At 47.0% G+C, this 576,716-nt stretch overlaps 1 protein-coding gene across 1 annotated transcript; it reads left to right on the top strand.

Annotated features, from left to right (window-relative positions):
* The first annotated feature begins 153,975 nt into the window (after positions 1–153,975).
* FSTL4 (follistatin like 4) lies at positions 153,976–569,889 on the top strand. Its single transcript, XM_068981325.1, has 15 exons — positions 153,976–154,101; positions 183,209–183,242; positions 345,728–345,976; positions 436,571–436,764; positions 440,142–440,265; positions 514,090–514,256; positions 526,015–526,135; positions 540,911–541,072; positions 541,452–541,586; positions 542,514–542,540; positions 546,434–546,552; positions 551,265–551,414; positions 559,293–559,400; positions 566,615–566,724; positions 569,184–569,889. The coding sequence occupies exons 1-15, from the start codon at positions 153,976–153,978 to the stop codon at positions 569,887–569,889; spliced, it is 2,532 nt and encodes an 843-aa protein (XP_068837426.1).
* Positions 569,890–576,716: the final 6,827 nt, after the last annotated feature.

Below are 576,716 nucleotides of genomic sequence, written 5' to 3'. Positions count from 1 at the left end.
ATTTTGAGGAGATAATTTCTTATAATAAAATTCATTATGACTCAGATAAAAGATTGATAGTTTGTATTTATTTCTTTACCAATTTATCACAAAATTATAAGTAGACAGTAAGATGGCTCTGGTTTGCTCTCTGTCCAGGACTGGGTGATTGAATTATGAATCTAATTCTTCTGTTCCTGATTACTTTGTGAGCTGTGTATGAATGACCGCATTGGTTGGCAGCCCCCGGTGGGACTGGGGTATCCCCAAGGTCAGTGAAAGCAAGCGGTGGGATTTCGGTCTCAGGTCTGTGACGGCTCCCAACAGAGCACTCATTCTGTTCTGTCTTTGTGCTAACACTTTATAGACATTATCTTATCATATCAAATTCTCCTTTCTTACCCCATTTTATGGAGGTGCAAACTTAAGCCTAGAGAAACTAAGGGGTAAAATTGGGACTAGAACCCAGGTTTGTTTGAATCCAAAGACCACAGCTAAAACCATTGGGTTATACTGCATTTCACTGTATTTGTGTGTTCAACAGCTACCACTCACTGTCCGGTGCTGTTTAGGGTCGGGGAAAGGTTGGCCGGTTACGGTCATAGAATGTGTGGTCCAGACCTTGCCCATCATTGCTGCTGCTGCTGCTAAGTCACTTCAGTCGTGTCCGACTCGGTGAGACCCCAGAGACGGCAGCCCACCAGGCTCCCCCGTCCCTGGGATTCTCTAGGCAAGAACACTGGTGTGGGTCGCCATTGCCTTCTCCAATGCATGAAAGTAAAAAGTGAAAGTGAAATCGCTCAGTCGTGTCCGACTCTTAGCGACCCCATGGACTGCAGCCCACCAGGCTTCTCCATCCATGGGATTTTCCAGGCAAGAGTACTGGAGTGGGTCGCCATTGCCTTCTCCGTGCCCATCATTGCACATACACATATACACACATTACAAATATGGAAGCAGAGGCCCTGAGGAGAGAATAAGCCCAGAGTCAAATAGTTACTGGGTAGCACAGCTGGCTAGCGTCCAGGTTTCTAGCCCCCGTGTCAACTTCTGGAGAGGGGGCTCACCCTCGGCTTCCCTCAAGCTGCCTGTACAAGTGGCTTCAGATCTCCCCCAACTCACTGGGCAGCCAGTTTGAAAGGGGAGCCAGGCTGTGTGAGTTGTCTCAGAGGGGACTCTTTGATCCCAGTTTCCTTTATTTCAGAGAAGTTTGGAGAAAATGCCCCAGTGCCGGGGACTGTTAAGTCACTGCTAGAAATGGCCATGTCTGTGGGTGCCTCCGTCCATCCTCGGTCCTTTGGGCCCTTGGCAGGGTCTAGTTCCCCTGTTAGAAGGTTCTGTGTGGGACTTCCAGACCTCTGGCCCTATTTGCGGGGTACTGACCAGGGAGCAGAGGGGAGGACTGCCTCCATAGTCTGTGGGACTCAGAACACAAACACCATTTTTTGGCTCCATCATGAATCATGCACTGAAGTGTTTCCAGTCCTGGAATGACTGCAAAGAAGGCTTTTTCTTTGTATTATGATAACAGATTTACTTTTTCTGATTTTATAAAGAATGCTGGTTCATTGTGGTGCAGTTTCCCTTTAAAGGGGTCATTTTATAATGACCATCATAGAATTATAATAGTATGAGGATTAAAACAAGGTCTTTTTCCCCTTCCTCTTTCTTGAAAGCCTGCATTCACCCAAAGAAAGGAAGTGTAGGGCTCCAAGCATGAGAAAAAAGCTAGACACTTGACCTAGTTAGAAGCCGAGTTGCTGGTAGCAGGCTAGGGTAAAATTTGGGGGGTCTGTGCTGGCAGCACTGCCCCTCACACCCCTCTGTCCCCCACCATCCCTGCACCTGACAGTCACAATTACACATGCACGGGAAGGGGACTTTCAATTCTGCATCTCAGATATTTCCCATTGATGCTGGGAACGAGTCTGTAGGCGAGAAGGAATGTGGCGGGGAGGTTACTGGTGAAACTGGCCAGGGTGTTCTCTCCTTTCCTGCTCTCTTGTGGTCCCAGGAGTCTGACCAGGGGTTCACCATAAGGTGATGACTTTCCTCTTTGAAGCTGGAGACATTCCTACTTTTTCTAATATTCCACCTCCATGAGGACAATGTCCAAAGATCCTGTTCCGTAGAACATTTTTAGCAGTTAGGCAAACACAAACCCTGGGGCTTCCTTGTCAGTCTGCCTTCTTAGTTGTCTCCTCTGGGGCCACTGTGGACTTCTCCTTGGCTTAACATCTCAGTAGGCTGGTCTCAGAGGTGTGCCTGGGAGGGTGAGATGCTCAAGACGACTGCCAGTGTTGGGCACCCCTTGCCAGCTGGAGCCCCAGCCTCTGTTAGCGGCTGAGATGTGGAGCAAGTCCGATGTGGCTGACCCACCAGTGGGTCTCTCTTTGACTCCATTAGCAACTCATCTATCAGACTTTGTGAGATAAAGATTCCAAGCCCCACCTGTGACTCCAAATAGCTTTCCGCAGAAACAGTTGGTCTGTGGCCCTCTCTCAGAGAGTTTTGGGCAGAGAAAGAAGAAATGGCCATGGCAAGGCCCCAAAGCATTTGGTAGCAGGACTGTTTATTCTAGGTGCAATTTATTTTGCCCAGCACCTCTTAGACAGTCAGTAATTCCAGTTTGTCGATGATTATCCTTGTTCCCTCCCCTTCTGTCTGCTACTGGAGTTGGTGGCTGTCCTGACAGCCGCCCCACAGAACGTGGGAGCATCTGTCTCTCTAATGACTGGCCGTGGCAACCTCAGCTGTTCAATATGGTGAGATGAAGAAAACATTTAATTTCTACAATATGGGGCACTCCAAAGCCAGATTTGACAACTGTTCTACTGAACACTACTAGTATTTCACAATTTCCTTAGATAACAAGAAGAAGCAGTTCTAACTCCCAGAGGGATATATTTACAAGATAGGAAGTTGATAACTAGGCCTCTAGAATGACAAATGGTTTTGGAATACACCGTGTATTGACTCTGATGAACGTGTGCTGCCTTCTGGGACAGGGAATTCTTCCAAAGTGTCTTGTCCTTCGCCTGAAGGGCCTGGAGAAGTCGTAGAGGAAAGCTGGGGCCTGAGGTCTGCATCCTGGGGCCGTCTTAGAGTCCGAGAGAGAGTTCTTTGGGGTGGGCACCTCTGGGACAGATGCAAGTGGCAGGTGGGGTCTCCAAGGGAGGGGATCCCTGAAGGGTGGGGGAAGTCTATGGAAGCCTCACACAAAGGTGGGGTGCACATAGGTGGTGAAGGATGGGAGAGCCTTGGTAAATGGGGAATTGGGAGGGTGAAGACATCCAAATGGTTGCAGTGAAAGTGGAGCATGGTCAGTGGGGACCTGGTGGAGGGGCTGCCCTGTGGGTAGAGAAAGGACAGTGGACAGAGTCTCAGGACTGTGGCCCTTTGAGCTTGGCTGGGACATATAGGTCCACGGTTGTGCGTGCAAGCAGGGCAGGGTGTGCCTCCTGCCTCGGCCCTGCGGCTGTGGAGGGTGGGGTCCCAGAGACAAGGACCGACAGCAAGGCGACCATTATTGAGACACACTCGGCCCAAGTCCTTGGGCTGACTTAGCAGAAGGACCACAAAGGCCCGTTGGCATTCCAGGCGCCTGGGACAGGGAGGCGGCTGAGCTGCTCAGACCCTCCTGGATGCGGAGTCCTTCCCCCTTTTCTGGACCCTTTCTGCCTCGTGCTGCTCCCCTCTCATGGGTCATGACCTGGCTCCAGAGGAGCGTGGCTGCCCTCCCCTGCCTGGCACTCAGCTGAGGGAGCACATGGGGGCTGGAATCGAATCTGCACTGGGATACTACCTGTGTGCCCCAGGGGCACCTGTGTTCACCCCCGGCGGCACATCAGAGGTTCAGGCTGTGATTGGAGGGAGGGAACACCCGGGTTAGGAAATCTCCTTCCAGTTCATGAAACCACAGACATCTTCAGAGACTGGAGCAGCAACCACGGGCCCAGAAATTGTTCAGTGATTCTCCCAGAAAGCACCGTCCATCAGTGTTTTGCTTTAATTCCTGCTGCTTCAGGCTTTTACGAATGATTAACTGGGGGAGCAAGCTCATGCCCTGGATTGTTTAGGTGATAAGTAGGTCAGACACCTACCAGAAAGGAGGACTTCTTGGGGTGCCTCTGGGTCCTGTTGTCTTCCCAGTACTGCCCCCTCCTGGCACTGCTTTGTGAAAGGTGCACCAAGCTTCAACTTGCTTCTTGGTGCAAAATAGTCTATCTCTACTCCCACCCCTCCCCCTCCTCCCACCCCTCCCAATAATCTTCTGTCAGCTCACCCCATGGTGGAGTGAATCCCTGCAGACCTGCACTGGGAGCCCCCAGAGAGAAGAGGATTCTGTGACCTGTTCCCCTCTGCAGAACACATTTAACTTAAGAAGGAGGTGGATTAAATAAGCGTTCTTATGAGATTTTCACCATGTCTCTTGAGCTGTTATAATACCAGGCTTAAGTATTTCTACCCTAAACCCTACTCAAGTCATTTCTAAGGTTCAGGGTGACTTAGTGATGATATGATGATTTTATTTTTGATACTTCTGCCTTGTGACTGAGCTCAGAAGGGTGGCAGGGATCGTGGGGTTGGGGGGAGAGCTGGGCTGTCAGATACACTCTATAAGGATGGTTCCTAGGGCTGTCCCCTCGTCAGCTAAATAGGCTAGTGACTCCTGCTTTATCCCTCCACAGCAGATGGGGTAGGAGGCTTTGGAAAGGGCACAGTGTGAACATTAGGGATCAGTACCATACAGGTGGGCCTTGCTTTCATTCGGTGTGGCTGGTATTGTATGCAACAGCTGAGCGCCTTTGAGCAGTGTGCAGCCTGCTCAAGCGTCCAGGGAGCGCATGGGGCTGGAATCGAATCCTCACTGGGACACTACCTGTGTGCCCCAGGGGCTATGTTCACCCCCGTGGGCTCATTTTGTCACTCACAGAAAAGAATAGGTGGGTGGTGGCACTGGCTAGGAACCCTCAGGTTGGTCCCGAGCAGGGCTCGGTCACTCAGACACCCACACCTTGTGAATACCTCTAGGAAAGAGCACTTACACCTGACTCCATGCCTTCTGGCTTCTCATTTGCCCCCACCTCCAGTTCCTCTGAAGTTCAAGCATCATCGCATTCCTGGAGAGGCTTGGAGTCCAGCCTGTGGCTTCTGTCAGGCAGTGCCAACTGATGAAGATCAGTTCCCCTGACCCACTTCTGCTCATAAGCATTGTGCCCCGAGGAGGGTCCTCCACCTCTGACCACCATCTCCTGTTGCCCTGAGGCCCAGCCCTGGCATCTACCGTGCCATCCTCATAATGCCTGGGAGTCTGTTCCCGCAGTTACATGTATCTGCTCCTGACCACGGCCTCTGAGCTTGCATCTCCAGCTCTGACTTTGAAAACCTCTCACCCATAGTCTCAGCTCTCTCCCTGCTTCCTTCTACCTGTTCCCAACATGATGCAGTAGGCAGGGCCAGGGGTTGCCGCCCCCACTTCTAAAGGCCCGGCTGGCTCATGATCTTTCGTCTGTCTATATTTAAGGAGAAACACTTTGGCCTGCCTCGGTTGCCTTCAGCCCAGAGCAAAGGCCCTTTCCATCTCACTGGTCTGTTCAACAACCCGAGGGGCTCATGGGGAGGGGTTGGCTCAATTAGTTATTATCCCCTCTTGTCCTCTATGCATAAACTCCTCCCAGAGACTCCGCAAAGACAGGGGACAGAAGGCAGGGTTTGGAGGCTCAAAACTTTGTAGCTTAGCCATTTAACTGCCCTTGGGACTCCCTACTTGATACCCACCAATTTGTCTAAAGCCATTCTTTGGCTACAGTCTGCTAGCAGCCTCATCCCGGCTTCTTCAGACCCCACGCAAAGTCTGAGGTCAGGAAGAAGGGGGAGGAGACAGTCAAGGACACACAGAAATTTCCCAGCAGCTCTTTAGGTGCTAATCAAAACAAAAAGAAAACGAACCCAGATTCATTCTCTAATTGCTTAGATCTTATTTGAGCCTAATTACATAATCTATCTTGGTTTACATTCTCTCTTAACCTGTTTTTTAATGGGTGATAATAGAGCTTGAGAGTCTCCTGTTGGACTCATACATCTGGCTGGGGTGGGTGGTGGAGGCAATTTACTGTAAGCATAACTCTGGGAGACCCACAGGTCTCTGCACAAATGAGAGATTGTTACTAACAGTGGTTGCTTTGTGTTGCGGGATTTGCAATCAGGACTGATCAGCATTGCAATAAATGGTCTCTAAATTACCAGGTGCCACAGCTCTGGTAGAATCGTTGGGTTTGGGTTCTCTAGGGGTAATCCTTTAGCTTCCACTGGTCTGACGAAGCTAGCTAGAGAAATTTGGGAAGGGAAACTTTGTGTTTATAGAATGCGGTGGGTGGCAAATTTATTTTGCCAAATGTATTGGTCTTACTCTGTGCCTCCAAGTTCTTGGCCTGCTGTCTCTGCTCCCATTGCTGCCGATGTCAGGGGACCCTAGTCCCAAAGGAGACCTGTGAGAGAAGTCTCCTTTAGGCATATAAACAACCGGTAAGGTATAACGGGGCACAGCCATGGACTCCCAGCTATACGCCTTATGGTCAAAGAGAAGCTTCTTATCTATCTTCACAGTGCCCCTAGTGGTCAGAAGAAGTTAACGGAGTATTCTTCCGTGCCCCTCATGAAGCTTGGGGCGGAGGGATTTTTTATCTGCTCATTCTCTTAGCTGGTCAAGGCAGTTGGCAATGGTCTGCCATTGTTATTTTCATTTCCCCCATTTTATTCTTTTTTTCTTCTTGATGAAGAAGGAACGTAAATCTTTGCCTATCATCAATGTCATTTTGCAATACCATTTTTTCCTTTACGCTGGTTCTTGCTCATTTAGCTTGGAATTAGTGTTTCATTTGGTTACCACTAGCAGTTTGTCTGACTTTTGGGGCCAGAAATGATTTTTTTCTGCCTGGGGAAAAATGTCACTATATTTGGAAAGCAATTTCCCCAGATTCAGAAGCCAAATTGATTTTATGATTCAGATATTAAATGCTTTTTTTTTTTTGCTTTGTAAGTTTCTAATTTTCCTTTAGAAGAAATATATTAATAGCTGTCTGCATATGCCAGTCTGAAAGGACAGAGCTTTGTAGGTTCGTGAACTTACATTTATAATCTCCAGTGGACTAAAAAGAGAGCGAGAGAATGGGATTCACACACATGCAGAAGCCTGCTTGCTAACAGATATGCTCTTCAGAATGGTATATATACTGTGCAGTTTGGAATCCATGATTCGAAGGTCTCAAATCCTTTGAAACAAGGAGTGACAAGACAGGCCTCCAGTATAGAGCCTCACTGTGAGTATTCCAAGGATAATGGGGTTGTCTCAACCAAATGGAGTCCTTAATATTAATTTTCTTTGCTTTATTTTTTGAGGTGTTAAAAAAAAACAACTTGTTTTGCCTAATATGTTAGCATTCATTTCTTGGCTTTGAAAACTAATCCTACTTTGAAAGGAGAGTTTTAAATTTGAAATATGAGGCCTGTATAGCAGTGCCTTGAAATCATTAACTGTTCTTTCAATATTAATTGCAGGTATATCCATCATGGAGAACTTTTAGTCACTAACATGAGGGGGATGCAAATGCCAAAGCTCCTGGAACCCCTCCAGGGGTAATGTTGTCACTCAAAACTTTGTTCTGGAATCGATCTGACCTCAGAAATGGGCTGTACCTATTGACAAAATGACAGTTGGTAGTTTTAACAAAGCTGACAAGTGGCAGTTTTTGCAAATGGAATGGGAGTTGGTTTGTAGATGAAGCCACCAAGCAGCGTTGGCTCTGAGCAAGGTTTTCATGGATGAGTCTGATGAGCCTGAGGGGTCAAAGGGCAGGCCACCTTGGAATCGCTGTTTAATTTCACATTTCTGCCAAGGATATGGCTTATTTGCAATGCAGCCCAGCTGCCACAGGCTTGGCCTGTTTGGCAGAGGTGACATTTATATTTGTTTTATATTTGTTTGGGTTCTGGCTAGAGGAACATTGACCTGAGTGTAATATATTAATATACTCTACCTGGATTACAAAATTTTAACCACTTTCCCACGTCCTCTCAAGAGCCTCCATGGCTTGTCTGCTTATGTGCTTATCGACTTGTATGTTATTGATTCCCTCTTGGGGCTGGTGACTTTTCACTTTTTGCTCTCATTCAGCAATTTTGCCTGTTAAATTCTAATCTGGGTATAAAACATTTTTCAATAAAGCCAAAGCTTGAGGATCATCCAGTTGGAAGGGAAGTTGGATCCATAGAGGGCCCTCAGAGTATTTCCACTGAAAGGGCTTTGCCTGTGTTGGGAAGCAAATTCTCTCACTCTGCAAACAGTTCTGGTCATGGCAGAACTGGCCGGAAGTGAGGGTTGTCCTTTTTAGAACTGAGTTTCAGTTCTTACCTGAGCCACCCTGGTATCTTACAGAACACCATCTTCCTGGAACAGATGGGGAAGGAGGCCAGAGCTGAGTCTCCATTCCAAAGAGCAAACAGCCTTGACCCCATCCGGTTGAATTTCCCTGCCTCCAACTCCCAGCTCATCTCTTTGCTGGACCAGGGACTTTTCTGTGGTGATGCAGTCTAGGTATGGGAACATCCGATTCACTTTACTCTTCAATAAATTCAATTTAACAAGCACTCATTGAATGCCAGCTCTGTAAAATTACCATGGAAACCCAAGTGGAATCTTTAAAATCCTCTGGGGGTTCCCACATGCATCGACACTTCAGCGCGCAAGGAGGGTGACTCTTGGTCCAGTGCATACCTGGTGGTATGCTTGCATTTAGCCCCAAACAGCAGAAAGGGGAGACAGATGGAGGACCATTTGTAAAGCTGATAATGGGGCTTTTTGTCCCTGGTGGTGTTATGTTGGGCTCCCAGGGAAGAGAGGTGAGGAGCCAGGGCTTTGATTTCTGTTGGAGCAAAGAGCTGAGTTCAGTCATCGCCGCCTCTGCTCAATAGCATCGTCGCCCCCATGCTCAGCACCGGGGCAGTACCTACAAAGGGATGTCTCTGTGGCTGGTGACAGCCTCGTCTGTGCACCTTGCAGAGCAGCAGAGGCTGTGGCTTCCTAAGATCAAAGCCTCGATGAAGTGAGGCGCTCGTCACACAGCAGGAGCAGGGCTTGTCCCTGACACAGGGCTAGAAACCATAGCACCATTGTCCTACCGGGGGCTTAGAAGAACCGGGAGACCCCATGCTGTTTGTTCTTAAGAAGACAGTAGTTCCAACTGTGCTGAGAAAATTTCCAACTCAGGAAAGGGAAAGACGAGGCTTTGACATTTAAGGTCGTTGTCATGATTATAAATCTTTGAGTTACAATGACCAAAATAGAAAGAAAGAAAGAAAAAAGTTAAACCTGCTTAAATTATGGAGGAAATCTGCTGGTACAGTTAGCAGAAAAGTCCAGATGCAGGTTCAAGTGAGGGTGAATCTGGGAACTCACTGATGTCATCAAGGACACCAAGGACATCAAGGACACGGTTTCTTTCCATTTTCTGCTCTATCTTTTGACTGGCTTCCTAGATGGGCCCATGATGGCTACTAGCAGTTCCCAGGGCAGGCTTCTTCCTCCATGTCTGGCAGGAAGTATAAACTTCTTTGCCTTGACTTTCTGGGCAATACTGAGATTTGCCCTGATTGGGTCATGTCCAACTTAGACAGCCCGGAACTCTCTGAGTCTGAACTGTGCTGGAAACTGTGCTCCTGGGAAAGGGGGATTTTTTTTCCTCTTGGTTTACTTTTTTCTGCTTTCCAGGTGGCTCAGTGGTAAAGAATCCGCTTGCCAATGTAGGAGATGCAGGAGACGTGGGCTTAATCCATGGGCTGGGAAGATTCCCTGGAGGAGTATATGGCAACACATAGATTCTTGCCTGGAAAATCCCACGGACAGAGGAACCTGGAGGGCTACAGTCCATGGGGTCACAAAGAGTGAGGTATGGCTTAGCAATTGAACAACAGTGTAGTTTAGCTGGTAAAGAATCCGCCTGCAATGCAGAAGACCCTGGTTCGATTCCTGGGTCGGAAAGATCTGCTGGAGAAGGGATAGGCTACTCACTCCAGTATTCTTGGGCTTCCCTGGTAGCTCAACTGGTAAAGAATCCACTTGCAATGCAGAAGACCTGGGTTGGGAAGATCCCCTGGAGAATGGAACAGCTACCCACTCCAGTATTCTGGCCTGGAGAATTCCATGGACTGTATAATCCATGGGGTCACAAAGAGTTGGACATGACTGAGCAACTTTCATCTTCAACTTCTTTCTCAGGAGAGAATTCCTTTGATAGGCCTTTGTTTTTCCCCTAAATGAAAGTAATAGTCAAATGGTTTCTTTGCTCATTTGGGGGCATCTGAAATCAGCAAACGCATCACATCTAGGGATGAACTTCCAGTGGGTGATGAGGGTACATCTCCCCGAGCTGTGTCCTTTCAGCTGGTGGACTCGGATCGCCACTGCGTTTGCCCCATCACATCATCATTTAGACAGGCTCTCTGCCCCATTGTGCACAGTGCTCCTCCAGGGCCACGGCAGAGCCCACTGGACCTCCAAGTCACACAGACCAATTGGAAGAGCCAACCCCCCTCCCGCTCCTTCCATCCCCAGAGGAGGAAAATTTACTTTTCAGTGGCTAATTGTGCCTTTCATCTGGCCTTACCATCATGATGTCCCTTCTACTCTCTGACTCCTTAGGGACCCCTCTGAGTGTTCAGGGGTTCTCATCATCCAGGCATAACAGGTGCCCCCATACGTAGGTCTGTTGCTCTGCATGTAGCAACTTTGGATTACTGCTTAACACCTCCCCCCTAGCAGTCACATCTGAGATTTCACTCTCCTTCCATCTCTATAGGTATCTTTGTCATCAACCTTGAAAACAGCTTTTGTTTCCTGATATGTCCCTTTTATTTGGGGGGCACTGAATTATCTTCTCTTGTGCTGGTTGTGTTTGCGCTCAGCCACTGTGTGTGTGCCATCAAGCTCTGGGAGCAGGCGATGGTGTTCTGATAGTGGCTGGGCATGTTCACTCCCAACATCTGCCTGCTCAGCACACTCCACAGGGCAGCCCTGCTTCTTCCTTGGCATTGTGCAGGCCAAGCACCAGGATGATCGACTGCACTTGTGTTCAAATTAATGAGCCGCTTTGTCACCGTATGGGCCTGCTGGAGGTAAGAGGGTGCAGGTGTCCGTGACACTGATGTAGTGACTCCCACGCGCAAAGGGTCTCTGGCAAAGTGCCAGTGTTCACCCTTCTTCAGGGTCCAGAATCAGAAGCTGATGCGGTGTGATCTGTCACGATGTGGAGCTGTTTGTCCTAGAGAGGCGATGCTCGGGGTGAAGGAGAGTGAGGGTGTCATCCAAAGATGTCAGAAGCCAACTCTGAGATATGAAGTGTGGCACTGGATGTCTTCTTAAAGACACAGGCATCTCCTAAACTCCATGATGTTAGCCTCAGTCCTGAGGGCTGGGAGGGAGGTCGCATGGACTCTTTGTGCCATTCTTGGTTAGCTTTGTAAAGACTGGCCAGAGTGATGTGTGTGGGTGCCTGAGTTTCACTGTGACAGCCTGAGTCTCAGAATTCCCACCTGGGGAGGGCGGCTCTGTGGTCTCTCTGGCTTTCCTGCTCTTGCATGTGTTACAGGATGTGCCGGCTGCTATTGTCCCCTGATTTGACTCCCTTTCTCCCAGTGCTCCCATTTGCTGGCTGCCATGTGCTCCAACTTCTCCAGGAGCTTCCCTCTGGCGAATGGGAGCTACTTTGCCCAAGAAGTTTTGCCACCTCAGTCACCCCAGGGGTGAATGACTGACTGACAAGTACAAAAGGTCAGCCCATGCAACTCAAGGTGGGACCAGCTTCATGGGGGTGGTTGGTGGTTCTGAGCACGCACACTGTCCGGGTGAAGCCTGGCTCCAGCTGCAGCCACACGCTTGCTTGCCCCTTTCTCTCCCTTGTCCTCACTCCTCCTAATAATATTTGTTGAGTTCAATAAGTATTCCTGAGAATGTTTGATCAGCAGATCAAGAGGACCCAAATCCCTGACTTAGTTCTTGCTTCTAGGCAGTCTCACCTCAGGTACATTGTCACCAATGACCATTTCGTTGTGTCATCAGTATTGGAATAATGAGTGTGTGTTCTCCATATATTCCAGCCCTTGAGGCCCGTTCTCCTTCTTTGCCTCTCCCAATCTTTTTTCTCTTTTCTCTCCTTTGCTGGTTTACATACTTGCATGCACTCAGCTGCTCACATTTGTCCATCCATCCATTTATCCAGAAACTGACCTTCAAGCTCTCCTATATGGTAATAAAAACCAGATTCAAGTTCTGCCCAGATAGAGACTGCTTGGGTCCACCTATCGCTTCTAGGCTGGGCTTCATTTCTGTACCTGTAGAGAATGGGTAAGGCTGGGAAATAGGAGTAGGTGTCATTGCTTCCAGCCAAAAGAACACCCCTCCAGACGTGGGAACTGGCCTGGTGGCCCCATAATGACACACATTTAGTACATTCTTTGCCGTTTCATGGGCCTTGTTTTCGCCACTTCACCCTGGGTCACTGCAGAAGTGGGAGGCGGAGTGTTTTTCACTTATTAATGGTGTAGGAAAAATAGAGGCGAATTATCTGGCTGCTGCATGAGTGCTTTATTGATTAGAGAGCGCCAATCAAATTAGCTGTCAGAAGAGAATGCAGATGGTACCATGTGGAATGGATTTTCTATATCCTCTAATTGCATTATTTCAATCAGCAGGTGAACATGGCATGGCCTGCGGTGGGATTTGGGGGGTTTGGGGAGAGGGGGTGGGTTGACACACACTGTCTGGGCCAGGCTGAAAATAGGGGTTTGGATGTCATGAGTATTTTCCTATCAAGGTTGAGGCAATAACAACATGGATCTGGATTGCTTTGTGGATTAAAGCAGGTCAGGGCAGGACTTCGAGCAAGTGCTTATAGAAGATGTCTCTCCAACCCTTGCAGGTTGGAGATATGTCAGTCTCTAGTATGAGCAATTGAAACAATTCTCTTCCACCTTTTGAAGGTGGTCTTAATGAGCACATAGGAGCTAAAGTTCTGGTCCAAATCTCAGTTCTATTCCTTACTAGTTGAGTGACTGTTGGCAGGCTACTCAGCCTCTTTAAGCATCAATTTCCTCATTAGTAAAATGGGGCTGATAACTGTACTGTCTTCACGGAGTTATTGTAAGGATCAGAGGGGATCATGTATGCAACGTGTTCAGCACAGTGCCTGTCACATGGATGGTGCTCAGTAAACATGAGCCCATTCTCCTGAAGCCATTTACCTTTCCTGAGCACTCTTGGAAATTTTCCTAAATTTTCCAGGCTAGATGGTGGAATGGCTGTTTCAGTGATGGAGAGAGACCTAAATGTATGATTTCTGCTTTCTTCAGAAGTTCTTTAAATCGATTTATTAAATTTATATTCTTTTGTGTATTTATTTATTTCTTAATTCTTCTTTCAACTTGGCTCTTCCTCTGATTGGGCAAGAGAAACACGTGAACTCTTCCCAAAGACCCAGCTGGGTGAGATGGTGAGTCTCTGCTGGTGGCGGCATGGTTCTATAGGCGGTCCTCATCTACCATGCACTCCCCAGGGCCCACTGGCAGGCTCACTGCCATGCCAATGCAAGATCCACTCAATCACACAACTGCCTGATGTTGATAAAACACATCAAAGCCTTCATTGGTTTCTCAGACTCCCTGTAGCCCAAATTTTTGGATTACTTGCAATTCGCGATAATTTGTAGTTCTTCCTCCAGGTTAGGGCAGTTGTAACTGGGAGTCGAATCTAACTAGAATCTGGATTTGGTGCTCAGTGAAAAAATGCAGATGCTTTGTTGACAGCACTGTAGGCATCCTGTTGCCTGGTAGCCGCGGTCTCTGAGGGGCTTAGCTGTCTCCATGCCATAGTGGGGGGTGGGGGGTGTGCTGGCTGAAGGCAAGTGATCAGTGAGCTCCAACCCAGTAAGACACATGGCGGCAGCTTCTCTTTGCACCCAGACTGCTGCAACTCCCCAGTGAGGACCCCCACAGTGGAAATAGCTGGGCAAGAGTGAGTGAGGAGTGAGGGGGAGTGGTGGGAGAGATATGTGGGGGCCCAGCCTAGACTGCGTTACCTCACTGCTGTTGTTGTTGAGTTGCTAAGTTGAGTCCTACTCTTTGCAACGCTATGGACTGGAGCACGCCAGCCCTCCATGTACCTCATTATCTCCCGGAGTTTGCTCAAACTCATGTCCATTGAGTCAACGATGCCATCCAACCATCTCATCCTCTGTCACCCCCTTCTCCTCCTGCCCTCAATCTTTCCCAGCATCAGGGTCTTTGAAGTAAAAGTCCACTTATTGTTAGCCTGGGGTGGCATCTGTGACTCGTATACCATGCTTGCCTCTCAGGAATATCTTTGACTGCCCACGGTGTGGTTATCTGCTCCCATCTTTAAAAATCCTTTTTCATCTCCCAGATGAGAACTCCATCCTTTCTTGGGCATTACCTACCTGAGAAGAAAAGAGTTCGCAGGTAAGAGACAGCTTTCAGATGGTGTCAGGGCCCACCTTCAAGTTGGAGAAACAAAAAAAGTTCTTTGTGTCCGAAGAGCAGCTACTCTTACCTCCACCCTGATGACCAAGCAGAGTGGGATGGTACAAGCAGAGGAGGGAATTAGGAGCTTTCCAAACCTTCAAAGACTCATTCATGTGCTCTGTCCTTAGGCGTTGGGGTCACCAACATGACTTTGGTCAGATCTGTCTGGGTTACAGGAGGAGACAGAAGAGGCTGAGACCACATTTTCATTCTACACGCTTCGCAGATGGAGACAAGGGTCTGCAATATGGAGTATTCTTTGCTTTATAAGGAAACACACACAAGCAAGCAAACTCCAGCAAGTTCACAGTTGAGAGTACTAAAATCTTCCAAGAGAAAACACCAAGAAAATCCAATTAGGAAGCCTTTAATCCAATAAGTCTCTGTGCTCTGGGACTGTGTATTGTGAAGGAGAGCAGGAGAAACTGGAAGTAGAAGCCCAGTGATTCTTTCCATCTCAGTTGGCAGGAGCCCTGGGTGAGGGCAGGCTAGGCAGGAGGCTGATGGAAAGCTTCTACTCAAAGAACCAGAGACAAGTTGAGCGTATTCTGATAGCTGTCTGGTTACCTCAGGTTCCTTCCTTCCCTCTCCATGGGCACTCCCCACGGTCACACACCCCTGGCATCTCTTGTCTTGATTGTGATGCTGTGGTTCATTCATTGTGCATCCGGGTGAGTAGTGAGAAGGGTCATACGTAACAAATGGCTGATAATAACTAAAGCACTGATGTCTCAAAATAATTTACTTTATTCTGGGTTGATGGATTCAAGATTGCTGTTGAAGCCTCCTTCTGCGGTTGCTCTGATGGACGATGAGAGATACCATTACAGAGTCTGGGGAGTTGATGAGACTGATGGCCTCTCTTATTGACATCAGAGCCTATGGTCTGGAAATGTCCACAGGCATGGGTTAGGCATGTCAACATTCCTCAAATTAAAGTAATAATTGATATCTTGGACTTTACAACAACCTCCTAAGAGGTTTCTTGCCATCAGTCTTTCCTCTTCCAATTCATCTTCTGTAGACAGAACGATCTTCCTAGGATGCAGCTGAGGCTGTCCTTCACAGTTTCTTTTTCCTAAAGAATAAAGTCCACACTCCCTGGAAGCCCCCTTGGTGTGGCCTCTGAGATCCTGCACGATGGCTTCTAGTTCTGTAACCTCCAGCCACGGTCCCCAGATAGTATTAAAGCCAGGGGTGGTTGAGTGTGGGTTACACACAGTTCCACCCACCGGATATCTTTCTCTGCATTTCCAGCACAGAGACTGAAGACCTGTCTTACAGAGTCAGAGAGCTGGTGGTACAGAAGTGGATGCTAGCTTTGATGATTCTGTCATGACCTGGTTTTGCTTCTCTCTCCTTCTTTCAGTTAAGGTGTAACACTAGGGCATGTCTTCAGGAAATGCTTCTTTGATCCTTACAAACTGTTGTTCGGTGCTGTTTTGTTAGACTCTTTGCAAACCCATGGACTGTAGCATGCGAGGCTTCCCTGTCCTTCACTATCTCCCAGAGTTTGCTCAAACTCATGTCCACTAGGTTGGTGATGCCATCCAACCATCTTATCCTCTGTCACCCCCTTCTGCTCCTGCCCTCAATCTTTCCCAGCCTCAGGGTCTTTTCTAATGAGCCAGCTGTTCACATCAAATGGCCAAAGTATTGGAACTTCAGTTTCAGCATCAGTCCTCCCAATGAATTTTCAGGGTTGATTTCCTTTAGGATTGACTGGTTTGATCTTGACAAACTGAGGGATAGGGAAAATAAAGTATGTACCATTATGAAGATGTGAGGCCTCTCTTCAGCTTATAGAGGCGCCAGTTTGCTTATAACAAAATAGACCTACAGTTGCAGGTTGGCAAATGTTTTTGTGTTGCTGTTATTGCAAAGAGATCTTCAGACCCTTGTTAATATACCATGGCTTAGAGGCAGGAAGGGAGCAGTAGAGATTAAAAATGGCAAAGGTTGTTTGAAAATGGACACATATTTTATCAAAGGAAAAAACAAACAAAAAAAGAAAGAAAGAAAAGAAAGCAAAGAAAAAGAAAGAAAACCAGCATGGAATATATTATGGCCTTTTCTTCCTAAACTCACGCTGATTTTAGAGAAGAGTTAGGCATGAGATGTTTCTGGGGCCTTGCTAGGGGACTCACTTCTGATGGATGTTGGTGAAGGGAGATCTTTCTTGGATGCTGAGAAGCCTGTCAGGAGGAGAGGAAGGTCATAAGGAGGCACTGCCTGTTAAGGTTCCTCCTCTGACAGCCCCACAGTGATGCCTTGCTCTTTGAGGTCCTCTACTACCCAGCCCCCTACTTACTCTCATACTCTCTCGCTGGTTTACTCAGGATGCTGATCAGCAGACATACAAGACACCTTCTCTGAATGCTGCTGCTGCTGCTGCTGCTAAGTCGCTTCAGTTGTGTCCGACTCTGTGCGACCCCATAGATGGCAGCCCACCAGGCTCCCCCATCCCTGGGATTCTCCAGGCAAGAACACTGGAGTGGGTTGCCATTTCCTTTGGAATGCAAAGGAGTCCAAAGAGGGAAAAGATGACAGACATGGAGAGCAGAGGGTGAATGCAAGGATAGCTGGGGCTCTTGGAGAAGAGAGCAGAGCAGATGAAATAGAAAGAATAAAGATGTCACAGAAGAAAATATTGAGCTGAGAGAAGATATGTATATGCAAATTGAAAGGGCTCTTGCCGTGCTCTAGGCGAGATGTATGAGATCTCTATCTAGCTATTAGTCTGGTAGCATTAAAATTTTTTTTTTATTATGAAAATTTCAAGCATAAAAATAGAGAGTATGGCAACATCCCCCTGCCCCACCCTTGTACTTACCACCCAGATTTTAACAGTTGTCAGAGTGTTGCCATATTTTCTTCACTTTCCTCCATTCCTTTTCCTGTTTTTTCTTCTTTCTTTTTGCTTCTTGCCTTTTAAGTTTTGCTGAAGTAATTTGAAGGCAATCTCAGATATAATATCATCCTCTTTATATGTTTAGTATATATCTCTTAAAATGTGTGTATTTTCTCTAGTAGCTATAACACTATTATCATACTTAATTAACAATAATCTTTGGCATTGTCTAGTATCTATCCACAAGAACAGTTCCCTGAATGTTTACAAAACGTCTTTACAATTGGTTCGTCTTAATCGTGATCCAAAGGTCACACATTGCATTTGTTTGCTATGGTGGTTTTAAGGTATGTCTTCAAATTGTTTGACACTTTCCCCTTCAAAAGATGGAGACCAGCTCCCGTCCTCTTGAATGTGGGCTGGATTTAGTGGCTCGACTTGGTAAGGTGTGTGGCAGAAGTAGCAAGCAGTGTGTGACTCCCAGATCTGTGTGTAAAGACGTCAGTGCTCCACTGTGCGCTCCCATGGGGGGCTCATTATGAGGGAAGCTGGCTGACACGTCCATGGGGGCATTCAACAGCCTGTGGAAAGGTCTGCATGGGGAGGCACTCAGGCCTCCTGCCAACAGTGAGTGTAACTTACCAGCCATGTGAGTAAGCAAACTTGGAAGCACTTCCTCAGACCCAGCAAACCTGCAGATGAGTCCAGAGCCCAGCTCACTTCCTGACTTCAACATTATGAGAGAGCCTGAGCACCACTACCCAGCTATTCCACTTTTGAATTCTTCATCCACAGAAATTATGAGATAATAAATATTTGTGTTTTTTTAACACCTATTTTAATCCAGAGCATATACTCCAATCCATCCAATACTCCCTTTTATTTTTAGTGTTTTCATGCAATGGAAATGGAATCAGTTGTTTTATAGAATGTCCTGTCATCTGGATTTGTCTATTAACTTCCTGATAGTGTCATTTAATTTGTAGTTTTGTCCTCTTTGTTTCCTGAAAATGGAGGTCAGCTCCAGAACCTTGATTTTGGTTCAGTATTTTCGGCAAGAATACTTGGTAGGTGGAGCTTTGTGCATGAAATGATGAGCATCAGGAGGTACCCAATGTCTAGGCTAAATCATAGTAGTGTTAAGACTGATCAGTGGGTTCAGGAGGTCTGGCTGCATTTTTGAACTTCAAGGACAAAAGTAAAAATTCCTATGTATTGGGTTGGTCAAAAGGTTCATTCAGATTTTTTTTTGTAAGCAGCTATGGAAAAACCTGAACAAAGCCAAGTTTTTGTCCAAACCAATATAAGCACATAATTAGAGAAACTAGATTACCCACCATGAGACACAGTTGGAATCCAAAGATTTTATAACCAGCCAAGCTGGTTTTTATTTGAGAATAAAGACAATAGAATGACTGATTCTGGCATACAAGAGTTCGGAGATATATACCAACCACATATATAATACTTCTTGGGGGAAAGATACTTTGAGAATGTCTGGTATTTATTCATGCACTCATTTGTTAATTCAACAGATATTTAAGAGCCTATCACTTCCCCAGGCAAAGTAGCAGCTTTTATAGAACTTGGACCATACATTTCATTTCAATGAATGAAATTAAGCACAGGGAAGCCATGTGTGGTGTGAAAGGCCTGAACCACTGAGCACAGTGAGAAGTCCAGGAAATCGGTTCCAATCTAGTTGTAGACTGTCCTGTCCAGGTTCCAAGCCAGCTCAGGGAGCCCCTCCTAGGGGGATTTGATTGAAGATGGTGATGGAATGCTGGGGAACCCCTGAGAGGGGGGTAGTCAGGCCTGGACTGAACTCCAGGTGTCTGAGGATCTGGACATGTGGAAAAGGAAAGAGCCTCCTTTCCCTCCTTGTGGGAAAACACAGGGCAGACGGCAAGGAGTGAGTGTCTGATTCAAAGCAAGACGGGAGCCCAGGAGGAAGGCTGTGCACGAGGAAGGGAGTGGCGACTCATGCAGATGGTTGGGCTGTCTAGAAGATTCTAGCCCTGTTCCTGGGGCTGGGCTAGGGGTGTAAAGGGGCATTAATGGGGCTGTGGAGCAGATGGACCTCAGGGATATGGAGGGAGGAATCGAGATGGCATCCCATTGGCCCTCTGGTTCTGCCTGATGGCTCTTCTGTCAGGAGTTCTAGGAGCAGTTGAGAGTGGAGGTACCCTCTTTGCAGGGCTGTCTTCCTCAGGGTCCACAGTGCAGTCCCAGCTGTAGTCAGGACACAGACCCTGGTGATAGTCTCTACCACAGCTTTCTCTCCTTCTCACAGCGGCAAACAGACCCAGCAGGGCCCCAGGTGGCCACAAACCGTCTGTCAGAGGGTTTTCTGCTCCTCTGGCAACTGGCTCTGAATTCAAGGCATTCCATCCATGGGTCAGACCCATCAGCCCTAGGCATCCATGGGGAGCAGGAGCGTTGGTTGTGCATGAATCACTGGGTACCACTTCTCAGCTTAGGGTGAGTGGTGCTTATCAGATAGACCCTGAGTAGGCTCTCTCCAGCTCTCTAGCAAAGGGGCTGGGAGATGCTTCAGAGAAGCTGAATCACAGAATGAGGGGGAAGTCGGAGCACTCATTTTAGAGCTAATTAGAAAGCTATTTCTTCTTTCTCTGTGTAGAAACCTCTGAGCAGACTTAGAGTGCCTGGGTGCTTTCTCTCAGGTCCAGCATCTTCCCGCACCCTCGAGCGTGCTCTGCAACTCACTGGCCATCCCACTGCCTGCCAGCGCTCCCTTTGTACCGCTTTATCTCTTTTCCTTTCCTCTTCATTGCTACTCTCAAGAGGTAGTGTAAAAATAACTGTGACCCCATAACTCCCTCGGCCCCCTACCTTTACCAAGCTCCAAATCCTCTGTATTTTTCCTCCCATGGATGTGTAAATGCCCAGCCTTTCAGTTCTCTGCGAAATCTCCCTTCCACTTTCTAGGTGCCCTGTGCAGAGAGATCGTACCAGGTGTTAAGAGTGTTTATGTTTTAGATTGCTGGGTGGCCTTGGGGATGTCTGCTGACCTCTCTGGTTTCCTGTGACCTTTCCATCTTCAGTCTGCTTTTCTGCGCTGTGTGCAGCAGTGCCCATTGAAACAGTGTTTTGACTCCTCTCCAGGGTGTGGATGACTTCTTTTGTTTCCACTCCTGCCTTCAGACCAGGGCTTGTCCAGTCCAGTCCAGCCCAGGCCAGAATGTGAATGCACTATTGTTGGAGGTCCATGGACACAGAAAATTTGATCTCAGCCTCCCTGAGAGAGTGCTCCAGTGTGGGCCTTTGGAAAGTATCAGGCGAGAAAAGTGTGTTCAGCTTAAGTTGTGCCTGTGGTTTCTTCAGCCCTGCTCTCTGCTGCTTATATAGAGGGAAACCAGGTTAGGGCTTTGTCCTCCCTTCTCACCACCCCAACGGCCTGGAAGTGCCAGAGCAGATCAGGGTCAGAGCAGCTCTCTGGCCACGAACTGTCCCAGTCAGGTCCAGTCTATGCCCACTCCCAGGGGCTACCTCCTATCTCTTCTTAGGGACACATCCGAGGCATTTAGCATTTCTTTCTTGGTCATATTTCCCACTCTTGTTTGTTTGTGTTTCATTTTCTGCCTTTCAAGTTCTACTATGTTCTCTAATTGCTCCAGAAGTCAGACAGATGGACTGATTTCTTTAGCCAAAATGAAATTTAAAAATCATCTCAAAGTAAATGGGAAGCTCAGATGTTTCAGTTAACTTGCATGTCTCTCCTTGATGTCTAGCTTGCCATCACAAAAACTTCCTGCTTTTAATAAGCCATCTGGGCCTGGCCATACCTCCCTCCAGAAGGCATCTAGCAGATTTGCTGGACTTGGCAAAGGATGCTGTTGACCAGAAATGACCAGCTGGATTGTGAGTTCCCCCAACTTGTGTAGAATTGGGCCATGATTCAGGCTGAATAAGACATGCCAAATCATTCTGTCCTGCCTCCTTGTGTGGCTATGGGACCTGCAGTCTTGAAGGGCAGTGGTCCAGGATCACACAGCTGGGAATAAAAGCTAGGTCTCTTGACTCCTGGTTTAGTTACCTTTCTTTCACATTATGGAGCCCATCACAGAGAAGGGACTTAATAAGATGTTGCTCAAAGAATGAATGGGTGATTGTCTTAATAGGAATATCGAGAGTCTTGGTGAGGTGGGCATGGTTGAGAGACCTGAACTCTTACTCTCTCCACTTTGGAACTCTCCAGCCTTAGGATAAGAGATAAATAAGATTATATGTTTCCATACCACTTCAATATCTGGTCCCAGGACCTGTGTTCATGTGAAGAAAATTAGGTCCTTAAAAAACTGCTCTGGTCAGGCTAACCTCACGTTAACTTCATATAGGTGTGTACTATAAGTCAGTTTACTAGTTGCAAGTGGACAAAGGTCTACCAGATGACCAGGTGGTGATGCTGCTCTGCTAGAGACTGTTGGAGGCCTTGGAACAGCTCTGACTATCAAAAGGTTGGGTTGTTGGTGAGCACAGAATAGGAGCCAGGAGTATTAGGTATTCTTAGGAATGTTCCCACTGAGCTCAGCCCTCTGTTCCTGAAACTCCTTCTAATGCCCAGGGCCAGGTATTTTTAGAATCTGACATTCACCTCTCTGAGTTTGGGAGTGGGGTGGTACAAAGAACAGTATTCTCTCTACATCTCCTTGCTTGCTTTCTGAATCATATCATCTTAAAATTATCTTTTTCTTCTTCCCTTCTCCCATTGTTAGTAGAGTGTGTTGGTGGTGAGTAAATTTATCAGTTAGTCTGTAGGTGGTAGAATATTGAGCGAGGGAGAAGTGAACGTTACCCAGAAATCCTGGCCTTGAAGTTGGATGCAGTAACTAGAAATGACTTTGGGCTGCTTCCTTTTGAGAAGGGATGAGATCACAACACAGTGTTAGATGGAGGAATTTTTAAAAAGTGTGTGTGAGGAAACCTCTACAGTGAACTCCTCCTGGGCTCTTACTGGGTGTCCAGGTGCTGTTCTAAAACTTCACAGGCATTATTTGTTTAATCCTACCAGCAAGCCTTCATAGGGATAGCACCCCTGTTTCACAAATGAGGAAATAGACACGGAAGGTTTAAGTAGCTCTCTCAAAGTCAAGACAGAACTCAAACCTTGAGAGTCTGGTTCTAAAGCCCTAAGTTATACTGCCTTCTGGACAGACCTGTGTGTGTAAAATGTGTGTGTGTATGGGCACACACGTGTTCATGAATCTAAATATGTAGGCAAGTGTGTGCCAAGCAGCCAAGAGTTTGTACATGATGAGCCTCTTTTATTTCAGCAACTTGGCTTCTCCCTTCCTTTCTTTTTTCTCCTCCTTTTCTGGTAAGTCTCCTTCTTGTCTTTGGAGGACTTTCCTGTACCAGGTTGCAGGGACCATTGCTCACAGAGCTAGACCAGGGGCGGGCACGTGCCTGAGCTGGACCTTCCAGACACCCTCTCCTGGACTTTGAATCTGGAGTAGAGTTGTCCTGAGCTCTGTGCCCTGAGGAGGGCGCATGACTGGTGTCACACAGGGTCATTCTTAGGGTGACTGACTTCCTGTCCTCCCTAAGACCTTTGATTCTCTGAGTGTCCCTTTAACCATCTGATAAATTCCTTTCTGTTTTATCTTTTCTTTTCCTGGGATCTTTCCTTTTTCTTCTCTTCTTTCTTTTCTTTCCCCCTTCCCTCCCTCCTTCCCTTGCGTGCTTCCTTCTGATATGCATTGCTTACAACTAAAGAACTTTATCTGATACTCTCCCCACCTCCATTTTTTTTTTCTCTCTCAGTAATTCAGTTTGTTGCAGACCATTCTGTCTCTAAGTCACTTCATACCATGTTGCAATTCCGAAAAGGGCAGTTGTATTTATGCAGACTGAGTCCAATCTCTTTAACAAAGGAGTTCTCCTTCAAGGACTTAGGAGTCGTGCTCTCTCTTCAGCCCTACTGCCCCATGTCTGGAGGCATCTTGCTTAGGGAACATGGAATCCTGCTTCCAGTGATAAAGTTGGGGTAACTTAGTTAGGCCAGCACCACATTTCCAAATCCTATGGTCCATTCTGGGAGGTTTTCTAGGGTTGCTGCCTTGATGGAAGGTATGTAGGTTCCCAGGACTGTAGCTGCAAAGGCTCTGACATGGACACCTGGGAGCTCTGAACCAGCACCTGGGAGACTTGTGTTTCCACAGCCTCTCATTCCCAGATCGCTGACCCAAGGGGGCCATTTGCGGCATTGTTTGTAGAATATTCATAATCTGCTAAATGGTAGGGAGGTATCCTGTTTTTACTCAATTTTCTATCTCAATTGACCACTCCCAAGTTTGTGTGCATGTTTGGTTATTTCAGTCATGTCCAACTGTTTGTAATCCCATGGACTGTAGCCCCCCAGGCTCCTCTGTCCATGGGATTCTCCAGGCAAGAATACTGGAGCGGGTTGTCATGCCCTCCTCCAGGGGATCTTCCTGATCCAGGGATCAAACCCACATTCCTGAAGTCTTCTGCACTGGCAGGTGGGTTCTTTACCACCAGTGCCACCTGGGAAGCACCACTCCCAGGCTTGGAACAATGCAACTCTGTTGGTGAGTGTAAGGTGCAACCCTTTCAGAAGGCTGGAATGCCATCTCTTCTGTACGCCTTGATCTGGGTCAGGCGGTAGACAGAATATCCCAGAGCTGGGTATTGCCCTCACCTTGACCCCTTTCACCTTCCTGTTCTTCCTTTATGTGCACAAAGGACCAAGGAAAGTTGTCTGTGAGTAATCAGTCCTTCTCTCTTCCTGTCCCTTTCCTGCCAGACCCATAGTTCCTGATGGGGTTTGAAGGGGTGGCCATGGGCTCCCCCAGGCCAGTGTCTGCCCCTGTCCTCTTGGTTACCCTAATGCAGTCCTGGAATCCTCTGCATTTTTCTGCTTCTGCCTGTTCCTGGCCTTCTCACTATGTAATGCTGTCAAGGGTTTATTTCAGTGGGATGGCCTCTGAGTCATAACCAGAACTGCCCTTTTTAAATTAGTGTAGAATGGGTATGCGAGACAGCAAAAGAGACAGAGATGTATAGAGCGGACTTTTGGACTCTGAGGGAGAGGGAGAGGGTGGGATGATTTGGCAGAATGGCATTGAAACATCTATACTATCATGTAAGAAATGAATCGCCAGTCTGTGTTTGATGCAGGATACAGGATGCTTGGGGCTGGTGCACGGGGATGACCCAGAGAGATGATATGGGGTGGGAGGTGGGAGGGGGGTTCATGTTTGGGAACTCATGTACACCCATGGTGGATTCATGTCAATGTATGGCAAAACCAATACAGTATTATAAAGTAAAATAAAGTAAAAATAAAAATTAAAAAAATAAAATAAAATAAAATAAATTAGTGTAGAATGGTTCTAGGGTCTACCTTTGTGGAACAAGTTTATGTCCTGTTTTGTGATCTTCTTCCTGGCCTTGGAAGCTAAGATATTGGCTGCATCTTCACCTCTCTGTCCCTAACAAGACCTCCTTATCCTACCTCTGCCTTGCAGGGCAGCCTCCACTGGTCCTGGGCTCTTGAAGAGAGCATCCACCAGATTGTATTTTCCCAGCTAGTCTTATTCCACAGCCCTTGGTGATTGTTCCCCATGCCAACTGAGTAAAACATTGATGACTCCTGCAGACGGTGGGGTTACATTTACTGCATAGATATAACCCTGGCAAGGTGACCACTTCAGCAATAGAAGAAGAGCTCGTGGTGGCTTTTTTAACAAAAAGTTGAAGCTAATGTTCTGATCCGTCCGTTACAATTTCTGAGCTCCCCCAGGAAGTAGCCATCTCTATTTCAGCTTCTACGAGGGTCAAGCTAAATCTCCTTCTAGTCATTGAAATGCCTTTTGTTGTTGCCAAGTTTGCTGCCTGTTGGGGCTTTTCCATTTCATTTTCTGTCCCACTACTTCTGAAAGTTGACGGCTCTCTGGGTCCCTGCATCTCCTCTTTGTCTGGGACATAGTTAGCTCTGGATAGAGGATGTGGTTTGTATAATGTGAAGACATGATTGAAAATAAAGTGATGGATCCCCACCTGCCACCCCACTTTCAGAATCTGTAGTTAACATGCTGACATGCCACTGGCTCCAATTTGAGCTCGATAATAATCCCAACATTAACATAGGAGGCTCCAGACTTTGAAAAAAAAACGAGACTGCTTTTTGTGTGAAATAGTGCTTTATCTTGCATGTGGAGTGGTGATAAGCCTTTCTTAATTTCATTCAGCAAAGGATGGGAATAAAGGAAAGAATAGTTCAAACTGACTTTATTTTCAATATTTGAAGACTGATTGGTTTTACAAATTGAATCCCTTCATAGTTTTCTTGAAGTTGAAGGCGTATTATTCAACTAGGATCCTCTTTTTCTATTCACAGCCAACTGCCCTGCCTGTGTTAAATCTAGCCCTTTATTATTTTCAGTGCACACAATACTAAAATATGTTAAACCTCATGACTAAAAGAAATGCCCCTTGAGCCACAGAAAAACCTTTTGCTGCTTCCTTTGGCTCATCCAGAGGGATAAAGGAAATTAGTATAATTTCCATAGCAGCATTTCCTGGAGGAGAGCGAGAATGGCTCTGATGTGGTGAGGTGAAACACCCAGTGAAGAACATGGATAAAAAGCTGCCCTTCAGCTGCCCCATCCCCTTACCCATGGAGGACACACCAGCTTCAGGACCACCTTTCCTTTTTTATTTTTCTTTATTAAGCAAAAATCACGATACTAGAAGACTTACTACAGTTTCACCATCAATAGACAGACCAAAAATAAAAGATCATTACAATTGGAAGCCATAATGGAAACATGATTAACCTAACAATATAAAATAATTACATACAATTTGGGGGGTTACGCAGAGTGACGTGGTAAGTGAAAGTGTGTACACCAACGTGTTTTCGTCTGCTCAGCCAGCCTATGTCTTTTGGTTTGTGCATTTAGTCCATTTATATTTAAGGTAATTGCCGATATGTGTGAACCTCCTGCCATTTTCCTAATTGTTTTGGGTTTATTTTGTGTAGGTCTTTTCCTTCTCTTGTGTTTGCTGCTTAGAGAAGTTCCTCTGCATTTGCTGTGAAGCGGGTTAGGTGAAGGACTCCCTTTTCTGAAAGGGTGTTTTCAGGCACTGTCAGCTGTGTTGTGCTCAGGGGTGGATGCCATCTCTCTCTCTCTTTTTTAAATTAATTTTTATTGGAGTTTAGTTGCTTTACAATGTTGTGTTAGTTTCTACTGTACAGAAAAATGAATCATATATCCCCTCCCTTTTGGATTTCCTTCCCATTCAGGTCACCACAGTGTATTAAGTAGAGTTCTCAGTACTATACAGTATGTTCTTATTAGTTATCTATTTTATACACAGTATCAATAGTATATATGTGTCAATCCCAATATCCCAATTTCTCCTCCCCACTCCTCACCTTTCCCCCTTGGTTTCCATATATTTGTTCTTTACATCTGTGTCTCTATTTCTGCTTGGCCGACAAGATCATCTATACCATTTTTCTAGATTCCACATATATGCGTTAATACACAGTATTTGTTTTTGTCTTTCTGACATACTTCAACACTGTATGACAATCTCTAGGTCTGGGTGCCATCTCTTGATAGCAAGTATCCCCATGGCTAGCAAGGCTGAGTACTGCAGGTTACTCAGTAAGGTCTAGATGAGTGGTATGGCCAAGTTGGGTTGTGCAGTCTCTTTTTGGCCTGGCTTCCCTCTTTTAGGTGTGAGTGAGGAGGGCTCAATCCCAGGGGTCAGGCATAGGGATAAAGACTAGCTTCTATGGGTATCAGTTCTGCATGGGGAAGATGACATTAGCCACCTGGACATCTCAGCATTTGGGAGAAGGTGAAAGTCAGAAGGCTGGTCTGATGATAATGTTGTACTTAGCTGGCTTAATCTGGGCTCTGACCTCAGAATAGACCAAGGGAGAGAGGATGGGGAGGTGGTCATTGCCCTTTACGCAGCCATTAAAAAGAATACATTTGAATCAGTTCTAGTGAGGTGGATGAAACTGGAGCTGATTATACAGAGTGAAGTAAGTCAGAAAGAAAAACACCAATACAGTATACTAACGCATATATATGGAATTTAGAAAGATGGTAACGATAACCCTGTATGTGAGACAGCAAAAGAGACACAGGTGTATAGAACAGTCTTTTGGACTCTGTGGGAGAGGGAAAGGGTGGGATGATTTGGGAGAATGGCATTGAAACATGTATAATATTATATGTAAGACAAATCACCAGTCCAGGTTCGATGCACGATACAGGATGCTCGGGGCAGGTACACTGGGATGACCCAGAGGGATGGGATGGGGAGGGAGGTGGGAGGGGGGTTCAGGATGGGGAACACATGTACACCTGTGGTGGATTCATGTTGATATATGACAAAACCAATACAATATTGTAAAGTAATTAGCCTCCAATTAAAATAAATTTATATTAAAAAAAGAAAAAAAATTTTATATCATGAATGACACAGGTACTGGTGAAATTTCTGATCCGGACTGTTTCCTCTTTACTTTCCCACATGCATCTACCCTGTGTTCGCAAATGGAGGTACAACTGACGCCCAGCAAAAGGTAAAAACTGACCTTTTCATGTAATTGACTGTAACTGTGGAGTCATAAAGACAGCTTCAGTCCCACATGCCCAGATACTCTCTTTCAAATATTAGGAAGGTCGCTATTCATAACAACCCCTTACTGAGGTGCAGAACTTCATCCTTTTCCAAATCTCCACAGCTCTCATAGTGTTTATTACCACTCTTTACACTCGTGTGGGTTCCAGTGTGTGATGCAGGCCAACTCACCCAGAGATGACAAGACTCCTACTAGTAACCCCTGGCTGTGAGCCAGGATTTGGTGACAGGAAGGAGTGAGGCAGAGGCGGCACTTTGAAGGTTGATTGTGTCAATGATTAACAATGTAAAAGAATCACATGCATGTCTGAGAGACATTCATCTCCTAAACAAAACACATCACAGATCTGACGAGTGAGTGGCTCATGGAGAGCACGTCTCCAATGGGCCAGTCATTTACAGACAGACCAACTCCATAACTCAGTAAGAGGCCATTTCCCCCATCACTGCCCAGAACTAACCAACCTCCACATTGTGTCAAAGTTTTCCATTTCTGGATCTAGTCTGAGCTTTTTTCTGGCAGGTCAATGCAGGGAAATACCATACTTTGAAATACCCTCTAAAGATGAAGTTCTAACTTTTATATGAAAATGGAAAGGACCTAGAATGGCTAAAACAACCTGAAAAGAGAACGCTGTTAGAGGACATACACCACCTGGTTGTAAGATTGTAAGACTATAGTCATTGAGGTGGTGTGATATTGGCAAAATGTAGACACAGAGATCAATGAAACAGAATAGAGGCCAGAAATAGACCCAGGCAGATGTGGTCAATTGATTTTCAACAAAGATGCCAAATTAATTTGATGGACAAATGGTGCTGAAACAGCTGGATACTCATATGGAATAAAATGATCCTCAACTTTTACCTCAGGTTGTACACAAAAATTAACTCAAAATGGATCATAAACCTAAGTATAAATGCTAAAGCTATAAAATCTCCAGGAAAAAAAAAAAAGGAAATCTTCATGACTTTGGGATATGCAAAGATTTGTAATACAGAAAAAGCATAAACCAGATAAAATGGATACATTTGATTTCCTCAAAATTAAAATAATTTGCCCTTTTAAAGACAGTTCTTTTTAAATTTTATATTGGAATGTATTTGATTTACAATGTTGCATTAGTTTCAGGTGTAGTGTACAACAAAGTAATTTAGTTATATATATTCATATATTTATTCTTTTTCAGATTCTTTTCCCATATAGGTTATTACAGAGTGTTGACTATAGTTTGCTGTGCTATACAGTAGGTCCTTGTTGATTAGTTTTTGTATAATACTGGGCTTCCCTGATAGCTCAGTTGGTAAAGAATCTGCCTGCAATGCAGGAGACCCCAGTTTGATTCCTGGGTTGGGAAGATCTGCGGGAGAAGGGATAGGTTACCCTCTTCAGTATTCTTGGGCTTCTCTTGTGGTTCAGCTGGTGAAGACTCTGCCTGCAATGCTGGAGACCTGGGTTTGATCCCTGAGTTGGGAAGATCCTCTAGAGAAGGGAAAGGCTCCCCACTCCAGTATTCTGGCCTGGAGAATTCCAGGGCTGTATAGTCCATGAGGCTGCAAAGGGTCGGACACGACTGAGCGACTTTCACTTTCAATAGTGTGTATATATTAATCCCTAGCTCCTAATTTATCCCCCTACCCCACCTTTTCTCTTTGGTAACCTTAAGTTTGTTTTCTGAGTCTGAGAGTCTGTTTCTGTTTCATTAGTACAAATTTGTATCATTTTTTAAGATTTCACATGTAAGTGATATCATATGGTATTTGTCTTTCTCTGCCTGACTTCACTCAGTATAATAATCTCTAGGTCCATCCAAGTTGCTGCAAATGGCATTATCTCATTCTTTTTATGACTGAGTAAGAAACACAAGCTGGAATCAAGATAGCTGGGAGAAATATCAATAACCTCAGATATGCAGATGACACCACCCTTATGGCAGAAAGTGAAGAGGAGCTAAAAAGCCTCTTGATGAAAGTCAAAGAAGAGAGCGTAAAAGTTGGCTTAAAGCTCAACATTCAGAAAACGAAGATCATGGCATCTGGTCCCATCACTTCATGGGAAATAGATGGGGAAACAGTGTCAGACTTTATTTTTTGGGGCTCCAAAATCACTGCAGATGGTGACTGCAGCCATGAAATTAAAAGACACTTACTCCTTGAAAGAAAAGTTATGACCAACCTAGACAGCATATTCAAAAGCAGAGATATTACTTTGCCGACTAAGGTCTGTCTAGTCAAGGCTATGGTTTTTCCTGTGGTCATGTATGGATGTGAGAGTTGGACTGTGAAGAAGGCTGAGCGCTGAAGAATTGAAGCTTTTGAACTGTGGTGTTGGAGAAGACTCTTGAGAGTCCCTTGGACTGCAAGTAGATCCAACAAGTCCATTCTGAAGGAGATCAGCCCTGGGATTTCTTTGGAGGGAATGATGCTAAACCTGAAACTCCAGTACTTTGGCCACCTCATGCGAAGAGTCGACTCATTGGAAAAGACTCTGATGCTGGGAGGGATTGGGGGCAGGAGGAGAAGGGGACGACTGAGGATGAGATGGCTGGATGGCATCACGGACTCGATGGACGTGAGTCTGAGTGAACTCCGGGAGCTGGTGATGGACAGGGAGGCCTGGCGTGCTGTGATTCATGGGATCACAAAGAGTCGGACACGACTGAGCGACTGAACTGAACTGAACTGAACTGAATGTTCCACTGTTTACGTGTACCACTTCTTCTTTATGCATTCATCTGTTGATGGACATTTAGGCTGTTCCCATGTCTTGACTATTATGAGTAGTGCTGCAATAAACACTGGGGTGCATGTATGTTTTCAAATTATGGTTTTCTTCAAATATATGCCCAGGAGTGGGATTGTTGCATCAAATGGTAGCTCTGTTTTTAGTTTTTCAAGGAGTCTCTATACTGTTCTCCATAGTGGTTGTACCAATTTACATTCCCACCAACAGCATAGGAAGGCTCCTGTTTCTCCACGCCCTTTTCAGCATGTATTGTTTGTAGATTTTTTGATGATGGCTATTCTGATGAATATGAGGCAATCAGCACAGAAAGCAAATCAGTGTTTGCCTGGGGTTGGTGGGCTTGACTGGGATGGGGCACTAGGGAGCTTTTCACATTGATGGAAGCTTTCTATATTTTGATTAAAGCTGGTGGTTACATGAATGCACAAGTTTGTCAGAATTCATAAAAACATGTTTTAAATGGGTGCACTTTACCCCTGTGTTCATAGCAGCACTGGTTACAATAGCCAAGATTTGGAAACCAGCTAAATGTCTATTGATAAATAAATGAATAAAGAAGCTGTAGTACACATACACAGTGGAATTTTACTGAGCCATAAATAGAATGCCATTTGCAGTAACACAGATGGACCTAGAGATTATCATACTAAGTGAAGTAAGTCAGAGCAGGACAAACATCATATAATACCCTGTATATATGGTGTCTAAAAGTTATCTATGAAACTGAAACAGGTACACTGACATAGAGAAGTGGCTTGTGGTTGCCAAGGGGGAGGTGGAGTGGAAAAGGGAAGGACTGGGGGGTTGGAATTAGCAGATACAGACTATTATATACAGGATGGGTAAACAATGAGGTCCTACTATACAACAGAGGGAACCATATTCAATATCCTGTGATAAACCATAGTGACAAAGAACTGAGTTTAACTGGATCATTTTGCTGTACAGCGGAAATCAACTATACTTCAATAAAATTGTTGAAAATGGGTACATTTTATAGTTGGTAAGTTGCACCTCAGTAAAGTTAATTTTTAAAAAACAATGTATGGCAAAACCAATACAGTATTGTAAAGTAAAAAAATAAAATTAAAAAAAAGAACAGGAAAAAAAAACAATGACGTTCAAAGGGCATTTTGAAAAAAATTCAGCATGTTTCTTTCATTCTAATGAAATAATAGTATTATTTTGAAGAAAAAAGAAAGGTGTTTCTATCACATGCCTCTTTGGAACTTCTGAAGTTAGTGCCCTTGCACGAGTGTTATATGTGATAATGAACTTCCAGGGCTTACTCTCAAAACGGGAGTCAGAAAAAACAATTTATAGGCCAGAGAGTGGCTGCCCGTAGGGCCATTCTGGCTGATGACACTCTGACTTTCAGGGAATAGGTAGGAGACAAGCCAAAAACCCGATTGGCCTAGAGACAGGTACTTACACTCAAAGAACTGGTTGGGAAGATCTTATGCCAGTTCAGGAACTTAGGAAACACTCTGGGTTTATCCACCTCACTTCAGTTGATTCAAATGCATTCATTTTTATGGCTAAGTCATACTCCGTTGTGTATATGTACCACAACTTCTTTATCCATTCATCTGTCGATGGACATCTAGGTTGCTTCCAGCTTCTGGCTATTTTAAACAGTGCTGCATTGAACACTGGGGGAGATGCGTCACTAGAGCCTGTTATACAGAGTGAAGTAAGTCAGAAGGAGAAAAATAAATATAGTATATGAACGCATATATGTGGAATCTAGAAAAATGGCACTGATGAAACTTATTTGCAGGGCGGGAATAGAGACACAGATGTAGAGAATGGGCAAGTGGGCCTGGGGGAAGGAAAGGGTGGGCTGAATCAAGAGAATAGCATCGACATATCTACACTAGCATGTGTAAAACAGATAGTTAGTGGGAAGCTGCTGTAAAACAGGGAGCTCAGCTCGGTGATGACCTAGAGGAGTGGGATGGGAATGTGGGAGGGAGGTTCAAGAGGGAGAGGATATATGTATACTTGTGGCTTATTCATGTTGTTGTACAGCGGAAGCTAATATAACATTGTAAAGCAATTATCCTCCAATTAAAAATAAATAAAAAAGAAACTAAAGTTTCCTTTTAAAAGAATGGAATTGAGCTTTGTGGTCCATAGAAGTTTATATTTGGGATTGATTTCCATTTGGCAATAGCCATGAAGGAAGGGGCTCTGTTGTTCTTGCTTACTCATGTGTTCCCAGAGCTTAATGGAGTGCCCAGCACACTCCCTGGACAAGTCCCTGGACAAGTGTATGAATATATGATGTCAGGCTTTAAATAATGAATAAGTTTGTTCAATGTATTAGTCAAGATACAATAGATTATGCGGCAGTTAACAAACACCCTCTAAAGCTCAGTGTGACTAAATGACAAGTTTATCTTTTGCATGGAGCTAAGTATATGGTCCTGATTAATGGCAGCAGGGCTGGGAAACACAGTTTTACATGTCCCCAGAAAAGGAAGGAATGTGAAGTGAGATTTGGTCAACCTGTAGCATTGTTTCTGCCACATGAAGTCTTGAAAAGGTTTGTTACATTTTGAGGCAAGTCTTTACCGATAGCCACAGGTTTCTTGGAAAAGTGAGCCTTGAGTGATGTTAATACAAGTCTTCCTGATGGTCTCTCTGTCAGATGACATGCTCACCTGTGCTTTTATTCTTCATGTTGTGCAGCCCCTTCCATCTGAGCATCGATTTTTAGATGCTCTAAGAGTTACTTCCTCCAGTGATCCATTCCTGGCCCAAGGCCATGATTAACTGCAACTGCATTTACATGCTTACCTGCACTTGGTCCAGTACTTGGTTACATATAATCGCGTGGTTTCTAACGATGCCACGTATCTAAGGATTGTCTCCTCAACTGGTCCATAAGCTCTTACAGAGCTAACACACTACTTTCTTTTGCTGCGTCTTCCAGTGAAGCACTAAGCACGAAGTTCATGCTCAGTAAATTTGTGTTTTTGCTAGACATTGGTTGGACAAACCAATGGGAAGCACCCACTCTGCGGATCTGAGTTGCCCAGATTTTGCAGATATGGGCTGTGCACAGGTCTCCTTGATACTCTTTCTGAATGGTTGAGGCAGATTTCACAAGGCCTTCCATAATGTGTTTTGGGGAAGGTATTGACTTATCCATCTCACATTGCCAAGTTCCCACTGAGCAAAACCAAACCATGTGAGTGCTGAAAAAGAGAGTCTTGTAAGCTATGGCTGCTGGCCCTCTGAGAAATTTAAGAGCTCTGGTCCCAGGTCCCTTCATTACCAGCCTAAATGACGTTAATCTCTCCTTTCCCCCAAGTTTAGGCTGGAGCGTAATGAACAAAAGGCTTTAATCACTTTGGTATCAAGATATTCCTTTCCATCTGTGCAAATGTTCTTGGGTGTGTAATGTGAACATGCTGCACTCATTTGGAGCCATTGTTCTCTCTAAATGAGAAAATGCAAATGAGGCACTCAGGGTACCACACCATAACTCGCTGCATAAAATTCTTGACATCAACATGAAGCTACTTAGCATAATTTTCCTGTTAATAAACTGCCAATTTAGTCATTTAGGTTTCAGCTTCTAAAGAATGCAACAGCATCAGGCTGGATGTTTTTCCCCCTCATATATGCCTGAGTTTATTATTTTGATGTTTATGTTAAAACATAGGAAATTGGAGTTTATGCGATTATTTGGAGATCTTCTACCCTAATTTGTTTACTTTCAGAATTTCAAGGAATCTTTGCTCATTTGAAAGGCAAAACATAATTTTTCAGAGCATTTTCTCCTATTCAGGACAACATTTCCATATTTTAAAAGACTGAGGAACATTTTGAGGATCTGGATGAATAAAGTCTGTCCTGAAGGCATTGAACATTGGGGGCCATGCCTGCCCCAGGCCCATGTGGAAATCCAGGAGGAGACAGGAAACTCCAGGTCTTGATGGAAGGCTTGGAAGTGTCCAGGGCTCCCCGTCAGTATAGAAGTCTCATTTCTGAAGCCCCTCCCCATTCCCTACGCTCTCTACCTTCCTGGCCACTGTCCGGTCATACCAACCTCCTTGCTGGTCATTTACATCTTCCTTCAAGGAATATTCACTGTGTGCCTCCTCTGTGCCAGTCGTGGAGATGATGCTGAGGTAACACAGACCCTAACGGAGAGACAGATGTTACTCAGTGAATCATAAGTTCACAAGTTCAAATGCAAAGCAGGAGAGCAGTGGGGCTCTGGGAGAGTAAACCAAAGATCTGACTAAGCTTCTGCCTTCACGAGCTTACAGTCAGGATTTACCTACCTATTCATGGCTTGGAAGAAGTTTTATGAAGCTTAAATTATCTGCCAAGTATTTTTTTTTTAATATATAATTTTCCAGGTTGTTGTAAAGTATAGACAAAGCCTGTGAAAGTCTCTCAGTCGTGTCCGACTCTCTGTCCATGGAATTCTCCAGGCCAGAATACTGGAGTGGGTAGCCTTTCCCTTCCCCAGGGGATATTCCCAACCCAGGGATTGAACCCAGGTCTCCAGCATTGCAGGCGGATTCTTTACCAGCTGAGCCACAAGGGAAGCAAAGACACAGCCTAACTAGATATTTTTTGAGCATCTATCCATGTCAGATTTTGTTTGAGGCAGCAGATAAGCAGGGTTCTTGCTCCCAGTGAAATCGCTGGAGGGCAGTCCAGTTGGTCTATTAAGAGTATGGGCTTCTGGGTTCGGCAGGCATGAGCTGGAATCCGGTTGATACCACTTCTTGGGCATGTGTCTTGGCTCTGCCATTTGTAGAATGAGTAGCTGAGTCACAGAGTTGTTGCAGGATTTAATGCGACGGTGGAGCACAGTACTTGGCGCCCAGAGGGGGCTTGGTAAGTTATGGTTATTCTATGCTCCTGGAGAGGAGTGCCCATGTTGGATAAGAGCTGTGGCTGGCAGTTTTGTAGCTCTCCTGTGTCTGGACCAGGGCTGAGCTGGAGGGAGTCCTTGTGGAGCTGCCTCTGACCATATTATCATTGTGTGATTCCAGCCTAGAGCCCAGCCTCCGGCTGTTTCTGTCTTCTCACCTCTGGGTAAGTGGACAGGGGTCTGGGAGAAGTCTGCAGAAGAAGACCTCCTGCAGAGTTCCTTGGTATAGAGAAACTGGCAGCCTGGGGCTCCAGGGTTCTAGCTGGTAGAGCAGGTCAGTGTCCAGGTGCTGTCTGTGGGCTGGTGTGTGGGATGCCTGTAGACGTGCTCTGTCCAGCACAGTGGAAGAGCAAGGGCTGAAATGGCTTCACCAATACTGCTTCCCTGGTTTCAGCACTGGAAGGAAATAGACAGTCTCATCGCTCCCTGTTTCGTGGTTCATCTTGTCTGAAGTCCTCAGATCCGGTAGGAAGATCAAGGACTCCACATGCCCACTCTCTCCTGGCCCCCATCTAGGACCCAGCAGTTTGGTTTATACAGCCAGATGAAAGCTCTCTGGTGGGGTGTTGGCCTGGACCAAATAGGGAGAAGATGGAAGGATCCCCTCAAGCTGCCTGGTAGCCAGCTTGAGCCCATGGTTCCTTGATTCAGCGCATCTAGCCTACCTTCTGCGGGCTTTTGTTGTCTCTCTTTTCATCCAGGTTCTCAGCGTCCCCGTTCTGTGCTTGTTTCCTACAGTGCAGAGGCAGCATCAGTCAGCTCTGGACCTGCAGGGAGTGTAGCCTGCAGGTTTAGGACAGCTGAAGCCAGGTGAGGGAGGACGCTGCTGGGCTTTCTCCTTTCCATCACACCATGCACCCAGCTTTGCTTTTCTATGGATTTGTCCAGAGCAAATGCTGGAATGATTCTGCCAACCCATCACTTACCTTTTGTTCATTCTAATTATTAGCAGAGTTGCAATGATCATGTTTAAAAAGATAAGCTAAAAATAAACATATCTTTGTCATTTTTCATTTTAATTTTCAAGACAAAGTCTGAATAAGAGCTTTTCTTCACTCCTTATTGTGAACTGAGTGGACTCACAGAGGCCTTTGTCTCTGTTACCGGTTATCTTTGAAGAGCAAAGACCTCCTCATAGATTTATTTTTATTTTTTATTTTTATTTTTTATTATTATTATTATTTTTTTTTATTAAATTTTAAAATCTTTAATTCTTACATGTGTTCCCAAACATGAAACCCCCTCCCACCTCCCTCCCCATAACATCTCTGTGGGTGATCCCCATGCACCAGCCCCAAGCATGCTGTATCCTGCGTCAGACATAGACTGGCGATTCAATTCTTACATGATAGTATACATGATAGAATGCCATTCTCCCAAATCATCCCACCCTCTCCCTCTCTCTCTGAGTCCAAAAGTCCGTTATACACAGCTGTGTCTTTTTTCCTGTCTTGCATACAGGGTCATCATTGCCATCTTTCTAAATTCCATATATATGTGTTAGTATACTGTATTGGTGTTTTTCTTTCTGGCTTACTTCACTCTGTATAATCGGCTCCAGTTTCATCCATCTCATCAGAACTGATTCAAATGAATTCTTTTTAACAGCTGAGTAATACTCCATTGTGTACATGTACCAAAGCTTTCTTATCCATTCATCTGCTGATGGACATCTAGGTTGTTTCCATGTCCTGGCTATTATAAACAGTGCTGCGATGAACATTGGGGTACATGTGTCTCTTTCAATTCTGGTTTCCTCGGTGTGTATACCCAGCAGTGGGATTGCTGGGTCATAAGGTAGTTCTATTTGCAATTTTTTAAGGAATCTCCACACTGTTCTCCATAGTGGCTGTACTAGTTTGCATTCCCACCAACAGTGTAGGAGGGTTCCCTTTTCTCCACACCCTCTCTGATCGAAATATCGATGTGAAGAATAGAACATAATTCCCGCCTTCCAGAGAGTTTCAGACCCAGCTTCTTATGTGCTCGTTTGTCTTCAATCGAGGCAGAGAAAGAGGTGGCGCGGCTGTGAGCACTGAGCTTAACCCAGGGGGGTCCTCACGGGCGGTGTTGTCCTGTGGGCAGCTGTGCCTGCTGGGGCAGAAGCCTGGGTGTGCACTGCTGATGGGGTCCAGCCTCCCACCCACCTTTCCAGATGCCTGCATGAACTCATGGGCGTCAACCTTCAAAGGCCATCTTGGGAATCCTGGCCCTCTGGCCAGCTGGACTTTGGTGTTGCACTCTGCCGGGAAGGCCTCCAGGACAAATTCAAACAAACTGCTGCTCTTTCTTGAATGGTCTACACAGGCCTTTTGTATTTCTCAGAGTGAAGCTTTACTTCACAATGGTTCAAGGACAGTATGTATGATAATTCACTTAATCCTCACTTTACAGATCTTGAGACAGAGCCTCAGGGTGCTTCAGTAGGGTGCTTCAGTAGCTTGCTGCTGCTGCTGCTGCTAAGGCGCTTCAGTGTCCGACTCTGTGCGACCCCATAGACAGCAGCTCACTAGGCTCCTCTGTCCCTGGAATTCTCCAGGCAAGAATGCTGGAGTGGGTTGCCATTTCCTTCTCCAAAGCATGAAAGTGAAAAGTGAAAGCGAAGTCGCTCAATTGTGCCCAACTCTTAGCGACCCCATGGACTGCAGCCTACCAGGCTCCTCCGTCCATGGGATTTTCCAGGCAAGAGTACTGGAGTGGGGTGCCATTGCCTTCTCCAGCTTCAGTAGCCTGGCAGATCACAAAGATGGTGAGATGGGAAGATGGGATTTGAACCCAGGGTCCTGGCTCTGGATCCGTGCTTCTGGCCCACTCTGCTGGAGCAGCTCCCAAGGGATGCCGTTGCCACCAGCATCAGCATCGCAGTCAGGCTGTGGCAGACAGGCCAATCTTCTTCCCCACCCGCCAGGCCTATTTATGAAGCACCACAATTGCCATATCAATACTGGGGCGATGTCATCGATTTTAGTGGTGTTTGGATCACAAGAGCCTGTCTGGAGCTGCGCCCCGAGATTTATGCTCCCCACATCCATTAGGGCTAATGGGAGATGTCTGCATAAATCATGAGCGGCGATGAGAGTTACAACTCTTGGGTTGCCCTTGATGCATTTTAACTGCCGGCTCTGGATTGGAGTGCTCAGTCTCTCTAGTTATCACATGTCCCCTTGCATCTCTGTTGCTGCTTTTCTTGCAGGGGGGCCTGGTTTGGGGAGAGATATCCAAAGGACTGGGATGGTTATTTTTGTAGCTGTGTGACCTCTGGTAAGTCCCATCACCTCTCTGAGCTGCCCTTAGTTTTCTCATCTGTAAAATGAAGAGAAGACCTTGGAACACTGTTTTGAGAAGAGTTAATGCCCCAAGTCTTGCAAATGTTAGCAGTCCCTTCCTTTCCACTATCTCTCCTCTCAGCTCAGGGGACGAAGAGAGGCTGCACTGCCCTTTGGTAGCTAAACTTTCTGGCTGAGCGAACAGCCAGGTATCATGCTACCTGGACTTGGAGAGCCTGCAGAACTCAGAAATGAGCACGGTTCTGCCCGCAGAATGCAGATAAAGACCAAGGCTGCTTCTTTTCACTTGCTTATTTGTAGCCATATTTGGTTATTCAGCCATTCCCCCTGCAAGTTTGTATATATATTTTGTACAGTATTTATTTGAAGGTTGGGGACAAAGTGCCACAGTAGTATCCTGATGGTGTGAGAACTCGATGTTCTCTCCACTCTCATCTTAACAAACTCATAGATGCTAAAACTGGTCCTTCACGCTTGGCTGCTTGTCTATTTGCTCATGCTTTAACCACTTTTTGTACGAGCTAGGTACCTAAGTCTGGATCATGCTTTTAAACTGGTCTTGAGGCAGCTCTGTGTGGTCAGCCTGGGGCTGAAGGCTGTGGAGTGGAGCGTGGGTGAGGAAGGAGAGGCTGTGGCCAGCACCCCAGGAAGGTGGGCTTGTGCCTCCTGAGCCGGGCACATGTTTGTGATCATCTGATGGGGACCCCTGAGGGTCCAGGCTAAGGACAATGAGAGAAATTGTGCCTGTACAACTTATCATCCAAACGGGGACATTCAAATGACAGGGAGCACTATTAATAATTATAACAGACAGGAAGTGCAAACCAGGCCTGGCTCAGGCAGACTCGGGCATCTGGTCTCCTGTCACGTCAGGCTTGGAGGTGACTTGATGCAGAAGAGAGCCCGAGGGACAAAATGGCATTCAGATCACCCCCACCCCCCAAGGAGAGGATGGTTTGGTCAAGTGCAAGCAGCTGTCCTAAAAGCAGGTGCTCTGGGGGCTCTGCTTTTCCCTTTTTCTGTGGACTAGGCATCAGAGAGGGCTGATGGCTGACAGTGGCGGTGAGCACTACCTTGCTGAACATCTGGCTAGAGCGTCAACCCCCACATCCTGGGTGCAGCTCTCCGAGCCCCTCCACGCCAGCCTCAGTTAGCCCGGATGCAGATCTTCCTGGAGCACGGAGCAGGGAAAGACACAGCTCAGGTGCCGCAGGCTTGTTTCCTAAACTCCATGTCTTTCTGCTCCTTTTGCCAAGTGTGCGCCGGGGAGAGCCCATCGCTTCCACAGAAATTTGTGGAGGTATGTCAAAGCCCCTTTGTCTCCCAGACAGTAGAGATAAAATTGATGGCCTACATAAGTGACTGGCTAGCCAGGTGGCTCCGTGGGTAAAGAACCAGCCTGCCCGTGCAAGAGATGTAAGACCCAGGGGTTCGATCCCTGGGTTGGGAAGATCCCCTGCAGGAGGACATGGCAGCCCACTCCAGTGCTCTTGCCTGGAGAATCCATGGACAGAAAATCCCACTTGTTTGGTAGGCTACCATCCATGGGATCTCAAAAGAGTCGGACACGACTGAGCCACTAAGAAACTAAACAAACCATCCTCTTGGAGGGCTCCTTTTGGCGGGTGGGGTGTGAGCATGGGGGGGTGTGAGCCCTATTCACCATGGGTCTCTGGCCCTTCAAGTGGCTTGAGACAGGGCCTCAGGGCAGTGAGGGAGGAGCAGAATGAAGGGACAGTAAATCAGGGCAAGTCACCAGCCTAAGAAGGTGGATGCGGAAGCTCCAACCTGCTCCGAAACACTCCAGAGGGGCCCAGGCTGAGCTATGCCAAGTGTGTCTGATGGCCGCATCACTATATTTCATGAGGGAAAATAAACATCTCCGAAAGTGCCCTTCCTGCTGCCGAGGAGGAAAAATATACCTAGGAAAATATACTGAAGGTGCCAGTGTTTTTAGAAAAAGTGAAGCTAGGCCTTGTCGAGCTCATTTCTCAAGCAAAAGTGAATTGTGGAGCTGGTACATGAGGGAGAGAGTGTGGTTTATCTGACAAAACTGCCAGCTGGCGTCTCAAGATAGGAGCTGATTCTAGTGAATAAATGGGCTCTTACTTGGGGGAACGTTCAGTCCGATCACCGTAAAAACCTTCATTTTCTCCCCTGTCTTCTCAGCTCCTCCTAAAGTGGTCAAAATGGGTTTGACACCAGTGGTCTGTAATCTGGAAAGATTTCTTTCAGCCCGTTGGTAACAGCTGTGCTTTACGTTGAGCCTGGCCTCGTGTCTAAAGTGTGGTGCAGAGAAAGATTTTTAAGTCGAATCTGTTTTTAATGCGCTGGGGAAATTTGTGTGGATTGATATTATCACCGGTAATGACAGGTAGTATTTACAGCCAGCCTACTGTGTGCCAGAGGCTGTGGGGGGAGCAAAACGGCGGGGGATGAGGCCAGCATGGCCCTTTTCTCGTGGAATGGGCATTCTTAGGGTTAGGGTTAGGGTTAGGGTTAGGGAGAGAGATGAGAGAGCTTTCTTGTGCTCTCCTTCCCGGGGAAATGAAGGCTGGCGTTGGTTGTCCCCCTACACCATCTCGGGGAGACCCAGACCAAGGCAACCTCTCCCCTGCCCTGTGTTTGGGTCAGACTAACTGGTCAGTTCCCAGATTTTAGAAGGAGAGAGCATGATAGTGTCAGGACACAGAGCCGCAACTCCCTGGCTGTGTGTTTGGGGAGAACGCGGCAGAATCTCTGGGGTAAGAGTACCATGAGCTGGTGGTTGTGGGCAGCCTGTGGAGTGAGGTGTGTTGCTGCCATGCAGCAGGGCAGTCCCCTGGCCTGGGAGAGACAGCAGCCAGGTCCATGGATTTGGTTCAGGGTCTCAGGTCCAGCAGTGAGGAGGCTGGTGGGTAACAGGGCCACATATCAATGGATGGGGTCACCTGGGATGTGGCCCCACTATGGTCCCACCCACTTCAAAAAAGAGCAGAGATTCACCCACGGGTGGGAGGAGATCAGAGCCGGGAACCCAGGCGGTGAGAGGGGGCATTGCCAGGAGACCTCCCTTGAGGGGTCTACAGTCAGGGTCCAAATAAATGCAAACCATCCAGGGATGAAGGCAACTCGGCATCACCCTTACATCTTTCCCCCTCCCTTCCTCCTCCCTTCCTCCCTCCCTCCCTCTCTCCACTTCCCTCTCTTCTTTCTACCCCATAGCTATTTACTGACAATACCACACACCTGGCTCTGTTGTAGGCCCTGGGAATGCACCCAGCCTGGTTGTCAGGGAGCCCTAGGCTGATTTCTCATGTGACAATCAAACACACATGAGGGAGCACCGGTGGGAAAAGAACCCTGGTGCTCTGCCTTGAGCAGGGAGGGCTCCCCAGGGGCTGGGGTTCCGGGAAGGGCTGTGCAGACCCAGGCTCCCAGGAGGAAGCCACATAGGTCTGTTTTGGAGCCCAGCCGAGGGCTGAGCCTGTGATCAGGATCTCTGGGCCTGTCCCCTCCCATCCATGCAACTTCACAAATGCCGATGCACCTGGGGTTTGGTCTCTTTGGCCCAGGCCCTGGGAGGTTTACAAGCCCCCCAGGTGATGCTAATGCTTCTGATTAATGGATGCCCAGGTGAGAACCACTGGTCTGAGTTGGAGGAAAGGTCACATGAATGCGGGGGAAGAGGGAGGAGGCCACGGCTTCTGAAGAAACTGAATGAGGTATGGAGAATGAGAGCCAGCGGCTGAAGAGGCGGCTGGGGACTTCTAGGTGAGGGGGCTGTGGATGGGGGGCCAGGGGTTACAATGGAAAGAGTCCTTGGGGTGCAGTAGGGTCAGGAGGGAGGGAGCAGTGGGGGGGAAGGAAGGGGAGGGTTGGCCGTTGCAGGAGGAAAGACACTGGAAGTCGTAGTGAGCTGTGGCCAGAGCCCGAAAGACCGTCAGAGGCGCTCAGATTGGTGTCAGGCACACCTGCAGGAGCCCTTTGCCCCAGGTAACCCCCCAACCTGGTACAGCTCCCCAAGGTGGCTGTGTGAGAAGTATAGGGCAGACTTCATGTCTCCTTAAGAAAGGAGGCATGGTGGCGTTTGGAGTTCTGCAAAACAAACAGCTGCCTTTCCCCTTCTCTGGACCCAGGGGACACAGAGCTGCCTGGCTTTCAGCCTCGTGAAACTCAGAACTCCGTGGCTCCTCACGGTGGGTGAGGGGGTACCCCCTTTCCCCTTCCCCATGAGCTGCGGCCTCCTGAGGGCTGTCTTTGCAGGCACCTCTCAGTGATTTGACATGACCTCTGTGGAATTCCTTCTGGCCTCTTACTGTTTCTTTTCTGGAGAAACTACTGTTGAGTGCTTGGAGCACAGCATCCCTAAGCCAGCTCACTTCATCCTAGAGGCCTGAGTGGGACAAGGGCTCCCTCAAGGCCAACAGCGGCGGCAGGATTCACACCCAGAGCTTGGGCCTCAGGGCGGCCTGGAGAGATTTTTGCTAGGCCAACTGTAGTCTTTCTTCCCTGCATGCGCCATTCATTTTCCCCAAGTATTTGGCACTGTTTGGTTTTATTGTTTCATTTAGGTCCTGGGAGATGATTACATTCCATGAAATAGTGTGATTGATTGACCTTTTGAAATGTCAGAAGCCGCTCCCCAGCTCTGGGGGATTCTGTGGGCTTCATCAGCCCTCGCCTCGTGGGCCATGTGAGCAAACCTCTTCTATAATTGGCAAGACAGCCGTGAGGCGGGAGCTTCCTGTGGGCCAAGGAGCTTGGCAACAGCTCATGGGCTGGATCCCAGAGAAACTGGGGCCCAAAATCTTCTCTGTTATTTAAGTACACCGGGATTGGGTTAGGGAAAGCAGGAGAATGGCAGAAAAAAGGAGCGTGAGTCAGCTAGTCGCCCAGATCTGAGTGGGCACTAATTTAGTCCCCTGACACCCTCTTCCTTGTAGGAGAGGGGAGCTCACCTAAGCCCTGGAATTGTCATGGTTGCTTAGCTTCTGCAGAAAGAAATGATATTATGCTTTTGAGTGAATGATGATGCAATATGAGCATGCCTTTTTGGGCTCAGCCACTGCCGGGCCTCCCTGCGCCTTTCTCCCTGGGTCAGGGAACTCGGCCCACCTGGTGGAGATTGTAGCCTCTCCGGGGCCTAAGGCAGACCTGATGGCTATCAGGGGATCGTGGAAATTGTTGTTTGTGTGGGGCCTCTCAGAACTGCTTGAAGGTTACTCCATGTCATCCTTCCTGAGTCATGCACCCATTGTTTCTAAACTTGAGAGCTCTGGCATACCAGAGGGGAGGGATGGGATTAAACTAAGCCATTTCTGCTGCGTTGGTTGGAGATGGAACAGCTGTGTGGAAGGGGCCTGGTTAGAGGTATATGCTCATGAGTATTTGCATATGGCAGGTCTATAAGGTTGGGTGAAATCTTCTTCCAGCAATCAAAAAACACTGTGAAATGGCATTTATGAGATTTCCCAGCACAAAATGGTCAGGGTTCTCAGTGATGACTAAAAGCCTTAGGAGAGTCTTAAACATCTTTGGATTCATCAATTATTAAGTTGTAGTATATGCTATTTTCTTCCTTGCAAAAGTTGGTAGTTTTAGTATGGCAGCTCTGATAAATTTCTTTTAACCTAGATGGTTAATTAATCAGAACATTCTTTTCCTCACCAGTTAGGAAAGGAGCTTAGTAAAAGAGGTATTATTAAGTAATTTTCCATTATTGGAAGTTTCATGCCATATGAATGATTCCAATTGCTGAGAAGTACTGGAGCCACTGGGAGAAGGGAAAAGGGGAGGGGAGTGAGGGGAAGGAAGGAGGGGAGATAGACACAGAAGTCCGACTCATGGAAGAGAGGCAACTTGGTTTGGATCCTGAATAATGCAAGGAAGGTGGTGAGGAGATGGGTGAGGGCTCTGGCTAGAGGCCAGAGGACCCATAATAGGGGGAGAGAGAAAATTGAAGATGCTATTCAGATAGGTATTGGGTCTCTCTGGGTGTAACACCACATCCCTGGCTTGCCCTTGATGAGCTCCCCAGCAGGGTCCCTGCAGGATCAGAGGAACACACAAGATTGGCCTAGATCCCATAGTGCTTGGCAGGGATCCTCTGAGAAGGACTCACAGTCCATCTGAGTCTGCCCCAAAGGCAGGAGCAGAGCAGACCTTCCCAGAGGCCTGGAGGAGGCCAGGGCTGCGGACAGACGGAGGAAGGGGGTCCCTGTTCCAGCAGGTGTGTGGAGGCTGCAGGCAGATTCTTTGCCCTTTCTATGACCATGGCTGATCTGCAAAACCCGCAGTGCATTAACCTTCACTTTCCCCCACCTTCCCTCTGGTCCTTCAGCTGGTATCCGGATGCCTGTGCAATTTGTCCTCAAAGAAATGTATACATTGTCACCTGAAGTTTCAAGTCCCAGGAAGAAGGCAAATGCCTTTTTGTATCCCCAGATCGCAGTTAAATCCTGATTCTGTCTGCCTCTCCTCTCGGGACAGCAGCGGGTGTGCCATCAGCATCCAGCATTGACCTGCCTGACCCTACACAGGGTGATTCTGGCACTGGTGACAGGGAGTGATTGTGCTGAGATGGGGAGCTTTGTGGAGGAGGGTGTCCCCGAGCTCCTGTGAGTTTGATTAGGAGAGGCCCCTGGCTACATCTGAAGACTCTCTAAGTGCACCTGCTGTGTCAGAACACAGCATCCTTGCACCTTTGGCTACTTTGATGGGCATCCCGGGTTTAGAACCGGCATTCTGTGCCCCTGGTTCAACCTGAGCTAATGGTAGGGGTCTGCCTCTTGCCTGGTAGCCTGGCGTTCGTTCAGCTGTAGGGAGACACGAGTCAGGAGTTTGGTCTCTTGGTTCTCTGCTTACCTGCTCTAGATCCTTCACTAGGGCTATGCCTATAGGATCCCAGAATTGCCAGTCAGTTTCATGAAGCTGTCAGTTATACCAGTTTCCTGGAATGATTAGCCAAAAAAAAAAAAAAAATTCAGATGGAAAACATAAACAAAAATGAGCAATCAACCCTTCAAGCAAATCAGTTATGGGGCTGAACTTCCTGTTTCCCTGTCCATCATGCAGATGGAACCTTTTCCTGAGCTCTCCAATTCCCATTCAAAACCCTCACCTGTGGCCTCTGTGACGCTCAGGTGGCATGCTTTTCTCCCTGTCAGTGTTCCTTCCTGCCAAATGAGGGTGGACGCTGCAGCTCCTCCCCACGGCCCACCTCCTGCTCCAGCGTGGTGTGTCCCGAAGTGCATGTCTTCCTCCGTTGGCCAAGGGCTCCTCTCGGTGCGGGTGGAGGGCCTCTGCTATGCACCCCCCAACCCGCCACACCTCACAAGCCTCCAGTTCCAGGACAATCGGCCCACAGCTGTGTGGTAAGTAGCAGCCAGTTACAAGCGTGTTTTCTCTTTCCAATTTTTAATTGGAGGACAATTGTTTTACAATATTGTGTTGGTTCTGCCATACATCACCATGAATCTGCTGCAGGTATACATATGTCCCCTCCCTATGAATCTCCCTCCCACCCCTCGAGGTAAAATAGATCGCCAGTAGAAATTTGCTCTATGATGCAGGGAGCTTACAACAGTTGCTCTGTACAAGTGAATTTTGAATACAGTCATTTTCCTTGACTCTCTTTTCCTATATTGTTTTTTGATGGAGAAAAAAGGCACCTGGATTGAATGAGAAAATCTTGTCGTGGTGCTAGCTGTGTTTCCTGCAGAAGTTGGGGCTTGGCTGGGCCCCGGGTGGCTTCCCGCCTTGCTTCCCCTCGCGTGTAGGGCCTTCCTCCCTGGAAGTCTGCTGGGCTTGCGGTCCATTTGCCTACATCTGTGCCCCCAGTGAGCGCCTGGCTTTCTCTAACTGCCTGCAGTCCTACAGAGTTTGTCTCATTTTCTGTGTCTGTGTTAGGCTGAGTCGAGGGGTTCCTGCTCTGAGCTCTCCTTTCACAGTAGGCTCCTTCTCCTCTCTGGAAGTTTACCCAGGTACAGAGCCCTTTTCCACTCTCCTGGCCCCTCTCTTTGCCAAGGGCAGACTGTGGTCATTTATGTAGTTTGTCTGGTGTCCTGCAGAAGCGTCTGGTGAGGAACAGTCAGCTGATGGTAAATGGATGAACATATTGGTGCAAACGGTCCTGGCTCTTGCCTAAGTGACAGTCCATGAACAGAGGGACAGAGCCCTGGGCAACTGTGGCTGAGATTGCCCCTGGCTTTGTAAATGCCTTTTCCTCCGTGGTCCCTTAAAGTTGATGTCGACACGGGAGCCCCTTTATAATGATCTAATTGGAATGGTAACGGATGTAGCATTCTGCCACAGCTAACAGCAAGATTGGAATTTGAGGAGACGCAGAGACAAATTACCTCTGAATTTTCTTGCATCCATAAAAGCTTTTACTGTATAGTAATTTTCCATTTTTGCTGCAGGCATATTTGCATATTGCTTAACAATTTATCTCCTGTCATTTGTCAGATATTATCCATCTCCTGTTAATAAGCTAAGACAGGCCGTATTAAGATTTTGCAGGCCGCCTCTGCGCACCCTCGGCCCACTCTCCTGCCCACAGGGCCTCTCTGCCGTGGGAGCAGACAGGGCGTGATGGGGCTGTGGCCTGGCTCCGTGTCAGGGCTCTCTCTGCTGGCCCTCCTGCTCCTGCCCTGGTGTAGAGGGATGATGGAGGTGTAGTGTGGCCTAGCCCTGTTCCTGGTCTTTGGAGGAAGCTCTGGTACCTCTGGTCTCCTTAAACAGGAGCTGGACTTCTCATGCAAGTGGAAACAGTCCTGCTCTGGGTTCTGCTCTTGGCTCTGGCTCCCAGTCTCTCTAAGATTTTGCCTAACTCTCTTCTCCCGCTCTAGAATAAAGATTCTAGGATATGGTTAATTAACTAGTTCTTCTTTGTCTTTTGCTTTTTAAAATATAAAAGCAGTAGCATCCTTTTTTCCAAACTCAGATTTTCATGGAACCTCAGCCTATAGAACAGGAAGTGTGAACTATATTGGGGAACGAGTGGAGTATGGGTCCTGTTTTCCTGGCTCTTTCCGCTGACTTCTCTTGCATCCCCACACAGAGAGGGCCCTGGGTACCTCCTGGCTTCCTGAGGTCCTGTGGAGCTTGGGATGAAGGTGCCTGGTGGGATCATCTTCGTCCTGTCTTCTGCCCCAACTCTCAGGCTCTGGGGTGACTAGTACCCATTGCTGGCCTGGCTCTGTGCCCTGGCTGAGGAGTGACACATTTTCCAAACTTAAGATACTGGGACTCTGTTTGCTCTGGGCCTCGAATTGGTAGTAGTAGGCTCAGCTGGCCAGTAGTAGATGGCTTTTGGGAGGAAAGAAAAATGGCTTGATGCTGAATATATGATGAGATTTGCATAACTGAACTGAAATAGAATTAAAGGGTCATATGTTTACACAGCAATGCCTAAAATCAGATTGCAGTGATGTGTACTCAGTACTAAAATGAGATCCTCAGGGACGTGTGGCTCTCTGCTTCCCAGAATCTCTGCAAGAGCTAGAGAGAAGCTTCTGAGGGGGTGGGAGATGGTTTGGGGGATGACTGTCGAGGGGCTAATGGGTACTGATGACAATGGTAGTTTGCTGTGCACTTCCTGATGCCAGGCCATGTGCTAAGGGATTTGCATAGCTTTCCTTGTGGAAACATCCTATCTGTGATGTAGGTACTACTACTGTTCCCCTTTAACAGATGAGAAAACTGAGCCTCAGGTGGTTAAACTATTAAGAGAGGGAGGCAGGGCTTGAACCCTGGGGCAGAGGTATAGAATTTGAGCTGTTGGCTGTGGAACTGAGTCGTTGGGCAACCTGTTGGGGAAACATGCAAGTGTGCTGCAGTGCATACTCTTTGTGACTGACCTTATGCTTTTTGCTATCATATCTACTTAGAAGTTTCATCCCTGCTGTCATTTTGGTCTGAAAATACAGTGCTCAGATGAGCATCAGAAGATGTGTGCAGGCAATGAACGATTGGTGAGGAAGAGTGAGAGATGCCTGTGCGGTACTGAGCTGCGTCTGGCAGCCGTGAGGAACCATGCTGCCCGGCAGTGTCACTGTGCCTTCGGGGAGCCCAGGTTGCCTCTTTAACTGTGTGTGTTTCTCTGACCCGGTCCTCATCTGGTTTGGCATGGAACATCCTCTCTAAGACAGTCAGTCTGGCCAAGGCTTGACGGTTGTCATAATTATGACTGTAATTGGAAAGTGTTGGTAACACAGCCATGCCTGATTCTTCGCAATTCCATGCACTGTAGCCTGCCAGGCTCCTCTGTCTGTGGGATTCTCCAGGCAAGAATACTGGAGTGGGTAGCTATTTCCTCCTCCAGGGGATCTTCCCAACCCAGGGGTTGAACCTGGGTCTCCTGTATTGCAGGCAGATTCTTTACTGTCTGAGCTACTGGGGAAGTCCTAATTATGATTGAGACACCGACATTTCTCATTCACGTGGATGTGTTTCAGGATCAATCTGTGTCTGAACGGTATAGAGAGGTCCATCATTCTTAAGGTTGCAGGGCAGCTCTGCCTTTTTGCCTTTTCACCTCATCTCTGTCTGGAAGACAATTTCCAAATGAGGACTGGGAGAGACTTTGTCCTAATCCATCCCAGAGTTTCTTGAAAAAGTCTTTACACACCACCTTATTTGATCCTTAGAAACCCAACAATGTAGGTCATGCTATACCCAGTGTGTGTAGGTGAGAAAACTGAGGCTGAGAGAGTGGAGTGATCTAACAGAGGTTACACAGTAGCTGGGATCGCAGAGCAGTGAAAAGAAAAGGCTTTCTGGATTTACCTCTTGGCTCTGCTCCTTGGGACCTGTGTGATGGTGGTAGGCTGGGATGCTGTTTTGAGTCTGCACTCCATCCTGGAATATGATTAGGCATTTAGGTCCTTGGCATGGGCAGAGCACATACCTGCCTGCACACATCATGGATGCCTGACTTGGCTGCTGGGACACCAGTGGACGTGATGTAAGCAGAGGCTTTCACTGTGCTCTTTGGTTGGGCTTGCTCTCTCTCCAGAGCTGCCTGATCTATCATTTGGGTGCTGCAGATCCTTCAGCATGGACCACAGGATGAAGACCCAGAGGCAGACGCGAATCTGACATGAAGTCTGGAATCGAGCCTGCTGCTGCGGCCAAGCCCAGACTAGATGAGCCAAATCATAGCTGATCAGCAGAGCTGGCAAAAGAAATGTGAAAAAGGCGCAGAGATGTATAACCTTTTTGTTATGCAACAAAAACCGACTAGCACAATGTCCGTGGGCAACTAACTTCCTCTTTGGAGCCTCCATTTCCTTATGAATAAAGTAGAAACACCAGTGCCAGCCTAGAGCTGAGATGAGATAAGCACTCTTGGTGGCACATAGTAAGTGCTCAGGGTTTTGTTTTGTTTTCTTAGGGTGGATTTTGATGCTAATGCTATTGTTGCAGAAGGAGAATCCTTGCCTTTGGGTTAGAGGCTGATACCAGCAGGGTTTGGCCCTCTTGGTGTCCCAGTGGGCCTGACTAGCTGAAGCAATTAAAACATAGCATGGTTTCCTCAGGCCCCAGCTGGGACTGCTTAGCCTGAGTGACAACATGGAAAGGCTCACCATGGATACATTTTCATTCCTCTTAGTTGTAAATGTCATGCCTTTCCCACTAGGGAGTCAAAGGCTGGCAAAGGGCCAGGGTTTGGGAGCTTGGATCCCAGTTGGTCCCAGACTTTCATGACACTATCCCACTGGCTGCTGTTCCTTCTGGCTACATCAAGATTCTGTCCTGTGAGGCGCAGACCTTGTCACCATCATCCTGGGATGGAGAAGTCAGAGCAGCTGCCTTGGTTTTAAGAACAAATCTCTCTCTGAAGAGAAGGCAGAGTTCTGTGTCTGCATGCTCTGGGTTACTATCCTTTGAGGAGATGGCCAGGTCTCAGACCCACTGCCCAGGCTCTCTAGGGCTTGTTCTATCCCTGGTCATTAGTCCTTCCAGCCCCTGGCCGTCACTGTGCGTGGATCCAAAGCTCAGGCTTCTCCAGGAGCTTTGCAAACTTTTTATTTTCTATTAGAGTATAGCCAGTTAACAAACAATGTTGTGACAGTTTCAGGTGAACAGCAAAGGAACTCAGTCATACCTATACATGTATCCATTCTCCCCCCAAACTCCCCTCCCATCCAGGCTGCCACACAGCATCCACCAGAGGTCCATGTGCTGTACAATAGGTCTTTGTTGGTTACTCATTTTAAATGTAGCAATGTGTACATGTCCATCCCAAACTCCCTGACTGTCCCTTTCCCCCATTCTCCCCCACCCCCAGCAACGGCAACGGTAAGTTTGTTCTTGAAGTCTGTGAGTCTGTTTCTGTTCTGTAAATAAGTTTATTTGTATCATTTCTTGACGGGATTCATGAACGTATTTGTAGGGCAGCAACAGCAACGGGAGGCAGACATAGAGAACAGACTGTGGACACAGTGGGGAAAAGAGAGGGTGGGGTGAATGGAGAGTGTTGCGTGTATATTTTGCACATATACATTACCATGTGCAAAATAGACAGCCAGAGGGGATTTGCTGTGTAACACAGGGAGCTCAATACTATGCCCTGTGACAGCGTAGAGGGGCAGAATGGGGTGGGGCGTGGGAGGGAGGCTCCAGAGGGAGGGAACTATGTATATCTGTGGCTGATTCCTGTTGATATATGGCAGAAACAGCACAATATTGTAAAGCAATTATCCTCCAACAGAAAGATTAAAAAAAGATACATATAGGGGATGTCATATAATATTTCCCCTTCTCTGTCTGACTTACTTCACTCAGTATGACACTCTCTAGGTCCACACGCATTGCTGCAAAGGGCATCATTTCATTCTTTTTAATGGCTGAGTAATATTCCATTGTACAAGTGTACCACATCTTCTTTATCTATTCTTGCGGAGCTTTTTAGGACAGACCTGGGAGCTTCTCCCCATCCTGGTAGTGAATGCACTTCCTACGCCCTGGTGATGGCTCGGCAAGTGTTGTGCTGAGCATACGCTGTCCACACTTGCCTGGAATCATCATAGCTCTGTCACAGGGCACTGTTTCTGGTTCTGTTTTGTAGAAGAGGAAATGGAGACAAGGGAGGTGGAGAGCCCCACCCCAAATCGTCATTGTGGTTGTTTAGTCACTAAGTCGTGACTAAGTAGTGACTTAGTCCAGTGCTTTGACCCCATGGACTGTATCCTGCCAGGCTCCTCTGCCCATGGGATTTCCCAGGGAAGACTGCTGGAGTAGGTAGCCTTTCCCTTCTCCAGGGGCTCTTCCTGACTCAGATTGAACCCAGGTCTCCTGCACTGGCAGGCAGATTCTTACCTGGGATCACTCAGCTGATTAAGTGGTGGAGCTGGTATTTGGAGCCTGGTCTGTGACTTCACTCTGTGCTCGTCTTTCTCACAATGATGGTCTCTGTCCTGCTGTGTCTGTCCTTCTTTCTTTCCCTGGAATCTGGCAGCAAAGGTCCAGCCCTTCAGTATGGATGCTCTTCTCTGGAAGCTTCTGGAACATTGCTCCTTCCATTTCCCTGTGGACCCTCCTTGATGCTATCTGTGTCTCTGGGAGCCAGGGTGTGAGTTTAAGGTTGTGAGGATATTATTTTTTTCTGTGTGGCTTTGACTTCGACAGTTTGGTCTCAGAGACTGTCCCCCCTGTTTGATTTCTTCCATGAATTTCTTTTCACAGGGTGGGTGTTTGATCAATCCCCATTGACTGAAGTCAAAAGGAAGGAAAAGAGATGGGCCTCAAGCAAGTTCTAGAACTCTATTGGAAGTAAAGCTGTTATACTGTGTGTTAGGCTTGGATAGGAGCCCTCAGCTATGAGTTTTCTTGTGAAAACTTCTCTTCCCCAGGTGACAGGGACAGAGGCTGAGGCAGGCGTTCGTGTGCAGGGAAGCAGCCATCAGAAATCTCAGCTTGTCCTGGCACCTTGGTGGCTTTGCAAGCTCTGCTGGTGGGTGGTCTCACAGCCTGGTCAGAAGGTGGGGCCACGGGCAACTAGCCTTCCTTCCCCTATGTCTGGGGACCCAGCATGCTGGTGCTCTGGAGACGATCACTGTGTCATGCCAGATGGACCCATTTCAGACTGAGTTTTATAAATTCAGCCTCTTGGAGAGGAAGAGATGTGACAAGTGGGGCTTCAATTTTCACTTCTCATTAGCTGCTGATGTGCCTTGACTTTTCTTGGTGAATTCACATGAATGGGGGAGGTGGTGGTGGAGACTGTCTTTTTTCCTTGCTTTTGAGGGTGAAAGTGCATTTTAATGAGGAGGAGGGGTGATGTCAGCACAGTCTGGGGCCAAGAGCTAGGCACTCACTGATTCTCCACTCTGGCTACCCAGCGTGGCTGGTGGAGGCTGCCCTGGGCTGAACTGGGTGGCGGGTTTCACCTGGGGTGGCCTCTGTGGACCTTGGCCAGGCTGCCTGGCCCTTCCTCCTGGTGGTGGATGGGTGAACATCCGGTGTGGTGCCTCCTGGCCCACAGCCCGCCAGTGGCGAGGGCCTAGTCCCCACAGAGAGCACATTTGTTGCTTATGTAATGCCTCTGGTATTCACTGGCAGGGACAAAGAGCAGAGCCTCACAAAGGATGTGCTCACAGTTGCCATGACAGTTTCCAAGCCTCCCCTCCGCTAATTCCACCTAATCGTCCTGTGTTTCAGGCACTGCAGCTGAGGTGTCCATGCTGTCTGGCCCAGGATCTCACACTGGGTATTGGAGTTTCTCTCCCACAGATGGCCTCTGAGGCAAGCGCAGGTCTACTTAAGCTTCAGGGGCCCTACACCATGGGTCACCCATGGGCTGCCTCTCAGCTTCACATCTTGGCAATTTCACAATAGAATTTCAGGACCCCTATCTCCACATGCATGCATGTACATGCACACCACCTGCCCCCGCCCCCCAATACAGAGGCAGTAGGGTTGGGGAAGTACTTATCTCCATGGGGGCTGCCAGCTGGGCCTTACCCCTCCCTCCCCACCACCCTTCTTGCCCCACCCAGATGAATTAGAGCCCCAAAAGGAATCTGTCCATTTGTCCATCTGCTTGCCTATCCATGTGTACAGGTGTTCGCTCAACAGGCACCTTTTTGAGGGCTGGCCACCTGCCCAGGTAGTGTACAACACAGAGCTGGTTAGAGTGGGCCCACTGACAGAGGAGGTGGACATGAGTAATTGAAATGAGGAATACATAGTCTAAAAGTGGAAAACAGACAGGGGACATGGGGCCCTAGAGGAGAGGGAGCCTTAGGCTTCCAAGCACTTCAGAGGTGCCCAGGTGGGCCAGGAAGTCAGCAGAGGGGTCAGCGTGAGTAGAGGCATGGTGTCAGGTTCTTGTTCATTTGCTCAGTCCTCTTCTACTCTTTGTGACCCCAGGGACTGCAGCACGCCAGGCCTCCCTGTTCTTCACGACCTCCCAGAGCTTGCTCAAACTCATGTCCATTGAGTCAGTGATGCCATCCAACCATCTCATCATCTGCCATCCCCTTCTCCTCTTGCCTTCAGTCTTTCCCAGCATCAGGGTCTTTTCCAATGAGTCTGCTCTCCTAAATCTGGTGGCCAAAGTATTGGAGCTTCAGCATCAGTCCTTCCAATGAATATTCAGGACTGATTTCCTTTAGGATGGACTGGTTGGATCTCCTTGCAGTCCAAGGGACTCTCAAGAGTTTCCTCCAACACCACAGTTCAAAAGCATCAATTCTTTGGTACTCAGTCTTGTTTATGGTCCAACTCTCTCATCCATACATGACCACAGGAAAAACCATAGCCTTGACTAGACGGACCTTAGTCGGCAAAGTAATGTCTCTGCTTTTTAATATGCTGTCTAGGTTGGTCATAGCTTTTCTCCCAAGGAGCAAATGTCTTTTAATTTCATGGCTTCAGTCACCATCTGCAGTGATTTTGGAACCCAAGAAAATAAAGTCTGTCACTGTTTCATCATTTCCCCTTCTATTTGCCATGAAGTGATGAGACTAGATGCTGTGATCTTCTGATCTTGTTTTCTGAATCTTGAGTTTTAAGCCAGTTTTTTCACTCTCCTCTTTCCCCTTCATCAAGAGGGTCTTTTGTTTCTCTTCATTTTATGCCATAAAGGTAGTGTCATCTGCATATCTGAGTTATAGATATTTCTACCAGAAATCTTGATTCCATCTTGTGCTTCATCTAGCCCAGCATTTCACATGATATACTCTGCATATAAGTTAAACAAGGTGACAATATACAGCCTTGATGTACTCCTTTTCCAATTTTGAACCAGTCTGTTGTTCCATGTTCAATTCTGCTTGCTTCTTGACCTGCGTACAGATTTCTCAGGAGGCAGGTCAGGTGATCTGGTATTCCCATCTCTTCAAGAATTTTCCACAGTTTGTTGTGATCCACACAATCAAAAGCTTTAGCATAGTCAGTGAAGCAGAAGTAGATGTTTTTCTGGAAGTCTCTTGCTTTTTCTATGATCCAATAGATGTTGGCAATTTGATCTCTGGTTCCTCTGCTTTTTCTAAATCTGGCTTGTATATCTGGAAGTTCTCAGTTCATACACTGCTGAAGCCTAGTTTGAAGGATTTTGGCATCACCTTGCTAGAAAGTAAAATGAGTGCAGTTGTATGGTGGTTTGAACATCATTCTTTGGCATTGCCCTTATTTGGGATTAGAATGAAAACTGACATTTTCCAGGCCTATGGCCACTGCTGAGTTTACCAAATTTGCTGGCATATTGAGTGCAACACTTTCACAGCATCATCTTTTAGGATTTGAAATAACTCAGTGGAATTCCATCACCTCCGCTACCTTTGTTTGTAGTGATGTTTCCTAAGACCCACTTGACTTTGCACTCCAGGATGTCTGGCTCTGGGTAAGTGATCACACCATTCTGTGATGGGTGTTGGCGGTCTGGCTCTATCTAGGGCCTAGTGAAGTGTTCTGATGTTCAGTCATTAAGTCGTGTCTGACTCTGTGATCTCATGAACTGCGGATGCCAGGCTTCCCTATCCTTCACTATCTCCTGGGGTTTGCTCAGGTTCCTGTCCACTGTGTCCATGATGCTGTCTAATCATCTCATCCTTTGTCACCCTCTTCTCCTGCCCTTAACTTTTCCTGGCATCAGGGTCTTTTCCAGTGAGTCAGTTCTTCTCATCAGGTGTCCAGAGTATTGAGCTTCAGTTTCAACATCAGTCCTTTCATTTAATATTCTGGGTTGATTTCCTTCAGAATTGACAGGTTTGATCTCCTTGCTGTCCAAGGGACTCTCAAGAGTCTACTCCAACACCACAGTTCAAAAGCATCAGTTCGGTGCTCAGGCTTCTTTATAGTCCTACTCTCACATCCATACATGACTACTGGCAAAACCATAGCTTTGATTATATAGACCTTTGTTGGCAAAGTGACGTCTGCTTTTTTAAAATGCTGTCTAGGTTTGTGAAGGGTTCTAGGGGCTTGCAATGAGGCCATTGTGTGGTGTAGACCCCCAGAAAGACAGCCATCAGAACATCAGCAGGACTCTAAGGTGAAGCTGGGAGCCGGGACCAGTTCTCCCCTCAGCAGCCTCAGAGTCAGGACAGCCAAAGGTCAAAGATGTCACTCCCCTGTCCCTCCTTGCCCCTGCCCTGCATCCCCAAACCCAGCAGTGAACAGGAATGTGGGAAGGGCAGGAAGCACAGTGGGGAAGTCAGGGGCCTCTGGAAGCAGATGGATCCAGGGACCATTCCCCATGAACTAGCTGGGCAATCAGGGGTCTGCCGCATAGCTTCTGAATTCCGTATCCTCAGGATGAGGGCCATGTGTGAACAAAGATGAAGTTTGATAATATAGAGAGAGCTCAGGATGTAGACTCTGCCACCATAATTAAATGGGGATGTGGTTTTCTTTTCCTACAAGAAGAGATGCGGGAGAGAGATGCATGTGGCCTCAGTCATGCATGGAGCCTTCAGAAGCAAACACTGGGGTCTGGGCTTTATTTTGTGGGCAGGATAAGCCTGCTCAAGGCTGAGCTTGGAGAAGGCTGCTCCCAGTCCTGACTCCTACGTTGTCCCTCCTCAACTGCCCCCATTCTCTGCTTCCTCCTGGTTTGCAGGCAGGAGACACCTTTGGTTTTGGGCTCTCCTGGCTCTGGCCAGGGTCTCTGAGTTCAGGACTGCTGTCTGGCTCTGAGCTGTGCCAGGCTCCTACCAATGTCAAGTTTAGAAAGTATGGCTGAGGCAGGTGCAGGACTTGAGTTTGGTGGCCCCCAGCACTCTCCCTCTTCTCGCCACTGCCCTGTAAATCCTGGGTCATTGGCATGAGGCCTCTAGGTCTCTGATCTCTTTGGTCTTAGGAGATAGGATTGCTTGGAGGGAGCTATGTTTATGTATAAGCCTCTGGAAAAAAGTGATGGCTTAAGGAAAAGTTCTGCCTGTTCTGCCTTGGGAAAGCCTGCCTTTTCCTCTGCCATAGGGAGGACTGTGCCTCCCTGTCCTCTAACCTTGCTGTTCGGGGTGAGGGTGCCATGGGTTGTGATGGGAGCCAGGGCTCCGACCACTGCTATGAGCCCCAGCTTGCTCTGAACCGTGGCAGAACAGTTTGGAACCAGAGGGGAAGATGAGAATATGCGAGCAGAGCGACTTTGCTGGTGGGAGCTCAGGAGCTGGTAGCCTCCAGAACGTTAGCGGGGATCCTCACGAGGAGGAAGGGACAGAATACAGAGGGGCGCTGTCGACTGCATTATCACGGCAGGCCTGGCAGGGCCACTGTGCTCATCCCTACGGCTGATGGGATAGACCCGGGGGTCTGAGTTGTCATCTGGTGCCACAACAGGGGTGACTCAAGACAGATGGTAACAGATGTGGAAGAGACACCAGGCAAGGGCCCTGTGTGGGGCCTATGGCCACGTTTGTACTTACGAGAACTCTGAGCAGTGCCTCTCACCCCTACTGGACTGTGGGGACCAAGAGGGCAAGGACCAAGTTTAATTTTTCTCCCCATTGCGTCCCCTGTACCTCACACACTGCCTGCCCACAGTACATGCTCAGTTAATACCTGGTGAATGAACGTTGTTGAGTGAGTGGAGACCAGGGAATTTCCATGGGGTGCAGAGAAATTGGAGACCAGAGAATTTCCATGGGGTGGATCATCGAGGCAAGGGCAGCCCTAGGAGGACCTGGGCCCATGTAGCACTCACAGATGAAGCCTGCCCTGGGTCCGGGGTGAGTGACGCAGACGTGATACCTTTGGAGGGAGGGAGAGGCTCTGTGTGCTCTCCCAGGTTCTGCCCCATCGCAGGCACGTGATACAGCGCTGGATGGTGTTCATGGCTTTGCAGGGAGTCAGAGGGCTCCCTAGTCTGTGTCTCCACACTGAACTTGGGTAGTGCTCCTTGGCCTGGCACAGGCAGCGTCTGTCTGTAGCAAGGTGGCCGTCGGAACCCTTGGGAGGACAGAGCAAGGGCAACCGAGTCAATCAATTTATCAATAAAACAGGTTGCTGACACTGACCGGTACAGATCCCCCTCAAGCTCTCAAATCAGAACCCCTCCTTCCTTCTAGGTGGAAATAGAAGTGAAATTTTCCTCCAGAGATACATAGGGTATTGCAATTTGGGAAGATGCAACCTATTTTTTATAATTGTATAATTTGTATATAATTTTTTGGTAATAAAGTGTGATAATGATAGCTTTGTTCTCATAACAGGCTCCCTAATCTTCTAATTATGAAAGGATGTTTCCTGGGCTCCAGAATGGTCCAACTTTAAAAGTTTTATTTTTAATTTTTTTTTTTAAATGAGAGTCAGTGTTGGCTATATGATTTTCAGTGGGTCTAAATCCCCTGAACAGAGCAGGGACAATGGCTCTGTTCAGTCCTTGGTCTCATCTTCCAGGAGGATGACCAGGAGGGGAGACTTTTCTTACAAATGGAAATCTTTCCATGTCTGCCAGAAATGTTATCACCTTTAACATTTAGCCACCTTTAACAATGTATGTGGCTGACTTTCTGCCACATCCATTAAACAAACACTGACTGAGCACCTACTGTGTGCCAGGCACTGTTGTAGGTCTACCATCATGTAGGGTCTACCCACATATAGGTGAGAGACAGACATGAATCAAACAATCGCTCTAAAGAACATGACATTGCAGCTGTGACGTGAGCTGTGATGTGAGGTGCCCAGGGCAGCCGCAGCAGATGATGGTGGGCCTGACCTAATCAGAGAGGCCAGAGAAGGCCCCTGAGGAAGAGACTTTTGAGCTGGGACATGAAGGATAAGTGGGGGTTACCAGGATGAAGGGTGAGGGAAACACTCCAAGCGAAGGAAGCACCCTGAGATGGGAGGGAGTCTGACCTGTTCTCACACTGGAGGGGACACCACTTCTTGTCACCTCCCTTCTGTGGCCAGAGCAGTAAAGATCTCATCCTGGACCACCTGGAGCTCATATCCCTGCTGGAGAGGCTGGAGCCTCTTCCCATCAGTGGGAGTCAGCCTCTCCCATCAGTGTCCTCCAGGGGGGTTTCTTTTTAGTCAGCATGTCTACTTGGCACACAGTCGCAGCTCTGGGGGCAGAATCCAGCTGAGCTTCACAAGTCCAGGCCACCATTATCCCTTACCGTAGCCCACCTGGATTGACAACAGCCTCCTCACCACCCCTCACAGCCAGAGGACAGAGCTGACCACATCACAGCCCGCTCAAACCCTTCAGTGAGGTTCTACCATCAGTGGATAGAATCTACACTCAGACTCTGGTCTGCACACTCCAGACACTGAACTTGTCTCAGGCTGGTGGGTGTACCTGGCTCTCCCTGTCCTCAACATCTTTGTTTTCTAATAGTTATGTATTTATGTGGCTGCACCAGATCTTAGTTGCAACATGCAGGATCTTTCTTGGGGCATGCAGGCTCTTCGCTGTGGCATGCAGGATCTTAGTTCACTGTCCAGGGATTGAACTCAGGCCCCCACTGCATTGGGAGTGCAGTCTCAGCCACTGAACCATCAGGGAAGTCTCTCCTAGAGTCTTCACACGTGCCATTTAATCTTCCTGCCCCAGCCTGACCCTGCTGTTGTTGTTGTTGTTCAGTGACGAAGTTGTGTCCAGCTCTTTGTGACCCCATGGGCTGCAGCACACCAGGCTCCTCTGTCCTTCACTATCTCCTGGAGCATGCTGAAACTCATGTCCACTGAGTCAGTGATGTCATCCAACCATCTCATCCTGTGTCGTTCCCTTCTCATCTTGCCCTCAATCTTTCCCCTCATCAGGGACTTTTCCAATGAGTCGGCTCTTCGCATCAGGTGGCCAAAGGATTGGAGGCTCAGCATCAGTCCTTCCAATGAATATTCAGGGCTGATTTCCTTTAGGATCGACTGGTTTGATCTCCTTGCCCTCCAAGGGACTCTTAAGTGTCTTCTCCCACTCTCATATCCATACATGACTCCTGGAAAAGCCAAAGCTTTGGCTGTATGGACCTTTGTCGCAAGGTGATGTCTCTGCTTTTAAATACTCTGTTTACCCTTATCTATTTGACAAATTCCTTCCCTTCCTTCTCCTCTGAGCTTAAAAGTCACCTCTTCTGGGAGGCCTCCCGTGACTCCTGCGGCAGCCCCTTTCCAGCTCCTGGGTCTAGTCTTCCACTCCACTTTTCTCCAGATGCTGGTTTAGTATTAGTGTTCCCCTTCTGGAATGTACATTTCCTGACACCAGGCACAAGTCTGTCTGATTCGCAGCGTGGCATGTCTTCAGGGTCTCTACATACAGACACGCAGTGTGCAGTCAGCAAGTGAGTGAGCGCTGAGGTTACAGCTCGGTGGCTGTGTCCTTCCTCTGCCCTCCCACTGGGATCTTCACTGCAGCCCCTTATCCCTCCACGGGCTCTGGCTTCCTGTTGATGTCGATTGTGGAGTGTCCCTGGGTGCCATTTCTCAGCTTGTGGAGGGAGTCTGTCTAGGGGACAGACAGCCTTTCCTGCATTTGCCCCAGCCTCGAGAGTTCAGCCACTCGGGGGTGGATGTGAGCAGGTGTCAGTGGGAAAATTGGACCTACAGGGAGTTCAGTGGGAGCTCTGTGTCAAACCTTTTCTGGGGCAAAAGAGAGTAATTCAGGAATCTGTAGGGAAATGATGTGGAGAGTCCATTCCCCTAAGTGTTCAGCTCTGGGCAGCTCAGTCAGAGCTACCTCCATGATCACAGCCATCTCGGTGGCAAGACACGCCAGCTAGGCAGGCCATCTGTCTGGCAGGAGTTGGCCCTGTGTTGCTAGCAGTGCAGGCCTCTGGGAGAAGACATTAGAGTCACATTGTTTCCGGAGGCTGCAACACACAGTATATGGCCTGCAATTATCTATTTCTGATCCATTAAAGAATGCTTTGACATAGGAAATACAGATTAGGAATGAAATTGTAATATAATCAAATTGCCTTTTTATGGAAAGTACTACATTTTTCCTCTAAATAAAATTCAGTAACAAAGTTTTATTTGCTTTTCCCCCAAAATGCCTTTTCCAAATTGATTTTTCAGAGAAATTGTGAAAACCAATGTGGTGAAGTGGAAGAAAGGTCTAAAGCAGAGGTCTTTGATCCTAAGCACAGCATGGCTATTATTGGTGAGGTCAGGATATCTGGGCTCAGGGCTTCTCTGATTCCCAGTGCCCTCCTAACTAGTCAGCTTGTCTTACACAGAGCTCTCTGGGAGGTGGCATAAATCCTGAGATGCCCCTGCCAGGTAGAAGAAACGTGGTAGCAAAGGATGGCTTGTTCTTTAGTCATCCCACGGTAATGGAGCAGCAGGCAGGTGTTCAGAGGAAAATTATTAGAAGGAACAGATATGAGGTGTAGAGTTTGGACACTGCTGGAGAAGAGAACGTGCAAATTACTTTCTCTGTGGGCAAAGTTTTGCAAAAAGGATTTTAAGCTGTCCATGCCTGGTTCCAAAACATTCATATGAAAAGTTAAAAATTCAGTTCATATAAAAAATAAAAAATTCAGGGCCAATGTTTGCCCTGTGTCTTTATATTTGGAAAATCTGGGTTATCACTGGAACTTGTTACCCACCCTCATGCTTGATATTCCTTGCATGGGGCCAGCTGTACACACATGAATGGGAATTGAACGTGATATGTTCTTTCTGTGATAACTATAATCAGCTGTCAGGTTTTTAATAACTGTAATCAACAATCAGATATTTATTGATCTCTTATACTTGGCAGATGCAGGGTACAAGACACACATCATATCCTTCACGTAAGGAAAGTGGCATCTTGTTTGAGAGACAGAATCAACAAACATGGCACATGTCACCCTTGATTCTCTCTTTTGTTCTAACCATGAGGTGCTTCCTGGATGTATGATAGGAACCAGAGAAGGCTGGGCAGCCAGGAAGGCTTCTTGGAGGAGGAGGACTAGATCCGTATCTGACCTTATGCCTGGAATTTAAGATAATGAGTGGAAGCAGGGTCCCTTTATGTTGTGTGTTAGTTGCTCAGTTGTGTCCCACTCTTTGCAACCCCATGGACTGTAGCCCGCCAGGGTCCTCTGTCCATGGAATTCTCCAGGCAAGAATACCGGAGTGGGTAGCTATTTCCTTCTTCATGGGATCTTCCCAACCCAGGGGTCAAACCCAGGTCTCCTGCACTGCAGGCAGATTTTTTCTGTCTGAGCCACGAGGGAAGCCCCTTTATGTTCGGGAAAGAAGATGGACATGTTCACAGCAGGGCAGATGAGTGAAGGGGAGGATGAGTTGATGGAGGAAGAGGAGTGTGGATGGATAGTTAGAGCACTGAAACCACTCACTTGCTTGAGACTGTGGGTTTGGGGGAACAAGCAACATTAAGCTTGACTAAGTGGGTGTGTGAAGGCTTCCCTGGTGGCTCAGACGGTAAAGTGTCTGCCTGCAGACAGGGAGACCCGGGTTCAATCCCTTGGTTGGGAAGATCCCCTGGAGAAGGAAATGGTAACCCACTCCAGTACTCTTGCCTGGAAAATTCCGTGGACTGAGGATCCTGGTAGACTACAGTCCATAGGGTCGCAAAGAGTTGGACACGACTGAGCGACTTCACTTCTTCACTTCTTCGGGTGTGTGTGTAGGGGACCAGATGGCCAGGGCCCTGAACCCTGAGAGGAGTTTTCTCTTTACTTAGGGGCTGAGGTTCCCAGTGAGGAGTCACTGTTTGTGCAGGGGGTCCTTCCTCCCGTCTACATGCCCAGCACAGCACACTGTCTGTAGACGGAAGAAGCAACTGTTCTTACAAGGGTTCCCGCAACTGTGTCTGATTACATTGAGGCTGGTATGAGAAGAATGTGATTTTATTGAAAAGACTGGCTGAATTTGAAGCAACTGCTTGGCACCGTAATTATCTGGAGTAATGTTTTCTGAACTTAGATGACTACTCTCAGGTTTAGAAGTTCATCCTGCTGTTAGGAACCTCCTGCCTAAGAGAGAGGATGCCACTGCCCCAGGTGGAGTCAGCATGGGAGGTGTTTGGACAGAGAGGGTGCTGGTCCAAGGTGGATTCTGAGGAGATGGTTCTGGAGCTGAGTCAAGGACAGATTGGAGAGGTCAGAGAGAGGAGACCAGTTGGCCAGCAGGGGTACTAGGGAGAGAATGGGGTGCAAGGGGCTTGGAAATGGGGTATAGAGCAGGGGAAAACCCTGAGGACCGTGGGGATGGGCAAACAGCTAGGGTGCTGGTGCAGCGCCCTGTTCAGAGAGGCGGGCAAGGACACTGGCATTGCTTCTATTCCCGAGTGGCATCACCTCTGGTTAGGACTCCTATCACCCTGAGTCACTCCTATCACCCAGGAGCTAGGGGACCAAGCGGTATGAGGGACCTACAGGGTTTTGTTTTCTAGGCTATGAAATTTGATTCCCCCCAGCCACATCAGAAGAGTGCTGGGGTTACTCCTTGCTTGGGGGTACAGCTGATGGCTTGAGAGGCCTCTTGGAGGACAAAACAGAAAGCCAAGGGAAGTTAGCAGCTAAGCACCTGACTTCTACCCTGCAGACTGTCAAAACCGTGGGCCCTTAGTGTTTTCTATCAAAGTCACATGTTTACCGAGGGAGTCTGAGTGATTGAATTCAGGAAAAAACGAGTCCCAAGTCAGGCCCATTTATCCCCCTTGAAGGTTAAATCCAGTTGTCTGGCTCTTGTGGTGAGCAGTGTCTACAGAGTCTCTGTTCTGCCCCAAGAATTGACTGGGACGAGAACAGTGGAGAGCAGCGGCGGTTTGGAGGCTAAGTCAGAAAGCATTTTCAAGCTACTGACAAAGCACGGAAATCTCTTTATTTTTTTCTTGTAGAGAGACAAGTTGGCCCCCAACATCCATTCTGTCTTCTCTAGAACCATCACTTTTCAGTTGGCCCATGGCTGCACTTGCCAGCCCTGCTGCCAGCTCTCTCTAGCCACTTCCTAAATGCTGGCCCATGGGAGGTGAGCATAGCAATGTGAGCCACTTCCCAGGTGTGCCCTGAAACTGTGTGCCTTGGTTTTCCTCTTTTTTCCCTTCCCATTTTGTCTAGATGCAGACACAGTGAGGTGAGCTGTCTAGGATCGTGAGGACAAGGTGGCCCCCGCCCTCCCGGGGTGGGTGGAGTGATCAGATAGAAAGGGACCATGCCAGCCTGGACTGACGATGCTCAAATCATCGTGTCTGAGAGAAATTGGTGTCTCCTGTATTGAGCTACTGTTCTTTTGCATCTCTCTTCATAGCAGTTCCATCTAGATCATTATTTATAATTTTTTCACTTGAAAGTTGAATGCGTACAGTTGGAGAATAAGGAAGATGTAGAAACAAACCCCTTTAAGCTTTTGGCAACTCAAAACTTGTTTGGCTCTGCCATCTTGGGGCATTCCAAAAGACGTGCCAGTTGGCAACGAACTTTGAAAATTTACCATCCTGGGAAGCTCCTTTGGTTATTCTCCAGTCTCATTTCAATTATCACCACCCTGGCTGCGAAGTTCATCATCTCTTACTATATTGAAATGTAAACTCCAGGAGAACAGAGAGTTTTGATTCACTGCTTATCCTAACACCACAAAATGTATCTTGAAGATAATAGATGCTCCATCCTTGCTGGCTGGATTAGTATATGTAGAACTCAAACTCCAGGAGAACAGAGAGTTTTGATTCACTGCTTATCCTAACACCACAAAATGTATCTTGAAGATAATAGATGCTCCGTCCTTGCTGGCTGGATTAGTATATGTAGAACTCAAACTCTCCTGGTTTCCGGGCTCACGGCTCCCTTACCCTAGGGTAGTCTACACTATCATTTTCTTAATGTTGCTAACATACACATCTTCTGTAAAGAAAAAACCCAGATATTTATATTCATTTACGCTGGGTCTTGGTTGCAGCACGTGGGATCTTTGGTTGCACCATGTTGTGGGAGGCTTTTAACTGCAGCCTGTGGGATCTAGTTCCCTGACTTGTGATTGAAACTGGGCCCCTTGCATTGGGAGCACCAAGTCTCAGCCACTGGACCGCCAGGGAAGTCCTGCTACCACACCCATCTTACCACTCAGTTCATCCCTCACCCCAGCCTGTCATCAGATCCCTGAAGGATAGCATCTGCTGAGTTGCTTCAGTCGTGTCCGACTCTGTGTGACCCCATGGACTGCAGCCCACCAGGCTCCTCTGTCCATGGGATTTGCCAGGCAAGAGTACTGGAGTGGGGTGCCATCGCCTTCTCCGAGGATAGCATCGATACTCCTTGAATTACACACACAGGGTCCCAGTTTCTCCTCATTGCGCCCCTGGGCCCCGGGCTCAGTCCTTGTGTGTCTTATAGCTCCCAGGCCCAGGTGCCATTGCCTGCATCCGTGCCATGCTGGTTTCGCCACCTCTGCTTGCAGTGTTATTCCCAGTCCTTCACCCCGTAAGCTTCTCATTCTCTGAGACCCAGCCCATACTGGTTGGCCTCTTTCTACCATTGTCCTGCAGAGCTGGCCTCCCCCGCCCTGCTGCCCCATGACACAACCGCACTTCCCCTGCAAAACTTGCTTCCACTGATGTCAGTTCTCTGGAGTTTGCCCATCTGTCACCGTGGCTTCCTGGAGGCAGAGTCCAGGTTACTTCCAGCTTAGTTCCTGGCTGCCAGATCAGAGTAGACATCAATGAAAGTAATAAATGAATTAAGCGACTCTGACTTTGCTCTGTCCTTATAACCCTCAATAAGTCATTTCTCTTATCCTTCTGGCCTCAGTCCCTTTGTGTGTAAAACAGGAGTAATAACAGTCCTTCTACCCATCTCATCTGGCCTTTTTAAGTATTGAGGCAACACGCATAGAGAGGTGGGGCTTAGCTCAAGAACCTGCCTGCAGTGCAGGAGACCCGAGTTCGATCACTGGATTGGAAAGACCCCCTGGAGAAGGGAATGGCTACCTTTGCCTGGCACGGATGGACACATCAGTCCTCCAAGGTGTGATGTCGGGATGGCTTCTGAGCCACATCCAGCAAATATGGTCAACTCTGACATGAACCAGCAGAACTGCCCAGAGGATGGGGCTCATTTATTTGTACAAACACTTACAAAGCACTTACTGTGTGCCAGACACTGGTTATACAGCATCATCACATTTAATCCCAGCTGCCACTCCCTGAAATGGGTACCTCTCTTATCCCCATTTCACAGATGGGGGAACTGAGAAACAGTTGAAAACACTGCTCGAGGGCAAAGGTGGTGAGTGGAGGAACTCAGGTCTGAAGGCAAGCAGTCAGGCTCTGCAGTCTGGGCTGTCCACCTTAGCACTCACCAGCTTTCCAAAGCCAGCAAGGGCCAGATGGGTTGGATGAGTTGGGAAGGGGAAGCTGAAATGGCCCAAAGAATAAAACTTCTGACAGTGCTCACCAGGAATCCGATATATGCTATGTATTCACAAAGGAAAAAAAAAAAAACAAAACAACACAAAACCCAAAGTACAGAATGTGACAGATTAAACAAGGGATGCGCATGTACTCAGAAACAGTGAAATGCTGTGTTAGTATCAGGGACAGTTACTCCTTGTTGCTGTGTCTATGTGACAGGGTTGTAACACTCCTGCTGCTCCCTGGTACTGCCACAAGCCCTGCCTAAGATGGTAACTTTGTTATGCCAAATGTGTAGGGTGGTCATAATTGTGATTTTTATTTGGCATCAGAGGAGAAAATAGACTCCATCCCCACAAAGTGTCTGTCTGGTGGGGTCTGTTCAGACACAGGCCATGATTTCACAGCAATACATGCAAACCTCTTAATCAGGTGATCTGACAACTGCACCATTTGCCAGGGAAATGATGCCCCTCTAGAAGTGATTGTGGGGAGAATAAGAAAAACAAATGAGTCGGGAGTATGTCAGAGCTGATAAGCCTCAGGGACATGACTGGAACACAGCAAGGACAGGCTTTTTAAAAGCAGTGGCTGGCAGAGCCATTGGGCCGGGTTTCACATCCATCTATCACTGGGGGATCATGGCCAGCCTGCCTCGTGCCAGCGCTGGTGCTGAGCCCACATCCTCTGGCTCATACCTGGCTAGTGGTTCCAGACTTCCATTACTGTTACGACTGGCACAGAGTAGCTGCCTAATAGGGCTCAGATAACCCCATGGAATCATCTGCGGGTGAAAGAGGGTGGAGGCAGTTCCATCTTAGGCAGGGCAGCACGAGCATTATAACTTTGTCACACAGATGCCGCAGCGAGGAGTAACTGTCCCTGATGCTAACATAGCATTTCACCATTTCTGAATACACGTGTGTCCCTTGTTTAATCTGCCACATTCTGTACTTTAGGGTTTTTTTTTCCCCTTTGTGTGTTGTGCTTAGCCACTCAGTTGTGTCTGACTCTCTGCGATCCCATGGACTGTAGCCCGCCAGGCTCCTCTGTCCATGCAGATTCTCCAGGCAAGAATACTGGAGTGGGTTGCCATGCCCTTCTCTGGGGGATCTTCCCAACCTAGGGATCGAACCCAGGTCTCCCTCATTGCAGGCAGATTCTTTACTGTCTGAGCCACCAGGGAAGCCCTTTCTTTATGTAGATAGAGCATATACTGGACCTTAGGTGACTATTGTCAGAAATTTCATTTTTGGGGCCATTTCAGCTTCCCCTACCCAACTCAGCCACCCAAGGACCTTGCCCCAGTGTAACTGTGTTCTGTGTGAGGTGCCATATGAAAACCCACAAACTTTGAATTGGATGGAGAGGAGATAGGGCTTGTCACTTTCAAACTGGATTTCTAGCAGAAGAAACAGTATAGTTTCTTGGAGAGTGATGGCCGAATCTCAGAAGAGTTTCTGAGTCTTGGGGACAGGTTATTGACATCAGGAGAGCTGTTGCCCTGGCCCTTTGAAGATTAGGACCCTGTGTTTCTGTCACTACTGGTTGGTGGACCTTGCTAGGGCAAGGTCCCTAGGCACTTGGTCAAGAGTTCAGTGCTGCCATTTAACAATTTGTTAGAGAAGAATTCATAGGAACTTAGGAACATGTCCTCTGGGTATAGACTAAAGCAACGTGACTGCCGTATAAATCTTGTCACAAATATATCTCCGTCCCCGGAGCTTCTCTTTGGGAAGAAGCAGGATGCCTGATAAAACAATGAATCATAATTTGGGCATGTTCATTATTTACAGCTGCCCCAGGTCATCTGTAAATTATGCAGCCCTCAACTCCACTTGATTTCTTCTTTCCACTGGCCCGTCTCTCCAGACTGCCATCAGCGTGGGTGAGATCCATGCACCAGCTAATTGTACCAGGAGGGCAGTTTCCCATTTCTTGAAATGCTTCGAGTCTCCTGGGTGAATGCTCCTGTTCCACAAACTCTGTGTCTCAGTGATGAGTCCCTGGATACTTGGAGGCAGAAAGACCTAGGATTAGGCTTGACAGGGAGAGAGCGAGCCTCTCTCTTCCGGGCATTAAAGGAAGGCTTCAAGGGTACCTGCAAAACAGCAGTTGCCTGGGGTAAAGGAGAGGGTCGATGCCAGTGGTTGCCTCTTTAAGGGGACCTCAGCTTCCCCTGGGGAAGCTCAAGGGGGCTGAGAAACAACAAGTGAGGGCACGGTGGTGGGTCACATCATCTCTCAGAGGAGCGCGACCAGTGAGTAGACCCGGGGTTCTAGCCTCTGCTCCTGGTGGATGCTGTCCTTCTGTAACCATCCAGAGCTGACCAGGAAGGTGGGTGGGGAGGATAGAGGAGGTGGAGATGCAGCGCAGAGACTGGCCAGGCAAGGTGAGCATTCCCCTCTGCCTTTTGCTTACCCGTCACTTTTGGCTCTGCACTTGGCATGTAACTGAAAACAAGACCTTTCCCTAACGCGGAGCTTAATGATCCTTTTAATGCCCAAGCCATAGCATCGCTTCTCTCGCGCGCCTGTTCCCTGTCAGCCATGGGGCATTAAACCGGTGATAAAAATGCCTTTTTTGTATGGTCCACAAACTCACCAAGAGGCTCCTGGTAGCAGTATAGCCATCTAGCATGAAATCAAGAGGCAATCACTGCGGATGAGGCGAGATGAGCTACGCGCAGGAGCAATTAGCGGAGCCTGCATTCCGGGTCTCGTCCTTCACCATCTCCTTGTGTGGGCACCCACCCCACCCAGCCACCTTGCAGTCCTGCGGCCCAAGTCCAGTTCTGCAGAAGGGGCTTTTCCTTTCCCTCTGCTTTCAGAGCAGTAAAAGATGCTTCATCACATCTTTAATCCAATTGACTACAGCATTCCTGACCCAGCTGGCCCCTGGGAACAAATGTCCTTGGTTATGTTTTCAATCCAGAATATATAAAACACAAAGGAGGAAAAAAGGAAAGAAATGGCCAGTTATGAATATGCATTAACATGATGCTGCGTTTGGAGCTGGAAGCAGGAGTCATTTATTTTAAGCAAATCAGATCTTGATACATGGCCATGAACGTGCTGACTTCTCTATCATGCAAACACGCTGGGAGAGTTTGATTTATACAGTGTGGCTGGGAGGTTTTTTCCCCCCAATTAAAAACAAACTGAGAAAAATCATTAATTTAACTACTGTATATTAAATTTGCATTAAAACATCCGTTTGTCTATATTTATATGTGTATTATCGAAAATGTGAGCTCATGAATTCTAATTTTTAAGATCACATGCCAAATATTGAAGATAAATTTTATTTATTTCTGCAATTAATTCTATGAGAACAAATAGCTCTAATTTAGGGAATGGCAGATGTAACTGTCCGCTGGTGCCCTCCTGCATAACAAACATAACATTCATCTTTTCTCATTAAGTTTTTCCTGTGCCTGGTCTCAAGACATGCAAGCCTGGGCTATCTTTCTGTACCTTGTGTGTCTAACCACCCTCTGTAGACTTGCCTAGAAAATACTTGGAAAAATATGGACCGTGTCAAATACCTTTTTTTCTGCTTCTCTATGATGTGCGAAGGCTTCAACCCTATCGCAAAGGCTCAACAAACATTTCTTCAAAGGATATCTTGTCGTTAGCCACTTGGGTGGAGGAGTTGGTGCCTTCAACATCAATACCTGGATCAAAGTGGGGAGGCTACCTAGTCTCTTACCTGAGCACCCGGACCTCTGGCTACACTTAGGACGTTGCATCCCCCATTCTTTCTCTGCAGGAGGTCATCCCCAAGAGCCCAGCTTTCTTCGGTTGGACTGTATGTGTTGAGGATTGCAGGCTGCAGGGCAGTCATGGCCCATGAAGACACACTACTTCTGAGGATATACACGACTCAGGGCTTCAGTCACACGGCTGCAGTGACAAATGGTGCTCCAAGTGTGTTGTACTCAGGAGCTCTACCCCAGGGAAGTCAGATGCTGTTTGTTATCACCCAGGTGCCTAGAACAGACAGCACATTTACTATAAAGGCCTTCTTTGGGTATGCTTATTGCCAGCACTGGTGTTAATGGGTAAGTGCTTTGTACCGAGCAGGTAGTACATGAGGTTTATACCATTTTTAGCCACTAGTATGAATCAGTCCTGACCCTGAGGGAGCAAATTAGGCAGTGTGTTGGGTGCCACGGTTACGGCCAGACCAAGGGAGTTGAGAGTGAGAACTGGGAGGACTCCTGCCTCTGCTTGGGAGGCTGCTCGCTGACTGGGTGGCTGAACTTACATTTCTGCCTCTGAGGAGTTTTCACTGCGTCAAGAGTTTTTTAGTTCCACTCCGATGGTTGTCAGTCTCTATAGGGACTGATGTGCCCAGATCCCTGGGTGGTGCTCTGGGCAGAGCCGTCTTGGTGTAAGGATGATGACTGGTCAGAAGGAACAATGCCGCCTATGGGTGAGGTCCTTTTGCTGCACCACGAGATACAGAATCTCAGTCTGTATCCTCCCTGAAAGCAGGGCTAAAGCTTTTCTTCCATTGGCTCATGCCACCATGAACCCGTTAGCAAGAGGGCACATTCTCCATGCTCAGAGTTCATTTCCTGAGCGTGGCTTGCTGGTTTCGTCCTCTGGGTCTGATTACAGGACAGGTGCAAGGGCAGTCTTGTCAGTGGCCTCTGCTGGGGCCAAGGGGCCACTCCCAACCATTACTGCTGTAGGAGGCTGAGTCAGGAATGCTGTATCTTTCAGAGAGTGGGCCCACCCTGCTAGGGGTGAAACAGGAGCTTCCAGCAGCTGGAATTTCCTCTGGCCTTGCCCCTCCCCATCCCTCCATCTGATTAGCAGCATTTCTGAAAATCACAGTTTGTAATAATCAGCTCTAGGAACATGCTGGTCAAGTATATCACATCATCAATGACAATTGTCATGTCAAGGTCTTTTTCTTTTCCCTCAGTAACAGAATGATCAGAGAGTCTCTCTTTTGACTTTCAAAGAGTGCATCACTCTTACATTTGGCTTCAGAATATCTTAATATTTCCGGGAAGGGATCACAGACTCAATGGGGCCACAGCTGAGTTCTTCTGGCAGCTGTTTATGGGAAGCGTCTGACCCAGGGCTGTTGGAATCAGGAAGAGCCATAACAATCACCTTTTATTTCCCTGAGGTTGGAGAACATACGCCTGTGGGGTGGAGGTTTGGCCTGCTTCACTCACTACCCCTGGCGCAAACCTCACACCGTTTTGCAGCTGCTCAGGAAAGCAGACAGTGGGGTGACCGCTTGCCATGGTCTGTTTGGACAGTCAAACAGCTGGAAACAAAGCCAGAGGGAGGCCAAGGTTGGGATGGTGCCAGCCCCCCACCTGCGGTCTCTCCTCCCACATTAGCGCTCACTCGGAGTGGCTGGTGCTGTAGCAGCAAAAGCGGGACAGGAGAATAACTCGAAGGACAGCCCATCGCTCCCACTTGGGCATGCCTGTGTCACATTCTCCTCTGCCTGCACTGCTACCCCTGCTTTGTTCAGACTCTCAGTTCTCCATGGAGAAGCCACAGCACCCAGTGGGAAGGGCTCTGGCTCTAGACTCTCAAAGATCTGGGTTCAGTTCTGACTCTGCTGGTGACCAGCTGTATTACCTCAAGTAAGTCATTGCCCTGTTCAGCTTCAGTGTCCTCATCTGTAGAAGGCCGGTGATGAGTGAGAGTGACAGGAGGTCATGCATGGGATTTTTATCAGCACAGAACCCAGAACGCTATAAATCTTTGCAAGTGGTGGCTGTTGGGATATCAGTATTTAGTCTGCTAAAACCAGATTACCACATCACTTTGTGTCCAAGCTTATTCTCCGCCAGAAGGTGGGATGTGGAGTTGCTCAGTCATGTCCAAGTCTATGCGAACCCATGGACTATACAGTCTATGGAATTCTCCAGGCCGGAATACTGGAGTGGGTAGCCTTTCCCTTCTCTGGGGGATCTTCCTGACCCAGGAATCTAACCGGGGTCTCCTGCATTGCAGGCAGATTCATGATGGGGTGCCTGTAAAGAGGGGCTCTCTCCTGTGGGCTGGTGACAGGTTGTCATTGGATGGCTGTGGGCTGAGGACTTGCTGGTTGTCAAGCTTACCGGTAATCATGGTTTGTTTCTTGTCCTTAGTGACATCCTGGAGGAGAAGAGAACACTAGAGGGTGAAATTTGGTAGTCCTCTAAGAAGTGAGCCCTGTGCTATGGGAACGCTGAACAAGAAGTTTTGCTTTAGGTTGAGAGGAGCCCCAGAAGTCTGCCTGGAGGAGGTGGCATGAGGCATGGCTGGAAGGGAGAGGGCCACCTCTTTAAGAAGGATCCTGTGTTTGGAGGTATACTTATGACCCCCAAGCAGAGGTGTTGCGCATCTGGTGGAAAGCCTCGTTTCACAGCTGTGCCTCTTCCCTCAGCTGCATGATTCTTGGGGTAAGGTGGGGTGAGGAGAGGATGGTGAGCTGTTGGTGTATCTCCAGAGTCGAGCACAAGGCCTTGTAGTTGGTCTCAGAAATGAAGAAATGAATGAAAATGTGAGTGAGTGAGCGAATGAATGAGAAGGCATGAAAAATTGTGCCATTTTGTGGAATGCAATTTGGGATTTATTATATAGGCTTTAGGGCACCAGCAAAGGTTTTTGGAAATGATCAGACTTATGATTTATGAATCCAAATCAAAGAAGGCAGCTACCTGCCACTCTGACATCCCAGCTCATCTCATCATCTTGACTTTGCTGAGATCTATTAGAGCCTTACCCCTGATTTTGCAGGTATCTTAACTACTGGGATCACCCTAGGGCAGACTGCTTAGGAGGGTGAAGACAGGAAACTGCCTGGCTGGAGGGAGAGGGAGGCTAGTGCCCAGGCTGTCACCGCAGTCCAGAGAAGTGACAGCTAAGATCTGGGTGGGCTGGGGCCTATGGGTTTTAGTGAAACTAAGGGGCAGGTCGGGGGCTGTGAGCAGAGAGACCCTGCAAAGAAGGGCAGCTACCATCCACTGAGGACCAGAGCAACATCTGCTCTGCTGATGAGTGACTGATGTACATTTTTGCAGGTAGTCTCAGGGAGTTTACTTTCAGGAAGTGAGGCCTGGAATTAATCCGATCAGCTTTCCAGCTCTCTGAACCTGTGTCCAGCAGGTCACCTCTTGGCTGCCCAAGTGAGAGTTTCGTCTTCTGGGACTTTTCAAGAGTTTGGGTTCCCAGGTTGCTGAGAAACACCTCAAGACCAGCATCTAGCACTCAGATGCTACAGGAATTACAAAAGCAGAAAGCATACCAGGCATTGTGCCTGTCTGGCCTCACCTCCCGCAACCATCTGCTCAACAGCTCCACTTGTATACCAGATAGGCATCTTGAAATGAACATGTCCAAAACTGAATTCTTGATCTCCTCTTCTGGACACACACACTGGCCTGCCACATACTCATACACAGGTCTACCCCTTCCCCAGGCTTCCCCATGCCAGTTACTTGTCTTAACACTTACGTGGTTGATGATCAGATCTACGGTATTGGGATTGTCTTTGCTTTCTTTATTTTGTTATACTCCATCTCCAAACCCTCAGCACAGGCTATCATCTTCATTTTCAAAATAAATCTAAAATATGGCTAGTTCTTGATGTTCTACTGACAGCCCTCAAAGCTGTCATGATCTTTGACTGATTGGTTTTCTTCTTTTTAAAATGAAGTATAGTTGACTTACAATTTTATACTAGTTTCAGGTGTACAGCATAGTAATTTGATATATTTATAGAGTATACCCCATATAAAGTTACTATAAAATAACTAACTGTATCCCTGTGGTATACACGACATCCTTGTAACTTATCTAACTATTTTATACCTAGTGGTCTCAATCTCTTAATCTCCAACACCTGTTTTGCCCCTCCCCCACCCCTCTCCCCTCTGGGAACCACCAGTGTGTCCTATATATCTCTGAATCTGTTTAGTTATATTCATTAAAAAAATTATTTTAGATTCCACATATAAGTGATATCATACAATATTTGCCTTTCTCTGTGTACTATTTCACTTAGCCTAATACCCTCAAGGTCCATCCATGATACTGTGAAGGGCAAAAATTTATTCCTTTTTTGGCTAATATTCCATTGTGTGTGTAGAATGTATCACACACACATCTTCTTTATTTATCACATCTTCTTTATCCATTCATCTGTCATTGTACATATAATTTGCTTCCATATCTTGGCCATTGTAAATAATGCTGCTATGAATATTGGCGTGCTATATCTTTTCAAATAAATGTGCTCATTTACTTTGGATTCTTTGCATTGCCCTTCTTTGGAACTGAAATGAAAATTGACCTTTTCCGGTCCTGTGGCCACTGCTGAGTTTTCCAAATTTGCTGGCATATTGAGTGCAGCACTTTCACAGCATCATCTTTCAGGATTTGAAACAGCTCAACTGGAATTCCATTACCTCCACTAGCTTTGTTCGTAGTGATGCTTTCTAAGGCCCACTTGACTTCACATTCCAAGATGTCTGGCTCTAGGTGAGTGATCACACCATCATGATTATCTGGGTCATGAAGATCTTTTTTGTACAGTTCTTCTGTGTATTCTTGCCACCTCTTCTTAATTTCTTCTGCTTCTGTTAGGTCCATACCATTTCTGTCCTTTATTGAGAACTTCTTTGCATGAAATATTCCCTTGGTATCTCTAAGTTTCTTAAAGAGATCTCTAGTCTTTCCTATTCTTTTGTTTTCCTCTATTCCTTTGCACTGATCGCTGAAGAAGCCTTTCTTATGTCTTCTTGCTATTCTTTGGAACTCTGCATTCAGATGCTTATATTTTTTCCTTTTCTCCTTTGCTTTTCGCTTCTCTTTTCACAGCTATTTGTAAGGCCTCCTCAGACAGCCATTTTGCTTTTTTGCATTTCTTTTCCATGGGGATGGTCTTGATCCTTGTCTCCTGTACAATGTCACGAACCTTATTCCATAGTTCATCAGGCACTCTATCTATCAGATCTAGGCCCTTAAATCTATTTCTCACTTCCACTGTATAATCATAAGGGATTTGATTTAGGTCATACCTGAATGGTCTAGCGGTTTTCCCTGTTTTCTTCAATTTCAGTCTGAATTTGGCAATAAGGAGTTCATGATCTGTGCCACAGTCAGCTCCTGGTCTTGTTTTTGTTGACTGTATAGAGCTTCTCCATCTTTGGCTGCAAAGAATATAATCAATCTGATTTTGGTGTTGACCATCTGGTGATGTCCATGTGTAGAGTCTTCTCTTGTGTTGTTGGAAGAGGGTGTTTACTATGACCAGTGCATTTTCTTGGCAAAACTCTATTAGTCTTTGCCCTGCTTCATTCCGCATTCCAAGGCCAACTTTGCCTTTTACTCCAGGTGTTTCTAGACTTCCTACTTTCACATTCCAGTCCCCTATAATGAAAAGGACATCTTTTTTGGGTGTTAAGCTCTAAAAGGTCTTGTAGGTCTTCATAAAACTGTTCAACTTCAGTTTCTTCCGCATCACTGGTTGGGGCATAGACTTGGATAACTGATATTGAATGGTTTGCCTTGGAGACGAACAGAGATCATTCTGTCGTTTTTGAGATTGCATCCAAGTACTGCAGTTTGGACTCTTTTGTTGACCATGATGGCTACTCCATTTCTTCTGAGGGATTCCTGCCCACAGTAGTAGATATAATGGTCATCTGAGTTAAATTCACCCATTCCAGTCCATTTTAGTTTGCTGATTCCTAGAATGTCAGTGTTCACCCTTGCCATCTCTTGTTTGACCACTTCCAATTTGCCTTGATTCATGGACCTGACATCCCAGGTTCCTATGCAATATTGCTCTTTACAGCATCGGATCTTGCTTCTATCACCAGTCACATTCACAACTGGGTATTGTTTTTGCTTTGGCTCCATCCCTTCATTCTTTCTGGAGTTATTTCTCCACTGATCTCCAGTAGCATATTGGGCACCTACTGACCTGGGGAGTTCCTCTTTCGGTATCCTATCATTTTGCATTTTCATACTGTTCATGGGCTTCTCAAGGCAAGAATACTCACAATAAACTGTGGAAAATTCTGAAAGAGATGGGAATACCAGACCACCTAACCTGCCTCTTGAGAAATCTGTATGCAGGTCAGGAAGCAACAATTAGAGCTGGACATGGAACAACAGACTGGTTTCAAATAGGAAAAGGAGTATGTCAAGGCTGTATATTGTCACCCTGCTTATTTAACTTCTATGCAGAGTACATCATGAGAAACGCTGGACTGGAAGAAACACAAGCTGGAATCAAGATTGCCAGGAGAAATATCAATCACCTCAGATATGCAGATGACACCACCCTTATGGCAGAAAGTGAAGAGGAGCTAAAAAGCCTCTTGATGAAAGTGAAAGAGGAGAGCGAAAAAGTTGGCTTAAAGCTCAACATTCAGAAAACGAAGATGATGGCATCTGGTCCCATCACTTCATGGCAAATAGATGGGGAAACAGTGGAAACAGTGTCAGACTTTATTTTTTGAGGCTCCAAAATCACTGCAGATGGTGACTGCAGCCATGAAATTAAAAGATGCTTACTCCTTTGAAGGAAAGTTATGACCAACCTAGATAGCATATTCAAAAGCAGAGACATTATTACCGACTAAGGTCTGTGTAGTCAAGGCTATGTTTTTTCCAGTGGTCGTGTATGGATGTGAGAGTTGGACTGTGAAGAAGGCTGAGTGCCAAAGAATTGATGCTTTTGAACTGTGGTGTTGGAGAAGACTCTTGAGAGTCCCTTGGACTGCAAGGAGATCCAACCAGTCCATTCTGAAGGAGATCAGCCCTGGGATTTCTTTGGAAGGAATGATGCTAAAGCTGAAGCTCCAGTACTTTGGCCACCTCATGCGAAGAGTTGGCTCATTGGAAAAGACTCTGATGCTGGGAGGGATTGGGGGCAGGAGGAGAAGGGGACGACCGAGGATGAGATGGCTGGATGGCATCACGGACTTGATGGACTGAGTGTGAGTGAACTCCGGGAGTTGGTGATGGACAGGGAGACCTGGTGTGCTGCGATTCATGGGGTCGCAAAGAGTAGGACACGACTGAGCAACTGAACTGATTTTCTTTGGATATATACTTAGGAGTGGAATTGCTAATCATATGATAGCTCTATTTTTAATTTTTTGAGAAACCTCCCTACTGTTCTCTTATATTGAGTTGTAACAGTTCTTTCTGTATTTTGGATATTAGCACCTTATTGGTCATATGATTTGCAAATATCTTCCTCTGTTCAGTAGTCTGTCTTTCCATTTCATTGATAGTTTCCTTCACTGTGCATAAGCTTTTTAGTTTAATTTGGTCCAATTAGTTTGTTTTTGCTTTTGTATTTCTTCCTGAGAAGACAGATCCAAAAAAATATTGCTAATGCCAAACAGCCTATTGCCTTTTTTTAAAAAGGAGTTTTATGGCTTTAGGTCTTAAACTTATGACTTTAATCCATTTTGACTTTATTTTTGTATATGGTATGAGAAAATGTTTTGATTTAATTCTTTCGTATATACTTGCTCAGTTTTCCCAACACCACTTATTGAAGAGACTGTCTTTTTTTCCATTGTATATTCTTCCCTCATTTGTCATAGAATAATTGACCATATACATGGGTTTATTTCTGAGCTATTCTTTTCTATTGATCTTTCTGTCTGTTTCTGTGCCAGTACCATATTTTGATTACTGTAACTTTGCAGTATAGTCGAAAGTCAGGGAGTGTGACGTCCCCAGCTTTGTTCCTTCCCCAAAATTACTTAGGCTATTTAGGGTCTTTTTTAGCTCTATATAAACTTTAAGATTATTTGTTCTAGTTCTTAAAAAGTATCATGGGTATTTTGATAGGGATTGCAATAGATACACAGACTGCTTCGAGTAGTGTGGACATGTTAACAGCATTAACTGTTCCAGTCCACAAACACGGGGCAGTGCTCCTTTGATATGTGTCGCCTTCAGTATCCTTCTCCAGTGTCTTACAGTTTTCAGAGTACAAGTCTCTCATTTTTGTGACTACATTCATCGGGAATGCTGCAGCTGCCGCTGCTAAGTCGCTTCAGTCATGTCCTACTCTGCGCAACCCCACAGACGGCAGCCCACCAGGCTCCACCGTCCCTGGGATTCTCCAGGCAAGAACACTGGAGTGGGTTGCCATTTCCTTCTCCAATGCATGAAAGTGAAAAGTGAAAGTGAAGTTGCTCAGTCGTGTCCGACCCTCAGTGACCCCATGGACTGCAGCCCACCAGGCTCCTCCATCCATGGGATTTTCCAGGCAAGAGTACTGGAGTAGGGTGCCATTGCCTTCTCCTCACTGGAAATATTAGCCTGTAATTTTCTTTTTTGGAGTGCCTTTGTCTGATTTTGGTATCAAGGTAATTCTGGCCTCATAGAATGTGTTTGGAAGTATTCCATTCTCTTCAATTTTTTGGAATAGTTTGAGGATAGGTATTAACTCCTCTTTAAATGTTTGGTAGAATTCCCCTGTGAAGTCATTCAGTCCTAGACTTTTGTTCATTGAGAGTTTTTGATTGCTAATTCAATTTCAGTCCTAGTCATTTGCCTGTTCATGTTTTCTGTTTCTTCCTGATTCAGTCTTGAAAGATTCTATGTTTCTAGGAATTTATTCATTTCTACTAAGTTGTCAAATTCGATGGCATATTTGTTTGTAGTATTACCTTATGATTCTATTTCTGTGGTATTTCTCTTTCATTTATAATTTTGCTTATTTGGGCCCTGTTTGGATTATTTGTTAACACATCTAACTCTGCCTGCCTTGAGTTTGTTTCCAACATGATAGCCAGGGTGATCCTTTTAAAATGTATCTTCATAGCAGTGATGTCACAACTCAACAGAATCTTTGTTCATTTGTTTATTTTATCTGTCTCCTTGTGTTAAAATATAAGCCTCATGAGAGTCACAACTTTATTGGTTTGTTCAATTCTGTCTCAGCATCTAGAATAGCTGCTTCGTTTCAGTGGTTATTTGTTGAAGAAATACATCAATAAACACAACAACTTGTTTAATCCTCACAACAACCCTTTGTTTGAAGACATTAAAACTCAGAGCAATTAAGTAACTTGACTGAAGTCATTAAGCTATTAAGTAGGAGATCTGGGATTTGAATTCTCTTTCGAGTCCAAAGTTATACATCTTAATCTGCTAGACTCTCCCATATTTGTGTCTACCTCCTAGGCTGCTCAGACCTGAAGAGAATATTTCCCTAGAATCCGAAATGAAAGCTCTAAATCTCTATTTATGAAACTACTTAATTCCCAAGCCTTTGGTCCTTGTCTCTAGTGGATGTGATCCACTCTGTGTCTTAACTGAATCTCTTCACTCTAGAATTTCTGGTTTCTACATGGTTCCCTCCCTCTGAAGTCATAATGCAGTAGAGACCTCAAATTTCATTATTGCACAGTCTCTGGGAAGTGAGGTTAAAAGGTATTCCTGATTTCAAACCCATCTGTGCTCATGCAGCAGACAAATCATAGATAAAGCTGCCCAGATTTCATGGAATTCTGCTAAATGACCTCCAGAACTCAGGACATGGGTCTCTAGATTTGCATGCTAGGAACAGAATCTTGGAAGAATTTTTATTCGAGGGGAAAGTAAATGTTTTATAGATTTATGCTGATATAGATATATGAGAATGATTCTCTATTTGAGGATTTCAGCTTTTAAACAGAGGCACAATTTGTCAGTTTTGGTTTCAGTTTTACAAGCACTATCTTTTCTGAAGACTAAATTTGTGTGAGCATGAACATACTAATGAAACATGACATTTTCCTCTATTAAATGCACCTTCTCTGGGGAAGGGTTCTAAAAGAGTTCATAAAACTTCTCATGGCATTTGGGGAGGACATTATTATATCTATAGATGTTTGAAAGCAGAGGTAAAGCCCTTGTGGTGGAAAGTACTCAGAGTAATTTAAACTATTAACATCAAAGGACTAAACAGAATACAGAATTAGACGAGGGAAGTATAGGGATACACACTTTTCTCCCTTCCGCTTTCTGATAAGGGACTGGCTTGCAAATGTAAGAAATTTCCATTATGACAATATTCACAATTTAATTTTCAGGCTGACACAAACTTGACTCAATTTTATCCTTAGAAGCCCGGAAGAACAATCTATCTTTTAAACATCTGAGCCTGTAGATTTAGTCAAAATCAAAACCTTGTGGTGTTTATACATCTTCATGTGATAGAAAATTGGCAGTATTAACACTAATGTGTTTTGCTGTTTAACTCCATACTGGTTATTACCCAGCTCTTTCTAAGCCTAAGGAAAAGTCTTTTCTAAGCGAAAGAAAATGCATGAAGAACAACTATATTTCAAAGCATTTCTGAAGAACTGGATTCTTGAAAGAAGAAACTAATATGAAAAGTCTTGTTAAAATCAGAATTACTTTCAGAGAGCTAAGAATTCGTGGAATGTAATGTGTTCTTAACAAAAGGTATTGTTACAAGTTTTTTTTTTTTTTTTCCATCTGAAAGTAGTTGAAGAGCAACAAGAAAAATCCCAGGAATAATATTAGTCCATGGGGTTACAAGATAGCCCCCCTCCCCAAAGTAAACCTCATTTCTTCAAACTAATGTTAGTGTTACAATTTTTTGTTTTAAAGAGAAATCTTTGGAATAAGATATTTCTTAGGAAACAAATATGATGAGCAGATACCAGTCCCCTCACCAACTCTTGTATTTTGCTGTGGTCTCTAAAATGCCTCGGAGAAGGCGATGGCACCCCACTCAAGTACTCTTGCCTGGAAAATCCCATGGATGGAGGAGCCTGGTGGGCTGCAGTCCATGGGGTCGCTACAAGTCGGACACAACTGAGCGACTTCACTTTAACTTTTCACTTTCATGCGTTGTAGAAGGAAATGGCAACCTACTCCAATGTTCTTGCCTGGAGAATCCCAGGGACGGGGGAGCCTGGTGGGCTGCCGTCTATGGGGTTGCAGAGAGTCAGACACGACTGAAGCAACACAGCAGCAGTAGCTAAAATGCCTCTGTATCCCCTAGCCCAGTTTAAATTAAACATTCTTTGTAATCTATGTATATATTCAAGGGTCCCCTAGTCCCCTGGCACCTGGCCAAGGAAACTGGAGTGAAAAGGGGTTGTCCTGGTGGGGAACTCACCAAGGGCAGAGCTCAGGAGCATCCCTCTGGTCCCCGAGCCTGTTCCCCAGGGCTGACCCTGCAATCTTGGAGAGAGTCTGGGCCCGGAGGTCAGACAACAGGGTTCCCCACAGCCGATGCAGTGAGGAGTGAGGGCGGCTCCTTCCTGCCCCTCACTGTGATGTTCACAAAGATCCACACTGGTGAGATAGGGAGCTGTGCTCACTGAATCCCTGAATTTTTGTTGATTCCTCATTTTTGTGTATTCTCAATCCCAGCCAGTTGAGGGTGCCGGTGATGGGCTTACTTTACAAACCAGCCTCTAAGGGTCAAATCACAGGTCTTGAGGACAGACCTCGCCGAGGACCTTTGCTCAGGCCATTCCAGTAGGTGTTTACAGCCCTCTCCTTTCTGCCAACAGATTGCACAGTGTGAGGCATTGACGACAAGCCCTGATGTAAATGTAGCAAATGGTCTCATCTGATCCTCAGAAACACTACTGTGGGTCAGCGGCCTTGGCCTTTTCAGTTCGAAACGGGCCCGAGTGGTGAGTGGCTTGCCTGAGGTCCATGGTGAGCACGATGCCTGACCATCCCATACCTTTCCACCACCACCTCGGGTTGCCATGAATGGGGTGGTTTCAGAATTAGTGGAGTCTGTTCACTCCATCATGTTGAGATTGGTAGACAAATATCATTGGCAACAAGTACTACTGTTTTTTTTAAGTGTCAATTTTAAAGCATCATTCCCACATTTTAAATTATCCCATGTTCCCATTTCCATTCCAAGCTCTTTCTCACATTAGGTTTCTTGTGCAAGCTGTTTCTTGTGCAAGCTGTTCCTTCTGCACGCATGCTTTTCCTTTAGGAGTCACAGAAAGAAACTAGTGATCTTTCAGGTTTCTGCTTAAATGTCATGCCTCTGAGAGGCCTTCTTGGCCCCACCCCCCTATGCCAGGCAGGCACTATCACGTCACTGTTTGATTTTCTCCATAGGACAAATCACAGCCTGATTTTTCAGTTTTCAGCTTCACTATCTGAGTCATCACTAGACTGCAGTCACCAGAGGAGGGGCTTGTTTCCTGCAGTGAGCCCAATACCTCGACGAGCGCCTGAAACCTAGCATGAACTCAGTAAATGTGGAGTAAATAGATTTCTTGGCCAAATTAATGAATATGTGATTATAATGAGAAATCTGCCAGCTTATGTTGAGAATATTTAATTTTTGACCCTGATACCTATGGACAGTTTCTCTTTTCTCTACCCACACAGCTCATGAGATTGGTCTACTGCATTTACTGAGTACCTACTGTGTGCCAGGCATGGCGTTCTAAGGCTCGCCATCTGTGATCTTCCAGTAGCAGAACAGGAAAAGTCTCTGTTAATTCATATCTGGCTTCTATTAACTTACATCCGCACATGGTCAGAAGCCTCTTTGGTCTTTCCTGCTTCATTCTCTGTGATTTGTCAAGGTTTCTTTGTCTTAATGCAATCTGAATCAATAACCTTGGCTTCCTTTTTTTTAAAATTATTATTATAGTAGGCATATAACTTTTTCATCTTCTGGTTACTTTGTTCAAAGGGTGGATCTCAGAGTGACAAGTAGTAGTATAAACAATAACACTCCAGCCCCCACAGGAGGTCAGAATTGCAGTGACCGCCACCATTAAGAAGACAGCTGAAAGCTCTGAAGTGGGTAAGGAAACACCTCATGGAGGGGTGTGTTGTTGTCATCTAGCTGATGCCTTTTACTTAGTGGAAAGGCAAAACAACCCCACAACTTTGTGTGGCAGAAGTGAGCAGGATAGGAACTGGGATCCGCAGACATCAGTGTGTGAGTGCTTTGCTCACAGAGGGAGACAGCAGTCCCCTCTGACGACAGAGCTACCTGGAGCCTCTGGAGGCCACCGCCCTTCCTACAGTGGGGCCTCTGTTGCTATTGCATCCTTGGCTAACACTGTAATTACTGTTATAGTCATTGTTCTTGCTGTCTAGCTGCTCAGTTGTGTCCTGTTCTTTGCAACCCCAGGGCTGTGGCCTGCTGGGATCCTCCCTCCATGGGATTTCCCATGCAAGAATACTGGAGTGGGTTGCCATTTCATGCTTCAGGGAATCTTCCCGACCCAGGGATTGAACCTGCGTCTCCTGCATTGACAGGCGGATTCTTTACCACTGAGCCACCAGGGAAGCCCGTTACAGTGATTGCAAACATTTAATTATGTTCCCAAGACTGCTCATTATTGAGGCAAAACCAATAAAATTGCATTGTAGCAAATTATAATAAAAACACACAGACAATTAGGTCCAGGCCCTGAGGGGAACTTGGAGAGCTTGAATCTCACCGATTCACCCTGTTTTCTGGTTGTCTTTGGCCCTCTAATGCAGCCCTTCTCAAATGTGGCCTTGAATTAAGGCCCTCTTTACTGACAGACATCTGTCTCCCTTACTGGACTGTGAGTCCCTCCAGGGAGAGAGGATGTTTTATTTATTTCCTGGCCATAGCTCTGTGCATACAATAGCCTCCAGATAAGCATTTGTTTATTTGCATAGAATTAAGTTTGGTATTGGAAAAGTCGCCTAAATTGGAGAGTTCAAAGTGGAAGCAGACGAGTTGAATTTGAATCCACAGTTGCTGGTGGGTAACAGGAGATGTCAGATTCAGGATGTGAGTTGATAAATCAGAAGATTTTGGTTAGTTTTGTTGAACAGGTTTGAGTAAGAGGATGCTGAGAAGCCATCCTAATTTGAGGGCAAGAAAATCCAGCAGTCAGCAGCAACCAGGATGGTCAAGCCAGGAGGAGATGCCCCAACCACAGGAGGGACCCTGGATGTCTCAGTCTGGGGTTCCCTGAGGCAGGATCACTTACAAGCTGATGCTGGGAAAGACTGAAGGCGGGAGGAGAAGGGGACTACAGAGGATGAGATGACTGGATGGCGTCACCGACTCAATGGACATGAGTTTGGGTGAACTCTGGGGGTTGGTGATGGACAGGGAGGCCTGGTGTGCTGCAGTCCATGGGGTCACAAAGAGTCAGATACGACTGAGCGACTGAACTGAACTGAACTGAACCCAGAGAGAGAAGGACTGGAGTCCCCACCCATGCTCATGGCTGCTCCATTGTGCCTGCTTTGAGTCAATTCTTCAGAGACCTTCTGATGCAAAGCAGTAGCTGGCTCTCTCTTCAGCCCCGTGCACAGTTTTGAAGGGCTGTGGCAGGAGGGACCTCATTCCTACACTCCCTAGATGCTTGCTTTGCCTTCTCTGACCTCTGGATTGAAAATTTGCTCCTCTGACCTCTGCTGTCTCAATTGCATTCATTTGTTGTCTTTCATCTTTTTTCTCCCATTTCAGTTAGTGCTGTTGGTCTTGCTCATCCCTTGGATAGAAATCATTTACTTACCCATTCATTTGTGAGTGAAAGTGTGGGTTTTGGAATGACACAAATATGAAATTTAATCCTGACCCAGCCGCTGTATCAGTTAGGATGGGCTAGGCTGGGCTGCAGTGATAATCCCTAATCTCAAAGACTTAGACTAAAAAGGGTTTATTTCACTCTCATGTGTGATATCCATCATGGGTTGGCTGGGGGCTGTCCTCCAGATCACATTCAGAGACCTGGACAGAAGGGACAGCCACCACATGGTGCATCTCTGTGTACGGCAGCAAGAGGAAGGGAACTTAGCAAATCATGCCTTTCCTTCAGAGTCCTTCTCCTGGAAGTGACACACATTGCTTTCACTTAAGCTTTCGTCCAAAACAAGTCCTAACACTCCACATCAGTCTCACCAAGTGCCTGGGAGGAGAGCCAGAATATTGGTACATAGCTCGATGACTACAAAGCCATTTGCTAGCTGTATGACCCTAGACAGTGTGAGACTTGCTCTGAGCCTTAGGTCTGCCTAAAGTAGGGATAATGTGTCCTGTCTCTCTGGCTGTTGTGTGAATTACAAGAGATGATGCATGTGTATCAGTTATCTACTGCTGTGTAACAAACTTCAGTGGCTTAGCCAGCAACTCACAGTGTGCAGTTTGGCAATTTACATGGGGCTCATTTGGACAATTTTTCTGGTCTTAGCTGGGCTCCATCAGGAGGAGGCTGTGCTTCTGGAGGCAGTCTGATCTTCAGCTGACTTTCAAGAGTTCTTTCACCCTGCAGCAGCAGGCTCACCCAGGCTTATTCTCAGAATACAGGCAGGCAACCAAGGAAGAGAGCTGGAGAATAGAAGAAGCCTTGAAGCCTGGGCTTGGAATTAACACACCATTAATTTCTTTGCATCCTATCAGCCAAAGAATGTTCTCAAGTCAGCCCAGAGTCAGAGGGTCTGAAGAGAGATTCCACATCTTGATGAGTGGAGATGCCAAGCTATATTGGAGAGGCTGTGGACACAGAATTGGGCCATTTGTAAAAGTGATCTGTTAACTCAAAAAAGACATTTCAGCAGACTGAAAATAGAAAAGAATTTATTTGAGGTCTTAGGAACTGCAATTTGGGAGATACAGATTCAGGTAACCCCAAAAGAGTGTTCCAAGGAAGAGAAAGGATTAGGAACTTGTAAAGACAAAAAGTACGAGGTTGTTAAGAGTTGCCTGGTGAGAATTGTGATGGACTTTGACACGAGTCAGAAAACATTTGTCCTTAAGGAATCACAAATTGCTTTAGGGCAGAAGTCCAATAAGTATCTTGAGTTTCTGGCAGGTCAGTAGGTCAGATTCCAACCAGGCTGAGATGTGCATAAGTCACACTTCCTTAATGGCCTCCTGGCTCTATTTTATTATTATTATTTTTTAATTTATTTTGATGATATGTAGTTGATTTACAATGTTGTGTTAATTTCTGCTGTACGGTAAAGTGATTCATTTATATATGTGTGTGTGTATACATATATATTTGTATGTATATACGCACATTCTTTTTCTATTCTTCTCTATTATGGTTTATCACAGGATATTGAATATAGTTCCCTTTGTTGTTTATCCATACTGTATATAATAGTTTGCCTCTGCTAATCCCAAACTCTGAACCTCCCTCGCTGCCACCCTCCCATCAACCTCAAGTCTCTTATCTATGTCTGTGAACCTGTTTCTGTTTCATAGATGAGGTCATTTGTGTCATATTTTAGATTCCACATATAAGTGATATCTGAGGGTATATATCTTTCTTCTTTCTGACTTACTTCATTTAGTTTGATAATCTCTAGGTCCATCCATGCTGCTGCAAATGGGATTATTTCATTCTTTTTATGGCTGAGTAATAGTCCATTCTATATATGTGCCACAACTTCTTCATCCGTTCATCTGTCGGTGGACATTTAGGTTGCTTCTATGTCTTGGCTATTGTAAAAAGTGTTGCCATGAACACTGGGGTGCAAGTATCTCTTTGAGTTATGGTTTTTTTCCCCCAGATATATGCCCAGGAGTGGGGTTGCAGGATTATACGATCGTTCTATTTTTAGTTTTTTTGAGAAACCTCCGTACTCTTTTCTATAGTGGATGCACCAATTTACAGTCCCATCAACAGCGTCACAGAGTTCCTTTCTCTCCACACTCTCTCTAGCATTGGTAGACGTTTTAATGATGGTTATTCTGACTGGTGTGGGTGGAACCTCATTGCAATTTTAACTTGAATTTCTGTAATAATTACCAGTGTTGCTGGGTCCGTTTTAGAGAGCTCTCTCAGCAATACCAACTTTATTTTGATTTTCCGTTCATAGATCTTCTCCAGTCTGTCCTCTGTCAGAATGATCCACTTTCTTTCCCCATGCAAAATGTACTCATCCTTTCTGAAGACTGTGGGATCTTGCCTTTGAGTTTCTAAAGCCCATTTGTATATCTGGGAAGTTCTACTTGGTTAATTCTTCTTTTTAAAAAGTGCTGGGCCTTAGTTGTCATATGAGTGATCTTTAGTTACATCATGTATAATAGGATCTTTAGTTGCAGCATGGAAACTGTTAGTTGCAGCTTGTGGGATCTAGCTCCGCAAACAGGGATCAAACCTGGGCCCCATGTGTTGGGAGCACAGAGTTTCTTAGCCCTAGACCACCACGTTAATTTTTTTACATGTCTTAACAAAATATCTTACAGCCACACACTGATTTGATTGATGGTCTTGGGTTTTATTATTTTTAACAGCATTATGGGAATAATTGACATACAATAAAATGCACATCTTAAATCTAAGTTTTAACATGTATATCCTGGTGACACCATCACATACCCATCATGTCCAGAAACTTTTTGGGACCCTTTGTATTTCTTCCCTCCCACCCAGGCTAGCCCTGCTCCATTACTGCAAACACTTTCGGCTCTCTGCCTGTGTGTGCTAGTTGGTATTGAACAAATGGAATACAGTGACATTTCCTAGAACTTTAGATAAATGAGAATGGCATAGTATGTATAATTTTTTGGTTTCAATCTATTTTTGATTAGCATATTTTGTTTAGATTTATTTATATTTTGTTTATATTTCTTTTGCTTAGCATATTTATTTTGAAATCATCCACATGGCTGATTTATCAATACTTTATTCCTCGTTTTTTGGTGAGCAGTATTTAAATATATGACTGTGGTAAAATTTGTTTACCCCTTCATCTCTTGATAAATATTTTGTTGTTCCTAGATTCTGGCTATTACATGTTAAGCTGCAATGACTATCGAAGTACAAGTCTGGAAGTAGACAGATGCTTTCATTCCTCCTGGTTAAATACCTAGGAGTGGAGTGACTGGGGAATATGATCGGAATATATTGGTATATACTTTTGATAAACTGCCACATGGTTTCCCAAAATAGTTGTATAATTTTATAGCCCACGGGGTTGCGAAGAGTCAGACATGACTTAGTGACTGAACAACAGCTCAAACCAGTCGTTAAGAGCTTCAGTGGTTCTGCATCCTCACTCACACTTGGTACACAACCACAGTCTCGTTAGCCATTTTATGACCGTGATGTGGTATCTCATTGTGATTTTGATTCGTATGTCCCTAATAACTAAAGATTTTGAATACTTTTGCAAGTGCTTAATTACCATCCATGTTTCTTGTTTCACATATGTCTGGTCAAATACTTTGACTATTTTAAGATTGAATTGTTTGTTTGAGAGCTTGTATTGAGAATACTTTCTATATTGTGGATACAAGTCTTCTATCAGATAAATGATTTCCAAATATTTTCACCTAGTCTGTGGCTTGTCTTTCTATTCCTTTAACAATGATTTAGAAGAACAGAAGTTTCTTAATTTTGATGAAATTCACTTTTTCCTTTTAAAGATCATACATTTACCATTGTATTTAAGATTTGATTCCCCAGGATCCCTAAACGTCTTACCACTACCACCTGTTTTCAGGATGCCTGGTCAGCTTTAACCTGAATCCTCTCAATTCTTTAGACTGGCTCACCAACCAATATGAATGAAACTCTCAGTCAGTTCAGTTCAGTCGCTCAGTTGTGTCCGACTCTTTGCAACCCCATGAATTGCAGCACGCCAGGCCTCCCTGTCCATTACCAACTCAAGGAATTTACTCAAACTATGTCCATTGAGGCGGTGATGCCATCTAGCCATCTCACTCTCTGTCGTCCCCTTCTCCTCCTGCCCCAATCCCTCCCAGGATGAGAGTCTTTTCCAATGAGTCAACTCTTCATGTGAGATGGCCAAAGTATTGGAGTTTCAGCTTTAGCATCAGTGCTTCCAATGAACACCCAGGACTGATCTCCTTTAGGATGGACTGGTTGGATCTCCTTGCAGTCCAAGGGACTATCAAGAATCTTCTCCAACACCACAGTTCAAAAGCATCAATTCTTCGACACTCAGCTTTCTCCACAGTCCAACTCTTACATCCATACATGACCACTGGAAAAACCATAGCCTTGACTACACAGACCTTTGTTGGCAAAGTAATGTCTCTGTGTTTTAATATGCTATCTAGGTTGGTCATAACTTTCCTTCAAAGGAGTAAGCGTCTTTTAATTTCATGGCTGCAGTCACCATCTGCAGTGATTTTGGAGCCCCCCAAAATAAAGTCTGACGCTGTTTCCACTGTGTCCCCATCTATTTGCCATGAAGTGATGGGACCAGATCCCATGATCTCTGTTTTCTGAATGTTGAGTTTTAAGCCGACATTTTTACTCCCCTCTTTCACTTTCATCAAGAGGCTTTTTAGCTCCTCTTCACTTTCTGCCATAAGGGTGGTGTCATCTCCATATCTGAGGTGATTGATATTTCTCCTGGCAATCTTGATTCCAGCTTGTGCTTCTTCCAGCCCAGCGTTTCTCATGATGTACTCTGCATAGAAGTTAAATAAGCAGGGTGACAACATACAGCCTTGACGTACTCCTTTTCCTATTTGGAACCAGTCTGTTGTTCCATGTCCAGTTCTAACTAACTGTTGCTTCCTGACCTGCATATAGGTTTCTCAAGAGGCAGGTCAGGTGGCCTGGTATTCCCATCTCTTTCAGAATTTTCCAGTTTATTGTGATCCACAGGTCAAAGGTTTGGCATAGTCAATAAAACAGAAATAGATGTTTTTCTGGAACTCTCTTGCTTTTTCAATGATCCAGCGGATGTTGGCAATTTGATCTCTGGTTCCTCTGCCTTTTCTAAAACCAGCTTGAACATCTGGAAGTTCACGGTTCACCTATTGCTGAAGCCTGGCTTGGAGAATTTTGAACATTACTTTACTAGCATGTGAGATGAGTGCAATTGTGCTGCAGTTTGAGCATTCTTTGGCATTGCCTTTCTTTGGGATCGGAATGAAAACTGACCTTTTCCAGTCCTGTGGCCACTGCTGAGTTTTCCAAATTTGTTGGCATATTGAGTGCAGCATTTTCACAGAATCATCTTTCAGGATTTGAAATAGCTCAACTGGAATTCCATCTCCTTCATCAGCTTTGTTCATAGTGATGCTTCCTAAGGCCCACTTGACTTCACATTCCAGGATGTCTGGCTCAAGGTGAGCGATCACACCATCATGATTACCTGGGTCATGAAGATTTTTTTGTACAGTTCTTCTGTGTATTCTTGCCACCTCTTAATATCTTCTGCTTCTGTTAGGTCCATACCATTTCTGTCCTTTATTGAGCCCATCTTTGCATGAAATGTTCCCTTGGTGTCTCTAATTTTCTTGAAGAGATCTCTAGTCTTTCCCATTCTGTTGTTTTCCTCTATTTCTTTGCATTGATCACTGAGGAAAGCTTTCTTATCTCTCCTTGCTATTCTTTGGAGCTCTGCATTCAGATGCTTATATCTTTCCTTTTCTCCTTTGCTTTTCGCTTCTCTTCTTTTCACAGCTATTTGTAAGGCCTCCTCAGACAGCCATTTTGCTTTTTTTGCATTTCTTTTTCTTGGGGATGATCTTGATCCCTGTCTCCAGTACAATGTCACGAACCTCTGTCCGTAGTTCATCAGGCACTCTGTCTATCAGATCCAGTCCCTTAAATCTATTTCTCACTTCCACTGTATAATCATAAGGGATTTGATTTAGGTCATACCTGAATGGTCTAGTGGTTTTCCCTGGTTTCTTCAATTTAAGTCTGAATTTGACAATAAGGAGTTCATGATCTGAGCCACAGTTAGCTCCTGGTCTTGTTTCTGCTGACTGTATAGAGCTTCTCCATCTTTGGCTGCAAAGAATATATCCAATCTGATTTTGGTGTTGACCTTCTGGTCATATCCATGTGTAGAGTCTTCTCTTGTGTTGTTGGAAGAGGGTGTTTGCTATGACCAGTGCATTCTCTTGGCAAAACTCTATTAGCCTTTGCCCTGCTTCATTCCATACTCCAAGGCCAAATTTGCCTGTTACTCCAGGTGTTTCTTGACTTCCTACTTTTGCATTCCAGTCCCCTATAATGAAAAGGACATCTTTTTTGGGTGTTAAGCTCTAAAAGGTCTTGTAGGTCTTCATAGCACCATTCAACTTCAGCTTCTTCAGTGTTACTGGTTGGGGCATAGGCTTGGATTACTGTGATATTGAATGGTTTGCCTTGGAAAAGAACAGAGAGTACTATACTAATAATCTCTTATAGTATAACACTGATGTGTCATTACTTTTATTTATTTTTCTTTTTCAAATTTATTTAAATTGGAGGCTAATTACTTTACAATTTGTGGTGGTTTCTGCTATACATTCACATGAATCAGCCATGGGTGTACATGTGTTCCCCATCCTGACCCTCCCTCCCACCTCCCGCCCCATCCCATCCCTCAGGGTCATCCCAGTGCACCCGCCTTGAGCACCCTGTCTCATCCATCGAACCTGGACTGGCCATCTATTTCACATATGATAATATACATGTTTTCAAAGCTATTCTCTCAAATCATCCCATGCTCGCCTTCTCCCACAGAGTCCAAAAGTCTGTTCTTTACATCTGTGTCTCTTTTGCTGTCTCACATATGGGGTCATCTTTATCATCTTTGTAAATTCCATATATATGCATTAATATACTGTATTGGTGTTTTTTTCTCTGACTTACCTCGCTCTGTATAATAGGCTCCAGTTTCATCCACCTCATTAGAACTGATTCAAATACATTCTTTTTAATAGCTGAGTAATATCCCATTGTGTATATGTACCACAGCTTTCTTCTTCATTTGTTTGCTGATGGCCATCTAGGTTGCTTCCATGTCCTGGCTATTGTAAACAGTGCTGTGATGAACATTGGGGTCCACGTGTCTCTTTCAATTCTGGTTTCCTTGGTGTGTATGCCCAGCATTGGGATTGCTGGGTCATATGGCAGTTCTATTTCCAGTTTTTAAGGGAATCTCCACACTGTTCTCCATAGTGGCTGCACTAGTTTGCATTCCCACCAACAGTGTAAGAGGGTTCCCTTTTCTCCTCACCCTCTCCAGCATTTATTGTTTGTAGACTTTTTGATAGCAGCCATTCATTACTTAAAAAAAAAATCAGAGAGAGAGGATGGGGAGAAATAGTGTACTGAGAGAAAGTGTTTCTTCCTATCTTCAAAATAGAACTAAGTTTTAGTGGTTTAAGGGAAATTGCTTAAGTTCACAAGGGTCATTTTTTTTCTTTTAAGGATCATATATTTAACATTGTATCTAGGATCTTTGCCTGTCCTAAGCCATGGAGATTTCCTGTTAGGTTTTCTTCTAGAAATTTTGTAGCTTTAGGTTTTACTTTAGGGTCTTTGAACCTTTTGGCTTATTTTCTTGTATGGCACATGTGGATCAAAGTTCCTTTCATTTTTATGTATTAGTTGATTGCATATGAATATTTAATTGTTTCAGCCCATTTGCAGAAAGACTGTCTTTTACCCAGTGAATTGCCTTCACACCTCTGTCAAAAATCAGTCCACTGGTAAGAATACTTCTGGACTGGCAGAGTAAAGACCTCTGAAAGCCTACTCCTTCATAAAAGCCATGACAATACTGGTAAACACACAAACTATCAAGATTAACTTTATCAAAACTTCAGAAATTAACCAAAGGCTCGCAACAGTATTAGGAGTGCTTGTTAAGAAAAACAACTGAATCTCAGTAAAAATCAGATTTTCTTGCATTCTAACTTACTCTATCTCACCCTCTTTTACCATCCCATCTTTCCAGAACAGGACCAAGGCTGACCCTTGGGAGCGTGGGGTGGAGCAGACCTTGGTTGGCAGAGGCGAGCACACCAGGCCTCAGTGTATGGGCATCTTGGGAGCTGTGCTTGTAGCTGAATGCAGGGGTCATGTGGGAAGGTGGTGGGAGGAGGCCTGAGAATGGACAGCACCCAGATCTTGTGCAGCTAGATACACTGGGCCAGTGCATGCATGCTAAGTCACTTCAGTTGTGTCCAACTCTGTGTGACCCTATGGACTGTAGACCGCCAAGTTCCTCTGTCCATGCATTCTACCGGCAAGAATACTGGAGTGGGTTACCATTTCCTTCTCCAGGGGACCTTCCTAACCCAGGGATCGAACCTGGGTCTCTTATGTCTCCTGCACTGGCAGGTAGATTCTTTACCACTAATACTGGGCCAGGGGGTGGGCCTTTTTCTTGAGGTTGTGGGTGTGTGTGCTTAGTCGCTCAGTTGTGTCTGATTCTTTGTGACCCTATGGACTGTAGCCCATCAGGCTCCTTTGTCCATGGAAATTCTCCAGGCAAGATTACTGGAATGGGTTGCCATGCCCTCCTCAAGGGGATCTTCTGAACCCAGGGTTACTGGGGAGTTATTGATGACTTTTAAACTGAGAAAACAGCAGTTCAGCCTAGCACTTCAGAAGCGCCTCTAGTTGCTTGGGGGAAATGAGCGTGGACTTGGGAGTGGGTGGGGCTGAAGTCCAGGGGAGAAACTCACTTTCCCAGAGGGGTCACTGTTGAAAGCAGAGGCAGAGGCACTGGAAGCCTCAGCATCATTGTTTGATCAGGGGCCTGTCTCCTCTAGACTTGCCTTGTTCTCAAGCATGAGCATGAGTATCTATGATTATGTCACAACAGGATCCTTTACTTGCTCCAGCGGCTCAGCAGGAACCTGGCTGAAGGCAGGCACAGAACCTAGTGGGTCCTCAGAGGCACCCTGACTGGTATTGTCAGTTGGAGCTACTCTGAGTGCAGGGCACACCCCTATCCCTCCTGACCCCAGACCATGGCAGAACTCTTCCCTGTCTGAAGGATGTCCCACTACACAGTTCCTGCCATTTCTCCTGTGAATTTGCAGAAGACGTCTGCCTCTTGAGCAAAAAGTGCTCTCCTGAAGACAAAAGGTCTTCAGCAGGAGTGGGTCACTGTGAAGACGATTCGAGGAGGGGAAGCCTCCTGGGGTGCAAAGTGGCCTCCAGGAGCCTCCCTTCCCATGCTCAGTCTTTCCTTTGGGGCTCTCATCTGCTCCACCCACTTGCCGGGGAGGGCTAGGCCTGAGTGGCTGTCACCTCCCACCCTGAGAATGTGTACTTAGAAGAGGAGCCCAGGAAGGGTCACCTTTGTCCAGCCCTGGTGGGTGAATCAGGCTGTTGAAAAGTGATTTAGGAGAAGGGATTTTTCTGATGTTCCTTAAATCCTATGAGTGAGGCAGCCAATTATGCCACCTATGTGAGGCTCTAATTATTAAAGTATCCTGAATTGTGATGCTAATAGGAAATTTGCTAAATGGAAATGAATTTTTAATATCATAATTCGCCTTTTCCTCTTCATCGGATTCATTTTCTTTCTTGATGTCACTTCATAAGAGCAAATGAGACTTGGAAACATTTCTTGCCCTTTCTGCTTGTGACATGTTTAGATCTCATCACATCTTAGAATTTTTCAGGATATGTTGAAAGCAGCTCACCCAGTGGACCCGGCTCATTTATATCAGTGACAACTGATCCTATCCCTAAGTATTACCTCCGGCTTGATGAGACCACAAGGCAGAGCATCCAGGACTTGGCAGAGCTGGTGATGTCCTCCAAGTGGGGCCCAAGTTTCCCCAGGTCCAGCCAGTCCTTGGCTACTGATGAAGTCCTGTTAGCAGCATAATTCAAATGTCAGAAGGTCTTTGCCCCCAGCTGCTTGAGCCCTCAGTCCGTGCTGAATGTTTTGGAAGTTCTCTGGGAGTATCTCTTTGGCTCACAGCCTAGTTCATGCCTGTAGCTCACTGAGCTTGGAGGAGACAGAGCTGGGTAGTGTGTGTGGTACAGGAGGGAAGTTGCTTCTCAATTGTTTGAACCCCTGTCTGCAGGTCTACTAGCACTTGGTGAAATCCAAATTTTTACTCATAACCCTCTCCTAACCAGAAAGGTGTTGGAGGCAGTCTGATTTACCCATATCCATGTAGCTATCTTCAGAATCACCCCTGCCCTCTGACCCCTGCAGCTCTGTCTTGTAAGATGAGTGATCTGGGGGTATCACAGTCCCTGGTGTGACAGATTTGTACGCAACCTCACCTCACTCCATAAAGGCATCTACAGTGACTGACCTGGTGCAGACAGTCCAGCTCAGAAATAAGACCCAGTGTGCAGCCTATGGGTACATTCAGATGTTGCACATCATATCCTCAAGGTTTGATTACAGGCTTATCCCCTGCTGATCCGGCAACAAGGAGCCCCTGGGCCTGCCATAGGTTCATGTACCACAAATGTGCAAGTGAGAAGTGTTAGAAGGCATGAAAGGTGGGAATCAGTCCCTAATTTATCCAAATGCATTGAATCTTATTTATTCAACAAATATTTGTGAAGTGTCTACTGTGTATCATTCCTAAGATACCTACAGGTATCATTCCTAAGTGAACAGACACAGCTGTGAACAAAACATAAAAGTCTCTGCCCTTGTGGACTTTATCTACTAGAAGAAGGAAGTGATAAAGTACAGTATAAAGTGTGTTCGATGAGAAGGAGTATGCAGGCAGATGCAGTAGGGAAGGGCGGGCAGGATAGCGGTGAGGATGCTCTATCTGTGGTCATCAGTTTGATGAAGGAGCAAGAATCTTGTAAATGTCTGGGGAAAAGCATCCTTGGCAAAGGAACAGTCTGTGCAAAGGTCCTGTGGTGGAAACACATCTGGTGAATTTGAGAAACAAATGCCCTGAACTTGAACTGAGTGAATCAGGAGAGAAATGTAGGAAATGAGATTAAAGGGAGTTTTATGGGCCATTTTAATAGCATGTTGCTTTAAAAAATTTTTTTAGTTTCTTCCAGTATTTCTTCACAGCAAAGTGATTCAGTTTTACATATACACATATACATTCTCTTCATGTTTTTTCCATTATGGTTTGCCACAGGCTATTAACCGCAGTTCCCCGTGCTATGCAGTAGCACCTTGTTGTCTACCCATTCTATATACGCCAGTTCGCATTTGCTGATCCCCAACTCCCAGTCCGTTCCACCCCCAGCCACCTCCCCCTTGGCAACCACAACTTCGTTCTCTCTCTCTGTGAGTCTCTTTTGTAGATAAGTTCATTTGCATCATATTTTAGACTCACATACAAGTGATATCATGCAGCATTTGTCTTCATCCTGCTGACTTCCTCTACTCAGTATGATTTTCTCTAGGTCCACCCATGTTGCTGCAAAAGGCATTACTTCATTCTTTTTCATGGCCGAGGAGTATTCCATTGTATATATGTACCTCATCTTCTTTATGCATTCATCCTGTCTTGGTTGCTGTGAATAATTATCCTATGAATCTTTTGGAATTACAGATTTGTCTGGGTGTGTGCCCAGGAGGGAAATTGTTGGATCATATGGCACCTCTGTTTTCAGTGTTTTGAGGAACCTACATACTGTTCTCCATAGTGGCTGCACTAACTTACATTCCCACCAACAGTGGAGGAAGTTTCCTTTCTCTCCAAACCCTCTCCAACATTTATTACTTGTAGATTTTTAATTATGGCCAGTTTTTAAATTTTTTTCCCTGATGCGGACCATTTTTAAAGTCTTTGTTGAATCTGTTACAATATTGCTTCTATTTGATGTATTTTGGCCTCTAGGCATGTAGGATCTTAGCTCCCTGACCAGGGATTGAACCCGGCACCCCTTGCACTGCAAGGTGAAGTCTTAACCTTCGGACACAGGAAAGTCTTCCTGATGGTCACTCTGATCGGTGTGAAGTGGTACCTCACTATAGTTTTGATTTGCGTTTCTCTAATAATTAGTGATGTTGAGCATATTTTCATGTGCCTGATGGCCATCTGCATGAATAGGACTTTGCTTTGACACTGGGAGGTCATGGAGAGTTTAGAGCACTGAAGTAACATGACTCTCTTTATGTTTTCAAGAGATCATTCCAGCTAACGATGGTGTTCAAAGTAGCCTCTAGGAGGGCTAGGTCACAATTAGGGAGAAGACCAGTACAAAAAATGTAGGCAAACCATGATGGTGGCTTGGACCAGAGTAATGATCATAGAGTTGATAACACATAGTCACATTCGGACAAATTTTGAGAATGGGGCCAGTAGAACTTAGCTGATGGGTTGAAAGTGGACTGAGAGAAAAAGCAGAATGAAGGATAACTGCTGTGCTTCTGTCCTGAGAGACCTGAAGCACAGCACTGCCCGTTGTTGAGAGGGAGAAAGGGTGGGAGGGGAGTAGATTTGCAGATCAAGGATTACGTTTTGAACATGCTCAGCTTACAATGCCTGTGAGATAACAAAGTGCAGATATTAAATAGGCATTCAGCTCTGTGAGCCAAGGATTTGGGGGGTGGAGACAGAGAGAGGACTCATCAGCATTTTGTTGGTGTTTATGGCCAGGGAATTAGAGCAAAATATAGGCATCAAGGCAATCATGATACTTTAAACACACATGTGTGCAGTGTTTTCAGGACTTGAAGGATAATACTTAAGATACCTTTTCCAATATGATAGCAACTTTCTTGATTTCTATTTAGTTTCTCTGTCCAATTGTCTGTTTTGACTCTGAATAAAAGGGAAAAAAGTTTTCACTGTTAAAAAAAAAGTTGATTAACATAGAATTGCCTCAAAATCAGAATCAAACTGTGATTCCCCACTTGAGGTCTTTCAGGGAAGAGAAGAGCCCAGGAAAAATGGCTTTGCATGTGCTTCTGTGCAGTCGTGAAAGGGGGTTAGAGCTACCAGGGTTCTGGAAAGAGACTTTATTTTCAACAGTGAATGGTTGAGAAAAACCTTTTAACATTTTAAATGTCCTTTAACCATGGATATTTATTTCTGTGAACTGATTTACATATAATTAGAATACCTTCAGGTTCTGAGAGGAAAATGCATCCTTATTCTGAGATAGAAATACAACGTTGAAGGCTTTTCAGAGAATAAGGAACAATAAAATAAGAGAAAAGTATCGGAGTTCAATTTCTTTTATAATTTACCAATATTTTCAAGGTTTCCAAATAGATTTTTTAAACTAGCTATAGGGAGGTACTTCTAGATTTTCCATCACTTTTCTAATTAAAACAGAAATTGGAAGAAAAAAAGGTACTTTGTTCACTGAAATGATTCTTTACATTGAAGAGACTACAACGTGAATTTCATAATAGTATAATATAATATCTGAACAGCATGGCTGGTTTACTTGCAGATAAGATACTGCTACAACTTACAAGCTATTTCTTTAGTGATTATCTTTATTTTTTAAATTGGCACAAGAGATATGATATGTAGAATACGCCGATGCCCGACTTTTCTATGGGGGACTTTGGCCAGTATAAAGCCAGTGACATCAGGGTCTGGAGAGAAGACCACACCTGAGCAGCCGTGGTCCCAAGTCTCCCCTTGTGCAGTGCCCTTGGATTCTGTGGCAGTCACTGCTGGCTTTAAGTAGAGTTGCCTCCCTGGGCACTGGGAACAAAGAGCTGTGCAGAGGCATGGCCATGCTCACTTGCTCTGCATTTCCTTGATGGTTGGGTGTTTTCAGATCTGAATAGAGAGGAGGAGGGAGAAACTCTTGCAGCACCCTCCAATGTGTGCCCCAAGTCAGCCAGATGTTCCTGGTGGTCTGGCATATCTAACTCCTGACTTTGCTTCCAAAGCGGTTTCTGGGCTCCGAGTCCCAGTTCTTTCTCAATCACAGAAGGGAGACTGCTTTTCCAGTCCAGCTTGCACACCAGAATAAACCTGGATCCATGGCAAGAGATAAAGTTGGGATACAGGTGCTAAGAAAGCCATTCCCAGGGGTTTAAGCCCTGTGGCAGAGACCTTTGTTCTTCCTCAGCACCCAGGCACTCCCTTGTGTTTCTCAGATCTGCTGTCAGGCTCTGGGCTATGTCTAGTTCTGGCCAGTGGGCTGTGAGTTAAAAGCAGTGAGTGTCACTCCAGGCCCAGACATATAAAAGTGGGCAAATGTCATCAGGAAATTAAGACTATATGCAGTGAGATACCTACATACCTGTTAGAATGGCCAAAATTTGGAACATTGACGACACCAAATGCTGAGTTCTCTTTCATTGCTTGTAGGAACGCAAAATGTTACAGCCACTTTGGAAGATAGTTTGGCAGTTTCTTAGAAGAGTAAAAGTTCGTACTCATACCATACAGTCCAGCAATCACACTCCTTGGTATTTAGCCAAAGGATTTGAAAATCTGTGTCTACACAGAAATCTGCACACATGTGTTCATAGAAAGTTTATCCATAATTGCCCAAAGTTGGAGGAAACCAAAATGTCCTTCAGTAGGTGAAAGGATAACTGAACTGTGATACATCCAGACAATAGAATATTAATCAGTGCTAAAAAGAAGTGAGGTGTCAAGCCATGCATGAAAAGATCAGGAGGAACTTTAAATGCATATTACTAAAATCTGAAAAGGGTACATATTATACAGTCTCAGCTATATGACATTCTGGAAATGGCAAAACCATGGAGAAAAAATAATATCAGTGTTTGCCAGAGACTGGGGAGGAGAGATGAATAGGTAGAGTACATAGGATTTTTAGGGCAGTGAAAATACTATCTGTGATACTATAACAGTGGACACATATCAATATACAATGGTCTAAACCCACAGGATAGTCAATATTGAGAGAATGTTGACTATGGACTTTGAGTAATTATGATGTATCAATATAGGTTCATCAGTTGTAACAAAGATACCACTCTGGTGGTCTTCCCTGGTGGCTCAGATAGTAAAGAATTTGCCTACAATGCAGGAGACCTGGGTTCAATCCCTGAGTCAGGCAGATCCCTGGAGGAGGAAATGGCAACCCACTCCAGTATTCTTGCCTGGAAAATACCATGGACAGAGGAGCCTGGAGGGCTACAGTCCATGGGGTCACAGAGTCAGACATGACTGAAGTGACTAATACAGACAGATGGTGGGCAATGTTAATAACAGGGGAGATTATGCATGTATATGGGGGGGAGTATATGGGAAATCTCTGCACCTTCCAATTTTCCTGTGAACCTGAAACTTCTTTAAAAAATAAAATCTTAACATGAAAGAAAGGAAGGAGGGAAGGAAGGAAGGCAGGCAAGGAAGTGGGTGGGGTTTTTTATTCCCTCTCCTCTTCCTGCTCTAACAAGATGGAAGAGGACGGGATTAATTGCTGAGTCACCCTGCGGTACGGCATGACCAAATCTCATTGGAAACCTTGTGAGAATGAGAAATAACCATATGTTGGGTTAAGTCATGGAGATTTAAGTGTTTAGGTGTTACTGTATCATAGCAGAGCCTATGGTAAGTAATGCAACTCCTTTCTCATAGCTATTCTCACACCAGTGTCTTCATTGTTGGAGTGATTTGGGCCCAGGAGGACTTATGTTTTGGAGAAGGAACTTCAAACTGCCTTTTTTGGGACTGTTATAACCCTGCATGTTGATGACAGATTTCCTGAGTGATGGTAACCAGATGGGTGTTGGAGTCAGCTTCTTAGCTGTGGCCAGGTGACTAAACAGGTATGTTGATGTCATTCGCTTTTCATAATTTGCGTGAAACTAAATCGATCTCAATCCTAATCAAGGAGACATGATCTTCAGCAGAAAGAACAACATCACATATAAAATCGTGTGTCTTGGGTCATCTTTCATCTACCTTTGAAGTGATTTATGACTCTCTAAGCTAATAAAACACCTTGCTGAAATAAAACGATTTGTCCAAGCAAATAAAAACCTTGACAGAGTTGCTGTATGGCATTTCCTAGGGAGCTATAACTATGATAGCTAGTTCATTGAGAACTAAGTAGAAAACCCCAATACTGACAAAGCTGCAAAGGAGAAATGAATCACCATTGGAGGGAGTCTGTGCCAGGAAGCACTCTGAGGTCATAAAATATATGGACTCTCAGTGCATGAGGACTTCAGCTGGAGCCGGGCTGGCTTCTTGCCTCGGACATGCCCAAGCTATCATTCACCTGGCTTCACACGTTTACAGAGCTTGTCTTCTGCCCACCTTGTGCCAGGCTCAGTGGGGGAGGCAGGAGCAGTGCAGGCTGTGTCCGTCTTATCAGGAGGCCTGGAGATCTGCTGGGGAGGTGAGATTCATTTGGGGACAGGATGAACCACCAAGGAGTTAATGGATTTAGGAGAACAGATTCATACTAACGGAGTTAGCAAAATTAAAAGGGAAGAGCGGCACTGAATCTTATCTTCAGATCAGAGTGCCCTACCTCCAGTGTCTTTATTGTTGGTGTCATCTCCTTAGAATGGGATAGAGGCCCTTCATGGGGACCCCTTATATCATGCTCGACAGGTGGTCATTTGATCTATGTTCAAATATTTCCAGGGTCTGGGAACTTATTACCTGTCAAAGAAGGTCTCTTGGAACAGTTCTTTATATTGAATTGAAACCTGCTTTCATCTAGCTTCTCCCTGCAGATATAAGACCTGCCCTCAGAGTTAATATAGGGCAGATCTAATCCATCTCCCACACAACAGCCCTGTAGATATTTGCTTACAGCAGCCAGGCTGTACCTCCCCACATATAGACAAGGCTCACACCTCTCATCCGGCTGAGCATCCCAGCTTGATCCAGAAGTACAGTGTGGCTTCCAGACTGTCCTAGATGGCCTCCCTGACTTGCTTCAGTTTTTAAACACCCTAGTGAGAGCCTGACTGTCTGTGTTGGCCCTGGCTGCTGAGATGCCTCACGGTGTGACTCTCTAAGATTCCCTCTAAGTCACATCCTTCCTCCAACCTTGGCAACTGCTGATCTGCTTTCTATCACTAAGGTCTTGTCACTCTGAGAATACTGTATCAATGGAATTGCACAGTATGTAAGTCTCTGAGACTGGCTTTTTCCACTCTGCATGATTCCCATGGATATCTTCTGCTTACATGCACTGTGTGTGTGTGTGTGTGTGTGTTTATATTTGTTTGTGCATGTGCACTCAGTTGTGTCTGATTCTTTGCAATCCCCTGGACGGTCACCCACCAGGCTCCTCTGTCCATGGGATTTTCCAGGCAAGAATATTGTGGAGTGGGTTGCCATTTCCTACTCTGGGGAATCTTCTGGCAGGCAGATTCTTTACCACTGCATCACCTGAGAAGACCCTACATGTACTTATGGTCCTAAATCATTACATGGTTTTATATTTTTATTCTGGACAACGTGACAAGGCCTCCTCAATGCGTACAGTGATTCACGCTGCCATGGCGGTACATGGAGCATTGGCTGCCTGGGCTGGGTGACCCCAGGAAGGCTCTGCTGGTGCAGCACATCTTTGCAGAGTTCCCTGGGGCTCTGGAACTTTGAATGTGATGCCTTCGAGTTTTTGCCTTCCTCTTCTATCTTTGTGCTATGAAACACCAACATTTTTCATCGCCTAAAGATTTCAGCACTTTCGAATGATGGGCTAAAAATCAAGAGTGATGAACTTTGTCAACCTTTAGTTGTTTTTCTCCCAGGGAAGCATTTTAGCAGGGTCTATGCTTAAAATTCTCCAAGCCAGGCTTCAGCAATACGTGAATCATGAACTTCCAGATATTCAAGCTGATTTTAGAAAAGGCAGAGGAACGAGATCAAATTGCCAACATCTGCTGGATCATCGAAAAAGCAAGAGAGTTCCAGAAAAACATCTATTTCTGCTTTATTGACTATGCCAAAGCCTTCGATTGTGTGGATCACAATAAACTGTGGAAAATTCTGAAAGCCTGCCTCTTGAGAAACCTGTATGCAGGTCAGGAAGCAACAGTTAGAACTGGACGTGGAACAACAGACTGGTTCCAAATAGGAAAAGGAGTACATCAAGGCTGTATATTGTCATCCTGCTTATTTAACTTCTATGCAGAGTATATCATGAGAAACACTGGGCTGGAAGAAGCACAAACTGGAATCAAGATTGCCAGGAGAAATATCAATCACCTCAGATATGCAGATGACACCACCCTTATGGCAGAAAGTGAAGAGGAACTAAAAAGCCTCTTGATGAAAGTGAAAGAGGAGAGTGAAAAAGTTGGCTTAAAGCTCAACATTCAGAAAACAAAGATCATGGGATCTGGTCCCATCACTTCATGGGAAATAGATGGGGAAACAGTGGAAACAGTGGCGATTTAATTTTTCTGGGCTCCCAAATCACTGCAGATGGTGACTGCAGCCATGAAATTAAAAGATGCTTACTCCTTGGAAGGAAAGTTAAAATCAACCTAGACAGCATATTGAAAAGCAGAGACATTACTTTGCCAACAAAGGTCCGTCTAGTCAAGGCTATGGTTTTTCCAGCGGTCATGTATGGATGTGAGAGTTGGACTGTGAAGAAAGCTGAGTGCCGAAGAATTGATGCCTTCGAACTGTTGGAGAAGACTCTTGAGAGTCCCTTGGACTGCAAGGAGATCAAACCAGTCCATCCTAAAGGAGATCAGTCCTGGGTGTTCATTGGAAGGACTGATGTTGAAGCTGAAACTCCAATACTTTGGCCACCTGATGTGAAGAGCTGACTCATTGGAAAAGACCCTGATGCTGGGAAAGATTGAGGGCAGGAGGAGAAGGGGATGACAGAGGATGAAGTGGTTGGATGGCATCACTGACTCGATGGATGTGAGTTTGAGTGAACTCCAGGAGTTGGTGATGGACAGGAAGGCCTGGCGTGCTGCGATTCATGGGGTCGCAAAGAGTCGGACATGACTGAGTGACTGAACTGAACTGAACTGAATACTGTTGCTGAGTATGTCAACTGTAAATGAAAAAGTAAAGTGGATAAAAATGGAGGATTAGATAGAAAAGAGAGTTGCTCATGTTTTAGGAATGAAAATGATTATTTAGTGAGCTTATTGGAGAAGGCAATACTCTTTTCCAGTACTCTTGCCTGGAAAATCCCATGGACGGAGGAGCCTGGTAAGCTGCAGTCCGTGGGGTCGCTAGGAGTCGGACATGACTGAGCGAATTCACTTACACTTTTCACTTTCAGGCACTGGAGAAGGAAATGGCAACCCGCTCCAGAGTTCTTGCCTGGAGAATCCCAGGGATGGGGGAGCCTGGTGGGCTGCCATCTATGGGGTTGCACAGAGTCGGACACGACTGAAGTGACTTAGCAGCAGCGGCAGTGAGCTTATATATATATAGCATTGTACTAAAGAAGAAATTTAGGGTTTCTTCCCCACCTTTGAGAAATCTGGGAAGTTGAATGGAATGAAAAATTTCTAAAGCATTCTCAAAAAGTAAAAAATTATTTGATTTAGATTAGATAATTTGTTTCAGAGGTCAAGCAAAGTAAAACAAGAATTTTATGAATGTAATTAAACATGCAGTGTATGTGTGTGCACATGTGTGCACACACATGCAAGCATTCGTGTGTATGGTTGGATGCTGGTAATAAGTTTTTTTTTTTTAATTCAATAAACATTGGTTGGTGCCTACTTTGTGTAATGCCTCTCTGCTAGGCATCCAACAAATATTTGTTGACTAAATTATGAATGAATGAACAAGGACAATTTAATAAGGGTGTGACCAAATACCCTGAATCCTTAAATGAGCAAATAATGCAAACTTCAGGACAGAAGTTCATAAAGAAAATATTTGAATCCCTTTGCTTAATTACCAAGTTATTTTTATGAACTAGAGCTTTGTATTTTGCTTAAACCAATTCGAAGAACTGAGTAGTAAATATTATAGATTAGGTATCATGCATCTATGGGAAACCACTCTCCCTATTTTCTCACCATAAAAAATAATGATACTATGTCCTTCATTAATTCTCCCAGTTCAGGCTGTAATGTAGGAATTCTCATGCTAATGCTGATTATAACAGTAATACTAAGCACCTCTGTTTTTGAGCTCTTGTTAAGTACCAGGCTCTGTGCTAAGTCACAAGCAGGTCCTGATTAATCTTCACCACCTTGTGAAGCTATTACTAGTCTCTTCACAAATGAGTAGTCTGAGACTCAGAGCACTTCAGTCTTGTTCCCAAGGTCACAGTGGCAATAGTGGTAAAATCAGGGTTTGAACCTAGGTAATTGTTCCCAAAGTGGGAGCCCATAATCTCTTCTGCTCTTTTCCATGCTCTTTTCTCTTTCTATTCATGAAGGCCAATGTGGATGGCATTTGAAATGGGCCTCACTGAATTTACTGTAGCTCCTTAGAAGCAATAAAAGTTGCTCTTTTCCTTCAAATATTTCCTAACTCAGACTCCTTCCTTGATCCATCTAAATGAGTCTGATTGTGCATAAAAGAAAATTAAGGCATGGAGCAAATATGTAGGCAAGCTACACAGAGAAGGGGTTGGTCTCAGGAACCAGTGGTCACGTTGACACCAGTTTCTGCTTACATACTGACACAGCCTGGGGAAATGGGACAGGGTAGGGACCTTGTGAATTCCGAGCATGTGTACTGAGAGGACTTGGGCTGTTAATAAACACATGGCTTCATGGCAAGTATAAGTACCGTAGCCTTGGCCACATGGATATGTCCTCCTCACAGTCCCATAAGATGCAGAAGACCAGTGGCCAGCAGCAGGGTGGCAGTTAAGGCCAGCCTCTGCTTTTGGCAGCCACTGGTGGAGGAGTGACGGCCTCCACCTATAGTGCATGGGTAACTTCATATGGGAGGATTTTCCTGATTCCCACAGACCAGGTTGGGTTTCCCTTGCTGGATACTTCCAAGGTGCCTGTACTCCTCCTATTCTGATGTAACGGCTTAAAAAAAAAAAGTTTTGAAGGACAGTTGATTTACAGTGTGTTAATTTCTGCTGTATAACAAAGTAATTCAGTTATACATATTATTTTTCATATTATTTCCATTATGGTTCATTACAAGATACTGACTATAGTTCCCTGTGCTATACAGTAGGACCTTGTTGTTTGTCCAGCTTACATATAATAACGTGTATCTAATAATCTCAAACTTCCAGTCCTTCCTTCCCCCCACCCCCTCCTCCCCACCTTGGCATCTCCAAGTCTCTTCTCTGTGAGTCTGTTTCTGTTTTGTAGATATGTTCATTTGTGTCACTTTTAGATTTCACATATAAGTGGTATCAAGGGGTATTTATCGTTTTTTGACTTGCTTCGCTTAGTATGATAATCTCCAGGTCCAGCCACATTGCTGCCAATGGCATTATTTCATTCTTTTTTTAATGGCTGAGTAATATTCCATTGTATAATATCGCTGTTGTTTTTCAGTCACCCAGTTGTGTCCAACTCTTTGTGACCCCATGGACTGCAGAACGCCAGGCCTCCCTGTCCCTCATCATCTCCTGGAGTTTGCCCAAGTTCATGCCTATACGTGTGTGTGTGTGCATATATATATATAAATATATATCACATCTTCTTCATCCATTCATCTGCCAATGGACATTTAGGTTGTTTCCTTGTCTTGGCTATTGTAAATAGTGCTGTTGTGACCATCACGGTTCATGTATCTTTTTGAATTATAGTTCTGTCTGGGTATATGCCCAGGAATTGGATTATTGGATAATGAGGCAAGTCTAGCTTTTTGAGGAATTTCCGTACTGTTTTCCATAGTGGCTGCATTAATTTACATTCCCATCGACAACGTAAGAGGGTTCCCTTTTCTTCACACTCTCTTCAGTGTTTGCTGTTTATTGGCTTTTTAATGATGTCTTTTGTGACCAGTGTGAGATGGTACCTCCTTGTAGTTTTGGTTTATATTTCTCTGATAGTTGTGAAGATTATCTTTTCAATGTGCCTCTTGGCTATCTGTATTTCTTCTTTGGAGATATGTCTATTTATGTCTTCTGCCCATTTTTGGATTGGGTTGTTTGTTTTCTTCTTATTGAGTTGTATAAACTGTTTGTATAGTTTGAAAATGAAGCTTTTGTTGGTCACATCATTTGCAAATATTTTCTCCTAGTCTGTAGGTTGTCTTTTTGTTTTGTGTATGGTTTTCTTTGCTATACAAAAGCTTATAAGTTTGATTAGATCCATTTGTTTATTTTTGTTTAAATTTCTATTACCTTGGGAGACATACCTAAGGAAACATTAGTGCAATTTATATCAGAGGATATTTTGCTTCTGTTCTCCTCTAGGAGTTTTACAATGTCATGTCTTATATTTAAGTCTTGAAGCTATTTTGAGTTTATTTTCGTGTGTGGTGACAGGGTAGGTTCTAACTTCATTGATTCGTATATGGTTGTCACAACACTACTTGCTGAAGAGACTGTCTTTTCACCATTGTACATTCTCATCTCCTTTGTTGAAGATTAATTGACCATAGGTGTATGGGCTTATTTCTAGGCTCTTTATTCTGTTTCATTGATCCATATGTCTGTTTTTATACCAATACCAGGCTGTTTTGATTACTGTAGATTTGTAGTATTGTCTGAAGTCTGGGAGGGCTATGCTTCCTGCTTTGATGTCTTTCTTCAGGGTAGCTTTGGGAATTCTGTATCTTTTATTGTTTCACATAAATTTTAGGATTATTTGTTCTAGTTCTATAAAAAATGTCATGGGTAATTTGATAGGGATTGCATTAAATCTGTATATTGTTTGGGTAGTATGGTCATTTTAACAATAGTAATTCTTCCTGTAATTGTTTTTTTTTAATGATTTACTTTGACTATGAGTCCTGGGAAGGCAAGGATAGTTCACTGCTTTGTCCGCAGGCTGAGCGGAGGACCTGGAACACAGTGGCTACTTAGCAAATATTTATGAAATATTTTGTAATGCTTTTCCAAGAAAGGGAAGAAATGATCTGAAGATATTACATGACAGGAATGAATGAAGCCTAGATTTTTTCTCACTCTTGGAATTTTGATCATTCTGGATATGCAAGGCTCCTTGCTTTATTCCCTCAGACTTCAACTCTTTTTGTTGATTTATGTTTTTTTCCCTTTTTCTCTGTTCTTTGTTGACCTTTTGCTCCCTAATTTACTTTCTTCATTTTACCTTTTCTGTGTTACTTTGCTTGGTATCGTCTATTTCTCCGAAATTCTTTTTCTGGAGGAAAAAAAATACATACTAATAGCTTAAGAGGGAGAAGGCAATGGCACCTCACTCCAGTACTCTTGCCTGGAAAATCCCATGGACTGAGGAGCCTGGTAGGCTGCAGTCCATGGGGTCACTAAGTCGGACATGACTGAGCAACTTCACTTTCACCTTTCGCTTTCATGCGTTGAAGAAGGAAATGGCAACCCATTCCAGTGTTCTTGCCTGGAGAATCCCAGGGACGGGGAGCCTGGTGGGCTGCCATCTATGGGATCTCATAGAGTCGGACACAACTGAAGTGACTTAGCAAAAAATAGAAAATAATGGGAAAAATAGTGTTCTTAATAACTTAGGGACAGTTACTTGAAAAATAAAAATAGACTGCATAACTTTTACACCAGGAGAAGAAAATTCCATTTACTCAACAGAATAGGAAAAGAAGAAAAGGATAAAAAAAGAAGGCATGGACAATTTGGAACATAAGAAAGGCAGAAATAAATATTGATATGAGAAAGTATGATAAATGTAAATGGTTAAAACTCTTCAAAGTATAAAGACTCTCTAATAGAATTAAATATAAAATCAAGCTATATATTGCCTATAAGATACCTATTAAAAACAAAAATGTATGTAAAAGATAGGAAAAGGTTTATCAAAATAAGCCAGGATAGAAATTATAATATGAAGAAATATTAATTTAAGGCATAAAATATACATTTAAAATTAATTTATTTTTTACTGAAGGATAATTGCTTTACAGAAATTTGTTGTTTAATGTCAAACTTCAACATGAATCAGCCAGAGGTATGCATATATCTCCACCCTTTTGAACCTCCCTCCCATCTCCCTCCCCATCCCACCCCTTTCGGTTGATACAGAGCCCCTGTTTGAGTTTCCTGAGCCATACAGCAAATTCCCGTTGGCTATCTATTTTACATATGCTAATGTAAGTTTCCCTGTTACTCTTTCCATACAGCTCCCTCTTTTCCTCTCCCCCCTTGTCTGTAAGTCTACTCTCTATGTGTGTTTCTCCACAGTTGCCCTGTAAATAAATTCTCCAGTACCATTTTTCTAGATTCCGTGTATATGCATTAGAATACAATATTATCTTTCTCTTTCTGATTTACCTCACTTTGTATAATAGGTTCTAGGTTCATTCATCCACGTCATTAGAACTGACTCAAATGCATTTGTTTTTATGGCTGAGTGATAGTCCGTTGTATATATGTATCGCAACTTTTTTATCCATTCATCGGTTGATGGACATCTAGGTTGTTTCCATGTTCTTGTTACTGTAAATAGTGCTGCAATGAACAATGGGATATATGTATCTTTTTCAATTTTTGTTTCCTCAGGGTATAAGCCTAGGAGTGGGATTGCTGGGTCATATAGTGGTTTTATTCCTGATTTTTTAAGGAATCTTCATACCATCTTCCATAGTGGCTGTATTGATTTACATTCCCACCAACAGTGCAAGAGCATTCCCTTCTCTCCACACCCTCTCCAGCATTTATTGTTTGTAGTCTTTTTGATGATGGCCATTCTGACTGGTGTGAGGTGATATCTCATTGTAGTTTTGATTTGCATTTCTCTAATAATAAGTGATGTTGAGCATCTTTTCATGTGTTTGTTAGCCATCTGTATGTCTTCTTTGCAGAAATGTCTGTTTAGGTCTTTTTCCCACTTTTTGATTGGGTTGTCTGTTTTTCTGGTATTGAGCTGTATGAGCTGCTTGTATATTTTGGAAATTGTTTGTCAGTTGTTTCATTTGCTGTTATTTTCCCCCATTCTTAGGGTTGTCTTTTCACCTTGCTTATAGTTTCCTTTGCTGTGCAAAAGCTTTTAAATTTAATCAGGTCTCACTTGTTTACTTTTGTTTTTATTTCTGTTACTGTAGGAGGTGGGTCATAGAGGATCTTGCTTTGTTTTATATCATCGAGTGTTCTGCCTATGTTTTCCTCTAAGAGTTTTACAGTTTCTGGTCTTACATGTAGGTCTTTAATCCATTTTGAGTTTATCTTTGTGTGTGATGTTAGGAAGTGTTCTAATTTCATTCTTTTGCATGCAGCTGTCCAGTTTTCCCAGCACTATTTATTGAAGAGGCTGTCTTTGCCCCATTGTATATTCTTGCCTCCTTTGTCAAAAATCAAGTACCAGAAGGTGCATGGGTTTATTTCTGGGCTTTCTATCTTGTTCCGTTGATCTATATTTCTGTTTTTGTGGCAGTACCATACTGGCTTGATGACTGTAGCTTTGTAATATAATCTGAAGTCAGGAAGGTTGATTCCTCCAGCTCCATTCTTCTTTCTCAAGACTGCTTTGGCTCTTTGGGGTCTTTTGTGTTTCCATATGAATTGTGAAATTTTTTGTTCTAGTTCTGTGAAAGATGCCATTGGTAATTTGACAGGGATTGCATTGAATCTGTAGATTGCATTTGGTAGTATAGTTATTTTCACAATATTGATTCTTCCTACCCAGGAACAGGGAATATCTCACCATCTGTTTATGTCATCTTTGATTTCTTTCATCAGTGTCGTATAATTTTCTGTGTACAGTTCTTTTTTAATCCATACATAAGTTTATTCCTAGATATTCAATTCTTTTTGTTGCAATGGTGAATGGGATTGATTCTTAATTTCTCTTTCTGATTTTTCATTGTTAGTATACAGAAATGCAAGTGATTTATGTGTATTGATTTTGTATTCTGAAATTTTGCTAAATTCACTGATTAGCTCTAGTAATATTCTGTTACTAACTTTAGGGTTTTCTATGTACAGGATCATGTCATCTGCAAACTTACTTCTTTTCTGATTTGGATTCCTTTTATTTATTTTTCTTCTCTGATTGCTATAGCTAAGACTTCAAGAACTATGTTGAGTAATAGTGGTGAAAGTGGACACCCTTTTGTTGTTCCTGATCTTAAGGGGAATGCTTTCAGTTTTTCACCATTGAGAGTAATGTTTTCTGTAGGCTTATGATTTATGGCCTTTACTGTGTTGAGGTAGGTCCCTTCTATGCCCATTTTTGGAAGAGTTTTTATCGTAAATGTGTGCTGAATTTTGTCAAAAGCTTTTTCTGCATCTATTGAGATTATCATATGGTTTTTATCTTTGAATTTGTTAATATGGTGTATCACATTGATTAATTTGCATATACTGAAGAATCCCTGGAGTAAACCCAACTTGATCATGGTGTATGAGCTTTTGATGTGTTGCTGAATTCTGTTTGCTGAAATTTTGTTGAGGATTTTTGCATCTATCTCCATCAATGATATTGGCCTGTAGTTTTCTTTGTTTGTGTTGTCTTTGTCTGGTTTTGGTATCAAGTAGCCTTGGAGAATAAGTTTGGAAATGTCCCTTCCTCTGCAATTTTTTGAAAGTGTTTTAGAAGAATAGGCATTAGCTCTTCTCTAAATGTTTGATAGAATTCTCCTGTGAAGCTATCTGATCCTGGGCTTTTGTGTTTTGGGAGATTTTTGATCACAGCTTCAATTTCAGTGCTTGTGATTGGGTTGTTCATAGTTTCTGTTTCTTCCTGATTCTGTCTTGGAAGATTGAACTTTTCTAAAAATCTGTCCATTTCTTCCAGGTTATCTATCTTATTGCCACATAGTTGTTCATAATAGTCTCTTATAATCCTTTGTATTTCTGCATTATCTGTTGTAACCTCTCCTTTTTCATTTCTAATTTTGTTGATGTGATTCTTTTGTCTTTTTTCCTTGATAAGTCTGGCTAAAGGCTTGTTAATTTTGTTTAGCTTCTCAAAGAATCAGCTTTTAGTTTTATTAATTTTTACTATTGTTTCTTTCAGTTCTTTTTCATTTGTTTCTGCTCAGATCTTTATGATTTCTTTCCTTCTACTAATTTTGGGGTTTTTTTGTTCTTCTTTTTCCAGTTGTTTTAGTTGTAAAGTTAAGTTGTCTGTTTGATATTTCTCTTGTTTCTTGAGGTAGGATTGTATTGCTATAAACTTCCCTCTTAGAACTGCCTTTGCTGCATCCCATAGGTTTTGAGTTGTCATGTTTTCATTGTCATTTGTTTCTAGAAATTTTTGATTTCCATTTGGATTTCTTCAGTAACCTGTTGGTTATTTAGAAATGTGTTTAATCTCCATGTGTTTGTGTTTCTTACAGTTTTTTTTTTTACACTGTAATTGATACCTAGTCTCATAGCATTATGGTCAGAGAAGATGCTTGATACAATTTCAATTTTCTTAAATATACTGAGGCTTGGTTGTGACCCAAAATGTGGTCGATCCTGGAGAATGTTCCATGTGCACTTTAGAAGAAGGTGTATTCTGCATTTGGATGGAATGTCCTGAAGATATCAATGAGATCCATCTCATCTAAAGTATCATTTAAGACTTGTGTTTTCATGTTACTTTTCTGTTTTTATGATGGTTCATTGGTGTGAGTGGGGAGTTAAAGTCTCCTACTATTATTGTGTTACTGTCAATTTCTCCTTTTATGTCTGTTAGTGTTTGTCTTATGTATTGAGGTGCTCCTACCTTGGGTGCATAGATATCTACAATTGTTATGTCTTCCACTTGGCTTGATCCCTTGATCATTATGTAGGGTCCTTCCTTATCTCTTGTAATCTTCTTTATTTTAAGGTCTGTTTTGTCTGATATGAGGATTGCTACTCCAACTTTCTTTAGCTTGCCATTTGCATGGAATATATTTTTCCATCCTCTCACTTTCAGTCTATATGTGTCTTTAGGTCTGAAGTGGGTTTCTTGTAGACAGCATATGTATGGGTCTTGTTTTTGTATCATTCAGCCAGTCTGTGCCTTTTGGTTGGAACATTTAATCCATTTACATTTAAAGTAATTATTGATATATATGTTCCTATTGCCATTTTCTTAATTGTTTGGGGTTGATTCTGTAGATGTTTTTTCTTCTCTTATATTTCTTGACTATATACGTCCCTTTAACATTTGTTGTAAAGCTGGTTTGGTGGTACTGAATTTTCTAAACTTTTCCTTGTCTGAAAAGCTTTTTATTTCTCCATCAATTTTGGAGATCCTTGTTGGGTACTGTAATCTTGGTTGTAGATTTCTCCTTCTCAATACTTTAAATATATCTTGCCATTCCCTTCTGGCCTGCAGAGTTTCTGCTGAAAGATCAGCTGTTACGCAAATGGAGTTTCCTTTATATGTTACTTGTTGCTTCTTCCTGCTGCTTTTTAATATTCTTTCTTTGTGTTTAGTCTTTGTTAGTTTGATTAGTATGTGTCTTGGCGTGTTTCTCCTTGGATTTATGCTGTATGGGACTCTCTGCACCTCTTTGATTTGATTGACTATTTTCTTTCCCATGTTGGAGAAATTTTAACTATAATCTCTGAAAAATCTCTCATACTCTTTCTTTTTCTCTTCTTCTAGGACCCAATAATTTGAATGTTTATGCGTTGGATACTGTCCCAGAGGTCTCTGAGACTATCCTCAGTTCTTTTCATTCTTTTTACTTTATTCTGCTCTTTAGAAGTTATTTCCACCATTTTATCTTCCAGCTCACCGATTCATTCTTCTGCTTCAGATATTCTGCTATTGATTCCTTCTAGAGTATTTTTAGTTTCAGTAATTGTGTTGTTTGTCTCTGTATGTTTATTCTTTAATTTTTCTAGGTCTTTGTTAATTGATTCTTGCATTTTCTCCATTCTGTTTTCAAGCGTTTTGATCATCTTTACTGTCATTATTCTGAATCCTTTTTCAGGTAATTTGCCTTTTTACTTTTCATTTATTTAGACTTCTGTGTTTCTAGTTTGTTCCTTCATTTGTGTAGTATTTCTCTTCCTCTTCATTTTTTTTTTAACTTATTATGTTTGAGGTCTCCTTTTCCCAGGCTTCAAGGAAAGTTGAATTCTTTCCTCAAAGAAGGTTGAATTCTTTCTTTCTTTTGGTTTCTACCCTCCTAATGTTGGTCCAGTGGTTTGTGTAAGCTTCGCATAGGGTGAGATTTGTGCTGAATTTTTGTTTGTTTGTTTTTCCTCTGATGGGCAAGTCTGAGTGAGGTGGTAATCCTGTCTGCTGATGATTGGGTTTGTATTTTTGTTTTGCTTGTTATTTAGATGAGGCATCCTGCACAGGGTGCTACTGATGGTTGGGTGATGCTGGGTCATGTACTCAAGTGACCTCCTTTGTGTGAGTTCTCACTATTTGATACTCCCTAGGGTTAGTTCTCTGGTAGTCTAGGGTCTTGGAGTTAGTGCTCCCGCTCCAAAGGCTCAGGGCTTGATCTCTGGCCAGGAATGAAAATTCCACAAGTGGTTTGTTATGGCATTAAGTGAGATTAAAACAAATGTCTGAAACAAGAAACCAATGATGAACCCCAAACAAATGGCAATTACAAAATCAGGCAAATAATAACTAAAATAATGGAATATACATATACACCCATGAGCAAAGTAAAAACAGTCCAACAAAAATAAAGTACAGTAGATTGACCTGGCAAACAAAGGAAATAAATTATATTTACCAGTTAAGAACAAAACTAACTAAAGCACAGACTGGAAAACAAAACTAAAGCAGGGTGCAAAGTGGGGAATAAGGCAATGAAAATAAAGCTAACAATATGTTGAGAGGCAAGAAAAGAAAGAAAAGTAAGAAAGAATAGATATGCAAAGTTAAATAGAGGCAGATGAAGATTTATATACATTAAAGATTAGTGGCAAGGGGAAAAGAACAGTAGGAAAGGCAAACAAAAGGGTAAATGTAGAAAAAATATAATAGGCTTAAAATAAAAATTATAAAAAAGAGAAAAGAAAAAATGGAAGAAGAAAGAAAAAAGGAAAAAAAAACTCCGCAGAATTGCAAAAGCCCAGTGTAGAGGCAGAGAGGCAAGAATATTGGAGTGAGTTGCCATTCCCTTCTCTAGGGGATCTTCCAAACCCAGGGATGGAACCCAGGTCTCCTGCATTGCTGGCAGAGTCTTTACCATTTGAGGTACAAGGGAAGTCCCCATGATTGCTTTGGTATATGCAAATGAAGCAGTCAATAAATTTGATCATATATTCATCATTAAAAAAATAACCTGAGAAAACCAGAATAAAAGAAAAATTTCCAATCTTAACAAAGTTTATCTACTAAAAGCTTATTTTTTAAAATGTGGTTTCTTATAATATCATTTATAAAGGAAGAGTGTGAGGAAGACCAAGTGCCCTCCTTTAGGAGAATGGATAAGAAAATATAGCCTATACATCTGTTTTTTAAGAAAACAAAACCCTCCAAAACCACTACACAGTAACTGGTCAAAATAAACTAGGTTTACATATAGTAAAGCAAATAGATCTTAATATAGGATTTATAAAAAAAGAACGAAATTTGTAATTTTTGAGTTATAAAATCAAACAAATATAAACAATACATGTTTTTCATGAATACCTAGATATCTAGTGGCATTGACAAATATGTTAGAGAGAGTACCTATGGGCAGGGAAGAAGAGATAAGCAAACAGAGGATTAGGGGAAATAATAAAATACAAAGCCAGAGACAAACCCTGCGTGAACGAGTGAAGACCTTGCATTGAACTGAGTAACATGAGCCACTCAGCTAAAAAGCTCTCACCTATCTTGAGTAATGAGGTAGCTTGGGTGAGCCCCACTGTCTCCTGGGGCTAACTTTTCTCCTGGCTTTCTCAGGCTCAGAGCTACCAGTCTTGCTGCATTCCAGCTCTCCACTGTGTTTCTGAGTCCACCGTCCCTCTTCCAAGCTGTGTGAGCACTCTGCACCCCAGGCAAGGTACTGCCTCCGGAGGGCTCTCCAGAAAGTTTATAGCAATGGAGAGGCAAGGGGAGGTGGGTATGGTCACAGCATAGCAGAGCAAATTTAATCAAATTCTTCCTCGAGCTCCAGCCTCATGTATTCAACAGTCTGTTAACAGACATTTCAAACTAAATAAATACCCAAAATACTTCAGGATTTTCTCATCCACTGCTCTGAACTGGTGTCTCCCCCTAATATCTCCATCTCAACAAATGACTCTTTCATACTTCATGACTATTCCATGGAGTATGGAATGCTAATTCTGATCAACTGTAAATTTAAACTATAGCCTGAATCTGACCACAATTTAAATGCCACCCTAGTCCATGCCTATGTATCTGTCGCCTGAACTGTCAGAGCCTCCTAACTGGTTGTTGTCTTCTATTCTTGCCCTCTACTGTCCATCCTTCACCCAGAAGTCACATGACCTTTTAAAGACATAAATAAAGTTACTCTCTTACTCTAAAACTTTTCATGGCATCACCATTGTGCTGAAGTTAAAACGCTAAGTTCTTACCATGATCTCCGAGTCTCTACGTGGCCTAGCCTCTGATGCTCTCTCTGGCTACAATTCCTACCACGTTGGTCACTCAACTAGCCCTCCCTTTGCTGCTTGAGCACACCAAGTTTGCTCTCACCTGTGGGCCTTTTCACATGGTGTCCCCTTTGCCCGAACTGCTCTAGCAACTGCTGTTGCTATAACTGCCTTGACCATATCCTTTTGGGCCCCCACATCTCTGTGCACACAGCCAGAATTCTACCTGCCAGCAGCTGCTTCTCTTCTTCTGGGTACTCTCTCTGATGAGAACCCTCTCTGCCTCTGCAAATGGCCAGTTAGAAGGGCTAGAGAAGTCTTGCCCCTGAAAGCAGGACTCCACCGATGAGACAGGGTTGGTGGATCAATACCCCAGCTCCCATGGCCCTTGGGTGGGAAGGCGATTTAGAGGCGTGTGCTTTACACTGGATCCCAGAGCTCCTCCTGTAGGATTGGGCTCCATCTGCCCACATTGGTAACTGGCTTGATGGCATACCCTTTAGAAGCTGCTGCCCATTCTCCCCTTTACTTTCCCATTCCTCTACCAGGACTTCCTTGGGTCACCTCTTAAATAACTGTAATCCTGTGAATCGTTGTCTCAGTTCTGTTCCTGAAAGAATTCAGAATAAGAGACTGCCGATCCCAACCATTTCAACTGAAGTACCACCCTCTGGAGAAGTGGCAGAGCACAATGGTTAGGAGAGTGGATTCTGAGGTCAGGTTGCTGGGGGGAAGCCTGGCCCCACTGCTCAGTTTGTGGACTTGGGCTCTTGTGCTCAATTTTCTCATCTGTAAGATGAGAAGCAAAAACAGTAATGAGGCCAAGAGCGATTTTCGCTGAGGTATTCAAGGATCACAAGGTAACACTTATTGAATGCTTACTACACACCAGGCTGTGTTCCAAGTGTACCATATTTATTAATGCATTTAGTCCCCATGGCAACAAATCACTGTCTGAAATTAGAGTCCATCCTGTTTGCTCATTCTTGCTTTCTGTCTCCCTCAGTAGGATCCTTGGTCCCTGAGCACAAGGACCCACTGTGTAGCTCCCCACTGCACACCAAGCTCCTGGCATGTGACCTGGCTCACAGGCACATTTGTGTTAGTAAATGACTCTTAGTCAACGCTTTTCTTGTAAAGCCCTTGAAAAGTTTCCCCACTGGGTACCTCCCACTGGACAACAAGATAGCACAGTTTGAAAACTGGCACTGGAAGCTGTGTGTATTGAGGGAGGGAGAGGGCCTTGCTGGGTCTGAAGCAGGGAAGAAACCTGATTCAGTGGTGAGCTTCCAGAAGCTCACTCTGGCAGTAGATGAGGATGGACCACGGTAGCTCCAGGCTGGAGATGGGGGTCCTGTGAGAGACTCTGGCTTAGCCCAAGGCAGATGTGAGGTGAAGAGATGAGATCCTGGATACAGGAGCGATTGTGGGGAAGAAGAGGAGGGCCTGGCGGGTGAGGGAGGGCAGAAGGGAGAGTCTGAGGCCTGGAGCCTGGTTCTGGACTGACTACAGAGAGTGAAAGAGAGAAAAGAAACAAAAACAGGAGGAAATGGGCGTGGGTAAAAGATGACGAATCTAGTTTGAACTGTGTCGCATTTGAAAAATAGAGGTCTTCTGGTGTGGACAGATGGTGGTGCCCAGTTAGATATAATGATCTGCATTGAGGGCCAAGGTAAGGCTTGATGACAAAAATTTGTGGCTTTGTTGTTTCACGGAGAAGGTTGGAGTTATGGAAGGGAGTATGGTCACCAACTGCTGTCCAAAGAGAATCCCAAGCAGTCCCAGAGGGCTCTGCGAAGATCTAGATGGGCCAGGGAGCCCTGGGGCTTGTTTTCCCACTGGGGAGGGTCTGGACCCCGGCCTCCCTGTGGATTCCTTTTGCATGTGTACCAGCAGCTCTTCATCAAGGATGCTGGCCTTTCTTCCCGTCCTTGCTCTCCCTTGCCTGGCATATGTGGTTCTGCACCCAGCCCTGGGAAGACTGAATCCAGGTTAGAGAAATCCCTTCCACATGATGGGTACAATCAGCAGAAGGAGGAAAGACAAAAAGAAGACTTCACCCAGAGGCACCAGTAAACCAATGGCGGCGAATGCAGGCAATGACCGCCTGTGACCCAGCGCAGTTTGTGAAGTGAAGGCTGTCCCCAGGGTTTGGGGAGTGAGGACAAACACAGGCTCTGAAGTCTGACTGTCCAGGCTCTGCATCTCTGTTTTGCAGCCTGGCAGCTTGGGCAGGTTCTGTAACTTCTCTGAGTCTCAGACTTCTACTATGTGAAAGAGCACATGAATTGTATTCACTTCAAAGGGTTGTGGCGAAATCAGGGAATTCACGCAATGGACCCAGTCTAAGTACCTGGTACATAGCAAGTCTTAGTACATGGGGGCTGCTATGATTCCAAGCACACCAGGCTAGAGAAAGAGAACAGGTTTACATAAGGCCACTTGACCTGTGAGAGGCAGAGCTGGAGATGTTAGAACTTGCTACAAATACACACTCAGATTAATTATATCCAGACTGTTTGCCTAGAAATAAGGAAAATTTAGCCCCCCAGGAATCTTCTTCCTGCTTAGTGCAAGACCTTTCTATAAAGTCCAGAGCAGATGAGGAAAGGTTGAATGAACAAATAAATGAAAGAATGGAGGAATAAAAGAATAAATAAAGGAATAATGAGCCTTCTGTTACGGCCTTTCAGCGCTGACCTTTCTCTGATTTCATACTGTGAATCGTTGGAGTCGCGTTTGAGAGGCAGTCTGGTGCAATGTCTAATTAGCTGACCTGTGTATGTGTGTGGTGTGAGCGTGCGTGCATGTGTGTGTTAACACAGGAATAAATCACAGATGTTTAATCTTCTTGGCCTCTGACAGGCCAGTTAAGCAGAAGTTATCAAAGACGTGATTTCACGTGCATTTCTTTTTCGGCTTCCATCAATCTCAGCATGGAAAGTGGTGGACTGCAAAGTGCCTCATGAATTAATAAAGAGACATCAGTTTATCCAGCCTTCACTGCTAGATTGACTTCATTTTAGGATTTGACCACAATAAACAGCAAAGAACTCATTTCCTGCCCAAGATGCAGCATAGTTAATCCTCAACAGGAGAGAAGATTCTAGACAGGAGCTTGTGTTGGAGCAGGGAGGGGGTACTCTCCTGAGGAAGAGATTTCCAGAGCCAGTGTTTGAACAGGGCTGTCTCCTTGTGACTGAAAGAGTTTGGGGTTCTGTAGAGGCCTCCAGCTACTTGACGTGCGTGCCTAGTGGGGTGAGCTTTAGCTCAGTACGTTTGTCTGCTGAGGATTTGAGGCTTCAGGGACAAAATGCTGTGTGAACCACAAAGGCCTGTGAGTTGAGCTGATGGTGTTTGGCCTGGAGGGGATTTTAGGATTCCTCCTTCTCCCTTCACCTGAGTTTTCCACTCACAGAAGGAAGAGACTGAGCCATTTCATTGCTAAAGGCCCTTCTTGCACGAACAACTTATACCTCGACTCAGCACACGTGTGTTCTGGACTATGAACATGCATGTGTGATGCGTGACTTGTTTTGTCTGAGGCCTAAGGCAGCATTACACAATACTCACAGGGAATGAGCATTATGTACAGGTCATTTCTGGGTATGTGAACTCACTCCTGGCACAGTGGATCATTTTATAATCAAAGTGAAACATCTAATTGGTGGGATGTGAGCAAGGTGCCCACTGGCACCACAATGACCATGGATGCTTCTCCTAACTAGCCATTCTCACATTTATGTTTACTTAATACAGTTATTGGAATTTTGTCCGGATATCAATGTTCATCAAAGTATAGATCTTTGTTTTCAATTTTAAAATGTCAGTGCTGAGTTCCTTTCTATGCCTGTAGCATCAGTGCCCAGCAGACCCCTTGAGGCCAGGAGAGCTGAGGCTGATGAATACCCCATGACTCAGCAGGCGGCTGTGAGTGGCTGCTTCCAGGCTTGGAACTGTGCTGAGTATGCCACAGGCGCGTGGCACATGCCTGCCATATTGAGTTGATATTGACTGCTCTTTCTGAGGATCAGCCTAGAGAGTTCATCTCGGAAAAGACTGGTCCTGACCACCTTAGTCAGAAGAGACTCATCTTTGCCCAGTAGCTGTCTTGGCACCACTAATTATTAAGTGAAAATCGCTCAGTTGTGTCCGACTCTTTGCAACCCCATGGACTGCCAGGCTCCTCTGTCCATGGAATTTTCCAGGCCAGAATGCTGGAGTAGGCAGCTGTTCCTTTCTTCAGGGATCTTCTCAACCCAGGGATCAAACCCAGGTCTCCTACATCGCGGGCAGATTCTTTATTATCTGAGCCGCCAGGGAAGCCCAAGAATACTGGAATGGGTAGTCTATCCCTTCTCCAGGGGAATCTTCCAGACCCAGGAATTGAACTGGGGTCTCCTGAATTGCAGGCAGATTCTTTACCAGCTGAACTACCAGGGATTAAACCATGCAGGGCTGCCCTCTAGGGTTACTGAACTGAGTGGGATTGTTTGCCCTGGTACTATCTGGCCCCAAACTTTTCCAGTTCTTATTTCTGCTTTTTAATTTCTGTCGCCTCTTTTGTTCTCAAGCTTTCAGCTAGCCATTCATAGTTACTGTTTTTAGTTTCTTGTGAGTGGGAAATCAAATTATCAAGAATGTTAGTATTAGACATGGCCTTAAAATAAGAGATTAAATAAATGCTAAGGAGGGCAGAGTGAAGCCAGAGTGAATGGATTTCTGATGAGAAATATGCATAAACTTTTGGCAAATGGTGTGAGGCCATATGTGTATTTTGCCTTCTTCCTGGATCTGAGGAGTATGCTGTATGTTAGAGAGGAATGAAAAAAAAAATGACCCACATAATGGATTTGGGAGGTGATTCTTCAGACACCTTCTCCAGAAAGAGTATCATCTAATATTTTAACACAAGATTTCAGCTGTCTGGCAGACCCTGAGCAGGCTCCATCATCATTATAGTCCTTGTCTCTGTTGCCTTGAAGGCAAGTTTGGACCATGTGGACATGTTATCTTTTATAGAGTAAATTTCTTATAATATATGTTTGGAGGGAAGATTGGGGAAGGGGAGTCAATTTTTAGAATTCAAGAAACTGAGGTGACATTGACCTAGAACATAAAATGTTCTAGTGGAGTGTTTGGGAAGTAGTGGTGTGTTCATGTATCCAGGAGATTTCTTTCAGTCATTGTTTCTCCCAAACCATCTTATGGTGCCTCCAACAGGGTTGAAAACATGGTAAATGATTAGTAGAGTCAATTGGATGGGGTGAGGGTATTATTAAATTAGATCCTGATCATTGGAACCCTTAATTAGAGCAGACTGTGGATGCCGCATGGGAGACAGGACAGGTATCTCTCTGGAAGACCCTACTCCCTACTTCTGCTGGTTTTCTCTGTGTGTTGTGGTGAATGGTGTTAGGGGCTTAGATCTAGGTGGCCAGTGGTCTTAGTGCCCCTTTTGCAGGAGCCAGGACACTTTTTGCTGGGTCCCTAAAAACAACAGAAACTGGGCTAACTTTCTTTATCTCAGAAGACTTTATTGACATTGTGATGGGAGTGGGAGCAAATTTCCTGGTTTCATTCTTCTCCCACTGTGCTCCTCATTGTCTCATCTGAATAAATGGTACCAACATATACCCCGGTACTCAAAGCTAAAATCTTGTCTTCATCCTTAACTCATGTCTTTCGTGCCTTCCCAGTATCCATCAATTCTCGACAGTTCTAGCTCCAAGATATGTCTTCAATTCACCTCCTCTTCTCCATCTCTAAGAGATCACATAGTCCATCTTCAGAGCTCAAATAGAAGACTTTAAGGGTCTACTAACTGGTCTCCAAGCTCTCCCTGATCCCCTGTCCCACGCTATTTCCCATCAATAACCAGAGGAATTGACATAAAACCTTAAAGTAGCCCACAGTATCCAGCTCTCAACCATCAGATGCCTTTTCATCACAGAATAAAATACCAAGACCTTATCATGGCCTATAAGCCTTGTGTGTTCTAGCCCTCCCCACCTCTCTGACCTCATTCTACCTATACCGGACTTCTTCATGTTTCTAGAATCTGTTTCCAATCACAAAGTCTTCAGCTTGTTGTCTCCTCTGCCTGGAGAGCTCTTTCCTGAGAGCTTCCTATGGCTGGTTCTTTCTCACCTTTCAAAACTTAGCTCAAAGTTCACCTCCTCAAAGATGCTTAACCTAAACTCCAATAAATCCAATAGATAAAGCACTCCTCTGCACTCTTCTCTATCCAAGTATATTGTTGTTTCATCATAGTCGGTAATTACTTAACTTTGATCACTTGTTCATTGTCTGTTTGCTCCCCTAGACAGTATATTCTAGGAGGGTAGGGACCGTGTATGTTTTGATCAGTATTCTATTCTCAGAACCTAGTGTATTAGTTTCCTGGGGTTGCAGTTATAAAGTATCACAAACTGGGTGGCTTAAATCAAGAAACATTTATTCTCATAGAGGTCTGGAGATCAGAAGTCTCAGATCAAGATGCTGGCAGGGCTGCGCTCCGTCCAAAGCCTCCAGGAGGGGACCCTCCTCTGCCTCTTCCAGCTTCTGGTGGTTTCTGATGTCCCTTGGCCTGTGGCTGCGTTGCTCCAGTCTCTTCCTCCGAGGTCACACCGCCGCCTCCTCTACTGTCACACTTGCCTCTCCTCCACGCTTGTAGGGGCAGTTATCATTGGATTTAGGGCCCACCCAGGTCGTTCAGGATAAACTCCTCTCAAAATCCTTGGTCACAACTTTTTCCAAATAAGGTCATATCCATGGGTCCTGGGGATTAGGACATGGACATATTTCAGGGGCCACTCGTCAGCCCACTATACCTAACGAAGTTCCTGGTACCAGTAGGTGCTCAAAAACACGTGTTGAGTGGATGAATGAATCATAACAAGGGATGCTGTGATCAGAAAAACCAGCCAGCTTGTCTCACTGACCCTCACCCTTGATTAGAAATGTTTACCTTCAGGTATCTTTTCCAAGTGAGTGCTGGGCTTGCCGCATTAGCGCTTACCTGTACCTGAGGGGTGTGCTTCACCCATCACCCACCATGGCTATCTCTCAGGGCTTCCTTTTGTTCAGGAACCATCTATATCTCCCAGGAGGGATGAAAAAGCAGACTCTCTAAGACAAAAGGATGGCATATGTATCATTTAAGATCTTGAAACAGTATCCACCCAAATAGGTCAATTGAAGAGGTTTAATAAGACTACTTAAATTGGTATGGGAATGGGAAAGGAAACAAAGGATAATGAGGTCCCCAGGGGCAAGGTCTTACCACCCTTAGGACCAAAGGGATGGGGGAGCGGGGAAATAATGTTAACAGAGTCCTATGAGAGCTAAGCTGTGGAGCTTTCTGGAAGGAGCTATAGTCATAAAATAAGGAGGGAGCAGGGAGAGAAACATACATGTCTCTCTTTCCCCATTGGTGTTCTCAATGGGCAGAACTGAATAGGAACCAGAGGAAAGGGGACTTCTAGGTGCTGCCCATAGTCCATAGTGGTCATCCCTTGGGGTACAGAGCCAGGAAGAAGACAGGGCATAGGTCTGGAGGAGACGCAAAGGGAAAATGACCAGCAGGGAAGATTGCAAGCAATGGCTTGATTTGAAGGGTCAGAGAGGCAGGAGGCATAACGAAGTTGTCTCTTGGTCTAAATAAGGGAACAACAAGTAAGAAACTTCCCTCTCTCCCCCGCCATCCTCCCTGCTATCACCACCCTCCATGGAAGCAGGGAGACTACCTCAGTTGTTCCAACACTTGTGACACTGTTGTCACCCTGAAGGTTGGGGACAGGAAGAGCCCAGCCACAGAACTGCCTTTGCCAAAGGCTCTGGAGGGCGTTAAAGTTCAACATGCAAAAAACTAAGATCATGGCATCCAGTCACATCACTTCATGGCAGATAGATGGGGAAACAATGGAAACATTAACAGACTTTATTTTCTTGGGCTCCAAAATCACTGCAGATGGTGTCCGCAGCCATGAAATTAAAAGAACTTGCTCCTTGGAAGAAAAGTTACGACAGACCTAGACCGTGTATTAAAAAGCAGAGACATTACTTTGCCAACAAAGGTCCATATCATCAAAGCTGTGGTTTTTCCAGTAGTTAAGTAGAGATGTGAGAGTTGGACCATAAAGAAAGCTGAGCGCCAGAGAATTGATGCTTCCTCACTGTGATGCTGGAGAAGACTCTTGAGAGTCCCTTGGACTGCAAGGAGATCAAACCAGTCTGTCCTAAAGGAAATCAAACCTGAATATTCACTGGAACGACTGATGGTGAAGCTGAAGCACCAATATTTTGGCCACCTGATGTGAAGAGCTGACTCATTAGAAAAGACTCTGATGCTGGGGAAGATTGAAGGCAGGAGGAGATGGGGATGACAAAGGACGAGATGGTTGGATGGCATCAGTGACTCAGTGGACATGAGTTTGAGCACACTCCAGGAGATGGTGAAGGACAGGGAAGCCTGGTGTGCTGCAGTCAGTGGGGTCACAAAGAGTCAGACACTGAGCAACTAAACAACTGGAGGGTGAAGATGCTTGTGGAGAGCAGAGGCTGAAGCCCAGCAAGACCTGAAGCAGGCAGGGAGAGGATCTTAGCAGAATCTTTCATGCTACCGTGGGGTTCACAGAGCAGTCCCTGCCCCGCCCCGCCACAGGCCTAGGGAAAAAAAGGGAACTTTAACCTCTGACTTGCAGGCTGGAGCCAAGGAAAGTATGAGAACTGGACTGGTCTTTCTCAGCACAGCTACAAGTTGAACTCTAGTGACCAGAAGGGCTGGTCCAGCTGAAGGCAGATTCCACATCTCTCCTGGACACTTGGACATCCAACCTGGGCGAACCCTCTCTTTTCCTAGCAAAGCACACTCCTATGGCCCTGGCAAGGACACATTTACCAAGCCCAACACCTTTACCTTTTTCTCACCATTTTATTTTGATAGCTGCTTGAATTTAGGTCTTTTTTTCCCCCATATCATTTACTGAAAGAATAACGGAAGTATTAGAAATGGTAGACAGGATAAGCTGCCTTCCTGTGAAGCAGTCAGGTAAGAATAGCTCCGTTCTGTCCTTGGGCCTTCTCTGCATGCTGTTGCTTCTCTTCCTGAGCTGCTGCCAGGCTCTCCTTTCCCTCCTTGTAAGCAGGGGGATGCCGGCTTCACTCTGTTTTCTTTCTGATCCTTGTGAGCTCTGTTGGCCCATGCTGCCTTGGGGACAGGATCTCACTTTATTAAACAGAACAATCAATTAGTTGTATTCACCCTGAACAACATTGTTGGCCAGTTTCTCTTAAGAAAGGGCTTAGTTCTTGTGTCTATTGACAGTTGTATGGGAGGGGCACCTGTCTGGTGGGAGACCTGCTTTGCCCTCAGCAGTGGTCAACCCTCTGTTCATTGGGAAAAACTCCAGAGGGCCACCATGGGAGTGTGTGCCTACCCCCTAATTTTAGGAATCAAGATGTAAGGCCCAGAGGAGGTGGCATGATAGAAATGAGCCACACATCAGGCTGCAGAAGGGGCCGGGAGAGGACAGAAGTCTCCCAAAGCCCAGGGTCTGGGACTCATCCCTTCATAATAGCCCCAGGTCTTAGGAGGCTCTGACAAGCCATCCTATTGTTTTTTCACAATGGAAATTCCTTTTGGGGTTTTGATGATTCTACTAGTAAGTAAAACTTGCTCATTGCAGCATTTCAAACACTTCAAGGCTGTGTGATCTTCCAAAGACCAGTGAAATTTCCTACCTTTCTGTAGCCTGTTAATTCAGCCTACAGAATTAACAAGTTTTGAGAGCTTGCAGGGAATAGTTCCAGATTTTTAAATGTTCATATCATTGTTTTAAAGCTGGGGTCAAACCTTTGCTTGCTTTATCCTATGCTATTTTATTGATACTTCAGAAGGTACAGGCAGTTCTGCTTTCCACACATAATGCATTTCTGAAAAGATGTTCAGAAGCTAAATTTGCAAATGTAAATAATCAACATACGTTTTCTAAGGTAATTGCAATCTCAGAAATCTAAATTATTCTGGCATCTCATTCTTCGAATTTGCTCTTATACTTTGCAGTTGAACACAAAGTCCACAAGCTTAAGTCCATGAGCAGCAAATCAAGGCTGAAGATTTTCTCCTTGCAGTGCCCCAGTAATTTCTTTGTTTCAATTTTATTAGGCATATGAGACCTTGTCTTCTTGTTGTTAATATCAACATTTTAATTTCTCTCCTTATTATTCATTTTAATGACACAAAAGGGCATGATGCAATAAAAATATCCAAGGATAATTGTACAAACCTGCCTGGCCATGCTCCTTAGCCTGGATTGGGGGCTGGCAGACAGTGGCACCCCGCAGATCTCAAATATGCATCCTTCTGGTGAGTTCTGAAGGTCTGAAGCTGGTACTTGAGTGGTGGCTTAGAGGGTCTCCACATGTGTTGTACATAAGTGTGGGTGATTCAGAAGTTGAAATTATGAAGTCAAGGATACCTGTATTGTGAATATCTTCGCCGGCAGTGGAAGCTGACCTAGCTCTTTAGGAAGAACACAAACGTACTGGAAAAGATGGGCTGCTCAGAAAGGCGTTAGGGGCCGGAGCACTAGGGCCAGAACTCTGCTCTGAGGAGCACTGGCCAAGGTCATGACACAGAGCTGCCCTGATGAGAAAACGCTACCAGGAAACCCTCGGGGCTACAGCTGCTGCCCTGGGAACTCACGGCACATAGCTGGGAACTCAATGGGAACTCGTGCTGAAAGTACCCCTGCCACTGGCGCTGACAGGACTCTGTGTCAGATTCTTGCAAGTCCTAAAGCAAGCCATCTCAGGCACTCTCCTCACCAGCAAAACATTACCCCTCTGAGTCGGTCTCCCCATTTTCCTTGTGAAGACCTGTGTGCTGTGTGCCTCTGGTGGAACCAGATTGCAACTCTGTGTCCTAGCGGCAGAGCAGTCTGGGAAGTGGGATTTCTGGCTTCTGCCATGGGAAAAAGGTATTGGCTTGGCCAAAGAGTTAATTCTGGGTTTTCTGATTTTAACGGAAAGACCTAAATGAACTTTTTGGCCAACCCAATGTTATAAGACAGCTGATTCCCCAAACATGAAAAGAATGTTCAAATTTGCTGGGACTACAGACAAGAAGAAGGAGAGAAGAAGGATAAGAACTGTCCAAGTACAAGTAGCTATGTTATTCACTCAGTCGTGTCCGACTCTTTGCAACCTCATAGATTGTAGTCCACCAGACTCCTCTGTCCAAGGGATTTCCCAGACAAGAAAACTGGAGTGGGTTGCCATTTCCTTTTCCAGGGGATCTTCCCTTCCCAGGGACTGAACCTGGGTCTCCCACATTGCAGGAAGATTCTTTATTGTCTGGGCCAACAGGGAAGCCCAACCAATAGCTATAGTAGATTACTTTAAAGTCTGTGTAGTATTGCACTTTATGCATATAATTCATTTAGCAAATACTCTACTAGTATATATTCAAATGATTTCCTTTGTTTTTGCTGTTAAAAATCATATTTGCATATGTGTGTGTATATACACAGGTATACCCTAACATGCAAATATATTTGTATACTTTAACTTATTTTTGTAGGATTAACTCTTCAGAGTAGAAGTGCTGGTCACAGGATATTTAAAATCTTATATTTTGAAATGTATCATGACATTGTCTTCATAAAATCTTGTTGAAGTGCCTGTCAACAAAGATAGGTCATGTTTAAAGGAGTTATCAAGTTTAGAGAGTTTTGACAATATTCAAATAATTAAAAATGAATCATTAACAATACATGTTTGTACAGGACAGCTTTATTAGCCAGAGTATCTAGAATAAATGGAATAGACCCTTGTCCTACTGAGCCTGATAACAGAATGTTCACTGTACTAGTTATCTGTGGGTCTATATATGGATTTTTCAGGCTATTATCATGGACACTGTGAAGCTCGGTCTTCGTGATGAGTGTTAATTCCAAGTTGCTCAATCACCCATAGGGCTGCTACATATGGTTGTACAGAAATGACTTACTGACTTTAGGAGGTGCTGTTTCACAATGTAGTCTACGGAAGTTGTGACCCCCTACCCGCACCCTGAAGTTGTGCAGTAGATAACCTGTACAACAGCACACAGCACTCCTGCCAGCCAAAGCAAAAAGAGTCACTTGTAAATCTTTCCCATATTTCTTTTGGACTTTTAATTCATTTGTCTAAGGCAACTGATAATGAAACATTAAGCCTGTTTCCTTTCCTGGGCAATGAGGCAGCTATGGTGACAGTTCCTAAGTACATAAGAAATGCATCTTGAATTCTGTGACATTTCACATTCCCTACTCTGCCCAGCGGCCAATGGCTTCTTCTTCCAAGTGACATATTGATTGTACATACATGCAGGGTGACTCTGACTGCGTTCAGTGTTTTGTGCTCATCATCTGTTATCCCATTCTTATTGTCATCCTAGGCCCAGACAGTATCAAATTGGAAGCAGTAGTGTAGAAAATTATGAACAAATAAAAAAAGACTACAGCTGTGAAATGAATCAGGCCATCGTTCCACATTTAGTATTTCCCCTGTTATAAACACCTTGCTTCTTTCTTCACCCTGTTAGGAGGTCTCAGAGCCAGGAGCGGGCTGGGATAATTAGAGCTAAACTCTGACCTTGCTTTGGAGTTGGGTACAAGGTGTCCCTGAGAGCGGCAAATTCTGCTGTCCTAGAAAACCTGTCACGTCTTCGAGGCTGTGGGGTGGCTCACTAGGGTGTGACAGCCAGGAAGCTGGGATTGACACGTGGTGATTTATGTGACTGTGAGTGGCAATTTCACTCTTACAGGGCACCAGGGATGGCCCCTTCCCCCAGGCTTTATGAGACTGTCATTAATCACACCCCTCCAGGTGGATTTGTGACCAAGGGGATAATGAGAGGATGCCATGTTGCTAGCTGGCACAAATGTAGGTGCAGCTCCATCCGGGTGGGTAATTTCATGCACCAGCAGAAGGACAAGCCTTAAGGAACGGCACGTGGGCCAGGCGCACCTTGTCACTGTGATGACCGCAGGCTCCTCTGTCACGGCACTGTGCTTGTTGTCTCTTTTGTGTTTGTTTAACATACCTGTGGTGGATGTGACTGGGGCCTGCCTTTGAATGTTAATCAGAACCAGTGCAGATACTTTCTTCCTGTTCTAAAAAGTCAAAAAAAGTGAAAAAGTGAAGTCGCTCAGTTGTGTCCGACTCTTTGCGACCCCCTGGACTATAGCCTACCAGGCGCCTCCGTTCATGGGATTTTCCAGGCGAGAGTACTAGAGTGGGTTTCCATTGCCTTCTCTATCTAAAAAGTCAGTTCTGCCCCTTTTTTTCCTGGCTCACCAAGAGTCTGTGCAAAGAAGATGGGGATGCAGAATGTGCCTGTAGGAAAGACCACCGTGGGTAGGGTGGCCACCTTCGTCTCTTCCCCAGGCTCAGCCCTGGGCTGGGAGCACACAAGGTTGTAGGTGGAAGCTTGTGGGACCCTCTGAACCTGGGTGGTCAGAGATAATGCTGTACAGGGTAGGGCTGGAGGCTCTGGTCCGTGCAGGCTCCATTCTGCCCACTGCTCTTCTCTGCCCTCAGTGCCTCTTCCTCAGATGGCCCCAGGAAGGGGAGCTCACCCCTTCCTCCTCCAGGGATTTGGCCCTACTTGGAACTTCCTGACTTGACTTAGAGCTCTGCTTTGGAAGCAGAGAAAGCTCTGAGGACAGGATGAGGGCCTCTCTTGGGGAAGGAGCTGAGGCTGTTGGAAATCTGCCTGGGAAATCTCTCCCCTCTCGAGTCACTCTATGAGCTCCACATACCTTCTCTGTTGACTTAGGGCTGGGGAAAACCTGATGACCGGTCATAGGGCCTCCCCTGTCTAACACTCAGGATCTCTATATATGTATTTAATCATCCACTCAACAAATGTTGATGGATCTATTGCCACACTGGTCTAGGGATTGAGGATATACTAAGGAACTAAAGAGATACATGTCCAGCCCTCATGGAGCTCACATTCCAGAGGGGAGAGAGAGTTAAAAGCAAAATATATAGTATGTTGAAAGATGATAAGTGCTACGGGAGAAAAATAAAGCAGAGAACAGGGATGGGGCATGTTCTGGTGGGGAAGGGTTGAAATTTTAAGTAGGCTTGTCAGGAAAGGCCTCGTGAAGAAGCAGAGCCCTGTGGAAGAGGAGGGAGCCAGCAGGGGTCGGGAAGGCAGCCTCAGGCAGGCGCGTGCCTGGAGTGTTCTGCAAGGCCAGTGCAACTGCAGCTGAGTGAACAAGGAGGATGGAAGGGAGACTCACATCAGAGAGATGACGGGCTGATTGTCTAGGGTCTTACAAGCTCTCACGAGGAATTGAGATTTTCCTTGAAGGGAAATGATAAGTCTTTGGGGGAGGGGGTCAAGAAAAAGAGTGGCATGGTCCAAATGATATTTAAGAGGAAGCTCTGCCGTTTTGAGAATAGTCTAAGATGGGGTCAGGTTCGGGGGGAGGGAAGCAAGCACTCGTGATGTAGCTGAGAGTTGGTGGTGGCCTGAGACAGTGCTGGGTGGCCGTGAAGGAAGTGATATGCTGAGAAAGTGAAGCTGAAAAAATTTGCTGTTTATGTCAGAGTGTTCTGCCTATGTTTTCCTCTAAGAGTTTTACAGTGTCCAGGCTTACATTTATGTCCTTGATCTATTTTGAGTTTATTTTTGTGTATGGTGTTAGGGAGTGTTCCAGTTTCATTCTTCTACATGAGCTGTCCAGTTTTTCCAGCAGAACTTATTGAAGAGACTGTCTTTTCTCCATTGTATATTCTTGCCTCCTTTGTCATAGATTAGGTGTCCATGGGTGCCTGGATTTACCTCTGGGCTTCCTATCCTGTTCTGTTGATCTATAAAAACAAAAATAAACAAATGGGACCTAATTAAACTTAAAAGCTTCTGCACAGCAAAGGAAACTATAAACAAGACAAAAAGACAACCCTCAGAATGGGAGAAAATACTTAACAAAGTAACTGACAAGGGATTATGCTCCAAAATGTACAAACAGCTCAATAAAGATCAATATAAAAAAAAAAAAACCAAATAACCCAAACAAAAACTGGGTGGAAGACCTATACAGACACTTCTCTGAAGAAGACCTAAAGATAGCCAACAGGTACCTGAAAATATCCTCAACATCACTAATTATTAGAGAAAAGCAAATCAAAACTACAATGAAGTATCACCTCATACCAGTCAGAATGGCCATCATCAAAAAATCTACAAACAATAAATGCTGGAGAGGGTGTGGAGAAAAGGGAATCCTCTTGCACTGTTGGTGAGAATATAAATTGATACAGCCACTATGGAGAACAATGTAGAGGTTCCTTAAAGAACTAAAATTTGAATTACCATATGACCTAGAAATCCCACTCCTGGGCATATACTCAGGGAAAAACCATAATTTAAAAAGATGCACACACTTCAGTGTTTATTGCAGCACTATATACAATAACCAGGACATGGAAGCAAGCAACCTAAATGTCCCTCAACAGAGGAATGGATAAAGAAGTTGTGGTATACACGCACACGTGCACACACACACACACACACACACACACACACAGAGGAATATTACTCAGCCATAAAAAGGAACAAAAGCGCAATTTGCAGAGGTGTGGTTGGATCTAGGGACCAACATACAGAGTGAAGTAAGTCAGAAAGAGAAAAACATATTGTATAATGCCACTTATATGTGGAATCTAGAAAAATGGTATAGACGGATTTATTTGCAAAGCAGAAATACAGACACAGTTGTAGAGTACAAGTGTATGAATACCAAGGCGGGAAGAGAGGTGGGATGAATTGGGAGATTGGGGTGGACATATATACACTACTGTGTATGAAATAGGTAAGTAATGAGAACCTATTGTATAGCACAGGGAACTCAAAGTTCTGTAGCGACCTAAGTGGGAAGGAAATCCAAAAAAGAGTGGACATATGTATATGTATAGCTGATTCACTTTGCTGCACAGCAGAAACTAACACAACATTGTAAAGTAATTATACTGCAATAAAGATTAATTGAAAAAAAGATTTGCTGATGGATTCAATTGGGATGTAACAGAAAGAGAATAGCTGTGGATGACTTCAACGTTTTGGACTGAACAACTGAAAGGATGGGGTTACCATGTTCAGATCTGAGGAAGACTGAGTGGAGAAAATTCAACTTTGAAGAAAGCAAAGTCAGGAATCAGACTGAGCCCATTAAATTTGAGATGCCCTTCAGCTATTCACAGGCCCCACCTGGTGGCTCAGATGGTAAAGAATCCACCTGCAATGTAAGAGACCCAAGTTCAATCCCTGGGTTGGGAAAATCCCCTGGAGAAAGGAACGGCTATTCACTCCAGTATTCTTGCCTGGAGAATTCCATGGACAGAGGAATCTGGTAGGCTACAGTCCATGGGGTCACAAAGAGTCAGACATGACTGAGCAACTAATACTTTCACTTTCAGCTACTCAAGGGGACTAGCTCAGGGTGGGCCATATAGGAGCCTGGAGTTCAGGAGGATGGTCTCCAGGCTAAAAAGATAGGAGTTTCAGAGTCGGCAGCTTGCACAGGTGCTAAAAGCCATGCACTGGAAGAGCTCCTGAACAAAGCGAGCAAAGGCACTGAAGAGCAGAGATCCCAGGAATGGGACCCAGAGCACCTGAGCATTCAGAGGGAGGAGACACAAATGGAAACAAGCATAGCAGATCAAGCAGGAATGGCCAGGGAGGGACAGAGAAACCCAGAGAGTGACATCCTAAAAACGGAGTGGAGGAAGTACGGCTAAGGCAAGCAAGTGATGAGCTGTGTCCAGTTCTGCTGATCACTGGACTGCAAGTTCATGAGCACAGGGACTCTTCCTCCATTACTCTATGCTTGATAGAATAGGACCTGGCACAGAAAAGATGCTCAACAAACAATTTGTTGAATGAATAAGTCAAGTAGGATGAGGACTGATAATTTACCACTGGAAGTAGCAGCATGGAGGTGACCTCACAAGAGCCATTCCAGTGGTGCGGTAAGGATGGATGCACACGGAGGTGGGCTCCAAGGGAGAAGAAGTGCAGGCACAGGACGGAACTGAAAAGCGAGCTTCTAGCTGGAGAAAATACAACATTAAGTCCAGTCTGTCTTGTCACATCACCAATGGGGTCATTGTCCAAGAGCCTGGCTTTCACCTTGTCACTACAGCTCCTCAACAGAAAAAAGCCCAAAGTGCCTTGACACAATCCAGTTGCCATCCGTCTTTTTATGCTATCCTTAATACCTTTCTTTTCCAGTCAAACAATGTAGATCCCAGATGCCTTATGAACTGTGTAACTATCAGTAAGTCACTTAACCTTTCTGAGACTCAGTTTCCTCATCTGTTTAAGGATAATTACTGTATTCACGGGGTTGTTAGGGAATTAAGCACTAGTGTTCAGTTGATATTCAATAAGTAGCAATAATTTTTATTCCTATTCTTGCACATTTGCTGGTGCTAGGGTCCACCCCACCCCACCTCCCCACAGTCCATCTGTTAAAGTATGCTCCAAGATCCTATTCGAGACTGTCTGTTCATTTATGCATAGCTATAATAATAATAATAAGAGCAAATATTTACACAGCACTTAGTCCTTACTAAATGAGTGCTTTGTACATATGAACTCATTTAATTTTCAGAGCAACCCTGGACATCAGGTTGTGTTATTGTTCCCACTTTGTAGAAAAGGAAATCAAGGTAGAGTGGTTACGTGCCTTGCCTCAGGTTGCACAGCTCTCAGGTGGAACAGTAAGGTTGTTTCAAACATCCTCTCTGTAGAAAACTGTTATCTAGTGTGCATTGTGAGCCAGGCCCTGTGCCAGACACTGGTGGTTTTGAAATGCAAAAGATTCTGCTATGTTCTTAAGGAGCCCTCAGCATGGCCTTCCTGACTACTTAGGGCAAAGGCACATCTGTTGAATTCCTGTAGCCCTTACTGCCTATCCCATTCATGAAGTGTGAAGGTTGCTGAACATTACTCTGACGTACAAACCTGCAAGCTCCTTGAGCCATGCTAGTGGGCATAAAATAGTATCTTATTTTGATTTGCATTTCCCTAATGGCTAAGAATGTTGAGCATCTTTTCATGTGCTTTTTGGCTATTTATATATCTTCTCTATTTTTTTTTTTTTTTCCTTTTTTTTTTTTTTTATTAAATTTTAAAAACTTTAATTCTTACATGTGTTCCCAAACATGAAACCCCCTCCCACCTCCCTCCCCATAACATCTCTGTGGGTGATCCCCATGCACCAGCCCCAATCTCTAAATAAATATCTATTCAAGTTCTTTTTCTGATGTTGAGTTGTGAGGGTTATTTATATTTTTATGTTGTCTTCTTATCAGATATAGGATTTAAAAATATTTTCCCCATTCTGCTGCTGCTGCTAAGTCACTTCAGTCTTGTCCAACTCTGTGTGACCCCATAGATGGTAGCCCACCAGGCTCCCCTGACCCTGGGATTCTCCAGGAAAGAACACTGGAGTGGGTTGCCATTTCCTTCTCCAATGCATGCATGCATGCTAAGTTGCTTCAGTCATCTCTGACTCTGTGTGACCCCATGGACAACAGCCCACCAGGCTCCCCTGTCCATGGGATTCTCCAAGCAAGAATACTGGAGTGGGTTGCCATTACCTTCTCCTGGTTGTCTTTTTACTTCCTGATAATGTTCTTTGATACATGGAAGGTTTAAATTTTTATAAAATCCAATTTTTCTGTTTTTCTTCTGTTGCGCATGCTTTTGGTACCATATCTAAGAATACATCTCTAAATCCAAGGTCATGAAATTTTACCCCTATGTTTTCTTCTGAAGGTTTATGGTTTAAGCTTGTATTTATGACCATCCTAGACAGCATATTAAAAAGCAGAGACATTATTTGTCAACAAAGGTCCATCTAGTCAAGGCTATGGTTTTTCCCGTAGTCATGTATGGATGTGAGAGTTGGACTATAAAGAAAGCTGAGTGCAGAAGAATTGATGCTTTTGAACTGAGGTGTTGGAGAAGACTCTTGAGAGTCCCTTGGACTGCAAGGAGATCCAACCAGTCCATCCTAAAGGAGATCAGTCCTGGGTGTTCATTGGAAGGACTGATGTTGAAGCTGAAACTCCAATACTTTGGTCACCTGATGTGAAGAGCTGACTCATTTCAGAAGACCCTGACATTGGGAAAAATTGAAGGCAGGAGAAGAAGGGGATGACATAGGATTAGATGGTTAGATGGCATCACCAACTCAGTGGACATGAGTTTGGGTAAACTCCTGGAGTTGGTGATGGACAGGTAGGCCTGGTGTGCTGAGGTTCATGGGGTTGCAAAGAACTGGACACGACTGAGCGACTGAACTGAACTAGGTCATGTATCAGTTTTGAGTTGATTTTTTCTATGAAGTTAGATAGGGGTCCAGATTCGTTCTTTTGTATGTGAAAATCCAATTGTTCCAAGTGCCACTTGTTGAAGAGACTGTTCTTCATTAAATAGTCTTGGTTTCCTTGGTTAAAATCAATTGCCCATATGTATATGTTGCTGGACTCTCAGTTCTATTCCATTGGTCTATGTTTCTGTCTTTTTTCCAGTACCACACTGTTTTGATTATTGTAGTTTTGTAGTAAGTTTTGAATTTGGGAAGTGGGAAACCTCCAACTTTGTTTTCCCTCCAGTCTTCTTTCTCAAGATTGGTTTGGCTTTTTAGGGACCCTTGAAAAGCTTTTTCAATAAAAGACATGGTGCAATTTGACAAGCTTAGAGGAAACAAAAAGAATCTCAATCTAAGTGTCAGACCTTGAATGAAAATTATCTCACAATGATGACTGATTTAAATGTAAAACTATTAAACTTTTATTTTAAAAATAGAAAAATCTTTGATCTCTGAGAGTTAGAAAGTGACAATGTTAAGTTGCTCAGTCATGTCTGACTCTGTGTGGCCCCATAGACTGTAGCCTGCCAGGTTCCTCTGTCCATGGGATTTCCAGGCAAGAATACTGGAGTGGGTTGCCATTTCCTTCTCCAGGAGATCTTCCTGACCCAGGCCTCCTGCATTACAGACTGGATTTTTTACTGTCTGAACCACGAGAGTGAGTCTTAGACTTGATATATATATATAAAATCTGTAACAAGGAAAAACTGACAAACTTTACTGCATCAAAATTAAGATTGTTTGCTCTGCAGAAGACTCAATGAAAAGACAAGCTAGAGACTGGAAAAATATATTTTCAAACCACATGTCCACAAAAGACTAATATTTAGAATGTGTAAAGAACTCTTAATATTCAACAGTAAAAACAAGCAACCTCAATAAATCCAATTAGCAAATGGCCTAAAGACATTTCAATAAGGAAAATATACAGATGACAACTAAGCACATGAAAAGATGTTCAGCATCCCTAATCACTGCTGCTGCTGCTGCTGCTGCTGCTAAGTCGCTTCAGTCGTTTCCGACTCTGTGGGACCCCATAGATGGCAGCCCACCAGGTTCCCCCATCCTTGGGATTCTCCAGGCAAGAACACTGGAGTGGGTTGCCATTTCCTTCTCCAATGCATGAAAGTGAAAAGTGAATGTGAAGTCGCTCAGTTGTGTCTGACTCTTCGCGATCCCATGGACTGCAGCCTACCAGGCTCCTCCATCCATGGGATATTCCAGGCAAGAGTACTGCAGTGGGGTGCCATCGCCTTCTCCTCCCTAGTCACTAGGGAAATGTAAATGAAAAACACAAGGTATCGCTACACACCTATCAGAATGACTAAAACAAAAAATAGTGATACCAGTAATGTAGGTTGAGAAACAGAATCATTCATGTATTGTTGTAACATGCTATAGTCACTCAGGAACAGTTTGATCATTTCTGGAAAAGCTAAACATGCAACTCTCAGCCAAACCAGCAACTGTACTCAGCATTTATCTCAGAAAAATGAAAATTGATATTCCTATATAAACCCGTATATAAATCTTAATAGCAACTTTACTTGTAATAGCCAAAAATGGAAGCAACCCAGGTGGTTAAGCAACTGTGGTACTTCCATGCCATGGAATACGACTCAGTAATACAGAGGAACAACTATGGATATGTCAAACAATTTGAATGAGTCTCAAGGTAATCATGCTGAAAAAAAGCCAATTCCAAAGGTTAAATATTGTATCTTTCTCTTTGTGTAATGCTCTTGAAGTGACACAATTATAGAAATGAAGACAAAGTAGTGGTTGCCAGGGGTTAGAGATAAGGAGTGAGAGGCAGAAGTAGCTATAACAGGACCACAGAGGGGTCCCTGTGGTGGTGGAGAGATTCTGCATCTTGACAGCCACAATATCAGTGTGTGGCTGTGATACTGGACAAAGGTCTTACAAGATATGTGGCAAAGAAGTGGTAAGTGACAAAGATGTATCACTGGGGGAAGCCAGGTAAAATGTACACAATTGCTGTGCATTATTTCTTACAACTATACGTGAATCTCCAATTATTTAAAAATGAAAGGTTTAATGAAAACACAATGAGTGCTACACTGTTTAATTTTTTCCATTTGTAATGAAAGACTGCAAGCTTGTTGGTGTGCGACACGTGAGCACACACAGTGGTTAGAGGGATGTCAGATGAGGACACTTATTTTTCCATCACTCAGTTTATCTCTTGGCTGAACAGCACTGACTGCTGGGATGGTCGAGACTGTTACATTTTAAATTGTTTTTCTTCTTAGTCAAATATGTTTGATTTGCGCCCATAATAGATTGCATTTAAAGACTAGAAACATAAGGAACCCGATGATGAAATACAAGATAATTAAGAGCAAAAAATGGCAAAACTGTAATCCTACTTCAAAATTACCTTCTCCAATCTGAAAATTGCATTCATCTGATAAAAAAAATCCTTATATGGAGCATCAAGATGTCCTTGGTACTTCAAAAACAGTGTGAAGAGGAGAAAATAGAGTAACAATTATACCCAATTTGGCTTTTCATTTATTGAGAATAAAGGGTCTACCCACACCCACAATGAGCTATTTGCAGAGTGCTTGCAAATAGCGGCCTAGAATCTGTCCCCTCTTGTCATTTATAAGCAAAACATAGAAATTATAAAAATAAACCAGTAGTGTTTTTAGCATAAAATTCCATAATTTTAGACATAAATTCTTAGAAAACAGCTTTTGCTTGTACTGGTGCTGCATCATGGAGTTAAATCTCAAAGTATTTTTAGTGTACATACATTCTCTAAGCCAGATTTGACATGTCATTTTCAGTATATTTATTCAGTATAATTTAGAAAATTGTGCTTTCTTTTATATAATTTTAAAAGAGTTAACCGCGTATTTGTTGTTAAATGATACAAAGTGGAAATTTGTCTGTAATGACTACATATTATAAATGTTATTAATGAACGCATTAAAACAAACTGTAGCATACAATACTTAATATGATACTCAAATAATTTGAAGGTTAAAATCACTTCTTTGTCACATACCACAGAAAAATGGCAAACCCAGTTTAAAATTTTTTGAAGACAGTAGTAGTGAAAGGCATTTGCAAGTCACATATGGCTGGGCAGTGTGCTGGGTGTGCATGTATTTGTCAGCTTTGAAGTATCCCGAACACATCAGCTGTTAAGTGCCCACTGGCACTTATCTAGGGCAATTAGGAAATGCGGGTCCTGGTTAATGACATGTTCTCCATAACTGAAAATTACTATAGGTGTGAGCACTGGATTGGGGTCAAGAGACTTCAGTCTTTCACTAGCCTGGGGTTCTTGGACAAATTAAGTGGGATGATGACAATATTAATAGACACTCATTTCCCATGGCGGGCTTCCCAGGTGGCGCAGTGCAAGAGAATCTGTCTGCCAGTGCAGGAGACAAGAGAACGAGGGCTCGAACCCTGGGTCAGGAAGATCCCCTGGAGTAAGAAATGGCAACCCACTCCAGTATCCTTGCCTGGAAAATTCCATGAACAGAGGAAGGAGCCTGGTGGGCTGCAGTCCATGGGGTCACCAAAGAGTCGGACATGACTGAGCACACACGTGCATCTCCTATGGGGAGTGTCTAAAGCCAATCAAATCAGCTTTTATTTACATTTTAGCTTCTTTCTCATTTGGTATGTTTTCTACTCTACGTAACAGAAAGCCAACTCAATCGGTTTAAGTCGTGAGGAAAATAGAAAACTAGGATTTAGGGCAGCCTCAGAGTTGGTTATTTTAGCAGCTCATTTCAGCAGCGCGTGAAGGCCCTCGGTTCCTTCCTGTGTTCTGCCATCATTCGTGGCCCACAGGGCTTCTCTCAGGGTCGCAGGATGGGGGCCGTGGGTCTAGGAGGCCCTGCAGGTCATGAGGGTATCTAGAGAGAAAAGCAGGACTGCCTCCTCCAGTGCACGTCTTATCTCCCCAGCTGCCTTTCTCGCACCTCTCCTGGGTCCCCTGCTCAGCCCCGACCAGATTCCAGCAGGGAGAATGGGAGCTCCGTGACTGGCTTAGACTGTGCCGAACACAACTGACATTCCGCAGTCAGAGAAGAGAGAAAGACTGTGTGTCTGGTTTTGATATGACAAGGGTTCATGGTGAGGACAAGTAAGTACACATACCAGTAGGTTCAGAACAAAAGGTTTTCTAGGCACTGGTGTGTAGAACATGACTTCTGAGATCTGGATTAGCTGCCAAGAGTTTAGACACTCTGTGCCACTGATGCAGAAGTGTGTCATGCTGGGGAGGGCAGGCTTGCTCACATCCAAGCACCGCCATTTGCCAGACAGATTGCCTGAGATAAGTTGTGTACGTTCTCTAAGTTGAACTTATAAACCGGGGATGTTATGGAGTCGGCTGTTCGGAGAATTAGGTAACATATCCGAAGGATTAGGCCTAGTGCTCAGCGTATAGTTGGCCATCAATGAACATTCGATGCTGGTGTGATGCAGTGATGACCATGATGAGCTGATATGACCTTGTACTTCTCAACAGCTGACTAGTTGTTTCTCCTGCTTTCACTCTACTTTCAGCCAGTATCCCCTCTAGCCATCTATTCTCCATGGAGCATCCAGGGTGAGCTGTTGAAAACACAGGAGATCATGTCATTCTCCTGCTCAAAACCCTCTCATGGCTCTCATTACACCTAAAATCGGACCTAAAGTCATTGTGCATCACAGCCTAGAGTGCATACGGTCTGGCTCTTGCCGAGCTCTCCGCCTTCTTCAGCAACATGACCCATATCCCTCTGCTTTGTTATGTTGGCCTGAATCACATCAAGCCAGATCCTACATCACATTTTTTATGCCTGTTGTGCCTTCAGCCTGAAAACTCCCCACTAAATCGTTTCACATCTTGTCCCCTCATTTATTCATGTAAGGAGGTGCTCCAAGCACCTCCTCAGAGAGACCTTTGTCATTTGCCTTCTTAAGAACAGTTACCACACTCACTCTGAGTTACTCTTCCTCTTAGCCTGGATTGTCTAGAACAGGGGTCCCCAACCTCTGAGATCTAATGCCTGCCCATCTGAGCTGGAGCTGATGTAATAATAATAGAAACAAAGTGCACAAAAAATGCAATGTGCTTGAATCATCCTGAAACCATCACTTCCTCATGGTCCATGGAAAAAGCTGTCTTCCACAAAACTGGTCCCTGTTGCCAAAAAGGTTGGGGACCACTGGTCTAGAAAACAACCTGAAACAAAAGCTCATGTGCTGATACTTGACTGAGGAGAGATACAGTCTCAGGGAAGCAGGAACAAGGAAGAAGAAAGACAAAATACTGAATGGGCTGCAGCTTTGCAAGCACTGTAGCTGAGGGCTTGGTCTCCAAGGATGTCTTGAGATGAGGCATAGAGCTCTCTGTATCTCTGTACAGACCACCCAGGGAAGGAAGTAAGAATTGATCTGCTGGCTCCCTCCTACACCCCATCTCCCACGGGTCAGGTCCACCCACCCTTGAGGCAGAAACTCCCCACCCCCGCTCTACCCCGATCTCTATGATGTAATGAGTAGCCCCCCAGGTAGCCTCTGGGGAAGCCAGAGCTGCAGGGCTCCAGTCTGACCAATGCCAGTATTTCTTTGTCAGTTATTGCCACACACAGGGCATCCTGAGCTGCTGGCAATAGCAGCAGAGGCACCTGGCTCTAAGAATGTGCGAATAGTACAGAGCAGTTGATCAGGCCACTCTGGCCAGGAAGCAAGGCAAGTAGCCAAAGCCCTGGTGGAGGATAGGGGCAGAGAAGTTAGCATGCCTGCTCAGATTTCAGCAGTATACAAACTGAGTCCAGCACCATCTGATACATCCTCATCCTGCATAGCTCTCTTCATAACACTGAAGATGACCTGCCAAAATATTGCATATTCATTTGACTGAAGCAGATATTCAAACAGATGAAATCTCCATAAGTAGGAGCTCATCTTTGCCAATGATCCCCTTTTCAGATAGTCATGCTATTTACCATCCTCTACTAGTGAGCTGGAAAATGGGGTCATGACAAAAATATCCCTTGTGATTGAAGGAGGTTGGCCCCTCCCTTGGCTCTCCTACCGCGTTGCCTCTTTCACCTTGCTTTCTAATCCTAGTGCACATGCTGCTTTGTGGCCTGGAGGCCTGGCCTTCTCATCCCAGATGGTCCCTGGGCACATGGAACTCTGAGAGCAGCTGAGCATCATTTCCTCTTGTTATCAGTGCCTTTCTTAGGCCCCTTGTACCATCAATCTAGGCCCTGGGAGTTTGGTGGGACTTTTGTCTCTGGAACAGTACTATGGTGAAGGGTTTTGGTTTTCATCTCCCTCTACTCTCCCCAGTCACAATTCCCTTTCCATCACTACGTCTTCTCATTCATCCCACCTTCTTAATTAGAATTCCGACCCTACACCAATTCTTCATTGCCTTGAAAAATTTCCCAAATCAGTTTTCTCCTGAGTGAATACCTTATCTCCACGCTGACTCCCTTTCTCCCTAAATCAGAGTTTAAAGTAATTATTTCTGAGCGTGATTTTAGGTCTAGGATTTTGAATTTGGTGCCTACACTGCCTTAACTTCTAGATGACAATGAATCATCACTTAAGAATTAATATTAGACTTAAGGGAAACCTTTCATGTCACAGCTTTAGATCAGAGTAGGCCTAACTTCTAGCAAAATATAGGCATCGACTTGCAGGATTGAAAATGCTCTCAGAAGCTCACTGAATATGACTGCCTCCCCCTCTACCCTCTCCCAACCCCTTCTTAAGAGCTGAGGAAACAAGCCGAGGAAAGGTAGCATTCAGCTTGACTCACACAGCCAAAGAGGGACAGAGGCAGGCCACGGACCCGGTCTTTTTGCCTCTCTGACCAGGGCTCTCCTAAGATCCACACTGCTTCTTCAATCAACTACATAATTTGGTTTGAAGATTTACTAAGACATTTCTGGGGAGGAAGCAGAATGTTAAATTATGCAAGACAAGGAATACTGTTCCTTGCCTATTCCCACCTTCTAATGTGACCTCCTGGTCTGGTTTCTAATGGGTATTTCTGGGGACTTGTCCTGCCCAAGGTGGACTTGACCCAAAGCCAGGGACAGAGTAACTTTTGGTAGAATCTGACCCTTCTGATCCCCACAGCTGTGTGTCATCTCTGGGTATCTAATGTGCAGCTGCAATCTGAAATGGCCTGTAGGAGACACCATTATTTGGTGGCAGTTTTTGGTCATATGGTTGTGGTTTTGGTAAGATTAGAGACCGAAAAAGTTTCAAAACTGGCAAAGTAAAATCCCTAATACATATCGGGAATTTTTAAACTTCCTGATCTGGTAAAAAAAACACACCGATAAGTTTCTCTTGTGTGTCTCTGAATTTGCCTGGGGAGTAATCTGAATTTATGTTGCCTTTTAACTTTTTCCTTTCAAACTTACTGAATTGTATGATTTCAACATTTAAGCATCCCAGTTGGCTACTGAGAATCATCAGTGTGCTTGCAAAACAAGATTTCAGGCAAATTCTGAAATTCTATGTGTAAAATCTAGCCCATTTTCCAAGTTGGGGAGTATTATTAAACCAAGAATTGCCCTAAGAGGTGAAAGCATAGAGCAACTGAAAGAAGTGTCAAGGTCTGCTGGCATCTGATGCTGCCTCCCTGAAGGCTTGTTTTATTTCGTCATTCACACTTCACCTTTTTTATTCCAAGGTGACTTTTAATTCCAGTCTTATTTTATGCTCAGTAGTCACAATAGCTCACTTCAGATGTTAGCATTATCTCTAAGGGATATTCTGAACATCTGATTCGCAGCAGCTACATTTCTCTGCTTCTGTGGGAAGTGGAGGAAGTTTATCGAAGTCCAGTCCCTGCATTAAAGGGAGCTATTTCTGATCTCAGTCGATCTACAGACCCTGACTTACACATGACCCTGAGTTATTAAAAAACACATACCCCAAGGCCTGCCTTGGTTATGTAATAGGGTCACTAGGCTGACTCAGGGACTTTGTGTTCAGAGCTAAAAACAAAAACTGGCTTTTCCAAACACCTCAAAGTCTGGGAAGGTGGCTGAACCCAGCCTCCTGGCTGTGGAGACTCCATCTTGACCACTGACTTCAGAGGGAGGCTCAACATGTTTCCAAACTTCCTGGCTTCCTTTTACATGTCATCTTCATCTTCTTTTTCCCACAATGAAAAGTGCTGTCCCTTTCCTGGTCTGGCTGCAGAGAGTCTGGCCTCAAGCCAGCCTTGGAGTTTCAGTCATGGGTGGCCTTGGCAAAGATTCATGGTCAGTTCTGAGAGAGCATCATGCCTGCCAAGGCCAGGGGCATGGAACACGGAGCAGCCTTTATGCTTCTGAGGACAAATCGTGGTATCCAAGGGAGAAGTCGCAGCAGAGTGAGCCCTGAAAGTCACCCAGATTTCCTCCAAGTCCTCATTTTACAGATGGGGAAACATACCAATAGCAGAAATACAAATGGCTCTGGGTTACAAGCTGAGTGATAGTAGAGGGAGGGCTGCATCCCAGAACTAAACCTGTGTAAGGGCAGGGACCATGCTGGCCCATCCGCTGCAGTCTCCCCAGCACCTCCTACAGTGCCTGGTAGACACGAGGCCCCTGTAGAAGGAACAAACAAATTTAAGAGCTCTTCTTCCATGCCAGTTTTGCTTCTCCTGATATTTGACTAAGCTTAACAGCAGAAAAGCCCCTCTGCCCCTCCTCCAGGCCAGGAAAGATCACAGAGGCATGAACAAGACACTGTTCCCCCATGCCAGGGGATCACCTGCTGCCCACACAGCCAGAGCAGAATCCCCCCTCCACCCTTCAAAGGCTCCTGCCCATCAGGTAACTAGTCTAGTTACCACCAGACTAGGCTGGCTGGAGTCTCCCTCCTAAGTCTGATGCCACCCTGGACCCACAGTATGACCTTTGGCGGGGAGGGGACGGGGCTAGTTGTTACAAAGTTTCCAGTTTATTTGGTCACCAAGACTGATCTTTAGGCCAGTTAAAGAAAACAATACGATAACTGGGCTGTAGTCTCCAAAAGCTGTAGATGTTGAGAAGGGATCCAGAAAGTTTTCGGAGCCCCACGCTTGGAGGCGAGGTCTGGGCCTCATGTCTGGTTTTAAGCTTAGGAGAAGAAAGGACCCTCCGGTCAGACCTTGGCCAGGCTAGGCAAACGTCACCTGGGACTGCCTCTGTATGCGTGTGATTTCATAAGATTCTGCAGTGATAGAAGGCAGATTCAGAAAGAGAGGAAAACTTCGCTATTTAGCCGGTTGTTGGTACTCAGCAAGGGGATGTTATTTGACTTTGCCTCCAGGGACAGCTCTCTTGGTGTAGTGTACCGGCCCGCCTGAGCTGCACAAGCTATGGCAGCTGATTAAGAGCAGCCGCGCATCTTGAGAGCACAGCCTTTGGGAGCCCCGCCGGGAAAAGAGCCAGAGGAGAGGAGGGGTGTGTTGGGGTGGCCGGTGGGAGGGCTCGTTGCCTGCAGGGATCCACAGAGCCAGGGCGGGGAGCCCCCTCCCCCTGCGGCTGCAGAGATCGCCCCGGAGCGCCGGAGCCCTCCCACCCCGGGTGCGCGCCGGGCTGCTCCGCGCACCTGCCACGGGCCCCGCGCGGGTCTGAGCTGCCGGCGGGCGGCGCGCACAGGTGGCGGCGATTGGGCAGGCGGGGCCGGGAGGGTGACGTCACGGGCTCCGGTCCCGGCGGCAGAAATAGGGCAGCCGCCGCGGCGGTGCTACAGCAGCGGGCAGCGGCGGCTCAGAGAGCTGGAGCCGCGATAGCCCTCCAGCGCGCCCAGGACCCGCCGACAGCCAGGGAGACTGACCGAAGGACACGGGGCCGGGTCGCCGCTGCCACCACGGGGCGCTCCCTCCCGCCCGCCGAGTCCGGCCACCTGGTCTTCCTCTCGGCCCCGGCCGCCTCAGGTACGCGGCGCAGCTTCGGAGCGGTTGTGGGGAGGGTGCCAAGCCGCCACCGCCGCCAGCCAGTCTCCCTGCACCCCGCTGGGATCCGTGCGCCCGCGGCCCCGCGTTTGCCTGCAGGGCCCGGCTGGGTGCTTGCTTGTCCTCACCGCCGCTCCGGGTGAGCTAAGTTTGCCCGCCTGCGGGGAGGCGGGCACGGGACCCCCGCACCCGAGCTAGGCAGGGCTACCCCGATCGGGGCCAGGACTCGGGGTAAAGGCTGGGGCCCCAAGGCATGTGGCAAGTCTGCAATGGGGACCAGAGTGACCGGGCTGGCGCGGAGTACCGCGCAGAACCACTCGGGCCGAGCCCGCAGCGGGCGCCGGGCTCCGAGTCCCTGCAGGTGCGGATCTTGGGCTCTGGATCCCGAGCGGCCTCGGGGAGCGCGGTTGCAACCTGAGCTCGGAGTTGTGCCCTTGACCCGGGGCTGGGGCGTGGGGCGGGCGTCCTCACTACCTCTTTCCTCCAGCTTTGCGGGGAAACTTGGCACCTGCTTGCTGCAGCTCAAAGGGCCCGCGGCGCCCGGGCCTGGCCCTCACCACCCGGAGGGCCGCCGCGTCCAGACTGAGCGCTTGGGCTCCGCGGAGAAGGTGGGGAAAGACCCGGACCCCGCTCGGCTCGGGCAGCCCGCTACTCCCCTTCCGCTCGGCCGGTCGCTGTTCCAAGCAAGCTCCGGTGTTACTTGCTGGGGAGTCAGTAGCAAGCAGTTTGTTTAGGGGATGTTGAAGCACCGCGCTTGGTCCTAAGAGCTTGTAAAATGGGTGATCTCCCGCCCGTCTTTGCGCCAGCACAAAACGTGTTCCAAGTTTCGGGGGTACCTAGGCGACTCGGGCAGAGCGTGCTCCGCTTTGGGAGCGCGTGTCCCCGCGAGTTTAGGGAGGAGAGCTTGGCGCGACCCTTCGGGGCTGACAAAGCGGTGCCCCGAGCGCCTTCGTTTGAGGCGTGCCACCTGAGGACTTTGGCGCCCACTCCTCCGACAGGAGCAGAACCCTGCTGGAAGCAGTAGGGTTTCTCACCATGCCCGGAATGTGGCGAGCATCCCGTGCCACGTGTCCGTCTATGTAAGCTCCTGGGGACAAGGCAGCGTTGGGCCGCCTAGGTCTGCTGCTAGCCCAGAGTTGGTCCCCCGTGCGCTGTCCAGCAGACCTCGCTCCTGATCACCGTCGCCGACATTGATGAATAGCGCTTCCGCAGCCTTGCCATCGCTTCCCTCTAGGTGTCGCTTCCGCCGAGGTTTCCGGCGAGCGGAAAACAACGCCAATAGCTTTGGTCTGTGCCCTTCGTGAATTTGTAGCAAACCTGTGCACCAGAAATCGTACTAGATGGGCCGCCGAGACACAGACATCCGTCCACATTCTCTGGGCCAACAGAATTTTAGTAGGACGTGGCACTGAAAATGTGCACCCCAAAATGGGCCCAGTTCACAATCCCATGAGGAGAAAAAAGGGGTCAGGAAGAAATTCGGACTTTTCTTAAAAGTCTTGAATTATTTTCCTACCATCAGGGTTAGGGGAAAGCGAGAGATGAATTTTAACAGTGTCCTCTTGATCCTGGAATGATCCAGACAGGCCATGGGTCTGGGCAATGGTCAGGTGGAGCTGCTCACCTGGGAAGGACAGTCAGGGGAGTGAGGGATGTGGCATCTCTGACCCCAGAGGCCCATCAGCCCTTAGGCAGTAGCTCTCATGGAAGACCTGAGCGGATGCCCTACAGGTCCATGTCTGCTTCCCATCTTAGTTTTGTGAGAAGACACTGCAGTATTACTAGATTGTTTCTGTTTAAACACACTCAGATGAATGTTCACTTTCTTCCCATCCTGTATAAAAAAAGACAGCCGTCTCTCCAAAGACTTCAGACAGAGCAAAGGTCAGTGCAAGAAAATAGTCTTTGATGTAATGAATATAAATTGCTTAATAAAAGTTACAATGGATTTTCCTCTCTTCAATTTTTTTGCCCACCTTCTATTATTATTAATTCCAGGAAGGTTTATTTTTTTTTTCCCCCAAGAGAGGGGCAGCTTGTTCTGGGTAAGGGGAGAAGCTTTATCCCTTTGGCTGTGTCCTAGAGGTAGTTGAGGGAGCGATAGATTGAATTTTTCTACCTTGATCTGCTGGTCATTCAGGATTCTTCTCCTCCTAAGGGCTGCAGGCTTCCCCCAGCCCTCATACCCTGCTCCCCCACTCCACCCCTTTAGTGATCTTCATGATGTGATCTTTTGTTTGACAACATTATATTTCAGAAATTGGCACTGACTAGTCAGGATTTCCTAAAAATCTCCTTAATTGCTACTTTGCCTTTTTTGGTTTTTTTTTTTTTGCAAACTCAACCTTCTTGTGATGCTGTGTGCTTACTAGTTAATCAAATTAGGCAGTTATTTCAAGAGCACATCTTTGCTTACATTTTCTATCTTGGTGCATAACACAAGGCATGCAACTTCAAGTAAATCACAACCGCAGTGGAGAAAACATGGTACTCCAGAAGTATAATCTGGATGTTGAGGATTCTATATGTTAACGTCATAGTAAATAGGAGTGTCATAGGTTTACACATAGACTAATTTAGATATCAAATTTATCAAATGTAGGAACAATTAACCAAAGAGACAGAGTAGATGATTACTGGGGAATGCAATATAACTTCATTTTGGCTTGCTTCATGGTTGCCTTCATATGTTTCCATGCCTAATTTCCTTGGATTGGTATAGAAACTATTTTAGGAAGTTTGAACCCCTTTCTTTTTTCCTAAAAGACTCACCTATCAAAACTGCAGTCCTAAGCCTTGCAAAAGAAATTAGCAGATAGCTTCCTGGTTTTAGTTTGGGCTTTTGATGTGTGTGTGTTTTTTTTTTTTCCTTTGAACATGGGGCAAGCATGCAGAGAGAACTGTAGGATTTTGGTGTGTGTTGTTGACTGCCAACATCACATGTGTAAAAGGCAATGCACCTAAAAGCAGTTGGCTAGAGCATACACTTTTCAATGAGGTTAGAAATTCAGGAGGCTCTAAGTCACAAATCTTACCGTCCTCTTCAAGGCTGGATGGTGTTGCTCAGTTCTGCCAAATCATCTTTGTAATTTCTGGTCCTGTCTGTGACAAAGAGGAGCCGTTTCTGCGTGACTACTCCATAATGTCTGGACTGGTAATGTCACCGTATTCTGAGAGAAAAGACAAGAGAGAACAAACCAGGGAATAATCTTCCCCAGAGCTCTGAGGGTCAGAATTCTTCCCAAACAGGGATGGATCCTGGAGGAGGAAAGAGAGGTTTGTGTTTATGTTGGTGCTTCTCTCTGGCCTCTGACCCTGTTCAGTAAAGACAGGTTGCATGCCACAGTATGTTCTCTGGTGGGGCAGCTTTGGAGTTTACATATTCATATCTATTTCTCCCTGACCATTTGCCTTCTTTGGTCAAGGTTTTTCCACTTTCTTCAGAAAGCAAGTCAGTATTTGGAATGTTACAGTCTACAGATGAGTAGTACCTCTATAATTTTAAATGCAAATAAATAATAGTACAGCTATCAGCTTATAACACCAGGAAATCCTGTGGTTTTCACAGCAAGGTGAAATAGCAAGATGAAATAGGGCTCATCCATAACTTAAAAAAAAAGCAAAATCAGTCTGTCTAAACAGAATGAATACATATTCCATATGTAAATTTAAGATGATATAAGAAACAAAGCAGTTGCCTAGGGGTCAGTATGCTCCAGCGTTAGTCTAGGTCTGGCCACTGAGTTGGCTTTATATATTGGGTGAATCTTTCCACCTTCCAGGCCTTTGGTTCCTGTGTAATCAGGGCCAGCCTGGCACCTGATTCTCCTGAGCATGTGGAAACATGAGCCTCAGGTGGGAAACCCCAGAGGAAGCAGTGAAGTACTTTCCTTGGAAACGAGATATCTTAAATATCAAGTGATTGTGTTTTATAAGTTGTTTGAAAGGAGAAATAGTCCCAGGTCTTTTATGAGAACAATCTCAGGTAGATTTATAACCAATCTTGGGACTCTAGCATGGATTGGATGAAGCTTATAAACCTAAAGTGATTTCAAAAGGAGCTCTAGGTTGAAAAAGAGGGTTTGTGACCTTATTGGTGATACCTTCCTACTTCTATGATGGGGGGATTCTTGTTATATGTTCTTCTGTCTGAGGGCCAGTAGCACTATTTGAATTTGAGGAGTAATTAATCTTTCAACAGATCCTCTTTCCCCAAGTGACCATCTACCAGGCTGATTGGCATTGCCAGTGAGCTGAAGGGCACCCTTGCTGCCTGGCATCCTTTGCATCTCCTCATGGTTTTTTTTATTTCAGCCACATTCATTCTAGGCCAATAAAGACAGCAGTGATGAGGGCCAGGGAGCGTGTGCTGTGTGGCCCCATCATGGGTGGAGCGTGGGGCAGGGGGCGGCTTGACTTCCCCCTTGCTCTGCTCCTCTGGCCTTGCTGGAGCCATGGAAGCTGGAGGAACAGGGTCTCACTATCTTTCAGAGGATAGACTTGGGGCTCAGGGCCTCCGATCTTGTTCTGTGTAGATGTTTCCCCATCATACTAAAAACTCCCATGCATCCAAATGAAATATTGCTAAGTATCAAGAGGCCTCAGTGGACAGGGTTTGAATATAGATCCACGTCCACCTGGCTGGCTTGGAGTCCCAGCTCTGTCATTTATTTGCCACATGGCCTTGGCCGGGTGCTTAACCCTCTCTGTGACCCATGTCCTCTGTTATCTAATTAGGAGCTAATCCTTGCCCTCCTCATGCAATAGCAATGAGGGTTATGAGTGAGTACCTATAAAGCATTTAGAACAATGCCTGGCACATAGTAATTGCTATATAAGTGTTAACCAAATAGATAATCTCTATTTGGTTATTAGACAGATCATCAAAATTGATTTAGACCCAGTATTCTTTTTTTTTATGAACTGAACTGTCATAAAACTTGAGTTGTAAATTTTAAGGCTGTTGCTGCTGTAGATAGACTGAATTGTCAATCACCCTGAGTATAAAATGACATCTCAGACGCATCCGCCGTGCAAATGAGGTTTGATCTGGTGGTGGCCAAGCTGAAATAAACTTTACAGAGAGGCTGCCTAGGAATATTTCAGGAGTTGGCCTGGCTCACGTTTCCCTGTCATCCAGTAAAATCCTATGGGAACCTCAACACGATCTAGACAAAAACAGAGATGATTCCAAGTGCAGAAATGCTGCAGCTGAGGTTGCTGAAACACAGCTCAGGACAGCTGGGTAATGTCAGAGGTCTGGGTACACCGTCTTGAATGAAGTGATTTGGCGCTTTCCAAAACAATTGAACAGAATTTATTCTGATGCTATCCATTAATAATAAAACATCCAAAATAATTGGTCTTGGATTACTAGACAAATTGAAAACTAAATACTCGATATTGTGGCTTGAATATTTTATAACTCCAGGAATTGACATCTGTAAGTTATCAAGAGTAAGTTTTGATTGTCTTGCTGTTTTTTTAGTTTATTTAGGCTTGAAGTCATGAAAAGGGAGAGAAGACCTTTGCTATGTGTGCTTACTCCATGAGCACCGTGTGGTGGTGGATAAATAGGGAAGAATGAATAGAAGTAGAGTGGGAAGCAGTGTCTTTCTTGTTCCAGCTTGAATTACTGTTGCTTGTTTGAAGAAAAAAAAATTCCAAAAATCTAGTAGCTGCTTTTTGCAGTCTCTGGAACATGGCTCTGTGTTCAGAGAATAATTTCTGGAGAGTAGGGTGTTGCCCTATTTATTTTTAGAAAAACTGGTTGCAGTTAGGGAGTCATTTTTATTCTCTTTTAGTCCTGAATGTGATTTTCCCCTCCTCCCCTTCCCTGTAAGAACACACACCCTAGCTTGAGCCCTGGATGGGTAACGTAGCGCTGGGTGGCTGCTGATAACGCTGCAGCCTTCTCCCAGGTAGCCGCTGTACCAGTTCCACCTTGCTCTGCCTTCTTCGGAGGCGGGAGCTGGTGCAGAGGGCGCTGAGACCATGACTGTCATGTTGTAATTACTGGCCACCCAGACTCTTTCCCCCGTAGCTCCAGCTTTCCCTACAGATGTCCAAGGTGAATGGCTGAAGAAACATGGGTAGGAGTAGGAGTCTGTGGACTCCTTAAAAAAAAAAAGAAAAAAGAGAGATACCTTCCTTAAAAGACAGCCATAACATATAGCCTTGCCTCTCATAGGCCAGTGTTACATGCCCACAAGTTTCAGTCTAGCTCCTCATTGCTGTGGGCATTTTTGTCTCAAGTTGGGGACATAAAGCAAGTCTGGAACAGCAGCTTTATTGGGGTATGGAAGGCAGCCAGAGGAAGCCTGGAAGGTGGCAGGCAGTCTACTTGTTTGGCAGCCCTGGCAGCAGCTCTAGTGATCGTTTGATTCCTCTCCTTGTGTGGCACAGGGATCCTTCTAAGCTGTTGGCTTTGGGAGTGAGCATGGGTGGATCCTTCAAACAGGCTGTACGTTCTCTCAAGCAGCTCATCATTTCTGACTTGGACACTTGCTTTGGACCAGCCCTGAGCCACCTCACAGGGGTGCCGGCCTCCAAGGCACTCTGTGTTTCATCTCCGCAGCCATGAGCACTAGGCAGTGTGGACCACATGCAGTTAAGCACTAAATTGTGTGGTGCTCACAGAAATCAATAACCCTTAAAGTTTCCTTGGGTTAGAGTTGTAAATACTGCATGATGAGCTCTATCTGGCTATGTTTCTCAGAGATACTGAAATTAAGGCTGGAATATGTTCACAGTGGAAACCTTCAAAAGGACAGCTAATTGGACAAATGCACCAGTCTGTGTCTTTGTCCTCTTAACACAATGCCCAGTATATATTAGGATGTTGAATTTTTATTACAGCTGATCCTTTGTGTTTTTTGCATCCATGTAATTCTTTTATTACTTTCAATTGCCCATTTCTCGTCCTCTAGTATTTTAGACAATACTAAAAAGAGTCTCATAAAACATCTTAAATGTTACTGAAATCCTGTTATCCAGTGGATGCTTGAATTCTACTATAAGAAGGATTGGTCTTAGAACAGAAATGAAACGAGTAGGCCCCTTAATGTTTTGAAGTTCACTATCTTGTTAACTGATGCTGAGAGGGGTTGGGGGCCTGGAGGAGAAGGGGATGACAGAGGATGAGATGGCTGGATGGCATCACTGACTCGATGGACGTGAGTCTGAGTGAACTCCGGGAGTTGGTGATGGACAGGAAGGCCTGGTGTGCTGCAATTCATGGGGTCGCAGAGTCGGACACGACTGAGTGACTGAACTGAACTGAATCTTGTTACCTGAGTCCTCAGCTACAAACAGGAATACTACAGATTTAACATGATTTCTCACCAGTGTTTACTGTGTGCCCAGCTGCAAATGCTGTCTGCAGAAACTGACGCATGGACACATGGTAACCTGTCAGTGCTGTCTCAGCCTTTCCACCCTCACTTGTTCTGACAGATGTAGTGACAGGTGTATTTCAGGTGGGTTTCTGCATGCCAGTCAGCATTTAGAGTTTTTACTGTGTGCCCAACCCTGCCTCCTTCAGCCCTCACAGTAGCCCTATTGGGTACATATTATTGACCCCACTTTAGAGATGAGTAAACTAAGGCTCCAAAGTAGTGTAACTTCTCCACGGGAAACCAGAAGACCTGGCGCCAGCACATAGACTCATGTTTATCTGATTCTGGAGAGCAGGTGCTCACTCACTCACTACCCCTTGACTTGCTTACATTTTGCAGTGCTTAGTGCTGGGCATTTGTCATTTTCTCAACAGACTCAACAAAATGAGACCAGGAGGCTTTTGGCTGCATCTCACACTGTTCGGAGCCTCCCTGCCTGCTGCGCTAGGATGGATGAACCCAGGAGCCAGCGGAGGATGGAACGTGGGTGTGGGAGAGTCCCCGGCAGAGGTATAGTCACGTCACATCTGGCATGACATTTAAAACTCATTGCTTTTGATTGTTACAGTATCTGATTTCCTTTCTGCCTGTAGTTTATAGCAAGTAGATTGCAATGGAAGTGAAAACCCTGCTCCCTTTGCAGTAGGGGACAGAAGGAAGCCATGTGTGTTGATAGGGACTGGAGGTTTATATGATGCTATAACAATGGTCGGAAATCTCTCCAGGGTTGAAGATGTATCCCTGAATCAAGCTGTGGTTGCAGGTTTTGTCTTCTACGCAGACCCTCCCGAGAATGGCCGCTGTGTATGTTTAAGAGTACTCTGAAAGTGCCGACTCATCGGTGGAACACACCCCTGTGAATTAATGAAGTCTTTTAATTACAAAATATGTTTTAAAGGAAATAGAATCCTTTTCAGCTATGTAGATAAAAGAACCAGGCAGAGTAAGAACTGGCGGGTGGAAGTCCTGAGGGAGCCGGCCTTAATGAACAGATAAGAATGATTAATGGCATGTTAGGTATATATAAATGCTTCTAAAGCGCTTGAAAAACTTGTTCTCAAATGCCTCCCGGGAGAGTCTCGCCATCCTGCTAATTGCTTAGCTCTGGCCTGGAGTGGTGAAGAGGAGTCCTAAACAGCATCCGCCCTGCTCAGGTAGTGGGCTGCATGAACTGGGGGCTTGTGAGGGATGTAGGCTTTCTGACAAAAATGTTTTGTACGTGCTGAACCTTAAGAAATGACTAGACCATCCTTCCATTAAACCTACCTAGGATTTCCTCGATGCGGTGAATACTAATTCTCACCTGCGAGCTTTCCAGGCCATCTTAATTGCCATTGTTTTCCAAGATGGACCCCCTTTTCCTTCACTCTGTGCCTGCGTCCTGTCCTGTGGAATAAGGAAGAAAGTGAAAGTCGCTCAGTTATGTCCGACTCTTTGCGACCCCATGGACTGTACAGTCCATGGAATTCTCCAGGTCAGAATACTGGAGTGGATAGCCTTTCCCTTCTGCAGGAGATCTTCCCAACACAGTCACCCCCAAAACTCAGCAGTACCTGGAGAGTGAACAGTGATACCTGGTATATGGTAGGATTAATGCATTATTTGATCAAAAGACATGATTTCTCTTTCATTATTACTTAATTGTAATGCAGTCCCAAACCTACAAGCCTTACTCTTCAGGGAGCCTCAGAAGTAATTTAATGCACACACTTTTCCTGCCGAAGTTAGTGTGGCTTCCCTTTGTGGTGAGCAGATGATTAAATAGAAACACTATCTCTCCCATCTAGCTCCATGAAGGATGCAGTGTAATGCTCTTTTGAAAGAGTCTGAAGGCCGACTTGCCAGCAAGCCCGGCATTTCCCAATGGGAACCATTTAATCACTACACTCGTACTCATATAGAGGGAAAACGATCACTTAGTTCCTATAAATATATTGTTGAATATTTACTAGAAAAGCAAATAGACAAACACACAGAAGGTGTGTTTAGTCTTCTTACTGTTGGAGCTCATTGGCCCACTGTTTTAAATTGCTCTTTTTAGTTAAAACAGTCGAGCCAATTAAGGTGGGTTTTAGCTGGAGGTAAATTGAAGGTAAGTTGATATCAACCCAAGGCTTCTTTATTTTAGCTATTAACACCCTAGTACTTTGTATACCAACAAGAAAAAGCAGATGCTGCTCATCCTGAGGAAGTGAGGCTCTTTTGCTTGGGGGTATTGTTGTGCTCCCTGCTTGCCTTTTTAGGATAGAGCCCCAGAGATGCCATTGTCATCCAGCTTTGGGAATTTCAGTGCTTTGGGGAAAGGAAGTGATGCCTCTGTGGGCTCTGGAAGGCAGAAACATCTGCCTTAGCCCTCCAGTTCTCTTTGCTGTAGTCTTTTTTATGAGTGCTTGTTGAGTCTGCTTCTGCGAACTTTTAAATGAGATGATAAAGATGTGAATGGGCCCAGGACATAGGACAACCTCTGTGAATGTTTAGAGAGGGCAAGACATGTATTGTCCAACATCGTTAACTGGTTAGTTGGCTGACCTTGATCGCACTTAATGCACGGTCCCACTGTGGCCTCACTTGCTAGGGTCCTCTTATTCCCTCCTCCCCTTCTTTTGCAAGTCTGAATCAGCCACTGCTCCAAGGCCTTGCTCTGGTTCTTACCTTTTCTTTAAAATCTTCTTTGACCATTCTTGATCATGTTTGATCTCTCTCTGAACTCCTACTCCTAATCTTTCCTATCTCTTTTTCTTTTTAACACTTAAATTTTATTTTAGCATAAGAATGAAGCCGTCTTCTTTATCTTTCTCTTCTGGACAGAGGCGTATTGAGTTTCTCAGTCAGTCGATATTTATTCAACATTTGGTACTAGTCATGAAGTCACCTTGGTGCTTTCAATTTTGCACTAGACTGTCATGTATTTAAATGAGTTTTTAACACCTCCTGTGCTGAAGGCTCCTGTCCGATGGGGGCATGAATGGTCCCTCCCCAGCAGACCTGTAAGCAGCTCGTGGGCTGAGCGGTGCTCGTACTTTATCAACATCCAAGATAGTCCTGTGTGTCACAGGGTCTGGGTAGTTTCTTCTTTGAACCATAGCTCTTAACATATCCAGAGCTCACCTCACAAACCATATTAAACTCCTCCAGCAGTTTCCTCAGGGAGTCTTATTTTCTAGAAGAATCAAAACCAACAGTTTCCTGAGACTCAATAAATAAATAAATCAAAAAAACCTTTCCAGGAACTAAATGGTAAAATGTTTCCCTGTGTGTTTTCCTCCTGATAGGAGTACTTCCCAAAACATTCATTGACTTGAGATTTTTGAAGTACTTGGAAAGCATTAATGAGATTTGATTTGCCTTTCAAGTTATTATGCCAATTACTCAAATGTCCTAAGGGTAAACAAGGATTAAATGACCAATGTGTGTGTGCTTGCACATTTTTAAAGCAATTATAATGAATATGAATTTTGTTAAAATATTGTTTTATGTACAAAGACTGAATCTGAAATAGCTTCAAGGAGTTTACCATTTTACAAACGTAGATAAAAAAGAAATGTAGCTGGGTGGAGTGCCTGTTTAATAAGAGCTGAGTGGCATGACGTGGTCTAGAATACTAATGCAATCCTGAATATACAGGAAACAATTTGAAGAGATACAACTTATTGAAATTCCGAAATAGTTATATTTTCCTCTTTGCCCTGATACTCTGGCCAAGATAGATACAGTAATAAAAATCAATATTCATAGAATTTTATAATGGGGGGAACCTGGAAAGTGAGAAGGGATGTGGTAACAGTCCCTAGTGACACCCCCTCTTGAGCGGCAGGTGTGTGTGGGAGGGTCCCCTCCCCCTTTGAGCCCTAGATACAATGTTGCATCACTTGCTATGTGCTGGGGTTGGATGGTGGCTATTAGCCTTCTTGCCTGCTTCCTGATTTTACTGAAGTTTTCCTAAATTGCTCTTCCCTATAGTTTCTAGTCACACACTAAATATCTGTAAATATTGATACTGGTTCCATTTAAAATTGTTAGCTTTGTATGCCTTGGTGCTTACAGAGCAGAGGTGTGCTTTGAGGTCAGGCACCATTTTTTTTTTTTTTTTTAAGTGTGTGTGAAGTCACACAAGGATCTTTGAGGAGCAAGATATATAGGAGTGCTATCAGAGTCAGGATGCTTCCCGTCCTCCCTGACCCGAGGGGTCAGCCTGAGAGAGCAGGATCCCACTAGGGCTGGCCTGCCCTTCCCCGTTCTGCAAGGGTTGGCTCCAGACACAGACTGCACTCCTCTCCCTGGGAGGACACCTTCAGATTTTAGAGAAGTTAAATGATCTGGCTTCTCTCTACATTGGTTGGGCACTCAGGAGGACTCAGGCTGCTAAGACTGAGCATTAACCTAAAAAACCTTTTTCTCCCTTAATAAGTGTCCTTGTACATTTGATTGAATTTAAGACCAGGCTCCCCTCCCCTTTCTAGTGGTGGTGTGCCCCACCCCCTGCCCCCAACTTCTTTTTGATTGATGGCTGGGGAAGATTAGTTGATCATTCCAGCCCCTCACTCTGTTTGTGGGAAGAGAAAGCCACCTCCCTCCTTCCTGGGGGACCCCAGACAGGGTCCAGGCTGGTACTCAGCATTTCGTAGGCCTCACCTGCAGCACAGGCCTGCGTACAGGTTTTATGTCTGTATTCTGTGGAATCGCCCTTCCTCAGCATTCCCTGGTGCCAAACTCCAGCATTAACTATCTTTCAAAGAAGATGAGACTGGGTGTACCACTTTTAGCAAGAAAGTGCGATGGGCCTTTCACCTTTCACTGGATGTGGGGCACTGGGATGTAGATGGCACTCCTTATATGAGACGTCTGCTGCAGGGGTGGTTCTGGTAGGGGGAGGCCTCTTCTCTGCTCCTCCAGCTCTTGCGTCTGACTGTCTGCTGATTGCTCTGTGTCAGAGGGTATGGATGTTAGCTTCTTGGGGAAAATCAGGAGATTGCAATCTCCCATCTACAGATGTGAATAAATTCATAATTTCCAGGGTGAAGGGTGGTGACAGTACTCCAAGTCCCAGGGACATTGGATGAGCTGGCTTTAGAGACTGTGTGGGCTGCACCTACTCCAGTCCAGGGTCTCTTGAGCTTCAATGTGCTTATGAACAGGCCCTAATACTTCCAGTCCCAGAGGACAGTGGGCAGAAAAGCCCTGGAGGCATCCCACAGCCTCCCTCTCCCACGCACACATTCAAGAAGGAAAATCCAGTTGGTGATGAACCCTGGCCTTTTTTTTGTTGTTGTTAAAGCTTCCTGCTAACAGGTTGATGTTAACTGTAGTCAGGAAGAGGAGAAAAACACACAGGCTGCAGTCATGCTGGGAAATAGCTTGCCATGAAATTGGCTTGGGGGAGAGGAGGCAGGGGCAGGAAGGTGAGGGGTCGGTGAATTGATACAGCCTGGGTCTGAGTCAAGCAAGCAGGCAGACGAGCAAACTTAGATCTCCGAATCCTGGGTCGCACCTGGCTTGTCCGTAGGTGATTGATACCCAGAGGTCAGCCCGCACTCCCATGCCCTCACCATCACCTGTGCCTCCCACCCTGGTGTCCCACGGCTTCTGGCCGCAGCGCCCAGCCAGGCTGCTCTGGGGACCACGACTGCTGGACTGGTGCTGTGTTTGGCGGTCTTATTTTCATTTATAATCCATGGACAGGGGAAGCCCCCATCTTCGGATGTTCGTCCTCTCTTGCCGGTTTTGGCAAACCTACTCTGTACCAGCTAGTGTACTGTGTGCCCCTTTGGTATTTTCATATCATTGTTGACAGAGTTTTAATTGGTTCTGAAAAGTTCTGCGACCCAGGAAAATAAACATTTATGAGTTCACAGAAAGCCATTATTCTTCTTCCTCTTAATTTAGCATTTACGTATCTATTTTATTTATGCCTCTGCTGCTAAATAATCTATGCTTCTCTAGGAAACTTCCCATCCTTGTATAATCAGGACATTAGGCCAGGCGTTGTAAATAGGGCTCTGATTTCCATTTTGGGGAAACTTGGCAGCATCAGCTCTGCCAGGCCCCAATCATCTGCTCGATTAGTTCTCTGTGATTGTGGGTTGTCTCTTTTGTCTCCCATTCAGAGACAAGAAAATGCCTTGTTGGTGTCAGACTCCAAGAGGCCCCCTGTGTGGGGCTCTGCTTCTCTGTCCTACAAGCCAGGCTCATTGTCCTTCTGCCCCCACTGCCTCATCTTGTTGCCAGCCCCCTGGGGAGGGAGAGGGGCATCGGCTCCAGGGAGGGAGGGCTTAGGATGCTCTGGGTCCAGGACCTGAAAAAACTGCAGCAGGGCCAAGCGGATGCTGTTGGATGAAGGAAGCAGCCCACCTGACCCCCAGGGCTTGGAGAAGCCATCTGTCCACAGAGTCTGGTCCCTCACTTGTCAGTGACCACACACACTTGCATCTTGGCCTTAGAAATTCTCTGAGTCAGGAAGTCCTAGACGCAGAGAAACCCGATCTCTTCCCTCATGGGATCATGGTTCTAATATCTTGCAGGTTCTTTCTTTCCAAAAGTGAAACCTGGGATTCCTCACTTATTCCTTCGGATGATTGGGGCCTCCAGCTTGCCCTGGGGACCAAGCTTTATGCTTTGCTCAGGTATTTCAGGAACTGTAGTGAAATTCAGAAAATAAAATGAATTTTGCTTCAGTTTAATTTTACAGTGTCTCCCTGATAGCACTGCTGGGCTTAGTAGGGAGTGGTGAATGGACCCTTGCAGGGTAGAAAATTTTGGAAAAGTTGCTGACACTGGAAAAGATTGAAGGCAGGAGGAGAAGGGGATGACAGAGGATGAGAGGGTTGGATGGCGTCACAGCCTCAATGGACATGAGTTTGAGCATGCTCCAGGAGATGGTGACAGACAGGGAAGCCTGGCGTGCTGCAGTCCATGGGGTCACAAAGAGTCGGACACGACTGAGCGACTGAACTGAACTGTGGGTAGAAAGGAAACAGAATTCTGCCAGAAGGGGATGGGGAGGGGAGGGCCAGGGCAGTGATTTACCTAGTGCTTCTTGCCTCCTCCAAGGGTGGGTGTCCTACAATCAGGTTTTGGAGGAAATAGTCCCTGAGGGAAGGATCTGGGTGTGTTAAGGACAGACAGAAAAGTACAGGGACAGGATGGAATTGGGAGGGTGGAGGGAGAGAGCTGTTAAGCGCTACTGCGGGTTGGTGGGGAGCTGCGCAGCTCTGGAGGTTGAGCTGGGCTGACATGCGGTGTGTGCCGTGGGCTGGTGATCCGCCTGTGTTTCCTGGCTTAGCCATCTCTCTGTGGTCCCAGTAAAGCCTGTCAGCCGTTTGACCCAATCCCAAAATTGAGAAATGACGCACTGGGAGAGAAGAGAACAGGAACAAGCAGAGCCCCTTAAACACTGTTGCAGCCTTATAGCTCAGAAGTTCAGTCTGCCCCAAGCCTGCGAGTCTCGGGGTGAGAACACAGGACTCCTGATTGGGCTTGGTGTCTCAGGTCTAGCCTGGCACAGCTACTTCCATGGACTTGAACCACTTCCTTCTCTTCTCTGGACTTCAGTTTCCTGATGTGGAGAGTGAGGGGTGATCAGGATGTCAGAGGAGGTCCCTTTTAGGCTTACTTCACACCTAAATTCTATCGCTGCAGACTGGGCCCCTTTAAAACATGAGCAGAAAGCTCAAAGTGTTCTTTCAGATGTAGTCCTACCTCTCTTTCTTAATCCTGTTTGGCCAAGTAGCAGGTGTGAAGTCTGAAGGCGTGGCCTGTCTTGCTTTGTCTGAAACCTCCTGGGTGCACACCTCTGGGGAGGAATAGCTTTGAGGAGCTCTGCATGGAGACTGCGTGGAGTCTGTTTAGCCAGAAACACTGCCATATCCCACATACAGACCTGGGTTCAAAGAAGGCTCCCCTGGGGAAACTGCTGCTGGTGTCAGGGAGAGAAGTTCTCACATGCTAAGAAGAAAGGAATTGAAACTGTCTTCTTACTCAGTGTTTAACAAGAGCTGCGTATCTGCCATGTGCTACGAACTATGCTCAGATAAGGGCTTCTTAGACCTTTTGACTTCACAAAGCAGAAACATGAAAACTTTTTGAAGAATGAGCTCGGCTAACTCCAGGAATCCCTATCACCTCCTTATACCTTTGTACCTTCTTATTTATAAAGAAGAATAGAAGCCAGAGTTGGAGGGAAAAGGGCAGTCCGTCCCATGGAAGCCTGACACTGGCATGTTCTAGATTGCCCACGCAGGTGGGTTGTGTCTAAGGGCCAGTCAGACATAACTGTTAAATCACTGGAACATCCATCTCTTGGGTTGGCCCAAAGGCTCATTTGGGTTTTTCCATAACATCTTATGAAAAAAACCCAAGCACAGCCTTTGGCCGACGTGGTAGTTCACATGGAACTGAAACCCACAGAAGTGTGTGGTTAGTGTGGCCTTGAATTTCCTGCTGAGATGGAGTCTGAGCCCTGTCAAGACATTAGGTCCCAGACCTAGTTCCAGAGTTGTAGTCTGTGGTGTCTGTCCTAATTTGAAAGCTCTATTAGCTCCAAGATGGAGAGGATGGGTGCTCGTCGCAGAAAGAAGCCCCTGGGCCCTCCGTGTAGGTGGTGGCGAGTCCCCCACAGATAGGTTTCCATGGTCACATCCAGCAATCCTATATGTGGAGGTGACAGAGAGCTTAAGGGAAAGTAGGGTGAGGATTTCTTATTCACGATCTTGAAACTTTCTTGCCATCTCTTTAGTCTGCTCACGAAACCTGACACACCACTGCTATTTGGTGGACAACTTCTTCATGCTAATAAAAGGCAGTCTTGTTTCACTTCCACTCGGGAAGAAGAAAACTCAAGAGAGTTTGCTCTTGGCTAGAATGAAGAATGGAGGGTGAGTGACCTGTGGGACTCAGGCCTTCCCCTGGCCAAAGGGTGCATTTCAGCCTAACTCTGTGCAGGGTAGGAGCGGAGAAGCTGGTGCCGACAAGATGCTGGGTTGGCCTGTAGGGAACCACTACTGTTTTCCCTTCAGCTGTAGGCGGTTTTAGAAAAGCACCTGAGGGATTGCTTGATGCTTCACCTGGAGACTGAGCCCTGCTTTCCCCGCTTTACCAGTGTTCCAAGAGTGTCTTGAGTTCAAACTAAAACGCTCCTGAAGTTTTAGTTGGAAAGGAAAGCTACCACTGTTAATTTTGTTAATACTTTAACTGTTGAGGGTCTGGATTGGGATAGGAAGTGTATGTGTGTGTTTTTTTTAAGAGTTGGGAAGTCATCACTGTATTTCTCAGGAAAGTTCTTTCCAGGGAATATCACTGGTGACCAGTGAGCCCTTAATGGAATAGGAAGTGGCTTAAAGAGCCATGGTGGCTGGTCACCTAAGCAGCTCTGAGGGGACTGGCAGATTGGTCCCACCACAGAGGTGGCCAACATGACCACCTGGGTTTCGGCCCCTGCCTCTGGAGCATGGCCTGGTTTTCTGACCACACAGTTCTCCCTACTGAGGCTGAGAGTTGTGTGTGCTCTTGGTGGCTTGTTGGCTGGTGGTGGGCAAGCTCTTAGCATCGACAGGTTGTAGGTAGCCTTCCCCACCATGACCTAACTGGACCCTGGAGTTTCTACATTTCCTCTTCATCCTCCATGATGTTTATTGTTGCTTTAAAATCCCATAGTTGCTTTTTCCAGCTGGGACCAAACTATTCACTTGCTGCACTGCCTGTCTGCACTGCTGCCTAAGGAATCTCCTATTTTGCCTTTGACTCTGGGGCCCCTTGTCACAGGGCGCAGGGGCTCAGATCTGCTGCTTCCCTTCCAGCTGTGTGGCTGAGGGAAGTTCCTTATTCTCTGACCTTCAGCTTAGCATTGAGTAGAATGCAAGCAATAAAAGCCCTGATTTCAGAGTTGTCATGAGGACTAAGATGGTACATGTATCTCCGGCATGGACAGCTGCTCAGAACATGGCTGCCAGAGCTGTGGTTTGTGCCCTTGATCTCAGAACCCTGCTAAGCACCCATCAAGAAGACTGCACTTCTCTCACACCGGGAGCCGGCAAGTCACTGCCGCTGCAGTACCTGTCGCTCAGTGTTCAGCAGGGCGGCTCTTGTGGTGGGAGGCACCCCTTTCTGGTGGAATGGTCAGTGTCCTGGAGTCTGGGCCCCCTGGGTCCCCAGTGTCCCGGGGGGTTGGCACACGGTAGGGTATTCAGATACTTGTCAAGTAAGTGAATGAGTCAGAGACCTTCTGTTATTGTTATGGCATCACATAGGAATTTAGACAAGGAGACTTGAGTTTCTAGGACTCCTTACAAAAAAAATCCCTGGAGAGACCAGACGGGTCTTTGGTTTCCACTTATAGTAGAATCCAGTCACAGTTTCAGATCTTTCCAGCATCCTTTCCAGCATCCAGTAGAAGCATAACAGAGTCCTATGGGTTGTGTATAGGGGAGGGGTTTGAATCCCTGACTCACTTGCTGTCTCTCTCATGCGCTGGGCTTTGGGCCTGCCTGACCCTAATGGTCCCTTCTGCAAAGAGGCTGGAACATGAGGCAGGCACACTGGACCCTCACCTGAGATGGGAACCCAAGAATGCAATGTAAACTCAAATGCAGGATGTTCTGTTTATGTTTTACATTTTCAGGGTCAGCAGAAATAGCCTGTGGCTCCAGGGAGGGTAGCTGCCAACTATCCTTACCAAGGGAGGAAGGGATTGAGGGCAGTGAGAACAGAAGTTGTCTCTGGGGATGTTGCTAAAAAGGTGTAAGACTCCTGATGGCTTTTCTTGATGCTACGTCTTAGGTCAACTGGAGTGAAGCTTGCCTAAGCCGTTCTATCTTTTGAAGCTTTCTGTCTAAGTAAAGAACACAGAACTCTTTCTATATATTTGCTTCTCTAGCCTTGCATTTAAAACTTGCTGGGAAACTTCCTCTCTAGTGAAGACCTGAGGTTTCTGTGGTTCTGCTGACGCCACATTTTGTGCATTCATTCCAGGGAAGTAGACTTGGGGACACCAGGAGATTTGAAATGGGGGCGGCCTGCCAGGCGATGCTCTGATTGGAGTGCTTCTAAAATGTGCCCCACTGTGCCTCCTCTTCCTCCTCCACTCACTTCTCTTCGGTTGTTACATACGCTGTTATTTTCACTTTAGCATTTGGCTGTGAAGAAAGGAATTCTCTGCCTTGTGCTTGGGTGTCCCTCCCTTGGCAGTGTAGTTTAGGAGCATGTCTAAAAGCAGAGCTTCCCGCTTGCCCTTCTCAGGATGCAGTATACCTACCTGGTATGGGTCTCTGGACCCTGGGATATCTGGGCCAATAGGGACACCAGGTGGTCTTAAATCCTAGGCATCAGCGGGTATCCACTGAGCACTCTGCTGTGTGCTTGGCCATGTTCTAGGGCCGACTGGGTGAGGAGAAATGGGACTGATCGTCTTCCTGGGGCTTGAGGACCAGTGGGGTGGAGAACTGGGAAGGTGATGGAACACTTGGCTACTGGAATCTGAGTGAGTAGAGGAATTTAACCTTATGTTGACTTCAGCCTAAAGGAAATGAGGTCTCTTCCTCAAATAACAAAGCAGGAAGCAGCGCCCCCCGCCCCCATTCCCTGGTTGGGTTGGCCCGCTCCTGGTCCCGTAGCAGGATGCTTGTTCTCACGGTCCAGACTTTCTCCTCTGCAGAAGGGCTGTGGCTAACAGCAACCCTAGTGTCGTAGGTTCATCCAAGGCTCATGATTCAGCTGCCCTGGAACCCTCAAGAGGGTTGGTTGGGGGCTGGAAGAAGCTGGCATCTCAGGGTGTCACCCCCACAAGCCGGACACCGTGGGTACTGCAGCAGCCAGTGGTGTCCACCAGAACTTGTCCATCAGAGCAGGCGTGCATCCCTCTGGGCTCTCTGCTAAGGTGGTTCTGTCCAATATGGCCCTGGCCTTCTTGTTGGCCCAGAGGACTTTATCTGGCGACAAGGAGGGAATGGCTGCCCATTGCTGCTCTGTCTCATCTCACCGAGGATGCTGTCATGTGTGATGGTGCCACCCCATTGCCCAGACTGTCATACCTGGGAGTCTTATCTCTTCCTTTCGAGTCCCATCTTGAGCTAGGTTTCCGTCCATGTCCAATGGGTTGTACCAGTTGGTTCAGTAATTCACAGGAAGAAAACACTTCTGTGACCATGTTTGACTAGGACAAAATTATCTGTGATTCATTATACATTCTAGATGAAAATGTAAAATAGACTTGAAGCCTTACCTCATTGAAAACGACTGTTCTTACACTACAAGAAAGGAGGTTCCTGAGCTGCATTCTGTAGGAAAGCCCTGTAGGTGGTGGGCTGATGTCTCACCTCGGGGTTATGAGAAGGGAAAGGGAATCATGACAAATGGCTAAGAAATCACCTATAACATGCACATGGTGAGCAGTTAATGCAGTGTGGAATGTGTTCAGTTAGCAGTGTGGGCCTAACTGTGGGTGACGGGAGAGTTAAGAGCAGAGAGGCACTGGGTGGGAGGCAGGCTGGGAAGGACCTCTTGGAGATGGAGGGACTTGGAGAGGCTGGCAGAGATGGGGGTGGGGAGAACACTTAAGTATTTGAGGAGGAGGGACTTTTCACGTGTAGATGTGCTGGAGCAGGACCAGGTCTGTTGGGGAAGGAGAAGAGGAGGGACTCTGGGCATGGTTGCCCAGGCCTGCTGGCCAAGTGACTCATGCGTGCCCCCTGGTGGCTATGAGCAGAAGCACCTTCCAGTGGGTTTGCATACACAGGTGTGTCATCTTGGAGCCCTGCAGGCTGCCTCGCGGGTACAAGGCTAGAGTCTTCAGGCAGCCTGTGCCCCTCCCCACCTCGCCATCTCCAACATGCTCCTCTCTGCTCTCTCCCTGTTCTCTCTGGAGACCCACTTCTCTGCAAACCTGCAGATCCTGTCTCAGAGCCTTTATCTTATAGCTTTGCCCTGCCAGTACACCAAGCTCTGGCCTCAGGGCCCTGGGCTGCCCAGTCTAGGTCTAGTCTCAGAACCTGGTTGGCTCAGCTTGGCCAGGCATTTGTGTTTGTCCCATCACGTGTGGCCAGAGGTTAGGTCCCCAGAGGAGCAGTGCCATTCAGGGGCTCTGAATGGAGGCTGTGGGTACGGGCCTGGGGGGCTCGAGTGAAGGAGCGAGAGAGCAGGTCACCGTGGTTGGCCGGGGTTGCTAAGGCTGAGCAGCCAATCTCGAACCTTTCAGCACTTGGAGCAATGTGGGCTGAATTTTCAGAAGTGCCGGCAATTTATCAAGTTGTGCTTTTTCCCGTCTTCAGAGCTGGAACTGGGTTAGGACACCTGCCTACATGGTCTTAAATATTTGCTCTTCTGCTTTGTATGCCCGGCTTCCTCTACCTGTCTCCGTGGTACCTTCACCATATCAACCTGGACTGTCTGCGGCTAGGCAGCTCAGAAGCCCAGTTTACCCTCCCTGGCTCATCCCAGCTCACAGACAGGCTGTAAAGGCTGCTTGATGTCCATGTGCTGGCTCAGCATTTCGCCAGTTGTCACCCTGACCCTCCCGACCCCCCATGACTGTGTTCACGCCCCCTCAGCAATTGAGTAAAGGGCAGCAGGCTGTGGGGCTTGGAGGTGGCCCTGCGACTCTAGCGCTCATGCATCTTGAAGGGCAGGGAGCTCTTTAGGACAGCTGCCTTGAGGTTTAGATGGACTTGTTCTTGGGAAGAAAGAAGGGGCTTCGTGGGAGGGGAGTCGTGACTTTACCAGGTGTCTCTTCTTAGAGGGGCTGTCACTCTGTGGAATCCAGTAAGTAACAGCACAACTGAGCTGCCATGAGATAATTAGGCCACAGAATCTAGACACAGTGGATGCTCTCTCGGTTCTGGGGCTGAGCTTTGCTCCCAGCCAGGTGCAGAATCTTGTTGCATTCACAACTTAGGTTTTGCTGTCGTGTCTATTTCTGGGTAACTAAGAGTGTGGAGTGTTAGGGAACCAGGGACACCGCCAGGGTGGGTGATGTCAGGCCAGGGGCCCTCTGGAGCTCAGAACTGGGCATCTGAAGACATTTCTCATAAGGAATAAGTAGATTCCTGATAGAGACTCCTTTCAATTGCATAGTTATGAATGTTGATAACATTAATAAACAGCTCTCATTTTGTCAAAGCTTTAAGTATGTCACTTCATTGACCTCTCAAAAAGATTCTATGAGGTACCATTACGTTTCTTATTTTATTCATGCGGAAGTGGAGGCTTCAAGATGATGGTGAGTTGCCTGAGGTCTCCTGTGTGTGAAGTGGTGGAGCTGGGCTTTGCACTGGCCTTCTGACCATCCCACATGCTCCTCTCAAGCTCCAGCTGCTTTCTCCACCCCCACCCCTACCTTACATATTTTTGAGGCTCAGGAAAGGATGTTTGGGAAATTCCTTGGTAGTCTGGTGGTTAAGACTCCACAGTTCTAAAGCAAGGGGCATGGGCTCCATCCTTCATTGGCGAAGTAAGATCTCACTTGCCTAGTGGAGCAGCCAAAATTTAAAAGAACATTTGATGATGAACTTTGGAGGCCAGAGAAGACTCTATCACGTCAGATAAGACCCTTTCACCTCCTAGCAGGCAGCGCAGCTTGAGGGAGCCTCCTGCTCTCCCCTGGGGGCAGTGGCATAGAATGTCCTCCCATCCCTCTTCGGCCTGGCTCCCCAACACACAACTTTCTCTTGTCTTCTCCCACTGTGGGAAAGGGGCTATGGGGCAGCCATGGAAGCAGAAACACTCTTAGGCTATTTTCTTCCCTTTATCAAGGGGGCGTCTAACACGGACTTTGCAGCCACTGCCTTGTGGATCCCTGAGCATCTGCCCTCTCGTAGGGCAGAGCCTGGCCAGGCCCACTGCAGTGCCTGTGTACATAGAAGCTGGGTGTCTGGGCTCTGGATGGAGGCCTAAGCATGACAGTGATGAGTGGTTTTCCCTGTTTCTGCTTCTAAGAATTGGCCTTGGAAAGTGCCCAAGGGTTGAGAACTGTCCAGGGTTGAGAATTAGGAAGCTAGACTCTGAGCCCTTAACTTTAGGGAAGAGGCAGGAGTCCCAGAATCGGTGACTAAGGCAATTACTGTCAGATACAGATTTCTGGAGGGTCAGTAATCCCAGTGGGAAAATGCTGGTGTTTGCTGACTCTTCTACTAGCCCCTGGAAGAGAGTGAGGGGGTCAGTGCTGAGTTACAGCCAGAGTTCCTTATGTACCTGCTGGAACAGAAACCACCGTGGAGGGTGGTCGGGCAGCCCCAGGTGCACAGGGCACTGAGGTTGGCTCAGCTGTGGGAGCCGGCGCTGTCCCCTGTGGAAGTGTGCCTGCCTCCTCCAGGGGGAGTGAGCACACCAGGAAGTCTTGGCTCCTGTCTCATGGATGAGGAGGGAGGGGCAGCTCTGGGGGCGGGGCAGGCCCCCACTATACAGTATACAGAGTGCCCACTGTAGAGCCCCAGGGGGAAGGAATCCTGGCATTTGAGTGCGCTGGAGCCAGTCAGCTCTTGGGCAGCACCAGAGGGTCAGAGAAGGTCAGGGTAGATAGCCTGGGGTGGGTGCAAGAAGAGGAGTGAAGGGACAGCTCTGGCTGGGTGTTGGTGGTTCACGATTGACACTATCAACTGATGGAGCCATCCTTCACCCTGTCTCTGCCTGTTATTGCTCACTAGGGCAAAGAAACTGCTGGTCCCTCCCTGCTCCAGGGGCCCCAAGACACTGATGAGTACCTGTTTGGTTCTGGGCACTGTGCTCGTGGTTGGGGACAGGGCGATGCTGGGCAGTCTCCCAGATAGTGTCCGTAGCTGGGAACTGGTAAGTTACAGCAGCTACCAAGCACCCTTCCTCTGTAGGGTCTCCTAGCAGTCTCACAGGCACTACCTTGAATCCCAGCTTACAGCTGTGGTCACTAAGGTGGACCTTAGCACCTTGGAGCTGGAGACCCAAGGTGCTGGGGCCCAGATGAGCACCTTTACAACCATTTAAAGCCAACTCATGTCCTCCAGGCCAGTCATCCTGTTCTCCCCAATCTGGGGAGGCTCCCAGCTCTGGTGCTGAGCCTGCCCTTCCCACCTGCACCCAATGGCTGCTGAGATCTGGATACTGGGGTCGCATGGCTCCCCAGGGAAAGAGAGCCCAGGCCTGCCCCGTTATCCACCTGCTTTACTAAATCTTGCTGGGAAAGAAATCTGTGCTTCTCTGTACAGTGGCTATGCCTGGGAAAGCCTTCCTGGCACCTGCCGAAGTCCTGGTGGCTCTGTGATGAGCAGCACTGATGAGCAGGGTGAGAGCCTGTTCTGGGGGAGATCGTATCCATACATTGAAACCAGCTTTATAAAAACCACTGATGCCTGTGTCCCTGCCCTAGAGGCTGTGATTTAATTGGTCTGGGGCATGGTCTGAACTCTGGATTGCCTAAAACGTCCCTGTTCGAGAACCACTGGGTTGGCTTATGGAGGAAGTGCAGATTGAATGCCCTCAGAGTTGTCCTTCTCAGCAAATGCTCTTCGGGGAGACAGATGGTTCCAGCTGTTGGAGACAGTCTCATGTGCCCCTGCCCCAAGTGCAAGGCCCTCTGTGAGGCGTGGGTGCCTAAGGCTGGCCTGGCTCCTGACCAGTAGGCCGAGGGCAGACGTCTCTCCAGCTGAGCAGTGATGCTCACAGTTCTTTGCACACACCTCGTTCTATTCTCACAACCACCTTCTAGGCACTGCTCTGAATGTCATCTCGTGGGTGAGCAGACTCAAGTTTCTGGAATGTCCTACTTAAGTGCAGCTGGAAAGGGACAGGAGAACACTATCGGTTTTATCTCGCACTTTCAGAAGTGCTGGCTACTCAGTGAATAGCAGTCCAGCTATGCTGACCATTGGGTGCCTTTCTTTCTGACTCTGTTATAAAAGAAAATTGAAAAGGAGCCTTATTGTGCCTTAAAGGCCTTCTTAATTATATATAACTCATTTAATTTAAGCTACTTTAGGTTCCATTTTTAATACAAGTTTATAGTGGTACAATGAAAGTGCTTTCTAATCAAAGGGTGTTAGCAGATTTATCTCCCTGTGTAGAAGCAGATACTCATAGGAGCCCAGGCTAATTATTTACCCAGACAACAATCAAAATTTGCCAAGAGCTGAGTGGGAGGCATGGTGGTAGAGGCTCATGGGTGGCACTGGGGATTCATCTGTGGTGGAGTGGGGGCTGTGAAAATTGAGGAAGGTGGGTGTGGAGAGGGCTCAGCAAACAGAAGTGGCCCTCGTCATACTCGCTGCTATTTCTGGGGCCGTGACTGCTTCCATTGCTAGTTCTTACTGCTGGTGCCACAGCTGTGGACAGGGAGATGAGAATGGAGATGGAGGCTTGCGTGGTGGCTTCAGTTCAGTTGCTCAGTCGTGTCTGACTCTTTGCAACCCCATGAACTGTAGCATGCCAGGCTTCCCTGTCCATCACCAACTCCTAGAGCTTACTCAAACTCATGTGCATTGAGTCAGTGATGCCATCCAGCCATCTCATCCTCTGTCATCCCCTTCTCCTCCCACCTTCAATCTTTCCCAGCATCAGGGTCTTTTCAAAGAATCAGTTCCTCACATCAAGTGGCCAAAGTATTGGAGTTTCAGCTTCAACATCAGTCCTTCCAATGAACACCCAGGACTGATCTCCTTTAGGATGGACTGGTTAGATCTCCTTGCAGTCCAAGGGACTCTCAAGAGTCTTCTCCAACACCCCAGTTCAAAAGCATCAATTCTTCTGCACTCAGCTTTTTTTTATAGTCCAACTCTCTCTCACATCCATACATGACCACTGGAAAAGCCATAGCCATGACTAGATGGTCCTTTGTTGGCAAAGTAATGTCTCTGCTTTTTAATATACTATCTAGGTTTGTCATAACTGTTCTTCCAAGGAGTAAGCGTCTTTTAATTTCATGGCTGCAGTCCCCATCTGCAGTGATTTTGGAGCCCCCAAAATAAAGTCTGTCGCTGTTTCCACTGTTTCCCCATCTATTTGCCATGAAGTGATGGGACCGGATGCCATGATCTTCGTTTTCTGAATGTTGAGCTTTAAGCCAACTTTTCACTCTCCTCTTTCACTTTCATCAAGAGGCTTTTTAGTTCCTCTTCACTTTCTGTGGTGGCTTGAAGGGATGACAAAATGGTTCTGAGCAGGGGAAGGTCGTGCTGGCACAGCAGGGAGCAGGGAACAGGTCTGTAATCAACGCAGCCCCTGGAGGGGCCCTCCTTGTCACAAGTAGAAAACCTCTGTCATTGTTTCCCTTCCCTGCTTCGTCTGTGACCGTGGCACTTGTTACTATGACATGTTCAGTACATTTCATTTGCTTGTTTGTTGTCTGTCTCTCTGTGTGAGATCATAAGCCTCATGGGGACAAGGGTTGTGACTGTCTTGGCATTGCTGTGTCCCCGGGTCAGTCAGTGTTTACTGAATGAACAAATACATGGACAGATGAAGGTAAGAATAAATGAACCGGGCAGGAGAATTACCAGGAGCTCTGCTGGGAGTGCTGGGTGAGGGGCTGTGTGTGTCTCAGGGAGAATCAAGGTGGTGGGAATGGCAAGATAAGGCCTGACAAAAATGCTCTGCAAGGATGAGCCTGCAGAAGCAGAAAGTGATAAATGAGGAAGTAGGGTTTATGCCCCAGGGGGGCAGAAGGGCCACTGGCCCAGCAGGAGGACTAGGGAGGAGGGGATTGTTTCTGGGCAAGATGAGAGACTCTGGTTGTGGCACTTGGACTAAGGGGTTTTCACTATTTCTTTTGGAGGAAGTGAGTGAGCCTGTCATTCATGTGCTCACCTTCTCACCCATTACCTGCCTTTTTCTCTTTGCTACTTGTGCCCATAAAGCAGTATGTCTGGGCTGTAGACTTAGGCTCAAATGGGAGGGACAAGCAGCCAATTACCAGTCTCAGTGTGTTCGGCCAGGCAAATTGTAGCTACTCTCTAAAGTCAACTCTGAAACTCTTAAGACTGAGTGATGCAGGTAGTGATGGAAGAGCCTTTTAGAAAATAGGCAACAGACCACTTCCAGGTTATTCAGCTAATGTGACAGAAGTTGCCAAATGAAAAAATGAATGAGTGTAAAAAAAAAATACAGCTGTATTGTGTGCTACACATTTATTTGAATAATATTTATTATTCAAATTGAATAATTTGAATTATTTCAAATTGAATTGAATAATATTTATTATGCAATAAGTATTGTGTGGTTTGTGGGTGGAAAAAAGAGCCCCACCATGGCTCTGTAACCTTCTGCATCTTTAAGTCAGGTGATCTCTTATCTGTGAACCACCCCCACTCCATGTGTAAAAGCAAGAATGAAAAATAGACATGAGAACTCTGCCAGCGGGCAGCCCTTTTCCCTCTTTTGTCTCTTAATTTTTCAGACACAGGTTATTCTAAACCTCACTGTGGCTTGTAGCTGACAGAAGAAAAAAAGGAGCAGATTTTAATAGCATATGAAACAGGTTGATGTTAAATTACATTATCTATTGGGTGGTACCTGGAGGGGATAATGAATAATTAAAACATAAACTACTGTCCCTTTCCCAGGGGCCACCTGTCCTCCCCAAACACCTGTAACATGGCCCTGATCGTCTTGTGGCTCACGGATGACGAGAACACAGGGTAGGACAGCTGGTGGGCATGAAACCTGCCAGAATAAGGAAGGCAACCTTGGCTGTCCCTGATCCTGTGGAAACTTGGCTGAAAATGGAAAATATGGAAAGTCAGACTTCAAAGGCAGTCAGTGTGTTCCGCAAGCCCAGAGGAGACCCTCATAACCCCATACTCTCCTCAGGAGACCGTGAAAGAAACTGACTTCTTTCTTGCAATCCATCTGTTGAGGGTCTGTGACAGGCCAGACCCTGTGGTGGGATGAAAGAGGAATGAGATGCAGGCTGTGGGGGAGATAGATGCTGTCCTAGTTCACGGCAGTCCTGTGTGACTGTGGCACGTTGCAGCTCACCAGCTCTGCGTGGTGGGCTGGGCTTTGTCGAGCCTGTCTGGTGTCCCTGGAGAGGATGACTGTTAGTTGATGGGGTGGTCCCTGGAGTGCTGAGTTAGAGCCCCAAGCTGCTAACTCTTAGTAGAGACCTGTGTGGGGATTGCTTGTCCTCAAGCAGAAATGATACTGTGCTATGCTTTTCTAAATAAAAAACTTAATCAGTTTTTAATTTGTTGGGTTGTCAGAGGAAGCTGAGAAGTGCCCCTCTGTCCCTCTCAGTCTGTTCATCTGGCTGTGTGCAGATGATGGTGTTTAACAGGTTGGGCTGATCTGTTTGTCATTAACGTTCATTCCGTCAAGTGTAAGTTAATGCTTACTTGTACTGTCACTTTGGTAGATTCACCACAGAAGACAATTTTAAATCCAGAGCCAACTTTTCTTTTTTTGATTGTAAATGAATAACCTTTAATATACAGCTTTAAGTAATACTGAGAATTTAAAATCCCTAAATCCTCAGATGATAAATCTATTCATTCTTTGCTTCTAGAAACAAGAAATTGAACATCCAAGTCACCTGAATTTCTGAAGGCCTGGCACATATTCCCATTCTTTCTTTTCTCTGTGGTGTCTCATAATCACCATCAATACTTTTCTCCTTAGAGCATCACAGCTTTCCTCCAACGCAGCCCTCTGTGTTCCCCATCAGAAAGCACTGAGCAGAACTGCCTGAGGGATTCCGCCTGTGTTTCTGAATGGTCACCTCAATCCGTCCTGTCTGGGCAGTCTGATCTGCCCATTCACAGATGGGGAAGCTGGAGTGGCAGGTGTTTGGGCAGCTCCCTCAGTGCTGCGGCTGCTGGTGTACTTACTAATAACAGGCTGCTCAGACTTCCTGGAGGCTTTGAGGGTCTTGTTTCCATCTCCTCCATGGACATAAGGAAATTGATGTTCCTCACAAGTGTTCCCCACAGGGAGGCTATTGGTGGGTTCATATCAGTGACTTAAAAAAAAAGATGCCTATAGCTTAATCATAAGGAGATTTCTGTGATATTCTTTCAAAATTATCCATGCATGGTCTCTTCCATTTGTTTCAATAAACCTCCAATAAACACTTGGGTCCTGTGTAAACACCAGTCTGCTTACACTGATCCACTTACTGTTGGACAGGAAGTAGAAAGGACACAGAACTTGCTCACTGTATGGGGTCCACGTTTCAGCCCTGAAATCTGGAGAAGGTCTTTTCATTGCCTGTGTGGGCATCCTCCCCACCCATTCCGTGCCTGGTTTCCTGATAGAGGCCAGGGAGGCTTCACTGGGTTGGGAAGCTTGTGGGCTGAGAGGGGGAACAACCATGCCTGTGCCCAGCTCCCTCTGCTCTCTCAGCATCCTGAGGTGTAGGGTGGTCACCTGTGCCTTTCCCACTTCTAAGGCAGTCTACCTGAGAGGACACACCGCTCTACCCAGAGGGCTCCTAGCACTGGGTGCTATTCTCAGGGAGGTAGGAGATTGAGCTCTGACCCCTCGACGAGGTGGCATTCTTCAGGAGCAGGCACCTCCTAGTTGATAGTTTCCTCGAGCTCTTGCCGTGGGCTCCACATGACTGGAGGAGAAAGCTGATGTTCAGACATCCCCTCTACACCCTCCAGGAAATCCTGTTGTTAGCGGGATTACTCACCTTGGCTCTCAAGCTGGCTCTTGAGTTTAGGGTTAATCCCCTAATTCTCTCTTCATCCAGCTTCGAAGGCCCTGACGTGATGCCGTGGAAAATCTAACAACAAATCTAACAGAAGGTTTTCCTTCTGCCTTTACCTGAACAACAGAAGCGAGATAAAGCGTACCTCAATAAGCGGGAGGCAGTAATCGAATATATGCTACATAAGGCATCCCTTTATTTCACTGCGTTCTACCTGTCCATGTGGCTTTAATTGCAGAGTGGTGTCCTGCTAGCAAAAATCAAAGTCGTTAAGAGTCAAGTTTTTAAAATTCAAATGAATAAATTAAAGATTGTAAGAAAGATTGTTAAAGAAGTATTAGTGTTAAAAGCGTCTCAGACATGAAAACCTTAGAATTTAGATGTCAGTATTTCAGTAGTGATGAGTGCTGTTAGCAAAGCTTGCATCCCAACTGTACCAAGTGTTTTGAGCACATGGGCTTCCTGTCGTAGCTTCTCCAGGCAGTAGGAGCCTGAGGAACTCTGAAGCAGGGGGCTTCCTCAGCTCCCCTGATGCTGGACTGAGGTGCTGCCAGTCATGGGCTCACCACCAGGACACTGGCAGGGCTGAGGGCCTGCAGCTGCCCAGCCCTCAGATGCCCTCAGCCCCATCTGCACAAGACTCACCTCTGCTTCGTCTGCAAATCCCTGGCCACATCAAGCTTCATTCAGCTTCATGATTCCGTGGCTTCCTCTTCTGAGCAGTGGGTGTTTTGATTCCTACTTGGCTAACTCACAGAGCCAACATTTTCCCAGAAGCCACTGAATCCCATAACATTTTGAGTGATAAACTGAGACTTATTCTCTAACCAAGGATGACTGGATTCATGGCCAAGGAGGGGTACATTTGATCTGGGGCCACGGTCCACCCTTCTTTTGCTGAGCCTCACATATAGCCTAACATCGTGAGCACCGCCTAAGATGGATGAAAAGGATTCAGGCACAGAATCTGAGGATCTTCATTTGTCCTCTTGCAGCAGCTTGCAAGCTACATTTTTGGTAGCTGAGAATCTGTAATAGATTTTTGGATTATGAAAAATATTACTCAGCACTCACATTATATTGATTCAAAAATAAAGATTATGCAGTTCAACTGCACAATAAAATACAGCTTTATGGGATGGTAATTTTTTACTTAAGTTCTCCTACGTTATAGTGGAAGATAATGGATTCAGGAAGGGCACAATGAGGAATAAAGCTGTTGTATTGTATTGGTTAAATGGCATTTTAAATGATTTGGCTGTCAAATTCGTGGAAAGGTTATGAACACTAAATGAAAAATCTAAAATTAATTCCCTACTTCAAGAAAGTGTGATTTATACCATAATAAAATTAGGTTTTTAGTTAAAGAAATTTAGCCGTTAAATAATGCCCATGTGCTAACTCTCATTTATAACCATCTGGTTTGAAGCTTCTGCAGCAGATAATTTCTTCCTTAAGCAAAGTGTTCGGGGTCTTGGTGTCACTTCTGTCAGTGAATTCTATTCTGTTCAGTTCTGCTACAGGTTTTGGGGGAGTACTTTTTCAAGTACTGGGAAGACATTCTGATTGAGCCACAATAATTGATGGAGACATTGAACTCATTTCCCTCCCCAAGTTGTTGCCTTTGTTGTCTTCATTAATGGCAATAAAGAGGGTGATGGCCACCGTTTCAGAACTACTGTGTGCCAGCCTCCATACTGAGTGTGCTACAGGCTTGTATTTCACTTAATCCTCCTAACAACTCTATGAAGAAGGCACCATTCCTACCCTTATTTCACAGATGAACAAGCTGAGGCTCAGAAAGGCGAGATAATTAACCAAAGGTGGCAGGGCCGTGGCCATCGGGAAGAAGCCAGGATCCAGCCCAGACCCATCTGACTTCAGATTTGCATCTTTTAGCTCCTGTCACTTGTTTCCAGCATATTCCCTGAGTATTTACTTGAGGCAGCAGAACACAATGGGCTCCCCAGGAGGCTCAGTGGTAAAGAATCCGCTTGCAGTGCAGGAGCTGTAGGAGCTGTGGGTTCGATCACCGGGTCACGAAGATCCCCTGGAGGTGGGCATGGCAGCCCACTCCGGAATTCTTGCCTGGAGAACCCCATGGACAGAGGAGCCTGGTGGGCTACAGTCCACGGGGTCGCAAAGGGTCAGACACGACTGAAGTGGCTGAGCACACACAGCAGAGCATGGTGGTGGGATTTCCAAGACTTGAGTCTAGCCTTGCCCTGGCCACTTGCCACCCTGTGACAACTGAGCAAACTGTAGCCTTTCCTCCTGTAGAACCGCCCTCATCTGTACATTAGGGCATGTGATTTATTCCCCTTCTTCAACAGATTTCTGCTGTGTACTATGAGTACTTTGTCCTATTATATATTTAAATTTTCGATTGACATGTATCAAACATATTGGAAACTGTATACATCTTAAGTGTAGAGTAGAACTCCATTAATTTTTACAAAGTGAACACACCCAAGTGATTACCACCAAGATTGTAATTTAGGACATTCCCAGTAGCCCCAGAAACCATCTTTTTTTTTAAATTTATTTTTTTAATTGGAGTATAATCACTTTACAATGTTGTTCTTGCTGTACAGCATGAATCAGCTATAACTATACATTTATCCCCTCCTTCTTGAACCTCTCTCACATCCCCTCCCCAGCTTCCCACCCCTCTAGACTATGAAGTTAGGTATGTACAAGTTTAGAATTGCTGTTAATTCCTATTAAATTGTTCTTTTATCATTATAAATCTAATGTAGTCCTCTCTCTCTTTTATTCCTTTTCCCCCTTTTCTCTTGTCTTTTTTTGGGTTCTTTTTGTAATCCCACTCCTTTGACCTTATAGCATTGCTTTTACAATTTTTTAGATATTAATATGATTATAATACTTAAATTCCATTTGACCTCTTGAATTTGTGATCATATCATCATTCATTTTAGTCCTGTAAATAGTATTACCTTAGAGAGCATTATTGTTGTTGTGTTAAGCAGCCAGAACTAGATTTGTTCATTTTTTAACTCTTTCTGTTCTTTATTACTTCTTGGACAACTATGCATTCATCTGAAAACACTTTCCTTTTGTCCAGAGTGTTTCCCTGTATTGCTCTTAGTATCAATCTGCTGACAATGTATTCTCTCAGTTTTTGTCTGTCTAGGCATATCTTTATTTTATCCTTTCACTGGGTATAGAATTCGAAGTTTTCCAGAAATTTAAAGATGTTGTTTCATCTTTCATTTGAAGATGTCACTGAATTTATGTATTCAATTCAAGCATAATAATGTAACTCAAGAGGAGGCTGTGCGGATTATTGAGTTCATTTCCTTCTGATTCCCTTTTCTAGGATGGCAGACCCTCTTCTGGTTCCATTATTTTCTCCTGTCAAGTTGGTTATCCGATCTTTGTAGGAGATGTGCCCTCTTCACCTTCACCACCCACTCTCTGGCTATTTTAAAGATTCTTCTTTTTGTCCTTGAATATTCAACTATATTTTCATGAGCACCTAGTTATTGTGTTCATTGTATTTATCTTGATTAGAGTTTCTAGAGATTCCTAAATCTTTGGATTGATGTCTTTCATCAATTTTGGAAAATTTTCAAGCATATCTCTTCAAATATTGATTCTGCCTAATTTCCTCTATCTGATACTTCAATTACATACTTGTTAGAACTTGTTAGTTCTACAATGTCTCTCCTACTCTCCTGTGTTTTCTACTCTTTATTATTTCCTTTCAGATCTTCAGTCTGGTTATTTTCTACTGATCTAGTCTCCGGCTTATTAATCCTCTGTTCAGTTGTGTTTAGTCTTCTGTTAGATTCCTGTTGAAGCTGACAGTCATTTTTTTTTTAGTTCTAGGATTTCCATTTGATTCTTATTTCAATTTCAATTTTATGGTGAAATTCAACATCTCCTGTTTTCCTGAACATATTAGTCATAATTGTTCTAGAGCTTGTATCCAATAATTCTAAAGTCTGGATAACCTGTGGATCAGTCTGTTTTATTGAATTTTAGTCATCTGATACTGTTTCCCATCATGCCTAGTAATTTTGGTTTGGATGTTGGACATTATGTATTGTTAAAAAAATTAATAAACAAAAGCCTCAATTAAATAGAGCTGGGAGACAAGAAGGGGGAGTTCTCATATACTGTGACCAGAGCAGAATTCAAAGGAAAAAGAAAGACTTTGGTCTCCTGGCAACAGCCTAGCCAATGAAAAGCCATTACCTCTACATTCACTGTTACCCTCTCGATTTATCAATTCTTTTCACCGCTAGAAAAAAATTTTCCTTCCTTTGCCAGGTGGGGACTTGCACATGGCTCATCGTGGCTATAGACACTGAATTTCAACTCTCTTCTCATCCTGAATAATGCCCCCCCCTTTTTTTTCTGGAGGGATAGCTAACAATTTATTAGTTTTAGGTTAAAGCTATGAAAAATATATGGTGTTTGGATTACTTTATTGTCTCTCAGAGAGGACTTACTTTTATCTGTTAGATACGGAATGCTGGCAGATCATCTTGATCTACTCAGGAACAGAAGTTCTTTGAGAATATATGATATTAACTGAAAGTCAGCTGCATTTCCCAGGACCACTGTTCCTTTGAGCGCTTAATTTTTGTCTTCTGAGCACCATGATACTGTCAAAATCTGTTTTTACTGTTTTAGTTTATTTTTTAGTTTGAGGCGATTTTTTTGCTTATTTCTCAACCTCTTGTTCTTTATACATCCAAGTCAAGCATAATAATGTAACCCAAGAGGAGGCTGCACAGATTGTTGAGTTCATTTCTTTCTGATTCCCTTTTCTAGGATTGCAGATCCTCAAGTTTTGGTTGCTTTTGTAACCTCAACTCAGGTATCTCCCAACTCAGTGAGGCTGCTTTAAGCTCCAGAAAATTACTTTGTTTGACTTGTCTGAAAAACCACAAATTCCCCAAAGGGCAAATCTGGCAGTAAATATAGGGCTCTCCACCAAAGCCTTTTCTTCTCTCCACATATTGGCTAAGTTCTGTCTGCCTTTGTTGCTCTCACATGCCTTCAAAAACTTTTTTGTTGTTGTTGTTATTTATCCAATTTTTGTAGTTGTTATTAGCAGAAGGATTAGCCTAATACAAGCTATTCTTTCATGGCCTGAAGCAGAAATCTGTCTCTAATTTTCACACTATTAATTGAGTGGAGTTAGAATGTTTTGTGCATAAGCTTTGCAATTAGACTTTGGAATTTAAATCCCAGCTGGCCATTGACCAAAATGTGAGAACTTGGACAAATTTTAATCTCTCTGACCCTCTACTTCCTCTACTTTTTAATAAATATCTGAGAAATAAAGTTGCAGAAACCTTAAAGGTCAGATAACTCCACTTGTATTTAAACTATTCCAGTGCATAATAAAAGGGAAACTTCCAAATCCAGTATATGAAACTGATATAATTTTAATTCCTGAAACTGAGAAAAATGACACCTAAAATTATAGCTCAATCTCATTTATGAATACTAATGCAAAAATGTGTTTAAAATCATAGTAAACTATATCTAGCAGCATATTTTTTAAAAAAACATATCATGATTAAGAAAAGCTTACTCCATAAATATAGATATAATTGACTACTATGAACTCTACTAGGTAAGCCATCAAATTAATAGAGCTGAGGAGAAAAACATCATAGGATACCTCCATAAGTGCATAAAAAGTATTTGGTTAAATTCAACACACATTTATTTTATTTTCATTCAACAAATATGTATTGAGCATCTGCCCTATTATAAATAACACTGAAAATGCAAGAGTGAGAAAGATGTTGGCACCATCCCAACTCCCATTCCAGTGGAGGGAAAGAGCCGATAAATAAGCAAGTAAGGGGACAAGCTAGAACATAAATTTATTTTAAAAAGTCTATAAAATATGCATAGATTTCACTAATATGATAAACATATCTGGGCCAAAAGCCAGTATTTTACTTGACTGGGAAACATTACAGGTTTTCTTCTTAAAATCAGAAAGAAGACCAGGATGCTCACTGTGTTCAACATTAGAGAAAGAATTAGCTGTAAGAATAAGATGAGAGTAAGCAACAATAGAAACTGGAAAAAAGAAAATCATTGCTATTTGCATATTGTATAAATCAGCAAATGGAGATGCCAAAAGAGTCATTTGAAACCTATTACAAACAATAAGAAATTCAGTCAAGTGGTTGGTTATATCAATATGTAAACTTCAATTGCTGTCAGATATACAAACAAGAAACAGTTATAAGATATAATGAAAGACAAATTCCATTTATGATAACAAAAGGTATGTAATAAAGACATTTTCAAAATATATACAGGAAAATTATACTCTTGAAAGAAATAAAAATAGACTTGGACAAATTATTTAAAATACCATGTTAAATAAGGAGATACGTTATACAGAGGTCAACACACCCTAAGGTAATTTATAAATTTTATGCAATTACAATAAAATTCCCAGAAGGTTTTTTTCTCGAGCTGTAACGGTTGATTTTGTGTTCCTCAAATGCTAGTTACTTCCAGGGATGGCGGCAGCCCCTAGAGCAGAGTCTGAGCAGCAGTGTAGAAGGAGCTGGGTTTACTTAGTGCATGCTGTGCTTTGTGGCTTTGGCGGCTCTTGTTCCAGTTATTGTTCTCCAGGCTCCCTCTTTTGACCCTTGAGCTTATGAAGAACCAGCATTTGGGAAGCCTGTTTGGATCATTGTGCCTGCTGCCATGCTGCTGGCCTGTGACATGGTCTTCGATGGGTCTCCACTTGGCCTTTTGACTCATGACAGAGATGGCAGTCAGAAAGTGTAATTTAGGCAAGACAGGACAATCTTTTCAGTGCCTCCTCAAGTTTCCTTCCTAATATTGGCTCCCCCTTCCTTGCCCCATAAGAATACTAGACGAGAATGCTAAGGTATGAAAGACATACTAATGCTAAGGTGTTTAACCTTCTGGTCTTCAGCTGCTAGCATGGATTTTCACCCTAACCTCAATATTAGGCTCTTTATCATAACCGGGTCATTTATAACAGATTGTAGATGCTTTTTACTAGTCATGAAACCACAGCAGATCCCAGCCTTTCCCTGCATTACTTCTCACTGGGCCTTTCCCTGCTGCCTGACCATGCCTTGTACTTTTTGGCCTTTCCTTAAGCTAGTCTCTCTTCCTGCTACACCCTCCCTCCCATATTGCTCTCTGAGAGCCTGCCCATTCTTCTGTGCTATTTGCAAAGGTTCTTTAAAAAACCTTTTTTTTTTTTTTCCTTACATTTTTCATTTGATTGTGAACATATTGGTATTTGTCAAGGGAAAAATCTCCTCTTTATTTCTCAGTAATTTGTGTTTGTTCTGTACCCTTCTGTTCAACTGTAAATATCTTCAATTCAAGGACTCTGTCTTTAACCTATGTAATTTCTGAAACACTTTGCTTATTGCTCTGCGCATTTCAGGAAGATGAGATTGAATTAAGAAGAGCCAAGGCTTAATCTAGTCCAGTGGCATGGAGTGGCTATCCAAATTGTCCATAGTTTCCCACACTTTGGAAATTATTGAGGAGCATAATCAATCGCCAGATCATGCCAGTGGCCTGCACAGGAACAGTAATGGTCTTTACCATGGCACCACCAATCACAGCCTGCTGTTGCTCACTGCATTCTGGCTCCTGTCTGCTTATGTTTTCCCTACAAACACTTGCCATCTAGGTCAGGGTGGGAATTCAACTGAAAACAAGGTATTTCCTAACAATTGGAACCAGCCCAGTTTCCATATAAGGAAGACCATGAGAGTTGGGTCTGCTCATTAAAAACTGCGTGATTAACAGTATTTTTGCTTAAGCCAGCAAAGCAGCAAGTGGTTTGCATTTACAGATGTGTATGTATATGTTGAGAGTTTAGTAGCCGCAACACTGCTGAAAGTCTTTTATTTATGAGATTGTTCACCCTTCTGTGAATGAATGTCTAACAAGAGGTGAGGTATTTGCAAGTATTTCTACATATGAGTTATTCTTCAAAAACGCCAAATCTTTCTTGTCTTGCAGGAATCCAGAAGCCTTGATGTCACAAGAAGAGAAGGTAGGGAAGATGCACTCATACTCATTTCATTCTCATTGTGGGCATATGGATGTAGTTTGGTAAAGTTAAGATTACCTTCAGACTGTGGGCAGCCTGTTCTTTGAAATTTCATGTGACCTGTTTTGGGTGCTGACTGCTCGGCACTTGCCTCAGGGCCTGCAGGAACGAAAGCCGAAGTTTGCTTGTGAGAACTGTGTCTTCCACCTTCAGGTATCAGAGATGGAGTCTAGGGAACTGGCTCATTCGTGACAATGTTTGCAGTCTCTCAAAAGAAGCCTCATTTCTGAGTGAAGTTAGAAATAATTAACCTGGTGAAAACTACATCAACAATCAAAATCGTTAATGGTTTGAGATATTTCAATAACTGGGAAAAGGTGCCACTGTGAAAAAATATTTCTGATTAGATTTTTATGACTTTAGTTAAGCTGAAGTAGATATAAGTAAGTAATTTTCCTTTTGAAAACAATTCCACCGTGTTTTATTTTCCTTGCGAGAGTTCCTCTAGTGCATTCATTTTCTGATTACTAAGGTAAATATATATGGGTGGTAATTTCTGAAATCTTTTAGTGGAAATTGAAGTTACTCTTACTTGCTTTCAGTGATACCTAGTCTCTAATAAGAGACTGTCTTTTGTATGATTGGGGCTTCCCTGGTGGCTCAGAGGTTAAAGCATCTGCCTCCAATGCGGGAGACCTGGGTTCGATCCCTGGGTCGGGAAGATCCCCTGGAAAAGGGAATGGCAATCCACTCCAGTATTCTTGCCTGGAGAATCCCAGGGACGGAGAAGCTTAGTAGGTTACAGTCCACGGGGTCACAAAGAGTCGGACACGACTGAGGGACTTCACCTTCACCTTTGTATGATTTACCTTCACCTTTGTATGATTTATGGAAATCACCACCAGTCATCCCTTTATTTCAGAGATGGGAGGATGAAGTTAGGAACCAAAGTGCGTTCTTTGGTCTGGGGTCTGGCCTTTGGTTTTAGCTATAACCACACTTCCTTCTTGGTGGTATTGTCTCCGAAAAGAGCACCAATCATTAGAAGTGAGAAAATACCATACTGATTTTCAAACCTAAAAACCTTGCCTCTTGGTTAGTTCTTAATTTTATGCAACACAATGAAAAACACAGAAGGCTCACGTTACTGAAGTGTGCCTCTAGACTTAAACTTTCCATACTGTCTATACTCATGGGTTCAGAGAACCAGTTTGCTGCTGTCTGTGGTACTGGAATCCTGGATACAAAGGATCTGGTTAGTGTAGCTCTCGAATGAACTTTCTGGCTCTCACTCTCATTCGCCATTGTCTCTGGTCTGGGGCTCAGCGTCCTCTGAACTGCATCCATAGCGTAAACCACAGCGTTTGGACATCAAAATCAAATGGTACTGGATGAAGGTGGGTGGGGCAGGGAAGGCCTGTTTCTGATTCAAAGTTGTGTTCACAATGGATATTATGACCATGTAACCTGGAGAAAAATAGCCATTAGGAGACAAGTTGGCATGAACTTTGGTTTAGAATACTATTCATTCCACTACTCCTGAGTGTGTGTGCCTGTTTGGTGCATAGCACTATTTGCATTATGGAATCACACATGAGCTTAACTGTTTTGGACTCTTACTGTTCTTGTGTTAGAAATGTCTTTAAATAGTAAGGCTAGGATATGAGAAAACCATGTGTATTTTTGCTCAAAGGCATAAAAGACCTTATTATACCTGAGACTCCAAATTCCTAGAAGACTATGTGTCTCAGGGTGAGCAAAGGCATGGTTAGGCTGTGCTCTATTTTCCCATAACCCTCTTCTTTCTTGAAGCAGCATCTTTCATAACTGGCTTACTGGGAACATATGCCTTGGGTTTGTACTGGTAAATTTGTCTTGATGTAACAGAAACATTTTTCTTCCTCCTGTGAGCTGATGTTTCTTGCTTGCTTCTGTCAAAATTGAGTGTTTGAAAATTCCTGAGATCGCCCAGCACCTTAGTGTCAGTGCTTATAACCTGGCAGGAAGGAAGGAAGAGTGGGACCTTGTAGGTCAGTTCTGAGTATTTTTTAAGTCTGAGATTCAATGGCTTGGGTAGTAGGGTTGTTAATCTTCCCCAGAACAGTGTATGTGTATGGGTATAAAAATAGTAGAAGCGCTGTGAATATTTCAATAAACATTCCTGCAAACACAAATAAGACATTATTGTCTAGCAATGAACACTTAGCTTTGACTTGATCTGGCACTGAAAGAGGAGCAGATAATTAACCCTCTGAATTTTTCTGCCTAGTCTGCCAGGCCCAGGATATCCTAGAAAGGTCTAGAGGGGTAGCCTATGGACCACAAAACCTAAGATACTTTTCTAGTTTTGTTTTTATGTAGCATGTGACTCAGGATATCAGCTCCAACCAGGGCTGATAGCTACACATGGATGACCAATTGCCACTTTACACTCTGTAACTTTTGGAAGCTCTGGATTAAGTCTGTGGAGTGAGCAGTGAGGGAGCTAATCTTAGCAGTGGGAATGGAGTCCAGGCTAGGTCACGGCTGTGCTGGAGATCGTTAGGGTGGTGCGAATGCACCATGTGCCTCAGATGGGCTCTGGGCCTTAGTTCCCCTGTGCCCCTCCCGTCCAGTGCTGTCTTGGTTCTCAGACTGTAGCCCAGCCGTCTTGCCTCACGCGTTGTCCCTGCAGCCTGCCTGCTCTTTGTCCCTCATCTTGTGAAATCCCACCTCTCTCCTATCCCTTCCAACTCTCTTTATGAAGAGTTTTGCTTACCCTACTTTACCTGGGAGTCAAGGGCTTCCAGTAAGTCATTCATTTCCTAAGAGTTGAGACCCTCCCCTCTTTCACTCCTAAATTCCTCAAGGCCTTAGCCCGGGGCCTATAGTTGCTCAACAATCATTTCCTGAATTAAGTGCAAATTTTAAAATTGCCTTGTATATGTATTTTTCACTCTGATCCTGTCCCAGTGATATACAAGAGAGGCGCTGAATCATTTGGTTCTACAGAGGCACTTATAGGAAGTGTTCTGTGGATATCTAGATATTCCCAGCTGGCGCATTGATGAAAGTGCTCCATGTTCAAGTAGGTTTGGTATTATAGGTTGGATTGTGTCTCCCAAAAAGATATTTTGAAGTTCTAACCCAGAATATGTGAATGTGACCTTACTTGAAAATATAGTCCTGGCAAATGTGTAATACAATGAGGTCATATTAGATTAGGATGGACCATGATCCAATAAGTGCGCTCCTTTTGAGGAGAGCGATTTAGACACAGACACAGGGAGCATGGCATGTTCTAAAGGAGGCGTAGACTGAGGGCATAAGCCAAGCAACACGAAGGGCTATTGACAATCAGCAGAAGCTGGGAAGGAGCGACTGAGAATCCTCCCCTAGAGCCTTCACAGGGAGGGTGGTCATGCCTACACCTTGATTTCTGACTTCTAGCCTCCAGAACTGGGAGAAAACAGATATCTCTCATTAAGTCACTTACTTTATAGAACTTTGCTACAGCAGCCGTAGGAAAATAAAACACTTGGTAAATGCTGGACTCAATATCAAGCTGGTTGTTATTTTTATTGCAGAATCTCTTAGGTTGTGAAGATGTTAAATAGGACTTTGAAAAGGGAGTGTAATAAGCAGCATTTCCCAAACTTAGTTTCCCATGGCATCTTGGTTTGTTTTTAATCATCTCTGGCTGGGCTTCCACGCAGTGCCCTTTGCAAGCCCTGCTCTAAAGAGTCCACAAAGAGGGACCGCTTTGACAGAGCCCAGGACATGCCCCAGCGTGTGACTGTCTTCCAAATGTGGTGTGTGGAGAGAGTGGTGAGATAATGTTAATTGTATCTTAGATAGTCTGAAGTTTTCCGAGAGTTTCATGTTCTTTATCTCCCTTGACTCTCAGTAACCCATGATATAAGCAGAGCAGATGGCACGTTACATGAGACTCCTTCCTTTTCATGCTTGTTTTAGTAGGAATAAAGAGCCCTTTGGGCCAAGGTCCCTCTGGACCAATGTCTCTCTGAGACATTGAACCTCTCTCTAATGGGCAGGTGATGATTTGATCTTGCTCCATCACCCAAGGATTTCTAAGCCTACATGATCACTGCCAAGCCCAGAGAGCTGAGAGGGCCTCTTGGAAGAAAACTTTCTAGGGGAGCTTTGTTTCCAATTTAGATTTGTGGGAAGGACTCTCAGGGGAGCCTGGAGGGCGATAGAGGATCCGATATTGTGGCAGGACAGCAGCCTTGGGAGGATGTCTCTTGGTACCCCAGTTGGCCCTCCTCCCACCTCCAGGGCAGTCTTACATCATCCTCTTGCCCTGGGCCCCCCCTTTGCCAGCAGCACGGGGAAGGCAGATGGCTGCTTCTTCATTGCCTCTCTAATGCAGGCGTTTTTACACCTCCCTCTACTCACCTACAATTTAATTTCAACTTTTTTTCTGAAGCTTCCACAAAAGGTGCCAACCTCACCTCACCGAGACACTCCCATGTCCACTCTGAGAGCTGATGCTGATGATAACTGCCGGAATCCATCTAACCAAACCGATGCTTTTCTCTAACTGATCCCATCACACTGAATTACAGTCATGAGAGAACACTCGAGCGAGCTGAGCAAGTGGCCAGGATAATTCAGCCCTTGTCGGCCGCCCCTTAGAGCATGGGGCGATCAGTAAGCTATTCCAGCTGTCTGTGACTGTGCTGTGATTAGAGGCTGTGGGTTTTGGGGGTGGGCACCAATGTCATACTGCATTACCCATCTTCCCTATGATGGCGCACTCACGCATTGCCTTCTAGGCCAGCCTGTCGTGGCTTCCAGCAGGGCTGTGAGGGAGACTTGAGAGGAGGGATGCTGCTGTCTTCACAGAAAAAGAGAGGGAAGTGACACTCACACAGCCAGGGTGGCTCTGTCTCCTTAGCAATGCAAATCTCTTGCATAAACATGACCTGCCAGTCCTGAGTGTGTAACTAGAGCCTCACTTTGTGAGAACCCTTGGAATTATTCCCTTAATTGGCAGCTGCCTCTAATAGCCCTTTTTTAGTTCTTTGCATCTGGGTGAACTTCAGCTATCAAGAATTGCAGTCTGTTTACCATTAATTTTGATTTTGTTTAGCAGATGTTTTCTGGGTCTCTCGGTTGCCTGCATAATCTATCTTGGTATAATGTAAAGTGGCTGACTCTTTTCGATGAAACAGATTAATAAACTCCTAACTTCTTTTGAGATAACTTCTTTAATGGCTGCAGATGTAGGGAACTTAAAAGGAAGCCATTCAGATTTGTCAGTGCCTGGGGCAGTGGGTCCTTTTCCAATCAAGACTGCCATCTGGGGAGAGAAATGGGATTTCCTTCCCTATCCTACCCCCACTCTATACAGCAGAGCTTGCTTGTTCTCTCCAGCAGTTATTGCGCTCCAAAAAGTTGGGGGTGGCACCTGTCTCCTTCAGTGTCTAATTCCATAGCAGTTGACTCTTTCTGGAGAGTGCTTTCTCTTCAGCTGCTGGAAAACTGATATTGTACCTATGTGCCCCAGGTTGAGTGGGGAGTGGGTGGCACCACTGGCTGGTGTCTTCTCGTTGCCTACAACGATGTGGCACCCAGTTTGGCCACAACCAATTAGCAGAATCCTACTTCTCCGCTTACTCACAGTGTGACTTGGGGGAAGTTACTCAGTCTTCTCTGAAAAAGCTTCAGTTCAGTTCAGTCGCTCAGTCGTGTCCAACTCTTTGCGACCCCATGAATCCCAGTCCATCACCAACTCCCGGAGTTCACTTAGACTCATGTCCATCGAGTCAGTGATGCCATCCAGCCATCTCATCCTCTGTCCTCCCCTTCTCCTCCTGCCCCCAATCCCTCCCAGCATCAGAGTCTTTTTCAATGAGTCAACTCTTCGCATGAGGTGGCCAAAGTACTGGAGTTTCAGCTTTAGCATCATTCCTTCCAAAGAAATCCCAGGGCTGATCTCCTTCAGAATGGACTGGTTGAATCTCCTTGCAGTCCAAGGGACTCTCAAGAGTCTTCTCCAACACCACAGTTCAAAAGCATCAATTCTTTGGCACTCAGCCTTCTTCACAGTCCAACTCTCACATCCATACATGACCACAGGAAAAATCGTAGCCTTGACTAGATGGACCTTTGTTGGCAAAGTAATGTCTCTGCTTTTGAGTATGCTATCTAGGTTGGTCATAACTTTTCTTCCAAGGAGTGTCTTTTAATTTTATGGCTGCAGTCACCATCTGCAGTGATTTTGGAGCTCAAAAAAATAAAGCTTAGGACAGTAATAGTACAGACCCTTAGTCCTAACTCTGCGTTGTAGAAACCCAGCTCACACTGGCTAATGCCTAAACACCTTGTGAAACTGCAGAATCTAAGGGAGGGTGGATCTGGCCTCAAAAACAGCTCCTATAAGACCTTACACTCCTTTTCTTTCCTCCTCTTGGCGTTTTGGCCTCTTCCACTCACCCTTGCAGGCTGGCTCCTGGCAGCTGGTGCTCACAGACTCCTGACTGACTGCTCACCATCTGAGAGGGTGAAACTACTTTCCTCCAGAGTGAGCGGAGAAAGATCTCCGTGAAGATTCTGATTTGCTGGCCTTGTATCATGAGTCAAGCCCTAAACCAATTACTGGCAAGGAGGGGTTGAAATAGTGTGATTGGCCAGGCAAGATCATGTGTTCTTCCCTTGGGGATTCGCCCTCACTCAAATGCCAGAGAGTGGGTACAGGTTTGGTCCACAGAGAAAGGATGCTGGGCAGCATGCCCTCACAGCTTCCTGGACACATTATGGGGAGGGATTCAGCATGGAGAGCCCTTGGCCCAGTGTGGGCCGTGGCGTCAATGCACAGTGAAGTTGGTGGTCTTCACTGTGGCTATTTTCATACTGTATCTGTAGGTTTGGCCTCAGATATACCACAAAGAACGTCTCAGTCACCAAACCCATTCCTCTGTCTTCAAGCTGACTTACAGATGATGTTGCAAATCTTAGTGTGTTAACTTTTCCTGTGAAGGATTTTCTGAAATTTAGCCCAGAATCTTGAACTCTCTGCTCAGATTCTCTTATTCTGCAATCAGAGAAACAGCTCTCTTCTTGATGATGTCTTTAAAAACTTAAGCACAAACACGCATAAAATTTGTATTCCCAGATTAACGGTTTTCTGGGCACTGAGGTCAGAAACTGTCTTGAGCATCACATGCTAAATCCTTCCTATTTCCTTTTAATTACTTCATCATAATAAAACTCAGGCAGACAATGGCCTTTCCCAAGGACCAAGCACAGCCTTAGCCAGAGGATTCTCAGGCTGTGGGTGACCCCAAGCTTCTGTTCCCCAAGCTTCTTGAAGACAATTCTAAGTGTCTGGGCATGGAAACACCAGCCGTGGACTAAGCCTGAGTGAACCTGAGTTGTCTCTGCTGCCCCTTACATGCTCTCCCTTAATCAAGGGTCTTCCAGGCTCTGGGTGAGTGCTTCCTCCTATCACCTGGCCAATGTCTGCTTTCTCCCTGATTTGGAAGAAGCAGGACCTTGCTGTGTATAGCTCAGGGAGCCACTCATGCTACCGATTGTGTGTGTGACACCATGCCTGCTGCCTCAGCACTATGGTGCATGGCGCTGGCGGCCGAGGTCTGCTGCGCTCCAGTGGAGGCTCCCACACTGCTGTGTAGGGTGAGCCCCAGGAGAGAAGGGATCAAGGCCCTTCCTTGCGGGTCTCCCACCTGGTACACACAGATCCCCACACACCCTAGGGCTGACCCGGCTCTCTCAGAGAAAGTAAAATTTCTCGGAAAGTAAAATCGCAGGTGTGGGGTTGCCAGGTTGTTCAGCTGTGGGCACCCTGTCTTGCCTGCTGCACTTACTCTTCCCACTGCCGCCCTTGGGAGGGCTCCCTCTCCTTAATGACCATCCTTAGGGAGCCACTCTGCTCTTTCTGACACCTTGTGGGTCCCTCAGATAGAAAGTCCTTGAAAGGTGCTTGTGCAAATGAGGTATGTGCTTGTGGTGGGTCTGGGTGGGGTGAGGAAGCCCTGTGCAGTGAGCTGTGTTGGTGGTGAGAAGTCTCCTTGGGAGTGGCTGTTGCACAGTGTGTCCCTAGGCCTCTCTCTGGAATGGCTGGGGAAAGAGTCACATTGTCTGAGAAGTCATACCCCTCAAAGGGTATGAACCTCTGCAGCTTCATAAGGACAGTAGGGTGAGCCCTTCCTGAGACGACATCACTGTGAAGCACACTAAGCTGGCTTGTCAAGACCCGGAAACAGAGGTGATGGTACCCCCAGTAGACCTGCTGAGATCCCATCCCTCCCCAGGGAAGGAGGCAGTCCCTTCTCTTCTCTGAGATCCCAGCAATAGAGGCTGATATTTGTCATCTTCGCCCCTTGCCTGGCCCCTAAGCCTGAATGGGTTTCTCTGCTTTTCAGGAACCCTTGAAATGATCTGTTGCGTACAAACTCTGAGGTCCTTTTTAAACTCGTTAAGCCACTTGCCCCAGCAATATTAATGTACCATCAGTGAGCCTTTGGGGTTAATTATCTGTGACTTAAAAATCATTTGTTTCTGTCTCTTCTATTTTATTGCTACTCAGCAGTCTTTCATGGGAACAAGGTACAGAATCTAACTGACCATTGTGATCTAATTCCTTTCTTGTCATCAGAATTAGTTCATCTGTTAAAAACTCTTAAAAAAAAATAACCCCAAAGCTCCCACTGCCTTATTTTCAGAGTGTGTTGTCTCAGCATCAAATCCTTCCTCTCTCAGCTTCCTCAGACACGGAGCCCACACGGGGAGTAATCTGCAAGGTGATGAGTCCCGTTTGGAGGAGTGAGGCCTGGCCGTGCGCTCTGTCCTGGTCAGCCCCAGTCTCTTGTGGGCGCTCACTGCTGCTGTGCCACTGGCCTATTTCTCCCCTTGGGTGTGGCGAGGGCTTCACGGGGTGCCCTCTGGTGCAGACGCTGGCCGTGGTGAACAAGCTGCGTGCCCCTGGAGGGCCCCTGCAGGTCAGGCAACAAAGGCCAGGGATCTAGGACTTTACAACCCACCTTGTGGTTCTCTGCACACTCATGTTTTGATTATGCTTTTTTGCTGGGACTGTCAGTGGGCTTCAAGAAAATGCTTCAGGGCGTGTGTGTGTGTAGACAACTCTTTTTGCAAAATGTTGAATTTTGCATGAGGTAACATTAGCTTGCTTTGTGCTCTTGGAAAGTCAGGAAACATGGGCCCCAGAAATGAACAAGCACTGACCAGCCACCAGCTCTGTGGGGTGTGGGCAATGACCAGCAGCCTCCGGTGCTAGGTGCGGGCAGCAGGTGGCCTTCCGGGCTGGTGTGTGAGTACAGTCAGCATCGTTGAAACGTGCATGGGGCTAGTTCACCCAGGTACCTAGGCCAGTTGTTGTCCACCCACCCACTCTCCAGAGGCTTCTGTGGGGAGTCCTCAGTCCCTGAGTGCTCCCTGCCTCCTGCAGTGCTTCTGAAGCACTGTTGAGGAGCTTGGTTTGGTCATGACTACTTCTAAAAGATAAATCACTCTGGTAGAAAGGTAAGCACCATTCTTGGGGTTTTGTGAAGGCTTATTGGGTGCTAATGAAAGTTTCCTTGGATGGACTGGAATTTGCTGGATGTGCAATGATGACAAGGTGTGGTCCCTGCCTTTAAAGAGCATGTGCGTCCATGAAAGTGTCAGCTGGGGAGATACAAGAGTCTCCTGCAGACAGAAAGGCCACAGCTGCCATGTATCAGGGCCAGGTGCCTTGTAAGGGGCAGACCGCAAAGCAGGGGAGTATTTGCTCTATGAACACCAACATGGGAGCCAAGGGGAACAGCTCCCTGAATAACGTGGTGGAAATGATGTTTCAGAGTCTATTCTCCAAGGGACAATTCTGTTGGCAGAGGGTCTCTTTTGGGCACACTTGATTAGTGGGGACAATTTTGTTGTTGGAAAAGTAGCCCAAACAAAAGGAACATCTTGTTGGCTTAGTTAACTGGAAAGCTGGGTGGAGGATGGAGGCATGAGGGGTGCTGGCTTCAGGCAAACCTAACGTAGGGTACCAGGATCTGGTTTCACTCATCTCCCCTCTTGCAGTTGACTCTCCCCGTGGTGGGTGCCAACCTCCCTTACACCTCCAAGTCTTTTCCTCTGGAAGTGCTGCTCAGATTGGATGGGCTCAGGTCACATGCCCCATCCTGAATCGGTGCCTGAGGCCAGGGGGATGCTGCACGCTGCTGGGTTTAGCAGGGTCACAGCTGTGCACCTGAGGGTGAGAGGGAGGTAGATGCCCAGATGACAACGGGGGCTCTCCCCACAAAGGGGATATGATGCAGGAAGGTGCATGTTATCAGTTACTAAGTTATTCCACATCTGAATGTGTGTTACATCCTCCACCCCCGAGGCGTGCTGAGTGCCTCAAAAGCAGGCTTAGGCTAAGCTGCAGGAAGCATTTACCTAGTGTTTCCGGGTAGGGCGTTGCTCCCATCTTCCAAGAAGGAAAGGGGATGTGGCTTGGAACCCAGATCCCTGATGACAAATGCAGGCCTGTTTGGTTTTCTTAAATCACAGCTACCTCCAGCAATGGGGTCTCCTGCTCCTTTGACCCCCTTCCCTTGTGACAGACATAGTGACCTGGTAAGGTGCAGTAAGCATCCTCTGGCCTGAACTGTGGGTGTATTATTGTTTGTTTGGACCCCAACCCATTCTGCTTTCCTTAGCTCTTCAGCAAAAGAGCATGAAGATCAAAAGCTGATATCAAATCTCCCCCCAGCCCCACCCTTTGGTGACTTTAGTATTTCCCTCCATGAGGCTTCCAGGAGCTTTATTTTCCATTTTTGGTGAGAGATCCTGCTTCTTTCTTAGAAAGGAGATGGTGGGAGCTCTCTGCACTGCTGCTTCCAAATGGGCATTTGATAGCAGGCCAGGGACACAGTTGAGGTGGGGAGACCTGGTCCTCACAGAAAACCAGTGCTCTTGTTCACCAGCCACTTTTAAGTAAGCAGCTTCTTGTGCTTCTGTGGTCGCTCAGACCTGGGTTTGATCCCTGGGTTAGAAAGAGCCCCTGGAAAAGGGAACAGCTACCCACTCCAGTATTCTTTCCTGGAGAATCCCATGGACAGAGGAGCCTGGCGGGCTACAGTCCATGGGGTCGCAAAGAGTCAGACTGAGCAACTTTCACTTTCACTGATTTTTTTTTTTTTACTGATAGATTAATATAGTAGTAAAGGCTTACTTCACTGCTTTAATATAAATTGCTTAGATCAGAAGAGTTCTTAATGGAAACATTTTAACATACTCATCTTTTATTTAATCCTCATAAAAGCCCTCTGACACAAGCATTGGAATTTTATTTTGTAAATAGAGAAAAACAGGGAACCCTTTGAACGCCGTAGGAAATTGATCAAAGAATTAAAATGGACTTAACTGAGGTCATCCAGGAAAACACGTTCCTGATGGAAATTCAGCAGTGTTTGTACAATTCTGATGGAAATACTCCCATTTGCCAGCGGGACTCATCACTCTGCAGCTGAAGTACCCACAGGGTTAGGGTGATGGGACCCTGCAGGCTGCCGCTGCCAGAGAGAACCAGAGACCTCCACATTTAGAAGAAATGGGCCTTAAAGGAGAAAATCACAGGTCTGGAAAAAGAGTTGTGGGAGTGAAAATACATTTCAGTCTGTTTGTTTTACTAATTTTAGCAGTTATTTGTGCTCTCTTTTTGCTGGAAGCAGCATTCCCATCCAGCTGCTTGGCTGCTTCATTTGAATTTTTATCATTTGTGTGAATCACTGCATATTTGGGCACAAAATAGGAGTCCTGTGGCTAAGAGGAGACATTTATCTGACAGGGTCAGATCTAATCTCATGCTTAGAAACTTCAGCTGAAAATAAAATGAGTTGAGGTTTTTTTTTTTTTCCATTTTCTTTCTTTCTTCTTTTTTTGTGGGAGGGGGTTTCATGTTTGGGAACACATGTAAGAATTAAAGATTTTAAAATTTAATAAAATAAATAAATAAATAAATAAAAATAAAAAAAAATAAATTTTACTAGATGAATCTAAAAAAAATAAAGACAGCGGATCTGCAAAGCTGTTCCTCACCCCTTTATACAGAATGTACATCTTATACTTGGATAGTGTTACCAGGCCACTTTTTGCTTTCAAAGGACTTTCTTGTTTGTCATCTCATTCACTACATTTAAGAAAGCTGTGCATGGGGTGGCGTGAAGATACTATCATTGGTGACTTGAAGAGTGGAGAAACACGATGTTCAGAGGCGGCAAGGGGCTTGTCTCTGGTCACAGAGCTAGCAGAGGCGGGGCTGGAGCTGCGGCGTCAGCTCTGTTCTCCTCCCCACCAGGCTTCCTCTACACAAGTATGAGTTGACAGCAGACGTTTTCAAATTAAAACACAATGGGAAAGCGCAGAATTTTCAATCCTGTTATGGTTCTTTTAAGAATAAATTAGTGTGAAGACGACTTTTCTCATCTGTCAGTGTAATGATTCCATACCTTGGGGATTCAGAATATTCAGAATGTGTGTGGGGGAAATGGTAAAAGTTAATCATTTTCACAGTGTCTGTCTGGTGAGGTTTAATTATCACTTGACATATTTCATGGTTTAAAATAATGACAGTTTAAAATAGAGCCAGGGAGAGCCAGAATATCCATTCATTACTGTGTGCCTGCCGCTGCATTCGAGTAACCCCACAAATACAGATGCTCCCCACACAGATGATTCTGCAGCCTGTTCAGATAGCTGCATATGTCCCTGGAACTGAAACCCAAATTAAAAACTCCATTCTGACCCTGCTGTCGTCATCCAGAAGGAGCTTGGGTGAATCTAGATTCACGGCTTGTCTCTTGGGTCATATTCCAGATGCCAGCCTCCCCAGTGCTCTCCCAACCCAAACCTGGGCCTTCTGCAGAATTCCTAATGAACAAGACAGTTTGTTGTGATGTGTGCTTTGAATGAACGAATGAAAGATACTTAAACTACAAGGGGTGATAAACATGTCCATGTGTCTCTTAGGGAACTGCATGTCTTCCAAAATGAAAAGGTTGAGAAGCAGCCACCAGTGTGGTTGTTGTGTAAGAAGCTCAGCTGTTTGTCTGTGTAGGAAATAATTAAATAAGTGTTTCTTTCCCATGGGATTTCTGGAAGAGCTGCTGCCCAGAGTGGACCCGTCTGTCCAGATTTCAAATTTCACTTTGGAGAGTCCAGGGAGAGGGAGCAGATGAAGCCATCTCAGAGATGCAAATGCTGTTTGACATCTATTAGCTCATTGCTTATCCAGCGCTGACAGGAGGATCCATCAGGATGCCGTTATCATGGATCAGAGACACTCAGTGTAGTGAGAGACGTGCCAATGCCGTTCGAGCCCCATTTCGGAGGTCTGAGACCATGCTGGGTGTGCTCCTAGCCCTCTGGTCCAGGAGCCACCTCTTCCCTCGCGTCACTGTTTGTTTCCAAGGCCAGTTCCACAGCCAGTCTTCAGGATTGCATCCCTACCACCAAACAGCTGCCTGAATGCTCTGCGTGGCGGTGGTCATGGCCTCCTTGGAAACTCTAACTCTCTTTCTGGTGCTGACATTCATGGAATCATCCCATGATTCAGCCCCACATCTGGAACATTCCTTCGGGGTCAACCGTTATTTTCAAAGGTGGAGACATGCTTGAGCAGCAAAAGTGATGGACTTGAAGTCCCATGGCTAGTGAGTAGCAGAGGATGAATGTGAGGTCATGAACTGGTGTGCATAGACCTCTGGGCTCCCTATGGTTGTTTTTCTTCCTTTTCTTCCCACCCTTGGGGCCAGGTTTTCCTGTCTCTCAAGGTGGTGCAGTGTCCAACATATCCTAGACACTCAGCTACCGTTTCCTAGCGATGGGCATATTGGTTGAGATTTCTAAAGTCTTTGCTTTGACTTTTGCTTAAAATGTTTCTAAATATTTTCTTTTCCTCTTGAGGGAAGGGGACCATGGGGGATGAAATATGTGGCGGCAACTCTCATTACTGAAGCCCCCACTGTAAGCTTTGCTGAGTTAACTTGTCTCCACACTTGGCAGTCCAGTGTGGCCTGCTTGTGTGACCTTCTATTTTATGGATGAGGGAACATGGTCTTTGGGAAGGTTAATGATTTAGTAGGCTGGGTGCTTCAGTTAGTAGATGACCCTTACATTAACCCTCATTGTAATAGAATATTCAGAGTCCTCTGTGAAGACGTGTTCCTGTGTCTTTCTAATGTGGCCTTCCTAGGACCCTTGTTCCGAGGACTCTCAGCTCTCAAGCATATCTCAAAGCCATTTCTAAATGGTCAGCCCTTGGAAAGCTTAAGGTCAGGCACCTCTATGTCTGCCCCTGGTGGGAGAGGGAGCAGTGTGGAGAACTGGTGGAAATGTCAGGCCAGATACCATGAAACTCAAAGCAGAGGTGAGGATGCTGGCCTAGGCTATTGATCTTGGATGAACCTGGGCTTCCGCCCTTTGATATAGACAGTGTACTGCCACCAGGCTCTTGCTCCCCCAGACCCCCAGGAGCCTGGAGGGAGAGTTCTGTTCTGTGGGCCAGTATATGGGCCAGGATATTGGATGGCAGAGACTGAAAGGCCACTGTGGTGGGAGTGCAGGGCCTGGTGGGCACAAGAGACTTGGCCTGGAGGCTGCCTTGTCTTGCACCTGGTGGGTCCTGGGAATTCTGGGATTCTGCTCCTACATTCAAGGGGCTGAAAGGACTTTTCACCCCCACGTGCCTCCCTCCCATCTACTTGTTAATACCTAAGCCCACCATTATTGCTTCAATCCCATCTTTCCTTATGAACACCCCAAAGTCATTTTGAGTCCTGAAGAAGTCCCAAAACTTCCAACGAGCCATGTTATACCCGACCTGGGCTACTCACCAAGCCTGTGTGCCTCTTTGTCAGAAAACAAACACAAGCTTTTCCTAAGACCCCTAGGCCCAGTGTCTGTTCCGTATTTGTTCTGTGTGACAGGTCTCAAACTGGTATTCTGTGGACTGGAATAATCTGGTGGTCATATTGTTTGATTTACATAGTGTTGACCTGCAAGGGGGTTGTTTGCATTTCTATTTTAACATGAGTAAGTTGTCAGCATTTACTATAAATAAATAAGGAAATTTAGTAACAGATCCAATTAGGATGATTATCTTGGAAAGTGAAATCCTTTGTTAACTCTGGGCCATGTGACTTCTTGGCAAGCATAGGCTGGAGTGAGTAGCCATGTCCTTAGAGAGTGCACACACTTGCCTGTTTGCCACAGTCTGCACTGCTCCCTAGTGCCTCCTTGAAACTGACATGGAGCATCAGGTACACTTTTGAGAAATCAATAGGAACAAGTTGAAATGCCAAAATATCCATGAGCATTAAGATACGGGAGTGTGCTGTGAAGGTACTGAGTCCTCATTTGGACTCAGATACAGGACTGGTAATAACAGCCCAGGAGAACCCGATGTCAGTAAGGGCGGAGGTGGGAAAGAGAGCAAGTAGCAATGAGGAACTTAGTGTAAAGGCAGGAGTCACCCTTATCTACTCAGCATCTCTCCAGCATCTCTGATGAAGCTGATGTCTACAAGTGGGTCCCTGGTTTAGACAGTTAAGTCTTGCATTAAACTATTTTATTTTATGGTATTTATTCCATGATCTGTAAACATTAACTCTGGGCTGTAAGTCTGCAAGTGAGTTTCCAGTTTGGTAATTAATACTTGTGTGTCTTCATGTAAGTTAGGTCTTTAATATGGATCAGTTGCTTTAAGCATTTACAAACATTCCACATATATTGTAAAGTAATTACTTTCCAAAGATATTTCCCACTGATATTTCATTACATCTAAATATACATTTACAGTACTCAGTAGACCAGAATAGTTCTGATTTATGTATTTTGGTTCACTGGGTTAAAAAAGATATTTAAAGTACTTTTTAATCAATGTATTTATCCCAAAGATTCTCTTGGCTCTTTCAGAGTCAGTTGCATGATGTTGGAAAAATAATAAACATGTTGTGTTCTCTGAGCTGATTTAGAATTTAATGAGAGATGACATCTCAGCCTGATAGTGAGCATGGCTAACTTTTAATCTGGGCTGTGAAGTATCCTAGAGCTTGGGAAGCATATTAACGTCTTCTGTGTGAATTTCTTACCATGCAAAATTCAGTTGATAAACATTTACTGCCCTTATGTGGTGAGAATTAATGCTTGCCGAGTAGCAAGTACTGTTTTAATAAAATGGTCTTAATTGTTTGCTTTGTACATTTTCTGCTTTATTATTTTTATTATTTTTCTTGCTTCTGCAGTTGGTAGTTATTGGGTTCTCATTATTTCTATAATAGGCATTTTATAAAAGCTATCTTGTGACTTGTCCTCCCTCCCATACTTGTTTTTCCCCCAAAATGTCATCAGCAGAGGCAAGAAGCAGGCAAACATCGCTGGCCTCTAACAGAGTTGGAGCTACAAGTCATGGCCCGCCCCTTGCCTTTAGGAACAATGCTTCCCAATTTGTTGGCCGCTGTGCTGTGAAAGGTCTTACATGAAGCCAAGGAGATTTACTATAAAAGCACCATAATTAACAGAGGGCAGGATGTAGGAGGAGAGGAGCAAGATGTGCCCTTCTCGTCAGGAAGATGCGTAAGTGTGCAGTGGGCACGTCATGGGGAATATTAGTTACATCAGCGGGCAGGCAGACCATGCCCGCAGTGCAGAGCAGCCCCAGTCGGTTCTGCCTATCAGCTGGCCCCTCTGCAGCAGTTCCAGCCGTTACCTGCGCACTCTCTCCTACCCTTATTTCTCATATAATCTCACATCCTTTACCATGGTGTTCTCTAACTTTTCTATGTATTTTTTTCAAACTTGCATAGCCAGACATTCTGAGTATGACCTAACTTACTAGCTATGTTATTTTGGACAAGTTGCTTAATCTTCTGTGCCTTGATTTACTCACCTCTAAAGTGGTAGTAATAATTCTATCTCATGGCACTTGTATGGATTTAAATACATGATTTTAAAAAAAGCTTAGCATAGTGCTGGCCCATCTTGTGAGCAGACTCCATGTTTGCCAATATGGTTAGCTGTTATTCACCCATGCTAGGGCTTGGCTTGGCTGGGTTGTATCTTGTAATTCTAAATGGATCTATAGGAAACTAGGACATGTGGAGTGAGTACTTTCTGAAATGAACTGGGTTAGACAGCCTTGGATTGAGTGGACCTAGTTATTTTCTTTCATCAAACCTAAGTAATCACATTTACCCACTATTTCAGGAAGAGTGGGCAATAATAAGACAAAAAGTTTAGAACTATTTGTGCTGGCTTTTGTTTCTAGCTGTGTGGCTACATTCCTTAGCTGACTCTTTCACTTAAAATAATTTAAATGATGGATAAAACATTTAAATAAATTTTTTAGTGATGCCAGTGAGAAGCAGGAAAGTGGAGATTTCCTAAGAGGTCACAAACAGTAAAAGTTGAAAATCAGAGCTCTGAAGCTGCCTTGAGCTGTGAGGATGTTTGCCAAATGCAGGTGACTTTGAGCTTTGAATGTTAATGATGTCAAGAGATATGGTAGAGGGACTTGATCCATATCCTGGTGATCCATTGGTTAAGACTCCATGCTCCCAGTGCAGGAGACCTGGGTTCAGTCCCCAGTCAGGAACTGAAATTCCACACGTCATGCAATGTGGCCATAAAGGTTTAAAAGGAGAGAGAGCGATATGGGGGACAGGAACAAAGCCCAGCACATGTCAGTCAGGAAACCCATGCTGAAGCCTCAAGAGGCTGCACGTGTCGTGTGAGGGTAGATGATAAACATGCCTGTCACCCCTTAGTTAAGAAAACTGCCTGCCCCCAGACTTGGTGCCAAGGGAAGGGTCAAAATATCTCCTCTGACAACCAAAACCACGAGCTGGGTTTTCAGTGGAATTCATATAGCAGACATGTCTGAAAAGACCTCAAGCCAGGAATTTAGTTCAAAGCTGTCCTGTGGGTAGCGCTCCCAGGCACATGGCAGAGGGAATGCAAATCCTGTCTAGAAGGACCTTCTTCAGCAGAGGCCTCAGATGATTTTGACAGGTTGCCATCCAAAGAATGTGAGCTCACAGTCAGAAACTAGAACACATTTTAAAAAAATTTTAAAAAGACACCAAAGTAAAAACCAGTGAAAACAGAAGTTCAGATATTAGAATTAACAGGCACAGCATAAAAAAGTAAAAAAGGTAGAATATCTTATAAAGATATATTTTAAAAAGGACCTGAAAATATGAACAAAGAGTAAGGCTGTCATACATATCTTGATTATTTAAAAAACAACCAAGTGTCATGTCTGGGTGCACGCATGCTTGGTCGTCTTTGACTCTGTGTAACTCTATCGACATAGCCCACCAGGTTCCTCTGTCCATGGGATTCTCCAAGCAAGAATACTGGAGTGAGCTGCCGATTCCTTCTCCAGGGGATCTTCCCGACCCAGGGATCAAACTAGCATCTCCTGGAACTCCTGACTGGGCAGGCAGATTATTTTACCACTGAGCCACCTGGGAAGCCCAGTATAATGTCTAGAAATGAAAAATATAATGGAAACTTTAAAAATCAGAGGGAGAGGGTGGGATGATTTGGGAGAATGGCATTGAAACATGTATACTATCATGTAAGCATCGAATCGCCAGTCTATGTCCGATGCAGGATACAGCATGCTTGGGGCTGGTGCACGGGGATGACCCAGAGAGATGTTATAGGGAGGGAGGTGGGAGGGGAGTTCATGTTTGGGAACGCATGTACACCCGTGGTGGATTCATGTCAATGTATGGCAAAGCCAATACAGTATTGTAAAATAAAATAAAGTAAAAATAAAAATTTAACAAAAAAAAATATTAAAACATTAAAAAAAAAAATCAGTAGATGCAATTAGTCGTAACTAAGAGAACTAAAAGCAAAGTTTGAAATTGTAACCCAGAGTGCGCAGAAGTGGTGAAGGGATGTGTTTCTCATATGTGCACAGAAAGTTTAAGAATCTTTCCCCAAGCTAAACCATAAAGCAGTTCTCATAAAATTTCTGCCCTGATGCAGTAAAGTAAGAAATTTGAAAAAGAACACTAGAGATACTCCCATATGTTTGAAGATGAAATACTTTTCTAAGCCATACATGAGTCAAAGAAAAATGAGAATATCTAAGTAAACAATAACAAACATTACATATTAAAATTTGTGGAATGCAGCTAAAGTAGAAATTGGGGGGAAATCCATCATCTTACATAATTTCATTAAAGTAGAAGGACCAAAGTCAGTGAATTAAATATCCAACTCACAAAGGTAGGTAAAGACTAGTGGAGGAAACCCAAGTGAAGGAGAAGGAAGTGAATAACAAAGTATATTACAGAGAAACAATAGAGTTGAAACAAGAAATCAACAGACATGATAAAGCCAAATGCAGACTGTTTGAAAGAACTGATAAAATGGACAAAACTCTGAAAGAGCATAAAGGAAAACTGGGGGGAAGAGAGAGGAGGGAAAGAGAATAAATATATAATAGGAGAAATAAAAGGCGATGTGATTATTGAAGCTGCAAAGATTAAAACCATAACAGAATCTTATTTTGCCAATAGATTTGAAAGCTCTGATGGTCAAATTCCTAAAAAAGAAAAAAGTAAAATTAAACTTTGCAAAACTTACTCAAGTAGAAATAAAAAACCCGGTTTATGATCATTAAAGAAATAGAATCAGGCTTCCAGTTAGAAAAATTCCCACAAAGATGATATCAGGTCCAGATAGGAGTACTAACAAATTATCAAACATTCAAGTAATAAAAATTTCAATTTCACACAAACCATTCTAGAATGCAGAAAAAGTGGGTATACTTCTGAGACTAGAATGAACTTGATACTCATACCTAGCAAGAATGGTATTTACCAAAGAAAGGCAAGTTTTAAACAGAGCTGTGAAAGACCTAATCAAAAATTAGCAAACTAAATTTAGCAGTGTGTTAATAAAAGTTGTGTGTGCGTGCATGCTCAGTCATGTCCGACTCTTTGTGACTCCATGGACTGTAGCCCGCCACGTTCCTCTGGCCATGGGATTCTCCAGGCAAAAATACTGGAGTGGGTTGCCATTTCCTCCTCCAGGGGACCTTCTACTGCACCAGCTGGGAAGCCGAATAGAAGATAATGAAACATAATAATTTGGGTGTATCCCCTAAATTTTTATTTAGGTTGCCACTAGAAATGTCCTGATGTGTTTGTTTTCAGCAGCAAATCATGGGATCTTGTCAAAAGGATATAGTTGCAATTTGAAAGGACTCTAGCTGGCCACATCTGGACAATTTGGGCTTAAACAAGGAAGAAAAAAAAAAGATAGCTGGGCTTCCCTGGTGGCTCAGTGGTAAAGAATCCACCTTCCAGTGCAGGAGATGCAGGTTCGATCCCTGGATCAGGAAGATCCCCTGGAGAAAGAAATGGCAACCCACCCTGATATTCTTACCTGGGAAATTCCATGGATAGAGGATCCTGGCGGGATACAGTTCATGAGATCACAAAATGTCAGACACAACTTAGTGACTGAACAACAACGACAAAATGTATCTGTGGCAGATTTTCCAAAGACAGTCACAACAGTATTTCACATTTGTAGGTTCTTCTTAAAAGTGCCTTTGAAAGCCTTCTCATTGAGGGGTGTGGCCTATGCTCCTTCTCCTTGAATCTGGACAGACTTGTGGTATGGCAGAAGTGATACTGTGTGACTTTCAAGGTTGTCAAAGGAATGAAAGCTTCTACCTTACTGGCTGGAGCACTCATGCTGGAGCCCTGAGCTACCATATAAACTAACCATCCTGAGGTCACTGTGCTATAAGGAAGCCCAAACTAGCCCCTGAGGAGGTCCCATGGAGGGACCCTGGGACCTCATAAAGAAAGAAGGATTTTACATCAGCCCTCAGCAGCCTGTGCCCCCTCTTGTAGCTTCAGCCACCGTCTGACTACAACTGCATAAGAGTCTGAGTCCAGCTGTACCACTCAGCTGTACCCTTCCCACGTTTCTGACCTACAGAAATACTGAGAATAATAAAAAAACTTGTTGCTTTAAGTCACTAAGTTTTGAGGTGATCCACCACATAGCAACAGGTAATCATAATAGATTTGAGACCTGGTTGTGAAATGGTACCACAGCAAAAAAATCAAAGCATGTAACGCTGGTTTGGGGACTGGATGGGAGAAAGAAGCAGGATGGGCTTTGAAGAGATGGCTGGTAAGAGCTTTAAGGGCTTTATGAGAGTGTTAGCAGAAACCTGAAGAGCCTTGAGGAAGCCCTCAGTGAGAGCTTAGAGGCAAGAACGGAAAACATTATTAAAAGCTGGATGAAAGAGGATGGTTTGGTAATATTGTCACCAGTGATAATATAATAATAGGAAATACGCCAAATGAATTAAATGATCCAGCTAAACAGATTATCAGGTAGAATATCCAAAGTACCCCCTGGCTACTGCTTCCTGTGATGAAACATGAGAGGAGAGAGATGAGCTAAGGATATAACGAGCCAGGACTCACTGACTTTGAAAATTCTTTCTCATTTTCAGCCTCTCAAAGTTGGTAGCAAAAAGTGGTCAAATTAAGAAACAGTTTCAAGGCGAAGATCAAATCCATGGAAGGTTTATAAAAACCTTTTTTTAAAACTCCTCCAAATTTTAAGGTATCATTGACTCTTATATAATCAGAAAAAAAGAGAAAGAAAGATGTCTTTAGATCTTAAGATTATGCCTTTCTATTGAAAGAGCATTGCCCCATAGCAGCCTTATGGGGGCCCAAGATCTGGTAGGGTTTATCTTGAAGAGGTTTGTGGGTTTGACTTTTGTCTAAAAGAGATTTAGACTTTTGTCTAAATTTGTTTGTCAAATCTGTGCACAGAAACAGAACTGACAGGATATGTTTATATAGAATGATTTATTTTAAGGAATTGTATTACATTTTTGTAGAGGCTCACCAGTCTAAAATCTGACCTTTAGGCCAGCAGGCTGTAGGAGACCCAGGAAGGAGTTGCAGTTGGAGTCCGCAGGCCCTGCACTGACAGGGTTCCTTCCCACTTGGGGGAGGTCAGTTTTGTTCTCACCAGGCCTTCAGCTGCCTGGTTGAGGCCTACCCACATGATGGAGGATTGCCATGATAGGACTAATAATCCATAACAGGATTACTGTAGGAGCCAAAGCAAAATGATGCCCAGCTGTGGATGTGACTGGTGATGGAAGCAAAGTCTGATGCTGTGAAGAACAATATCACATGGAACCTGGAATGTTAGGTCCATGAATCAAGGTAATTGGAAGTGGTCAAACAGGAGATGGCAAAAGTGACCATAGACATTTTAGGAGTCAGTGTACTGAAATGGACTGGAATGGGCAAATTTAAGTCAGATGACCATTATATCTACTACTGTCGGCAAGAATAGCTTAGAAGAAATGGAGTAGCCCTCATAGTCAACAAAAGAGTCTGAAATGCAGTACTTGGGTGCAATCTCAAACATGACAGAATGATCTCTGTTCATTTCCAAGGCAAACCATTCAACATCACAGTAATCCAAGCCTATGCCCCAACCACTAATGCTGAAGAAGCTGAAGTTGACTGGTTCTATGAAGTCCTATAAGACCTTCTAGAACTAACACCACAAAGATGTCCTTTTCATCATAGGGGACTGGAATGCAAAAGTACGAAGTCAAGAGATACCCAGAGTAACAGGCAAATTTGGCCCTGGAGTACAAAATGAAGCAGGGAAAAAGCTAACAGAGTTTTGCCAAGGGAATGTACTGGTCATAGCAAACACCCTCTTCCAACAACACGAGACGACTGTATACATGGATATCACTAGATGGTCAACACTGAAATCAGATTGATTATATTCTTTGCAGCCAAAAATGGAGAAGCCCTATCCAGTCAGCAAAAACAAGACTGGGAGCTGACTGTGGCTCAGATTATGAACTCCTTATTGCAATTCAGACTTAAATTGAAGAAAGTAGGGGAAACCACTAGACCATTCAAGTATGACCTAAATCAAATCCCTCATACAGTGGAAGTGACAAATAGATACAAGGGATTAGATCTTATAAACAGAGTGCCTGGAGAGCTATGGATGGAGGTTTGTGACATTGTACAGGAGGCAGTACAATTTCTTTTTCTAAAGAAACTTACAGTTACTTTCCCCAAGAAAAAGAATTGCAAAAAGGCAAAATGGTTATCAGAGGAGGCCTTACAAATAGCTGAGAAAAGAAGAGAAACTAAAGGCAAAGGAAAAAAGGAAAGATACACCCATCTGAATGCAGAGTTCCAAAGAATAGCAAGGAGAGATAAGAAAGCCTTCCTCAGGGATCAATGCAAAGAAATAGAGGAAAGCAATAGAATGGGAAAGACTGGAGATCTCTTTAAGAAAATTAGAGATACCAAGGGAAATATAAAGATGGGCACGATAAAGGACAGAAATAGTATGGACCTAACAGGAGCAGAAGATATTAAGAAGTGGCAAGCATATACAGAAGAACTATACAAAAAAGATCTTAATGACCCAGATAACCATGATGGTGTGATCACTCCCCTAGAGTCAGACATCCTAGAGTCCGAAGTCAGGTGGCCCTTAGGAAGCATCACTGTGAACAAAGCCAGTGGAGGTGATGGAATGCCACCTGACCTATTTCAAGCATTCTGAAAGATGAGGCTGTTAAAGTGCTGCACTCAATATGCCAGCAAATTGGGAAAACTCAGCAGTGGCCACAGGACTGGAAAAGGTCAGTTTTCATTCCAATCCCAAAGAAAGGCAATGCTAAAGAATGTTCAAACTACTGCACAATTGCACTCATCTCACACACTAGCAAAGTAATACTCAAAATGCTCCAAGTGAGGCTTCAACAGTATGTGAATCAAGAACTTCCAGATGTTCAAGCTGGATTTAAAAAAAGCAGAGGAAACAGAGATCAAATTGCCAACCTCTGTTGGATCATCAAAAAAGCAAGAGAGTCCTAGAAAAACATCAGCTTCTGCTTTATTGACTATGTCAAAACCTTTGACTGTGTGGATCACAACAAACTGGTAAGTTCTTAAAAGGATGGGAATACCACATCACCTGACCTGCCCCTTGAGAAATCTGTATGCAGGTTAAGAAGCAAGTTAGAACCAGACAAGGAACAACAGTTCCAAATTGGGAAAGGAGTATGTCAAGGCTGTATATTGTCACCCTGCTTATTTAACTTCTGTGCAGAGTACATCATGTGAAATGCCAGGCTGGATGAAGCACAAGCTGGAATCAAGATTGCTGGGAGAAATATTAATCCCCTCAGATATGCAGATGACACCACCCTTATGGCAGAAAGTGAAGAACTAAACAGCCTCTTGATGAAAGTGAAAGAGGAGAGTAAAAAAGTTGGCTTAAAACTCAACATTCAGGAAACCAAGATCATGGCATCTGGTCTCATCACTTCATAGGAAATAGATGGGGAAGCAATGGAAACAGTGATAGACTAGATTTTGGGGCTCCAAAATCAAATCATTGTAGATGGTGACTGCAGCCATGAAATTAAAAGATGCTTGCTCCTTGGAAGAACCTGCATACACTTAGACAGAATATTCAAAAGCAGAGACATTATTTTGCCAACAAAGGTCCATCTAGTCCAAGCTATGGTTTTTCCAGTAGTCATGTATGGATGTGAGAGTTGGACTATAAAGAAAGCTGAGCACCAAAGAATTGATGCTTTTGAACTGTGGTGTTGGAGAAGACTCTTTTGGGAGTCCCTTGGACTGCAAGGAGATCAAGTCAGTCCATCCTGAAGGAAGTCAGTCCTGAATATTCACTGAAGGACTGATGTTGAAGCTGAAACTCCAATACTTTGGCCACCTGATGTGAAGAGCTGACTCGTTGGAAAAGACCCTGATGCTGAGAAAGATTGAAGGCAGGAGGAGAAGGGGATGACAGAATGAGATGGTTGGATGACATCACCAACTCGACGGACATGAGTTTGAAAAAGCTCCAGGAGTTGGTGGTGGACAAGGAGGCCTGGCGTGCTGTAGTCCATGGGGTTGCAAAGAGTGGGACACGACTGAGAGACAGAACTGAACCCTCTCTACTCAAAGTCCACCATTTTAAATGTTAGCCTCATCCAAAAAGCACATTCACAGAAACATCCAGACAAATGTTTGACCAAAATCTGGGCATGGTGGCCCAGCCATGTTGATACATAAAATTAATCACATGGTACATTATTATTTTTTAATATAATATATTTAAAAACATACTTTTTAAAGCATTGTATACATTTGGATTGAAAATGGAAGAGACAGTACGAGATGAAGAAGCCCTTAAATGCTGTAACTTCTATGGGTAGGAAGCAATCTCAGAAAACTACAAACACAGGCTACTTTTTATAGGAAAAAAAAGAATGATTCCGAGGGTGGAGCCAAGAGCCATGGAAAATTATTCCTGGGCAGGAGTAATCAAGAAATAAGCTGATGCTGAATTTCAGAACTGCTGTAGATAAATAATTAAAATGTGCTTCACAATTTTTTCTTTGTTCATTGGAAATATCTATAAATACTGTCCTTGTCCCACTGTTTTTAAATTGGTGTATAGGAAGGTGGTGGAGATTATGTTTCTTTAGTTTTCAAAAGGCATCAGATTAAGAATGGTACTCAAGAAGCTGAACCAAGAAATTTTACCTGAGAAGTCTTAGCTGAACCTGGACCTGATTTAGATAACAACATCCTGGATTTTTGTTGCTGCACTAATAGACTTGGGGATATTAAGGAAAAGATAGCTTATGTGCCTGTGGGAGGTATGCAGATTGCTATGGTCAAAGGGTGGAACACGGCAGACAGTATTGTCCAAAGATGTCTGTAACATAGTCTCTTTATCTCCCATTACATACCTTCCCACGGTGTTCTTTGGTCTTTTTCCTACCAAGAGATGGGATGTATTTCCTGCTCCTTGAATCTGGACAGGCTTGTGACTGTGATAGAAATTATGTTGCATGACTTCTAAGGCTTGGTCAAAAAAGGTAACAAATCTTCTGTGTTGCTGACTGGATCACTCACAGTAAAGCCCTGAGCTGTCATGTAAATGGTCTAATTACTCTGAAGTCAGCATCCTCTGCTGCTGCTGCTGCAAAGTCACTTCAGTCCTGTCCGAGCCCACCAGGCTCCCCCGTCCCTGGGATTCTCCAGGCAAGAACACTGGAGTGGGTTGCCATGGGGGACCCAAATGAGCCAGTGTGAGACTGTCTCATGGGGCGACTCTGAGACTGCAGGAAGAGAGAGAGAGAGAGAGATGTCCACCAAAGCCCCAGTAGCTGGCTAGTCCCCCACGGCTCTAGTTCTGGATGTTGTCTGATTTCAGACACATGAGGGACCTGAGCTAGAATCAGTCCTGCCAAAATTCCCAACCCATAGAAACTGAGAGGTAATGAAATAGGTAGTGTTGCTTCAAGCCACTAGATTTTTGAATGATTGGATTATAACACACTGACTAAAATAGGAATCTGTGAGTCCATTCTTACATAAATGGATGAATAAACAGGGGTAACGGAAAGCTCTTCCTTCTGGTATAATGCCAGATAAGAAATATAAAAGGAACTGTGTAGTTTAAAAAAAAATCATCAGTGGATACTGAAAACCAATAGCCAAAATTTGATAAGGAACAGACTATTAGATTCTGAAAGTACTTCTTAAGGGTAATTACTCACTCTTATTTTGAGACACTGGTGGATACCACCTTACCCTTGAAGCTAACATCACTGGTATCAGAACAATGTAAAATATGTACCTCTTGATATGATGTACTGAGGACAAAATGTCAGTTTTGTAGTATTCTTGTGAAAATTTGATAACGTGAATCTTGTCATGAGAAAGTATCAGACAAATCCAGGTTGAGAGATAGTCTAGAAAATAACTTGCCTGTACTCTTCAAAAATACGGAGGTCAAGAAACGCATAGAAAAGCTGAGAAACGGTTCCAGATAAAGGGACACTAAAGAAGCATGACTGAATCTGTGATCCTGGGGTGAAGGTGGGGTAGGAGAGAAAAAGAGATACAAAGAACACTCCTGGGACATTCGACAAAATTTGAATTTGGACTGTGAATTAGATAATTGTAGCAAGGCTGAAGTGTACATGGTACTGCAGAAAAATGTTTTGATTTTAGGAAATATATGCGTAGGGTTAAAAGCACATTATGCCTTTAAGTGAAACTGAAAGTCTCTCAGTTGTGTCCGACTCTTTGCAACCCCACAGACTATACAGCCCATGGAATTCTCTAGGCCAGAATACTGGAGTGGGTATTATGCCCTTAACTTGTTCACAAGTAGTTCTCCCCAAAGCGTGCCTGTGTATGTTTTGGGCTGGCCAAAAAATTCAGTCTGGTTTCCTGTAAGATGTTACCTGTATATATTTATATATATACACACACTTAAAAGTATGTGTGTCTGTATATATACACACACACATATATACATGCGTGTGTGCATCTACCTATATGTAGCATGCTAAGTTACTTCATTTGTGTCCCACTCTTTGCGACCCTATGGATAGTAGTCCGCCAGGCTCCTCTGTCCATGGGATTCTCCATGCAACAATACTGGAGTGGGTTGCCATGACCTTCTCCAGGGGATCTTTCTGACTCAGGGCTGGAACCTGAGTCTCATATCTCTTGCATTGGCAGGCAGGTTCTTTACCACTAGCACCACTTGAGAAATGCAGAGAAAGGGATAAGAGATAAATGATAAGCAAATAGGGCAAAATGGTGAATCTGATTTTAAAAAGTGTTTCTTGTACTACTCTTGCTGTTTTCTGTAAGTTTGAAATTATATGAAAATAAAAGTGACAAACCTACAGCAAATATTGTTTTTGAGAAACAGTAAAAGCATTCCCTTTTAATGAGCAAGATTATAAGCAAGATAAGGGTTCCTGCTAGTGTCATTTTTATTGAACATTGTGCAGAATGGCATAACTAGTGCAGTAAGACAAGAAAAAGAAATTAACAGCATAAAAATTGGAAAGTAAGAAGTGAAACTGATTATAGAATCATATCATTGTGAATAGAGAATCCAAAAGACTGAATAAATTAATTCAGATTAACCAACATATTTTAATGTGCTTGTATAAAATTAATATACAGAAGTCCAATTGCATGTCTATACTACAGCAAGAAAGAAAAAACATAATTTAAAATAATATCCAGATCACTGACATTAAAAGGTTTCCAAGAATTTGTATAATTAAAATATGTAAGATATTCATGGGAAAAGGGTTTTGACAATTTATTGAAGGGCCTAAATTAATGGATGAGAAAGTTCAGTATGGCAAAGAAGTTTATTCTCCCCCAGAATAATCAGTATATTAACTTACTATCAGGGATATGTGCGTGTGTGTATGTAATTTGATACACTGGTTCTAAAATTTATATGGAAACCAAAGGACCAGAAATAGTGATAGCCATCCTGAGGAAGGAGCACACATCAGTGGGCTCTAATGCATACACCATGGGGGAGAATCTAAATTGTATGACTCCTTTGGAAAACAGTTTGTTCTTATTTAGTATAGCTAGTAGTAGTTGTACCATACGAACCAGGCATTCCACTCTTGGCATATACGCTCAGAACTTCTTGTATATTTATGCTAGGAGACGTGAACAGGAAAGTTATAGCAGCTTCATTTATAATAGTTTAAAACTATAAGTAACTGAAAAGAGTAGCAACATAAAAATGTATAATTGTGATAAAGCCTATAGTGATAGCATAGTGATCTATTTTCTAGTGATATAAAGAAGACAGATACAGAATACTATAACCAGTGAAAATCAATGTATTCCATGTACAGGTGATAACACTGATACAACATTCTAAGAAATATTGAGCAAAAATAAACAAGTTACAAAATGATGTATTTATATTAAGTAAACACTAATTTTAATCATTGTTATTTTATATGCTACATACATTTTATACTTTGTCTCTGTACAAAAATTAATTTTACACTTTAATTTAAAAGTTTATCATAGCATTATGTATAATAATAAATTTTTATTTTAAACTAAGAAAAAGCAACTAAAATAATTATGATAGATCCATGCCATAGCATGCAAAGCAGCTCTTTAAAACAATGTTGTACAGTGATGTTTGTCAAAATGGAAGGTTGGTTACAATGTGCTGTTAAGGAGGGAAAAAGCAGTTATAAAAAGAATATGCACTGTTAGATCCTATTTTGTAAAAATATTAATGAGATAAATACAGAATTATATAAAACAAAAACTCAAGAGGCTTATTTCTAAGTAGTCAACTTGAGTGATTTTTCTTTTCCTCATGACTATCTGTATTTTCTAATATTTCCCTGACTAAACATGTGTAAAGGGGTAAGTAAGATCTGCTAGACAGAGGTCAGTGGGTAAGAATATATTCCACGATGAGCTCAGCTCATCATCCATTAACTGACTATCTGCTGTGTGTGTGAGGCTCTCTGCTTGGCACTAGGAAAAGAAAGATGAGCAAGGCATGGTCCCTGCCCTGGAGGAGTTCAGTCTCTGTGTAGGTAAGACAGTGTCATATGTACTGTGATAACAGTGCCTGACACTCTCATTAATACTAGGGTGAATGCTACCTCTCCACTTCTTTCCATCAACCTAAGAAAGTCTTATCATTTCCAGCCCAGTTTTGACACCCTCTATTCTTCTTCTTTGCTCAGTAAGAGAGAATTTAGTCCATGTATTAAAAGGGTAAAGAGATAGTTGTGTGCATGCTCAGTCAAGTCTGACTTTTTTCGACACCATAGATTGTAGCCCACCAGGCTCCTCTGTTCAAGGAATTTTCCAGGCAAGAATACTCGAATGGGTTGCCATTTCCGTCGCCAGGGGATCTTCTGACCCAGGGATCAAACCTGAGTCTCTCGCGTTACCTGTCCTGGCAGGCAGATTCTTTACCCATTGTGCCACCTGGGAAGCCCCGAAGAGGTAGTTGCACGGAGGAAAAGCCAGAGCACCTGGGAGTGAAGGGGTTACAGCAATAGTGGGGAGCATGCCTAGGACAGCTAGGAGTGCGAGAACAGAGAGGCAAGGAGAAAAAAGATGCTACCGTAATTTACATATGTGTGTCCCAGTAGCTGTTTTAGAAAAAAGCAAGCAAAGAAATTGTATTGTTTGTTAAAATGATTTTTGACCTTGGGGCTATGTTCCTTCAACCACATTATTCTTCCAGGACTGGACCTTATGGGTCTGGGTTTAATGATAACATAAGAATAGTATAGTAATGAATACACAAAGGATGGAGTTACCCAAGAATTTTATCACCAGGAATAAAAGCAAAATGGGCAGCGAGAAGAAATACATCAGCATGTAAGGAACTCGTTACCGTAGTTAAGTGTATTAGACAAGATCAACAATAAATTTTCCTTGCAACTTACCCAGAGGCTTGGTTCCTTCCTGTGCTTGGACTTGTCGGTGTTCAGACCCGGTTGCGGAAAGCAGGGCAGACCTTGGCTGGCTGGGAAATGGCAGAGACCTTACAGACTGACTGACCTTTCTTGAAACTCAAGTGATATAAAAAGAACTTTTTTGTTGTTTGTTTACTTATCAGAACAAATTTTATTTGCATCAAATAGTTCAGGATGATCTGTTAACTGGAACATGCAGACTCCTATTGCATAGGAGGTTTTGATTAAAAAAAATTTTTTTTCTTATTTTTGCTTTTTAAAATACAACCAGTTTATCTTCTAAAGTGACTTGTTTCAGCCTGAGGGGTCCCTTTGGATGTGTGGGTGAGGGCGCACAGCTCTGTTACTGCAGGCCCCTCTCCCAGTGGGAGGCGAGGATGGGTGGGAGTGGGGGTGGGCAGCTGCCGGCTGCTGGAGGGAGGTCAGGAGGCAGGAAAGGGTGGTGAGTCAGGATGGAGAGTCCTCAGGGTCTGATCAGCCATCCCTCTTCCTCAGAGGGGATCCAGGTCAGTCTGCTCTGAGATGTGCATACAGGATGAATCATCTCTAACATGAGGTGAAATTGAGGACAAAGGTCCATCCTCAACTAGCTTTGCTGGAAGTCTGTCCTGCCCAGAGTGGCATGGAGGTGCTCATGGAGAGCTCGTGTGTCTCCTGTCCCTGCTGTGACGAATTGCCACCATCTGTGTGGCCTACAAGAGCATACATTTATTCTCTTGTAGTTCTGCAATTCAGAAATCCCAAATCAGTTTCCTTGGGTTGTAAGCAAAGTGTCAAGCTACATAATGACCACAGGGGTTATTTTCAGTAGCTGCTAGTCCATGATAAGGCCCTCCAGGCCCTCTCTTGTTTCCTGAATTAGCTCTTAGGTCAAACAAGGTACTGCTTGTTGGTGGCACCAAGTTCCTGGGACCGTGGCTCAGGAGTGTCACAACAGAGATGAACATCTACAGGGTTTGTCCCTGTGGGGTAGGCAGCCGGCTGCTCTGGATGTGTTTTGGCCTCCTGATGGCTGGTTCTCTCCAGGAACACAGGGCCTTTGAGCAAAGGGCAGGATCAGGCTTAGTGCTCTAGGAGGCTGGTGGGCGGCCCAGCTGGGACTTAGCCGCCCTGAATCAGGACAACTGCAGGTGACGGTGCCACTGCCAACTTTAGTGAGAGCTCTGACCTGGGCCATCAGAGCAAGCCCAGCTGTGTGATGTGTGTGTTTGGAGAACCAGAAGTCCCCGTGGGGTGGATAGGACCCAACTCTGAAGCCCGGGGTCTGTTTATAAGTGGCTCATGAGAAGGTCTCAGTTCTTCATAGTAAGTCCTCGGGAACTCTATACTAACCAGCATGCCTACTTCCCCACCTGTATTACAATGGAGGCTTTTTTACACAACTGCACATGTTCTCAAACTCAGACCTGGAGATTCTACTGAATATAATTCTCTATGCTATGGATTTTTAAAAACTGTACAGCATGGAGGTGATGCTGTGAGGAGCATTTGTAGTAGCTGTAGATTTCTGGAAGTTACCAAGGTTGCTTAGTCTGTGTAGCCTCAGACAAACACCAGCCAGTGCTTCCTTTTGGAGACTCTGGGGGAGAATCTGCTGCTTATAGTTTTTAGCTTCTTGAGGTTACTTGCCTTCTTGATTCATGGCCCCATGTCACTCTGGCTTCTCTTCCTATTGTCACACCTTCTCTGTCCCTTCTGCCTCCCCTTTATGATGACCCTGTCATTACATTGGCCCCACCAGGATGCTGTAAGATAATCACACCCTAAGACCTCTAACTCAATCACATCTGCAAAGTCCCTTTTGCCAGGTAAGGCAACATGTTCACAGGTTCTAGGGATTAAGCAGGGACACCTTTGAGAACAGTATTCTGTCTACCACTCTAATACTTTGGCCACCTGATGGGTAGAGCTGACTCACTGGAAAAGACCGTGATTCTGGGAAAGATTGAGGCAGGAGGAGAGGAGGTGACAGAGAATGAGATGGTTGGATGGCATCACTGACTCAAAGCATACGAGTTTTAGCAAACTCCAGGAGATGGTGAAGGACAGGAAAGCCTGGCATGCTGTAGTCCATGGGGTCACAAAGAATCGGACATGACTGAGCGATTAAACAGCAACAACAAATTCTGTCTGCCGCAGAGCTGGCTTAGGGACCACTCCCTGTCCAGCTTTGCCTGCTGGAGCATTGTTCTTGGTTTCTCATCCCATGGTAAATGGACACAGATTATTGAAGCGTTACATAGTACAGTGATGGATGCCAGGAATGAGCTCACTAGAACACTTTAATATCATTCATTTGAGACTAGGACTATGACCGAGGCATCTGATGATTACCATTCCTATCACTAACCTGTGATTTTGTAAACCAAAACTTGACTGGCAGTTTGAGAAGGATCATCTTTCTCTTTCTGTTTTCTCATTTCACACTGATTTATTTCAGGTTGTAGCTCATAGTCTTAGCAAATAAAATGATTTGTTGCTTATTCTATTGCTGTACATCCCCCGCCCCCCTGAGATGAGAGATCTCCTTGGAACCGTATTCCCTTAGGTAACTAGCTCAGCCAGGCGGGGCTTGCTTTCTCTTGTGCAGGGAGGGCTACGCCACATGCAGCTCAAGCCCTAGTTCTTCCCAGTGGATCTTTAGCAGCAGAAATAGGATGCTCAAGGCCTCCTGACTCCCTGGTAAAAATAATTCTAAGACTCACCATTGTGGGTCTCTCCCTGGCAAGGTGGCCACCGCAGTCCAGGCTCCAGCCGTTCCACTGCTCTCCCCTTTCATGCCTCTCACTCGTAGCACTGGAGGGCAGCACTTTCTCCAAAAGTGGTACCTTGTGTTTATTACATGATGGAATGTGTCACTGAGAATGTTGCTAAGATTTTGACAGAGAGATGCTGGAAAAAAAAAAATGAAAACAAAGTCACATCAGTGTTGCCCAGAGAGACGCTAGGAGAGGATCAGTCAGGGTGGCTGGAACCCATCTTTTTTCGCATTAGCTCTCCTCGCAAAGAAGACTGTTGGCTCCACCTGGGCCAATCTTATCTCCAGGCTCACCCCTCCCCGCCCCAGGTGTTGGCACCTGGCCCCATGTCAGGTCTGGGCTCTGCCTATTGTGGGTCCATATATTGGGCATTGGGGAAAATCCTCCTCTTGAGTCTTGGCTGTTGCAGATCAAGTAAGTGTGGCAGGATCCAGACCCGAGTTTGTGGGTACTAGTGTTTGGAGCACACAGACCCCACCTAGGACCTGCTTTGCTCTATATCTCTGTCCCAGCTCTGTTTGCCAGATGTCTACACTGGAGCATGGGGCCTGAGTCCAGCTATTAGCAAGGGGTTACTTGGCTCTCCTCTGCCAAGCGTATTCTGTATTTGGAGACCTTGTAAGGATGGGGCACCATGGTTGGGACAGGGTCCCACCTCACAGCAGCCCAGACATAGTGATTTCTCAGAGGAGGAGATGAGGTACTGTTTCTGTGTATGACTGGATCTTCTCCATGATGCAAGAAAGCATAATATGTGTGAGTCTCATCACCTTGCCTTGACTACCCTGTCCTTGAAGACAGGGATGATGTTCTTATATAAAGTGTGGTTGGAAGGTGCCTAGGCTAGTGCTGAGTATAAAACTACTGGTCACGTGACTCAGGATTGCAGGGGCCCTTGGAAACTGCTGTGTGAGCTACCCTGGAACAACCAGTGAAGGGCGGGGAGTCCTGCAAGGAGGATTTCACCTGCTCTCACCTTGAAGTTGGTGTGAGCAGCGGCTGCCCTCCGGCTGCCTGGGTCGTGCTGCAGCTCCAGAAGATGCTGATACGCCAGTCTTCCCTGCGCCCTTTTTCCTTCTGTCAGATCCGTGATTCCCACTGTCAGTTTTACAGCACCCCAGGGTGTCTCCAGTTGTCTCAAGGGCTGGCAGAGGATTCTCAAAACCATTTGCTTCAAAAGAAAAACAAATATGCAGAACACAGCAGTTTCAGCTGCGTTGGGGGGTGGAGGGGAGAAATGTGTCACAAAATCCAAACAAGCAAATTGGGTGTCACACTCCAAAAGGTTGGCTGCGCTGCCTGAGAAAAGAGAAACGGTTACACAAAGCCATTGTCTTCTCGTCGTGGTTTGGATCAGGGTTTGGGGGCTGCTGCACAAATACAACCGTAGGAGATTTTTTTTTATTAAAAAAACCATTTTACTGCTTGCTTCTCCTTCTCTGTAGAAAATAAATGTTATTATAGATGAGTAATGTTATACAAAAAACAACCAAACGTTCAACAGAGATCTGAAGCAGTGACTCTAAAGCAGCGAGTCTCTACTGAGGCAGGATGTCACCGTCTGTGGAGCCTTGTGGGCTCCGGAGTGAGTTCAGGGTTGGAAATGCTCTGACTGGGTTGGAGGACTTCCAGCTGCTTCGCTGTCAGTAGGGAGGCAGAAGTACTTCAGCTTCCTCATCCCTAATGGAGATGCTGATCATCTGTACCTCGTGAAGTTAAGAGAATTAGGTGGAGATTTATAGTAACCTTCGGATGGATCCTGGCACATGGGAAAAATTATGTTGCTATTGTTGTTCAGTCACTAAGTCACTTCTGACTCTTTGCAACCCCACAAACTGCAGCACGCCAGGCTTCCCTGTCCTTCACTATCTCCTGGAGCTTGCTCAAACTCAACTGAGTTTGAGTCCATTGAGTCAGTGATGCCATCCAACCATCTTATCCTCTGTTGTCCCTTTCTCCTCCTGCCTTCAATCTTTCTCACCTTGAGGGTCTTTTCCAATGAGTTGGCTCTTTGCATCAGGTGGTGAAAGTACTGGAACTTCAGCGTCAGTCCTTCCAGTGAATATTCAAAGTGAATTTCCTTTAGGATTGGCTGGTTTTGATCTCCTTGCAGTGAGAGCCTTCGGTGTACTGGGGTTGGTGCTAGGTGGGCCCCTGGTAGCTGATGTCTGGTGGTATCAGAAAAGACAGAAGGAGACAGCTGAACGAAATGCCCTGTGGTGAGTGTAGTCCAGCACAGAACTGTGGGAAGATCCCTTAATTAAAAGGTGGATTCTGGAGCTGGCATTGGTGGGTAGTATTTCGGGAGAACCATTTATCTTTTCTAAGCCTGGGTGTGTATGAAGGTATGATAGATTACAGTAACAAGTTAGCCCTACAGTTTCAGTGTCTCAACACAACAGAAGTTTATTTCTTGGTCCAGAGACATTTCTGGACAGGTGTTCAGATGGTCAAGGCAGCTGTCCTCCACATGGTCTTTCAGGGACCCAAGCTGATGGCAGCTTCCAAGACTGCCCTGGGTGTCAGCACCCAAGCCAGCCTGGGAAGGAGGTAGAGGCATGTGTGTGGTGTGGTCTCATGGCCAGACTTGGAGGGGCGCTCTTCCTGCCCTGCACTTTCTGGTCAGCGTGACTCATCATGTGGTCACAATTAATAGCAAGAAATCATTGCTCTCGGCCTCCATAGAAGAACCGACTTTTACCAGACATTTGCTCCTTTCTAAAGTGGGCGTGATGTTCCCTGCCATACTGACTCATCTGTGTTGTTGGTTGTCAAGTCACCTGAGCTAAAAGGAGCCATGTGGGCCAGGACATGGTGGCCTAGGCTTGTGGGAGAGCAAGGTGGCAGGTTAGCCGGCATTTCAACGTCATTCCCTTGTTGTCCCCTGACCAGTCACCGACTGTTCGCAGAGTCATATGTGCCAGGCCCTGCCCTGGGTGCTGGGGACACAGTGGCCGCATGACAAGGGCAGATGTGAGAGTCACAGTGACATGTGATGCCGTGTGGGGCGTGGGGCGTCTGATCGGGACAAGGTGCCCTTCCCTGGGATAGGATGTCTACCGGAGGACAGAGCAGCTGGCCTGGCAGGGGCAGGTGGAAGGAGGGTGTCTAGACCAGGGGAACCCCAGGAGCAAAGCCCTGAGGGGGTGGGAGCACAGTCTGGGGGAGGAACTGAAGGCAGCATACCCCGACCTCCGGTGGGGGAGGGGAAGGCAACAGAGCAAGGGCTTGGCAGGCGGTGCAGCGCTCCCTGGGTGTTGTCGAGCCTGAGGGGCGGCTCACTGCCCTGTGGGCAGTGCCCCTTTATGAAGATAACTTGTTTTCTGCAGCCATGGTGGTAGATCCTAGAAATTATTACTGAAGCAACAGGACAGCTTCTGGTATTTTACCGCCAACCATGGCTCAAGGGGCACACTAGTGGTAAAGAACCTGCCTGCCAGTGCAGGAGTTGTAAGAGATGCTGGTTCGATCCCTGGGTTGGGAAGATTCCCTGGAGGAGGGCATAGCAACCCACTCCAGTATTCTTGCCTGGAGAATCCCGTGGACAGAGAAGTCCATTGGATCGCAAAGAGTCGGACACGACTGAAGCAACTTACCGTGCATGCACATGGCTCAAGGACCGCCGTCCACCTGTCCATGAATTACGCCCCTGAGGCGAGTGGCGGACATCACCAAGGTTACGCCGTGGTGCTTGGATGGAGCCTGATGATGAGGGTTCGTCTTCATTCCCAGCACGGGCTGTCCAAGTAGGGGGAGTTAACTCATTACAGACTTGTTTTTACAGGCTTGTCTTTTAGACTGTTTTACAGACTTGTAGGTGAGTGCACCATACTCGTTGGGGCTGGGAGATGGAGGCAGAGTGAGGCTGATCCTGGCCACTGGGGGCTCGCTAGGATCCTCCTGCCTGAGCCCAGAGCTGCACACCTATCTGGGCCACGAACCCTGCTGGTCACCACCCCACAGCCCACTCAGTGTGTGTGTGCTTGTGGCTATCTCACACCTTGATGTTGCCAAATAATGGGAAGAAGTGAGAGGAAATCGATAAAATGTGAATGACTCTTGGTGCTCTGAGTTCCCTCAGCTCTTGAGTTTACAGTTCTTATAGGATCAGTTCTGGCCTGCATTTTCAAACAGGATTCCTGGTTGTTTAACAGCAGTCTGTGTCTGGAATGCTTATGACACCAGCCAGTATTGCCATGACCACACTCATGCTCACACTTGGGAGATTAAAACTGAGAGGAAGGGGGAATGGAGCCCCCTCCCCAGGGGTATGGGGAGCACCCCAGTTTCAGTGAGGAATCAGAGCAGTTTTTGGTGAGAGTAATGTGTCTCTAGGAAGTATCAGCCTGCATCAGTCTTTCTAGAACCTTGACTAATTCTTGATTCTCTGATTCTGTTAGCCAAGCATTAGACGAAGCACCAAAATGCGCCCTTCGATTTACAGAGAAGTGGAAGGTGTTCAGACACAGAATAAAAATAAGGGATAATTTTTCATCTTCCACTGAAGCCTCTCATTTTCCAGCAGCTTGGAAACAGAAAGAGAGGCAGAGGAAGCATGTGGTGACTGAGAGGCAGAGCCCGGGTGCTGTGAGGCTCTCTAGGCAGAGGGTGTGCTCAGGAATCCTCACTGCCCACTCCGCTCATGCTTCCATGGGTGTTCACAGGGTGGCATTCCACCTGCCCCTCTGCTGGCGGGAGGAGAAGAACTGGGAAGCTTCCTCGCCAGGTCCCTTGAAAGATGGAGACAGTCAGCTCCATCCACCTGAGCGCACAAGCTCCGTTTGCTCACAAGTCCCCCTTGGTCCCACGTTGGTCACATCCAGGTTGGCTACACGTTCTGCCCACTTCTCTTTCAAATCCAACCCTCCTTGACCCTTTATCCTCATCACTGGTTCCCTGCGAAGGTGTCTCTGGCCCCAGTCTGCCCAGCAGCACTCCTCTAAGCATCCATGGTACCTCCTCACTCTTGGCCAGTAAGCTCATTCACATGGAGGTCTAAATGGCTGATTTGGAGGTCACTGGGCATCATTCCTGCTCCTTTGACAGGAGTTCTAAGGCCATCCTTGATGTCTCAAGTGCCCCCATCCCACTCTCACAGCTTCCTTACTTCCAGCTCTACACAGGGGCGGCTTCTAGTTGTGAACACCTTTTCTATATCCTGCAAGATCCGGCTAAGTTCTCATCTCACTTTCTCTCTGTTCACCTGCTCTTTCCTCACCACCCCAACACCACTTCTTACTGTCCAGTGCTTGATAACGAGGTTTCACGGATCCTTTCATCGCTCCCAGCTGCGTGGGGAGGAGAATGAAGACAGTTATAGCATCCTGATTACATACTACAGGCCAAAGATTAGGCCAAGCCCCTCCTAAATATCACTGCACTTCACCACTCAGTAACTCTGTGTGCTTGGTATCAACGTCTCATTTTAGTTAGTAACTCCCACTGCCAGGAATCAAAGCTGTTTACCTAGAAAAGCAATGCTGTTAACCAGCACCCTCACTGTGTATCACACATAATAGGTGCTCAGTAGATAGTTATTGTCCTGGGTTGGGAGGATCCCCTGGAGGAGGGCATGGCAACCCACTCCAATATTTTTGCCTGTAGAGTCCCTTGGACAGAGGAGCCTGGTGGGCTACAGTCCGTGGGGTCATGAGGAGTCAGACACGACTCAGCAAGTAAGCACAGCACAACGCAGAGAGTTATTGGGCTTCTGGGTGGCACTGGTGGTGAGCAACCTGCTTGCCGATGCAGGGGATGGAAGAGACTGGGTTCCATCCCTGGGTCAGGAAGATCCCCTGGAGGAGGGCATGGCAACCCACTCCAGTATTCCTGCCCGGAGAATCCGCATGGACAGAGGAGCCTGGTGGGCTACAGTCCATGGGGTCATAAAGATTTGGACACAACTAAAGGCCTGGCGTGCTGCAATTCATGGGGTCACAAAGAGTTGGACACGACTGAGCGACTGAACTGAACTGAAGGTGACTTAGCAGGCACGCATGCACAGATAGTTATTAAAAGAATGAATGAGCCATTATGTCTTCCCCATGACCCTGAATCTCAGCATGATACATGTTTGATCGACATATTTTAAGAGAGAAAGAGGGCGAGAATGTGGACAGCTCATCCTGGCTATTGGAGTGACCTAGCACTGTGGTTGTCAGTCTAGAAATCCAGATTTGGGTTCCGGCATTCTACTAATTGGCCGTGGGCCCTTGGCCCTTAATCATCCTCAGACATAATTTCCTTATCTGTATGATAAGGGGTTGTGCTCAGGTCCTGCGAAGTCTGAAATTCTCAATGTTTTTATTATTGTTCCCTGAAGAGGTTAATTAGGATGTGGTGCTCTTTAACTGGTAATTACACAGCTGAGACAAAGCTTGTTAGTGAGGATGGCATCATTGCCAAGGCCAGTATGGTTACTGATGACCGTGTGCCAGTCTCAGGAGAGCAGAGACCATGAGGAGATTGCTGAAGATGAATAAAAATTCTCCCCCACAACATTAAATAAGAAAGCTGTGGGTCCAAACCTGGGCACATCAGCGGGCAGGATGTTTTAATGTTCCTCATTTAGCTAGCTCTGATCCATCACTTCATGGGAAATAGATGGAGAAACAGTGGAAACAATGTCATACTTTATTTGGGGGGGCTCCAAAATCACTGCAGATGGTGACTGCAACCGTGAAATTAAAAGACGCTTACTCCTTGGAAGGAAAGTTATGACCAACCTAGATAGCATATTCAAAAGTAGAGACATTACTTTGCCGACTAAGGTCCGTCTAGTCAAGGCTATGGTTTTTCCTGTGGTCATGAATGGATGTGAGAGTTGGACTATGAAGAAAGCTGAGTGCCGAAGAATTGATGCTTTTGAACTGTGGTGTTGGAGAAGACTCTTGAGAGTCCCTTGGACTGCAAGGAGATCCAACCAGTCCATTCTAAAGGAGATCAGCCCTGAGTGTTCTTTGGAAGGCCTGATGCTAAAGCTGAAACTCCAGTACTTTGGCCGCCTCATGCAAAGAGTTGACTCATTGGAAAAATCCCTGATGCTGGGAGGGATTGGGGGCAGGAGGAGAAGGGGTCGACAGAGGATGAGATGGCTGGATGGCATCACTGACTCGATGGATATGAGTTTGAGTAAACTCTGAGAGTTGGTGATGGACAGGGAGGCCTGGCTTGCTGTGATTCATGGGGGGTTGCAAAGAGTCGGACACGACTGAGTGAACTGAACTGATCCTTCCTGAAGCATCTCTTCATTCACGTTGTGAAATAAAGGAGCTGCCTTTGAGTGGGCACTCAGAGATTCCTAATAAGAGGAAGCCAGGACAGGCTAACCTGATGGACAGGAGAAGGGGTCTAGCTCCTCGGAGCTGGTCCTCATTGTACATCACATTTGGCTCTCTTGGCTTGGAGTTGGAATGTGAGTGATAAGCTAATTCACACAGAGGTCTAAGTGGCTGCCAAGGATCATTTGCATTTTTAACCAAGGGATTCATAATGAATGGAAGACTTGGACTTACCATCCCTGGGGCTGTTATGCCAGAATGGTGAAAAGGCTGGAGCACTGGTCTTCTGAGAAGATGCCACATAGCAGGGTTTAAAAGGTGAAGTTTCAGAGGCCTGTTTAAGAGCTTAGTGCTACATGGATCTGTTCAAGGATTCCTTATCTAAAACTTACACATACAAATAAGCAAGATTAGGTGGTTCTAAAGGGCGCTAAAGGGCACTGGGTACAGTGAGGTCAGATTCAGTCCTGACATCCAATGTTCACCCATTGGATGGTGAACATCCAGTGGTCTGGGTTGGTGCCCAGATGAGGTGTGTATTGCAGGGGGGACAACAGAGGGCCCAGGAGGGCTGTGTGTTGGGTGTGACCTTCTGGGTCCCACTGCGCACATTTGAATTGCTGCAGTGTCATGTGAGCCACCAGAGCAGGGGTCCTCGGAGGGTCCTCCATGTGCAGATCCTCTGGCCAGAGCAGTGGCTGATGGAGAAACCACGTTTCTCCCGTGCTCTGTCTGAAGCAGGCTCGTCTGTGCCAGGCGGCTCTCAACCTCTATCTCCCAAGTTACAGCCATCTGTGACAAGGCAAGGTGACAAACGGTGTGTGTTCCTCATAAACTCCTTGGGGCTGACGCTGCTTTGACCCTTTCCTCTTACGCTGTCAGAGGCTGCGACTCTGGTTTTTCACCCTTCAGTCATCATAAAGCCTTTTCCTTATGTCTCATCAGCCTTTGGAAAACCCAGAATAATGGTCATGATTTATCTTCTTAAACCCTCTGCTGGCCTTCCATTATGCTTAGGATAAAATCCAATTTCTTCCCAGAGCACACAAGGCCCTGCATGATCTCACCCCCGCTGTCTCTCCCTATTCATCTCCTCCCTTCTCTGCCTGCTCCCCACGCTCCAGACACAAGGATTTGTCTTCTCTCTGCCCCTCAAGTAGAACAACCTTGATTCCACTCGGGGCCTTAGCACTTGCTCTTCCCTCTGCCTTGAAAGGCTTCCTGAGTTCATTCTTGCTGCTGCCCCCTCACCATGTGGTGTCCCCTCAAATGGTGCCTCCCTGGGGAGCCCGCTGCTGACTTTCTCATCTTAGGAGCCCTCTCTTCCCTCCACTGTCCATTGCTTTGTTCTAGTTCTTTCACAGCAGTTATGATGATCCAACATCATCTCATTTACTGTCTAGTTTACTGTCTGTCCAGTGAGCTGGAATGTAAGCTCCAAGTGAAAGATACCCTGAATGGGTTGGTGACCACTATAGCTGTGGTGCAGGGACTGTTATTACTAAATGAATGAATGGGCGAATGAATGTATGGCAGTAATGATAGTAGGCGCCACTATTTATTGAGCACCTGTTATGTGTTAGGCTATATTCAGTAACCCGTTTAATCATCACAGCAGTTCCAAGTGCTTGGTGCTATCACCCTCATTATACATATGCAAAAATCAAGATGCATAGAGCTTAAGTTCACTGCCACTTTTGTAGTGAACGTAATGGCCATGATTCAAACCTAGATCTGTCTGGCCTGGGAGCCAATGCACTATCTGTAAAGAACAAGTGAGTAACTTGCTACGTGTCCACCGTCCAGTCTCTAGCACTCTTGGCCCACCTGGCTTTACCTCCTTAGAGGTCCTTTCTCCAGACAGTCACACTGAAGGTTAGGACTTTAATGTAGGAATTTGGGGGAGAAAATTTCCAGTTCCTTAGCTGTACTCAGCTGATTGATATACAAAAAGTTCCTCAAAACAAAATACTGAAATATACAGTTCCTGCCCTCAAGGAACTTGTTAGAGTTTCTGATGATCATGTCGTTGAGTTGTATGCCCTGCTAATGGTAATGGGCCTTTCGAAGGCATTCCGGATGACGGCCCTGCTGAAGCCCCGGGGCTCCGAGGGACCACCAGGGCAGATGCATACTGAGAATGTGTCGATGGGATAATCAATTAGCTTAATTTGAAAAGTGGCAGCCACCGAAATATTAAATGTGAAAGACACAACTGAAAATTGTTTAGGCTGCAAGTCACATCAGAAAGATGTCTGCATCAGCATTATGCCATCAGCTTTGGCCTCCAAATTTTAGGCAGAATGTGAAAAGGCTGGAAGAGGTCCAAAAATGAAACAACAAGGGTGAATTAAGGGACAGAAAATGATGCTGTGGGGGAAAGCGATAAGAGTTGTGGTTTTTTATTTTTTTCAATCCCAGTGCCCAAGAGACTATGGCAAAAGGGTAATTTACTATCTTCCAGGGTAGTTAAAGGAAGAATGCCGACCAGGAAAATGCTTTACATTTTCTTGGAAATTTTAGTAGGAGTTATGGACTCAAGTCCAGCAAAAGAAAGGTGGAGGAGCAAAGCACTGATCATTCTGATTTTTGTTGTGATTAAAAGCGGAGCTGAATGACCAAGAGAATTGCACTGCCGGTGGTCCTGTCCTGATGGCCCTTTGTCTTGAGTGGTTACTGTGCAATAAACTCAAGCCCACTAACAGCTCTGTGTCCCTGTGGGGACTCTGGGGGCCTGGGGCTCTGCACCTCTATCTCACTTTGTGCGGTGCCTCCTTCCTGAAACGTCTGGATCTCTGTCATAAAGGCAGCTTTACATCATCTTGGCCTTCCTCCTCAGTTGCATCACTGTGCTCTTGGGACAGCCTGCTGTTTAGAAACCCAGCCACCTGGAAGCAGGAGATTAAACCAGATGACCTGTGAAGCCTCTCTGTGGCCAAAACAGCCTGCATGTTCTTACTTATAACTTAACAATGGGTGCCATATCGTGGTTGCCCACACTGCCTCTCCATGAAAAGGAATTCAATAAAAATTCCCACTAAGACATAAATGGCCATAGAGAGTTAATAGGGTCCCTCTTGGGGAGTTAATGTAGAAAGCACTTATAGGATAATGGGAAGCAAAATGGAAAAGGAAGTGTTTACTGAGAATCATTTTTTCTTTTAAAATACAGCAGATTTATGGAGGAGATGCCATAATTCCACTTGAATCATCCTTCCAGTGATTCCACAAAGGCCAGCTAGACACTGGGCAGTCACAGGTGCTGAGCAGGGGATGGTAAATGTGCAGCTCCTGTCCTCTGGGAGCTTGCAGTTCCTCATCCGTTAGGATTTATAATCGCAAGTAGCAGAAATCCAACCAAAATGTCTTTAGCAAGAGGGAAAGGGATGTATAACTAGAGAGGCCAGTGATAACTGGCTCCACACATGACTGGGTTCAGAACTCAGTTGGGAAGCAATAGACGACCCCTCCCCAGCTGCTTAAGCTCAAACCCTGAGGTCTCCTCTTGCTGGACCACATTGCATCTTGGGCCCATCCTCCAACAGCCATTATGCAGAGAAGGAAAAGCTGTACCTAAGGTCAGATAGACACCGAGTTCCCCCGCAGCCTGGTGCTGGGGATGAGGACAGTGTTGCCCAGAGAGTGGGGCTGGGGTGGTCACTCTAAAGCAGGTGCCTGGTACTCTCATCCTAAGAAGAAATAGTGGGTGCTTGGTGGGGGTGGGGGAAACAGTTACTTCTCACTACACCAGTGAAAGTGAAAGTGTTAGTCGCTCAGTCGTGTCCGACTCTTTGCAACCCCGTGGACTGTAGCCCGCCAGCCTCCTCTGTCCGTGGGATTTCCCAGGGGAGAATACTGGCATGGGTAGCCATTCCCTTCTCCAAGGGATCTTCCCAACCCAGGGTCTGAACCCAGGTCTCCTGCATTGCAAGCAGATTCTTTACCTTCTGAGCCACCAGGGACGCCCACTATACCAGAGGAGGAACCAAACTGCAGCAAGCTTAGATGCTCCACTCAGGGCTGCTGGACATTGATCCCAGAGCTTCCCCTTCACTGTGCTCCTTCAGGAAGCGTCCAGCAGTGTTTCCCTGGTCCTCTCTGCAGCAACAGTCTTCCTCCTTATCAGCACCTCCAGATGCTTCACACACCCTGCCCTTTCACCCATCAGAATTGATCTTGCGTCTCATTCTCCAGTGCCAAGCTCTTTGTTTCTAAAGCAAGGTGTAATTCTAAATTATTATATATAACATATACATCTATTATTATATACTCACATATATCACTTTTCATATAAGCAATGTTGTTTATAAAAATCCCTACATTGCGTACTTCCCCCTCCCACCTTCTTCTGTCCAGTGCCTGAGCTCAGCATTATGCTTTCCAGTAACAGAGACCAAACACCTCCCTGGTCTCAGCACTGCCCTGGACACACAGCACATACCTGTGAATGTTTGCCAAATGCCCAAGGGGCTGTTTTCTCCTCCTGGAGTACCATGCTCGCCTCGCACCTTGTTTGTGTCCTGACAGTTCTGCCTGTCCCTTGCTGCCTGGGCGTCTGCTCTCACCCCGTCCCTTGCCCCCTGACACCGGGTATGTCAAGGGGCAACCCTGTACTTCTCTTCCTGAAGCTGTGCCCGGTGTGGAGTCTGTGCAGTGTGGAGTCTGTGCTCAGTGTGGGCTGGTAGACTGGAATGGCTTCCTTGAGGCCACACCGAGGTCTGCAGAGCTGCAGGGAAGGGTACAGGGTCCAGACCTGACCTGTTACCCCGGATTCTGCTTTGAGGTCTAGTGACTCACTACCCACCTGCCTTCGAGACATCTTCCCCTCAAACCCTGTGTGTATTTTTAAGCACGTGAGTGATACAATCAGATTGCAAACAGAAAATGAGGAAGGCAGGCAGGCAGGAAGGAAGGGAGGAAAGGAAGAGAAGGGAGATGAGTAAAAGAAAGGAGAAGGAAAAGTGAAAGAAAAATATGGAAAGCCGCTTCTTTTTGCCTCTTTGGTTTATTTCCTTCCAGGGTGTTTCCATGTACATCTGGTTTATGTTGTTACTTTTTAAACTCAGTGGTGCCCACTGTCCAATTTAGCTGCTTGTTTATCCCAAGTAATTTTATGTAATTTTTTTTCTACAGAAAATTTACTTTCAATCTTCTGGCGCCCTCCTTGCCAGGGCTAACACCTACATCTACTGCCTACGTGTCGTAATTAGACCAGGAATGAATGTATGTGACTTGTGGGGTTGCGGGCCCAGCGCCCTCTCCCTCCGATTAGAAGGTCTTAGAGATGACATATCTTGAATTCTCGTTCCTGACTGCGCCTCTTAGAGCAGAAGTGATTCTTGCTAAACAACAAAATTCTCTGTAAAAAGCAGCTTGCTGGGGAAGGAGGCATAATATCTGGTTGGAAAAGTACAGCTAGTTATTGCATGAAAAATGCTAGAGGGGCGCAGACGCTGTTATTACTGTCATCGCCCTTCTCTGAAAGGCATGTGGCCACCCAGCCGCCTTGAGATGCCTGGGGCTACAGGGACTCTCCTGGGCATTGTTACTTTGGGGAGAGAGGGCTGCAGGAAGCATAAAAGCCCCAACACTACCCAGCACAGGCTTCCTGAGCACCAGCTCCTCACAGGTGCCAGGTGCTGGGTGGGAGCAGAAAGGGCCTGGTCTCCGGTCTCTGGGGGTGCTTGTGTGGGAGGGAGGCAGCTGGAGGGTGATTGTTACTGACCACTGAGTCACTGCAGCATGTCCAGGGAGCAGTGGGCACGTTCTGGTTCATAAAAGGGGAGCTCTAGAGTGGAGATGTGCTATTGGTTTCTACAACAATCCAAACAAATGGTAGCCTTTGTAAAGTGACATAAGTGACATTAAACAATAAGGACAAGCAATGAAATTGGGGGCAGCGGTGTGAGGGAGGGGACCCCATCCTTTCTTGGGGAACCTTGGTCCCCACCTGGCAGGTGAGCCTTGGAACCCAGAGCTTGGGTTTCTGTCTAGGTCTCAGTACTTTTATCTGTAAATTAGTGCTAATAATAGTCTTTCTTCTCTCTCTGTTCTGATGAAAGTCTCAAAAAAGGACTAATCACGTACAAAGATTATTGTTAATTTTATTACATGCTTTGGTGGTCAGGGGATAATATCCTTTGTAATTGAGTTTTGAGAGAGCTTTTTGTTTGTTTTCCATTTCCAAAGTGATGTATCTGTATTGTAGTCAATTTGGAAAATACAACAAAGCACGCAAAAAATATTTTTAAACCGCCACCTGGACCTTAAACACTGTTACTGTTTGTATAATATGTATGTCCCATTAGGCTTTTTTTTCTGCCATGCATGGATTAATAGTGACAAGCATTTAGTATCTTTGTTCGTACATCCACATCTATATATTTCTAATTTTTTCCTTAACGTAGTGTTTTAGTAGTGAAATTGTTGGAAATTGGAGCAGCATATATTCAGAGTCTGAGATCTTTAGAAACATAGTGTCAGTTTGACATTTTGATAGGGTACTTTAATTCACATCTCCACCAAATTAAACATAATGCTGTTTGTTTTCCCTTTACCTGTCCTTTGCTGAGTGTTGATATTCTTAAAGATCTTCACTCATATGATAGTATAAAATGGCATGTCCTGGTTTAATATGCCTGTCTTTGATTACTGGTGATGAGGAACCTGTCTTCATCTGTTTATCAGGCACTTATATGGATTTCTGTGCAGCCTTACTGTTCCTTTGCCCTTTTTCCTGCTCACCTGTTTTATCATTTTCTTACTGATTTGTAAAATAACATTTTAATATATTAAAGACATCATTCTTTCAGCATATATTTTATAAATATATCCCCAATTTGTAATTTGTCTTTTAATTTTATTTATGATAAGTTTGACATACAAGAAAGTTTTTTAACATGTTTATTTAGTCAAAATTTTCATTTTTTGCTTTATACTATCCACATTTACTTATATGCTAGAAAGTCGTTTCCAAACCAGGGATGATATTATCTTCTAATACTATTATGATGTCAGTTTCTTCATTCTTTTATTAGTCTGTCAAAATGTAATGTTTGATGTGAGGCAGAGATTTAATTATCTCCCCTGTGGTTAACTAGTTGTCCCGACATCATAAATTGAACGGCATATCCTTTCTTCTTTGTTTTGAAAAGGCACTCTGATCATTTATAAGTTTTTCTTCCTGCATTTCTTAGTCTGCTATTTTGATCTGTCTGTTCCTATTCCCATACCCCACTGTTTCAGTTTCCTTAGTTTTACAATGCAATTTGATGTTGGATACATACACCCTATATTGCTTTGTCTAAGTACTTTTTTGGGAATTATTTTCCACATGCATTAGAATAATCTTTGTTCCAAAAAGAACCCCTTTGGGATATTTATTGGAACCGCATTAATGTAGGTTAGTGTAGAGAAAATTTAAATTTTTACAAAATTCCGTTTAGTTGTCTCTTATTTTTCTCAATAAAATCTTGTAATTTTCTTCATATATGTTTTGCATAGTCTATAGTCATTTGCTACCTCCAATTGCTATTGTAAAGTGAGTTTTTTTGGCCATCATATTTGTTTTTCTGTTAATTTATGTTGTAAACAGTTGCCTTACTAATATTTTTATCTTATTACTTTTGCTTTAATAATGAATTCTTATAGTAATTTTGTGAATTGCAGATTTTTTTTTCCAGAAAAAAGGATTATTTTTCTCTCCTAAGTTTTTTGACTGCTATTTTATTTTCTTGTCTAATTGCAAATGACTAGACCTTGTTGAAAACAAAGTCATACATATTGTATGCAAAGATCTTTGTCTTAATTCCAAAAGTAAAGTGAATACCCCTAAGTAAAAGTGAGTGGTCACTGATACAAACATGAGAAGTAATTTCATCATTTCGTGGTTGAAAATGATGGTTATTTTGAGGTCACTAGTATTTAACATACAGAGCAAGCATCACGTTCCTACTTTTCAGTAAGATCTTTACATTAGCGATGACTGGAACTTTATCAGCTGTCTTTTCTACACCCTTGAAGTGGTTTCTCACCTTTGGCAAAGAGGTTAAGAATGTAGGCCCTAGATCTAAACTTCAGGGTACAGATTCTGTCATCCCCCTTTACTAGGTATGGGATTTTGGACAAAATACTCAGACGTTTTGCATTTTGGTTTCCTCACCTTTAAATAAGGATATAATAGTTACTTGGTAAATATTGGCTATTAACTGTAATGGCTATTATTGCCATGTATGAAGTTCGTTCCCCCCAGATAATCACCAGATTCCTAAAATTAGTGCTCCTTGGACATGATGGACTTGGACTTACGGTTTTTTCTTTGCATTAATTTTCATGAAATAGAGCTGCAGTTTTCAGTTTTTATGTTTTATTTCTCATGCTTGTATCAGTGATCCTTCACTTTGTAAGGAGCTGGGAAATTCCATTGTTTCCCCAATAAATTGAACTGTTAAATACTATTGACCACCATATCCACACAATGTCTAATGTTACTATTACCAACCCTACTTTCTGTAAATTGGTTTTTCTGATATTCATTTATCCAGAAAAATATTTACTGAGCACATGCTATGTTCTAAGCATTGATTTTTATTTGTCCACCTGTATTTTCTATGTTTTTCTTATTTAAAAAAGAAACAAGTGTTATTTGTTGAGCCAGTCAAGTATTTTATTTTATGAGTATTTAATCTGCTTATTTTATGTGTTGTGATTGGAATTATTTCTTTCAGTTTATTTTGTTTTCTAAATTTATGTTTCTTTTGTGTTTGTTTTCCATAGTTTACTCAAGGATCTATCATTATTTCATTTTCATGTTTTAGTGTTTTATTTTGTATTTTTTGTTGTAAAATTTCATTTCCAATTACCAGTGAGAGTTGAGTATTTTCTTCTGCTCTTCCACAATGTAACTTCCCCCTTGGTTTTGTTAAAATTGACATATAACATTGGTAAGTTTACAGTGTACAACGTTTTGATTAGGTGCATTTATTTACTGGAGTGGTTACCAACATAATATTAGCCAACACTTCCATCACATTATGTAGTCAATATTTCTTTTTTGTGGCAAGAACATTCAAGATCTAAAGCTGCTAAACTCTGTAAGCAGCTTTCAAGTATATGATATAGTTGTTCAGTTGCTAAGTTGTGTCTGACTCTTTCCAACCTCATGGACTGCAGGATGCCAGGCCTCCCTGTCCCTCACCATCTCTTGGAGTTCACCCAAGCTCGTGTCCATTGAATTAGTGATGCCATTCAACCATTTCATCCTCTGCTGCCCTCTTCTCTGCCTTCAATCTTTCCTAACATCAGGGTCTTTTCCAGTGAGTCTGCTCTTTGCATCAGGTGGCCAAAGTATTGATACAGTATATGATACAACATTATTATCTATAATCACCATGCTGCACATTAAATCCCCAGAACTTGTTAATCTTACAACTAAAGTTTATGCACTTTGGCCAGTATTTACCCGTTTCCCCTACTGCCACCTCCCATCCTTGGTAACCACCACTATATTTGTTATTTTTCTGAGTTGAGCTTTTTTAGATTGCACATATAAGTGATATCATACAGCATTTGTCTTTCTTTGACTTCGTTCACTTAGCATAACGTCCTCAAGATTCATCCAAGTTATTGAAAACAGCAGGATTTCCTTCTTTCTAACGGCTGAATAATATCCCATTGTGTATATCATTGTGCACACCACATCTTCATTACCCATTCATCCCCTGACAGACACATAGGTTATTTCCTATCTTAGCTATTTTGAATAATGTTGCAATGAACATGGGGTTGAGATATCTCTATGAGATCCTGATTTCTATTCCTTTGTATATATATTCAGAATTGAAATTGCTGTATCATATGGTACTTTTATTTTTAATTTTTTGAGGCACTTACATACTGTTTTCCATAGTGGCTGTACCCGTTTACATTCCCGCCAACAATGCACAAGTATTCCTTTTTCTTCACACTATCACTTTCTTCATAGTTTGTTCCCTGTTCTTAAAGTTTCCCTCATTTAAATTTTCTGAAGCACCATAAATCCATCTTTCTCTAGCTTGAGTCCATTGAAACAGTGTCTTTTGAATTTCAGTATTAACTCATTTTAATAACTCTTTACCCTCCTTTCTGCTTCCAGTTTCTTTCCTACCTCTATACCACTTTTTGGTTTCTATTAATGTTAGGGGTTTGGTGCCAAATCAATTTTTAAAACTTTAAAAATCTTTAAGAATAAGATGTTGACATTGATGAAGGAAATTGAGGATGATGCAAATAAATGGAAAGATATCCTGTTCATGAATTGGAAGAATTGAAATTGCTAAAATGTCTGTACTACCCAAAGCAATCTACAAATTTAGTGTCATCCCTATCAAAATACTCATGACATTTTTGACAGGACTAGAACAAATAATCCTAAAATCTGTGTGGAATCACATAAGACCCTGAATAGCCAAAACAATCTTGAGGCAAAAGAACAAAGCCAGAAGTACCATGCTGCCTGACTTCAGGCTGTAGTATGAAGCTTCAGTGAACATAACAGTATGGTACTGGCACAAAACTAGTCGCAGAGATCAGCGCAACAAATATGGAGCTCAGAGACAAACCCACACACGCATGGTTAACCTATGACAAAGGAGCAAAAATATACAACGTGAAAAAGATTGTTGTTCAGTCGCTAAGTCGTTGCCGGCTCTTTGCCATCCCATGGACTGCAGCACTCCAGGCTTCCCTGTCCTCCACTGTCTCCCACAGTTTGCTCAAACTCATGTCCAGGAAAAAAGAAAAGGAGAGTTTCTTCAATAAATGGTATTGATAAAACTGGACAGGTGCATATAAAACGTAAAATTAGAGTATTTTCTGAAAATGGCCACCCACTCCAGTATTCTTGCCTGGAGAGTTTCATGGACAGAGAAGCCTGGCGGGCTACAGTCCATGGGCTCTCAAAGAGTCAGACATAACTAAGTGACTAACACTTACTTAGAATATTTTCTCATACTATATACAAAAATAAACTCAAAATGGATAAAAAATCTAAGCCTAAATATAAGACCAGAAATCGTAAAACTTCTATAAGAAAACATAGTGTGCTCTTTGACAGAGGTCTTAGCAATATTTTTTTGGATCTGTCTCATCACACAAGGAACACAAAGGCAAAGATAAATGGGACCTAATCAAAATTAAAGGCTTTGGCACAGGGAAGGAAACTATCAGTAAACAAAAAGGCAACCTACTGAAGGGGAGAATATACTTACAAATAATATGTCAGATAAGAGGTTAATATTCAAAACATAGAAAGAACTCACACAACTCATATGAAAAAAACAACCTTGTTAAGGAATGGGTAGAAGACCTGAACAGATATTTTTCCAAAGAAGACATAAAGATGGCCAACAGACACATGAAAAGATATTCAGCATCACTCATAATCAGGGAAATATGAGTCCAAACTACAATGAGTTATCCCAGCACACCGTCAAAATTGCTATCATCAAAAAGACAGAAAATAATAAATGTTGGTGAAGATGTGGAGAACAGGGAACTCTAGTATAATGTTGGTGAGAATATAAATTGGTACAGTTACTGTGGCAAACTATATAAAGGTTCCCTACCCACCCACCCCGCCCCACAAATAGAAGTCTGCTATGATCCAGCAGTTCTCCTCCTGGGTATATAGTCAAAGAAAATGAAAACACTAATTTGAAAAGATATATGCATCTCAATATTAATAGCAGCATTATTTATAAGATCAAGATATAGAAGCTACCTAAATGTCTACCAAAAGATGAATGAATAAAGAGAATGTGGAATATGTGTATGTATGTATGTGTGTGTGTGTGTATAACAAAATATTACTCAGCCATCAAAAGGAATGAAATTTTGCTATTTTCCACAACACAGATGGACCTGAAAGTGTATTATGCTTAGTGAAATAAGAGAAACACAAATACTGTATGTTTTCACTTATATGTAGAATCTGAAACATAAAATGAATGAATGTAACACAACTGAAGCAGACTCACAGATAGGAAGAAACAAACTAATAGTTAACAGTGTGGAGGGCAGGTAAGGGCATGATAGGGAAGGGGATAAAGAGATACAAACTATTAGGTATAAAATAAGGTACAAAAATGTAACACACAGCACAGGGAATGTAGCCAGTGTTTTATAATAACTTTAAATTGAGTATAATCTAGACAAATATTGAATCACTATGTTGTAGACCTGCAGCTAATATAAAAATGTAAATTAATGATAGCTCAGTAAAAAAAAAAATGTTGACTTTTTTTCAGTTTATCAACCAACATAATAACATTTATTTTGATTTATTGATTCTTTATTTAATTGCATGACTTACTGAGGGTTCCTTTATAGTTTCAGGAGGTATTAACTTTCTTCTCCTGAGTTAGTAGTATTAATACTGTATTTTCAAGCAATGCTTTTGGAGGAAGAATGCATGAGTGTTCTATTGTCAGAAATGTTGCATCTCTAAGAATATAATGCTTTTATACATGAAAGACAACTTTCCTGGCCATACTTCTTAAGTAAAATAGAATTATTTTCCTTACATCTCCATAGGTATTACTCCATTATCTTTCAGTATTTTGTGTTCCAGAATAAAAATCTAAAGGAGGCCTGATTTCGTTTTCTTGCAGAAAATCTGTTTGTCGTTGTTATTTTCTTATTACAGTGCCAGAACCACTTGTACTTCATTTTTGCTACTAACAGGTTTTGTTTAGACAAGTATAGCTATATGTTTGTTTTCAGTTTTTTTTCTTCCAGAACATGGTAAGCATTTTTAATCTGGGCTTTGATCTTTAGGGAAATTTTCCTCAACTCTGTCTTAATTATTCACTCTGGTTTGTCTACCAAATTATCTGTGAATGTAGATCACTATTGCGGGTCCTACACTGTGTCCTCTGTCTTCTCTTTGCTGAGAGAAAGCTTCTGAAGTTTGCCTTCTGCATCACTGATTCAGTTTTGTACCATTTCAGTTCTGCTTTTTACTGGCTCCTATATGGCTGTTAATTACGCAAATTCCTTTTCTGCCCCTTAAAATCTCCAGTTTTCTAAGCAACCTCACATTAGTTTTCCTCATGTTGTCCTTCCATCCTTTTCTATTGAATTGATTCATTCTCTTGTTTTTTTATATATTCCTTTTCTCGATGAATTTCTGCTTCTCTCTCAGAAACCACGACTTCTTGAGTTCTCCTGAGGTACAGAATTTTCTTAAATTTCCTTCTGAATCCTAGAATTGATCATTTTTCTGATATGACTCCTCAGGGAGATATTCTCCTGATGGGCAGTTTTCACCTCCACCCTCATCCCTACCCCTTTGCCCTTAGCCTCCTGTTAGGTTTAAATCCTTTACTCATCACTGAAATAATGATCCATTCCCATTCCTTGTTTGCCAAAACACAGGGTGTTTAGATGCTCCTGTCCTTGTCTGTCTATGTGGGCTGCTGAGCACAGGTTCGCTAGAATCCAGTCCCTCCTGCAAGTCCTAGGAGGAACTAAGCTCGTGATGTGTGTCTAACCAAGTGTATCTTTTCATCCCACTCGCCGCTTCTCTGACACCACACCCTGGACGTATGGATAGGTGCAGGACAGGCTGTATTCACAGAGTGTACGGCTGCTGGGATCTCTTCTCTCGTGCACTGTGTCAGAATAAATTCAGTGTGATCGCTGCTCTTTCTAGTGGCAAGCCTCGTTCTCTCTGACCAAAGAACACGATTTAACTTCTGTCCCATATAATAATGAGTCATGTTTATTTATGGAAAGAAATAGTTATGCCCTGTTAGATTATATATGATATGAAAATTATATACATGTATGTGTATATATATGTGTGTGTATGCATATATATGTGTGGGTACATGTGTGTATAGCACACTTAAAGTTGAGGGTTCATCATCAAAGCAAAATGCCCATTCAAAGCATTCAAAGGTGCAGTTCTCTGAAGGAGGCCTATGAGATTGTAGAAAATTTTATCCATTTTCTTGGTGATTGTTGTTCAGTTGCTGAGTTGTGTCCAACTCTTTGCAACCCTATGGACTGCAGTGCACCAGTCTTCCCTATCCTTCGCTATCTCCTGTAGTTTGCTCAAACTCATGTTTATTGGCTCAGCATCACTTGTTTAATTTAATCCTGCCTCTGTGTTGGCAGCTAAGGCTACTGTCAGCGTCGTATGCAAGACCTATTCTTCCTGAGTATGTAAGTGTCTCGAGTATGTGTGTGTGTGTGCATGAATGTGCAGCACATGACGCGTAACTTATGACACAGAATGAAAGAGATTGAAACACACATGCATGCTGGCTGGATTACTGTTGAGGATCCGTAACAGTATAATTGAGTGATATGTATGTAAAAATCTAATGCATCAAATTCTGGGGAGAAGCACCACATTATTCAGTGCCACATCTCTCTGTCAAAAAATAAATTGAAAGAAGCGTATTGAACAGTCGTGTATTTCCGGTTGTAAGTGTCCAGTCCAGTTGAGATCCAAGCCCCCTCATGAGACCACAGATCTTTCTTCCTATGTGTTTGTTCGTTACCAGCATTGTTCGCTAATCGGCTGTATTTATGGAGGGCCCAGAGTAGAATCCATGAGTTGTGGGGACACCTGTGTGGTCAGAGTTGAGTTTTAGTGTGTGCTGGACTGTGTGTGGCAGAGAGAGAGGTGACAGGGCCCGGGTGAGGAGCCTCTGGCACCGAGTGGGTGCAGAGCCTGGGGCAGCAGGGCAAGCGCTGCATGTCTGAGGCTTTGGAGAAGGGAGTAACATCCCTGCCCAGTGTGAGCCCCACAGCCTGTTGTTAGGAGTTCAGCACTGGAGGTCTGGAAAGCTTGGCTGCGTGGCCCAGCCATGCCATTTGACTCTATGGCCTGAGACCAGTTGGTTAACCACACTGAGCTCAGTTCCCCCAACTGTAAAACGAGGATAATACTCATGCCTATATCATGAAATATTGTCAGCATTTAAAGCAAATACACACATGCTAAGTCACTTCAGTCATGTCCAACTCTGTGACCCCATGGACTGTTGCCCAGCAGGCTCCTCTGGCCATGGGATTCCCTGGGCAAAAATACTGGAGTGGGTTGCCATTTCCTCCTCCAGGGGATCTTCCCGACCCAGGGACTGAACCCTCATCTCTTATGTCTCCTGCACTGGCAGGCAGGTTCTTTAGCACTAGCACCACCTGATAGCATGTATAAATACCTTGGCACAGGGCCTAGCATCCAGTGGGCCCCAGACCTTAGCTATGATTGTTAAGTATGAGTGAGTGGGCCAGATCTTTCACCTGTTCTCTCTGCAGGAGCTCTAGCATCTGGGACTTGGGGCAGACATTGGCCCCCAGAGCCTCGTGGGGATTTGACACGTGGATGACTCCTGAGGTCCTTACTCAGGTTCAGAGCAGGTGCTGGGAGGTCAAAGCCCTCGGCCAGGGGACACTGCCTAGGGCAGCAGAAAGCATGGGGCTGGCACACTGCCCAGCTCCTCATCTGGCTCGATGTCTTTCCTCTTTTCCTGTTGCTTATATACGTTATTGTATTAGGCCCATTATCCATAATGAAGCACTCAGAGTGTTTAGCAACCCAGATGCTATTGCAGTCCCACATTGAAGGACTCTGTTGTTATGAAATGAATCATTTCCAGAGAAAAACAAGAGAAAGCTCCCACAGCCATTTTCCTAGGCTGAGAGCAATAACTGTTTGAATAGCGAGAGCGTGCGCTTAGTGGTCCAGCCCCTTAAAAGGTTTTCTCAGGATGAATTGAGTGATGTGCATCTCTGTGAGGGTACCCAGGGTGCACTAATGAGAGAGGAGGAGACGGGTCAGGACGGCCAAGGTTCCTCTGTGATGAAGAATCAGAAGAGAGGAAATCAGGACAAGAAAAATCTAAACAGAACATGGAAATGAAGAACACAGTAGGTTGGCCAGGTCTTTGCTGTGTGTGTAAAGGAGAGGAAGGCTGTGCCCCAGAAGAGCCCGGAAGCCCAGCTGAGGGGAGGCCCAGGGCAGCGGGGGCAGGAAGCGGCAGCCCTGTGCCCATGGCACAGCCGCGGGAGGAGGGCTCCCCACTATGGCAGGGGCAGCTCTCCCAAGGTCTGAAAAGCCTTCCACACGGGGATGGCCACGTAAGAGGGTAGAGGGAACATGCCTGCATTTTGAAAATCGTTGCCAGATTTTTTGTTTTCATATGTGGGTATTACATTCAAAAGGGAGCATTAGATCACTGAGATGGTAAAGGGAGTTTCTGAGCCAGTTGCAAAGCAGCCTTCTGGTTGACATGCAGAAATGACCCACTGGGCCCCAGCTCTTTGCAGCCTGATTGGAGAAACTATAAAGAACTGATACAGCATGGTGCATTGTTCATTTGTGCTTTTAAAAATCCCATTCTAATTTATTTCAAATCAGTCTTGCAGAAATTCTTGCTGTTTTTTTTTTTGTTGTTGTTGTTGTTGTTTATTCAGCTAGCCATTCCTCCAGCAAGTATCTATTGAATGACCCCATTTGTGCCAGGCACTGTTCTGGAGCCTGGAACAGAGATAGACATTTAAACAACTCTGCTTTCAACCTGATTCTCACCTTTGTTTGTGCCCTGCCTCGGCCCTCAAATCTGTGGAATGTTTCTGTCACATCTGTTCTCACAACGATGCTGCCTGGATGATAGCCCTGCCACACAGGTGAGAAAACAGACAGCGTGATTAGTGGTTGTATGAACTACCAAAGGCAGTGGTGAATCAGAAGCCAGGATTTTCATTCTGCCCTGTTGAGTTTCCGATTGTTCTTCTCTCCCTCCCTGCTCATCAGCTCTTACCTGTCCCTCCCCTCATTCTTTCAAGGTTGAGTTGTTGACTTTTGAGGGTGACAAGTGATGGAGTCAGCTCCTCTGTGCTAATGGTTGGGACGTTAATCACTCTTATGACTCAGTTACCCTCTGTGCACCTGCTTTACCTGCCACGAGGTCGGCAGCTTGTCACACACACACCTCTCTCACCTTTGGTTCTGTAGATTCCCTGTTAGCTAGAGTTGGGGGTACACCTGGACTAAAACTTTATGAATAGGAAAGAGCATAATTCTGCCATGTCACAAATCCCTGGGAAACCAAATGGACTGACACAGCTTTTAGTTTTTATAAAATAATTGTCAGCCTTTTCTCTAAGAGCTGAGTGTGGGTAACAGCTTTGATGATGCTGCATGCAAGGAGGTCTCTCTGAAGTTAAAGGTCTTTCCCCAGCTCTAAAGAGACCCTACCTTGCTGAGGTTGACAGGCAGTCCCTTGCCCACTCTCTAGAATTTTGCAGTTGTCTGGCCTGAAGTAAAACTACTTGAAGAATCTATTCCCAGGCCAAGTGGGATGGGTATTTTTGATGGGGGTTGAGATGAGATGTAGTTTATTGGATTTTATCTTGCAACTGATTTGTTTCTGCCAGATGTTGATATGCAGCCCTGATGCTGTGATTTCAGGCCTCAGGAGTATTCACATTATAAACAACCTTCCATTGCTTCATCTGCTACTAGGAACCTTAATTTATCACATAGATGTTAGAGTCGCAGTTTCTTATCCACTCGTAACAAAAAATATAAAGTAAAATTGGCAGCTATAGGGAATGCATCTCCTTTCTTAAAAATTCATTTTAAGGAATAAGAGAGAATTTATTCTGAAATGTCTTCATCCCAATGGAAATAAAAATCTTGCTTAATGGCCAGGAATCTCCCCTGGGCTTTGATTAAGAAGGCGTTATGAAGACAGCCGTTTCTTCTGTTTGTCTTCTGGGCTACTCAGACTTCAGGGAAAAAAATCTTGTCTTAGGTTCTCCATGGGGCCAGGACCTTCTAGTACACAGCGGTTGGCTTGTGAGAACCAACTGCTGCCCAGAGTGTGCTATGGGGATGCTCACTGCTTGGGACCAGAGGTAGAGGAGAAGGGTGGGGGCCTCCTTCATTCTTTAACTTCAGACACAGTGCCCCTTCTGCGATGTTCTTATACTTAAAACCAATACCCTTCATAGCATTTCCCCCTGATTATAATAATAGAACATGTCCTTTGTTAGAAAAAAAAAGGAAAAAAGAATCTATCTGTAGACAGGGAGGCAAACGTTGCTTGTAATACCAGAGATGATCTTCTGATTTATATCCAGCCTGTTCTCTGTTAAAGCATCTTTGATGTTGCTACAAAACTGGAATCTTCCTATGCATTCTGTTCTGTAACCTGGTTCTTCTCACTTAACAGTACAGTTTTCATTTATTGCTATTAAAAATTACACATTCTGCATCTCTTCATGAAGAAGTTGTTGTGGTGGTTGTGAGGATACAGACTCTACCCCCAGGCCCCCAGCCATTTTCAGCCAATCATGGATTCTTTTGCAATCCACAAGCTGATGATCCTCAAGTCTTCGTGTTCAACTCAGGGCCCTCTGTTGCATTCCAGTTCTGCTTGGCCAGTAGCCTGTATGCTGTCTCCTTCCCAACCGGCACATCCAGCTTGGCATGCATAAACCAGAGTCCATTATCTACGCCTCCAAAATCCTGGTCCTCTCAGTGTTCCCTGTGTCAGTATCCAGCGCCTTTACTCAGTAGAGAGAGACTGAACCCACTGGACCAGCCCTCACTGCGTGCTCATCCAAGAGAGGGGAGAGGGCATTAAAAAAATAATGACTCCAATGATTATTTGAGTACAACTGTGCTAATAGCGATGAATGATAAAGACAGGGGACTGTGGGCACCTGCTCGGGTCTGGGCATTGGGAAGGCTTCCCTGAGGAAGTGATGAAGGCAAAGAGCTGTGCCTCTTCAGCTCCTTCAGGCCAAGCCTGTCTGCCTTCCTTCAAGATAACTTCCCTTCATACTGCTTTGTGAATCCACATGGAGTGTTGAAGCCAGCTCTCCTGGTTCATGAGAAGTTGTATTAAATTTTCAGGAATTTTGTGAGCCAGTTATTTAAAATTGGCCACCATAGGAGCGCTCCCACTGTGGAAATTGGCAGATGTAATTTAGGGTTTTTTTTTTTTTCCTTCCCCATCCTGGAGAGCTGGTTGTTAAACTTTTACTAGCATACCACTGTTTCTAACTAGCTTTATTTCTAGTGTGATTTTGGGGGTTATTTCCGCTGGAATCTGAGAAGGAGACTTTTTGATGATGGCTTTCATATTTCTTCTGAAAGTCTCTGATTTTGTTCTAAATTACCAGCCCCTTCTGCCAAAGAGGGAGTGAGCAAATGACCGGTTGAGACAGTGAACTTCCTCAGTCCCCGTCTCAGCTTTCTGTCACTGCCACAACAGATCACACACACAGCAACCTGAAGCAACACAAACCTGTCAGGTCAAGATTTCTCTAGGTCAGAGGTCCACCTTGGCCCGGCTTGGTGCCCTGTTTAGCGTCTCACAAGGCCCAAATCAAGGGGCTGTGCAGGCTAGGCTGTTGTCTGGAGGCTCTGGAGAAAAAACCCTGGGTCTTCCCAGTTGGCACTAGTGGTAAAGAACCCGCCTGCCAGTGCAGGAGACATAAGAGATGCATGTTCACTCCCTGGGTCAGGAAGAACCCACTCCAGTATTCTTGCCTGGAGAATCCCATGGACAGAGGAGCCTGGGGGGCTACAGTCCCTAGCACTGCAAAAGAGTCGGACATGACTGAAGCAACTTAGCGTGCACTCGAGCTCTTTCATGTTGCTGCAGAATTCAGTTCCTTCTGAAAGTGGGACCGAGACCCTTGACTTCTTGCTGGCCTCTGCTCGGGGTCACTCTGCTCCTAGAGGTTACTTGCACTCCTTTCCACGTGGTCCCTCCATCCTCAGGTCATCAACAGACCATTGAGGAACCTCTGACCGCTCTGTCTTTAAGGAATCACATCATTAGATCAGTCCTACCTGGATAATCCACCTATCTTACGGTTAACTATTCTTGTCTTGGTTTCCTGGGGCTGCAGCGACAAAGTGCCAGTAACTGGGTAGCTTAAAACTTTGGAAATTTATTCTCACTGGTCTGAATGCTAGAAGTTCACTATCAAGGTGTCAGCAGGGCCCTTCTCCCTCCAAAGCCTCTAGGGGAGGATCTTTCCTTGCATCTTCCAGTTTCTGGAAGCCCCAGGCATTCCTTGACTTGTGGCAGCACACCTCTGATATCCGCCTTCATCCTCGCACGCCCATCTCCCCTCTGTCTCTGTGTTCTCCTCCTCGTGTGAGTCCATGTTCACTTCCTATAAACATAACAGTCAGGTTGAACTGGGGCCCGCCCTAACGACATCATCTTAACTTGATTACATCTGCAAAGACCCTCCAAATAGTGACATTCTCAGGTACCAGGAGTTAGTACTCCTACAAGTGTTTTTAAAATTTTTATTTTATATTGAAGTGTAGTCAATTTATCAGAGAAGGCAATGGCACCCCACTCCAGTACTCTTGCGTGGAAAATCCCATGGACAGAGGAGCCTGGTGGGCTGCAGTCCATGAGGTCGCCAAGAGTTGGACACGACTGAGCGACTTCACTTTCACTTTTTACTTTCACGCATTGGAGAAGGAAATGGCAACCCACTCCAGTGTTCTTGCGTGGAGAATCCCAGGGACGGGGGAGCCTGGTGGGCTGCCGTCTATGGGGTCGCACAGAGTCAGACACGACTGAAGCGACTTAGCAGCATAGTCGATTTATAGTGTTGTGTTAATTTCAGGTGTCCAGCAAAGTGGTTCAGTTATACAGATTCATATATCTGTTATTTTTAAGATTCTTTCCCCATATAGATTATTACAGAATATTGAATTTAGTTATCTGGGCCAGACAGTAGGTCATTGTCAATTATTTTATATATCATATGTATATATGTTAATCTCAAACTCCTAATCTACCCCTCACCCCACCTTTCCCCTTTGATAACCATAAGTTTACTTTCTATGTCTGTGAGGCTATTTCTGTTTTGTAAATAAGTTCATTGCTATCATTTCTTTTTAGGTTTCACATATAAGTGGTTTCATATGCTGTTTGTCTTTCTCTGTCTGACTTGCTTCACTTAGTATGATAATCTCCAGGGCCATCCATGTTGCTGCAAATGACATTATTTTATTCTTTTTAATGGCTGAGTAATATTCCATTGTATATAGTTGCCACATCTTAACAAATGTTTATGAGAGACACAGCTCAACCCGTAACAGGGCCATCGCACATATAAGATAATCACAGAAATGGGATCTCATCATGTTGGCAGGTTCCAGAAATTAGGGGCCTAGACTCTTTGGGGGATGGGCACACTTTTAGGATTCTGCCTACCAGGGTCTCCAGAGATGCCCTTTAAGGAACTGTCTCATTTGCTGCCTTACCTAGAAATAGATTCCATGCCCCCGGCAATCCTCTCTGTGTGACCTCAGTTCACACCTTTTCTTGTCTCTTCCAGTTTTGAGTGTATTGTCTGCCTTCCCAACAAGACTGTCTCATGGAGCATACTGCTCCTCTTTCTTGGGGCAGGCTTAGGAGAAATTGAATTGGTACAAGACACAGTGATAAGAAAGAACTCTCCTATCCTTGAATCATGACCAATTTTGTACTCTACTTATCAGCAAAGGAAAGTTTGCTTTTTATTTCTGTCTTAAGATGGTGGCATGTGTAACAAATTGCTCCCCATTTTCCCTTGTATGGTTGTGGTTGGGGGACGTCTTCCTTTCCCTGGCGCCCTCTGCACCCCATTCTGCCGCTCACTGGAGGTGCATCTGTGCAGCCTAGAGTCATCCATGCCCACCTAATTGCAGCCTGCCCTCTCTTTTCATCTTCCCCTGGAGTGCCTCTCCCACTGTGAACGATGGCTGAAATTATAGAGCACTTAGAGTCTCCCTTCATCTCCCCCTCCTCCAGATGTCAAGCAAATTCAAAAGTTAAAGCATACATTTGGTGAGGCGAACAGGAGTCTTGTCGGTGTCCAAGTTGCACAGGAATGTTGAGAGCTGCATGGTTTCCCACTGTGTGTCCAGTTTGTTCTCTTCTGGGCAATTTCCTGTGGACAATTTAATTATGCTAAGTTACCATATGATCATCTACTCCACCTAGAAAGGTTAGAGAGGAGAATTAGTCATTAGGAAATCCTTTTTGGAAATGGGTTTGGTTATTTTATCAGCTTTTATATCTTCAAAGGTTAACATGTTAATTGCTTTGATTTTTTTTAAAGCACTGCTATTTTGTAAAATAGCCTCAGAGTACAAGCTTGGAAAATTAACACCGTTGTTATTCTGTGTCTCTGGACACTGACCTTTGCACCCTAAGATGACACATCACCCCTAGAGTCTGGAGGTGACTGGGCTCTCTTGCTGCTGAGGCCGAGCTCCAGGCACGTGTGCATCTACTTGGACTCTTTAGGCTCAAAGCTTTGCATGCGGGTCATTCTGTGCAGACAACATGTGGAAGGGCTGCTTCTGAGGAGGGACTTGGACCCACAACCTTGGTCCTCTTAACCTTGCTCACTGGCAGCGTCACGCCACGTGATGAGCTAAAGACCAGGGCTCAGTCAGTGTGATCACAGTGTCTGTCCTGAGCCTCATTGTTGTGTGAAACCAGGACAGGTCGCCGAACCTACCATGAACACTGTGTTTCTCTGTAGAGTGCAGGCTCAGCTTCTCTTAGAGGGATGTGGGGAAGCTTGCATGAGTTCATAGATGTCAACGTGGGATGTTGGTGGGGAAGAAGAGGATGGAGGGTACAACTCCTGAGATAAAAGACCCTTCAGCTGAAAACAGGGCCCATGAAGGGTTCTTAGGAACTCCTTCTCTCCTTCTGCAGCAGAACAAATACTTATTCAATGCTCCAAGTGTTTACAAAGCACCTTCTACATCCCAGCCTTCTGCTGGCCCAGCAGAGGAAGCATGCATGCTCTGCATCCCCACTTGTCTAGTTGTAAAGATAAGACTTGTGCAGAGCTGGCTCTAAATACATACTGATTGATTGAATAAATGAATGTCAAGCAAAACGCAAGAAAGCAGAACTTGGGTCCTGCCTTTCCAAGATCCCATGGCGGTGGGGCTGAGTAGAGATCGTTGCTGGCTGGAGGATTTCAGAGGGATTGGGCGGCATGGTCCCAGCAACAGCCCCACATCCCCAACACAAGATGGATCTGTTGAGCGTGAGTTCAGTCACAGAGGGATTTAAAATCATGTAAGTGTGTGCGTCACCAAAGCAAAGATACATTGTCCCTGTTGTGAAGAGCAAATTTTTCAGCTGAACTGAAAGTCTGGGAGGTTGTTTTATTCCTGGGTTTGAACCCATTGAAGCAGCTGGCAATTATAATTTGTGCAAGTCTTTCCTGTAAACTCCAACCCCATAGCCCTAATCAAGGAAGTCTCACTTTTTCTTCTGCTCACAACAAAGTGAGTCTCCCCTGTGTGTTACTAGGGGAGTCCTACATGCCTCCCAGATGCCCTCAGGACCCAGTGATGTGTGTAACCAAGATGAACCTCTGCTGAAATGGTCAGGTCCCTCCAGAGATTTCAGCAAAGACTTGGCATCCAGTTAATCTTGGGTCTGTTTCCCTAGCTTTAAACCACCCATCTCAGGACCAGGTGAGACTGGGATCAAATAAGAGCTGCTTAGATCTCCTGTGTGTGTGGAACTTTGAACATGACCATGAAAACGGCTAAAGTTTAGCCAGACCGCAGCCATTTGTCTGAACTGGGCATTTATGGCTGGGATTCGTTCTGGCTGGCCACTGCACATGCCACACTAGTTGTTTAATATTTGGAAAATAAGCGGTGGGTAAAAGTAGTGTGTTGGAACACTCTGTGTATGTGTGCACAATTTGTTGATGGTGGGAACATGCTCAGTTTGGGTGATCTGCGAAGCTTCTGTATTCTCTGTCAGACATCCACATCATGATTGTATAGGCATTTCCTCTAAACAAGAAAGATGGATGTTGACAAAAAAGATGGGAATCTCCTCCTCTGAACTCAGCCCTCGTAGGCACTGTCTCTGAGGCCAGCTCTAAGGTATCTGACTCACCACAGAATTATCCAAGACCTTCCTTTCTGCACCGTGGAGGCGCTTTCCCAGATGGAGCAGGGCTTAGCACTCTGGACTGACACCCATGTGAGTTCCAGTCCTGGTTCTGCTACTCCAGTAGCTGTGTGGCCCTGAGATGGCCACCTTCTGTGAGTCTCCTCTCCAATAGGATGGATAGAGGAGGCACGGAAGTCAAAATACATCGTGTGAAGCCCTTGGCACACTGCTTGACTCCGAGCACCTGCTCAATAAACGGTAGAGTGGCGATGATGATAATTGTTTGAGGGTCAGGGCCAGAAACCTCAGCTCCGTGCTCAGGCTGAGCCCAGGGAGCCCTGCAGTTGGTTCCTTATCTCCGTTCATCAGGCCTCTTCCCCAGAGATCTGGTTATGGGGGACAAGTGCCCTTGATCCTAGGAAAGTGCAGGCCAGGTCTCTGTCAGAACCAGAAGCTGTAGTGTCACACACACCAGAAGTCAGCCAGCAGGGTGCTGGAGCTGAAGGCCTCTGACCAGGCTCCAAGGCTGGAGCCCACAGTGCACTGATGTCTGGCATCTCTGATGAGTCTGAAACATGATTCACACCCAGATACATGAGCTTGGTGCTCTCAAGGGGTCCCTGGGTCTGTCTGTTCTGCCCACTTATTTTTTTTTCTCTTGTTCTTTAAATGGAATGCAGAACAGAATGCACTTATACAATTTTATTTATTTATTTGCCCACACCATGTGGCTTGTAGGCTCTTAGTACCTGACCAGGCATTGAGCCCTTGCTGTCAGCAGTGAAAGCATGGAGTCCTGACCACTGGACTGCCAGGAAAGTCTCTTGTTGTTTTTTTTTTTTTTTAAGTGGGAGATGCTCCCACTTTAAAGAAAGCCAGGATTGATGGATTGACTTTTGGCCATACTATGCAGCTTGTGGGATCTTAGTTTCCCCAAGCAGGGATTAAACCATGGCCCCTGGTACAGGAAGCAAGGAGCCCTAACCACTGGACTGCCAGGGAATTCCCAGAAAGCCAGCATTTAGAGATAGGTTTAGAGGAAGGAGATTTGCAGGGAAGAATTTACCTAGAAGGTACTTCTGCTGAACCCACACGAAGTGGTCTGTGCACTGTGCTTATCTCTGACTTCAGGGGTCTGTCTGTAGGCATGGCCCCCGCCTACATGCTGGTGGCACCAAGAGGGGCTGGTGAGGGAGACTACAGCTCTCCCATAATATTAATATTTTTCAGCACTTCCCTCAAAGAGCTACACTCTGATCAGAACAGTGAGTGTGCTGGGCAAATGAGGCTTCAGGGTAAATCCTCAGGTTCCCCTGCTCCCAGGACAACTGACACCCCAAGCTGTCCTCCTAAGAGCTTCCAGAGCTGCCACTGGTGTTCACCCTACACCCTTTCATCTCTTTCTTCAGTAAAGGAATCCTTGAGGAAGTTTTCTGTCCCCAGGGCTCGCTTCTCATGGCCTTGCTTAATAAGAATTGCAACGCAGAGATTGATAAGAACTGGGATTTTATCATTTTAGACTCTTCACATCAAAGTTGTCCCTTCACAAATAATAGATCATATCTTTTAAAGCCCTTGCCAACATCCTGAAGCCTTTTTCAGATTTCGTAAATGACCATCATTCTCCCCTCTCTACCTACTCAGTCCTTACTGATTCGCCTGCATTTTCCTGGGTGCCTGCTGGGTCGTCTGGGGTGGGCTGCTGATTTGGCAGAACCGGAATGGGAGTGGGAGCGGGTGCAGCCCTGGACCTCACAGAGGCTCCGTGGGGATCAGCACAGCTCAGGGAGTGCAGCTGGAAGGAGATGCACGCATGGCGGAGAGACCCGGGACTGAGGTGGGCAGGGAGGCCCCTGGAGGGAAGGGGAGGCGGCTTGGCCCTGAAGGCAGATAAGCGGAGAGGACTAGGTTGGGGCCTCCCCAGACCAGAAGATGGCCATCACCAAGAGCTCCCACTGGGAGGGGTCGCCGTGCAGGTGGTGGTCCTGGCTGGCCCCACGGGAAGTGAACAGGAGCAAGGCTAGGCCTGAGCAGGGGAGGGTGGAGCAGTTCATGGGGCTGGCTGGGAGTGGGAGAGACCGGCAGAGAAGAGCCCAGTCCCAATGCTTTAGTCTTCCCCAGAGTCCTCTGTCCTCCTCTGGGACAGCTCTAATCTGATAGGCAAAGGCAAAGGTGGTGCAGGATTTCCTTGTTCCTCATCCTTGCCTGTGCATTTCCTGTCGAGGCCTCGCCCCCACTTATATCCCTCGGGAGAGGTGGTGCAGAGGCTCATCTGGTTGATTTGGAATCTCATTCAGCAAATGTCGCTCTTCCCCTAGGACACAGGTCTCAGGGTTCTAGGAGTCATTTGATGGGAGAGTCACGTGGCCAGGTGTAGGGGAACAGCTAAGTCAACAGTGGCCTTTCTTCAGATCTTAGACCTCTGCAGACCTGGGCAGTGGAGGGGCTAACACAAGAGAGCGCTAGGTGTCATGCTCTTCCTGCCCACGTTAGCATCTTAAAGAGCAAATTACATTTGAATCTACAAGATGGCTTTGTTTGTTAAAGTGTTTTTACCCTTGCAGAAGGCACACTATACCCACCAGCTTTATGTCACAGCAATACATTCTAGTTAAAGAAACTAAGTATAGATGGTTTTGGATTTCAGAGCATAGTTCTAGACATGATTAGTCAGGAGGGTGGAATCCCGGCTATGTGCTACAGGTGGCACTGACCCTTCTACTCCCAGCAGCAGAGCTGCTGCACCCCACACCTGCCCCTCCTCTGCCCGCTGAACATCTTGGAGCCCAGAGGCACCCAGAAGCCCTCTAAGCTGTTCATCCTGAGGCCACAGCCTGTGCAAATGCTCCTGATTACTCGAGAGGAGAAGCCTCTCTCAGGACTCAGAGCCTGGTGACTCCTGCTTTAAACAATTCTAACCACCTTGATGATGTGGATTCCCAGCCCATGAGCAATTAGATGGAGGAAAGGAAAAGCCAGAGGCAGCAGATTCTGGCCACAGTGCAGGGGACTGATGGCAGCGCAAAAGCAAACTGCAGAAGTGGACAGAAGGTTACCAGTTTACTCAGAGTTGGCCGAAACCTCCCTCCAGTACCTTATTAGGCCCTGGGGTCATCCTGGGAGTAGAGCCTGTAGGCCACCAGCCTTCTCTGTCTATGGGATTTTTCAGGTGAGAATACTAGAGTGGGTTGCCATTTCCTCCTCCAGGGGATCTTCCCAACCCAGGGATCAAACCCATGGGAACTTGCATTGCAGGTGGGTTTTTTTTTACCTGCCGAACCATCAGGGAACCCTCAGAGGCTATTCGGTTCTCTCTGTGTAAAAGGGTGTGTGTCACACCCTAGAGAAGGGAGTCACCCAAAATAGTTGCACTTAGAAGAAAAGAAGTTTTGCCATGCGAAGGTCTGAAGCTCAGTTACTTGAATTATTTGCTCATCTGCTTAGAGGTACCCTCAAATGTGCCAGCTTTAAGGTGTGATTTATAGCAAATGTGATTTATAGGCTTCCCAGGTGGTGTTAGTGGTAAAGAATCAGCCTGCCAATGCAGGGGACCTGAGAGATGGGGGTTCGATCCCTAGGTTGGGAAGATCCCTTGGAATAGGAAATGGCAACCCACTCCAGTATTCTTGCCTGGAAAATTTCATTGTCAGAGCTGGGCGCGACAGCACAATGAATGTCCCAGGATTGATGTTCAGTTTTATTTCATTCTCTTCATTGATAGCCAAACTGCCTTCTAGTGTGACCATGACATCTGAGACACTTGCTCTTTCACTTAAAAGCCCTGGAGATTACCTGCAGAGTTTCCCTCAGAGCTGGGAACGACCCTGCCCTGTCCTTGCCCACAGGGACCTGGGCAGGTCCCCGCCTCGGTCATTAACAGCACGTCTCTGGCCTCTGATATCAGCTGCAGTCCTTCAAACCTAGCCAGTTTGTAAGCAGACGAGCGTTTGTGTTGATCCTTCTCATCAGTGATTCCCGTGTATGCTCCCCGGACTGATTCTTGTCAGGATGCTGCGGGCCAAGGCAGGAATCCTTCTTCCTCTTTGTTTGTTCAACACGCTATGTCTGGTTTTCTGCCTCAGAATGAAGACAGTTGTTTGCCGCCTCACCAGTCAAAATATTTGCTAAATGTAACCTGCAGTTCTAGGACGGAGAGTAGGGAAGAAAGACTTTCCAGGCTGATCAAAGCATTTGTATCAGATGCCTTGGCGTGCGAGTCTGCTGCCTCTCTGTGCTGGGACGCTGTGTTCACGCTCAAGTCCCACCAGTGGGTTTTCTCAGGCTGCAGGCCACCTTCTTTTAAATGTTGTAACAGAAATAAATGTGTGGGTAAGCCAGACCATGCTCTTCAAAGGCCATCAGGATTTCACAGTGTTCAGATACAGTTTAGTCCCATGGAATTCAGATTTCAGTTGATCAAAATCGATGCTCGGAATTCCATAAGGTCCAAGGACGTAGTTGTTGAACATTTTATCTTCAAAAAAAAAAAAAAAATACTACTTCTCGGTGTATTCTGTGCCGGCAGGGTACCCATATGTCTGCAAATGTGTTTCAAGTGTGAGAGTCCGTGTGTGCTAATATCTTCTGTACATTAGTAATAGCACCAGTGATTCCGTGAACTCACTCCTGTGTGATGCTGAGCTTGGGAAGCTTTCAAGGAAATTAAATTACATATCTGTACAACACAATTTTAAAAAAGACAGCACCACGAGTATCATCTCAGGCAGAATAAGCCAGTATTAAACCCTGAGTGGCAGAAAGTAGTTGTGAGACTGCCACATATAAAATCCTCTGTCATTCTAACTCTAGGAAAGTAGAGATGTCTTCCTTTTCTTCTTTCTGCTTCTGTTTAGATATTGTTAAACAAACAGCTGCTGTGTGTATTTAGCCTCTCTGTTCCTCAGCTTCCTGAACTGTAAAATGGATGGTAATACCGACCTCGTAGGACTGTCATGGAGCTCTCATGTCTCAGTGTGTTTAAAATCCTCAGAAAACACCTGGCACGTAGTGGGTCTGCTATTGTTACTGCACAGGCTACAGCTCCATGCTTCACTGTTGGAATTTTCTTCCTTTTAACGTTGTTTGAAAAGTGAAAGTGAAAGTCGCTCAGTTGTGTCTGACTCTTTGCGACCCTGTGGACTGTAGCCCACTAAGCTCCTCTGATCATGGAATTCTCCAGGCAAAAATACTGGAGTGGATAGCCGTTCCATTTTCCAGGGGATCTTCCCAATCCAGGGATCAAACCCAGGTCTCCTATATTGCAGGCAGATTCTTTACCATCTGAGCCACAGGCTAGAGTTCCATGCTTCACTGTTGGAGTTTTCTTTCTTTCAAGTTTGTGTTGGTTGAAGCAATAACTGGGGGCTCTTTTTTTCCTCCAAAAAAAAAAAACAAATAGTCAAGCGAGGGGCTCAAAGACTTACTTTCTGACAAAAGAATGATCTGGCTTGACGCCAGACAGCTCACTGTCCCCACTCCAAATATGTATAAATGATGGATAAAATATTAATATTATTGGGGGAAAAGGTTGGTTGGCTGGTTTTCTAAATACATGGTCGAACACGAAGGTACGGAAAATCCCTAGGTGCCATAATGAACAAAGAACTCGAGAAGGCAGTGATTAGCGAGTCAGCCACTGTGATGGCACCCTGCAGTTTCAGAAGATGGTGTCAAATGCACACGTAATCCATGAGAGTTGGAAACAGGCTTTAACACCCATGTCAGGGCAACAGATGTGATCTGCCTACACCATTGAGAAAGGCCCCTACAGAAGGCCAAAACCAAGGGAACTGCTGGGACTGTGAGCATTTTACCTGCTGGGCCAGGAAAGTAGCAAGTGATTTGTGATCTGCTGGAGTTCTCTCCATTACACAAGTGTGAGGGTCTGCATTGACACTCTAAGTGGTTCTGCAACTCTAAACCTAGAAAGTAGCATGCAGGTAGTTCCCAGATCAGTGAAACTATCAGAGAATCCTAGAAGAAATACATGTAAATGTTTTAAAGGAATACCTCCACACCAGAACATATGGGATTCCCATGGGGAAAACAAACCTGAAAATATAAAATTGCTGATCATAAGGAAGGTATTTGCCATGAGGAAGAGTTAACCAGACTCAGTACACTGGAGGGTTAGTTCCTCCAGATTCTCCAGGTCATAAAACAATGTAAGAGTAACCATTTTAAAAGTTGTGTTTGAAATGATTGGAATAGTAAAAAGAAAGCAAGGAATTATAAAGGAAGAATTGTAGAGAAAAAGCACAGGTAAATTTGGAAAAGTCGAATTTCCAGAAATTAAAGTTATTAAAATCGATAACTCAGTGGATGGGTTAAAAAGCATATTAGACATAGCTAAAGAGAGAATGATTGAACTGGAACATGGATCTTGGAAAATTATCCAGAAAAGAACTCAAGGGACATAAAGATGAAAAGTATAGAATAGATATTGAGAGAATATTAAGACATTGAGATGTTGAAAGATATTAAAAGATTTTTGGGGAAAGAGAATAGCAAGGTCTATAAGAAAAGTATGAAGGGAGTGGGAGAGAGGAAACACTGGAAATGATAATGGTTAAGAATTTCCCAGAATTGAAGGAAGACGTGAATGTCTAGACTGAAGAAGCACACCAAGCCCTTAACAGGATGAATACAGGTTATATCACAGTGAACTGCAAAATACCAAAAATAAAAAACAGAGAGGAAAAAATTAACTGCAGAGAATGGAACAATTACAAGCTTTTCATTGACAAAAATGGAGGCCAGAAGGCAATTGAATAATACCTTCCATGTTATGAGGGAGAATAGTTAACTTAGAATTATATTCAGAAGTGAAAGCAAAGGTACTTTGTGACAAAGATTTGAGAGGTGACCATTAACAAACTCTCTCTGGAAGAAGTACTAAAGGGTATACTTTAGGAGGAAGGTGACTGATTCTAGAAGATAATAATGGAATATAAAAATCACTGTCAAGAAAGGTTAAAGGCAAACATGTAGATAAAGAGAAGTAAACATTGACTGTAGAGAAACAGCAATTAGAAGATAACTATTCTGTGCGTCTAAATATGAGATGGGAGGTGATGATTAAAATGCTAAAGCATTTTATAATTTTGCTGTGATTTTAGAAGATCATAGGCCTTAATAAACTTTAGATCTTTAAATCAAAATGCATATTAAAAATTTAGGAGTAACCTGTAAAAGAATATAAATGGAATATAACTTCTAATACAGAAGAGTGGAGAAGGGATTTTGTTAGATAACACTCAACCAAATCTATAGAAGGCAGGAAAGCAGACAAAATGAAGCAAAGTAAAAGCATAATAGTGGTAATAATATACAATAATAAAATAGTAATAAGTAAATATATAAAATAAGATGGCAAAATAAGTCTGAATATGTCAGTAATAATCATTAATGCACTTGACTCATCTATTAGTAGTAATTCTCAGATTGAATTTTTCAAATCTAGAGATATACTACTTAAAAGCATCATGTCAAAATATAACAAAAAAAATTTTGAAATGGCATCTATGGGAAACATACTATACTATTAAAGACATACATACTAAAAGAAAAAATATGCTTTGTAGTAGCATTAATATCAAAGAGTACTTTCAGATCCAGACACGTTATTGGGTTTACTGCACACTGACAAAAGAAACAAGTCACTGAGAAGCATAACAATTATGAACCTATATGTACCTAACATAGCTGCTAAATAGACATAAAGCGAAGCCTAGAAACTTCCAGGAGAAAACTGACAAATCCACCACTATGATGGAATATTTTAGCATATATTTCATAAAATAAGCAAACCAGAAGTCATTAAAAACAGATATTTGAGAATTATAACTAATACACTTAGTCCAATTACTATATGTAAAACTGTGTACCTAGTATACATCCTTTGCATATGCAATTACCAAAGGTAACCATATTGTAGGCCACAAAAATGCTTCAACAAATACAAAGTAATTGATAGACCAGTCTTGAACCAATCTGCAATAAAATTATAAACCAATAACAAAAAACCCACGATAAATTTGTACATTTAGAAACTTAAATATATACTTCTAAATATAATGTTGTACACGTGAAGCTTACATAATGTAAACCTGTGTTCAGTTCAGTTCAGTCACTCAGTCATGTCTGACTCTTTGTGACCCCGTGAATCACAGCATGCCAGGCCTCCCTGTCCATCACCAACTCCCACAGTTCACTCAGACTCATGCCCATCGAGTCGGTGATGCCATCCAGCCATCTCATCCTCGGTCATCCCCTTCTCCTCCTGCTCCCAATCCCTCCCAGCATCAGAGTCTTTTTCCATGAGTCAACTCTTTGCATGAGGTGGCCAAAGTACTGGAGTTTCAGCTTTAGCATCAGTCCTTCCAAAGAACACCCAGGACTTATCTCCTTTAGGATGGACTGGTTGGATCTCCTTGCAGTCCAAGGGACTCTCAAGAGTCTTCTCCAACACCACAGTTCAAAAGCATCAATTCTTTGGCACTTAGCTTTCTTCACAGTACAACTCTCTCATCTATACATGACTACTGGAAAAACCATAGCCTTGATTAGATGGACCTTTGTTGGCAAAGTAATGTCTCTACTTTTGAATATGCTATCTAGGTTGGTCATAACTTTCCTTCCAAGGAGTAAGTGTCTTTTAATTTCATGGCTGCAGTCACCATCTGCAGTGATTTGGGAGCCCAGAAAAATAGTCTGACACTGTTTCCACTGTTTCCCCATCTATTTGCCGTGAAGTGATGGGACCAGATGCCATGATCTTCGTTTTCTGAATGCTGAGCTTCAAGCCAACTTTTTCACTCTGCTCTTTCACTTTCATCAAGAGGCTTTTTAGTTCCTCTTCACTTTCTGTCATAAGGGTGGTGTCATCTGCATATCTGAGGTTCTTGATATTTCTCCTGGCAAACCCATGTTACCTCAATTTAAATATATACAGTAGTGTGTGTGTGTGTGTGTGTGTGTGTGTGTGTATTTCTAAGCAACTCTAGGGTCAGAGAAGTGGTCATAATGAAAATGATTGAATGTTTAGAAGTAAATAATAATGAGTTCATTGTATATCAAAATATATAGGATGCTGCTAAAGTGATACTTGGAGGGAAATGTATAACCTTCATTACAATGTTAGGAAATTAGAAAAGTTGCAAATTAAAGAGCCAAAAGAGTTAACTCAAGAACATTGAAATAATGCATATAAAAATAGAAATTAATAGAAAACAAAGACACAATTGTGATAATCCATGAAGCCAAGACCTGGCCTCCTGAAATAAATGAATAAAATACATTAAGCTCTGGCAAGACTGATGATAATACTACTGCTCATGTGCCACAGACTTCCGTGTGCCTTATGTTTAATTCACTTAAAGGCCAAAACAACCTAAGAGACAGGTAAGTGTAGTATTTCACCACATAGCTACCCGTGCACCATGGGACCTGAGCGACATTCTTCTGTTGTAGGACACTCCATTTTTTATGACAAATGTAAATTTGTTTTAAAAATGCAACAAAATCATAAATGATTTGAAAAGGATGGAAGGTAACTTATGGTGAAGTATAATTTTACATAATTATGTATAATTACTAGGGCAGGTAAAATAAAACTTAAAAATGGAAGAAACAAATTTGGCAAAAAGGAGAATGTCTTAAACTAACAACCTGAAATGAGATGATGGTTCCTGGCAGTCAAGGTTAATGTGGAAATGGGTATTTCCTGGCAAAAGGGATGAGCTGTATGAAATGATGTCATTGGGTACAGCATTCAGGCTGAAGCCTTGTTTTCAGGGCGGAGGTAAGCCTTTGACCTGGCTTATGCATTAATGCATTAGCATCTATTCAGATGTCGGTGATGAGTGGCTCGTCATCCTTTGTTAGCCCCCTGGGGAGGCTCAGAGCCCCCTGGGACTACCTGGGGCTGCGATGTGGGGGTTATTTAGAGGGTGACGTATCCATCGCTGCCCAGAGACCGTGTGCTGCCTCTGGGAGGTTTTCTTCCAGTGCTCTAACGGAAGTTTTCTCCACAGAACAAACACCGGTCCCTCAGCTTGTGCACGTTTTCCAAGACCGGTTCAGTAGTCTAGCCTCAGGCTCTTCTGAGGGTCCCAGATAGCATCTAGGATGACAGAGCCTCTGGACGGGAGGTCAAAGCGTTCCTGCTTGGAAAACGGAGGTCCTGCCTCTCTGCCCCCTGAGGGAGTCACTGACAGCCCCTGGCATTCGACAGCCAGGTGTCCCAGAGGTTAGCTGAAAAGTGGGTTCCCCTGAGCACCAGCCCCTTCAGAGATTCAGAGTTGGTGTTTCTCTTAAGAGTCCCGGCCTCCTCTGGGCCTTCTTAGTAGTACCCTGTGTCAGGCTGGATTCAAAGGAAGGAGAGATCCAGCTTCCAGTGGCACCAGCTGCTCTTGTTAAACTCCAGCTTCCTGGCCCCTCCCAGTACCCAACGCTCAGCCCAGTGAGGGCTTTGTGAGATGGCCTTAGGGGATAGGTCCTGCGGCAGGAGCTTCATGGCGCCCAAGCCCTGTGGATCTCTGATGGGCCATCTCCAGGAGGAAGACCAGAGGCAGGGGGGGAGCAGGGTCCAGCGGCAATGGGAGAAGGGAGATGCCTCCCTGGGGGCCGGGGAGCATCGTGGGGCCTGTGAGCTTGGGGTGACGGTGGGTCCTCTGAAGCACACCCAGCCGTTCACAGCCCAGCATCCGACCTGTGTATACCTCCCCAGGGAAGCTCTTGTTTTAGTGTTGTTATGTCCCTCAAGAATGAAAATTGACCTCGGTTTGGGAGTTTTCCTCCCAAATTTACCTCTTTAATAACATTTCTCAACCAGAGGTAAACTCAGGATCTCTGCTCTGCACGTGGCAGGTAATGCTCCAGCCCTGAGCTGTATAGGATTCCCGCCACAATGATCATTTCATTTATTCTGAGCTTTTAAAAACATCCTAAATAATATTAGATGGCTTTCCACGGTGGCTCAGATGGTAAAGAATCTGCCTGCAGTGCAGGAGACCCAGGTTTAATCCCTGGGTCAGGAAGATCCCCTGGAGAAGGAAATGGCAACCCACTCCAGTTTTCTTGCCTGGAGAATCCCATGGACAGAGGAGCCTGTCATAGGTGCTGAATATACTTAACATAGGTGCTGAATAGACAGAAAGCAAAGTCTAAAAACTTACTAAATATTATATCAGAGTGCTAAAATATTCCATCATAGATTTGTCAGTTTTCTCCTGGAAGTTTCTAGGCTTTGCTTTATGTCTACTTAGCACCTATGTTAGGTACATATAGGTCCCTAATGGTTATGTCTTCTCAGTGACTTGTTTTTTTTGTCAATGTTCAGTAAACCCAATAATGTGTCTGGATCTAAAAAGTGCACTGATATTGCTGCTACAAAGCATATTTTTTCTTTTAGTATGTATGTCCTAAATAGTATACCTTTTCCCATGCAGTCCATAGCGTTGCAAGATTTGCACACGACCTGAGCTACTAACACTTTCACTTCACTTTTCAACATAATTATATCAACAAAATCAAAATTAATCAACACTAGTTAATAATAGAAAATATATATTATAAAATAATTAAAAACACACAGTCATATGTTTTCTGGTTTAGCATTTAGTCCTTTAGTACACGGTTGTGTAGGAAGAGGTCTGAATTTTAGTTCCTCAGCAGTCTTTGCATGAGGCATGACCCCTTCCCTCCTGGAGCATCCTGTTTCCCATGTGTGAGACAGTAGTGCTGGCCTGGACTATCAGTTTTGGCCCTCCTCCATATGCTTGGTCCTAAGGATGGAGAACCCGAGGCCCGCAGCATCAGGGTTGGAGGTTGGAGACCCAGGTCTCCCAGACTCTTCTGAAGACTAGAGACAGCCCGAGGTGCTAGCCCTTCGCTGTGGTGCTGCAGCGTGCTCAGCTGAGCCAAGCATTGGAGCTGGTCGGCACAGTGAGAGATGATGGTGAGGAAGGGTGAGTGGGGATCCTGCTGCGTGTTGGGGGGAAGCGGCCTCCTCCCATGGCTGACTGTCTTTCACTGAGTGAGGACTTGCCATCTACCAAGCACTTTGCTAATTTGTTCATATCACAGTACACACTCCACATGACCTGGTGAGGTACAAATTTTACATTTAATAGTGAAAACCTGAAGCTCAGAGGCAGTCACTTGACCGAGTTCACAGAGACAGGCTGGCAGCAGAACAGTTCACTGAGCGGGGGACCTGCTACCAGGTATCCAGGGCCCCCGGTGAGTGCTGCTTAACCTCAGAGAGGCTCACGCTCCATCATCCGCAAGGAAAGATGGGGACAGCTCTGACCACAGCAGGAGGAGAATACCAAACAGCAGATAAATCGTGGGCGCCTGCCCTTTGTGTGTTCATCAGGAACTCCAGCACCCCTGGGTGCCGAGGATGTGGAGATGGAAGCACTTGATGTGGGTGGTGAGACCAAGTGTCAGGCCACCTCCCGGGGCTCACAGGGTGAAATGCCCACAGTGGAGTGTCCTCTGGGCTCACGGGGTGTTTTCAGATAGCATCAAGGATGCGCTTGATGTCTGCCTGCTCTGCATAGCCTCTGCTAGTTTTTCTGTGTTTCACTATGTTTTGGGTTCCAGGGTCAGACCCAATTCCTCCACGCAGCTACTGCCAAGGGCAGTGTAATGTATGAAATCTTTGACAAAGCTCAGTGCTCTGCTCAGAAGGCGGGCACCAGGGCCTCCTGCAGTAGTCATGGGGGAACCCAAGGTTCTCCTCCTACCACTGCGTAGCTTCAAGCACACTATCCTGCCTGAGCTTGCATTTCCTCATCAGTCAAATGGGGATAATATTGCATAATTTTGTAGAGTTTCACTGTATATGCCATGCTGAAGACAGCGTGGTCCATAGTTCCCCTCACCCCCCAGTCCAGCTCTCAGGCTCACTAGCATGTATAGACCTGTCCCCTGGATGTGGCCTTAGGGATGTGGGAGTGTCTCTAAGTTCTTCTGGTAATTTATTGATAAGCTATGAAGGGTCACCTGGGTTGTTTCTGCTTCCTTAGTGTAAGCCAGTGAAATAACTTGTGTCGGGCAATGAAGTTTTCACAGGGAAACATTTTTCTTCAACTTATCCCCTCAAGTGCATTTTCAGATGTGGTTGATGATTGAGCTAGAAACTGGGGACAGAACAGGGGCAGGAATGCTTGTCTGAGTTCTATCTCTTTTTCTCATCCCTTAGAGAAATCAGTCTCTCCCCCTCTCTTTCCTTCAGTCTCTCTGTCTCTGTATGAAGGTTTCCTTGAGGTCTGTCTTGTTGCCCATCTTGGTCTTTTCTTCCCTCTCTGTAGCCCCTCTCTTCGCTTTAGGTCTCTTACACCCTCATAGTCCCTTCCCCTAGCTTGCTTTCTTTACCAGTGCCCTCTGTCAGACTCTCGCCGTCAGGCTTTCTCCCCATCGCTCTCTCTCTCCTGTCTTTCTGCCCCTTCCCCCTCTTCCTCTCTCACTGTCCCTGTCTCTCTCTCTCAGTCCTGCTCCCCCTCCTCCCCTCCACAGACACAGACGCACACACAGACACAGACACACACACACAGACACACAGAGACACACACACACAGACACAGACACACACACAGACTCTCTCTCTCTCTCTCTCTCTCTCTCTGCTGTCTCTCAAGCACAGAGGTCTCTCTGAAGTCCAAGCCCATGTTTTGCTGATGCCGACATGAAGGTCACAGGTTCATGAGTGTGAGCCAATCCTGCTGGGACTGCTCTTTTCCCCGGGGGCAGGTAGTCCCTGCTCAGCTTGAGGATACGTCCATTTACCAACAGAAAGACAGTCAGCGTGGTCCAGGACTGGATAAAGTAGTAATTTGCCTCTTGAAGGAGAGTTTGTCTCCTGCAGTAAGCGCATTATCACAGCTGATTGGTTGGGGTTTTAAGGATGCAGTCCTCAGATAACCGTGGTTCAGGACCAGTGTGAGCCCACGTATGGTGGACCTCAGCAACTCAGTCTCCTGTACAGTATCTGACACCCAGAAACTGGCCGAGTGTTCTAGGCAGAGAGTGTTTGCAAGGGCGCAGGCACTGTCCGCAAACCTGCAGCAAGGCCTGCCTCCTGCCCAGCCAGCAGCTTGTTTGCAGCTGCCTGGGCTATTCCCATTGGCGTATTGGCTTGGAATGTACTGATTATAAATTCTTTACCTCTTATAAACTGGGCTTAAAGGACCTCTGCCAAGCAGCAAGTCCTAGTCATACTTTCTACTCTGTGTTGCTGTAAAACCAAAATTCAATTAGATTTCACTTTCAGTGTTCCCAAGCTCAGCTACCACTAACACAGCTGGTCAGCCTCCCAATCAGCCTGAAGTGGTGAGGTCTGCCTACATGGGAAGCAGTGCCACTGCCTGCCCATAAAGGGTCCCCCCCCTGCTTCCTCCGTGAATCTCCAGACAGGTATTTTTTAAACATCTGCTCCCAAGAGCTGGCTGGGGCTGTGAACTCTGCCTCTGAACTAGTTCTAAAGCTCAGGCTAAGAGAATGGGTGTTCCTACAGCTGAGGCTGCTATGAGGTCCTCTCAGGGCCATCGGGAGAAACCCTTGGTGCTCTAGAATGTCCATAAACATTTTCCCCCTCCCTGGGCTGAGGAATGACACTACGTAGGAGCAGTCACATTTCATTTTTAAGTCAAAATTCATGGCTACTGTCAAGGGTAATATACATGTATTGAAATCACTGATAAAGAGATAAAAACAAGGGAAGAACTAACACAGTTCTTTGGGTAAAGTAACCGTCAAATCATGCCTGGATTGAGACTTAGCCCAAACTGCATCTTTCTTACAGCAATAATAAGAACAATTGCTTAATGAATAAATACAAGGTGCTTGCATTTAGAGAGCTGTCAGTTGTCACATTTGGAAGCCCAATTTATCCTTAGGAAAACCACATGAGATAAGAAGAAAGACATCCCCATTTCACAGAAAGGGACTCTGAGGCCCTCATGCTGCCGTCAGCTGTAGAAGTGGGGCTAGATTTGAAGTGTCCTGAATGCTGGCCCCAGGCTCTTGTCATTGTATCATGCTCTCGCCTAAGAGCCAGTAGGCACTGTTGCTAAGCAGTGTGTAAAAAGTGCCACCGCCAAGTGTACTTAAAGTGACAGAAGCCCAGAAAGTGGAAGTTCTCTTTACAGTCAGGCGAAAGCAGGATGAGATCCTCAGATGAGCTGTTTTCAGTCTTATCCAAGCATGTTTTTCCTTGACACATGATGGTTCTCATAAATGTAAGAGAATATAGTTCTTCTTGCATCTAAGTATCATCTTCTACTTTTCCTTCTTAGCTATCAAGACAGTGAGATTTTTATTCTTTTTATTAAAAGCAAATTGCATCCTATTTGTGTAAGTGGCCTCTCTTATAGTGTCATCATCAGAGTTTTGTATGAGAGGTCTTTGAGCAAACCATCCTTCTCAGAAAGCTTTTTTTCTTCCTGCATTTCCATTTTCTTCAAAGAGGGGCTCAGAGATGGTGACAGTACCACTTCTAAGGCTCCCTTCCCTTCACTTCAAGGGCCCATGCCTGGGAGATGGAAGAAATTGCCCATTGTGCCAAGCAGCAGAGAATGAGCCATACCCAGGGGACAGAAAACCTTCATGGACCTGCTCCTTGGGCAGAGGCACATGTGGGGATGGGGGACAGGACCAGTTGGGGACACTGAAAGGCAGGCATGTGACTGGAGCCTGGACATGGAACATATGCATTCTGGAGATTTGGAGTGGAGGTGGGGTGGGAAGAAAGGTCTGAAGAAATGAAATGGGAGCGGACCTTCTTGCCAGGAGACCTGGCAGGATGCAGAGGAGCTGGAGGTGGTGGGATCTGTGCGGTTATCACCTCTAGCACAGACTCCAGGGAGACTTGCCTGGGTGAGGGACAGGGAGGCAGGTGGTGGGCCGTGTGGCAGGACTGACAGCAGGGGGAGGTTCATCTTCCGCTGAGCCCCCCTCTGCCTCTGCTCAGGGGCTCCCACATGCCCTGAGACCTGCTGGTGCCTCCCACTAGCATGCTGCATGTGTACTTTGCCAGGTCACAGAAACTAGTATAAGCTCTGTGAAATAGTGATACCAAAAGGAAAAGGTTACCTGGTGAATTTGCCTTGGCCTCCAGGCTGAACAGTGAGGCCAGTCTGAGGCCAGATTGAGGGATGAACCATAATCGAAGAATAAATTATGGCAAGCCCAACCATAGGGGATTTGAATGATGGTGGAAGGTCAGGCTTTAGAGAGAGTCCAGTCACAGCTCCAGCCAGCACATCCTAGCCCTTTTGCTAGGGTGGGGACTGGACACGGGTTCACGGCAGTGCGCACATGGTTGGGGGCGTGTGTACACATACCTGCCGAACAGGGGTGCACCTTCAGCCACACACCCTTTACTGCACGCGTGTGCTTTCTCTGAGGATGGATTTACGAGAGCCTGAAAGCTCTGTGCAGCACTCCTACGGTCTCTGTAGAGTGTCTGCGTGCAGTCAGGGGTCATTAGTCCCAGAGACATAGAGCCCCATGTGGGCCTGCTCCAAGCCTTTTTCCTCTTGTGAAATTGCAGCTGAGCCTTGCACTGGCTGAGGGAGGATTCCTGGGCCTCTCCCTTTCAAGGGAGGCCTTGGGCCCCCCACCCCCGGAGCACTCCTCCCCCTGTCCCCAACTCTGCATTGCAGACAGACATGGCCTGACTGTGGTCCTGCTTATCATTCTCAGATGCTTTTCTTTCCCACCCAGGGTCAGCTGCCTTCCCCTCCTCCCTTCCTCCTTCTCAAAACAAATCAGTGCCAAGAGGAAGGACTCCCTTCACTCTGCCTGATGGCATGTGTTTGGCATTGTAGGGGTGCGCTTTTAGATGCCAACAAGAGAAGCCCAAGATTTACAGCCCCCGTGTGATTCCTGCATCAGACTGCCCTCTTTGGGGGCAGGACTTTGCCCCTTGGTGGTGGGTCCATTCTGGATCACTCCCTGCAGGTAGGGAATGTCCTGACCTGTCACCCTTGTGAACGCAGATGGTGGGACAGGGCCTGGCCCACAGTGAGCACTCAGTAAAGACTTGTCAAATGAATGTACAAGTCAAATGTCTTTTGAGCTGAGCAGATGACCACTTATGTTAAGTTCCTCCCACAGTAATGCCTTGCAGCTTATGAGTGATTAGGATAAAAAGGAAAATCTACAGCTTAGCTGCCAAACTGTTGTTAGACATCTCAAGGCCACAGAGACCTGGACCACACACCTGCCAGCTTGTGGAGGCACCAGACCTGTACTCAGGATGCCGTCAGCAGAAGCACGGGCTCCAGCCCCTGGTAGGCTCGCTTTTTAAACCGACAGCCACTGGCTCTATAGCCTGGAACCCCCCACCCCCGCCCCAGAAGTGTCTGGGATTGCCAGGGCTATGCCTGTGTCAAGGGATGGCCTGTCACCGGCCACCTCCCACCCTTACCTCCCCAAGCATTGTGTTCGGTAAGGAGCTACCCTTTTCTTGGAAGTGTTGTTGAAAGGCAGACAAAGCCTTCAGGAGAGAAATCTCACTTTAAAATCGGGTTTGTCTTCCTGAGAAAACAGAGGCTCATCATCTAGGGAAGCATTTCTTCAGGATCACGTGGAAGGTCATTCCAGAGCAGAGGCTTTAAGAATTAGATGTGAGATTGTAAGGGGACTGCTGAGGGGCATCGCTGGGGAAGAACAGCGGAAAACACTGTTTAGGACAGAGGGGGCTTCATTCCCTTGAATTGCTGAATCAGGTACAATCCTATGTATCATGTTTGGTTCATCTATCCATCAGTTAAGGAAGATCTGGATGGTTTCTTCTTTTAGACTACTGTATTATCTCATCCTCTTTGATTGAAAAAGAAACGGAGTCTCGGCTTGGGCCCTTGTTATAGCTACATCTTCAGTGGAGTGAGGGAGACTCAGACTGGGGCCTTCTGGCTCATTCACTGACCCAAGCGAACACATAGAGCTCCTTCTGTGTTCCTGGCACTGGGCTTGACCCTGGGAACCCTGCAGTGAGTAAGACGCAGAAGGTCCCTGCCTTCGTGAGACTGTCACCTAGTGGAGGCAGACAGTTAGCAAGTAAACATACTTGAAAGTTTGAGTGTTTCCAGTGACAAGTGCTGTGAAGGAAAGAACATAAGGTAGTGTGTGAACATGTAACAAGGAGTTCAGAGTCTTTCTTAGCATTTTTAAACTTCCCTAGATTTTTTTTCCCTCTGTCTCTTCCCTAGTGGCTCAGATGGTAAAGAATCTGCCTGCATTGCTGGAGACCCAGGTTCGATCCTTGGGGGAAAATCCCCTGGAGAAGGGCATGGCAACCCACTTCAGTATTCTTGCCTGGAGAATCCCATGGACAGAGGAGCCTGGTGGACTATAGTCCATGGGGTCACAAAGAGCAGGACATGACTGAGTGACTAACACTTTCTAGATTTTTTTTCCCCAGCATATGAAATTTCTATTTTACTTAAAGAATTATCCAAGTGTTTCACTTGGCATGGAAAATGTGCAGAAATTTATGACAGAGGACCCCATTTCTATCCATATACCTCAGAGACACACAGGGAACGGCCTTGGGGTGTGTGTATGTGTCTTCTTTGCACACTCTGTGGAGTTTAAACACACCCAGTTCTCTCCCCCATGCCACCTCACACCCACCTGACAAGGCAGTGTCCTTTCCGTTCCAGTTGGGGGCAGCTCAGAGGCCTCAGGAGCCTTTAGCTAAAGCTGCATTAGTGTGTGTGAGCAAATTACCCCAGTTATCTGGCCATGTAGAAAGCTACAGTTTTGCTCTTCATGAAAAATTAAAATCTTGTCCTGATCTGATGGAAGGAAACGGATGAGGCAACTTAAGTGAACTCAGCCATTGTTGATCAGGCAGATGATAAACTATACATTTTCTTGACTCAGGGGATCAATGGAAAACCTTAAAGAGAAAATGAGAGAAGAAATTAAGATTAAATTTGCAAGCCTGTAATATTGGGAAGGCATTTGAAAACTGCAGCGAAATAAGGCTCTCTCCTGAAAATGCATTATTTATTTCCTGCCTGTTACCACAGTTACAGATGCTTCTTCCTGTGGTTTGGACCCCAGTTGGTTACGGAAGCAGACCAGAGACAGATGACTTGCAGTTCACCAGCAAAGTTGGAATTTCAGATGAGCAATCGAGATATTTTTAGAATGTTTGTGTGTACAGTTGCATCATAAATCGTGAGGATGAAGGTAGCTGCGTGAGTCTAAATCCAATTGGGGCCACAATGCTGGCTTTGTACAACATAAATTTTATTAAGAGAAAAAAAAAATCATGGAATTGATTATGCAGTTCATTCCCACATATTTTTCATTAGTAAAATCTTGGAGGAACATCAAAAGTGGTTTTTGGTTCAATAGGGACCTTCAATGGAAGAACGCAATTTGCTTCCTAATGAAACTGGCTCATACAATAATATGTACCAGAGTGAGATTCAGAAAGAGAAGATTGTCCCACTGGTGTTAATGGATTGGCATCTGCCTCAGATGTCATTGCTGTTAAAGTCACACAGGGCAGACAATGAGAACTTTTCAGTAATTGAAGCATCAAGTATTACGAAAGGTCCCCAACGAGAGGTGTGCTTCAGTACCCACGAACAGAGTAATCAATTACCTGGGCAAAGTCCTGTCTGAATTCTCTGGAAAACTGGCACTTTTAAGAGGGGAAGAAAAAAAAGGGATTTTTCAGAGTTTTGAAGATAAAGTTTGAAAAAGATGCTTTCCGAAAAGTTGTCGCCCAAGCCAATTAAACTTTCAGCAAGGTGTTCTCTCAGAAGAGAAGCAGGCGAAGCATGAAAGGATCATGTCTGCAGCTCTGCCTCTTGCTGAAGAGAGAAGCGCTGCAGGCTGCTCAAGAGTGGGGGTCTGGGAGTAACAGGAAACTGCCCTGGCGCTGCCCAGGGCTGTGGCTGCAGGCCAGCCACGCGTGCTCTCCGCCTCTGCTTCCTCACCTGGGAGGTGGAACATCATAAGCCCCATCTCCGCAGGGTTGCTGGGAGGATCCAGTGAAAAGTGTGAGAGTTCTTGAGCAAAGTGTACAGCATGAAGTATATGCCCAACACGATGGCAATCTACTCGAAGGACATGGAAGGAGTGGAATTTATTAGAATGGCAGAGAGAATGGTAGAGCTATTGATCATTAGGAGAAATTTGACTTTCTCCTTTGAGAAATCAGGGCAATATTCTTATAGACCAACTAATTATATTAGCAGATTTTAGGAATGTATTTAACCCTTTCCTTCCCTGTCTCCTTCCCCCCTCCCTCCGTTCCTTCCTTCCTAGATTTTTTCCTCACTGACAAGTAATGAGTCACTTGAGCAATTATTTTAAGCCAGACTTTAAACATAGAAGGCAAACATTTGCAGGTCAGTGGTATTAGTCTGTTGACTTCTTGAGCAGAATGGTGATGGCGGAACACATAAGTCTTCAATGATAAAATGATTTACTAAGCACATACTATGGGTCAGGCGCAGCCCTGAGTGTTCGCCAGTGAGGCCAGGTTATGGATACAGCCTTCAGATGGGCAGTTGCTGGTCAGCCTGAAGGATCCTATGACCCCAGACTCAGGGCCTGAGTAACCCAGGCTTAGGTTGTTCGCTCATCCAGTCATCCCCTGGAGTTTACACAATGCCATCAGAAGGGACTTATAAATTAGTCTTTCAGTTGTCATTATAGTGTGCGTGCATGCTAAGTCACTTCAGTCATGTCTGACTCTGTGCAACCCCATGGACTGTGACCCGCCAGGTCCCTCTGTCCATGGGATTCTCCAGACAAGAATACTGGAGTGGGTTGCCATGCCTTCTTCCAGGGGGATCTTCCTGACCCAGGGATCAACCCAGACATAAGAACCTTATGTCTTCTGCATTGACAGGCAGATTCTTTACCATCAATGCTGCCTGGAAAGCCCATGTGGTTATAATACATGTATGTAAATCTGAAGATCTCTCAACTGGCATCCCACTGAAATGAAGTTAGTCAGGTCCACTATCCATAGAGAACGCTCCTTAGCTCTGCCTCCTGAACAAAGGAAGGATGGGGAGCAGTAAGCGAGGGCTCAGGAGGACACAGTGGGCACTTTCATGGGACAGAGACTTCTCTTTGTTCAGAGAATGAACATTCATTGGTGAAGATGGTAAATTTGATATCTGATGCACTTTTTTTCCTGAGTAAAAGTTTACCACCAAGGTAAGTGGCTGGTCTATAAAAATTTCACAGAATCATCTTCTTCACCATGACTGCTCTCTAGCTAGCTTTCCTATCACTCATGAATATTTATGCCTTAGCTGCTTAAAATGCTTGGAGAGGGGAGGAAAACAAGCAAACTTTGTTCTCAGTCTCCAATTTTTCTGAGGTATGAAAGCATCAGTATAAGATAGTAATGGCATACTGCTGAACCAAGTACTTAGACAAATATTCATTTAAAGCTGAGGTCTGCTCTGTATTAACTGCAAATTGTAATAAGGTATACAGGAGATAAGAATGTTGTGGGAGGCATAAACACGAGATGAACTGGTCTCTGCTTTCTTCATCTTTTTGTAATTGAACTTAACATAATTTACTTGAAGCTAAGTGATGAAGCTTCAGAAGGTTTGAAGATTGATTCCATGTGGTTCGGATACTCCTCAGGACACTTGTCTGGTGCTGTGATCTTTGCTTTGGCTCCATGAACCTACTTTTCCACCTTCCTCAGCCCTTTTGATGCCTGGCTCCTCTCCTCTCCGCCTTACTCCTCCTCCCCGTGGAGCCGTCCTGATGCCTTCTCCCAGGACCCCAGGTGGCCGATCCCGCCTGCCCGGACAATGCTTGATGGTGGGTCTTAAAAGGCAGTTCTGGCACTCAGAGTTTCTAGAAAGCAGGGTCTTACATGCATAGAACAGCAGAGTAGCAGAAGTGGTTCGTGAACGCAGGTTCCTTCTCAGGCAAATTTTTGGAGTTGGGGTGGGGGTGAGGTGAGCTGATTATGCAGAGACTCCAAATTCAATCTCCTAGGTCATGTTATCGCTGGAGCTGGCAATGGAAAGCACTGCCCAATAATTCAGACTTGCCTATTACTTATTCTTTATCTAGAGGAAATAAAGAGAAACAATTACCTTGGTGTGACATTCTGCCATCTCTACAAAGCCACCTGCACCTTAGACTTTGCCAGCAGCAGAAAGAATGAGTTAAATGCTAAATATTTCATAGAGAAGAGAATAGCAGGGCTATTGAAAATAAATTTAAAAGACCTTCATGTTTTCTGGTCATATATCCCTGGCATAAGACTTCTCCAGAGATAAAATAGCTTTCTAACAGGAGGGTTGGGGTCGGGGAGGGGTCTGGCCCAGTAAGGCGGGGAGCGAGGAAAAGAGCCCAGGAAAACCCACACGACCGCCTGTTACCAGACGCCGTGCCTCCTTCGTGAAGGCATCTTTGAAATGATTGAAGGCAGACTATTACTGCAGAGCCCTTTTCAGTAATGAATTTTAAATTATAAATGACATTTTGTTGTGTGCCCTTCGCGCCCACCTGTTGGTAGTTAACAGGGAAAATTGATGTCTAGACAGAGCAAACTTCTTGGGAAGTTAAGCCTGAAGCTCTCAGTTTGTAGCTAAGAATGCTCCTTGACTTAAATGTCTGCCAAAGCTGTGTCCCAGTCCCAGCCTAGGCTGGGTGCTGGGCTCACGGCCCCCTTGAAACCAGCGTGCATTCCTTTTCAGCCTCCTCCTGTTGGGGCTGGGCTGTGGGAACTTAGTATTAGGATGATTCAGGCCCACAGGGTGACTTAGGCTGCCCCAGGGAACGTTTGCGCCTGATTCCCTCCCATGGGCTGGTGGGTGTCAGTGAGAGCCATCAGTAAAAATCACAGGACTAGTTTAAGGGAACAAATATCAGTCAGAGATACAAAGAAATTGCTGTTGATTTATTGCTTTAAGTGAAAGTGTTAGTTACTCAGCCGTGTCTGACTCTGCAGTCTCATGGACTACAGCCCTCCACGTTCCTTTGTCCATGGAATTCTCCAGGTAAGAATACTACAGTGGGTAGCCATCTTCTCCAGGGGATCTTCCTGACCCAGGGATCGAACCCAGGTCTTCTGCATTGCAGGCAGATGCTAAGACAGCGAAGATAAATCAGGAGTAATTTGTGCACCAGCCCTTTCCACTGACTCTGGCACTCAGAGTTTTTCTCTCCTTACATCAACCAATCTTGGCAATTAAATGTGTTTTCCTTATTAATGCCAGGAGAGGGAAACAGAAAAGGAAGGCCCTTCTTTGCAAATAACTGCTTTGCAAACTGCAAAATATCGGCAATACCTGCCTGTAAGTCACGAAAGCTGTGGAGGCTTGCCCATCCCTGAGCACTGAATGCCCTTGGTGACAGCTGCAGAATAGACAAGTGATACCGATAAGCAAGTCCTAGCATTTCCTCTGGCCTAGGCACTGCCCAGTGCACTGGAGGGGAGCCGGCACGCTCTGTCACATGAGCTGGGGTGGAAAGGGCCTGATGCCAGGAGAGTCTGAGGCCCCCTACAGAGATGCCACATCCTCTCCCTGAGTCCTGAGCACCCACTATTTCTCAGCAGGTCTTTGGCTCCTTCTCCCCTTTATCCTGCTCCTTGGGCGATGTGATTGAAGCTGCTGGACTTGGCAAGGGAGCAGAATGCAGGGGCTCAGAGCTGGGGCATCGAGAGTTTGTGTGTATGGGATTGTGGGTCTCACTCTGGTTATTAGGCACCAGCTGTGTACATGTCACCACTCTACATGTCTCAGTTTCCAGGGGTGACGTAGGTAGCACGGAAGGTGGGGACCAGCGCCAATGCAGCCGCACTGAACCTAGAATGGGAAGAAAGTGCAGCAGGAAGAGTTGAGGTGAGACCTGAAATCTGTTTTCTTACTGTGAATAGATCATGCCACCGCTGGCGTGAGATTTCTCTGAAACTTCTGTCTCGGCTATTCGTCCTTCCTAAATTCCTGAATGTGGAAGACATTCTGTGGAAGCATATCAAGGTAGTGGCACTGGTCCTGTGGCAGAGGAGGGACCTAGCTGACCTCTTGACCCCCTAGCCACTTGGGCAGCCATCACGTCACCCCCAGCATGACTGATCTGTCCTGATCTCAGACTCACAGGGGCCCCGGGAGGGACATGCTGCTCATGACCAAGAGCCATGCTGGCCGGTCCTGACTGGCAGGCCCCTCAGTGCCCTCGCTGGTGATCTGCAGACCGAGGGCTGCCTACTGGCCACCTGCCAAGCGGCTGATATGCTTTAACGTGTCACCTCTACAAAGCACACCATTGATTTTTTTTTTTTTTTCAAATTGGAGCCTTTCCAATAGCATCCCAAACTAAAGGAACAGAGCACTAGACTAGCACATGTTAGACAGGCAAGGTTATCTTCCCTGGAGAGGGAATCGACAGCTGTCCCTATTGGGAGGAAAACCATCTAAAGGAACAGGGCCGGGAAGCCTTCTCAGAACGAAGAGTGGATGAGAAACTCTGCAAAAGTCGAAACAGCCTTTGCTGGGAAGGCAAGGTCACAGGCACAGGCTCCCCTGCCTAACTTGTTGATAGTGAATCAAGGCAAGTGAGCAAGGCATAATGAGGGCAGCGACCAAGACCGCTTTCTCCAGTTCCTACTCTGCCCTGAGGGGCCTTGGGAAACTCACATCCCTATTCCAACTCCGGTTTATTCATCTTCAAAGGCTAGGGTTGGAGTCAACAGCCAAGATCTGGCCCTCTCATGCCAGCATTTGAATCATCTCTCATCATTTGTCTGTAAGATGATTCTAAAGGTTGAGGACAGATAAATTACATTTGTATTATTATAACTATGAAATATTGCTCCCTGGAGAATCAATCATGTCCTAGCTTTTCATTTCCTTCTCTATGTACCAGCATACTGACCCCATGTGTCACTTAGTGAAGACTTTTTTCCTGACATTAGGTTCAGAGAGCATCTTTTTCACCCTCCGTCAGTTGCCTTTCGCATATCCTCACCTACTTTCTTACTCTCTCTGTCTTATCATCAGTTGTAACTTGTGCCTTAAGTCCTCTCTTCTGGAGCCTGTTTTTCTTGCTCCAATCTAGAATGGGTTGTTTGTTTGTTTTTCTTGGTTGCACCACTCTTCCTAGTATGGCCTGACTGCCTTTGTTAGCTCACATTTCATTTTTGCTGGAGTACACGCTTGTGTAACTGCCTCAGAAAGCATGTACAGGACCTCAACTTTCTATTCCTCAAATGTCTGAAAATGCTTTTCTTTCTTCATACTTGACAGATTGGATGTAGTATTACAAACTGAAAATTTGCCTTGTAATAGTCAAGGTGTATGAGCGTATGGTGCTCAGTTGTGTCCAACTCTTAACAACCCCATGGACTATACAGTCTGCCAGGCTCTTCTGTCCGTGGAATTTGCCAGGCAAGAATGCTGGAGTGCATTGCCATTTCCTTCTCCAGGGGATCTTCCTGACCCAGGGATCAAACTTGCATCTCTTGCATCTCCTACTTTGGTAGGCAGATTCTTTACCATTGCACCACCAGGGGTCCCAATAGTCAAGGTGGGATATTTAACTCAAATACCAGTAGTGTAACAGAGTTTATTATGCACTCACATCCAGCCTGCTCATTGCTCTGCAATTTGGGGATGTTCTCTGCTCCATACAATATTTCAGAGACCTAGAAAGACTCCTCCTATATTGTAGCCTCCAAGGTCACTGTAGACAAAGATATGGGACTATAGAAAAGGCCCACCAACTCCTAACTCAATCAGCCTAGAGGTAACATATTCTATCCACACCTTCTCTGTAAGAACTAGTCACATGGCCCCATCTAGATGCATGGCGAATAGGAAGTGTAGTTGGTATAGGCTTGTAGAGAAAATCATATCTTCATACTTTTAAAGGCATCATTTTCAAGCCAGAAGTGATAAGAAGTCCAGTGCTAGACTGATTTTTGTTCCTTGTGGGTGGCCTGTTTTAATCTATCTGGAAGCTATTAAGGATAATCTCTTTGTCTCCTTTAAGGTCCTTGAAAGTAAGGACTCTTGTCTCACTGGTTTATCTCCAGTATCTCTGCCTGTCATATAACAGGGATTAAGGCAAGGTAATTAAGGCCCTTACTTTCAGGACAAAAAGTCAGTAGTCAAGATAAACATTTAATGTAATAGTTTGCAAAATAAAAATTATTACCCCAAAAAAGTCCATGATGAACAAAATAATAATTAATATTCTTGGTGTTATGAAAATTTGCAATGATGTGTTTGGCTCTGTGGCCTCTTCTGTAGGCTTTTTGATCTAAAAATATATATCCTTCCTCAAATGAAAGCAATTATAGATTTTTAAATAATTTTGTCTTGTCAGTTTCGCTCTTGTCTTTCAGAAATGTTAATTGGATAGATAACCTGCTGGATCAGTATTTGCTATCATACGTTTCTCTCAAAGCTTCTGTTTCCATGTATCTTTTTCAATATTCTGGAAAATTGCAAAGCACACTTTCTCACTCTCTGATTTCTCCACGTGATACCTTGAAACGATGTGAGGCTACTAGTTAGTAATTTTTGGTTTGCTGTTTGAGTTCTGCTTTTTCTTTTACTTGTCTCTTGTCCTGTGGGGAATCTTTGTATGTGGTTTTCTTTCATTGCTCTTTTTTGTTGATCTGTTTTCAGATTGCTCTATTTCGAGTTGTGGGTCTGGTGTTTCTTGGTTGACCGTCCAGATGTAAGAATGAAGAAGGTACAAATGCTGACATTCAGGGCTTGTCAGCTGGGGTTCCACTTGAGGATCAACAGGCTGTGAGCCAGACATCGTGTTGCATGGCCAAAGGACCACATGAGAAGGGCGCCAACACCCACATTAACTGCCATGGTTCTCAGGCAGTTCATTCCATTTCTTTAGAGAAGAGCCCTCTCTGTGTTTTTCCAAATGAGGGTGTTTTGTGGACAGACAGCTTCAATTTCCCTGCCCATCTCAGCCCTGCTCTGGGGGAGGGGTGGTACAGCTGCTGCCTCTTCTGCGCATGTTCCAGGCTGTGGGCTGAGGTGCCTTCCGTCCTGCTCACCAGTGAATGTTCTTTGCCAAGTGTCTTTAAATCCTTTGCTCACTGAGGGTTCTCTTCATCTCTGTGATTTATTTTTTCAAGGTTTTTTTGAGTCTCAGGAGGAGAAGGGAATAAATGGTGCAGATATCTCTGTCGTTTTGAACCCTCTTCGCTTGTTTCTAACCTGTTGGGAAGATCTGGCCTCTGGTGTTAGCACTTGGCGTCTCAAGCTAAATGTGCCCAGGGTGAAACGGTTGCAGTCCCTCTGCCAGCCCTCAGAAGTCTCTGCTCCTCTGGCCGTGCCCGCCTCTGGGAATAGCACTGACACCCACCCGCTTGTTAGGCGGTGGACTGAGTTGCCCGCCATTCCTTCCTTTCCCATCTTCATGTCCACTTGGCTTTGCCTTCTGTGTTTGTACCTTAAATCTGTCCATATCCCCACCCTCAGTGCCTCCGCCTAGACAAGCCAAGACTTTAGTCCCCTCGGTGCTGGCCTCCCTTCTTCCATTCTTACCCCACAGCCCATCTTCCTGGTAGAGAAATTCCATCTCATGCCTCCCATCACCCTTTCAATAACATCCAGTTCCCCACCAGGCCTGTCTGCATGAACTAGCTTCTTCCCACCCCCCAAACCTTGGCACATTCTCATCTCCTCTGTCTCTGGCTCCAGCCACTCTGACCTCCTCCAAGGAGCCATGCTCACCCTGCCCCCAGCGCTCCACATGGCACCCCTTTTTTCATCCTTAGGCCCTGCTCAGGGTCCGCTCCCTCTAAGTCGGTTTCTCTCACTCATTATTTTCTTGTCCTGTACCTATTCATTTTCTCCACAACCCTATCCCAATTCTTATTTACATACAAATGTTTTTTTATCATGATGTTTTATTTACTAGTCTATTGATAGGTGGTATGCTGGACCCCAAGTACCCACAGGGCAGGAATCATGCTGGTTTTTTTCCTCCAGTGTATACTCAGCCTTCATGATGTCCGGGGCAGTTGTGCACAGCCAAGTTTTGATGTGCAGATGAGGGAACAAGGGAGCAGATGCTCAGCATGAGTGGGTCTCAACTCAGCATTTGGCTTGTGGGTTGATGTCTTCTCTTTTGACTGATCTTTTTGGCAGACCTCCTGACTCGTCTGTAATCTGTAGGTGACGCTCTGGAGCAGTGACACCCACGTGACCCTGAGGAGGTAATGAGCTAGAGGGGTGAGTGCGGCTCCTGGCTCACGGGGACAGGAAGTAATCTCTTTATCTTCAACTTCCAGTAGGAAGAGTTGCTAAAGGACTGTGAAGTGTGATGCCTGTCCTTTCCATGGGAAAGGAAATGGGCACACCTTTCCCATGCTGAGGCACCTGCCTGTGACAGGACAGGCAGATTGCCCCATAAATGATGGACCCAGAAGCAGTGTGCCAGGCGCAGGCTGTGCGGTGTGGAGGCTGTTCCCTGTGAGTGCCCCATTCTGAAGGCAATTAGTCTAATTGCTTTTGTTATTTCAGAAAACAAATTAAGCCACCCGAGTGTTTCAGGGCAGAAAAACGTCTGCAGTGTATAAGAAACGTTTCAGGAGCATTTAGTTCACAGCCAGCAGTGTCTGAGCAGAGAGGCACCAGGGAGGCCTAAGGGACCAGGCGCTGAGGAGGTTGGGACCTTTGTGGACAAGCAGTGTGCCGCGTGGGAAGAGGTCAGGGGAGTCTCTACTCTGCTAGCTGTCTCTGTCCTCAGGGTCCTGCTGAGGCAAGGGAGCCATCCTGGACCCCTGCCCCCTGCCCTCTGCCCCCAGCAAGGTCTGTGGATGCTGCGTCCTCTCGCCCATCCCTGTCATCACTGTGGGCCCAGGCCCACCCTTTGCAGTCAGGGTCATTAGAGTCGCCACCAAGTAAGCTCCCTGCCTGCTTCCCAGCCGTCACACTCACAGCTGTCGAGAGGGCTGCCTGAAACACAAGCAACAGACACTTCTGAACAGCTTTGAGGGGCTTCCCAGGTGGTGCAGCGGTAAAGAATCTGCTTGCCAAAGCAGGAGATGTAAGAGACGCAGGTTCAATCCCTGGGTTGGGAAGATTCCCTGGAGGAGGGAATGGCAACCCACTCCAGTATTTTTGCCTGGAGAATCCCATGGACAGAGGAGCCTAGTGGGCTGTAGTCCATGGGGTTACAAAGAGTCGAACATGACTGAGCACACAAACAGCTTTGTGGCTTCTTAGAGGACAGCAGGCAACCCTTAGCACTGGGGAGGTGGAGGACCAGCCTCCACCTAGGCCCGGCCTGCCTGCAGACCTTGAACAATCACCTTGATTCATTCTGCCTTTGCCTTCTGCTTCATGCTGCTCTTCCTTTGTCCCAGTGGGGTGTGATACTCGTGCAGATTCTCAGGCACACACATGCACATGTACACACATATATGCACTCCGACCATAGACCACCCCCCGTTCCTCAGCCTTCAGGCCTGGCATCCTTGCCTTGTGAGTCTTTCCTAACACAGTGGGAGGAGTTAGGCGGTTTCTCCTTCGTGCTGTGTTAGGCCTGGGACGCATCTCACATCTATGCTGTGTTGCCTCCATTTGTCTCTCTGTTGTTCTCACCAGCTTGTGTGCAGCTAAGAGAGCAGGGGCCTTGCCTTGTTCACTTTCTGCCCCTGGAATGTGGCAAGAGACCTATTACTCGGAGAGAATTCAATACGTGTCAGAAGGATAGATGGGTAGATGGACGGACAGTGGAGTAATGAGTAGCCCTGAGGATTGGTAAAGGCTCTTGTCCCAAGTTCTTCCACCTCAGCACGACTCAAAATCAAGAACTAACCCAGGGGAAGAGAGAGAGAGAGAGGGATGGATTCAGTTGAGGACTCTGTTCTCCACTAGGCACCACCCACTCCTTTGTGGGGAGCAGAATATGGTGAGAAATTTATTCAAAGACTGGGTCAGCTGTTTCACAGAGACTGTGTCCTATTTCCTTCTACTCTGAACCAAGTTAAGTTCACAGATCAGCCTTTCTCCCTACCCCACAGCTAAAAACTGAGCCGTCTCTGCCTCAATCTCTCCCGTAAGCACTGGAACCAGGTTGGTGTAGGGATGGAGGTCTGGCCTCATTGACAAGCTAGCCACCCCATTCTGTGTCCCTACAGGAAGATCCTGAAACACAGAAACACCTCTTCATCTAAAGTTCTCCTTGATCATGTGCTGGGAAAATAGAGGAAGATACAGCCACAAGGTCTCCCTGTTCTCAGGACTCACGCGGCTCTCAAATCGAGGACGCAGACCATCTGCACCACAATTCCTGGGAGGGTTTCTTAGAAATCAGCTCTGGGGCCCCTACTCAGCCCTGCTGAAGCAGAGTCTCTGGGGTGGGGGAGTCTGGGAGGGGCATCTTAAGCGAGCATTCCCGGAGATTCGCATGCCAGGGAAGGTTTGGACTCATGCCCGAGAGATTCCAGTGGTCACTGGAGATGAATTTTAAGTGGCATAAACCTGAATCACATACATCCTCTTCTCTCCGTCAGGCCCCAGATCTGGCCTCTTGGAAACCCATCCACGGGTTCAGCAGCCTCCCCACTCTTTTCTTTGATCTGCTTCTCCTGCCTCTGCAGAAACATATCCTGATCCCACATCTTCAAAGCTACCATGCATCTCTGACCGTTGATGCAATTACTTGGAAACACCGCTTCCCAGGCAGGATGCATTTGAGCCATGCTTGTCTGTGTGCCGCTCCGTCAGAGGCATCAGTGAGGCTTTTTTCCTCCCCGCTTCAGCAGAGGGGTTGTCGTTCGTTCCGTTCACACTGGGGCTGTCACACAGCTGAGCCTGTGTGTCTGGCCTCGTGCTGAGGCCTGGCTGGAGATGACATGCTCCCTGAAGCAGCCATGGCACCTTCTCCGAGCCCACTGGGCCGCTGCCTGGGCTTCCAGTGGGTGTGATCTCACTGTCCCCTTCCCAGAGCAGGGACAGACTGCTGCTGGGTCACGTGCAGCTGAGATCTCTGGCTCTCTGCCCCTGCTAGTTTGCCCCTCCCCAAAAACCCCCACTGCTTCCCAGGCTCAAGCCCCGACCCTGTGCTTAGCACCATCAGGGGCCCTCACGGGACGAGTAGCATAGGGCTGCCCTCAGGAAGCTCACTCCATACTGGGGAGAACACAGCACTCAGGAGGTACAGAGACTGTATCAGACAGCACAGGGTGCCTCCTTGCCCATATGGAGCAGTCCTGGGACATCGAGGCACTCAGAGGAGAGGGGTGTGGGCTGAGCCACACAGGAACAGCTTTGAGAAGCAGCCAGAACTGGAACCCAGCTTTGACAGGTGAAGGGAAGTGCAGTGGTTACTCTTGCTGGAGGGCATAGGTGGAACCAGGCAGGACAGAGGTCAGGACAGGCACGGTGGCACCTGTCAGGGCTGGCAGTGAAACAGCCAGCTGCTCTGTGGGCAATGGGCCTTTCACCCAGAACAAGGGAAATGCCTACAGGTGTACTTCACTACACAGACCGTCCAGGTGGGCCCTGGAAAGGTTCTATATAACTTACTTGTTCAATCAGCAAGGTTTCATAGGAAAAGCATAAAACATAAGAAAATGGCCTTCTTTTTCACGCCACCTTTGAGAATTCTCCCCCATCAAACCCTGCTGTTGGGAGTCACCTGCCACTGGGGTGACCTATCCCCAGGCGCCCGGCACAGGCTCGCCCTGCCGCTTCATTACCTCATTTGCTCTCTGTCTTTGGGGTCTGAGGCACTGTCACCCTGTGAAGAAGGGGCTTCTGGGCAGGGAAGAGCAGGGAAGGTCCCCGGTGCTTCCTCCATAGCAGTCCGAGGAACATACCCACCAGGCTGGTGATGCTCTGCTGTAAAACTACAGTGAATCATCTTCTGAGAGAGAGAGCGCTGTCTCCTTTGGACCACTTGAACATTTTAAGCTGTTACGTTTTCCTTTTTAGGCTCTTTGGTGGTAGCGGTGGGACTGTTTTTCTCATTATTTAAATAGAAAATCCTACATGTGGAGTCCACCTAGAGAAGAATGGTTTGTCACTGGGGAAATGCAGCCGCCCTGATGCTGGTAATGTGGGCTCTTTGGGAGCGGAAACTCAGATGCCCGGGTGTGGCCGAGGCAGGTTCGGTGCCTGTGCTGTGCTGCTGGGGGAGGGGAGGTGCTTTAACATCCCTGATGCGCGTGCATGTGTGCTGCCAAGAGCAGAGTTTCTGCAGAGGACGTCTGGGGAGGTCCCAGAGACTTGAGGTGATTATGATATTCCCTATTCAGCGTCTGTCCCGCGGGGAGCCAAGTGCACTGCATTTAGGATGGAGGCTTGGTGCAGATGTGCTGGAACCACTTGGTGCAGGAAGGAATGGGGCTGTCCCTGCAGCAAGTTGGTAATGCAGCTCGGTCCCTGCCTCATCAACCTCCACCTGCCTTTTTTGTCCTTTCTGTCCTCTTAGCTGCCTTCAGATGCTCAACATCCTGATTTATTTAGCCTTGTGGGCAGCTGTTAGTATTCATTCTGTTATCATTTGCTCTCAGGAAAAGGTATCAACTATTTACAACCTCGGTGTGTGTTAAGTCAAACTCCTTGACACAGGATATTTGCGCTTTCGACCTTAATCCTCATGGTATGGAAAGCACTGTTTCCTATTTATGTAACGATTTCGTGCCAGGAGGTTGAGATGCCGGGATGAGATGTGAGAGGAGATGGTGCTTTGAGTGACAGGTCTCTTCCCAAGTGTTGTTGCCTGGGTATGAACCATCTGAAAGCAAAGCCTAGACTGCTGAGGAAGGATGATGGGTAGTGTCAGAAGAAATTACTCTAACAGCAAGAAAGATTTTATTCAAGACTGTTGATACACACACACATATACACATAGGAATACTACTCAGCCATAAAAAAGTATGAAATTTTCCACTTGTAACAACGTGGATGGACTTGGAGGGTATTATGCTAAGTGAAATAAATCAGACAGAGAAAGGCAAATACTGTATGATATCATGTATATGTGGAGTCTAAAAAATACAAAAAAACTCATGAATACAACAAAAAAGAAACAGACTCACAGATGTAATGTACAAACAGTGGTTACCAGTGGGGAGAGGGAAAGAGAGAGAGACAGTAGGGGGTAAGGGATTAAGAAGTACAGAATCTTAGGGTATAAAATAAGCTACAAGGGTGTATTGTATAACACAAAGAATAAAGTCAGTTATTTTATAATGACTGTAAATGGAGTATAACTTTAAAAAATTGTGAGTCACTGTTATACACCTGTAACTTTTATAATTTACATCAACTATACCCCAAATTAAGAAAATAAAAGAAGAGCATAGAACAGAAAAAAAAGAAAATGTATAAAATTTAAATAAAATTGTTTTAGATTCTTGCAGTAGAGGAGAGAGAGAATCACCTCAACTTCAAATCAACAGTGACAGGCTAGAATTTATAGCCAGCAGGCAGAATGAGGGAGGGCATGGGAAATTACTGAGGGGACCTTGGCTAGGTATCAAGGACATGGAGGGACAGGAACTTGAACGACTGTCAAGAGTTGGGAGATTCTGGATTAACTGGCTTAGTAGGATTTTTTTCCTAACACCGGGCCCAGCAGGCGAAGGCCAAGGCCTGGTGGAGAAGAGGACTCAAGGAACCTGACCGAAATGTGGTCAAGCCTTTGTCACCAGGTGCTCACAGCCTGGAGACTGACCCGTGAGGCCCAGCACATGGTTACTAAGGATGCTGGAATGGCCATCAACTGTTGTGAGTTCTCATAGGTGCTCCACGCATAGTAAAGATGGTTTAACTCCTGAAATCTGGAAGGAACTCCATGTGGCTTCCTCAGCCGGACCCTGTTGGCTTGTGAGCTTCAGAAGAGCAAAGGCTCCTGAGGGTGTGTCTCCCATCCCTGAGCTCCTGCTCTCTCAGATTACAGACAGCTTCACTCAAAATGGCTCAAGCACATGGAAAGATATTTTCACAGCTATCTGCGGGTAGGGCTTCCCTAGGCTCCAACCATCAGTGATGCCTGGAAGACTGCCCCTGATACTTCATTGACTGAAGTGGGATATATGGCCCCTTCTGAGCCAATCATTGGCATGGAAATAGAATTTCATTACTGTCTTGAATCATTTGGAGTGAAAACAAAGTGAGAGAGTCAACCATCCCATCCTTACACGTGCTAAATGGAGACCACTTGAGGTGGGAAGGGAATTCTGAGCTGCAGAGCAGAGTGCTCATAAACTAGAAGCTAAGTAAGGAGTGAGAGCGGAAGGGAAGGTGAACCCTGGCAGCTAAGGGGTGCAGTGCTTTGTAGGGACCCTCCAGAGTGTTAGGGAGAAGCAAGGGCCAGGGTCCCAGGCATTGTCCCTGTGGGTGGCGTGTGCCAGGCCTGTGTGTGAACACCTGGTCAGCCCCTCACCTGGCCAGCTTTCACTCTGAGACCACTCCATCTGCTACCAGACCCTCAGAGACAGGAGAGGACGTCACAGGGGCAGATGTCGCTGGCTGGCTGGCTGGCCCCAGTGAGGAGGTGGCTGTGAGCAGCTGTGTCTACATTTCTCCATGCTCACTATCCCCTTCTTGGATGACACCTGTGAATAACTCAGGACGAGGCCAGGTGGTTGTGAAAGTATATGCCTCTCTTATTGCCTGAGACCGTCATCTACTCATATGGTAGCGCCGAGGGTTTTGTGCGTAGCAGGACTCGCCCTCTAAACCTGAATAGGCCTAGACCTTTCCTCATTCTCACTGAGAGCTGGAAGGTTCTGAGGTGTGGTTGTGAGAATGTATAGTTATTTCCTTATTTGAACACCCTAGGTCATTTGATGAAGAAAATTGATGAGTTTTTTTTTAACCCAGGCTGATCAGATGACACAGTATATCATCTAAATGTTATAAAATCCTTAGATATGAATAGCATACTAGTGAACAGGGTTGAGCACCCGCCCATCTCCAACGGCACTAGTGTGATATATATGAACTCCCCTTTGCCTTGTTAGTCACCCGCAGGGGCTGTAACCTGTAACTTCAGTAGAATTTCTTTGGAAACTTGGAAATTCTTTTGGTTCTGGGGGAAAAAACATCAGACATCAAATATGCATTCATCTTAAGATGTTTCAAGGACAGATCTGTGGCAGCAAACATTGGTGGGTGAAAACTGGGAGATTACACCGTGGAGCTGGGATGTGGGACAGGGAATCTGTAAATGCCCCCAGTTCACTACTTAGGAATTGAATTAAGTCCCTTGCAAGAGACCAAACTGCTGAGAATGAAAGAATCACCCATTGTCCCCGAAGAACCACTTCTGAAGGCAATCAGTCTGTTATGACAGAGGAGGATGGATGGCAGTTCCCAATATTGAGACATGGGATTGAAACCCACACTAGTTATGGCATTTTCCCTTTAGATTGGAACTTTGTAATAGCAGAGCAGTGTCAACAGATGGAATTTGAGTAACTGATTTTGCAAGCCATCCACAATTCACAAGAGGGTTTTGTTCCCAGCAGTCTGGCGTCTGGCGTGAGGCCGTTGTTTGGACCTTTGCAAACTAAAATGCATTTTTCCACAGACATATTGCCCAGAATGGAGGGTGATTTATAGACAAGGCTCCAGAACTTTATTTAACCCTTGATATAGCTAAAAATACCATACATACTTGGTTAATGTTAGAGACCCTAGTACTGAGGGTGAAACAATAACACTGAAGAGAAAAATATTTCTTTTTTTCCCTTTCTTGGTATAACATGAAGGAAGGTGACAAGCTAAGCGTGGGAAGGGGTTGAGTGATAGTTGAGTTCCAGCACTCGTTTGTCAAATGAGGAAACTGAGGTTCAGAGAGGTGAGGTAGTTGACTGGCGGTCACACAGCCAGTGAGACTAGAACCTAGTCCTGCCCTGACCCAGTGAAGATGGCCTGTGGGAAGTTTGCAAAGAGACTATCAAATACATCTGGGGTCTTCCAAGTTGTGTTGGCCCTATTGGATGTCTGGTTTTCCCCAGTTTCAGTATGAAATATGTCCTGTTCCTTCTTTATTAAGGGACTTCCCTAGTGGCTCAGACAGTAAAGAATCTGCCTGCAATGCAGGGTACCTAGGTTCAATCCCTGGGTCAGGAAGATCCCTTGAAGAAGGGAACGGCTACCCACTCCAGTGTTCTTGCCTAGAGAATTCCATGGACAGAAGAGCCTGGAGGGCTACAGTCCACGGGGTTGCAAAGAGTCAGACACGACTGAGCCAATAGCACTTCTTCATTAAGTAATGATGATCCCTAGGACTGCTATTAACTTCTCTAGGAATAACACCATGGAGCTCACAGACAGTGTGAAGAGGGCAGAAACACGTGTTCCTGTGAGAAAGAACAGCAAGGTCAAAGTAACAGCGTTGGAAATAGCAGGAGAGCAGAACTGAGACAGTATGGGGGCGCCAGGCTGGGCCTCTAGGAGCCCGTGGGGGCTGCAGAGCTCCATGCCAGGGGGCATTGCAGAACTGAGACAGTATGGGGGCACCAGGCTGGGCCTCTAGGAGCCCGTGGGGGCTGCAGAGCTCCATGCCACTGGGGCGCTGTCACCCCCTGCAGCTTTGTGGCTGCCCTGGTTGACAAGGGCACTATGGTAGAGAACCTGCTCCGTAATGGGGAGCAGAGGGTCCTTGATGAAGGAAGGGGAAGGTGGTCATCTAGAAACATAGTTCAGTCACCAAGTGTGCATGGCCCGTAGCCCATTGAGGGTAAGACAAGAAACAAATACTCAAACATCTCATAGCACAGAGCTTAGGCAGGCATTCAGGCGGGCTCAGCCCCCCATGGATTCCCTATGCCCTCTGTCTGAGAGGTGGCCTCAGACGCTGGGAACCCACATGCCTCTTTCCTCTTCTGTCTGAAACTCTTTGCCTCAGATGACACTGCTTGGGGACAAGAGCTATTTTTTGTTTTGTTTTCAATTCTCTACAGTCGCCTCAGCAGATGTTTGATAATATCTATTGATTGAATTTACTCAAGCTTATAGATTTCTAAGAGCAAAGCAATGTTTTAAAAATAACACAGTTTTAAACTTGTACTTGAAATTCCAGACAGATGTTTCTTTAAAATCTAGAATTCAGAGATCTAATCCTAATTGCATTTGACAGTCCCAAGGATTGAGTGGCTCCTGTGATGGTAGTCATTCCAAGTGCAGGCTCTTGGCAGGGTGGTGGCTGATGGGCTCCTCACCCCTTCCCTGGATCCACGGTGATGGGAAAGGACTTGGGAGCACTTGGTGGGTTTGCCTTGTTCCTTGCCTAGTCTCTCAGGCCCAGGGAAACTGGAGAAAGCCATGAAATCCTCTCCGTTTCTGGAAGCCTGCTGGCTGAAAGGTCTCTTGGAGGGCTAAACCCATGGGTCTGTTCGAGAAAGGGGAGATGACAATGCCCTGCCCCTTAGAGAAGCTGAGGTCGGAGCTGTCCATCAGCAGCAGCCCATTTTCAAGGCAAGAGAAGCTGGGACACCTCCCTTTCCCTCTGGTTCTCCCCGCCAGCCCCCACTAGAAGGTGGCAGTGTGTGAACCTGCCCTTCATCCCCTCCTTCCACTTTGTAGATGACCAGGTGCTCCATTGGGCTGTTTCATATCATTCCCAGGAGGCTGGCCAAGACCTAAGCACACAGCAGGTTGTTCAGGAAACACCTGCTGAAGTCAAGTAAAAAGAGGCAGGTTTTAAAGCGCTCTACTCTTCCCTTGCTCACCCCATCCTGTGTTTAATGACAGTACTGCTGCTGATAAGGACAGTCTTTGAGGGCCTTGTAAGTGGCCAGCAGTTGCCCATCATCCCAGTGCACACCCCTGAGGCCAGGTCATCCCCATTTCACAGGTGGGGTCAGACTCAGGACAGAAGTCTTGCCGAGTGTGGAGAGGCGGGGATTCCAGCCCCAGGGCACCTCTATGGAGCTGCCATCCAGAGAGCCTGTTTCTCACCGGGTGAACTGTGTGGAGTGGGACGCAACCTTGGCCGGTTCTAAGACTCACTTCAGGCTGGGGTGCAGACCCAGTGGAAATGGAAGGAGGGTGGCTATCTCTTCTCCAGGAAGGTTGGGGGACATATGCATGTTTCCTCCCGGATATACTGGCTGAGATTGTAAAACCCAAAACGGGTATTTCAAGGCTTCCATTACTATTTTCTTAAGGACAAAAATCATTCTCTTTTATTTATACATAAATAACTGTTTTCTTGAGCAGACCCAAAGAAATGGAACACAGATGGCGATAATGTTGAAAATGTTTACCTATTTCCTCTCTGAGGACATCAGATTAGCCTTTCTCTGGGCAGAATGTGTAATCTGCTGGAAGACAATATCATCCTTTTGATCTTGCAATACATTTTTCATATCTTTGCCGCAAAAGCTGATTATTATCGTGACATTTTTAAACAATGACTGTTCACGGTGCAGAATGGGATGGGGGACTCAGCTGAACATATAGATAGATGGATGCTTGTCGAAGGCCAGATCGTGCAAATGAATTTACCTGTGTTGCTTTGGCCTGGTGACACTGGCATTAACTCCTTCATCCCTGGACGCAGTCTTATGCACTATTTGGAACCTGATGCTCAAGCTCTTCAAATGGCCTCTCCTTGCTTGCAGAGACCATTGATTAATGGCTTTGTCCACTCCTTCCAAGGTCGCTGTGCCCCCTTTTCTTTCTGGAAGTCAAAGGATCCTTGATTAAATGGCAGAAGCCGATTGAATGGGGAAATGTACGGGGAAGGGCTTTTATAAACCATGTGGGGCAATGCAGACTTGAGATGCTGATGGTGCCTTTGTAGATGGAGCCCATTGGTGCCTGCAACACAGGCGGCCGAGGAGCATTTGATTGCCCCTGCTGCCCCAGCTCGCAAACATGGAAACTGACGTTTCTGAAAGGCTCCTTTGCACTGCTGTTTCGCCTCCCTTCAGGGCTTTGACTCGTTTCAAAGGAAAGGCACTAGATAAAGGAGAAAGCAGCAGAAGTGGAAAGGACACAGATTTCAAAACCTGTTCTGTTTCATTTTGGCTTCAGAGAATTTTGTCTGTGCGGGGACTGGAGTGGGTCTCTCTGAGTCAGGTGTGCCCACCTGCGTGCCCCAGGAGGTCTGTGATGTCCCACCCAGTTGCTGAGATCAACCAGATGCCAGGCTGGGTAGCAGCAGTGTGAGGGCTGGAGGCAGCCAGCACAGGAGGGATTAACATCACCCAAGCTGTTTGCAGCTCCGTGGCCTGCAGCATCGCACAGCCAGGCCATCCTGCAGTGGAGTTCAGATTCCCCTGCAGCCTCAGGGAGGGAACCAATAAATCATGAATGAATTTGAAATTACAGTTCCTTCTCTTAGCTTTCTTTTTTTCTTCTTTTTGTTCCTTCTGTACCTCCCCACCCTGGGAACAATGTTACAGAAAATTGTAGGTTGTAAATTCCACCCAGTGCATTTAGCTCCAGCCTGGCTAAGGTCTATGGGATGGCATCTCTCCAGGCCTATTTCATGGGACCTGTCAGCGAGTTCCGCACTATGCAGCCATCTGAAGAGCAAAAACAGGAAGTCTCCAGGATGGAAATGGAGCCAGAGGTGGGCAGAGGAGCAGAGGGTGGGTATCCTTTGGGCCCATCTCCCCTTAGAACCTGTAGTGTCATGGGTTGGGTACAGTGGGGCCTTGTCCCTGTGCTGGGCCAGAGCGGGTGAAGAAGACCTCAGGTTTTGTTAACTTGTGCTGAAGTGTTGTTTCTTTAAAGCAAAAATGTGTGTGATGCTGTGTCTTGACCATTGATAAGTCTTTCTAGGGAAAAAAGAAAGCTTCCTCCTCTTGGGTCCTAACCCAAAGTGTCAGTGCAACCAAGGGCTGTCGGCCTGATCAGAGGAAGCCCGTCTCTGGGCCTCAGACAGTGTTTGGGAGGCAAGGAACCAGCTGGCCATCCACACTTGTAAACTGAACTTGACTTCACAGCCAAAGGACTTCATTTCTACCCACTGAGACATTTGGTCTCTAGTATGCACATGTGTGTGAATAGTGTGCTCCAGATGTAAAGCAGAAGTCAAAGCTACGGAGTGGCCTTGCGGAGCTCCCCTGAGGACCCCCAGGGTTATCATGAAATCCAGAAATCAGCTCTGAAAGCCTGATTCACTCAATGAAAAGCCTCAGGCTCTTTGCAGGAAATATGCAAGCTACTAATGTCACTGTTCCCAGAACAGCCCCTACCACACCAAGGGCACCTGCAGGGCTTGCTGATGGCAAGATCTCAGGACGTCTGGGGTCTGAGCAGAAGGGCTGGCTGACCAGGCCCTCTGAGGGCTTCCCCACACAGCCTTTGGATGCTGCCCAGCCTCGAGGCTCTCCTTCTTGCTCAGGGGATGGGGGCCAGCATAGATTTTCACTGAGCAGGGACTGCCTGCCCAGGAAGCCCTGTCCATAGGCTAGAGGCTAGGAGTCTGGTCTATAGATCCATCACCTTTCTGATTTTCATCTTTTCACTTCTCTCCCGAGACCTTTAATATCATCTCGTGCTATGGAAGCCTCTGTGGTCTGGTCTCTACCTGGAATAAGCCACCTCTGAGATTTTTCTCTGTTCTTGCTCTCTAGATTTCTTTCTGCCTTCAGCCTGTGCTGGTGAAGGCTGTATGCCTGACCCTTTCTAAAAGGGTGAATTTATTTGAAAAGGCAATCCATATAGGTTAAGAAATAGAATCAGTAAGGTGCATGTACGTACATGTTTAAAGACCAGTTTCTTTCATCTTTTGCTGTGTTAGCAATGGCAGCCGCAGTGCATCACCTCCACCCAGGGGGCATGGTACCTGCCACACTTGCGTTCACTCTTTTAGGTTAAATACTCCCTGCCTATTATTTTCTTAGGAAATAAAAACACTTCTCAGGGTACTATGCCTGGCATTTTAATATAATGAGTATATTCTTTCTTTGTAGCAGAAAAAATGAGAACGTACCCAGGTGAGGAGCCTGGGAACGTGAAGAAAGTAAAAGGAGGGAGGGCCAGGTGGGGAAACTGCTGGACGTGCTGTGGGTGCCTTTCTCTCTCCCCCTCTGCTCTTGTGCTGGAAGCGTCTCTAAGCAGGGCTTCTCTTGTTCACCTCTGCACGCTCCTCCCTTGGTATGGAGCCTGCCACTCGGGCATTCAACAGCTCACATGGAGTGAGGCCGAGACCATGCCGAGCTCTGTGCTGCCAGAGTGAGAGTGAGACGAGACGTGGTCCTCTCTGCCGGCGCTCCAGCCTGTAACGGAGACAGGCAGCAGAGCAAAAGGCCGCGAGAAGGGCCCAGTGGTAGGACAGAGTCCTTTTCAGCTCACATATCTTGGGGTCTCAGCGATGGCAGGCTCACTCCAGCGGCCAAGGGACTGAGGGCACTGAACAAAAGACTTCCCACCCCTGCCAGTGACCGGCAGACCATGCGGCATCATAACAGTCAGAGGCCGGTCAGCAGGATACAGATGGCTGTTCATCATAAGCTGTGGCAGCTGCCTTGCCGGGACCTCCCAGGCTCCCAGGCTCTATTCAATGCCACCTCTGAGGGCAGAGGGAGCTTACTATCTTGGCAAACGTTTCATATGTCCAAGTAGCCATCTGTCTTTGTGAGTGTACCAACCCCAGTAGCTGCTGCTGCAAGTTCAAATTCAGGATTGAGGCTGGCGTTCATGGAGCTGGATGTGGAGGAAGGGATTTCATTGATGCCAACCCACCATTAAGGAGAAACCAAATCCAGTACCCTTTCAAATGGAGCTTGCCCAGGACATCCTCACCAAGCTTCGTTTTTAAAAGCTCTGCAACTTTACTTAGATGTATGTGTTTTTGCTTGGTAATCAGATTTTCACCAAACTGATTTATCATTAAACCTTTGTTTTTACAATACATGCTTTATTGCAAAACCAATTCCAACAAAGTATTGCAGATGCAATGCAATTTTTATGTCTTAGTTGTTTTCTTTTTTGGTTGCTAGGGTACCAAACACTTTTGAGGAAGTAGCTTGATAGTATCTATAATATGGTGGTTTTCTGGATAAGAGATTGCATTATCCCCATGTAATATATTTGGGCAGACTGTATCCATCATGGCTTGGCTAGATAAATAAATTAAAACTCGCTGATTGAGGGAGAAATGTGATATTTCTCTTGCTAAGAGGGGTTTATGCTTCTCTTCTGACAGCTGCTGTGTTGACAGGATGCCTCAGCTCTGCCCAACTTAGCAGTTTCCACTTCTTACGGAAGACAAAAGTGCTGCAGGGACTTTCAGAACTATGCAAACGCTGCCTCTGGGCTTGACGGCCTCCCCCACTCTGAACCCGCAGCCCCTCAACCCGGCCCCTCTCCCGTAGTTAGTCACAAAGGCCCCTACTGGGCACTGTGTTGCTCCACATGGTGGGCCCTGAGGGGACCATCCTTTGTCACCTATGAGTGTTCTGTGGCTCCCAGCCATGGACTCAGGCTGGGAGACCGTGGAGAAGATGGCTGCTTCCTTCTCTCCCATCTCTTTCCCCAAGGAGGCAAGCTGGGCTGGGCAAGGGTTAGGGTCAGCCCAGAGTCTGACCTGGATCAGGCTTTGATCCCCTAAGACAGCCCAGAGGAATTGGAGCACAGTCTCCTCTGTGAGGCCCCTACACCGGGCACAGCCAGGAGCTGCTCCCAGGGATGGATGCCATTGCCAGGGTGCGGGGGGAAGTGTGCATTCCAGAGTCCATCTAGTCGCAGTGAGTGAACTCGGAAAGTTATAATACGACAGCTGTATGCAGTGAGGCTGTGAGGATGAGGAGGAGAGGGTGGCATCAGTTGGGTCTTTAGGGCGTGTCTATTGCTGGGCTCACCTCTAACACTTCCCACTCGTGAATGAGACCTCCTTTCAGGAGGGAGAAAGACTGTGTGTCCTTTCTGCCTTCTCACTGCCATTGTTGTCATTGGGTCAGGAGGAATGTGTTCATCCATCCGTTCCTTTTGGAGCGAGTTTGTGCTCTGGGCACTTCCGTGGACACTGGCATGTATCCAAGTTGCCAAGGCATTGTTGGTGTCATCCCAACACGTCACTTTCCCTCTGCACCTTGGCTGCACCCCAGGGCTGTGGGAGCATTCGGTGACTCAGTGAGACAGTGCAGAGTGAGCCTGCGTAGAGGACGCCTCCTGACTTGTGTGTTTCTGGCTGAGGTCAGCACAGCTGTGTTGTATGTGGTCTCTCTGGGTGAGAGTACCACCAGCACACCTCTCACAGCCCCCTGGGCCCTGCTTTCCTAGTGAAAGACCACTAACCCCTTTTTTCCATGTCAGAAGGTCTTAGAAGCTCAAAATGGCAAAGCATTTCCACTCTTCCCTGTTGGAAAAGTCCCTCTCTGAATCCTTTCTGAGATGAACTCCCCAAAGCTATGTCAAAGTCCACAAAAGCTAAATAAATCCCTCCAAACTACCTGCAGAGGTCATTGGAAGTGTGAGCAATTCTTGTGACAGTTAATTTAATGTTTTCTCTATGGATCATTTACCATTCCTGGCACATCCATGGTTAAGATGGCAGTTTCTGTACCCAGACTGTGCCTGGGTTTAAATCCCAGCTGTGCGATTTTATAAGCTGAATAATCTTGGCCTAATTACTTAACTTTTCTCAGCCTCACCACCCTCGTCTGTAAAGCACGTGTAGTAGGAATAAGTACCTCACAAGGTAGCTGAGGATTAAGTGAGTTAATACACACAAACCTCTCAGAATAGTGCCTGGCACCCAGTAAAGCAGTGGGTGTGTTAGCCGTTGTTTGTGTTTCAGAAGGAATTTCCATTTAAATGAGAACTGTCTACAGAAATTGCCTGCACAGAAATCTCTTAGCTCAGGAAAATTTTCCCAGCTGTAGATCCCACTAAGTATTCCTTTGTTGTTTCCCTCTCGTTGTTTGGTGCAGCACAAATACCTTTGTCATCTTTTAAAAATCCAATTCTTTGGGTTGGTACTTGAGGGATAAGAGCAAAGGATGATGGAAACGGGGCAGTCTGTGTCTTCTTAGACAAAGCTTCTTCCCAGGTAATCGGACAGGCCACTGAGACACTCAGCAGTGCTGCTCGAGCATTTATAAGGGGCACTTGGCCTAAGGGCTCACCCTCCAGACCGCTGACACCTCCTCTCCCAGCAGCCTTGGTCTGTGAGGGTCGTGACCTCCCCAGTCACAGCTCTCAGCCCTGGCGGTTGTGCACACCCACAGGCTGAGCCCAGGCTGTGGTTCCCAGCGTATGCTGTGGCTTCTAGGTGGGGATCGATGTGCGACTGGCCTCGAACCTGGGGGGTGCTGTCAGGGGCCACCTGTGACCTGTACTGTGCCCTCTACAAGGTCGGGGGCTCCATTCTCTGTGCTCCCGCAGCTGATGCATGGAACACATGGAAGCCCCGGCTACTCCACAGGTCTGCCTCCCAGCCAAGCGTGGGCTTCTGGAGGAAGAGGGACTGTGCTTTCTCTGTCTGCACCCGCAATGCCTCCTGAAACAGGGCAAGTGATGGGGCAGGCAGACAGCGGGACAGGTGGCCCCCTCTGTGTGCCTGTGGCCACCTTGATGCCCGCAGCTCTTGGTGGTTAAGCAGTGCACCCTTTCCACGGTGAAGAGTTAGAGCAGTGTCATTGCCAAAGCAACAGAAAGGTCCGCTTTTTCTGCCTGCCTCCAGCAATTCTACAGCCTTCTGAATTGTCCCCCGGGGCATCGGAGAAAGCCCTTCCCTGGGTCTCAGTTGTCTGTGAGGGGAGTGCTCTTGCCTAGCACTCTTGTCCACAGCCCAGCCAGTGTCTCTGTCCACAGCTGTCTTTGAGCCCTGTCCCCCCCGGCACTGCTGCTGACATTCTCAAGTTTTCTCTTTGTCTGTAGTAGGCCTCAAGAGATTTCTTGATCGGAAAGGAAACACTAGTAGGAGTCAGTGTGTACAGTACCTGCCTGCCTGGGTCAAGTCAACCTGCCCTTGAGGGGTTTTGCCAAAACAGGGGCCAGGGTCTGGGGAAGACTTCTTCCAGGTTGCTCAGGCCCACAGCGGACTCTCCCCTTCCACCATCCCCTCCCTCCTCCATCCTCGGCCCCTTCTTACTCCTCCCTCTGGCTCTCTGTCTCCCTGTCTGTCCCTCTGTTCCTCTCCCCTGCTGTCCCTCTCTCCTTCTTTCCTAATCCTCCCGCCCTCCCTTCTTCTCCTCCCGCCCTCCCTCCCTCTCCTCCCGCCCTCCCTCCCTCTCCTCCCGCCCTCCCTCCCTCTCCTCCCGCACTTTCCCTGCACTTGGCCCAGGCCCGCTGCCCTGCACACCAGTGTGAAGAGCCAGGCCACCTGGGAATACCTGGAGTGCAGGTCTTGTCCAGCATGCACTAAGTGCTGGCCTGGCTGGCCTCTCTGCTGGTTGGTCTGCGGCCCGCCCTCCCCTGTGAATGCCCCAGATCCTTGATGGATGCGATCTGAAGAGGCGCTGTAGACCCCTGCGTCAAGTCAGCTGCTTGCAGCACCGAGATGACAGGTGTGATGTTTTCCTGGGGATGCTGAGCTGGGAAAAGCACCATCTCCCGTCGTAATGGAGCTAATGGCGTTCCGCTCAGGACAGCTGCACTTACATCTGGTGTTAAACCACCGTTATTTAAACTTTATGACGCGAGAGGATGCCAGCTCGTCCACTTGCAGCATATAAATTATGTCGACTGCTCATGCACTTTTTTTAACCCTGATTCTCCTGAATTATGGAAGAAGGACAAGGCTGGCGATGGTTCTCAGGGCTCCCCTGAGCCCGTGAGCTCAGTGTGTGTGCACGAGGTGTGTGCAGATGGCTAAGTGGAAGTGGTAGGGCCGGAGCCCGGGGCTGCCCCCAGCACTGACTGGCCAGGATGGTGCAGTCCTGGTGAGGACCCAGCTCCTGAGGGAAGCCGCATAGGGTGAAGCACTGGGGTAGTTCAGAGTGGAGCGAAGGCACAGCCCCCCTGCGCCCTGGACTGCCATGAGCTTCAGTGAGGTGCAGCAGTGTTGGATGCATGCTGCAGGGTACACACACCAAGGGGTCCAAGGAATGGGGGCTCAGGCACACCTCCCTGCCCTCCCCCCGACCCCATTCCTTTTTCAGTGTTTGTCTGTATGCCTAAAGGCCACCATTAAAAGGTAATGTTCTCTGGGAGGGAAAACCTGTTCGAACAATTGTGAGAATTACCTCCCCAGTATGAATTAGTCAGTTGGCCATTAAACATCTGGGTGTGAATTAGTCAGTCGATTACCTGAAACACTGGTGGCAGCTGTGGTTTAAAAAGAGCACTGACTATTGGAACCTGAATTTAAATCCCTGTCTTGTCTCTGCCAGTGGATGTCAAGCTGTCTTGTGCACCCTGACACACGAAGTGTTTGTTCAGAACACAGGGCATTCAGACCCTGCACTCTGGGATCCTGAATCCCATTGAGGACACATTTTAATAAATGCTGCGGGAGGTCAGAGCCACCCTTGGAGAAATGCTGAAGAAGATCTGACCTTGGGAGTCATCAGCCATCTCTGTCAGCTTCAGCCTCTGTCTCTAAGTGGAAGTGTTAGTCGCTCAGTCATCTCTGAATCTTTGCGACCCCACGGACTGTCACCCACCAGGCTCCTCCGTCCATGGAATTCTCAGGGCAGGAATACTGGAGTGGGTTGCCGTGCCCTTCTCCAGGGAATCTTACCAACCCAGGGATCAAACCCAGGTCTCCTGAATTATAGGCAGATTCTTTACTGTGTGAGCCACCAGGGAAGATGAGGGTGTTTATGTGTCTCTGACCATGCCCTTGGGAGGAGACTGAGAAACACCAGCCTTTGGGGAAAGATGTGGTTGGTGGTGGGGAGGCCCTGGTCTTGGATGTGGCCCCGCAGTCAGCCCCAGGGGCAGAGGGGCACTGGCACTGCGTGTGCTGGGAGGGGCTGTGCTGCTGTAGGGGCAGGAGTGACACCCAAGGGGACAGGCCAGCAGAGGCCTTCTGCACACGCTTCCCCAGCTCGTAGAGCAGGAAGCCAAGCGCCTGGCGTTCAGCCCTGGGTGCCTCTCCCCTTCAGACGGGTGGGCACTGGCCCAGTGCTCTCCCATGTCACTGAGGAAGGTCGTCCCCCTTGCAGAAGACAGAGGGTGCTGTGAGAAGGGTGGGAGCTGTGACTGCATTACAGAGTCGACAGGAACCCTCAGCAGGGCGGCCCCGGGGAGGGAAGCGGCATATGGTGTCAGCAGGGGCAAATGAGTGCGGTGTTATCTTCCCGCTACTTTATGATCACTGTTCGCAGAGAGTGCTTAATTTAAAGTGTCTTCTCGGCATCTCAAGTGTGAGCAAAGACTAAACACAGCTCCTTTCATGCAAATATATGACACGTGGTGTACTCGCACATGCAGACATGGGGTAGAAATAACAATTTCCTCGTTGAAGTTATTTGAAATAAAGATCTTGCCATCTGTTCCAAGGAAAAAAAAGGGTGGTGGTTGGGGGTGGGGGGGTGTTCTCTTGAAAGATTAGGAAGTTTCCACCAGAATGGTAGAAACACATAGCTTGCACTAAAATGATATTTAAAAATAATAACCATGTGTACATGGTTGCTTTTTGTGTGTTTCTATGAGCTTTATCCAGTTTGAGTTGCAAGAGTCTGACCCTCCATCTTGCCTGGCATCTTGTCTTGTCCCCTGTGCCAGCCAGGGTACTTCTCTGGAGCTCCAGGTTTGGAAATTTCCAGGAGATGCATTTGGTCCTGCTTTGACACATCGAGTAAAGGTTCACCTTGGGAAAAGGCAGAATAGCACTATGGTTTAGTGGGGAACTTGGGCTCTAGGTGGCCCCACGTGGCCCTGAGCAAGTCCTTCCCTTGCTCTGTGCCTCGGTTTCCCCAACATGGGCTGGTGGTGACGCTGACCCCGTCAGTGAGGCTTGTCACGTGTTTAGCACCCAAGTCCTCCTGGTGCCTTGGCCGTGACTCTTCCGCCTCCTCCCTCCACCACACCCCCGCCAGTGTGGTGCACATGTGATGACTCCTTGGCACAGGCAGAGGAGCTCAGAGTGAACTCTCTGGGTTGGGCCCTGCAAAGTTAGACGGAAATGAACCTTCGTAATAGAGGTAATAGGGGTCCTCTCTTCTCTCCACCCTACATGAGCTACTTGGCCATCCAAACCTGTATGTGGTAGACCTGTGCTGTCCCAGCCATCCCTCCTGACTCCTCTCTGCTGCTCCACAGCCTAATCACTGGTGGTCAGAGAACCCAGACAGTAAGGTCCAGGAGCTGGGGGCGGCGTGCTGGCCCACACAGCTGATGAGGACTGGACCCAGCCAGAGGGAGGGCTCTGTTATTCGCAGACATGTTCTGCTTGGAAACAGGAAACTGTGGAGGGCACTGGGATGGGCAGGGCAGTGGGAAGGCCAGAGAGAGAGGCCAGCTCCAGGGCTTCCTCTCATGGAGGGCCCTGGAGGGAAAGGCCAGCATTGTATGTTAGGGCCAGGCTGTCCTGATACAGGGCGCCAGGAGATGGGGTGATAGGCGTCATTCAAAAGAGTGAAGCAAACTTGAGAGGGGGCGGATGTGGACCAGGAGCTGGGGCACACAACAGCAGCAAGCTCAGCAACAGAACAAGGCTGTGGAGTCTCGGTCAGATTGTCGTCAGAACCTGCCTGTGGATGAGGGTTTGGGAGCCTTGATGGGCTAAGGTGGCTCTGGGTGCCACTAGAGTAGGAGGAGGGAGGAAAGCCTCCTTAGGAGAAATGAAGGTCACAGCTGTAGGCATTTTTATGCTTTACAGTCAATCACTCAGAAGTCACCAGCCCTTGAGTTTATAAACCACATATAAACTCAGAGTATCCATTAAAAAGAGCCGCCGGGGGACACATGGTTTGCCTGGAACAGCACCCAGCCTGCCATCTGCTCCCACATGTAAATTATCTGTGTTTTATAACCTTTCAATGAAACTTGTTTAAAGAGGGTTGTCTTTTTTTCCTCCTTCTTCAGAAACTCAAGCATAAATTCAGAACTCAATTAAATAATCCCCCAACACCCTCTGTTTTCATGCTACTGCATGTTGGCAGGTGAACTTGCAGGTCTGGGGGAAGAAAACCCCAGCGAGGTGTCTTCTGTCCCCCCCACCCAGCCCCCAGCACACGTGCTGGTCTCCCCTGGGAGGGAGCCGTCTGGCCCCATGAGCTGGTGTCTTAGATACTCTCCAGGTGGGGCTGACTGACTGCTACGGGTTGTACTTGGTCCCCAGGTATCCCTGGACAGAAGGGCCTGGCTGACGCAGTGTGCCCCAGAGCTGTGCCAGACACCAGGGCAGGCAGAGCCAGTGAGGAGGCAGCCACCCACAGGTGACTGGGGCGAGGCTGAACCTTCACAGAAGGCCTTTGTGGCTTGGGGTGGTGGTGATCTGAGGGTGCACACCTGCACCACACCTGAAGTGATCCTTGGAGTGGATCCTTGGATCCTGCATACCCTTGGAGTGATCCTCAGAGGTGAGGCCTTGGGAGGTGGCAGTGCCCCTCTCTTTCTCTGAGTTTTAAAGGTGGATGGTGCGTCCCATGTCAGATGAAAGCAGCTGCTGCTGCTAAGTCGTTTCAGTCATGTCCAGCTCTGTGCGATCCTATAGACAGCAGCCCACGAGGCTCCTCTGTCCCTGGGATTCTCCAGGCAAGAATACTGGAGTTGTCATTCCTTCTCCAACGCACGCATGCATGCTAAGTCACTTCAGTTGTATCCGACTCTGTGCAACCCCATGGATAGCAGCCCACCAGGCTCCTCTGTCCACAGGATTCTCCAGGCAAGAATACTGCAGTGGGTTGCCATTTCCTTCTCTAGAGGAAAGCAGACTCACTGTTTAATTTGAAAGTGAAAAGTTAGTGGAATCAGAACCAGATCTGATGGCTGGGTCCTCGAATACAGTCTTTTGAGAGGAGCTACATGCCAGGCTCGGGGTCTGTGCTTTCCTACCTGCTGCCTGCCCTGCCCTGGGCCCCCCTCCCTCTCTGCAGCTCTGCACCAAGCCCAGTGGCCGTAGTGGGAGACAGTGAGGGTTGAAGGGGGACTACAGGCAATCAGGCATCATGCCTCCTTCCTGGGGCTGCACAGTGGAGTCTGAGGAGGAGGATGCCATGGGCTCAGGGCAGTAGGGGGAGGGACTGCTTGAAACCTCCACCCTGCCCAGTGCCTTGCAGGAACCCCTTCTTCACCTTCACCCCTGCCCAGTCCTGAGAGCCCCTAGATTAAAGAGAAGGGAAACAGGGTCCAGAGCTGCTGCCCACTGGTTCACAGCTGGCCAGGGCACAGACAGGGCAGTAGCTCAGGGCAGACAGCGGTCCAGCCAGAGAGAGAAAAATACAAGGGCATAGCACAGACCATGCCCTGAGTTGGGCAGAGAGCGAGCTGAGTCCGTGCAGGAGTGGGAGCAGAGAACCAGAGTGATCCCCAAAGAGAGAGACCTGGCTGCACGCTGGCTGCCGGTGGGGCAGATGCTGAGCACCTGGACTGCCGTCGTTGGTGATGGTGGTAGAGAAGCAGACTGGCCGGTTTCACTCAGCACGTCTAACGGCCTGAGCAGTCTGCTGCGCAAGCCCTGCCACGGGGTCTGTCTCAGTCACTGGGGTTGCTGTAACAAAGCACCACAGACCGAGGAGCTTGTAAGCAGCTGACCTTCACTTCTCATGCTCTGGAGCCTGGGAATCAGATCAGGGTGCCCACGTGTTGTGGTGAAGACCCTCTTCCAGTTGCTGACTGCCGACATCTCACTGTGTGCTTATGTAGTGGAAGAAGTGGGGAGCTCTCTCGGGCCTCCTTTAGAAGGGCAGTAATTCTATTAATGAGAGCTGGGTGCTCGTGACCTAATTACACGCCCCCTCCAACACAAACCCCATCTCCTAATACCATCACCATGGAGGCTGTTTCAACATAGAAATTGGGGATGGGGTGGGGAGAGACACATTCAGACCATAGCAGAGGCCGTGGACAAGGAGGCAACTACCTGTCTGTCTGTCTTAATGTTTTGCTCTTCCTTCCTTCCTTTCAGTTGTTGAGTCATTTAAGAAAAGCTCTAAGGAGCTGGGGATGGAAGGCACCCGAGACAGACATGGTTCCTCCTCCTTGGGCTCGGGTCTGACAGCAACTGCTCAACACAGCTGTCTGTCGGGAAGGAAGGAGGGGTGCTGTAGGAGCATACAGCGGGAACCCTAATCCCCAAATGGAGAATTAGAAGGTGTCTCAGATGATGTGATGTTTAAACAGAAGGGCAAAGGCAGGAGGCAGGGGGTCGTTATTCTCAGCAGAGGGAGCAGATGTGCCGAAGCCAGGGCAGGGGGAGTCTGGTTCAGGATGGAGGCCTACTGTGGGCGGTGAAGTCTGGCTGGAATGTAATGCAGGGGGCAGGGGCAGGTGAGGTTTCTCGTGAGGCTGGAAGGCCCTGTGGGCAGGAATTGACCTACCAGTGCCGAGGCCCTCAGAATATCAGGCTGAACCCGCAGAGGAACTGTCTTGGAGGGTTGGATGCCTTAACTAAGAGGACCCCAGGCACTACCACCAACCAACTCCCTTCCCCACCCCCACAGCAGTCCAGACACTCCCATCTAAAGCACAGTGCCTGCCTGGTTTAAGAAGCAGACACAGTAGCAGAAGGGGTGGGGGACTCCCCAAAATGTGCATGAGTTGTCCCAACACCAGAAAGTGTAAGAAGTCTGTTCAGGCTTGGATATTTAGAACATTTGGGCTTTCCTTTCCCAGATGGGAGTTCTTAAATGTTGCCATTTCTTCTTTAAGGCACATTAGAGGAATTGAACTCCCCTTATCATTTCCTTGCACCTGGAAGAATCTTAGATAGGAACAGTTGGACCTTGAGCGAATTTAAATTCCACATGTAGGCTCTACCACCCATGTTTGATTTCTAATTAGAATGTCACACTTACCTTATGAACACAAGGTGTTGTGCTGAAAACCTTCTGCAAGGGAGGTTGGGGATGTGTGGAAATAAATGTGGCCCATATGGAACAAGAATGATATTTCTGCAGGGGGATTTAGAGGTAATGATCTCTGATAAACTGAACTTTCAAAAGTATTCTTTAAAATCATTATATTTGACTTAATGTGCTTTGTTCACATTTAATAAGGTAGGCAGGGTACCTATTGTTGCTTTAAAGAAGGTACAAAATATGCAATTATAGACGGCAAAAGGTACAAACGTATATGAAGCCTGGCGATCTTGCTGGTATTGGGTCAATGGTATAATGTGACTTAGTCACTGAGTAGTTTTGTCCTGGTAACTGCTGCTGCTGCTGCTAAGTCACTTCAGTCGTGTCTGACTCTGTGTGACCCCATAGACGGCAGCCCACCAGGCTCCCCCGTCCCTGGGATTCTCCAGGCAAGAACGCTGGAGTGGGTTGCCACTTCCTTCTCCAATGCATGAAAGTGAAAAGTGAAAGTGAAGTCACTCAGTCATGTCCAACTCTTTGCAACCCCATGGACTGCAGCCCACCAGGCTCCTCCATCCATGGGATTTTCCAGGCAAGAGTACTGGGGTGGGGTGCCATTGCCTTCTCCGTCCTGGTAACTAGGAACACCCAATTGAACCTCTGTGACTCAGGAGAAAAGACATTGTTGAGGTCCTTTAATGGACCGGAACCTGGTGGTCCAGAGTCCATGATAAGAAAGTAATGGAGCTAGAAAGAGGCTGATATTCCTTGGTTTACGCAGAAAGCCAATGAAGCCCCTGTCACGGGGCTTGCTCTGTTCACGGAGGCCTCAGGCGCCCTCTCGATGGCGTGAAGGTGCAGAGTGCCTTCTCGAGAGGGTCTTAGAAGCCTGGGCAGGAAAGTGAACTCAGAGGGCCTCTGCGCTCCAAAGAAATAGCCTGAGAGAGAGAGGGAGAGAAAGAGAAAGAAAGACACGGGGACCAGAGCTCTGATGGATCAGAGGTGTTTTAATTAACATGGTGTGGGCATATATACTGTAGTTATTCTCAGCAAAGATAAAGATTAAAATTCCAGACTTACAAAACATAGGCGATCTACATTAGAGAGAGAGAGAGTTGTAAACAATCATTTTTACCGTATGGTTCACAAGAAGGAAGAGGGCGCTTATCACCGTATAGAAAAACTAACGAAGGAAATGCCTGGATTCTTCAGCCCCGGGAGAGGCTTGCCTCTCTTAATTCCTGAATATTCAGGAATCAATAAGGAACAGAGAATTCCTGACAGATCCAAAACAGCACACAGGAAGCCTCCTGTTAAATGCTTCCTGACAGGCCATGAATTTTGGGGTCCCTCCGCTGAGGGTCATTGCACAGATGCCTCTGTGTTTTTCCCTTCTTACTTCCACCAGAATTCAAGATGATATACCATCACATGGGAGCTTTTTAAAAAGTAAATCAAAGAATGACATCCCTGCTGTATTATATTGGTTTTACTAAACATGCTTCTATTGACTCTGGTCGAAAACAGATGAGAATTTTTTTCCCTTTATTTTGATAAATAGAGATAGATAAAAAGCATCAACATCATATCTCTCAAGAAAAGCTGCAGAAGAGGATGGTCAATAAAAATGGATCTGACACCATGCTTGTAGGGTATGGAGTTAGAGAAGGCGAGGTTCAGCAAAAGAACGAGACCGGCGCTTTACAGGAACAGGTCACCTTTAATGAGGCGAGAAAGGGCAGCAGTCAGATTAGTGAGCTGCCGCACTAACCCAAGAAAAGAGTTTGTATATATAGGCATATATGTGGAAATCTACTGTCTTAAGGGGGCCTGTTCTTCTCCAAGGTTGTTCAGAGTAGTTATCTCTTAAATGGCTGGGGCAAGGAATTCTGGAGATCAGCCAGAGGCTGGACCAGCTGGGAGCTGGGCAAATCAATCTTAATGTCCATTCTTTTTCCTTTGGGTGAGAAAGTTCTTTGTTTTGCATAGAATGGTGGGGAGGACCCCCGAGGGGAATTTAAGTCCAGGCTGTTTTGACCTGTGTAACTTTCCTTCAATGTTAGTCTAGACTAGTTAGCATCTTTTATTCCAGTGACTTAATGGCGAGATATTGCAAGTGTATAGTTAGCAACAAAGGAAAACGACTGGGAGCTGAAAGGGATGCCCGTGCTATCAATTTTCAGTCTTGTTGCATCTTCCTATAAGTATGTAGAGGGAGAAAGATAGCTGAGGTCTTGTTACCCCGTGGCACAGACTTTAGCTGTCCTTAGCCAGTGAGCCACTGGGAGGTTGTTAGCCACCTCACATCGCCCAGGGAGACTGTCCCATGGACATGCCTCTTTGTGCCTCCTGGAGGCTGCTGCTGCATGGCTCTGCCTGTGTGCATGGCTGGACTTGCTTGCTAACATTTTGGATCCAGGGAATAGAACTCCTCTGGGTTCTATGTGACAGAGAGGATGTCCCTGTCCCCACGGGCCCAGCTTTTCACCATCAGGAGGATGATGTCGGCATCCGATGAGTTGACTGGCATGGCTGTCCATACCCACTCAGAGACGCTATGCTCCATCCTTGAGCCCCTGTCCAAGACCTTGCCAGCCTGGACTGGAACCCACGCACAAGTGGAGCCGGGCTAATGAGGTGAACAGAGGCCTTTACAGACGATGTTGTCAGTATGGTCAGCCAACCCAGCCACACGGGAGCATGCCTGTGGGAGGGTGGGAGGCAACACTGCAGGCCAGGAGTCAGAAGGTCTGAGTTCCCTGCTCCTAACCTTGCCACCAGCCATCCTCGTTCCCTAGTATAAGTGACTCAATTTTCCTTGTGTTGGGTCCAATATTCCTGTCTGTCACAGATGCTGGCCTCAGGCCTCCGCTCAGCTCTTCATCCCTTGCCCTGTCCTCTGCGGTGATGGATCAGCCACCTGTGACCCTCCCTCTCTGAAGCTACATATCTTCACCAAACAGCTCTTGGTCACTGTAGTGGACATCACCAATGCTCTGCCCTTGGCCCCAGTTCTCACTGTTTCCGACACAGTGAAGGTGTCTCCTGCTGCTTCTCCGTGGGCCTTTCCCTGGCTGCCAGAGTGTGCTCCATTAGTGCTCAGGGCAGGCCAGGAGGGCTGGGGCATTAATGTCCCTAGGAGCAACTTTCTGCCAATGGCAAATGAGAGTTGAAGGATTGGTAGCAGCTCTGCACCCTCAGGTGGGATCACGCTCTCCCTCCATCACCCAGAGGGGCCTCCCAGCAGGGGTGACCCCCAGTTGCCCATGGCAATAACCTGCTCATTCATATACTCTGTGCTGGCTTCTGTCTCTTGTTAATTTCCCCACCCCCTACCAGTGCTTCCAGGGATCACCTCCCCAAAACAACTTGTACTCAGATCCTTGATTCATGGTCTGCTTCTGGGAACCACACACTGAAGGAACCAGTTACCCCAATGCATGCCCTGTGTGGCGCAGGCCCTGATTTGGGGAGTGTTTCTTTCCTTCTCATTGCCATCATCTGGAACAAGGCTGACCTTGTTCCAGTGGACATCACCAATGCCCTGCCCTTGGCCCCAGTTCTCACTGTTTCCGACACAATGAAGGTGTCTCCTGCTGCTTCTCCACGGGCCTTTCTCTGGCTGTCAGAGTGTGCTCCATTAGTGCTCAGGGCAGGCCAGGAGGGCTGGGGCATTAATGTCCCTAGGAGCAACCTTGTCACAGAGACAGAAGGTGCAGCCCCAAAGGGAGTTCACCATACATCTAGCCATTAGGACACATGCTTCCTCTTTGAGGTGCACAGCAGAGGTGCAGCGGGCACAGCAGAGGGCAGTGGGCACAGCAGAGGTGCAGTGAAATGAGGAGTGATGCCTGGACCCCCATCTTCAGGCCTGGCCTTGGCTGGACCTCCTCTGCAATCTCCAGTCTTCTCCTTCTTCCAAGCTCTCAGAGGTTGTGTCTGTGAACCAGGCAACTGTCCTAATGCTGCCTTCCCCACCACTTGGAGAACCATTACAGTGCTTGGCACATCCATCTGGATCACCAGTGTCCTGCAAGTGATAAGCTGAGGCCAGCACTGGTGACTCCCTAGACTGAGCTGATGTTTCAGTTCAGCCAGGCATTGCCATGAGCAGGTTGTCATCCAGGCAGGTGGAAGGGCTCAGTGCAGCCCCAGACCCTGGATGCTGAGTGATTAGGGCAACACATGGGCCTGTGGAGCGACCACCAGCAGACTTTGATCCTCTCTGGAAGCAAGTGCCTTGAAGTCCAAACCCCTCCCAAGATGGGCCTGGGGGATATCGTAAGGCACCCTTGAGCTGCTGCCAGCCACCAAGGTGGATGGAGCTTGTTTCTGTGCCCCCAGCATACTCCCAAGGGTCCCTGCCCCTTGCCAACACTTAGGAGCTATTTAGTGAATGGAGGTGCCCCTGGTGTCCAGAGCTTGTCCTATGCCACCCGCCAGGCTGAACCCACCTCCTGCCAGGGCCAGGGCCTCACAGCAAACTGTTCTTCCTTTCCCTCTTCCCACCCTATCTGTCCCGCTACCCGAGAAGCTCTGCTCCCCAAGGACCATCGGTCCTTGGAGTGACTGAACAAGTGGTCTTGCTTATAACAGATAGATCAACATCTAACTCCTCCCAGAGGTCTGAGCCCTAATCCCTGTGATTAAGGGAGTGAATTCCTAATGAAAGAATGTCAACCACTGATGGTGCTGGACTGGGCTGTGGGTGGTGGGTGTGGGCCAAGCACATGAATACCCTTGAGCTTGCCCCCTTCAGCAAGGCCTTCCACATAGCACGGCCTGCCCTGCCCTGCCTTGCCTGTGTGCACTCTGGCCTGCCACAGCACTGGGCACAGACTGTCTTTGGCCAGTGGCGCCATCTCTGCAGTCATAGATAGCATTGTTAGAGCTGAATCACCTCATCCTAGACCGTGTTTCAGAGAGGAAGAGGGTACAACTCCAAGAGGAAAGGGGCTTTCCCTTGGTGGCCCGTGTGTCAGTGCCTGAAGATTCCTGATGCAAGAGAGGGGGGGTGCTCTGCTTCCCCTAACTTGTAACTCCTGGTAACCCTAAGCTATTTATTTTTAGCCATGGAAAGGACAGTCAGCATCCCACCTGACATCAGGATGAAAATATTAAACCTGTGATATCAGTTGTATGTCTCACCCAGAGCCCTGAAATAACTTGTACTGATTTAGGTTCTGTTCATCTTCTGCAGCTGAGGCAGCTGATTTGCGTGTGTTTTTTTCCCTCATAATGTCGTTCTCATGAGGTGTGAGCCCCATTGTCAGGACAGCCAGGATGATGAATTTGCAGTTCTGCCTTCACTGGAAACTCTCCTTAGTCAGACTCCCTCTGTGTTCCTCACTCATCCCATGTTTGTGACGTATGAAGGCAAGGATTCTGCAGTTCCTCCATGTCTGCCCCTTTCCCCCACTGCCGTGTCTGTTTCTCCACATCATCTTGGTGACCTGTATGTGTGTCCCTGACTGCAGGGACTCCACAGATTCATTTCTGTTCATAACCTCTAATATATTTCATTCCACCAATGCGATTTATTCTCTTTCTGATCGATACTGCCTAACCCAAAAACATATCCTGGAAAAGGTTTTGAAATATATGCACATACAAAAATTCTACTGGCATCCTGGAAGAAAAATCTGAACGACTCATGAGTTCTTGTCTATAAATACTGCATGCCAGAAAATTCTGGAGCAGTAGTTAGGGACTTTGGAGGACAAATGATGATCTAAGGCTTTTGTTCCCTGCCTAAATGTTGTTTATGTGAGAAGGTAAGAGAAAGACATTCTTACGTATGTAAGAGTTCAAAAGCATATAACATCTCCCTGCTTTTTTTCATACCACACACCATTGATAAATGCATCAAAATAAATATCCAGAAAGAGAAATTGTGTCATAAAAGAATGGGCCATGAGATTCCAAATGAGTTAATTATAGAATTAAGTGTATATAATCAGAGTAATATATAAAAACTCATTAATAATAAGAAAGAGAAAGAGGGAAGGAAAGGAAAGAGGGAAGGAGGAAGGGAAGAGAAGGAAGGAAAGGAAGAAGGAAAGGAAGAAAAAAGGAAAACTTGACCTGTGGAGCTGAAAAATGGAAAAATAATAATATAAAGAAAAAGACAAAGCAAAGAAACATTAGTCACAGAAATAATGGAAAAGTGATTTTAGGGAACACATGTAAGAATTAAAGATTTTAAAATTAAAAAAAAAAAAAAAAGAATAGCTTCCCATTGGAAAGGCAGACTCCTAAATCAACTCAACCCCTACCCTAACCTGACTGTATACAGTTTACATTAAATGTTGGCTGATCAGTGTTCTTTCCTCAGGCTCTCATCTTAGAGATTGTCTTAGATGATCTTCTCTTCTGACTCCATATTCTTAAGTTACCTCAGCCATGCTCAGAGTTTCAGGTGCCACCAAGTGCTGTGACTCAACCTTATAGCTCCTACTCAGATCTCTGCTCAGATATCCAGGCCCTGAAGTCTAGCTTCCTACTTGGCACCCGCACTGTAGTATCTCACAGGCAACTCAAACTCCTAATGCTCATATTTACATTTATGGTCTTTGCCCATCACCAACCCTGCTGCCAAAACAAAGACAAGACACTTCTCAACCAGCATTCATACTCAGTAAATGATACCACCATCCACGCATTCACAGAAGCCAAAGGTCTGGGAGCCATCTCCATACCTCTTTCTCCTGTAGCTATCCAAACCAGGCCCTCACCGTATCTGTTCAGCTCTACGTCCTACATGTGTCTCCCTCCACTTCTTTCCATCTCCACTACAACTACTCTGACTCAAAGTACAGTTATTTCTTAACAAGATTCTCATAACCACATCCTAACCAATCTCCTTATATCCCCTCTTCTTCTCCTGAAGCTATTTTCTACCCAGATAGCAGAGTGACTTCCAGATGCAATTGGTAATTATGTCAGTGCTTAACAACCAGCTCTGCAGGGGTGAGAGCCCTGATATGTAGCATTTGCCAGTATCTGTGGCGTAAATACTAACACCATGGGTGGTTATTTATTTGGCTGCACCAGGTTTTAGTTGCATCATGGGGGATTGTTGATGTTCACTGTGGCATGTGGGATATTTCTGTTGTAGCATGCAAACACTTACTTGTGGCATGTGAGATCTAGTTCCCTGACCAGGGATCAAATTAGGGGCCCCTGCATTGGCAGCATGGAGTCTTAGCCACTGGACCACCAGAGACATCCCCATGGGTAATTTCAAGTGACTGGTTCAGTGCTATTACTGAACACAGAGTTGGAAAGAGATATGCCCAGTTCTGCTCTTGTGTGCACGTCTGCAGGACGTCTCTGCCTGTCAATCCTCTACTTTAAACCTTTGAATGACTTTTCATCGCTTCTAAAATGAATGCTCAGATCCTCAGCAGGATCTAAAAGGTGCTTCATGATCATACCCACTGACCTTTCCAACCTCAACCCATAACATATTCTCCTGGTCCTCTGCACCTGGGCCCACTTTCTGGCAACAAGCTCTTTCATGCCATACCATCACCATCTGTCTGGCCTGCTTCCAGTGCCCCCAACTCCATCTGGTTAATGAGACATCCTTTAGAGCTGAGCCTAAATGTTTCTTCTTCAGGAAAGCCTTTCCTGAGCTCTCCTCCAAGCTCAATGACATCATTCCGTTATAAACTTTTCTACCACTTAGTAGTTCATGCTACCCTCTACCATAAAATACAGTAATCAGAATTAGGCAAATTAAAATTTATTACCATTGTAAATTCACATATGCTTATATGTATACTTACTATACATTTCAATGGATCATTGTCTAGCTTTCATACTGCAGTTGAATTTTTATGAAGGTGAGCGCCATATTTATTTTAAGATCATCACTGTATTCCTTAGTGCCCAACACTTGGCATGTTGGAAGTACTCAATACATTTTTTGGTGAATGAGACAATGAAAACATATACAATTAACATCAAATGGCACAAGGAGGTTAAAGGAAAGAGAGTGGGAAAATATCTATTAGTCAATAACACAAAAGAAAGGAAAGGTAGCAGTTTTATAGACAAAGTAGAATTCAAGGTAAAAGCATTAAATGAGAAGAAAGGAGGTTGTTTTATGGTGATAAAATCTATAAAGAAGATGCGGTGGTCAAGGAGCTTCAGGTACCAAATAACATCAGCTGTTAGTGTTAGAAGGAAAAACGAGAGTTGTGGTGTAAGGCTTTGACATACCAAGATAATTGAATATAAGGGCCAGGAACAAACCTTAGAACACAGAACATTAACATAAAGACAGGATTTAGGTACTGTGAGAAAGGTATTTAGGTACTATTTCTACATGTTGCTAGGACAACTAAGTGTTTGTTTTTAAAAATTGAATTTGCTTCATAATTCATTAGAAAATGGCTCTTCTAAAGCTTGTCCCAAAACACTCTTACAGGATAGTAATAATCATAATAGGAAAAAAGAAACATTACGTTAAGCCAAGGTAAGCACATTTCTTTATTGCAGACTTATCAAAATCTCTGTTGCTTCTGTGAACTAGATAATTTCAAGACAGAACTTTACTGCTGCAGAATTTCTTGACCACAGAACATTGGATGAGACTGATGTTTCATGTTCTGCAGAAACCACTTGGGAAATGGTAGCTTAAGAACTAAACAAAATCATATTGGGTTGGCCAAAAAGTTCATCTGGGGTTAAAAACAAAGCAAAACAAAACAAAACACCTGAACGAACTTTTTGGCCAACCCAATCAATTCAGTTCAGTCACTCAGCCGTGTCCGACTCTTTGCAACCCCATGGACTGTAGCACTCCAGGCTTCCCTGTCCATCACCAACTCCTGGAGCTTGTTCAAACTCATGTCCATTGAATTTGTGATGCCATCCAACCATCTCATCCTCTGTTGTCCCCTTCTCCTCCTGCCTTCAATCTTTCCCAGCATAAGGGTCTTTTTAAATGAGTCAACTCTTCACATGAGGTGGCCAAAGTATTGGAGTTTCAGCTTCAGCATCAGTCCTTCCAATGAATATTCAGGAATGACTTCCTTTAGGATTGACTGGTTGGGTCTCCTTACAGTCCAAGGGACTCTCAAGAGTCTTCTCCAACTCCACAATTCAAAAGCATCAATACTTCAGCACTCAGCTTTCTTTATGGTCCAACTCTCACATCCATACATGACTAGTGGAAAAACCGTAGCTTTGACTAGATGGACCTTTGTCGGCAAAGTAATGTCTCTGCTTTTTAATATGTGGTCTAGGTCCTTGATAGTTCATCTGGTAAAGAATCTGCCTGTAATGCAGGAGACCCTGGTTTGATCCCTGAATTAGGAAGATATGCTGGAGAAGGGATAGACTACCCACTCCAGTATTCTTGGGCTTCCCTTGTGGCTCAGCTGGTAAAGAATCCGCCTGCAATGTAGGAGACCTGCGTTGGGAAGATCCCCTGGAGAAGGGAAAGGCTACCCACTCCAGTATTCTGGCCAACCCAATAAAAGGCCTCAAATAAATATACACAGATATTTATATACCTTTATCAAGGTGAATAATGCTTTCCTAAACCAGTCCATTCTAAAGGAGATCAGCCCTGGGTGTTCTTTGGAAGGAATGATGCTAAAGCTGAAACTGCAGTACTTTGGCCACCTCATGCAAAGAGTGGACTGATTGGAAAAGACTCTGATGCTGGGAGGGATTGGGGGCAGGAGGAGAAGGGGACGACAGAGGATGAGATGGCTGGATGGCATCACCGACTCGATGGACGTGAGTTTGAGTGAACTCTGGGAGTTGGTAATGGACAGCGAGGCCTGGCGTGCTGCAATTCATGGGGTCGCAAAGAGTCGGACATGACTGAGCGACTGAAATGAACTGAACTGAAACCAAACAAGAAAGGAGGACACAATTAAGGAAGCAGTTGATTTATTTGATGACATAGAATCTTTAGGTTTCTAAATATCATAAAGCCAATGAAAAACTGAAGGGGGGAAAAGTAGTTGGCATTAGGAATGACTTTACTATATAAAGAGTTTTTAGTAATCAGTAAAAAAGAGATTGCCATCAAAATAGCATAGTTGGTGAAGAGCAGGAATGGAAAGTACGTATACACACACTCACGTTCACTTGCATCCAGCAAATATGCATGACGGTTAAATACTAGAAAGATGCTTAACTTGTAATCAAAAAAGGCAAGTTAAAACAGCATAATATATTATTTTGGCTATTAAGTTGGCTACTTTTAATGATAAAATTCAATTCCAGTAAAAGCAGGCACTATCATATACAGCCAGTGGGAATATGAAATGATACCACCTCTCTTGCTGGTAATTTGGCAGTACCCATTCATCAAGTCTCTTTTTCAAAATGCCTTTGACTCAATAATCCTGCTTCAGGCAATTTATCGCAAGGAAAAAAAGTTAGAGATTGCCTAAAGATTTATGTACAGGGATATTTACTGCAGCCTTGTTTATAATAGCAGAAATATTGGAAGCAGCCTAAATGTCAAGCAGTGATTGGTTAAAGAAATTATGGTATGCCCTACATGATGAGATATTATGCAGTCATTAAAAAATATGACTTACAGAAATATTCACAGAAAGAACATTAAGTTGAAAATCATGGTGTAAAAGTATATCCAGAATCCAGTTTTATAAACATGCATATGTGTGTTTATGTAACTGGAAAATACTGGGGTAAAGTATACTAAAATGTTGAGTTATTCTGTCTGAAACACATTGCATTTATTTTATAACCATCCCCCACACCTCCACATGTAATCCATCAACCAAGTCTTATCAACCTGACTGCCAAAGCATTTCCCGAGTCTTGTCGACTTCCCGGATCCCCAGCACTGTGCCCAGGTCAGAACCACCACCATCTTTCACTGTGACAAACACAGCAGCCTCTCACTGGTGTCCTTCCCTCCCCCTTTGCCCTGTTATAGGCCAATCCAGAGTAACTTGTTTCTAATGTAAATTGGATCACAATACCTCCTGCTTAAAACCCTCCAGGGTTTTCACATTGTACCCTGAGTAAGATCCCAAGCTCTTTCCTTTGCCAGGGCCTGGAGGCCCCCAGAGATCCCAGGAAGTCCATGTGACCTCAACTCCAGCTGCCCCCTCCTCCCACTCTGCTGAGGCCTCTCCCTCAGGGGAGCTACCCTTGACCTGGCTCCTTCTGCCTGGGATGTTTCCCCTGTCCTTTCTGTGTAGCTGATTCCCTCCTGTCATGTCTCAGCTTACATGTGACCTGCTCTGAGATGCCTCCTGATCAAATCAATGTATTTTAATTCTCTGCATAGCTTTTATTACCCTCTGTATTTTTTTTCCGTATGTGTCCATTTCTTTGTGTATTTTCTACACTTCTCCCACTAGAATACAAACCCCATCACAGCCAGTTGTATTCATTTAGAACCTTGCCTTAGTAGACAATAAGTGCTAGCTGACTGCATGAACTAGTAAGTGAAACTAAAAATGTTTCATTAAAGCGGGAAAAGTTAAATCACGATAGGCTACTTGACCAACAATCTTCCAAAAAAAAAAAAAAAAATAGGTAATCTGCAGGTTGGAGGGGGTATCCCACCCTCATGTGGATGCCCTACTGCCAGAGTGTTGTAGGAAATCCCTCCCCTCGTTAACCTCCCAGACCAGAAAATGACATTAATGTGGGTGGGCAGGTGGAATAGATTCGCAGTGTCCCCCACTTCACAAACAAATAACACTATTAGGCTTTTGTCGGTCTCTGGGGGAACTCGCCCAGGTTTTGGTGAATTCCAATGAGCTCCAGTTTGAGTCATACAAGATTTCACCTCTGGCTTTCAATTCACTGAAAGAGAGAGCAGCTTCGATATTTGTTTGCCTCACAACTCTAGGAATTTCTCTTTCCCAGTGTGATAGCCTGAGAAGTAAAGAACTTAGTGGAGCCACCCTTTAATGGGACAGGACCCAGGGAGCATTCCTTGCTCTTTGTAAGCCATTCCTCAGGACTGCTGTTGAGAACTGGGCCGTGACCTCACACGGCAAGGCACTAGAGCACTGTCATGTTGCTATGGAATAAATTTGAATGAAGTGTGATCCGAGGCTGCTGTATGGAGCCGTTAATAGATCACTTAACTAGTAAGTGGGCTTAGCCACCCAGCACCTCTTCCCATAGAGGCTTCTACTCAGCACTGGAGTATGAGATCTTTAAGAGACAGATTTCTGCCTATTTTGTTCTCTGCTGAATCCCTTGTGCCTAAAACATCACATGCACCTCATGGATACTTACTAATTAATGTCAAATGAGTTAATACATGAGCGATGGTATTTGCCGCCACTTGCTAGGCACTTCCTGTGTGCCTTCCCTGGCTCAGTTCACTTAGCAACTTGAGCTTAATCCTCACACCACCCCCACAAGTGGGTTTTGCAGAGAAGAACTTGATGTTAGGTACTACAAATCTCTCATGCAGCACGTGTCTCTTAGAAAGTTAGGGTTAACTTTCTTTGTAGGATCCTGTCTAATCTTCATATTGAATAGATAGTGTGGGAGAGGCAGGCATGGTGGCGGTGGATATAATGGTAAGGAGAACCTTCTTCCACATGTTTAGAGAGGCATTGTGATGTACAAAAAAGCCACTGGCCAGGGAATTGTCACCTCTGGGTTCAAATTCTGTTTTCTGTGTAAACTAGCGTGAACTGGAACAAATCACAACCTCCTGAGTCCCGGTTTCCTCATATGTTAAAATACATATATACACGTGTGGTATAAAATGAAACCAGCCTTGTCCAGCTCACACAGGCTATAGTGAGGCACCAGTGAGAGAACAGACATGATTGGATGCCTGTCAAGCCCTTTGCTCATTGAGTCAACTGTTAGCAAGGTAGATTCATCAGCATTTGGCCCAGTTCATGGGGGTTTGGTATCAGTTATTGAGTACTTGGGGAAATTTTGCGTCTAAATGAATTATTCCACATAAAATGTTTCTGGGTATCTTGCACATAGTAAGCACTTGGTAATACTAGATTTACTGTTGTGTTACTGGAAAAACCTCCAAAGACTCTTGTTAGTCTCTGAACACGTTTTTATCTATACCCAGGGAAGGCCAGTGAGTTTGACTTTGTGTGATACATTATTTATAGTGGTATAACATCACTTCATGGAAAACAGATGGGGAAACAGTGGAAACAGTGTCAGACTTTATCTTTTGGGGCTCCAAAATCACTGCAGATGGTGATTGCAGCCATGAAATTAAAAGACACTTACTCCTCAGAAGGAAAGTTATGACCAACCTAGAGAGCATATTCAAAAGGAGAGACATTACTTTGCCAACAAAGGTCCGTCTAGATGATTTTTTCCAGTGGTCATGTATGGATGTGAGAGTTGGACTGTGAAAAAAGCTGAGCGCCAAAGAATTGATGCTTTTGAACTGTGGTGCTGGAGAAGACTCTTGAGAGTCCCTTGGACTGCAAGGAGGTCCGATCAGTCCTGGGTGTTCATTGGAAAGACTGATGCTGAAGCTGAAACTCCGATACTTTGGCCACCTCATGTGAAGAGTTGACTCATTGGAAAAGACTCTGATGCTGGGAGGGGTTGGGGGCAGGAGGAGAAGGGGACGACAGAGGAGGAAATGGCTGGATGGCATCACCGACTCTATGGACATGAGTTTGGGTGAACTCCGGGAGTTGTTGATGGACAGGGAGGCCTGGCGTGCTGCAATTCATGGGGTTGCAAAGAGTCAGACACTACTAAGTGACTGAACTGAATAGAACTGAACAAGTTACCCCCAAACTTAGCAAATTAAAAGCAACAACCTTTGTGTTACTATCTCATGACTGCATGTGGAATTTGGCAAAGGTTCAGCTGAGTGATTCTTTTCTCTGCTTCAGTGGCAGTGTTGGGGCTACTCAGTGGTACCCACAGGCTGGCTGGGCTGTCGTTGAGGGTCCCAGCCCTTGTCACTCACGTGTCTGGCACTTTGGCAGGGTCAGCTGGACTCCTCTTCTCCTCCCATGTAGTTTTAGATCATTTCCATAATTCGGTTCTGCAAGATAGTGAGAACTCTAAGGTGGTGGCTGGGGCTCCAAGAGTGCGTGTTCCAAGACACTCCTGTGGAACACACAAGGCTTGTAAGCCTCCGAAGTCCGAGGTATGGCTGTCACATTCCAATAGTCAAGCAAGTGGCTCGGGACAGACCAGATGCGGGAAGAGGGAAATTGAGAGTCTGCCTCTGAGAGGCACTGGAGACTTGTTGCCTTCTTTATCTACCACAGTGTAACTCATACCTCTCGGTAGTATCTGCCTGCAGTGACATGACAGAGGAAGAAGACGGCCACCCATGGGTTCAGTGGGCATGAGTGGGGTGACTCCCATTGTCTGCCTTTGGAGCGGGGGCATGAGTGCCCTGTATTTGCCATCTCTGACTTGGACCTTTCTCCCTCAGAATGTGTGCCCAGCCGCCTCTCTCTCTGTTACCTTCTTTTCTTCCTATCAGCGTATTATCCTGATTGTATTTAGCTATTGTCTACCACACAGTAGATTCCATACATTTGTAGGTAATTTGATTGTTCACTTCCACTTTGCAGAAACAGTGGGGCCTTAGATCTGTGCTGGGGATTCTTTGCTTTATCAGGTACCCCTTTTCTCTAAGCTTGGTCTGTGCTTCTTAAGGCCTCTGGCTGCTCTCTATAGCTTTACCAAGCCACAGTTGAGCAAGGCCAGCCAAGTCTCTCTATCTAATTGTGGGTGTGTCCTTCAAGAAACAGTGAGGAACACAAATGATTGTGTTACTTCTAACTATACCAAGTAGACTCATGTCAAAACACAAATTGGAAATTTGTGGGAGAGAGGGAGAGAAGAAAGGAGGAAGCTTACTATTTTGGAAAGCTATATCCCACTCTTTTGTTCTGTAGAGTAAGATTTTGACATGATGAGTTTGGCTGAAACAACACACGTGGTGAGCTAAGGCATGCCTGAGCAGCTATTCCTCCACTTCTTTCATGAGATCGTGAATTCATCTGTAACCAAACACATAAGGGCTCTGACTTGTCCATTGCTCTCCCAGGTCCTGCTGAGATGACAGTGTTGAACTGGAGACTTTATATTCATTACCATGGCAACAGGCATCACTATCCCAGGGCCACTCCCTGAAACCTTTGCAAATGCTGCTTTCCCATTAAGTCCAACCCCTGGAAGAGAGTGGAGTGTTGGCAGAAGCAGCAAGACCCACCCACAGGCACTGCGGCTGGAGCAAGACTAGGCTTCAGAGGAAGCCTGTCCAGCTCCCCGTACCTAGGAACAGCAAGGGCGATAAAAGACAATTAACTCAATCAACTTTTCTCCAATTGTTTTTTCCTCTTGTGAAGTTTGCCCCTAGTGTGAAAAATCTTACTTTCAACTTACGTTCCACACCCAGGCAGCTTTACATCTAGAATTTGGAAATTGTCTGGATAAGGAAAAATTGCATCTCACATTTCCCAAATGCTTTGTGCATCTTGGGGCCACCCAGTCTTTCTCAAGCACTAATTATGAGCATTTATTTACAGCTCATGTCTCAAATGCTGACGCTATGCAGTGTATGTCTGTGACCAGTGACCTGCCATTAATCAATAATCAGAGATCTGAAAACAGGAGTATGTGAACTATGGTACAGGCCCAATTAACCTGAAAAAGGAAGGGAGGGACCTTATGTTCTAACTGAGTTACATCTTGGTGTGGTGTGTGCTGGTGGATTCTGGGAGGTCACTGAGGGAGCATGACCACAGGCTGAGAGTCTGTGCCTTGCAAGGAATGGATCCTAAGCTTATCCTGCTTTGTCCTGTTTCCAGAAGGCGACCTGGGGCATAGAGAAGACACCCATAAGACAGTGAACCCTGATGGCCTGACCTGTCTTGAAGCTTAGGAGATTCGAGATCCACAGTCAGAGGACAGGTCTAATTGTGATCAAGGCAGGTTCTGGAAGGAGAAAGAGCTTGGACTTAGCGTCCATCCTGGGCATCTTCTCTCAGCATGACTGTTGTCAGAGCTACCTTATTTCTTCCCGTTTCCCTGGATGGTGGTCTGAGCACAAGATCTGATCCCAAGCATAGAATCCTCGACCTGCCGGTCTTCTCGCCTGTACCGCGGGAATACCAGAACCCCATCTCAGGAGGTTGTTGTGAGCCTGAAGCGAGGAAACAACCCGCCCCACCCACCGCCCAGGGCAGCTACACAGTGAGTGTCCAGCCCACGTGGTGCCTTCAGCATTGTCATCCTCACCCCCATCTGAGTTGAGGGCTAAGGGCACAGCTACTCGTGTTAGTGACTCTATGGGGTATGAGCTTCCTGAGAGCAGATCTCCACTGTTGTAGGGTTTGCAGGGGCAAGCCAATTTAAATACAGCCAGAGCCCTGGTCAGGCCACTCCAGAGACCAGAGTTCTTTTTTTAAAAAAAAAAAAAAACAACTTTAAATTTTGAATTGGGGTATATAAACAATTGGGGCTTCCCAGTGACTCAGCGGTAAAGACTCTGCCTGCAATGCAGGAGACATGAGTTCGATCCCTGAGTAGGGAGGATCCCCTGTAGGAGGACATGGCAACCCACTCCAGTATTCTTGCCTGGAGACTCCCATAGACAGAGGAGCCTGGTGGGCTATGGTCCATGGGGTCACAAAGAGTGGGACACGACTAAAGCGACTGAGCATGCACACACATGTAGCCGTTTAACAACGTTGTGATAGTTTCCTGTGAACAGTGAAGGGACTCCGCCATTCATATACATGTATCCATTCTCCCCCAAACTACCCTCCCATCCAGGCTGCCACATAGCATTGATCAGAGTCCCCTGTTTTATACCGTAGGTCTCTGTTGTTTATCCTTTTTAAATGCAGCCGTGTGTATAGGCAAGCATAAATTCCTTCTGCGTCAGTCTCTATACGTTTATTTGTATTTCTTTTTGGATTCCACATATAAGGGATATAGTATGATAATTTTCCTTCTCTGTCTGACTTACTTCACTCAGTATGGCAGTCTCTAAGTCCACCCATGTTGCTTCAAATGGCATCTTTTCATTCTTTTTAATGGCTGGGATGCTGGGAGGGATTGGGGACAGGAGGAGAAGGGGACGATGGAGGATGAGATGGCTGGATGGCATCACCAACTCAATGGACGTGAGCCTGAGTGAACTCCTGGAGTTGGTGATGGACAGGGAGGCCTGGTGTGCTGTGATTCATGGGGTCACAAAGAGTCAGACATGACTGAACGACTGAACTGAATGGAACTGAATAGTCCATTGTGTAAAGGTACCACATCTTCTTTATCCAGTCCTCTGTGGTGGACATTTAGGTTGCTTCCATGTCTTGGCTATTGTAAAGGGCGCTGCAGTGAACATTGGGATGCATGTATCGTTTCAGATCATGTTTTTCTCTGGATACATGCCCAGGAGTAGATTTGCAGGTCCAGAGACCAGATTTCTTTGTGAAATCGTAGTGTTTGGTTTCCTCCTGTTTGTGGTATCCTTAGGAGCCCAGCTCTAAGGCAAGAAAGGGAAAATTAAAATCCCTGCCTGTGGACAAGGAGACACTTGCTCATTTCTTTAAAAAAAAAAAAAATGCTTTTAAAGAGTCACGTTGAGGTTAATGGCCAAATAGAAAGGCACATCCTGAGTTGGAGTGCCCACGTGAGTGCTTGCACTGCGGGCCGGGCTGGTGTGCTGCGCGTGAAGATGGGCACCCTGCCCGTGGCACACTGGCTTCTGTGCGCTCGCTTCCCATTCACGTGGGGTAGCCCCGTGCTCAGGGCTCTGGGCTGCTGCCAGGTGGAGCACCTGCCCAGCGTCCCCCACTCATGTGTCTCTCATGGGAGGAATGTCCGGGCTTCACTGTGGACCACAGGAACTCAGAGTGGGCCTGCCCCAGCCCTCCCCTCCACCCCCGCCCACTGTCTTTCCTGTTTTGCTGGCTGTGGGCAGGGCGTGCCCTCACGTCCCTCCAGAGACCCCCGTGGCTCCCGTCAGAGGCAGCAGCAGGGTGAGGTCAGCCAGGTGCCGGTCCAGGGGCCCTGGGACAAGGCAGGGAGCCCCGGGTCACAGCCCAGGTGGTGCAGCAGCCCTGTCTCCTGCCATGACACGTGACAGGTTACATCTTCTGTCTTGTGTACAGAAGTACAGGAGACCAAAGCCCTGCCTGGGTCCACACGCACTGGTGCAGTCCCTTATACATACGCAACAGGCTTTCAGAGCACACATATGTGAGAATGAGATTTTTTATCAGGATAAATTTAAATCCACTCAAAATTCATTATCTTGGAAGTAACTCATTCCCAGTTTGGCACCCCTCAGGTATTGTTATCCACACGTTACTTGCGACCTCACAACTAACAGAAGTTGACATCTGGTTTTAGAGGGTGATTCTTCTCCCATTAGGGGCTTCAGCAGAGTCCTTGAAATAACCCCCTCCACCCCAACTCACTCTCTCTTACCCTCTGGGCACCCCTAACTTTCCAGAAAGATCCATAATAGAAAGCAGATGTCCTGTGCACCTGCCCTGAGAGACCCGGATGCCCACACTTCTCTGGAGCATGTGGCCAGGTGAAGCCCCTGAGCAGGTGTGTTGCCCTAAGCATGGGCAGGGCTGCTGCCCGGGCCAAAGCCTTGTGTGTCCCCACCGCGTGAGCTGGAGCCCTGCGGGGCCTCTCAATGTGTGGTCCACAGCTTTGCAACCTAACTTAGCAGGGCACTCATTAAAAAGGCACGCTCCCAGGACCTGCCCCAGAACTACTGCATCAGAATCTCTGCACGTGGAGTCTAGGAATTTGCATTTTTTACCCTGAACACCTCCCCACCCCCAGTTACGTGTACTCCTAGCAGGAAGCACTGGTGAGGAGCACTCCTGTATAGCCCTTTCCTCACACCCTCCCACCAGGAGGAGTCCAGTGTCTTGGGGCTTGGGGAGCCCTTGGCGGCCGCTCTGCTGTGGGGAAAAGCAAGCCCCTGAGATGGAGAGTCACAGCTCCCCAGCCGGGGGGGCTCTGTCATCCTCTCAGGCTTCTGGAGTCTTTACTTTTTTTTTTTTGCTGTGCTGGGTCTTCATTGCAGTGTGTAGGTTTAGTTGCCCCATGGTGTATGGGATCTTAGTTCACTGACTGGGGATCGAACCTGCATCCCCTGCATTGGAAGGCAGATTCTTAACCCCTGGACCACCAGGGAAGTCCCAGATCATTCCTTTTGCATAGAGTTTGACTGAAGAAACTGATGGAACAAGGAGTGCTTCCAAGTACTGAGAACCTTCTAAGTTGGGTACTGTGCCTGAGCCCTCTCTTACCGTTTGGCAAGGTATTGGTTGTTACCTCTGCTCTATAGCTGTAGAAACCTCTCTGAGGCTCAGAGAGGTTGTGTGACTGGTCCAAGACTACACAGCTGGTGAAAGCAGAAGAAGGCTGTATCCCAGGGCTAGCTGACTCTCTTCTGGTGACACTGCCAGCATCTTCTGGTGGAGATGATGTGGGTCAGCCTGTAAGATGGAACACTGGGTTATTTTCTGATTCAGTAAAACCAAACTTCCCCCAAGCCTTTGAGCTTAGAGATCCAAGGCTGAGCATGTGACAAGGTGCCTTGAGACTAAGGTGGTTTTAGGATCTCAAACGTCGGCATGCTCCTTCCCAAACCTGTGCTGACTCTCTGAAAGGAGGAAGTACTTTGTCTGGGGTTTGGGTTCTTGCCTTGTGGAGGCAGCGCTGTTTGTTAACCTGAAGAAGGGACTTGGAGGTTCTAAGCACGTGTCATCACAGCAGGGATTGGCAGGAGGGCGGATGCTCATCGGTGACTCCTCCCCCAGCCCCACCTCTGCCACCCCTTCTGCCTTCATCTCCTCTCCTCTGCAGCTGCCTGCTGTCCAGTCCATCAGGAGACACAGAGCTGTGTAGATCACCCCCCAGTGATGCAGCTCAGCCTCCCCTGGTGTTAATTGGCCAAGGGAGCTGTGTTATGAGTAATCAGAATTGTTACTCTCTCCCCTAATGACCTTTGTCAGGAGGCCACCTTCGGGACGTTCTCTAATTAGGGAGCTTCCAGGCTGGCAGGGCAGCACGGTCTGTCTGCCCAGAGCCCCCATGCAGTGATGGTGGCTCATTATACTGGAGCCCGAAGTCAGCTGGTCCTGTCGGTCGGCCCAGCCCTGCAGAGGGATGGGAGGCAGGTCTCCTCCACACATCTTCAGCCTCCCAGATGCTCTGCACTCCCTCCCTTGGTGGGGAAGACCCTCCTATGGTCAGCATATAGGGCCACACTCACTAGACCCTTAGCACATTCTCTGTTTGAAGAATTTTTTATCTGGGACAGATGGTTTCTTTAGAGATCAAAGGCCTGTTCCCGGAGATGGTGTCCCAATCAGGGCAGATGAGAGCTACGAGGGAAGTCACAAACAGTCCAGTCGTACCTGCCCCCAAAGAGAAGAGGAGGGGCCGAGGCCAGGGAGAGGAGGGGCTTGTCTAGTGGGTTCTACAACATGGGGCAGCAGGACTGGCGTCCACCCACGTGGCCCTGCTTCCCTTCCCCTCATCCCAGCTTCAAACACAGAGTGTTTTCCACATCTCTTTCCTCCCATTGAGGCCTGGTTGTGGACCAGGTGGAGGCCTCTGCCCACACCAGTAGGCTATGCAGACATCAGCGAGACAGTCATGGTCCTGTAACTCTGTGTTCAGGACAGTCTCCTCCAGAGCCTTCGTAGGCATCGGAATTAAAGTGCCCCCAATGGGCAAACAGAGCACTGTGAGTTCTTGGCTTGGCAAGTAGAGGACACCTTTGTTCAAAGACAGTAGTGTCCCTTCATCCAGATAAGTTCAGTCTGATGCCGGGAAACATAGACCGTGAACTAGCTTTCATCCCTCACTGGACGCTGCATGGTGAGTAAACTGCACTGCCGTATAGAGTAGCCATGAGCTTTGAGGACAGGGTCCAAGTCTTTCCTGTTCTCTGTTGTATTCCCAGGACATAACGCCTAGCCCGTAGTAGGAACGCAAAATCATTCAGTAAGTGAATGAATGACTGCTTCAACTGTTTAAAGTATTTATTGTTATTTTTTAATTTGTTTGGCTGTGCTGAGTCTTAGTTATGGCATGCGAACTCTTGGTCATGGCATGTGGGATCTAGTTCCATGACTGGGGATTGAACCCCGGTCTCCTGCTTTGGGAGCATGGAGTCTTAGCCACTGGACCACCATTCAGTCCCTGAATACTTTAACTTAAAGTTCAAACTTACACTTTCTGAGAGGAGCCCAGAAGGGCCATCCCAAGAAATGAATCTCCAACAGTGGAGATTCAGCTGTCATGAGTGCCTTAGAAGGTCAGCTGGGCCTTAAATCTTCCCTCACAGGAGTCTGCTAATTACTTTGTCAGGTTTTCTGCTGAAGCATCTAAATGCGCATTCAAAATAGTTTTCCCTTCTGTCTCCTTCTTAATATCTCAGCACAGCTCCTGCTGTGGACAGTTGTTAAGCCTCAGGCCTGGCAGTTTAACAGCTTTGCCGCCTGGGAAGGGCCTTGTCTTGTGTGTTTTGCTTTGTGTCAAGGTGCTTTGCTTTGAGTCTCCTGCTACAGGGCAGTTGGGACAGGCTATCTGAATAACTGGAGAACAGCTTCTGGGACAAATCTTGGGCATAAGCTAAAACTCTTTTTTTTTTTTTGTCATGAATGAAATTTCAATGTTAAAAAGATGCACAAACTAATACCTTTGTAGTAAAGTGTTTTTACAGTTTGGTACCACCTTCACCCATGAAGGAAATCTATATCAAGCACTTTTACTGTCTAGAACGTAGTAAATGCTCATTAAATGGGAGCCCATCAATCTTTTTTTATCAATGTTCCCTTGAAATAGGTTAATCCACAGGCTAAAATTTCAGCACAATCTGATAGAGATGAGAAATTTCATGTAAAGGATGTTTTGATTTGTTTTCATAAATTTCCTCTCAATGGAATGTCTTTTTATTGGGAAGGGGAAAAGAGCTAGCATTTTTCAGCTACCGGCTGGGGGCTATGCCGGCTGTTTAATGTTCATTGTTGTATTCTTCTCTGCTGACCTCAGGGGAAGGTTTGTTCTCCTGTTTTCCAGAAGAGGAGCTCAGGATTGTTGAACTCCAACGCCAGTATGCTTTCCCTTCTCTCGTCTTTAGAAGTGAGCCCAGAAATGGGAACTGTGCGTAGTGAAGTCAGCCAAAATGGCCCATGTGATGACGTGATCAGGTCACTGTCAGCTTCCCTGCCCAGACCAGCCTTCTATTGGCCTTTCAGAGGACACTGTGATCTAACCTGTCAGTATTTCAGCATCACCAACAGAAAGGTAGTTGTGGGCCAGCAAACCAAGGTGCCCCGGACCACCTCAACATCAAAACTGAGTGGCTGCAAACTCAGAACTCTTCACAGCACGCTATTTCCTTGTCTCTAACGTGTTGAATCAAAATATCTCCCTATCCCCCATCTCCAAAACATTTCCATCGAGTTGTACATTTCTCAGATTTTCCGTGAACTGCCTGTGTTGTCAGCTGGTCCCAGGAGGTTTTCATCATTCTGCTATGATGGTTTCATAGGATTTCATGATATAGCCTCCTGCACTGCCTACAGATCTCCACTAGTAACCAATGAATGGAGTCTCTCCGCACTGACTGTTTGAACTGCTAGAAAGTTCAGGGGTGCTGTCTACCCAGGACCCGCAGGCTGCCTCAGGTCCTGCTGGTCCCAGAAACCCGGGGTACAGGGGCTGCCTCTAGTGGTGTCACACAGAATGCCCTTCCTCTTGTGCAGAAGGTCCTAGTTTCACAAAGGCAGGTGTGGCCGTTTATTTGCAAGCGCCTCTTGTCTTGGAACAGAGGCGACACGGGGGTGGGTTGGTTGTTGTTGTTTAGTTGCCAAGTCGTGTCTCTTTGTGACCCCGTGGACTGTAGCACGCCAGGCTCCCCTGTTCCTCGCCACCTTACCCTTGGAACTACAGCACCGTTCCGCACCACACCCCCTCGGCTTAGAACTTCCATGTACATGGAAGGGTGCTAGTCCTGGCCTGTGGACACCCAGCCTTCACAGGCCTATCCTGTGTTCTTATGTATAAAAAGGCTCATTCTAAGTCATTTCCTCCTGCCCTGTGCAGGTCCCCTGACCTCTGTGGTGAGTCGTTTAGGGGACTCATTCTCAGAGGGGAAGAAAATGGTCCCACCACTGGTCCCCTCCCTCGCCACCATGGACCGCCACCATTCATCTCCGCAGGCATCCCACTGCCACTCAGCCTTCGTCCCCTTCACCACTGCCACTGCCCCCACCCACTCTGTGTCCCCACTCCAGGCCCCTTCAGAGCCTCCCTCCACCTCTTGGTCTCCCCACTGTGACTACCCCCTTTCCAGCACACAGCTGACTGGAAGCTCCTGTTTGCATGTGACAAGGCCTGATTTCCTCCTGTCGCTGCGGGTCGGGCAGCACCCTTTGCCTTTGAGGGTAGGAAACAGACATATGGAGCATCTCTCAGCGGGGAGCCCTGTGTGCAGCCCCACAGTAGGGGCACCAGGGTATGTGAGGCAGCAAGGCCTCCCCCTGGGAGGAAGATGCATGGTCTCCAGCTCCTAAAATGCAAACGGGACAGCTGAGTGCCTCCTGAATGGGGTGACGACTGAAGTTGCCACTGATGTAAGTGAATGCACGTTCGGGTACCTTCTCCATCAAGGTGAGCAGTGCCGAATGGTCAAACAGGAGCTGGGAACACTGGCCAGGAAACGGGTTAGTGTGTGCAGTCTGAGGACAAAGCCAGCGCGCCAGCTCCAGCGTGTTGCGATGGTAATACCAGGGGATCTTCTCTTTCTTCCTTATGGTCCCCATACAGAGGGCATGTACAGGGAACTCCACAGCTGGAGGTGCACAGCTCGTCTCTTTCCTGCTCATCTGGCCTCGGGCTCTCAGAGCACCACATTAGGAGCCTCAGTCGTCAGAACATTAACCCAGTCCCCCGGACCTCGGGTCTTGTTTCTAATGTGGAACAACTTGTAAAGGAAAAACAAGTTTGGCAAGAGTTTCTCCTTAGGTAGCTTGAATAACCTAATTAAACATGCAGTTTTCGAATTAAATTTCCTACCACAGAAGTGGAATTGTTAAGTTTCACAAAGTTCCACACTTGATACTTGTCTAAGAATAATTTTTTTTTTTCAGGCTAACCCTCTTTTCTTCTTTGTCTGCACTCTCCCTGGGTGATGTCATCTAGTCCTGTGATTTTAAAATCTTGCAGTTCTCTGTCTCCAGTTCACACTTGTTTCCTGAACTCCAGGCCTGCAAAGCCAACTGCTCCCTTGCTTTTCTGTGCTTGGACACTTAATAGACTCCTCAGTCTTCGTGTAGTTGGAACAAATCTCTTGAATTTATGACCAAACTTGATCACCCCTCCTTCTCCCCACCTAAGTGAAAGCAAGCAGCCTTCACCTGGTTATTCAGGAAAGAACCTTGACCACCCTGTCTTTCACTCACAGCATTGCCTGCTGTGTCAGCAAGCCCTGCCTGAAACAGCACAGGAATCCCTCCACTCTCCCTACAGCCCACCCCAGCGCAGCAGCCCCCCACCAACCCCGCCTCCCCCAGTCCAGGCCACAGCATCTCTTGCTCTGACAACTCCAGCAGCCTCCTAAGGCAATCTCTCTGCTTCTCCTTTGGCTGCTGTTTCAGCCATGCTTCCTCCCACCACGCCACTTGAAGCCAGAATCCATTTTAAAAGCATAAACTCCTGCTCAGAATCCCCCAGCAGCTTGCCATCACACTTCGGCTGCAGTCAGGGCTCCGCGCACGGCCCTGCCGGCTCTGGGTCACCTCCTTTCCTCACCTCTTCAGCCACTCTCCTCCTCTCTCCATCACCCCAGACACTCATCTTGCTGCTCCTTGAAAACACCACATCTGTTCCTACCACAGGGACTCGGCCTTTGCTCTGTCCTCAGATCCTCTCTCTTTCCTCGCTTCATACAAGTCATGAAAGGCCATCTTCTCCAAGAGGCCTTCCCTGACCACCTCATCTAAACAGTTTCTTCACCCCTGCCCTCCTCATCCACTTTTCCTGATATCATTTTCTTCACGCCACTTACCGCTCCTGTCTGTCTCCTCCACTTGAATTTCAGTTCCCCGAGGGCAGGGATTGTGTCTGTTTTGGTTACTGCTGTATCTGCAGTACATAGACTAGGGCCTGTCATGCAGTAGGAGATAAAATATCAGGACGAATGAATGAATGAGCAAGAATAACGCCCGGCCCAGCTTGCTTCTATGTCCTACAGCTACAGCTATGTCGCTTCAGTCGTTTCTGACTATGTGTGACCCCATAGATGGCAGCCCACCAGGCTTCTCCATCCCTGGGATTCTCCAGGCAAGGACACTGGAGTGGGTTCCATTTCCTTCTCCATTCTATGTCCTATGAGCTTGCATACAGGGTGAGAAGATAGTCTCACTTGTGATTTTCCCAAAAGCACCATTTAGGAATTGTTTCTGAATTGAGCACATAAGATATCAGAAGGCCTCACTTCTAGAGCCACATGACTGGTGTCACCCAGAGCCACATAGTGTCGCCCAGAGTGTGTTCTTGGAGAACACACAGCAAGGGAGCAGGTGCAGCGTTCACCAGATGGAAGCAAGGCTTCCTACAGCACAGCCATCTAGCCCCGGGTCACGCAAGAGGTGAAGTGCAGAGAACAGGCAAGGAGTCCAGCACTGACCTTGAAGCCAGCCCTAGCTGCAGTGCCAAAAAGCTGAGCCAGCCAGGGCTGCTGTGTGACCCTCTCTGGTTTCAGAAGCACCTCTGGAAGCAGGCACAACTCGCGATCTCTGCCAGACTCTGGCAGACTCCTTGTTCCGGCAGCACTGTTGAGATCATCCCATTCCACCAAGGAATTTGCCCGGGAGTCATGTGCGCTCAGTCACTCAATCAGAGTCAGAGGTGAGTGAGCACGCACTCCCTGTCTCAGGGCCCCACCTGCCTCCCAGAACCTAGACCAGAGTCCTTCCATCCAGCCAGGACAAGAGGTAAGCCCTGCAATTGCTGAGTGAGGTATTGGAGCAATATTAAAGCTTTCTTCACTTTCTGTTTGTGATCATTTAATCTTAAGCGTTGTCTTGAAAAAAGTAAAACCTGAATGTGGAATTTTTTTTTTTGTAATTGAAGTATAATTTACATGCAATGAAATGCGTAGGTCTTTGTTAATAATTCATAACAAACATATATGCCATTACTCAAATCAAAACTTTAACCATTTCTATCACCCTAGCAAGTGATCTCATGTTTATTCTGCCCTGTCTCTCTCTCCTCTCTTGAAACTCAAATTACATGTATGTTCAGTTCAGTTCAGTCGCTCAGTCATGTCTGACTCTTTGCAACCCCATGAACTGCAGCATGCCAGGCCTCCCTGTCCATCACCAACTCCCGGAGTCCACCCAGACTCATGTTCATTGAGTCGATAATGCCATCCTACCATCTCATCCTCTGTCATCCCCTTCTCCTCCTGCCCTCAATCTTTCCTAGCATCAAGGTCTTTTCCAATGAGTCAAGTCTTCACATCAGGTGGCCAAAGTATTGGAGTTTCAGCTTCAACATCAGTCCTTCCAGTGAACACCCAGGACTGATCTCCTTTAGGATGGACTGGTTGGATCTCCTTGCAATCCAAGGGACTCTGAAGAGTCTTCTCCAACACCACAGTTCAAAAGCATCAATTCTTTGGTGCTCAGGTTTCTATATAGTCCAACTCTCATATCCATACATGACCACTGGAAAAATAATAGCCTTGACTAGACGGACCTTTGTTGACAAAGTAATATCTCTGCTTTTAAATATGCTGTCTAGGTTGGTCATAACTTTCTTTCCAAGGAATAAGCGTCTTTTAATTTCATGGCTGCGGTCACCATCTGCAGTGATTTTGGAGCCCAGAAAAATAAAGTCAGCCACTGTTTCCCATCTATTTGCCATGAAGTGATGAGACCAGATGCCGTGATCTTAGTTTTCTGAATGTTGAGCTTTAAGCCAACTTTTTCAGTCTCCTCTTTCACTTTCATCAAGAGGCTCTTTAGTTCTTCTTCACTTTCTGCCATAAGGGTGGTGTCATCTGTGAATCTGAAGTTATTGATATTTCTCCTGGCAATCTTGATTCCAGCTTGTGCTTCCTCCAGCCCAGCGTTTCTCAAGATGTCCTCTGCATATAAGTTAAATAAGCAGGGTACAATATACAGCCGTGACGTACTCCTTTTCCCATTTGGAACCAGTCTGTTGTTCCATGTCCAGGTCTAACTGTTGCTTCCTGACCTGCATACAGGTTTCCCAAAAGGCAGATCAGGTGGTATGGCATTCCCATCTCTCTCAGAATTTCCCACAGTTTGTTGTGATCCACGCAGTCAAAGGCTTTGGCGTAGTCAATAACACATGTGTGTTAGTCCTGTTCAGATATTCTCCTAGCTCTCTGCTGATCTGTTCAATTTTTTTTACTGTATTTCTTCTCTGTGTTCAGTCCTTTTTATTATTGACTTATCTTGGAATTTGTTGATCTCATTACCTGCTCTGTCTAATCAGCTTATTCTTATTTAAGTCCAGTTAATAAATTGAATACATTGTATATTCAGTTCTATTAAAGGCTTGCTCTTCTCTGAATTTGGTTCACTTAGACATATATTCCTTTATTACTATCACATGACTGTAAAAATAAGGCATGAATTCTAGTCCTTCTGAGTCTTTTTTGTTGTTATAATAGGAGTAGCAATCTTTTGGAAATTTCTGTGACTTATACAGAGGTATACTTCTGTCTGAAATTTTAGATGCCTGGTTTTTTTCAAATATCTTCCATATTATTGGAAAATTGTAAGAACAGTACGAAGAACTCCAAAATATTCTTAACAGAGGACCTCACTGCAGTTTCACCCTAACAGTGTCCTTTATAGTAAGAGAAGTCACATCGAACCGCCCATTACATCTAGTTGCCATCTGTCCTCAGCCTGCTTCAATGCAGAGCAGGTCTTTAATCCTTTTTTGGCATTCATATCCTTGACATTTTTTAAGATTATAGGCCAGTCATGTTAATAATATCTCTCAATTTGGGTTCGTCTCATGTTTCTTTGTGACTACACCGAAGTTGTGAATTGGGGGCAAGAATAAAACTGAAGTTATGATGAGCTCTGCTCCTCAGTTCAGTTCAGTCGCTCAGTCGTGTCCGACTCTTTGTGACCCCACGAACCGCGGCACGCCAGGCCTCCCTGTCCACCACCAACTCCCAGAGTCCACCCAAACCCATGTCCATCGAGTCGGTGATGCCATCCAGCCATCTCATGCTCTGTCGTCCCCTTCTCCTCCTGCCCCCAATCCCTCCCAGCATCAGGGTCTTTTCAAATGAGTCAGCATCAGGTGGCCAAAGTACTGGAGTTTCAGCTTCAGCATCAGTCCCTCCAGTGAACACCCAGGCCTGATCTCCCTTAGGATGGAGCTCTGCTCCTGCATCCCATCAACTAAGTATTGATGGCAACCTGTCCCGTCAGCGGCAATGTTAACTTTGATCACTTGAATAAGACGATATCTACCAGCTTTCTCCACTGTAAAGTTACTCTGTTTTCCTTTAAAACTAATAAATGTTTTTTAATGAGATATTTTGAAGCTGTGTAAATATCCTGTTATTCCTTTCTTACCCACCAGTTTTAACATTTATTGATTTTCTTGGGCTGAAATAATTAACACTATCATTGCCAAATGAAAATTTTCTACCTCCTTCATTTCTTCTATTATTATTAATTGAAATTCTACTGTAAGGAACACGTTTCTACTTTTACCCCATTTATTTGCTCAGTTTTTAAAACTTGCTGTGGATTTGCGGATTTCTGTTTATTCAATGGGATATTACCTGCTGCTATCATTATTTTCAGGAGGTCCAAGATTTGGCCAGCGGGAGCTTCTTCAAACTGTGTTCTGCATCTTTTGATATGTTCCATGATTTTTTTAAAAAAAGACTTTTCCTTACTTTCTGGTACAAGATACCCTGGGCTATTCTTATACTTTCCCTGCCCCTTCCCTGGAATAAGCCATTTTTTTCAAAGAGCCTTGGTTCCCATTAGTGGTGAATTGCATTTAGAAACCCAGACATGAGAATAAAATGCACTCCTTACTTCTACTACTACTAACTCGCTTCAGTCGTGTCCGACTCTGTGCGACCCCATAGACGGCAGCCCACCAGGCTCCCCCGTCCATGGGATTCTCCAGGCAAGAACACCGGAGTGGGTTGCCATTTCCTTCTCCAGTTTTCCTTTAAAATTGGAGGAAGTTACAGTTCAGTACACACAGGCAAAGTCGTATCTGACTCTTTGTGACCCCATGGACTGTAGCCCACCACGCTCCTCTGTCCATGGAATTCCCTAGGCAAGAATACTGGAGTGGGGTGCCATGGCCTTCTCAGGGCACTCCTTACTACTGGAGTTTAACTGCTCCTGGCTTCTCTCTAGAAAAGACATCCAGGAGACACACACACACACAGAGTTCATTTTCTAGAGTTCCTTTTAGCTTCCCTCTTTTCTTATTTGTAACTCTCTCCTGTGAGAAACCTGGCTCCCATTATCCTCTAGGTATCCATCTATTGCTTGGTCCCCCTGTATATAAAGTCATGTCCTCACCCCATCTTCCTCTCTAGGCCCTTGTCCCGCCTGCCACTGCCCATGCACTGCTGCTAGAACCAATCTGGCCTCATTCTTTGGTCCCCTTCCGTGTGGTACCCCACTCCCCACTTGGCCACCACCATGCTCTGCTGCCTACCTCTTAACTTGTGAAATTAAAATACTGTTAGAATTTTCTCCCCTTGGAATAAAATAGCAAAAGTCATTCTGACACGTTTGGATGTAAAATGAGAAGTATGCTTGTTGTCACAAATCAAACATCGTTTTGTTTTGGCCAGTAAGACCTGCTTAGAAGGATCAGTTCAGTTTAGTCACTCAGTCGTGTCCGACTCTTTGCAGCCCCATGAATCGCAGCACGCCAGGCCTCCCTGTCCATCACCAACTCCCAGAGTTCATCCAGACTCACATCCATCGAGTCAGTGATGCCATCCAGCCATCTCATCCTCTGTCGTCCCCTTCTCCTCCTGCCCCCAATCCCTCCCAGCATCAGAGTCTTTTCCAATGAGTCAACTCTTCGCATGAGGTGGCCAAAGTACTGGGGCTTCAGCTTTAGCATCATTCCTTCCAAAGAAATCCCAGGGTTGATCTCCTTCAGAATGGACTGGTTGGATCTCCTTGCAGTCCAAGGGACTCTCAAGATTCTTCTCCAATACCACAGTTCAATAGCATCAATTGTTCGACGCTCAGCCTTCTTCACAGTCCAGCTCTCACATCCACACATGACCACAGGAAAAACCATAGTCTGATATTTTGGTTTTAAATATTGTCCCGTTTTGCCACTCTAGATAAGGTTGATCCAATAACTGATACAGAATGACTTCTTCCCAGGCTTTAGTTAGAAATGTGTCAATGAGAGCAAAGCCCGCCCTCTCTGCTGATTCCGCCTCAGGAGAGGAGGACCAGTCAAAACCAGGTTTGTTCTGGTCAATATAAACTAGAGATGAGACGGTGTTATAGGTCAGAGACCCATACTGTGCCTAAAGGCATTGCTTATTCAGAAGATACTTCAAACCCAACTCAGTCTTTTTTATTTCTGTTATCACAAGTGGTCTGAGAGTGGTAAGTCGGTGATCTTGTATTTATCACCGGCCACCTCACTACACTGAGAAATGTCCTGCTCCTAAGTGGCCCTGCTCTGGGCTTTGAGGTAGAAGACAGGGACGTAGGTTACTGGTGGTAACTGTCTTTTTCCTCCACTGCATCCCATTCACAGACTTCTCTTTTATTTGTAACTTTCTGGTGTTGGAAGAGCTGAAGTTTGCTTTAAACATGCAGGTTCAGTTCAGTTCACTTGCTCAGTCATGTCTGACTCTTTGCGACCCCATGAATAGCAGCACGCCAGGCCTCCCTGTCCATCACCAACTCCAGACTCAGGTCCATCGAGTCGGTGATGCCATCCAGCCATCTCATCCTCTGTCGTCCCCTTCTCCTCCTGCCCCCAATCCCTCCCAGCATCAGAGTCTTTTCCAATGAGTCAACTCTTCACATGAGGTGGCCCAAGTACTGGAGTTTCAGCTTTAGCATCAGACCTTCCAAAGAAATCCCAGGGTTGATCTCCTTCAGAATGGACTGGTTGGATCTCCTTGCAGTCCAAGGGCCTCTCAAGAGTCTTCTCCAACACCACAGTTCAAAAGCATCAATTCTTCGGCGCTCAGCCTCAGGAAAATGACAATAGGCTATCTGGCAGTGACCCCAGGCTTCCCTGAGTCTCTTCTGTGGCAGGAACAGTTCTCAGCCACTTTCCAAAGAGCTGACCAGTGCTGTGTTGAGTGTCGTATCCCTGTAGTTACCTCAGCTTTGTAATTGTTATATAATACTTTTAAAAGTCATAACCTAACTTCTGCCTCTGGCAGTGTGGCAGAGAAATATATTTTTAAATCCTTTTAGGCACTGATGTGGTGGTAAGAATGTAAGGAATACTTAGAGGTTAAAAAAAAGCAAGTGAAATCAGGAACCCAGAGAGTAATGTAGCTGGAAGCTGGCTCTGCCTGGAGGGCTTTGGCCAAACTGGGTGAACCTTAGCTTTGGTTTGATCACCCAGCATAATTCAGGGCAGCAAGGACAAACCCCAGGGTCCTTCCAAGTTGGATATATCTGGAAAAATTTCTCTCCTTCCCATCATAAACCTGAAACTCCAAGGGGTTCCATCCACAATGGAGGACTGAACAAGAAAGAAACATACCCTGTCACAAGCTAGTGCAAGAAAATGTGCTTGTCTCAAGTCTTGGCACAAAATTAAAAGAGTAGAAAACAATTAGGGGGAAAAAATCTCATGATAACATATAACCATATGGTGATCTCTATAAGAAATTGTAGCTCAGATGCAGACTACCTAGGTAGTCTGTAAAATCTCAAGCATAAAATTGAGCTTAACGCAGAATGATAGAGTACCTAGCACAAGTGCTTAGCTCAAGATGAGCCCATCTTCAAACTGTGCATCCAGAATTTTCACAGATCTACTCCCAAGAAGTGTGAGATCACTCTTAAAAAAATAAACTTGAAATGCCATGGGGGAGAAACACCATGCAACAACCAGCATAAATAACAAAGTGACTCGGAACATAAACTATATATATGGTCAATGATTTTTGAAGATGCAAATATGGTAGAAAATCAAGAGATTCTTGAGATGACCATTCATCTTCATGAAGAACTAAATAGAACTTTTAGAAATAAACATTCAAAGATAAACGCTCAGTGAGAGAGTGCAAGAGTAGATTAGAAAAAGCCTGAAGAATTCAGGAGCTAGAAGATGAATTAGGAAAAAATTACATAGAATGCAGCACAGAGAAGCCAAATATGGGAAATGTGAAAGAGATAAGAGATACTGAGATAGAAGGAGGTAGAATGAGGATTTGTAACATGTGTCTGATCGGAATGCCTGGGAGGGAAAAATAGAGAAATAATGGAGCAGAGACGATATGTAAAGAAAGATGGCTGTGATGGATTGATGAAAGACGTGAATCCTCACTTCCCAGAAGCCAAATGAATTGCAAGCGGAACAAATGCAGAGAAATCTGCATACTTACCTTATAGAGGGGCTTCCACGATGGCTCAGATGGTGAAGAATCTGCCTGCAATGCAGAAGACTCGGGTTCCGTCCCTGGGCCAGGGATGGAACCAACCCTCTCCAGTATTCTTGCCTGAAAAATCCCATGGACAGAGGAGCCTGGCAGGAGGAGTACGTGGTGTTGCAGAGAGTCAGACACAGCTGAGCGACTAACACTTTCACATCATGGAGAAACTGCAGGAAAACAAAGTGAAGATTTTAAAATGATCCAAAGAGAAAAGATGGATTACATACAAAAGAATGAAAAGGCTGTCAGCTGACATCTCAATAACAAGGAAGCCAAAGAGCAGAAGAATAAAATGTTTATTGAGTTGAGAGGAAAAATCTGTGGACATAGAATTACAGAGCATCAATCACTCTTTTAAATGAGGGTAATATGGATATTTTAGACAGACACAACTAAGAAAACTCGAGGCATAAGAAGGAATTATGAGGAATAAACATAGAATTAATATATACTATTTTCATATATTTAGGTCAAGGGAGGAGTGATTATAGTTCATATGGTCTGAGGTTCTTCCTGTGGAGGGTAAAGTTATTAGTTAATTTTGGACTTAGGTTAATTTATACATTTTTAAATTTATGGATTAAAGAGTAGAAGAATAAAAAGAGTATATTTAATTTTCATCTGAGTAGAAGAAAAGAATGAAAGGTGAAGTATTCAATCCAAAATAAAGAAAGAAAAGAGAGAAAGAGGACCATGGGAAAAAGCAATCAACAATCTAAATAAACTATATTGATGAATAATGGCATGTGTGTACAATGGGCACCGTAAGTGAAAATGAATTGCAGGTATATGCAAAGGTGTGGTGAAACAAGACAGTATAAGAGCGAGGAGGTCACTTCACAGGTAAGTAAGTACAGAGTGATTCATTTCTGTAAAGTTCAGAAACACGTTTAAAAAAAGAGCAGTATATTGCATAAAAATACAAAGATGAGCTCAAACTACAAAGAAAAACAAAATAATAATAGACAAAAATTCCAGGTAATATTTACCTCTGAGTAGAAATGAGGGAATTAAATAGGAGGAATTCAAAACTAATCAAACTTTTTAAAGTGCACTGATGAGTACATAGTTGTTTATCACACTGCAATGCTTAGGCTGTGCACAAAGTGTATAAGTGTTGTTATATTCACTCATCATTTCGTAGGAATAATTTAAACATGCACAGCTACTTTAATGTTGTCTTTTATGTTTTGTGAAAAGTTTCTGATGCTGTTTCATTCCAGGTGGGATAGCTAGGCGAAATATAGTGACTATCATTTATCAAATGACTATCCTGTTCCCTATGCAGTAGCCACTCTTGTCACACATCGAATTTTCAGATACATGGGGATTATTTCTGGACCCTCTTCTATTTTATTGTCACATCTACAGTCATTGATCTGTCTATTCCTCAATCATTATCTTATTGATTTGATCATAGCAGCTTTCTGGTTTGATGTTCTGATATCAGGAAAGGCACTTCCCACTTCACTATTGTTTTTCTTATTTTTCTTGGTTATCTGGGGCCATTTATTCTTCCAAATAAACTTCTTGAGATTATTTTATCCAATTCCCAAAAGATTGCATTAAATTTGTAAATTTATGGTAATATCTTCCCACCCAAGAATATGAAATGTCTTTGCATTTGTTCAAATCTTATTTTATGACCTTCAATAAGATTTTATAGTCTTTTTCATATCAGTCCTATGGCTTTCTTGTTAAATTTATTCATAAATATTTTCTGGTCTTATCATTATTATGAGTGGACTATTTTCCCTTTTTCACTTCTAATTATTTTGCTAATGAAGAGAAGAATGGTTAATTTCGGCATATTTATCATCTGTCCAACCACCCTCATCATAATTCTCTTAAAATTTTCACATTTTTTCACTAGAACCTCTTGGTTTTCTAAGTATACAGATATACAATTAGTGAAAAGAGATAATTGTTAGTTGCCTCTTCCAAATTTTTACTAATGTTTCATCTTGTTTTATTACACTTCCTTTTTGAATAAAAATGGGTGATGACAAGTACCCCTGTCTGGCTCCTGATCTTTACTTGAAGCAGTGGTTGACCATTTAAAAGGACATATTTAGAGGCTGTCCTCTGTGCCTTTTTTCCTTAAAGTTTTTATTTAGAATGACTACTGTATTTCAGAACTTTTTTTTTTTTCTATTTTTTGCTCCGGGCCTTGAGATACGTACCCTACTTGATCTTGGAAGATTTGAGTCCCAGTGCTGACTATTCTCTTTTTAAATTCCTCTGATTTTCTTTTTGGTTCAAAAATCATGACTCTTGAAAACCCTCTTTGTGCTGTGCTCACTCCTCCTGGAGTTTTGATATCTTGTTGACTGTTGAAGTTATTATCCTTCTCCAGCAGCTCAAATTCTGGTTGTTCTTTCTCCCCCTGGAGGCCAGACCCCCTAATGTGGATGGTTATTGTCCACTGCCTGCTCCCCGAGCTCAGGTTCAGATGCTGAATACTTCGCTGGGCCCCTGCGGAGACATCTGAAGGAAGTCTCCCACTCGCCATTCAGCGTGTGCACTCCTGGGCTCAGAGCTGGAGCACACCCAGCTGTTCAGGCAGGATAGACAGCCAGCCTCCCTGGGCCCCCAGGCCCACCTGCCAGAGGCCTCATCAGCTGCTCGGTTCAGGCAAACCCGAGTAGAAATGGAAATATCTATTTGATACTATTCCTGACCTTTGTTTCTATATTATCCAGCATGTATTTTTATGATTGAGAGAAAAGCACAGGTCTTTAAGAGGAGAAACTGATACCCTTCTGGTGGTTATTGTTGTTTAGTTGCCGAGTCATATCCGACTCTTGGCAACACCATAGAATGTAGCCAGCCAGCCTCCTCTGGCCCATGGGATTCTCCAGTCAAGAATACTGGAGCGGGTTGCCAATCCCTTCTCCAGGGAACATTCCTGACCCAGAGATCGAACCTGCATCTCCTGCATTGGCAGGCAGATTCTTTACCACTGTACCACCTGGGAAGCCCACCCTTCTCACTAGAAAGTACTAAATTTTTCTGTGCTAATATCAGATATTTTTGTTGCACTCCATTTCTTGCTTTAAAGGAATAATCAAGAAGTACATATTATTCTGTTTTGTAAGATACACCAATGATCGGTGATCTACCAAGATAATGTGTCGACCTGGGGGCAGCATTTGTACAGCAGGTAAATGGCCCTGGAAGGATTTAGCAATCCCCTCTGTGCTCATAGGTCTAAAGTGTTAGGGAGCATCCTGGTGGCTCATGCTGAGTGTCTCCACAATAATCCTCGAAATAATTGGAGACAGCCCAAGATGTCACGGCCTTGAGTCATTAGCTGGTGGAGAAGCAGGAACAAACCCACATAATGAGGTATCAGTAAGAGAGGGGACCCACCGAGAGCAGCAACATCTGCCCCCCTCAGCTGGAAGACGCAGGGACCCCCGAGGACCCAGAGAAAGTGACAAGGGAGCTGAGTACCAGGAGGAAAAATGAGGGCCCTGGAGACAGAGCGTAAGACAGATGTGAACAGGAGAGGCTTTAGGCAAAGAATGGAAACCTGGGGATAGGAATGTATTTGGAGGAAGTGCTCTAAAACAAAACCATTTTGTTAAGGAAACTCTCCCAAGGGCAAAAATCCAATTGTGCTTCACATTTTTATGCAGCTTTTCTTCCCAAGAATGTCTTCAAAATAACCCTTCAAAGGCCAGTTGAGATAACCTGGTAGGACAAATAGAGGCAAAAAGAAAGAAGGAGGGATTATCATAGTTGTACTACAGCCCAAAGATGTGCATGTTAGCACACAAGCTCTTACAGACATCCTAAATCCAGTCTCAAGGGATTTCTAGGTACCCCCTCATGTTACTGATATGGAAACTGAGCTCACGTGTGAAAGAAGTTTGCTTTGGTGGAATCCAGACAGAATCCAGTCCAGTCCATTCTCCCACCAAATGCTGTCCGCAGTTTCTACTCTATTACTTATGTTGCCATGTCTGTTTCTTTTTTTTTTTTTTTCTTTTTTAATTTTAAAATCTTTAATTCTTACATGTGTTCCCAAACATAAACCCCCCTCCCACCTCCCTCCCCATAACATCTCTCTGGGTCATCCCCATGCACCAGCCCCAAGCATGCTGTATCCTGCGTCAGACATAGACTGGCGATTCAATTCTTACATGATAGTATACATGATAGAATTTTAGAACCATTGATTTCTGGTTACTCAGACCTCCAGCCAGCTGTCTTAGGTCTCTGAAGTGTGTTAATAAGATTTGGTCTTTCTTCTGATGTTTTCCTCTGCCCTCTCTGTGCCAGGCCCTGTGCCAAGCTCTCATCAGCAGAAGTAGAACCTGGTCTTTGCTCTGAAACCAGAGAGACCACTGCATGCCCACCCTGGAGCTCTGAGTGATGGTGGAGATTGGCTACAGAGGCCCTGCTCTACTATCTGGGGAGCCATGTGGGTGGGGGTCCCCACTTTCACAGCGAGAAGTGCTGAGCGCCAGCAAACCGCCGGATAAAGATCCAGGCTAGCAGTCTGGGAGCCCCTTTTAAGTGGAGTATGCCTGTGGGAGGCCTCAGGGAGAAAGCTCTAGAAATCATGCCTCGGGTAGCTTTACTGTCATCATTACACTATAGAGGGAGGCATGGTGTGACAGTGCAAAAGGTTCCCAGCGGGGAGAGAAACACCAGGACTGACTGAGGAGAGCAGCCTGCTACAGCCACCGGACCGGGGCCCACGTCCAGGCTGCTTTCGAAACTGTGTTCAGATCAGAGGCCCTGAGGTGCAGAGTGCAGGCTGCAGGCCAGTGCTGCTCACCATGCCCTGAGAATGTGTGATTTCAGATGCCCCCGAAAGCTGGGCAAACTTAACTTGGGTCAAGCAAGTTTCCAGTGCAGGGGAAACTTCAAGGGAAGCATTTCCTCAAGATATTATGAAGTGTGCTATTGTGACTCTGCCTTTTAAAACCAGGCAATACTTGCAGTATGAATTTGTTCCCCTTTTCATTAAGGCAGACCTCCTGAAGACTGTAACTAACCCACACTTATGTACACTTATGTCAGTGAAACCAAATGGTTTCTTATTTTTCAGTCTGTTTATTCAACCTGTCATTCCAAATGTTTGAATTGTGCACCTACTATATGCCAAGCCATTCACATGAATCAGCTCATTTAATCCTCAAAAAAAAATCCTGTAAAAGGCAAAGCATCGTTATTCTCGTATTTAAATTAGAGGGAAAAGAGAGTGGGAAACTTGACTGGGCTCACACAGCTGACAAGCCCGGGGCTGGAACAATGTGAGCTTTAACCTTGAGTTACTCGAAACCCGGGTGGGATTCGGGAATCACATAAGGTCTAGGATAAGTCCACCATACACGTCCAGCTCCAGCGTGCCCTCGCATTCCCACACACCTCATCTGTCTTTGTCGAGTGAGAGTCCAGCAGAGCTGAGCTCGGTGGTTTGCAGTCTCATTTCCTCCTCCTGGGGTCTTTTGTGAGGCTGGGGGCTCCACAGGAAGGAGGCAAGGATGAAATTCCTGGCAGCTGACTCAGGTGACATCTGCCACTGTTGTTGACATTGGGAAAATTACCCAGAGCTTGGGAATAAGGCCAAGGGAGGGTGGCGAGTCCTCTTGTGTCATACAAGAACATCTTTTAACAGACTCACCCCAAATTGCTGCACCATTCTGAACTAGGGAGTTATATCTCTGTTCACCTCATTAGTTTGTGTCATCAAAGGCCCACACTATGCATTACACATTAACTTGCAGATTTGTTTCCAGTAAAAATGCAAACTATTTCTTGCTGGTGGAAAAAATAACCCCCAAAGGGTATGGTGTTCTTGCCCTGTAGGTCATTCCCCAGTTGTCTGTCTTTCCTGGCAGTCTTATCCCACCTAATCTCTGCAACACCTGTACCTCCACCAACTCTCCTTTGAACCAGCTTCACCTCCCTGAGGGTCCCTCGTAACCCAGTTGAATACGTCTTAAACACTGCTCATTTTGTATCCTCGTCAGAGTCCCGTTTTCAGGTTTTAGAGGAGTGTCCTTTGGCACTTACATTCTTCATCCCTGACCAGAAATAGTTACCTCCAGAAACCCTGCCCGGGGAGGTGGGACAATGTGTACTATCCTAGTCTGGGCTTTGGTCTGCTATAGAATTGGTTAGAATCAAGCTCCTCAGGCAGAATTGAGAGCCTGCTGAGGGTTAGAAGTCCTTCTTCCCTCTCTGTGTGCCAAGCATTTCTGGCTTTGACTGATTGGTGTGTTTTGAAGCCAATTTGTCAGACCTTAATTTAGTATCTGTGAGCCACACACAGAACAAGTACCATTACCTTCCAGCGATAGGTAGCCATATGTTTCTATTAAGCTTTGGAAGCTGGAACATTGGTCAAGTGTTTCCAAGCTGGTCAAACTTCTTCTTTCATGAAGCACACAGTGGTCTGGGCTTAGGACGCGCTGTGTGGTCACTGAGAGGACATCACGTCTGCCCAGCAGTCACCTTAACAATTTCAGGGGAAAAGGCCAGAGGAAGGGGGCAGGGAGCCACTGAGGCTGAGAGACATCATAATGGAAGGAGGGGGTTGCGGGCCAGGTGTCCATGCATGCAACCTGTGGGTTTAGAATTCCATGTTCTAAGATCCAAGCAGGACTTTCTCCTGTGATGCTGTAAGCCTATAGCCCTCAGAAAAGTTGCTAAATTGGCCTCCAGGCTGCATATTCTTGGGATGTGTGAGCAGCAGAGATCCTGCTGGCCAGGAGTGCTGACGTCTGTGTGTGTCCTGATGTTGGAGAAGCCCAGACTAGACATCTGAACCCTTCTGGCCTGGGTTCCTTGAGGGAACTCATATTCCTGGCTGAGCTTATTATTCCAAGTCTGAGAGATTTGGGGTGAGACTCATTCAAATCTAGGCTCCACCACCTAAAGTCTACTTGCTGTCTGACCATCGTCATGTCACTGCAGGACTCATATTTCCCAGTCTGTAAAGTGGGCAGATGTACATGCCACATTCAGAGTGAGGTCAGTGCATCTACCCCACAGGGCTGTTACAAGGGCTAAGTGAGGATTAGATAAGCTCGTGTAAATATGAGGAAGGGTGCCTGGGCTGGGGTCGGGGGTGAGGGGGCGGGGGTGGGTATTGGAGGACAGGCCTTTCGACCAGGTGTGGAGCAGGTGATGCTGCTCCCCTCCAACGCTGAGTTCCCACAAGCTGACTGAAGCTTTCAGGGAGCCAGAGTCACCCCACTTCCCTGGGGATACAGATGGGCAAACAGCAAATTTGACTCTACAGACTGGTTCTGCCCTGTGAGATCTGCCCGGAAGCAGTCCAGGCCTGACCCTGGTGCCTCTCCCGCCTTGTTCTGTACCCTGGGCTCTGGCACCCCAAGCTGCTGTGCTGTCCGGGGTCTGGGGCTCTGCCAGATCTCAGACCTTTCAGATCTCAGGTCCACTCTCACCTCCTCTCTTCCCTGACCTCCAGACGGAAGCCGGCCCACTGCAGTGCCCTGTTTAACTCCTTCCTGCCCTTTTCTCCAGCCCACATTTGCCCGTATGTGTTCACTTGTTCACATTCTCGTGCGTCTTTCTGTGATATCAGTGAACTGAAGCCAGGGCCCCCGTCTGCCTGTGTCCCCGGCACCTAGGATAGGGTCCTAGAGTAGTGGCCCATGGCAGGTGCTCCATAAATATTGACTGGATGAATGGGTGGGTGGAGGGCTGGCTGGCAAGCACTCCTGAAATGCCTGGTTGTTACCCCCAACTCCACACGGTGTGCAGAAACTGCACCGGCTGTAGACCTGGGTCTCTGCCTGGCTCTCATACAAACCTGAATTCTGCGACCACTTCCAAGGCACTTGGGTGTCTTCTGCAATGACAGATTCAAAGTTTACCAGACACCCTGTCTCCAGACCATCTTGGGCATATCTAAGGTTGAGTTGTCAGGGAAGATGTGGGCAAGTACTGTGACCATTACCCAGCTCCAGCTGATACAGCCCGCATCACTGCTCCTCTACACACACTCTTCCAAATGCAAGCCCTCACTGTAGGTCTTTAAAAAACCTGCCCACAGCACAAGATACAGGCTTCAGCTCCCTGCTGGATCCCTATCGATGCACAGAAGTAACACATATAATCTGTGCATGCCTATGTCTGCTGACAGGTGGGCCCTTCATGCCTGTACAAATACATTCTGTCTGCAGAAACCAGAGGCCACTTCAGTGACAGGCAGGAGTTCAGGGCAGGCAGCAGTGAGGCCATCAGCAGGCAGGGTGGCCAGTTCTTGGGACTGCCTGTGCTGCCTCTCACCTCCAGTGTCCACATCTCAGTCTCCTTGGCCTGTCTTGGGCCCTGCAGAGTGTGCAGCCACCGTTGTTGTTGTTCACTCATTCAGTCGTGTCCAACTCTTTGTGACCCCGTGGACTGCAGCACGCCAGGCTTCCCTGTCCTTCACTATCTCCCAGAGTTTGCTCAAACTCATGTCCATTGAGTCAGTGATGCCATCCAACCATCTCGTCCTCTGTTATCCCCCTTCTCCTCTTGCCCTCAATCTTTCCCAGCATCAGGGTCTTTTGCAGTGAGTCAGCTCTTTGCATCAGGTGGCCAAAGTATTGGAACTTCAGTTTCAGCATCAGTCCTTCCAGAGAATGTTCAGCGTTGATTTCCTTTCAGATTGACTGGTTTGATCTCCTTGCAGTCCACGGACCTCTCAAGATTCTTCTCCAGCATCACAGTTCAAAGGCAAGAATTCTTCGGTACTCAGCCTTTTTATTTCTACTGTCCAGCTCTCACATCTGTACGTGACTCGTGATTCTGCAGCCACCATAAAACCACGCCATCACCTCACTAGGGCTTTGGGGTGGGGTGGGGCCAGGTAGTGGGGATTTCAGCTCAAGCCCTTCCCCAGGGGACTGAGGCAGTACTGCTAATAGAGAGACCAAGAATGACCTCCACAGGCTGTGTGAGGGGAGGGGCTTCCTCAGAGGGTGAGCTGAGGCTGAGTTCTCAGACGGAACATCGGAACACCGCACTGGGCAAACGTACCTGAAGGCAATGAGCATCCCAGAGTGGAACACTAAGGGGTTCCCCCTCCTGTGCCATTCGGGCCATATCCTCCTCGGAGAGGATGCCCGCTCATTGGTGTACCCTGTGCAAGGAACCAGTTAGAGACTGAGTCAGAGTTTGGAAGCAAAAGAGCCAAATTGTCTGTGCTCTGCCCTGCGGTCAATGGTCACAAAACAAGAAAGGCTTCCTGCTCCTGGTGAATGGGGAAGGCTTGCTCCCTCTGATCCCTCCCCTCAGGCTGGGTGGCTTGTCTGACCGCTGCTATCCTCCACTGCCTCCACCCATGCCCTGAGGTAGCAGTTCCGGGTCTGGGGCAGTCACGTGGAGAATCCTCATTTGAATCTCAGAGGGAGGCTTTAGCACTGACTGGTACAGATGGACTTGTTTCTTCTGCCACCAGAACTTTCATGTAACAATTCCCATGTCTGACTGTGTTCAGTAAATTTAATTAGTGTTGAAAAGCACTTATTTGGTGAGATGATCGGTTTCTAACCTGGGTAAATGACTTTCTTTATGACTATAAATTAAGCGCATTATATCTTTTCCAGGCATCGTGGTCGTACCCATAAATACTGTAGGCAGTTGCTGGCAGTCTCACTTGGTTACCTTTCCCATTACTGGTTTATCATCGTCCTGGTAGGAGTGGGGAATTCATTCTGTTTTAATAACAAGGAGGAAGTGGCGACAAGGGGCTCGTTTCTGAAACCACACTTGGCAGGTGTCTTGGTGGCAGGGCCGGGGCTCCTGAACCCCTGTGCACAGCCTTCTCAGCTCTCTGTGGGCCTGCCGGCCACAGACTAGGAAGGGCGGTGCAGGGCTTTCAAGTGACTTTTGTCCTCATTGCAAATCATTAGGGATCATATATGTGCCAGCAGCCCATTTCCATGTCAGAGAGAACCTGAGTGTTCTTGGCAACTTGGATGAGCACAGGTCGGCACGAGTGTTTTCTTGATACTGGCCCCTCAGAGCACAGCTTGGGAGAGGCCCCCAGAGCCGCAGTGGCAAGACGATCAGACCTGGGCAGTGCAGCGCTGCTTGCTCCTCAGAGGCGCTGGCTGCAGCCTGGGCTGTGGGCATCTCAGAGGGCAAGGCTCAGGTTCAGGGGGTTCTCCCTGAACCTGCCCATGCCAACTGGCCCTTCCTTTGATGTTTGCACTGGACTAGGTGGTAGGAAAAGGAGTACGTCAAGGCTGTATGTTGTCACCCTGCTTATTTAACTCATATGCAGAGTACATCATGAAAAACGCTGGGCTGGAAGAAGCACAAGCTGAAATCAAGATTGCCGGGAGAAATATCAATAACCTCAGATATGCAGATGACACCACCCTTATGGCAGAAAGTGAAGAGGAACTAAAAAGCCTCTTGATGAAAGTGAAAGAGGAGAGTGAAAAAGTTGGCTTGACGTTCAACATTCAGAAAACGAAGATCATGGCATCTGGCCCCATCACTTCATGGGAAATAGATGGGGAAACAGTGGAAACAGTGTCAGACTTTATTTTTTTAGGCTCCCAAATCACTGCAGATGGTGACTGCAGCCATGAAATTAAAAGACACTTACTCCTTGGGAGGAAAGTTATGACCAATGTAGATAGCATATTCAAAAGCAGAGACGTTACTTTGCCAACAAAGGTCCGTCTAGTCAAGGCTGTGGTTTTTCCAGTAGTCATGTATGGATGTGAGAGTTGGACTGTGAAGAAAGCTGAGCACTGAAGAATTGATGCTTTTGAACTGTGGTGTTGGAGAAGACTCTTGAGAGTCCCTTGGACTGCAAGGAGATCCAACCAGTCCATTCTGAAGGAGATCAGCCCTGGGTGTTCTTTGGAAGGAATGATGCTAAAGCTGAAACTCCAGTACTTTGGCCACCTCATGTGAAGAGTTGACTCATTGGAAAAGACTCTGATGCTGGGAGGGATTGGGGGCAGGAGGAGAAGGGGACGACAGAGGTTGAGATGGCTGGATGGCATCACCGACTCAATGGACATAAGTTTGAGTGAACTGCGGGAGTTGGTGATGGACAGGGAGGCCTGGCGTGCTGCGATTCATGGGGTTGCAAAGAGTTAGACATAACTGAGCGACTGAACTGAACTGAGTGGTCTCCAAAGGGCCTTCCTGCTCTGCCCCTCCTGGTTCCAGCCCCCTGTACCCCAGCGAAGGCCCATCTCTACAAACAGTTGCTTCCCCTTCGTACTGTCATCCCTCCAGCTCCCCACTTGGAGAAAGCAAGAGAGATACACCCCTGAGCAGATCACCGCATACGGGCCCCCTCTATCCTCCCATCCCAGCTTCTAGCCTAGAGGTTAAACAGAGTTAGGGAGGACAGTTTTGAAAACTATTGTATTTCACAAATCCTGAGTCAGTGATGGGGGCAAGGGCAAGAAGACAAAGGCTCTGTACCCTGGGCATCTCCTGAGGCCAGAGAGTCAGGCAGGCCCTCCTGGGCTTGGGGGATTCAGAGAGGGGCACTCTTACTGGCAGGGGTAGCAGAAATGGGCCCCAGGGGTACACTGAAGCTGAGGTACCCAGAGAGAGGGCATAGCCTGTCTGCATGGGCAGCCCAGCCAGGGCAAAGCCCCCAAAGCAGGCACTGTGAGACCAGAGGCTCAGAAAGCTGGGCTCAGTTTCTTAAATGGAGCCACTAGTGGGTGTCCTTCACATCACATGGGAAAGTTGATGAAATTGTGATACAAAGGCATCATTATCTTGGAAAGAAACAAAGGATGATATTTTTAGAGCCTGTTAGTTTCTTCTAGTAGCTGCCAGCACTTTCCCGGGTAACCCAGGAGAATTTTGCTAATCAAACAGGCTCCGTGGCAAAGCAGCCATAAACACTGTGGGTGGGGGGCCTCCAGCCCAGAGCCTCCCACTGTTGAGCCAGCAACCTGGCTTCCTCTGCCCGTCAGCCTTGCCAGCAGGGTGAGCGGGGGCCCATGAATGCCACTGAGTCTTTGCAGTGACACGCCAACAATTAGCAAAGTGGATAAAAGGAGATTCACACACCCACTTAGGATCTGTACTTTTATACTGCTAAGAGATATTTTGACCTTCTAGTTTATTATGATTCAAGAAAAAGTCAATATTTCTTAGCTTTCCAAGGCTGGAAGAATTTAAATGAGTTATTGAATCAAGCAGTTAATCTACTGATAACTGATTTTTTTCCTTTCAAATCTATAATGATGAAAAGCAGACTTAACCAAAAACAAGTTTTTCTTTTTTTTTTTCCTTAGGCATTTTAATCCCATAGAGTAGGAGTTGAGGCTGAAAGTTCAGTCTTGACTGCCAGGGCCATTCTGTCTTGCCAATATTTTGAAGAAAATTTAATTAAAACTTAAAAGCAAAGACTTCTGTGGCCATAAAATCTGTATACATGTTTCAATTATTTGTGTTTTGATATCCCTTTATAACTCTCAATTTCCTATCTGTTGCCATTAATGCCATGTGGCCATCATCCAGTTTTCTGGGCTCCTGAGGAATGTCCCATAGGTGATGGATGCTTATTTAAGCATCCACGTAAGTGAGCCTTTTCAGCAAGAAACCACTCTGCCCCACTGCTCTGGTGTGTGAGCTCGGGACACCACTGCCTGACATCGTCATGGGTGTGTGTTGGGTACAGGAGACACACAGCACCGTGGCAGCTGCTGTTTCCATGATCTCAGCCTTCCTGCCCGTGGACACAGGCTGTAGTATTACGCCAGAAGGACTGTTGTTATTGTTAGTCACTCAGTCGTGTCTGACTCGTTGCTACCCCAGGGACTGTTGCCCACCAGGCTGTTCTGTCTATGGAGTTCTCCAGGCAAGAATACTGGAGTGGGTAGCTGTTCCCTCCTCCAGGGGACCTTCCCAACCCAGGGACTGAACCCAGGTCTCCCGCACTGCAGGCAGATTCTTTACCTTCTGAGCCTCCAGGGAAGGGCTGAGCAGTAGAGTGCCGGTGCTGCCACTGCTCCTTTGTCTTGGAGAACCATACTCTTTCCAGAGGAAATGGTCAACCTCTGACCTCCCTGCCTTGGCTGCTCCCGTCCCTAGACACTTAGAGAGCCACTTTCTCGTTACTGCACTGTTACTCACTAGTCTCCACCGTGGCTCCCCAGTGCCTAACACATCAGACTGAAGTTCCACTTGGCTCTCTGAATCTAGCAAGACAGACCCACATCTTGCACCTCTTACTTCCCACCCCGACTCCTGCACAAAACCCCTCCTCACGTCAGGTCTCCTCCCTAAGGCAGGCAAATGCTCGCTGCATGGTGGTTACAGGAACCTTGGCTCAAGCCCCCATCCCTTGGCAAGCCCTCCGCCTGTCAGTCAGCAGGGTCCACTGGTACCTCACCACCTCCACATGGCCCTCTATTTACGCCTCCCTCCCAGGACAGGCAGGGGTTGTGTCTGGGATGTTTGGTGGGAGCCAGACATAAAACCTGGGCTCTACATGACAAGGCATTGCTTGTAGCCTCCTGTCCACCACCCATTGGAGGGACAGGGGCCCCATGGGGCGCCTGAGCCCCGATGCCTCGGCTTCGCAGACTCTGGCCAACACAGCCTGAGAGAGCCATGCAGGTGGCCCATGCCCCCGAGTGCTGGCGGCTGACCCTCTGTGTTTGTGTGCCTCGCAGGACTTTCCAGCCACGACGAGCAGCCAGCCTCCTGCGGGAAGAAGTTGTGCGGCCGTGGGAGCAGGTGTACGCTCAGCAGGGAGACGGGGGAGCCCGAGTGCCGATGCCTGGAGGCCTGCCGGCCCAGCTACGTGCCCGTGTGTGGCTCAGACGGGAGGGTTTACGAAAACCACTGTGAGCTCCACCGCGCTGCCTGCCTGCTGGGGAAGAAGATCATCACGGTCCGCAGCAAGGCCTGCTTCCTGAAAGGTGGGAAGATGGCTCCGTGCCTCTGTGGGTTTTGCCACAGATCCTCTAATGCCTTTCTGACAAATGACCTGGGTGCTGAGTCTACAGGTTAAATGTGTTTTTAAAAAATAGAGAAAGAGGAAGATTGGAGCCTTAAAAGCAGTAGCAGTGTTTCAGTGCTGCATGGGCATTTGCGTCCACCTCCAGAGGCCCCTGCTCTTGAGGAAGGGCCCAGGAAGTCTGGGCTGGTGCAGAGCCCATGTCCATAGGGTCCAGGCTGAAAGACACTGCCCGGGTCTGTCTCACAGGGTGGGTCCTGCCAGGTGGTGGCAGGGAGCACACTGACCCCTCTGGACTATGTCTCATGAATCAGAAGGTCACTCTGTGCATAGAAAGTAGTCAGATGAGCCCCTCCCCACCCCAGGACAGAGGTTCCCAGCATGGCAGTCACTCCAGCTCTGGCCTAGAGTGGTCGCCTGGCCTGTCTAGAGCACCTCAGAGCAAGATAAGAAAGGTCCTGCATGGATGTCAGACCATCTCCATGGAGGAGGGGGCCAAAGTGTTCATGCCCTGACCTTGAGTGAGAAGAGCAGTGCCAGCTCCTGGCAGAGGGTAAGAGCCTCAGGGGCAAGGCCTGTGGCTCTTTGTACAGGAATATCATCTTACTAACATGTGGCTCAAGGCCTTGTTGACACCAGGAAGGTGTCAACAGCTCACAGATGTTCCAGGACGTGAGAGTTAGGCCACAAATTTCTGTGTCTCTCTGGCTGCGATGAATGGTGCATGTCAGAGGCTTCTGTGTTTGTGATGCTGAGCCCAAATGGCCACACGTGAATAATCTAGGTGATGTGAGACAGCAGAAGCAGCTTGTATGCAGGTGGGAACAGGTCCTCTGGCCTGAGCTGTGGGATCTTGGGGGTAGCGGGGAGCCCACGTAGGCCTGTGTGATGTCCCAGACCTCCTGTGGGGCAGGGCCGGGAGGGGAGGAGAAAGCTGGGATGGAGCCCCGCTGCCAGTGAGTGCCTGTGACACTGACAGAAAGGGACTTTTGTGTGGCCACAGCTGGGGGCCTGGGCTCCAGGAGGAAAGGGCCAAGCTCAGGCCTCCCTCTCCCAGGCATCAGGTCCGTGTGGCAGGAGCAGTCACAATGCAGGAGCCCAAGTCTTATGGGCCTCCTGTAACCCTAGGGAAGGTAGCTTTCCCTCCTCGCCCACGGGCCCTGGCAGGGGTTCCTGGAGCAGGTGGGTCTCTGGACTGTTGAGTTTATCCTGTGATGGGAGGAGTCTTGGACCCTTTCATGGGTGTGCTTGTGACATGAATGCTGAGGCACTTCAGAAATCACGAGGCCCAGTATGGAAATCAAACCAAAACAAGCACAGGAAAAATGTCGGAGGCCCGGAAGCCCTGCCCAGTCCAGGCCTGCCTGTGCCTCGGCAGCCGTGAGCACTAAAAACACTTGGCCACTTGCTCCAGCTTTATTGGTCATGTTGCATTTTATAGACTGACGTTCCATTCTCCAGTTTCCAGTATTCCCCCAGACTGCATCTTTCTAAAGGTTTTTATTTGTACATCAGAGTGTGCACGGCCTCCCTCACCATCTGTTATTCAAACAGCATTTCTCATTTCACGCGAGGGAAAGTCAACCACCACAGAACCTGCTGCGATGAGGGGTGATGGGAGAGTTGGGAAGGGGCGAGCAGATTAGGTCTCGGTTCTGCTTCACGCTGATTGAATTTATCCACCAAATCCTTCTGATTCAATGGGGTTTTCACTGGTGTTGTGAAATCCCACCCACTCACCGTGGCAGCACCGATCTCCAAACAATCCTTTTTCAATGGAGAGAGGTGCCTGCAAGGTCCCAGAGGGACCTGGGTTTGCAGGCCAGCTGTGCGACCTTGAGTGCATGACTCCGCCTCTCTGGGCCTTTTGCTCAGCTGTAGAAAGGGGCTGCTGGCAGTTTCCACCTGCTCTGTGGAGAAAAGTAAGATGCAGCACAGAAACCACTTAGCATGGGCCAGGCACATTACACAGGTCGGGTATTAATGACACCTGTTGTCATCGTTTATCTAATTCGCGGTGGCCTCAGGCCTGGAGCAGGGAGACGCACGAGCTGTGAGGGGATGCAGAAGCAGGGACAGGCACTCCTGCCCGGCAGGTCTTAGGCGTGGACAGCTTGCTGGTAGATGGAGAGTGGAGGTGGGAGGTGCTGAGAGGCAAGCTCTCCTGGAGATGTCCACCTGCAGCTAGGGTTCCCCTTTCTGCAGACCTCATCCCCTGGCTCTGAATCCCACAGAGAAGCCTTCACTGCCTCTGGTTCAGCATCAGCTCCAGTCCCTGGAGGCAGGAGGGCCAGCTGACTTCTCCTCCCTTAGTGTTTACATGGGGAATATCCAGCAAGCAGTTCACTGACCCCAGAGTCCCGGTGGCCGTGGAGGCAGGCAAGCCCAAGGAGGGTGCTTTGGGAGAGAACCTCCATCTTTGCCAGAACCATGGGTTTCACAGGGAGCAGGAGGTAATGGATGGACAGAGTGCTAGAGGGAGGCAGGATGGGATTCTCTGGGGGAAGGAGGGTGGGTATAGAGGACAGCTTCCTACAGTCCTCACCCAAGATGGCAGCAGAGTGTTTAACACTGTCTTGAGCTCCAAGGATGACAATGTGTCTCTGTCCCAAATGTCCAGGGAGTTGTTGATCCAGGAAACTTGAAAATACCTTTCTGCCTGTCCAAACAAAAATTATAAAATCCTTCGTGTTTCATTCTCTTTTCCCACCAGACTTTACAAAGAGAAGTTACGACTTCATTCTCTGAGGTTTTCTTTACCCCCCAGAAGTCACTATATTAGGATGGTCCCTATGGGGTTGGAGTGTGTGGAGCAAGGGAGATGTGGGCTTCCAGGCCGGGCCACCGCAGTTCAGAGCAGTTGCTCTGCCACCAGAGCCCCTCCCTACACTCTTGTTGGGGGGGTGTCTTCTTGGGGGTACCACTTGAGGTCACACGGTGCTTACTGCTGTGCAAGGAAGGAGAGTCAGCATTCAAAGACCACATACAAGAAAACTTGTGGTAACACATTCTAGTTGCTATGGCAATGGAATACTGTGTGAATACAGAATGAGATACAACATCATTTAGGGCTCATTCACTGGTGAGAAAATCAAAACTGAACTCTGCAGCCTTGTCTCAGCGGCCGTGGGCAGCTTCCATACCAGCCCTCCTGACATCCGAAAAGTCAGGGGGATGAAGGAGGTGGGATACTGTCTCTCTGTCTCCTCGGGGCAGAACTAGTCGCATTTGTCCTCAGCACCAAATACCTCCAGTGAACACCAAGAGAGTGGGTAGATTTCTCTGCACCTTTAACTTCTTCTAGAGTTTGTGTCTGAAGTTATCTTGTGACATGGCCTTCCTATTTGCGTACCGAATGGCACTTTTAAAATGATTTTCCTGACTCAGTTCTGAGTTCATGCTCTATCTCCTATGCTGTGGGAGAAGAGGAGCTTGCCTCCCAGCCATCACTCCGCACGCCAGGCTTGTATTATTTTAGATGATACAATGTCATAGTTAGGCAGTTTTCTAAACAAACCATGACATTATGGAAGAAAGGAGCCTGTCAGAGGTTCAGTTCTGAACAGACCCTTGAGCTTCCTCATCCTGCATGGCATTTGTGAGTGCACGTTGGTGCTTCAGAGGGGAATTCCCAGACTTATGAAATCAGAGGAAATAATTGCCACTTTATTTTGAAAGTTAAACATACTATAGGCTCACTAGCAAACCTTTTTTTTCCTGAAGTGTGGCTGAACACAGGAATAAAAACTCAACCTTCTGTTACAAGTTAGCAGAGCCGATACAACTTGCTGCCAAAGACTTTTTTTCTTCTTTGGGGTATTTAGATGTTGTTACTTTAGCACCTTATACCTTTAGGAATATAAATTGAGTCCCATGCCTCCAGGGCATTTCTGCACTTCCCTGCCCTGCCAGGGAGAGATACTGTCATTCCCAGCTGTGTCAGCTTCCCCAGGTGTAGGGGCAGCGGGCACAGGGCTATGGTGGGGGCAGACACCCTAGGGATTTGGTTTTATGCTGCTGGAGAGGTCCCTACAACGGGGAAATGCTGGGGCCTGAGGAAGCATCATGGGGAGGCCCACACTGAGGGAGCAGGTGGCACAGGGCCAGAGGCATCAGCTTGAGGCCAGCCATGGGGCCATTCCACACTGCCTTGGGGAAAACACACGCTCTCTCTGTCTCACTACGTCTGGAAGATGGGATGATGATAATGCCTACCTCATAGAATGCCGTGAGCATAAAATGAGCAGTGCTAGGCACATCGTCATGCATGCTCTTCTCTAAGCAGTATCAGTATCACTCAGGATAATGGTGACGTCATGGCAAACATCGGGGCACGGTCAAGGGACAGATGCAGGAGGCTCCAGGAGCCCTGCTCACGTGTGATTACACTCGGTATGGGCTTAGACGTCAAGGGTGTGAATGTCCTGTGAACAAGGGGAGAGAAGAGCATTTGTCCTCCATGTTTACTTAAGGAGCGACTGGAATTTGATCTCCAAATGATCAAAATTCCAAACCCTTCTCCAACTGCCTTACTTTTTGAAAAGAAATGTAGTGAGTCATCCAGGTTCACCTGGTAAGCTTGTAGAGGTGGAAGAGAAGAACCAAGAACTCCTGATTCCAGGTTTAGAGGAAGGTTCTGGAACGCATGAAAGGCTTTCGGGAACTGCCAGCCGAGGGAAGGATTGGTCCACCTGAGGATGAAAAGGGGAATGTCTAGGGAGGGAGCTGGAGAAAAGACAATTGAGTTGAATCTTGAAGAGTGAATAAGGGCTTCATAGGGTGCAGACATGAAGTGGTAATACATGCAGACTCTCAGGACGGAGCAAGTGATTAAAATGCAGGTCCTGACAGGGAGCTGGGGTTGATGATTGAGACTATGGAGGAATGGAGACAAGAGGGTAAAAGACAGGCCTGTGTGCCAACCTAGGTAGTTGTCAGATAAGCTAGTCCAACCTTCCCATTTCCCCACATGGGGACCCAGAGCCCCAGCGAGGCCCCTAGTCCTCGAGCTCTGCTGATGTAGCCCACCCTTCATCATCACCCCCAACTTTGGGGCTGTTTTCAATTCAGTCCCAGCAAGTCATGTTCACAGTAGGCGAGACTGCCTTTTCCTTTTCCCCCAGGAGACTTTGTGGAGGAAGGACTTAGGTGCCATGGTCAGTGGGCAAGGCCCTTCTGCTGGGCTGGGCCTCCTGGCTGTGCAGGTCAGTAAGAGGCCCAGCTGGGAGCTTCTCCAGGAAAGCCGGCTGAGTTATCCTGAACTCACAGCCCCTCCCCACACCAGAGCACCAGCCACTTCCTCTCCCCTAAGGAAAGAGAGGGAAACTCAGCAGCTGCCATAGGGGCCCAGAGACGAAAATCAGAGCCTCTGGGTGTGCCCTCCTTTAGCATGCTCTGGCCTCCACTTCCTCCTAACCCCCTTCCTGTTTCCAGTCTCTTCCAATTGCCCTTCCACTCCTGACCCCACCCGCATTCTGTCAAAGGCCGCTGCTACTTCCCCAGGCCTGGCAAAGGAATCTCCCTGTACCCTCCCTGGCCTTCCCTGTGGGCTCCACACAGGGGAATGTGGCCATTTTCCACCAAGCTGTCTCACTCATAGATGTTGGTTTGTTTTTAATTTTATTGAAGTATAGTTGATTTACAATGTTGTGTGTACAGCAAAATGACTCAGTCATACATGTGTATTCTTTCCGTTATGGTTTATCACAGGATGTTGGATATAGTTCCCTGTGCTATACAGTAAGACCTTGTTGTTTAGCCGTCCTGTACATGATAGTTTGCGTCTGCTAATCCCAAACTCCCAACCCTTTCCTCCCCAACCCCTCGCCTCTTTGAAATGAAGTGAAAGTCGCTCAGTTGTGTCCGACTCTTTGCAGCCCCCTGGATTATACAGTCCATGGAATTCTCCAGACCAGAGCACTGGAGTGGGTAGTGTTAGGTAAAAGACGACCAGGTACACCAAAAGAATGTCTTACAGGCATTAATGGCGAAGCGCTCCCCGGTGGGGTTCCCGGACCCGAACGGGGCAGGTCGAGGAAATCCGCGTGCCCCCACCGTGTAAGAAGTTTGTTTATATATGCACGCTCCAAGGGATGGCTGGGCTAGTGGATGGGGATTTGGATAGGTTGCCGGTTCGCGGCGTCGCAAGCTGATAGGTTTTTCTATGTGGCTGGGGCGGGGCGGCTTTAGCTGGCGGAGTGTGCTGTCGTTGGTCCCCGGGATCCAGGAGGATCCTTCTGTTAGGGACCTTCTCGCAGAGGTAGAGGAGGGGCCGACCCATCATGGCCCCCGGGGGCCGACCTTCCAGGTAGCCGTTCCCTCTCCAAGGGATCTTCCCAACCCAGGGATTGAGCCCAGGTGTCCCGCATTACCGCTGGCTTCTTTACCAGCTGAGCCGCCAGGGAAGCCCACTCGCCCCTTTGGCAACCACAAATCTGACCTCTGTGTCTGTGGATCTGGTTTTGCTCCATAGATACTCGTTTGTGTCGTAGTTTAGATTCCACTTGTAAGTGATATCATATGGTATTCATCTTTTTGTTTCTGATTTACTTCGCTTAGTATGATAATCTCTAGGTCCATCCAGGCTCCCTCAAATGGCATTATTTCACTCTTTTTGATGACTGAGTAATATTCAATTGTGTGTATCTGTGTACGTACATAGATGCATGTACATTTATTTGTTTATCTCCTGATGGACATTTAGGTGGTTGCCATGTCTTGGCTATTGTAAATAGTGCTGCAGTGAACATAGGGATGGATTTGTCTTTTTAAATTTAGTTTAGTCTGAGTATACACCAAGGAGTGGGATTACTAGATTACATGGTAGCTCAATTTTTATTTTTTTGAGGAACCTCCATACTGTTTTGACTGAACCAATTTACATTCCCACCAATAGTGTGAAAGGGTTCCCTTTTCTCCACACACTCTCCAGAATTTATTTTTTATCAGCTTTTTAGTGACGGCCATTCTGACTGGTATGAGGGGCTACCTCATTGTAGTTTTGATTTGCCTTTCTCTACTGATTAGCGATGATGAGCATCTTTTCATGTGCCTATTGGCCATCTGTATGTCTTCTTTGGAGAAATGTTTATTTAAGTCTTCTGCCCATCTTTCAATTGGATTGTTTGGAGTTTTTGTTATTGAATTGTAGGAGCTGTGTGTATACTTTGGAAATTAAGCCCTTGTTCATTGCATTATTTGCAAATATTTTCTCCCATTCCATAGGTTGTCTTTTCATTTTGATTATGGTTTCCTTTGCTGTGCAAAAGTTTATACGTTTCACTAGGCCCCATTTGTTTATTTTTGCCTTTATTTGTATTGCCTTGGGAGACTGACCTAAAAAAACACTGATACAATTTATGGTAGAGAACATTTTGCCTGTGTTCTCTTCTAGAAGTTTTATGGTGTCCTGTCTTACTTTTAAGTCTTTAATCCATTTTGAGTTTATTTTTGTGTATGGTGTGAGGGTGTGTTCTAGCTTCATTGATTTATATGCAGCTCTCCAACTTTCCCAGCACTGCTTATTGAAGAGATAGAAACAGTGTTGAATGTCCACTGGGTGGCCAGGCTGTGCAGGACCTGAGGGCACCAGCAGGGTCAGGACTGGAGGCCTGACTTCAAAGAACTAACAGCCAAAAGAAAGGTCAGAGTCACGTCTGCAGCACCCCTATTCTCTGGGCCATTGTGTGGCCATGCTGTAGCCAGAGACATCCCCAAGACCTCAAGGACCAATGGGAGTTTTCATGGACCATCTCCTCCTTGCAGCCTCCCCCATAGGTTCTGCCAGCATCAAAGCATCACCAATAGCCTCCCAGCACAATGGCCCTTGGGTCCCAGTCATCCTATTTATAGTATCTGCTTCCAGGATCAAGAAACATAACTTAAACATGTGTCTTCTCTGTATATTTACTCTAGATTTTATGCAAGTCCTAGTGTGAGCACCCTGCAAGTGTGCAAGGCTGCTATCAGTTTAGCATTTGTGGTGTGCGTCACAGAACTGCCACACTTTGGATGAATTAATTACATTTCAGTAATTAAAAATTGCTAATAAATTATTGAGCTGAGAAAGTCTCGCACTGCATTGATTTCACTTACGGAAACAAGTTGCAGTCTCTGAGGCCCCTACAGTGTTCCCTGTTCTTTCCCAGCACCCGCTCCTTATTCCAACCACTCCTCCTCTGTGTCCACTGACAGGCTCACATATTCTCATACCAAAGCCAAGCAGAGCCGGCTTTATCCCGGCATCCCTAAGGTACCATTTCTCCTCTCCCTTTCCCTCTCTCCCAGTCACCCAAAGCCTTGCCTGCGCTAGCTGCCTCCACGTCCCCAGCTTCCCCCACACTCTGCCCACCAGGGTCTGCACCTGGCTCCTGTCCCCACCAAGATCACTCTGCCCTTGTAAATTCCAAGCCCAGGTAGTGCTTTCCAGGCCTTGTCTGACTACATTCCCCCCACAGTGCTATCGTCACTCTTCCTGGTCCTGCCAGCCCCAGTCCTTCTGACTCTTCCCAGACCCCCTGTCCTGGCTCCTGGTCAGAAACTTCTTCAAACCCATCTTCCATGCGGCTTTAAGAGCGACCCCTCCAAGAGGTAACTCTGGCCACATTGCTCTGCTGCTTGAACTCTTCCGTCCATTCATTCAGAGAACATTCACTTCTTATGAGTCACATCTTCTCTGGCCACTGAGAATACAGCAATACACAGACAGACAGGATTCCTGCCCTCGCAGTGCAGACAGTTGTGTGAGGGGGACAGTAAGCAAGAGATAAGGTGTCTTAGGTGGTGACACGTGCAACAGAGACGAAGACAGGGAAATAAGTTATAGAATCTAACATGAGAAGTGAGTTTTGAGCAAAGGCCTGGAGGAGGCTGGGAGGTCAGGGAGCAAGGTGTTTGCATATCCAGGGAAAGAGCATCCCAGCAGAAGGAATAGCCAGTGCACAGACCCTGATGTGAACGCTCTCCTGGAACATTTGGGGATCAAAAGGGGGCCAAGGCTGCTGGAGCAGAATAGAGAAAGTGAGAGACATCCGAGAGGTAAAGAGACACCTCCTCCAAGTGGGGCCTTGTCAGCACTGAAAACCCAAACGCTTAGCCACCATGCCATGTTTTCCTTCTAGTTTTCAGCACCCCCACCCAGGGATGGCCTTGAGGGGACCTCCTCCTTCATCACCATCCCAGGAAGCTGGGAGGGGTGTGCCATGGGCTGGAAAAGATGGCCTGTCTAGGAGCTCCTCATCAAGTATTTCTAGCTTCACCCTTTAACTGAGATAAACCTACAGGGCCCAGGGGATTTCCTGCCTAAGTCCCAAGCTACCGTCAGAGCTTCTAGCAAGAGCAGTGTCCTCCCTTGGTTCTAACTTCTTGTTAGCTGGCATGTTGTTGTTGTTGTTCACTCACTAAGTCATGTCTGACTGTTTGCAACCCCGTGGACTGCAGCACTCCAGGCTTCTCTGCCCTTCACTATCTCCCAGAGTTTGCCCAGATTCATGTCCATTGTATCAGTGATGCCATCCAACCATCTCATCCTTCTCGTGCCTTCAATCTTTCCCAGCATCAGGGTCTTTTCCAGTGAGTCAGTTCTTCACATCAGGTAGCCAAAGTATTGAAACTTCAGCATCAATCCTTCCAATGAATAGTCAGGATTGATTTCCTTTAGGATTGACTGATTTGATCTTCTGGCTGTCCACGGGACTCTCAAGAGTTAGCGTACATGTCCTGCTATCCTGGGTGTCCTTATGAGTGGGGAAATGTGATTTGTCTTTCCATCCTTTGCTTATTGGAGATGTTCCATTCATTTCATAGATGAATGCACACATTGATGATTATATGTTAAATGGGGCTCACACAGTTCCTGAGGGGGCCCCATGTGAGAGGATGGGAAGGCCTAGCTGGAAGCCCTCCATTCAACACAAATCACAGGGTCCCAGCTGAAGAGGTGTGGATCCATAAGGAATCCTCCTCAGATTCTGTTCCCTGATGACATTAGGAGTTGAGGGGACTTGAGGGAGGAGGGAGGCAGAAGAAGGTGGGGTGGGGGGTGACATGGAGCGTCCTGCTCCCCAAGCTTCTGTGTAGGAGGCTGCTCAAGAAACGCCCTGCATGAAGAGAAGGGAGGCCCTTGGTTCAGGGTGCTTAGCACCACTTAGTGGAGCCCACGGCCAAGACTTGGGGAGCTTTGGATGATGATCAGAAGTCAGATGTTTAATTACTGGAGCGAGAAGAAGTTGATTTGGGACTTCTTTAAGGTTCTCCCCTATTGCGCCTTCAATTAAGATCAAGGCCCCCTTGTAGCAGCCGCTAAATGACACCGCATTTTGAATCTCTGTGCTCAAGCAGTTTATCTAATTATCTGTGTGACAAACTCAGCAGCTGTCAGACCAGCCACAACTCAAATATGTTGACTCTGCCCCTGCCTGAAAGTGTTGGCTGCTTACTAACAGGCTGAGGGCAAGGGCTCTCTGGCTCTTCTGGGCACGCGGAGTCCCTCTCAGGTTCTGTTCCCTGATGACATAGGAGTTAAAGGGGCCAGTGGCTGGGAGGACGGTGGGTCCATGAGTCCAGTAAGCCTGTTCTTGGTTCTCGACCCCACCCAATCCCCGGACTCACCTGCAGCCCCTGTGGCTGACATGGGTGCCCACTCTCTGCTTGCTTTTCTGGACAGGGAAATAAGGTACTAGTCTGAACCATCTTTTTTCTCCAAAGAGAGGGAGGTGCCACTTACCACTGTGCCAAATTAACTGAAACAAGTCAGAGGAGTTGGGGAAGTGGTCACGGGGTAGCCCACGGAGAGGTGACCTTCCCCAGCAGAATGGGCTCCTCAAAGGCATGCTTAAGGAGATCTAGCTCTCTCGAGTGGAGCTGAGTCCCCGCCCGGGACAGCCAAGGGACAGAGCTACAGAAAGCCGGGGCTCAGTCCTCCACAGTGTCTTGAGGCACAGGAACCGCCCATGTTCCTATTGTGGATAGACTTGTGCCCAGCCCTGTGCCACATGCCACGGAGGAGCAGTGTCCAGAACATGGGGTGTTCTTGAAGCTGCTGAGGGCAGAGCTCCCCAGGGACTCCTGGACTTGGGCACCTGGTCCCCATTAGCCTGCCCTCTGCCCTGCTTCTCATTGTTCTTGCTTCTCCTTTGATGGGTTCCGAGCCCTCATTAATGAAGGTACTCGGAGTGAAACTGTTAATACTTTCACGAAGCTACCCTAAATGAAAGGAGTAAAATCACTTTGCTTGCAGGTAATTAAAATCACCAGATGCAGTGAACCCCATTCACTTGTTATAAGCAGCGGGTGTGAGTGGTGCGCGTCTCTCTGTAGCGGGAAGAAAGGGCTCATCCAGTGGCCTGGCAGGCGTGTCTGTTTCCTGCTCTTCCGTAGGGGACTGTGTCCCACTGCCTGTCCCTCAGTCCACTCCCGCCCACTTTGGTCAGCTGAGGTGCAGCCGCAGGCCTATCCCTGGTAGTCTAGAAGACGCCTCGGTGAGCCCCGTCTGCCCTGCTCAGGGTGCCCAGCTGAGCTCTCTGACCCTCTGCCCACACCTCATCCTCTCTCCCCCTGCCCACTTCTCGCCCCTCTCCTCCCTTCGCCTATGTTCCTGCTCACCCCCACCCCATGCCACCCCCTGCCAGACAGTAGTAGCGTGAAGGTCTTATTTACATGCCAGGCTTCTCTCAGTAAACACTCTGCTCATGGTGTTTTCTGTTTGGTTGGCTTTTACTGAAGTATAGTTGATTTGCAATATTGTATTAGTGTCAGGTATGTATCAACATGATTCAGATATATATATGTGTATATATGTATATATTTTTGTATGTGCTTATGTTATCCTTTTAAAAAATTCTTTCCCATTATAGGTTATTACAAGATGCTCAGTATAGTTCCTTACGGTATACAGTAAATCCATGTGGTTTATTTATATATGGGAGTGTGCATCTTTGAATCCAATATTCCCAATATATCCCTCCCCCCGCCCCCACTCCTACTTTGGTAACCAGTAAGTTTGTTTTCTGTGTCCGTCTGCTCATGGTTTTAAAGCAACAAACTCTCCATTTTAAAGAGTTTTATGGCTCTCAGGGCAAACAGTTGCAGGTATCAGGAAGACCTAATGAGAACAGGGATCTGTTAAGAAGGAAGGCAGAGCCCACTGCTGGGAAACGTGGTTTCTTTCCTGTGAGAAATGCCGGCAGGAGCCCATGGACTCATTTAGAGAAACAGTTGGCAGGAAGCAAGATGCACCCTTGAACGTGCCTGTCTAGAAGACTGGGGAAAGAAGTAACTCGAGCTGAAGGCTCTGCCAGGCTTCCTTTGGTTGCAGCTCCTCAGGGACTCAGTTGGCTGCATTTACAATCTCCAAAAATTGCAGCAAATTATTATGAGTTCACGCATCTCATCCTTTTGAAGAGGTCAGAGGTTTGGATGAGAATGGAGGGCAGGTAACACAAGCAGCGCACGCTGCGTGCTGCTCCCACACCTGGGTACTCATCACTCTTCCTCACCATCACACCTTCCTCACTGTGTGTCAGTCCACACAGCCCTCCCAGGTAAAGACTGTGATTGTCCCTACTTGGCAGGTGAGGAAACTGAGGCTCAGAGAGGTTTAGTGACTTGTCCAAGACCACTCAGCTGGTGAGGGGAGAGCTGCCCTCCAAGCTCACGTCTCTCTGACTTTCTGATTGTGAATGCTTCATGTTGCCTTGGCACCCACTTCTCTGCCACGTCCGCCTCTTACCTATAGCGATTTTTATGATTAACAAAAGGAAACAAGCTTTGAAACTCTTCGGACCCTTAAAGCACTAGGTGATTGCTGCTCACCATCGTTTTATAAAACTCACAGGCAGATGGTGCCTGTGTCCCTATTCTGTTCTGAGGGAGGCATTTTCACACATGGAGCTGACAGTAACCTTGCTGTTAGCCACTCTTGTCTCAGCAAAGAAATGGTGTTTTTTAAAAAACATTTCTTCCTTTGTGGTCTTTGCTCCTCTTATGCTTTCTGTGTGTGTGCTGATTTTTATAAAAGGACAGAGATGTTGCAGTGAGCCCTGCCCAGTCTGGCCCTGGGTCAGGATGAGCTGGGAAGCATGTGTGTGCTCCTCAGAGGCACCAGAGGACACAGCAGACTTGGAGCCAAGCCACCGACCAGGCCTGCTGTGAGCAGACTCGGCCTCTCACTGCAGCGGCGGGTGGACTCCTGCGGGGACCAGGGGCCTCTGGGATGGCCTGAGATGGTGTTCCTGGAGAAGGGGGTCTGAGCAGGTGTGATCAGGAAAAAGGCTGCTTCATGCAGGATTTCCAAGCAGCTACAGGGTGTGCCCTGACTTAATTCCACCTGTTTGCTCAGGTTCCCAGAGCAAGTAAAGCAGTGGACCTGTCCTCAGCATTATGTGGACCAAGTCTTACCCTTGGGTTTCAGGATTACTTAAAACAACCTGTGATTCTTATATCTGGCTGTTCATGACTTGCCAAGACTCAACAACTCAATGTTTCATTTATTTCTCAAGTTCTATGCATCAGGCCCAGTTCAGGGGCTGGGGACTCAAGAGGACTGTGAGGTGGCCCTGCCCACGGAGAGCTCACAGTGGAGATGTATGTAAAGCTGGGTGAGGAGCACCATGGTGGAGCCTCTCTAGTCTTCTAGTCTGTTATGGAAGGAACCGGAAGACCTCCCAGGGGAGGTGCCATCTGGGCTGAGTACTAAATGATGGGTAGAAATGGATGAGTCAAAGAGGGAAGAAAAAGGCCTTTTAGGCCAAGGGTCAGGATGTGAAGCCAGTATGGGGAGCCACAAGCCACCTGCTGTTTTCCCAAATACAAATTTCAAGGTGAGAGAACAATGCAGCAAGAGATGAGTCTGAGGAGGGGCTCTGGCCAAGCCAGGGCTAGACCTTGAGCTTTGGGTTATAGGAATGGATTTTCTTTTGCAGGCAGGATTGGAATTTTAATAGTTGAGCTGGTGTTTAGCAGCATCACCCAACATTTCCATGGGGAACAGCTTTGAGCCGAGCCCAGTGAGGAGGCATCTGATGCATGCAATAGAGAGACGTGGAGCCTGAATTAAGGGAGTGAACAGACTGGGGAACTCTTCGGGAAAAATCAGTTTGGCAGGATCAGGGACTGGTTGAACACACTGGGGATCAGGGACTGGTTGAACACACTGGGAGAAGGAGGTGGAGGCGATGTGGAGGCTCAAAGCCTGGACACAACGCTTTTCTTTTCCCCAGAATGGGAATGCAGGGGTAGGAGCTGTGAGTGGTGGGCTCATCCCATCTGCTGTGGATGTGGGGGAGTCTATAGCCATGCAGGAAGGCTGGGCAGAGAGGGACTCAGGTTCTATTAAAAACCTGCCTTCTAGACTTCAGCCATTCCTACCTGAAGAGACTTTCAAACAGTTGGGGGATGACAGAGTCAGGCCTGCCTCCTACCCCTACTGCCTTAGTCAGGGCTCCCCAGAGACACAGAACCAATAGGGTGTGATTAGAGAGAGGAAGAGATTTAGTATAAGAAATTGCCTCATGTGATTGTGGAGGCCAAGATGTCCCAACTCTGCAGGATGGGCCAGCAGACTGGAGACCCAGAAAAAGTCCATGTTCTGTTTAGAGTCTGAAGGCCATCTGCTAGAGAATTCTCTTACCTGAGGGAGAGCTGGTCTTTTTGTTCTAGTCAGGCCTTCAGCTGATTAAATGAGGCCCACCCCCATTGTGGATTGTCATCTGCTTTACTCAAACTCCACTGGTTTAAATTTTAATCGCATCCAGAATACCTCTACAAAAACATGCAGAACAATGTCTGATCACCTATCAGGGTGCTGTGGCCCAGCAAAGCTGAGGCATAAAATTAAGCACTGTCTACTCACCCAAGTTCCCTGGTGGCTCAGATGGTAAAGAATCCGTCTGCAAAGCAGGAAACCTGGGTTCAGTCCCTGGATTGGGAAGACCTCCCCCCACTTCCCCCAGAAAAGGGAATGGCAACCCACTCCAGTATTCTTGCCTGGAGAATCCCATGGACAGAGGAGCCTGGCGGGCTACAGTCCATGGGGTCACAAAGACTCAGACATGACTAAACAGCATTGTTCTAACCGCCTTCCTCAGACCTTAGCCAGTCCTCATCTAACTGTAAGTACAGGTGATCGCTGGCTAGGTCAGCATGAGCTTCTTCAGTCAACAGGAGCCAAGCGTCCCTTCTGGACCATGCTCTGAACAGCCCTGTGGCCGTGCTGGCCCTGTGTCGGGGCACAGCCCGTTGCCACTCCACCTGGAGAGGAGGAAGGAGGCACTGTTCAGACGTTCAGGGATGCACAGGCTTCCCTCGCCCTGGGGCTCGGTCCCTGACCCTGAGCTGCAGATGGAGTGTTGACTCTTTGGGTCATTGTACCTGCCTCCCCTGATTCCAGCCCAGCCCTCACTCCCTACACCTAGCACCCACAAGATCCACAGAAAGGTAGGAGGGATGGCACTTACCCCACAAGTCCCCACCCTCCTGTACCCGCCGGTCTGAGAGGTGCTTTCTGCCAGTGACTGTTTGCTCAGTCAAGTTCTTCTCTACCTCAAGCTTAGTAGTGAAAACGGTAACTGAAATTATCCTTCACCACTCTGATGATATAAAATGCAAACTTGAGAGGAGAAAAATCAAAAGGGGAGAGAGGCACCACATTTTTCCGAGCACAGGGAAGGCGCACAAGTGGTGGGAGACGGCAGTAGGACACAAAGGCTGCGGAGTAGATCCTGACATTCTGGTCCAGGGATCCTTTGGAGCCACACACCTCAGCTGGCAAGCTGCCATGTTCAGAGAAACAGGAATCAAAGTATTTAATCAGCCACCTTGGCTGATGGAGGGCTTTGAGGGAAGAACAGGGAGCCCCAGTTTCTCCTCTAAAGCGGCAATGAAGGTGGCAGTAGGAGTCTCGCCTCTTAATAAGACGGCGGCCAGTTAACAGAACAAATGTCTGAGGTGTCCCCGCCAAGGGCCGGGACGCCTGCTTCTCTCCCAGAGCTGCCCCGGGGCCGGCCAGTCAGACAGGCAGGCACATGACTTAAGTTAATTGGGAACACCTCCTTCTAGGGAAGTGAGCACTGGCTTGTCACTGATTGGGACCCAAGTTTGTTTTTGACAGATCTCTTTGCCTGACCCCAGATAGACGCGTCCTTCCGATGGGCTCCCCTGTCCCTACCACCCACCACCACGGAGACTGTATGATTGGGGGTATCTCACCAGGGCTCTCTCAGAGCCAGAGGGCGTGGCCAGGAATCTACAAAGCCAGGAGAATTTGGCAGTAGAGGACTGTGCCCAGCACACCTGGTCCGTGGTCCACGAGAGGGCAGCTCTCCTTCCTTGTCCAGTCTGTGTCCAGAGAGCCCCGGCCAGGACCCCACCTGGATCTGGACACCAGAGGTGAACTCCAGGAGCAGGTACTGAAGGTGGCCCACGGGAGAGGTGTGACTCGGGACAGGGATGCTTAGGGGAGGGCAGAGTCAGGTGGGCTAGGCTTGCTCTGATGGGGAGGAGGTGGTTATGTCACGGGAAAGGTAGATTTCCGAATGTGCTGAGGAGTGGAGTAGCATGCTGTAAGGGCCCCGTGGGCACACAGGCCCAGGTCAGCTGCAGTCGGAGGCCGGTTAAGGGGGCGTAGCTGACTGCATATTCACCAGGCAGGCACAGCCTCCCGTTCTCTCTCCTTCCCAGGGCTCCATCCTCTCACCTCCCCCTTTCGGCTCTCCCTCTCCGCCCCTCTCCCCAGGAAGTCTGACTTGAGTGTGCCCACACATATCTAAAACAAGCGGCTGGAAAATTGTTTCTCAGTGAACTGGATGGCACAGGCCATTTTAATGACTTGAGCAGTTTTACTGGCATTTAGACACGATTGAAATACTGAGCTGTCCACCCTCCCCTGGACATTGTCATCCAGGGTGGGGCAGGAACCTGGAACCCCTTCCATGTGACTCTCCTGGTGTGTGTAGGGAGGCATCTTCATGAGAGCCAGCAAGCTTTCCTTTGTTGGAGGATCCTTTTCTCCAGCTTTTCCATCAGTCTAGATTATAAATAAGGGACTAAGTCAAAAAATAAGTGAGTAATTTCTCCGTGTTCTTGCCTCCAGTTTAAAGAGGAAGGTGGGGGGGATGATGAGAACAGTCAGGTGGTTGGGTGGGAATTATTGCCCCTTGTGAAGAGGAGGCCAAGGCTTCCAAAGCATGCTGGGCTCTGTGGCAGTAACAGAGTCTCAGTAACCCAGGAGACGTGTGCTTGTCACCCGCACCACATAGCCGGCGTGGGTCAGCACAGCGTAGTCACAGGGACCCGCCTCAGCACCTGCTCCCCAGCACGGCTGATGGGGAAGGAGTATGGTGGGTGAGCAGAGCTCCGGCTGGGCTGTTTGCTGGGCCTCTCCCACTCCCATGATAGTTGAAGTCAGGTGTGAGACCACATCTATTGGCACAAATGGACACCTACCCTTCTGTGAGAACAGGTTCCCAGATGGATGTGCAGTGGAGAAAATTAAGCCATGTTCCCCTTTGTGTCTTGGCCCCTCTCTTCTGCTGGGGGAAATCCATATGGAGGTTATAAATCCTGAAAACAGGACATAAAGGATAATGGGTTTAAGGCTAAAATTCGTCTTCCCACAGCATCAGAAGAAAACAATCTCCTTATACTTTGTCTTAGTGCCTCCTGGTTTTTATATCTACATTTAACTTTTGCCCACCAGGTAGCACAAATACACAAACAGAAATGACAAAGCCACAGAATGAAGCTCTTCTTTTAAGTTTCCAGAGAGAGCAGATTGAAACTTTTAGCATAACAAAAGCAATTACAACCGCCATACACAAATTGCTTCCTAGTGACCAAATTTTACATCCCTGAAACCTCCAAGTGTTTAAGAATATCCACAAAATTAATATTTTATGGACAGGACTAAAAGACTTCATAATGTTTTCCAAAGTTTCTGTCCTGGGCCCAGATATGGGCTTGGCTTAACAAGCCTAAGTGTATAAAGCCTAAATATCCGTCTTATGTATTGAGGCATGGTTTGCTTCTTCCCAGTTTTGAACTTAATATAGTGGAGCTGTGCTGTAATGTCCTGTTTTGATTTGCTACTCTCACAAGACATCATATCTGTAAGACACCCATGTTGAGTATAGCTATGGCTTGTTTGTGTTACTGAAAACCCCTTATATAAATATACCACCATTTATCTATCACACTGCTGACAGGCAGTATCATTTCCCATTCAGGTCTATTGCTGAAATCATTTGTGTATATGCCTTTTGCTACGGTGGTTTAGTCGCTAAGACATGTCCGACTCTTGCCACCCCATGGACAGTAGCCGGCCAGGCTCCTCTGTCCATGGAATTCTCCAGGCAAGAATACTGGGGTGGGTTGCCATTTCCTTCTCCAGGGGATCTTCCTGACCCAGAGATCGAACTTGCATGTCCTGCATTGCAGGTATACTTTTTACCAACTGAGCCACCAGGGAAGTCTTCTGTCTTGCTGTGCATATGCAGAGCAGAGTGCTTCTCTAGCCTTACTAGAGATTGGCGTATTGTCTTCCAAGTTGCTGGCCATTCCACCCTGAAAAGAGCAACATATGAGAGCTCCTGCCCTTCACACTGCTAGCACTGTGACAGTTAAGCATGTTAAATTTACACTCTCTGGCAGCGGGGTGGGGGTACGAAATGCTGTTTCACTGTGGTTTTAACAGACTTTTCTCATCACCAGTAAGACTAAGCATCATTTCATTTGTTTATTGTCGATTTTGATTTCATCTTCTCTCAAGGACCTACCCAAGTTTTCTGTTCATTTCTCCATTCAGTTGTTTATCTTTTTAAAAGATTGATTTATGGTAGTTCTTTCTGTACTCTGAATGCTTATTCTTTGTTGATTATATTTATTACAAACATATTCTTCCAATGGTGGCTTGACTTTTCACTCTGTCTTGGTTTATTTTTAAGGATGAAAGTTCTTCATGTTAATGTAGTTTAATTTATCAAGCTTTTCCTTCATATTACAACATATAAATGTATCAAATCAACATGTATCATTTAAACATGCCCAGTGTTGTGTGTCAGTTATATCTCAATTTAAAGAAAAACTTTTCCATCATGCTTAGTGGATTTTCTGCTTTTTAAAATAAATCCTTCCCTGCCCCCTACATTATTCTATGTTATCTTTATAGTGTTGCTTCTTACATTTAATTTTTAAACATAATAGTTTTACTGAGATATAATTTGCATACCATTCAGTTCTCTTATTTGAAGTGTGCTGCTCAGTAGTTTTCAAAATATCCCAAGAGTTGTGCAACCATCACTATAAAAAATTTTAAAACATCTTCCTCACTTCCAGAAAGAAGCCCTGAACCCATTAGCAGTCACTCCTCATTTCTCCCACACCAGCCATAACCCCCTCGCCCTAGCAAACACAATAATCGACTTTCTGCCTCTGCATATTTGCCTATTCTAGACATTTGAAAGAATATGTGGTCTTTCATGACTGGCTTCTTTCACCTAGTATCATGGTTTCAAGGTTCACCCATGTTGTGGCATATATGAATACCTAATTCCCTTTTATTGCCAAATAAAATTCCATTGCATGGATAGAACAGATCTTATTCATTTATCAGTTGATGAACTTTTGGGTCATTTCCCCTTTGGGGCTGTTATAAATATGCTGCTATAAAGTTTTTGTGTGGACATAAATATATTATCATTTCTCTTGTGTATTTACGTAGGAGTAGAGTTGCTAGGTCGGAGAAGGCAATGGCAACCCACTCCAGTGCTCTTGCCTAGAAAATCCCATGGATGGAGGAGCCTGGTAGGCTGTAGTCCATGGGGTCGCGAAGTCGGACATGACTGAGCAACTTCACTTTCACTTTTCACTTTCATGCATTGGCGAAGGAAATGGCAACCCACTCCAGTGTTCTTGCCTGGAGAATCCCAGGGACAGGGGAGCCTGGTGGGCTGCCGTCTATGGGGTCGCACAGAGTCAGACATGACTGAAGCGACTTAGCAGCAGCAGCAGAGTTGCTAGGTTATATCTGAACTCTGTGTTCAAACTTTTGAGGACTGTCAAATGTTTTCCAAAGTGACTACACCATATTACATTCCGATCAGCAGTGCACGAGGGTTCCAATTTCTCCATTTCTTTTCCAAAGGTTGTTATTATCTGTCTCTTTAATTACTGTCTTCCAAGCAGATATGAAGTGGTTTCTGATGTGTTTTAATTTGCATTTCCTTGGTGGATAATAATTTTGAGCCTCTTTTCATGTGATTATTGGTCATCTGTATATCTTCTTTGGAAAACTGTCTATTTATATCCTTAACCCATTTTTAATTGGACAATTTGTCTTATTGAGTTGCAAGTGTTCTTTGTGTATTCCTGATACATGTCTCTTATCATATATATGCTTTACAAATATTTTCTCTTATTCCATGGGTTCTTTTTCATTTTGTTATCCCTTGAAGAACAAAAGTTATGAGTTTTGATGAAGTTCAGTTTACCTATTTATTATTTTGTCATTTGTACTTTTGATGTCATATTTAAGAGAATATTTACTATAGTGTTTTTCCTGAATCCTACAGTTATAACATTTACATTTCTATCTTGCATTTTAGCAGTTACATTTAGATCTTATTTAGATCTTAAGTCCATCTCGAGTTGATTTTTGCATACATTTTGATACAAGGGTCCCATGTCACATTTTTACATGTGAATATCCAGCTTTCCCTCTACCGTTTGTTTTAAAGACTATTCTTTCCCTTTAAATTGTCTTGGCATTCTTGCTGAAAATCAATTAACCATAATTGTAAGGGCATATTTCTAGACTCTCAATTCCATTCCATTGATCTGTATATCTATCCTTTGACTAGTGCCACATTATCTTGATTACTACAGCTTTGTAAGTGTTGAAATCAGGAAATGTGAATCCTCTGACTTGGTTATTCTTTTGTAAGATCGTTTTGGCTATTCTGGGTCCTTTATATTTCCATATGAATTATTGGATCAGCTTGTTAATTTCTACAAAGAAACAGCTAAGATTCTGATAGGTGTTTCATTGAATGAATCAATCATTTTGGGAAGTGTTGACACTTTAACAATATTACGTCTTCTGATCCATGACCATGGGATGTGTTTCCATTTATTTTGGTCTTCTTTAGTTTCTTGAAACAACTTTTGCAGTTTTGAAATAGAACTTTTGCACTTCTTTGGTTCAGTTTATTCCTAAGTATTTTATTCTTTTTCAATCTGTTGTAATAGAATTGTTTTCATATTTTCATTTTCAGAGTGCTTATTGTTAATATATAGAAATACAGTTGATTTTTGTGTATTGACCTTGCACCCTGAAAACTTGCCAAACTTATTTATTAGTTTTAATAGGGCCTTTTGGGTATGACTTAGAATTATCTACATTTAAGATAATGTGAGCATAAATAGAATTTTACTTCTTTCTTTCCAATCTGGGCGCCTTATGTTTCATTTTCTTGCCCATATGCTATAGCTAGAACCCCCTGTGCAGTGTTGAACAGAAATAGCAAAAGCAGACATCCTTGTCTTGTTCCTGATCTTAGGGGAAAGCATTCAGTTGTTCACTATTAAGTGCGATGTTAACTGTGAGCCATAGATATTTATTACCATGTTGAGAAGGAAGTGGCAATGTCAGTCGCTCAGTTGTGTCTGATTCTTTGCCACCTCATGGACTGTAGCCCACCAGGCTCCTCTGTCCATGAAGTTCTCCAGGCAAGAATACTGGAGTGGGTTGCCATTCCCTTCTTCAGGGGATCTTCCTGACCCAGGAATCAAACCCAAGTCTCCTGCACTGCAGACAGTCTGTAATTTCAGCCACAAGGGAAGTCCCACCACATTGCGAAATTTTCTTCTATTCCCACTTTGTTGAGGTTTTGTTTTTTTTTTTTTTAATCAAAAAAGAATTTTACACTTTATCAGTTTTTTCTACAATACTTGAGATGATCATGTGGTTTTGTTCTCTTTTCTGTTTATATTGTATATTACATGAGTTTATTTTGTATGCTAAGCCAACCTTATGTTACTTGCATAAATCGCATTTGGTCATGGTATAAACCTTTTTTATGTGTTGCTGGATTTGGTTTGAATTTGTTAAGGGTGGGGTTTTTTGTACCTAGAAGAGGGTTAAGAGATGTTGGCTAGTATTTATTTTCCTGTAACACCTTGTCTAGTTTTAGTATCAGTGTGATCCTGGCCTCATAGAATGAGTTGGGAAGTGTTCCCAGCTCTTCTGTTTTTTGGATGACTTTATGAAGAATTGGTATTAATTCTTTTTAAGTGTTTGGTAGACTTCACCCATAAATTCATCTGGTCCTGCACTTTCCTTTGTGGTAAATTTTTAAATAGTTAATCAAATGACTTGTATAGATTTTCTGTTTCTTCTTGAGTCAGTTTCAGTAGTTGGTGTGTTTCTACGAATAAATCCAGTTTACCAAAGTTATCTAGTTTGTTGGTATACGATAGTTCATATTATTACCTTATTATCCTTTTTATTGTGTAAAGCCAGTAGTAGTGGTCCCCTCTTTCTTTCCTGTTTTTAGAAAGTTGAGCCTTCTGTATTTTCTTCTTATCAGTCTAGCTAAAATTCTGTCAGTTTCGGGTTTTTTGGGGGTTTTTTGTAAGGAAACAAGTTTGATTCTGTTGACTTTTCTATTCTTTATTACACTAATTTCTACTCTAATCTTTACTATTTCTATCCCCTACTTGCTTTAAGTTTAGTTTACTCCACTTTTCTAGTATGTTAAGGTAAAATGATAGGTTATTGATTTGAGATTAATTTTTCTTTTCATGAGGCATTTACAGCTATAAATTCATTCCCCTCTAAGACTCCTTTAGCTGCATACCTTAAGTTTTGTTATGTTGCAACTTTTCATCCATCTCAAAGCACTTTCTAATTTGCCTTGTTATTTCTTCTGTGATTCATCGGTTATACAGGAGAATGCTATTTAATTTCCACATATCTGTGAATTTCCCAAATTTTATTTTTGATATTGACTTCTAATTTCATTCCATTGTGGTAGGAGAACATATTTTTATGTTATTTCAGTCCTTTTAAATGTATTAATCCTTGTTTAATTGTATAGGATGTAGTCTAGCCTAGAGAGTGTTTCATGTATACTTGAGAAAGATGTGTATTCTACAATTGTTGGATGCACAGTTCTATAACGATCTGTTAGATCTGGTTGGTTTATAGTGTTGCCCAGGATTTGAATTTCCTTGTTTATCTTCTGCCTAGTTGTTTTCTCCATTATCAAAAGTGAGTATTGAACCCTTCAACTATTACTATTAAATTGTCTATCTCTCCCTTAAATTCCATCATGTTTTTGCTTCATGTATTTTGGGGTTCTGGTTGTATATATGTTTATAATTGTTATTATAAATTTTCCAGATGAATGGATCCTTTTGTTATTATAAAATACTTCTATCTCCTCGTAAGATCCTGAGTGTGGATCTTTTCGTGTGTATCCTACCTGGAATTCATTGAGTTTCTTGGATGTGTAGATTAATGTTTTCCTCCAATTTGGGAAGTTTTCAACTATTAGTCCTCTAAATATTTTTCTCATTGTTTCTTCTCTCTCCGCTCCTTTTAGTACTCCCATTATGCAAATGTCAGTATGCTTAATGGTATGCCGTTTGTCTTTGAAGCTTTGTTCATTTTTATTTTGTTTGTTTTCCTTGTGTGTTTCCTGTTCAATTGACCAGCCTACAGTCTAGCTTGTTGCCCTCATTGAGCTAAGAGCCTCCTCTTAATTGCTTAGCACCAAAATCAAATGGCAACCCACTCCAGTATTCTTGCCTGGAGAATCCCATGGACAGAGGAGCTTGGTAGGCTACAGTCCACGGGGTCACAGAGAGTCGGACACGACTGAGTGACTTCACTTTCACTTTCACTATGGGACCCTTAGGCTTAAACTTCGGTATACTGTTTTCAAAACACGGTTACTTCCTCTTAGTCACAGCTCTCCTTTTTTTTTTTTTTGTGCCCTGCCTCTCCCCATGGGCAAAATCTCCAAACCAATGCTCCAGAGCTTGAGGCAGGCATAGTGGCCCATTTTTCTTAGAGTGACACTTCTGGTTTAGGATTGCGGTGCTACGTGGGGTTGTAATCTCTGGTCTTCTCAGCCTGTCTCTCCCATCATGGGACCTCTGTCCTGTGAGTGAGCTAGGATGAGATCAGCTGGGGCCTCAGTATCCTTGGCCTGCCTTGCCAACAGTAGAATGTCCCTCTTATAACTCAGGCCTGTACATAAGACGTAAGCCCCAGATCCTTCAGCTGCACTTGACTTAGATTTAGCTTTTGCAAAATGGAGGAAGGAAGGATGAGAATTGCTGGTGTCTTGCCCTCTCAGGAAGGTAGTATAGGCTTTGACAGAGAGCTGAGAGAGAAGGAACTCTGTCTCCTGGGCCACTCCCATCTGGAGTGGAGAGGGCAAGTCATGGTTCAAGTAAGACTCTCACTGTTCTTACTGAAAGTTAATAGATTTTCTTTTTTAAAAAGTTTCTTCATGTGTCCAGTAGTCATGTACAGATGTGAGAGCTGGACCATAAAGAAGGCTGAGCACCAAAGAACTGATGTTTTCAAATTGTAGTGCTGGAGAAGACTCTTGAGAGTCCCTTGTACTGCATGGAGATTAAACCAGTCAGTCTTAAAGAAAATCAACCCTGAAAATTCATTGGAAGGACTGATGCTGAAGTTTGAATACTGCACCTGATGTGCAGAGCCAGCTCATTGAAAAAGACTCTGATGCTGGACAAGATTGAGGGCAAGAGGAGAAGGGGATGACAAAGGATGAGATGGTTGGATAACATCGCTGACTCAATGGACATGAATTTGAGCAAACTCTGGGAGATAGTGAAGGACAGGGAAGTCTGGTGTGCCACAGTCCATGGGGTCATAGCGTCAGACACGACTTAGCAACTGAACAATGACAATTTCCAGGCACTTTAAACAGTGCGGTTTATTTATTTATTTTTGGCTCTGCTGGGTCTTCATTGCTGCACAGGCTTTTCTCTAGCTGTGGCAGGAAGGAGCGACTCTTCAGTGGGTGGTGTGCGGGCTTTTCACCGTGATGGCTTCTCATGTTGCAGAGCACACGCCCTAGGGCATGGGGGCTTTAGTGGTTAGGGCACATGGGCTCCATAGCTGCAGCTACTGGACTTGAGAGCACAAGCTCAATAGTGATGGTGCACAGGCTTGGTTGCCCCATGGCACATGGGATCATCCCTGATCAGGGATCGAACCCGTGTCTCCTGCATCGACAGGTGGATTCTTTACCACTGAACCACCAGGGGAGCCCTAAGCAATGGTTTTTAAAATCTTACCAGTTATGATTGTTTCTCTGGGAAGCATGCCTCCAGAGCTCCTTATGCCAACATTGCAGAAGTAGAATCCCCTATTTATTTTTCAGTCTACATGGAAGTAATTTTTTTATGAATGGTATCCAACAGAGGCCATTTATTCCCACACTGTGCTTGCATCATTTATTAAGAGGTCCGTCTGTTCCCCTGAGACCTACAATAACATCTCTCCTATAGCAAATGTTCATATTTTCAGGGGAAGATCCCCTGGAGAAGGGAATGGCTACCCACTCCAGCATTCTGACCCGGGAGAATTTCATGGACTGTATAGTCCGTGGGGTCGCAAAGAGTCAGACTCAACTGGGCAACTTTCACACTATTGTGGAACCCTTTCTTCTGTCCATTTGATCTATTTCTATACCTTGTTTCCGTAGAGCTTCATGGTAAGCTTTCCTGTCTCATAGAGCAGGCCCTTGTCATTCCTCTTTGGGAACACTGCAGCTGCCCTTGGTCCTTTTCATCTATCAGTAAATCACAGAATGAGCTGTTCAGTGCCTGTACCCCTGTGTATATGCACACATACCCGTATGCACACACCCTGTTGGAAATATAATTTGTATTGCATTGAGTCTATGGGTTAGTTCAGGAAACTTGACGTGTTTACGTAACTGTATTTTTAATCCCCCAGACCTACCATATCCCTCCATTTGTTTAGGTCTGAATAGCAGTTGATAGAAGCAGTATGTCTATTCTCCAGGCTGGGGATCTTTCAGTGACAGGTAACATTTTCTCCTGTCTCTACGCCTTGGTCACAAAGGTTGATCTCACTGTAAGCCGTGTTGGTGGGAGAGAAACAAATTAACCTTAGAGTCCGTTACTGATCCAGACTTGACAGAAAACCAGATTTCCAAACAGGTAGATATTTGGGGAGCTGCCTGTAATGGAATGACTACACACAAGGGGAGCAAGAATAGAGGAGGAGAGTATGTTTTTGTCACAAAGGAGCACCCACTTTGAAGCTCCTCCACCACTTTTAACTAACCAGTTTGTTTCATGCTTTCACCGACTTTCCAGCTGTTTGCTGACAATGGGGAACTAGCGTGAGGCTCTGCTACTTCAATCAAGGCAGGAAAACCTTGATTGGGGTTTTTTTAAAGTAACCACTGTTGCTTGCTTTCTATTGTTGTTTTTCTGATTACAAAGATATTATGTATTATTTGCAGAAAAAAAGTACAGGAAAGCACAAAAGAGCAAAATAAAACATATTTACCGTCAGAAAGAGCCATGGATAATATTTTGGCATATAGCTTTAGAGACTTTTCCTTTGTGTGTATATATACACCCATGCACACACTTTGTTCCCCCCAAAAGAACACTTTATAAGTGTCTTTATAAGTTAAGTCATCACTGTTTTGGGAGAAGGGCCTCCAGCCCAGGCAAGGCAGGTTGTGTGGATGCAAAGGTGCCTTGCAGGTTACGTGGGCGGAGAATTCCTTCAGGAGGGGAAGGAGCGTCCAGACTGAAACAGCTCCCACAGTTCTGCATCATATAAACATATTTAAAATCACGTGCTTCATTAGGTGACATGCCAGCTCACTGGTGGCACTCGGTCCACTCATTTTTAAATGGTTAACTTATGATTTTTCACGGCCTTTAGGTTTCTTCCAACGCCAGAATGTTGGGGTTTCAACATGTCCCTGTCATAGAGCTGAATGGTTGCAGTGAGGATGTGTTTTTTAACTTTTCACCAAGAACATGGTTGAAAGTGTCTGTATTTAACCAGGATTAGTGCTATTGCTATTTCCATCTAGAAGGGAAAAGTTAAAAGGTCCTTCCATCTGCACAACTTACTTGTACAGAGATGAGGCAGTGATTCAGAGCTTGTCTCTGGTGAAGTGTCTGTGTGCCCTGGGCTCAGGCCCCTTGTTGAGCCCCTGCCATTTTCCCTTCAGCTCTGCCACTGACATGAACCCTCCTCCGGAAAGACCTTTGTCCACAAGTGTGGACAAACTTGTGTCCGTAGTGACTGGATAGGAGAAATTGGTAAACTGTCTTTAATTATAAAATAAACTCCTTGTGCCCAGGGCAGTAAGCTTGAGTGTGGGGAAGGTGGGGGAGAGGGGGGCAGGAGGACCTCCCCAGAACTTGTAAAATCACCCTAAGTTGCCACCCACGGTGGGCTCAGGGTTCCCGTGTCCTAGGGCCTCCATTTCAGGTCCATGGGGGTAGGAGGCCTGACCCTTCTGTCTGCACGGCTGGATGTGCACTGCAGGAGGGAGGCAGAGCTTAAGGGGAGACATTTCCTGTGCTTCCAAAAGGGAGGAGATAATTGCAAAGCTCTGTGGACTGTTCTGTTTAAGCCAGCAGGGAGAAAGGCATCACTTCCTAAGCCAGATGATCCTTCATGCTGATATTTGGGGGACTATCCACAGCCACCCACATTAGCACCCCACTGAGGGGGTACCAAGGGGCTCGGTGGCCCCATCCCAGACTGCGTGGCCTAGGTTTCGGCCAGGGCTCCCCATGCAGAGAGTGTGGGAATTGTGGGATCTGCCCCAGATGGTCACTCAGCGAGGGGCCAGCACCCCAGACTCACTGCAAGCCTGCTCAAGGACTGTGTCAATCTGCACCAAATCATTAAGGCCAGATGATATCGGTGCCCTTGTGGCACTCAGCCCCCTCAGCTGCCTCAGCCTCCCTATGGAGACCCCGCGGGGAAGCCAGTGCAGTGGGCTGTTACTGGGTAGAATGCCTTGGCCCCAGGAGCAGACTGTTGCAGCTCACACGGTCCCGCATTGGCGCTGCTCCTCATTCACGGGGTTCCCTGTCTCGTGCACACTGAACGTCTTCTTCTGCAGACACAGCCCTCCCTCGCAGGCCACTCCCTGCGGATTTCACATTATCGCCCTTGAGATGTGCTTCCAGGAGGACTTGCTTCTTGTTACCTGCTGGAACAAATGCTCCCAATCCCCATCACTTCCCGAGGTCAGGATTTAAGGGGCAGACAGCCCCCTGTGTGTCCCCACAGATGCAGCAGCTGACTCCCCATCACTTCCGAGGTCGGGACTTAAGGGGCAGACAGCCCCCTACATGGCCCCATAAATGCAACAGCGCAGTTCCTGGCCTCAGAGCCCCAGCCCCTTCCTCTGTGGGGAAGGTCGACCACACTGTCCACACCAGGGGACAGCCTCTAGGAGAGCCTGAAACAGGGAGCCATCCTCCCTCTGGAGGCAACTAGAAACAGTGTCCTGGTCAGTCTTGAATTTCCACTTCCCACCCTGGAAGCCCCATCTCCACCATAACATGCCATATGTGGAAGGATTTCTGGAACCGTCCAGAGAGCATCCCCATCTGCCCCAGGTACATGGAGTTAATACTGCAACACCTGACTTGCATTCTGGCTAATTATTCTCACTACACGTGGCACTGGGAACTGGTCCAGAGTGAAGCGACATCTCTGTAATTGCCCTTGTTGGTTTTTTCCCACTTTAAAAGTCATTCCACGGAAGCCTGGAGGTGGGATTCCTTCTGGCTCTGGGAGAGGTTGTGAGACTGTCTGGCTGGACAGTGACCAGGAGGCCTGAGCAATGACCCGATCCTCACAGGGACCTCGAGGGAGGGGAGGGACACCCCACTAGCACTGGCTGGACCAGGCTGCGGGGCATAGTCTCTCCTTGGTTTTGCATGTTTAGGGGGATTCTGACAAGTAGGTGGCCTCCAGCGAGGGAAGACTAGGGTAACATGCAGTCTAGAAATGTCATCCCGTGGGACAGTGAAAACAACACTGCAGGTTTTCCGCAACAGTCCCCAGGATCTCAGCATAAAGCAATGTCTCCCTAATAAGAGAAACAAGAAAACTCTCGGAGCGTGAAGGACCTTCATCTGGGAGTTGGCTGTGGGTGTTCGGGCCCTAAGGCAGGTGGATACTGGGCCTGTGGGTGGGAGGCAGAAAGGCAGGTTTCAAAGTCTGCTTGTCAGTAGCATGACTTTCATCTCCTCCCCACGCCTCTCCCATGAGATGATGAGCCTTCCAACAGCCTGCACTTTTTATGTGCAGCAGAGTATGGGGCCTCCCATCCTGGGATACAACAGTAGCAGAGAAGAGAGAGAGGACTCAGCCTGTGAGGGAGGGTCACCTGGACAGCCTCCAGCCTTGAGCCTGAGTGTCTGCTCCTGTAGACACTGCTGGACCTCAGTGTTTTTCAAGCCCAAATCAGTTTCTTTAAATGAAGCTCCCATAACAAAGAGTGCCTGATGATCATCGTGACCATCTTTTTCCATCGCACTTCAAAGGGGTCTGAGAACAAAGGAGGAGATGACGTTTCCTTGTCCTCCAGTGGATGTGCATGCACATGAAGCAGCTGCCGCTTGCTGTATTGTTCTGTGGGCTCTTCACTTGGACAGCAGGCTCCCCCCACCCCTGAGAGTTCTTGGGTTGTGCAGACATGAGGCCGCCCTGCCTTAGGGACACCCAGGCAGCTCCTCACCTCCCAGACAGGCCTCAACCTACTGCCAGGCATTCCACACTCCCCCCAGATCTCTTCAATCACGCCGCTTTTTCAGTCACAGGGGTTTAAGGGACGCAAACCAGCTCCAGCTTTAAATTCCATGAGACCCAGGTGGCAGATAGATATCAGTAGCAGAAGTGCTCAGGGCCAGGAATGCCACCTGCTGTGAGGGCCGTCAGAAAGCAGAGCCAGTTTCCAGGCAACCCTGAAATGTGGGCAGAGCTTACCTGGTCAGTGGATGCTGAGGCCCAAGATGGGTGTGCTCGTCTTAGTCCCCCAAGGCTGGCCTGTGTTGATGGCCTGGGAGTGGGCCCCATTCTCAGTGCTTTGGGATGCTCAAGCAGCTCTGCCCCTTCCTCCATGTGCCCGTCTTGCCCAGGCTGCCCAAGAGTCAGGCCTGATGCAGGGAAGGGAAGCAGCAGTCATCAAGGCTAATGTTTTAGCCCACATCCATGCTGAGGCCCAGGTTGTACTTGGTCACCTCATCCAAGACGGAGCAGGCTCTGAACCCAGGGTTGATTCAGCACACAGCCTCCTCCCCACCGGCCACCCCTGACCTGCCCTGTCATTCCATGGAGCCAGTCACCTCAGACTTGGATAGGTCATCCTGTGAACTCTCTGGCCTTCTCCCTCCCTCCCTCAGCACAGCTTCATCTCTCAGCCCCTATCTCAAGCTGATGAAACTGTGGAGTCCAAACCTTGATGCCACCTATCGACCAGGCTTCCTGGCCCCAACCCGTCCTCAGGTCCCTTACCAACCTGGTTTGCCCTGGAGGCAAACCAGTTGTGTCTGTCTTCCAAGCAGGGACAGGCCCTCTCTTCCTTTAGGTATCCTCCGCCAGGCTTCCTGCAGGGTCCATAGCTAATGTTGTTAAAAATTAAAACTTCCCCAGTAATAGGCTCTTTAAATGATCCAGATGATTCACTGTAGTGGGACTGGCCTCAGGGTCAGATGCCAAGTGGTGGAACCATCTCTGGAAAAGCGACAGGGCTGGGAGCGGTCTGTCTACCCCCTGTCTGGCTGCCCATCGCCCAGCCTGCCAACCACGGCTGCACTATCCAAGTTACCGTGTCATTCCCTTGGCCCAGAGCTGAGCGCTCTTGGAGGCAACCAGCCCTCTCCCTCTCCTCTGCCCTGCAGAGCTCAGAGTCTCATCAGGATAGATGAGATAATCAGGACATGATTCAGGACGATGCTCGCCAAGAGAGACGGTGGGGCTCTGATTACACACATGGCAAGACTACAAAGCAGTTGGGCCAGTGAGTGCTGCTGGAGGAGGTGGACAGCGGGGCTGGGGGGCCTTCCTGGAGGAGGTGGAATTGGAACCCAGCAGAATGGTCTTGGGTCAGAGCCAGGACCAGCCTCGACAAAGGACACTGAGAGCAGGGCCTCAGTGTCACCTGGCAGACAGGTGCTGCTCGTTCAGCCCTGTCAAAACTCTGCTGGCCCGTGTCCTGGCCACCCCGAGCTCTGCCCTCAGCTCTGAAGCTCTGGGGCTTTGGAAGAGGGGAGGGGAGCCAACTGAGTTCTTGGGGTCCTGCTGACAGCAGGTGACTGGTGACCGGGTGACTAGGAGTCCACCCAGGAAATGGAATAACACGAGTGCCATTTAACAATGTCCTCTCAGGCTCTGCATGTCAGTTGGGAGTCTCCAAAGTGTCCGCACGAAGGAGACGCCCACCTGTCAGAACGGGGCCCGCCTAAACTGAGCTTTGGTGGAGAATGAGGAAACAGGCACCAGGGTGAAGGGAACAAGGCCCACACTGAGCTCGGGTGCGGTGGGCTGGCCTGGCATTTCAACCTCTGGGGGTGGCAGCTTTGAACAAACCTGGTCCCTGCCCTGCCCCCAGGCAGGTGGCCTGTCTCCTTCTGTACAGTGAGGGATTGCCCTGATTCTCTGTCCCTTCCCACGTGACATTCCGTGACTCTTCCCTGTGCAGCATGACATGTCTCAGTGGGGGCTTAGCCCAGGTCCTGCTGAGGGACCCCAGGAGTGAGGACCCCAAGGAGGCAGCTGAGGTTGGGACGGCACTGGCTGGGCATTAGCTGGACGCCAGCTGTCAGATGGAGCAACTTGCATAATTGGTGTTTTGTTTGACGAGGCATGATTCTGTTCGATCAGTTTTCAAATGCCAAATGGGCACTGAGCTTTGAAAGATATAAAGAGATTAACATTATCAAGGAAAGGGCAGACTTGGGTGGCTCGGAGGCTGGTGACTTTGCGCCGGCCCCATGCAGGTGGGCCTGCCAGACCCCGTGCGAAACCCAGGTAGACCTGGAAGGTAGCGCCTACAGCTTCTCTGTCTACTGGGATGGCTTATCCACCTGTTGGGAGGATCACCTATATTTGGCTCAAGACTAGCTTTTCCCACCAAAGTGTTGTCAACCAGAAAAAAATCTCCTTTTGCAGGGAAAGGCAGTTGGCGTTAGGAGAAAAATCCTGGCCCTGCCAGCTGATCTTCACTCAATGAAATAAAATGACGGGCCAGAGGAGAGGCCAACAGCCTGTCCACATTTGGGGCACCAGGAAAGGACCTGGTAGAAGGACCCAGGTGCGTCTCACAACAAAGCCAAGCGCACAGGTGCCCGTGGGCCCCGATTGCAGGGGCCCTGCCGACACGTCTGTTCTAGCACGTGTCTGTTTCCTAGCTCGAGGCATCTGTGTGTCACACCCCTGAGGTGGTGGGGAACTGAACTGCCATCAGGAGGCCTGGTTCTCTTCTGAATCTTCCTCCTGCTCACTGGACCTCAGTCTCTGCAGAGCTGGGTAGGCCTCAAGACCTTCCTAACTTCAGACACCAACTGCGAGTTTAGGAGTCCCCAGGACCACTCCCCTGTTTGACGATTTGCTACAAGGATTCACAGAACTCAGGAAAGCCAAGATACTACTCTTGTTGTTGTTTAGCCACTGAGTCGTGTCTAACTCTGTGCTACCCTGTGGACTGTAGCCCGCCAGGCTCCTCTGTCCATGGGATTTTCCAGGCAAGAATACTGGAGTGGGTCGCCATTTCCTTCTCCAGGGGATCTTCCCAACCCAGGGATCAAAACCGCGTCTCCTGCATTGGTGGGTGATTCTTTACCACTGAGCCACCAGAGAAGCCCTCAGTATTCTAGTGGTTATGATTTACTGCAGTAAAAGGATACAAATCAAAATTACAGCAGAAAGAGGGGCCATGCATGGCAGAGTCCAGGAGGCTCCACGGGCAGCGCTTCCAGCTGTCCTCCCCAGCAGTTGTGCTCGTGTGCTGGCTTCTTCCAGCAGTGATGTGTGGCAATACCCAGAGTCTTGCTAGCAGAAGACACTCACCTGAGCCTTGTAGCCAAAGATTTCACTGTGACTCAGTTGCATAAATGTGATTGAGTGCCCACATGGCTGGGCGGTCTCCAGCCCATGCAGAGGTGGCGCTGACACCATGTGGACCGTGGTCCCCATCATAAATTGCATTGTTAGCATAGACTGTCTGGTGTGGCCCAAAGCTCACAGGTCAACAAAGACTGCTACCAGGCCAGACATGCCAAAAGCTTAGCAGTCACCTCCCAGAAGCCAGGGGTCAGAGGCCAGACTCTCCCTAGACAAGATTAATCCTTCACTATAGTTTCCATCTGAAACTATGAAGTGGGTGAGAGAAGAGCCTGGTCTCCTGACTCCTTCAAGGTCTCAAGCTCTGGGGTCTTGTTCCTGCCTGTTGGGCCTGGGTTTATCAACAGCAGAGCATGGAGAATGAAGTTCCAACCAACCAGCCAAACACAGTGAGAAACTGTTAGGTTTCTGTTCAGGTACATCCCGTATTACCTGTGGAATTGTGTTTGATTTGCTCTCTCCCAAGGATCATAGCCAGCAGACCCTTTAAAACCATTAGCTTTAATTTCCTTTTCTGCTCTCCTGATCTTTGATTCCCAACTCCTGGTGTGGCCTACTGCAGAAAACCCCACAGCGGCAGGCAAACCTGCTTCCTTGCACTTCTGAACATCTTTCATCCTCCAGGTGAGGGAGGGCCAAGGGGAGGGAGCGTGAGGCTGTTCCATGGTTCAGTTCGCTGCAGACGGGCATCTGGAGTGAAAGTGCTCACAGAGGAATGCCCAGGCCTCTTCACATCACAATCCTAAACACGCAGGGTCTGCCTGGAAGGAATTGAAAAGCAGCTTTGGTTGGATTCCTAAAAGAACTTCTGAGAATCAAGTCCACCATACAGCTGTTTCTTTGTTTACCTTAGGGCTGGAGGGAGACGTTCTGGCCAGACTATTCTACACTGTTCAGAGACAATCCTTCCAACCCCACACATGTTTCAGTTCAGTTCAGTCGCTCAGTCGTGTCTGACTCTTTGCGACCCCGTGAATCGCAGCACGCCAGGCCTCCCTGTCCATCACCAACTCCCAGAGTTTACCCAAACTCATGTCCATCGAGTTGGTGATACCATCCAGCCATCTCATCTGTCGCCCCCTTCTCCTCCTGCCCCTAATCCCTCCCAGCATCAGGGTCTTTTCCAGTGAGTCAACTCTTCACATGAGGGGGCCAAAGTATTGGAGTTTCAGCTTCAGCATCAGTCCTTCCAGTGAACACTCAGGATTGATCTCCTTTAGGATGGACTGGTTGGACTTTCTTGCAGTCCAAGGGACTCTCAAGAGTCTTCTCCAACACCACAGTTCAAAAGCATCAATTCTTCGGCGCTCAGCTTTCTTCACAGTCCAGCTCTCACATCCATGCATGACCACTAGAGAAACCATATGTGTAGGTCCTGCTAAAAACAGTGCCCCCCCTCCCCTACTTTGTGGGGTTGTGGACATGTATCTCAGCCTTTCGGAATCGGCATTGCTGGTTGATCAGAATCTTCACTCCCTGTTGGGCCAGTGCTTCTGGGTGTCACGGTATCCACCCCTCTGTGCTGCCTGAAGCAGGTAGGTGGTCCAGTCTGCTCATCCCCTGCCAGCCCTGAGCTGAGCTCCCCACGGGAATGACGGCTCCCCTCCACCTGCATCTGCGCCAAAGCCTCTAACAGAGTCACTCTCAGACAGGCCTTCAAGGGGAGGGTGTCGAATCACACAGTCTCATCTCACAAGAGTAGATACTGTTTAGTTTTAACATTTCAATATAAATCCAAGTTTAGATGGCTCATTGGTTGGCATTGAAGTGCCCTGCACCAAAAAATTAAGCGAAAGCTACTTGTAGAGTTTTTTTCTTTTCTTTTCTTGTTTCGCTAGGGTGAGTGCTTTAAGCAGGCCTAAATTCAAACCTTCGATTTATTGCCACAGATGTTGCTGCTGCTTTGTGCTTGTATGAGCAACTTCTGCTTTAGATTGGTCACTTGCTGTTATTTTGAGTGAATAACTGCAGTGAATTAAAATCCTGGATGCTGAATTTCTCCTGGCCTCTGTGTCAGGGGATTCTCTCCCACCGCCCCCACCAAGAAGGGGTGAGACAGTGGCAGAGCAACGCAGGAGGAGGAGAGCTTTCAGTGGCCATGGTGGCATTTAAATTACAAGATTATGTTTTAATAAACTGCTGTTGATTTCATTCTCTCTTCCATAACAAATTACCATAGATTCGGTGGCTCAGACAACAAACCTTTATTTCTCACAGTTCCAGAGTCTGGAAAGGCTGAGATCAAAGAACCGGTAGATCAGTGTCTAATGAGGGCCTGCTTCCTGGTTCACAGATGGCAGCCTTCTCCTGTGTCCTCCCATGATGGGAAGCAGAGGAGAGGCAAGCTCTTCCTACTCTGCTTTTAAAGGCACCAATCTCATTCCTGGGGGCTCCACCCATACAACCTAGGCATCTCCCCAAGGCCCCTACTTCGAGATACTATCACACTGGGGATTAGAATCTCAACATCTGAAATTTGGGGGCACACAAACATTCAGTCCATGACAGCCAGGAATCCTTTTTGAGGACCTGTGACTTTGCCAGGCACTGGCGATATGGCGGTGACTGTGACAGACAGCATCCTGCCCTTGAGTTGCCTACATTCAAGCAGCAGGAGACAGAGAATAAAGACATGAACAGATGAGTGTGATAAATGACTCAAAAAAGAAATAAATAGGATGGTGTTTCAATGGGGAGTTGTTTCATGACTAGGGGGTCCATTGGGAAGGCCTCTGTGAGGTGACATTTGAGTTGAGAGTTAAATGTTCACAAGGAGTCTGCCACTCAGAAATCGGGGGAAAGAGGGATCCATGCTGAGACTCAGCCCGTGCAAAGGCCCTGGGACTGGAGGGAGCTTGGGTTGCTCAAGGCACAGAAAGGTCACTGTAGCTGGAGCATCAGAAGTGAAGTCAAGGCTGGTAGGAGATGAGGTCAGGGAAGAAGTCAGAAGCCCAGGCAGAGGGAGCCCTGGAGATCTGTCTGGTAGAGATAGGAGAGGGACTGCGGGTGGAACTTCATCCTTTTGTCAGGTCCCTCCAGAGACCAAGGGATGACAGCTTCGCAGGCTGTAGGACGCTAATGCCGATGGTGAATGTTAATACCCATGGCCCTAGTCCGACCTTTTCAGCACTGGGTGTCCTGATTAGCTGGCCGTTCTCCCACTTCAGCACACGGGAAGACATTTTGTTCAGGAAAAAGTTGAAATGGCCAGCCCATCTAATAACAGAATATTGAAAAGGTCATCGCAGTACAGCTAAGTCTTCCAACCTACAAATCACAGAGAGTGTCTGCTCAGATAACTCATTCTCCTGACAAATCAAGGAGCAAGGACTGAACTGCACGGCTGATTAGGCTCATCGGAAATCAGAGGACCAGGGAGAAATCGATGGGAGAACATCTTTACCCCATGCAGGGGGTCAGGGCAGTACGGAGCTGATGAACCGATCAGCAGGTGGGGGTCATGCTGCCCCCTGGTGGCTGCTCAAATGATAGCGGCATCTGGTGGCGAGCTGGAGGGCCCAGAGAAGCCTGGTCAAGGTCCTGTCCTGGGGAGGGATGCCCAGTCTATGGGTCCTTCCAGACCTGTAGTTTAGCCTTTTCTCTTTTACCACAAAAAGTATTAAAAAGCACATTTCCCTAAACCATAAAAAAGAGCTAAATAAAGCCCTTGCCATTAAAATTTCTAAAGTTGTAATTTTTTTTTTCCCCCTATTTAGGGTTTTTTAGAAATTAGCTTTTTGCCATGAGCAGCCATTGGAGAAAGAGTGAGAAAGAACAGTCAAAACTCAGATTCCTCATAAAATGAGGGCAGGTTTATGGCTTCATTTATTATGGTGTTCCACAAACAACATTCAAGAAAAATGACTGATTTAATTAAAGACTGGGCAATTAACCTTCTGCGTGCTAAAACAGAGGGCTTTGCGAGGGCTTTCCACAGAAGCATATCTTCATCTGTGAGGCAGCAACCGCAGAGAATCTTAATAGATTAGCGAGGCCGGATTGAAGTGGAAGGCTCACCTTAAAAAGAAATCTAAGAAGATTAAGAGAGGGATGAACATCAAAAATGACTCTGATTAAACCACGATAAAGGGTGCTAGAAACTGAAAGGGAGAAACAGGATACACAGAGTATATTTTTTAAACCAAAGGCACAAAGATTTCAGTGGGCTTTGGAGATAAGGGGGACTGACATTTTGAGAACAGTTGATTAAAAGCTTTTCGGCACAAATGTTCATTTTCACTGGGGGTTGAGCACAAAAATCCATGGAGTAAATTGAAATTCTAAATGCTAAGAGAAGACTAAAAGATTTACTGCCACAGATTCAATTAAGTGGCTAAAAAAATGTACCATCTCCTTCAGGATTCATTTCGGTGCCTGCCTCATAACTGCACAATTTCCCAAACGCTGTTTGCTAATGTGTGTCGGGAGGGACGGCTCGCCCAGGAGGGCCAACTCATCTTGCTTATGGGGCCTCAGATCAGGACTCGGTGGAGTTGGGAGACCGCTCCAGGGCAGCCCCACCAACTCTCCCCTTTACAGCCCCACTGCCACCTAGAGTAGGGGCCCCTCGTCCCCTGGAAGCATGATGTCACAGGGAGGCAGCAGGCTTCATAGGGACCGCCCAGCCCACCCTTGCCCCACAACAGAACCTGACTTTAGAGCTTAAAAACAGTCTGGGGTCTCTCCAAAACTGAGCCTGGCTCAAGATGTACTTTGAACTCATCCCTGCTGGCCAGTAATTGGAACTGTCACCCCACGGGCACACTTGTCCTGTGTTTCTGAGCTCACAATCTGCCTGCCGATGCTGGAACTCAGTATGTGCCATCTTAGCCAGTGTGTTTGGTAGGAAGGGGTTATTTAAAGATCTGTTCCTAACAGCATATTTAAGGTCCAGAGGTGGGCTGCAATCGGCAGGAAGGCTGGTGAATTACTGCAAAGTGGCAAGTGTTAATTTAATGCCCTCTGTACCACCGTCTCTGAATTAACCCAGCCATAGAAAACTATCGTTAGCTCAGTGTGAAGTGGTCTCAGCGATAGGCCTGCACGCAGTTTTAACACTGATAGGAGGACAGGGCGTGGAGCAGGGTGTGGGCGGCCTTCATTTTAAGCAACCCTTGGTGTGGGAAATTGCTGCAGAACCAGCTAGTGAATGGGAGCTGGTTCCTGTGGTCTCCGACCACCCAAATCTGAGATTCCCCTCACCCCACAGTACACGTGTTATCCTGCAGCACCAAGGGTACTGTTTGTAGGTTCAGGAACAACCTTGCTTGACCTCCTACGTGGAGGCTAAATGCTGTCATCTTTAAAAGAAAAGAGCAAAGGAGCCAAACTGAAAAGAAATATTTTTGGGGGGGGGAGTGTCGTTGCTTTACAGTGCTGTTAACTCCTGCTGTGTGGCAAGGTGAATCAGACACGTGTATGCATATATCCCTTCTTCCTTGGATTTCCTTCCCATTTAGGTCACCACAGAGCACTGAGTAAGGCTCCCTGGGCTCTACAGTTGCTTCTCAGTAGTAGTCTGTACTATACATAGTAGTGTGTATAAGGCAGTCCCAGTCTACCCCGCTCCTCCAGCCCCCTCTTAATATCCATATGTTTGTTCTCTATCTGTGTCCTATTTCTGCTTTGCAAATTAAGTTCATCTAAGGAAAGAGCAAAGGAGGCAATTTGAAAAGGTAGCTGATGGAGTTAGAGGCTCGAGTTGCGACTGGCCGTAGGAGCTCAGGGTTGTCAGGCTCCTGCAGGCTGCAGTGATTGGAGAGGACTTGCCTAGGTCAGCTCAGTAGAAGGCAGGGCTGGAGACAGGAAGGAGAAGGAAAGTCATCTTGGGTGGGAGATTCCAGCGTTTCGGGGGAAAAGCAAGTGTTGAGGGGGCTGCCGTAGATGACTCCCACTGCATGGCTGGAACTGGGAGTCAGGAGCCTCCCAGAGACCCCCACCCCCGCCACCGTATATCACAGACCACCCATGGAAGCACAGGAGACCTGCTCCTGTGAGAGACTGTGCCCGGCCTGTCACTGCCAGCGGTGTCCCCACCAGTGATGAACCAGGAGGCTTTCTCTACACCTGCTTTTCCTCTCTGTAGACTGTAAGTCATCCAGATTATTTGGAAAGAGAAAAAATAAAAAGAGGTTATTATTTTCCTCCAAGAATGATAGAGCAGACATAAAACCCCAAAATGGAAGCAAAGCAGGCATAACTTAGAAGAGAGGAGAATCAATAAAACGGATGAAGTTTAAAGCAAGAGGTTGAAAAAGCTGACAGCTACACAGGCAGGAGAAGAGGAATTAGAAGACTCGAACTGAAATCCCAAATACTAAACTTGAGATAAAGTAGAAAAGAAAGGAATAAAAGAGCAGAGTGAATTTTGAAATAAAGTATTTCATTTCAAAGGAGATAGGTTAAAAGCATAGAAATTAAGTGAAGATCAAAGAAAAGTAGGAGATGGAGTGTTAAAATATAAAGTAACTACAGTGGAGAAATAGTCGTAGAGCAGAAAAGAGGTGGATGTGATGGGAGGTGTCTGGGCAGGTGAGCCTGGGGAGAAGGTCCTAGAGAGGGTGCAGCCCCCACACCTCCTGTGCACAGCTCCCACCCTGGGTCCCTTCTTCCCGCACCAGAGGGGCAGCAGTTTTCAGTTTGGGTGGAAGAGAGCTGTCCTTCCTTTATTCTCAAGCAGACCCAAAGACCTCAGAGCCAGGACCCATCAAAGAAACCCCAAGGGTGCAGCTAGAGAACCTCTCATCACCTAGGAGGCAATTTGTGCTGGAAAGTGAGAACCAAGAAACCAATACATAAGCAAATACACAAGCAGAGGTTTCCCTGGCCCTTTCCCACGAAGGGCGGCTGGGTTCCATCACCAAAGCCCTAGCTCTCAGCTCTATCACACCGGCGTGCGTATGAACTTAGTCGTATCCAGCTCTTTGTGACTCCATGGACTGTAGCCCACCAGACTCCTCTGTCCATGGGATTTTCCAGGCAACAATACTGGAGTGGGTTGCCATTTCCTACTCTGGATCTATCAGACCCGGTGCCCACTTTTTATCAAATTATTTGTAATGCCCCCTTTATTACTTTGAAATGAAAATTATAGATAATATAATGTACTTACGCATGTAATTTTGAAGGAAGGTGTGCTGATTGAAATATAAATGAAAAATAACAAAGAAAGTAATTTGTAGTAAACTACTATGTCTTTCAATATGTGAGTGCTCATGCAAGATCACAACAGAATTCTTAATGAGGAAGCCAATGTTGGCATGAAAGCAACCTCCACAAACAAAACTGATTCAGGTGTATGGAGCTGGCGGCTCATACCGCAAACATGTCTTGCCATTGGCAATGAGGTCATGGTGAACAGCTTTTGATAAAGTTCTGAGCAAAACAATGTATGCTTTTCCCTTGGTTTTCATAGCAGCTTATCCCAGGAAAATTCTAAATATATTAAAACCATGCACAAGATATCTTGTATTTATGTATAATCAGAGTTAGGGTTTAGGCTTAAATCATTATGTTTTCACCTTACATGGATACCCAATGAGACATTCTCCCAAAATGGGGATATGTGATAATACATCATTGTGCAGAACAATTCTGTGCAATGCAGAAAGGCTGGCATCCAAGGTTCTTTGCCATTTGATACTAACAGCAACACTCCCTTACCCACCATACCCTCAGTCATTGTGAGAATACAAAATGCTCCAGTGATTTCCAAAAAAATGCACTGGGAGGCAGTTCTGTCCAACTTGGGACCAGTGTTAGGGAGAAACATGGCTAATCAAGAAGGCATTTGGTCTTTTGCTCATTTTTTGAATTTTTTTTCTTTATATTGAACTGCATGAGTTGTTTGTGGTTTTTTGGAAATTAATCCCTTGTCAACTGCTTCATTTGCAAATATTTTTTTCCCATTCTGAGGGTTCTTTGTGGTTTTCTTTACTGTGCAAAAGCTTTTAAGTTTAATTAGGTCCCATTTGTTTGTATTTGTTTTTATTTTCATTAGGAGGTGGGTCAGAAAAGATCTTGCTGCGATTTATGTCAGAGTGTTCTGCCTGTGTTTTCCTGTAAGAGTTTTATAGTGTTCAAGTCTTACATTTAGGTCTTTAATTCATTTTGAGTTTATTTTGGTGTGTGGTGGTAGGGAGTGTTCTCATTTCACTCTTTTACATATAGCTGTCCAGTTTTCCCAACACCACTTACTGAAGAGACCGTCTTTTCTCCATTGTATAGTCCTGCCTCCTTTGTCTGGAGAAGGAAATAGCAACCCACACCAGTATTCTTGCCTGGACAATCCCATGGACAGAGGAGCCTGGTGGGCTGCCGTCTATGGGGTTGCACAGAGTCAGACACGACTGAAGCAACTTAGCAGCAGCAGCCTCCTTTGTCAAAGATTAGGTGATCGTGTGTGCCTGGGTTTGTCTCTGGGCTTTCTATCCAGTGATCCATAGTTCTGTTTTGGGGCCAGTACCAAAATGTTTTGATGACTGTAACTTTGTAGTATAGTCTGAGCTCAGGGAGCCTCATTCCTCTAAGTCCATTTTTCTTTCTCAGGATTGCTTTGGCTATTCAGGATCTTTACATTTCCATACAAATTGTACAGTTTTTGCTCTACTTCTGTGAAAAATGCCATGGTCATTTGACAGAGGTTGCATTGAATCTGTAGACTGGGAGACTGGGATTGACATACACCCACTATCATATATAAAATAGAAAACTAATACAAACCTCCTGTATGGCACAGGGAACTCTGCTCAATACTCTGTAATGGCCTATATGGGATAATAATCTAAAAAAGAGTGGATATGTGTACACCTATAGTTGATTCACTTTAGTGTACAGCAGAAATTAACACAACATTGTAAATCAACTATCATAATTTAAAAAAAGGTATTTGACAGCCTCATGGACCTCGTCAGGGCTATCTGGGTACATTTTCCAAGCCTCAGAAATGTCAGGGAACTTTTGGTGGGGGGGCGGAGGGGAGTGGGGTGGGAGGGAAAAGAAAGTACTTAGGAGCTAGAGCAGGAAAGCCTGAAAGAGAGGCCTTGAGCTTTGGCCAAGGTGAATGAGTGGAATGCTGTGGGGAGCTCTGTAGATTCTCGGGCAGGGAACAGTGAAATGGGTCTCAGGGAGACAGAACACAGCTGCTGGAGAAAAGGAGAAGTATGAGCTAAATAAAGTAGGGGCACAGGGCCCCCTAGAGAGCCGGCTGCTTGTTGTAAAAGGAAGAGCAGATGACAGAAAAGAGGATGCTTCTTAATTAGAGCAGCAAATAAATACTAAAACTTAGTGTAATTTACCATAATGTCTCAAGATAACAGATAAAGGGTCAGAGGTTAGGTGCTCCCGTTCCTGGCATGGTGTTCTTCTAGACACAGTGCTTTTCATCTAGTTAATAAAAATCTCTGGAGAGAAGCCAGCACTGCATAGTTGGTATGTGAACCCCTCCTTGGAAAATTTATTAGAGCAAGAAGAGGTCAGGAGTCATGTTTCAGACTTGGTCTCAGTTGGAAGGGCCCAGAAAAAAAAAAAAAAACTTAATCGGATGTTCTTACTCTGGGTCATTTAACCCACTTCTAAAATTGGCTTCTTGCTCAGAGCAGAATTTTGAGGTTTATAAACTCCAGGGAGAGAAGAAAGTTAATACACAGTTGTGTTATTGTGATTGAACCATTTTATTCTCAAAGATTTAATTCCCCAAATTTTGCTTTAGGAAAAAAAAAAATGCTATACACAGTAAGATGGCAATTAAACTCCCTGTGTGCAGGAGTATTACTCACGGTGATAACTGGGAACATGACAGAGAATGGGACATGCCATCTCAGAAGAGATGAGTCTTTGCAATTACTCTGGAAGTTTATTTATTGTTTTTGAAGGGTAAATGCATTGCTGCTCTTAACTGCCTGAAATTAAAGTGAATTTTGAAGACATAGCCTCTTCTTTGAGCTTATTTTTATTTTTACTGAGCATAATTGGATGATGTAAAGAGAAGTTTACTTTTTAAAATGTGTCATCTCTTATTTCCCTCAAGCTGTAATCACATCAATAGGAACTTTCTATGGGGATTGTATTGCCTTCTCTAGCTTCCTCTTCCAGTCTATCAAACTTAGTGAATTTAAAGGTTGTCCATGAAGGATAAATGCCAGTTTATCGCAAAAAGTTATTATTGCCTGAAAAACAAACTCTAAGAGACACTAATAATAACATTTATGATTTTTCACTTCAGATGGGAAGTGAGAGTATTTTCAGATTTAGGATCTATAAAACAATCATTGGACCACAGCACATTTTCATGCATTAAGGTCAAATCATGGAGCCAGCTTTGACTTAAACAATTGGTTCTTCCTTTCTCACCATAGAACAGGTTTTAAAAGATCAGAGAACACTTAGGTGCAGGTAGGGAGGAAATCACCCAAAGTCCTTGTTCACAGTTTGAAAAAAAACGCCAGGAGAGTGTTGTTCTCAGACTGTGTGATGCAGCTCGATGATTGGCAGTGGAAGGGCGGGGGGCCAGGGGTGGTGCCCTCAAGCACCTGCATATGGTAGAAGGGGAAGCCTCAAGCCTTCATCCACTGATGGAGCACTGCGAGAAATCTGCTCTGCTTGGAACCGCCTTGTGGCTGGTTGTGGGATTTAGGAAGGAGTGGGCCTAGGGGCCTGGAGGCAGGCTGGAGCTCTGGACACCTGACTCTGCTCTGTCCAGGCAGTTTTGAATCTAGGACCCAGGCGAGTCAGGGAAAGTGCCTGACCCTCTATACCTGCGCCACCCTCTCCAGTTCTGGAATACTCCCAGGAGGGATGCTGAGACCATGTCCAGCAGAGGAACAGAGAAAGAGGGTTTCAGATAAGTTTTCATGAGACAAAGAATAGTAAAGAAATGCTGTTAAAAGCAGAAGAGGACAGGGAGAGAGCTGACCTTACTTACATTTGTGCACGCTCTGCTCAGTTGCTCAGTCATGTGACTCTTGGCAACTCAGTGGACTGTAGCCCCCAGGCTCCTCTGTCCATGGGATTTTCTAGGCAAGAATACTGAAGTAGGTTGCCAATTCCTTTTCTAGGGAATCTTCCCAACCTAGGGATCGAACCTGCAACTCTTGTGTCTCCTGCAGTGGCAGGCAGACTCTAGTGCCACCTGAAAAGCCCTTACTTATAATGCACTCTAAATCTATAAGAATCAAAACCCTAATGTTAACATTAAGAAGGGGCCAATTCGGAAACTTTGACAGATGCATCACACCTGCATGACTACTGTGCCGGTGAAGATGTGAAGCATTATCATCACCCCAAAAAGTACACCCACGGTCCTTTCTCGGTCTGTGGCCTCACCTACCAGGGCAGTTGCTAGCCTGATTTCTATCATTACACATTAGTTTTGACAGTCCTAAAACTTCTACAAGCATAATCATATAGTATATTCTCCCTGGTATCTGGCTTCTTTTACTTAGCTGGGTATTTTTAAATATTTGTTTATTTGGCTATGCTGGGTCTTAGTTGCACCCGTGGCATCCTTTGTGGTGGCACACGGGTACTCTAGCTGTGGTGCTTGGGTCAGGCCAAACCCTGAGAAGAGATGAAACCCTAGCTGGAAAGGAATCATCACCTGAGTGAACTTGGGGTGTCTATGCATGGCCTCAGGGGTCATAGGGAGAGAGCTTGGGCCCCCCCTCATCCTCCCAACAGTGCCCTTTCATGGTGGGGCCTCCTTTGCTATCAGAGTCCAAGCTTTGCGTTTGATCCTTTGAGAAAGTGACATGTGAAGCATAATTTCTCTAATGAGACTTTTTCAGTTAGTGTTGAGCTGACCGGTTGAGTTGGGCAGTGTGGGAGGCAGAGGGATGCTCAATCCCAAAGGTACCACACCCTAATCCCCAAACCTGTGACTGCGCCTCACATGGCGATGGGAACTTTGCAGGTGTGAGAAAGTGAAGGCTGTTGCAATGGGGAGGCTATGCATGCAAGCCCAATGGTCCTTGCAAACAGAAGAGGAAGGTGGAAGCACTGACACCTTAATTTTAGCCCAGTGAGATCCATCTTGGACTTCTGACCCCCAGTTCTGTCCTATAATAAATCTGTACTCTTTTAAGTCACTAAGTCCATGGCAGTCTGTTCAGGCGGCCACAGATGACTGCATTTGCCCTGAGAGAGAAGGACCAAGGGGGGGCAGCGGGAGAGGCCATGCCCCAGGGGAGGTGCGGGAGAGCCCTGGCTGATGCAGGTGGGTCCAGGCCAGCTGCATGCTTCACCAGGCTGAGCTGACACCACGATCAGCTAACTGGTCATCCTGGGCAGAGCTGCCCTGCGTGGGCTCTCCACCACTTGTTGCCAGCAGTGGGGAGGGGCCTGGAGAAGGCAAGGCAGGTATGCTCTCAGGAAGGGCCTGGGACGAGGCTGACCCCAGAACACTTCCTTTGGGGGCTTCAGTGTGGGTGTCTCAGAGCCCAAGTCACCTGCTCCTGCCTCATGCTGAGGAAGGGGGGTTGTAGAGAGTGAGACTAGAGGGGCAAACTTTCAGAACTGAATCAGGCAAGAAACCCCGTGAAGGCAGCTGAGCCTGTGAAGCCTGTGAGAGGCAATGAGAGAACACTGGGGAAGGTTGGAGGGTTAGGATTGGGGGGTGGGGGTGGGATTCGGTTCTTAGCATTAGGTCATCTGGGAAGGCAAGGGAGAAATTCATTTTTGCTTAACAAAGGATGATGTCAGACAGAGCTTAAAGCTGTCGCTGAAATCAGCACCTTCTAAACTGCATTTTATAAAATGGCGACAACCCAAACACAGCTAGAAAGTGGTTCCCTGGCTCCCAACCGAGTCCATGGACCTATTTTACTTCTTGCCAGTTGGTTCTTTGTGTGATTACTCATCGGCATATCCTGGGAGTGGGCACTAAGGATCCATCCAGGAGAGAGGAGAGAACGCCCAGTCTGGAGGAGACAGACAGCAGCAGGACTTTCTGCCACGGGAGGGGTAGGCATACAGGACCACGCAGACTGGAAGGAAGTGAGAAACTACCCAAACCATCATGTTTGCTCTTCTTAGCCCTGAGCTGAGGCTACAGTGCCAATCTCAAATGCTCTCTTTCCTCCCGTACCTAACAGCAGTCTGATGTGGACCCCTGGCCAGCATCTTGCCAGTTTCTACCTGGAGGTTGCCTTCTGATCCCCATGCACCCTAGCTCCACACTCAGGCTGCCTGAGCTCTCAGACTCCAGCTTTAGATGGTGTCTGCACGCCTTCTTGCCTTGGACCATAAAACGGACCTGAAATTTAAAAAGGAGAAAAGTGTCCCTTTGTTTAGATGTGAGCAAGTACACTTTGGGATGGACTGTCCAGACCAGGGGCTGTGTGGTGTGGTCTGAGGGCCTCATTGGCATGCCCCGCGTCCTCATCAGAGTCCTAGAGGAAGCTTCAGGGGGCTCTTTTTGAAAAGACCACATAGGCTCGAGGTTCCCAGTGAGGCAGGCCAGAAGGCAGATGTAGAGCAGCCTGGAACCATGATGGTGGGCTCCTTACTGCTTTTTGGGTTTAAGTTTCTAGTCTCCTGGCGTTCCCTGCAGCTGCTACCTACAGAGTGGTTTGTAGTCTCTTGCATTTCCACCTGGAGAAGGTTGAGAATTCCCCTGAAATTTGCTGAGGGGCCTCCAACTTGTCCTCTCTGGCCTGGCCTCTCCCCACAGGTCAGCACCTAGCCTTGGCCACCCAGACTCACCGTACCATGCTTCTTTCTCTCAGTGCACCCTCCACATACCTCTTCGATGTGGCCCTCCAGACATCATCCCCAAATCCAGGTTCAGCTCCAACCTGGGAATAACCAAAGCACCCAGAGCTGGCAATGTCCCAGCTGTGTTCCTGCGGTCTGGCACAAAATAGACACGTGGTATGCATTTGTGATTGAATTTATGGTAAATAAGAATTAAAGATGGCAATGATGACCCTATATACAAGAGCTAGGTTTGATTCCTGGTTCAGGAAGATCTCCTGGAAAAGGAAATGGCAACCCACTCCAGTATTCTTGCCTGGAGAATCCCATGGACAGAGGAGCCTGGCAAGGTTCAGTCCATGGGATCTCAAAGAGTCAGACATGACTGAGCAACTAACTATGTATATAGTAGTGAGTATGTGTCAATCCCGATCTCCCAATTTATCCCTCTCCCCTTTTGCTCCTGGTAACCATAAGTTTGTTTTCTACGCCTGTAATTCTATTTCCCTTTGGTAGAAAAGTTCATTTGTACACGTATAAGCGATATCATATGACGTTTGCCTTTGTCTGCCTTACTTAGTATGATCTCTCAGTCCGTCCATGGCACTACAGATGGCGTTGTTTCATTCTTTTTTGTGACTGAGTAATATTCCATGGCATATATGTACCATAGCTTCTTTATTCCTCTGTTGATGGACATTTAGGTTGCTTCTGTGTCTTGGTTATTGTAAATAGTGCTGCAGTGAATATTGGGTGCATGTGTCATTTCGAATTATGGTTCTCTCCAGATATATGCCTAAGAGTGGGATTGCTGGATCATATAGGAGTTCTATATTTAGTTTTTTTGGTACCTCCATGCTGTTCTCCATAATGGTTGTATCAGTTTACATTTCTACCCACAGTGTAGGATGGTCCCCTTTTCTCACACCCTCTCCAGCATTTATTGTTTGTAGAATTTTTTATAATGGCCATGCCGAGTGCTATAAGATGACACCTCACTCCAATACTCTTGCCTGGAAAATCCCATGGGTGGAGGAGCCTGGTAGGCTGCAGTCCATGGGGTCGCTGAGGGTCGGACACAACTGAACGACTTCACTTTCACTTTTCACTTTCATGCATTGGAGAAGGAAATGGCAGCTCACTCCAGTATTCTTGCTTGGAGAATCCCAGGGACAGAGGAGCCTGGTGGGCTGCCGTCTATGGGGTCACACAGAGTCGAACACGGCTGAAGTGACTTAGCAGCAGCAGCATTGTTGTTTTGATTTGCATTTCTCTAATAATTAGTGATGTTGACAATCTTCGTGTGCTTTTTGGCCTTCTGTATGTCTTCTTTGGAGAAATGATAATTTAGATCTTCCACCCATTTTTTAAATTAGGTTGTTTTTTTGATATTGAGCTGCATGAGTTGTTTGTTTATTTTGGAGATTAATCCCTTGTTGGTCATTTCATTTGCAAATATTTCCTCCCATTCTGAAGGCTGTCTTTTCACTTTGTTTATGGTTTCCTTTGCTGTGCAAGAACTTTTAAGTTTAATTAGATCCCATTTGTTTATTTTGGGTTTTATTTTCACTACCCTAGGAGGTAGATGAAAAAGAACTTGCTGCAATTATGTCAGAGTGGTCTATCTATAGTTTTATAGTACCTGGCCTTACCTTTAGGTCTTTAAACTATTTGAGTTCATTTTTGTGTATGGTTTTAGGGAGTGTTTTCATTCCATTCTTCTACATGAGCTATCTGGTTTTCCTAGCACCACTTATTGAAGAGACTGTCTTTTCTCCATTGTATATCCTTGTCTCCTTTGTCATAGATTAGGTGACCAGAGGTGCATGGGTTTATCTCTAGACTTTCTATTCTGTTCTGTTGACCTATGTTTCTTTTTTTGAGTCAGTACCAAAATGTTTTGATGACTGTATCTTTCTAGTATAGTCTGAAGTCAGGGAGTCTGATTCCTCCAGGTCCATCTTCCTTTCTCAAGATTGCTTTGGCTATTTGGAGTCATTTGTGTTTCCATTCAAACTGTACGATTTTTTTGTTCAAATTCCGTGGGAAAAAAACGCCATTGGTGATTAGATAGCAATTGCATTGACTCTCTAGATGCTTTGGATGGTAGTCATTTTCAACAAGGTTATCTTTTAATCACGAAGACTTCTTTAGCAGGACCCCCTGAGCTCTTGGCTGCAGAGAGGATTTAGGTAGAGTCAAACCTGGCCTCCATGACCCTGAAGGCCCCTGGGGACCCCCCAGCTCCCATGCCTCTGTGAAAGGCCTTGAGAGTCTTTCTCTTAAAAGATAAAATGCCACCCAGGAGGCCTGGACATGTCCCTTCGTGACCGTCAGACATTCCCTGACACCTCCTCCCACAGACCAGGCCACAGCCACGAGCGTCAGTTTCAAGGCCCCAGGAGTACGAGCGTGACCTCGGACCAGCATGGGAAGAAGTGCTGAGTCTGAAATAAGGGATTAGAAGCCACTTCTTGGCAATTAAAACTTAAATAGCTGAAGGATTTGATTTGGGATCTTCTTTTACAACTAAATTTGGCGTTGTTAATGCTGGTTCTCAGTTTCCACTAGAGTTTGGCTTGCCTCCTGAGCCTGAAGAAAGATTCAGTCACATTCAGTTTAGTTCCATGCTAAACATCGCATATTTGTTTTCTCTCTTCGAAACTTGATCAGCCATCTGGGAATATCTGTGAACTGGACTGCTGAGGCGTCTAGAACGCTGCTCCCTCAACTATTTTGGATAAACGCCTAGCAGAGGCTGCTACCGCCTGTGACTGGTATTCTGTATTTCCAGTCTTTTCACATGCAAGCTGCTTACTAACAGCTGCTCAGGACCAGTAAAGTCTACATCGCGGCCGGAGCCTGACTGCTGCTAACCGTGGGGCTTCCTAAATTCAATTAGCAGTGGACAGAGTCCACCATCGGCATGACAGGAGCCAGCAGGTACCAGGCAGGCGTGAGGCTCACAGCAGCATGGGTGGTGACATTTCCCACACCTGCGCACGCACGCGCACTGCTGCCGTCACTGGGCTGCCGTCAGTCTGTTCATTTGGTGGAAACATAGTGCTCCTGGGACTCTAGGTCAGGTGTAAGGGACGTGAGATCTTCAGGGGACACAACCATGACCTTTGGATTACAAGACTGTCACAAAGCCATCAGCTAGAGGGCGGGTGCCAAGCCCACTTAGTTATCTAATACCTACAGGTGGTCTCATCGATTACCTGCCCAGTGCCCAGCTGGTAGCTGGCCTGCTCTGTGCGGCTCCATCTGAGGATGTAACAGGGATGAGTCCAGCCTGTGCACGAGGAGTTTATGTGGTCTCACTGGGAAGGTAAAAATGAACCCATACCCAGTAGTAATGGACAAGGCCAGAGACGGAGTGACCACAGGGCTGCTGTGGGTCAGAGGGCAGAGGTCACCAAGGGTCTCCACGACGTCCTTCCCATCTCACAGCTTCCATGCACACTCAGCCAGGAGGGCTGAGCTAGGAAACCACCGCATCTCCTCCACAAATCTCCATCCTGCTCCATTCACGTTCACGGAGACCCTTTTAGGGAACCTCCAATCATGTTTCCGTTTGGGCAGCAGGGTCATTTGGGACTGGCTTATTGGTGTGTGTGGTTTTAGCTCTTACTCTCTTTTCATCCTGGTAAGAGCTGCCCATCACTCTGGGGTGGCATTACAAGCTTTCCACGCTTTGTTTTATTTTGCTCTGTTTTCCTGATATCAGTTCTCTCAATCCTGAGGATAGTCCTGCATCAGGAGTTATTTTGCAGATGGACAAACTAAGGTTCTGAGAGAATGTGTGAGCTGCCTGAGGCCATGCAGTGGGAGCAGAGCCCAGACCAGCCCCGGCCCCATAAGCCTGTGCACAGCGCAGAATGGCAGGGCCACTCTTCTCTAAAGCCCACCCCTTGTTCCTCTGCTCCTGTTGGTCATAGCTCTGTTCTGACTCATCCTTGGCAGGGGAGGTAACAAGGGGGCCAGTGCTCCCTGCCCTACCCAGCATGTTTGGGGGCCCTGTTGCCTCTGGAAGGAACAGAATACTAGGAATCTGGTGACACCTGAGGCCAGCAAAGTCCCAGCAGACAGCATGCTTCTTCCGCTTCTGAAGTTATTTCAGGTGTATGTGTGTGCGTGCGTGTGTGTGTGCGTGTGCACACATGCATGCACATACCACTCCTCACAGTCTCCACTGTAATACTGTCAGGAGGCAACTTTCCAAAGAAAGCCTTTCAGGAAGCGTTAACCTGCCATATTGTGGCTCCAGCTGCCCCCACCCCCATCTCTCAGGTATTGGCCCTTCAGCACTTGCATTCTCACTCCACGTTGTTGCCATCCAAGAAAGGATGCCCCACATACCCTCCCACCAAACCCCAGGGAGGCTGGAGCACAGCCTTGCCTCCTTTGGGATGTAGAAGGGACCCCTCATGTACCCTTCAGGCTGGGGAGGCAGTCTGGCTCCAGCCCACCTGCAGACCTTTGTTTTCTCTTCTGCAGATGGGTTGTTTGTCACCATTATCTCCAGAGTCACCAAAAATTATCTCCAGAGTCACCAAAAGTTATATCCAGAGTTAAAAAAAAAGAAAATTCAAGAAAAGTTCCCAGCTCCTCCTCCCATGGACCACAGTGCACCTTGGCTTGGCTGTGAATAGCCTTTATAAAGCCTAATAACATAAACACCAAACATTGAGCTAACTGAAATATATTTCTACTGGGAGGAAGGGTAGACAGGACAGTGATTTTCTATAGTGAGGATGAGGGAAGAATTATGCAAAAGAAAAACCAGCTAAATTCTCATCTTTCATACTGGAAAGTTACTGGATAATGCCTAACACTAAAAAAAAAAAAAAAAAAGAATTTGAATGTTTTTTAGGTTAATTCCAAAATAACCAAGTAAAAATGCTAAATGGGATTTCCTCTAGGAAAGGGAAATGAAAGAAAGGGACAAAAGGCTTGCTGTTTTCATAAGATGCCTTAAGACACTATTGGGCTCTTTAAATTATACACTTATGCAACATGTTTTAAATATAACTTTTTAATGTATATTAAATATTTAAAGATATAAGGAAGATTAGATCATCCTGAAAGAACTAAATACTCTAAAAAGAGCCAAATGGAGCTAGTAGAAAAAAAATTTTCATTGCCATTATGTCTAAGGATTTAAACTATAGTTTAGACAGCTGAAGAGAAAATTAATGACTTGGAAAACAGCTGAAGAAATAACCCAAAATGCAGCATGAAGAGATAAGGAAAATTGGAAACAACAGCTAAAATATGAATGACAGAATAAAACGATCCAATACACATCTAATAAGAGTTACAGAAGGCAAAAACAATGAGAATGAAAGAGAAGCAATGTGTGAAGATAATGGCAGGGGATTTTCCAGGATTGAAGAAACAATTTAATCTTCAGATTGAGAAAGTACAGCAAGTTCCAGGCAAGACAATAAAAGTAGATCCAAGATTAAACAAATAATCATAAAACTATAGGCCACCAGAGACAATGAGAAAAGAGCAGCCAGAGATTTAAAAGCTGTATTACCTACAAAGGAGAAGTTCTTAGCCTGGCAGAAGACAACAGTAGATGCTGGAGCACAGTGTAATAATGCTAAGAACTGCGAGGTAGCCTTGGGGATTGGGAGTGGACGTGCAGTGAGGGGAGGTGGGGAGGTCTGCGTCCAGCTCCCTTTGCTCACCAAAGTAAAAAATTTCCATAGGACAGGCAACTGATAGCTGCCTTCAAATATCTTCTCCCCACCTCCCTCATCAGTAACAAATCTCAAAGTTACTTGGACACATTGCCATTCAGACAAAAGGCTATGTTCCTGGCCTTCCTCATCACTCAGTTGGCCTTGCAAATAAGTTCTGCCCAATGGGATGAAGCAGAAAGGCTATGTGAGATTTCCAGAAAGCTGATTACAGTAGAGGGGTCATGCCCTCCCCTTCGCCCACATTGCTGCCAGGAAAGACGATATTTTGGCTGAGGCTCTAGCTTGATCTGGGACCATGAAGCCAAAGGTCACACCAAGGGGTCAGGGAACGGTGAACTAGGATGACTCCAGATCTGTGACGAGTTAGTGGACACACCAACCCAGCTCTGAATTTCCTACCTCTGGATTCTTTTTTTTTTTTTTTTAATTTTAAAATCTTTAATTCTTACATGTGTTCCCAAACATGAACTCTGGATTCTTTTACATGAAAAAGATGAATGACAAAAACTTATGTTTAAGTCACTGTTTGGGGGTTCCAATCACAGCAGATTTAATCTTTTTTAAAAATGTTATTGAAGTTTAGTTGATTTACAGTGGTGTGTTAATTTCTGCTATAGCAAGTTTACTCTTAACTGATGTTGAAGAGATTGAAAAAAACAACTTTTTCTTTAATATTTATTTAGCTGTGCCAGGTCTTAGTTGTAGCACGTGGGATCTAGTCCCCTGACCAAGGATCGAACCCAGGCCCCCTGCATTGGGAGCATGGTCTTAGCTACTGGACCACCAGAGAAATCTGCTGATGGTGAAGAGCTTTTGACTGCAGAAATGAAAACAGGAACCCAAACCTTGGGAGAAACCTTGAAAAAGAAGGGTGCCGGGGAGAACCAAGGGAGGTGGTCAAGCCTGAGAGCCTGGGCCTGGAGGGAAGACCCTCCTGTGCTGACAGAGCATGGGCCCTTCCTGCAACAGTGAGTCCTCACTGGGCAGGAGGCCAAGAGAGGCTGACCACGGCTCAGCACAGCCACGCTGTCCTCCAGGGATCGTACTTCAGTGCTTCCAATAACAGTCACCCTTGGGAGATATGTGACACTCTCCCCAAGGATGAACAAAGATACAGTCCACCCCGTAAAGTGGGTCTTTTGTGGTATGACCACTCAGCTGGCATCGCAGCCTTACCATTCAGAGTGCTGAGCTGCGCTGGCTGGGCTCTTAGTTTCTATGGTGCAGTGAGGTTGTGTCCTATCGGTCAGGGTTTCGGTACTGTTGGACGCTCCTCAGAGAGCTGGGCCACAGGGAAGAGGAGGAACACAGAGAAACCCATATGCATGTGTGTGTATATACACGCACAACACAGACATGTACCTACACACAGGCTTCCAAGAGAAGGAGCAACCGTGCACTCAATTTTCTGGCAGTTAGAAGAGCACTGTTTCTTTTCCCCTCAGGACTGCCCAGTGCTTCTCTCTGGGCTTGTGATACCCACACAAAGGCAGGCTCTACACCCCAGCCTTTCCTCTGCAAAGAGGAGTGAAGTTGTCACAAGATGCGTTTCATATTTGGCCTGTGAACTTGAGAGAACTCTTCTGAGTTTTCAGTGAATATGATTACAAACCCCACAAGCCCTTGCAGCCTGGCTTTAACAGGCAGTTATTGAAAAGATGATGATGACTTAGATGTCTTAATTAGCCTGCTTGCAGGAGTTCCCTGGTTCCGCTTGTTTAAGTGAGTTGATTTCAAAGCCAGCGTGATGGTGTTAGCAACGATAATAAGAACCACGTTTCTCAGGCAGTTTCTCTGTGGCAGGCTCTGTGCTAAGGACTTTGCATGCATCATCTCACTTAATCCTCAGGACCACCCAGTGAGGTCAGCCCTGTTACTTGTCCCCGCTTTTCAGATGAAGACACTGATCAGCTGCTAATTCCCTCCACAAGGAAGTGGAGGAGGCAGACCATGGGTAAGTTTAAATCTATTGGACTTGAAAGTCATGGGAAGTAAGGTGGGGACCCCCAGCTGACAGGGTCCTGCTCCTGCCTACAGACTCACCCTCAAGGACACCCCACAGCCCTTCTGCCCTCCAGCTCCCACTCCCAGCTAGACCCAGGACCTGTCTAATCTAGCAGACTTGCACCCCTCTCCTATGGTACAAGCCTCCTATCTTCTGGGACCCCCACCAGCCTTTATGGGGTTTTGATCATCTCCTCCCAGGAAAGGGGCCATAAGACACCACCCCCCTCTAGAAGAGGGACCCAGACACAGCCTTTCTGGTGTCAGGGCCCTGTACTCTCCTCTCCCAGTCCGGTGACTCAGTCTCCTCCTGGGAGGGAAAACGAATCCTTGGATTCTCACATATCCTCCCCAGCTCAGACGCTTATGCTCCACATTTTATGAACTCCATAGCTTTATTGCTTGCTATTAAAAGTCAAGCTTTTGGAGCTTTAGAAATAAATTATTTTTCAGAAAGCTTGTCTTCTGCAAATTGAAAGCCTTAGTTTCCAGAAAATTGTCTCCGCTAGGAGCCAAGAATTTGACACCTTTGTGCTCTGTGCTCCAGTCCCTCCCCGGAGGCCTTAACGCTCAGCCTTGGGTCTAGTTTTAATGGTGAAAGAACATAGGAGAAAAAATAATTTGCTGAAAATGAAAAAGCACCAGCTATCATTTTGAAAGACTATCCTCCTCCTCTGACCATGACTTTGGGTAAAACCCAGCCTTGGGCTCCTTGTTTTTGAGGGAGGAGTTAAACTTGCTGGTCTCCCCATCCTTACTGGCAATGACACCCCATGATTCCTGCATTTCAGCAGGAATTCCAACTGGGGTCCTTTCCGAGGCAAAGAAGGGTCTCTCTCCTCCACAATTTGAGGCATTTGGGGAAATTTGGGATCAGTTGGAGCCTCCTACGCTGCGTGAACAAGATTAGGCCCAAGACAAATGGTCTCGCCAGAAATGAGAAGCCAGCAGTCTCTATCTGCGGGAATGTAGAATTGGGGTTGTTATGGGCCTGATTTGTGAACTTGAATGAGGGCTTCTAGAAAGCTATTTGTAAAATTCATTGCTGTCTCTAGCTGCAGCTAACACATGCCATCTTCCATCTTCAGACTTGGTGATTTCACGTTCCATGCATTCATAGAATAGAGTGCACTGTGGGAGGTGGGATGTAGGGGAGGGGGTGGATCAACAGGGTGGAAACGGGGCAAGTGCCACCGGGCAGAGAACCACAGATGCCGCTGAATGGGAATTCAACTACCGGACACTTCCTGTTAGCTTCCACTGTCTAGCACCAGGGACTTCCCTTGCCTGCTTTCTTCTGGGAAATCTCAGACCCGGCTAGAATTTTGCCCCTATGTTCAGAGTTTTAAAAGCCAAAGGAACTTTGCAGTTGAATGCTGGTCTGCACCTCTGCCCTCCTCTGCCTATCTCAGTGTGTCCTCTGTTTGTGGCCTGGTAGGGGACAGGCCTTCTGAAGGGGTTTGGGTCCCATGACCAGGACATGTTGGGAAGAGCCCTGGAGCTCTGGTGCAGCTGGAGCTGGGCCCCAAGGGAGGAACGGGAAAGATTTGAGACTAGCAAAGAGGAACTGGCAAGCTTGACCAGGCTCACTGAAGCCTCACACACTTTAAAGGACTTGAAGACACCTTAGATCCTTCTGGAACAAGGTTTTCTCTGTCCAACAGCCAGTACACTTCTGGGGCATCTAGGGCAACTTTCTGGATCAAAGGGTAATTTTAATCTAGAAATGGAATTAGTGGAGAAAATTAACTTCCCAAGCTGTTCTTTTACGCCCTTAGAGGAATTTGACTAATATACTCACTGCCAAGCCTCACTTTGCCTATCTGTAAGATGGGCTGATCCCCAGGCTCTACTTGCCTCCCAAGGCTGCTGTGATCCTTGGTAACTCAAAACATGAACAGATTTTAGGGCATTCACGTGACCAAAGAGGTTATTTTCAGTAGCTGCTAGTCCGTGATAAGGCCCTCCAGGCCCTCTCTTGTTTCCTGAATTAGCTCTTAGGTCCACAAGGTACTGCTTGGTGGTGGCATGAAGTTCCTGGGACCGTGGCTCAGGAGCGTCACAACAGAGATGAACATCTACAGGGTTTGTCCCTGTGGGGTAGGGGGCCGGCTGCTCTGGATGTGTTTTGGCCTCCTGATGGCTGGTTCTCTCCAGGAACACCGGGCCATTGAGCAAAGGGCAGGATCAGGCTTAGTGTTCTAGGAGGCTGGTGGGCGGCCCAGCTGGGACTTAGCCGCCCTGAGTCAGGACAACTGCAGGTGACGGTGCCACTGCCAACTTTAGCGAGAGCTCTGACCTGGGCCATGAGAGCAAGCCCAGCTGCGTGCTGTGCAGTGTGTATGTTTGTCCTCTTGTGTTTGGAGAACCAGAAGTCCCCGTGGGGTGGATAGGACCCAACTCTGAAGCCCAGGGTCTGTTTATAAGTGGCTCATGGGAGGGATAAGTCCTTCTCAGGAACTCTTTACTAACCAGCCCACCTACCTCCCCAGCCATGTTATCATGGAGGCTTTGTTGTATAACTATACATCTCAAAAGAAGGCTATTTCTCCCCAAGCTCAGATCTGAAGATTATATTGAATATAATTCTCTACACTATGAATTTATAAAACACACAGCACGGAGGTGATAAGGTGAGGGCAGCTGGTAGTGACTGTAGATTTCTGGGATCTACAGTCTGTTCTGTTGGCCTCAAACAAATGTGGAAGCAGTGCCAGAAAAAGCAAGGCTCTGGGGCTGCCACATCCCACGTGTGTGAACTTGAGCAGGTGTCGTGCAGTCTTTGAGTTGTTCCTTGCCTCTAAAATGGAAAGATAGAGTGGTTTGGGGAATTTAATAAGATAAATGGGAATAAATCAGTTATAAAACATCTGGCTCAGAATAGGCCCTTAATGAACAATAAGAACTATTTTGTTTGGTTTTGCTTTTATTAGTTAATAATTGTCTTATTCAAAGTCCTCTTGAGAGCTAGTTTCCTCTTGAAACTACATGGGGCAGATCTGATCTCAAGGAATGGGAAGTCCAGGAGACTGGGGCAGGACAGCTTGTCTGTGCATCCTGAAATGAGTCACTGTGTCCCTCCCTCCCCACCTCTTCCTCTCCTTCCCCTCCTCTCTCCCCCTCCCCCCACCCCCCACACATCCACCCCATTATGCACAGAGTTCACAGTCGGCCCTCCCAGGGCAAGCTACACAACCACAGAGGAAAGGAGTGTCAGCCATGTGCACTAATCAAGCTAATCACATACAGATGACTTGGACAAGCGGGGTCAGGAGACGTTTAGAGAAAATGAACAGCCTAAAAGAGAAGCACCAAGATGAATGCCAACAGAAAACCCCACAACTAACCCTGGAGGATATGGAACAAAAGAAAATTTTTTTAATCTAGTAAAAACCCTTAGACTTGAGTATATGTTTTTCATTAAATAAGAAAGAGCTGTTATGAGAAAGAAGAACAGAGCAAGAAATACGTCTTGGAAATTATAAATACAGTTACTAAAGTTAAAAATTAAATAGGGTTTAAAGGAAGAGTTGAGGAAGTGTCCTGTAATATAGGCTAAAAACATAAGAGCAGAAAAGGTGAGATGAAAAACTGAGTGATATGGACGATCAATCTAGGGGAACCAATATCCATCTGCTCAAACAAGTTGACTTAGGGAGAACCAAGAAATCCAAGAGGAGGAAATGGTCAAGGGAGTCACAGAAGAGCATTCCTCAGAGCTGAATTAAAACACCTTCAGATGGAAAGACCAGATTGGAACTGAGAAAAGGAAGTGGAAAAGCTCCACAAGTGCATATTCTCTTTGGGTGAACTCTGGGAGTTGGTGTTGGACAGGGGGGCCTGGTGTGCTGCGGTTCGTGGAGTTGCAAAGAGTCAGACAGGACCGAAAGACTGAACTGAACTGAACTGAGATTTCAGACCATCAAGGACAAAGAGAAGATTGTAAAAGCTTCCAGAGAGAAAAGATGTGTCATCAACAGAGTCAGGAGATCACTGTTATCAGATAGGAGTTATCAACTCTAGAAGGCAGTGGGGCAGTTGCCTTCAAATGTCTGAGGGAAACAACTTTTACCTGGAATCTTGAACCAAATAAAGACATTTTCAGACATGTAAGGACACAGAAGGAAATGGCAACCCACTCCAGTGTTCTTGCCTGGAGAATCCCAGGGACGGGGGAGCCTGGTGGGCTGCCGTCTATGGGGTTGCACAGAGTCGGACACGACTGAAGCAACTTAGCAGCAGCAGCAGCAGGGACACAGAAAATTGTCTCCTTTCTTAATTTAGAGAAAAAGGGGGACAGTGAGAGAGACAGTGTAATACACTAAAGCAGAAAAGGTGTTTAATAAGAAGAGCTGGTCCAAGAAACAGCAGAATCAAACCAGATGTGTAGTGAAAGGGGCCCCACCATGACAGGTAGGGTAGGTGGGTAAGGAACCTGGGAGATGATCCAGTCAGGTGAGAAGAAGAAGCCAGAGGTTCTGAGAAGAAAGTCGGCAAGAACAAAGCAGACTCCATCTCACAGAAATCAGATTAAGATGCTCTAAACCTCCATGCTATGAAAGTGCTGTACTCAACATGCCAGCAAGTTTGGAAAACTCAGCAGTGGCCACAGGACTGGAAAAGGTCAGTTTTCATTCCAAGCCCAAAGACAGGCAATGCCAAAGAATGCTCAAACTACTGCACAATTGCACTCATCTCACATGCTAGTAAAGTAATGCTCAAAATTCTCCAAGCCAGACTTCAGAAATACATGAACCATGAATTCCCTGATGTTAAGCTGGTTTTAGAAAAGGCAGAGGAACCAGAGATCAAATTGCCAACATCCGCTGGATCATGGAAAAAGCAAGAGAGTTCCAGAAAAACATCTATTTCTGCTTTATTGACTATGCCAAAGCCTTTGACTGTGTGGATCACAATAAACTGCGGAAAATTCTGAAAGAAATGGGAATCCCAGACCACCTAACCTGCCTCTTGAGAAACCTATATGCAGGTCAGGAAGCAACAGTTAGAACTGGACATGAAACAAAAGACTGGTTCCAAATAGGAAAAGGAGTACGTCAAGGCTGTATATTGTCACCCTGCTTATTTAACTTGTATGCAGAGTACATCATGAGAAACGCTGGACTGGAAGAAACACAAGCTGGAATCAAGATTGCCGGGAGAAATATCATTCACCTCAGATATGCAGATGACACCACCCTTATGGCAGAAAGTGAAGAGGAACTAAAAAGCCTCTTGATGAAAGTGAAAGAGGAGAGTGAAAAAGTTGGCTTAAAGCTCAACATTCAGAAAACGAAGATGATGGCATCTGGTCCCATCACTTCATGGGAAATAGATGGGGAAACAGTGGAAACAGTTTGGAGGGGCTCCAAAATCACTGCAGATGGTGACTGCAGCCATGAAATTAAAAGATGCTTACCCCTTGCAAGAAAAGTTATGACCAACCTAGATAGCATATTCAAAAGCAGAGACATTACTTTGCCGACTAAGGTCCGTCTAGTCAAGGCTACGATTTTTCCAGTGGTCATGTATGGATGTGAGAGTTGGACTGTGAAGAAGGGTGAGTGCCGAAGAATTGATGCGTTTGAACTGTGGTGTTGGAGAAGACTCTTGAGAGTCCCTTGGACTGCAAGGAGATCCAACCAGTCCATTCTGAAGGAGATCAACCCTGGGATTTCTTTGGAAGGAATGATGCTAAAGCTGAAGCTCCAGTACTTTGGCCACCTCATGAGAAGAGTTCACTCATTGGAAAAGACTCTGATGCTGGGAGGGATTGGGGGCAGGAGGAGAAGGGGACGACCCAGGATGAGATGGCTGGATGGCATCATGGACTCGATGGACGTGAGTCTGAGTGAACTCCAGGAGATGGTGATGGACAGGGAGGCCTGGCATGCTGCGATTGATTCATGGGGTCGCAAAGAGTCAGACATGACTGAGCGACTGAACTGAACTGAACTGAAACCTCCATGATAAGAAAATAAACTTTTTAAAGACATTTTTAAAGCAGTTAAAAATTCTGGGAAAAACAAACTGCTAAACAAAAAGACATAGTCCCATGTTAAGCAAACTAAGATATGTCACATTTTGAGTAACTGAGGGAAGGTAAAAAAAAGCAGAACTATTTGACTGAGGCCTGAAACCGCCTCCTTCAAACAGCACAGTGGAGTCGGGGGAACTGCCAACTTCTCCCCAGTGACAGGGAGGGTCGCTGTTTTTCTGCTGAGGGTGATGGACCAGAATGTTCTCAATGCTCTTGATTCATTTTCACTTTTGGATGCAATGAACAGAAACTGGCTCTTAGTATGTACAGTTACAGAATGCAGCAAGGTGAAGATGAATGTTGCAGATCATTGAATTCAGAAGTGACAGGGAAGGATCCAGGGTTGGATTTCTTCCGCAGTGAAGGGGCAAGAAAGACTGCCTAATTGATCTTTTTTGTTTTGTTTTGTTTTTGTGAGTTAAGTTTTATTCAGGATCTTCCTGAGAACTATAGCGTGGGAGACAGCCTTTCACTCAGTTAGCTCTAAGGAAATTGCTCAAAGAAGTAGGAGACGCCAGTTGATAATTTTTGACTGGGAAATATATGCAGTCAAGTACCACATCTTGGGGAAAAGAGTGTTGCTGATCACAAAGAACAGACATCTCAAGTTAATGATTTTAGTCCTTTTCTATGTATGGGAAAGAGGAGAGAGTCTGATTCATTGAGATTCTTAGTGAGGTGTGCATCTATCTACCTAAGGGCCTGTTCATCCAAAGCACACAGTTTGGATGAACACGCAAAACAACATGAAGCAAACAGCCTCATCCTGTTTTACAAACTGATTTCCCCCTCAGGGTATGCTGTTCATGGGTCACTGGGACACAGACATGACTTAGCCCTTATAGAACTGGGTGGTGAGCAAGGCTCTTTGTTATTTGTTCTCAAAACCCTGGACAAGAACTTTTACCCTTGCACTTATTTAGTTTAGAGCATGAAACAGTTTGTGCTGTATCAGACACAGCCTAGTTCTTTCCTAAGTGACTGAGCTTCTCAATCAGTGACTTAGCAGTTCTTGGGCTATAGCAGAAGACTGTGCTATAATCCATCAGCCTGCTAGCAGGCTAGACTGCCTAATTGATCTTAATGTGTTATAGTTTAGGGTTTTGTTTTTATGGTGAGGGTAATTTGCTTTCAAAATTCTTTGAAAAGTGGTGCCATGTTGAACATTTGAAGAGTTTCTACCCAATTCTGTCACCAGCTATCTCATGCTTTTAAGAGTTTGCTGCATTTTCTATTCTGTGCCTTTTGCTGTATTTTTATTTATTTGCTGCTTTCCAAAGATTTCCATTTTGAATTCCTCAATATATTTTCTCAGCGAAAAATGTCCATGTAGTCATGTGGTGAAAAAGCCACTATGTATGTGTGTATCTAGAATTAGCATAGAGATGATTAAGACCGTTCAGTGTTGATCAATAATCGTATTTGATCTGGGCTTCTTACTCTGCTTCCTCAACCATCCTGTGCTTTGATATTTATTACCACCTACTGCGATTCTGGCCTTGCCTAAATAGAAGTTGCTTGAGGAAATTCACAGTCCTAGTGATTGAATTCCAGTGGCGCTGCTCTTGGAATGACAATACAGAATTAGATCTTGCAGAGTGAATAGAAACCCAGTAAATGGGAACCACGCCGCCAATAAAAATGTCTCTTATTGCTTTGAACACAACAAAGCAAATATCACCAAATGCAGCCCCCAGTCATAAAAACTTTATGTCGCAAGTTTAGGGTCAGAGTCCTCTTTCAAATGTGCTAAGCCGTTTGAGCAAAAAAGTGTATTTTTGACTCATGTGATTTTAGATCTGAGACTCTCAAACCCCAGGGTTTGGAAGGATGACACAGTGTTTGAAAATTTCCCTGTATTCCACATTCCATGTGAAGCTCCAGGGTTGCTCAGATGTTTCCAGGACAGACAGGTGGCCCTGGGCCGACCTCCCAGGGAGCCCAAAGTGAGGCTGGCTGCGGGCGGTCTCTGCATCTGTGCTGAGCATCCGGGCCTCTGTCGGCACAGCCAGCAGCCCAGAGGAGAACTTCCACATCAGAGCCAGCCTCAGCCTTCTCTCTGTCCTCCTCACAGAAGGCTCAGAGGATGCATCCAGAAACCCTCTTTTTCCAGAGTTGCTAAGGAAATCTACGCCCTGCTTTACTTCTTGCTAATTAAAATGGATTTATCCAGGGCAGGTGGGCCTTCATTATAATGCATAATAATAAAACACATGACAGGAGCATCCTTCATCCTGATGAGCTGGCAGGGGTGCTCCCAGGCCTGTTTCTCTCCAGAAGGAAGGAAAGCCCCCAACCCCACAGTCACTATGATAAGCCCTGGGGTGTTCCACAGATGGTGGTAAGTGGATCCCCTTGCAGTAAAAAGATCCGTGAGCAAATGGAAAAACAAGAGTCTTCCCGGAGACCAGTTCAGTTCAGTTCAGTCGCTCAGTCATGTCCAACTCTTTGCGACCCCATGAATCACAGCACGCCAGGCCTCCCTGTCCATCACCAGCTCCCGGAGTTTACTCAAACTCTTGTCCATCAAGTTGGTGATGCCATCCAGCCATCTCATCCTGGGTCGTCCCCTTCTCCTCCTGCCCCCAATCCCTCCCAGCATCAGAGTCTTTTCCAATGAGTCAACTCTTCGCATGAGGTGGCCAAATTATTGGAGTTTCAGCTTCAGCATCAGTCCTTCCAATGAACACCCAGGACTGATCTCCTTTAGGATGGACTGGTTGGGAGACAGTTATGAAGGCACAACTGTGGGAGTCACGAATGTTGTCATCACCATGACGCAAACATGCAACATGAAGGCAAAGAGCAAAAGGGACCGTGCAGAACAGAGGTGGCCTTGCTGTCCGAGGCTCAGGAATTACTGGTGGTTCTTTTTTTCTTTTTCAAAATTTTCTCAAAATCCCCATGAAAGAGGAACTTTTAGGGCTACCATTTAGTTATTTGCATTGAACGGAAGTTTGCCCCGTGCCTTGGATTCTTCATCATTTTAAAACAAGCAAGCCACCTTTCAGGGAGGAATGAGACTCATCCACACTGCCTGCGTCTCACCTCCTCTCCTCCTCTCTCCTGTTGTCAGCACGGGGAGAACACCTCAATTACCTACAGATCCAGGCTCAGAGAAAAGAACACTTTTCTGTGTCAGAGACGGAGCTCTCCCAGGACATCCTCAGCTCAGGAGGGGGCTGAAATCAGCCACACACACAGATCTCCAAGGACCTGCTGAGGCGGGTGCCCATTAAGTAACAGGTCTGGGCAGCCCTGTGGCCCCATCAGCTGTCCCAGGCCTTGCCCTGGGGAAGCCACCCTGCCTAATGTCCCATCTGTTCCTCCTGCTCCTGGTGTCGAGGCTGTAGGAGAGCTACCCATCCTCTTCCCACCGCACCTGACCAGGGTACAGACATGTCCTCTCTGTATCACTGGTTCTCGCATCCTATGTTTACACATGCGTCAAGGAAGCACAGAGGCCCTGTGTGTCTGCAGCTCACCCGACCATCCAGAGCAGTCCTCCCTGACGATCGCATGGTTCCTACGTGCTGGAACACACTGCAACGCATGGCCCCTCCAGAGCCGAGAGGCACAAACCGACTCCAAATGTTGTTCCTTCCTTGGCTGTTTGGGGTAAAAACGTAGTGAATGAGCAAGTCGACAGCTTGCCTCCTCACTGAAGTATTGGTTAGCGGAAGATGAGCAATGCTGCTTGTTCAGGGGTGAATTACACAGGGTTTCCACCCTCTTCTTGCCAGTGTGCCTTGCTCTAATGAAGACACAGCCATGTTTTCTCTGGTTCTGAGCTGTCTTTGCTCCTGCCCCTTCCCTGCACTCCAACTCCACCCCCTGCCCCCGACCCTCTCAGCCTCCCCTCAGCGCCTCCTCCTGCCATTCTCTGGCCATGTGAGGACCCAGCAACTTTTGCCCTTCTGTTCCATGCCCACTACCCCCTGAGCTTCAAGTGATGCTGCCCCAGCCTCTCCAGCCCCACCTTTTCCGGGGCGGTCCTTGCCGGCTCTCCTTCCTGTCCTCTGGTCATCTGGTCCCAGCTCCCCTATCAGCCCCGCTCTGTGGGAGCTGCAGTGCTAGAGCAGGGACCAGGCCCTCTTACACACCTAGGGCAGGCAACCGCACTCCTGTGGGTCTGGGGCTGGGGGGAGGCATAGCTGACAGTGTGCTGGAGGCCTCAGATATGTTAATAATATAGGTCCTCTTACAGCTCTTGCTTCATGAATAGGGTTCAGAGAGGTGAAGTGACTTACCTGAGGTCACACAGCTTGTAAAATGGCATATCCAGGATCCACACCTAGGCTTTCTTAGAGGAAGACTGCTTCAAAATGGGCCTGAAAAGACAAGACGAGCCTGGAAGGAGCAGGGCATGGGGGCTGTGGTCCAGAGGAGTGACAGGATGTGGAGTTTGTACAAAGGTTTTGGTCGCTGGATGTGCTTCATTTGTCGATAGTAAGAGGGAAGAAAGGAAGTTTTCCTCCATGAAAGGTCTCCATGACACTTTTCTCACCCCCTCTCTTCTGCACACATGTGCGTACATATGTTCACACAGCAGCTTGGCAGAGAGTCCTGGGACCTAAACAAGGCTGGTGAACTTTCTTTGGTTGTGTTCTAGGAGTCCATGACCAAGCCTGCCTAATGTCCAGTAGGAAGCCAGCTCATGGTAAGGGATAGTCATCTTCTAGTTATCTTGACCTTGGCTTAGATCTTAAGTTGTTGTTGGTGGTGTTCATTTGCTAAGTGGTGTCCGACCTTTGTGACCCCACAAACTGCAACATGCCAGGCTTCCCTGTCTTTCACTACCTCCTGGAGTTTGCTCAAACTCATGTGCATTGAGTCAGTGATGCTATCTAACCATCTTATCCTCTGTCTCTCCCTTCTCCTCTTGCCCTCAATCTTTCCCAGTATTAGAGTCTTTTCCAATAAGTTGGTTTTTCACATCAGATGGCCAAAGTGTTGGAGCTTCAGTTTCAGCATCAGTCCTTCCAATGAATATTCAGGGTTGGTTTCCTTTAGGATTGACTGGTTTGATCCCCTTGCTGTCCAAAGGACTCTCAAGAGTCTTCAGCACAATTCGAAAGCATCAATTCTTTGGTGCTTAGCCTTCTTTACAATCCAGCTATCACATCCATACATGACCACTGGGAAAACCATAGTTTTGACTATATGGACTATTTGTCAGCAAAGTGATGTCTCTGCTTTTTAATATGCTGTCTAGGTTTGTCATACCTTTTCTTCCAAGGAGCAAGCTCCTTTTAATTTCGTGACTATTATCACCATCCACAGTGATTCTGGAGCTCAAGAAAATAAAATCTGCCACTGTTTCCACTTTTTCCCTTCTACTTACCATGAAGTGATGGGACTGGATGCCATGATCTTAGTTTTTTGAATGTTGAGATTTAAGCCAGCTTTTTCACTCTCTTTCACCTTCATCAAGAGGCTCTTTAGTTCCTCTTTGCTTTCTGCCATTAGAGTGGTAGTATCCACATATTTGAGGCTGTTGATATTTCTCCTGGCAATCTTGATTCCAGCTTGTGTTTGGCCCAGCCTGGCATTTCACATGATGTACTCTGCATAGAAATTAAATAAGCAGGGTGACAGTATACAGCCTTGACGGACTCCTTTCCTGATGTAGATGGTTGAGTTCCTGCACACATTTTCTGCGTTACCCTGTGGCACTTTAGGAGAGAGATGATGGCTGAAGTTGCCATCATCAGAGCTTGGCTGCCTCCTCCTGGCTGGGTGACAGAGACATAAGTGGGCTGGTGGTTCCCTGGGACAGTAACTTCAGAGGACCTTCAGGGATCACATACCTGGACTCCAGCAGTGGTTCAGGAGCCTGGCCATGCTTCCATCTACCCCACGAGCCTTTGAAAACAGAGGCCTGGGCCCCATCCGGAGAGGGTTGGTGAGACTGAGACCCAAATAAGCCTTGCTCCCAGCTGCTCAGGGGCAACTGTACGTTTTTGTGGAGTTATCTGAGTGAATTATTTTATTCCTGTTTTATGTCCCGAACAAACCCACATCATCATTTTATTAATGCATTTGCAATTACTGCCTAACAATTTCCAGTTCCGTGTGGTCTGTGATATGGGGATGCTTAATCAAATATCCGCATGATGGGCCTTTAAGTTCTCTGGGACCAGAAGCTTTTCCCATCAATTAAGCTTCAACAAAATGAGTTTTAGGCTCATCTGCAACTGTATTTTTATGTTTCTTTTATGGCTCCCCTGCCTTCCCCTGGTGTCTTTAGAGATACCAGAAAATGTGGTGTGGGGCTGAGGTATTTATTAGCAGTGTGCAGAGAACAGGTTTATAATGGTCATTATGAAATATTGAAGTGCCTGCTTTGAAGTAGAATAATTTATATTTCCATTACAGTCATTTCACGGGTGCCCTCTCCCACCCACTGCCAGTGCCACCAGGGAGAGGGGTGTCCATCCTGGGCCCTGTGGGCTCCCTGGGATCGAGGCCCTGGAGGTGTTTCCTCTGTAAGGAGATTGAACTCATAGAAACTTCCATAGACCCCACACTCACCACACACCCGGAGGTCTTGGGAATCTGACCTATTAAATGCAAAGAGGATTTCCCAGCCACCCAGGGTGCTCCTCCTTTGTGCCAGGTGAGGTGCCATCCAGGGCCACTGAGTCCAACAGCCCTGGGGACAAAGATGGTCAGGCCCCTCGCACACATGAGGAAACACAACTCAGGGAGAGAAGAGCGAAATTCCCAGCAAGCGGGCATTGCTCTGCTCACACACATAACCCGAGCAGGTGCACACAGTGCTGGCGGGCACGCCCAGGCCCTCCTGCCTGTCCTGTGAGCACGCCTGGGGGAAAGTATGAAGTGAAAGAGGGCCTGGAAGGGAGGACTGTCTGGCCACTGTGACCCCAGCCCCCGTACTTCCAGACCCTGAGCAGAGCTCCCTCGCCCATCAGTGAAGGAGACGGCAGATCCCAGGTGGCCCAGGCTGGCTCCTGGACATGGCCAGGGCACCCCATGCTCAGGCCTGCTTGTCACCATGCCTCATTCTCCTGCCTCTTCTCCTGCCCCCACTCAAGTGAAGGAGGTGGGTTTGACTGGAGGGAGGTTCCGAGTGGAGGGGAAGGAAGGCCTGTGAGCATGGAGTATCCGTGTTTAGCTCTCCCACTAGCTCTTCTGTGACATCCTGGGTCAGAGGGAAACAGAGGCCTTGTGTGTCTCAGTAGAAGGGACTCCGGGCAAAAGTCACTTGCCTGTGCATCTGGGCACTCCTTCGTTTCTTTGGTGTGTGTTTGCCGAATGCTGATCACATGCCAGGACCTCCGCTGGTTCTCAGGCCATGACAGGAGGGGCATGATGGGCAAGCAGGGGAAGTGGAGACTGTAAATGTCTGAAGGACGTGCCCGTAGGGGACTGAGGACACGCAGAGGAGCGTGAACCCGGCCAGAGCAGACAGGACAGTGACATGCAGGGGAAGCCACATGCCAGCTAAGACCTAGAGGTGGTGAGGAGTTTGCCAGGATGGGGTATGGTGTGGCTGTGGTGCCCTGAACCAAGGGTGTTGCCAGGCTGGTGTGAGATACTGAAGGTGGCCCAGGGTCCCTGGAGCAGGTGTGCACATGGGAAGAAGTGAGGCTGGTGACGGGGCCAGGCCAGTAGGGGAGGACTCTTCAGGCCACGGGGAGCAGTTTGGCTCTCCGCTGAGGACACTGTGGGTCCTCAATGCCGAGTGGAGGGGGTTGGCCAGAGCAAGATTGGAGCCACCAGCTAACCAGGACAAAGTGGTCATCCAAGTCATGTTAGTGGTTTCCTTGAACTCGAGTGGAGCCAGAAGGAATGGGGGAAACTGGCACCATCAAGAAGTGCGTAGGAGTCGGATTTGCTGCAATGTGGATGGACCCGGAGACCGTCATACAGAGTGAAGTCAGACAGAAAAAGACAAATGTCCTACGTCATCGCTTTATATGTGTGATCTAGGAAAATGGCACAGATGAACTTATTTGCAAAGCAGGAATAGAGTCACAGGCGTAGAGAACAAACTTACGGCTACCATGGCGGGTGGGGAAAGTGGGATGAATTGGGAGATGGGATCGACATATAAAAACACTGTGTGTGAAATAGATCACTACTGAGAAACTGCTGTATGGCACGGGGAGCTCTACTCAGTGCTCTGAGGTAACCCAAATGGGAAGGCAATCCAAAAAGGAGGGGGTATATGTGTATGTATAGCTGATTTACTTTGCTGTACAGCAGAAACTAACACAACATTGTATAGCAACTATACTTCGATAAAAGTTAATTAAAAAAAAAATGAGGAGACACTTAGGAGGCAGGAGTGGCCTGAGCCAGGACTGATGGGCTGGGGACGGCAGGGTGGCAAGGTCAACGTCGGGTGTGTGGTTAGGCAGCTAGAGACGTTGGCGGAGGGGCCACTGGCTGGGATTGGGATATACAGGAAGGAGTCGTCTCGAGGGCAGGTTCACTTGGGGCCAGGATGAGTCAGAAGCCTGAGGGACAACGTGGAAAGGTGTCAGACCAGCATCAGGGTATGAGGTCTGGAGCTCAGGAGAGGGTGTGGGCTGGACAGTGAGTAGAGACCTCTCCAGGCTTCCCCGACTCCAGCCCCTGATCAAAGGGACTGAGTCTACTGAGGAGTACCCACAGCTCTATCCAGCTCGTGTCATCCCAGTCTCCGAAGAACCAAAGCTTCTAGGAACCCAGAAAGCACTGGAGCAGGAAAAACAGTCAGATACCCCAGCAACGACCAGGTATGGAAGGGCCTGCAGAGAACAGGGCAGGAAGATGGAGAGGGGCCAGTCCTGGGGGCCACACTCACGTCCTGCCCACAGGAGCTGGTCCAGAGAGGGCCACTGGCGTGAGCAGGTCAGTGCATCCCCAAGGCTCTGGGGCCTCCAAGAGCCGAGTGTGATGTTGACAGGGCCAGTCAGTGGTCCACGTTGCTGCCTCCCTTGGCAGATAGCAGCTTCTACAGCGCACAGGGTGGTCTGGGCCAAGACAGAGGTAGTCAGGGTGAACCAGGCCCCTCCAGAGACATGGCTCAACCAGTACTCGCTCATGACCTGCCCAAGGCAGGCAGAGGTGCCAGAGAGGACCAGCTCTCTCCAGCCCCCTCGCCCAGGCTCACCTACCAACCACATGTCTCCACATGGGTGACCTAGGGGACTGATGCACCCAGAGACTCAGCCTCACACTCACACACACACACCTGTGATACACAACACCCCCAGAACCCCACTGCTAGATGCCTTCCACACATGTACTAACCACCCCAACACCCTCCTCTGGAGTCGCATGGGCCTCAGTGACTTGTAGGCAGGAGGCATGGCTGTTTTCAGTACTAAATCTCCATTTCTGCAAACAGTGTCCCCAGGGTGCTCACTCCATTTCGCTTAAAAGCTAAATCAGCTTCACTGAGCTAGCCGACCTTGGCAAGGATGCTTCTCCAGCTCTTGGGCTGGCTTTCTGATGAATGGGGTGATGATCTGTCACTCTGGTGCACGTTTAAAGCTCTGAGAGGCGTGTAGCTCTAGCATGCTGCCTGAAACTTGGAGACGCGATTCGGGAGAAGAATCTCCTAAGGCAGGGGCAGCATTTTAAATGTAATTATCACTGGTATGTATTCCCAATGGGCAGCCCCAGATTTTGTGCCAGCAGACTCCCTCCCTACGTATTTACTTTTAGTTCCACTCTCTTTTCTGTGATCCGTTAGTTCTACTAAGTCCTTTAAAGGCTAAGATCATGGCCATTTGCTCAGGTGGACATGATCCAGATAAGGGGACCCAGACCCTCTTCTTGAAGATGTGCCAGGCTCCAATTCTGCACTAATGCACCCCAGTTAACAGGCAGAGCCAGCCCTGCCAGTTTATGTCATCTCCTTGTAAAGACAGTAAAGCAAGTGCACAGGTGTAGCAGAGGATTCTTGACAGCTCCCCCCTTAGCTGGAAAATGTGCCTTTGGCTCTATCATTTGGGTCACAGGGAGAGACGCCCCCAGAACACAAGCGTCATTCCCCTGGGTGGGTGGCTTGTCTGATGAGCCTGTGCAGCTGGTCCAGAGGTGGGACCAGGCATGCCTATCTCATCTCTGCACTCCTGAAAGGGCAGGCAGAGGGCTCTCAGCCTCACTGGGAAGGACGCTGCCCTGAGTCGAGCCCCATGGGCTGCAACCCCTCACCCCACCCCCTGCTTGGGGCCTGCCCCGCTGCAGGTGAGGAGGCAGCCCCGTTGTGCTGTTCATCTTTTCACGTCCTGTGGCCTGGCCTTCTGGAGAGCAGGGCCTGTGCCTCGTCCCCTCTGCGCCCCACTGCCTGGCCCAGGGCTGGCACACCCTCACCCCAAGTGCACCACGAGTTTGTGTGTCTATTGAGTGAATGGGGACAGGACCCAGGGACTATTCAGGGCTGGCTGTGCTTGTTCCCCGCACCCCATCCCTCCCTCCTTCCCCAGCTGAACAACTTTACTGGGGAGGATGCCAGCGTGTTTTCTGGGACCTCTCAGTGAGCAGGGGCGGGGATGCCGCCTGGTTCGGGGTTTTCAGAACTCTTTGCCCAGTGCCCCTGTGGCCTACATTTGGCGTGAAATACAGAGTTACAGTAAGCCAGGCAGTAACTCATGAGCTCGTGAATTCACAGAACAGGGGTAAGTGACGAGGTTGCCTGTCTCTGCCAAGCCAGACATCCAAAATGGTTATAAATTATCTCCCGCTGTGGAGTCAACCGCCCTTTGATCCCTGGATGTAAATTATCTGAATGTCACGTTGCTTAAGACCAATTAGTCCGTCCCCAGGGATGGAGCATCCCGCATGGGCATGGTGGGTGCTGGAAGTGCAGAGAGGGCCCACACCGTTCCTGCCCCTGCAGCTGCCATCTGCTTGGCAGGTATACCACCCACTGGAGAGCAAGTTCGTGCTGAAAGTCAGGTGCAGTGTCCAGACCCCAGTTGCCACAGAAGAGGGGGAGGGGACTGGCCAGGGACAACTCTCCAGGAGGGGACTTGAGCTATGCCTGGGAGGGTAGGCCAGGGCCTTGACGGGAGGGATGTGGGGAGAGGAGAGTATGGCTGGGCCTGCTGTGCCGCTGTCATCGATAGTGAGTTGGGCACAATTAGACCATGAGGTGAGGTTGCAGAAGGGTCCATCTCACTCCCCTCTGAGCAGAACACCTTTGATGCCCATCTCTGGGCCACACGAGTTAAACAGCCAGGGCCACCGAGGTCGGTCCTAGCTTAGCCTGAGCCCTCATTTCAATCCAGCAACTTGGGAACCCGGTAGAGGACAAGGGGGCAGAGCAGGCCCAGCTGTGGTCTGTGAGAGGTTTCCAAGTCCTTCCCCACTGGCCCTGTGCGCTCAGGGGCCTCTAAGGAGCCCGTGGTGATGCCAGGAACCTTTGGTGAGCCCTCACCGAGAACAGATTGATTCCACAGCAATAGCTCTGAGCCAAGAGCCACCCACTGCCAGCTGGGCCTGAAATGTGAGCCAGGGTCCACAGAGGGGTACCTTGGAGTGTTGCCCAAGGGCCTGTGAGGGGTCATCCCAGCTGCTAGACTGAGCTCCCAGCCAAGTGTAGGGGTGATGCCAGGATGCCCCAGGAACTGGTGATTCCCTGGCCTCAGCTTCTTCCATTCATACTCCTAAGGCTCCTTTGCAAACCCCACCCCCTCCACAGAGACCCAGGCCAGAGGACCTAATAAACCACACCTCCAGGGACGGTAGGCAACCCAGCCCCCAGGCTGCTATATAGGCCAGAGTCACGCCCCAGGGTAGAGCTTGAGTGACCAGGCAAGCGGCTGCTGCACATCACAGACCCCCTCCTTGAGCCCCACTCCCTGTCTGTGTACCCAGACTAGTGCCTGGCCGAGGACAAAGACCTCACCCGAGGCAACAGACATTGAGAACTGTCAGGTTGCCTCTTTTAAATAAGTGTATTGTTGAAGTATAACAGAGACAGAAAATGAATAAATCATAAGTGTAGAGCTCAATGTGTTTTTACAGAAAACACATCTCCTGACCAGCACCCAGAAGCACCCCCACACAATGCCCCATTCAAGTCTCCATGCAAGCATCACCCTATTCAGGTTGCCTTTTGAAAGAGGAACAGATGCGACAAACCAGATCAGAGACAGAAGCCCGCCTTGTCACTTAGAGGAGGCCCTAGGAAGAGGGGGTGCACTGGGGAACGGAATGCAGACCAGAGGGTTAAGGAAACTGTGTGAGCGTGGAAGAAAGTGACCCAGTGAGTGTGGCAGACACAGGCCGACTGTGATGTGTCACTGCACTTATGAAACCACAGAAATGTGTCTTGGCGGGGGAGCTCTGAGGAGCTCCAGTGCTTTATGTTTCAGCCCAGAAAGATTTAAGCGAGAGGCAAAGTGATAGATGGGCCACTTGTGAGGTTTATAAGCCAGCACATGAGAGGTGCTGCCCCAAGAACTTAGCGAGCTGCAGTTTTATAAATCCAAGGAGGAAAGGGGAGGGGGAGAAGACCACCTTCTTCTTCACCCTTGAGAGGTCAAGCTTCCATCGTCAGCTCCTCCTCCACGTCAGGCAGGGGACTTTTCTTGTCCCTACACGGTCAAGCCAGGACTGTCATAGTGTGATGGCATGAACCCAAAGGTGTTAACGCGGACTGAAATTCAGTAAATCATCTCAGGCTTCAATATAGTGTCAGTTTTCGCTGTATTTTTGTCTTTAGTGTGTGCAGAGGAATGTGTCCTAGGAATTATATGGGTCTCATGCCGCCGCTATTGTATTGTTTGGGGGCATGTCTCGTGGTTCTGCGGCAGGTCTTGTTGCGAAGCAAGCCTGCTTGTTTTTGTGGTTAAGCAAACTGGCTTTCTTGAATGATCATTAACTTATAGTGTCTCCCATATTTTCTCTACTTACGATCCCTTAGTGGGATTAACTGTCTAATCACTTGCTTTGTCCCTTTCCTCGGTCCCTATCACTTAGAACACAAAGCAACAGTATATAGCAATAGTATATAGATTACAACATCAGCTCCTAACTTGGGCCCTTTCTAGGCTCTACACCCAGAGGAAAAGAGGCTTTGGAACGGAAACAGTAAAAATTGTTAGTGGAGTAGAAAATAGATGTCTCCTGTCGGCTCTTCCTGCTGTTGGTGATTCCCTGGGACGTGGGTGGGGTCTGGGTCTTCGCATGCCCCAGAGGTCAGGCACAGGGCACTGAAGACCCCTCTCAGGTCAGGCTGAGTCCAGTCCATTCTGCCCTCAGGCTTGCTAAGAGCGGCTCTGAGCCAAGGCTCCTGGCCATGAAAGACCAGACCTGCCAGTGTGTGGTGATAATAAGATTTGCCCAGGAAGAGGCCTCACATCTGGGCAGGGTTTCCACCTCCCCCTCATGCTACAGAAAAATCCCACGCTCTCCCCCACCACTGTCTCCTTCATCCTTCCCCACAAGCGTATTCACATCTTGTGGAGTTTCTTTGCAAGAAGGCTGGAAATAAGAGAAGGGAGGTGGAGCTAGGTCAGGAAAGACTCCCAAGGGTATGGGCACAAAACACCAGGCAGGTGATAAGCTGGCTCCATCACCCACACCCTAGGACCCAAGACAGACCCTGACTGTTCCTGGCCTCAGTTTCTGTGTCGGTGCAATGAAGAGTCTGGACTACACCATGCTAAAGCCTTTACCCCATGTTCTTAGGGACTGTGGCCTATTATTTATGCTGGACAGGCCGTGTTTAGTTCAGTCGCTCAGTCGTGTCCAACTCTTTGCGACCCCATGAATCGCAGCACGCCAGGCCTCCCTGTCCATCACCAACTCCCAGAGTTCAATCAAACTCACGTCCATCAAGTCAGTGATGCCATCCAGCCATCTCATCCTCTGTCGTCCCCTTCTCCTCCTGCCCCCAATCCCTCCCAGCATCAGAGTCTTTTCCAATGAGTCAACTCTTCGCATGAGGTGGCCAAAGTATTAGAGTTTCAGCTTTAGCATCAGTCCTTCCAATGAACACCCAGGACTGATCTCCTTTAGGATGGACTGGTTGGACCTCCTTGCAGTCCAAGGGACTCTCAAGAGTCTTCTCCAACACCACAGTTCAAAGGCATCAATTCTTTGGCATTTAGCTTTCTTCATAGTCCAACTCTCACATCCATACATGACCACTGGAAAAACCATAGCCTTGACTAGATGGACTTTTGTTGGCAAAGTAACATCTCTGCTTTTTAATATGCTATCTAGGTCGGGCATAACTGTGTAGGGGTCTTTAAAAGACCAACAGGGATGGGGGACGCGGCAGGGGCTGAGCCCCTGGCACAGGACCAGTCACTGGGCTGCACCCCCGAATCAGCAGCTGTGTGTGTACGTGTTCATCTGCCTACCTACATGAGGACTTTTTATCCAGTGTCCTCTGTGCACCTGGCCCTGGGTGACAGGCTGAGGGCCTACAAAGGAAATGAAAGAGCATTTCACCCCACGCTCTTGAAAATCTCAACAGGACACCATACTCACCATACTCACAAAACTCACACCAAGGTAAGAGTGGGATTGGCTTACTTAAATGACAGCTCCGAGTTTATTAGGAGCCATTAGCATCATTAAGTGGCGGGTGTAGAGCCTCACCAGGTGGCTTTTCAGATTTTCCCTTCTCCATGGAAAGGTCTTTGTGAATGTTTTACCCACCTTTTTCAAAGCCCAGCTCAAAAGAGGGCAGGTAAGCCTCCCCTGAGGTTGAGGCACAGCATGCCAGTCCTGTGACACGTGCAGGCTGCACCTTGTCTGTGGGGATTCACACCGGACACCTGGTCACAGCCTCAGGTGTGAAGGACAGTGTCAAGCTGTGGGGCCCTGGCCCCGCTCTGCCTGACCCCAGGGGTGCCCCGGGCTGTATACATCATCCTCAGGAGAATCCTGGAATGTCCCTGTCGCTCCCATCTCCTGTGGGTGTTGAGCCCTCTTAAAAGACCTGCATCCATTTTCATGACAGATAAAGCAATGAGGAGTCCATTCTCGGCATGCGAAAACTTATAAGTAAGCAGGGCAAGGAGCAGGCCCAGCAATTTCCCAGTGTGTGAACTGAATGAGAGTCAGCGCATCCACAAATCCCACCGCAGTGTTTGGGGAGCGAACAGAGCAGCCAGAGCAGTGATGCGGCTGAGCTGTGTCTGGAATAACTCGACTTGCTGCGGGGTAGGGGCTTTCTGAGCCACAAAGGAGCTGAACCCTGGATGCCTCTTCAGTCCCACTGCTCCCCACCTTTGCTGTTGGCCCCCAAACCCCTATCGCCAGGCTCTGAACACCGAGCCAGGGCCACTGTGGCCCACCCATCGGCTCAGACTCGTCCTGCCTGGAGCTGACTTTCACGGAGACAACAGTTTCTGGGGCTCTATCTGTGGGCCGCCTGCATTTTGATAGGTTTCCAGGGTGGATAATCCCTGAACAGCAGAGCAGACGCAGAAAGGAGAGCCTGCTCTCTCTCCTCCAGCGGCTTAAGCACTGGAAAGGCTCCAAAGCTCTCTAAAGGCTGTTGTTCTCTCTCGGAGTTGTTGTTGTGGAGTTTTGTTTTCCTTTGTTTTGACCTGGGATTTACTGTCAATCATACAAGTCAGAGAGTTTCAGATAAATCTTCAAACCTCAGGGAACTTCTCCAAGTCACGTCAGGTCTAAAAGCCTCTGTTCAGGTAATTCTCTCCAAAATGCCATGCCCTACCAAGGCCACATACAGGATGAATCCCCAACTTAGAGCAGACCTTGCCTTCTAAGCATGTTCTCAGGCAGTTTTCCTCTAATACCTTTCTTTCTAAAGTAAATGTCCCACGAGCCCAGCTAAGCTTCTGCTGGTGGAAAGGTGGACCTTGTTCACATTTGGGCAGTTCTTTCCTGGAGGTCCTAGTTCAGTGGCAGAGATTTGCAGTCCGCACACCCCTCATGCCAAAGAAGGAACGTCTCTGCTTGTTGTCTTTAAAAGTCAGTGGCTCTCTGGCATGCTCTGAAGCTGAGGATTACTGCATCTGAGCACACACCCCAGACAACACAGAGAAGAGCAACACACTTCAGGCCGTGCTGACGTGTGAGACACGGGTTCAGAATCTTCCCACCCCAGTCTCTTCACCTGCGGGCACAGAGTGTATGGGCCCTACCCAGTAGGCATCCCAGAAGGACAGAGGCAGGGAAGAACCCCATTCTGGAGAGAGGGGGAGGGAGGTGGGTCCTGCCCTGTGCCCTGGCACTGCCCACATAGGACCTGTTGTCACCAGTGGGGCAGGCATGAAGCCCTGTCCTTGGGGGCTGTGGCTGGCTGCCGCCCTAGGAGTAGGCAGCTCCACAGCCCAAAGCGTGGCCCTGCCCTCTCTGCCTCCCTGTGCTTGGCCTTTGCAGGCTGGGCTTGCACACAAGTGCAAGTGTACATGGCACAGCCATGGGGCTGCACACACACACACACACTCAAGTGCACTCCTATACCTTTCCCACTCTCCTTTAAAATCCCAGAACCAAGCAATGTCAGAGGAAGTAAGGCCACCACTTCACAGCCATTAGGACAGCCGCTCACAGTAAAACAGAAAATACTAAATGTTGGCAAGGATGTGGAGAAATTAGAACCCTTGTGAGCTGTTGATGAGAATGTCAAATGCAGCTGTGGTAAACAGTATAACAGTTGGTCAAAAAATTGAACATAGAACTACCATGTGGATTCCAATTCTACTTCTGGAATTGTATCCAGTTCTGCTTCTGAGTATTTACCCTGGAAAATTGAAAGCAGGGTCTTGAAAGGTCATTTACATACACGTGTTCACAGCAGCATTATGCACAATAACTAAAAACAGGAAGCAATTCAGGGTCCATCAACCAATGAACGGAAGAGCAAAATGTGGTGTATATGTGCAATGAAATGTTATTCAGCCTTAAAAAGAAAGGAAATTCTGACACATGCTACTACATGGATGAACCTTGAGAACAGTATGCGAAGTAGAAGAAGCCAGTCACAAAAAGACGACTAGTGTATGATTCTATTTATCCACTCCTTTACATATCTCAAATAAACAGAATCATACTGTAGTCTTTGTGACTGGCTTGTTCTGCTTGGCATACTGTTCTCAAAGTTCACCCATGTTCACTCGTCAAATGTGTTCTATTTATTTGAGATTCGTAGAGGAGAGGTGGCTCAGCTGGTAAAGAATCCACCTATAATGTGGGAGACCTGGGTTTGATCCCTGGGTTGGGAAGATCCCCTGGAGGAGGGCATGGCAACCCACTTCAGTATTCTTGCTGGGAGAATCCCCATGGACAGAGGAGCCTGGCAGGCTATAGTCCACAGGGTCACAAAGAGTCGGACAGAACTGAGCAACTAAGCCCAGCACAAAGGAGTGGAAGTCACAGAGACAGAAAGAATGGTCTCTGCAGGGGCTGAGGGAAGAGGGAATAGGTGACTATTCTTCAATGGGGACAAAGTTAGAATTCTACACATGGAAAGAGTTATGGAGATGGATGGTGGTGATAGTTGTACCATAGTCTGAATATCACTGAGCTGTATACTTTAAAATGCTAAGTTTTATATTATGTGTATTTTACCGTGATAAAAATAAGCTGAGGAAAAACATAGTTTAGTTGTTTCCGTAGATGACTAGTCTTTAATCCTTCCAGACTCGAAGTTACCTTTCCATAGCAAGTATCCTGTAACGTCCCTGTATAATCTTGAATGAATATGTGTCTTAACCAAAACTAGGATATAAAGAAAAGTCCTAGGCATAAAGCATGCATTTTAAGTAACTGTTTGGATGCCAGCTACACACCCCACCTCACAGTGGTAAGATGTCAGCCCCGGCATGCGGATCTTAGGAACACAATGGCTGCAGATGGAGCCCATGATGGGCACGTTAGGTTGGCAGTTTGAGTACTCATGTGTCCTTGAGTGTGGAAGGATGATTCTCCAAAATAGTGGACAATTCTTGATAAAGTTGTAAACAAGGGAATTCCTGGTGGTCCAGTGGTTGGGACTTCATGCTTTCACTGCCAAGGGCACGGGTTCGATCTCTGGTCAGGGAACTAAGATCCTGAAAGCCACAAGACACAGTCAAAATTTTTCACATATATATATTTTTAAATTTTTTAAAGATGTAAACCAAATTTACAATATACAAGAATAAGTGCATCCTCGGAAAATCCTTTTCAAGGCCGGAAGGGGATATATTTTGTGTGTAACACCTCGGTAGGTCCTAGTAACCCAAGAGTGGTAAGTGGGTCTTTCACTCCAGTAAGAGAGTGGCCACCACCCCCACTGGCTGTGATTCCATCGATTTTGTTCCTGAGAATTGCTCGGAGGCTTCATCCTCCAAACAGCTAACCGAAAGTGACTGTCCATGGTGCAATTTGAAATGTTTGTTGGACCAGACAGTGCTACAAAGAGCAAGGTCCCTAAGGTCCCTGGTCCCAGCCATTAAGTGCCACCAGGGCCCCCGCCAATCATTGTGAGAACCAAAAACACCCCCCATGGAATTTCAGAACGCCTGCTGGGAACAGCACTGCCCTTCTTGAGGTCATTTACAGAGTGCTTCTCCTGTGCTGTGAGTCCTCACAGAGCAAAGTGATCCCTTTACCTGGATGGAAGCCTGGCTCTAGGGCCAGGAGACCTTGTCCCCACCATTCACTCAGTCCATAGCAGCCTCAGACCCTGCTGCATCTCTGGGCGAGGTTCCCCTCAGCTCAGAGGCCACTCGAAGATCAGAGCGGCTCACAGCAGTGACATTTTTTGGACATCTGACCCCGAGGAACTAAATTTTTGCAGCCTCAGTAGCAGGACATTTCCGTTTGCTTAGGCGTCTGGAGGATGAAGCCTCCCAGCAATTCTGGGGGAATCACCGCAGACGAGGCGGTGCTCACTTTTTCTCCTCTCGTCCCCTCCAGCTTCCCCGTCTGCCATCCCCTGGTCTAGCGCCACCGCTTCTCCTCATGGTGCAGGTAAGGGCAGGAGGGGAGCAGGCAGGGGACAGAGCTTCTGGGCAGGGCATTAGGGGAGCAGAGTCTGGAAGGAGCCCGTGTCCTGCTCCTAGAAAGCATGAGTAACTTGGTAGGGAACCTAGTCATGTGCGTTTCCCACAAACGCAAGAGGAAAAGCTAGAGTTCTTAATTCCAGGAGGGCTTTAGCATTTATTCAAGTTTTCAAACATTACTCGTTCACTCAGGGGCCACCCGATAGATGTGCCAGTCAACCATAAAAAGAGTATGTGGATCCCTCTCCTAGGAATCCAACCAATTTTGCTTTCTCTAATAGGAATAGAAGAGAGGATTGTAAATGTCAAACAGCAGATTGTATAGCAACATCAATTGAACCAGGCATTCATGAGCAAATGTTCCATTTATCTAGCAAAGCTCTGGGTGGTTTTGTTAAGTTAAATCACCTGATGCTGGGGAAAAACCTGAGATGAGGTTTTGTCCACAAATTCAGGTTACTTCCACCCAGCGTCCGAGCAGCCTTGATCAGCTCTGGTGCGGGCAGCTAGGGAATGAGGTGTGTGGTCTGCGTGGCATGTGTGTTGGGCCAGGCAGGGCAGAGGCCATGTGGAGCCCTAGATGTGCAAATCCTGTTTGTGGGCCTAAAGTGGGTCCTGTATCTTCAACTCAGAAGCCGGGATGATGAATAGCATTGTCCATGGAAGAGAATAGAGAATGCTGAGCAAGGACAGTGACCCAGCCTGATGCTAGGCCCTCTTTGGAGTCTGGAACAATGAGGGGCTGCTAATGAGTGTTGGTGGGCCTGCTGTTGGTTCTGGAGTGAGGATTAGAGTGAAGAGGGGAGACAGGCTGAGCACCGTGCATAAAAGACAGGCAGGAACTTGCCAAGCCCTTCATAGCCCATGACAGCATCCAGTGTGGGTCCCCGTGGCCAGTTCTCTAAGACACTGAGGACTCTCATGAAAGAGATGCCAAGGCTTTGGGACATAATTTATGGAGGAGACAGGCAGAGATGAAGACAAGATGAACATGTGTAGCTTGTCAATGATGCCATCCAATCATCTCATCCTCTGTTGCCCCCTTCTCCTCCTGCCCTCAGTCTTTCCCAACATCAAGGTCTTTTCCAATGAGTCCACTCTTTGCATCAAGTGGCCAAAGTAGGAGCTTCAGCTTCAGCATCAGTCCTTCCAATGAATATTCTGGGTTGATTTCCTTTAGGATTGATTGGTTGATCTCTTTACTGTCCAAGGGACTCTCAAGAGTCTTTTCCAGCGCCACAGTTTAAAAGCATCAATTCTTCAGTGCTCAGCCTTCTTTATGGTCCAACTCTCACTACTGAAAAAACCATAGCCTTGACTATATGGACTGTAGCATATTGGTGTCTCTGCTTTTTAATATACTGTCTAGGTTGGTCATAGCTTTTCTTCCAAGGAGCAAGTGTCTTTTAATTTCATGGCTGCAGTCACCATCCACAGTAATTTTAGAGCCAAAGAAAATAAAATCAGCCATTATTTCCACTTTTTCCCCATCTTATTTGCCATGAAGTGATGAGACTGGATGCCATGATCTTCATTTTTTGGATGTTGAGTTTTAAACCAGCTTTTTCACTCTCCTCTTTCACCTTCATCAGGAGGCTCTTTAGTTCCTCTTCACTTTTTGCCATCAGAGAGGTATCATCTGCATATCTGAGACTGTTGATATTTCTCCTGGAAGTCTTGATTCCAGCTTGTGATTCATCCAGCCTGGCATTTGGCATGAGGTACTCTGTATATACGTGAAATAAGCAGAGTGACAATATACAGCCTTGACATACTCTTTTCCCGATTTTGAACCAGTCTCTTGTCCTATGTCTGGTTCTAACTGTTGCTTCTTGACCTGCATACAGGCTTCTCAGGAGGCAGGTAAGGTGGTCTGGCCTTTCATCTCTTTAAGAATTTTCCACATGTTTGTTTTGATCCATACAGTCAATGGCTTTAGTATAGTCAATGAAGCAGAAGTAGATGTTTTTCTGGAATTCCTTTGCTTTTCCTATGATCAAATGGATCTTGGCCATTTGATTTCTGGTATCTTTGCCTTTTCTAAATCCAGTTTATACATTTGGAAGTCCTCACTTCATGTACTTTTGAAACCTAGCTTGAAGGATTTTGAGGATTACCTTGCTAGTATGTGAAATGACCACAATTGTATGGTAGTTTGAGCATTCTTTAACATTGCCCTTCTTTAGGATTGGAATGAAAACTGACCTTTCCCAGTCCTGTGGCCGTTGCTGAGTTTTCCAAATTTGCTGGCATATTGAGTGCAGCACTTTCACAGCATCATCTTTTAGGATTTGAAACAGTTAAGCTGGAATTCCATCACCTCCACTAGCTTTGTTCATAGTAATGCTTCCTAACACCCACTTGACTTCACACTCCAGGATGTCTGGCTCTAGATGAGTGACCACACCATTGTGGTCATCCAGATCATTAAGATCTTTTTTGTATAGGTCTGTGTATTCTTGCCAACTCTCTTAATACCTTCTGTTTCTGTTAGGTCCTTGCCATTTCTGTCCTTTATTGTGCCCATCTTTGCATGAAATGTTCCCTTGGTATCTCTGATTTTCCTAAAGGGATCTCTAGTCTTTCCCATTCTGTTGTTTTCCTCTATTTCTTTGCATTGTTCACTTAAGAAGACTTGCTTACCTCTCCTTGCTATTCTCTGAAACTCTGCATTCAGTTTGGTATATCTTTACCTTTCTCCTTTGCCTTTTGCTTCTCTTTTTTTCCTCAGCTATTTGTAAGACCTTCTTAGAGAACCACTTTGCCTTCTTGCATTTCTTTTTTGTGGGGATGGTTTTGGTCACTGCCTCCTGTACAATGGTACAAACCTCCATTCATAGTTCTTTGAGCACTCTGTCTACCACATCTAATCCCTTTAATCAATTTGTCAGCTGTGCCGTATAATCATAAGGGATTTGATTTAGGTCATACCTGAATTGTCTAGTTGTTTCCCTCACTTTCTTCAATTTAAGCCTGAATTTTGCAATAAGGAGCTAATGGTCTGAGCCACAGTCAGCTCCAGGTCTTGTTTTTGCTGACTATATAGAGCTTCTCCATCTTTGGCTGCAAAGAATATAACCAATTTGATTTTGATATTGACCATCTGGTGATGTCCATTTGTAGAGTCATCTCTTTTGTTTCTGGGAGATGGTGTTTGCTATGACCAACAAAATGGACAGAGCACCTCCTTAGAGCTGGACCTTGGCAGTAAAGCCAGATTTGAAGAAAGGGCCTTCCAGGAAAGGGAAGCAAATTTGCAGGCTGCTTTCTGGCAGGTAGTGGGGGTAGTCAGGAACTGCAGCTCAGGCCACGGTGTAAACACTTCCCCAGAGGACCTGAGTATGGCAGCAGTGACCCATCTGCTCAGAAGTCATAGGTCCCAAGGGACAGCCAGCAGAGGATCACCAGGTGGCGTGACTTTGAGTACACCTGTTTGGGGGTTGTGAGGGGACCATATCATGTGTGCTTAGCAATCTCTAGAAATTGTCAGAATTTTGTGGCTTGGTCAACACCATCAGTAAAACTATATCACGTATTAGCAAAAACATATTCTAAAGATAAACCCATTGGTTTTGGTATTTATTGTTAATTGAATTTTCCCAGAAATGGCAGCAGAAAGATTGTTAATGTTCATGAATTTACATCAAATTAAACATCTGTTCCTCTTAAGCTAAACTCCAGTAAAGTTATGGCGGCTCATAAATTAGATGGGGGAGGAAAATGCTTCTTGCTCTTTGCACAGCTTAGCAGTTTCAAAATAGACCTCAGAATGCCACATTGCAACTGAGGCCCATGTAACACAAGCATGTTGAGCTGTGATGTTGGTGCCAGACGATTAAGCTGAGTTTTTGCTTTGGTGGTGAAGACGGCAGCTTTGTTTTCAGCAGTAACATTACTTCTCAAGCCAGCTGGGGACAGTGTGGGAACCAGGGAGGCAGATGCTTGGGTGGGGGTTGGGGCAGAACCTGCCCGTGAGCAAACCCAGCAGCAGCCAAGAGACTGGGCACACCTGTGAGGGTCCTCCCAGGAGAGGGATCTGGATCTGAGCCCAGGGGCTGGGCCACCTGGCCTGGTCAGGAAGGACTGGAGTCCAGAGGTTGTGGCTCAAGGGCATGGGAGGCTGTTGTGTGGCTTCTGAAGGGACCTGTGTGCAGCTCAGGAAGGGAGCTGCCCTCCCCCAGGTGGTGGCATCTCAGAGCATGACCCACCAGCCCCCACCAGGCACGTTCTTCCTTCCCATCCCCCTGCTCTTTAGCTCACACTCATCCCCAAGTGAGATGACTCCTGCTAATGGCAGAAGAGTTCTTCATGGTATCTAGTAACCTCTGTCCTGAAGTCCCCTCTCCCATAAATTTAGGGGTTTGCCAGGGACTCTTGAAGTACAAGGCTGCCTCAGTAAGGGAAGGGCCAGCACCCTGGAGGCCATGGGGGGCTGTCTTCAGAGGGCCCTCAGGTCCCCCTAGCCCCGACTCCCCACAGTTCCACCCACAGGTAAAGTTCTCCTGGAGCTTGGAGGGTCCCCAGGGTCAGCTTTATGTTCAGTTACTGATCAGAACCCTCGTGTGGCACCGAACCTTTCCTGAAGCTGTGCCACAACTGAATTTGCCCTCAGGCCTCCCCACCTGGGCACTGTTCCCAGCAGAAGCCCTTTGCCTGGCCTTTTCCCAGGGCCGTCCAGGGCTGTCCTGACCAGCAATGGCAGAACCAGAGGACAGACCCTCTCATCCTCCTCCCGTCCAGTGGCAGGTCCTGAAGAGCTGTGTGTTCCCTAGAGGGGCTCGGAGGAGACACTCCCATGTGACCCCGTGTCCAGCAGGGTGACAGCCTCTCTGTGGCCCCCCACCTCCTTGCCACCATGACTCCCAGGCTTGTTTTGCTAGACTCTTTGGAGCTACTGCTGCAGGTTTTGGGGTGCCCCCCTAGTGAGGAAGGGTCCATGCCCCTGGCAGTGAGTATGACACAAACCACACACTGGGGCTGCCTCACACACTCATGTGTCATGCCCCCTGCAGCCAGGAGCTGATATGATGGATGGCATGGCCCCTCAGTCGCTCTAGAGTTCCAGACCTCAGTCACTATGCCTCGGGGTGGCTGAGATTGTCCCCTTCCTCAGGACAGGGCTGTAGCCACTATCCTCCAAGATTATACTTTCGTCCAGTCAGCAGACATTTAATGAGCACCTTCTGCATGCAGGTGCATGGCCCAGGTGCTGGCATCACACCTACAACAAGGCAGGGCCCCGGCTTCAAAGGGCTCCCATGTAATGGGGCAGCCTGATGCCAACAGTGTATGAATAACAGAGTGAAGGCTGGGGAAAGGACCACGACAGACAAGAATGGGTCAGTGCACAGGGACGTCTTTAGATGAGGATGGCTTGGCAAGGGAGGCAAGCAGAGATGGTCTCTCTCCAGTCTCCCTACCACCTCTATTCCTAATGCCAGGAGTCTCCAGCCCACCCTCTCTCCTGCCTCCACGTCCCCCCAGTATCCAGGCCCTGGGCCTGTCCAGGGCCTTGACCACATGACCTGTCTCCCTCTCTGTTAGAATCTGAGCTCCCTGCTACCTGGCTGGCTCTCCCTCCTTGCCCATGCTGTGCCACACCTCTTTCCCCGACTCTGGAGCCACCAGCCCCTCCCACATCTGTGCCCAGAAGCTTTGCCTGCCACAGCGAAGACCGTCCCTTTGAGGCCGACCTGGCAGGGGCGCACGTGGCTGATGGAATATTCAGTGTCTCCCTGGCTTCCCTTTGTTCTGCAGGAGAAAGCATGCCTTTGGTAGACGTTCAGTTCCAGAGGCTGCTACCTGCGTCCTATCTCTCTTTGCTCAAAAAATTAAATGCAGACGTGCCTGTGCTCCTGCTGTAGCCATCTCCCTCAGAGTGGAGGCAGTGTGGCTGGAACGGGAGAACATCAGAATCTTCAAAGAGGGACAATTATTGAGGGAACTAGATTAATGAGGTGTCATAACAACTTAGCCAGATCCGCGGCTGACCTTTCTCGTGGAGAACGGGCTTGATAAATGTAGTTCATTACCAAGTTCTGACATGAAAATAGGATCACACTCTGGGCTCCTCAGCAAGCTGATCAATATTTTATCTGCCAAAACAGGCCCGGTCCTGTGAGCAGGAGGAGCCCCCACACACATGTGCCAGCAGGAAGCCCGAGGCCAGTGCCAGGGCCTGGCCAAGCGGGGCCAGTGCTGCTGCACGGGGGACACCGTGGCCAGCGGAGGATGGCTGGGTCCTTCAGAGGGCCTGTTGGGGACTGTCATCACTGCCAGGCTGGAGGACATGAGCCTCCCTCCCCAAGAGGCCCCACAGCAGAAACGTTCATGGGGGTGGGTAGGCGGGAGGAAGTCTCCACCGATTTAGTGGCCTCCTGTGCTAGGCACTGGGCATCAGTGAAGGGGACAGAGACAAATATACCCAACCCTGGGGCTCCTGAAGGGCATTTTGTGCAGAGAGGCCCTCGGGCCTGGGAATCACTCAGACACTGGGAGGTCTATTTGTGTTTCCTGTAAGGTGTTTATTGTCCCTATTCTAAGGTAGGAAATGGGGGCAAGAGAGGCAGGAGTGGCTGCCTTTCCTGGGGTCTCACAGCCACTCAGAGGCAGAGCCTTTGCTCTCCTGACTCCTTGTCCAGTGCTCCGTCCAGCCTTGCAGTGACTGTCATCAGTGGAGTTGCTGTCAGGTGTCACAGCCCACGGTGAAGCCTGTCTCTACCTGAGGACCCCAGGAAAGGTTGTTACAGGGTGGCCCAGTCACCCTGGCTTCTTAATGAGAGGATCTGCCCTGGAGCCGCAGGACTCAACCACGTTCGCAGGCACTTAACACTGTCCCACCATGTGCGCGACTATCCAGGCTGGTCCCACAGCGGGATGTGGACGGCGCTGACAACACCCCATCCAGGTTCCTGTAGTCAGCCCACTCTCCATCATCGTGGTCATTCCCCACGTGGACACTGGGGAAGAGTGTTGCGGTCCCCAAGCCTCTGCTGTACTCCCCTCCAGGGACTTGCCCTCCAAAGGGGCAGGGTCCCTCCTGGGGACCAGGCCCACCCCCAAACATGCAGAGCACAGAGAATTACGAAGCCAAAGGGCTAGTTTAGATCAGGCGCTATTTCAGCTGTGGCCAAGAGGCAATGAAGAGTAGGCCGGGCAGAGATGTGGGTAAAGAACAGTGAGGAGAGCAGTAAACGCTGCCCCCATGCAGCACAGTCATGTGGCCAGTGCTGCTGAGGTTGTTTCTCCCTCCACACCCCAACCTCCTCAAGTCCCCAGTCAGCTTGCCAGGTGGGTGGCCAGAAATGAGCTGCATAATAATGAGAAGCACCCAACCTTTGGGTATTGAAGCTCTTGCCTATGTTTATTAAGGGGAAGGGAGATCTGAAAACAGAGGCTATGGGCCAGGCCTCAGGACGCGTGCATCACGTGAGGCCAGCCAGGGCTCTGCTAGCTTGGCTCCTGGCTCAGGGTCGCCTGTGCCAAGGGCTAGGCTTCACCCCCGGCCTGGCCAGCCTCTGGAAAAGGGATCATGGGTAATTTACTTTCTTTCTTTATATTTATCTGCACTTTCCAAGTGTTTTCTTGCTGTTTTGATGCATGTGTTCCTTTTATACTAAGACAGAGGTTTCAAACTGGCAGCAGAGCGAGACCCTTTAGCTGAAGGCCAGCTCTGCAAAGACTCACAGGTGCCCACACCCCGCCTCAGGGAGCCGTTACATCTGACCCCACCGTGTGATCAGGAGGTTGTGAATGAAAAAGTAAGGCTGGGACTTGGTAAACTAGCACTTTTACATGCCTCTCTCAGAAGCTATGCATCCTAGAAACCAAAAGGGACGGCTTTTGAGAAGCCTCAAAAGTCTTGAAAGAGACTGAATTGTGGAAGCTGAAGTGGCCATCTCCGCGGGCACACAAACGCCACCATCACGTGCCCTTCCTCTGAGGCTCACGCCTCCATAGAGCTACACAGATATTAGAGGAGCCGGGAACTTTGAGGCAATGATTTATTTATTCCAGGTTGAGACTCATGTAAAGCACAGCTGCTCCTGGGATAAAGAAGGATTTCAGATCACCTTCCAGGAGCAGGACCTAGGTGCAGGGGGTTTGTCTTAGGACCTCCATGCCCAGCAGCAGCCAGGCACAGTGAGGGCCTCAGTAAAGGAAAGGACAGAGGACGTTTGGCAAAGTGCAATCTGCTCGGCCTGGCACTCTGCCCCAGCTCCACGCTTCCCTCTAGCCTCATCCAAGCCCTGCTCCCTGCTACCCTGGCCCAGCCACACCCGCCTCCTGGGGCTCTGGACACATTGTGCTGCTCGCTCCTATACCTGCGACCCCTGTGACCCAGAAATCCCTTCCCCGGCCTCCTGTGCCCACAGATCCCTCATCCTGTGGGGCTGATCCATAGCGAAACTTCTTTTACTTTGGCCTCGTTAGCTCTCCTTCCATGAGCACCCTCGATGCCCAAGACAGAAAGCTCCATTGTATACTCAAAGTACTACCCACCGTAGAGCACAGAGTTTGTGAGTAAATGCTGGTAAACAGATGGAAAAGGCATGGGTGGCATGAGCCTAGCAGGAGGCCAGACCAGGGATTCGGGGAGCAGGCCCTGGACACTGAGGCACCTACCTCTTCTGCCGAGTTTATATCTAGGCATGTATATACTTTCCTGACCAGCAGGCATGGGCTGGGCATTGCCAGGGTGGAGAAGCCTCCATGAACTCACAGTGAACTGTAGGGGTGTGATAGGAGAGGAGAGCCAGGGGAGGCACTGCAGCCCGCCCGACGGGACCTGCGTAGCTGGTTTTCCTGGCCACCAGAGTGGGAGGTACTGTCAGGCTGCGTGAGGACACCTGGCCTGGGGCAGCAGGCAGCTCAGAGATCTGTGCCCCACCAAGATTGGGAGGACGAGACAGCTCTGCTCATCTGACCTGGCCCAGCCTGCTCCAACCTTCAGATGTATTCTTTTCTTCTGGGGAGGCAGGGGGAGCCTAATGGTATGCTAGCATTTCTGAACTGAGCCTTCTATCAATCCGACATCCATCTGCTGTGAACACCAGCTTCCCAGTGTTGGGGCACAAATGCCTGTCCCCTGGAAAGCCTGACCGGCCTTCCATTCCAGGCCCCTGCAGATCCCCCACACATTTCCACCACCACCTCCACCGAAGTGTCTCTCTGCCCTCATACACTGCATCCCGCTTCTGCCATTTGCCGGGACTGGTTTTATCCTCTGGGGAGCTAGGCAGCAAGATCTGGGCAAACCTCTTCCTCTTCTTTCCCCAGACTGGCCTTTGTCCAGCTCAGGAAGCCGAGGACAGACCCTGGGCAGAAGAGTGTGGCTGTGGGACACAGCCGTGATTTTCACTGTGCAGACTTGAGAATCAGGTTTACCAGTTGGAGGCCCTGTGAGCTCCCAGGAATGGATATGCTACCAGGCCAAAGAGGACTGGGAGAGCTATTCTTGTCAGAGCACGGAAACTCCTAGAGAGCAAAGAGATTTGATTATATTGAACACAGCGATTGATTTTTTTCTAAATAAACATGCAGGATGAAATGGTAACAGACATCTGTTTCTGACAAGAATCAGTTGACCCCAAATTGGAGGAAAGAACATCTAGAAACACAAACAAGCACAATAAAAAGTGGTCGGACCATCCAGGCTTGTCCAGTAAGGAAGGGAGAGAGACAGACAGACTTCCCAGCAGCCCCGTCCCCACCAAGCAGCTCCCTGTTTATTGCCTTTCAGCTACTGTGGTTCTGATAATGACAAAGGGGAGAGTAGCCATCATTTTATGAGCCCTCACTCAGTGCTAGGCCAGTGTCATGCCTTTTATTATGTGCATGTCTTATTTAACCCTCCTAACAGCCCTAGGTGGGAGGCTCTGCTCTCTCTCTGATTTCATCTCACAGATGAAATCACTGATGCACCCTGTGCAAGATACACACTCAGGCAGCCACAGAACCAGGACTCAAACCCAGCAGACCACAGAGCCAGGGCTCTCCAGCACTGCTTATATTGATTGCCTCCAGCCCCGAGCTGATACAGCCTGCCCTAAGCTGGCCTTGAAATCAAGGGGAAAAGACCTAGACCTCAGACACTCCCTTGCTAGCAGCACTCTGGCTTGAACCTGGAATGCATGAGGAGGACCATATACCCATGCCCCAGGATTCGGCAAAGCCAGGAGGTGGGGCACATCCTTCATCCTCATCCCAGGAGGAGGGGAGGTGGGGCAGCGGGGAGTGCTCCCCTGCTCTGCTCAAAGCCCTGTGGGTGGGTAACATCTCCATGGCCCGTTACCAGCACAGTTAAACTACATCATGTCACAGTGTATCACAGGCCTCATTTGCCAAAATACTGTGTGGTTCTGATGCTGTGGACCAAGCACAGCCGTGAAGAAAGACCTGAGAGCAATGGGCTATGAGCTTCGGGCTGACTTTTGTAAAAGCTGCCTTTTGTTTCTTGGTCGTGGGCTTGTGTACACATGTTTGTCTTGAAGGAATCCAGCCCTGGGAGTGTTTCTAATTATCTTAAGCAAGGCTTATTAGTCCTGTTAACTGCAACTCCCTGATCTATGAGGCCACGGATTCCAAAGGAGCCTTTAAGGTAGGATTAAGGCAAAGATGAGCCATTGCAAAGTGGAATTGGGGCCAGCTTTCCTAAAGCTGCTGTGGGGCTGCACTGCAAAATCCCCCAAATGAAGACTCCCATTCTGTCTGACCATCACCCTGTGTCTGGCTGTAGAAGGTGCTCGATCAACATGTGCAGGGCGAACGAACAGGCTCCTCCCAGCGTTTGCATCATGTGTGGCTTGTATCCGGTGCTCAGGGACTGTCTGTGGCATGGACTGGTGGCCAGCCGCATGGATAGGTCTCATGTCCTCGGGCCACACCCTGCACTGCGTCTAGCAGGTGCCTACTACCTGCCGATGGGTGGTGGGTGGAGGGAGGTCTTCTCAAGACTGGGGGAGGAGTCTGACTGGAGTAACCCCATCTTCTCTTCCAGGTGACCCATGCACCATGGCTGACTACGCCCGCCTGAAGAAGGTCCTGCTGGCACTGCAGAGCCGCCTGCAGCCACTCCACGAAGGGGACAGCAGACAAGAGCCCACCTCCCAGAAGCGCCTCCTGGTGCAATCTCTGTTCAAGGACTTTGATGCAGATGGAGACGGCCACCTCGGCAGCTCTGAGCTGGCCCAGGTGGGTATAGCACGGGGTGAAATCACATTACGGGAGGATCCAATTTTCCATTCAGGGTGTGTAGAAAAAGAACCAGCAGACCCATGTGGGAAGAGTCGTTTGTCACTCTCTCTGAAATGGGACGCTAAGGGGGCCTTGCTCCGGCAAGAGGAAGCATCTCCCAGGAGTCAGAGAGCTTGTGTTGAACACTTGGAAATATCTGACAAAATGATGTCAGTGTCTCTTTCCCACCAGCCACCTTCAGCTATTATTGACCAACAAGCTCCGAGCTAGCTGGCGAAACACACACTGTACACAGGCTGAGCTCTGAGGCTTTCATTAGGAAACAAGTCTTTTCTTCCTGAGTCCTTTACTGTCCTTAGCAGGAAGGTTCAAAGAAAGCAGATTTGGTTTTCACCAAGAGCTTTGAGAGCTGTAACACGCTGTCCCCACGTCCTCTCCCCCTCGGACCTCACCAGTGGTGGTACCTGGGTAGCAGCAGCCCACACTCCAGCCTATGGCTTGCAGGCAGCCCTGTGGCCACCCCCTGAGCACTGCTCTCCCCTTTGAGAAAACACTCGGATGGAGTCCGTGGTTTGCCTCCCTCCCAAACACAGCACATGTGGCCCTTTGCCCAGCTACCAGCTGGTACAAGGGCCAGAAGCATCTGCAGCAAAAAAACAAGGAAGGAGCAACCCAGGGCAGCAGGCACACCAGCTGCAGGACAGGCCTGTTGGGTGCTGGTGGCGGAAAGGCAGGCTGGATGGGCCCAGCGGTCTGCATTCCTGCTCCTGCTCTGCTGGTTTGGGTCTGAGAGCCTGGGGTCCCAGAGCCACACCAGGTGCAAAGAAATGGAGGGAGGCTAGGTCAGCCGCCCTGCCCCCGAGACCACAGAGTGCCCTGCCCGCTGAGAACAGATACAGGATGGTTCCCCACCGTTGATACTACTTTTAAAAGATCTTTCACAGGGCACAGCAGTGACCTCATCAAAACTGTGACCAGGTCACCAGGAAGGCCAGGCTAGGGAGGGCCATGGCATTTAGAGCACCCACTAGGGGCTTGGCACTAAGTAAGGCCCTTTACCTGCCATGTGCCCTACACAGGCATGTCCCTCACTCTTCAACTGAGTAGCTACGAACACAGACTTCACAGTCAAACTGCCTGAATTCAGGTCCAACTCCAGCATTTATGGGGACCTAGGGGGTCTAGGCAGACAACTGCCTGGCCCTGTGCCCCTTTTCTTGTCTGTGACTGTCACAGGGTCATCAGGAGGGTTAGATGAGCAAAGAGGTGTGCAGTTCTCAGCCTAGTGCCCAGCAGGTGGTACATTCTCAGAAGGTGACAGCCGTTAGCATCCCTTTGTCACCATCACCTCTATTGTTATTTCCTCCTTAAACCTTTCAGCCACCTTTTGCTGTGTGGTAGGTGCTGCTGTTATCCCCACTTACCAGGTATTTTTAGGAAGCGGAGGCTCCAAGAAATCGAATGGTTTGCCTGCAGAGCACTCATTGCCTAGGATGTGGTGAACTCAGACGCAACCAGGGTTCCAGGTGTGCATGGACCAGCTCTCCTCACACTACACGGGGCTCCCTGGGAGGACAGCTCCCAGCACCAGCTCCACCTGATCCTCTCGAGGTCTATGGGGACAGCAAGTGCCCAAAAACTCGGAGTAGAGCAGTTGTCCAGACACTTCCCCATGCAGGGCCCCCTTCTCAAGTCCAGCCAGTTCAGAGCTGGCTTCCAGGGAGTGGGTGGGGAACCACAGATCCTAAGGCACTTGCAGACCCTGCTCTGCTCACTCATACCTGGCATCATGGGCAAGTCCATCCATGGCCCACACTCCGGGAAGCCTCCCAGACACACACCAGCCTTCATGTCACTACTTCATCAACCCTCAGCCCCCAGCTATGGTTAAGACCCCATGGGCCAGGACCAGAGGCCCACCAATGACCCATGCTGCTCTGGGGAGAGCCCAAGTCCTGCTGGTCACGGTTACCTGAGAGAAGAGCCACCTAGCAGTTCAATTCCCCACAGTGCAGGCTGTGTGGGGAGCCCAGAGGGCAGGCATCTCTGTCTTGCCCCAGACAGAGGCAACTGTGGGATCTCGGTGCCCCAGGCCCACGTGGATCCAGGTAGCTGCCAGGTAAACAGAACACTTCCTGGGCACATGGCTCTAACCTGGCAGAGACATGCCCTGAGGCACCTGCAGCCATTAACAAGCGTGGTAATTGGACTATGATTTCCTCTTTAAAATTTAATGTGTTTAAAGTCCATTTCATAAATCTGCCAAGCAGGGCCCAGCTAAAGTGGGCCTTTCCTTGACACTGAATCAGAGGCGTTGGGGAAAACTTGTAGATCCTATGAAAAGTTAATCAATTTCCAGCGCAGAAATAGACAAAGGGAAATTTCCATCTTTGGAAGATTGATTTTGGGCGTTATGGTTGATCTCCCTTTTATCGAACACTCTTATTTGCTGGGTGAAGGGTCATTTTTTTAGCATTATCACATTAAATTGCCTTTAATATACCAGGCCCAGCTGAGACTGTTAAATAAAGAGAAAATGCCTCTGTTCCCCTCTTCCCCCCAAAATAAAATCATTTTCTTTCTTCTGAGATTTCCTTCTGAGCATTTTCTTTGCAAGACTCTAGTTTCAGACCCACACACAAATGGTCCTACTAGGGAGGCCCCCACCCTGCAGCCCAGATCACATCCAGAGAGGAGTTCACAAGGGCCCACCCATGGTCCCCTCAATAGAATCCCAAGGGTAGCGGTTTGTATTCCTGGCAGGACAAGGCAGACAGAGCAGGGACTCAGGCCTAGGTCAATAGAACAGCAGTGTCCTCTCCCCAGGAGCAGTACTGTGGCTAGGATGTGCTGACCTGAGATTGGTGGGGGTTGGAGGGGGTGGGGAGGGGTACACTGATGGAGCAGTGACCTTCCAGCTCTACACAGTTGGGAGCCACTGAGTATGGCCGCTGTTAATTGGGCTTATTTGATCAGGCCCCTGTCTCTTCCCTGTTTCCCCGTCTATAACACAAAGGGGTAGATCAGATGACCACATGGATCCTTCTCACTTCAGATCATCTGGGATCTGTTTCCCCTGGCAGGTAAAAGACAGACCTGAAAGCTACTGACTCAGGCCCAATCTCTGTGTGACCTTGAGAAAGTCCCTTTCCTCTCTGAGCCTCAGTTTTCTCATCTATAAAAGAAGAAGGTCAGACAAGAAAACACCAAAGAGATTTGGATGCTCCCCAAGGCCTACGGAGCTGTCGCTGGTGTCCACAGGCACACACACAGACACATCTGCCCAAACAGTGACTGCAGCCCCACTTGGCCTGACAGTGCCCACAGCTCTGAACTCACTCCTGACTCTCGCCTTCTCCCTTTCTCACCCACAGCACATGCTGAAGGAGCAGGACCTGGAGGAGGACTTCCTGGGTTGCTCGCCGGGTGACCTCCTCCGGTTTGATGACTACAACAAAGACGGCCTCCTGACCCTTCATGAGTTCTACACAGCCTTCCGTAAGTCAGGCCCCCGTCGGGGCTCACAGTCAGCAAAAAGACGTTTCCTCACCAAAGTGGTGTCAGGGTCTGGAGTCTGTCTTTGGTTGTTTTCCAAGGTTGGCTTTTTTTATAGGTGAAAGTAGTTGAATTTGTTTTGCAACAAGCCTGAGATTTAAGGAAAGAGTAAGGGGAGGGCAGAAGTGGGGGACGGGATACTTGCTCTGTTCCTTTTGGATGAAGGTTCTTCTCGCTGTTGATATCATTTGAGGAACCCAGGACTGTGTTTAAGCATGATTAAGAAGGCACTGCCTCACATGGCTAGGGGGTCCTGTGACTGCACTTGGACAGAGCAGATGTTAGGGTTCTCCCAAGGAGGTGGCCCAGCCCCACCAGAGAACCCTGCCTGGGGGCAAATCCTGCAGGAGGGTGCTGGAGGCTTGGCCAGGTAGACAAAGGAGGAATCACAATGCAGGATAATGAAGAACGAGGGTCCAAGTTGGTGAGAGGTGGTAGAGTCCCTGGGAAAGAAGAGAAATGGGGCTGTTCTGCCTGAAGATGGAAGAGGTGCTCAGAATGGACCCTCTGCGGGGTCACTGGTGCATATGGTGAGCAGGCACAGAGTCTGAGGGACCCAGGTCTCCTCCCTGAGGTGCTCTTCCAAGAGATGACCTCATGTCAACCATAGCTAGAGCTGGGACAGGGCTTCCAAGAGATGTGAGATGCAAGAAGCTCCAGCCAAGTTCACTAAGAGATGGGAAGCAGTGTGGGACCCTAACTCGAGGCAAGAGGGGACATTCTTGGCCCCAAAGAAGTGAAGCTCCTTTTTGTCAGACAGCACGTGGAGCAGGCTCTGTTTAAAGCAGGTAACGTGTGTACCCTGTATGAAGCACCTTTGAACATGACCTGCAAGCTCGCAGCTCCTGTGGGCCCTGCAATTGAGGAAGCAGGGGTGAGACCCCCCAGGGTCCCTGAGTACTCTGAGCCACAGGTCCAGGCATCCTGGGTCCCATTCTCTACCTGGAGGTATGTTTGCTAGGAAGCTGTTCCTGCTTCATATCGGCATCTCTGTGGGCTGTTGTTACTTCATTCACCAGGCCTGAGGGGGCATCCTCATGACTTGTTGACAAGAAGGGCTCTTGTGGCAGGTAGAAGAGGTACTCATGTGACCTGAAAGGAGAGAAACGAGCGTGATTCTTCCCTATGGGAAGTGTCCATGAGCTTATTGCAGGCTGCACCTTTCCAGTCCACGGCGTCCCAGTTACCAAGGACCAAAGTCCAACCCCCAGTTCCCAGGCTCTGCTTGATAGATGATGACTGTGTTGCTCCGCAGCCTCCTCCTTCGTGCCCACAGTTTAAACTCTACGAGTGGTGGTTCATAATACGATGTGAATGGCTGGTAGATTCAATCTGCCTGGGAGGTGTTTGCTTTGTGGATTGAGGAGCTTATTCCATGAAATGAATCTCTAAATTTTAGAATGTGTGGCAGTATCGGCAACTCTGGAGACCTAGCTCGTGCAATGATTGTTATATTTTCAGGACTTTTGCAAAGGCACACAGTTACATAGATGGAAGATTTAAATCAGCCCTAGTAGGACTGTTCACAACACAGAAGTCTACATACACAATACCAATGCTGCACAAGGGGCAGGGGGCTTTTTCCCTCTGGAGAGCCCATTGTGAGGCACTGCCCTGCACACGCTGGACAAGACCCTCCCTCCCCACCTGTCCTCACCACCTCCTGGAATCTCCTCTGCATCTGCCTTCTTCAAACAGAGCCCCCTTGATGATGCTAATCCCACGGGAAGTGAACAAGAAAGGAGTAGATGTCAGGCCAACGACAGGGTGAGCAGGTGGAGCTTCCCTCCTCATCAGAGAAACAGCAGCACGCTTTCTGGGGTCAGTTCTGAGACATTCCCAGCATGCCTTGTGCACTCAGCACCCCCCTTCTCCCATCTATAGAAGGAGCTGTAAAGAAAAAGATCACTGCGTTTTCAAAGCTGGGGGCCAAGGCTGGACTTCAAGGATTTGGGGATACACCAGAGCCACACACGAGTGTCCCACAATGGCATCATTAGGCAAAAAATGACACTCTTTGGGTACCGTCCTGGTACCAGTTATCACAGAAGCCTCTGATCTATGAGCCCACTTCCTTCCTGGGAACTGGTCTGTGACCAAGCAGGGGCTATTGGCTCTCCTTTCAGGAAATGGCAGCATCCCTGTTGCCCCTGATGAAAGAGAGGCCACCCTGGCCTCCCTAGTGAAGGTTGTTAAGAGCAGGAGCTGCCCGTGGAAAAGGAGGGACCTCCTCACTTCACTTCTGATCATAAGTCCCATGTAGAGCAATGTGCTGTCTGTTTCCCTTGTTCCTGGATTATTATTTGAAAAGCCTTATAATCATCATTTTTAAAACAAATTAGATTCTGCTGTCGCCTTGGACTTGTTTTGAACTGGGCAGCCAAACCATTCATCACAGCCCAACCCAAACAATAGACATGCAATAAAACGTAAACTCACAGCCATTAAGGACACCACAAAATGAGTTAACCCTGCTCTCAAGGCCCAACACACAGTCACTCGGAGCACGCGGAGACTCAGCGTCAGTCGGGATCAGTGGTCTTTCAAAGGCACAGGAACTCTAAATTCCCCTCGCTCTGGGAATGGATTTATGGTCCAGTGGATATTAAATAGGAAATTGAAATGAGACACACAGGTACAACTGATTACCCAGAAATCAATGGGCATTAAAGACATCTCACTAAAATGCAAAAAGTAATATCTCAGACATTTCAGCAACAACATTTTGGATTTGATTTTCAAAACTGAAGCTGACAGGCTGGCAAAGGTTGAGACTTTAAAGTTGCATTTTCTAGTCTCTATTTTGCCAGGATCCTTGGGTTCCAGGCAGGGCAGGGTATGTAGCGTGACTGGCACAGATTCCACCACTTTATTAAAGGATGGGATTTGGAGGGCTTTTCCCTGGTGAAGTGAGTTGTATTAATATTTACAAAGGTGTTTTTTTTTGGCGGGGAGCAGTGTGCAGTCTCCTAAGTCATATTTTCTCATGCAGCTGACATAGCCCAGGCTACGCTGGTGTTTGCCACTGTCTGCAGCTGGCTGAGGGCAATGCCAGCAGTCTCAGGGCTGGTGGCTGCCGTGCTCAGTTGAGTGGTTCATGGTGGGGCTGCACCTTCCTCCTGGCTCTGCAGAACAGGTGACCCCCACCCACCTGAGGAGGGCAGAGGACACGTCCCTTAGCCATGAAAGTCACAAAAACTGCCAATCGCTCATCTCTGTACAGTGATGGCAGTGAACTGTGAGGCTGGCCTTCCTCTCTGCCTCTATTTGTCACCTAAACATTCTCCTCAGGTTGCTTTTGGTTTTCCAAATCATAGACTGATCTTGGAACTAACGGTCCAGTGTCCTCTCAGCATGTCCCCCAAGCCTTCCTCCTCACTCCTCCTTCTGCCCCGAACCCGCCCCCCCCCCCGCCCGCCAACCCCCAACAAGCCACAGAACCTCCCACCCCTGATGTGAGGCAGAAACCCAGGCCCCAGGGTTACTGGTGAGCGAGATGCGTGCCCGCCTGTCTGTTCATCTCAAGGAATTAAAAAGTTGCTTGCTTAAAAATCTTTTCAATAATGCATGTTTTTGCACTTTTCTGAATGCTTGGGTTGGGATTGTGGGAAAAAAACATGTTGTTTAAATGAGAATTTTTCTCTCACTTTAAATTCATTACAAGTTCCTTCTGCTTTTTTAGAAAGATACTTGTCCTTTTAATTAATCCTATGAGAGCAATGTGCTGCATGTAAAGGACAGGCTCACCATGCAGGATCAAGGTCTTCCTGCATTACCGTCCAAGGGTCACGGATGCACAGTGTCCAGGAGGAGGACCTGAGTCAGGGGGACCAACATGTGGGAGTCAGATGCCCTCCCTTAGTGCCAGGCCAGCAGAAAGGAAAACAGTGATTTAATCTGATTATTGTGGTACTTCTGTATCCAGGGCAACTCTGTAAACCAGAGGAGGTGGTCACTGGGCAAACTTGCAGCTGTTTTTTCTGCCATTGTTGCTGCATTATGAAAGGGTACTGTGGGTTCATCTGGCACGTGGTTATCCTCGGAACAAATAATGCCCGCACAGGGCAGATGCCTTGCCAGACCCGTTATCATAGCCCTCACCACCACCCCATGATAGTAAAACAACAGCAACTGTCCCTCCTCCAAATCTATCCAGGCCTTTATCCATGTAGGGTGAGTTCAGACAGGAAGTTCAGCCAGTAAAATCCCACTTTATACTCCTCCATTCCTTTCTTCCATTTGGGATATTGAATAGGGAAATTTCATATGGCATCAGTTCAGTTAGTTCAGTCGCTCAGTCGTGTCCGACTCTTTGCCACCCCATGAATCGCAGCACGCCAGGCCTCCCTGTCCATCACCAACTCCTGGAGTTCACTCAAACTCATGTCCATCAAGTCGGTGATGCCATCCAGCCATCTCATCCTCTGTCATCCCCTTCTCCTGCCCCCAATCCCTCCCAGCATCAGAATCTTTTCCAATGAGTCAACTCTTCGCATGAGGTGGCCAAAGTACTGGAGTTTCCGCTTTAGCATCATTCCTTCCAGAGAACACCCAGGGCTGATTTCCTTTAGAATGGACTGGTTAGATATCCCTACAGTCCAAGGGACTCTCAGGAGTCTTCTCCAACACCACAGTTCAAAGGCATCAATTCTTCAGCGCTCAGTTTTCTTCAGGCAGTCAAAATATTGGAGTTTCAGCTTCAGCATCAGTCCTTCCAATGAATATTCAGGACTGGTTTCCTTTAGGATGGACTGGTTTGATCTCCTTATAGATGGCATAGAGTCCATCAAAAATTTTATCTGAATCTATTTGGCTTTTGAGTTTGGAGAGCAAGAGTTACCTGTGTACAGTTACCTGTGTCAGTGTTGGCAGAGTCTACGACCGTTAGTGGGGTGACTCCCCTAATCCCAAAGGGAGGAACTGGTTGCCTCATGCAGGACTTGCAAATCAAGTGGCAAAAACACTGATTCCCTGGCGGTCCCTCATTTGCTCAAGGGCATAAAAGAGCTAAACTGAGCTGCCACTGGAAACTGGTATCAAAAAGAGCTGTCCGTCTCAGTACTCCCTGCCAAGGACTTTCTCCTCGCCTCCAGCAGGGAGAGGGCCTCCAAGAAGGCTTCTGTGTGAGTTTGCTGTATGCCCCTGAAGCCAAAGTCAACGGGCCAGCCATCTGGGTGCTTTTTTGCTTATTAATAGCGCTTTAGTTAGTAATGAGCTCTTACCACTCAAGTCATATAAACACGATTGTTGTTGTTCAGTCAGGAAGCTATGACTCTGCGACCACATGGACTGCAGCACGCCAGGGTTCTCTGTCCTCCACTGTCTCCCAGAGTTTGCTCAGATTCATGTCCACTGAGTTGGGGACGATACCTAACCACCTCATTCTCTGCCGCCCATTTTTCCTTGGACAGGTCTTTACCAGAGGTTAAGCTGAGCTTCAATTTCCTTACGTGTAAACTGGGTATAATAACCACCACATAAGGTTGTTGTCCAGTCACTAAGCCATGTCCAGCTCTTTGCAACCCCGGGCACTATAGCATGCCAGGCTCCTCTGTCCTCCACTATCTCCTAGAGTTTCTCAAATTCATGTCCACTGAGTGATGCTATCTGACCATCTCATCCTCTGTTGCCCCCTTCTCCTCCTGCCCTCAATCTGTCCCAGCATCAGAGTCTTTTCCAGTGAGTCGGCTTTTCACGTCAAGTGGCCAAAATATTGGAGCTTCAGCATCAGTCCTTCCAATGAATATTCAGGACTGGTTTCCTTTAGGATTGACTGGTTTGATCTCCTTGCTGTCCAAGGGACTCTCAAGAATCTTCCCCAGCACCACAGTTCAAAAGCATCAAATCCTACGTAGGGTTACTCAACACTAAGTGAGATAATTCGTGTAAGGTGTTTAGAATGATACCCTGTGTATGGTAAATGCTAGAAGGAGATGGCAGCCCACTCCAGTGTTCTTGCCTGGAGAATCCCAGGGATGGGGGAGCCTGGCGGGCTGCCATCTGTGGGGTCACACAGAGTCGGACACAACTGAAGCGACTTAGCACCAGCAGCAGCAAGTAGTCATTGGCCAAGTAGGTCAATGATGGAGGTGATGATGGTGATGATAAAGATTTCTGTGTGTTCCCAGCCCCTGTCACTGTGTTCTGTCATTGTCATCTGGCCCGTAATAGTCCATAAGCTCCATGAGGCTGGAGGCTGTTTTGCTCACCATGGACTCACGCCTAGCGTGGGATCTGATGTCCAGAAAGCCCTTGGTACATCTTTGCTCAGTGAGAGGGATGAAGCATATGAAGAAATAAATACACTTGGCAAGCAGAGGGTCTTGGAAGTTTCAAATCGAGACTACTTCTTTCCCATCTCCAGTGATTTGCTGCTAACAGCTGCATCGTAGAGCCCAGCACTTGCTAACATTGTCAGGAGCTGAGATTTCAAGCACTTTCCATTTTTAAAGATCCCAGCTGGAAGCTGTCAATGGCCTTAGTGCAGAGCAATTGAACAGTAGAAAATGAACTAATTATAGGTTGTTATTGAAAATCTATTATGTACAAATTGCAAAGAAAACTCATTAAAATGCGATGCTTTGGTGATTAAAAAAAAAACAAAACAAAACGAAAAAAATGTCCTCTTTGGGGGAGAAGCAGGGGCAGGGTGGCTGGATACTTTGTTTGTCCCTGTTCCAGGGTAAGGACTCCCAGCAGGACTGCAGCCAGGCTCGGGTCTTATGCTCACGTATCACCCAGGAAGCCTGATGTACAAGCCGTAGAGAGGCTTACATTTTGTACAGAACAGACAGCTCTCTGAATGTTAGTAAATACATAGAAATGGCTGCAGATGAAACAAAGCATTTCATTACAAAGATATAAAATGAGAACAAGTTAAATGTCAGCTCTTTACCAGGATAACACCTCACCGTCCTTGTAAATCTTGTATTTTTGCAAAGCTTTTGTGAGGACTCCAAAGGCCCTAAATGTGCAATTAAGCACTAAGTTCGCATTATTGATTTCCAAACTTGCTCCCTGAGATTGGGGTGCTGGGAAGGTTTGAGATGTGAATGGCTGAGCTGCCCAGAGCCCAGCTCTGCAACGGACCCCTCAGATGCTGAGACTGCCTCCCAGACTCCAGGCAAGAGCCCAGAAAGCAAGGCAGGGTGCCCCTCTCCCCCAGCTCACTGCCTCCTCATCCCACCAGCAGCACCTGAGTCTCAGTGTGGGTGTGGCCTTGGGGTGGTCTCTGTGGCTCCTGAGACCCCCAGTGCTCTGAGGCATGGAGAGACCCACCAGGTATGTGTCTGAGAGCTCTCCCAGGGCTGTACGTGCCCAGGAAGGTACTTGGAGCATAAATCCCTATCCTCTGCCTCGTGGTCTTTCCTTTCTCTCCAGCCACCTTAATTCAGGCTCTATGACAGTGTCCCATAAGACCCCCACCTCCACCACCACTCTGCTTGCCCAGCTTATGGTCTGCACAGGAATGAGATGCTGGGGAGTGGAGGTGCTAGGGCTCTGCTCACATGGGCACAGCGACCACCTGGGTGGGCAGCATGGGGGCCACTCTTGAGGCAGGAGCAGGGGGGCACTCACATCCCAGCCCCAGGATTGTCCCTGGCAAGGTGGTGGCTGGAGAGCAAGGCCCTGGGCACAGACGGGACCTGGACAGGCAGAGAGAGAAGGGAAGGGTGGGGGACGCCCAAGCTGCTGCAGCTGCCTGAAACAGGCACTCCGGTGGCACACTAGGGGTGAGTTGGAGATTCTAGACCACCGGCCGTGACCCATCCAGGTGTCCTCTGCATCAGCCGTACCTGCTGGCTCACCGGTCCTCATTTTATCATGAATGTTACTCTCCAGCCACTCTCCAGCCTGAGGGCTGGGGACGGTGGTGAGTAACTAAAGCATGAGCAGAGGCCACATGACCAAGAGTACGTGAACACAGGTAGCAGCAGAACAGGCGAGGCAATAACAAAGCCAGGAGGCAAAGAGGGCAAAGTAGGGGCTGCCTCTGAGAGCGGGCAAGGTCGTTGTTTCTGAGGCATCGTGTTCCCGCTGGAGGACGAAGGAGCAGGAGAGAGAGAAACCCAGAGCTTTCCGTGAGGCAGAGACGTTATATGGCAGGTGCTTGAGAAACACTTGTGGGGAGGATGAAAGACCATGATGGAGTTTTCTAAACAGTAGTGAAGAGAGATGGTTCAAGGCGGTTGTAGTGGTTCTCGGGGAGAATGCAAGTCAGGGGGGTTCCTGGTGGTGGAGGTAACCCTACTGCCCACGTGTGGCACTGAGCGGGGTCAGCTGCCCACTATTGCTCTTCAGGTGTGTTGTGTTATCTGTATCACTGGGTTGGCAGAGAGGAGCCCTCTGCCAAGACAGCCCTCACCCCTGCTCTACTTTATTCACCCCTTTCCCGGTGGGACTGGTATTTCCCTGAAAGCTGGCCTTCTGTGGGGGAGTGCAAACCTACCCTTTGTGTGTGTGTGTGTGTGTGTGTGTGTGTGTGCATGTGTGTGCATGCACGCGTGTGTGTGTGTGTGTGTGTGTGTGTGTGTGTGTGTGTGTGTGTGTGAGTCGTTCAGTCATGTCAGACTCCTTTTGACCCCATGGACTGTAGCCTGCCAGGCTCCTCTGTCCATGGATTCTCCAGGCCAGAATACCAGAGTGGGTAGCCATCCCCTTCTCCGGAGGATCTTACCGACCCAGGGATAGAACCCAGGTCTCCTGCACTGCAGCAGGTTCTTTACCAGCTGAGCCACCAGTAGTAGTAGTATTAGCTGCTCAGTCATGTCTGACTCTTTGTGACCCCATGGACAGAAGCCCCCCAGTCTCCTCTGTCCATGGGATTTTCCAGGCAAGGACACTGGAGTCGTTTGCTGTGTCCTTCTCCAGGGGATCTTCCCGACCCAGGGACTGAACGTGGGTCTCCTGCACTGCAGCAGGTTCTTCACTGACTGAGCCACCAGGGAAGCCTGCAAATCTATCTTTAGATCCTCTTATATCTACAGCATCTGACAATCCTTACCAGAAGCCTCCTGGAGGCCAGCCTGGACACTGTAAGGAGGCTCCAGGCCAAGGAGTGGGTTGGAATTAAAATGCCCTTTGCAGCAAAGTGGGGACTTGGGAGGCATCCCCACTGATGGTGAATATATTCCCATTCTGGTGGGAGGCGAGCTGTTCCCAGCCACGTGCTCCAAGCCTCGAGTTCCTGTTTCAGCTCACACAGAATCTGGTGGGGTTCTGGAGGCTGACCTTTGCCTCTACTTCTGGACTCTGCTTGGACCCAGGGATCCAGGCAGGGACTGGGACAAGCAACATGCATAAGCAGTTTGTTGGACTGTGAGCAGCCTCAGCAGAGGTCCAGGCAGACCAGTCTCCACTGTGCAGACCTTCCAGTATCTCCCGATGCTCCTCCTGCCTGTGGACACTCGGGGGGCGGGGAGCTGAGGACTGCTGATCAGTTGGCCTCCTGTTACTCTCCACGTATGGGGCTGCTTGGCAGTGGCTTTCCATTTCAGGCTTCAGCCAGCATTCCCAGTCCCCCACTCTGGGGCCCTCCACAGTGTGGTCTGCCCAGGGGAGGTAGAGGGAGGCTGTGCGAGACCCCCCACTCCCAGGCAGCTGCAGGCTGAGCCTTGGGGAGCTGTTCTGCTCCAGATGGCTCCGGCATTTGTCTTCAGGTGTTTCAGGCACAATAACTGTTTGTACACTTGTCAGGATTGCAAATCAAATCCAAGTGGGAGTGGAAGGGCAGGTAGTAGGAGGGGCAGTGAGGTGGGCGGGTGGCCCCCTGAGTGCCTTCTTTGGTTCACTCATCTTCCTGAACACTCTCGAGCCTCTGCAGATACAGCCCCACTGATGAGGCACTGACAGGGCTTCAGAGGCGTGTGCCAGATGCTGCGTCCATCCCTGGCAGGGCTTCCTCCCAGCCCCATGTTCTGAAAATAAGGAAAACTGAGGCCAGGAGGCTGGGAGCCTGCCAGGGGCCCATAGCTGCTAACACAGACACCAACACAAAGGCAGGTGTGCATGGGTCACACCTGAACACTGAGTCACCAGCTACATGCCCTACCCTAGACAAGACCTTTTAGCATCTCCAGTTTTTCCCCCCGAGTCCAACATCCAGAAAGTTCCCCACGGTCTGTGACTCTGGGACGGGGCAGAGGGAAGGATCTGTGAGGCCACATCCTCTCTGAGGGCCTTTCACCACATGCTAGTGCAGAGCAGGGCAACCGGGGGCTCTTTCCAGATCCCAAGGTCTGTGGGTCACAGGTGCTTTCAGACACTTTACCAGGTCCCATGGCACCACAGAAAGAGCCCCTTAGGGCCAGTGGGCTTCAGCCCCACAGGAGAGGGTGGGGCCCCCCTAGGGAGTAGGCCTGTCACTCAGAACAGGTATCCCCATGCTCCCAGGACGCTGTGGAGAGATGCTTTCCTTCCAGACCCAAACCCATTAAGCAGTGATGCCCTTCTCAGCTCCCACAAGTGAAACCACATCAAGTGCCTCCTCTTCTCGGGCATGTCCAGCCCTACTGGTTCAGTTCAGTTGCTCAGTCATGTCCGACTCTTTGTGACCCCATGAACTGCAGCACGCCAGGCCTCCCTGTCCATCACCAACTCCTGGAGCTTACCCAGACTCATGTCCATTGAGTCGGTGATGCCATCCAACCATCTCATCCTCTGTCGTCTCCTTCTCCTCCTGCCCTCAATCTTTCTCAGCATCAGGGTCTTTTCCAGTGAGTCAGCTCTTCACATCAGGTGGCCAAAGTACTGGAGTTTCAGCTTCAACATCAGTCCTTCCAATGAACACCCAGGACTGATCTCTTTTAGGATGGTCAGGTTGGATCTCCTTGCAGTCCAAGGGACTCTCAAAAGTCTCCTCCAACACCACAGTTCAAAGGCATCAATTCTGCACTCAGCCTTCTTTATAGTCCAACTCTCACATCCATACATGACCACTGGAAAACCATAGCCTTGACTAGATGGACCTTTGTTGACAAAGTAACATCTCTGCTTTTGAATATGCTATCTAGGTTGGTCATAACTTTCCTTCAAAGGAGTAAGCATCTTTTAATTTCATGGCTGCAATCACTATCTGCAGTGATTTTGGAGCCCAAATAAATAAAGTCAGCTACTGTTTCCCCTATTTCCCCATCTATTTGCCATGAAGTGATGGGACCAGATGCCATGATCTTTGTTTTCTGAATGTTGAACTTTAAGCCAACTTTTCCACTCTCCTCTTTCACTTTCATCAAGAGGCTCTTTAGTTCTTCTTCACTTTCTGCCATAAGGGTGGTGTCATCTGCATATCTGAGGTCATTGATATTTCTCATGGCAATCTTGATTCCAGCTTGTGCTTCCTCCAGCCCAGCGTTTCTCATGATGTACTCTGCATACAATTTAAATAAGCAGGGTGACAATATACAGCCTTGACATACTCCTTTTCCTATTTGGAACCAGTCTTTTGTTCCATGTCCAGGTCTAACTGTTGCTTCCTGACCTGCATATAGATTTCTCAAGAGGCAGGTCAGATGGTCTGATATTCCCATCTCTTTCAGATTTTTCCACAGTTTATTGTGATCCACACAGTCAAAGGCTTTGGCATAGTCAATAAAGCAGAAATAGATGTTTTTCTGGAACTCTCTTGCTTTTTCCATGACCCAGCGGATGTTGGCAATTTGATCTCTGGTTCCTCTGCCTTTCCTAAATCCAGCTTGAACATCTGGAAGTTCACGGTTCACATATTCCTGAAGCCTGGCTTGGAGAATTTTGAGCGTTACTTTACTAGCTTGTGAGATGAGTGCAATTGTTTGGTAGTTTGAGCATTCTTTGGCATTGCCTGTCTTTGGGCTTGGAATGAAAACTGACCTTTTCCAGTCCTGTGGCCACTGCTGAGTTTTCCCAATTTGCTGGCATATTGAGTGCAGGACTTTCACAGCATCATCTTTCAGGATTTGAAATAGCTCAACTGGAATACCATCACCTCCACTAGCATCACTACTTTGTTCATAGTGATGCTTCCCTAAGGCCCACTTCGCATTCCAGGATGTCTGGTTCTAGGTGAGTGATCACACCATCATGATTATCTAGGTCGTGAAGATCTGTTTTGTATAGTTTTTCTGTGTATTCTTGCCACCTCTTCTTAATATCTTCTGCTTCTGTTAGGTCCATACCATTTCTGTCCTTTATTGAGCCCATCTGTGCATGAAATATTCCCTTGGTATCTCTATTGGTAGCCCTATTGGTCCCAGGCCTCAAATCCCATCTCTCTGCAGCAGTGCTTAGAAAGGTGCTGCTGCTTATCAGCAGGATGGCTGGGAACAGCACTGCCATTCAGGACCACCCCCACCCCCTGGGGTTCCCCTGCTGATGCCTGGGTGTGGGGTGACAGCTGAAGAGAGCGTGGCAGGCTGAGCACTGTCCAGGCAACAGCTGCATTGGCCCATGTGTTGGGCCACCAGCACCCAGCGCTCAGGGCACAGTGGGGGGGTCTAAGGGTCAGTGGAAGCCACCCATAGCTGGCTCAGACAGATCAACAGTGGGTTGGGAGTTTTGCCAAAAAGGACTAGTGGTCAAATAGGAGCATCGACAATGCTCTTGAGGTTCCCCATGGCCCAGCCAGCCCTGACACCTGGGCGTGCTGGGTGGACAGGTGGACTCAATGGCACTCAGGCTGTCTCTCTCTCTTTGGAGACAGTGGTCCTGGGGTAGGTGGGAGCTGAGGGCAGAACTGGGGGTCCTGCTTTGTCCTGACCACACCTGCAGGGTTGCTGCCCTGCCCCCACTGGCCACCCTGGTGACCCAAGGGTTGGGTCATGTACAGAATTACCATCCTGTGGACTGGTGGGCGGTGATGAAACTTTCTGATGCAACTCAGGGCTTCAGGCTTGGGAAGAAACGGGACATGTGGAAGGTTCACAGGCAGGAGGGTGGAGGGGTGTGGCTGTGAAGCAAGCAGGTCGGGGGCGGTGTAGACAGTGAGCAGCAGGGGCTACAGCTGCCGGGAGCCTCAGAGGCAACCTGGCCTATCTCACCTGAGACACGTGTCCTCAGATTCTCAGGCTGTGCCCCACACAGAAGTCGTGTAGGTTTTCCCTGGGGCCACCCTCCCCAGCCCCACCATCACAGAGCAGCTTGCTACCCCTTCCCTTTCTTCCAGCCAGGGACACACACACCCTGTCCCAGATAGGAGGGCAGGTGGTGGGAGGCTTTCTAAGCGCTGCCGGTGGAGCTTTTAAGGGAGCAGCAGCTTCCACCGTATGGAGAGGCAGTCAGTAGCTGCCTCTAATTGAAGAGGCATGCCAATGCGCTTCCACTTGGAATGTTTTCCTTGAATTCTCTAAATTAACAGTGAAAGCATGGGCTGAGCAGGGCTCTCGGTCCCCCAGAGTCAGGCCTCCATCAGTCAGAGGCTGATTGTTAACTTTGGAACCATTCATGCCCAGATTCCAGCCGCCTCCCTGCCTCCCACCACTACCTGGTTAGAGTCTGAAAGCAGCTCTTGTGAAGGGAAGGTGGAGAAGAAGGAGGGAAAACTCTAAGCAGTTAGATGGGCTGTTGATTAGTGTCTCCGGGCAGCTGTGGTATTGGAGAGGCGGGCAAACCTGGGGTTAAATGGACACAGGAGGAGGGATTCCATTCATGTGGGTTGTCTGTTCATGTGGGCCCCACCTGAGCCTCCACACTTGTGTGATTCTCTCCCTTTGAGGTCAGGAGAGGCTATTGATCTTGCTTAGAGGGAAGGGCACATTCAGCCCAAGCCCATGATCCGTGGCCACCAGACTGCAGGCCATAGCTCCTCTGTGGGCAGTCCCAGCTGGGCAGCTGGGTAGACGGAATTGTCACAGGCCCAGACTCTGGGCAGCTTGACTTTGAAAGGCCTGTGTTGGACTAGACTGTCTGCACTAAACCTGCTCCTTTAGAGAACAGCCACTCAGAAGGCTGAGGCCCTGCAGGCTCTGCCAAGATGTCCAGGGAGTGGGAGACGGCCTTCATCACAGGACAGCATGTGGTCCTTACAACAGCACAGCCAAGGCGTCTCCCTGAGGGTACAGGGATGGCTTCCTGACCCCAGTTCCCATTTCTAATCCTTGAACGGGAATACTCTGGTGCTTCCAGGATGAGTGGCCTGACCAGCAGCTGTCCCTGTGGTCCTTGCAGAGGGAACTGAGACATGCCTGGCAGGTGTCAGGTGGCTCAGTAGTGTGGCCCAGTTTACTGGAGGAAGCTTTTCGTGTGGCAGCTGTGGTCTTTGAAGTCGCAAAGCCATCAGGTTAGGAACGGTACCATGGCACGGGCTAGGTGCCCAATGAGCATTGGCTCTTAATCCTGTTAGGTAAACACAAGTTTAGGGAAACACCGCCAAGCAGAACAACAGGTGAATACTTGCTCGCTGGCTTCCGCTCATGCTCAGCAGGTGGCTGGCTGGGCCCTGGGGACACAGAGGTGACTGCAGCAGGCCTGGCTGTGTCACCCTGTCCTCAAGTTGCTGGCTGAGGGAGTGGTTTGGGCCCACATGAGGAAGCCCTCCCGTGATGGGGTGTCTGCTGTAGGGGCTGATCCACAGCCCAACACTTGGTGCAGACGCCCCAGCCTGCTGGTGCAGAGGAGCTTCAGGGCCCGGCATGTGTCACAGAGCTTGTTTCTGAAGCCGTATAATCAGTCTCAGAAAATAATAACAGGATTAAGAGCCAGTGCTTATTGAGCACCTAGCACTGTGCCGTGGTACAGCTCTAAGTGAGTCCATTAATCCTGGCAAGCTGCAAGGGAGGAACCATTATTAGCCCCTTTCTGTAGAAAAAGCCCCGAAGCATCAAGTGCTGGAACAACTTTCTGCATCTCAGAGCTGGGATTGAGGGTCAGGACTGGAACCCAGGAGTCTGGCCTCAGAGTCCGAGCTCAGCTGCACTGCCACTCAAGGAATTCCTGATGCTGTGACGCCCACAGTGTTTTAGCGGGGTCCCTGTGGTACCTCACATTTGTCAGGTGTTGGCCTCATGGGTACCAGGGATTAGGGGAGTGGGTGTATCCAAAGAAGTGGACGTGGCTCGCCCAAGCCCACGCACTCCCACCCTGCGGCGTCCTGGCCCACACAGGCCGCTCCACCAGAAGACCCCTTCTTCTGCGTCTGCCCAACCCAGAGGTCTATGAAGGACCGCAGTGGGGCTACAGGGCCCTCCTCCCAGTTGGCCAGGACCCCTCTGGCAAGCTCTTCCTGAGGCTCCTGTGTCCAGCCTGGGGCTTCTGTGGCTGTGAGTGACAGGGAACTGGGCCAGTCAGGCACACAGTAGGCACACAGGGGAGGCGGGCAGCAGGGGCTGTGGTGTTTGTTTCCAGTGGTCACATTTGTTGGGTGTTAACCAGTTTTGTATTATCTTACCTAGTGACAGCAATCTTGATGAGAAGGATACCATTTATGACCATTTTAGAGTTGAGGAAATCAAGGCTCTGCAAGATTAAGGAACTTGCCCATGGTCCCCCAGCTGGGAACCCAGAAGGCACTGCAACTGCAGCGTCCTCCACCCAATACTTCTGTGATGAGCCCACTTGTGACCACGTTTAAGCCTTGGCTTGAGGACAAGTGGGAGTTTCCTCTCCATGCCTGGCACCCCGGGACTCCCCACACTCCATCCTTGTGCCTGATTTAATCATGAACTGAGTCTTCTTTCTTTAATCAGGGTACTGATTCCTCCTCTCTCTGGCAGGGATGTTGAACAAATCAATTAGTACGTGCTTGCAAAATGCTTTGCAATCTCACACGTGAGTCAGGACTCATTAGTGCAAGACAGTTTCGAGCGATACCCTTTGCCATGAAAAATGGCCCTCTTGCCTCCTGTGCTGCTGCTAAGTCGCTTCAGTCATGTCCGACTCTGTGCGACCCCATAGACAGACGCCCACCAGGCTCCCCTGTCCCTGGGATTCTCCAGGTAAGAACACTGGAGTGGGTTGCCATTTCCTTCTCCAATGCATGAAAGTGAAAAGTGAAAGGGAAGCCGCTCAGTCGTGTCTGACTCTTAGCGACCCCATGGACTGCAGCCCACCAGGTTCCTTCATCCACGGGATTTTCCAGGCAAGAGTACTGGAGTAGGGTGCCATTGGCTCCGTAGAGAGCCTTTTTTCAAGACATTTTGCATCAAAGTTGCAATTACTGATTCTAGAGGGTCTCCTGATGAAGTGGAGATAGGCCAGGGCGTCCTACCCATGTGGCCTCACAGGTGCCCTTGCAGAACCCCCAACCCCTTGAGGTTGGTCTGCAGGTGAAAAGCACTTAACCTCAGAAGCAGGGCATGGTCACTCACACAACAAACACCTCCTGGCAGCGCTGTCCTAGGCCGTGGTACTCACCAGGTTTCAAAATAGAGCAGACAGAGTCTCAGACTCATGGAACTGCATCCCAGTGAGGAGACAGAGATAAACAATAACAGAAATATAGATTAGAGGAAGAGATGTGATTTTGAGATCAACACAGAGGACCAGGGAGGACAGGGCCGGGGCAGGCAGCAGGTGGGCAGCAGAAGTTAAACACGGTAGTCCAGGGAAGGCCTCACTAAGCAGGGGCTGTGTGAGCCAGGTGATGGAGGGATGGGCACTTAGCCACAACATCACCTGAGAAGACACATCCCAGGCCCTTGCGTAAGCATAGGTCTTGTGGCTGGAGGGGTGTAGGGTGGAGGGCGTGAGGTCAGAGGCCCTGCAGGGCCCTGGATGCTAGTGTGAGGACTTGTTTTTACACTGGATGCAACATCAAGTCTTTGGAGGGTTTCAAGTTGAAGAGTGACATAATCTGGCCTTATATTCTAAAGGAATCACTCTCGCTGCTGTTGTGAGAATAAACTGTTGCAGGCCAAGGGTGGAAGAAAGCAGCCAAGACAGGAGGCTGTTACAATAATCTGGTGGTGAAGGCCAACGTGACAGGTGGTGAAAAGTGGTCAGTTATGGGTGTGTTTTGAAGGGTAACACCAAGGAGATTTGCTGATGGACTGGGTGTGGTTACAAGAAAAGAGGTGAGTCTAGCGTGACTCGGAGGTGTTGGCATGAGGACCAGAAGGATGGAGTTGCCATTTCCTTTGATGAAGGAGACTGGGTGGAGTAGGTTTGGGAGGGACGATCGCTGTTACATTGGGGGCATATGGAGTTTGAGGTGCCTACCAGACATCCAAGTGGCAATGCTAACAGGCAGCTGGGCATACAAGACTGAGTTAGAGGAGGGTCCGGCCCCAAGATGGAACATTCCAGTCCTTAGCTTACTGGTAGTGTTTGAAGCACGGAGGCTGGATAAGAGATCACTGAGTGGTGAGTATCAATGGAGACGAGCATCCAAGACCGAGTCTTCAGTGTGAAGAGGTCAGGAGATGAGGGTGGGGGAGCTGGCAAAAGAGAGTGAGAGGAAGAAGCCAGAGAGATGGGAGGGAAACCAGACAAGCACAATGTCCTGGAAGCCAACAGAGGACTATGCCAGAAGTAGTGAGTGGTGTGCATGCAACTGGGAGATTCAGATGAAGACAGAGAAGAGAGTGCTGGACGCTGAGTTCTGGGGCCTTTAGTGGCCTGGAGGAGCAGTTTTCACTGGACGGCAGGGCCAGAGGGCAAAAGTGGGTGGGAACTGGAGAAACAAGGTATAAAGAGCTCGTCCGAGGGGTCTGGTTATGAGGAACAGAGAAGCTTCTCTGAGCAGGTGAGGGCAGGTAGAGTCTAGTGCTGGGGTGATGGGGCTGTCCTAGGGCGAGGCTGGCAGAGCCATACCAACAGGAGAGAAGCCTGCTGGGTGAGTGCAGGTGCAGGTAGCTGAAAGGGTGTGGCAGTAACCCGTGCAGACATCTATTTTCTCTGTGAGTCAGGAAGCAAGGTCATGGCTGAGAGTGAGGATAGAAGAGGAGATGTGGCGGCTTGAGAGAGAAAGTGTAGAACAATCTGTTAGGAAAATGGGAGGGTGGACAGTTGGAGAGAAGGTGAGGTGCTCACCAGGCAGCATGAAGGGCTCACATGACGCACAGTCATGAACTCAAAGGGACCCGGGTCAGCAGGGTGGTGGCTGTCCTCAGCCATTTTCAGCTACTCAGATGTAAGCACACAGCACACACTTCATTTCAGTCGCTCAGTCGTGTCCGACTCCTTGCGACCCCGTGAACCACAGCGCGCCAGGCTGCCCTGTCCATCACCAAATTCTGGAGTCCAACAAAACCCATGTCCATCGAGTTGGTGATGCCATCCAACCATCTCATCCTCTGTCGTCCCCTTCTCCTCCCGCCCTCAATCTTTCCCAGCATCAGGGTCTTTTCCAGTGAGTCAGCTCTTCACATCAGGTGGCCAAAGTACTGGAGTTTCAGCTTCAACTTCAGTCCATCCAATGAACACCCAGGACTGATCTCCTTTAGGATAGACTGGTTGGATCTCCTTGCAGTCCAAGGGACTCTCAAGAGTCTTCTCCAACACCACAGTTCAAAAGCATCAATTCTTCTGCACTCAGCTTTCTTTATAGTCCAACTCTCACATCCTTACATGACTACTGGAAAAACCATAGCCTTGACTAGACGGACCTTTGTTGGCAAAGTAATGTCTCTGCTTTTGAATATGCTCTCTAGGTTGGTCATAACTGTCCTCCCAAGGAGTAAGCGTCTTTTAATTTCATGGCTGCAATCACCGTCTGCAGTGATTTTGGAGCCCAAAAAAATAAAGTCAGCCACTGTTTCCACTGTTTCCCCATCTATTTGCCATGAAGTGATGGGACCAGATGCCATGATCTTTGTTTTCTGAATGTTGAGCTTTAAGCCAACTTTTCCACTCTCCTCTTTCACTTTCATCAAGAGGCTCTTTAGTTCTTCTTCACTTTCTGCCATAAGGGTGGTGTCATCTGCATGTCTGAGGTCATTGATATATCTCCTGGCAATCTTGATTCCAGCTTGTGCTTCCTCCAGCCCAGCGTTTCTCATGATGTACTCTGCATACAAGTTAAATAAAGGTGACAATATACAGCCTTGACATACTCCTTTTCCTATTTGGAACCAGTCTGTTGTTCCATGTCCAGGTCTAACTGTTGCTTCCTGACCTGCATACAGGTTTCTCAAGAGGCAGGTCAGGTGGTCTGGTACTCCCATCTCTTTCAGAATTTTCCACAGTCTATTGTGATCCACACAGTCAAAAGATTTGGCATAGTCAATAAAGCAGAAATAGATGTTTTTCTGGAACTCTCTTGCTTTTTCCATGACCCAGCGGATGTTGGCAATTTGATCTCTAGTTCCTCTGCCTTTTCTAAAACCAGCTTGAACATCTGGGAGTTCACAGTTCACGTATTGCTGAAGCCTGGCTTGGAGAATTTTGAGCATTACTTTCCTAGCGTGTGAGATGAGTGCAATTGTGCGGTAGTTTGAGCATTCTTTGGCATTGCCTGTCTTTGGGCTTGGAATGAAAACTGACCTTTTCCAGTCCTGTGGCCACTGCTGAGTTTTCCCAATTTGCCGGCATATTGAGTGCAGGACTTTCACAGCATCATCTTTCAGGATTTGAAATAGTTCAACTGGAATTCCATCTCCTTCATCAGCTTTGTTTGTAGTGATGCTTCCTAAGGCCCACTTGACTTCACATTCCAGGATGTCTGGCTCAAAGTGAGTGATCACACCATTGTGATTACCTGAGTTTTGAAGATCTTTTTTGTACAGTTCTTCTGTGTATTCTTGCCACCTCTTCTTAATATCTTCTGCTTCTGTTAGGTCCATACAATTTCTGTCCTTTATCAAGCCCATCTTTGCATGAAATGTTCCCTTGATATCTCTAATTTTCTTGAAGAGATCTGTGGTCTTTCCCATTCTGTTGTTTTCCTCTATTTCTTTGTATTCATCCTGAGAAAGGCTTTCTTATCTCTCCTTGCTGTTCATTGGAACTCTGTCTTCAAATGAGTATATCTTTCCTTTTCTCCTTTGCTTTTCACTTCCCTTCTTTTCACAGCTATTGGTAAGGGCTCCTCAGACAGCCATTTTGCTTTTTTCCATTTCTTTTTCTTGGGGATGGTCTTGATTCCTATCTCCTGTACAGTGTCATGAACCTCCATCCATAGTTCATCAGGCACTCTATCTATCAGATCTAGTCCCTTAAATCTATTTCTCACTTCCACTGTATAGTCATAAGGGATTTGATTTAGGTCATACCTGAATGATCTAGTGGTTTTCTCCACTTTCTTCAATTTCAGTCTGAGTTTGGCAATAAGGGCACACAGACAGGACTAACCAAGGCTGAGGGAGTGCTGAGGGAGCAGGGAATTGAGCGTGTGTGCAATGTATGGTTCCAGAGATGCAAATTCCATGGAGCTGAACCTGGGTGAGAAGGGAGTGACACCATAAGGGGATTGGTGGCAAAGTAGATGGTTGGTTGGTAGATTGTGGGTCCCAGTAGAGTCGAAGACTTTTTGAAATCTGGATACCAGAGAGGATAAACCAGAAAAGATCTGGGAGCGATCAGAGAGGAGGATGCTTGAAGATAAGCTTTTTCAGTCTGTTGTTATTTGTAATGATGCTCTCTAGGCTTGGAATATAGTCATGGGAGTGAGGGCTATAAGGTGGAGGGTTGGTAGGGTAATCTACTTGGATGTTTGTATCACCAGTGGATGTGAAAACAAGAGAAGCATCACTGAGACTATGGGCAGTGAAAGGCTATGCGTATCAGAGTGGGATGAGAAGAGAAGCGCCCCAGCCATAGCCGATGACCGTAGCAGAGGAGTGGGGGTGGCCCATGCACCTGGGACCAACTCCTGTGAGATGGACTCTTCTTTTTTATCCCTGTTTTACAGAAGAGGAATTGAGGCCCCAGATTGTCAGTAAGTAGTAGTACAGCTAAAACTCAAATCAGAGGGTCTGCCCCCAAGGCTGGCTCCCCGGCCACCACACAGCACAGCTTCTGACTCTGGGCATGAGGGAGATGTGGTCCCTGCCCCCAAGGAGTTCACCGTCCTGTGGGAAATCAGTACATGTGCAGAGACAGGTTTGCCTTGTCTGTGAAATGGGTACCCACAGAATGCCCTGAAAACTGAGGAGGGTGTAACACCTCCAATCAGAGAGATGCCGGAAGTCTTCAGAAAAGGATGGGTGCCATTACACAGGCAAAGAGGGAAGGGTAGCCCAGTTAGAGGGAACGGCCCAAGAAAAAGTGCAGACATGGGAAGGTCTCAGACCATCCTGCATGGCCAACGCATCCCTGTGTCACAGACAAATAAGGTGATGCTGGAGGGAGAGATGAGAACCAGAGCATCAAGGGCTTGTGTTAGGGAGACTAAATGCAGGCACGGATACGCCCAAATCTCAGGGGTTTAACAGTACAGATTTCCTTCTTCCTCATGTAATAGTTCAGTGCTGGGGTTCACTTTGTGGCCACACGATGAAAAAGGGACCCAGGCGTCTTCGTTTTTGTGGCTCTAGTATACCATCTCACAGAGCCTCAGATTCCTTAACCGGTTGCCCTGCACCTGGCCAGTATACGGGGGGGTAGAAAGAGCAGAAGGTCTTGTGGGAGATTTGGGGGAGCCCAGCTAGGACGTAGGGACATCCCTCTGACATACTCCATTGACCAGAACTCGGTCAGATGGCCATGCCCGGCCACAAGGGCAGCTGGGAAATGCAGTCCAACTGTATCCACAGGAGGGAGAGGAAGCAGGTTAGGTGAACACATAGCAGTCTCTGCCACAGGCCCCCAGATCAGGCCGCAGGGTTTGAGCTGTTCAAGGAAATCAGGAAGAGACTTGATCAAGCTTCTCCAGCTTGAGGACTTAGCGGGGGATGCACCCAGGGAAGGTGATGGAGACCTGAACGTGGAGGCAGAAATAGGAGCAGAAAGGGCCGCAGAAAGAGATGGTATTGAGAAGCCCTTGTGGCCAGTGGCTGGTGCAGGAGTCTCTTCCCGCAGGGCCAGGATGGTGGCCTGCCTCCCCATCTCCACAGTGGGGGCACCAAAAGGCAGGCTCGGGCCTCGGGAAGATGAAGTGGCTGCAGGTGGCCCATGACAGTCCTCCTTGAGCCACAGCCTGGCCTCAGAGAGGGGGGTTAGAAAGGACCTATTTTAATTTTCTTCTTGGGCCTCCACATGACAAAGGAGAAATATCACCCAACATTATTATCTCTCAGAAAATACTCTCTGGAACCATAAAAAGGAAAATACAGGGAAGCCAGACCACGGAGACTGCCCCTTAAATCAGGAGCTTCTAAATTATCATGGTGGCGCTCTCTAATTCCTCTGGATGAAAACATTAAAGATGACAATGTCCCTTTAAATCAAATGCCCTGGGAGTTGCTATAAAGAGTCAGTGGGCTTTTTTTTCTTTCCTTGTGAGAATTTTTTTTTGTCTCTTTTCACCTTGTAATAAAATATAAACCATAACTTGTGGGGGCAGGCTCTACAGAGCAAGCTGTGAACATGGATTTTCTGAAAATGAAGGTGTTTGGTTAATGGGAATCATCTCATCTCAGGAAACGTGAGATTTTCAAATGATGAGTTTGCTACTTAGCTTCACACTTTTGTGGGGTTTTTTTTTTTTTTTTTGGTTTTTTGTTTTGTTTTGTTTGATTCAAGGGCTGGCCCACAGGTCTAGCTGTGGCACCACTGTGAAGAATCATGAAAACTCACTCTAGGAGGCCGGTGGCCGGGAGGGAGGGACCCCTCCTGGAATGGATCACTGGGCCTGGGCTGGGGGAGGTGGGACGGAGACCCCAAAGCCCATGGTGCAGGGAGGCACGGTCTGGGGAAGGAGCGCTTAGAACAAGGAGAACTGGGGACAGGCCTGGCTGGCTGAGCTCTTGGGTCACACAGAGAACCCAGGGGCCAGTGCAGCCCCAGGAGGAAGGGATGGAGCCTGCAGCACACGGCCTCAACTCAAGAGACTGAGTCGACGTGTTCCAGGCTCCGGTGTGGAAAGTGGGTGCGAGGAAGGACTGGTGAATTGGCCCTGGCAAGCGCCAGCCCCGAGGAAATAGGAACGTGAGGTTTGAGCCCGGGCCTGCTGCTCCCCTCTTACCCTGCAGCTCCCATTTCTGCACACCCAGGTGGAGACTGCCAAGGCCAAGTCTGTAAAGCTGACTGGACAGTTGTATCCCAGGCAGGAAAGCAGACTCGTATTTCACAGACGTTTTCAAGGCTTGGCTCTGATATAGAAGGGTTTACACCCTAACGCCTGCAGCTGCCTCTCCTCCCTGAAACAGTCAAGCATCCCACCCACGGGTCATTAGTGCCCACTGACTCTGTGGCCCTACTCCTCACTCTCATTCTTCTCTCTCCAGCCTGTCTACTTCCCTCTCCACCTCCTCCACACCCTCATACAGATGAGGGAGTTGAGGCCTGTGACAGCCACTGGTGGTCTCCGTTGGCACGTCCAGCAGGGACACGCCTCAGCCTTTAGCGGGTTTCACCTCTACAGGCCCTACTGAGCCCTCCCTAGAGACGCCTATTTGCCTTCCACCTCTTCTCCACCTCCTTTGTGAGTGAGTTCCTGTCCTCTGCCAGCCTCTTATAGGTTTCCTGTAGATAGCCAGGTAGTGAATACTCTGACACTGTGACACAAAAGCAACCGTAAGAACAATGAATGTGGCTGCGTTCCAGTAAAACTCTATTTACAAAAGCAGGCAGAGGGCCTTCCTGAGACACTTACCGAGGTTTCTCTCTGCAGGAGATTTTTATCCCACCCACAACTCCAGAGACCAAGTTTCCAGCTGTAGGTCTTCACCAGCCCCTTGCCCCGCCCCAGGAACCCTTGGTCATCACCGTGGAGAGTGAACTTGCCATCCTCCCCGCAAGCCCAGCTCTCTTCCTGTATCTCCTATCTCACCAGTGTATTCTCACCTCTTCCCTTCAGTGTACTTCATTTTTAATCAGATTGCTACATGCCTCGGGGTGGGTGGTTGAGCCTTGGAGAAGCTGCAGGAGTCAGTGGGAAAAGGCTCTGGGGATGGAGAGGAGCTGGAGAATGAGGGCCCCAGGGGGAGACTGCAGCACCAGAGTGGGAAATTGCAATTAAGCTGGGCCTGGGTTTCTGCCTGCCAACAGGCTAGCTGGCCAACAAGCCAATATCTTGGCCTTTCAACAGGGCCCCACGGAGTTATGCTGAAGGAAAACGAGCCTGGGGGTGAGTTTACCAGGTGCAGGCAAGTGACCACAGGTGAAGGACAGCTGAGATTCAGGGGCTTCAGACATCTATGTGAAGATCCGCAGACCCTGCAGAAAGTATAACTCCACAATGGGCCCCCGTTTCCCTTGTGGGACCGCCTCCCCGAGGGCTGCTGACATGCCAGGAAGCAGAGCAACAGACCGAGGGGGAGACCCAGGTTTGGGCTCTCCTGCCTCCATAAGGCCTTCCCTGGTGGCTCGGGTGGTAAAGGACCCGCCTGCAGTGCAGGAGACCCAGGTTTGATCTCTGGGTGGGGAAGATCCCCTGGAGGCGGGCATGGCCACCCACTCCAGTATTCTCGCCTGGAGAATCTCTTGCAAAGAGTCGGACACAACTGAGCGAGGGTCACAAAGGGTCACGTGGAGGAAGCTGGCAACGTACCCCAACATGGTCTTGCTGGGACCCTGCCCTCCAGCTCCGCTGTGGGTGTGCATCTGGCACTGGCTGGCGTTTAAGTGGTGGGTGCAGGTGCTGAGTGTGCCTGCTGATTGATGCAGCTCTAAACATTCTGTTCATTTAGAGCGGCAAATAGTCTCACTTGCTTGCTTCCTGGCGTGTGTGGAAGTAAAATTCCATCTTACTCATTCACTCTCCTCCCTGCTGTCCCTGACCACCTGAGGGGCACACCCACCTGGAGGACACACCTCCCAGTGCTGCGCCTGTGCCACCATGAATAGACTGAAGATTTGCTCCAGGGCCTCGTGTTTCATCCTGGTCGTTCTCTCGGGGATGGAAAGCCGTCACATCCCCTGGTACCCAGACCCTGCTCTTGGCACACTTGGGACAGCACTGGAATTTATTTTGCCCATTTGGATACAAATGCAATTGAGACAAAATTCCTTTTGTTTTGGAAGCCATTGCTCCATTTCTGTTTCTCAAGTGAAGTGTCGGCCAAGGAGAGTGGAAATAAACCGTGTGCCTGGCTGTGGCAGGTGAGCTAAGTCCTCCACCTCTTACTACCACGTGGAGCCCCCATGTTATTTTTCCAGCCAAGGGTTTATGGCCTGGCTTTGGGCAGTTCTGAAGGCAGATGGCAGGCATGGGGCTAGTTCTGTGCCAGGACAGACCACTGGACCCCCCAGGAGTTGGGTGAGCCGGGGGACAGGTGACCCCACCTGCAGGACACCTGTCTAGCCACGCTGTGGTCTCTCACTCATCCTGGGGTCTGAAACTCTATCTGAGAAGGCTTCTTTCTCAGCAGAGACTCTGGGGAATGGAGACATGGCCAGTCATTCACTTAGGAGGTAGAGGAAGTGATGGCCCAGGGCTTGCACTCTGTAACTCCCAACCCATCTAGGGAAATGAGGCCCAGGGCAGAAGGCAATGCGTGAATATGGAACTCTAAACCACAGGAGCTGTGTGCTAGGTATTGTGGAAATATCATGAGGGTCAGCAGGCTTCCTGGAAGAAGATGGACTTGAGATGGCCTGAAAGCATGGAGACGGGATAGAGAAGGAAAGTATTCTGCCTTGTGGTAAGACAAAGATTCAAAGGAGGGATTAGGCAAGAGTTCACGAATTGACCTTCATTTAGCTCTGGCGAAGCACCTGCTGTATTCCTGGTCTGCATGACTGAAGGACTGAAGTTGGACAGATGGTGGTAGGACAGCTGGAACTGAGCCTCCAGGCCAGCCAAAGACATGTGACCTCCAGCTCTGTCCTGCTTGGCCCTGGGGCTCCAGACCTGGCAGCCTCCAAGGTCCTCACTCTTATCCCAGATTCCCAGGTGGTAGGGGTTTTGCTCACCCATGGGCAAGGGAGACACGGTTGTCCTATGTTCCCCCGGAGTTTCTGGGACCATTAGGATGTTGACCGAGCAGCTGGAAAGCCAGTGCCTCTGAGCTGTCTTGCTCCTGGTGAGTGCCCCATCAGAGAGAGGTGGTTCCTGGAGCTCCCTTGCCCAAAGGGCCTCTTACAGGCCTTACTGTGCTTCCTGACCCCAGGCTGCAGGGGTGGGGAGAAGACACAGCACTATCTCTGGGGTGTGGCACGCAGCCATCGATGGACTCTGACACTTTGGAACAATTAACAAGGTCGTCAAGACCCAGAGAGGCAGCGCCCCCTTAGTCCCAGGGGCCCCTCAGTGCTGTCCAGCTGTAGACACTTGGGTAGAGAGAGAGTGTGTTTTTTCAGTCGCTATGTGTCCAACTCTTTGCAGACTGTAGCCCACTAGGTTCCTCTGTCCATGGTGATTCTCCAGGCAAGAGTACTGGAGCAGGTTGCCATTTCCTCCTCCAGGAGATCTTCCCGACCCAGAAGTCGAACCCGCATTTCCTGCCTGTGTCCCCTGCATTAGCAGGCAGATTCTTTACCACTTGAGCCACCCAGGAAGCTCAGGCAATAGCAGAGCTAGGATTAAACCGAGGCAACTCCAACTCCTAAACACACAACTTGTCCACTGCACTATTCTGCTTCCCAAGGGAAAGAGAGGCTAAGAGAGGGATGCAGGTGCTTGTGGTATGGCACAAGCTCCTTGGAGGAGGTGGCATTTGGCATTTAAATGGCATCCAGAAGGAAATGTGTGATTGAACCAAATGGCAGGAAGCACAGTGTGAGAGAGGACATGGATGCTGGAGGGCACTGCTATGTCTCAGAGCGTGGGGTGCAGGCAGTAGGGGGCAGTGGGAACCAAAGGTGAGGTCACCAAGAGCACACAGGCCTCAATGGCAGACCGGGGGCAGCCAGCCAAGCTCTGGGCAGAAGGGAGGTGGGGTCAGGGCTGAACTGGGTGGGTGTCCCAGGCCTGCATCTTAAAAAAGGAAATGACCCAACTGCTGCCAGTGTCACAAGCCAGAGTCCAGGTAGCATCCTCAAACCAACGCTGATTTAACGAAGACAGTGACTCTAAGTCTCCAGACACAGCACTCCCTTCCCCTGCAAAATAGTTACTCTGTAAAGCTTTGATATATTCTGAGCTGAGGCTTTCTGGCTGAGAAGCACTAGCATTTGGTTTGTGTATATAAAGATGGGATCACCAGTCCAAACCCACCTGCCGTTGAACCTTTGTTTTTAAGAGAGATGGAAAGAAATTTAAAATCAATACTTTTTGGATTAGGTTTTTCTTTTATGGAATTAAAAATGCTCCATTCAAGCCCAGAGGAGGAATGTGGACTGGAGGCAGCTTCGAGGTGATTAGTGTGTCTCATAACTTCCAGACACTCACATACACTTGGAGTAAAAACAAAGAGAACCAAAATCACTTCCACACAGCAGCTAGGAAGGCCTGCCAGCTTGTCAGGATTTTCCCAGCCACTGTGGACCAGTTCAAATGCCCCCTCTACCAAGAAACTGTCCTCACCCCTTCCCTCTGGCCCTTGCTTGCATTGGATGTGTGGGCGGAGGGCCCCCATTGCCAGGATGTGGCCATGAGCTGAGGGCAGGGTCTCCGGGAGGGGTTAGACCCCCACCCTTCTCCCCTCCCTAGGCTATGCTTCTCTCTCCTCACACAACAACTTCTCTCAGGTGATGTGTTTTAAAAATTAAAAAGCTGAAAAGCCCTTTTGAGCTGTGTGGCCTGTGGGTGAGAAAGAAGTTTTTGTCAAGACTAAAGAGGTGATGAATTTGTAGTGGGTGGTGTCTAAAATGTGCTTCATAGAAACAAGAGCTCTTTGGGGAAAAACTCACTCCAGGTGTTTTAGGTACTTGAGTTTGAAGGTCTGGGATGGTCTCCCAAAGCCTAGAATCTGTTGCTTCTATCTGAGTAATACCATGAGCTATTGCTGTTCAGTTGCTCAGTCATGTCCAACTCTTTGCAACCCCATAGACTGCAGCATGCCAGGCTTCCCTATCCTTCACCATCTCCTGGAGCTTGCTCAAACTCATGTCCATTGAGTTGATGATGCCGTCCAACCATCTCATCCTCCGTCACCGCCTTCTCCTCCTGCCCTCAATCTTTCCCAACATCAGGATCTTTTCCAGTCTGTTAGCTCTTCTCATCAGATAGCCAAAGTATTAGAGCTTCAGCTTCAGCATCAGTCCTTCCAGTGAATATTCAGGGTTGATTTCCTTTAGGATTGACTGGTTTGGTCTCCTGCCAGTCCAAGAGATTCTCAAGAATCTTCCCCAGCACCACAGTTCAAAAGCATCAGTTCTTTAGCACTCAGCCTTCTTCATGGTCCAACTCTCACATCCATACATGACTACTGGAAAAACCATAGCTTTGACTAGACGGACCTTTGTCACCACAGTGGTGTCTCTGCTTTTTAATACGCTGTCTAGGTTGGTCATAGCTTTTCTTCCAAGGAGTAAGTCTCTCTTAATTTCATGGCTGTGGTCACTGTCCACGGTGATTCTGGAGCCCAAGTAAATAAAGTCTCTCACGGTTTCCATTGTTTCCCCATCTATTTGCTATGAAGTGATGGGACTAGATGCCATGATCTTCACTTTCTGAATGTTGCATTTTAAGCCAGCTTTTCCACTCTTCTCTTTCACCTTTATCAAGACACTCTCTATTTCTCTTCACTTTCTGCCATTAGGGTGGTTTCATCTGCATATCTGAGGTCATTGATATTTCATGAGCTGACACAATGCTAAGTACTTTTTACATATTCAATCCTCATGGAAAGTCTGTGAGGCAGATCCTAGTATGCTTCCCATGTTATAAAAGAGGAGAGCAAGGCCCAGAGAGGTAAAGGAATTTTCCCAAAGTGGCAGAATCAGACAGTAGTAGAGCTGGGATCAGAATCCAGGCTCCCAAGCTCTGCTTGACCTCATACTCTGGGTCACTCAGCAGTCAGCTTCATGTTACGACCATATCACACACACCCAGGCTGCAAGCTCCATGAGGGCAGGCCAGGATTCTGCTGTGCATGGACACCCAGAACAGAGCTTGGTGCAGAGCCAAGGTATTAACGCCCTGGTGATGGGGCCACTGATCCTGCTGCCTTCCTAGAGTCCGGTGTTCAGGGCTGTGGTCAACCCTGAGGGTGCTGAGAACCCCCAAGGCAGGTCTTGACAAAGTCTGTGCCTGGCCATGATTGAACCCAAAGGCCCATCCTGAGGTCTGCAGAAAGCTAAATGCCAGCTCCTTCTGCTGCCGCCGCCAGGGAATCCCAGCCTGGGCTATGTCAGGTAGTGCTGAGCTCCAGGGCCTTGAAGACCCCTCTGGGAGAAGAAGCTGAGGGTCAGGGAGGCTCCCTGGGGTGGCAGTGTTTGAACCCTTGGGACTGGAGGACAATGGGATGTGATTCCTTTGGAACTGTGGAGAGGACACGTGAGAGTTCAGATCCTACCCCATGGTGTCTCTAAGGGGAGGGGTCAGAGCCAAGGGAGAGGGCAGGTCTCTGCTGCAGGTCAGAGAGAATCTTTGGTGCCAGAGGCAGCCTTTGGAGGAAAGGTAGGGGTCCCAGCTGGGCTGGCACTTTCTGGAATTTTCTCCATTCCTCTCATTTCACCAAGGCACTGTACAAAAGCAAAATGTCATTCCTGTTACAGGGTTTTAGCAGTTCCCTCTCCATCATGGTTTCCCTCTGTGTGTTCATTTTTCTTTTTGTTACTCTTAAATACGTCTTGCCTTCTCTGTCTCCTCACGATCCGAGCTCTGCCTTTTTACAGGAAGAGGGCACAGGGAACTGGGCCAACCTCCCATACCCTGCGACCTTGCCAGGCACAGTGGGGGCAGCATTGAGAGTCCCAGGGCTGAGCTAATGCCGTGCCCTGACCACTTGCAGAGCTTCCTGGCAGGGCTCCCTAAGGTCACCCATTGCCATGCGCTCACATACACATAAGCCTCCTATTTCCTGCCTCATTGAGTCTTAATACCTTGGCCTGCTCCTTAGGACTCATACCTCAGTAGGCCTTTCCCAGAGCCCCTAGGCCCCAGCCGGCCTGATTCTTCCCCTCTATTTGCATTCCCTCAGCACTCACCCTTCCCTGCCCCAGCAAAAAAAAGAAAGTTTATTTGTTCAAGGAGGACGGGGACGAATGTGTCTAATTCACCTGTCTCTCCAGTGTCTAACACTAAACATCCTCTCAGATTTTACAGTGTTAGTCTACTAAGCATTTTAAAATAGGAAGTGGGGAGGAGATTGGCCTTACCCAGGTCTTGGATGCCCGAGTCATCTGCAATAGGGTTGGCTAAGGACTTGGGGAAAAGACCAAGTGCCCAAAGCAGAGTCAGGGCCCAGAGTGGTTCCAGAGCCCCACATGCCGGGCACAGCACCTGTGCAGTGTCTGCACAGGCCGGGCAGGAGGATGAGGAGCAAACCGGGAGGATTCATGGGAGAGGAGGTAGGAGGGTCTTCACTGGAGGGCCACTGCTCATATCTGCAGAGGCCTCAGCTATGAAAACCAAAGATGCTGACATCCTTCCCCCAGCTTCTAGAGAGGAGTGTCACACTTCAACAATAGAGAGATCATGTTTTTAGTGACATGACTCAGTTCTGAGTCAAGAACTCAAGACTTTGATTGGCAGCAGTCTGACCTGGGGGCACAGACTTGTGAGGTTGGCTCCTTACAGTGTGCTCAGAGTCCCGGATGTGCAAATGGTCCCTCCCAGGGGGCGGCCCGGTCAGGGTAGGGCCCCTGCCCACATCTGTGCAGGTCAGACCTCACCTTGCACGCGTGTCTCCTGCTTTTGCAGTGCTGTGAGCCAGCACGCCTGTCCACAGTCCCCAGAAAAGTTTCCATGAGCCTTTACCAGCTCCATCTGCACCCTCGGGCCAAGCATGTCCAGGGCCTGCTCTCAGTTCCCCCCAGGCAGCTCCCAGAATTTGCTCGCCTGGTGATCTGCTGCCAGGGGTCTCTATGAAAAGGAAAGCTGGGTGCCTGACATGATTGAGCAAGAGGGCAGACTGCCCCCTGGATCTGGACCTCGTATCGAGTCACGTCTCAGTGACTTGTTTTGTTTGATTTTATTTCTCATCTCCAGTGGGCACAGCTTTCTAAGTCAGGGCCCAAGTTTTTGTCCACTGTCTGGACAGCCAAGGCGCAGCCCCAGAGCTGGATCCTGAAGGCCCAGCACAGCCCCATTAGAGCCTTAAAGACACCACACACTGGGCTCAGGGCCCGAGGGCCCCAGGAAGAGCTCCTGAAACACACCTTTAGGGCGAGAATGGTTAGGGACTCAGTACCTCCACCAAACTCTGTCACTGGTGACCAGTCCTTAGAAGCAGGCAGCAGGTCCCTCTGTGGCCTGGTGGCAAAATAGCACATCTGCTGGGACGGGGGCACCTCAGCCTTCCCAGAACGCTGAGCTTGTGCCCACAGGCATTTCATGTTCCTCTGCTCCCAAATTATTTCTCAGAACTTGATACGTGTCAACTGCTGTGTTCTTGGAGAAGAGGCAAACGTCAGATGAGCCTGTGAAACATGGTGTTTGTTTAGACAAAACCGTCCTCCTGGCGTGTGTGTATGTTAGCTGCTCAGTCATGTCTGACTCTTTGCAACCCCATGGACTGTAGCCCACCACGCTCCTTGGTCCATGGGATTCTCCAGGCAAGAATGCTGGAGTGGGTTGCCATTCACTTCTCCAGGGAATCTTCCCGACCCAGGGATTGAACTCTAGTCTCCTGCATTGCAGGCAGATTATTTACCAGTGAGCCACCAGGAAAGGCTCTAGAGGAAACCACCCTCCTGGTAAAGAGTCTGTTTGTGCCTCGTGAGAAAAGATCAGTCCACACCCTTCCAGAACAGAGTCCTGGGACACAGAGGACTAGAATGAGTGATAAATCCCAGGTTTGATGGGGCCGAGCCCAGGCCAAGGCTCAGGGCAGGTCCTGCTGACCAGGCAGAATCAGCAGCTGCACCCATGGGTAGAATGACTGCTCAGGGAACCCTGGGGGCAGCCCTCACCTGGGGCATGAGGGGGCATCTTCTGGAAGAGAAGGCCTCGACTCCGGCCCCAGGAGCCACTGCTGTGCCTCTATCTCCTCTCACAAGGGGAGTCCTACGGGGAGAAAATAGTCCTGCTGCTAGTCGGATTAAAATACATTGTAAGTTTTCCAATTACATATTTCAATTACTCTGTGAATGTTAATTGCAACAGTACAACTGTGAGCTGGCAGGAAACCAGAACCGACAGCTTCTGCCCCAACTGGCCACAGGTTCCCCACCCCCAGAACACACAAGGATACCCCAGGACTCCTCTCGGCCCCAGGCAGTTAAGGAATTTCCGCCATGCTCTCAGTCCCCAGTGTGTGGCTTGGTGCTTCAGCAACTGCTCATCTGTCCCCATAGCAGGGTGCCAGACCTTTACACGTACTGTTTCCTCTACTTGGAACCACCTCCTGGGTCCCACCTTTTCTGTCTTCTGGTTAAAATCCTTTGAGGCTCAGCTCAAGTTTCCCCTGCTCAGGGTGGCCTCTGAGGACACAGAACGGATACCCCCGTGAAGCCTGTGCTCACCACCCAAGTCTATCCTCAGCTCCCTCTCCTGGACTTAGGCACTGACCTTGCCAACCAGCTCCACCTTGCCAACCAGGTTCTGGCCTGACCTGTAGTCTTGGAGCCACGAACCCGAACCCCAGACCCAGGTTTGCCAGCCACTCGTGTAGTGAAAGGACTTCCCAGGTGGCGCTAGTAGTAAAGAATCCACCTGCTGATGCAGGAGACTTAAGAGATGCAGCTTCATTCCTTGGTTTCCGGAAGATCCCCTGGAGAAGGGAATGGCAACCCACTCCAGTATTCTTGCCTGGAGAATCCCATGGACAGAGGAGCCTGGCGGGCTACAGTCCATGGGGTCGAGAGAGTCAGACATGACTGAGCGTCTGAGCACAGCAGCAGCATGTAGTGAAATCCTGACCGCTGCTGGGACCAGAGTTCCTAATAAAACCTCATGGCCACACCTGCCTCCAACTGGCTCCCTTGAGACCCAGGCCATGGCTGGAAAAACTGAGCACCCGTCTGGGAGCCCTGCCCAGTGCCGCCCCTGACCTGGTAACTCTTGAGAAAAGACAACCCCTCCCCACCACTCCCCTCACTCTCCAGTCCCAGCATACTCTTCCCCTTTCAGTCTCTTGTTCCAGCTGTTCAGCTCAAATCTCAGGAGAGACCTGGACCAGGACTGTGGCAACCTTTAGTGGGAGTTCAGGTGGGGAGTCCTGAAGAGCTGGGTGGCTTCATTTCCCCAAGTTTCAGTTTTCTCATCTGTACAATGGGAGTCAGTGAAAGTGAAAGTGAAGTTGCTCAGTCGTGTCCGACTCTTTGCTACCCCCATGGACTGTAGCCTGTTGGGCTCCTCAGTTCATGGAATTTTCCAGGTAAGAATACTGGAGTGGGTTGCCATTTCCTTCTCCACGGGATCTTCCTGACCCAGGGATCGAACGCAGGTCTCCCGCATTGCCGGCAGACACTTGACCATCTGAGCCCCCGGGGAAGTCTACAATGGGAGTCAGTAGAGCACCTGTTTATGAAAATAGGGTTGTTCTGAGGGTTCAGTGAGCAGTGTGTTTATAGGACCCAGCCAAGTGTGAGGCAGGATGCCCAGGGAATATTAGTTTTTATTATCTGTTATTGGCCTGCTAAATCCAATCTGTTTGGGAGCATTTCCTAGAAAGTAAGTTCCAGGCTACAGTCAGCAGGGGTCTTCTGAGGACTCTGAATCATGACCTTCAAGTGGCCCTCAGGGCCATTAATGCGGATCACAGACATCAGGCAAATAGGAAAGTTAGCTGGCTCAGGACACCGGAGGCCTGGCAGGAATCAGGTGACCCCTCCCCCAAACCAGAACATCCCTGTGTGTCCCAAACTCAAGGAGCCAGTGTACGTACCTCTCTGCCCACTTACTAAGTGTTAACCTCTGTTGCACATGCCAGGCACTGGGCAGGTGGCTGGGATTCAGTGGTGAGCAAAACCAGATGTGGTTCCTGCCCTCTGAGAGCTTATAGGCTATGGAGAGAGATACAGAAATGACCCCAGCCCCCTCTGGATATGGTAGTTTCAGTGAGGCGCCCCACTGAGATGGTAAAGGAAGATACCTATAGGGTGAGAAGGAATCAGCCAAAGTCCAGATCAGGCACACAGCCTGTGCAAGACCTGGGGGTGGGAATAGGCTCTCTGTGTCCCCAGAACAGGAGGCAGGCTGCATGGCCGGGATGTGGTGGTGCGGGGAAGCTGAGGGGCTAGGGGAAGCTCTCCAAAGAGGGTGGCTTTTACAGTTTGTGGTGGACAGCTACTTATTAAACATCTCCGTGGCCCTGAGTAGGGCTTGGTTTGTTCCAGGCTCTGTGCTGAGCCCTGCAAGACCACACAGCCTAGGTCCCTGCCCTCGGGGAGCCTCCATCTGTTGGGACGTGTCTTGTGTCCTTTGGGGCTGGGGGCTTTGTGCAGCCACATTTCAGGAGCAATTTTCAGAGCAGGTGACAGATGACTTTCATGCCTCATTTTCACCCACCTGGCACAGTACACCTTTTTCGTGGCGTGGACCTTGGCTGGGAGTTTGAGATGCCTGCAGTAACCTGGCTCATGAATATTCATGCCTGGGCTTGGAGTACAGAGCACTGAGCTAAGTGCAGCTGGGTAAGTGGCTAGACTGAGCCTATGGCTTGAGACTTCAAGCCCTTCCTCTCCATGCCCACCTGCCACTTTCCACCCCAGCCAGCTTAAGTAATGTGGCTTCCAGAAGCTAGAGGACACTGAAATGATTGGCCAAGGTCAGAGCAGGTGGCCGAATGCAGGCCTGGAGGGCGCTGCAGGTTGATACGACCCCCTGAACTCAAGAGAGGGCCCTGCATCAGTGTCCCTGGACTGCCATGGCAGAGGGCACCAGCGTGTAACTTTATTCTCTCCTGGTTCAGGAGGCCAGAAGTCTGGCATCAAGGTGTGGGAGGGCCGTGCGCCCCTAAACATTCTGGGAGAGAACGCTTCCTTGTCTCTTGCAACTTCCTGGGCTCCCGGCGATCCATGGCTTGTAGCAGCACGGCTGCTGTCTCGGCCTGCGTCTGCCTCCTGCCTCCATTTTCGCATAGCCTTCTCTTTGTTGCTCCGTGTCTTTTCCTCTTCTTGACTGAGGCACCAGGGAAGCCCTATAGTGACACCAGACGTTGGATTTAGGGCCTACCCTAAATCTAGGATGATTTTATCCCGAGACCCTTAAATAATTACATCTGCAAAGATCCTACCTTTCTTTTGATAAGGTTATATCCTGAGGTTCTGATGGGCCTGAATTTGAGGAGGACACTATTCAACCCAGCAGAGCCCATAAAGAGGAGGCCCTGGCAGGGAGCCGGCATTGCTGTCTTGGCCCTTGAGGATGCTGCCCTGTGTACCTCCACATCCCAACCACTCCTGTGCTCTGTGACTCTTGTCACCATGTCCTTATGTTCCATCTGTGTCCGTTCAAGGAGCCCCTGGGCTTTCCAGGATCTTTGTGCACTAGCCAGCCCAGGCTCAGCCCACACCTCCTCCCAGGCACATGGGAGCCAAGCTTGACGACAGTCTAGGGTGCTGGAAATCAGAGAATGCACAGTCAGCTCTAGGGAACTTCTCTACAGAAACTGACCACCTTCTACACAGAAACCCCGCATCACAGCTGCACTCAGATTGCAGCCACGCAGGATGAGCGGGTTGTCCAGGGCTGGGGAGAGACTCCTGTGCCTGAGGGTTGGACAGGTATACAGCTGCCTCTTCAAGAAATGATGCCCAGGAACCCCACCCCAGCCTGGGAGTCCAGGGGCCTGAGTTTTAGAGCCAGCAAGGCCATTAGCACCCTGGATACCTGAGGCTGCCTTGGTTATGTGTCCACAGGAAGAGCAGGGGACCAGATGGTCTTCAAGGGCCCTTCCCTCCCTGGTGTCCTGAGTGGGAAACACAGACATGCACCTGTTTAACTGCCTGGGAGTGGCTGGAGTTTTTAAGGTGAAAGTGACATGCAGGCCTTTCAGAGGTTCCCTTGTGAGGGCTGCCCTCTTGCAGCATGTCCTTCTGAGCCCAGCACCTGGTACTCAATCTTCCACTATGAACTTCCTCCCACCTCTGATGTTCCTTGAGGGGCTCCCAACACACCTCTGCTGGGATGGCTCCCAGGGCAGGCAGGGGAACCGATCCTGGCTCCCTTAGACTGAAAGGAGGTGGTGGTCATCATTACACTGCATCTGGGTCATGACAGAGCAGGAGGCATAAGCTGGTGATGGCATAAGCTGGTGATGGTCCTGATGAAATGTAGGAAAGAAAGTTCCAACAGAGGCAGAGCCCCCTGGAACGCTTGAGAACAGAAGGCTGTCCATGTAGGGAGATGTGAGGATAAGAGTGAAGCCCACGCCCGGGTCATGGCAGAAGTCGTGGTGAGCCAAGGAGGGCAAGAGCCCCTGCAAGAGTTACGTAGGGTCTCCCAAGACCCCTTTTGCTCTAAACACACATGCCATGTTGGATCCACAAGCTGCAGGGGAGGCAGGCTTCTGGACAGGGTGTGGGCACCTGGCCCGCCCATGGACTGGCACTTTTTAGCTGGTAGTTGTACTTTTGGACATCACTAAGCCAGTTGTATCAGCCCAGCTGTGCTTTGCAGAGCCTGTGAGACCAGGTCCCCACAGATATGCTGGCAGTGGTTCTGGAGGTGCCCATGCAAACCCTTTAAGGTCCCTGGGAAGAATGGTCCCATCTGTGAAGTAGGCATGCCTTCCTGCTATTTGAGGGCTCTGTGGTCCAGTACCCAGATGCTCTCGCTCCTCCCAAGTATAACTATTAACCTGCCTTTCTAATATAGAGTCATTTTTCCTGTCTTTGAACTTTCCATCAGTGGAATCATATAATAGGACCCTTTTGTGTCTATCTGCTTCCTCAGAACTGTGGTTGTGAGACTGACTCATCTATTTATTTTCATCAGTAGCAGAGGTTCGTTCCTTTGCATTGGTATACAGTGTTCCATAGTGGATATACCTGGCTTGTTTCTGGTTTGGGGCAATTATACACAGTGTTTCTGTGAACATTCTCTTACAAGTCTTTGACCTCCATTTTTGCGGGAAATGTATCTTGGCAGGGCAATTGCCAGTCAAGAGTAACAAGGTCTTGTCTGCTGGTTTTAAATGTGCTCCTATTGTGAGACTGGGGGCTTAGACCACATGGGGAGGTGGGGGTGGCCTTTAGCCCCAGAGCACCTGTTCAGGGTCAGCTAATGACACAGCCTTGAGAGGTCATAACTGCCACACACACACACATACACGCGTGTAGTCTTGAGCCCCTGGGTGTTTCTTCAGGCCTTTCCATGTTTGGGGGCCAGGGCCACTCTCCAGGAATCTAGATTATAGGCTGAGGGCTCCCTGGGCCAAGGCAAACGATGTGGAGCAGCAGCCAGGAGAGGAGCCAGGGCCAGACAGACCTTTGGGGCCCTTTAGACAGCACCTACTCAGAGGAACCACCTGCCTTCCCCTCCCTCTCGCTCCCTCCCTGTCCCCACCCCCACTCTCCACTGGGGCCCCTGCATCCAGCCACCCTGGCTCCTGCTTGCAGCCAGACGAGGGGCGGGGCTGTGAACACCCCCTGTGGCCCCCACCCTGGGGGACAAGAGATGCATTCCCCCCCCCGGAGTAAAATGCAACCCCCACTTAAAGCGAGAGTCTTGCGGTTTCTCTCTGTTGACTTGAATTATGTTTAGTATACTGTTAGTTAAATATGTGTAAACATAAAACTAGGTACACATTCCTTATGTGTAGAGCCCTTTTATAACCATAAAGCTAAAACAAATTTATAAATGAAATAAAAACAAACTGCAAAACCAATAAACTTCAAATTAGCAACATTAATTTAATGGGACAAATGATATTGTTTTCCTGAAACTGAATCAGCACTCACAGCATGATTCTGGGGCAGGCTGCTACAGTTCTGGGAGGTTTTCACGACTTCACCATGGGCTGAGGGATGACTCAGACCTCCTGCCGCTTTTCTCCATTCAGAACACTTTGAAACCATTCCAACAGTCTCTGGACTTCTCTGGGTCTCTGTTTGTTCATCTGTAAAGTGGAGAGAGTAATAGGATTTGTTGTGAGAATTAAGCCAGTTGATGCACAGAGCCAGGCCGACCTGAGTGGACGACCCCTGCAGCCATGCAGGCCTCCGTCTTCGGAAGGCCCCATGCGTGCATGCTGTCATTTCAGTTCTGTCCAACTGTTGGCAACCCCAAGGACTGGAGCCTTCCAGTCTCCTCTGTCCATGAGATTCTCCAGGCAAGAATACTGCAGTGGGTTGCCATGCCCTCCTCCAATCCAGGGATCAAACCTGCATCTCTTTAAGTCTCTTGCATTGGCAGGCAGATTCTTTACCACTAGCTCCACCTGGGAAGCCCTCAGAAGGCCCCGTGCTTGGTTTAATGCTCTGCCATCTCCATCTTGAAATTCTTAGTACTTTTTTAAACAAAGATCCTGCGTTTTCATTTTGTACTGGGCCCTGTAGATGGTGTAGCAGGACCCCTGCACGGCACAGAGCCAGACACACCAGTGGCACTCGGTAATGGTTAGTTGCTGCTGCTGGAACCCTGTTCTTGTTACGAAGTATAATTCCTTTGTGGTGTTTCCCACCGAAGACAGTTTTATCTTCCCATTATTTAGTAGAGGTTGGTGAGGCCACCTCATGTGGGTAATTGTATTTGACTAATTCTTGGAGCTGAGTGTGTGCTCCGGGGCAAGGACACGGGTTTGTTGATGGGGATATTAGCATCTGTGACCACATGGGCAGGCTGAGCAGGGTAACCCATCAGAGCACTGTGGCTCAGTATCAGAACCCCAGGCTCTGCTGACATTCAATCACTTTTATTGTAACTGGTGCAAAATAGGGCCAGGCGGAACACTGCTATTTTCTTGAAACCACTTAAGTAGGTGACCACAGTTTAAGATAGCAGGTTATAGAGTTGAAGACACTCTAATGGATTAGAAGCTCACACAGAGTTGCTAATTTAATTTCCCTTTTTTATTGCTGTTCTCCTAAAAAAAAAAAAAAACAACCAGCACAAATAGCCCTTTTCCTAGAGTGAGATATTAATAACCAGGGCCTTCTGCAAGAGCAGGAAAGGGCATGAGAATTTTTCAAGGTCTCTCTATTTGTCCCTGATTTCTTGAGGCTCTCAGTTCGCCCAGATAGGGAACAGACCCAGGGGACTAGGACGTGGAAGCAGCACTTAGTGGCTATCACCAGACTCAAGTATAATAAAACCCTGCCCACCCAGAGTACATCTCTGCAACAGCCCTCCATCAGGCCCTGGCCCGGGTCTGCCAAAGGAGAAGGACCACCTTGGCCTCAAAATGCAGACGTATTAATATCCCAAGTGTCCCCATCATGGAGGACTTTGTTCCCCAAGGAAAGTCGGTTCTTCCCTGGAGGACACAGCAGGCTAAGGACTAAAGTTACTCCCTGAGCTTGGTAATCAGGCCTCACGGCTAGTCTCCTGATGGAGAGGCAAGAGAGACCTGCCCACCAGTTGGGGCATCCCATATTTGCCCAGGGTCATGCCTGAGCAGGCAGGAAGTGGGTTGAGGAGAGGAAGTGGACCCTCCCTCCCATCAGTGTCCCCATTAGCACTGGAGTAATTTTCCTCCTTCCACCACCTGAAACCTGGATTTCCCTTTGGCCCCCCAAAGGCCTAGGGACAAGGAAAGATAGAATCTTTGCAGCTGCTTCTTCCCACCAGGGATCCCTTCCTGGGCCTGCTGGGTTCCTGTAACCTCAGGGTTAGACAAGCCTCAGGGGTCATCAGTGGCCAGCGAGCCCTGTTTTGTACCACTGTGGGAGCTTCACCAGCTTCTGCAGGCAGATCCCTAGGGCCCCAAGCAGCTCCCTCCTCAATCCAGGGGAGCCACAGACACCGGGGAGCCACAGCCAGGCTGCACAGGGGGCCCTGCCTGAGGTCTCTGGAGCGTTATGGTAGACACTGGTTCCATGTGGACACTGAACCCCTGAAATGAGGCTCACCCAGAGTGAGATGTACATACCAGATTTTGAAGCCTTGCATGGGAAAAGAACATAAAATAGCTCATTAACTAACTTTTGCATTGACTACATGTTGAAATGATACTTTAGATATATTGATTTAAAGAATATTAAGTAAATCAGTAGCCACTGTTTCTTTTTGCTTTAGGTGGCTGCTAGACCATTTAAACCTGCTAGGTGGCTGGCACTGCATTACATTCCCACTAGACAGCACTGTTCTAGAGGGACCTCTGGATTGACTCAGAGGTCAACCAGGAAGCTTATATTCTGGAAGAAACGTGTCCCCAGCAGACCCACAGCAGGCGATCTCCTGAACCCTGCCCCCGAAGGCCTCCTGCACTTGCTCCTGAAGTGAGGCAGTGCTGGTGGGAACTCTAGCCAAGGGGCCCCCAGAGCGCAAACTCAGAGGCTGTGCTATTACAAATATGACCAGGACCAGAAAGTCACAGTGGGTTTTCAGGGGTCACCCAGTAGTAACAGGTGGTCCAAGTGTCCATAGTCTCTTCTGAGTCTTAGAGAAAACTCTAGAGGAATAATCACAGATCCACTGCCATGTTGGTGCCTGCAGACATTCACTGTTCCCGGTATCTCCCTCAGTGCTAACGCAGCACAGTCGTTTGCAGAATAATAAATCGGCAGAGTTGTTATTTCTTTAAAATGCAGACATATCTGGGGTATCCGCTTAAGGATGCACATGGAATAAATTACTTTTGGATGACACTTTTTAATTGAATTGAACTAACAGCTTAGTAGTATGTTGCAATAAGAATATTAGGATGATTAAAAGATATGAAAACTCTTGTGAAATTAAATGATTAAACAGAATGCTGAGTAAATGAACAAGCCTGTGTATATTAATCAGTTGTGGGCCTCAGCAAATGGCTGCATAACTAAACGCGTGTTACGGACCTCAGCATGCATGAGTTCCCAGGCTCTCTGGGCCGGCTCTCCATCACACGCTCCTTACTGCCAGTTGGGCAAGCTGCTTTCCCATGGATAAACAATATGTTAGTCGTTTAGTGAGTGTGTTAGGTGGTAAGAGCTCTGGCTTCCTGGCAGACTTGCATTCCTCCAGTTGCAGACTTGGAGGAATGGCCACGTCGTTCATTTTCTGTCTTTGTTTTTTAACTAAATGAAACCTTAAATAAGGGGTGAATTTTATTAGAATTCTGGCTTCTGTTCTGGTCAGGGGCACTGACCCTTTTTGGAGATGTCACTGTTTCCTGTTAAACCTGTCACCTTCATGTGCTTGATTTCATTTCCACAGAACTGTTAGCTGGGTACAGAGGAACCAGGAACAGAGACTGGAAATGTCACACTATGGAAAAGTGCTGATTCCCAGGGCCGATGCTGGCTGCCCTGGGGTGGAGGAGGAGCAAAGATCTCTGGGGTGGGGCAGGGCATGTCCCAAGAGATCCATTGCCCACCCTCAGCCAGCACCTCTCAGGTGCCTTTTGTGTGACCTAGAAAACTGATTAACTTCCTTTCTTGGTTCATCCCCCGCCTGCCTAGAGATTACACAGGTAATTTCTGATCGCATAAATCTTTCATGCCCAAGTCGCACTTGTAATTAGCTGCATAAAAATTCAGGTTACGACTCAGACAGTTATTAGGAAACATGAAAACAGTGAAAAGTTTGGTTTCGCTCACTAATAAAAACTCTCAAGGTCCCTGTTACAGAGAACAGAAGGGACATGGTATCTCATTAAGGGTAACATTCAGCTCGGCAGAGAACCTCACTTGCTAGACTTGATTCTGAGTATAGTTTAAAAAAATAAAAGCCCCAGCCACTGCCAGCAGGCCTGTGCTCACCCGCTCCCTGCAGTGCCGTGGTGGCCTCCCCAAGTCACTTTCCCTCACCAGGGCTAAGAGCCTCGTGCTTCCTAAACCAATGTAGCAAAAAGCCGAGCAGAGGCATCTTCTCAAATGAAATTACATTCCCCAAACCAAAGTGCTGACCCAACTAGTTTTGCAGAACATCACGCTGGAAAATAATACAGTGAATTCCATTAAGCCAATGGTTCCTAAGGAACAAGTCAGCTCTCTGAAAGTTCCAGATAAAACACTGCAATTGTCTCAGTGGTCTAGTGTAATAGACTACCAGGGGCACTGGATTCATCTTCCCCAATTGGGCAAATTCAGAGCCATAGAAAGGAATCGCATTCCCATAATTACCCAGGAGACAGAAGCTCCTCAAGGCAAGGCTTGGCAGGCTTTCCTCCCCTCTGCAGACAATGACCCTCAGTCTGGCCCAGCTTAGGCCTGGAAGCTGGGCTTACGAAGAAGCACTAGCTAGAATCCAAGTTAGAATGTCAGATGCCCCTCAGAGAGCCAAGGGGTTGAATTCCAAGGATGAGCCTAAATTTTCCCAGAGCAGACCAATCCTCTGACCCAGGCTCATTATGAGTTATTAAACTCACCCTTTCCAGAGGGACCATGCCTTCTTAACCATTTTATTGTTGTTCAGTCTCTAAGTCATGTTCTCACTCTTTGCAACCCCATGGACTGCAACATGCCAGGCTTCCCTGTCTGCCACTATCTCCCAGAATTTGCTCAAACTTGTGTCCATTGATTTGGTGATGCCATCCAACCATCTCATTCTCTGTCATCCCCGTCTCCTCCTGCCTTCAATCTTTCCCAACATCAGGGTCCTTTTCAACGAGTCAGCTTTTCACATCAGGTGACCAAAGTATTGGAGCTTCAGCTTCAACATCAGTCCTTCCAATGAATGAATATTCAGGATTGACTTCCTTTAGGATTGACTGGTTTGATCTCCTTGCTGTCCAATGACTCTCAGGAGTCTTCTCCAGCAGCATTTCAAGTGGACTGGGCTTTTGGTAATTTAGGGTATTTTATTATGCCGCCAGGTCGGGAAGTGCAGTCTGACGGTTGCCTATGCCTCATGGAATCCCAGCACCCATGTTGTCACCTGTAGTGAAGTCATACCCTCAGCTCAGCAGATATCATTCCTTACTTTTCTCCAGGGCAGAAATGCTGAAAACATTAATTTGTCAAAACTCTGAAAACCATAGGCTGGAGCCAACAAGGAAAAGAGCAATCAAGGCTTTGTCATCAGAGGAGGCAGACGGCCCCAGTGTCCTATCAAATGTAGTCCAGAATGTATTTTGCCATTATCGTAACTATGCCCTTCAGCTGCCACACCGGTTCAGGAAGGGAGTGCTGATACATTCTGTGGCACAGTCTCTTTATGGGGAGGATGGGACCCCAGTGCCCCTTGGCAGAGAGAGAATAATAGCATAATGCAGCAGAACATTTTTGAAATGCTAATGCACGCTCCCTGCAACTTAATTTTATTTTTTTCTTATTGGCTTTTTTATACAACATTTCACAGTCCTGTAGCCTCAATAGCTAGACCGGCATCATAAAAATGACAACACAGTGATTTAAGGTGGAGAGTCCATCATAGCGAAGTGGATGGTGTGCTTTTAAAGTATCAGTTTAGCACCTCTTACCTGGGGTCAATGTTCATTTTCAATACATCATTAAAGCATCCTGCTAAATCACTCCGAGAGTGGCCATGCTCATCTTCCCCATCGCCACGTTGGATTAGGGAGATAATGAAGTGGCATCCTATAGGAAAGGCCATGTTAGGTACCCATGTTCTGTAGAATTAGGGGCTACCACGGAAGGGTGGCATGAATTAAAGGCTTGAAAAGGGATGGAAAGAGAGAAGATAGCCAGATATGTGGGCATTCACGTTTCCATTCAGAAGTTGGTAATGAATGACCGATGGCATCAAATGCAGCCTCCTGTCTCCATCTTTATAAGCACAGTTTTCACCAAACCAGTAACCTTGAAAGTTCAAGCTGTAGTCAACTCTGTAGCCTATAACCCAATAGGAGAAGAGAGGACACGCTACCATGCCCTGTAGAACTCTAGAGATTCCAAAGTCAGCTCAAAGGCAAGTGCATTAACAGGTCCAGCAAACCTTAGATGGAGCAGAGCAAAGGCCTCACCTCTGGCAAGGGCTTGGACCAGAGCATCAGGCTGATTGAAAACTCCCAGAACATGAATTCCTGAGAACTCATCCTTCAAGTCCAACTGCTCCCATCCAGTCATTGTGAGACCCTGAAACAATGATGCTCCTAAGGGCTTTCTTTCATGTTCTTCAAATCTCAAAACCCAGTCCCAAACCCTGACCCCCAGTCCCAAGCCCCAAGAAAAACCTCCATTGACAAATTGGTGGGACCCATCCAGGCTTTCTTTAGTGTGTGTACAAATATCCACACAGGTATTTTTGTGACCTAGGATTAGACTCTATGCATTGTTTTACAATTTGCTTTTCTCACTTAAAAACCATATCAAGCCAGTACAAATAGATTTACCTGGATCTTTAAGTAGCTGTATAATATTCTGTTTGGGGCTGAAACATAGTCTATTTAGCCAGTGCCCTGGTGATGAGCATCAGGATGTCCTTAGTTTTTTATTATCACAAACAATACTGCAGTCAGCATCATTGGTCAAAGGCATCTTTGCACATAAATACACCATCACATCAACTCACAGAGGTTTCTGGAGGGGCCTGATTATGCAGGTTCCTGCCAACCCCTCCAAAAGCGATGCACTCTCATCTCAGTATCTTTTGGTTTCCAAACTTAAGGAGACTAAACAGCCCACTCCCTCCTCCTTGTCTTGGAATGAGGAGGGAGGCAGCTGAGACTTGCACTCGGAGTTTGCTCCTGAGAAGCTGGTCTACAAAAACAAATGAACTGTGCCTCCAACACCTCCAGATTGACCTCCCATGGCCTCAGAAGTCTCTGAGTGTCTTCAGTCATCCAGGAACTCATATACATCAGCCCAGCTTCTCAAACCAACTCCCATGGCAGGTGGTGGTAGCTTACAGACTCTTCCCCACTAAAAAACAGCAGCACAGAAAGTGGAATAGTTGGAGCTCTGGGTGTTGCCATGAAACTGTCCACTGGTGAGAAAGCACAGCTTTGACCAGCTCTGCATTTAAAAACCCAAAGTCATCTGCACTGTAGCCTGGTGACCTCAGAGCTCAGGCCACAGTAGATATAGCTTCTGGGAGGAGGGACTCCAGCCTCTGTTCCTGGTGTGCAGTGCTCCTTCTAAGGCCTGCCGGGTGTATTTATCCTGAGTTATCCTTATCTTCTGATTACTAACCTGGATGTCTCTAGCATCTAGGTTTCCAAAGTGAAACCCTCTTTAAGCTTGATTGAGTGAGTGAAAGTCACTTGGTCATGTCTGACTCTTTGCAACCCCATGGATTATACAGTCCATGGAATTCCCCGGGCCAGAATACTGGAATGGGTAGCCTTTCCCTTCTCCAAGGGATCTTCCCAACCCAGAGATCGAACCCAGGTCTCCCGCATTGCGGGCAGATTCTTTTCCAGCTGAGCCACAAGGGAAGCCCAAGAGTACTGGAGTGGGTTGCCATTTTCTTCTCCAGCAGATCTTCTCTACCCAGAATTGAATCAGGGTCCCCTGCATGGCAGGTGGATTCTTTACCAACTAAGCTATCAGGGAAGTCCCTAAAGTTATGATCAGCTGGACTTTTCAGAAATTACTGTATATTGGTTACAATTTTATTTAAGCCCATTTAACCAGTTTGGGCTTTTTTTTTTTTCTTTAAATGAAAAATTGCTCACTTTCAACCCAAGAACTGGTGTTAGTGAGAGCAGATTCCTCCCCAAGTTGCTGGCAGACACAGCACATCAATGATACCGTTCTTTTCTGCTGAGCCTGGATGGAGCTCAGACTCCTTCTCAACGCAGCCAATAACTGGTACAGACACTAAACCACCAGCCATCCCTGCCGCCACAGGCGCAGGAGGCCAACCAAGAAGTGAGACGTGAGAGCTGGCACCCCAGCATCAAACCAACACCTGCAGTGCCCAGATTACACACACTTACTTTTTTAGCTTAAAAGCTCTTATGTTTTTCTTATAATTTAACTTTTTAATCAAAAACAGAAATTTAGAAGACTGATTTAGGGTGGCTAACTTTTCATTTGGCCAAGTAACGATAAGTAGCTTCTACAATGACCACAGCACCATAAAAATAAGGAAGTTAGAAAGGAAGTCAGAAAAGGAAATAATTTCCATAAGTCAGAAGGAAATAATTCCAGACAGAAGGAATAGGCAGCCTGGCAGTAGTGTCAAGAACATCATACACACATTCACACCCCTCGCTGCCCTCCAGAGAAGACGTCTTCCCCAGGGCAGCACTAGCTCTCAGACCAGAGTCTGGTCTGGTGCCCCATCTAAAGGAGAACGTCTGGATGCGGGTGGACTCCCCAGCTCTGTGCAGGTGCCGGCACTGGGCCCTCACAGCATCACCGCACCCAGATTGGGCCTGACATCTCCCTCTGCTGGTTTGACTGGTGGAAGGGAAGACCTCTCCCATCTGCTTTCATGGTGGAAATGCCTGGCTTCTCAGCCATGTCAATCCTCATCAGCTTGGAGGACAGTACCACCTAGGGGCAAGGAGCCACCGAGGGAGCAGGTGGGCCAGCCAGTGAGTTAGAAGGACCTGGCAACGTAACCTTTACACCCATCAGGAGAGCTCCTAGATCCTGTTGTTGTTCAGTCTCTAAGTCGTGTCTGAGTCTTTGTGACTCCATGGACTGTAGCAGGCCAGGCTTCCCTGTCCTTCACCATTTCCCAGAGTTTGCTCAAGCTCATGTCCGTTGAGTCAGTGATGCCATCCAACCATCTCATCCTCTGCCACCCTCTTCTTTTGCTTTCAATCTCTCCCAGCATCAGGGTCTTTTCCAATGAGTTAGTTCTTCACATCAGGTGGCCAAATATTGGAACTTCAGCTTCAGCATCAGTCCTTCTAATGAGTATTCAGGGTTGATTTTCCTTAGGGTTGACTCATTTAATCTCTTTACTGTCCAAGGGACTCTCAAGAGTCTTCTCCAACACTACAATTGGAAAGCATCAGTTCTTCAGCCCTCAGCCTCCTTTATAGTCCAACTTTCACATCCATACATGACTACTAGAAAGACAGTTTAGCTTTGACTATACAGACCTTTGTTAGCAAAGTCATGTCTCTGCTTTTTAATACACTAAGTTTGTCATAGCCTTCCTTCCAAGAAGCATTTTGTAATTTCATGGCTGCAGTCACCATCCAGAGTGATTTTGGAGCCTAAGAAGAGAAAATCTGTCACTGCTCCCACTTTCCCCCTTCTATTTGCTGCGAAGTAATGGGACCAGATGCCATGATCTTAGTTTTATGAATGTTGAATTTTAAGCCAGCTTTTTTACTCTTCTCTTTCACCCTCATCAAGAGGCTCTTTAGTTCCTCTTTATTTTCTGCCATTAGAGTGGTATCATCTGCATATCTGAGATTGTTGGTATTTCTCCCAGCAATCTTGATTCCAGCTTGTTACTTGCTCCATGGCCACATCTGAACCTGGCCCCCAGTATCTTGTTAGACAGTAAGGTGCCTGAGCCAGTTCTCTCCTCTTCCGCCTTCCCTGGTTTCTTTTCTTTCACCCCTTCCTTCCCTCACCCTTCCCAAGAGGATCTGTCAAATCAAAATCACCCAGGTTCTTCCTTCTGCTACCGTTACCAGCTCCCAGGAGAGTGGTCCTGAGAAACAGGGTTATGGAGACTCCAGGGGGATAGGCAGTGCAAGGACGGGGGTCCACCCTGCCCAGCTGGCAGCCCAGACCCTCCACCTTTGTGACTTGTGCATATTCAGTACTCTCCAAGTATGTGGTGGGGAGTCACATGCTTACTCCTAGCTGGTTCCTACGGGCATGAGCAGGGTCATGACTGTTCTAAAGGCTGAGTGCACCCCAGCAGGGCCAGGGTCAAAGGGGAAGCCTGGTCACTGTTCTGGACCAGTGACCCCTGCAGTTAATGCCAGCTGATCACGCCTACTCCACAAGGAGAGGTACCCAGCTCCCAGGAGGCAGGGGCAGATGGTGTCCTTTGCTGTCCACTGCCAGGGACTCCCCACTTCTTAGTCAGTGAAAGGATGGGCAGAGAGAGGCAACTGCTCACCTGCATCTCATGAAAGACAGAGATTTCCTGGAGCCCTGGCCCTACAGGCTCCACTGACACCCAGGCCTTTGTTCCACACACTTCTCTCCAAGGTCAGGAGCCAGTGTGGAGGGCGTCTCTTGGGGAGGATGGTGAGGCTGAGGCTGCTAAGCAGACCCTGCTCCAGCCAGACCAGCCCACGGTTCACCAGGCATCTGCCCTCAGCTGCTCCTCAACCAGGAGAGGGCCAGGCCTCCTGAACCACATACATTTTAATGGACACCTTTCACTGGAGACTGCCCCACATGCGCAGGAGCTCATTAAAAACGCTGTTGTTTCAGGACAGCTGGAAGCCATCCTATCCACGACTTCCTGATCTGTCTGTAGAGCCGCCAGGAGAAAGGAAACTCATCTCAGTTCCTAAGGTCAGGGCTGTGGAAACAAGATTCTGCAGCCCTACTGGCTGTACATGCTATGGTTTGTTTACCCCAGGTTTGCATGCAGAGAACCCCCCCTACACACAGTGGACAGATGCTCAGCATTTTTGCCAGTACTAACCAGGCTTACAGTGCCCAGCCCAGAGTGAGCAGGAGTGCTGTGGTCACAGGAAGGGGGGCCCTTGAACTTGTCAGCTCTTGAGGCTACCATACTGGGTAGTCACTGTACGCTTACCCTTACCCAGAGCCCCGTTGTGGGCCTGGGGTGTGGGGGCAACAAGACTGGGACTTGCAGGGCTGCTGCCCACCTTTGGGGAGAGTCCCTCCTGGCTGGAGTCATTAAACAATCTCCATTGCTTGGTGAGTGTGAAGGGAAAGGGTGTGAGGCAAAATAAGATGCTTGATATGTACCCCAGCCTCACTGCTTGGGGTAGTGTGCTCACCTGGTGGCTAAACCTGAGCTCAGCCATGAACCATCCCTTCTCCTCCCTGAGCCACAGGGTCAAGGCAGCACCCTCCTGGGTGGCTGTGGCATGAATCAATTCCCATGGCACCCATGCACAGAGGGCTCAGAAACCAGGGCTGCCTTGATCCATGCCCCTCCATTCCCTACCATCCTCCACGGCCCAGGTGCTCCAGATCCCTGCCACTCCTAGTCTTCTGTCCCTCTGTACCTTGGTGGCTGGTTTGTCCCTCTTCAGTCCCTAAGCTTATTTTTCCTGGATTCAGTTGGTGTTTCTTAAGGTGAGCTGAATGCCAGGTCCCATGCAAGGTGCTGAGGGGGAAGCTGAAAAGCAGGCAGGGAGTTCCTGCTGCTCTTGACCCTGCCTGCCACTCACCCCTACCCAGTGTGCCTTGCCTGGAGCCCCTTTTCTGCTGATGGCACCTTATTTAGGGTCTGTTCACCTGGTTGCCACAGAACATGGCACCAGATGTGGTATGGTACACCCTGCAAAGGACATGCTTCCAGCATTAAGTGCAAAGGACGTGGGCGTGGAGGCAAGAGGCCTTTGGAGGCTCTGGCCTGTGGAGATGGGAGTGGACAACAGGTTGAGCTGAAAGGCTTGAGAAGAAGAAGGTGGCCAGTCCTGGGTCCATGGGGGCAAGAGGCTGAAGGAATGAGAAAGGATGGTGAGACAGAGCCTGGGAAGGAGGCCCGGCTGGGAAAGACAAGGCGAGGGGAAGGCCAGGCCATCTAGAACAGAGGTCCTTTGGACCTCAGAGCACAGGTCCCTGAGGAGTGCCAGGGGCCAAATGTCTCCGAGCATACAGGGCCTGGCTCCCAGCAGGCACTCGGCCCACAGGGTGTGGCGTGAGAGACTGTGTAAACCAGCAGATGGATTTTCACACTGTAACTGGTTTCCAACCATGCCACACTGGCTTGAGCAGGCAGGGCTCGGCTAGGTTCCAAGACCTTAACTCTACTCTCCTGAAGTGCTGTGCATTAAACAGAAGGAGCCCGTGGTCAGTGACTCCTGGTTCTTCCCAAGGACCACTGGGCTGGCCCCTCATTTGCTGGGGGACTGTGATGTGTGGCGTCTGTGGAGCTGAGGACAGATGGAGGCCTCCAGGTATCAGGGTCATTTCCCCAAACCCAGCGTTCCCACAGCACCTGCCCCAGAGGGCTCAGGTGTGCAGAGCTGAGCTGAGAGAAGCAGCCAGGCCGGGACCTGAGAGGGTCACACGTTTGACTGGTGTCCGCTTCTAGTTTCTCCGAATCCTTTCCGTTTTGATGGGCCGGAGTGGAGACGGGGAGGTGAGGCTAAGGAAGATCATCTTGGCATGAGGCCATTACAGTGGGCAGGAAGAGCTGCTTCCCGGGGCTGCTCCAGAGAGCCAGGTGTTGGTATAAAGCAAGCAGGTGGGGAGTATGAAACTGGGGTCTCCAGGGGTGAAGACAGGCTCCTGGGGTACCTGTGCAGTGTGTTTATAGGTGTGATGTCTGTAGAACCCAGATGATCATTTTATTCCAAAGAATTCTGAGGCCTTTGAACTTGAACCTGAGCCTCTTTGTACAAAGCACCGAAGAGAAATTGGGTCTGGGCCCATCCCAGCTTCCTGAAATAGGCTGCATCCCAGGTGAGACCCAAACACATCCCCACACACCATGTGCAAGAGCCATTTGTCACACGTTGATCTCTGCCCAGGCTGTGCATGTGCCCTCTCCCCCCCAGGGCTCTGGGACCCCTGCAGCAGCCCAGCCTGTGTGAGATGGTTCAGTTATAACCATAAAGTCATTCAGCACCACAACCAGGAGCGGAACACGTGAGATCAAGATAATCAGTCCCCTTGCCAGGGGCAGTGGTGTCACTGCCGCACCCTGGGGCATCCCCTGCCCCTCAAACAGTCTGGCTGAGGGGCTGTAGGGGCAGTGTTGGGGCGGGGGGGGCGGGCGGGAGTGAGGAGTACCGTGTTTAACTCTATGGTTCCCTTTCTCTGAATTGTTAATTGCTTGAGGTTGAGACCCAGATTCTCTTCTTGCGATTATCAAAATCCCTCTCCCTCCAGCCCCATCGAAATGGGATGCTAAGAAGTACCCAGCAGTGTTCAGAACTACAGAGTGTTGGTCCTGCCTCTGTGACTCTGGGCATCGCTTTCCCATCCTCCATGTGGGGACCCAAGACCCAGATGGCCTGCCCTGCAGGGATGCTGGGCAGCCTGCCTGTTGGGCGGGCATGTCGGGTACCTCCTGCCAGCCTGTGAGTCCCCATTTGGGGAATGACTCCCCTGCATTTAGTCTGGAGGTCTCTTCTCCAAAATTCAGCCCGCCAAGTGCTGTATTTGTCAAGTTGCAGAGGCTGGTTTATTTTCACCACTACTCTTATGATCGTTGGAATTTCTCTGATTTCAAGGGTTTCTGCCCCAAGTACCCTCTCTGGGTCCAAACAGGACACTTGTGGAAAGTGTGTGCAATTTGGCTCAGACTAAAGCAGGAATGGTGGGGGGTGTGGCTAAAAATAGGTACTCATGGGCCTTAAACACCAGGCAGAGTAGTTGGGCTCTCTCCCAAGACAGCAGGCAAGGAGGAGCCCTGGAGGGGAGCTGCCCATTGGTGGAGAAGTTCCCAGAGAAGAAGCTGCTGTGTGGGCCAATAATGAGGTTCTGACCAGAGCTGCCTCGGATGAGTTGAGGAGAAAGGGGTGAACTTGGAGGGGTGCTAGAGCGGTTTGGCCGTAATTGTAAAGATGGGGAGAGGTGGATGATATTTTGGCTCATTCATCCCTAAAATGGACCGCTCACTCAGCCAGCCCACAGCCTCCACGTGTGCCTCACAGGACAAGTACTACATTGTCGGATGCCGCCAGAAGCAATTTGCCGTGGGTCAAGATGTGGAGATTTCCAAACTGACAGATGGCAGAGGAGTCTTCAGAGAGGAAACAGAGGCATTTTTCTTACCAAGATCTGTCCTTGGACAAAGCATACATTATAGGGTTCTCTCTGAAAGATAAGTTAAAGAAACTACCTGAGACAAAAGAGAGAGATAAATACCCCAAACAAGAAGAAGAGATTTCTCACATCCCAATACTGTGGTGCCATGCATCATGCCTGACACAGGGAAGGTTTCGGCAAAGGGAAATGAGTTGGTTTCTATGTCACAACTCTGATGACTATAACGCCCACTCTTCTGAGGTCCCCCCTCCCCAGTCACTTTCCTGCATGGAGACCCTCCACCCCAGGAGTAGCAGGGAGTCCAGCAGGCCCAGTGTCAGCAGCAAAGCATGATGCCTGAGCCCCAGGGTAAGGTTCGGCCTCAGCAAGCTGGGATGAGGAATGAAGGGCCTTCTTTAACCCACACAGTGTAACCACCAGGACGTGGGTTAGTCTACACAGGGCTGCGTGCACGCCGGCCCTGCTTAGGAGAGGGTAGTGAGAAGCAGGACTTTCACTTCGAGGGCTAAGGTTCTGTATTTCTTGGAGGGCTGTACAAGTCACATTATTACTGTTCAGTTCAATTCAGTTCAGTCGCTCAGTTGTGTCCACCTCTTTGCGACCCCATGAACTGCAGCACACCAGGCCTCCCGGTCCATCACCAACTCCCGGAGTCCACCCAAACCCATGTCCATTGAGTCAATGATGCCATCCAGCCATCTCATCCTCTGTCATCCCCTTCTCCTCCTGCCCTCAATCTTTCCCAGCATCAGAGTCTTTTCAAATGAGTCCGCTTTTTGCATCAGGTGGCCAAAGATATTACTGTTAGTTGTAGTTATTAACATAAACCACAGTTCTTCACGGTGCCACTATTGACCTTTGGGGCTAGATTATTCTTTGTCGTGGGGACTCATGAGTGCCTTGTAGGGTATTTAGCAGCATCCCTGACCTATCCCCTAGATGCTAGTAGGAAAATACTCCCTTCCCAAGGAGGACACCTAAAACCATCTCCAGAAATCTCCAGCTGTCTCCTGGGGGTCAAAATCACCCCGCGTTGTGAAGCACAAATACGTACCACACGGACCTTTCCCCTCGTCTCTCACCATTGGGTATGCTTCCCCATGCCTCCACCTGCACCCAGCCTCTGCCCACCCTGTATGAAGCACAGAGCCTCTGCGCTGTCAGGGGCCAGGCCTCCACTTATTCTCTAGCGACTTCCTGCTTTCACCCACTCAGAGACTTTTCTGCTAGAATTGTCCCTTCTCTCTTTTGTATCATGAATATCTCCCTCTCCATTTGCTCATCCCCACAGGTTTGTTTTTTAAGCTGTTGTGTTTGCAAGCCAGGGTTTCCACCCACCACTCCATTTCTCTGCTCCCCTTCATGACAAAACTCTTCTAATGAGCTCTTCCTCTCCATATCCTATCCTCTCAGTCTATTCCAAAGATGACTTCACTCTCCAGGGCCCTAATGAAACACTAGAGGTTCCAAACATTGAGTTCCTGAGTGTCTTCCACGTTGCCAAGCCCATTATCTCAGGCCCAGCCTGACCGGAGCACTGGACACAGGTGACCTCCTCTCTTCCTCACACTCCTGCCCAGGCTCATTGTGACTTCTCCACATCCTCCCACCTCTAAACTTCGGTGTGGACCAGGACTCGGTTCTCAGACGTCTCCCCTCACTTCATACACTCCCTGGTGATCTCACTGGGTCCTGTAATTTTAAATGTCACAGAGCATTGATGAATTCTGAATTGGTTTCCCTGGCATGGACCATTTTTCTTACCGAGGGATTTTTCTTACCAAGATCTTTCCTTGGACATACAGGGAGGTACCTCTGTTTCAGATACCTACCTCTCAGTCCACCTACTATGGGAAAAACAGAACCGGAATTTTACCAAAAATGTCTGCCCTTTCTTCCTCAGCCTTTCAGTAAATGGATCCAACCCCCATCCAGTTTATCTGGCCAAAATATATAATATTCATGCTTGATTATTTCCTTTCTCTCCATCCCCTCATTCAGTCAATCAACACATCCATTGACCCTGCCTCCAACAGTTGTCCCAAATCAGCCTGGCTTCTAACAGCTCTCCTTACTTCCTCTGCTGCCTGCTCTGTCCACCCTTCCTGGAACCCCCAGCAGGCCACCCCAGCACTGTGCACCCCTTTCAGACAGAGCTTCGGTCAGCCCACCTCCTCCCATAGCCACATGCCCGGCCAGGCCAGTCGTGGTGGTTCTCTCTGGTGGTTGCTTTGGGTAAGCATGTGATGCAAATCTGGCCAAGGAAAACTGATGGGGAGTCAAGGCGGAAACCTGAGGAAAAGTCAAGGCAGAAACTGAGGGGAAGTCAAGGTGGAAACTGAGAGGAAGTCAAGGTGGAAACCTGAGGGGAAGTCAAGGTGGAAACCTGAGGGGAAGTCAAGGTGGAAACTGAGGGGAAGTCAAGCTGGAAACCTGAGGGGAAGTCAAGGCGGAAACCTGAGGGGAAGTCAAGGCGGAAACTGAGGGGAAGTCAAGCTGGAAACCTGAGGGAAAGTCAAGGCGGAAACCTGAGGGGAAGTCAAGGTGGAAACCTGAGGGGAAGTCAAGGTGGAAAGTGAGGGGAAGTCAAGGCGGAAACTGAGGGAAAATCAAGGTGGAAACTGAGGGGAAGTCAAGCTGGAAACCTTAGGGGAAGTCAAGGCGGAAACCTGAGGGGAAGTCAAGGTGGAAACTGAGGGGAAGTCAAGGTGGAAACCTGAGGGGAAGTCAAGGTGGGACCTGAGGGGAAGTCAAGGCGGAAACCTGAGGGGAAGTCAAGGTGAAAACTGAGGGGAAGTCAAGGTGGAAACCTGAGGGGAAGTCAAGGCGGAAACCTGAGGGGAAGTCAAGGCAGAAACTGAGGGGAAGTCAAGGTGGAAACTGAGAGGAAGTCAAGGCGGAAACCTGAGGGGAAGTCAAGGTGGAAACTGAGGGGAAGTCAAGGCGGAAACCTGAGGGGAAGTCAAGGTGGAAACTGAGGGGAAGTCAAGCTGGAAACCTGAGGGAAAGTCAAGGCGGAAACCTGAGGGGAAGTCAAGGTGGAAACTGAGGGGAAGTCAAGCTGGAAACCTGAGGGAAAGTCAAGGCGGAAACCTGAGGAGAAGTCAAGGTGAAAACTGAGGGGAAGTCAAGCTGGAAACCTGAGGGGAAGTCAAGGCGGAAACCTGAGGGGAAGTCAAGGCGGAAACTGAGGGGAAGTCAAGGTGGAAACTGAGAGGAAGTCAAGTTGGAAACCTGAGGGGAACTCAAGGTAGAAACCTGAGGGGAGGTCAAGGCGGAAACCTGAGAGGAGGTCAAGGTGGAAACTGAGGGGGAAATTAAGGCATGAGGGCTTTGGGAGAGGCTTCCTTGTTCCCACAGCCCAAGCACAAGAGAGTCCCTCCTCATGCTCCAATGCAGCACCTAAAGCTGTGCCACACAGCCACAGGCTGAGGGCTGCAGGCAGGTAGGGTAGGGCCTGAATGCTCCATGCCATCTTGAGACCACGGGATGAACCTACCCAGGAAACTCCCCCAAGGGCCCTCTCATTGTGTCAATAGTAGCTTTTCCTTACTAGGCAGCCCCATTCCCAATTGGGGTTTCTTGTTAATGCTGTGAAAAATGTCTCAACCAATGTACAGATGGTCTTTAAAAGTATAAATCAGATCATTTTACTCTCTGGCTTAAAATCCCCCACTGGCTTCTCATGGAATAAAACATCAGCTTCTCACCATCATCATGGGGCCCTGCCAGCCCAGCTCCTGATATCTCCAGTCTCACCTCTGACCACTGCCCCCAGAGGCCCCCTCCCTAATTCCATGCTGCTCATTCCTGGCTTATGCCCACAGCATCGCCAACTGGTGAGGGAAAGGTCCTTCAAATTCAACCCTGACCCGTCTCTGCCAAGACCCAAGCCAGGCTGTCAGGGCCAACACCTCACACTGACCTCCTCTCCTTCCAACCGTTGGACTCAGCTGAGCTCTCTGCCATGTTAATAAATACTCAGTGACCGAAGTTACAGAAGCAGAGGGAGGACACAGAGGAAGAACATAGTTTGGACATGGCTCACCCTTCTCTGGTGGGTCAGGGTCCTTAAGACCGAAGTTGGCAGGAACTCCATGGGCCCTGGGGGCAGCAGGCCCACCACTAGGCTCCGGAACCCCTCCTCAGGAGTTCATCCAAGCTGTGGTGGGTTCCAGAAGGTGGGATTGAGACAAAAAACAAATACACTTATAGAAGCTGTTTCCAAAACGGCCTGCTGATGCCTGTTTACGAAATGCAGCCATGACTTAGCATCCTCAGGAGACTGGATAATTAAACAGAAAAGAAGCTGTATTTACTCATGCGAGACCTGATGGCTTCTCCCCTTTGCACACGTGAAGCCCAGTCCCCACTCAGAGAGGGCATGGCCTGGGCTGCAGGGTGGAGGTAAAGAGGGAGACACATCAGGGACAGCTCCCTGTCTGGCTTTTGCTGCTTGGACACATTCCAGCCCCTGTACAGTAGAGGACTGTGTCTGTCCCTCTTCCTCAGCTGAGGCTGTGGCACAAAAGTGCCGCAGTTTAGAAATCCTCTTCTCATCTTATTCACTAAAGAGGACAGGAACATGCTTGTAATCTACATTTCAGATCACATGCCTTGAGAAGGCTTAGCGACTATCAGTCAAGACAGAGGTGCCACCTCATATCTGTGTGTGGGTCCCTGGACCTCTACTCCAAGCTCACCTCATCGCAGGGAATGGCACTGTAGTATGCAAGAGGATGAAGCCAGGGGCACAGGAGGAAGTCATCCTGAACACCTTTCCCTTGCCCCTTTCGCAGTTTCTAAGCCCCAGACCTTCCTCTTCTCCCCATCTCCATAATCCTCACCTGTCTCCCCTGAACCCCTGCCTCAGCCTCTTGGATGGTCTTGCCACATCCTCTCTTCTCTCCCAGTGGTCCATTATTCCCACAATAGCCACAGTGATCCTTTTAGCTTGCAAATGAGATCACAGCCCTTCTTGGCCCAAAATCCTTCCCATCACTTTCCATTGCTTTAAATTAGAACTATTACATCTTCCCTTTAAGGAACCATGGCTCTGCCTGTTTCACCTGGCCACCTTCCGCCTCTCTGCATCTGTACCATGCACACCTGCCCTGTCCCCTGCACTTTGGCCACACTCGCCTTCTTCAGTTCTCAGAGCATGCTAAGCCCCATCCAACTTCAGGGCCTTTGCACGAGCTTTCTCTGACTAGAACGTCCTCCCCCTCATTCTTGGCCTGGTTTCTTCTCATTTTATAGATCTCTACTTAAATATCTCCTACTCAGAAGTCTTCCACCACTACTCACCACTTGCATCTTTTTCTTTATCTATATGTACATTTTGGGGGGCTTCCCAGGTAGCTCAGCTGGTAAAGAATCCACCTGCAATGCAGGAGACCCGGGTTTAATTCCTGGATTGGGAGGTTCCCTTGGAGAAGGGGTAGGCTACCAACTCCAGTATCCTTGGGCTTCCTTGGTGGCTCAGATGGTAAAAAATCTGCCTGCAAGGCGGGAAAGCTGGGTTCAATCCCTGGGTTGGGAAGATGCCCTGGAGGAGCGCATGGCAACCCACTCCACTATTCTTGCCTGAAGAATCCCCATGGACAGAGGAGCCTGGTGGGCTATAGTACATGGGGGTGCAAAGAGTTGGATGTGACTGAGTGACTAAGCACAAAACACCACATACAATTTTTAAATTGAAGTATAATTGATTTATCATGTTGTATTTATTTCTGCTGTACAACAAAGTGATTCCATTTTACATATGTGTCATACAATATTTGTCTTCGTTTTTCTGACTTTCTTCACTTAATAGGATCCTCTCTGGTTTCATCCATGTTGTTGCAAATGGCATTGTTTTGTTTTTACAGCTGAGTAGTATTCCGTTGTATATATGTACCACATCTTCGTTATCCATTCATCAGTCAGGAGACAGGTTGTTTCCATGTCTTGTCTGTTGTGAATAAATGCTGTTGTGAACATAGTGCTGCATGTGTCTTTTTGAATTATAGTTATTATCCAGCCCAGAGTGGGGTTTCTGGATCACATGGTAATTCTATTTTTCATTTTCTGAGGAACTGCCATACTGTTTTCCACAGTGAATGCACCAACTTACATTCCCACAGTGTAGAAGGGTTCCCTTTTTCTCCACCCTCTCTCCAGCATCTGTTATTTGTAGACTTTGATGATGGTCATTCTGACCAGTGTGAGGTGGTGATACCTCACTTTAGTTTTGATTTGCATTTCTCTAATAGTGAAGCTGAGCATCTTATCATTGCCCATTGGCCATCTGCATGTCTTCCCTGGAGAAGTGTCTGCTAAGGTCTTCTGTCCACTTTTCAATTGGCTTATTTGATTTTTGTTGTTGAGTTATATGAGCTGTTTATATATTTTGGAATATACTAACCCTTGTCACTCACATCATTTGCAAATATTTTCTTCCATTGTGTGCATTGTCTTTTCATTTTGTTCATGGACCCCCTTGCTGTTCAAAAGCTTGTAAGTTTGATGAGGTCCCATTTGTTTATTTTACTTTTATTTCTCTTGCCTTGGGAGACTGACCTAAGAACACATTGGTATAGTTTATGTCAGAGAACGTTTTGCCTATGTTCTCTTCTAGGAGTTCTATGGTGTCATATCTAATGTTTAAATCTTTAACCCATTTTATTTTTGTGTATAATGAGAGGGTGTGTTCTAGCTTCATTGATTTACATTCAGTTGTCCAACTTTCCCAGCCCCACTTGCTGAAGAGACTTTTTTTCCTGTTGTATATTCTTGCCTCCTTTGTCAAAGATTAATTAACCATAGAGTACGAGTTTATTTCTGGGTTTCTCTCTGTTCTGTTCCACTGATCCATATGCTTGCTTCTGTGCCCGTAACACACGATTTTGATTACTGTAGATCTGTAGTGTTGTCTGAAGTCTAGGAGGACTATGCCTCCTGCTTTGTTCTTTTTCTTCAGGATTGCTTTGGCAACTCTGGGTCTTTTATGATTCCAAATGAATGTTAGGAAAATTTGTTCTAGTTCTGTGAAAAATGTCATGGGTAGTTTGATAGGGGTAGCATTAAATCTGTGGGTCGATTTGGGTACTATGGCCTTTTAAATAACATCCTTCCAATCCAAGAGCATGGGTTGTCTCTCCACTTCTTTGAATCATCCTCCATTTCCTGCATTAATATTTTGTAATTCTCAGCATAGTCTTTTACCTCCTTAGATTTATTCCTAAATATTTATTGTGGGGGTTACAATTTTAGAAGGTATTGTTTTTTACAATTCTCTTTCTGATGTTTAATTGTTGGTGTAAAGAAAGGCAACTGACTTCCATATGTTTCTTGTATCCTTATATCCTGCTGAATCTTTTATCAGATCTAGTCATTTCTGTGTGGAGTCTAGGATTTTCTATACATAGTATCAGATCATCTGTATAAAATAAGAATTTTACCTTTTCCCTTTCAACTTGGATACATTTTACTTCTTTTTCCTGTCTTCCCATACTGTGTTGAATAGAAGAGGTGAGAGTGGGCATCCTTGTCTTGTTCTGAATTTTAGCGGAAACATTTTCAGCTTCTCACTATTGGGTATTATATTGACTATGGATTTATCATAAATAGTTTTATTATATTGAGATATGTTCCCTCTGTAGCCATTTTGTAAGAATTTTTATCATTAACTGAATGTTGAATTTTGTCAAATGTTTTTTCTGCATCTGTTGAGATGATCATGTGGTTTTTTTCTTTTTCTATGTGGTGTATCACATTGATTGATTTGTGTATGTTAAACCATCCTTGTGAACCTGGGATGAATCCCATTTGATCATGGTGTATGATCTTTTTATGTCTTGTTGAATTTGGTTGGCTAATATTTTATTGAGAATTTTTGCATCTATATTCAATGAAGATGAAATGAAAGTGAAAGCTGCTCAGTCGTGTCCAACTCTTTGCAACCCATGGACTATACAGTCCATGGAATTCTCCAGGCCAGAATACTGGAGTGGGTAGCCATTCCCTTCTCCAGGGGATCTTCCCAGCCCAGGGATCAAACCCAGGTCTCCCGCATTGCAGACAGATTCTTTACCAGCTGAGCCACCAGGGAAGTCCTGGTGGTGTCTTTTTTGGTGGTGTCTTCAGCTGGTTTTGGTATCAGGGTGGTAGTGGCTTCATAGAATGTCTTTGGGAGTGTTCCTTCCCTTCAGTTTTTTGTAAGAGCTTGAAAAGGATCACTATAAGTTCTTCTTTGTATGTTTGGTAGAATTTGCCAGTGAAGCTATCAGGTCCTGGACTTTTATCTATAGGGAGCTTTTTAATTGCAGATTCTGTTTCACTTCCAGTGATTGGTCTGTTCAAATTACATTTCTTCTTATTCAGTTTTGGTGGGCTGTATGTTTCTAGAACCTTGTCCATTTCTTCTAGGTTGTCAAATTTGCTGGCATAGAATTGTTCATAGTATTCCCTAATTATTTTTTTCCTAATTATTTTTTGTATTTCTATAATATCAGTTGTTATGCCTCCTTTTTCATTTCTTATTTTGTTTATTTGGATCCCTTTCTTTTCTTCTTGGTGAACCTGGCCAGAGATTTGTCCATCTTATTTATCCTTTTTAAAAAGCTTTAAAAGCTCTTGGTTTTTATTAATTTTAATCCCTACTCTATTTCCTGTCTGATCTTTATTATCTCCTTCCTTCTGCTGGCTTTAGGTTTTCTTTGTTCTTCTTTTTCTAATTCGTTTAGACAGTGGGTTAGGTTGTTTATTTCAGATTTTTCTTTTTTTCTTTTCTTTTATTTTATTTTCATTTTTACTTTATTTTACTTTACAGTACTGTATTGGTTTTGCCATACATTGACATAAATCCACCACGGGTGTATCCAAGCTCCCAATCCTGAATCCCCCTCCCACTGCCCACCCCATATCATCTCCTTGTTTCTTAAAGAAGGCCTGTATCATCATTAACTTCCCTCTAAAAGCCGCTTTTGCTGAATCCCATAGATAACGTATGGTTGTGTTTTCATTGTCATTTGCTTCAGGTATTGTTTCATTTCTTCTTTGGTTTCATCTTTGACACACTGGTTTTTCAGTAGCATGTTGTTTAATCTCCATGTAATTGCTTTTTCTTTCCTTTTCTGTGGGTGATTTCTAGTTTTATGTCATTGTAGTTAAGAAAGATGCTTGAGATAACACTCTTAAATTTGTTGAGGTTTGTTTTGTGCCCTAGCATATGGGCAATCCTAGAGAATGTTCTATGTGCACTTGAAAGGAATTTGTATTCTGGGTTTTTCTTTTTTTATGTAATGTTCTGAAAACATCAATTATGTCTAACTGTTCTATTATATTAACATCATTTAGGATCTCTGTTGCTTTATTGATTTTCTGTCTAGAAGATCTGTCTATTGATGTGGGTGGAGTGTTAAAGTCTGTTATTGTATTCTCATCAGTTTATCTCTTTATGTCTGTTAATATTTGTTTTATGTATTTGGGTGCTCCTATATAGGTGCATAGGCTTCCCAGGGGGTGCAGTGGTAAAGAATCTGCCTACTAGTGCAGGAGCTGCAGAAGATGTGGGTTCAATCCCTGGGTCAGAAAGATCCCCTGGAGAAGGAAATGGCAACCCATTCCAGTATTCTTGCCTGGACAAGAATGGACAAAGGAGTCTGCTGGGATACAGTCCATGGGATCACAAAGAGTCAGATATGACCGAGCAATTCACACACACACACACACACACACACACACACACACACTCCTCCCCTACATATCATGATTTTGATGGCTTCTTTTACATCTTTATGTTCATCCTTTTGCTGTTCATTGTGGTTATCTTCACTTTCACAGAAATTTTTTTTAATATGTGTACTGGTTTATTTAAGTGATTTTCTTTATAATTGTGATTTTCTCCTTTCTATAGATTCTTACATCTTTTCTATTTAGAGAAGACCTTTCAATATTTTCTTTTAGATAGATTTTTTGTTGCTGTATTCTTTGATTTTGCTTGTCTGAGAAATTCTTTATCTCTCCTTCTCTTCTAAATGGGTAAAGTATCCTAGATTGCAGATTTTTCCCTTTCAGCACTTTGACTATATCTTGCCACTCCCTTCTGACCTGCAACATTTCCATAGGGAAATCAGCTGACATCATTCTAGGGGCTCTCTTGTGATTAACTCTTTGTTTTTCTCTTGCTGCCTTTAGAATCCTCTCTTTATCTTTAACTTTTGCCATTTTTACTATAATATGTCTCAGTGTGGGTCTGCTTGGGTTTATCTTTTTGGGGACCCTCTGAACTTCCTATACCTTCATATCTGTTTCCTTCTTTAGGTTTGGAAAGTTTTCAGCCATAATTTCTTCAAAAACATTTTCAATCACCTTTCCTCTTTCTTCCCCTTTTGGGATCCCTATCATGCATAGATTGTCATGCTTTATATTATCTCATAGGCCTCTTGTATTGCTTTCTTTTTTTGTTTGTTTGGCTTTCTGTCTGCTGTCCTGATTAGGTGGTTTCTGTTATTTTGTCTTCCAGGTCATTTATTTGTTTTTCTGCGTTATTCATTTTGCTCTTCATTGCCTTTAGCTCAGCTTTTGTTTCTGCCAATGAATTTTCTAATTTTTCTTGGTTCTTCTTTATAGTTTCCAGTTCCTTTTTATAATACTCTGCAGTTCTTTTGATAGCCTTTCTTAATTCCTTTAATAGTTTCGTTATCTCCTTTTTGAAATTGGTGTCTGTTAGACTGATGAGATCTGTTTCATTGTTCTTTAGGGGAATGCTCTTAGTCTTTTAACTGAGAGTTCTTCTGTGTCTTCATTTTACTTGTATTTCTCTTACTCTGTGGGTTTAGGAGAAACAGTTATCTACTTGGTCTTAGAGGGCTATTTATATGTGTAGCTTGTATGGGTTTAATATATGTGGTGTGAGGCCTGTTTTTAGTATTGATGCGTGTAGCTTCTTTCCTCAATGTGTGCTGGTCATTATCCACTTGACAGGGGATGTGCAAATGCAGCAGCTGGTTCCTAGTCCTGGGGTTCACAGGGGCAGTGGCAGCTCAGGCATGCCCCCAGAGTCATGCTGGGAGCAGAGGTATCTCCTGCACTCCTGGAGTCTGCAAGGACAGAGGCAGAAGCTCACAACCACTCATGGTCGGCAGGCAACAGCTGTGGCTCACCACCACCTCTGGGGACTGTGCAGGCAGTGTCCTGCCATCTGTGAGCATGTGCAAAGGGAAAAGGCTACAGTCCAGGGCCTTCCCCTCCCCTAATGCATCCCCAAAACAATGGCAACTGGCCACTAAGGCAGCCTCGGTTTCCTCTTCATACACCCTCAGTTGCAGTCACACAGGATTCCAGCCTCCCTAAACTGTTTCCTCATAGCCTGTCCCAGTCCTCACTCTGCTTCATCTCCAAAGCTCTAGTTCCAGCCTCCAAGAAGACTGTCTAGGGCCATGGTTGCACATCGCAGGCTGGGGAGTGCAGGACAGCAGCACTGACCCTCTGTGTATTCCTCCCTCTGCTCTGGCTGCCACGAACTGGCTGCTGCATTTTCCTCTGAGGCTCTGAAGCTCCCCTTCTGTCCCAGCTGATCTCCCCTCCCGTGAGGGGGCTTCCCAGGGTACAGGAACATTTCCTCTTTCACAGCTCCCTCCCAGGGGCACAGGTCTCACCCCAATTCCTTTTTTTTCTTTTCTCCCACCCAGTCACATGAAGATTTTCTTGCCCTTTCAGCAGTCTGAGGTCTTCTGCCAGCTTACAGTAGAAATTCTGTGAGAATCATTCCTCATGTAGACATATTTTTGCTGTTTGTGGGAGAAGATGAGCCTCACGTCCTACTACTCCACCGTCTTGATCCTGAATGTCTCCACTTGTGTCTTGATAGGGTTCCCCTGCTTTTCTCTCTCTCAGTATCTTGTTCCTTCCACCCACAGAGCATATTATATTGTGTAATTTGTTTACACATTCTCTCCCATCCTGCCCTTAGATGCCACCTCCCTTGGGCACAAAGTTTGGACTGTAATAGTAAAAGCAGTGGAAACAGCTAAGGGGATGAGAGAATGAGATCCCTGGACAGATGTCCTGGGGATTGAAACAGAAGTTAGGTCTCCTCTTGTCAGAGAATTAGCAGAGGCTTCCTGACCCAAATGCCTCGCCCTCCCAAAGGTCCCTTCCACATCTCATTACAATTTCTTCCATGGAAGTAAATTAACTTATATTTCTTCCTCTTGGGGTAGGGGATGGTATATTAGATAATCAACACCAGATGCTATAGAAACCGTAAATCTCAGTGGCATAATGCAGTAAAGACTGACTTCTCACCTTTATCAGGTCTGATAGGGTTATGCAGCTCTCCTCCAGCAGCAACTAGGAGGCTATGTTCTTTGTTCTCACAAAACACCTGGCCATACAGTCTCCATGGAAGGAACAAGTGAGCGTGGATGATAACTGCATGTTCTCCAGAGTACCAGAACCAAAAGGATGGATAGATGTATGGATGGATAGGCGGATGAATGGGTGGAGGAGGAGAAAGAGAGATCTATTATAAGGAATTGGCTCACATGATTTTAGAGGCTGAGAAGTCCCAAGATCTGCAGTCAGTAAGCACGAGCCCGAGGAGAGCCAATGTTATAAGCTTCAGTCTGAAAACTAGCAATCTCAAGACTCAGGAAGAGATAATAAGGTCTTCCCTGGTGGCTCAGTGGTAAAGAATCTGTCTGCAATGCAGGGGGCACAGGTTCAATTCTTGGGTTGGGAATATCCCCTGGAAGAGGAAGTGGTAACCACTCCAGTATTCTTGCCTCAAAAAGCCCATGGACAGAGGAGCCTGGTGGGCTACAGTCCATGGGTTTGCAAAGAGTTGGACATGACTGAAGCAACTGAGCATGCACTCACTGAAGGGGAGAAAAGACCTGTGTCCCCTCTTGAAGACAGTCAAGAAAAGAACTCTTTCTCTTACTCAGACTTTTTGGCTTATTCAGGTCTTCAGTTGACTGGATGAGGCCCATGGACACTAAGGAAGGCAATCTGCTTTACTCAGTCCACTGATTCAGATGTTCATCTCATCCAGAAACAGTCTCATAGATACACCAGAATAATGTTTGACCAACTCTCTGTGCACCCCCTGGCCCAGTCAGGTTGATCCATAAAATTAACCATCACAATGAGTGCTTATGAAGCCAGACATGTTCATACACTTTTAGTCAGAACCTGTTGTATATCTACATCCTGGCTCCAGGAGGGGCTGGGGAATAGTCTTAATGAGTGCTCAGGGACTGGAAAATGAATTAGCATCTGGGAACACATAGCATGGCACCCTCATGCTAGTCAGATAAAAGTTGCCTGCTCATCTCCACCAACAACTTGTCCAAGAGATTCTAGATCCAGTCTGATATCTGTATGAATTTTTGCAAATTCTGAGTAGCTAGTATATGATTGCATAAGATAATACAGTCTTTTCCCTACAGTCACCAAAAAACAACTCTGGGTTAGAATACTTTCCTTCTGCAAATATCTTGAGCAGAGGTGCTCCCATCCCTTTGGGAGCAGACTCGGCAGGGAATGGGAAGTACATAGACTGGCTGGCCTGACTGAGGCTCCCCCAGGCACAGAGACCAACCAGGGAGGGACCACCTAGCCTGTTGACCAGGAGGCTCCGGGCTTTTCACCTCGGCACCAACCCTGTTCTTCCACTGATGCCTCTGCTGCCTGCCACACCCATGACACCCAGAGCATCCTGAGACAGTGGCGTCACAGCCTTTGGATGCTGAGCTCAGCTCTTGCCTTTCCTCACCTGCCCACAGCAGTCACCTTGAGGTTTAGTTTTCCCAAATTTGAAAGGGTTCATCGGCCAGAAGAGGCAAGACAACCCTAGAGCTCGGAGAATGCCCAGGTGACCTGGCTCCTGCATGGGTACCCCCTGCCTTGCAAACAAAGAGAAGGCTATGCCAGACCTGGGCTCCTTGGGAGCAAGACATGAGTTAGCCTTCCACACCCACCCCTGCAGGACCCACCACTGGGCACATGGGGAGCTCCACCAAAAGAGGCTGATCAGGCTCTGCAGGAACCAGGGCTCTGCACTGGGGTCTGTGGACAGGCTTAGGGGTGTGCTCTCCCTCCAGGTGACACTTCTCTCCCTGCTTAGCCAGGAGTCCCAGGTTAGCAGGATCTGGGCATGATCTGCTTTCTGGTATATTCCCACTGTATCCTAGTACCTAGGAAGTGCTCAATATATAATTGTTGAATGAACACTGCCCTAACTGTTTACTTGCTTAACATTACTTATTAAGCACTTTTATGTGCTAGGAACTGTGCTAGGTGCTGGGATACAAAAGAAATAAAAGAGATATGGTCTGTCTTCATGCAGCTTGTAAAGGTGTCTGTTTATATCAGAGAGCAGAACTTAATAACTAAACTGCAAAAATGCTTGAAGAAACCCCAAACAACATAAGTCAATTGAGAAAGTAAATTACCCCCCAGATCTGGAGGTAATTAACTAGTAAATTTATTACCCTCCCCCAAATGAAGCATGCCAGAGGGAATCCAACAGTGACACAAAAATGGAATCTTATTATACATAAATAAACGGGAAATTCTGAAGGAGTGCAAGTCAAGCTGGTCTAGGCCTCCTGCCCAGGCTGGACATTCCCCAGTGCTCAAAACATGCAGGTTGAGATGAAAGACCACATGTTCGCAGCCTCCCACCCGTACAGTTTCAGTAGATGTTTGAAGGGAGCCCAGAAAGGCAGGTTCTGGTGGAGGGGGCCAGGGGAGTCACAAAGCAACCCCATCACCTCCCCACAGCAGCCCTGCCCTGTAAATGCCAGGGGAGGCTATCAGGTCCAGGCAGTTAGACATTGCCTGTCCCCTACTTGGTCAAATGGCCTTAGGCAACACACACTCTACCCTGGTTTCTATCCCACTCACCATCTCATAGCATGGCCCTGGTCACAGGAATAAGACCAGATTAGTAGAGACTGTCCAGAGAAGGCAATGGCACCCCACTCCAGTATTCTTGCCTGGAAAATCCCATGGATGGAGGAGCCTGGTAGGCTACAGTCCATGGGGTCGCCAAGAGTCGGGCACGACTGAATGACTTCACTTTCGCTTTTCACTTTCATACACTGGAGAAGGAAATGGCAACCCACTCCAGTGTTCTTGCCTGGAGAATCCCAGGGATGGGGGAGCCTGGTGTGCTGCCATCTATGGGGTCACACAGAGTCGAACATGACTGAAGTGACTTAGCAGCAGCAGTAGAGACTGTCACATGGGGCCGCACCTGCTTTGGCACCTCCCAGGCCACTGGTGGGGAGGGTATTCCCCCAAGGCACGGGAGAAGCACATTTCTTGTTGGAAGTGAACAGTGTGAAAAGAGGCCACCTCTGGTAGGTCTCTGAGCACCTGGTCTGCAGTCTCTCTCCAGGCCTCCCTGGTTCCCAGCCAGCCCCCGAGCCCAAGTTTGCCCTGAGACGAGCTCAGTCCACACAGGGATGTGGGAGCCAGTAGACTGAGCTTTGGACAGAGTCTTTCCACCAAGAGCATCATTTGAAAAATGGCAAATGTCCAGGTAGGAATGTGTTCCATTAGTGCATTTCTAGCATAAGAAAACTAACGCCAACTTGACAGGAATTTGAGAAATTTAATTTCTATTGCTGTGAAGCAACAGAAGCCTGCTTGAGAGGGTGCTGATGGGTTTATGAGTGTCTCATCGAGTTCAAGTCAGTGTGAGAAATAGTGCCTTAGATTAAGGGAAAGCTGTAATAGGAACTAAAACCCAATTCTCCCGTGACTCAAATTTTATGGCCTCCTGCTTCCAGGAAGGGTGCTTGTTCGCTTGCTCGTGGTGGGCCCATTAATCCCCCGTACCGCCCCGTCTTTCCAAGCTCCAAGGAGCACTGAGGGCATATGTATGGGGAGGGAAGTGAGGGCTGTGTCTGGAAAACCAAGGGCATTGCCACTGTGGCTTGAAGGGCCTTGAGAGCCACGGACGTGTCTCCCAGGACTGCACCTGAAGCCTCCCTGCCTTGTGCCAGGCACTGTGCTAGTTACCAGAGGGTCAGACAGCCCTGGGGGGACCCCCACCACCATGCAGCCTGCTGAGTGTGATCTCGGGTGTCTCAGCCTGCGTCAGCTCGAAGCAGAGTCTCAGCTCCCGGACCAGAGATTGAAGCCAGGCTGAGGCAGTTAGAGTGTCAAATCCTAGTCACTAGACCATCAGGGACAGTGGCCAGTGAAAAGTTCTGCTTTGGAGAAAGGGATTATTAAGAGGTGGAAAGAAGTGAAACAAGTAAAGCATTTATTAGGAGGAAAAAAGTAAGTGTGGATATACACGAGTGGGCTCAGAGAAAGAATCATGGCTTTGGGGTAGTTTAAATCACTTATACCGGGCAGGTCTTCCGGTTTCCCCCGGCCAATCATCTTGCTTTGCCTGGCTCTGAGTCCACGTTTGGTCTGATTCAGCACCGCCAACCATGTGCATACACATCTCTTAGCCAGAATGGATTCCAGGGCAAGGGCTTCTGGGAAATTGACAAAACATATTATGGTCTGGAGCCCCCTCCCTTCTCTGACCTCTGAGGAACCTTTCTGTGCATGTGTAGTTTGGGAGAGCTCACTGGCTTCAATAATGAGAAACCTGTGATATCTCTTTCATCCGAGCAGGACTCAGCTCCTCCTCACTCCTGCCATCATCTTCATCATGGAGCATCTGTCCACAGGGGACAGGTTCCAGCTGCTCAGCCTGGGCCCCATCTATCTCCTGCCTCAAATGAAGCAGGAAGGTCTCTCTTGTGCTGAGCAACCCACGTTGACTTTGGTAGTCATGGCAATGCTACCTGAGCCGCCTCCTCCCACGAGGAATAAGGAGAAGCTGACTAATGTCCGAAGGCTTAGCCTATAGGGAGACAGATGTCCCAAGCTGTGAGGAACCCCCATCTCCCTTGCCCTCCTCCAATTGCCTACCACCTGGCAGCCTTCCAGGGTGGCTCTTACAGCAAGGACATCATCTCTCTGTGGGCACCTCTGCCAACAGTGCTGGGCAAGCTCCCCAGTCCAGCCCTCTCTTTCTAGAGACCCTAGACTCTTTCTACAGAGGTCTTCTCACCCCGGACCTGACTGGAGCCCCCAGCCCAGCCCTCTTTCACTGCCCACAATGTACTCTGGGCACAAGGCAGGTCTTGTTGCTCGGTGCCCCAGAAACCTATGGACACTTCCCCCAGAGTGGCCAGGAACCACAGATGGTCAGCACCATGGGCGCAGCAAAGCCACAGTCAAGAGTTGGAAGGAACCCTTGCTGGCCCTTCCACAGGCTGCTCCCTGGAGGGCTGCAGTGTGGCTTTTCCACCTCCCTCTCCAATGACTCTTGACCCCACCGGAGCAGAGTTCAGGTCCAGGCACATCTGAGTCCCCTCATCTACAGGTGTGCCCAGACAGTGGTGAGCTTCAGCCCACAGTAGTTCAGTCAGTGTGTTCACTGAACACATATGAGGACCATCTCCACAAATCCCAGGCTTCTTGGCCCTCCTCCGGTCCCCATCACAATGGGAAACTTAAGAGGGTTGTGGGGTCCCCTCAGCTGGTCCACAGCACCACCACAAAGCCCTCCACTATTACTCTGTAGTGAGCAGGCATGTAGTCGTGCATGCATGCTAAGTCACTTTAATCATGTCTGACTCTTTGCTACCCTATGGACTATAGCCAGCCAGGCTCCGCAGTCCATGGGGTTCTCCAGGCAGGAATATTGGAGTTGGTTGCCATGCCCTCCTCCAAGGGATATTCCTGACCCAAAGATCAAATCCGCCTCTCTTACATCTCCAACACTGGCAGATGGTTTCTTTCCCGCTAGTGCCACTCAGCAGGTTGGGAGTAGGTGCAGTAACTGAGATCACATTTCCTTCTGATGACTCTCATTGTCTTCACAACACAGCCCCACCCATCTTCCCATTATCATCTTTCACCATGCCTAGGCTTCCAGATGGGGCTGTGAAGGGATGGAGGAAACCAAAGAGGACCTCTCTCTGTGTCTTCAGTGGCCACAGTGTATTGATCTGCCCAGTACACCGTTTGGCATGACATTTGACCCCACCTCTAACCACCCAGCACCTAGTCCAGAGGTGGTCACATGGCCCAGCGCTGTGGGTCAGTCAGTCCTGTGACTGCAGAGCACTTCATCTCCTATGTTCTTCATGAAAGAACATAGGAGATGAGTCTGAGTAATCGGAGTTTAGTCCTGCTTTTTTGCAGGGCCCTTAGGAAAGATTTGGGCCCTTTCTCCAGGATCCCACATACAGGGACAATGTGAGCATGAGGCCACCCCTGGACTCCTTGCAGCCATGCAGAGAGTGCCATTGTCAAGGGCCCTGGATGCTTGCAGTCTCCTCCACCCCTGAGCTTTCCCAATTACAGGCATGAAGATCAACGCCTTTCTTTTCTCTTTTCCTAAGCGTGTTGAGCATTTCGGAGAATTTCTGTTACTTAAGCCTGAAAAAGTCATGACAGGTTCACCAGGACAACGTTCAATCTTCTTCACCCAACGTCTGTCTAAGTTTCCCCTTATGTGAAGACTGCAGGGTCCCAGAAACATCCCATGAGGTCATCCTAGAGACTGGTCTAAGGGTCTCAGAATAGACAAGTAGAAGGTGCCAAGTAGGCACAAGCTTAGGCCCCAAACCACAGTGAGATGGGAGCCAGCAGGTACCATTGAGTCACCTGGGAAACTATGGGGAAGGTCAGGGACTGTTCTCAATGTGTGATGAATCTGGGGGTGATGGGGAGCTGCTGGTAGCTTCTGAGCAGAGCCATGATATACCTTGTCCTCCAAGTGGTGACCAGGACACTCAGGGACATCAGGGACAAAATGGGGGTTGGAGGAGGTGGTGACCACACAGGAGGTTCTCAAGGACCCGTATGGAGAGGAAGGGAGGGCTCAGGGAACATCAGGAGGGAACCCCTGGGGGCTTGGCATCTGTTTGTGCTGCCCCTTGAAGCATCATTTGTACCATCACGGCAAGTGGGCAGAGAACAGAGGCAGATGGTGCTGGGGAAGCAGCAGTCAGGCACTGGCAGGACAAAGGAGGATGACAGGGACGTCTGCTCAGAACCGTGCACGCAGAGTCCAAAGCCTAAAAATTGGCCAGGCTCCCAGAGCCCTCCTAGACCTCAGCCCTCCATGACTCAGCTGGGGACCAGGGATGGGAAGGGACCAGCCCAAGGCTGCCTGGGGCTCTCCAGCAGCTCCGGGGGCCAGGTGTCCAGAGCCACAGCCCCACATCTGCCCGGTTCACTCGAGCCCCAACCTGGGAGGCTGCCTCATGTTTCCCTCGCTGGGAAATCACCCTGGGAGGTCACTTAGCAGGGAAGTAGGGCCTGCCATGGAACACGTGTTTAACGGTAAAACACCGGCAATGAGGAGCAGTTTGTTGGCCATAAATCTCTCTAGAATTTTTAAAGGACCTAGGGAATATTGACATGAACTAAATCTAATAAAACATTCATTTAATTAAACTTTAAATGATCCAAATATTTGCTGTTTGGTTAATATTTGTGTAGCTGACATGAGCAGAATTATGATGGTTTTGTCAGTATTCACGCATTCTAATTTTGCCTGAGTCTTTCCTGTGAAATCGCACATCTTCAGACATACAAATGCCTTGGGGCACGCTCAGGAAAAATGTGGGAAGCAGCCGTCCCAGCAGTGGATGGTGCACAGGCTTCCCACTTGGGTTCGTTTGCTTGTTTGTTTATTTTCAGCCCTGTGCTACAGGCTCCTCCAGACATTTTTCTATAACTGTTAAAACACAACTTTGTGTTTCTGAGTGTAGAGGGAGGCATACGGCTGACTGTCCTCTGCCACCTCTGGTCCCTACTGCAGGGGCCCCTGGTTGCCCTGCCCGCAGGCACCCTCAGCAGGGATCAGCGCCACTGTGCTCCTGGCCTGGGCACTCCTCAGCCCAGTGGAGTCCCGAGTCCCATGCTTCCCAACAGTTCTGCCTCCCAAGCCCCTGCTGGCACAGTCAGGCTCAGGTCTGAGAGTCTGATGCCATCCTTAAGTACAGAGGCACAGAGCATACCATGGCCCAGCCATGAACCATCGGGCCCCTCCACACCACCCAGGATCAAGGGGGCTCTGGCAGATGAATGCAGACCCTGGCTCTCTGCCGCGTCCATGTGGTCACTCTAGGTGCGGAGGGGCGCCAGCCAGGTGAGAGAGGTTTCAGCCTCCTCTTCGAGCCTCCTTGGTTCCCCGTACCTGCATACTAGCAGGCAAGTTCTCTGCCCTTCCCGCTGTGTCCCTCCCTATTCCTCTGGGGACAAGGGGGCTTTCCACACTCCTTCCAACTTCCATAGGGCCTTGAGGCTCATCTCAGGAGGGAGAACGGTCTCCTCTGTACTTGGGCACAGAGCTAAACAATATTAGTAAATCCCTCTCCCAGTCTCTGCCCCTCTGAATGTCTGAAACCTGGGTCCTACTACAGGGGGGTTAGTGCCTTCTCTGCCCTGAGCAATAAGCCTCATGACTCAGAGGTGGGAGGGCAGCAAGTTGAACATGATTTAAGAGGGAGCTTGAAATGCATCACTTCAGTGTTTATAAAATATTATGCCGTTTGCGTCTGCATCAATCACTCGGTGCTTATCTTTTCCTCATGTGGCTCCTTCACCAGGAGTCCCATTTTTCCTGTGTGTGATTGTCCCCTCTCCACTGGCCTGTTGCCTTTTCTTCCCTCTGTATTTCTGTTTCCTTCATTTTTCATTCAGCCATCCAACGAGCACTGATTAAGCACCTAGTGTATATCTTGTTCATCTTTGTGGGCCCAGGGCTGGGCCATGAGTGTTTGTAGCTGGGGGAAGGGCTTTGCTGCCCAGGACTGGACTGGTCTCTACTGCACCAGCTCTCACTGCACCTGCTCTGCAACGTGTGGCACCTGTGACGGATTTTGCTCCCCTTCTCCACCGCCCCCCTCCCCCTGACACACACATACTAGCAAGAGAGTGTGAGCCTAGGTGTGCTACCTGGTCACAGCTCAAACGTGTCCCACTAAGTCGCAGAGCTCAGGTCCCAACTCTGGGCCTTGCTCCACAACCTGTCAGGGCCCCCCAGGTCCTAGCACCCTTTGCTGGCATCCCAGAATCAACCCAGGCCCCCAGAGCCAGCACGCCTCCCTCTGCCGGCGCTGCCTCTCCAAACTGCCCAAGAAGATAGGAGGGAAGGGCAGTAGGGAGGCCATGCAGTCAGCAAAGCCAGCGACTCCCCACTCCAAACCTCATCCCATTTTGGCATTTGAGTAGCCTGAGTTTGATTTTTTTCGTTAACCCTGAGAATTCTGAAAGGCCTGTGATTCTGAAAGGGAGGTAATTTAGACCCTCCCCATTTGCCTGACAAGTAATTAGTCTTAATGCCAGTTATCAAGTGAAGTGGCAAGGATTAGTCATTTGTGCAGCCCAAATTACACTTAAAAAAAATAAAGGCTGCAGTGCATGGTCGCTGAACAGAAACCCAAATCCAAGTTCACAAGCTCCTTAGGCAGCAGCAAACCTTCAAAGGTCAGCCAGTTCTCTCCCCAGACTGCAGACAGTGCAACCTTTAATTTGCCCCCAGGTGGGCGAGAAACCTGTCGGCCCAGCCAGCGGACCTTGACTGCACTTGGCAAGGCCCAGACTCCATGGGGCCTGGTGAGCGCAGGGCGGGGCTGGTGCATCTGGCTCCCCGGTTTCAGCGGGGCAGCCCCATGGCCCCAGCAAGCCCACCTCCCTGGCTTCACTCACAGATCCACAGCCCTGAAACTTCCCCTGCGCTAACTATGGTTCCTGACCTGATGTGACTCACAGAGCCCTTGGAGTGTTTGATAAAAGTCATGGCCCCTCTCCCAGGAATTGTGTCTATCTGTCCATTTAGCCAGCCCACTGTGGATAATGCTTCTGATCCCTGAAGTTCCCTGGGCCCTTGACCTGCAGTAGATCCCCTTGGCCACATCCTTTCAAGTAGAGACTTCACCCCCTTGGACCTGCAGCTGACAGCATCTCCTTTCCCTGCAGAGGTGGTGCAGCTCAGCCTTGCCCCCGAGGAGCGGGTCAGTGTGGCCACAGTGACCGTGGGACTGAGCACGGTGCTGACCTGCGCCATCCGCGGAGACCTGCGGCCACCCATCGTCTGGAAGCGCAACGGGCTGGCCCTAAACTTCCTGGATTTGGAAGACATCAATGTAAGTCACCAGGCTCTGTCTGAGCTCCGCCCCACCGCCTGGGGAGGCCAGCTGTGTGAGATGCCTTGTGGGAGCTGCAGGGCCAGAGGGCTTTCTTTTCATATCCCGCATTGGTGCCATCCAGCCTGGTGTCTGGAGTTATCAGTCCCACCTTGTGCAGAGAATAGGATGGATGGATGGTGTCTGCAAACTTCAGCCAGGCCCAGAATAAGGTGAATACTGGGGGGAGGTCTGGTGGGCGGGGCAGGAGGTTCCCGGGAAGGGGAGAGCATCTGGCTTGTGGGTGGAGATGCTCTCTCTCTCCCGGGGGAGTCTCTAGATCCTGAAGCTGGGAAGGGCACAGACAGCTGGACACTGGGGAGAGGGCACCTCCTGTGGAGGGCAGAGGTGGCCTCTGGGATGCTTGACTGGAAGGCAGGGGCAGGGGGCGAGGTATAAGAAAACGAGATCAGACCAGAGGGACCTGCCCTGAGATCTTGTTCGCTGGGCAAGGAGTATGGATGTGATGAGTTTAGAGGAAAAAGAGAGTTCCTGTGTCATCACAGCCCAATGTGAGCAATGGGGGGCCTCCTGGGCTCTGAGGGCCCCAGGCAGTGTGCACTGGGGTCCCAGCATCACCCCACTCTGCCGCTATGACTGGACAGTTTCTTAAGTGGATCCTCAGTGAATTAATCAATTAGAAAAGCAACGTTAGTGTTGCCTCCCTTCTGTGGGCCTTGAGGAATAGAAGGATTGAAGAGTATGCCCTGGCCCTGGTTTGGCACGGGGCGGGGGGCGAGGGGGCGGTGGTTTCCCAGGAGTTCACGTGAGACGATGGAGTAATGTCACCCACGCAGGGTGCTGCCAGGAGGGTCTATAGGTCTTGAGCTACAGTGACAGGAATTCAAGTTTCAGGCAGAGACAAGCAGCCCTGGTCTCCTTGGCTCAGGACAGGCCAACCCAGAACGGGCCACTTGGCCCCAAGACGGAAGACCTATGGAGTCAGTGGTCAGTTCACACTAGCAGCTGTAAGGTGGGGGTTAAGGTGCCGAGGCAGAGAGAACTGGCCTGGGCCATGCGACCCCATGAGTTGGACTAGCACAAAGGGCCAGGGTGTACCCCAAAAAGAGACCAATCGGAACTGCTTGGATGGAGCACCACTCCAGCCATCAGCCCTGCCCCGCACTGGAGTGACCCATCACATCAGATCGTGAGCTCCCCATCCCTAGAGGCATACAAGCTCAGGGTCATGGTAAACAGTGCTGCCAGCCACAAGAAGGCAGCTAAACCCCATGGCCTTAAAGATCTCGTCCAGCTCTGAGACTGCTTTGTGGAAAGAGAGGGTAACAGAAATCACAAAGCTGGGACTCCGCTACTCTCTGGGTCCCTGTGATGCACACTGAGACGGTTGGGGAAGCAGATGGGAAGCGGGGGTCACTCTGGAGTCCAGCCCTGGGCAGGGCTGGGCAGAAGTGCCCTTCCCCCACCTTTGTCACACCAGGCAAGATGGTTTCCTTGCAGTTTCCCCTCTATAGTGAGCACAGACAGCATCCACCCACCTCTGAATGTCAGTGCCAGCACAAGCCTGGTTGCTTGCTGGTCAGGTGCTCAGTGGGCAGAGTTCTTCCCCTGAGCCTAAGATGCCCAGGGTTGTCTGAGATCTTAGCAAGGAAGGCAGTGTCCTGCTTGTGAAGACTGGGGTGTGTATGTATGTGCATGTGCAGGTTATGTGTGTTGATGAGGTGCACGTTTGTGCGTGCAAACCTCTCAGGGTGAGTTGTCAGCGTTTAACCACGATCGGCCAGTGGTGATTAATTCAGAACTAGGTCAGGCCTGCCTGTGTCTGAACATCCATGTGCATTGCTTGATGCTCTATTTAAAGACAGTAGAAATAAAGGCAGAGGCAGAGCTCCTCTTAATGCACTTGCCATCAGTTAATTAAATTACTTTGGGTGTCTTTCCCCTCCCTCGAACATGCCTCCAGCACCAACTCAATTGCATTTCTACTTTTCACAGAGAGGTTAGCAATTTGGGTAATTGTGGTGCGACTGGAGATTAATGGCCTCTCGTTACCTCCCAGGAAACCCTTGCTCCTCTGGGCAAGTGAGCAGCCCACGAGCAAGCAGGGCCCTGTGCTTCTGAGAAACCCCCAAGTGAGGGCGCAGGGCAGTGCTAGCCCCACAGGGGTCCTGACTTGATACATGCAAACACACACACAACACACTCACACACACAGACACATATACATACACACACATGTATACCTGCCTTCAAGAGAGGAGAGAGACAGCACAGCCTTACTCATGAAGGGCACAGGCTCCAGGGTCAAAGGGGCCTGGGTTTAAGTCTCAGCTCTACCACCTCCTGGCTTAGCGACCCTGGAAATGGCATTTGACTTCTCTAAGCCTCAGTTTCCTCTTCTGTGGAAAGGGGATGAATAATAGATCCTGTCTCATAGGGCTATAATGAGGATTAAAAGACACATGAAGTTCTTAGCACATAATGTCCGTGCTATTATGCTCTCATTTTCATTATTTCTATTATTACTACTTCTCCCACCAGACAGCACTCTCAACCCCTTGCAGCCTGAGTCCGCAACCAGCAGTCAGCACGGTCTGGTGAGGCCCCCGTCAGGCAGATGTGACTCTGGGATGGTCCCTGCTGCCTGTCGTCACCTTGATTCAGGTCAGCCTTGATTCATCCAGGGGGAGACACTGACCAGCACCTCCAGTGGGTCCAGGGCCTCCCTGGGTGAGCCATACACCTGCTCTGAGCCTGAGGGGCAGCAGAGATGAGGTTGTCCTCCTTGAGAGGCCATTTTCAGGCTGAGCATGTTGGCAGGGGGGGCACCCCACCCAGTGACTGGCACACAGCAGGGGTTCATTAAGCACAGCCCTGCTCTGGAAGGTGAGAGAAATAGCCATAGGAGGAAATTAGGCTGTATCAGGGCAAGGCTGGGTCATCAGGGCATTCCTGAAGCAAGACGGGTCACAGGAGAACAGTCCAGGGGACTACCCTGGTAGAGCAAAGATCAGGGATCAGTGGGTTTGTAGAGCCCCACAGCCTGTGGCATCTCAGCGCCTACCCCATCCTGCCGTAGTCAGAGATGAAACACAACACGATCACAGGCCTTGTAAGGAGCGACTGGCTCCGAAATGCTGCACTGACAGGGAAAGCTGATCAGCTTACAAAACCCAAGGCGGGGAGATTAGAGAGCACACAGAGGTGTGGGCCTCCTTTCTTTGTCATTTGTATGAGACATCTTGATTGGCAACAAAATATTAATCACTTTTTCACTACTCTCTTAATGAGAAGCTTTCATGGGCAACAAAATATTAATTTGTCTTGTCTCATCTGTTAAGAATTCCGTTAATGAATTCGGTCACAGAGCTATTACAGAATGCCATGCTAATGACACATGTAATTAAACTTCTCTGACTTGCCAACATCAAGGAGGCCCCAAGCATCAGAATAATATTTGCTCAGAAAGTAAATGTACCCGTTTAGCCCGGAGCCGCGCAAGGAGGAGCCCCTCAGATTCCCCAGTGAGCGATGTCGCTGTCAGGAGCAGGCAGGAGTCGCCAGTGTGTACAAGGTTTTCCAGACAGCACACGTGAGGAAGCCTCCTCTGGATTCACTTACGAGTGGCAAGCCCAGTGCCAGCATAGAGTAAAGACACTCTCCCTGGCTTCGAGGGGACAGCACAGCACAGCGTAGCAGGTCCTAGGGACCTGGTGTTCCCCCACCAAAGAATGCCTGAGCCCTCCCCCCAGCAAGACATCTCAGTCTCACAGCAGCCCGGACCATGAGGGGCCCTGACTCAGCTGCAACCAGAAAAACAAACCCCCCGAGCAGAAGGCAGCACTGGATACTAGGAGTGCAAAGGCCCCCCAGACAGGCGCCCCCCGCCTGGGGTGGGAATCTGCCCCCCTCCCAGCAGTGGGTCTCCAGATTATGATACCTCCTCCTGTTTGCATGACAGTTTCTATGTGTGCACTACCTCCGGAGCTCACAAAGGGTGGCCTGTAATTTGTTTATTTCCCAGCCAACTGCTGGGATCTCTACAGGAGCAGCTGTGGGTCTAGCAGCTTCAGACCTAGCCCTGTGCCCCCCACCTCAACCCTCAAGGACCCAGGGCCATGGCTCCAGCTCAGAAGGTGCCCTGGTCTCGGACCAGGCTGCTGGCCAGGAGGGCACCTACACTGGTGTGCCAGGGTGACCCTGCACCTCTCAGCACCATCCCCAGCCCCGTGGACCTGTGGTCAGCCCACCCAGCCTCTGTCCTGCTCTGCTCAGACAGCACAGGGCCACGTGGGAGAAGGGTACCCCGTCATCCCAGGGGGCCACAACCAGAGCCTGTCGGGGGAGCTTTTGCTAGGGAAGGACTCTGCCTTAGGAGGCAGTGAGATGCCCTCACCACAGGTACCAAAGGAGGAAGAGGACCAAACGGGTCCCCTTTGAGGGCTCTCTGGGCCCTGGGGTCATGTAGTGCTGTGATAAGGGAATCATCTGGGTGATAGAGCCCTGTGGGATATGAGTCCTGCATAGGAGCCAGGAAGCTCCCTTTCTCACCGGACAACAGAGCCTCAATCTTCCTTGTCTCGTAAGGGCTCAGAGCCAGTCTTCAGTCCGGGGTGGGGCCCATCTCAGCAGCAGATCCATACACTCCTCACCTAGCCGGGCCTACACACTGGGTGTTCTTCAGGGTTGGGGGAGGCTGCCCCACTATCCGCAGAAGCAGGGCCCATCCCGGCCTCAGCACCCTGCCCAGACCACACAGCAGCTACTCAGGAAGTGAAGGGACCGTCCCCAAACCCAGTCTGCACCCCCTGCTCCAACAATATCACCTGCCCTCGCCATGTAACTGTCTTCCTCACTGTCCTTTATGTCTCTAGGGACAAGGGCTGCCCATGAGGGGAGCAGAAGCAGGGAGAAGACATCCCTAAAGTCCCAGAAATTAGCTGATCCCCAAACCCTTGCAAGTGTTAACACAGGTATTTCTACCATTGGTACCAAGATGCTGCTGTGTCTGGGGGGCCGGTCTCCGTGATAGTCCATTCAGAAGCATCATCTCATTTAATCCTCATCACAACCCTATGAGGCAAATAGAGTTCTGTCGCTCGGGTTTCAGGAACTTACCGGAGCCTGCAGCCAACCTGCACACCCCAGTTAGAGCTTCATGGGTTCCTTGCTCTTAGGACAATAGCATCTAGTACCCAGCATTGCCAGGGTCTCACTCTGGGGCAGCTGAACCTACCTTCTGCTCTAGCAGTAATGGCTACAGTACCTGAGCCCCAGTGGACGTGTCCACTCTGGGTGCAGCCGTATGTCTGGTGCTCCAGGTCTCATTAGCTGCTGGCTTCTGCCACAGCAAAGAGAAGGCAGAAAGCTCTTAGACCAGCACATGGAGTTGTTTGGCCAAGATATTCTCAGGGAGAGGAAACATTTTTCTATTGTATTCTTCTTTAAAAAAAAAAAAAAAAAGCTCACAACAAACCCTAGTATATTGCAAATGACTTGAAAGAGCCACTCTTTTTTGTCGGTTTTTTTCTTTCACCAAATCTCCCTATTTGGGGCTTTCAAATGTCGACAGGCAGAGTACAGTGATAAAAGCAGAAAAACAAAACCCATTAGAAGAAAGTATTTGTGGCAGTGTTTGAAGGATGTGTTAAAAGGTTCACTTTTTTCCCATGCCTAAATGGTGTAAAACCATGAACAAATAACTCTAATGAAGCATACGCTCTCAGCCAGCTCTTCTTTGGAAGTGAGTTATTAAAAAGACCAAAAGAGAATGATTTAGGAGCTCATGACTCATTTAATTTTTATTGTCTTTATATGAACCAGTCATGAATCCGTTGTAAAAAGATGAGAGGCGTTTGATTAGCATGGAGAGCTGTTTGCAACATGCTAGACCGTGGTTGTAGGTTCTGCATTAAAATAATCTCATTAAACGCTTGGGTACATTTTGTTTTAAGATCTTGGAAAACACTCTACTTGAAGCATTCAAAGGCTTTGGCCAGTTCTCTCCAGCTCCTGTCAAATAAACCCTGGTTACGGATGCACCTCCGGTTCTTTTGAGCTTTGGATGAGCTCAAACCACTAGGATTGGCCAAAGCTCTCCTAGAGACAGAGCTTGGCCCATGGTACAACAGCTTGTAGAGCTCATGGGGGACTCTGCCCTTCCAAGTACCTCATCTGGCCTTAGCTTTCTCAGTGGCCTCCTCAGGGTCACCCCTTATTCTCATTCTTAGTGACCACTTCTGGCCCCATCTCAAAGGTACAGGGCTCCTCAAGAAGGTTCTGATCCAGCTTCTAGACCCTAAATGCAGAGCTCCAAGCCCCATGCCGGAAGCTCACGTTCAGGCTGCTTTTAGGCTTTGCATCTGCAAACAACACTGCAGTGAGCATCTTTATACATACCTCTTTGCACATTTCTCTAAGTAGTTGTTTAAGTTCTTAGAAGTGGAGTAACTCCATCGAGGGTGGACACATTTTCTGTTTTGATGGATATTGCCAAATCTCCCTACAAAAAAAAGTTGCACCAAGTTTATAGCCCTTCCAGTGGTGTATACAAGTTTTAAACACCATAATAGGTGAAAATTCCTGATTGTAAGCCTTGTTGGTCCCTGAAATGAGCCATGGAAAGAAATTTAATCAAATCCTCTCCAGGATGTTTCATAAACAGCAAGAATGCCGATCAGCCATGTTGGCTGACAGTGTGATCCAGGTTAGAGGAGCTGGGAAGGCCCTCTTGGCTTGGGGACTCATGATCCAAGTCTCCCCGAGGGAGGGCTGCAGGCTTCCCAGATGAAGGCAGCAGGTTCTAGACAGTTTGAAACTTCAGTTTGTTACCGACCAGGGTTCTTGGCCTTCCCTCAGTCAATAGAAATTCACTAGGGCCCAGACAAGAAATTCAGGCAAGGCTTTATTGGGGACCCTGCTGCAGCAGAGGGGAGCAAAAATAAACGACAGTTTCCCTTGCTTGCTTGCTTCTGAGGGGGACAAGCTGATTCCTCATGTGGGGTGAGGGTAGGGGTGTGGCCGGGGGTCTGGCTAGAGGTGTGGTCTAGGTGTTTTGCTCACCTGTTAGGTAGTGCTGTCTGCAGGGGGCACGTGCAGTGCAGACATCTCTGAGGACCCGCCATCACCAAGGCGCTGCAGTGTTTGGGTCCATTTGTGCAGGTGGGATGCTAGGGTTCATGAGATTCATGGGGACAGAGTCAAATCGGCCTGGAGGGAAAGACCCTCTACTTTCTCCATCCTCTCCAAAGAAAGCCAAGGAAGCTCCTAAGAAGGGCAGAGTTAGAAAAGCTTGGAATAAATGTCTCTAAATGGAGTTTTAAACTTGTAGCATTGACAGTGAAAAGTGAAAGTCACTCAGTAGTGTTCAACTCTTTGTGACTCCATGTACAGTCCATGGAATTCTCCAGGCCAGAATACTGAAGTGGGTAGCCGTTTCCGTCTCCAGGGGATCTTCCCAACCCAGGATCAAACCCAGGTCTCCTGCATTGCAGGCGGATTCTTTACCAGCCAAGCCGCAAGGGAAGCCCAGCATTGACAATACCATTAACTTCACCTCTGAAATCATTTTGGAGTCCTTGTGTTTAACATTTAGTCACTAAATAGTCAGCACTGATGGCTCATTTTCTTATTACTTCGACCTGACTCACATGTATCACTGTGACAACATCTCCCATCTTGCCTCTGCTTAAATATTGTTTAATACTCAAGTCTTATTTAATTGCTTGCTTTATTAAGGGCAGATACCTAGAAAATAGCTTCTTAAAAGGCAAAACCCATTTCTTTAAGTAAAATCATCTCTTTTCCAAAGACAGATGTGCATCAATACAAAGAATGGTCTAATCTAGCATCTGTTTATTTCTGGAAGGAACCTTGATTTTGCTAATACATTTCTATGCATCAGAGCAAAAGAAAAAAAAAAAGCCATCCATAAAAAGACAATTACAGAGATGCAATCAAGCACTGATAGCAGTATTCAGACACATCTCAGAGAACCTTCAGGAGAGAAAGGATTGCAGCTTTAGTTTTATGTAACTTCTTTTAAATCAATTTTTAAAGTAATTTCTTTACATCCAATGAGGGAAATTTGATTTCTGTAGCCAGTATTCATGTCCCAGAAACAATATGCACTTTTTTTCTATAATTATATGATGCCCATTGTTTCAGCCCAGAGACTTTTTTTTTTTTTTTTTTTTAGTACAGAATCACATTTTCCCCAGAGCCTAAGTCACAGGCTGTTAATGAGTTAGGTGTTCCAAATAGTGCATCACCCATCCAGCAGCCCCACACCCTCCACACCTGAGGGACCACACCTCTGCTCCCAGGAACACTGAGGGAAAAGCAGAGGCTAAGCAACTCTGATGCTGCTGCTGCTGCTGCTGAGTCGCTTCAGTCGTGTCCAACTCTGTGCGACCCCGTAGACAGCAGCCCACCAGGCTCCTCCGTCCCTGGGATTCTCCAGGCAAGAATACTGGAGTGGGTTGCCGTGTCCTTCTCCTAAGTCCCTTCAGTCATGTCCGACTCTGTGCAATTCTGTGGACAGCAGCCCACCAGGCTCCTCTGTCCACGGGGTTCTCCAGACAAGAACACTGGAGTGGGTCGCCATTTCCTTCTCCAAGCAACTCTGTTAGAGGCTCACAGAAGCCGTGAGCCTAGTCTGGGGTTGCATGGACTCTGCCGGCTGCCATGTGTGGAGCCCTCCCAGCGTGCCCCGGTCTGAGAATGCAGTGTGGAGAAGGAGGCAGGGTGGGGAAGTGGGGACAAGGCCTGAGATTGGCTCTCTGCCTCCCTACCAGCCACTTGATTTGTACCCCCATGTGACTGGCAATATCTGGGGGCATGGTACGTCAGGATACATCCTGGACATGTCCATTGTCCAACCCGAAGAACCAAAATCAGGAAAGCCCCTGCAGAGAGCCCAGCTCAGGGCCTTGTACGGTCTGCTCAATGAGTATCTACTGAGGGCCACCCTGTGTCAGTCCTACGCCAGGACTGGGGACACAGCAGCGAGCAGCGGGCACCAGTGTCCCTGCCCTCCCCCAGGGCACTCACATGCTAGTCAAGGAGACAGGTGGCAAACAGTACGCTAAATGGGAGTAAGACAAGGGGCGTCGCTGGGCTGTGATGCGGAGGAAGGACGCAGAGCACAGCAGTGGAGCTCACTGCATCGAGCCTGTGGCAATACCAGTGGAGGTGGTGGAGAAGGTCAGACTCTGAATATATTGTGCAGGAGGGCTCTACTTTCTCATTCTGTGGGGACTGGCTTTTGTTTTACTTTATGGTTTTCAGGGCTTTTTTCTGAGGCTTAAACCGGGCAATGTGTGTCAAGATTCCCAGCACACAGTTAGCTCATGAACCCTGAACTGGTGGTGTTACCTAGCACTACCCTGCTGTGGACCGGTGGGCACCTCAGCCTTGGGGCCCTTCTCAGCCTGCAATCCCCATGACCACATCATCCCATTGAGGTGGCAGTACGAGCAGAGGGTGCCAGAACCCGAGACTGGCTACAAGGGCCCTCCTATAAGGAAGAGCTGTGGATAGGAAGGCTCAGGAAGGCAGCCCAGAGGGAAATGCCAGGGGACTCCCCCGCAGCATCAAACTCCGAGAGCAAATGGGTCTGGTGTCGCCCTTTGGGATGGAGTCTGTAGTCTGTCTGGGAACCAACCAAGTGAGGTGCAGAGGGGTTCCCAAGGTAGGGGCCACACCCAGCTCCCCAGCCCTCTCTCAAGATGCCTTTCCAACCTCTGAGACTCCAAGCAAAATGTATTTTCCTTCAGACTTAGGTTTTAACATGGGAAACAGCTCAGATTAGAAACATGTCATCCCCAGAAGCGAGTAACTATTAACTTTTCATAAGCAACTCAGGTATGAACCCTTTATGACTCTGTTCTGACACAGGACAAATCAGCTATCTGGTGTTTTATTTTTATTATCGAAGTTTCCACCGGGTAATCGGAATGAGGCTTTTTAAAGCAGAGCAATGTTTCAAAGAAAACTCTTAAGGGTTCCTGCAGCCTTCTCCAATGTTTTACCCCAGTGGGAGCACTTCTGAGTATCATTTTCCTTGATACCAAGAGCAGGCTGCATGCATCCACTTTCCACCTTTCTTAACCCAGACCTCACTTGGGCCTGCACCCCTCATTAGGTTAACTAGCCAGAAAGCCTCCTTAAAGGACTTGTGATTGTGACTGGGCCCTTGCCACACTGACTAGTGGCCTTTGTCCCTCCTGCCACCAAATTGCTTCCGTGGGAGGAGGGAGCTCAGGAAGGACAAGAGAAATAACAGGAGGGATGGTTTGGTGTTGTCTCCAAGGGGTCAAGAGGAGTTTTGCATCTTCTGTTAATAATAAGAAAAGTAGACAAATGTATACCTATGGCTGATTCATGTTGACATATGGCAGAAACCAACACAGTATTGTAAAGCAATTATCCTTCAATTAAAAATAAATAAGTTTTTTAAAAATAAGAATAAGAAAAGGAGCAGCCCCATGTCTGTCATGCTTCCCATCGGCAGACAGGGCATAGGAATTTTCCACAACTTCCAGGCAGGGGAAGCCAGTTCCCAGAGGGATGAGGGGACTTTGGTCAGTGACAGTTCAAGCTAAAACCTGAGTCTCCTGAGTGCAGCACCGCACTTCCCCCATCACTCCTTGCGGCTAGGGCTGCCAGCCCCATTTCTTACCAGGGAGTCAGGATCTGTTCTGCCCCATAAACTGAGTACCACACCTCAGACATGTTTGGTAGCTAACACCAAACTCCCTGAAACGCCAGGCAATTCCATCCCCAGCCTGTCTGCAGCTAGTGCCTGGATGGGGCCAGCATTGTGCAGGGCTCTGCAGAAGAGGCAGCTGGCTGGAAAGCCCTTGGGGCAGTGCTTCCTGCCCTGTGCTTAGCAGGTGACTTTGATCAGCCCAAAGCTCCCTGCTGCTCATCCCTCCCAAGGTGCTGGCCAAATCGGACCCCACAGTGAGGCTGCAGATGTCACAGGGACAAGGCTTACCACTGAGCCATCTCTCATGGAATGGCTGACATCGGCCCCACCTGCTCTCTTTTACGTCCTGCCCTGTTTTCTGTTTGCCTTCATTTTCCTCAGAGTTCTGTTTTCCTTTGCTGAGGTTACCCAGATCTCTGCAAGCTGCCTGAAATTATTTGGGGAGGGAGGTAAGATCTAAACCAGTGATAGGTAAACCGTACCCTGTGAGCCAAATGCAGCCCACCCCATTTTTTAATAAAATTTCATTGAAACATAGTGATACTCATGAATTTAGGTATCAGTATGGCTATTTTCACGCCTCAAGGCAGGGTTGAGTAGTTGACAGAGCCCTGTGGCCCACAAAGCCAAAATATTTGCTATCCAGTCTTAAGAACAAGTTTGCAAAGGAGGCCGCCCTCCAGAGCATCTCAACAGGTGGACAAAAGTCCAAAAAACCAGCCAAGCAGCAGCAGGATTAACAGGCAATGCAGGTGAGGCCAGCTGTAGAAATGGAGATGGAGGGTGCTGGGGAAGGCATTCAGCCGGGCCTCCCAGAGAAGGTGAATCAGGTCGTAAAATGATGTACAGGGTCTGAGCAAGCAGCACGGTGGAGACATGGCGGTCCTGCTGCCCAGCCCCACAGGCAGCTCTGGCTGAGCAAGGGGCCAGGCAGAAAGGACATCCTTGCAGCTGCAGGGTTTCTGTTTTCTGGCAAATCCCAAAATCTGGCTGTCCTTCCCAGCCCACTCAACAGAGAAGCCAATCTTGTCTTCCTTGCCCAAGCAGGACTTCGGAGAGGACGACTCCCTCTACATCACCAAGGTGACCACCATCCACATGGGCAATTACACCTGCCACGCCTCCGGCCACGAGCAGCTGTTCCAGACCCACGTCCTGCAGGTGAATGGTTAGTAAATGGCTCCATGCATATTGTTGCCCCAAAGTGTTCCCCAAAGGCTGCTCAGAATAACCCTCCTCCTCTCTTGCATTCTGTCTTCTTGAAGAAATACCTGACCCCAAAGTGTCCCATTGCTCCCGTATCTGGGGCGGTGGGCAGGGGCAGAGTCTGCTAACTCACTTCCCAGTCCAGCTCTTCCCTGAAGCCTCCTTTGATGAAGTGAGTCCAAGTGGGAGGGGGTGAGTCATTTAGGTGGGTCAGCACCCCAGGGAAATTTGACGTGTCAAGCCATGCCCAGCCTGAGCAGGGTGTCTGCACCAGAGAATAATGTGAAAGCTCCAAGTCAGCCCCAGATCCTTGGTGCCAGCCGGTGTCTGGGGCTTCTGTTTTAAGATAAAGTGTACACAGTGTTGAGGATCATTGCATCACAAGGTTCAGTATCACTTGCCTCTGGGATCCTGGGTGACAAGCCATTTAAGGACAACAGAGTAAGCCCAGCTTGCCTCTGCATTTGTCCTATAGGATGTTTTAGGGATTTTTATATTCATACTGCCTAAGTCATATTTTATTAGTATTTCCCTTGAGCTGGGACATACTTAATCCTCTGGGGTTTTGTGGCTATGCTTGTTGGCTTGACTCCAGATGTACAGTGAAGTTGCTGGATTTCATCAGAAATAACACACAGGTTCCTAGTTATAACATCCCTTGGATGAGCCATCCAAGCTGGCATTCAGAGTTCATTTGTGTGTGCAGCCGGTAGACAGTGTCTGGGTCACTCCAGGAGCAGATTGTGTGCTCTGCAGTGTGAAGAGGGCACTGCCATCTATAGCTGGCGAGTGGTACCCAGCGCTGTACAGTGTTGGTAAATACGTGGGTGCACAACAACTCCATGTGACTTGGCACAGCTCCCTCTGGTTCTCAGACCCGCTGAAAATGGGAAATCAAGAATTCCCAGATCCTCCATCCAACCCTTCACATCTTGCCCCCACCCCACAAGAACTGAGGGCACAAGGAGAGGGCTTGAGCCTGTCCCCTTCATTTCCTCCAGAACAAATCTGTGGGGAGAGGGGCCTGGGTAGGGGAATCCACCTGCCCAGGAGCCAGAGTAACTCACGAGTGAGAACCTGTCCTCACCTCAGGCTTCTGCAGGAGATGCTGTGGTCTTAAATACTTTCAATATACAAATTGCAGGTCCACACAAATTGCTGGGGGATCCTTCTGCCTCGTGGTCCCCCAGAATTCTGAGACAGAGCTCATGATGGGGGATGAACCATTTCCTCCCTCCCAGTGCCGAGTCCGGGAGCAGGGCCCAGACCTGTGGACACCATGTGCTGCTGGCTTTAAAGCAGAGACTAGGCTGCTCCCTGTCACTACTCGGGTGGAGAGTGGGCTGTGCAGCTAGAGAGTTTTGTTCAAGCCTCCCTACCCGCCCACCAGCCTCTTGCTAAAGGGGCTGCTTGGGGCCTCAGGAAGTTGAAACAGCAAAACCTCCCTGCTGAGATCCAGAGAGAAGCCTCGAAATCCATTTTCTGAGTGCTGAGAGATTTAAGGCTTCTCTTTAAGCTGAAGTCCTAGAGTCAGAGGCAGCACACTGGGACCTCTGTATTTTTTTAATAATTTTATTGGTTATTTATTTGTATTTCTGGTGCATCAGGCTTAGTTGCACAGTCAGGATCCGCGTTGCACCAAATAGGATCTTCCGTTGTGGCGCAGACTCTCTAGTTGTGGTGCACAGGCTCAGGAGTTGTGGCCTGTGGGCTTTGTTGTTCCGAGGCATGTGGAATCTTAGTTCCTTGACCAGGGATCAAACCCGTGTCCCCTGCATTGCAATGTGGATTCTTAACCATTGGGCCACCAGGGTAGTCCCAGGACCTCTGTATTTTGCAGTAGGCTTTCTACCTCACTCCATGGCGCACTGTGTTCAGCTCCATGGCGGTCAGGCTAGGCCATCCGGGTGGGCCTCACTCCAGGAGGCCTTGAAGTCCCTGGGCTGGGCTGGCCACTGGCACCTGGGGTGGCATTTGGGTCCATTAAGCAATTCCTCATGCAGGATAGCACTAAGGTAGACCCAATATTGCCTCCCAAGGACATGAGTCCATTGCTGGTTGACCAGGGACAAGACACAAGGTTTTCCGGAAGTGTATTCCAGAAGTGAAGCTTACTGTGTTGACTGAGAGGGAAGACCATCCTATCTGTGTGGGAAGATGGGAAGATGCTGTTGAAAGTAGAATGGCATGAAAGACACAATTACAGTAGGAATGTTTCCCAGATACCTACTGGGCACCTTCTCTGTTTCACAGATGAGGAAACTAGGGGTTGGAAACTACAGAGAGATTAAATTACTTGCCCAGGACCCTCAGCCCTACAATTAGTGACTGCAAAATAGATTTTGACACCAAAGCCTGGACTCTTAATGCCTTTTCCGCCCCTTCACTCTGGAACATTGCATTGTGGCTGCTGGAGAATCCAGGTGTGGTCAGTCGGCGGGTTGGTATTGATCTGCCAAAGGGGCACACTGTGGGGGTGGGAGGGTGTTGCAGATAGGAAACAGCAAACCTGCCTGGCCTACCCCCGCCTCAGGTGCTGAGCTCAGGTCAGAAGCAGCAGGCATCCAATGAAGGACTTATAGCTCAGATGTAAGGGCAGCCCCTGCCCTCAGCAGGACTGATGTTGGTGACCTGCAACAGCTTGGTCGTCCAGCTCTTGGTGGGTTCAGCAGACCCTGTGCAGACACCGATGCTGCTCAGGATCCCAGGGTCAAGAGGGCTGGGCTTCTAGGGAAAACTCACAGAGGCAGTGGGCTTGGGGGCTTCCAAGCAGAAGGACTGGGAAGGAGAGAAGGCACTGTCTGTGCTCAGTACAGAAGCAACACTACCTTGCTGGGTCATCTTGTTAGGAAGTTGTGAGAGAGCAGTAACAGGTTCATCTGTAGGATTTGTTCCTTTTTGTCATTCACCCCCAGCATGAGTCAAAGCATGAAAGATGTCCCCTAGTAACCTGGGTAGAATTAAGTGTGGTCACTCAGCTGTGCTGCAGGTGGTGAGGTTTGGTCTACTCTTGGCCTGGAGAGGGCCTGTGGCTTATTTAAGCCGAGGCAGCGCCTGGGACTCGAAGGGAGTGATGTTCTATGTCAGTTCCTCCTGCTAGCTTCTCCTCGGTCAGAGTGAGGACAGGAAGGGGAGGATGTGAAGTGGGGAGGGGACGCCTTGGCCAGCACCCTGCCTCTCAGAAAGCTCAGAATTCTCCAGGTGACCAGCAGGCGTGCCAAGTATGTAGCTGGTGGGCCCAAGAGACAGAGAAATCATTCATGCAAAACCACTCAGACGAATAGGAACTGGGTGAGGCTGTTTCACACAAGGCACAGTGCAGACCCAAACTGGAGACACTTTTGTCATAAGGTCAAGACATGAACTCTGAGCCAGAGAGGCCTGAGTTCAAATCCTAGTGCTGGTACTTCCTTGACATACATCTTAGGTGGGTAAACTCACCTGTAAAATGGGAATAACAATATACCTTATAGGCTTGATGAGATAGGATACGTGTCAAATGCTTGGGAAATACCTGGAAAGATGTAATTCAAAGTCCAGGATGGGACAGATGTAGGGGAGATTTTGTTTTGTCTCAAACCATATTTTAACCATAGTTGGTGCACACAGATGGTCTGAGCTCACAGAGCTTGCAACCCATAATACAGATGGGAAGATCAAGATCCAGAGCAAGTTGCCAGGCCAGGAATAAAATATAGACTTCTCCCTGGAGCTGCTTCATTCCCTGGTGGCAGGGGCAGGACCACACATACAGGCTGAGCTTCTGGGTGCCTTCTGGGGCTTCTCCATCCAGAACTCTGCCTTGACCTGGTTTGCTAAAGGGAACACTTCTAGGCAACTATTTCCTTTCTTTCTCAAATTATTAGTATAACTTCCCCATAGACCAGGCCTCCCAGAGATGAGACCCAAACACTGACATGATTTATAACTTCATGCAAACCTCCTGCATTGCTTCCATAAGAAAGAGGAAAAACTTCAGACATAAATGATTAATCCATTAAATTAAAAACACCCTCGACCTCCCCACAGTTCAGACAAGTAACGATTCATTCCCAAAACACAATAGTAATCTCCTGAATCTGTTGATTACTGCAGCTTGGTACTTTTGTGAATGTGCCTCTTACTTAAGACATATTTATGCTGCCTTTCACCTTGGAAATGATCGATGTTTCCCAAAGAAAATGTGCTGTTGCGTTATGTATTCAAATGTTTTCACGGGAAGGTTTTGCAAATTTAAAAGGAAATGAATGTGTTTACCCAGGACAACATTAATTTCGAATGATTTTGGTGTGTGAATTAACACAAAGGAAGAGAGGAGATCAGGGCCAAAGGAAAGCAATTGGGCTTTGCCTTGCTTCTGGCAGAGAGCTGCATCTCCACCCAGCCCTACCCTGGAGAGGGTAGTCTCTCACAAAGAAAATGCAGGACTTCTCTCTGATGGGAACCTACCCAAACGGGGACCTCAGGTACCAAGGTCTTAGATGCCTCCCTGCTCAGGGTTCTTCTCAGGCCCTCCCTCTCCTGGCAGGAGGCTGGATCCATGCCTCTGGTTACAGTGCTCACTCAGACCTGGTCCACACCACCTCAGTCTTAGCGATGCCCCATCACACTTGAGGAACACAGTTGGGTCCTGTAAGCAGTGACCAGGCTCCCACCCAAATGATGGGATGGTTTTATTTTTTCCCTCTAACATCCTAGTACCAGTTATCAACTCTGCAAAGGTCAAGGCAGGGCAAAATGGGCTTCTCGGTGGAGCTCCTTGGTGCCCTGGAGCCTGCCTTCCATTCACAGGCCACCCTACCCTCCACTCCAGCATGCAGGCCGTGGGGCCGGGAAGATCCAGGAGGCCGCTAGCACTGATCTAGCCCAGGGGCCTGGGTCAGTCTGCAGGGCCCCTTCCCATTGCTGCTGGCTGAGCTGTGCCACTTTGGCCTCCACCATGCCAGTCTCTCAGGAACCACGGGAGTGGAGGCCCAGGCCACTGTTTCTCAGAGCGGCAACAGCAGCTTCCAGGCCCAGGAGCCCACGTATGCACACACACTGAGACCTGGGCCCTGCCCCACCCCTCCCACATGCTCCTACCCTGTGAACGCCTCGCTCCCAGACAGGCCTGCCCTGCCCCGACTCCCCTGCCCTGTACTGATTGTTCCCTTGGCTAAGAATCTCCCTTCCCACCCTCATCCCCCCTCCACCCTGCCTTGCCACCAACACCACGCCATCCTCAGGATGGTCATTCATTCAACAAGCATTTACTGAATTTCTCTCCATAACACTCACCAGGCTAAGCACTGAAAACACAGCAGTGGAGACACCAAAATCCCCATCCTTGTGGAGCAAGTCAAAGGGTGGAAGATACTAAGGGGGGAAATGTTTTAAACAGGAGGGGATAAGGAGACTCCAGTAAAAGCTGGAAACTTTAGGTAGGATGGCAGGTCAAGGCCTTACTGAAAAGATGACATTGTGTCCATGTGGTGGGAAAGTCAAAGATGCCTCCAGACGATCTTTAAGGAGGAGGAGTGGCCATCCGCTGAGCGGAGAAGAGGGTGAAGGAGCAGGCTTGGGGAAGGAAGACCAGGAGCTGGTGGTGACATGATAAAGACAAGGTGTTATCATGTAGCCCGTGTGGTATCTAAGTCTGGAGTTGAAGGGAGAGGTTTTGACTGGAGGAATAAATGCCATATGCCTCACAGGGTGGGTGGTGTTTAAAGTCAATGGACCAAGGTAGAGGCTGAAGGAGAACAGATAGAGAAAGTCCAGCAAGCGGGCATGATAGCACTGGGCGCCTTGGGGGTGGGGGGGGTGGGGGGAGGGGCGGGGGGGGTGGTGGTGAGAAAGAGCAGGCAGGAAGGCACAGACAAAGCCAGAGATAGGAGGACCAGGAGTGTGGTATCCGGGACGGAGTGATCAGCTATGCTGAATTCAGCCAGAGGTAGGTCAGGGAAGGTGAGGACAAGGAACTGGCCATTGGATCGGGTCAGTGGAGCTGGGCGTCACTGAGGCCCAGAGCAGAGACGTTTCCATGGTGCTGCGGGGGGATGGGTCTGCTGGAGCTGGCTCTGGGGGGAAGAGAAGTGAGAGCCACCAAGTGCAGGTAACTCTTCAGGGTATTTCTAAGAAGAAAAACAAGGCACAGCTGGGGAGAGAAGCAGAGGCAAAGATGTTTGGGTTTTTTCCTCCCAAGATGGAAATTAAAAGCATTTGTGGACTGATAGGAAAGATCCAGTTGAAATGGGGAACTGATACAGGAGGGAAAGAAAAGTGCTGGAGCAATGTCCTGGATGAAATGTGAGGGGATGGAATCTAGGAATTAGGCTCGTGGGACAGAAAACTCAAAACCGGCGTTTTTCTGAAGAAGGGAAAGAGAGGGTCTGCCCCACCTCCCAGCCTATGGGGATGGGGGCAAAGGGGAGAGGGAGCCGCACCCACTTAAGAGGCTGCAGGAGAAGTGTCGCCAGGCTTCCATCTGAGTGAGAAGGTGAAGGGACACTCACAGAAGAGTCTGAGGAGAGAGGATATTTTGCTGATGGTGGAACATGGGTTCTAGAAGGTACAATAGCAGGTTTGGGATAAAGGATGCCCCCAGAGACCTCAGCTCTTGTGAAGACTGACAGGATCCCAAACCAAGGGCATGAGCAAACGTGACCTGGTGGTCCTGAGTTGGAGATGAGACTGGGGCGGGGCCACTGGGAGGCGGAGCATTTGAGGAGTGAGGCCCATCTTTAGTCTGATGGACAGACGGAGGTCTGAGGAGGAGCAGTTGTAGACCCCAGGATGGCTTCAGCAGCTGGAGACTCCAGTCCGGCCAAGGGTGCCCCTCTCGGCACCCGGGAGCCGTCTTCTAACCCCTGCCACTGGAGGCCCAGTGTCTTTGTCCAGCAAATAGACCCTTGTTTTTGAGTGGATGATTCCACACCTTCAACTTTCAGTCAGGGTTTGTTTTGTTCCATAATGCTGCCACCTTTTTCAGTTCAATCCATCTGTGAGAGCTTCCCCATTAGGGCTGACCCAGCATCTCACCTACAACCTGATGAATAGAAACCAGTCCCCCAGCCCTCTGGAATCAAAACACTGTGGGGTGGGCCCAGCATTGTTTCAACAGGCACCCCACCCCACCCTCCCACCAGGGGATGCAAGTACATGCTCAAGTTGACCTCTTCATGGGTCCACAGAGTCCCATCAGACCTCAGGGCAGGGGCAAAGGCCAGTCTTCAAGGCTGGTGCTGGCCATCAGGTACCTTACTGAGGAGAGCAGTCCACAAACCCACAGCTCACAGGACAAACCTATTATCAATAGAGGGGGAGGCACCATGGCAGAAGGAAGGTTGGTGTTTCCTTTGTGAGGTGGAGAGAGTGCATCTGAGTGCTCTATTCAGATAAGTCTTCCCAGACCCCATCCCCATTCGCCTTCTTGCCATGCCCATCACACTAGCAATTATGTTATTCACCTTCCTCCCGACAGAAAGCTTCATGAGGCCAGAGACTGGGCCAGTCTTTTTCACTGCTCTGTGTGTAATGCCTGACACTGATGGTTATTCAGTCACTTATTTCTGTATGATTCTTTGTGACCCCATGGACTGCAGCATGCCAGGCGTCCCTGTCATTCACTTTCCTAGAGCTTGCTCAAACTCATGTCCACGGAATCGGTGATGCCATCCAACCATCTCATCCTCTGTCACCCACTTCTCCTCCTGCCCTCAGTCTTTCCCAGCATCAGCATCTCTTCCAGTGACTCAGCTCTTTGCATCACGTGGCTGAAGTATTGGAGCTTCAGCTTCAGAATCAGTCCTTTCAATGAATGTTCAGGGTTGATTTCCTTTAGGACTGACTGGTTTGATCTCCATGTGTTCCAAGGGATAAGAGTTAATAAATGTTGGCTGCACAACATTGAGTTGACAGAACTGTGTAAAAATCAACCAAGACCATTAATGTGGTGCTGGACTCAAAGATGGGCATCCTCAGCCCTCCTCACCACCACCAGTGCCCCTGCGGTCTCTCCCTTTCCCTCCTCCTCTCCCCCTCCCCCATTAGCTATTGTAAGCCTTGAAATACTTTGTGATACCTGATATGAAAAAAAGGCCACACCATGACCTGTTTTTCAAAATTTCTTCTACTATTCTTGCACATTCTTCCTTCTAGCTAAATTTGAGAGTTGTTTTGTCAAGACCCCACCAATTGATTTGAACTGGAATTAGATTAAATGTTTGGCATAATTTGGAGTATCTTGTTTCCTAACAGCAGTAAGCCTTCCTATCCAAGACCATCTCTCTCTAGTTTTTCAAGCCTGTTTTCAGTGTCTTCGGGGGATGTTATAATTTCCTTCATGTCCGTCTGCTGTGTTTTCTGTCTCGTCACTGCGAGTACATAAGTTTGTCTGTTTGGGTGCTGGCCCCTTGACAGTATTCACTTCTAAACCCTTTCATTTTTGGTTCATTATCTGGACCATATCCAAACAAAGTATCATTTTTCTCCATCTCTTTAATATTTGTTCCTCCCCATTTCTTGCCTTCTGTTGACAATAACATCCACCAAATGTTGGCAGTCTGGTATTACCTTCTTTCCTCTTTTGTTTTTTTCCCCACTTCATGTTTCACCATTCTGAAAAGAATGGTGCCATTCTTTCATTTTATAGAGATATTCATCATTCTAGGAAGAAAATGTTATTCTGTTCCTATTTTATTGAGGTTTTTTCCCCCCAGGAAATGCATTTCGAGTTTTTCTTTCAAATGCCTTTTAGTGTCTAGCAAGATTATCAAATGGTGTTTCTTTTTTGACTGCCTTTGACTTGGATATGATTAAGTACAGAGTTCCTAATAGTCATTGAAGCATGTTATATTTGGTCCCAGTATGTTCTTTTAATTCCATGCTAGATTTGATTTGCTAATATTTTTATGTGTGTATTTGGTTTTTTGTGTTTTTAATTTATTTTATTTTGGAGTATAATTGATTTACAGTGTTGTGTTAGTTTCAGTTGTCCAGCTAAGTGATTTACTTATACATATACTCATTCTTTTTCAGATTCTTTCCCCCTCTAGGTTATTACAGAATATTCCATAAATTTCCATGTCCTATACAGTAAGTCCCTGTTGATTATCTGTTTTATATATGGTATGCTATGCATGCTAAGTCACTGAAATGGTGTCCAACTCTTTGCAACCCTATGGACCATAGCCAGCCAGCCTCCTCTATCCATGGGATTCTCCAGGCAAGAATACTGGAGTGGATTGCCATGCCCTCCTCCAGGGGATTTTTCCCACCCAGGAATTGAACCCGTGCTTCTTTTATCTCCAGCATTGGCAGACAGGTTCTTTATAATTAGTGCCACCTGGAAAAGTGAAAGTGTTAGTCACTTAGTTGTGTCCAGCTTTTTGCCAACCCATGGACTATAACCCACCAGGCTCTTCGGTCCATGGGATTCTCCAGGCAAGAATACTGGAATGGGTTGCCATTCCCTTCTCCAGGGGATCTTCCCGACCCAGGGATCAAACCCAGGTCTCCTGCATTGCAGGCAGATGCTTTATGGTCTGAGCCACCTGGGAAGCCCATTGTACTCATGTGCTCATTCACTCAGTTGTGACTGACTCTTTGCGACTCCATGAACTATAGCCCACCAGGCTCCTCTGCCCATGGGATTTTCTAGGCAAGAATACTGGAGTGGATTGCCAAAACTCCTAATTTATTCCTCTCCTTTACATTCCCCCTCTGGCAAGCATGAGTCTGCTTTTGAAGTCTATGGGTGCCAATAAGTTCATTTGTATCATTTTTCCCACATATAAATGATATCATATGACATTTCTCTTTGACTCCTCCTCCTGTCTCCAGGTCTGTCAATATCTGTTATTTTTACTTTGTATTGGAATGTGGTTGATTAATAGTGTTAGGTTTGTTAGTTTCAGGTTTACAGCAAAGTGATTCAGTTATACGTGTATCTATTCTTTCTCAAAAAGTTTTCCCATTTAGGTTATTACAGAATATTGAGCAGAATTCCATGTGTTATACAGTAGGTCATTTTTTAGTAGGTCCTATTTTAAATATAATGGGGTATATAGGTCTATCTCAAACTCCCGATGTATTCCTCCCCACAACCTTTCCACTTTGTTAACCATACGTTTATTTTCTAAGTCTGTGGGTCTGTTTCTACTTTGCAAATAAGTTCATTTGTATCATTTTTATAGATTCCGAATATCAATGGTATCATATGATATTTACCTTTCTCTGTCTGACTTACTTCACTTAGTAAGATAATCTCCATGTCCATCCATGTGGCAGCAAATGACATTATTTCATTCTTTATAATGGCTTATAAATTATACCACATATTCTTCATCTGTCAATAGACGTTTAAGTTGCTTCCATGTCTTGGCTATTGTACATAGCACTGCAGTGAACTTTGGGGTGAATGTATCTCTTTGAATCATGGTTTTCTCCAGATATACGCCCAGGAGTGGGACTGCTGGATCTTACGGCAACTCCTTAGGGATGTTTTCAGCTATTATCTCTTCAAATATTTTCTCAGGTTCACTCTCTCTCTCTTCTCCTTCTGGTACTCCTATAATGTGAATGTTGGTGCATTTAATTTTTTCTCTTCTGGCATCAGCTGTGCCAAGTGTCTTTCTTAGGGCATTTACTGTTGTCCCAGAGGTCTCTTAGGTCCTCATTTCTTTTCTTTCTTTTTTCTTTACTCTTTGCCATGACAGTGATTTCCACCATTTTGTCTTTCAGCTCGCTTATCCATTTTTCTGCCTCATTTACTCTATTGATCTCTTCTAGTGTATTTTTCATCTCTTTGTGTTTGTTCTTTACTTCCTCCAGGTCTTTGTTAAACATTTCTTGTGTCTTAGTCTGTGCCTCCATTCTGTTCCTGAGATCTTGGATCATCTTTACTATCATTACTCTGAGTTCTTTTTCAGGTAGATTGCCTATCTGCATTTCACTTAGTTGTTCTTCATGGTTTTTATCTTGTTCCTTTGTCTGGAGCAAATTTCTCTGCTGTCTCATTTTACCTTTTCGTGTCTGTCGTCTCCTTTCCACAGGTTGCAGGACCTTTTTGCTTCTGATGCCTGCCCTCTGGTGGGTCAGGTTGGCCCAGGGGCTTTTGCAGGCTTCCTGGTGAGGGGCACTGGTGCTGCCTAGTAGTGGATGGTGCTGTGTCTTGTCTCTCTAGTGGGCAGGGTCATGTCAAGGCATGTGTTTAGAGGTGACTGTAAGCTCAGTGCAACTTTAGGCAGCCTGTCTGATGATGGGTGGTGCTATGTTCCCACTCTGCTGGTTGTTTGGCTTGAGGTGTCCCAGCAGTGGAGCCTGCAGGGCTGTTGGGTGGGCCAGGTCTCATTGCCAAAATGGTGACCTCCAGGAGTCCTCACACTGATCAGTATTGTCTGGAGCCTCTGCCATCAGTATCCTTGCCCCCACAGAGAGCCACAGCAACCCCTGCCTCCCCATGAGACCCTCCAAGACCTGGAGGTATGTCTAGCCCAGGCTCCTATGGAGTCACTGCTTTGTGCTGGGTCCTAGTGCATGTAAAATCTTGTGTGCACCCTCCAAGAGTAGAGTCTCTGTTTTTCCCAGTCCTGTGGAGTTTTTCCCAGTCCTACACTCAATCCCCACTAGCCTTCAAAGCCAAATGCTCTGGGGGCTCCTCCTCCCAGTGCTAGACCCTCAGGCTGAGAAGCCTGACTGGGGCTCAGAGCTCTCACTCGTGCAGCAGAACCTCTGTGATACAATTATTTTCTAGTTTGTGGGTCACCCACCTGGCAGGTATGGGATTTGATTATATCACAAAAGCTCCCCTTCTGCCATCTCCTTATGGCTTCTTCTTTGTCTTTGGATGTAAAATATCTTTTTTGGTAAGTCCCAGTCTCTTTTTCCCCCAACGGTAGTTCAGCAATTAGTTGTGATTTTGGTGTTTTTGTGAGAGGAGGCGTGTGCAAGTCCTTCTGTTCCACCATCTTGTCTGGAATCCTGATTTGCTAATATTTTACTTGAGATTTGGGTATGTCTAGTGCTGAGTGAGTTAGGTCTGTAGTGATCTATAGTGTACTCTCTTTGGCAGGCTTCCATGTCTAGGTTATACTAGCTTCAGAATAAAATTTGGTACATCTTCTCTGTGGTATGCGCTAGGAATTAGCCATTCCTAAAAGGAACTTCCTTATGAAACTAATCAGAGTGCTTCCCTATGAAACTAATCAGTAGTGCTTTTTAAAAAACAGCTTTATAGAGGTACAATTTATATACAGATGTTTAATATATACAAATTCATGACTTTGGACATGTACACACATAGGATACTACCACCACAATCAAGGTAACAGATAGAACCCTCACCTCCGCAAGTTTCCTTGAGTCCCTTTGTGTTTCTTGTTTGTTTGTTTTGTGGTGAGAACACAAAACATGAGATATACCCTCTTAATAGATGTTTAAGTGCACAATATAACATGCTGATTATAGGCCCGGATTGTATAACAGATCTCTACAATGTATTCATTGAATAACTGGAAAGTAGTGTTTTTAAATGTTTTAAATATTTTCTTCTTGATTCCATGTCAATACTTTAAAGTTTCCTTTTAAGTGATTCGTCTCATTGAGATTTTGATATTTATTACCTATAATTGAACATAGTGTTTCTATAGTTTTAAACCTCCTCTGTGTTCTTTATTTTTTTTTTTAGTAACCAGCCTTACCAGAAATTTGGCTATTTTATTGATTTTTATGAAAAGCCAAGTCTCAGATTTATCAGTTCCTCTCTTTTTTGGCAAGTCTATTCATTCCTTTCTGATTCTATTTTTGTTGATTCTTCCTTGTGGTTGCTTGGCAGGCTTGTATAAATAAATAGTGATTTAGCAGGAACCAAGGTTATTCACTCCCAGGTCCTGGCCTCCCACATTCTAGAACCCCGGGTACTCCACCTCTTTATCCAACTCCCCACCAGTCCGGTGCTCCTAGAGCCCCCGGCCCTATCTCTGAGCCTTGAGCAAAACCCTACTAACTTTTCCACTTGAACCCCATTCCTCCCTTTACAAAATTCAGGTTGTAAGGAGGTTTCCTAGATAAATTACTGTTCCTTTGCTCTTTGAACCAAGGGGAGTCAGAGAAGGGAGATCCACTGCTGTGTTCTAAGCAGCCCTCCAGGTACGCCTTAGCTAGAGCCCCATTTATGTCCTCCATCCAAAGTGGCCTGACCTGTGACAAGGACCTTCTCCCACCTCCTGGAACTCTTCCCCTAGAACTGCAGACACAGAAAAACCAAGGAAATGACTCAGACTTTATTGTTGTTTGGTCTCTGTGGTTAGCACCTCCAAGCTGATATTATGCAGACAGCTCTGGTCACTCTGAAGGTGGGTTTGTGCCCTTTGCTAGCTATCCATTTGGCTTTATCCTCGGCCTCTTACTTTGTCCCAAAGCTCAACCAGAGGAAAGACTTGAAACTCAAACTAAGTTGATCAGATTATTACCAGCTTCCTGAAGAGCTACAGCATCCATTTCTCACAATGAGGGGATAGAATTTTTCTTTTGTCCTCAGCCCATCCAAGCACAGATCACTAGAAGTTTTCAGGTTCTAGGATCAGCTTTATCACTTCCTTCTATATGCACATCAATTTGTTCTATCTCTAGTCCCAGAGGAAATCTCTCTCCTAACATACTGGATCACTTTCCTTTATCAGACAATGTGCTCAATCGCTTCAATCGTGTCCAACTCTTGGTGACCCCATGGGCTGTAGCCTACCAGGCTGCTCTGTCCATGGAATTCTCTAGGCAAGAATACTGGAGTGGCTTGCCTTTAGGAGTGTCCAAAGAACTCTGGAAAAATGTTGTTGTTCACTCCAGGAGGAATCCTCCCACATTTCCAAAAGACATATGATGTGGTTTTTATTGTTGCTTAGTTTCATATCCATGCATTACATGAGCCCTCACAAAGCCTTTTTGGAAGTATATAGAGTAAAATATATGAATAAGTAAGAGCCAACAATTCCACTGAAAATGGTAATTATTTTATTTCCTGGGCCTAGAGCTCAGGGTAGGAGGGAAGACCCTCAGACAACCCTTACTTCTTCCTGCCCTACAGACAGACCATGTCAGAAAGACCAGAGTGGGGAGGGTGCTGACGCCCTGCCCACCCCGCTCATCTGATGAGTAGGCCTGGTCATATCCCCAGTTCCAAACTTGACTGCCAGGGCCCACAACTGAGTCAAGAACGAACAAGGGGGGACATATGCCTTGTACCCATGTTCCAGTGGGTGAGAAGTGGAGAAATAAAATGACCCACTGGAAAATCAGTGGGCTTCCCTAAGCAGTGATGTAATTAGTAGCCCTGCCAATCAGTGCCCATAAGTGCTTTGTGAAGCACTTCCTGCAAGAAATTAAGTCCCTGTCCAATGGCTTTCCGATAACAGAAATAATATATCTGAATTTTATTCATTCAGAAATAAATTTTGGCGGTTGTTGCTCTTTATATGTAGCAGCTGAACAGCCTTAAATATTTGGATGCCTTTCTGATCATATTTAGAATAATGATGAGCGCCATGAATTACAGAGTACAAAGCCTGACATGTTTATTGCCTACAATCCATTTTATAGCCCTTTCTTTTAGAGCCTGAGTTGCTGTAGAATGTTTGCAAACTAGTTACAAAGAGAACTCCAGAGTCGCCTCTCAGTTCAGCCCTCTGGTCAGAGTCTTATTGTGGGACCACAGGCCCGAGGCAGGTGAAGACCTATTCTCACCAGCACTAACTCTCGCCCACAGTGCCACCCGTCATCCGCGTCTATCCAGAGACCCAGGCACAGGAGCCCGGGGTGGCAGCCAGCCTGAAATGTCATGCAGAGGGCATTCCTATGCCCAGAATCACTTGGCTAAAAAATGGCATGGATGTCTCAACCCAGATGTCAAAACAGCTCTCCCTTCTAGGTAAGAGCCCCCCTTGATGTCTCTGTGCCATTAATCCCATCAAGCTCAAGCTGACAGTCTCTGTAAGAATGGGAATAAGAGGAGTGATTTGTTTCTAAGTCAGACACGGGGAGCAAGCAAATGCCTCTCCCAATTTTCCTGCTCTGAGGTCTCACACAGATCTCTCTGAGCACAATGATGAGATGCTGTCAGCTAGGTCCCAGGTCACTTGCAGTTCAGCTCCGCTGTTCTAGCCCTTCCTGGGTATATATCAGGGTACTGATTGCCCTCAGCCAGCTGAGGGGCTGTACTTTTAACCTCAATGCTCTCAGTAGGAGAGAGAAAGGCAGGGGGGCGGTCCCAGCTGAGCAGGCCACCCTGCACTCTGTTCTTTCTACAGCCAATGGGAGCGAGCTCCACATCGGCAGTGTCCGGTATGAAGACACAGGGGCATATACCTGCATTGCCAAAAATGAAGTGGGTGTGGATGAAGATATTTCCTCCCTCTTCATTGAAGACTCAGCTAGAAAGACCCGTGAGTCCACTTTTGCCTTTGAGCTCCTTACTGAGCTGGTTGGGAGACCCTGGGTTGCAGGGGCCACAGCTACCAACAATGAACCCTTGGAGACAGGTGTAAACCTTATGTCCTTCCATGTATTCTGGGACAGAGGATGGCCAGAGGTGAGAAAACTTTGCCTGTAAACCTAGAGAACTCTGCAAACGCAGGCAGGGAAAGTCTCTGGACAGCAGACAGAGCCCAAGGCCACGAGGAAGCCCGCATAGCCTATCCCCAGTTCTGCCTCCTACTTGCTCTGTCCTTCATCTACAAAATTGCTCCTACTAACCACCCACCAGCAGCTGCTGCCCTCCCATGGCCCAGGAACTGGCCTGCACACTCACCCACACGTGCTTTTCCTCCAGGGATTGTTGCCTACTTGGGGTGCTAAGCAGGCTCTTCCTCATAGCCACTGCTCCCCAGTAGGCTCTACAGGAGTAATTTCATGGACATGGGTGTTAGATATGGTCTCTTTCCCATGATCAAAGACTTTAGCTGAGTCTTTATCATCAAGGGAGAAAATCAAAAAAGTGTTGCGGATGATCTTCCTAAGGAAAATCCTAGCAGAAAACCAGCATGCTCCTGGAAGTAGTCCAGGAGGTCTGAGGGATGTTGCTTGCTGTTTATCATCCACAGAAGAGAGAATCCCATTAGCTTCTGTGATCTTGGGACCTGATTCACTGGGAACCAAAAGGGTCCTGAGCCCTGGAAGCATTTGTCTCTGCCAAGTATCCCCTCCTCAGTGTTGTGGGGGGCAATGAGTGGTGCAGAGTCCATACATGATGGACTAGATACCAGTGTGTTCTTGAACTGAACTGAATCACTACAATGTTCTGATGTTGCTTTTTCTCTTTTTTTTCTTCCCTTAATCATGTACCTGCTTTCTTCATTTCTCTGATGCTGCAGTTGCGAATATTCTATGGCGAGAAGAAGGTACCAAGCTTATTTATTCTGTATTGTGCCTATAATCACATGTGTTCATGGCTCCATAGTATGCCATCTTTCCATGCACCACCAATAGTTCTTTCAAACATCAAGCAATCCCTACAAGTGGGGTCCACAGGCCAGATTAGAGGGGAAGTCCACATCAAACTCAAGTGGCACACTTGAGGCAGGTTTAAACCTCCTAGTGTCTTTAATAGGCTTCCCAGGTGGCACAGGGGTAAAGAATTCACCTGCCAGTGCAAGAGACATAAGAGATGCGGATTCAATTCCTGGGTTGGGAAGATCCCCTGGAGTAGGAAACAGCAACCCATCCCAGTATTCTTGCCTGGAGAAATCCATGGACAGAGGAGCCTATCGGGCTACAGTCCATGGTGTCACAGAGTCAGACATGACTGAGCATGCACAAGCACAGATGTCTCAATGGACATTAGACTATTTGAATTTTTAGAACAAAAGTTTCCATTTAAAGCTATTTTGAAACCTCCAATGAAGCAGACTTCTTGGCAGGGATCCTGGTCAGAACTGGGCCTTAAAATATTTTCTAGTAACTGATGTTGGTATTGGGATTTAGTGTTACTTTGAGAAAATGCTAAAGAAAAAAGCTACCATCATGTCTGTAAATATACATTTGCATGTATATTTCTAAATGAATAGGTTTTTTAAACCTATGTGTATCTACCCGACAATCTTTAGATATTAGGCCAGGCCATACAAAACTGCCATTTGGGGGGAATTACCTGACAGTCCATTGGTTAGGACTCCACACGTCTACTGCTGGGGGTCCAGGTTCAATCCCTGGTCAGAGAACTAAGATCCCACAAGCCACATGGCCAAAGAAAGCAAAAAATAAAATTGCCATTTTTGAATATCAAAAGTGGTTTAATAATATGGTTCAAAAATAGCAAGCACATGTGAGCACTGGGTTAAAGAGCCTGAGTCACTGTGTTGGGTGCATTTGCAATGGACCCCCCAACTCTCCCTCTGAACCCCTCCACCAGAGACTCCAAATCACCTGAGGTACCTTGTCCCCTAGCTTGGTGGACAAAGGGGAGAGGATTTTGCACCAGGAGAAGGCACCGTGTGATCCAGGGTTAAGCACTAATTCTCCGTTTTTGAAAACCAGCACATTTCCTCATGTTTCTTCTTAAGAACTTCACAGGCTGTTACCTACCATCTAGCATGCGCATGCATACAAGCACTCAGAGTAATTTCCTGACTGTCAGGCACTAATGCTCACACAGTCTGGGAGCAAAACAAAGGCAGAGCCTGGAAAATGAGGGATTGTTGCCAGTATGTTTTAGGAATCCTCAGAAGGAAAGTCGTAGCAACGGTTGCTAATCAGGGACAGCGGTCCCTTGACACTGCCTCAACCTGGCTTCTAGGCCACCGTGCACAGAGAGCTTTGGCTCTGTTTCTTTAAAAAGTGCTTTCTAAGGGGTGTTTACAAGTCTCAAAAGTGGAGAACTGCAGAGAGAGCAGGAGACCCTGGAAAGTGTTAAATGCAGCTCTGGAGGCCCAAAGGCCAAATTAAGACCCACAACTGCCTCGGAGCTTAGGACTGGCTAGTGCTATGCTGATACTGGACAACCCAGCAGTGAACAGACTCCATCACACCTGGACAGCTGTCTGCCCACACCCTTTCCTGCTCATACTCAAGGACCCGAAGTTGGAGAATACAGGAGCAAAAGCAGAGAGGTTGGCAGGGCTCTCCCATCTCTGAATAGGAGCAGTGACATGATGGACTCCCAATAGCAGGGAATGTTCCCCTGTGCCCCTTGGTCAAGCTCACCACAGACAGAACCTTCCAGGGTCTGACTCGTGAGGCCAGCTCTTGTGAAATCAATTACTTGTGGATCAAGGCCTTGTTGAGCTTCACGTTGCACTGTCCACTGTGGCAAGGCTCGGTGCTCAGCCTGCAGCACAGCTGCAAGCCCCACGTGGGCTCTACAGAGTTTTCAGTCTCATGTTGGTTCTTCCAGCCACTGATTTTCTAAGAACCTTGGGGGCCTGTTGTGGGGTCTGTGGTTGTTTTGCAGGGACGACCTCCCCTGGCCCCTAGGTTTGAGCAAGAGGAGCTTGCCAAATGACAGTGTATAGAAGAGAAAGTCTTGCTGGGGACAAGATAGATTGGGGTCACAGCAAATGTGTGCTCCCTACCCCGCTCCATACACTGGCCGCTGTGTGGGAGGCACAGGCCCACTTTGTCTGGCTCTTGGGAGAGGCTGCCCAGCACCCAGGATTCCCTCTGGGACCTGTGCAGAGTGCTCCCAGGCGTTCCCAGCTTCCGAGAGGCCGGGGTCTAGCTGTTTATAATGGCGGGAGCCCTCATCTCGGCACAGAACCAGAGGCAGATGAGGCTGTGTTGTGGAGTCAGGGACCCCTGTCCACACTGGAAGCCTTGGGCACTGGTGAAAGTGACCAGCCGAGCCACTGAAAGTAGGCAGAACAGGATTCCCATTTGCCTGTTTTATCATTTTCTCACTCACTAAAAACTTACTCCATTAGCCAATTAAGTCAGTACACTGGTTTTCTTAGCCTGCTAGGAAAGAATTTTTCACATAGGTAATTCTTTTAGAATCCCTAGTAATCTTTTCAATGTGTTACCTTCAAAAGCAATGAAGGGAGAGAGGACGGGGGGAGGGGAGGAAGAGGGAGAACTCTAGACCTTGCCCATCCCTGTGCCATGCTGACCTTGTATGGAGAGCAGGGCGAGGGGACAGAGCCCAGGCGCAGGCTCCAGGTCTGTCACAAGGGCCTGTGGCCTCAACCAAGCCCCTCTTCATCTTGGGCCTGGTTTTTGTTGTTGTTGTTGTTTTCTGTCTTTAAAATAAGGAGGCTGAACTAGCTGGTCCCCAAGTCCCTTTCTCTGCTGATCTAAGGAAATTTCTCCCCAGACAGCCATGGCCCTGGGCTAGGATGAGGTTGGGGACAGGCAGCTGGCCTGACCCAGCTGTGGGCTCTGTCACCTGGCATGGGGCTGCCACGGGGAAACTGGTAAGGCAGAGGTTGGAGCAAACTGTCTCGAAGGAAATGTTCACTGGCACAGAGACCAGGTTTGGACAAAAGAATACCAACCCCAGCATTCCTAGGCCGTCATGTTCCAAGTGGCAGCACTGTATATAAATGTGTTTAAAAAAAAAATAACTTTGTTTCTTTGGCATCATCTGATCCGTTCTGATTTGCCTAGTTGACAAGGACCAAGGGAGACTTTGCCTTTCAGGATGTGTGTGCATTCAGTTGCTTAGTCTTGTCTGACTCTTTGTGGCCCCATGGACTGCAGCCCACCAGGCTCCTATGCCCATGGAGTTTTCCAGGCAAGAATACTGAAGTAGTTTGCCAAGCCCTCCACCAGGGCATCCCAACCCAGGTCTCCCGCATTGCGGGTGGATTCTTTACTAGCTGAGCCACCAGGGAAGTCCAAGAACACTGGACTGGGTAGACTTTCCCTTCTCCAGGGGATCTTTCTGACCCAGGAATCGAACCAGGGTCTCCTGCATTGCAGGCAGATTCTTTACCAGCTGAGCTAGCAGGGAAGCCCTTAGAAAAGGTCAAATGTATGTCACAGCCAGAGCTGTCCTTTATTTGAAAACTTGTGTTGACGGCCAGCTGTGGATGACCTGGGGCAGGTGTGCGTGTCTGGGAAGACAGCTGGGGATTGGAGGGCCCCTGGTGTACGTGTTGATTCTGAGCCCTCAGGCGCTTGCTCCCTATGCACTGCCTGCTTATCTCGCCTCACCCCTCCTGGACCAGACCTTGCACTCTGTGCCTGCACCTGACACAGCCAGGCTGCCGGTTTCATCTGTGCCCAACATGGCCTGTGAGCCAGCCTGAGGACCAGCTGCTAGGAAGGGCATAACCATGGCTGTGCTTGCTCCTCGCAGGCCTCAGTGTGGGAAACATGTTTTACGTCTTCTCCGACGATGGCATAATCGTCCTGCACCCTGTGGACTGTGAGATCCAGAGGCACCTCAAGCCCACGGAGAAGATCTTCATGAGCTACGTAAGCGTCTGGCACCTGGGACACTCCACATCACATGCAACATCCCAGCAACATCCCTTTCATCATGTGTGCCACGGGGTTTCTTGAATTCCACTTGCTATACATGATGTGGTTCCAGATGCCTTCCTCCAGTGGCCACTTCCATGCATGGAGCCTGAAGGGAGGCCCCAGGAGGACGGATGGGCTCCTGGCCTCCACAAGTTCACAATCAAATGACAGAGACAGTAGCGCGAATGGACAGCTTCCAAACAGGTGCTGCTAGAAGGATGTGTAAGGTACCTGGCAACAAGGCCTCTCCAGGGGCAAAGTCAGAGAAGGCTCTGGGGGCAGGTGATGCCTGGGCTCAGTTGTGAAGAACAGGTAGGAATTGATGATGGCTGTCGAGAGGAAATGTCATGAACGTGGAGCACAGGAGCATAAAACATCACGTCATGTTCAGGGAACCACAGATATTCTATATGCCTGGAGGACAAATGGATGTGAGAAGGGCCTAAGATTGAGGATGACAGTAGGTAAGGGTCAGGGCTGGTGAGTCCTAAGGGGAAGCACCAGAGGACTTCAGGCGAAGGATGGCCAGCATTCAGGTGCTTTGGAACATGTGGGGCTTCACAGAGGGTGATGATCAGAAGGGCTGCCCTGGAAGCACAGAAGTGGGTAGAGAGGCTGTTGTGATGATCCAGGAGAGGATGGGGACCTGGGTTAAACCAGAGGCGGTGAGAATGGGAAACATTTAGTAGATTTTTGTGCTTTGGAGGCCCTCAGTGGTCCCCAGGGAGCAGGGGAGAGTGCAGGAAACGTGTGAGTGGCCTGAGCATCAGAGCTGCTATGGACAATTCAGAGGCTGGGCAGAAAATGGCAGTGCAACATGCAGGGGCAGAGGCAGAAGAGACGACTGCAGGCAGCAGGTCCCAAACAACTCTTCCAGCCCCCCAGACCCAGCTGTCAGGAGGCATCCTCAGGGCTGTGCCTCCCACCCCTCGGTTCTGTCCCTTCCACTGGTGTCCCACTTGGCCTTGCGTTGGTGGATTCTTACTAGAGGTCTGACCTAGCTAATCCCTGGCTTCTTGAGAGTAGAACCATGGCATTAATCCAAGAGTCATCTAACAGCCCCCATGAGCCCTCTACTCAAAGACATACAGAGGATACCCTGGGCCACAGTGATAGACTTGGAGCTCACGGAGCAAGTGGGCTTGGCCCAGACGAGTGCCTAAAACAAGTTTGTCACATTGCTGTGCCGGCCGGTGGTGTATTTCACAGTGTTGTGTTTCTTATATTTGCAGCTTGGGAACAGCTCTTTTCCAGACTATTTCATTTGAATTAATCATGCTTTAAAGTGTTAACCTCTGATAAGTTTTCCCTCCACGTGATAGCCATGAAACCATCTAGAAAGAGTTGTTGTTGTTTAGTCACTAAGTCGTGTCCAACTCTTTGCAACCCATGGACTGTAGCCTGCCAGGCTCCTCTGTCCATAGGATTCCCCAGGCAAGACTACTGGAATGGGTTGCCCTTTCCTTCTCCAGGGGATCTCTCTGACCCAGGAATCAAACCCGTGGCTCCTGCGTAGGCAGCAAATTCTTTACCACTAAGCCACTACCAGCCCCCTAGTAAGAGTGGTCCTAGTTAATTTCTAGCAGTTAGGTTTGAATAATTGCAACCCATCACATTGGCACTAACTTCTCATATATTTGCAATAACCTAACCTGTAGCTTGCAAGGGAAATCTCTCAAATCCTAAGCAGGGCTCAATTTTCCTGAGAAACTAGAACATACATAGTAAGAGAGGTCCTGTAGGCATTTCAGGCAACTCAAACCTCTGTGAGCTATGGAACAGTCCCAAATAACAGTTTGCTCACCTACCAAATGGCCAGAACCTCCCAGGGGAGTTACGATGAGCTGACCCTCTTCCTCAGGCTCTGGGTGAGTAGGCAGTTGGTGCTTCTCATCTCTGGCCTCTGCTGGATGAGAGTCCACTTTGCCCAGCAGGGTGCTGCAGAGTTAGTAGGTCAGGGCACAGGCTGTAGAGCAGGATCTGCACAAGTGATATCAGAGCCCGCCTCCATCACTCAGCGGGCCCAGTGGCTTAAGAAAAGTGTTTAACCCCTCTAAGCCCCTGTCTTTTCTCATAGGTAAATTAAGGTTACTGTGAGGATTATGGGCTTCCCAGGTGGCGCTAGTGGGAAAGAACCCACCTGCCAATGCAAGAGGGCATAAGAGACGTGGGTTCAACCCCTGGGTCAGGAAGATTCCCTGAAGAAGGGCATGGTGACCCACTCCAGCCTGGAGAATCCCATGGGCAGAGGAGCCTGGCCAGCTACATCCATAGAGTTTCAGAGTCAGACATGACTAAAGCAACTTAGCACACAGGCATGTAAGGATTAAATATGATGACAGAGAGAGTAAAGTGTAAAAGGAGAAAGACCTGCTTCAAAGCTATTGCAGCTGTTTAGGAAAGAAACTGGGCTTAAGCTAGAACATAGAACTCCGAGATTTAGGAGGCAATCTCTAGTCCTCAGGGACTAATTCACAGTGAGTTGTGTGGGAGAAGGAAGCATCCAGAATGGTGTTCCTGCTTTGGACTTGGCTGCCTAGATGCCATTGAGGACCCAGAGGAGGAGCAGGGATGGCGCCAAAGACCAGCTCACATGTGGACAGTTGAGAATGAGCTGACTGTAGGAGAACCCATGGGAGAACTGGGGGAGGATGGTTCTGAGCTAAAGACGCAGATCTGGGGGCCTCAGCATGTGAGCACTGATGACAGCCAAGACAGGAGACAGGATCACCAAGGGTGCGTGTAAGTGATTGGAGCTGGGCACCTGCACAGAGCCCTGGGGCTGGCACAGAGGCTGAGACAGCATCGCACAAGAGTCACGAGGAAACACGTGAGAATGTCTGTCACAGAAGACATGGGAAAAGAAGGCCCTCTTTTCTCTCATTTATTCTTTATTTATATTGATTATGTTCTACATCTCAAGCACCAGTTCTGTGTCAGGCACTTCACTAGGTGCTAAGAATAAAGCAGTGAGCGCAACAAAGAGCTTGCTCTCAAGGAGCTTACGATCTAGTGAAAAAGGAAAGACTAAATGTAGGTAGACAAACAAATGAAGAAGGTCAAGCGGTAAATGAGAAATGTAGCAAGGTGAGGCAGGGTGGGTGCCAGGGTGCGCTTGGTGAGGCTGGAGAGGGCGTCTCAGGAAGGCGGCATGTGGGCTGACATGCCACCTGAAGGACATGAAATAAACCAGGTAGACATCCGGGAAAACCAGTTGACCAGCGCACGGGCCCTGGTGCAGGAGTTCAGCATGAGGACAGAAGATGCCGGCGCGTGCGTGCACAGGATGGGTGGCAAAGGGAGAAAAACACTAGAGACAGGTCAGAGGAATCCCAGGAACCAGAGTGTTCAGGGCCTTGTTGGCTTCAGGAAAGACCTCTTCTGAGCTAGAAAGAGTGTTATCGTGGTGAAGTGCGTTGGGCTGACTTGTATTTCACAGGGATCCCTGTGGTTGATGAGTCAAGAATCTGTCAGGGGAGGCCAGGGCGGAAGCAAGGAGCACAGTGTGGATGCTGTAGCAGTCACTCAAGGGACAGATGTGGCTTGAGTCAAGGTGCCAGAGGTGGGAGTGGTCGGAAAGTTTAACTCTGAATATGTTCTTGGAGGTAAAATGGAAATGATTTTTATTCATTGGACGAAGGCTGAGGGTGTAGAGAGAGAAAGCAGAGTGAGAGATGCCTTCAAAGATTTTGTCTGGGAAGTAAAACAAGGGAAATGAGCAAGACTGGGAGGCAAAACTGAGTTGATTTTGGACTTAAAATTTGAAATGTAAATAAAATAGCTACTTAGGAAAGTAGCTAAGTCTGAAGTTCAGAGAAGAGGGCTGAGCTAAAGATACAAATTTGGGAGTTGTTAGCACAAGAAGGAAATGGCAACCCACTCCAGTGTTCTTGCCTGGAGAATCCCAGGGACAGGGGAGCCTCATGGGCTTCCGTCTATGGGGTCGCACAGAGTCGAACACAACTGAGGCAACTTAGGAGCAGTAGCAGCAGACTGTATTTAAAGTCACAGGTGTGGATTAACAATGATTAGCAAAGGTAGTGGATTTTAGAGAAGTTATCCAGTAGTGACCCCTGAGCATTCTGGCATCTAGAGATGCCATGTAGAGAGAGCAACAGAGAAGCGTCAGACACTGGGGAGGGTGGAGGGAAAAGAACCAAGTAACAGGCAACACAGTATAAGATGATGGCAAAGCTAGAATATAACTGAGAAGTCTGCCGGAGGTTCAGTGAGAACACCGCCAGCTCTGTGCAGAGGACTAGGAGTGTGTGAGAGGTGAGGCCGCTGAGAGTGTGTGTAGGTGATTCCTGCAGGAGGCTGGCCACTGACAGAGTTGGGTGCGATGGATGGGGATGAGGAGAGGGAGAAGGCCACGCTCAAGAGGGGAAGCACACGGACCTCTCAGCTGCTGACCGAAAGGCCAGCAAAGGGAGTTACAGCCTCAGGAGGAGCAGGGGAAGATGAAAGATGAACGGAACGTGGAGTGAAAAGCTCCATGCACGGTGATACGAGAAGCTGTGTGTGCTGTGCTCCCTCGGATGCTGCAGTGGCGAAGAATTCTGAGAGAGGAAGAAAGGAAGAGGGGAGGGTGAAGGGAGCGGAACCCAGCGATGGCAGGGGAACAGGGGATTAAGAAGACTTATGGCAGCCTGTCTCCTTTACAGGAAGAAATATGTCCTCAAAAGGATGGGGACGCCACCCAGCCCTGCCAGTGGGCAGCAGCAGTGAACGTCAGGCACCGCTACATCTACGTGGCCCAGCCCACACTGAGCAGAGTCCTCGTGGTCGACGTGCAGGCTCAGAAAGTCCTTCAGGTACATCTCTCTGAGGGAGGGGGGAGCTTCCAGCTTGGGGCACAGCCTGCCACATCCTTCTTTGTTCTCTGCACACTTCCCAGCTCCTAGGAGAAGTGGTCAGGCTAGTGGAAGGATGTAGAGAAGATTCATTTTAGAGAAGTGCATTTTTCATTAAGCATGTATTGCCTACTGTGTGCCAAACTTTGGTCTAGGTGCTGGGACAAATAGCCATGAATGAACAGGTCCCAGAAACTACATTCTAGTTGAGGAAAGAGACCATCATTTAGAATTTTAGGGAGCTATAGATGCTAAGAGCTATTTACATGTTGAAAGGGACAGAGGAACCGAAAGACTGTTTTTAAATGGCCCTCCCTCTGGAGGTAAACAGAATCTGAGATCTGAACACCAAGTGGGATTAGAGCTTTGGAGCACGACCATGGCAGAGGAGAGTGGGATGCAGCAAAGACGGAGATAAACTAAGGCTGGTGAGATAGCAAACCGTTCAAGTCTTTTAATCAGGGGAGTGACATAATCTGACATCTTTAAAGAGTCAATCTGCTGCTCAGATTAGAAAATAGAGCAGAGATGTGGTCACTGAAATAGTCCAGGCAAGAGAGGATGATGGCAGTGGAGGCAGTAAGAAGTTATCAAAGTCTTGCTATATTTTAAATGTGGAGCCCAAAAGATTTTCTGCTCATTTGAATGTAAGGTTTGAGAGAAAGGAATAATAATAATAATTTAAGCAGTGGTAGAATGGTAATGCCATAAACTGTGTGTGGTGGGTGAAATAATGGCTCCCAAGATATCCACACCCTCATCCCCAGAACCAAAGAATGTCACCTTATATGGCAAAAGGGATTTCACAGGCGTGATGAAGGATTTTTAATACTTTTTATTGGACTATAGTTGATTTACAGTGTTGTGTTAGTTTCAGGTGTACAGCAGAGTGAATCAGTTATACATACAGATATATCCCCTTTTTTTTTTTAAGATTCTTTTCCCATAGAGATCATTACAGAGTACTGAGTAGAGTTGCCTGTGCTATACAGTAGGTTCTTATTAGTTATCTATTTTATATATAGTTAATTCTCTTAAATCCCAATCTCCCAGTTTACCCCACCCCTCTTTTCCCCATCTGTGAATTCTATTTCTGTTTTTGCAACAAGTTCATTTGCATTATTATTTTAGATTCCACATATAAGCAATATCATATTTGTCTTTCTCTGACTTAGTATAATCATCTCCAGGTCCATCAATGTTGCTGCAAATGGCACTATTTCATTTTTTTATGATTACTATTCCATGATACATACATATTGGACATTTAGGCTGTTTCCTTGTCCTGGCTATTGTAAGTAATGCTACAATGAATGCCGGCTGTATGTATCTTTTCAGATTATGGTTTTCTCCAGATACTTGCTCAGGGGTGGGATTGCTGGGTCATAGGGTAGTTCTGTATTTAGCTTTTTAAGGAACCTCCATACTGTTCTCCGTAGTGGTTATACCAATTTACATCCCCACCAAAGGTGCAAGAAGGTCCCCTTTTCTTCACACCCTCTTCAGCATTTATTATTTGTAGGTGTATTGATGATGGCCATTCTGACTGGTGGGAGACCTCACTGTAGTTTTGACTGGCATTTGTCTAGTAATTACTGATGTTGATCTTTCATGTACTCCTCGGCCATCTGTACGTCCTCGTTGAAGAAATGTCTGTTTAGGTCTCCTGCCTATTTTTTGATTGGGGTTGCTTTTGTTTGATATTGAGCTGCGTGAGCTCTTTGTATATTTTTTTAGATTAATCCCTTCTTGGTTGCTTTCTTTGTACATATTTTCTCCCAATCTGTGGGTTGTCTTTTCATTTTTTCATGGTTTCCTTTGCTGCGCAAAAGCTTTTGAGTTTAATTAGGTCCCATTTGTTTGTTTTTACTTTCATTACTCTAGGAGGTGGATCAAAAAAGATCTTGCTGCCGTTCATGTCAGAGTATTCTGTCTGTTTTCCTCGAAGAGTTTTATAGTATCCAATCACACCTTTGGGTGTGTAATCCATTTTGAGTTTATTTTTGTGTATGGTGTTAAAGAATGTTCTAATTTCATTCCTTTACATGTAACTGTCTGGTTTTGCCAGCACCACTTATTGAAGAGACTGTCTTCTCTCCATTGTATGTTCTTCCTTTGTCAAAGATTAGGTGACAATAGGTGTATGGGTTTATTTTGGGGGTTTTTAACCTGTTCCATTCATCTATACTTCTGTTTTTGTGCCGGTAGCATACTGTTTTATAGCTTTGTGGTATAGTCCAAAGTCAGGGGCCCTGATTCCTCCAGCTCCATTTTCTTTAAAATTGCTTTGGCTATTCAGGGTCTTTTGTGTTTGTGTACAAATTCTAAAGATTTTGTTCAAAGTAAGGATTTTTAAATGGAATTTAAAGGGACTTACCTTAATTATCTGGGTGAGCCCTGCCTGCAAGCACAAGTATCCTCATAAGAGAGAAGATGTGACAACACAGAAGAAGGAGACAGTTTAAGGACTAAAGCAGGTTTGCTACACTGCTGGCTTTAAGATTGGAGGGCAAGGCCATAAGCCAAAGAATGCAAAGTTTTGGATTCTGGCAGCTGGAAAAGACAAGGAAATACATTCTCCCCTAGAGCCTCTAGAGGGAGCACTACCATGCAGATGTATTTCTCCTGCCAGTGAAATTAATTTTGGACTTCTGGCCTCAAGAACTGGAATTATGGGGAATAAATTTGTGTTGTTTTAAGCCACCAAGTTAGTGGCACTGTTGCTACCGCAGTAGGAAAGTAATGCACTCTGATAGAGGCTTTGAGCAAGGCAGTGGATGAAGCAGATACAGGGGGAAATTAGTAATTCAGCTTTAGATTATGTTTAAGCTGCTATTATATATCTAATCTATATCTTTAAAGATGTCATGTAATAGGTTGCATAAATAGGTCTGGAGTCAAAGGAGAGGTCTAGGCTGGAGATATGAAAGTGGGCATCATCACCACGTGAATTTGTTAAATCCAGTGACCTGGAGGAGATCATGGAGGGATATATAGATAGAGAAGAGGTCACGGTTGGAGCCCGGAAGTACTCCAACCCTTAAAGATCAGGAATGAGAGAACCAACAGAGGAGACCAAGGAGGAGTAACCTGACAGGTAAGAAAATGAGGAGAGGGTGGTTTTCCAGAAGCCAGGAGCAGAGTATTTTTAGGGAGAGTTATTGGCCAATGGTGTCAAAGGTTGCTGAAAGTATTTGTATGTTATGAAAATTGAGAACTAAGCTTGGACTCAGTACCACATGGATCGCCTTGGCAGGAACAAACAGGACGATAATGGCAGAATGCAAACCTGAGTGGGGTGAGTTCAAGTCAGAATCAGAGGGAGCAGAGATGGTGAATACAGCCAACCATTTTGAGGGGTTTTGCTGAAATGTGAGTAAAAGTAGACAAAGGGGGCGGTAGCTGGCAGCGGATGTTGAAGAAACTTCTAGGCTAGATGACACTCCAGCTTTGAATGCTAACGGGGAAAACGTGTGCAGTTCTTCCCTTTCTTCTGCATCACTGAAGCAGGCAGTGGAATCCAGGACACACGAGCAGATACACCAGCCTAAGATAAAAGCACGTTCTCTCATCAGAGCAGGAAGAAACCGGAAGTATTCAGGCACAGGTGTAAACAGGTGATACAGTTGGTGGTAGCTGGGTGACCTTCTCTTCTGGTTGCCTTTGAAATAAGGAAAATTATCACCAAGGCTGGAAGTCTAAGGAAAGAGGTGAAAGTTGGATGTGAGATTAAATTGACCAGGGAAATGTGATAGGACCGCAGGGCAGTGGTGAAGGCCCACTTACGGATGAGGGGTGCACATTTAAAGTCTAACCAGTGACGAGGCTTGTGTTTTTTCTTCCCAAGGAATGCTCAGCTGTGCAGGTTGCTCACTGTTGGGAGAAAGTTACATACCACCAGGGTTTTGGTTGTGGTTTCTCCTGGCAAATATGACAGGAGATTTTCTAGCTATCTTTTTGTTATTGATTTACCTGGTCAGAGAAAATAGTCTGAATAATTTCAATCCTTTGAAATCTATTGAAGCTTGCTTTATAATCAAGCTAATCTACTTGGGCAAATGCTCCATGTATACTTTAAAAGCTTGTGTTTTCTAATGTTTTTAAGTATGTATGTGTGTCAAGTTGGATCATTCTATTATTCAAATATTCTAAGTGACTTTTGTTTACTTAGTCAACTAGCTGCTGAGAGGTATGTTGAAATCTCCCCCTATGATTGTAAATTTATCAAGTTCCATCCATTTTTGCTTTGCTTTAAAATTGTAATATCTTCCTGAGTGGAAGGCTTCTTTCAAAATATCCCTATTTATCTCTGGTAAAGCTTCTTGCCTGAAAGTCTATTTTTGTCTAACAGTATAGCTAAATCAGATTTACTTTGATTAGTGTTACCATGGTATAATTTTTCCATTCTTTCAATCTATGTCATGTATTAAAAAGGTGATCTTTTATAAAGCTACTGTATTTGGATTTTGGCTTTTATCTAGTTTAATAATCTTGGTCTTTACTCAATTATTTGATCCCTGAATATTTAAGTATATGGTTATACCTACCATCTTTCTGTTTTTCTATTTGACCTACCTGTTTTTTTCTTCTTTCTTGCTTTTTTCTGGATTAGTCAAACATTTTTATTATTCTGTTTCTCCCTATATTAACTTGTTGTCCATGCATTCTTTGATCATTGCTATTATTATGACCACCCTAGAGATCACAACCTCTAACCCTAACCTCAGTACAGTCTCATACAAGGTATTACTTCATTTGCCTAATAATGGGCTTCCCTGATAGCTCAGCTGGTGAAGAATCCGCCCACAATGCGGAAGACCTAGGTTCAATCCCTGGGTCAGGAAGATCCCCTGGAGACGGGAAAGGCCACCCACTCCAGTATCCGGACATGACTGAGCAACTTTCACTTTCATTGCCTAATAATGAGAGAACCTTAGAACACTCTAACTCCTCTAACCCCCGTCCTGCCTTTGGCACTATAGTAGGAATGAATTTATTTCTACACATAATTTAACCCTGCAAAACATGACTATTATTGTCATTTATATTCTTGCATATATTTACCTTTTTCATTGCTCTTTATTCTTTCCTGAAGTACAGTGTTCTGTCTGGGATCAATTTCATTCTGACTGAGCGGGTTTCTTTAGTGCAGGTCTGCTGACAACAGATTCTCATAGTTCTTATTTGTTTGAAAAATTTCCCCTTATTTGTAAAGGATGTTTTCACTGGATACAGAATGTTACATTGGCAGTTATATTATTTCGACTTTAAGATGTCATTTCATTATCTTCCACTGGTTTTGTTAACAGGTCAACTGTCAAGTTTTACTCCCTCTCTTTTGAAGATGACGTATCCCTTTTTTCTCTCTGGCTGCTTTCTAGATTTTTCTCTTTCTTTGGTCTTTAATATTTTTCATCAGATTGGAAAATTCTTAACCATTGTTTCTTCAAATATTCTGAGGCCTCATTCTTTCTCACCTCTTCTTTGAGAACTCTGAAAGAAAAAAAAAATAGACCTTTCCATTGTGTCCCACACATCTCTTTCACTCTTTTCCTATTTTCCATCCTTTTTTGTCTCTTTGTAGTTCAATTTGGGTGTGTGCCTCAATTGTCTTTCACTTTACTAGTCCTGTCTTCCACCCTGTCTAAGGTATATTTAACAAAATCTATTTATTGAGATCTTCATTTCAGGTTTTGCATTTTTTCACTTTAGAATTTCTGCTTAATTCCATGTACATACACACATATATATAATTATATGCACATAATTTTCTTATCTTTTCGTATTATTTGCAGTCATATAAGCTGTATCTTGAAATGCCTAGTTATTTTTTTCTGAATGGCAAACCTTCCATATAACATTGTAGAGACTTTATGTGGCTGTCATCCACTGAAGAGGGTTTATCCTTTTTTCTCTGCTAGGAAGAGCGTAGAGAGTGACTCCCTCTAATCAGGTACTCTGTTGAGTCAAGGCTGAGTTGCAGCTTTTATAAAGCTTAGTCAGCCTCCAATTCACTCCTAGTAGGTCACCCTTCCGGTCCTCACACTGAAAGCCGGGTTTGTTCTTCAGGACCTTTTCCCTTCCATGTCTTAGCTCCTTAGCATAGAGACTGGAAAGCTCTGTTCTGAATTTAAGAGATATTGGGGTGGGGGGGTAGGTTTTCAATCTCCTGCTCCACACCACCTCAGTCAGAATGAGAATATGAACTATGATTGGAAAAGGTTAGGCAGAAAGGACAGATAGTGCCTGCAGTCCAAACTTCAGGGAAGTTTGTGAAGAGGGTGGACAAATTAGATAGCTGGAAGAGCATGCATAATCAAGAGGGTTTTTAAAAGAGAGAGGAAAAGTGCAAGAATCTAGAGAGAGTGAGGATGGTATCATGACTGGTGAGTTAAGAAGCTCTGGGAAGAAGGCAGCTGCTGGACCCTGAAGCCTTTGGTAAATGAAGGGAAAGGACTAGGAAGCTGGCAGAAGAGAGGGACAATGAGCAGCTGGAGGCATGAACAATGGACCGGGGGTATATGAAGGTAGGAAAATAGAAACAACTCTGCTTAGGACTTCAGGGTAGAGCGGGTTTTAATCTGAAAGTTGGTGACTGGAGAAGAAATAGATGTCAACGGGGATGGGCAAAGTCAAGAGTTTAGGTTTGTATAGAGTTGTGGTCATCAACAGAGGAATGAATTCTAGAGTACAGTGGGTTATCTGAAGCCGTGTGCTAAATGAGCTCATCCAGGGAAAGGAGGTAGAGAGAAGGTCAAAGACGAAGATGTGGAACGTGCCAACATTTAGAAGTCAGGATGAGGAAGGGAAGCCAGGGAGGTGGGGGGCTGAGGAAAGACAATGTTTCCAGAAGGGAATGGTTAACCATGCTGAAAATTCAAGTTAGAGGAGGATCAAAAAGTGATCTCTGAATTTCACATTAAGCTCTATCACAGTTCAGTGGAGTGGTGAAGACAATTAAATGCTTTCAGGGACTCCATGGACATTTCTTAAGGAAAGTTTTAACCAGTGGGAACAAAGATGCCCCCCATGACTAGGTCAGAAAGGCTAGAATATGGTGGACTAAAATTGAAGTTTCAGAAATTTGTTGACAAGGAATACGTTACGGTGGCTGCAGTAGGGAAGAGAAAAAGATCACTGAAACCAAGAAGGAACTGAGAAAGCAGGGCTTTGAATGAAGGCACCAAACTAGGGATCTTTAACGAACAGAGTGGCTAGGTCAGTGCCGAAAAGAGCAGGGGTCACAGCAGCATCACAAACAGTGTTTTGGAACTTAGAAACTACATTAAGAGAAGTACAAAACAGCCTCCAGGTGACTGAGGAAGCTCTGTTCTCAGAGAATAGCAGAGTTTCAGTCACAGCAGTAGACAAAGACTCACCTGATGCTAAAGTCCAAGTCCCGGAGGTTCCAGGTGGGTAATGTACAAGACAGTCTGCACGAAGTTAAAGGACATGTGATAACGGAAGCTTTCCAAGTCAGTCTCAGATGATGCAGGTGGAAGAGCTTGGGAAGGATGCTGAGGGTTCAGGAGGCCTCCAGGGCTTACAGGAGAAGTGATGGGAGGGTCCTGAAGCTGACCATGAGTGGAAAACTGGGAAAAAGAAAAGCCTGTGTTTGTTTTTGCCAAGATGGTATGGGTCTTCTTTAAGTAAAACTTGCAAGAAAGGAAAACATTACTAACAACCAATTTTATGCCCCTGAAGACAAACCCACAAAGGTTTCTGCCATGGGTTCCCAAATGGGCTCATTATCCAGGCTGCTAGGCTGGATAGAGAGGCCTAGAAAAATCACTTTCTGCAACAACAATGATCAACTTGTCGCTACTTTTTTTTTTTAAGTCCATAGGTGTCGATCCTCTGCCGGCTAAGCTGTCCTATGACAAATCACATGACCAAGTGTGGGTCCTGAGCTGGGGGAACGTGCACAAGTCCCACCCAAGCCTCCAGGTATGTTGGGTACATGGAGGACAACACCCACCAGCAAGAAAGAACTCTCTCCCCAGCTAATCACATTTACCCAAAGTATGTCCATGAAAGAAAGTAGGAAACATCCTCAGGACCACGCCCCTTACAGGCAATTAGCAGGGCATCTTCTGCCAGGCCTGCCGCTAAAGACAGCAACACTGATGGTGGATGGGATTCTGATGTCATGACAACCAGAAGGTGGCTCTTGGGCCCCGCCTAGCCCAGCCCCCAGACACTTGTCTCTTCTCAGCCAGGAGCTCCTGGGGCCAAGCAGGAATGAACCTCTGGACTCCAAAGGGAGCTAGAGCTTTCTCCACCTTGGGCTGCACAGGCTGGAGAATGCTGCCAAAGCAGGCACCAGACAGTAAGGAAGCAGAAGGAAAAGAAGGAAAAGCAGTGGCAATTTTGTTCACAAGTGAAAGCACATTACTGAGTGCTCATGGGGTGCTGGGGCACAGGAAGTTTCAGTAATTGGCCCCTGCTCCAACCTAGGTATATGTTGAGCCCTGCAGTCCAGCCACTGTACTGACTCCCCCTTGGGAAGAGCTTGGGCCCAGCACAACTGTGGGATCCCTTCTTCCACCCGTCAGGGAAGGTCAACACCAACCTGTGTTGAGTGTGTCTGGCTTAGCCTTTCTCACCGAGGTACATGAGAGAATTAAGCCCTACAGAAGGTAATTTAAATACCTGTTCCCTCAATTTTCACAATGATGGTACATAGAACCATTCTAGATGCCCAGACGTTAACTCAGCACATACAATGGACTTCTCAGGATATTAGGGTTTATTCTCTCAGAACCCCAGTTGAGAAGGGCTGCAGATGGAGCCAAGTTCACCTTTTTCCCAAGAAAGACTGGTAAGAGGCCAGGGGGCACCCTGTCTACAGAAGCTTCCTCCTGGGGACTGGCCACCCTCCTGGGCCAGGGAAAGGACACTACGTCATCTCCTTACACACTGAGACTGCTGCCCCTCAGTGGACGCCATCAACACGTCCTGGGCCCCAGCGAGCTGATGACAAATAGTAATAATTCATTAGAGGACCTAGGAGTCAGAATAAGGTCGCTCAGAAAATTGGTTTCTCTGGCAGCCCTAAGAAAACAGGTGGGGAAATTCGAAGGGAGGGGCGACCAGGAAATATTTTTCTAGAGCTAAAAATTAACAAAAATGATTACCTAATTTAAAACTGCAGGAGATGAGTTGAAAAATGCATGGTTTCTACTGAGACTCAAATTAGTAGCCTGAAAGATAAAGAGCAAGAAAATCCTCAAATCATAGAACAAATATAAGATTAAGATATGAAGTCTCAAAAGACATTTCAAAGTCAAAAGAAGTTTAGAAAAAGTAATAGTTGGAATGGAGTCAAACATTCAATTTGGAATAAAATTTCCGATTTAAAAAAAGTACATCTTGTAGATAGAAAGTGATCCAGGTTAACATGATGAGAAAGAACACATCTCTGCTCTTCCTGGTAAAACTCTGGACTTTTAAGAATAAAAAATATTTCAAGGCAGAAAGAACAAGTCACCTATAGAAGAACAATCAGATTTCTCACCTGCAGCAGTAAAGACTGTGGCATTGTGCCCACATGCTACTAAAAGAAAAGGGTTGATATCCAAGGTATCATTTACCTGTCAGGACAAAAGAAAGACCTAAGCATATGCAAGAATTCAGAGAGCATATCATGAAAGATAGCAGAAAAATAGCAGGTGAGCCAGATCAGAGACATCGAGATGGAGGAAGATAGAGAAGAGACAAGAGTAAGTCAGGAATCTAGAGAGGAAGGTCCAAAATTGAAACAAGATGGATGAGGAGAGACTAATGTGTGAAAGTGAAGTCGCTCAGTCGTGTCCGACTCTTTGCGACCCCATGGACTGTAGCCCACCAGGCTTCTCGGTGGGATTTTTCCAGGCAGGAATACTGGAGTGGGGTGCCATTTCCTTCTCCAGGGGATCTTCCCGACCCAGGAATTGAACCCAGGTCTCCTGCATTATGGGCAGACACTTTACCATCTGAGCCACCAGGGGAGAGAAGAAGGTCCAAAATTGAAACAAGATGGATGAGGAGAGACTAATATATAGTAAGTGCTAAATAAAGGCATTCGAATTAGGAGAGAGGCCCTGAAAGAGATATTCTGATACCAGGCTCTAAAGATGGTAAATTATTTCAGTAAAAGTAAAGATAGGGAGTAGAGGAAAGAGAAGGGAGTAAAAAGATTGCAACGTGTCATCTTATGAGGATAAGAGAGGATACAGAAAATGCTTTTTGAAATTAATAGTTGAGGTAGTTATCTAATTATTCCAAATGTGACAAACTGATTTCTCCTATTAAAAGCAGAGATGATGAGATTGGGTTTGGAAGGAAGAGAGGGAGAGAAAACTAGCTATAATTTGTTTACAAGAGGCATATAAAGTGATGATAGGTGGATGAAAAATGTTTGAGTGTAATATTCATGTCAGACAAGGTCAAATTTAAGGTTTCAAGCACTAAACAGCATAAGGAGAGACATCATGTGAAGATAAACAGCCAACAGATAGCAAACAACTGAATACATGACACAAGAGTGATTAACAATACAAGAGTTTGATTTTAAAATGCACTTAAATTGTACATGCCAAGGAGACAATATAAGGACATGGGAAAAGTGAATAATATGAATAAGGAACTCGGTTTCATAAATATATAGAAAACCTTTCCTCTGCCAAATAGAATTTTTTCACATGTCCACATATACATGTATCAGTAATCACAAAATTTTAACAAATTTTGCAAAAGTCAGTGTTATAGGCTACATTATCTGATAATTAGAAATAATTACAATGTGACCTACCTAATGAGGAAACACTCCTAGATTGTTACTGGAGCAAAGAGGAAATTAAAACGAGAAATTACAGTGTCTGAAAGCAATGAAAAACCTTCTCATCAAAACCTACAGGATAGAAAGAAAACCATACACAAGGGAATAGTTGTGTCTTAAAACCTGCAGAGAATATACTTGTATTAAGAAATTAGAAAAAGAACAAAATAACTGGCAGGAAGGAATTATTTAAAAGGCCAAAATTAGTAGAAACAAAAAAAAGAACAAAAACCAATAAATCCTTCATAAACCTGATAAAGAAAAAAACATAAAATGAAGGATGCAAAGAGAGATTACTACAGATGAAGGAAGATGAAAATGATTGTCAAATAGTGTACTGCAACTCTGAGGTGGCAAATTTTAAAACCTAGAGAAAACGGATGATTGCAAAATCCAGAAAAAAATAAACTGATCTAGTCAGAAAGAGAAGATATCGTATGACATCACTTATATGTGGAATCTAAACAGTGATGCAAATGAACCTCTCTGTGAAGCAGAAAGAGACGGACAGACATAAAGGACAGACCTGGGGTCAGCAGATACAGATTGTTACATACAGAATGGACGGACAATGAGGTCCCACTGCAGACACAGGGAGCTTACAGTGTCCTGGCAAAAACCATAGCAGAAAAGATACAATATTTATATAAATATAAAAAAGTATGTGTGTGTATATTTATGTGCAACTGAGTCTCTGTGCTGTACAGCAGAAAGTAATGTAAATCAACTATACTTTAATAAAATAAATAATAAAAAAAACTGACCTAAGAAAAGGAAAACCTGAAGTAGAACAATTACCAGAGAAGAGGTTTTTTTTAAAAAAAAAAAGATTAAAGATCTACCATAGACAAATGTACAGCCAAGTTTCTGATGCATTGTTTAACAATTAGATTAATACCTAGGCAAGAACACTCAGACGTATGTATTCAGAAAAAGGCAAGTCATGAGTGGAGATTTTTCAAAACATATTAAAATACATCAAAGTTGGCTAATTAATAAATTAGTATTGATCCTAGAAACAAATACATTTTAGTGATAGTTGCTTAAAATGTGATAACTGATAAATGAAGCATATGAAATTGGTAAGGCAAATGCTTTTGGGACCATAATCTTATCATTTATTAAAACCTAAAGTTGATCATTTAATCTTATTTCTCAGACCATTTGTATTCAGTGTTACCATTAGCTTTGTGAGAGAGGCTGAGCATAGTAGTAATAATTGGAACTGAGCAGAAGAGGAGCTTTTGGGTATAGCCAAGTTATAGCAACGCTTTCAAATGCAGATAGTTTTAGTATCATCTGAACTACCTCAGACCATGTGGGGGAAATGTACAGCTCCTTAGTATTAAAAAATAAAGCTATCAACTAATCTCACAAACACAGAAGCAAAATTCAACATGGTATTAAACATAGAGTCCAACAATGCATCTAACTGCTTGAGCAGGGAACAAATTCCCAGGATGCAATAACGGTTCACTCTTAGGAAATCAGTCAATATTACTCATACCACAAATTAAAACAGAATAAACTATAATATTTTCAATGAATGCTGGAAAGGCATTTAACTAAATACAGCAGCCATTCTTAATTAAAAAAAAAAAACTAAAAATAGGAATAGAAGACATAAACATAATGAAGACTGTTTCCCAGAAATCAAGAGCAAATTTTGCCTAAATGACAAAACACTAAGAGCATTTTAATTAATATCAAGAATTAGACCATGATGCCCACCATCACCATAATTAGAAAGTCTGAGAAATGCACTCTGGCAAGAAAATGAAATAAACTGAATAAACCTACCTTCATCATTGTGGACTAGTGTTCAGGAAACCACTGCTTGCAAAAACTGCTCCTGGAAATGACAAAAGGCAGAGCCTTTGTGGTGAGCAATTTAGAAATGTGAACCAAAAGCCTCAATCCAGCAACGTGACCCCTCAGAACTTATCCAGAGGCCATGATCAAGGATGGGCACAGAGATTTAGTTACAGCACTATGTGTTACAGCATTATTTACATTTGCAAAACATTTGAAATGCTATCCTAAGGTTTCTAAATAACACTAAGGGACTGGTTAAACAAACTTTGCTATGACAAAATGAAAGTGGTTCTATGAATGAGGCTTGTTCCACCAAGGCCCTCCCCCAGGAGCCAGTGTTTAAACCTTTGGCATGTTGCAAATTTTGCCCATCATTTTCTTGTCCACCACTCCCAGGTCCAGTTTTTAGCTGCATCAAAACTTTGGCTTCCTGCTCTTCCCCAACTGTCACCTCTTAGCTGGCTTCATCCACCCCTCTGGAGCAGATGCTTAGCCTTCCCATCCCCATGCTACCAGCTGACATCTCCTGATATCCAGCCACCTGCCTGCATCCCCAACCAAGCCCATAGATTCAGCATATTTGAGAGGCTCAAAAGCTGTCTTTAGTCACCAACATGCCCAGCTATGTGTTGGGACACAGGCCAAGAAGGAACTCATGACTCATTGGAGAAGTGAGGTTGACTAGCCCGTATCAGTTCAATGGCTCATGATACTGGGTTTTGAAGAAGTCACCTCTGCACACAGGGTGTTAGGGTGGTGAAGCGTGAATGACATTGACTGCTGGCAGCCTGTAATTTTCCATCTCTATTATAAGCTAAAATGACAGACCTGATATCAAGCAATGATTGCATGGTTTCTTGGAATTCTCCGGCATTTTCACCTGAACATTCTAAGATCCAGTTTCCTAATACTGATATTTTTTCTCTTTTTCAAACGTTTTATTTTGTATTGGGGTATAGCCAGTTAACAATGTTGTGGTAGTTTCAGGTGAACAGCAAAGAGACTCAGCCATACATGTATCCATTCTCCCCCAAATCCTCCTCCCGTCCAGGCTGGCACATAGAAGAGTTCCATGTGCTATATAGTTGGTCCTTGTTGGTTATCCATTTTAGATGTAGCAGTGTGAATATGACCATCCCAAACTCCCTACCTAACCCCCAGTGGAACTTTAAGTTTGCTTTCTGTTTTTTAAGTAAGTTGACCTAATACTGATATTTTCTTATTATCTAGTTCTAAGTTTTTTCCCACGGACTTGGCATGGAAATGTCATTCCGGCTTTTTTTTTTTTTTTTTAATTACAGGAAAATAACCTAACTTTAGAACTTAAGAGCTGCCCTAAAACTAAAATTCCCAGCCTACATCTTTCTAATCCGGCATTCTGCCTGTTGACCCCTGGAGGGAAAGCACCATCCCCAAAACCCCAGCCTCAAACCTGCCAGAGGAGGCAGGGCAGGTGCTGTTTGTCTTGTCGTTAAAAAAAAGAGCCAGAGGCAGTCCCACTCTTAAAAGGTTAAAGCGTCCAGAGCTCTAAGCCTTGTGAATCACAAAGCCCCATCAAAGACTGTCCTCAGCCCTCGGCTGCAAAAATCTGAATCCTTCCATCATCTCTATACATGGTCACAATATATAAAGATCAGAAAATGTGTCTCCCCTCCCTGGTCAGAGTCTGGCGTCTGCCTTCTGTCCTGCTAAGAGGATCTGGGCTTGTCCTTTGGGTCCTCCAGCCAAAACTGCCCACAGGTTGGCCAAGCCCCTCATCTGGCTGCAGGTCTGCCACCTATCTGGGAATCACCTAGAACTTGGAGGTGGATGAGCACATGCAGAAGGCAAGAGGACACAGGCTGTCTGGCTCAGTGTTTCCAGCCTGCCTGTGCCAAGGTCTCAGCAGCTGGTAGACAAAAACCCAGCCTGCCCACAGGGGGCTTTCCAGCAGGGCCTCCATCCTGTCTAACCCTAGATATCACTCAGCTCTGTCCAGGACTGCCAGGGTACCCTTCCCTTATACAGACACAGCAGGGACACACACCAAGGAACTTATCAAGTTGCCTCCTGCCAAGTCCACAGGGGATAAAGTTGCTCCTCCCAGGGAACAGAGACAGCCATGCTCTGTCACTACCAATTTGTACAAAACACAGGGCCTAATTCTCCACTGCTCACAGCAAGTCCCATTTGTAAAAGTGGAAGCCTCCCTTGCATCCTAGTCACCGACTCTAAGTGACACAGCCAGCATCTCTGAAAGATGCCTGTTTTCTCTATTAAATTATGGACTCACAGTGCTCAGAGAGCACCTCTGCAAGCAGCATACGGTGGAGACTCTCAACACAGCAACCTCAGCACCTGGTGTCAAGGGAAAATACAGAACCAGTCAACTCCACCATTGCGTGTTTCGCTACTTAAAACCCCTCTCCCCCTTTTCCCAGCCAAAAAGAGGATCACTACCCGAGTGTGCCTGGGTCTGTACGTTTCCACCGCCCACCCCACCTCCGCTTGGATGGACCCTCACAAGGACTTCCATTCTATGTTATAGGTGATCACAGAGGCCAGCACTGGCCAGGGCCAGCGCCTCATCCGCACACCCTTTGCCGGAGTGGACGACTTCTTCATTCCCCCAACAAACCTCATCATCAACCATATCAGGTGAGACTAGCCCACAAGCCCTGAGCTACTCCACGCCCCAGCTCAGCCCTCTATGGGGCAGCTTTGCACCAGGGAGGCGCTACTCCTTTCTCTTTCTCCCTAACTCCTTCTTTAGACCACATCAGGAAGGAACAGAGAAACAGCCCCATCCCTGTCTTCACTGTTAAAGTTAAGAAAGGCACCCAGCTTCTAATGCCCTCGGGGACCCAGTGAGGTCAGGAAGTCTTATAACTGTGGTTAGCTGTGTACTCTATCCTTGCTATATGTTTAAAAAAAAAAAAAAAACACACCTAGTAGAGGTAGTCCTCCCACCTGTTTTATGGATGAGGAAACTTAGGCCCAGAGAACGGAAGACACTGACCTAAGTCACACAGTCAGGAACTGGCAGCGTCAGACTAAACGTGGGTCTCCCACAGAAGGGGAAGGAGGTGGGGGATGAATTGAGAGAGTGCCATTGAAATATACACATTACCACGTGTAAAACAGACAGCTTAGATATCTAAGATAGATAGTGGGAAGTTGCTGTGTTACACAAGGAGCTCAGCCTGGTGCTGTGTGATGACATTACCTAGAGCGGGGTGGGGAAGGGCTAGGGAGGATCAAGAGGGAGGGGATGGAGATATATATATATACACACATATATATACATATATATACACACATATATACATATATATATACACACACATATATATACATATATATATATACACACACACTGATAGCTGATTCATGTTATTGTACATCAGAAACTAACACAACATTGTAAAGCAATTATCCTCCAATTAAAAATACATTTAAAAACAATTTTTTTTAAAGCCGGGTCTCCTTTCGGCGCCCCCTTTTGCCTCATCCTCTAATAACCACAACCTGTGGCTCCTCTCAGAGGCCCTGGAACACCTGCTTTGCCACCATCCAAAAGAACAGCTTAGTAATAACAGCCGTGGCCTCAACTGCAAACCTCATCCCAGCCTGGCCACTGCCCTTCCCTCTTCCTTTCAGAGAACCTTGACATTTAGTCAAGGCACCACTGCCAGAAGGCTGAGTGTGCCCTTTTATAAAGTCATCAAGACCCAAATGTCTTGTGGCAGTCTTTATGCCTTCCTTTACTCTGACATCAAGCACCTTTTTCCAGGAAGAAATGACTCATTTTTGCAAGCTGAAGCTGGACTTGTAAAAATAAGGCTCATCCATTTATATCCTTGCCCAAGGGAGAAAATAACGGCTTTCTGACCTCCCCACCTCACTCCAGAGAATACCTGGGGAAGAGCCTCTAAGATGGTTATAAATGGTAAACCACCTTAAAGAAGCTGAATTTAGACAGGAGTCATGCAAACTCAGGCACTGCAGAGCCTGTGTGTGACTTTTACATGACAGCTACCTACAGGCCTGGGGTTTTCTTTCCTGCTCTTCGCATGCTCTAGCTCTTTAAGGATGCTTTAAAGATGCCATCACATGGGCATTTTCCCATCTCTGAGGCATAGCTTGCTATTCAAGAGAAAATTGTGGAAGACATTTTTCTCTACTCTGGTAAGTGTACACAACACCCAACGGCCTCTGTAAGCAAGGGGTTTAGGCAGACTCTGGTGCTCAGAGTGAGTCCTTCCTGGAGTCAGACCCATTTGCAGCTCACAGCCAGCCTCCAAAGAGGAATTTCACCAAGTCCAGATGCGGCAACCACCACCTACTGACCTCTTCCAGTAAAGCACCCACTCTAAGATTTAATCCTCCCAACAGCCATTGGAAGGAACTACCCTCTTTCAATTTGCAGAGGCTCAGAGGGGTTCAGCAGCTTGCCCCAGGCTCTGCAGCTAGCAGGCACCATGGGAGCGCCAGGCCATCTGGCTGTAAAGGTAAAATCTGTCCTCAGCCCCAGCCCAGGGTTCCTCTGACCAGCATCGTCCATGTAGCCAAGGGAGAGGCTGCCCTCACGTCCCTCTCCAAGGGTCAGGGGGCATGGATAAGACATCTATCTGTCCTTGTTCTCTTGTATCTGCATCCCCAGGTTCTGACTCACCCGTTAGTCCACAAAACCACTCAGAAATGGGCTCACCTGTCCTGTCCTCCTAGCAGGCAGAGTCAGGGCAGACATATCTTGTCCTTTCCCTCCAGCCACGGGCCCACCACTTGTCAGCTGGCACAAGGTCTCTGGGAAGCTGAATCAAAGACATCCCGGAGGGAGGAGCTGCTGAGGCATAATTCCACTCCTTCACCATTTCTAAAGATGTGTGCATGTTATAGGAGCGTAAATCCAGGAACATTCTGTAACTCAACTGCACTTGGCTTGAGATCATAGATGAATCACTTATGAAACCATCTCCTGCAAAATAGGAGATCTTATTAACAGGCTATTAGATCAGCAAAGGATAAAGGACAACAGAAAGGATGCCATTGTTTAAGGCAAAAGACAGATCCCTTAACCCTCCCGCCTTCTGACCTCAGTCTTCATCCCCTCCCAGGTTCGGCTTCATCTTCAACAAGTCTGACCCTGCCATCCACAAAGTCGACCTGGAAACGCTGATGACCCTCAAGACCATCAAGCTGCAGAGCCACGGCTGCCTGCCGCAGGCCATAGCCCACACCCACTTGGGTGGCTACTTCTTCGTCCAGTGCCGGCAGGACAGCTCTTCTGAAGCACCCCCGCAGCTGCTGATCGACAGCGTCACAGACGCGGTGGTCGGACCCAACGGCCAGGTCACTGGCACCCCGCACACATCCCCGGATGGGCGCTTTGTAGTCAGCGCCGCCCCGGGCAGCCCCCAGCTGCACGTGCAGGAGATCTCACTGCGCGGGGAGATCCAGACCCTCTACAACCTGAAAGTGAGCCCGGGTGTCTCAGATGTGGCCTTCCAGCGCTCCTTCACCCAGGGAGACCAGTACCATGTCTACGCCACACTCGAGACAGAGCCAGACCTGCTGTTCCTGGAGCTGTCCACGGGCAAGACGGGTGTGCTGAAGGGCCTGAAGGAGCCCGCGCCCACAGGGCCAGCCCGGGCCTGGGCAGGGCCCCGCAGGATCGTGAGGGACAGCGGGCTGTTCGGGCAGCACCTCCTCACGCCCGCCCGGGAGTCGCTGTTCCTCATCAACGGGAGACAGAACGCACTACGGTGCGAGGTGGCGGGCGTGAAGGGGGGGACTACGGTGGTGTGGGTGGGCGAGGTATGAAGCAGTCCCGATCAGGCACCCTGTACATTTCTACAGACAAAAGCAAAAAACCTGTATTCGCTTTGTGGTTCAACACTGGTCTCCTTGCAAGTTTCCTAGTATAAGGTATGCGCTGCTAACGAGATCGGGTGGGTTTTAGGATGTAGGATTTCTGCCTTGGGCTGCGATGAGAACCTGCTGCCGTGTAAAGGAATCATCGTGCGCCCAGCTACGCGCCAGTTACCTGGGCCGCCCTGGAACCAGGAGCTCCAGCTTTCCAGGCGGACGCTTCTGTCAGTTGCCTTTGCATCCTCATTGTTTAACACCGGGTCCGTCCAGACTTCACCCTGCTGGAGCGGCCTGAAGCCGGGGGCTCCCAGGAGCAGGGCCCTCCCTCCTGACCTGAGAGCCTCATCCACTCTCCCTCTGGACCTCATTTTCTCCTTTGCAGCTGCTTCTCGCTTTTCTTTCCATTTGACTTGTAAGCCTGAGGGAGAGCCAACAAGACTTATTGCATCTTGGGGATGGGGAAATCACTCACTTTATTTTGGAAATTTTGATTAAAAACTAATTTTTTATAATCTCAAATGCTAGTAAGCAGAAAGATGCTCTCCCAGGTCCAGCTGTATTCTTCCCTGCCTTAGGCCACGTCTCTGAGAGGCACTACCCCATACCCGACAGCCAGAAAGAAGACAGTGGCCATCAAGGGGACTGGGGTCCTCTACATCATGGACACCCCCAAGAGCAGATCAGACCACCACATTGGTAAAGGCTTTTTCTGGGTTGGGACCCCAAGAGACCAAGACAAACCCTGTGTGCCTGCTTATCACCACTCAAGGGGGACATGTATTAGTCTGTCCAGTACCCCAGATTCCGGGCTGACCAAGCTTGCCTGCAAACGTGCCTGCAGAACAGTGGCCTCCAGGATTCAAGTGGGGTTCCTTAGGCTATCCCTTTAAAACCCCACTCTCTTCTGCCTGCGGCCCTCGCACTCAAATCGTACCCAAGTCCCTGCGTCCACACAGCACAGACAGCACATGTCAGTGTTCCTTACACATGGGTCCCCATCTCCCCAGAAACACACAAGGATGCGGGAGGCCACTGCCACAGTACTCCCACATGTGTAAGCTGTGGTGGGCTCTCCAGGGCAATCAAAGAAGTACAACCCAACAGATCCCGTATCAGAGAATCTCAGCAAGAAGAGGCTCCCTTGGGCTCTCAAAACACCCTTCTCGTGCATATCAGCAGGTTTGAATGGTCTTTTTTCAAGCCACCCGAAGTAGGAAGGGGTGTGGTCCCATCACAGACACATCAGTTTAGATGCCCTTCTGCCAACGTGGCCATGATTTTCCTGAGCTACTGAGAAATGGCCTCTTTCAGAGAAAGAGAGACATAGACCCTGTCTCACTGGAAATACAGCATCTCAGTCCCACCTAACTGCCCAATCCACCTGCCCCCTCACAGAGCTCCTGGTATCAGCCAGTCCTCTGATATGTCTCATGCATCTTAGTCCACCATACTCTTGTCCCCAAAAACTCCCGGGAGTGTGCCTAGACATATACATTCACAGATTTTTTAAGATAAAATATGTAGATATTTGAGGAAACAGACCTCAAAACCTAATTATTTAGTTTTACAATAACTGGGATGGATGGAAAACACATCTCACCTTTTTTGTTTTTACTATTATTCCTGCCTCAATCTCTTGACACATTTGCTTGCACGTCTGTCACTGAAATTTTCCAGCTTTCACAACCTTCTTCCTTTGGGAAGACCTTCTGAACTGTGGCAGCCCCTGGAAGAAAAAGAAAGTCTCTGAGTCTACATGAAGAAGAACCCACCAACTGCCAGGCCAGAACATCAGCCCCTCTGTGTTACAGGATTCCTGAGTAAGAGACCAGTCGAGCCGCAACTGGCCTTTTTTGCTGGGAGTGACTTCAGCGGCACCTGTTTCTTTTCCACTGTTCCTTCCACTTTCAAGTGTGGAAAGCTTATCAGCCTCTCATTGTCATCCCTATGTAGTTGCAAAGCTGGAGATAGCCAGTTTAGGTCTTGCTGCCAGCATTTCAGATACAATTAAGTAGGAGAAGGGAATCACAGCCCTGAAAATTGTGAAATTTGAAAATTCATAAAGGCAGGAAAGTCCATGTTTTTTCAGCAGTGCAGCCAACTGAAAGGCTGGCTAGGATTCCACCTGCCTCTTCCTCCCATACTTCATCCGCAGCAGAATTTCATGGAACACAGTCTGAAAGCCACTGGGATATGAAGTCATCACAGCAGCCAAGATCCTTCTTATGAACACAAATCATCAGCTATCTACTAACATTTATATTAAAGGAATATTTGTTTTACCAAAAGAGTCACCCCAAAAGTCACTTACGTAACAAACTATTTCAAAATTACTGGATTTTGAAATAAAATTCATTGCAGAAAAATTCAACGTAGATTTTTTTTTTCAGGCTAACAAACACACATATAAACCTATAGTGACATTAAGGATTTGAAATAATACCTTCATTCTCCTTCTGCCCAAGTGAGCAGGACCCTACATGGAGGTACTGGGTCCAAAAGCCCGCCCAGCCATTCACAGACTGAAAGTTGGAAGAGGGATTTGTCTGCTCCTAGAAGCCTACATGGACTTCTGCACAAGGAAGCTTGGGTGTGAATCACACACAGTGAGGCCAATGCCATCATCCCAGCCCCACAACACTGAACCAGCAAGTCCTGCCAGGGGCTGGCCCAGGCTCCTTTCTTAAGTCTTCATTCAAGTCATTCCAAGATCCTACTATTTTCCCCAAGCCTGCAGAGGTAGCTGGAAGAGCCCTGTAAAGTCTAGGCAGGGGCCACACTCATACCAAGCTTCAGATTCTATGACCTAGAGACGGCAGCGCAGGAGACAGAAGCTCAGTCCCTGCGATTCCCACCCCAATCTCAGCCTCCCAGCTCCAGGTTAGTATCCTGGAGGATAGCTCTCAAGCCCAGATAAAGCCGAGAACCACCTGCCACCCTAGGAAATTGTAACAGCTGAGTCTTCACAGAGGAAAGCCGCCTGGAGCTGGCTTCGTGTGGCCCCACTTCTTTTCTGTTGACCAAATAACCTGTGAACTAGTGGAGATTTCAGAACTGAGTTGTGAAACAGATTGATGATGGATAAATTTTTCTATAAGGGGCTTAAAAAGTAATCCAATTCGTTTCCACAGTGTGTTTCATCCAAATGCCATGGACGCTGCGCCCTCTTCGTTATTACATTGCACAGCTCACTCCCCTATCCTCCTCTTCAAAAGCCAGCCTCCAGGAGCACTGATACTGCTCCCAACTCTCTCCTACACATCCACCAATCTACCTCACATCCTCCTCTTCCTCGCACCCAGCACCCCCCAGAATGTGCACTCCAAAGCAAGACACCAGACGGGCAAAGCAAGATGACAATGATGCTGACATGAAGTCCTTTGCCATCTTTCCCCACCCAGGACCCCAGATCCCACTCCAGGTGCAATCAGAACCCACAGGGACACAGCTCCTTGCTGCTCAAATCACACCCCCAAGCCCTAGCTCACAGCCCTTTGGAGTTTGACGAGCAAGACTAGAGAGAACTCAGAACTGTCAGAGAAGTCCGTTATGATCAGACAGAAACTGCAGGGCAAGAATAGAGACCATGCCATCTCAGCCACGCCCTAAAGGGCTGAGCTACATCCCTCCATCCTCACCTTGTGCTCTGCCTTTCCCACCTCCTTCCTATGCCTGGAGATGCCTGCTCATGAACCACTCCAGGGGCAACCCACCTAATCACCACACCAGCTCCCCCAGGGGTCTTCGCGTGCTGCTTCCTGGCTTTGGGGTACAAGTGAAAAGTCATTCATCGGGCCAAATCCTGTACTATTTGCTCCCAGACTGGCACACAGGCAAAGCAGTTTTGTTCAAGAAAGTCATTAGCTGCCTTGATTGCTCTCCAAAATCATAGAGATCATATAGAACAGAGGGGCTTAAAAGAATCAAGGGGAAAATACATAGTATTTATCCTCAAGGTGCAACTACAAGACCCCAAATATCTGGTGGAATGCAACCCACTTTAGTCTACACCAGGTTACCTGCTGAGCCACTTGAGAATTTGAGTATCTTATCTGGACCTTCAGGATTTAGGCACCAGCCACCCAGCAGACACAGGGAGCCCAGTAATAATAGTCTCCTGTGAGCAGTACTGCGAATTTAACCAGACACAATGTGTGAAATTATGGAAGATAGGGAAGAGCAGGGACTGACCTTCAAAATTCACAGCAAGGCTTCATTAGCCAGCACGAGAGTGTTGAGCATGTGCTTGGTTTTTGCACGAAACCACACTTCACACATCCCTCTTCCCACGCTCACCCCTGTGGCCCCAGGGAGCAGGCCATGCCCTAAAGGGCTGTAGAGGCTTGGCCTACATGCCATGAAAATAACTTGACCCACCTCTACTCCCACCTGGTGACATGTGGCTCTCCACCCATCACCAAGGCAGGATCAGACAGTGCTGCTCCCTGGGGGCACCTTCTTCAAGAGTGTTTCAGAGGAATGGCAACCATGAAAAATTGGCTGGAGATGGGGCCCAAGACATTTCCTAACTCTAAACCTTCATCTGCTGCCCAGTATAACATCTGCCATAGCTTTAATAGTTGTTGGTCCCTGGCTCCTTCAGCTGCTTCAGAGAGGTGAGGGACAGCAGTCTGCAAGCGCCCCCTGCACCCCAGACCCACAGCACAGCCTTCTGCGGTACCCCCAGCCCACACCCTGACTGCCTGCCACTGGCCAGGCCCCTTCTCATTCCTGGACCCTTCATACACCACCCCTCTCCCCCCTGCTCGTGCTTCCTGAAGGCCTGTGAGATGATCTGAAAGCAGACCAGGCATGGAATTTTGCTGCAGTGTCGCACACACTGTGTTCATGCTATAGTGCAGTGAACGACCCTCGCAATGTGAAGTCACACACACACGCTCCATTTGCCCCGTTAGGATTCTCCTCCTGCCCCACCTCAGAAAACTTCCAGATCTCTCATGTTGAGGCAGATTACATTATTTTGAGCAGTTGTGTAGACTCCAAAATATATTTTCTGTAATCACTGGTATTTCTCGAAGGTCTCCTGTAATTACTATACATGTGAATTTTTCCTTATTTATAAAATATATATAAATTATTTTTAATACATCAATTTTAGTAGAAATTTGTACCAACACAGTAACTGTATGTGGCATTGGAAATAAGTTTGTGTTTACATTAACGTATTGCACAGTATTGGACACGCCATGTATTTGCAGTACCACTTGATATAAAGATGTTTCACAGAGTATATCATAAAGTATTGTCATTGTAAATGCTCTTTTTCTGAGGATTTTACAATAAAACTTGAAAAAAGTTACCTTTTTTTGGTGCCAGTCTATGTGCATTTGTTAAAGTGAGGACTGATTAAGGCAACCCAGGCCTGTATAGGTCCATGATGGTCAAGGCAAATTGGCCCCTGCTCTGACCCAGTCCAGAAAGAGGCTGGACAAAGGCAAGCACCTGACCCCAGAAGTATTTCTTCCCCATGTCGAAGTTTCAGCTCCCAAAATACACAACTGACATCTGGTCCAAAACTTATCACCTGCCTTGCAGTGCCCTTAAAATCCACCCCAGCCCCCAGACTAATTCACTCTCAACTCCAGTCACCCTTGTTTCTCACTGCAGTAGACTTTCAACTGGGATACAGAATGTGTAAAGTGCTCAGTAATTGCCAAGCTACCCATGTGGAACACCTGCCATGAGCCACATGGTGCTAGGGAGGGGGCCAGAAAGTGAAAGTGAAGTCACTCAGTTGTGTCCAACTCTTTGCGACCCCATGGACTGTAGCCCACCAGGCTTCTCCCTCCATGAGATTCTCCAGGCAAGAGTACTGGAGTGGGTTGCCATTTCCTTCTCCAGGGGATCTTCCTGACCCAGGGATTGAACCCAAGTCTCCTGCATTCCAGGAAGACGCTTCCAAGGGTCACACAAAGGAGACACAGTCCCTGCCTTGGTGAGCTTCAAGTCTACTTCACCATGACCAGTAGTGCAAGTTCTTGAGAGAGAGAGAGTGTGTGCATGTGTGTGTCTCCAAGGTAAGTGGGCTGCTAGAGACCCAAAGAAGAGTTGCAGTTCAAGTTCAAAGGTGGTTTGCTGGCTGAATCCCCTCTTCAAGGGAGCTCAGTCTTTTGCTCTTCAGACTTTCAACTGATTGGATGAGGCCCACCCACACTACAGAGGTTAATCTGCTTTACTCAAAGTTTACCAATTTAACAGTTAATCTAGGGACTTCCCTGGTGATCCAGTGCCTCAGACTCCATGTTCCCAAGGCAGGGGTTCCAAGGGGTTCAACCCCTGGTCAGGGAACTAGATCACACATGTCACAACTAGGAGTTCACATGCCACAACTAAAGGTCCCGCATGCTGCAAATAAGACCCAGCAAGCAGCCAAATAAATATTTACAAAGCCAACCTCACTGAAAAAAAATACACGGAAACATCTAGAATAGTGTTTGACCAAGTATCTGCAGCCATGAAATTAAAAAAACGCTTATTCCTAAGAAGAAAAGTTATGACCAACCTAGATAGCATATTGAAGGGCAGAGACATTACTTTGCCAACAAAGGTCCATCTAGTGAAGGCTATGGTTTTTCCAGTGGTCATGTATGGATGTGAGAGTTGGACTGTGAAGAAAGCGGAGCACCGAAGAATTGATGCTTTTGATCTGTGGTGTTGGAGAAGACTCTTGAGAGTCCCTTGGACTGTAAGGAGATCCAACCAGTCCATTCTGAAGGAGATCAGCCCTGGGTATTCTTTGGAAGGAATGATGCTAAAGC

This window comes from Capricornis sumatraensis, chromosome 9, assembly GCF_032405125.1.
Source record: "Capricornis sumatraensis isolate serow.1 chromosome 9, serow.2, whole genome shotgun sequence".
NCBI classification, from domain to species: Eukaryota; Metazoa; Chordata; class Mammalia; order Artiodactyla; family Bovidae; genus Capricornis; species Capricornis sumatraensis.
The sequence above is the reverse complement of the archived record's forward strand: the minus strand, read 5'-3'. Positions and strand labels throughout refer to the sequence as shown.

What these genes read in the sequence shown, in the direction of transcription:
- FSTL4 (XM_068981325.1), top strand. Translation starts at nt 153,976, where the DNA reads ATGAGACCAGGAGGCTTTTGGCTGCATCTCACACTGTTCGGAGCCTCC. An exon ending in TGGATTTGGAAGACATCAAT is followed by an intron (nt 514,257 to 526,014) that starts GTAAGTCACCAG and finishes TTGCCCAAGCAG; the next exon opens with GACTTCGGAGAGGACGACTC. An exon ending in CCACGTCCTGCAGGTGAATG is followed by an intron (nt 526,136 to 540,910) that starts GTTAGTAAATGG and finishes TCTCGCCCACAG; the next exon opens with TGCCACCCGTCATCCGCGTC.